Below are 576,716 nucleotides of genomic sequence, written 5' to 3' on the forward strand. Positions count from 1 at the left end.
CTGTCATTCATGTCTCTATTAGGAGACCACCCCAACCCCCCTGTCCCTTTCTAAGAGCAGAAACATAGGTGGGTTTGATGGGAGAACTTGTGGGACTGTGTGAGTCTGGGTATAAAATCAGTTACAAATCAAAGAGATCTTTGAACCAATGACAAAAACCAATACAGCCCCATTAGATCATGACAGGGTTATTAACAATGAGAAAGATTAATTATTGAAAATTAAAGTATATTTCTGTACTTTTGTTACTCTTGTGAACTTCACAGTATCAGTTTGGGATTAGCAGAAATTAAATTTTTAGAATTGAGATCCCCAGAAAAATGACTAGTAGAAATAAAAAAAATCTTCCAGTCTAATTTAACTAGCGATTTTTATAAATATGTAATTAGTATAAATAAATATATAAAAAGTATGTTATCGGGGCTTCCCTGGTGGCACAGCGGTTGAGAATCTGCCTGCTAACGCAAGGGACACAAGTTCGAGCCCTGGTCTGGGAAGATCCCACATGCCGTGGAGCAACTAGGCCCGTGAGACACAACTACTGAGACTGCGCGTCTGGAGCCTGTGCTCCGCAACAAGAGAGGCCGCGATAGTGAGAGGCCCGCGCACCGCGATGAAGAGTGGCCCCCGCTTGCCACGACTAGAGAAAGCCCTCACACAGAAATGAAGACCCAACGCAGCAAAAATAAATTAATTAATTAATAAACTCCTACCCCCAACATCTTCTTTAAAAAAAAAAAAGTATGTTATTAAAATGTAACAACACCAGAGATACTAATGTCATAGATTGCTACATTTTAACTGTAGTACAATCAAAGTTATGAAAAAACACGTAAAACTAGAAGAGAATACATTAATAATGAGAGTGATTACCTGTGGGGAAGGTGGGTTTTTCTGGATTTTATGTTTTATGTGATTTCCAAATTTTTTATAATTAACCCATATTTCCTTAATAATCAGAAAAAAATGATAATTAAAAGTTGATACATATTAATGGATTCAAACACATTGCCTTTTTCCTAATTTAGCAAACCAATTTAGATTTTGCTTTCTTTAATTTGAAGTTTTACCATATGTTTGGAATAAACTGTATATTTTCACCATAAAAACTTCCAAACCAGTTTGTATCTGTATTTTCTTGAAAATTTTATGTATTTTCAGAGATTTTTAGAGTATCCTTTAGCAATGTTATTAAATAAATGCATTTAATGATTATCACCATATAATTTTTTATATCTCTAGCATCTCACACTGTACCTGGCACACAGTGGACAATATGTATTTTATAAACTGAACATCTCCCACATCAATTTGGTTACTAAGTCTTGTGGATTTTTTTCTCTCAAATCTGTCCCCTCCTCTCAATTCTTGAAGCTTCTGGTCCTGTTAAAGTCCTCATCATTTCTCCCATTTTCAAAAAGTCACCCTTGACCTCCTTGCCTCCCTCTAGACACTGCTTTATCCTTTTTTGCAGCTCAGAAAAGTTTTAAAATGAGCGGTGTACACTCACTTTGTTTCCATTTTTAAAACTTCATTCTTTTGAATTTATTTTTAACTATGCAAGCAATACATGTATATATTTTCTTCTCCTCAGAGTTAACTATGATTTTCAGTTTGTTGATTATCCCCACAGACCTTTCTATGCATTTATATACATAAATAGAGAGAGAGGGAAATGTTTGTTGTGTTATTGGGAAGGGACAGATTTATACAATGGCATCAGGATCTATGGTTCATCCTGCAAATTTTTTTTTCACTTAAGACCATGTCCATGTGAGTCCATATAGATCCACCTTATTCTTTTAAACTGCCAAATATAATTGGTACACTTGTACCATAGCTCATTTAGTTGCTCTATAGGTGGACATTTAGATTGTTTAAAATGTTTGAATCTTTGACCAGTGCTGCAGTGAACATCCTTTCTATATGCTTTTCATGAACATGTTAATTGTTTCTCTAGACTGTATACCTAAACGTGGAACTGTTGGGCTATAAGGTATTCACATTTAAAATTTTAATAGGTACTGCCAAAATTGCCCTCTAAAAAGTGTTTATCAATTAACACTGCCACCAACATGAATGAAATGACCTGGAGTTAGTGGATATTATGCCATCTCTCATTTTTGCAAATTTGATGGATAAAAAAATATTTTCATTGTTTCATTTTGCATTTCCCTAATCACTTGGTGAACTTACCTGACATTTCGATGGAAGGTGCTAATTGATCTTTGTTTTTTGTTTTTAAAATTTTTTCTCCCTCCAAAAAATTTCCTTGCCAAAATCAAAACATTACTATTTTTCTTCTCATTCATCGTTTCAGCCAGCCAAGCCAGGGACTTGTTGTCAAAGATGCTAGTGATTGACCCAGCAAAAAGGATATCAGTGGACGATGCCTTACAGCATCCGTACATCAATGTGTGGTATGATCCTGCCGAAGTGGAGGCGGTAAGTCTTCAGCTTATTTTATTTTCTTTCTGCAAACAAATCATAGTAACTGGGTGCTCCATGGTGTGAACTGAAGGAGAATTAGAATCCAAAACAATACTCAAAGGACCTTCATAAAATTCCTAAGTCACAAAGCTATTACCTTCCCTTCTAAAAGTTATTTTCTTCAGCCTGTGTTTTGAGTTGTGTTTCTTTTTCAGGATTTCCTATGAGAGATGGTGATTTAGTCCAATAAATCTTGGCTGTCCATGAAACACTTCCATTAGTATTTGTTAAATTGTTAACACCACCGGTGTCTCCTCCTTTATGTTTAATTATCAGCCTCTCCTATTGCAAACTAAGTAACAGAAAACGTAAATAAGTCTCTTTGCCTCTATTCCGATAAGATGCCTGTCTTTAGTAAAGTGTGGTACTAAGAACATTTAGATTATAAAGCCTTTACTAGGCCGTTGGTGCCTTTGTGAAGCCTTGCATAAATCAGATGAGAAAAATCGGGTATTCCAATAAGGACACTATTTCAGGTTGGTTCTAAATTTCAGGTTGGTTCTTACAATAGTCAGATATATCTCCATATTTTCCATCCAGATATAGTTTAAGAATCTTCTCAGAAGCATAAATCTTTTCAATTTTTAAATTATTTTTCAATCATTTGCTGTCTTCTCTTCAATCACTTTCTTATCTCTCTGCCTTTCTCCTTTTCTCTGTATGGAGCAAGGGCTGCTCAGAGCACAGGGCTATTGTTTTGTCCATGTGTGTCCTGTAGGACTCCCAACAGGAATGTCCTCTTCTCCTTCTTTTTGTTTGTTTGTTTTCTTGTGAACTTCTTTGTACCCCAAGATATTCTTGGCCTGGACAATTTTTGCATTGTTTTGACTTCTTTTCCTCTGCTTCATTGTGTGCTTGCTCATGTTAGAGATGCTAAATTCAAGGCTGACATTAATTCTCATCCTTTCACCCTCCACTGAAGAAGTGAGAGCTGACAGATGGGAGTGAGGATCAGGTAGAATCAAACTTTATAGACATAATATTCAAAAAGCGACATTTCGTAGTAACCAGCTCTTAAACATTCAAAAATTTCAGAGAAAACACTTCAGTGATAAATGACTCTTCCTGCATGGAAACTGAGGTATAACAGTCTCTTATAACATTTTCTTAAGATCTGTTCTCTTAAGCAGTTTTACAATGATGCTGAAATTTTAATTTGATTTAAATGAATTTTTAGTCACTTAATTTGATTTTTACAAAATAAAATCCCCAAAATTATTTATGAGTTTACTTCTAATGCTCTTAAAACTAAAAATACTAATGTTCTTACAGCTAAAAACTAGAATCTCTTCCAGTCTCTCATTCTTGGGAAATAATTCAAAGAGGTTCCTGGGGTAGAATGAAATAATGAAATAAGTAAGAGAAAGTATGATGTATATGTATGTAAAAATTAAGCATAAGAATTTTTTCTCTGATGATTTTTGAGGTTATGCTGATAAAAATTTTAGGCAAACATAAATTATTTGAAATTATTGCTCTTCACTTATTTTGATAGTTTGAATCATGTGGCATATGTATTTTTCCTTACATCTAATGTAATGTGTATAATCTGTTTTTAATGGATAGTGACCTAGAGTTTAATTGGAGTCATAAAGTCTGCATTTGTAATTCACTTGTAATCATATTGTCTGGAAAAAAAAAACAATTGCTTAGAATCTGCATCAATATATTAATGAGTAGTATCAATGGATTTTTAACTTATTTTTAACTTTTTATGAAAAATTCCTTTGAAGGATAGAAAGATAAAATTTAGAGTACCTTACATGGCTAGAATCTTTTTCTCAGCCATTTCAATATTGTCAAAATAAGTTTCTTTGGAAGAAAATAGAGTCAAGTAGAGTGATAAAGGGAAAACTGCAAGAGAATGTGATGTCTTCAGAAAAAATAAAGAATAGAGAAATGCTATGTGTATTAATCTGTTAACCATACTACAAGCTATCTTATCACATGTTTCCAAAAGTGCCAAAGTACCAAAATGAAAAGAGGAGAGCATATGAATGCTGTCATAACTGTAAGAGAGAAAATTATTCATGGAACAATGAAGTTGAAAATGTCAAAAGTTGAATGTCAAGGTTAATATTCATCTATTTGTGTAATATTACATCAATTCTGAAGTTAGAACTGCTCAAATTATTAGCAAGTTCTTATTCAGATAATGTTCAGAGCAACAGAAGTATGTACCCTGAACACAAAGGCCACATTTCATGTCAATGCTTTTTCATAAAACAATTGGGAGGTATTCTAATTCTGTTTCAGTATTCATCAAGGGGAGTACAATAGCATACACAAATGCAATTTATTGTGTTGCATGCAATGCCGCAGATATGGAAAGATGGGTTAGGTTAAAATTTCTGTTCTGCCACTTACTAGCTGACCTAGGTCAAGTTTCTTAACCTTTCCTCACTCAGTTTTCTTAACTAAGAATAGGAAACAATCATACATAGTGCATAGTGTTCTGAGAATTTAAAGAGGTAATGTCCATAAAGTACTTCATACAGTACTTGACAGCCAGTAGAAATCATAAATTACTATTCTCATAATCATTACTATTACTGTTATGACTTTTACTTGCAAGCCTTTACTACCCTTTGATGTTAGGAAAGGTAGATATATTTGGTGAAAAAGGACCAGCTGGCCAAGAAACTATAGAAATACTCATATTTTAAAAAATCACTAAAATTTATCTAGTTTCTGCAAGATTTTAAGATGTTCTTTTTTGGCTGATGTATACCCACCACTACCTTGCCAAGTATAAAAGAATCCAGTGCCGTTAATTTAAACCAAAATAAAGACAAATTACATTGTTCACAAATCCTCATTATAATTTATCTTTAATAAACTAGGGTATAGTCAGGGCTATTTGAGAGAATAAACTTGAACATATTCTCTGTGCTCTGTTGGAGGGAAATACAGAAACAGTGAGGATCAGTTGCCTTGTTTCTTACCAGATTCTTGAGTTTAGAGACACTGTTAGGATACAGGGTGGCTCTCACCCTGCAAACCCTGAGAATAGGGGTATGAACACACTTTAGGAGGACTTTTGTGAACTGCAAGCTAAGGAGGAGTTGATTAACGATGTCTCAGGGAATATAAAACAGGAACTTAAGGAGAATATGAAATGTGACCACTTTTTAAAACATAGTTTTACGTTTTTCAAAAACTTCTGAGCACTCTATGAAAGCTCCTGAGTGCAGGAGCCTTACTAAGGGCTTCTGTAGTTGTTCTGCATTGCTAGGGGTGGGAGAGCACTATGGAGAGGGAGAGAGAGAGGGTGGGGGGGAGATGTGCTCAATCACCAAACTAAAGATATCAAAACTCAAAGTAATCATCATAAGGAAGCCAACTGAAAACCTACGGGGTTAGAGAAGGACATATCTTTATTTCTCAATTCATGATAAGAAGAAAGGCTCCAGACCTGACACTGGAACCATTGTCTAAGGTGGGACTGGTGCTGGAGTCCTGGCTCATGGCCAGTAGTGATCAGGTCCACTGTTGGAAGGCTCTGTCTCAGAGAGGCCCAGATCCAGTCCTAAATGATCAAAACATTACTCTGGGAATCTGGACAAAGGAGCAGGTTGAACCAGTCAGGCGGCTGGTATCTGAGAATTCTGTCCTCCAGTTGGCAAACCCCAGGTATAATACTCGAGAGTGCAGAGGAGGGGTGGCAGGCAACTTACAACCTTCTGTATAGTGACTGAGTCAAAGTCACAGGAAGAATGCTAGAAGAGAGGCTTGGAACATGGGCCATAGCTGAGGATGAACTGGAGAGAGAGGCTGGGAATGTTCTGTTAGGAATACAAGCACACACGCCATCCACATAGAGACCAAGGGGAAATGGTATGACTAACCCAGTCAGTTTGGGTGGAGTGCGATGAGGGAAGCAAGGCCAGTGCTGAGTTTGTTTATTATTTCTTACCCAATCCAAGATTAATTTGGGAATTGGGACAAGGCTGGGTGGGAATTTAATCTACCCATATAGACCTCGAGTTAAACAATCTGGTCTTTAGCTCTGCGGTGAGAGAATAACCTGGGAAACAGAATAACACTTACATGTATTAGTGCTGAAGTTCAATTAAAATAAGCACTTAAAAAATGTAAGCCAAGAATAGTCAGTACTGTTACACATTTACTGTCTGTTTACAACATAAGGTAATTAATAGAGCCTTAAATGTTTTATTGTTATTAATATATACTATTTCATTGCTTTAGGGATTATGTTATTTTTTGCTGACAGTGAAATAATTTATAGAAAAAAGCTAAGCTGACTATTATAAGCTCTTTTATTGCAAGGCCGTCATAGATTTTATGCCCTTTGAGCAGAGTTACCCTCTGACATTATTTTAGTTATCTTTTTGTCTGCCTTTGTATCTTATTGGTCATTACCAATGTGAGGGATGGAAGGGATGACCAACCATCCAGGAAATATGCACTATTTTAAATTTTCTTGTGACATAGATATGTAAATTTTACTGTTGTGTATGTCTGGAAATATGTTCAAGGTAAATCTTAAATGAGAGCTTAAAAATCATTGTAGAATGGTTTCATGCTGCAGTTCAGCCAATATCAACATTCAGAATATAAGCTCTACAACTGTGAACAGTGACAGGGACACAGGTTCATAAGCTATGATGAGGAGAGTAGAATAGGGCTAGGCGTGGGATCAGAAAGCATTGAGACGAGAATCAGAAGCCTGTGGTCAAAGTAGCAAATGTTCCAGAGCTTGGCCTGAGCAATCCAGAGTGAGGGCTGGCTCTGTGAGATGTGGACAAATTACATAGGGCAGGCAGATAAGACCAGTTCAGGAGAGACATGTAGTCTAAAGTCTGAGGTCTGAGCAGATACCACCCTAGAGGGCATTTAAACAGTGGCAAAGCTAAGAATATTTTCTGATTTCAATGCAAAAGTCAAGAGCAGATACTCTTGGAACAACCCAGAGATTAGCGACAGTAGGAAGCCTAGAGAGAGGAGATGGTTTATTGGAGCCCAGGGTTGGGTAGTGATGGCCTGTCCAGCGGGAGCTGGGTAATAGACACAGAGGAGAAGCAGGTGTGTCTGGCAAGAGAAATGGGGAGAAATGGCCTGGCTTCTCCCCACTGCCCCCATCTTCTAGTGGTGTCTCTCTTTTCTTGGCTGAGACCAGCCCTAAACCAGCCAATAGATGAGCCTTGGAAATGCAGCCTGCAGGGGCCAGCCTCTGAGACACAGAGCAAATAAAGGAAAGGTGAGGACTGTATCTGTGGGCAAATAGGCCCAAGGCAGTCACTCACCTATTCATTCTTTCCTCATATGCAGCTCTAAAACCCCTAAGTAAAATTAAAGTAACCGATGGTTAGGCTCACTTAATCTGGAGAGAAGACTGGAGGTTGGAAGAGGTAGGTGCTCAGGGGCCACACTGGGTAATAGTGAAGTAAACATTATCCCCTTAGAAACTCCTAATATTTCATTTCCTCAAGTATCTTGTAGAAATCACAAGTACTATGCCAACCCGATAATCTGGACATGAAAGCATTTCTCATTGGGTTTGCAATTGAATGTGTGTAGTCCTCCTTTTGTATGTTGGTGTCACTTTTTCAGTTGTTTGTTATGCTGTTGATGATGGCCTGTGGAGCCAATGCTGGACAACATGTGCATGGGGGAATGAGGGATTCAGTGATCTGTTTTCCTTTAGGTTGCTTTCATTCCACTCTTCTGCTGCCAAGTAGGTAAAACACAGCAAAAAAGACCACTGACATTCTTTCTTCTCACTCACCTCTTTGTTATTTCTTCCTTCTTTGTCTCTCTTTCTCTCGTTAGCCCTTTTTCTTTATCCAGCTCCTACAGAGCTAGTCACATATGTTTCAATTATTTATTAACAGTTTGGTGTTTTTCACTCTGTAAATATTTTATTAAAACCAAACTGTGTGTCCCACACTGACCTAGGTGATGGTGATTCAGCAGTAAATTTAAAACAATAAACAAGGTTCCTGCTTTTACTCATCTTCTAATTCTCTTGAATATATTTATTCAGTTAATAACCAATGGAAATCTTTATTGATTGGGAATTTTATAACTTATTATCTCTGGACATAAATTCCTCCAAATGTGGGTTATCTATCTTACTTGACAATTTAACCTGTTTAGTATATAGGATTCTGAATGTAAGAAGAATCTGTAATAATTGTCCCTCTTAATGTTAATCAGTTATAAATTGCAATGACTGTTTCCTAATCCTTAACCAGGTTGCATCAATAGCTTTGAAATATATTTAACAAATTATGATAATCTATCTCTAGCTATGATATTTTAAAAAAAACTAGTCAGCTTTGAATATAAATAATTGTCCTGACCACGTTTTAGTAACTGAAATGCATAGATTATTATTGAATAATCAAAGAATCCTGAAGTTGGCATACTAAGACTTCGTATGTAGTTTAAAGATTCATCTATAAGTATTGACCATCTGGGGCCTTCAAACAAAATTCAAGTGATTGAGGGTGATGGTGGGAAATTATTCTCATTTTCTACTTCTAATTCTCCTGAATATATTTTTTATAGTGAAAGCTAATATTATTTGATTATGATTATCATGTGTTAACTTGCTCTGTTATCTACTTCATGAGTGAGTTATTGTTTGTATTATCTTTATCTCCACTAACTATGGTTTAACCAATTATCTTCTACTGAATTCTCTTAAATCCATAAGTTCCTAAAACAATGTGGTAAAGAATAGGCTTATAAATATATTAAATTATAAATGTATTAAGTACATTCTGCTATACTCAGAATGAATATAAATTTAGGAATGAGAAAAAATACGAGCCACCATGAATATGAACTTGATGCATCTAATGCTCAATCAGTCCCTCAGTAGTTTTATGTTTTTATGATAAACCACTGAATAAAAGGTATATGTGCTTGCTTCAAATATTTTATAATCTCTTTATTAAGTCAGTGAATCTAACACCATTAAACATGAATTATCTAGAAGAAATGATTTAAATGAGTTATAAAAGAAAACAACTCTCTGTATAGGCTATATCTCTCCCATTGAGAGAAAAGGGGATTAAAGTATTTGTAATTGACATTTCCCTTTGGTGAGTAATATCAAAAGGTTAGGCCATGTCCTCAAGATAGCTTCTGAATAAGTAATCAATCTGAAACTCAGAAACTTCTGTTTTTGTTCCCTGATTTCCCCCAGGGGATATAGACACATGCTTAAAGGGCTAATAGATGTTATTTTTGTTTGCCTTTAGTGAGCCTGAGAAGGAAGCCAGTTTGAAAATGAAGTTTATTAAATAAAATTTAATAGAAATTCTCAAACTGTAAAAAAAAGACCTTTTAAATATTTTTAAAAACATAACCTGCAACATTTACATTATTTAAGAATTTTTTTTGGAGTAATCTAAAAGTTTTATTGGGGAAGAAAAAGTCTATCTCACCAAAATAATAAGAAAACTAGTTTCTCTTAACATTTAATGGGTAAAAAGCCTCCATTGCTTTTCATTAAAGCCAAAAAGACTGCATGGTGCTATGTCTCTGAGTATGACCTGGGATTTTACTAGGGATCGTATTACTAGTTCGGTACTAGTAATAAGATGCTTCTTGATGTTAAGTACACTCACTTTCAGTAAGAAAAAAAAACTCCATTTACTTTTCTTTAGATCATTTCAATGATGCTTTTTTTCCCTTGGATTAAAATTTGGAAAACTTATAAAGGGTTTTTTTCTTTTCATATTTACAACTAGATATATCACTATATGTGATAAAACACATAAATTGTATTTTTCCGAAAGTCCTATATGGAGCTTGTATAAAGGAATTTATTCTCAAAAAAGATTTCTCAGATTATGTCTAGCATTTTAAGAGTATCAAAAATTATAAGTAAGTTCTCTTAAATATTTTCACAAATAGGACAAGCTATCCCATTTCAGAGCAAGGAAAAGAATAATTAACAATGGTACCTCAAATATTTAATATCATGGATTTCACTTCCACAGTATGTTATAGTATTCATTAAGTGTCTTAAATTTGACAATCAGTCCAAATGTTTCCCAAGTGTTCATCACTAGCCTGGTCTATAATTGGGGTGCTGGTCACTGGTGACCTTTTGCTATTAGGGGTTGGAAAGTCTAAGAGGTTACTGAGTGATATTTTAAGGTGAAACATTATTATTCTACTCTCTCCATTCTAAAATTGCCATCATTTAAATTCCTTTTTCAGACTAAGTGTTCCTCTGAATTCTTTCAACTATGATTTATTCTACTCACAGAGAGTTAATAAATTGGCTGAATCCCTCTCTCAGCTGTTCTCTCCATCTGTCCTGACACACGGACTACCTCTTTGAGTCTTATGATTTCTTATTATTGCAGCATGCATCATGCTGAGAAAAAGCTAGTGCGACTCCCTGGCAGGCTTAATTTGAGAAATAGTTTAGTGCCATCTATCTGTCACAGAAGACCCTTTTAGTGCGGAGTTGAACTCTAAGTAGGTTTATTATACTCAGAATGTGTATAAATTTAGAGATAAGTAGAAAGAAACATGAGCTACAATGGATATGAATTTGATGCACTCCAATTATGTGTTTAATTATAGAAAGAGAAGTTTGTATTTTTTGATTCTCATTTGCTTGCTTAAAGTTAAATCGATGTCTCTAATTCCTAATATCTGCTGTTTGTGGAATTCTAAATTTCCATCTGTTTGTACTGATGTATCCTTTTCAGCAGCAAAATGTGAGCAGTTTACTAACTGCCTTCTAGAGAAAAATATAACTTACATTACAGTTCATATGCCCAGTACCTCAACTGTTAAAGTGAAAATATCTTCTGAATCACATTGGGATTGTTTTGATGCCATGTTGTTGTGAGCTTGTCAAAATGCTTGTTGTAGATGGCTTTAGCCACCTGCTTTTAGTGGTCCCTCTCGTTACATGACTTACAAGAAGAACATATACTTTGCTCAAACATTAATTCATTTGTCTTTAATTTTAGCAAATTGTTCTACTGAAGAAAAACCTCCTTGATTTCAAATCATTGGGATGTTCAGAATTCACAGAACACCTATGGTTCTCAAGTATCAAAACTGGAGTAGTTGAATAGTTCATTCTCAGGAGATACCTGTTTTGCTGACTGGTAGAGCCTATGATCAGGTTTTTCTTTTCATATATTACCTTGAGCCCTTTAGGCAGTGAATATTGTTAATTTCTTGAATAGAGCACTGAAGGAGAATTCTTTTACGTGGGAAGGGATCATAAATTGTTTTTTTAGAACATTCCACAGCTGGTGATCTCTGAAATCCGGAGTTATAATGTCCTGTCAGGTTCTCCCAAATCTATGATTTTTTTTTCTTTTTTTCTAGATGACTTCTAGTTATTATGAGATCCACCCACTTAAGTCAAGGGAACAGGTATTTGTGAGAGCGTGTTTTATTTTCTTAATATTTTCATCCTGGAAAGAAAGAGATTACTCATTGTGGCATCTGTCTAAGGTGCCACAAAGTACTATAATCCACAAACTGTGAGAGAAAAAAAAAAAGAAAACAAGTAATGCTTTTCCCTGTCAGAGCCGCTCCTAAGAGATAAGCAAAGAAGTCAATATCAGAACTTGTAAGGTTTTCTGTCAATGAAAACTTATCAAATTTTATAGTAAGAGGAAGACTAAAGAGGAGGAAAGAAAGGTCGGACAGAAGAGAGAATCTCTGTTGGACAGCTTTGCCTTGAGATAAGTAGAAGTCATAAAAATGGCTAATATCTAGGAAACATAACTTACTTGGTAATTTGCGTTCCTGCCTTGTTTGTCTAAATGTTGCTAAATATTTCCTGCAATGTTGCTAAAATAATCAAACTAGACTGTTCCTTCTCCACAATTTTTTATCTGTCCTAAAAGAATCTCCTCTAAAGTACTGTGTATATAAGTTCAAGTGTAGCTCTAAGGCATTCCTGTCCACCCTTGTATCCTTATGAGTGTTTTCAATATAGAACCTTTATTGATAAAGAAACTGATACTGCTCTGCAGAGGTGGTGATATTTTCTGAAAGGCCCATATGTTGTTATATATAAACTTTGTAATTTAAAGGCCACCTCTGTTCTATTCCCAGCAGTAATGTTTATTTGGTGGGTAGCCCTGTTCAAGTTTCTAAATCTGCTCTGGTTTGCTACTTAAAATGTTTTTCTGTCCCATCTTTACCAGATTCAATGAGGTTTAACTGTGTGATGAGCTTTTAAAAAGTACATTCTCCTTTTTAAAAAATCCCCCAATACACACATGCCCATCATGCACAGTTCAACATAACAAATTCTTATTTTTTTCATGTGCTATGTTGAGCACTGTTCCAGAGTTAAAGATGCACAAATGAGGGAAACACTTCCCTACCCTGCTGAGCTCACGATCTAGCACTAAGCTTTCTTATTCTGTCATTCATTTACCCTAGAGGTTCCTTGGATGAGACCCTGAGAGCTGGTGAAAAACATACTGAAATTATATGCCTATAATTATGTGTGTATATCTTCCTAGGGATATAGTTCATGGGCTTTATGAGATTTTTAGAGTTTTTACCTCCAATTTTAATTCTTAATATTTTAAGAAACGCTAGTCTGATACAGAAAGTTTTGGATGAGGGAGCTACAAAAATATGTATAATTGACTGTTAGAGTTGGCTATCAGTCATAGACATAACCAAAAGACTTAATGCACTTCTTAGAAAATCTCAGGTTATTTCCTTGAGGTAATTTTTTATTTGTATAGAAAGACCCTTTCATTTTTAAAGGTTCTCCTTTTTTTCAGGTAGGGGATATAAGGAGAAGGGACAGGTAAATACCAAGCACTATGCTTCCAATTTTCATTACGATTTTTAAAATTTATTGAAAATATGAAAAAGTTTTCTGTGATTCTAGGCAAGTTAAAATGGCATTTCTTCAAGCAACAGAAATTAATACCAGTGTCTACTTTTCAAGTAGCTAGCTCTTTTCTTGTGCTATGAAACTTTCAAGTCTTCATTTGGCAGGTGGCTTTATAGCTTTATGATGACATTGTTTTGCATGAAGATCAGACTTCATGAGAATGACAGGTCCAAATTTCCTCATATCTTGCTTCCATTTTGTTTCTCCTAGTTAAGGACTTACTTCCTTTGCACTACCCATTTTACTCTGCTGTATTTGTCTCCAAAGTTTTTTGTTTCTTTATCTGTTGTTTATTGCAACATAAAAGTGAAACAAACAAATGAACAGCAAAAACACATAAAAAGGCCTAATTTTTTGGCTATGCAGGGGGGATCATAGGGTCAAGTTAATTAACCATCTTGTTTCAGAAGTCATGCTTAGAGTTGGTTATGCTATCAAGGTTAGGAGGTAAATTGAGAAATTTCACATTCTAGGATAGAAGGGAAATAATAAGAAATTACAATCCTTAATGATGCTGAAAATGAATGTGTGGTCATGTGAAAACAAACAGTTATTAAACCTGAAAGATGTTTGACTTTTAAATTAAAACTATAGACATGAAATCAGCATGTCATCAGAACTGTCCTAAGATCAAAAATCTATGTACTGGACATTTGAGGAGCTGCAGAATCAGAAAAAAGAGAAGGCAGGAAGTGTTCTTGAGTGCTAAATCATGGTAACCTTCAGATTCAGGGAAAAGGTTGGATGTGAACATTTTCTTCCCAAGTGTGGAACCATTGCTTAGGCCCTGGGGCATCCATTATGTGTGAGGAGAGGGCAGAATGGATTCATGCAATGATGAGACAGAATATTGAAAAGGTTACACTCCCTTTTTATAAGTCTATTAAAAGTTTATGGTCTTTCACAGAGTATATGCTGTAATAAAATTATTATGTTCTTTTGAATGGCAAGACAGTTGTAAGAATGATAAAAACCACTTCTATAACTTGCTACAGGTTTAATTTGGGACTCACAGGGTCATTTGTGGAATATTGGCCCACAATATCTTGTGAAAGAATGGAATTTGTTGCTTATGAAAAATGCTTTTAATTGATAACCAAAAGAAATTCCCCACAGTTTCTAATTCCAGGGAGGATCTGATTTCCATCTTTATGTGCTTTTCGAAAACTGAATTCTTTTCATGTTCCTCTGAAAGAAGAGAGGGTTAAAATAGCTATGCTTCAGGCACTTTTAATGAAAATTTCTTATCTAAGATGTTTGTTATTTTGGACTAAGTCCAGCAGAAAGCATTTTTGGTGACTTCGTTTCATGACATATACACCAGAATGCTGTCATCATGGTACAGCAATCTGTCACCACTTCTTTTTCTGAAGTAGGCTTGCTCACATTCCCTGTTCCAGTGCCTTGTGAATCCCATTTAATCACAAAGAAAAGTTTATTCCTAGCCAGAATTCTTGCACATACACTCACAGAGAAGTTCTTAAGTAATGAGTAGCTCCCCCATGAATAGAAGGCTTAGCAACAAAGAAAATATTTGACTTGCAATGAGTTAATTTATAATATTGTGGCAAACACCCTAGCTTCCTCAGACCAAGGGGTTCTAGGAAATGGGTGAAGACAAAGAGCTACAGAGTGTGGAGACCAAAATCGTCATATAGGGGTACAGTAGAGCACAATGGAAACCACTCAGGATCCACAATTAAACAGGGACTCAAGGCTTCATCCTACCTTGGATGGGTTCACTTCTTTCATTCCCTAAATTTTTATTGAGCTTCAATTACATATGGCCATTGAGGATTCATTAATTATAATAATAAAAAGACCTAGTTCCTATTATTTAGTTGTTTATAATATAGTAAGTTTGATAGACAAGTAAATGAGAAGTTTTAACCACTCTGGTAAATTCTATGAAAAGGAGGCACAAGGTACTATACATGCCAAAAGAATAATGCATTACCCATCTTTTAGTAGACAAATGAGACTTTCAGGAGGAAGAAAAGTCTTAAATGGGATGAAAAGGATGGGCAAGAGTTAGCCAAATGAAATGGGGGTTGCAGAGTAGGATCTTCTGAACAAAGGAGGCAACGTGTTCCAAGGCCAGGAGAGAAGAGACATCTTCTTGCAGTAAATATAAGGAACTGTGTGAGGTAATTCAACATGACCAAGGAAGAGACCAGGTCAGGAAGCACAGAAGGAGTGACTGTAGGAATATTAACCAGAGATGTCTGTTTTAGGTAGACCATTCTTTCTGACTGGTTGGGGTGATGACAGAAGAAAGACCAGTTAAGAAGCTGGTGAAGTAGTTGAGATAAAAGATGATAAAATGAATTTCAATGGCAGTGAAGATGAAAAAAAGAATGACAGATTCCAAGATGTTTTTGGTGGTATAATTGTCACAAGTAATCTTCATCTATGAAATGCCCTAACAGGGTTTTAAGAGATAGGATATTATATGTGAAAATGCTCAAATAAACTTTAAAAACACATCATGTTACTAAAGAGGGACTTTTTAGTTTGTGAGTATAATTGAAATAGTTTCGACCTAATGGTTGTAATCTATATGACATAAGAGATTCTCTTTCTTTTTTTAAATTTAATTTTCATTTTATATTATAGTTGATTTACAATGTTGTATTAGTTTCAGATGTACAACAAAATGATTCAGTTATACATATACATATATCCATTCTTTTTCAGATTCTTTCCCATATAGGTTATTACAGAATATTGAGTAGAGTTCCCTGTGCTGTGCATTAGATCCTCGTTGATTATCTATTTTACATATAGTAGTGAGTATATGTTAATCCCAAACTCCTAATTTATCCCTCCCCCCACTTTTCCCCTTTGGTAACCATAAATTTGTTTTTGAAGTCTGCGAGTCTGTTTCATAAGAGGTGATTCTTAATGGGATTTGTGGGATATGTTAGAATCTTGTGAGCAAATTATTAATTAGAAATAAACTTTCATCCTCAGATGATTCTGTTCCTTATCCAATCACTGCACCACCCCCTCAGCAGTCTGTCCCCACCGCAGATAACCTTAGAAATTATTACTCTAAGAACAACTTGAGGACGAGGGTTTTGTCTCATTCATCTGCATCATCTGTGTAACTACTTGTTCCTAGCACACTGCAGGTTTTCAAAACAATTAATTGAATTAAGGAAATGTTTTAATCACCTTTGTATTGACTATTTTATTTAACCTTCCCATCCATGTTCCTATTCTGCATTACCCCAGCCAAAAGAACCCCTACCACTACTTCGGGGTACTGTTATTCCTATTGTACAAAATTTTAAAGTGACTTTTTCACCATCCAGAGCCAAAATCTTTGGTTCTAAGCCAGTGCTCATTGAACTATGTCTCAGTATCCTTTAAAAAGTTCTATTATTCTTTACAAAGAGGGTCTTTTAATAATTTATGTAATTATGATTTTTAGAATAGAAATGAATTTACAATAATATTTGCTACTTTTTTTTTCTGATTAACATCTTGTGTATAAAAGTGGTACATGGGGCTTCCCTGGTGGCGCAGTGGCTGAGAGTCCGCCTGCCGATGCAGGGGACACGGGTTCATGCCCTGGTCCAGGAAGATCCCACATGCTACGGAGCGGCTGGGCCCGTGAGCCATGGCCGCTAAGCCTGTGTGTCCGGAGCCTGTGCTCCGCAACAGGAGAGGCCACAATAGTGAGAGGCCCGCGTACCACAAAAAAAAAAAGGGGGTACATGAACATTTACTTATATAATGTGCCAAGCGTATGGAATGTAGGTAGGTAGAAGGGGCAGTAATTACTAGATTAGCAGAGCCCTTTATACCTGATTGAAAAATTGCATTGATCCAAAATCTTTATGTCATGTTCTAAGATTTTCAGAGAGATCAGTGCTAGGAGAGAAAAAAAGTAGAAACTCTTAATTTAAAAAGTGTATATTTTTACACTAATGATGAAAATTCTGAAAGAGAAATTAAGGAAACACTCCCATTTACCATTGTAACAAAAAGAATAAAATACCTAGGAATAAACCTACCTAGGGAGATGAACGAACTGTATGCAGAAACTATAAAACACTGATGAAAGAAATTAAAGGTGATACAAACAGATGGAGAGATATGTACCATGTTCTTGGATTGGAAGAATCAACATTGTGAAAATGACTATACTACCCAAAGCAATCTACAGATTCAATGCAACCCCTGTCAAATTTTTTACAGAACTAGAACAAAAAATCTTAAAATTTGTATGGAGACACAAAAGACCCCGAAGAGCCAAACCCTCTTTCACTGTTGGTGGGAATGTAAAATGATACAGCCACCATGGAGAACAGTACGGAGGTTCCCTAAAAAACTAAAAATAGAATTACCATATGACCCAGCAATCCCACTACTGGGCATATACCCAGAGAAAACCATAATCCAAAAAGACACATGCACCCCAATGTTCATTGCAGCACTATTTACAATAGCCAGGACATGGAAGCAACCTAAATGCCCATCGACAGACAAATGGATAAAGAAGATGTGGTACGTGTATACAATGGAATATTACTCAGCCATAAAAAGGAAGGAAATTGGGCTTCCCTGGTGGTGCAGTGGTTGAGAGTCCACCTGCCAATGCAGGGGACACGAGTTCATGCCCCGGTCCGGGAAGATCCCACATGCTGCAGAGCGGCTAGGCCCGTGAGCCATGGCCGCTGAGCCTGCGCGTCTGGAGCCTGTGCTCTGCAACGGGAGAGGCCACAATAGTGAGAGGTCCGCGTATCACAAAAAAAAAAAAAAAGGAAGGAAATTGGGTCATTGGTAGAGACGTGGATGGATCTAGAGACTGTCATACAGAGTGAAGTAAGTCAGAAAGAGAAAAACAAATATCGTATATTAATGCATATATGTGGAGCCTAGAAAAATGGTACAGATGAACTGGTTTGCAGGGCAGAAATAGAGACACAGAGAACAAATGTATGGACACCAAGGGGGGAAAGTGGTGTGTGTGTGTGTGTGTGTGATGAATTGGGAGATTGGGATTGACATGTATATGCTAATATATATAAAATGGATGAGTAATAAGAACCTGCTGTATAAAAAAATAAATAAAATATAATTCAAAAATTCAAAAAAAAGTGTATATTTTTAAATAAAATATTTTGGAATAGAAAAAATACTAAATTTTATGTTAAAATGCAATAGTATTCCTATAATGGCAGTAAAGAATAGGCAAATCAGTTTTCCTTGGTAGAGTTTCTAATTCTGTAACTATGTTTCTTTATTCATTGTGGATTCTTATCCTGGGGCTACTCTACTCATTTACATTAACAAGAGGAGTATGATCTCCTCTGGTTAATGTCTCTAGGGTGAATTGTTATTGAGTCATGTGATTGATATAGGAGTGCTGAAGGTCTTTTTATTCCCCTGCTCCTTTTGCTTCAGCTTTGTGACTGTAGGGCAGAGGTGCAAATGGCACATGGTCTTAACAGGCTGACTCAGCAATATTTGTGTTAGCTGTGTTGACTTTTCACTCAGAACGTTTTTCTAGCTCTTTTATAGCTTATTTTTGTCCTATAATGTATGATTGAGGCTAATATGGCCTTTTGCCATGGAAAGTCTTGCAATAAAATCTGTTGCTTCTCAGAGTTTTAGGTTAACATTTTTTCTTTAGAACCTTCCACATGCCATCATCATATCACATATTATGCTGAAATAATCCATTTTAAGCTCTATCTCCCCGACTGCACTGCTCTGATGTACCTTGAGAGCAGAAATTCCGCTTTACCTACTGAGTGCATCTGTTTGCTATCTTTGTCGTAAACTAATTGATCACAAGTCAACTTTGCCGCAAAAGATAAAATAAGTGTTTGACAGTTTGGTTGAGAATTTGGTTTCAATGCCAGTAACAGATAATATAAAAGAGGTGGCTAGTAATTCACAACAGTCTTAGAGAGCATTAATTACTGATTCTTTAAGTAATTCAAATAAAACAACTTGTTCTCTAACGCTATCTTTACCAAATTTATTGCACAATATTTGAAGTTGGAAGCAAAAGAAGAATCAAGATCCTTCCATCTCCCTCCAACCCAAAATGGTTACCTGATTCATGATGATTATGTTTCCTAAAATGGTGAAATTTTGTTGTTGTTTGATAGTGGAGAATGAGATGTAGACAGAATTTTGGTATTTGACACAGAATCTGACTTAGATGATTTGGTGAAATATAAGTACTGGGTATGTAACGGAACATTTAAATGTAGTCCAGATGTGTACTACCAGTTATACATGTATTGATAAGAAATAGCAGCATCCCTTGTCTGTTTGTTTTATTTCCAGGGAAATCTGAAGAGACTTACAGCAGATTTTTTAAAAAATCATAAAGACATAAATCCACATGGTTCCCTCCTTTATTTCATTTAAGTCTTTGTTCAGATGTTATCTTCTCAAAGAAGACTTGTTGAATATTTATTGTATGCTATGTACAGTGCTAGGCTCTGGTGAATGAAGATACAATCTTTGTCCTCAAGATTTTGTCCCCACAATCTTGTGAGAAGTAAAACCAGTAAATGTTGAGTGATAAGTAGTCCAAATTTTAAGCTTATTGACGCACATAGAGAAAACTCAACTCAGTAATGTTAATTAGAGAAGACTCCTTGGAGGGATTAATATCTAAAAAGAAACATGAAGGATACAGCAGGAATTATCCAAATGAAGAAAAGAAGGCAGAAGAAAGGGTTGTGCAAAAAACTCAGAGTTGGGCTTCCCTGGTGGCGCAGTGGTTAAGAATCCACCTGCCAATGCAGGGGACACAAATTCGAGCCCTGGTCCGGGAGATCCCACATGCCAAGGAACAACTAAGCCCGTGAGCCACAACTACTGAGCCTGCACTCTAGAGCCTGTGAGCCACAACTCCTGAAGCCCGGGTGCCTAGAGCCCGTGCTGTGCAACAAGAGAAATCACTGCAATGAGAAGCCCGCAACGAAGAGTAGCCCCCACTCACCGCAACTAGAGAAAGCCCACGTGCAACAACAAAGACCCAATGCAACCAAAAATAAATAAGTAAAATAAATTTAAAAAAAAGAGAAAGCTAAAAAACTCAGAGTCAAGAGAAGGTTGGGAGAGCTGCAGATCTTTGGGGGTTACTCAATGGAGAAGGGTTAAGGAGAAATTGGGACTGGCAAACAGGGACCAGGTAAGGAAGGAAAACATGATGGAGCATGCACTCTATCCTAAGGGTGAAGGGAAGCCATTCAAAACTACTATATATACAATAAATAATATAAGGATATATTGTACAGCACAGGGAATATAGCCAATATTTTATAATAACTCTAAATGAAGTATAATCTATAAAAATTATGAATCACTATGTTGTACACCTGAAACTAATATCATATTGTAAATCAACTATACTTCAATTAAAAATAAAAAAAACCTAGCAAGCAGAACAACAGCATTATCTGATTTGAATTTCTGAAAGATCACTCTATATGCAAAGTGAGACTGGAGTACAGAAAAGGAAGATGGAAGGCAGGGGGATAAATCTGTAGTAACGTAGGTTAGAACTGATGGTGGCCTGAGAATAGACATGGGCAAAAGATTTAAGAGACTTAGAAGCTAGCAATCAACATGACTAATAAATGATCAGATTTAAAGTGTAGGGTGGTAGGATTCAAGGATTACATAGCATATAGTAGTTGGTTAATAAATATATGTTAAATGAATGAATAAAATAAAGATTTATGACTTGGACACTGGGTGATTGATGGTGCAATTACTCAGCCTTTTCAACTAAAGAACCATAGAAAAATTTAACTTCCAAAGAACAGTAAAGAGAATTTGCATTTTCAAGATATGATTAAACTTTTTGATAGTATAAAGCTAATAAATTTGTGACCTAATATCTGAGAAAGCTGTAGAATAGAAGAGAAAAATAGAGAAAACTGAATTTAACTTCCTTGTTAAGCTATTGGAACATTATTAAATTAAGTTTTTAAATTACATTCAGTTCACATTATAATTACAATTTGCATTACTAGCTTTTAAAATTTCCTTTGGTCACTTAGTGCTGTGGTGTCTCCAAACAACATTAGTGCTTTCCAAATGTAACAAAGTATAGTACAATGTTTTGCACATTGCAAGTTCTCAAGAGAGGTGTGTTGAATTACCTGTTATACATTTGAAATTAGTTTCCTCTGGAATAAAGCAGCATATGAAACTTTTTCCATATAATTAAGACTCATTGCAAATTAAGTGACTTGCCCAAGGTCACTTGTCTTCCTAGTATCAGAGTCAAGGGTGCTCTGAGTTTTGTGCTCTTTCCATTGTTCCTGTAAGGAGTTCTGTGACTTACTCAAGAAACTCAGAGTTCTCCTCTCTTTTGACAAAGGCTGAATCTGATTAAGAGATACAAATCTGGTGTCCACTTTGATTATAATCCACAAATCTCTCTGTTCCTGTTTTTCAAAACCATAGCACATGATGATTTCTGTTCACAAAACATTTTTTTTCCCCCAAGAAGTAGATGTCATTGAAGACTGAGAGGAAATCATTTACTTTCTCTTGAATATTTTCTCTTTCATCTATACACATGAAGTATACTTAGGCAAATGACAAAACTTGCTTTGATTACTGTATAGGAGTTAGAACAGAGGTCTTAATCTTGGCTGCACATTAGAATTACCTGGGGAGTTTTAAAATATCCTGATGCCCAGATCTCACTCCAGTCCAAGTAAATAAAAATCTCTGGGGTTGGGATTCAGGCATCAGCATTTTTAAAACTTCCAGATGATTTCAACATGCAACCAAAGTGGAGAACCCGTGAGTGAGAGCAATTTGATTAAAATGATGAACTCATACTTAATGTTTGTTTTTTTTTCCAACCACAAGGTGGCAGCATCACAATACAGTGCACACACTGGTCCTTCTATTGAGTGGACTTTGAAATTTATATCCGTAATACTAATTAATAGCATTGTGAGGGTTCCTCCAGCTAGAGGCAGCATTGACTTTTTTCCCTGTTGTTCTCTGTTGCTTTGGTTGGTTAAGAAGACTTTTAAATGTACTTATTTCAACAGGTTAAATTACCATGAACTATATTATAAGCTATAGTTGGGTAGAAAAATGCAAAAAACATGGATTTTACATTCAGATAGATTTGGGTTTAAATGCTGTCTGTGCCACTTACTGATAGGTTGTTTCATTTCTTTGTACTTTAGTTGTATGCCTAGAAGAGGAGGGTTGTTATATGGACTAAATGAGATAATATATGAAAATCAACTTTGTATGTATGGTATTAAGATGTTGAAGACGTCGAGGATGAATGCGATAAAGCTGTAATAGAGTCAGTTACACAAAGTCCAGAAAACCCAGGATACAGTTGCTTTTCACATATTGTCTTTCTTTTCTGCGTGTGGGTCTCTTCTTTTCCTGTGTGTGTCCTATCTTTTAGTTTCCACCAGTGATTATACAGATAAACATGCTCTAGCTGCCTTCATTTTAAAGAAGAATCAAAGTCATTATTTTTTTTAATACACTATTAGCAGTGGAAGTACCTTCCACCTTTATAGCCAAGTTTCTGTAAAGAATTAGACTTTGTTTACTCACAATTACTCTAGTTCATTTCTCAAACCTTGAAATTGCTTCCTTTGAGATCACCAGTGCCCTCCTAAGGCCCAGTCCAAAGAATATTGGCATTTTGTGCATCTTTGCCATTTGAATAGGCTGAAAATGTCCTCCTTTCTGATACATTCCTCACTGATTACTGTGGTGACAACATTCCTGTTCTCCAGTTACTATTGCTGTCTGAGTTGTTTTCTCCTCCCTTAGAATCGGGGATCCCAAGAGTCCTCTCCTATAGCCCTATTTTCTTTTTTCCATGGGAATTTTTGGTATCTTTGACCAACCCTTAATTTTAATTACTACAAATGACTTTCAGATCGATGCATTGTTACATATGGCCGTCCTGAGTTCCAGATCTATAAATCTAACAATAACTAGCATTTAGATTGGTATCTCAAAATTAACATGTTGAATTTTGAACTGGACACATATCCCCTGTCACCCAAAACCGACTTCTTCTCCTCCCCCCATCACACCTTTTTTTTTTTTTTTTTTTTTTTTTTTGCGGTATGTGGGCCTCTCACTGTTGCGGCCTCTCCCGTTGCGGAGCACAGGCTCCGGACGCTCAGGCTCAGCGGCCATGGCTCACGGGCCCAGCTGCTCCGCGGCATGTGGGATCTTCCCGGACCCGGGTATGAACCCATGTCCCCTGCATTGGCAGGCGGGCTCTCAACCACTGCGCCACCAGGGAAGACCCTACCCCAACACACCTTTCAATCCATGGCATTGCTTTCCACACAGGTGATTGAACCAAATCCCTAGGAGTCATTCTACATGCCTCCCTCAGTCCCCTTCAAATCCAAATTGCCAAAGCTTCTCAGTTCTTCACCACCCCCTGAAAAATACTTCTCAGTGGTGTTACCCAGTCTCATATGTAGTCCTAAGTCTCATAAGTTGTCATTAAGTCATATTTCTTACTTCACACTTCCTCTTTCACACAGATCAGTCTGACTTCTGCACCAAAACAGTTCTCGTTAAGGTCATTAATTGTAGTGTCATTCATGTTTCCCTGTCCGTCCTCCTTCCCTCGCTTACAGGATGCCCCCAAGAGCACTTCTTCGAATGATCACCTGCACATGAATCCCCTTCTTGGGCCCTCCTTGGGGACCCAATGCAAGATAACTTAAAAAAAGAAGAAGAATTAATCAGATTAGTTTCCAGAGACAGATTTTATTAACCTTTTATCCCCCTATTGTGGAGTACTTTCAACTCATCAGACTTTTAAAGGGCATTTGCTTCATCTGTAGTATTAGGTACTTTAATTTCTATTCAAGAGCACAGACATACTTCCTAAAACCTGTGTAAGCAATTTTTAAAAATCAACTGATGTGTATTACAATTTTCTCTTTGTCTACTTTTAGAGGAAATTAAATTTTTGGTGATTGGAAACCAAGTCATTGTTGACTGCATAGTAAGGTCACAAAATAGAGAAACATTGTAACTCTGAAAAATAACTATTTTTAGTCAATTATTTTGATGATTGTGTGTATTGTTATTATACTTTTATTAACTTGGCAGATTGTTGGTAAGACTGTTAAGTGAACATTGAACCTCATTGTGGATAACGAACTGTTCTTGGTACTACAGAGAATATAAAGTTTTAGAAAAAAATAGAATGTACTAAATGGTGTCATTAGCCAAATAAAGAGAGAAAGAAAGAAAGAGAGGCAAACAAACATATTTAGTGTTATATAAAAAATTATTCTATATAAATGTTTATTTTCCAATCAGGAAGTTAAAATTTTGACGTTCTACTCATCAGAAATTTTAAATACTTTTGGAAAACTTATTCTATATATGTAGGGTCAGGGAAATTTAAAATTGAATTTTGCACGTTTCCTTAAACAGATTTGGTGATTTAACTTCGTACTAAAATTCAGTCTTCTCAGTTGAAGCCTTGGTTGAATCACGCATCTTTTGGCAATCCTCAAATTGCAAAGGTTAATAAGAAAAAACAAAGCGTGTTTCAATAGGACATAGTATCATTTTCTTTGATCCAGCTGCTGAATTAATAAAGAATGTACAAACAGAAAGACAATGCTATTTAAAGCTTTCTTTGGCATTTTCAACAAGACTGCAAACACACACAGAGAAAAAGTAGAACAAAACCATATTGTATACTTAATTAGGATAAAAGAAGCAGAAAACAAACACCAACATCTTGATGATTATCATATGGTCAGAACATGACTGATATGGAAAAAATGTTAATTCAGGGCTCAAAGATGAATAAAAGGAACAACTATGTACAATTTAGATTTTTCATATCTGGTTCTCATCTCTTTCATATGGGTAGAGGTCCTGATGTTGTCCAAGATATTTTAACAAAAAACATTTCAGAATATGTGTTGACTGCTTGGGTGATAATTGCCAAGTCTAGCTACATGTGTAGACTGACAGAAAATTGGAGCAGAAATCAGAGTTGTAGGCTCAAATTTGTCATTAATGAAAATCTTTTGTGAGTGTTGAATTATTCAGTTTAGCATGTCTTTAACCCTAAGTAATCCTTCATTCCATCGTTTCTTATAAGAAATCATACATTTTATCCCTAAGTCTGCCACTTATTAACTCTATGACCATGGACAAATCACTTATGATCTCTGAGTTTTCATATTCTCATTTTCAAATTGAACAAGGGTGGCACTAGATAATTTCTCAACTCTCTTCCACCACTAACATTCTATGATGCTGTTGAAAACAGGATTATCTTGAAGATTAAGGAAAGAATAAATTCATACATTTTACTGAGTAAAGAAGTATCACTTAAATATATGATATAAAATGAAGTCGCAAGAGAGAGCAACTTCCACCTTGGGAGAATCAATTAGGAATTTGAATAGATACTGATTAAAAAGATCTTTTCATCAAGAAATCAAGTCCAGCAGTAAGAACTCAAGAGAATGCCCCCCAAAAATCCATATTCCTCAATCCTAATTTTCTTATGTAGAACGGTACTCTTTTATGTATTTTTTGGCAAGAGCCATATTTTTTATCTGAGTTTTACATTCCTAAAAGTGGAGAAAATGGAAGTAAATGCTAACATGATGTCCTAGAGCAGGAAAGGATACAGCTGCAATTGTTGAGACTTCAGTGGTAGAAAAATGCTGCAATTCAGGTGTTTTCTCCATCCTCCCATTGCCCTATAACTTAGATCCCTAATATGCATGTTTCAACATTGCCATATAGGATGCTCACATAATTATCATCCCAACACTTATAAGAGTGAAGGAGTTGAGGGCTATTAATAACTGCAAGGACAGCAAGTACAAACTGGGACTGTTTTGGGCAAATTTAGACATACAGTCACCCTATTTGCTTATTTTTCTATTTCTTGTTTTATAAAGATTTTGATTTAAATATTGTTTAGATACTGTTTCATTATCCCTTACTTTAGGTTCAATTCAATTACTATTTGCTCTGAATTATTCTTTAAATTCTTTAAATTAAATTAAACTTTTAGTCAAATTTCTATCATTAATTAGCTATGTGACTTCAAGATATTTTTTAAAAATTTCTTTGAATCTTAGTTTCCTGACCTGAGGATTATAAGTATATATATAAAGAGCCTAGCGTATAGTATCTTCTCTAAAAAATAGTGGCCTCCCTTAATTGGAGAAGAGTGTTCTTCATTTATCAAGCCTTCAAAGATAGTTGGGAGAGCAGATCTAAGAGCATATAACTACCTTTCTTTTGTTTTTTTCAGTGTCACAATCTGTCCTGCAGTTCCTTTTTGTTTATTTTTTTATTCATATCCCATATCCATGTTGGCATTGAAGATATTTCTTCTATATTGTTCCAGTGTTTTAGGTGCTAGCTCATATTGATGTTCTCCACCAAAAGCCGACCTGGATCTTTCTGAGTGTGGTGGCAATTCTGAGGTTTGGAAACCTTTGTGGATTTCAGAAGCATGTTTTCTATCATGCCTTTCTGGTGCCTTGAAAGCCAAAAGCTTTATTCCTTTCATTTCCAAGAAACTTCCAGTTCCTCTTTTTGAAACTCTCTGATCACTTCTATAACATTTTAATATTCTCATTCTCCATGATTTCTGTAAATGTTCCTTTCTCCACCTCCTCATCCTCCTTCTTTGACTTATCTTCCACCGGTCAACCTTTAAACTCTGGTGTCTGTTAGGGGTCCACTTCGGCCCTATACTCCTCCTACCTGCATACTCTTCATGAGTGACTTCATCCACTGCCATGATTTCAGCAAACACCTCTTGCTGATGGTCTCAAATCTATACATCTCTAGCCAACAGCATTCCTGTGAACATCAGATCATATATTTGATTATCAAATAGACATCTCTGCCAACATAGCACTTAGGCTCATTTCCCTTTTTCCATTCTATATTTTTAGTTGGCTCCACTAGTATTGCCATTGTCCAGCTATTCAGCTTAGAAATCTGGGAGTCATTCTTATTTCCCATGATCACATTCAATCAAAAACAAAATTCTACCAATTTTATTTATTAATATTTATTAAGTATTCTTGAATCCATATTTTCTACCCATTTTTACCTTCCTTACCCCAGTCAGACCTTTTCAATTTTTTTCTAGATCATCCAGCAGCTCCCTGACTCTTCTTTCTGAATTCAGTTTGTGTTTTTCTTCAATCCGGCTGTAAATTTGGCTATACCATTCTATTGCATTCTTCAGTGGTTTCTCCCCCATTAGGAAGAAGTCTTCATTCCAATCATGATAACCAAATCCATGCTTGATCCAGCCTTTCCCTGACCCATCTACTTCTCTATTCACGGCTCTTATCTTTTGTCACTTCTGACCACATAAGTTATATTTCATAATAACAGAACTGCTTCCAGTTCTCTTTGCATGCACATGCACTGGAGCAGAGAAGCACACCTCCCACCAATACCACCACCAACCTCACCACCACCACAACTACTACCACCACCACCATTCTGTTATCTAGCTTCTGTGGCCTAGAGTCATCTTTTTCTCTTTCCCTTTTTATCTCATCAATATCCAAGACATCTTTTGCTCACTGAACTAGTACAGGTGTCACCTACTCCTAAAAGAAAAAGGTTTTGCTACAGTTTTGTTACAGTTTCTTCACTCTGCTCCCATATACCACCTACATATTTCTTTTATTTATCATGTTGTATATTAATTATCTGTTTTGCATAAGTCTTACTCCACTAAATTGTGAGCTCCTTGAGGTCAGCAGCCACATTATTCAGTTTTGAAATCTCAATTTCTAATATAGCTTAGCATATACTAGGTGCCCCAAACCTTAATTGAATGAATGAATTTAATAAGTAAATAAATTAATTCTAATATTTACTAACTCATAGTGACTCATATTTGGCCATGTGTTTATCTTATTTAATTGAAACAAATAGTATATGTATATATAGTGCCATCAATATAAAGCACATCTAATCCATTATTGTTTATGCAATCCATATAAATTCCTCTAAGAATTTAAGTCAGTGAAGTAGAGCCCAAATCTTCCAAAATAGTAGAAAGGGAATCTCCAGTCTCAAAGAATATTCAAAAGCATGCAAATCATAAGCTCTAATAACTCTCCATAAATTATTCTTAATTTCTTCTCACCCTTAATTTTCTCACATCTCAAATTGTTCTAATCTACTAAACTCTCCTAAAATACTCTCTGGGGTCCTTCTCATGATACCTACTCCTCATTTCTTTTTTATTTAGACTGTTACCTAGGAAGAGAGAATCCTTCCTGTTTAATAAAGTGGGGGAAAGGAACAACAGAGCAGTAGACCACTAGCTTCTCTTTAGCAGGGAGGGGCAGAGAGTGTTATAGACCACAGCACGCTGACAATTGCTGTCTGAGCACATATATATATGTGTTTGAATATGACATTACTCTCTTTGGATTATTTGTCAATTACTATTTTATATTGTTATGTAGAAGACATCTTTATGTGAAGTACTCTTCCACTGCAGGTGATTGAATCCTCTCTTAAAAAAAAAAAGCAAACAAAACAAAACAAAAAAAACCCTGAACATGTAGCCCTTTCAACCATAACTATAATGCAACTGTGTTTAAAGCAGCCCATTGGTTTATTGAAAGGAGAAATCTTGGACTCAGTACTCTGCTTTCTTTCTTTGTAGCTTGTGGTTAGAGTCTATTACTTCGTGCTTTCTACATCAGCAACAGCTGTATACTGAAGCTCCAAGGAAAACCTCTCTCAAATAGTTCTGTTGCAAAGAGAAAATAACATTTACAAACTTTGACAGGAAATATACCCTTGAGCCATGTTTAATTTTGAAACTTGAATGGAAAAGTCCACTCCATGGAGAAGCCAGCCACACAGGATCCTGAGCTGAGTCTATTGTTAGAAGAGGCACCAACAATGCACAGAGCTCTGGGTGGGGCGTGAGCTCTGAGAGCTGTACACACTGGCCTGCGGGGGACCTGGACAAGGCCCACTTAGACAACGACCTCACCACAGATTTATACAAGCTCAGGAAGAGGCAAAGCAGAAAACCTACCACTTGGTGAAGCATCTTTACATAACCAGAGTTTGGCTTTGCATTAGCTTACTTAGATGACAGTTTCACAGATTTTCAAAAATAACTTCGTTTTACTCATTCACTCATTAAATCATTGTATTCCTATCATTGGGAAGTTCTTCATAGTTTGGGATAGAAAGTCCTCCCTCAGTCAGATCCCGGGGACAGTGCTCGATCATCCCAGTGCCCTTAACTTTCCCAGTAGCTGGTTTAAAGCCTTCTGTCCCAGTAGTGATCACAGGTTTTAAAGGAATGTCTGGTCTCATCAGTAGATGTTTCTCAGTAATTCAGTATTGTGTTAAATTGCCCTACCACGACTAATCAAAGTCTTATTTTCATGTCCAACTACTTCTGTAGTATGTGAGGTTGCCCCAGCGTATTAGGGCTAGGATGAGTATTCATGTCTGTTGTGATTCAGGCTACCAGAGATTCTGCATTCAGTAAAGAAGAACCATTATGGTATTAGGGTACTGCTCCCAGGCCAAAGAACCTCCCACAGAAGTCAGAAGCTGTCTCTGAAGATATTGTTCGAAGTGTTCCTAGGACAGCCATTTTTGAGGGGTGCTGTCCTAATAGGCCTGAGTCACTTTATTGAGTAACTGTTAGTTTCTTACAAAAAATGGCTGCTTTTGGAGTGTTAGACAGCGTGAATTCTGGGACCCCATCTCATGACACCAGACATTTTGTAGCTCTTCTTTGCCCTGAAGCCATTATTAGCCAATATACCTCCTCAACTTCTTCTCTCTCACCTCTATTTTTCCAAGAGATTTTTTTCTTTCCATGTTACTTGAGCTGAGTTAGAGCTACGCTATGTCACCGTGATAGATTTCCCTAGGTCCAAACATTGGGAGGAAGAGGTCAGGGAATCTATCTGAGACCTTCCTTCCTGGAAGGCACCTAGATTTGTGAAAATTTCTCTTTTTCCACATCCAAATTCCTCATAGCAAGAGGAATGCTGATTCAATGTTAGACTAAAGGTCCTGTCACATCATTTCTCCTAGAGAGGGTTAACTGAGGGGCCACTCAGGGGTTCAAGGTGACCCATCTCTCTAGACAGCTGGCAGCTGCTTCTGTCTGAGGGGGGAAAATATCTTAAACCATTTAAATATACAGCACACAGCTATGTATAAAGATGTTTTATGATGCTTCACACACAAAAAAATGATTAGATCTAAATATTTCTTTACACTGGGGACTAGTACTATGATCTGTTGAGAGGTATTAAAGAGTCTTTTTCACAGGGGTCTAAAATGGAACAAAATCTTATCAGTCTGGGATAGTTTTAGTAGGGTTCTATTATAGGGCTAGTGAATGGAGGAAATAGCCTCTGGGTCCTTGTAATCAAGTGTCTTGTTTGCTTTTTAAAGACTGAATATTACAATGAGATATCATCTCACACCAGTCAGAATGGCCATCATCAAGAAATCTAGAAACAATAAATGCTGGAGAGGGTGTGGAGAAAAGGGAACTCTCTTGCACTGCTGGTGGGAACGTGAATTGGTACAGCCAATATGGAGAACAGTATGGAGGTTCCTTAAAAAACTAAAAATAGAAATACCATATGACCCAGCAATCCCACTACTAGGCATATACCCTGAGAAAACCATAATTCAAAAAGAGACATGTACCAAAATGTTCATTGCAGCTCTATTCACAATAGCCCGGAGCTGGAAACAACCTAAGTGTCCATCATCGGATGAATGGATAAAGAAGATGTGGCACATATATACAATGGAATATTACTCAGCCATAAAGAGAAACGAAACTGAGCTATTTGTAATGAGGTGGATAGACCTAGAGTCTGTCATACAGAGTGAAGTAAGTCAGAAAGAGAAAGACAAATACCGTATGCTAACACATATATATGGAATTAAAAAAAAAAATGTCATGAAGAACCTAGGGGTAAAACGGGAATAAAGACACAGACCTACTTGAGAATGGACTTGAGGATATGGGGAGGGGAAAGGGTAAGCTGTGACAAAGCGAAAGAGAGGCATGGACATATATACACTACCAAACGTAAGGTAGATAGCTAGTGGGAAGCAGCCGCAGAGCACAGGGAGATCAGCTCGGTGCTTTGTGACCGCCTGGAGGGGTGAGATGGGGAGGGTGGGAGGGAGGGAGATGCATGAGGGAAGGGATGTGGGAACAGATGTATATGTATGACTGATTCACTTTGTTATAAAGCAGAAACTAATAAAAAAATAAAATAAAATAAAATAAAGACTGAATATTAATTGCTTACACTTGAGTTCTAAATCAGAAGGTTTTGGGAAGTGAGCTCTCAGGATTTGGATTCTGTTGGCTTATTTGGCGTATAAATGAATCCTTCATACGTTTGTGGAGAAATTTTAACTTCTGTACCACTGTAATTACTCCACAATTTATATGAGATCCTGATCACCACTAAAGTCAATGAATAGCAAAATATTCTCGTGCATTATAAGAGTTTAGTTATTTTTAGTTTATTACAGAAGGTTTATTGTCTGTTTTTATTCTGCAGCCCCCACCCCAGATATACGACAAACAGCTGGATGAAAGAGAACACACCATTGAAGAATGGAAAGGTGACCCTACTGCTTAAATAAGTGTACCTTTTGCTTTATTGAAACTCAGAAAACATCTTTAAGGCTTTTCCTTTTAAAACAATTTAGTAACAGATGATTTTCTAAGTGCTATCCTCTTAGACCATTTTCAAAGCTCCTAAAACTTCATCTGTCTTTTCATACTAATAACAGTATTGCATTTACTCAAGAATGAAAGGAATTAATTACTGACACTTTATAAAAAATAGTACTGATGGTCAAAATATTTGTCATGGTGGAGGACAAACTTTAATTCAAAATTTTAGAATTAAACATTCCATGTTTGTACATAAAATTATCACACAAAATGGATAAAATTATGCCTGAGATGGTTTTAGTCATCATAGAATAAAAGATAGTGAATATATGAATTCATTCACTTGATTTATAGGACTTGAGAATTTAAATGAAAATTCATGTATCTGAGTGGCTTATTCTCCTTTAAAGTAAGAAAAGAGTGAATGAATACATTAATTAACTTTTTTTTCAATAAAACTTTTTCAAACACATACTGCATGATCAAGGTCATAGTCAGGGTAAGACAAGGTAGAGAAGAATTGTTCCACTAACAAATAACCACAGAGTAGAATAAATATGATAAAGCCAAATGCAGATTATAACACATGATTAGGTCATTATGAGGAGGAACATAAAGGGGAGATCTGAAGGGAAGAACATTTGAGCTACTTGAAAGAATTAATAATTATAAGTTTGGAAAAGAAAAAAAAATTGAGGAAAATACCAGAATGAAGATACAAGAGGAAACCAAAGGGTAAGAATGAGCAAAAAGTGTTATAAAGTTAGTAAAGAGAATCCCCTGTTCAAGAGGCCATGTTGGAGAGTATGGAAAAGTAAGCACATATAAATAGTAGATCAAGTAAAAAAAAAAAAAGATGAGGATGATAGACAGAAAAAGACTTGATTTGATCTAAATAAGGACCAGAAGGCACTCAGGGGTTCATGATTAGGTGAATGATAGGGTATAAATATCACTTGAGGAGGATGGACATAGACTAAATTCTGAAAAACTGAAGAAATACCTGTAAAGGATGATGATTATATAAATTGTAAGCCATTGCAAAGCACGAATGAATGGCACAGAATAATTTGTAGCTAAAAGCTATAAAGTAAAAAGTAATGAAGATATACATATTTTTAATTCTAGTAATGAAAAAGCCAAAAATGGATGCAAGTTTGGGAATAAATATAATAATTTTTTAATGTTGGATTTTATGCAAGTTTAGTTTTACAAATCCAAGATTTGAATCTAACAAAAAGATGAATAAGAGTTGGAAAACTGATAGAAAGTAACAATTTAAAGCCACAAGAAGAATATGTGTATCTCTTAGGAAGTGAACATAAAAGAAAAATGGAGGTTCAAAACTGAGCCATTAAAATCCATAAGAGATAAAATTAGAATGCATCAGAAATCTCCCAAAGAATTCAGAAAACAAGTAATGTGTACTCTTCATACATTTTCTTGGTTAAATGCTTTATTGAGCACCTACTTTTGCCAGGCTCTGTGTTATTTCAAGAAAATGTAGAAATAGAAGAGTAAAGAAATTCCACTTGGTTTGTAATTTACTCAGCCCCATGAACATGTTATTACTTGTCATTAACTAATGAATTTCCTCTTTGGGTTAAGGAGAAAATTGATTTTTATAACACTGATAACTGTTTCTTACAGAACTTATTTACAAGGAAGTCATGAATTCGGAAGAAAAGACTAAGAATGGAGTTGTGAAAGGACAGCCTTCTCCTTCAGGTACTCACTCTCAGTGAATAACCAATAAACCAACACTCGTGTATTTTTCTTGGCCTTAAGGAGAGATTGCAGTCAATAACATTGCCAATAGAGCACATGAACTAATATCACATGACTGTTTTTCCCTCAAATTATTTTAGTTTTATTCCTTTTGATATTTAGTGTGGCATTCATTCTGATTATTCTGATTATAATGACCTAGCACAAGAGTCCTTTCAGAACTTATTTTAAGATAATAAGGAATCTTAAAGAAATGTTAACATGGGCTGGTTAAAGGGTAACTGTGCCTCATCAAAATTCAGAACCATAATGCCCTCTTGACCACCAAGTCAATGTAGAGTTCAGGAATCCCTCCATCAAAAACCTTTTCCTTCATTCACTCTAATGTTTGCACTCTTCGCAAGGTTGATGTAACTGTAGTTGAAGCCTTAACCAAGATGAGATTCAACTAAAGTCAGCATAGAAAATCTTTCAGTTTGCAATCTACAGAATCTAACACACATTTGTACATATACATATTTTACTGATCTTACTAATGTGCTTTAGAATTATTTGAGGTAATTTACTTACACTTATTAATGCTAGTATATTTTTCCTAAGACTTATGCTTTAAATAGAAAGAGAATATCTTTAGATTTAAACAACACTCAGATCATGCTGGCAAAAATGTAGGCTGCAAATTATTAGTTTAGAGGAAAGTAGACCTGGTGTAGACCTTTGATGTATAATTTTTTCCCATGTACTTTATTTTTTCATTTCCATCTTTATTTATTTTTTTATACTTTTTATTGGAGTATAGTTGATTTACAATGTTGTGTTAGTTTCAGGTGCATAGCAAAGTGAATCAGTTATACATATACATATATCCATCCTTTTTAAGATTCTTTTCCCATATTGGTTATTATAGAGGTTTGAGTAGAGTTCCCTGTGTTATACAGTAGGTCCTTGTTAGTTATCCATTTTATGTACAGTAGTGTGTATATATATCAATCCCAATCTCCCAATTTATCCCTCCCTTCCCTTTCCCTCCTGGTAACCATAAGTTTGTTTTCTACATTTGTGACTCTATTTCTGTTTTGTAAATAAGTTCATTTGCACCATTTTTTTTTTAGATTCCACATATAAGTGATATCATGTGATATTTGTCTTTCTCTGACTGACTTCACTCAGTATGACAATCTTTAGGTGCATGTTGCTGCAGATGGCATTATTTTGTTCCTTTCTATGGCTGAGTAATATTCCATTGTATATATGTACTACATCTTCTTTATTCATTCATCTGTCAATGGGCATTTAGCTTGCTTCCCTGTCCTGGCTATTGTGAATAGTGCTGCAATGAACATTGGGGTGCATGTGCCTTTTTGAATTATGGTTTTCTCAGGGTCTATGCCCAGGAGTGGGATTGCTGGGTCATATGGTAGTTCCATATTTAGGTTTTTAGGGAACTTCCATAGTCTTCTCCATAGTGGTATGGAGGTTCCCATGCACTTTAACTTGTTTCAGGAAACAGGTAGGATGAATTAATCAATTCTTCACGCTGATAACTGCTCTTTAGTTTGTACCCACAGCCACTCTGATGCCCAAACAGATGCAATTCTCGTATGACCTGCGTTTCTCACCTCTAGATTTGAAGAAATGTCAATTCTATCTCAAGTCTTCCCATTCCTCAAAGAGGGTTAAGGGAATCATTGGGGTTGGTAGTCTACCCACCCTATTTATTCAGCCTAGCATCCATATCGATACAGGTCTGTAGAAGCTGCTTCTAACTTACCTGCATGTTCCAACTGCTGCTGATTAAAAACCCAAAGCCTGAATCCTACAGCCTCAAGATACCACCTGCTAAGGCAGAAAGACTCCTTACCTTAAGAATTCCCATAATGGCCAGAACATATTTTCTTATAATCATTAAGAAGACGAAATACCAGGATCCAGTGAAGGGGGACCTAGCATCTCAGGCTGGGACTGGACAAGTTTAGCAGACTGTCATCTTTATTTCAAATTATCATGAATTCATCTTTTTTTCCTTTTTACTAAGAGCTCAGAATCATGCCACCCACTCCAGAACACCCCATCTTCTGCTCGTCTCCTCCTCCACTTTCCCCTTTGGCCCCAACCAGGTCTCCACAGCAACTAATCTGTGATGACATAAAAATTCATAATTCTCTTTTCAATACTTTCACAACACTTCTACAAAAGTCTTCTTATTCCCATGATTCATTTCATGCAAACTGTACAGCTCAGAGTGGGAAAAATGGGATTAGAAATGGTACAAGTGAGATCAATTAATCATTAATTAATGAATGGTCTGCCATATGAAGAAATGTTTAAGTATTTGGTAAAGGAACAAATTCTTCAATCATTAAAGCCATAATTCTTATGCAAAAATAAAGTGATTGCATGAAGAAGTTTCTTTTAACTCATTAATGAGGGAAATGGCAGAATAACAGTTCCATGAAGATATGAGAAATTAGGATTTACATAGTCTTTGGAAAAAAGAACACTGAAATAAGATTACTAAATTAAATCAAAACTTGTAAATGTCCTACAGGGCAACCAGACCTATCTTTGTGGTTATCTTTTCTACCAGACAGAAAAATAAAACAGAGTTTCACTTTATCAGCTTTCTACGAGTTTACAGTGTTGTAAAACATCTGGCCCCTAATCAATTGAGAATATTAAGTCCAAAAAGTTATGTTCCACAAAACAGCCAGATGACCCTTAGGAGGGCTTGTTAAAAAATGCTCAAGTATGATATTAAAAAGTTACATGCTCATTTTTTGCACTAATCCCAAGTGTTGGAAATTTTCCTGAACAGTGTCTAAGGCTATTGACATAAATAATTTCTACATGCTCTGAATAGATGAACCTGAGTCCTGCCCGAGTAAATCCTTTTTAAGTTTGCAAGAAATAAATTTAAGGTGAATAAAGCGGACGACTAGTTTACAGAGCAGTTTGTTATTTCTGGAATGACTGGAAAATAAATGCATTCCACTATAATATTTAATGATGAATATAACTAGTCATAGAGAAATTAAAATATTGGCCAGAATGCACGAGATTGCTGCCAATTCAGATTCAATTTGTTTAAAATCAAACATATCCTCTCTATTTAGATTCACCCACTCAGCAGTAAATTTTTTCTCAACTTTCCCATTTCTATTAATGGCAGCTCTATCTTCTTAGCCTCCCAGCCTGAACCCCCTGATTGATCTTTTACTCCATACTCACCTTATGACTGAGTCATTTTCTACATCTTAAAAATTTTGTTTGCTGGATGTCTTACATCTAATTACCATGCCTTTCCTTTAACAGCATTATGATTGAAGTTTTCCTGAAATAATTTTCCAGACTTCAGTCTCTACCTAAGTTGATCTTTCAAAACTATAGGTTTGAGCAATAATTCCACTGATCAATGCCTCCAGTGGCTTTGAATCACTTATAATTTAAGCCTAGTAACCTCTCCCTGACATGGATAGCCCTCTGTAATCCATGTTTTTCCACCTTTCATACAACACCAATTCTAGGGTCCTGTATTGCCATTGTCTTACTTGACTGGATCCCTACCTTTTGGAATGCTGCCCATTCATAAGTATTCTCTTATTGAATACCACCTTATTCCAAAATATTTTTTATATGTGTTCCAAAAGACTTTTCATATCTTCCCAAAGAATAGGATCTTTTCTTCATATGGGTCCTACTAGTACCTGTATTTTAAACATAGTCTTATTACCCTTATTGACTGAAATTCACTGAGAAGAAAGATGGTATGTATTCACCTTTGTGTATCATGCAGTGCCTGAGTGTTGTGCTTTGCACATAATAGTAGCTTGATAAATATTTGAAAATTGCTGCTTAGGTTCTCCCTCAGCATGTTTCTTGGTGCTATTCCAAAGACAGAATTCAGGACAGGATTATAACTTTAATATAGTATGCAATTCAGTATGTTCCTATGCCAGTAAATATTTATTCACCCTATTAGTCACCATGAAGATAAATGAACCAAGTATCAGTACATAAATTGTTGCTTTTGGCATTTGCTCATGCTTCATATATAAAGGTTTGCTGCTTTCAGGTGGTTGTTTGATTTATTCATTTTTAGAAATGCATATTCCTGAATTTCTTTTGCACGCCTGTTTAGTTTAATATGTTAATGATTAATTATAAAATATGCCACATAGGCTCTATGTGCATGTGAGAAGACCAAACTATTTTTTTTTATTAGTTTCTGCTTTATAACAAAGTGAATCAGTCATACATATACATCTGTTCCCACATCCCCTCCCTCATGCATCTCCCTCCCTCCCACCCTCCCCATCTCACCCCTCCAGGCGGTCACAAAGCACCGAGCTGATCTCCCTGTGCTCTGCGGCTGCTTCCCACTAGCTATCTACCTTACGTTTGGTAGTGTATATATGTCCATGCCTCTCTTTCCCTTTGTCACAGCTTACCCTTCCCCTTCCCCATATCCTCAAGTCCATTCTCAAGTAGGTCTGTGTCTTTATTCCCGTTTTACCCCTAGGTTCTTCATGACTTTTTTTTTTTTTTTAATTCCATATATATGTGTTAGCATACGGTATTTGTCTTTCTCTTTCTGACTTACTTCACTCTGTATGACAGACTCTAGGTCTATCCACCTCATTACAAATAGCTCAGTTTCGTTTCTCTTTATGGCTGAGTAATATTCCATTGTATATATGTGCCACATCTTCTTTATCCATTCATCCGATGATGGACACTTAGGTTGTTTCCAGCTCCGGGCTATTGTGAATAGAGCTGCAATGAACATTTTGGTACATGTCTCTTTTTGAATTATGGTTTTCTCAGGGTATATGCCTACTAGTGGGATTGCTGGGTCATATGGTAGTTCTATTTTTAGTTTTTTAAGGAACCTCCATACTGTTCTCCATAGTGGCTGTACCAATTCACATTCCCACCAGCAGTGCAAGAGTGTTCCCTTTTCTCCACACCCTCTCCAGCATTTATTGTTTCTAGATTTCTTGATGATGGCCATTCTGACTGGTGTGAGATGATATCTCATTGTAGTTTTGATTTGCATTTCTCTAATGATTAATGATGTTGAGCATTCTTTCATGTGTTTGTTGGCAGTCTGTATATCTTCTTTGGAGAAATGCCTATTTAAGTCTTCTGCCCATTTTTGGATCGGGTTGTTTGTTTTTTTGCTATTGAGCTGCATGAGCTGTTTATAAATTTTGGAGATTAATCCTTTGTCAGTTACTTCATTTGCAAATATTTTCTCCCATTCTGAGGGTTGTCTTTTGGTCTTGTTTATGGTTTCCTTTGCTGTGCAAAAGCTTTGAAGTTTCATTAGGTCCCATTTGTTTATCTTTGTTTTTATTTCCATTTCTCTAGGAGGTGGGTCCAAAAGGATCTTGCTGTGATTTATGTCATAGAGTGTTCTACCTATGTTTTCCTCTAAGAGTTTGATAGTTTCTGGCCTTACATTTAGGTCTTTAATCCATTTTGAGCTTATTTTTGTGTATGGTGTTAGGGAATGATCTAATCTCATACTTTTACATGTCCCTGTCCAGTTTTCCCAGCACCACTTATTGAAGAGGCTGTCCTTTCTCCACTGTACATTCCTGCCTCCTTTATCAAAGATAAGTTGGCCATATGTGCGTGGGTTTATCTCTGGGCTTTCTATCCTGATCCACTGATCTATCTTTCTGTTTTTATGCCAGTACCACACTGTCTTAATTACTGTAGCTTTGTAGTATAGTCTGAAGTCAGGCAGCCTGATTCCTCCAGCTCCGTTTTTCGTTCTCAAGATTGCTTTGGCTATTCGGGGTCTTTTGTTTTTCCAAACAAATTTTGAAATTTTTTGTTCTACTTCTGTGAAAAATGCCAGTGGTAGTTTGATAGGGATTGCATTGAATCTGTAGATTGCTTTGGGTAGTAGAGTCATTTTCACAATATTGATTCTTCCAATCCAGGAGCATGGTATATCTCTCCATCTATTTATATCATCTTTAATTTCTTTCATCAGTGTCTTATAATTTTCTGCATACAGGTCTTTTGTCTCCTTAGGTAGGTTTATTCCTAGATATTTTATTCTTTTTGTTGCAGTGGTAAATGGGAGTGTTTTCTTGATTTCATTTTCAGATTTTTCATCATTAGTGTACAGGAATGCCAGAGATTTCTGTGCATTAATTTTGTATCCTGCTACTTTACCAAATTCATTGATTAGCTCTAGTAGTTTTTCGGTAGCATCTTTAGGATTCTCTATGTATAGTATCATGTCATCTGCAAACAGTGACAGCTTTACTTCTTCTTTTCCAATTTGGATTCCTTTTATTTCCTTTTCTTCTCTGATTGCTGTGGCTAAAACTTCCAAAACTATGTTGAATAAGAGTGGTGAGAGTGGGCAGCCTTGTCTTGTTCCTGATCTTAGTGGAAATGGTTTCAGTTTTTCACCATTGAGGACAATGTTGGCTGTGGGTTTGTCATATATGGCCTTTATTATGTTGAGGAAAGTTCCCTCTATGCCTACTTTCTGCAGGGTTTTTATCATAAATGGGTGTTGAATTTTGTCGAAAGCTTTCTCTGCATCTATTGAGATGATCATATGGTTTTTCTCCTTCAACTTGTTAATATGGTGTATCACATTGATTGATTTGCGTATATTGAAGAATCCTTGCATTCCTGGAATAAACCCCACTTGATCATGGTGTATGATCCTTTTAATGTGCTGTTGGATTCTGTTTGCTAGTAGTTTGTTGAGGATTTTTGCATCTATGTTCATCAGTGATATTGGCCTGTAGTTTTCTTTCTTTGTGACATCCTTGCCTGGTTTTGGTATCAAGGTGATGGTGGCCTCGTAGAATGAGTTTGGGAGTGTTCCTTCCACTGATATTGTTTGGAAGAGTTTGAGAAGGATGGGTGTTAGCTCTTCTCTAAATGTTTGATAGAATTCGCCTGTGAAGCCATCTGGTCCTGGGCTTTTGTTTGATGGAAGATTTTTAATCACAGTTTCAATTTCAGTGCTTGTGATTGGTCTATTCATATTTTCTATTTCTTCCTGAGTCAGTCTTGGTAGGTTGTGCATTTCTAAGAATTTGTCCATTTCTTCCAGGTTGTCCATTTTATTGGCATAGAGTTGCTTATAGTAATCTTTCATGATCTTTTGTATTTCTGCAGTGTCAGTTGTTACTTCTCCTTTTTCATTTCTAATTCTACTGATTTGAGTCTTCTCCCTTCTTTTCTTGATGAGTCTGGCTAATGGTTTGTCAATTTTGTTTATCTTCTCAAAGAACCAGCTTTTAGTTTGGTTGATCTTTGCTATCGTTTCCTTCATTTCTTTTTCATTTATTTCTGATCTGATCTTTATGATTTCTTTCCTTCTGCTAACTTTGGGGGTTTTTTGTTCTTCTTTCTCTAATTGCTTTAGGTGCAGGGTCAGGTTGTTTACTCGAAATGTTTCCTGTTTCTTAAGGTGGGATTGTATTGCTATAAACTTCCCCCTTAGAACTGCTTTTGCTGAGTCCCATAGGTTTTGGGTCGTCGTGTCTCCATTGTCATTTGTTTCTAAGTATTTCTTAATTTCCTCTTTGATTTCTTCAGTGATCACTTCATTATTGAGTAGTGTATTGTTTAGCCTCCATGTGTTTGAATTTTTTACAGATCTTTTCCTGTAATTGATGTCTACTCTCATAGCATTGTGGTCGGAAAAGATACTTGATACAATTTCAATTTTCTTAAATTTACCAAGGCTTGATTTGTGACCCAAGATATGATCTATCCTGGAGAATGTTCCATGAGCACTTGAGAAAAATGTGTATTCTGTTGTTTTTGGGTGGAATGTCCTATAAATATCAATTAAGTCCATCTTGTTTAATGTATCATTTAAAGCTTGTGTTTCCTTATTTATTTTCATTTTGGATGATCTGTCCATTGGTGAAAGTGGGGTGTTAAAGTCCCCTACTATGATTGTGTTACTGTCGATTTCCCCTTTTATGGCTGTTAGTATTTGCCTTATGTATTGAGGTGCTCCTATGTTGGGTGCATAAATATTTACAATTGTTATATCTTCTTCTTGGATCGATCCCTTTATCGTTATGTAGTGTCCTTCTTTGTCTCTTCTAATAGTCTTTATTTTAAAGTCTATTTTGTCTGATATAAGAATTGCTACTCCAGCTTTCTTTTGATTTCCATTTGCATGGAATATCTTTTTCCATCCCCTTACTTTCAATCTGTATGTGTCTCTAGGTCTGAAGTGGGTCTCTTGTAGACAGCATATATATGGGTCTTGTTTTTGTATCCATTCAGCCACTCTGTGTCTTTTGGTGGGAGCATTTAGTCCATTTACATTTAAGGTAATTATTGATATGTATGTTCCTATTCCCATTTCCTTAATGGCTTTGGGTTCGTTATTGTAGGTATAGTCCTTCTGTTGTGTTTCTTGCCTAGAGAAGTTCCTTTAGCATTTGTTGTAAAGCTGGTTTGGTGGTGCTGAACTCTCTCAGCTTTTGCTTGACTGTAAACGTTTTAATTTCTCCATCAAATCTGAATGAGATCCTTGCTGGGTAGAGTAATCTTGGTTGCAGGTTTCTCTCCTTCATCACTTTAATTATGTCCTGCCACTCCCTTCTGGCTTGTAGAGTTTCTGCTGAGAGATCAGCTGTTAACCTGATGGGGATTCCCTTGTGTGTTATTTGTTGTTTTTCCCTTGCTGCTTTTAATATGATTTCTTTGTGTTTAATTTTTGACAGTTTGATTAATATGTGTCTTGGCGTATTTCTTCTTGGATTTATTCTGTATGGGACTCTCTGTGCCTCCTGGACTTGATTAACTATTTCCTTTCCCATATTAGGGAAGTTTTCAACTATAATCTCTTCAAATATTTTCTCAGTCCCTTTCTTTTTCTCTTCTTCTTCTGGAACCCCTATAATTCGAATGTTGGTGCGTTTAATGTTGTCCCAGAGGTCTCTGAGACTGTCCTCTGTTCTTTTCATTCTTTTTTCTTTATTTTTCTCTGCATCAGTTATTTCCACTATTTTATCTTCCACCTCACTTATCCGTTCTTCTGCCTCAGTTATTCTGCTATTGATCCCATCTAGAGTATTTTTCATTTCATTTATTGTGTTTTTAATCGATGCTTGATTCATCTTTAGTTCTTCTAGGTCCTTGTTAACTGTTTCTTGCATATTGTCTATTCTATTTCCAAGATTTTGGATCTGGGAAATAGAATCTTGGATCAGCTTTACTATCATTATTCTGAATTCTTTTTCAGGTAGACTGCCTATTACCTCTTCATTTGTTAGGTCTGGTAGGTTTTTATCTTGCTCCTTCACCTGCTGTGTGTTTTTCTGCTTTCTCATTTTGCTTATGTTACTGTGTTTGGGGTCTCCTTTTTGCAGGCTGCAGATTCGTAGTTCCCGTTGTTTTTGGTGTCTGTCCCCCATGGCTAAGGTTGTTTCAGTAGGTTGTGTAGGCTTCCTGGTGGGGGGGACTAATGCCTGTGTTCTGGTGGTTGAAGCTCGATCTTGTCTTTCTGGTGGACAGGTCCACGTCTGGTGTTGTGTTTTTGGGTGCCTGTGGCCTTATTATGTTTTTAGGTATCCTCTCTGCTAATGGGTGGGGTTGTGTTCCTGCCTTGCTAGTTGCTTGGCATAGGGTGACCAGCACTGTAGCTTGCTGGTCGTTGACTGAAGCTGGGTGCTGGTGTTGAGATAGAGATCCCTGGGAGATTTTCGCTGCTTGATATTATGTGGAGCTGGGAGGTCTCTTGTGGACCCGTGTCCTGAAGTTGGCTCTCCCACTTCAGAGGCACAGCACTAACTCCTGGCTGCAGCACCAAGAGCCTTTCATCCACCCAGCTCAGAATAACAGTGAGAAAAAGTAGAAAGAAATAATTAGTAGAAGAAAGAAAGAGAGATTGAAAGAAAGGAAGAAGGGAAGTAAGGAAGGAAGGAAGGAAGAAAGAAAGAAAGGAGGGAGGGAGGAAGGATGGAAAGAAAGGAAAGAAAGGAGGGAGGGAGGGAGGAATGAAAGCAAAAGGAAGAGTGAATGGAAGAAGGGAGGGAGGGAGGAAGGAAAGAAAGAAAGAAAGACAGGAGGGAGGGAGGGAGGAAGGAAAGAAAAAGAAAGTGGAAAGAAGAAGGGTGGGAGGGAGGGAGGGATGGAGGAAAGAAAAAGAAAGAAGGAAAGGAGGAGCGGAGGGAGGGAGGGAGGAAGGGAAGGGAGGAAAAAAAGAAAGAGCAGGTAAAGTAAAATAGAATAAAGTATGAAATATAGTAGCGTTATTAAAATTAAAAAGTAATTATTGAAAAAAAACACGGACCGAAAGAACCCTGGGACATATGGTGGAAGCAAAGCTATACAGAGAGAATCTTACACAGAAGATTACACATACACATTCACAAAAAGAGAGCAGGGGGAAAAATCAAAAATCTTGCTCTCCAAGTCCACCTCCTCGATTTGGGATAATTCGTTGTAAAAAGAGGAAAAGGGCGAAAAGTCTGAAATCTTGCTAAGTCCACCTCCTTAATTTGAGATAATTCGTTGTAAAAAGAGGGGAAAAAAAGGGGGGGAAAGTCTTAAATCTTGTCCTCAAGGTCCACTTCCTCAATTTGGGATGATTCGCTGTCCATTCATGCACTCCACAGACACAGGGCACATCAAATGGACCGTGGAGCTTTAATCCGCTGCCTCGGAGGCTGCACAGAGAGATTTCCCTGTCTCTGCTCTCACAGCTCCCGGGTCTCAGCCTTGGACCTGGCCCCGCCTCTGCGCGTAGGTCGCCGGAGGGCGTCCGTTCTTCGCTCAGACAGGATGGGTTTAAAGGAGCCGCTGATTCGGGGGCTCTGGCTCACTCAGGCAGAGGGGAGGGAGGGGAATGCCCTCTCCTCGCGCACCAGGCAACAAAAGGGAAAAAAGTCTCTTGCCTCTCCGGTAGCTCCAGACCCTTTCCCCGGACTCCCTCCGGGCTAGCACTAAGCCCTTCAGGGTCTCTTCCTGCCGCCAGCCCCAGACCTCTCCCTGCGCTCCGACTGAAAGCCGATACCCGAGCCTCAGCTCCCAGCCCCGCCCGCTCTGGCGGCCGAGCAGACAAGTCTCTCGGGCTGGTGTGTGCCTGAGGGCACCGATCCTCTGTGCCAAAATCTCTCTGCTTTGCCCTCTACACCCCTGTTGCTGTGCTCTCCTCCGCTACTCCGAAGCTTTCCCCCTCCGCCACCTGCAGTCTCCGCCCTCGAAGGGGCTTGTAGTGTGTAGAAACCTTCCCTCCTTCACGGCTCCCTCCCACTGGTGCAGGTCCCGTCCATATCCTATTGTCTCTGTTTATTCTTTTTTTCTTTTGACCTACCCAGGTATGTGGGGAGTTTCTTGCCTTTTGGGGGGTCTGAGGTCTTCTGTCAGCATTCAGTAGGTGTTCTGTTGGAGTTGTTCCACGTGTAGATGAATTTCTGATGTATCTGTGGGGAGGAAGGTGATCTCCGCGTCTTACTCTTCCGCCATCTTCCTCCGGCTCCTAAACTATTTTTTAACCATTCCAACTACCTGTAACAATACTAAATTATCTACCTTCTACACATGCTCTAAACTATAGTTGACTGGCTTAAACAATTTATAGTTAAAATGATTAGGGATTCAGTCTTTCGTGACATGATTTTAATGGAAAATATTCCTGGCTTAATTTTGAGAAATCATATGTATAATATATATTATATGACATATTTGTGTCTGATGTGTTTATGTGCATCATGTGGAGACATAGAATAGCCATGTGCTGGAGTTGACTCTTGCAGCTCATGAGAGCCACTTGTATACATCCAACTATGGGTTTTTTGACCTCATATTGTAGCTTGAAATCTACCATGTAGGATTTAAGACATAGAAATTGGCCAACTCTACAAATCAAGGTATTCCTCCCCCCGGAGAACCAATTGTTAAATTTTTATTGGAACACTAGAGTGTGTGTGTGTGTGTGTGTGTGTGTGTGTGTACGTGGTGTATGTATATATATATATATATATATATATATATATATGCAGTAACCTATGCTGGAAAGAAAAAGCAATTATCAAGAAAACTTGTGAAAAGTCAGCTTTTTTTTGCATTCTTCATTATATTCACCTTTTCTCATTAATGTTGCATATCACATTTTATTTTGTAAATAGTTAGGATGAAGTAATATTACAACATTAAGACTTTATTACAACATTGTTGTAATAATGTTGTAATATTACAACATTAATATTACAACATTAAGACTCCCTTAATATTCAGTCACAGCAATGCTGGGAGCCCTGCAGCGAGGGAATAAGTTAATTCAGTTTCTCAGTGACAAAATTGTTCTAATACCCAAACTCATGTTTTAGTGATGCTTTTTAAAAATGTAAATAGGAATTTAAATGTGCATTTGCCTAATAATACACTGGTTTGAAATTTATTGATGAAATTGTATATCAATAAGAAATAAATCTAAACCTCAGATATATTTCTAAATAAATAATTGTACTTCCTTCTGCTATCTGATTTCACTTGAATAGTGATTTATTTTCAAGAATAGCATGGCTGCTTGCTTTCTGAATTGATTTGTAAAGGTTGCTGAGGGAATAGCACTCCGTGAATATAAATAAATTTTCATCTAAAAGTATTTGTTATAGAATGTTAGAGCTAGAACAGACTAGGAGGTCATCTAACTCTCAGTCTGTTCACCACCTCATTGTGCCTGAGAAGTAAACCTCCCACAAGTAACAATGACTCACCAAGATAGGGATGCTTAACAGCAGGATGGGTAGAGATTTTTTTAGAAACTCTACACGGAAGATAAAGCTTTTCAGGTGATTTTAACATATAGCCCTTCCCCCTCCATATTCTGCACCCCATGGGAGTGTGTCCCTCCCAATTAATCACAGATCTAGTCCACTAATTTTTTTACTTAAAAACTTCAGCCCCGGGCTTCCCTGGTGGTGCAGTGGTTGAGAGCCCGCCTGCCGATGCAGGGGACACGGGTTCGTGCCTTGGTCCGGGAAGATCCCACATGCTGCGGGGCGGCTGGGCCCGTGAGCCATGGCCTCTGGGCCTGCACTTCCGGAGCCTGTGCTCCGCAACGGGAGAGGCCACAGCAGTGAGAGGCCCGTGTACCGCAAAAAGGAAAAAACAAAAAAAACTCCAAAAAACAGACTTGAGAGGATCATCCAGTAAAGCCAGAGGTGGCTACAGTCAAGAGGCATATATTATGGTGCAATAGAAAAAGTAATACAGAAGTAAAAATTTTTTTATATTATAGTGGGGGGCAATTTTTAACAACCATCTCTTTTTTTAAAAAACGAATGATTATAGCATTTACTAATTTCTATGCTGTAAATATTCTCACTATGATCAATTTCAAGCTACTGATGTGACATCAATGAGGGCAGAGTTGGAAAGAAATGCTAATAACTGACTCTCAAAAGCCGCTAAAAGCCACTCTAGCACACCACTAGATAATACACATGATTCTCCCACCATAGCACTGTGTAAAGAGGAACGCTTCTCATACAACCCTTCTCATGGGAATGAAATGGGGATTTTATAGAGGAAGCATTAGAAGAGAGGATGAGAACCTCTTTTAATGCACTTGTGCTATAAGAAATCAGGAACAATAATCTACGGAACCCTAGAAATACAGCTGATAAAGATTCTGAACTTTGAGTAATTGTATACCAACTATAATTTGCATTCAACTTTGATAAAATAGATGGCAGGACCATTCCAACATAGAAGATAGAAATTACAGAAAGCCAGCTGATGAACAAAAGGAGAAGAAAGACAACTACAGCAAAGTGATTTCCCTTAGCCAAAACTAGGTCAGCAGTTTCATCCATTTCATAGCAGGGAGAAATTTGCTTTCCCTCACAGAATCTCTCTAGAAGAGTACACACAAAAGATACTCAGCATTTTGTTAAACTGAGTACTTATTCTGTGCTCAAGAGTTGGGATAGAGGAAGATAGGAGAAATTAAGAAATATAATGAAAGAAATCAAAAGAAGCAAGGGAAACATAAACATGAAGTAATCATGTGACAAAACTATATATAATGGGCTGACCCATATAGCATAACACTTAGAATGGTAAGTACATTGAAAATATGCTGATTATAAAATAGGTGCAGTAGGAATGTGATCCCCTGTATATGAAGAATTTATTTTATTTTGTTTTTTTAAAGAAGATGTTGGGGGTAGGAGTTTATTAATTAATTAATTTATTTTTGCTGTGTTGGGTCCTCGCTTCTGTGCGAGGGCTTCCCCCAGTTGTGGCAAGCGGGGACCACTCTTCATCGTGGCATGTGGGCCTCCCACCATTGAGGCCCCTCTTGTTGCGGAGCACAAGCTCCAGACGCGCAGGCTCAGTAGTTGTGGCCCATGGGCCTAGTTGCTCCACGACATGTGGGATCCTCCCAGACCAGGGCTCGAACCCACGTCCCCTGCATTGGCAGGCAGATTCTCAACCACTGCACCACCAGGGAAGCTCTGAAGAATTTATTAAAAGCTGCCCTGACTTTTGTTGCCTTCATTCAGAATTATTTATAGATAAAAATTTGTGTTTTACTGGGGAAATTTCCTCAATATTTTTTGTATAATTTCTCTAGCTGCCATTGTTGTGGGTTTGTGTTTATTTGTAAATATCAGTCTTATAAGGGAGCCTAATCTCAGCTAAGTCTTATCTCACCCTGCTTGAATCAGTACTCAGCTTTAACTGTGACCATTGGAACATGTCCACATAATCAATTTCAACCAGGAAAGGAGAAAAAGCTTATCTCAAAAGGATACCAGGTCTATTTTGTTGAGATACTTTAAAATACTTTTTGGTTTGCATTAAGCCAAGGGACACAGAATAGCTAAAACAATCTTGAAAAAGAACACAGTTGGAGGATTCACACTTCCTTATTTCAAAACTTACCATAAACCTGTAATAGTCAAGACAGTGTGGTATTTGCATGAATATACACATACAGATCATTGAAATGAAATTGAGAGTGCAGAAATAAAGCCTTATATTTATGGTCAATTGATTTTTAGCAAGGATTTCAAGACGATTCCATGGGCAAAGAATAGTCTTTTCAGTAATTGGAGCTGGGATAAATAGATCTCCACATGCAAAAGAATGAAGGTGAATCTCTACCTCATCATATGCAAAAAATGAAACACAAAATGGATCATAGACTTAAATGTAAGGGGTAAAATTATAAAACATAGGAGTAGGGGCTTCCCTGGTGGCGCAGTGGTTGTGAGTCCGCCTGCCGATGCAGGGGACATGGGTTCGTGCTCCGGTCTGGGAGGATCCCACATGCCGCGGAGCGGCTGGGCCCGTGAGCCATGGCCGCTGAGCCTGCGCGTCCGGAGCCTGTGCTCCACAACGGGAGAGGCCACAACAGTGAGAGGCCCGCATACCACAAAAAAAAAACAAAAAACAAAAAAAACATAGGAGTAAATCTTCATGATCTTTGGTTAGGAAATGGTTTCTTAGATATGACACTAAAAGCACAAATGACAAAAAACATAGTTAAATCCAACTTAATATTAAAGAAGTGTGCTTCAAAAGACACCATCAAGAAAGTGAAAAGAGGGCTTCCCTGGTGGCGCAGTGGTTGAGAGTCTGCCTGCCGATGCAGGGGATGTGGGTTCGTGCCCCAGTCCGGGAAGATACCACATGCCGCAGAGCGGCTAGGCCCGTGAGCCATGGCCACTGAGCCTAAGCGTCCGGAGCCTGTTCTCCACAATGGGAGAGGCCACAACAGTGAGAGGCCCGTGTACTGCAAAAAAAAAAAAAAAAGAAAAAAAGAAAAAAGAAAAGAAAGTGAAAAGACAATCCATATATTAGGAGAAAAACATCAGCAAATCTTACATGATAAGGGACTTGTATCCATAATATATAAAGAACTCTTACAATCCACTAATAAAAAGAACATAACACAATTTAAAAAATGGCCAAAGTATCTGAACAGACATTTCTCCAAAGAAGATATACAAGTGTTTAACAAGCACATGAAAAGATGCTCAACATAATTAGCCATCAGGAAAATGCAAATAAATCACAATGAGATACCATTTCACATATATTAGGATGGCTATCATCAAAAAGATAGATAATAAGTGTTGGAGAGGATAGGGAAAATTGGAGCCCTCATACACTGCTGGTAGGAATGTAAACTGATGCAGCCACTTTGGAAAACAGTTTGGCTGTTCCTCAAATATTAAACATAGAGTTATTCTATGACCCAGCAATTCTCCTCTTAAGTATTTACCCAAGAGAAATAAAACCTTGTACATTAATGCTCATAACAACATTATTCATAATAGCCAAAAAGTAGAAACAAACTAAATGTCCATCAAATGACCAGTGACTAATAAATAGTTAAACAAAAGTGATATATTCATACAGTAGAATGTTATTCAGCCATAAAAAGGAATGAAGTAGTAATTTAAATGAACCTTGAAAATATTATGCTGTGTGAAAGAAACCAGTCACAAAAGATCACATAATGTATGATTCCATTTAACTGATATGTCCAGAATAGACAATTTTATAGAGACAGAAAGTAAGTTAGTCATTGCCTCGGGTTGGTAAGAAACAGAGTGTAGGGTTTCCTTTTGGGGTGATGAAAACACTACAAAATTGATTATTGTGGTGGTTGCACAACTTTGTGACTATCCTAAAAAAACATTGAATTATACAAATTAGATTTGTGAATTTTGTCTCAATGAAGCTGTTTAAAAAAGTTACATGGGCAATATTTTATATTTCAAGTCAAAACTAAATCTAAACTCTAGTACTGTGATTTGAAAGCCATCTGTAATATAGGGATATATCATCTAGGAGATAAATGGACAGTAATCTCACTCTGTTGGCCCACAATTGATCAAGTCTTTATTAGAATCCTATAGCTAGTTTTAATCGCTACCCTTTAATAATGATGTGGAAAAATTGAATATGATTCTGAGAAGCCCATCACAGTGATGCTCAATTATTACAGGCCAAAGCTGATAAAAGAACATGAGGCTGTTGGTATAATTTAATCTAGAATCAAGGAGAAAAAGCAGAGCTGGGTATTTGGGCTATGTAATCAAGGGTTGTCTGCTGCCATAGGAAATCTACTAGTATATGTCACGAGAGGAAATGAACTAGCTCTGCACCATATCTGTAAAGGATATAATTAAGTAAACTTGGAATAAATTGAAACCAGATAACTTCACATTATATATTTTTCTGACAATGGGAGTAAAATTATTTACAGGAAGATGTTAACAAGACAGATTTAAAAATCTAGAGACACAAGATTAGGAAGTACAGATACTTTTAAGAGTTTAAAGAACATGAAAAATGTATAAGCCTTTGTGTATGAAAATACAGGATACAAATGGTTATATTAAATGATTACAGTTAAAGAAACTTCCTAGCAAAAAGACTAGAAAGAAATATACCAGAAGTTTAACCATTCTTATCATTAATTTGAGGATGAGTGCATATTGTTACCTTTTTTCCTGTATTTTTATATTTCTCATAAATTACATAAATATATTTATAATCAACAAACAAAAATTTAAAAAGCATATAGGGTACATATAATCTGTTTTAGTTTATGTGTGTGCATCCTCTCCAGATACTGTCTCATTTAAAAAAAAAATATTTGTTGGGCTTCCCTGGTGGCGCGGTGGCTGAGAGTCCGCCTGCCGATGCAGGGGACGCAGGTTCGTGCCCCAGTCCGAGAGGATCGCACGTGCCGCGGAGCGGCTGGGCCCGTGAGCCGTGGCTGCTGGGCCTGCACATCCGGAGTCTGTGCTCCACAATGGGAGAGGCCACAACAGTGAGAGGTCCGCATACCGCAAAAAAAAAAAAAAAAAAAAAAAGTATGTATGTATGTATTTATTTATTTATGGCTGCATTGGGTCTCTGTTGCTGCACACGGGCTTTCTCTAGTTGCGGTGAGCGGGGGTTACTCTTCGTTGTGGTGCACAGTCTTCTCATTGCGGTACCTTCTCTTGTTGTGGAGCATGGGCTTTAGGTGCATGGGCTTCAGTAGTCGTGGCATGCGGGCTCAGTAGTTGTGGCTCATGGGCTCTGGAGCTAAGGCTGAGTAGTTGTGGTGCACGAGCTCAGTTGCTCCCTGCATGTGGAATCTTTCTGGATCAGGGCTGGAACCCGTGTCCCCTGCATTGGCAGGCGGATTCTTAACCACTGCGCCACCAGGGAAGTCTAATTGTCACATTTTAATCACATTCTTTCCTCAGGCAAGAAATGTCTACACCAGGAACAAAGAGATTGTGTTAACCTCTCCACTTCATTAGATTTTTTTTCTGAATTATTAGATCTGATAACACTATCTTATTTGGGATTTATGATTTTCACCAAATATATCTTATACACTATATTAGCTCAAATAAAATACAATGGGGCTTCCCTGGTGGCGCAGTGGTTGAGAGTCCGCCTGCCGATGCAGGGGACACGGGTTTGTGCCCCGGTCTGGGAAGATCCCACATGCCGCGGAGCGGCTGGGCCCGTGAGCCATGGCCGCTGAGCCTGCGCATCCGGAGCCTGCGCTCCGCAACGGGAGAGGCCACAACAGTGAGAGGCCCGCATACCGCAAAAAAATAAAAAATAAAAAATAAAAAATAAAAAAATACAATGTAGCGAGAATTCCTCATCTCTTATTTTATATGCTTATACTTTAGATATTTTTAATAGCGAACTATTTCACAAAACATACATTTTACCACCCATATTACTTGAGTATAAGAAATCTATAAAGAGAAAAAGTAATTGGACTCTTTCCATGGTGCTCTGGTTTAATTCGATTTTACAATGCCACTGGCTCATCTTTCCTTTGTGGTTCTCAAAGTTGTTGTAGCTCAGCAAGTATTTACTGAGTGATTACCATGAGCAAGTTTCTTCTCAGAGTTTCAAAATCTTTATATTCACACATAGCAGATAAATTTTTAAAATTTTGCAAATTAATCTAAGTTAGTAATTCAGAGTTCTTATTTGGAGATTCCCAGGTAAGCAAGCCCGCTGGAAACTAAACACACAATCAACAGGTGTGCTCCGGCTTCTATTCTTTTTTTGGTCTATGGTAACTTTCATCCACAGTCCTAGTTGGCTTTTCTATATGGACCTTTAAGTTTGATGTCAAATTAATGACTACATAATAATATTTACTTAATATACATTCATTTCTCTAGAGCTGTAGCCTCCAAGTAATTCTGATTTCTGGGCTTCCCCTCAGCCCATATTTCTGGGGTAGGCATCTTATGTGTATTTGTTTTAATAGCTCACTGAATTTGAAGGCATCCAGGTTTAGATGATTACATTAAAGGGTTTTGCTCATTTGCCTTCTCCATAGAACAGTGGTCTTCAGCCCTTGACACCACAGTCTCTGGGGAGCTTTTAAAACATGCAAATGCCTTGACTTCACCCAAGGCCAACTGTATTACAATATTGGAGGTACAAGGGGTGATTGGGGTTTTTAGTGGTGTTTTTTTGTTTATTTTGTGTTTTCCTTTAAGAGCATTACAGGTTATTTCTAAGGTAGAGTGAGATTTGACAATTACTGCATTAGCCTGTGAATAACTTGTGACCAGGGATGCTGTGTTGTTATCTTGATTTTCACCATCTAATACAGTGCTCAGTATTCGTTGTTCTATGAAAGTTTGTCAAATGAGTGATGGACCAGACATCCCCTATCATATTTGCCCGTGCCTGCAACCTGAGTGACATTCAGCTAAGTCCAGTTCCAGGTTTAGTCATGTTGGTCTTCATTTTCTTAGCACAGGTGCAGCAGTGAACAGCAGTGAGAGTCTCCCTCCGTCCTCATCTGTCAACGATATCTCCTCCATGTCCACCGACCAGACCCTGGCATCTGACACTGACAGCAGCCTGGAAGCCTCGGCAGGACCCCTGGGTTGTTGCAGGTGACTAGCCGCCTGCCTGCGAAACCCAGCGTTCTTCAGGAGATGATCTGATGGAACACACACACGCAGACACTCACGCACACACACAAACACAGACACGCAACGACAAGAAAACAGCAAGGGAGAGAATCCGAGCCTAAAATTGAAACAAATCTTTCAGCCTGCTTCTTCTCCAGAGTTCTGTATTGCAGCTAAGCCAAATGTATATTTAACTTCTAGTTGCTCTTGCTTTGGTCTTCTTCTAACGATGCTTACTACAGAAAGCAAATCAAACACAATTAGAGAAGCCTTTTCCATAAAGTGTAATTTTAATGGCTGCAGAACCAGCGACCTGTAACTGCCCTTTCAAATGGCATGACAAGGTGTGCAGTGGCCCCATCCAGCATGTGTGTGTCTCTATCTTGCATCTACCTGCTCCTTTTGGCCTAGTCAGATGGATGTAGATACAGATCCGCATGTGTCTGTATTCAAACAGCATACTTACTTAGAGATGCTACTGTCAGTGTCCTCAGGGCTCTACCAAGACATCACGCACTGGGGTACCACATGGTCCATTTCATGTGATTTATTACTCTGACATAAACCCATCTGTAATATATTGCCAGTATATAAGCTATTTAGTTTGTTAATTGATTAAGCTGTATGTCTTACAAGAAAACATGTAAAGGGGGGAACATGGGGGGAGTGAGCTCTCTTGGACCCTTGAGGATGTAGCTTCCAAATTTGAACTGATTAAATGGCACCTGTATACCAATTTCTAGAAAGAACATATGTGATGCTTATGTACAGTGTGGGGTGGGAGGGGGTAACAGTTTCCAGGTGCTAAATGTGTTTTGACCTTTAGAAGGAAGGCAGGAATAAAGGCTAAGGGTCTTTTCTCTGATAGAGAGTGGTGGGGCAGTGCGGAGGAAGGCCTGAAGGAGATTATTAGCCAGATACTAGGAGACACCGACATTCATATGTTAGAAAGGAGACCCCAATTGCTGTTTAAAAATTATGTGTCACAACTGGCAGGTGAAGAGGCAGGGTTAGTGTGTACATATATGATGGTAAGACCCCCTCCCTGAAACAGAGTGGAATTGCTTCCATATGGTATCCCTAACAGAAAATGAGCCTACCTAGGATATTTTCAGATTGTAGCTTGTGTTTTCCATGAGTGTGCTACTTTCCAGGTTTATACCTTGCCAAGGTCTTATTCAGAGAAGAAATATTACTGCCCTCTTCTATAATTAAAAAAAAAGAAATTACTTAAAAAATACCCAAAGCCCAGGGGGATCCTCAGGTTAGCCTTTGAAAACATTTCCACAGGCATTCCTCAGGGGTTTCCGCGACTCCTTAATATGGCTGATGTTTCATGTTTATTTGTTTATTTCATACATTTCAACAATCCAAGAAGGGCTGATCATCTGAGTTTTGTACCGCAGGTGACGTGACAGCAATAACTCTGCCCATAAGTTACTGCTGCTAAATAGCTTTAGCAATAGAGTGTCTTAAAAGCCATGAAGCATTTATGTCAATGTTTAGCAAAGTCTCCTGAATTTAGCTCAAATTAAATGAAAGTGCTTTCCTGGGCACTTAAGGAGGCACTGTGAAACATCCTGGTTCTATACAAGGCGATACCAGGGTGACTTCTCAGCAATAATAGGGACCAGGTCGAGGCTTCTCTTCTTATTCACTTTGGTGAAGTATTCATCACAGCTTTTTGCACTCTGACCATTTTGGTGCTCACCAGTGCGGTGGTATTTCACCTGAAGAAGAAGTGAAACGCATGGGATGGGTGGTTGATATGTGTGAGATGACTGGCAAATGGAATCCCTTTGAAAACAGAGCAGACAAGAATGCCAGTGCTCTGAACACTGCCTTAAACACAACAGTAGGAAAGCTGTGTCTCTTTTCAAGCAATAGAGTCAACCCTGACCATCAGTGTGGGAGCAATGCTGCCATTTATGGTATTGCTTCACACAGTAGGATTCATGACAAGAGGTCATTTATTTCAAATGGAGAGAAAAAATGTTAGACTGTGCCGCTTGTCTTCTGGAATAGCAGGGGCCCAGTTTCTCTATCTTGCTGCCAGAGTTTTTGGTTAATATTGCAGACAGCCTGATTTTAAAAATGCTTCCCCAATCACATGAGCTTTCTCACTTTTCTTTCTGTCACACTCCCCCAACCCCCTCCCCCTTTTGTTAAGCTTCTCTTCTCTGTATTCCTTTTTCTTTGTTTATCTTCTTTCTCCATGCTCTTCTCTTGCTATACCTGTGGCCTTTCCACTCCCGGCTCTTTAACCACACAGGATTGAGTGCAGAGAGCAGGCAGCTGTTGAAAGAGAGTCACAAGGGAAATTTCATCAGCCACAAAGTGACATCAGAAGACAGAAGAAAATCTCCAGCCAGCATCTTAGAACTGCTTGACAGTTAGACTCTCTTTCATGTCTGCGGAAGTGATTTTTTTTTTTTCAATCAGATGAAACCAGGCAAGAACTAGCCGATGCCCCTCCCCTGCTATTGCCAACTTCCCTAAACTCTACTAGTCTGATCTCTCCTGTTGTATGGCTCTTGGGGGCTGATTCCCTTTAGCCAGGCCTCCCTATAGACAAGAAAAAAATGAAACAAATCCTTCATAGTGAAATACCATGTACAAATTGAGCTAAGGGTTAGCTTCTTGACTGCTTATAGAATTAATTTTCCTAGGTTGTCAAAGCAAGACAGGTGATGGGCCAACAAAGAGAATAATCATTTCAAAAGCCCTCTGGTCCTTCACAATCTTGGGTCCATTTTATTATAGTATCTTCAGGAGGTGATTATGTTATTACCAAATTCACAGAATATACTATGTTCTGCACTGAGTCTTCTTTTCTTAAAAAACCAAATGTTTCCTGTATAGTCACCTGTTACTTCCAAAGGACCCTCTTGCTTTTCAGGCAGGGAAGTGTTAAGTCACCTGTTCTATATTCTTGGAAAAAGTGAAGGTCCTGCCTGTAGTTGGGGGCTTCGTTTCAGAATGTGAAGTTGGCACTCTGAGAGGGCTAACCTATCACTTCCTATAGGGCAAGTAGTTTCACAGCGATCCTTAAAGAAGTGTTTTATAGTATTTTGTAGGAGGGATGGCTGTATGCCTATGTGCAGGAGGAACTAGATTGTTGGGAGATCTTGGAAAAACCACCACTACCACTTTGATTTTTTTATATGTACTTTGTGGGCCAATGTGTAAAAATGAGATGATACATTGACCTTACAACCAAATTTCTTCTTGTGGATTAAAAACTGATAATAATCTTGCATCTTCAAGAATCTGATGACTGAGCTTTGAGGGAATGTACCCCACAGGTGGACCAGAGTCTGGTCAGTTCCCTCCAATTGGAGTAAACTATTTAATTGAGGGCCAAGGAGCTGGATAGTTTTTTCTCAATCTTTTATCATTATCAGAAAATTATTACCTGTGGATACTGATAGCAGCTGACTGATAAATCCGAAAATAGGCCTTGACAAATGGAATAAGTAGAATAGGTGAGATTACATAAATCCTTTTATGACCTGCCAGGGGGAAAAAAAAACAATAAGTAAAACAGACTTTTAAATTTTAACTAGTCACTAAATTCTGCAACGTCTATTTCTATTTGATTTTCTTAACACATGACAATCTAAATCTTAAAAGCATTATGATCTGCACAGAACGCGATCATCAGCTTTGCTGAAAAAGTTATCTTCTATAGCTCAGAGAAAGGGATCAAGTTGCCCCAGGAATCTTTGAGCCCACCCACCTTGGGAGTGAGGAGGAATCCCACCCCCACCCTACTCACAACACCCCACATGCATTTTAATTGTGAAAGACAGACATTTTCCACAGATACCATTGAACCAAGAATGGAAACTCTTTTCTCTAAGAACAACAATCAAGTTATAATGTAAATAGTTATATTAATTATTTTCCATGTGATTAAAATATAAGATTTTATTTCTTTTAGCACTTGGGCAGTTTTTTCACTGTCTGAAATGGCTCACATTGACCCATTTCCTTGGTCAGCAAGCTGAAATGGAAGGCCTCTGTATATGGACTCCTGTACATCTAACTTTTGATTATGTGGGACCAATGGCCAGTATAGTCTAATGGACACAGATCTCCCACCCTTAGTTAGCATTAAGCTGTTCACCTTGCCATGTCTATCTTGCAACAAGACCTGACTTGAACCTGCCTGTTATTCTGCATGATTGGACTCCAAAGACTACTACAAATGATGAGAATTGTCCTGTGTCCGTGTTCATAAAACGGACTTAAAACCCACACCCATATTCATACACATCTCACCTCTACAGTTCTAGATCAATCTTGGAAGGCAAAACTATGTAAATCCAGTTTCTCTGCAGGGTCTTAGTGGTAGGAACTGAAAGTCAGCCTGATGGATCAAATGCACTTCAGTGATGTTTAATAAGGATTTGAAATTATTTAAATCATTTCTGTGTTCTTTCTCTCTTTTTAAATTTTTTTTCCTTTATTTTCAAAATATTGGTGGAACAAGAGGGCGAACGAGGGGAGAACTTTGGCTTTTTTGAACTCTTTGTAGGTGGATACTATGTCAATACATTATGATTTCTGTTTCTTATGAACTATTAAAAACTAGAGCAAATCTGCTTCCAGTAACATAAAACCAAATCCAAATCCAGACTTTGTTGGAGTTTGCCTTGTTGCCAGTGGTTGTTGTCCTGCTCACTGTCTTGGGTTTCATGTCCTGACAGTAACTCCGAAGCATCTCACATGATTTCATCATGTGGTCTGATTGTGCCAGGGAATAAATAAGAAATGAGGAATGACCTGCTTTTTCACGGTGGGTAATGAGTGTGTAATATGTATGTGACCATGCAGAAGGCTGTGTTTTCATTTGAGATTGGTTTCTTCTAAAAATGACCTTCTTTTCTGTCTAGGGATATTGGTTGTACATCTGCAATTCAGTAAGTTTCCTTTAAAGTATAAGATTGATGGAAAGGAAGAAATAATTTTCTGGAAGTATTAGGTGACTAAAACAGGGTTAAATATCTTAGGTTAATTTATTAGAATTTATAATCAGTTTAATTATTACTCAAGAGAGAGTAAAAGATTTTATTTTGTCTACATGGTAGCCAACCCTAATATCTCAAACTCCTTGGTGAATTTTTTTAAATATGATTTTGTGTCTTGAGAAGGTCACCAAATCCATGTTAATTAAGCTGGAAGTGTCTGACAGTGTTGAGGAATGGCCCTTCTATTTCTGTAACTAAAACATTTTGTTTAACCAGTTAACTATTAGAAAAAAAATCTGAAAGATAAACATACCTATTCTTTTGCATTAACACAATTTATCCTTTTATTTATAAGAAAAATAGAAACCCAAAGCCTTTTGTTATCTCTGGCATAGATTTTATTCTAATTTAAACCACAGATCTTTACTCTCTTAGTAAAATAATTTAAAAGTGACCAAATATAGGTACCTGAAAATACCCACAATATTAAGATGGGAAGTTAAATTCCACAAGATTGCTTATGGAGAGAAAGGGTCAGAAGGAATTATTGGTGCATACCAGGTACCATAAAATGTTACCAAATATTTGGGTGTTTGACCCAGTTTGCAGTAAAAAGAAAGGTGTCTTAAAAACTACCTTTCTGGCAGCTACTTATGCAGCAACCAGTCTAGAAGGAGGATTCTGTTTGCTCAATAGTTGAAGTGAGTTTTACCCAAGATAGAGATTTTTTGATCTTACCGATTTATCAGAATGGTATTTTTTACTTGTTGCGTGCCTTTCCTCCCAGCTTTTTGAAAGGCCTGCCTGGAAGACATTTGCAACTAGTGAAACACACTGAAAATCCCACTGTCTCAGATCAGTTCATGTCAGGGACCAGTGAACGTGGCAAGTCATGCCCCTCAGGTCCAGATTGAATTCCATCTGCTCATCCTTTTAGATCAGTGTGTTCTGTTTTAGTTACTGAAACAAGCTGTAGAAATGCACAGTTCTTGAGCACATGAAATGTGATGGCACATACACAAATAAGAGTTAAATGTCCCATTGAAATTTCCCATCCTCTCTATGTCACATATTTCTTGCTTTAAATATATGCTTATCCTAATATAAAACCCAATGTAAAATAAGTCTGAAATGCAATTTAGAGGATTTAAGCTTTACTCCATGGAGTGAGTGACTTCACTTCCTTGTCACTGAACTTCTGATACTGTCCTTCCCTGAATTCTTGTCTGGAATCCTTCTGTTTACCCAGCAGTCCACATTGTCTGCAACCCAAAAGCAGGTGCAAAATGTTATTCATCTTAAAAACTCTTCCACACTCTGCCTAGAAAAGTGTATCACTCATAGTTTGCCTTCCATTGACACTTTTATATTCACATTTGTGAAAATATTGTCTGTGAACAGTTATACACAAAATCAATTTTTATAACCCAAATAATATTTTACATGGACTAAGGAAAGTAGTAATTTTAAAGTACTTCTTTTATGAAAGGAAGACTTTCCAAAAGCAATTGTTTCTTCCTTAATGTTAACATTTTGCAAACTTGAATTTGGTGAAAATCAAGCTTTAAGAAGATCGCTCTAAATTTCTAGTTTAATTTCTGAGGTACGTTCTTAAGTGGTACATTCATTCAGTCCAAAAACATTTATTGAACATCTATTTATGTGTCCTAGGTAGGAGACAAATACAGCATAGTCCTTATCCTCACAACTTCAGAGTAAATTAATCTTTCAGTTTAAAAATAAGTGATTAGGGCTTCCCTGGTGGCGCAGTGGTTGAGAGTCTGCCTGCCGATGCAGGGGACACGGGTTCATGCCCCGGTCCGGGAAGATCCCATGTGCCATGGAGCGGCTGGGCCCGTGAGCCATGGCCACTGAGCCTGCGCGTCTGGAGCCTGTGCTCCGCAACGGGAGAGGTCACAACAGTGAGAGGCCCACGTACTGCAAAAAAATAAATAAATAAATAAATAAATAAATAAGTGGTTAAAGCAAAAAAACATTTAACCCATTTATTTACTTTCTTTTAAAATAATAATATATTGAAATTAGTGGTGTGACTTGAATGATTCAATTTTTATTATTCTCTTAAAGCAATGAAACAAGAAATCTGCTTCTTTCAATATAATCATCTTGTCTAATTGCATGTAAGTATACTTAATAAATCAGCATAAGAAAACTTTGGATATTTTCCATGACATTATAGGAGATGAAAACATTTTTTACAATTTATTTAAAAAATAGCATAGAGATGAAAGATACAAGTAGGCCTGCACTAACTCAAAGAGGAAATATATGTATCTTTACTCTCACTCTTTTAATCAAAAGATTTACTGCTATCTTTTAGTAGGTCTTAAACAAATTGTCAGTCACCAGATAAAGGGAGAAATATGATGACATTTTGAGATGTTGTCAATAACTTATGATATTTGTATCATGGAAAAATAGATTAAAATTTCAGAGGCTAAAAAACAACAACAAAGTAGAATGGATGCTTTTTTCTACATTATATAAAGTTATTTTGATACACGTTTCCTCTGAGAGCTATTAGGCCTGGATGCTGAGCTTGAGGCCCATATTTCTGGCGTCAAATTCTCCAGGTCAGCAAATGATATCACAATGTGTACTGGGATCTCTCTGCAGTGATGCTCTCATACGAAGCCAAATCTCTGAAATTAGTTTAGTCTGTAAGTGATGAATGGAGCCCTAAAATAACTTAGGGTAGAATTTAGTCATTTAATATTTTTTATTAGAAACTCCAACTCAGAACATCCCTGAATATATGAACCAGAAATTTGGCTTTGAACTCTGAATATTCACTCATTAACTCATGCCACAAATATTGCTTGAGCACTTCAGTTTTCCGAGGACTATTTTATGTACACATAGTTGTGATCAGTTCAGGCAACCCTTCTGCCTTCATGTAGTCTACATTCTAATGGAGAAGTAAGGTCGTGGATAGCACTAAGAAGAGAGACAAAACAGGATAAAAGAATAAGGAATGAAAAAGGGTGCCATTTAGAGGAGGTGGTCAGGGCAGGCCTCTCAGGGAGGTGATATTTGAGCAGAGACCTGAATAAAGTGAGGGAATGAGCCATATCAGTATCTGAGGAAAAAGCAAGTGTAAAGGACCTGGAGTAAGAGCTTGCTTGTATATATAAGGAATGGCAGAGTCTTGTGGATGAAACAGAATGGACAAGATTAGTGTGATAATAAATGAAATTGGAGAGGTAAGCAGGGTTAGAGCATAGCAAGATCTTGGGATTTTATTCTAAACATGGGAAGATGATGGATAGATCTAAGCATGGAAATAATATAATCTAATTTTTCTTTTTGAAAGGATCCCTCTGGCTGAGTAGAGAGAGGAGGTTAAGAAGAAAGAGAAGAAAGATAAGAATGGAAATGAAGAGTCCATTGTAGGGTGTAACAGTAGTCCAGAAAGACATGAAGGGGCTTGAACTAGAAAGTGCTGATGCCGAGAAGGGGTTGGATTCAGGATCTAATTAAGGATACATTGTGAAGGCGGAGTTGACAAGATTTGCTGATGGATTGATATGTGATATGAAAGAAAGAGATCAAGGAATGACTCTGGATTTTTAAGAAATCTAAACCACAAGGTAAATGATAGTGCAGTTGACTGTGAATGATGGGTTAGGAGCATATTTGGGAAGAAAATCATATTTGTTGTTGGAAATGTCAGTTGATGATTAGATATTCAAGTGAAGTAGCTGGAGTATCTACGAGGCTGGAGTTAAGGGAAGAAATTGAACTGAACCATAAATCTGAGAGTAGTCAGCTTATAAGTGTTCATTGAAACCAGATTATATGAGACCATTTAGAAACTGAGTATAGATAAAGAAGAAGAAGAAGAGTCTAAAGATGGACACACCTCTTGTTCCAACATATAGAAATCAGGAACAGGAGAGTATTTTAAGGACTGTCCAGTGAAGTAGAGGGAAAACCAGGAGCTGGCGCTGTCCTGGAAGCCAAATAAAGGTGTTTCAAAAATGAGGGAGTGGGCACCAGGGACAATGCCACTGAGTGGCTGAGTAAGATGGGGACTGAAGATTGACAATTGGACTTGATTTTGTGAAGCTCATGGCTGACCTTAACTACAGTGGTTTCTCTGCAATTTTGAGCAAGAAAGCATGACTCCCATGAATTTAAGAGAACATGGAAGGTGAGAAGTTAGGAACAAGTATAGAAAATTGAAGAATTTTTTTCTAAAAAGTGAAGTAGAAGAATGATATAGAAATTAGTCATACATAGGATATGAGGAGAGGATTTTTAAAAAGTTATTACAGCATGGGTATATGTTGGTGGGACTAACATTTAAGAGCAAAATGTGTAATGCAAGAGAGAAAGAGTATTTATCTGAAGGAGCAATGCTCTTGAAAAGGCCAAAGGGGTGGGTGCTCCAAGAGGAACGGTCGGCCTGGTTGGAGCAGACAGCACAGTCATTAGAGCAGGAGCTAAAGTGATGTATACAGGACAGGTGTAGGTTGTTTGCTAGATATGATGATGAAACATAAAAACATAGTCTTCTGATTTCTTTTCTCAGTAAAAACAGGAAATCAGTAAGTAAGCTTATATAAGTAAGGTTGTCAGCTGAAAATGAGTATGGGAAGAGTTCATGGAGGCTTAAGAAGTATGAGGTAGACCTTAGAAAGTATGAAGATAAGTTACTGAACAATGATGAGGTCCATGTGAACCATATTTATATAAATATAAGATAGACAAGTCAATTGGTGGTCTTCTGCTCTTCAGTCATGTTTAGTTTCTTAGGTGCAGGTTAGGAGGAAGCAGAAATTGGATTTAGCCAAAGTTGGGGTTTTTTTGTTTTTATTTTTATTTTTTGTTTTTCTTTCTTCTCAGATGAGTGGAGTGGTGGAAGAGAAGATGAAGGGATTTGAGAATGGAGACAAGAGAATAAATATGATGAGGAACCACAGAAGCCAAGTTGGTCAAGGAGGGAAGCAATGACATGAGAGGATGATGGTCTGTGAAAATTTTAGGAAGTCCGTGGCTCAGAGATACTCTGGGAGTAGGCAAGCATTGTTGGAGTGATGGTGCCAGTGTTTCAGTGACCTAGAAAGAGAAGAGGTGATGATCAGAGAGTAGAGGCTTGGAATGGATATTTTGGTGATGGTGTAGATGTTGGTAATGACACAGTGTGAGGTCAACCTTGGGCACAGGTGGCTGATGTTCAGGCAAAGGGAGAACAAGATTTTTCAGAAGTGAGCAGGTCAAGCAACTGTATGGCCAGGTTGGTGGATGGCACATGAGTACGGGTGGGGGAAAAACAGTTGATTAGGTGCTGAAATATTCTTTCATGTGACATGTGCTTCCAAGGAGGTTCTTAGGGAGGACAGAGGAACAAAGCTCTGAAAGTAGCAGCAAAGAGGCAAGCAAGACCTACCTTTGCTTCAGCCTAACGGTACGTTGGTTGTGGGAAGGAAAAATAGCCATCCTTGAGAGGGCTGCTGGGGAGCTGTGTCTTCAGGAGGTAGCTATTCTTCAGAGATGTAAGGGAGGTTCCTGATAGCTTTTAGTTGTAGAAGGTGTAATGGAAAGTTTGGGGAAGGGGAGGGGGTATCAGAGTTTGAAGCAAATGGGGGAAAGTGCTGAGCAATGTGGTGATGAGCTCACAGGGGGAGGCAAGTGACATGGAGTGTGAACTACTTTGGTGAAAAATAATGGAGGGTGAGGTGTGATGGCCCAACCCTGGGATGACTTTTGTGTGGGGTACATAATCAATTCTAATGAATCATAAGGAGGTGGGGAAAGTGTGTGTTGGGAGGAGAGGGCTGGGATGGACATGGTGTTTTCACCAGTTCTTTCACCAGTTCCCTCAGAGCTAAGAGACAACTTTGCTCAAAGCAGATAGTCCAATCTGACTCATCATTCAAACAATTCAGTAATATCCTGTTACCCATACTGTCTACTTAAGAAAGGGATCCCTACCTGTGTGGGCTGGTCTCACCTGGGCTTGGCCCTGGAGGGGCCATAATGGTAGCAGCTACACGTAGTCCAGAAATAAAATGTTGTTCAGCCCTGGACCTGAGCCACAAGCTGTGAGTTAAAAAACACACTTTTCATCAGCTAAACTTTCTATTTGAAGCTCTACAGTAGGTTCAGTAAATTTCAGCTGCCTGGGGAACTGTTAGTGTTCCAAGTCACTTTGCAAAAGAGGCCCTTCAGCTGGGCAGTGCTAACGTTCAGCTCATTCCTCACTGGTGCTGTTAAGAAGACTATAAAGAGAATAATGAAATAGACCTTTGGGAGCCACAAATCCAGCACTCTTTCCCTGTAGTTTATGAATTCAAATAAGGTATAATTGTCCAGCTCTGGCTGTTTTCTTGGAATAAAGAGTGGAAGGCACCCGGGTCCTAAGTGTGTTTTCAGGTCTTGCGGGGTGTGGGTAGGCTGTTACACACAAGGCCACCTCGACGGCACAGGCTGGGTAGGTCTTTTTATATCATTGAAAAGACTCCCTAGACTCTGCACCACAGGCACCTTTGCATGTGCTGTTCCACGCATGCTCCAGGGAGGTCTCTGTCCCAAACCGCCTCCCTGTCTGCTAACTTATGACTCATCCTTCAGGGCTTACATCATAGTCATGGCTCGTGCCCAGCCTCACCTCTGTGAACCCTTATGTCCACAGTACATCATCTCATGTAGTAATTATTTTGAACTAGGTATCCCAGGGCACCTAGCACAGTGCTGGCCTGGCTTGTGGAGGCCTTCAATAAATACTCGCTAATGGTGATGCTGATGTAAGTGTAGGTATGTTCACTGGCCCATATCCTTAGGCACTTTCATTGTATTTTACCCAATACCTTTAATGCCCAATGACTTCCTCAGTGTCCGCATAGACAGAGTTGATACAAGACAGTTACAGGTGGTTCTTTAGACATTATTCCCAGATCACAGATGTAATTGTATTAACTCAAAATAGAAAGGATGCTTTGGGTTGCCTCTTCCTTGTCATCAGTTTCTGGCAGAATATCTGAGAAAAGATGAAATTAGAGTACTTGGGAAGGGGACACAATTATATCCTCTGCTGCTGTGCATGCTAGTGTTTCATTGCCGGCCTGTTTCCTGAGGCCAGAATCTTGTTATGTTCTCTAGAAGCTGTGGCACGCTTTCAAAAGAAGTAATCTGAGGGCTGACCACTACTATTTATTGAGCACTTACTATACTCCAGGTACTGTGCTAATCATTTAACTTAATCATTTCTTGAAAAAGTTTAGTGAGGAAGAGGTACTATTATTATCCCTATTTGATAGAAAGGCAAATTTAGGCTTACAAACATTATGTAACTTTTCTTAAGTTTGTGCATCTAATAAATGGCAGAGTTGGGATTTTGATCCAGGTCTCTGAATCCAAAAGTTCATGCATATTCTTTTCTAGGATGTTACTCTAAGCAGAACACAGATCTGCAATGTAAGGAACACTGGGGTTTGTGGTTGGCTTCCCAGTCTTTAATCCTCTCCTGAATTTCCAAGGGGAGATAATTATATATCAGTGATTTAAACTATCTTACCTGGGAATAACCTACTTTTTTTTAAAAGGAGCCCTCCTCAGCTTGTGAATAAATAGGAACAACATTATTTAAATTCCACTTGGAGTTTTTCATCAGTTCATAATAAAGTTACATGTAAAATCTACATTTCAGTTGGCTTCATGTCCTAGGCACTTCTATTTAAAATGTTCTCTAAAGGATACCCAGCCATATAGTTTGATGAGTAAAACCAATACTATAGACTCAACACTTGGAAGCAAATCTTTTCTCCTGAGCTCATAATTAAAGAATCATTGTAATTGCCTAAAGAGTTTTAAAGAAGTGTATACAGGATGTGGCAAATGAACCCTTGATACTACCTACTTATTTCCAACTTATTCTTATGTCAATTTGCAGTTGATTATTTTCTAGGCTTTCAGGAGAATTAATATAAGAACAAGTAGAAACCCAGATGGACAAGCTGTTCATAGTATCCACTGATTGGAGATTATCATCACTGAGATTTATAGTTAAAATTAATCACAATATCCCTCATAAATCAAAGGCCAAATTTATTGCTAACTCTCCATGTTGGCACTCTGTGGCATAATAATGCTGGAGGTGGAGAGATTTAAGATCAATGAGATATTATTCTCATGCCTTAAGAAGCTCCATTTATCAATACAGCTATCAATGGAGCTAAGTGACAGGCACTGAGATAAGCACAGTACATATCACCTTTAAGTATTACAACATCCTTGCTTTGTAGGAGTTATCTCCACTTTACAGATGAAAAAAACTGAGGTTCAGAGAGGTTAAGTGACATATTGCCTTGCATCTTGCCTAAGGCGTGTTGAGATGCATATCTTAGTCTGTCTGGCTCTCAGTTTCCTGCAATTATCGTTCATTCCCCCTTGGTGCTTCTTAACTTGGTGAAGAAAATAATCAGACATGGGAAAGGCTAAAAGAGATATATCCAAATTGTGAGCACAAAAGGTAACTCACTCTGCATTGAGATCCTAGGAAGCGTCATAGAGGAGCTAACATTTGATTTGGCAAAAAATAAAAAATGGTAGGACTGTGCTAGATAGAAGGAAGGCAGTCAAGATGGGCACAACAATAGGAGGTAGAAAGTTCCAGAGGCATGAAATAGCATGGAAGGTGTGGGGGGAAGTGGCAGGAGGTGAGAATGAAACTCAGGTTAGAGTCGTATACACTGCGTGATGGGCATTTGAATGTTATTAGCAAGGCTACGATACGATCAGAAGAGTGACTTAGAAAGGGCAGTCTGCAAATTCAAGTAGAGGAGAGATATTGGAACACAAGTGGCTGGGTGCGATGTTTTCTTTGAGAGATGGGGAGAAACTGATCAAAGAGAGCAGATGAAAAAGATGAGGATGAGTGGACTAAACAGTACTTGGTGAGTGAATTTAAAAGTGAAGAAGAGGGCAGAGTAGAGAAAAATCAGAGTTAACATTTATGGAGTCCATCCTGTATACTAGGTGCCGTTCTCGGCCTAATTCAAGCTACCTCATTGAAACCACATAACAAGTCTGTGAGAGCAGTACTTTTATTATTCCCATTCTACAGATGTAAGAAAGGATGCATCAAAAATTCAGCAACAGCTGGCAAATTGGAGAAAATGTGAACACGGGCAGTTTGACTGCATAGCCTTTGATTTTTACTATTGTATCTTACAGCTCTCTGGATGAGTCTGAGGTTTTTGTCAACTAAGACAGGGACTGGGAAAAGATGAAAAGGTAGAGAGAGCTATTGAGATCATTTTTACACATTTTGAGCTTGAATTTCCTTTCGGATATCCAGGTGGGAGTATCTTGTTAAAGAATTGGAAAGAGAGAGAAAAGGGAACTAAAGATAAAGAAGGTATTGCTACATAGACAGTGGTTGATACCAAAGGACCACGTAAGCTTGCTCTGTGTAAGGATATAAACAAAAGCAGCACAGTTACAAGAATGAACTCTGTAAGTCTACTGTCCCCTTGAAAATAAATACAAACATAGAACCTTCAAAAAAGATGAATCCCATAAACTCAAGTAGTATTTATTTCCAATTTTACCTTTGGTGACTTTTTGTTCTAGAGTGAGAAAGATTTATTTCGATCATTGCCTCATCAAACTGTGAATTGTTCTCAGTCTCTGGCAGATTATCTGAGAAAAGATGAAATTAGAAGCCTTGGGCTTCTCCGGAAAGTTATCATTACTGATGTTCACAAATTTATCAAAACTGGACCTTTAAAGATTCACATTTTAAATTTATTATGAATAAATGTTTTTGACAGAGGAGAATACTGTACAAATTAGAAGCAAAATAGTTAGTTTCTTCCAATCTTGTCTCCTCCTCCTTCTGGTCCCCTTCCCCTGCATCAGCTCCCACTTGCTGCAAACTGCCTTTACCCTCTGTTGTGCAGAAAGAATCCTAGACGACAACAGAGCAGCAGGCCTGAGTGAAAGCAGAATATATGGCACACACTCTAGCAGTTTAACTGAGAGAGACACGGTAATACTATTTCACTGTTTGCGTTGTGGGTAGGGAGGTGGGGGGGGAGGGGTTGGAATAGAGGACATGTGCTCAATGTAGGCACTGGTTAGCCAGCATTGTTCTTCAACTTCCCAATGGCAGGAAGAATCTCCCTCATAACCATCCAGTAGAAGGACAGAGTAATTCAAGGCATGACTGCTTAAATGCTCTTTAAAAAAAAAAAAAACATACTTCCCGTCTAAGGTGCATCCTGCATAGGAGACATACATCTGTGGAATGGGCAAGGCAGACCAGGGGGCTTGAGAAGGGGACTTTTTTACTGGTCCAAAATCTCCTGTGTCAAAACATCTCACCAAGAAAACTGAGCAGTGTCAAGGGCAGAATTTACAGAGCAATTCAAAGGTTCCTGGTGATTCTACCGTATTTTATAAAATTATTTACATTTCTCTTTTTGGTCATGGCAAAGTCCATTGGCACAAACAGCACAGCCACAACGTATTCTTTTTGATTTTAATAACTCATCTTATTTATATATATTTATATATCTGCTTATTTTCATTTCCTCAGCAAAAGGGGAAATAAAAATATTGATCTATAAAATAAGCTGATGATAACACAATGCCAAAAATAGCTTAAGTGCAAGGGGTGAAGCTTGAAAGCAAGCTAAACTGCAATGACATACTGATTTAACATTTTAAATACAAGACTTGCAATAAAATAATTATTGAGATATGTTTTTCATTTTTAGTTTACTTTTTAAAAACTACTCTATATACACATATCCAGTTGTAACACTTGACAGTAGCATTATGGGGCATGATACAACTTTGGTACACATTGCAGATATGGGTGGGCAATGTCTGTAAATGATATGTTTTCCCCAGTTAGAGCTCTGTACAGCCAGGTGACCAGCCACCTGATCCTATATAATATTCCCACAAGAACCCCCAGAGTCTTCCCCAGAGCCACTGGAGACAGTGGGAGAAATCAGCCTCACTGGATCCATATTGTGTTTCCTCTCTCGGTTCTCCTGGGTTCCACTGTCAGCTCCCCAAATGTGGAAAAAAACTGCTCCATTTCTTTCTGAAGCATGTCATTTCTCTTCTCTGCATCTTCTTTTGCTCGCTCGGCATTTCGCATTTTGATTTCTATCATTGTGAACTTTTTCCTTTCTTGATCCAGTTCATCGTGGAGGCTCATCATTTCTGTTTCCAAGGTCAAGTTTCGCTGTTCTAAGCTACAAAGGGTGGAGGAAGGAATAAAAGATAAAGCAATTTTATTAATTTGAAATGCAAAAGGGCTAAAAAATATTTCCTAAACTGTCTCTGCAATGTTTAGGAAATTGGATTGAGCCTTTCAAATCAATGAAGCAAGGTCCACAGATTAAAAGGTGTATATATATTCTTTTTTTAATTAATTCCTAAGATGATTTACTATCATTTTGTTGAGACCCCAAAACCTCTCTTGGATGCACTTCATTGTCATTTGATAGCAAATTAATGAATTTTGGCAAAAAGAAGTCAGAGACCAATGTCATGGAGCACAGAATGGCAGAAGTAGGAGGCAACCTAAACCACAAACCTTCCTTAATCATTATGTAAATCTGGGTTTACTAAAAGAAAGGGGCGGGGGGAGTCTGATAAAGTTGGAGGAAAAACAGAACAATTATTTTTGCTTTCTATCAAAGGAAAAAGAATGATAGTGAAAATGTCATTGTTAGACAGATTAAGTCGACTGCTAAGAATGGACTTCTCTGGGACATATAGAGTCCCATCATATAAAAGTGTTATTAAGAGCAGTCACCTTATAGTAACAAGAGAGGATACCTCATGTAATGAAATGTAATCTAGAGATTACATGTGTTGAATAAGTAATTCATCTGACATTCTGTGACAATGGAGTCCACCTAAGTAGCCTACTATCTAAAATTCTCACTGCCTTCCAAGTTAATATATCTTAAGATCTCTAGAGTTATATTTTTATAGGTTGATAGCTATATTCTTTTGGATTACTGTATAATTTTAGATAATTTCCTATAAACAGAGCTTTCCAATAATCACTAAGTTCCAAAACATAATTTATTATTGCTGTTGTTCAAGGAGGAATAGTAAGCACTTGATTATTAGATGATGTGTCTTGGTAATGGCTGACATTTTAATTTCTCCTATTCTGAGCTAAAGTCCCAGGAGTATGTTTGAATTTGACATACTACTGAAATATGAAAGGCTAATGCACAGGTAGCTCTCAGAAATCTGATTATTTTAATAATTTTCACATTAAAATCTCAATTATTTTTCTGTTTTGAAATAATGAGTCCCATATGTTGATATTTCATCCAGATAATCATAAGAACACTTAAAGATGAATCTGCTCTCCCTTTGTAAGAAACTAGAATTTTTTTAAAAAGTCACATTCTATAATCAGTTTAGAAGGCCATTTTGACCACATGATCACATTTTTTACATAAAAACCTGGTAGTGTGCTGGTTGTCACCCAGAATTATTTTACAATATATTCTCTTTTCTTTCTAAAGCTGTTTATCTTAGAACTAAAAAAGTTGGAAGAAACTCAAGCTTAAATACCAAGGAAGACACCCTTTAAAAAATATACTAATGCATTTGTACATAACAGGCACTCATATGAAACTACCAGGAACCTAATAGACTGGGTTGAAAACAGAAGAAACCCCTCCCACTGTAAGCACAGATCAATGCTGGAAAAATATATAAGAAAAATATTTTTAAAATACATAGCAAGGTTAAAAGAAATAAAAGAGCATCTTCAGGTTATTAGAACCAAGGAAGAAACTCAAATTTAGAACAGTAAATGGAATCACATGAGGGGTTGTTCCTGGATAGAAGCCCTGGAAGCTGTGAGTAGGTTTCTATTTTTCTCATGGGGAGGAGGAGATCTCCAGTATAAGAGAGGCAGAAGGCTGAAAGTGATTCAACTGAGAGCTTGGAACATCAATTGTCTTTATGACAAAGAGACTACAAAAACTCTACTCATGGGCTGAGTGAAGTTACAGAATTAATCAGAAGAGAAAATAAATAAATGAGAAAACAGCTCTGAGGAAAAATTACCCAGAATGCCTCACATAATGAAAAAAGATGAAAATGTAATATAAGAAAGAGAAGCTAACAGAGATGGAGAATGGATTAAGAAGGTCCAACATCCTTTAATAAGGGTTGGAGAGGCAGAAAATTGAGAAAATGGGGAGATGAAATAAACAAAAATGGTGATGGATAAAAATACTCCAGAACTGAAAAAATATGTCTTCAAATAATGAAACATAAAGTTTGAAAGTTAATGGAAGTATATAGCAGGGCATTATTAATCAAAATAAAAATTATATAGCAATATTAAAATGAGAAAAATATTTTGGGGCAAAATGCATTATTACCATTACTTTATGATAAAAGGATCAATTCATCAGGGAGATATAAACAATTCTGAACTTTTATTCATCTAGCTGTATAGCCTCAAGTTATTCAATATAAAATATAACAAAATTATAGATAGATAAATCCACAGAAATTAGGAAATTTTAAGATAACTTTCTTAGAAATTATAACTCTATCTGATGAAAATCAGGAGAAATGTAAAAGATTTGAACAGCTTGATTAACAGATTTGATCTATTGGTCATATATACAATCCCAAACCAATAATAAGTTAATAAATACTTCTTACAAGACCAAATAATTGATATCATACAAATGATTTTTTCTGACCACAATATGATAAAGGGAGAAGGCGAGGGGGTGGAATAACATCAAACTCACATGTTTAAAAACTAAAAATCATACATATCAATGATAGATAAAGTATGGTATCTATTTCTCTATCATCTGTCTATCTATCTAGGGATGTATGTATGTATGTGTGTATGTATGTACGTATCTATCATCTATCTATCTCTATCATCTATCTATCTATCTATCATCTATCTATCTATATCTATCTATCTATCTATCTATCTATCTATCTATCTATCTATCATCTATCATCTATCCTTAATACTTGTAGGGTAGAGTTAAAAAGAATCGAAAGACAAATGTATAATTCTAGACAGGAATGATCAAGAATTAACTAGAACAGTTACTTCTTATATTTCTGTGGCTTGGTCATGTGGCAGCTCCTCTGCCCTACTTTATCATGGACCTCTCCCTTTGTTTGTCACATGGGTAAAAATGCTACAGTGAAAGAGGCCAATGAATGACATTCTGTTGGAAGCTTCTATTATTTTATCAATGTCTCTAAAATGCACCATAGACTCAGAACATAAATGTAGCACCAATGTTCTCATAAATGAACGTGTACATCTGCAACCAATCAGAATAATGTATTCCTATCCTAAGGCAACTCTCAAGTGTTACCTCTTGCTTCCCAGTGCTAAGTGCTAATTTATCATCATGCCTTGGCAGCAATTCAGAGATTTGGTAGCCCGTGGTTCCAAACACTACATTCAGAATGAAGAGTAGCCTTATAAGATGATGACTCCATTTTTCTTCTTATTTAAACCTCCTGTCACTTAGCATTATATAGGAAAATTCAAACCAAGTTTCTGTTTCCAAGAAAGTAATTTTTTCATTCTAATATATAAGAAGTATTTTTTTAATATTTACTTTACCATAGCTCTTAAAAATACATATCTTTTGGCTTGATAATTGATAAATGGATGGGAAACACTAAAATACATTAAGGTCAACTTTATATATAAAAAAGAAACCACGTGGGGTTTGGAGCCATAGAAGCAGTTGAAGCAGGGCAAAGACTGAGGTTCACAAACTATGAGGACCCTAAACAGGAAAGGGTCTACCAAGGCACAGCCTGGGACTGGGACTGAGGCCACTAGAGGGGCTACATCAGGCTAAACTGAGCCTCAGGCCTTCTCTTGAGAGTGCAGTGTCCTTCCCTTATACTACACTGAAAGGAGAACATAAAAACAACCAGTTTTGTAATTCTGTGACCCTGGTAAAATCATGGGATGTGGTGATGTTCAGGTTTCCAGCACAAGGTTGTATTTGTGAATTCTGGGCTCCATTCTCTGTATTCCTGCCTTTCAAGATGATGGAGCATCTGGCAGTCAGGGGTACTGTCAACACAGGATACTCAGCCAATACCCCATGTCTTGCCCAGGTTGCTTTCCTGAATTTGCTAAGCCATCGCTACCTTGGTTAACTTATGAGAAGATGTCAACTGCTATCAATTAGGTTTCAGCACAACTGCTTCCTTATAATTCATATTTTTTGCTCCCCACTTAGGCTACAATTTCCATTGTCCATATGAATACACTTCATGCCATCACTTTTCTCAGAAACCTCCCTGGATTCCAATCCCAGAGTAAAAGCCAAAGACTTAAGATGATCCTGAAGGCTCTAAGGTACCTCTCTGAGCTCCTCACTGATTCCAGCTCACGGCATGTCCACTCCTCCCGGGCATCTTCATTGCTGCCTCTTTAACCTCCTATAAGGCCCCACACTTAGAATTACCCTTCACCAACACTTCTTACTCCTCTTCCCTGTTTTAGTCTTCTACTTAGCATGAGACCTATTTTACTTATTTATCTTGCTCCTCCAGTGGAATGGAAGCATGCTCCAAGAGGGCTGAGTTTTTGTCTGTTTTATCCACTGCTGAATCCTCGGGGTCTGGGTCTGAGCTTGGGAGAGAACAGACACTCTCCCAGCAATGGAAAAAATGAACAATAAAGATCTGTTTACTTCTCCAACTTCTCTTTATCCTCATTTCATCCTCTTTCTGTGAGAACAGACTCCTTGTTCTGCATTCATCCCCTTTCACTCCTCTCCCCAGCCCTTGAACACAAATCCACACATTTATTAACAAGAGATAGTATTACTGAGCAACTGCTCTGTGCCAGGGACAATGTGCAATGATTTCTTACATGCTTTTGCAGTAGATACTGCTAGAATTTAAAATGTTCACATTAGGGAGCTGAGATTCACAGAGATGAAGTGAGCTTTCCCAAAGTCCCACAGCTTACAAATGGTGAAACTAGGACTTGAACCCAGGTCTCTGACTTTGGAGTCAACATATTTACCCTCTGGGTGAGCCTGTCTCATATTAGGAGGCTATTGCACCCTCTCTGGTCGATTGGGGATCCAGATTTTCCTCACCTCTTTATCCTGGACTCATACTCTATCTTCTGTTTGGTCATTTCCTGCTTCAGGCTGGACACTAAACTATGCAGAGCGCTGTGGTTGCTGGTCTGGCCAACAAAGGTCTCACTGTTGTCGCTGCTGCTGGTGGCACGACTACTTCGACCGCCCACACTCCTCCGGTCACTTTTGTTTTCATAGTCCCCGGGGTGGGAAAGGTCGTCCTGCGGGGGCCCATCCAAAACGGGGTCCTCAAAGTTCCCACCGTAAAAGTCTTGTTCCGGGCAGGTGGTGGTGGAGGAGCGGCAGGAGTTGGAGTTCTCAGGGAGGGAGATTTCACAGGAGGAAGTGGACCAGGTGGCACTGTCGACGCTCTGCTTGTCGTCAAGGCTCATCACGGAGAACTGTTGGTGGACGTTGTCATAGGTGGAGAGTCTGTTGTGCTGGCCTGACTCTCCAGCTTGCTCTTTCTGCTTGTTATCCCTCAGGGTCACGTAGCCATTGGGCAGCCAGCTCATGCTGCGACCATTCACGGGGTTCCCAAGGGTATCTGAGTTCAAAATGCCCATCCGCACCGTTCCATTCTGTACACAGTGGGTGCCCATTTTGGTACCAGACCCCTTCAGGGAAGAGGTCCTTCTGGCCTGTAAGCTCCCATTGGGAGTGGTTTGGGCTTTCTCAAGTCCTTCTGCATTACTGCTGCTGAAGGACCCATTGGTGACTATCCCACTGCCCTTATTGAAGGCGGGATTCTTTTTGACCATGAGAGGGGGGCTCCTAGAGACATCCAGCTTGTGAACGCTGTTCCTTGGGCTGTTGGTTTTGCTGCCTGATAGAGCTGTGGGGGATCCGTTATCCATGCTGCTTCTCTGGGGAGACTCAGACTTGTCCCAAGAGCACCGCCTTCCAGGACTGTCCTTGGTATTATTGTTCTCCTTGTTCTGTAGCTGACCCATGGTGGCTTTCTTCTGAAGGTCATTGTTGTTGTTGCTCACTCCATCCTGGGGCTTGCTTTGCAACTCTGCATCTTTGGGGAAGAGGCGATCGTGTTTGCTAATCATCATTGACATCAACTGTTGCACCACCACAGTGCCTGGAATTGCATAGAAAACAAAATAGTATGAGTGAAACAGTTTTATTTCTTATTTTGAATGTGACTCTTAAATAGAGAGTTCAGGTGAACATTCAGCATTATTACTAGCAGTGCCAAACTATATTCTTAATGATGATAATAGCAATATTATCTATAGCAATATTAACTGCTAAAATTTCTTGAGCATTTAACATGAATTATACCAAGCACTTTACTTTTGTTAGTGTAGTTGGATTAAAAACAAATCTATGAATAGATACTGTTCTATCTAACTATCACTGTCTTATGAAAGTTAAGTAACTTAATAAGCATCCCAAAGCTATTAAGGAGAAAATGCAGGCTTGAACCCAGAATTAATTAGTTCCAAAGACCAGCCTCTTCATTGTCACACATTTCTTGCAAGTTTGACATTTAATTATGAAAAATCTTTCTTTGAGGAAGTCACTGTTATCTCTCATCAGACAATTGCCTCAAACGACCAAGACATTTGTAGTGGAATCTCAAAGTGGAACTCTATAAAATCTCTAGTGGATATATGGTCTGTCTTTATAATATAGCAAGACAATGAAGTTCCATACAACTTTTGCTCAGCATTCAAAACCTTCAGGGCATTTTAAGTGACATTAGCCAAAATGGTGTAATAAAGACCTACAAGAATCCTCTCCTCCATAAAAGCAAATGACAAAAATATTCTGAATCATCATTTTCAGAACTTTGGAAATTAAATAAAGGCTTGTTGTAATCTGGAGAGTGTTTATTTTAAAAAGTCATTGAATCTTGGTAAAGAACAGCAAGCACTGTGGTATTTTAACTCATCCTATTCCTATCCTCCTCTCTGCAGTGGCCTTGAAAACCAACTGCCCACAATCACAGTGGGAACCAGCAGTCTGACAGCCACTGGAATGGGAAAAGCAGGGTTGGAAATCTTTCAAAGTCCCATTCCCAAAGAATTGTCATTATTTTACTTGTTTGGTGGTTCCCTGGAAGACATCAGTCAAGAAGCTTGTCTTCATTTTATCTAAATAAGAATTTGACCGGAGTGAGCAACACTTTTCTCAAGGCCATTTGTCAAAAACAATTAGGGGCTCTTTCATTTAAAATCATGTTTGCCTGAAGCAAGTGGACAACAGTTGAAGACAAACAATAGGCTAAACAAAAAGCTTAGAAGGAAAATCTGAGGAAAGAGATTTCCATAGGAGGTGTTGAAAAGCTCTGCTTTATTCCTGAGAATTTAGAAGATTACATGCATGCTTAGGGTTCTGTGCATGCCTAGGGCTATATGAATGCTCAGGAGAGAACTGAGAAGTCCCCAAGCTCTCATCTCTGACTGATCTTGAGGCTCTGCACAAAAAGGATCTGAATGCTAAAGCAAAGTTGTAACCTGCCTGGCTGAGTGTTGAAAGTTTGCTCCAACATGCACACAGAGTGTCTTGGTAAAGACTTGGAGACTTATTAGCTATAGTCTTTTAATCTTTGTTCAATCTTTAGCTGACAACTAAGTGAGGCAAGCAGAGACTTCAGTGGCCAAGGATGACAAATAATATAAACTTTAGAGAATTAGTTCAGAAAACTCACTAAAAAACCAAACAACAAACAGCAACAACAACAAAGGGAGGGTAAGAATCTGATATCCAGAGTTCCCATATTATTATATTATTTAAAAAATGTACAGTTTTCAAAAAAATAATGCTACATGCAAAAAAAAAAAAAAAAACAAAGCATGGGCCATATACAAGAAAAAAAAAAAAAAAAAAAAAAAAAAAAACAGACTCTGAGGAAACCCAGACACTGTACTCACTGGTCAAAGACTTTAAATTTGCTATTTTAAATGTTTTCTAATAAATGAAGGAACCAAAAGAAAGTGAGAATAATGTTTCACCAAATATCAATTAAGAGCTTGAAAGTATAGAAAAGAATCAAACAGATATTCTGGAGTTGAACGGTACAATAACTGAAATGAAAAGAATCAGTAGAGGGGATCAACAGCAGACTTGAGCAGGCAGAAGAAAGAATCAGCATACCTGAAGACAACTGTGGTTACCCAGTCTGAGGAACAGAAGGAAGAGAAATAAAGACAAATGAGCAGAGCCTCAGAGACCTGTGGGACACCATCAAGCATACAGCATAGGCGTAATGGTATCCCAGGAGGAGAGTAGAAAGTGCAGAAAGAATATTTGAAGAAATTGTTGCTGGAATTTGATGAAAAATATGAGTCTACACATTCAAGAAGCTCATCAAATTCCAAGCAAGCTAAATGCAAAAGGATCCAGACCTAGACCCATCATAGTCAAACTGTCTTAAACCAAAGACAAAGAGAGAAGCTTGAGAACAGTAAGAGATAACCAACTCATGTATAATGGATTCTCAATAAGATTATCAGCTGATTTTTAATCATTCTCATTGCCAGAATTATATTATCCAGCAAACCTATGTTTCAAACATGAGGGACAAATAAGACATTCCTAGCTAAACAAAAACTGAGAGAATTTGCCACTAGCAAATCTGCTCTACAAGAAATATCAATGCTTCAGGGCATTTTAAACAAAGAGAAGACCTTCAAGAAAGAAAATAATTCTCTTACACAAATGAAAATGCTAAGGTTCTCATTTGATCCTCATATTTCTATTATTCACTATAAAGTATGATTAGAAATACCTTACAAGTTTCAGATAGTAAAAATAACTCAGACAACAGTGGATAGAAAGGCTAATCTATCATAAAAAGCAGTAATATTCTTTTTAAAAATTGGTGGATTTATCAGGTTTTATGGCATATTAGCTGAAATCTCAAAATATATTTTCACACATTCCTCACTGACTTACATGCTGGGCTGCTCCCACCCCTTAAAATAGGCCACAACCACTAACTAGGCTTCTAAATTAGTTTCACAACTTTAGGTGTCCCAACCCCTAAGAAATCTTTGTAAAAATTTTATTCATATACCCACAATAAAGCAGTGCAGGCTAATGAAAGCATTAATCATCTTTGCTTTGGCTTGAACTATATTAATGTGGTGTGTTAACTGTGTTTCTTTTATCATGTTGATAAAAGCTCCTAAGAGTAGTCTCTGATAAATAAATACAGGGAAACAAATTTTAGTTAGTAAAGGTAATATTATTTAAAATACTTAAATAAATTCAGTGAAGAAAATGATAAGTGCTTTTGACAATGAAGATATCTACTGAAATAGCTGCTAGTAGCTGTCAGAGAGTAGAAGCCTGACTTGGAATGAGGCCACTCATTAGCTTAAATCAACACCTGGGCAAGATTTGGCTCTGAATATAATTCAAAGTCAAATTCTGAATAGGAAAATATGTGTTATATTCATCTAAATCCTGCACACTTCTGTAATGATTCAAAACTTCTAACATATTTAGATTAGGAATCTGCAGTGTGTTAGGTCTCATGCTGGCCAGTGCTGCTCAAACAATGTTCATACAAAATTATCTGGAGATTCTGTTAAAATGTAAATACTGAGTGGGGCATGAGATTTTACATTTCTAACCAGCCCCCAGATGACACCAACAATAACAGAATAGTAGCACTGGCAGAGCATAGAGGACCCACCACAGACAGACGTTCTAAATCAGAATTTCAGCAATATTGCCAGATGATTCCTGTGTGTGTTAGAGTTTGTGAAACTGTGTTAGGTGGAAATGTTTCACTTACATCTTCTAAATTTTCTCAGAAAGCTGTGAGATAGGACTTAACATTTTTCAGATGAGAAAATTGAGATTCAGAGAGGTTACTGTTCTGCCCAGGGTCACACAGATGATAAGTGACCAGGGTGAAATATGATACTTCATCTTCTCACTCCAAATCATGTACTTGTCCAACTATATTTCAGCTGTTGGATTTATGTATTTATTTATTTATTTATTTATTTATTTATTTATTTATGATTGGAGTAAAATAGCTTTAAAATTTTGTTAGTTTCTGCTGTACAATGAAGAGAATCAGCTATATGTATACCCTCCCTTTTGGACCTCCCCCCCACTCCCACCATTCCACCCATCTAGGTCATCACAGAGCACCAAGCTGAGGTCTCTGTGCTATACAGCAGGTTCCCACTAGCTATCTATTTTATGTAGTGTATTTATCTCAAACCTAATCTCCCAATTAGTCCCACCCTCCCCTTCCCCCCTGTGTCCATATGTCCATTCTCTATGTCTGTGTCTCTATTCTTGCCCTACAAATAGGTTCATCTGTACCATTTTTCTAGATTCCACATATATGCGTTAATATATGATATTCATTTTTCTCTTTCTGGCTTACTTCACTCTGTATGACAGACTCTAGGTCCATCCACATCTCTCCAAATGACCCAATTTCGTTCCTTTTTATGGCTGAGTAATATTCCATTGTTTATATGTACCACATTTTCTTTTTCCATTCATCTACTGTTGGACATTTAGGTTGTTTCCATGTCCTGGCTACTGTAAATAGTGCTGCAGTGAACACTGAGGTACATGTGTCCTTTTGAATTATGGTTTTCTCACAGTATATGCCCAGTAGTGGGATTGCTGGGTCACATGCTAGCTCTCTTTTTAGTTTTTTAAGGAACCTCCATACTGTTCTCCATAGTTGCTCTATCAATTTACATTCCCACCAACAGTGCAAAAGGGTTCCCTTTTCTCCACACCTTCTCCAGCATTTATTGTTTTTAAATTTTTGGATGATGGTCATTCTGACCAGTGTGAGGTGATATCTCATGGTAGTTTTTATTTGCTGCACTAATAATTAATTGCATCATTAATAGTTAGTGATGTCGAGCATCTTTTCATGTGCCTCTTGGCCATCTGTATGTCTTCTTTGGTGAAATGTCTATTTAGGTCTTCTATCCCTTTTTTAATTGGGTTTTTTGTTTTTCTGATATTGGGCTCCATGAACTGTTTATATATTTTGGAGATTAATCCTTTGTCCATTGCTTCATTTGCAAATATTTTCTCCCATTCTGAGGGTTATCTTTTCATCTTGTTTATGGTTTTCTTTGCTGTGCTAAAACTTTTAAGTTTAATTAGGTCCTATTTGTTTATTTTTGTTTTTATTTTCATTACTCTAGGAGTTGGGTAAAAAAAGATGTTGCTGTGGTTTATTTCAAAGAGTGCTTTTCTTATGTTTTCCTCTAAGTTTTATAGTGTCTATCTTAAATTTAGGTCTGTAATCCATTTGGAGTTTATTTTTATGTATGATGTAGGATATCACAAAAACAGAAAATTATAGACCAATATAACTGATGAAAATAGATGGAAAAATCCTCAACAAAGAAACAGCAAACAGAATCCAACAACAAATTAAAAGGATCATACACCATGATCAAGTGGAATTTACACCAGGAGTGCAAGGATTCTTCAATATATGCAAAGCAATCAATGTGACACACCATATTAACAAATTAGGGAATAAAAACCATATGATCATCTCAATAGATGCAGAAAAAGATTTTGACAAAATTCAACACCCAAAAGCACAGGGAGGTCAACTTGATGCTTTGTGACCACCAAGAGGGGTGGGATAGGGAGGGTGAGAGGAAGACACAAGAGGGAGGGTATATGGGGATATATGTATACATATAGCTGATTCACTTTGTTATACAGCAGAAACTAACACAACATTGTAAAGCAATTATACTCCAATAAAGATGTTTAAAAAACAGACTCCACAGAAAATGAGCATAGAGGGAACCTACCTTTACATAATAAAAGCCGTATATGACAAACCCAGAGCAAATATTCAATGGTGAAAAACTGAAAGCATTTCCACTAAGATCATGAACAAGAAAAGGATGTCCACTCTCACCCCTCTTATTCATCATAGTTTTGGAAGTCCTAGCCATGGCAATCAGAGAAGAAAAAGAAATAAAAGGGAATTCAGCACCACCAAACCAGCTTTACAACAAATGCTAAAGGAACTTCTCTAGGCAGGAAACACAAGAGAAGGAAAAGAACTATAATAACAAACACAAAACAAATAAGAAAATGGTAATAGGAACATACATATTGATAATTACCTTAAATGTAAATGGATTAAATGCCCCAACCAAAAGACATAGACTGGCTAAATGGATACAAACCAAGACCTGTATATATGCTGTCTACAAGAGACCATTTCAGACTTAGGGACACATACAGACTGAAAGTGAGGGGATGGAAAGAGATATTCCATGCAAATGGAAATCAAAAGAAAGCTGGAGTAGCAATTCTCATATCAGACAAAATAGACTTTAAAATAAAGACTATTACAAGAGACAAAGAAGGACACTACATAATGATCAAGGGATCAATGCAAGAAGAAGATATAACAATTGTAAATATTTATGCACCCAACAGAGGAGCACCTCAATACATAAGACAAATACTAACAGCCATAAAAGAGGAAATTGACAGTAACACAGTCATAGAAGGGGACATTAACACCCCACTTTCACCAATGGACAGATCATCCAAAATGAAAACAAATAAGGAAACACAAGCTTTAAATGACACATTAAACAAGATGGACTTAATTGATATTTATAGGACATTCCATCCAAAAACAACAGAATAAACTTTCTTCTCAAGTGCTCATGGAACATTCTCCAGGATAGATCATATCTTGGGTCACAAATCAAGCCTTGGTAAATTTAAGAAAATTGAAATCATATCAAGTACCTTTTCCAACCACAATGCTATGAGAGTAGATATCAATTACAGGAAAATGTCTGTAAAAAATACAAACACATGGAGGCTAAACAATACATTACTTAATAACCAAGAGATCACTGAAGAAATCAAAGAGAAAATCAAAAAATACCTAGAAACAAATGACAATGGAGACATGATGACCCAAAACTTATGGGATGCAGCAAAAGCATTTCTAAGAGGGAAGTTTATAGCAACACAATCCTACCTTAAGAAACAGGAAACATCTCAAATAAACAACCTAACCTTGCACCTAAAGCAATTAGAGAAAGAAGAAGAAGAAGAACAACAAAAAACCCCAAAGATAGCAGAAGGAAAGAAATCATAAAGATCAGATCAAAAATAAATGAAAAAGAAATGAAGGAAATGATAGCAAAGATCAATAAAACTAAAAGCTGGTTCATTGAGAAGATAAACAAAATTGATAAACCATTAGCCAGACTCATCAAGAAAAAAAGGGAGAAGACTCAAATCAATAGAATTAGAAATGAAAAAGGAGAAGTAACAACTGACACTGCAGAAATACAAAGGATCATGAGAGATTACTACAAGCAACTCTATGCCAATAAAATGGACAACTTGGAAGAAATGGACAAATTCTCATAAATGCTCAACCTGCTGAGAGTGAACCAGGAGAAATAGAAAATCTGAACAGACCAATCAGAAGCACTGAAGTTGAAACTATTAAAAATCTTCCAACAAACAAAAGCCCAGGACCAGATGGCTTCACAGGCAAATTCTATCAAACATTTAGAGAAGAGCTAACACCTATCCTTCTCAAACTCTTTCAAAATATAGCAGAGGGAGGAACACTCCCTAACTCATTCTATGAGGCCACCATCACCCTGATACCAAAACCAACAAAGATGTCACAAAGAAAGAAAACTACAGGCCAATATCACTGATGAACATAGATGCAAAAATCCTCAACTAAATATTAGCAAACGGAATCCAACAGCACATTAAAAGGATCATACACCATTATCAAGTGGGGTTAATCCCAAGAATGCAAGGATTCTTCAATATATGCAAATTAATCAATGTGATACACCATATTAACAAATTGAAGGAGAAAAACCATATGATCACCTCAATCGATGCAGAGAAAGCTTTCGACAAAATTCAACACCCATTTATGATAAAAAGCCTCCAGAAAGTAGTCATAGAGGAAATTTTCCTCAACATAATAAAGGCCATATATGACAAACCCCACAGCCAACATGGTCCTCAATGGTGAAAAACTGAAACCATTTCCACTAAGATCAGGAACAAGACAAGGTTGCCCACTCTCACCACTCTTATTCAACATAGTTTTGGAAGTTTTAGTCACTGCAATCAGAGAAGAAAAAGAAATAGAAGGAATCCAAATAGGAAAAGAAGAAGTAAAGCTGTCACTGTTTGCAGATGACATGATACTATACATAGCGAATCCTAAAGATGCTACCAGAAAACTGCTAGAGTTAATCAATGAATTTGGTAAAGTAGCAGGATACAAAATTAATGCACAGAAATCTCTGGCATTCCTATACACTAATGATGGAAAATCTGAAAGAGAAATTAAGGAAACACTCCCATTTACCATTGCAACAAAAAGAATAAAATACCTAGGAATAAACCTACCTAAGGAGACAAAAGACCTGTATGCAGAAAACTATAAGACACTGATGAAAGAAATTAAAGATGATACAAACCGATAGAGAGATATACCATGTTCTTGAATGGGAAGAATCAACATTGTGAAAATGATTATACTACCTACAGCAATCTACAGATTCAATGCAATCCCTATCAAACTACCTCTGGCATTCTTCACAGAATTAGAACAAAAAAATTTACAATTTGTATGGAAACATAAAAGGCCCCGAATAGCCAGCAATCTTGAGAAAGAAAAATGGAGCTAGAGGAATCAGGCTACCGGACTTCAAACTATACTATGGTATAGTTTGGTATCTGTATAAAAACAGAAATATAGATCAATGGTATGGGATAGAAAGCCTAGAGATAAACTCACACACACATCGTCACCTAATTTATGACAAAGGAGCCAAGAATATACAATGGAGAGAGAGACAGCCTCTTCAATAAGTGGTGCTGGGATAACTGGCCAGCTACATGTAAAAGAATGAAATTAGAACAGCTGCTGGATTTAAGACTTTAGTAATAATAAGTAAACTCGGTGTTGTTCTAAATAAGAAACTAAATAAAACACAACTATCTACTGAATCATCAATTATGATGGAGTTGTTGAAGAAAAAAGACTGAATGAAATTAATGGTATTATATATCTATCTTTTCTCTTTTAGTAACTTCTGAATTTGTCATCCTATTTTCAAAGTATGTAGCAGTGAATCTGAAGAAAACATTTTAGCATCTTTAAAATGACTGTCAACACTGACACCATCATGTACTGTGTTTGAAGACAACTGTTTCACTATTTGCCCATATGACAGATATACTTTCAAACGTTAGCAGCCTCTGTTATATATGGCTCTGTCTAGTACTTTGGGGAAATAGAGCCTTCCCCATCACTGGAATATTAACATTTGAAATATCACTGCTTTTTTTTTTTTTACATATTAATATAAACAATGTATTTATTTTTTTAAACAATCAAAGTAGGGAGAAGAGGTGCACTGTTCACATTTTTGCAAATACTTTTAATATTTTTAAGACCGACTTATGGAAGATAACTGGATTTAATATTTTTAAGACTGGCTTGTAGAAGATAGCTGGATTCTCATATCAGTTATGTAGCAATTTAGAAACATCACTGCTTTTTATCACAGTTGTGAACTGTGTGGGGCATTTAATTAATTGAAGGGCTTCCCTGGTCGCGCAGGGGTTGAGAGTTCGCCTGCCGATGCACGGGACACAGGTTCGTGCCCCGGTCCGGGAAGATCCCACGTGCTGCGGAGCAGTTGGGCCTGTGAACCATGGCCGCTGAGCCTGCGCGTCCGGAGCCTGTGCTCCTCAACGGGAGAGGCCACAACAGTGAGAGGCCCGCGTACCAGGAAAAAAAAAAATAAATAATGGCAGCATTTTTCAGCTCAGGTACTCTAAGGCTCCGAGCAACACCAGGGAGATGCTGTACTTTCATTAATTGAAAAGAGATATCCTCAAGGTCTCCATGATGAAATATGTGAACAACTATGCCAGTGCATACCTGCCATGATTATAGAGTGAGTGTCAGATCCCTAGAGATTTAGAAATATATTTCCATTACCTTGGAAGACTTTGCTTTCATCTAGTTTCCAGAATAGTAAATGGCAATCATTTCTTGCAAAGTGACTTCCTTTCAATTTTTATAACCATTTAGGACAGACTAGCCTGGTGGTAATAATGATGTATGTGCCATTATATGCATTATCTTTTTTTCCTTTTTATTCTACCCTCTCTGTCATTCTCTTCCTTAGAATGCTAATAAGAAATATGAAGCTGAAATAAAAGAGGTCAGAGTAGTAATAATCACCTGTCCATTCTGAAGAGTCCAAGCAGATTTGGGAGTCCCACTGGACTACATGTTCCAACAATTCCCCAGGCTCATATAATTTTATACAGGTTGAATTTAAATACCATATTATGGGGCACTTTTTTTCATAAGAACTGGATAAGAATTCAATTTTCCTTTGAACGTGCCTAGGCACTTTGAAATACATATGTATGGCAGTATTCTATTGAAATGTAGATTCAGTTTGTATTTTTTGCAATACATTACCTTGTACATGTCTCATTTTGCACATGTACAAGATATCTGTGAGGTATATGATAAATTTGGACAAATGACAGTCCTTTAATCACCACCTAATCATTATATAGATAATTCCCTTGTGCCCCTTTGTAGCCAATCCCCTATCCATGGCAACCACTGATTTGCTTTCTGTCACTACAGTTTTTTCTTTTCTAGAATTTCATATAAATACAATTATACAGTATGAAGTCTTTTGTGTCTAGACATTATTCACTTAGCATAATGCTTTTGTCATTTATCCATATTGTTATCCATATATCAGTAGTTCATTCTTTTTATTGCTGAGTAGAATTCCATTTCATGGATGTATCAAAACTTGTTTATCTATTTAGTAATTGAAGGACAATTGATCAGTCTTCAGATTGGAGCTATTATGAATAAAGTTGACATAAACATTGACTATAAGTCTTAGGGGAACATATGTTTTCTTTTTTATCACACTGCTTTATTTAATTTGGGAAAAAATATCTTTAAATTGTGTTGGACTTTTTTTGCTATACGGATAGGGGTTTGAAGATAAGTTGGATTTGTTTTACACTTATAGGCTTTATTTTGATCCATGTCCTTTTGAATTGCATAGTTTCTAATGCGAAACCTTTAGAGCAGTTTTAGGTTTTTAACAGTTTTAGATTCCATTGATGAACCAATATTGACACATTATTATTATTAACTAAAGTCCACAGTTTATATTAGAAATCACTCGTTGTGAGATCCGGGTTTTGACAAATGCATAATATCATGTATCCACCATTACAGTATCATATAGAATAATGTTTCATGGCCCTAAAAATCCTTTGTGCTCCAACTATTCCTCCTTCTTTTCTTCCCCAAACCTCTATTGAATCATTAGGATTTCTTTTAGAAACTTTATATAGAGATTGTAACTTTTAACATTATCACCAAGGTAATACCTTTCTGAGGGCTCGATACAATGTCTCAATGTCAGGGTTTTCTACTCTGGTTGTGGGAAACACAATTATTTCAAGCTTGGTGTAAGGCCCAGGAATGGCTCAGAGTACTGATTTCTGGTACTCTCCCCCAGAAAGTAGCGTAGAGTCCTCTCGTGCAAGCATAAATCAATTCTTAGGCAATGACTTGAGGGATACCCTCTGCAGATCTCTGAACAATCTCTATGTCTAGTTCTCTCTTTTCTACTGCTTAATGAGTTTTCCATCCTCTAATCTTACTCTTTCAGCTCAACAAGACCTGCACATCAACAGTATTACTGGTGGCCACAGGTAAGAAAAGTACTCAAGGAGTGAGGCCTGCTGGAAATAAACAGAAGTAACAGTTCATTGTGGAAAATAATTTGAGGCATTTTGTAATACAGAAAACAAGAATTTCTTCATGTTTCAACCCAAGGTAAATAAACAGCATTATCTTACAGAGGCCCATATTTTCTGCCTCTTGAAATTCATCAAATAAAACCAGAATTAATAAAAATACATTAACTTAAAATAGTAACTATTTGAATTTTCTGAAAATTGCATTAGACTCAAAAAGTGAATTAGATTTTTTTCCCATTTTTATGTGATACTTTGCAGATGATTTATGGAAGTTCCATTTATTCTTATAAAACTCCTAAGGATTCATTTGGTAAGTTATGTTTAATAAACTCCAAATAAAATGCCTGACTCCCAAAGAGGAGTTTTTGTATTTGAAGAACTTGAGTCCATGAATGGAGTTACCATGGATTCACTTATTTCCCTAGTTTTCTCACAGGAGAATAGGTTCAGGACAACAAAGAGACAGTTCTATTGATGAGGGTGTAAGATAATAATTTACTTACCCTCCATAATGGTCAAAGGATCTTCCACTTTGGGGCGCAGGATATTAGGGCCAAAGACAGTGGCCAAGTTCTGCACACTCATTTTGTTAATTCCTGAATAGGACTGTACTTCATCCAAGAACCTGTTGGGTGCAAGAGTATGAACAAAACACAATGGGATCAAACTTGTTAGTGGAAGAAAATGGGTTATCGGGAAATTTATGAAGTGGAGTATGTTCAAAGATGATTATGGACACAAAATTCTTTAGGAATTCAAACATCTTTCTGTCAAATGTGCAGAATGTATACTGCAAATTATTAAGGATCAAACTCATAAAGGATCATATCAAATATCTGCTCTGGCCTGGCTTGGCTTGGTTTACCTGTCAGTCACAGGAATAAAAGAGTGTTTGGATAATGCTAATGTGGACTTGAGATTCAAGAATATGAGTTTCTTTCTAATCCCTAAATAAAATATTAAATTTATATATATATTTAATTCAAGAACTATAAATAAGATTGTCTGGTACAATCCCTTATTTCAGAGAGGAGGAATCAACTCTCTTTGTGGAGTAATTTGTGAGCTTCAAATTTATAGTCTATTAAAAAATGAGATCAAACATGGTTTAAAATAAAACGTCAGCTCTATTGATATGGAAAATTGCAAGCAAAAATTGTTTTAACTTGTTACGTGCTAAAGAATTAGAGGCATGAAATAGCCCTTTCCCCAAATGATTTTTTTAAACATCTTTATTGGAGTATAATTGCTTTACAATGGTGTGTTAGTTTCTGCTTTATAACAAAGTGAATCAGTTACACATATACATATATCCCCATATCTCTTCCTTCTTGTGTCTCTCTCCCTCCCACCCTCCCTATCCCACCCCTCTAGGTGGTCACATAGCACTGAGCTGATCTTCCTGTGCTATGTGGCTGCTTCCCACTATCCCCAAATGATTTTAATAGCAGAGATTGTTTTTGTAATTTTTCAGCTTTTCTTCATTTCCCATCCCCTCTTTGTTTCTACAAGAACTTCTATTAATTCATGGCTTACTAATTGTACTAATGAGACAAAGAAGTGATGAAAAAAATTTAACCTATTCTATGTGTTATTTAAAATAATATATTTTATTATGTGTCAGTCATGCTAACTTATTAAACTCTCAAAGCATCTCTGTGAGGTAAATACCATTATCTCCATTTTACAGGTTAGACACATGAGGCACCAGAGAGGTAAGAATCTTCTCCAAGGACACAGAGTTTGCAGAGCTGAGATCTGAATCCAGGTGATCTGATGCTAGAGTCTGAAATCTTGATTACTATACCATGAGTTTTTAAAAAGGTGCCGTTTGGGAATTCTTTGGTGGTCCAGTTGTTAGGACTCCATGCTTTCACTGCCGTTAAGATACCACAAGCGTGGCCAAAAATAAAAATAAAAAAGTGCCTATTTCCACATGTTCACTACTGTTATACAGTCTAATTATAGCAAAACTGAAGGGCAAAAAGTCAAACTACTATTTCTTATTTGAAATAGCTGAAATTAAAAGTCTGTTTTAAATGTGTTAAGAGAAGTTAAGGTTTTCTATTGTGGAGATAAAGACTTGCAATACTATTCTCCAAAAAGCCTTTCTTTCCCTTTTACTTAAGAGACTGTCACCCTTTTTTCATCCACTACAATAGCTTGAATTAGTTCAAAAACTTGGGATAGGACACTTCTATGTTAATAAGTCTATCTTATCAGTGAAACTATTTCTTGCTCTTTCAAATTCTGAAAACTAAGGTCTTGTTTGTTTCCTGAATGCTAACCATCACCAGAAAAAGTATGGCAGGAGGTTCTGGAATTCCTACTCAATTACAGTTGACAATGAACTCCACAGTGTTTGGCATTAGTCTTAAACTCCATAATTCCCAGTCAGGTGTACATTTATCTAATCATGATGCAAAAAACACATGTAAATGATGCACTGTACTAAATTAAAATTTTTAATTTTATTTAAAAATGGACTGGGAAACTATCGTTTAAAATACTTTACAATGACCTGTAGTGCCAATCATTAATCTCTTTATTTAAATTTAATATGTTTCATGTAAATCAACTATACTCCAATAAAATTTAAAAAGATAAATTTAATATGTTTCAATAGTACATACTTGATTTCTTAAATAGGGGCACAGACATGGTACATAGCATCCCTGACATTAAACATGGTCATTGAGAGAGAGCTTTATGAAGCACAATTATTGTTCTAGCAGAATTGAGTTACAATGCTTTTTTCAATAAGTCTTGAGAGAAATGGAAAAAATTAATATTAGCATTCACTATATGTATAAAGGTATAGGTATATAAAATTTAAAATATACTTTAATTTTTAAAACAGCTGTGTGAAATATGTGTTTTTACTACCCTTTTACCTATTAGGATCTTTAGTCTCAAAGAGGATAAGAAAATTGCATAAAGACACGTAAGTAGTCAGTAGTAGAATCTGGACTCCCGGGCAGATCTTTCTCATGCCAGGATACATGCTCCTTCTGTTAAACAATGGTACATGGTACATGTATAAACAACCTTGATGGACGTTCAAAGCAGCATATCTTTAATATGTAGAGGTCAGAGAGACTTCAGAAACAGCAAATTACAAAATCAAACAATTTTAGTGCTCAGAGAAACTTTTGAAAACACCTTGTCAAGGGCTTCCCTGGTGGCGCAGTGGTTAAGAATCCCCCTGCCAATGCAGGGCACACGGGGTCAAGCCCTGGTCTGGGAAGATCCCACATGCTGCGGAGCAACTAAGCCTGTGTGCCACAACTACTGAAGCCCGTGCACCCTAGATCCCGTGCTCCGCAAAAAGAGAAGCCACCTTGATGAGAAGCCCACGCACCGCAAAGAAGAGTAGCCCCCACTAGCCTGCGCTAGAGAAAGGCCATGGCAGCAACGAAGACCCAACGCAGCCAAAAATAAATAATAAATAAATAAATTTATTTTTTAAAAAAGAAATCACCTTGTCAAACCTCAGTTTTATAGAGGCCAACACTGGAGCTCAGAGCAGTTAAGTGATTTTTATTCACTGTCAAAAGTAAATTAGTGTCAGGCTAAATACAGTCTTCTTAAATTTAGTTTTGTCGTTAGGACAATTCTTACCTGCAAATATACTTGAGAAGGTTGTAATTGACCACTGGCAAGCTCTTCACCTGCTTTGCTAATCCTTTAACACCCTGAATATAAAGAAGTGAATAAATGTTATCTAAGTGTTGGCCTTGGAATTAAAGAACATGGAAAATGGGCATACAGCCTTTTTTTTTTTTTAGTTAGTTTCACATATTACCAGTGAAGGATACTGTCTTGAAAACTTGCCACTATCACAGAAAACATTTCAGAAATATTTTCAAAAGATGTGAAAGCATTTCAAATATCTCTGTAAGCACTATTTGTGGAGAAACATGTTTAAGTGAAGCTCTTTTAACATTTTTAACATTTGTTCACAATTGACTGAAAAGGGAAGATTGCCTTATTTGTAATAAGGTTGTTTGAGGGAAAAAGTAGCTTTAATATAGTGAGAGTCCTTCCGATTTTTAGCATTTGAGGGCAAAGTGGCAAAGAGTGCTGATTTCACTTATTCATCTGTACTTTTCTTTTTGATCAGAGAGAGGATTAAAAATGGGACCTGTGTTGTGTGTGTAAAATCTAAATATGTGTGATGTCAATACTTAGAATAGTGGAAAACAATCCAAGCATGGGGCAAAGGAAACTTTACAGACTAAAGACTAAGAATACTGACAAAAAACCCAAACAAAAGCTTTTTAAGAAATAAATGCATGGACTTACAGCTTCCTCTTCCTTGCTGAGCAGTTTGGCACAAGACAAAAAATCCTCATACTGGGCATAAGGAATAACCGGTTCTGGGAGTTCTCGGAGATACAGTTTTAGAAGTGATGCCACTGTGTGTACATCTGTGTTGCTGTGGAGGTAGAAGTGTAAAGAGTTTCTACGGAGTGAACTTCATACCGTTTGGTTAATTTTTTCATCAAGTATACATCTAAGAGTCAGACTTCTAAATGAGTTGACAATTGAATTAGTTGACCCAGCTTTCAAGAAACACATGCTTGGGTAACACCTATTAGACGCTACCACAGGTGGAAAAGAGAGGGACCCAGAGAGACACTTGGAATCCTCAGTGTGGTTTGAAAATATTCAAAAGTGCAAGCATTTTTCTTTTGTGTGTATTTGATGTTAAGCAAAAGTGTTACTTTTCTAAAACAATGAGAATATATATACCAGATTTAAAATAAAATATAAAACAATGCACCAAAAAACACCCAATCTACATATGTGTGTCTATATGTATTCAATGTCAAACTTAATTACTTATAGATCCTAACTTCATTTCTTATTCTTTAGAAGACATTGGTGATTAGTTATAGACACCTGAAGTTTAGTATGTTTTAACTGTTTAAGAAAAACTCACTTTGAAGATGATTGATCTCAGAATGATTGCTTGTCTGATATTCTAAGATAGTTGGTGACCCTTAGAGTCTTCTAGAAAGAAAAGGGAAGTGCTACAAAAATAAACACTGAAAACTTAACGTGTCCTTTGTGTAAAATTTATTTTTATTCTCTGCTGAATACCAGAGCGATAGGATAATTTACTGAAATATTAATTTATATTTTGTTCTCTGTATCTCTCTGTTAATCCATGAAGATGGCTGACAGTAGAGGCAGGAGGAGGCGGTTGGTTTGGGTTTGTTTTGTTTTGCTTTGCTTTTTTTCGGGGGTGAGGAACAAGAGCGTGGGAAGGAGAGTGGTGGTCAGGGAGTGAAAGGTCAATTGATTCCCAAGAAGTGGGAAGAGTGGTGGTGAGCAAAGTCAGGGATTCTGTAAGTGGTGGGAACAAACACTCCAATCCCAGACTCTGCTGCAGGAAGTGACAAGTCGCTGAGGGGTATTCCTTCAGAAGCTGGGATACAGGCACCAGGATTTCCTGCCTCAGTGACAATTCTCTTGCCCCAAGGGTGACATAAAAGCAGACCTGACTTCACAAATCTACATGGGCTGGGACAAAGGGCATCTCAGTTCTCAATTTTGGACTCTTAGGTTGATTTCCTCAACTGTCTCCTGCATAACCTCTCTGTAACAGGCATTATAGAAAACACAGTGGCTAGGACCCTAAGGGGTTATAAAAAGGAATATTCTAGCCTGCTCATAATTTATAATCTAGTGGGAGTAGGAGACAGAAAGTAGATAATAGCACAAATATATTATTACAAAGTGTGGTGAATAGTAATAAGGAAATATTTGGAGTGTCATCTAATAACAAGAAAGGACTAATCCAGGTGTTGGAGGGCTTCTCTGAAGAGATGATGTTCAGGGTAAGATCTGAGGGGGTATAAGAATGAACTAAATGAGAGTCAAGAATAAAAGAAGTCATTCCGATTAAAGCAAGCCCAAAGTGGGAGGGATTGTCCTGTCCTTGAGGAGCTGACAAAAGGCTAAGGGAGAAAGAGCTCAGAGGATGAGGTCTGAGCAGAAGGGAGCATCCTCATGGACCATAGGACTTCATCTACCTTGGAATCAGGGCAAGGGCTGAGGTTTTCCATTTTAACATCAGAGTCAGTCAGAGCTGGTATATTGTCCACCTTTTTTCAGATGCTAAAATGATGGAGGTGATTTGATAGGGCCTGTCTTTAATCAATTTTATTCTTTTCATAATTACAGGAATAAATTTTTTTCTCTTAAATTTCTGAACTGATAGACAACACAGAGGCCATCTTAAAGGCTAGTAAAGAACATAAAAATCATGTCTCTGGGACATCTTGAAAACTATTCAAGTTCATTCGTTTCTAAAAATATTTTCCTAAATTTTTTTTAAAGATATATAAAATAATCTCAATGGTAAAGCAAAAAAAGACCCTAGTTTTTTTCTTTTATTGTAAATTGCTATATTTCATGCAATCCAAAACCCTTCTGTGTTTCTCTTGGTATGTCATGAAGCACCTGATCCTTGAAGGCACAGTCATCAGCAGTAGCAAAACCACAACCTGAGGCAGGATATGCAATGCAATCAAATATTACAATAAACGATTTCCATCTTTTTATTCCACTCTATCCAATCCACTCTAATCAAACCCAATCCATGACTGGGTCGTTGGGTTGTGTTGCCTCCAAATCCAATGACTATTTTGTTAAAGTTATAGAAAGACACAGAAAGGAATACAAAAATAAAATATAAAATAAGTACAATTTCAATATATGGTGTATGTTATGTATAATTTGTATGACTATATAAATAGAATATACAAAAATATTTATGAATTAAATGCAATAAATTAATGAAATAATAATGATAAAAAAGAAATATTTATTTAACAAGAAATCTGTTTTAGTGTCTCAATGCTGGACTATTCATTACATTGCCTGTCCCCAAGCACAGTGTTTTTAACGTAACTTGCCTGATACTGTATTATTTTGCTTCTAATGAAGTTGAGCTGTAGTACTGAGGACGTTTGAGCACTAGATGGCATGATTGCAAAGTAAAACTAATTGAGATGGTGTGAAAATTGTGAAGGATGAAAGGCTGCAGAATCATTTTTCATCCACAGAAATTTTCTTAGCACCAAAGCTGCAGTAATGCTCCAAGAATAGATATATTTGCGCTATGAATCAAGGTAAGAGATGTGGACTATGATGATTATTTTATTCCTTCTCTAAAGTGATACATTACATTAGTTTCTAGCATTATAAGTATATACCCATACACTGTTGGTTATATAAAAATGGTAAGGAAAAAATAACCGAATATATTTTCTTTTTTATTTCAATTAACAAAGGTTATTACATTTTTGACTTAAAGGTTACAACTTAAAATTTTTTGACTGTTTCTGAGGGGCTTTACTAAACTTAGGTTATTTTGTAAAAATAGAGACTTTTCCATTTTCCTAGCATTCTCATTTTTGGCTTTGTCCTTTCCCACCGAATGGAAGAAATCAATCATTTCTGGGAAGACTTGAACACATTTGCCAGTTCCGGTTCACCTCAAGAGGCTCATAGTCCATCCGTCCCAATTGCCAGCATGCTACTCACTGAAAGGGGAAATCTGAGGTTTCTCTGAAAAATTTCTTTGTATATCCATTCTACAAAATAACAACCTTCTGCATCTACCTCTACAGACTTGTATCTCTTACTGAAAACCCACTACTTTGCCTGATTAATATTTGCTTTAGTATGTACAGCCAGTTAAGTAGATATCAATGTGATGTGTTAATTGCCCAAAGTACCTAGTGGGATGTGCTGTCTTTGCCTCAGAGAAATACATCATGTTCTTCAGCAAAGTGAAGTGAAGTGACTATATTGTAGCAAAAGTTGATGTACAATGGAAAATTAAAATCCTTAAACTGGTTAATAATAATAATAATAATGACAACAACAGTAGCAGCAGCACACATCTACACACATCTCTCCTTGTCTCAGGCCCTCACAGCTGTCCAGTGAGTAGGTCCTGTTATTAACTCCATTTAGGTACACGAACAGGAAACTGCACTGACAAAACATGCCTTGGGGCTAATTGCTGAGATATGAGAGGTTTTAAAGTCACACTCGTTTGGGGCTTCCCTGGTGGCGCATTGGTTGAGAATCCGCCTGCCAATTCAGGGGACACAGGTTCGTGCCCCAGCCTGGGAGGATCCTGCATGCCGCGGAGCGACTGGGTCCGTGAGCCATGGCCACTGAGCCTGCACGCCCGGAGCCTGTGCTCTGCAACGGGAGAGGCCACAACAGTGAGAGGCCCGCGTACCGCAAAAAAAAAAAAAAAAAAAAAAAAAGTCACACTCATTTGGTAGAAATTCAAAACTACTTGCTAATATAAATTCATTATCTAGACCTCAGGTCTCCTTCACCCACCTGGTGGTAGAATCTGTTTTCAGAAATTAAGATAAATAATCATGCACATCCTATCCAATGATAGCAAAGAGGCAGAGACAGGCCCAGGAATCCTGAGTAAAAGAGTATCAGGCCAGAAGATACTCTGTAGCATATGTCCCTTAATTGATCAACATATGGGGTTTGTTTTCACCTTAAATTTGTAATTGGACTTTACTTCTGGATCCTGTAGTGCTTTTTAATCAAACGTGAATTCCATGAGACTTTCTATAATTGACTTAGTTTTATATTCTTGAGGGTCTTCCTTTGGTCATTCTGGGATTGTTCTATCATTCACTCACCAAATAGCTGCTGAACACCTACAGTGTTACCACCTCACGCCACATGCTAGGTGAGACAGAGATGAACAACATAGATCTTTTTTGTCCCCCTTGGGCTTATATCTCTAACCCATCACCATCAACACGTTTCCATCCCATGCCTCATTTGTTTGACTCCTTAAACATTTTCTGTATTTTTTATCTGCTAAGTCCCTGACAGGTGTGAGATCTTAAGAATCTTTTTATACTTCTCAGAAATTGCTTGCCTGTTTATAATCTATGTACAATATTGGCCCCTTACTAATCCTAACAGGGATAAAAGAGTCTGACAACAATCTTGCTCATCCTCTAAACCCACCCCTGCCTTCCCTGATAAACAGACTCACACACACAGATAAGTAGAATGCCACAGTAATTCCAAGTATAAATACTACACAGACAAAAACCTTAGAACTTTTAAGTCTCAAAATTAGAAATGGGGGACTTCCCTGGTGGCACAGCAATTGAGAATCCGCCTGCCAATGCAGGGTACACGGGTTCAATCCCTGGTCCGGGAAGATCCCACATGCCGTGGAGCAAATGAGCCCGTGTGCCACAACTACTGAGCCTGCGCTGTAGAGCCCACATGCCACAATTACTGTAGCCCACGTGCCTAGAGCCCGCGCACCACAACAAAGAGTAGCCCCACAGGCAGCAACTAGAGAGAGCCCAACGAAGCCAAAAACAAATAAATAAATAAATAAATATTTTTAAAAAAATAGAAATGAGAATTTTTCACTCTGGATACTCTGCACAGGACACAACATAATCCATTGATTGAAGTGAATAGAATGAATTTCCAGGCACCCCACAGGGAGTTATTAAAGATATTGTGAAGTTCTTTGAAACACACACAATGAGATGACCTAAAATTTACTTGGAACTAAGAAAAAATAATGTCATATCTATCAAACTCCAGGAAGAACATATATGAGACTGAAAACATTCAGCAGCATTACCAAGATGAAGCCTGCCACCAAACTGTCTTAAACAACATGCAGTTCTGTACACCAAATTCACCAAGACATAGAAAAGCAAATCCAAAGGCAGTAGGCAGTTCCAAACTAAACTAAACATTTACAAGAAAAGTCTGGTTCTGTTCTAACTTATTTTTTATATATCTGTCAAAAATGGTACACTTTTTGGCAGTAAAATTTGAATCTGGTTAAACTGTCATGGCTCACTGTAGTTATGTAAGTGTCACTGCTGAATTATATACAACACAAAAGGGCAGTTTTATCTGTCTGGATTACACTGAATTAGTGCTTGTCTCAAAGAAACCTCCTGGTTTAAAAGCAATGATGGCAGAGAACAGCAAGACAACCCTTACTATGTAATGAATTGTTGTCTCCCCCAAATTCATATGTTGAAGGCTCAGCCTCTGATGTGATGTGATGGTATTTGGAGATGAAACCTCTGGGAGGTAATTAGGGTTAGATGAAGTCATCAGGGTGGGACTCTGGTTTGACGGGATTAGTGTCCTTATAATAAAAGACGCCAGTAAGCTTGCTCCCTACTGCCTTACTCCCATGGACATGCAGGAGGAAAGGCCATGTGAGCACAGGGTAAGAAGGCAGCCATCTACAAGTCAAGAAGAGAGCCTTTACCAGAACCCAACCATGCTGGCACCCTGGTGTCAGGCTTTCAGCATCCAGAGCTGTGAGAAAAGTAAATTTCTGTTGTTTAAGCCATCCAGTCTGTGGTGTTTTGTTATAGCAGATGCACCAAATCTGCATCTCGTGAACTTACCTATAAAACCATGCCAGAGTACTAGGTAATGAGATGTCATCAGAAAGATAGAAACATGCTTTCAGATAATGTAGATTTGTGGAAATATTGTCAGATTGACCAATGTGACATAGAAGAAAGTGATTCTCAACCTTGGTTGCACACAGGAGTCACCTGGAAAGTTTTTCAAAATACTGATGATTGGGTCCTGTATATTCTGATATAATTGGTCTGGGTGAAGCCTGGACATTGAGATTTTTTAAAGTTCCTCAGTTTTCATATGTTGCCAAGGTCAAGGGATATTAATATAGAACATGTATTTGAGGTTGAAAACTTCCACATAGGAGGCACTTCTAATGTGTAATGGTCACAAGTTTAAATCTGGCTACTCCATTGGCGCTGACTAGTTACATACTTATCTCTCCAGTGTTCGTGATGGAAGAGGTGGGAGGAATGCTGGTGAGGAGATGTTGTTCATGCTTAAACCAAACTGTTACGTTGACATTTTCTTTCCTACTTCTAGGATTACTTATATGTATGTAATTATTTATGTGTATATAGACTCCTCCTTTAAAATGCTAGCTAATCACATAAAAAGAATAGTTCACAGTTTTATATACAATGCAACATACCATACACACACACATACCCCTATACGCATATAAGATACTCAAAGTAACAAATAAAATGCCCTGTTGTGTAGCTGAAGAAGAAATTCCTGTGAGCAGTCTGACTTTGGTGATTCTACATCATAGATCCCTCAAATAGAAAGTAACTACAGCCCCAAACTGAAAAAAAAATTTATGGATATTCATCCATTTGCTATTTCTGACAAATATTTCCCCTGGGCAAGTCTCTCATTTCATTGTTTTTTTTGTCACCTCACTCACCTTCTCCTAGTCAGCTCCCAAGCTTTTCTTCCTCTGCTGGCCTCTAAGTATTATTCTCCTTGACTCTGTGTACATACCCTGGCTAAATCCCTAAGTCTGACAATCACTTTTCTACATTGACTACAAAGTATACATCTCCAAACCAGACCTTTCCACTGAATTCTTAGACGTTCCATACACACTCTGAACTCCATATAAACAACGCTGGACAACAACAAAAACCTTGCAATAAAATTATTCCTCCTTTACCATTTTCTCAACCATGAATGGCATCACCATTCACAGAAACAAACAAGAAACCTAGAAGTAAACCTAAATTTTTCTTTTTCTGAGATTCTAAATCTAACAGTGACTAGTGATTCTCAGACTAAGCTGCACATTGGAATCACCTGGAAAGTTTGCAAAATACCAATGACTGGATCCTATATATTCTAATGTCATACCTCATGAATCTGTTCCCTCCTCAGCAGTCTCGTTGACACTGCTCAAGTTCAAGTTATCACTCATCTCCATTAATATAACAGCATATTCATTGGTCTTTCTGCTACAAGCCTGTCTTCCCACCCTAGACCCCTGAACATACACATCCAAGTGGTAATCACTTGTACCAAATAAATATAAATGACAAGTAAAATGCCTTGTATAGCTTTTGAATACTGCATATGAATACAAAGGGAAAATGTTTAAGCATATACAGATAAATATACATTACAAAGAAACATATATACTTATTGTATAGATTAGTCATTAGTGGTGACATCATTTAGTTAGTTTGGATTAGTGATTGAGAGCATTGATTCACTTTATAAATAGCCACACTCTAATATCTCTAAGTAAATTAAAAATGTAGGGCTTCCATGGTGGCACAGTGGTTGAGAATCTGCCTGCTAATGCAAGGGACACGGGTTGGAGCCCTGGTCTGGGAAGATCCCACATGCCGCAGAGCAACTAGGCCCGGGAGCCACAACTACTGAGCCTGCGCGTCTGGAGTTTGTGCTGCATAACAAGAGAGGCTGTGACAGTGAGAGGCCTGCGCACCGCGATGAAGAGTGGCCCCCGTTCACCGCAACTAGAGAAAGCCCTCACACAGAAACAAAGACCCAACACAGCCAAAAATAAATAAATTAATTAATTAAAAAAAATTTAGACTGAAGAATAAAAATAAAATCTGACTTTTTCCATCATAGAACCAAGGTGAGTTCACCGGAGTGGAAAGGCTAATGCGATTGAAGTGTTTAAAAGGCTCGAAGTAAAACATTCAGACAAGTTTCCTTACAGTAATATTACATCAGTATAACTATTTTAACAGGCTACCTTGTACATACATAAGCATTCAATTCCAATGACAACAACACAAAAAACCTAACTAAAACCTTTAGATGCAAATAGTAGATAAGTTCTGGAGATCTAACACACAGCATAGTGAATACAGTCAACAATACTGTATTATAAATGTCAAATTTGCTAAGAGACTAGACCTTAATTGTTCTCACTACAGAAAAGAAATTATAATTATGTGACCTGATAGAGGTGCTAGGCAACATGCCAATCATATTGCAACATATAAACGTATTGAACCAACACTCTGTACACCTTAAACTTACACAGTGTTATATGTCAATTATATCTCAAAAAGTTAAATTAATTAATTACAGAAATATGTTGTCAGTTACAAAATGAATGAACATGACTATTAAAATGAGTTCACAATAGCCCTGGTGACTTGAGATCCAAGGTTCAATGTTATATCCAAATTCAACTTCGAAGTAACATTCAAACACGCATGTTGCATTCTTCTACTATAAATGGCATTAATTCTGTCCAAGCTCCTAAGACCCATGTTATGAAAAAAATTTTTCACATAGAAAATAAATCTGAGGTCAAGGAGCCACAAAGATTTTCTTATTAAACTAAGACCCTATTCATATCAATAATGTATATAATTGCTTAGAATATGTATTGATCTAAGGAATTACTTGAAAGTCACGAATAATAAAGAGATTAGAGATAGCCTGTTTGCAAACTGGAGAGACTCTATTATAAGTGTGCTTGTATCCACATACTATATATACACATACTACACACGCACAGACACACACACAGGTACTACATACATATATATATACATATATACATATACATATATATATATATATATATATATATATATATATATATATATATATATATAATTCTTTGTAGAATTTTTGTAAACATATCCAGTTGGTTTCATGGTATGAAGAAAAAGAATCAAGGCTCTCCTTGATTGACTGTGCATGTTGGACTTTGTTCTCTCTCAGTGCCAGTAGAACTTTACTGAATTTATTCATAATTGTCTCAAGAGAAAGCTCAAGCCTTTGAGATTCCAGAGAGTATCTATAGCTGTTAATGGAAGAAGTAGTTAATTTGCTCATGATTTTTTAAAAACAGAGGCATTCCTAATCTAGGTTGGGAGTCACAATGGAATAATATCCATTGCATTAACACTTTCTCTGGTTGTTCTGTGAAACATAATTTCCTAAATTCACGAAGTGTAAAATATATGCCAGGAATTGCATAAATGATTTAAAAAATTAGAAGATTGTTGTCAATTCAGATGACCTATTTTCAGGTGGATATAAAGAAACTACTCATAGTAAGAGACACAAGAAAACTCATTTACAGAAAATTTTAAGTTACAATGAACAAATAGCACTTACTATTCATTGGATTATGTGACTCTAGTTTGAGAGAGGTGGATTAGGACACTTCTTGCCCACCTCACATTTCCCCCAGAAATGTCTCAGAAATAAAGACAACTGGAAGGAATAATATACATTCTCTAAGTATACTGTGATTATGCAATTATCTAATGAAATGTAAATGGTGATCTTCCCATTCTTGTTTAAATGGGATATGCTGTCTTTCCTAACATTTTACTCCTGATGTACAGATGCAAAGGATTCTTTCACAGAGAAACCTCTGTGGCTCTATTAGTTTTCATGTCTTTACATTGGTAATTGTATGTACCAGAGACTTTATCACATAACCCTTGCTTGTTTCAATTGTACCCTGGACTTAAAACGTTATGGGTTGTAATTTCAGTTTCATATAATCTTCAAAATCTTGGCAAACAATGAAATTGGCTTAGCTAAAATAGAGAAGTTACAGCTGTATTGAGTTACTTTACAATTTTATGTTGTCTGCCTACATATTTTTCCCTTTACTAAACTCTGCAGATGGATTTTCAGGAGAAACAAAGGAAATGTCATCATCATAATACATTCAATAATTAATTTTTTTTCCTGAGAGATTTCAGATTATGCAACCAAGAATGTCCCAGAGAACCATTATTGATGTTCTGATGCTGACAGGGTATATTTATGGAAAAAAATATATTTTTAAATTTCCCCAACAGCATTTAAAATCCATGAACATAATTTAATATTTCCATTTTTAAATAAAATAAAACAGAGCTAAATATCACCGGTAATTTTTCTAGTTAATGAAAACTAAATAGCAAAGTTTCCTTAATCTAACTTTTTTTTCTTATTAATGTGTCTTTAACGCTGACTCTTTTGCATGTTGCTCATTTCCTTTCGTAACCATCACAAGACTGGAAAATTTTGATTATCTGATTCTAGGATAAACAATAAAGGATGCAAACAGTCTTTTCCAGAATACTTATTTTCTTCTAATAAAGTCAATAAGGTAGGAAACAAAACCTTTGTGCCTTATAAAGCAGCGGTCCCTAACATTTTTGGCACCAGGGACCCATTTTACGGAAGACAGTTTTTCCACGGACGGGGGCGGGGGCGGGAGAATGGTTCAAGCGGTAATGCAAGGCTCTAGGGAGCAACGGGGGGGCAGCAGATGAAGCTTCGCTCTGCCGCTGCTCACCTCCTGCTGTGCGGCCCGGTTCCTAACAGGCTGCGGACCCGTACAGGTCCACGGCCCGGGAGCTGGGGACCCCTGTTATAAAGGAGATGAATAAAGAAATGCCTAATTTTACACTGTTGAATCTGTAACTCATGGTGTTAGAAGGAACTTAAAAGGGTTTTCTGGCATATCCAGGTGAATCTACAAAATCAACACCCAAACTGTTCAAGTCCATGCAGAACATGTTATTACTCTGAACACTTCAATAGTCTTTTATTACAACACAAAAGCATTCTCCACATAAGAGCTAAAATGATACCTTTCCAGTTTATTAATTTGTGTGTATATATAGGTATTGGGGGAAAGACTAAAAAGCTTTAAAAGGATCCAATTATGTATTTATTGTGACTCTCCTTCTAATAGATGCTGTCATGTTCTTTGTTGGAAAGGATACTTTGCTACCACGTATACAGATATGTATTATATTAGTGCTGTTATCTACTAGGACTATATTTAAGAGAGGTCAGTGCAAGCGGGAAGAGAGACAAATTGTACTGAGCAGAAGTTAGGGGGTTTGTTTTTATTTTTTTGTTGTTGTTTTGTTATAAATCAAAATCTAGTTCACTTTGGAAGTATAATGCATCCATATTCATGGAGCATTTCTGGAATACAAAACAAACAAAGGTACTGGTTTTAATTTAGATCTGTGGCTTTTATGAAATTGTGTTCCCATTCGTAAGATTATGACTCCACATTAACATCGGCAGGCATTTTGCTTGAGTTGACAAAAATGAGATTTTAACAGAATTTTAGAAGTTGTTTTAAAACATGACAATTTTCAAATTTCCTGAATTCTAATCTATGAAAATAAGAACATGAGTTGTCTACTTATTGAGATATCAGAAATATTTGCACTCTTTTACCCAACAAATATATTCAAAATATACTCCTTGCATCCATTTATTCAGCAAAGGTTTATTGAATGCCTACATTGTGTCAGACACTGCTCTAGGTGCTAGGGATAAAAAAGGTGATCAAGAGTCAAAATTCTCTACTTTCTTTGAGTTCATATTATAGTCATACATGTAGAATTTTACTTTATAAATACAGAGTTTTCAATGAATATCCACAGTGAGATCCTCATGAATATGCATAGGCATACTCTCATGATATCACAGATGTTTATCTCAATTCCCAGAACACTATTTTGATTCTTTAGCAATTTTTCAACCATTTCCTTATAATAAATTATCAAGATAACCAGAAAAATCAAACATTTAAAAACCATATACCTTCTAAAGTGTATGCATGAATGGTTCATAAGCACATAAAAAAATACACAACATCAGTCGTCATTAAGGAAATGCAAACTAAAACAACAATGAGATACCATTTCACATTCACCAGAATGGCTAGGATAAAAAATTGGAACACTCATACATTGCTGGTTGAATATAAAATGTTGCAGCCACTTTGGGAAACAGTTTGGCAATTCCCCAAATGTTAAATGTAGATCTAGCAATTCTACTTCTAGGTATACACCCAAGAGAAATGAAAACATGTCCACACAAAAAGTTGTACATGCATGTTCACAGCAACATTCTTCATAAAAGCCACAAAACAGAAACTAGTGAAATATTGACCAACTGATGAATGAATAAACAAACTGTAGTATATCTACAAAATAAAATTCTATTCATCGGGGCTTCCCTGGTGGCACAGTTGTTGAGAATCTGCCTGCTTCCCTGGTCTGGGAAGATACCACATGCCACGGAGCAAATAGGCCCGTGAGCCACAACTACTGAGCCTGTGCGTCTGGAGTCTGTGCTCCACAACAAGAGAGGCCACAATAGTGAGAGGCCCGTGCACCGCAATGAAGAGTGGCCTCCACTCGCCACAACTAGAGAAAGCCCTCGCACAGAAACGAAGACCCAACACAGCCAAAAAAAAAAAAAAAAAAAATTCTATTCATCAATGCAAAGCAACAAACTATTGATACATGCTATAACATGGACAAATATCAAAAGCATTATGCTAAGAGAAAAAAGCTGGATGCAAAAGACCATGTATTGAATAATTCTATTTATACAAAATGTCCAGAAAAGGGAAAATCTATAGAGACAGAAAGTAAGTACATTAGTGGTTGCCTGGGGAGGAAGGGCTGCTGGGAATAACAGTAAATGGTATAAAAGATGCTATTTGGGTGATGAAAATGTGCTAAACCCAATATATGGTAATGGTTGCATAACTAGGTAAATTTGTTAAAAATCATTGAATTGTATCCTTGAAATTGGTGAATTGCATGATATGTAAAATATGACTCAATAAATTTATTTCAGAAAATATATACCTTTAAGGGATGTACTTTCACCAAACTCATGCAAGAATATTTACAATCTGGCTTACAAGATACACAAAAACACACTTTCAGAACATAAAACATTATAGTTATCTTATTTCTTTCAGTAGGAATTGCTATGGAGATTTCAAAACAGAAATGAAGATATTCTGGATTAAAAACACTTAAGAGTTTATGGTTAAGCACTGGTTTATGTATCTATGGGTTCAGGATATTACTTTTCCTTGTCATACAAAATGTTAAAACCATCATCACCAACATCATGATACTTACAATGACAATAAATGTGCTAAATGTCTTCTTCACACTGTACCACTTACTCCTGGTGTTTTTGTTCCATTTTGTTTTATTTTTAAATTCATGAATACAACAACTCTGAGGGGGTTAAGTGTTATTTCCATTTTACATATGAGGAAACTGGGAATTTGGAGAAGTTAAGTAACTAGTCTCAGATTGTTAACATAGGTCGTAAATGGTACCTGCTTCTCATCAAAGCCTGAACTCTTATTCCTACACTACTTCTTTGCAAATAAGTACACAAATGCCAATTGATAGATACGCCAAATACTGGGAAACTTCTTGGTTAATTGGCTATTTTTCTTCATCATTCAATCAGGTTTCATTGGAAGTGAACTTAAATTTATTCAAAGCTAAATTGAAAGGAAGGTGTAATTCAGTTCCCCCACTTCACATGTACTGGCTTTTTAGATACATCACCAAGAGAGTAAGCACAATGGAACATGACAGATTTCTAGCTAACAACCTGTCTTATGTAAAATATTTAGTAAGTATCCATTCGGGTGAGTATTTTCCACATATGGAATATTTTCCCTTAAAGCTCATTAATTTTTCAGAACTTAGTATGTTTACAAGGGGGTTTCATGGAACCCTTGCCAGTTACACCCATGGTTCAAGTTAGATAAGAAGCCAAGCATTCAGGGAAGTCAGCCTGTCAGTGCTAGCAAAGAGCAATCTGACTGTACTTCCCAAAGCGTGGGCTATTCCAAGTCAGGTGCCACACGGACAGGACACTAAGATACATTATATTACACAGTAGGAACATTAGTCCATTCTCGATTGCCTTTCAGTTCTCCTGATTATAACAAGTAGGAAGTATCAGTTGGGGATGAGAGATGTGTTCAAGTGGTCCTAGCATGTGCCAACCTCCACTTTCGTCAAATAAACAGAGGTCCAAAGGGTCAGAGTCTTCCCAAAGCAGCTGTATTCAGATGGCATTTAATACCCTCTTTGTGGCTATTGCATTTGTGCTATATTAAACTTTTATTTATGGCAAGTGCTGATTTTCAACTAAAAAATGATATCAAGTTCCTTTTACAACAAAATTGATTTAAAAAACAGTGAATAAACTTAAAGAAAAAGTTCAGTAACCAAGTACAGGTGTTATATGAATATGGCTAAAGTCAGGATGGTCCTATGTGAATGACAGATATTTGAGAAGTACTCTAAGACAATGGTTATCAATCTTGTCAAGCCATCATAATATCTAAGAACTGCATTGAAATATAGAAACATTAAGAGTTACCACAGCTAAACAGCTGCCTAGGACTTTGGAGGGCTGGTCTTTTTCTGAACTTTGGAGAATCATTTCGGTTGCTGAAAACAGGTAGCCATTTTGCCATCTACAAGTTCAGGGCTTGCCTTAGGCAAACTTCTGGGAGTCTGTTCTTTGCTTTTCCAACACTTTACCTATCCACATGTCCTCAAGCTAGTATTTTCTTTCTTCACTTTCTTCCATCAGACCTAACCAGTAGATCTTTATTCACACTATGATACAAAGGCTCTATACCTGTAGTGCATTACCGAACTCCCCAGTCTTTGAGTTTTCACATGGATCAAATCATAGGTGCAAGGACGTACGTTTCAGGCTGTTCTAAACTTTCAGACCTATTTTAGCAGATAGGAAATTTTATATTTTACACATAAACTGTACACCCCAGAAAGTAATTCATCTTTCAAAGTAGGGTAAGACTTGCTTAGCTTAGTCAGAAATAATATGTTGCTTTCATTAGTGCCATGAGGTTAAACTTTTTTCTCAATTTCATATATGAGAAAACTGAGGCACATCACTTCAAATGATCAGTTTCACTTTAACCCACACTCTTGCAGCCCATAGTCTGGCTACTATTTCACAAGTTGTGGTTAGAGTACCATGTATATAAGAATTATCTAAGGTCAGAGAGCCTTGTACCCCAGAGGGCAGACAGTAGAAGCAAGAAGAAATACAATCCTGCAGCCTGTGGAATGAAAACCACATTCACAGAAAGATAAACAAAATGAAAAGGCAGAGGACTATGTACCAGATGAAGGAACAGGATAAAACCCCAGAAAAACAACTAAATAAAGTGGAGATAGGCAACCTTCCAGAAAAAGAATTCAGAATAATGATAGTGAAGATAATCCAGGACCTCAGGAAAATAATGGAGGCAAAGATCCAGAAGATGCAAGAAATGTTTAACAAAGACCTAGAAGAATTAAAAAACAAACAACTAGAAGAATTAAAGACAAACAAACAGAGGTGAACAACATAATAACTGAAATGAAAAATACACTAGAAGGAATCAAGCAGAATAACTGAGGCAGAAGAACGGATAAGTGACTTAGAAGACAGAATGGTAGAATTCACTGCCATGGAAAAGAATAAAGGAAAAAGAATGAAAAGAATTGAAGACAGCCTAAGAGACTTCTGGGACAACATTAAATGTACAAACATTTGAATTACAGGGGTTCCAGAAGGAGAGAGAGAATGGACCTGAGATAATATTTGAAGAGATTATAGTCGAATAATTCCCTAACATGGGAAAAGAAATAGCCACCCAAGTCCAGGAAGTGCAGAGAGTACCAGGCGGGATAAACCCAAGGAGAAACACACAAAGACACATCACTGAGACACATAGTAATCAAATTGACAAAAATTAAAGGCAAAGAAAAATTATTAAAGGCAACAAGGGAAAAATGACAAATAACATACAAGGGAATTCCCATAAGGTTAACAGCTGATTTCTCAGCAGAAGTTCTACAAGCCAGAAGCAAGTGGCATGATATATTTAAAGTGATGAAAGGGAAGAACCTACAACCAAGATTACTCTACCCAGCAAGGATCTCATTCAGATTCGAAAGAGATATCAAAAGCTTTACAGACAAGCAAAAGTTAAGAGAATTCAGCACCACCAGCTGTATAACAAAAGGAACTTCTCTAAGTGGGAACCACAAGAGAAGAAAAAGACCTACAAAAACAAACTGATAACAATTAAGAATATGGTAATAGGAACATATATACTGATAATTACCTTAAACATGAATGGATTAAATGCTCCAACCAAAAGACACAAGCTTGTTGAATGGTTACAAAAACAAGACCCATATATATGTTGTCTACAAGAAACCCACTTCAGACTTAGGGACACATACAAACTGAAAGTGAGGGGATGGAAAAAAAATATTCCATGCAAATGGAAATCAAAAGAAAGCTAGAGTAACAACACTCATATGAGATAAAATAGACTTTAAAATAAAGACTGTTACAAGAGACAAGGAAGGACACTACATAATGATCAAGGGATCAATCCAAGAAGAAGATATAATGTTATAAATATATATGCACCCAACATAGGAGCACCTTTGTACATAAGGCAACTGCTAACTGCTATAAAAGAGAAAACTGACAGCAACACAATAACAGTGGGAGACTTTAACACCTCATTACACCAATGGACAGATCATATAGACAGAAAATTAATAAGGAAACACAAGCTTCAAGTGACACAATAGATGAGAGAGATTTAATTGATATTTATAGGACATTCCATCTGAAAACAGCAGATTACACTTTCTTCTCAGGTGCACATGGAATATTCTCCAGGATAGATCACATCTTGGGTCACAAATCAAACCTTGGTAAATTTAAGAAAATTGAAATCATATCAAGCATCTTTTCCGACGGCAATGTTATGAGATTAGAAATCAATTACAGGGAAAAAAACCATAAAAAGCACAAACACATGGAGGCTAAATAATACGTTACTAAATAAAGAAGAGATCACTGAAGAAATCAATGAGGAAATCAAAAAGTACCTAGAGACAAATGACAAGAAAAGCACGATGATCCAAAACCTATGGGATGCAGCAAAAGCAGTTCTAACGGGGAAGTTTATAGCAATACAATCCTACCTCAAAAAACAAGAAAAATCTCAAATAAACAATCTAACATTACACTTAAAGAAACCAGAGAAAGAAGAACAAACAAAACCCAAAGGTAGTAGAGGGAAAGAGTCATAAAGATCAGAGCAGAAATAAATGAAATAGAAACAAAGAAAACAAGAACAAAGATCAATAGAACTAAAAGCTGGTTCTTTGAGAAGATAAACAAAATTGATAAACCATTAGCCAGACTCATCAAGAAAAAGAGGGAGAGGAATCAAATCAATAAAATTAGAAAAGAAAAAGAAGTTACAACGCACACCGCAGAAATACAAAACATCATAAGAGACTACTACAAGCAACTCTATGCCATTAATATGGACAACCTGAAAATAATGGACAAATTCTTAGAAAGATATAACTTTCCAAAACTGAAACAGGAAGAAATAGAAAGTATGAACAGACCAATCACGAGCACTGAAATGGAAACTGTGATTAAAATATTTCAACAAACAAAAACCCATGACCAGATGGCTTCACAGGTGAATTCTACCAAACATTTAGAGAAGAGCTAACACCCATCTTTCTCAACATCTTCCAAAAAATTGCAGAGGAAGAAACACTCCCTAACTCATTCTACAAGGCCACTATCACCCTGATACCAAAACCAGACAAAGATACTATAAAAAAGAAAATTACAGACCAATATCACTGATGAATATAGATGCAAAAATCCTCAACAAAATACTGGCAAACAGAATCCAACAACACATTAAAAGGATCATACACCATGAAAGTGGGATTTATCCCAGGGATGCAAGGATTCTCCAATATATGCAAATCAATCAATGTGATACACCATATTAACAAATTAAGGAATAAAATCCATATGATCATCTCAGTAGATGCAGAAAAAGCTTTTGACAAAATTCAACACCCACTTATGATAAAAGATCTCCAGAAAGTAGGCATAGAGGGAACTACCTCAACATAATAAAGGCCATGTATGACAAACCCACAGCAAACATCATTCTCAATGGTGAAAAACTGAAAGCATTTCCTCTAAGTTCAGGAACAAGACAAGGATGTCCACTCTCACCACTGTTATTCAACATAGTTTTTGAAGTCCTAGCCATGGCAATCAGAGAAGAAAAAGAAATAAAAGGAATACAAATTGGAAAAGAAAAGGTAAAACTGTCCCTGTTTTCAGATGACATGATACTCTACATAGAGAATCCTAAAGATGCTACCAGAAAACTACTAGAACTAATAAATGAATTTGGTAAAATTGCAGGATACAAAATTAATGCACAGAAATCTCTTGCATTCCTATATACTAACAATGAAAGATCAGAAAGAGAAATCAAGGAAACAATCCCATTCACCATTGCAATGAAAAGAATAAAATACCTAGGAATAAACCTACCTAAGGAGGTAAAAGACCTGTACTCAGAAAACTATAAGACACTGATGAAAGAAATCAAAGATGACACAAACATATGGAGAGATAGACCATGTTATTGGATTGGAAGAATCAATATTATGAAAATGACTGGCTATGCTACCCAGAGCAATCTACAGATTCAATGCAACCCTTATCAAATTACCAATGGCATTTTTCACAGAACTAGAACAAAAAATCTTAAAATTTTTATGGAGACATAAAAGACCACGAATAGCCAAAGCATTCTTGAGGGGAAAAAACAGAGCTGGAGGAATCAGACTTCCTGACTTCAGACTATACTACAAAGCTACAGTAATCAAGACAGTAGGGTACTGGCACAAAAACAGAAATATAGATCAATGGAAGAAGAAAGAAAGCCCAGAGATAAACCCACACACCTATGGTCACCTTATTTTTGATAAAGGAGGCAAGAATATACAATGGAGAAAAGACAGCCTCTTCAATAAGTGGTGCTGGGAAAACTGGACAGCTACATGTAAAAGAATGAAGTTAGAACACCCCCTAACACCATACACAAAAATAAAGTCAAAATGGATTAAAGACCTAAATGTAAGACCTATAAAACTTAATACTATAGTTTTAAGTTTAAGACACTATAAAACTCTTAGAGGAAAACATAAGAAAAACACTATTTGACATAAATCACAGCAAGATCTTTTCTGACCCACCTCTTAGAGTAATGAAAATAAAAACAAAAATAAACAAATGGGACCTAATGAAACTTCAAAGCTGTTGCACAGCAAAGGAAACCATAAATAAGATGAAAAGACTACCCTCAGAACGGGACAAAATATTTGCAAATGAATCATTGGACAAAGGATTAATCTCCAAAATATATAAACAGCTCATGCAGCTCAATATTAAAAATACAACCCAATCAAAAAATGGGCAGAAGACTTAAGTAGATATTTCTCCCCAGAAGACATACAGATAGTCAAGAGGCACCTGAAAAACTGCTCAACATCACTAATTATCAGAGAAATGCAAATCAAAACTACAATGAAGTATCACCTCACACCAGTTAGATTGGGCACCATTAAAAAATCTACAAACAACAAATTCTGGAGAGGGTGTGGAGAAAAGGGAACATTCTTGCACTGTTGGTGGGAATGTAAATTGATACAGCCACTATGGAGAACAGTATGGAGGTTCCTTAAAATACTAAAAATAGAATTACCATATGATCCAGCAATCCCACTACTGGGCATATACCCAGAGAAAACCATAATTCAAAAAGACACATGCACCCCAATGTTCATTGCAGCACTATTTACAATACAATAGCCAGGTCATGGAAGCAACCTAAATGCCCATGGACAGATGAATGGATAAAGAAGATGTGGTACATATATACAATGGAATTGTACTCAGCCATAAAAGGGAATGAAATTGGGTCTTTTGTAGAGACGTGGAATGGACCTAGAGACAGTCATACAAAGTGAAGTAAGTCAGAAAGAGAAAAACGAATATCATATATTAACGTATATAGGTGGAATCTAGAAAAATGGTGCAAGGCAGAAATAGAGACACAGGTGTAAAGAACAATAATATGGACACCAAAGGGGGAAAGTGGGGAGTTGGGAGGCGTGGCAGCAGTGGTGGAGGTGGTTGTGGTGGGATGAATTGGGAGATTGGGATTGACATATATACACTAATATGTATAAAATAGATTAATAAGAACCTGCGACATAAAAAAAATAATAAAATAATTAAAAAAAATAATTACCTGGGGCTTTGTTTGAAATGAAGATTCCTAGGTATCCTCAAACCTTTTAACTCAGAATGAGAGTCAGTGGGGTCTGAGCATCTGAATCTTGAGTTCTCTCTCTTGGTCATTCTTATACAAAATAATGTTTGAGAATCTCTTCTGTGTCTATAGTGCTCTCCCTTTCAAGTTCACTTTTTATAACTCAGGTCAGTAATGCTCAAAGCTATATTGCTACCCAGAGGATAAAATTAAAATGTGTCTGGGTTTTCTGCCTCTAAATTTTAGGCTTTTTTTTTTTTTCATCTTATCTCTGTAGACTTGCAGTTTGTTTTGTAATCCTGTCAGTCACCAAAACAAACAAAAAATAAACACAGGAGAAGAGGAGGAGGGACAAGGACAGAATGAGCTCAGTGTAAGGGAGGGCAGCTGGGGTACCTCGGACAGCAGCTGTTTTATGGGATTCTTGGACAGTGTGTAAAATCACTGGCTTCTCCAGGCTTCTGTCCTTGCTCTTGAATGCTTTGTTGTAAGTGCATAGTTATTTTGTTGCTGAGCAGTTAATGCTACGATGGTGACACCCACATGGACATTTTTGACCCTACCTTCCCAGCTCTTCGAAACTGTGTATTCTTTAACAGCTGATACCATCCGGAGAGCTTTGGAAATGAAAAAAACACTTTGCTTCTAATCTGATTTTACACATTCTGCATTTCATTTTTGTCCCTTCAAAGTGGGGAAGTTTAATATAAAATGTTATATTTTAATTTTTTTCCCTTCTAAACAGAAATAATGAAGAAAAGAAAGGTTAGGAACTCCAACATCTGTTGTTTTTTACAGTTGACATAAACTGATTAAATATAAATTCTTTCAGGTCAATGAAAGTGTGCTTTGTTTCAGAATTCACTTTGGTCAAGGAGTCTGTGGGAATACATCATCTAACTGATAAGTTATGCATACATAAAAGTCTCAAACTTGAACCTCAGAACTGGGAAAATAGCATTTGATATAATTAAAGAAGAGCAGAAAGTGCATGGTTTCATAAAAACTGGCACATGCACTTGCAATATCTCTAAGTTCAAGTAGTGTATGTTTTAATTTCTTTTTGTCAAACCATCTTTCTCTTCTCCCATAACACAAACCAATATAATGATATGATGAATTACTATACTGTCCCTGAAATCAGTTTTGTGAAAACTACTTACTGACATGGAAAGTTGTTTATGATGTAATGTTAACAAGAAAAGCAAGATGTAAAAACTGTGCGATTCCAGTAATTGGTGTGTGTGTGTGTGTGTGTGTGTGTGTGTGTGTGTGTATATATATATATATATATATCTGTATTTAGATATATCTCTATATTTAAGTCTCTATATCTACTTGTTTATATATATATAGCAAGAGCTCTCTGGGTTGTTTAATTTTGAAATAGTCATCTTTCTTTCTTATATTCTTCTGTATTCTAAATTGTATACAAAATGTTACAATTTAAAATATGATTTTAATAATACTTACATTAAATTTTAATAACACTATACTTTTATAATTTTAAAATGGTATTTAAAAAGTTTGTTTTAAAATTCAAATTTTAGAGCTTAATGTTAGAGCTACAATAATAATAGGCCTTAATATTAAAATTAGAGATTATCTTTGCAGAATTACTGTGGGAATTTCTTTTCAGGTTTTAATAAATGTAAAGATGAAAACTAAGTCCAGTTGACCCTTTAGTGAGATATAAGCTTTAGTAGAATAAGGGAAAATACTTATTCATTGTCATTTTTAACATATTTCACAAAGAAAAATCTCTGTACTTTGCTTTATATACTAATATCTACTCAAAACATGATGCACAATCTGAATTTTTTAACTTACATTCTTTTTTAGATCATTTTGATGGTGAATACTGGTGAGTTTAACCTGAACTAGAAAATGTTCCCAGGCAGTTTGTCTTCACATCCCAAAAACTGAAACCTGAACTGGGACTTGGTCATGAGAAATTTTAAACTCAGTCAAGTAACTAAAAAAGCAGATGGGGCAGAATACTCAGACACATTTCCAAAAATAATATACTCTCCTTGGGAAATTATGGATTATTTATTCCCTAAGAATGTAGTTTACAATTACATTTGGCCACAAATACGTTACTCTTTTCATTTTATTTCACTGTCCATGGATCTGGAAATCCTTCTTTGAAAATCAGCAGAATCCAGTAATTTGTATTTCTGCCTCCCTACTACTGAAAGACTCGAGCTTAACAATTTATTTGTCAAAACAAGCATATTCAGATTGCCAGAGTGCGATACCATGATATATTTTGGTTTTCATCCCTAGCTCCTGGTAAGAGCTCCTAAAACCCTTGTAATTTCCTAAATTATAAGAGTAATAGAAGCATCTTTTGTTATAATATTTGTTTTTTATCTGCAGTTCCTAAACTAATTCTGGAGTGAAGAAGGTGAAAGGAAAGTCTTTGTTATTCATACCAAGCCCTTTTCAACCATGCCTGAATTTATGTTAAGTCATCTTTGAGAAAGCCTATAAGGATGATGGAGGGTGGGGTGAGTGAAGGGTGGTTGCCAGAGAAACAAATCAGGTAATTAGAAGGTTGGAACTTTAGCCTAAGGGTTTAATCAATCATGCCTATATAATGAAGCCTTCATAAAAATATCCTCACTGAAGAGGTTTGGAAAGCTTCTAGGTTAGTGAACACGTCGTAGTGCCAGGAGGGTGGTACGTCTGGTGAGGGCATGGAAGCTCTGAGCCCCTACCCCATTCCTCCCTATGCATCTCTTTCATCTGTGTTCCTGAGTTGTATCCTTTCATAATAAACCAGTAATCTAGTAACTGAACTGTTTTCCTGAGTTCTGTGAGCTATTATAGCAAATGATTGATCTTGAGGAACCTCAGGTTTATGGCTAGTTGGTCAGAAGAACAGGTGGCAACCTGGGACCTGTAATTGGTACCTGAAGTAGGAGGGGGGCAGACTTGTGGAAATGAGCCCTTATCCTGTGGGGTCTGCACTAAATCTGGGCAGTTAGTGCCAGAATTGATTAAATCGTAGGACACTCAGTGGGTGTCTACCAAGAACTGGAGAATTGCTTCTTATGGAAAACCCACACATTTGGTGTCAGAAGTGTTCTGTGGGTGGAGTAGTAGAAAATATTAATTTTCCCTCAGAGAGTGATCTTTTCTTTTTAACATGTAAATAAAATTATTCATTTGCTTGTTAAATATCTTTCAATGTATTTCCATATCTCTTTGAATAAAAACTAAATGTCTTATTATAACCTACTGGGCTATTCAGGATCAACCTCTTTCACCTCACCTCCAAGGATGTCACTGGTAAATTTTACCCAACATTTATGGAGGAAATAATACAAACAACATACAATTTTTCTGAAAATAGAGGTTCAGGGAACGTTTTCTGGCCTACTTTTGAGGCCAGAATTTCTTTGATAACAAAACTAGTCAAATGCATTCCAAGAAAAGAAATTGCTAGGTCAATAGCCCTGATGAATACAGGTCCAAAAATCCTCAACAAGTTATTTCCAAGTCAGATACGTCAATATATTAAAAGAGTAATACAGGGCATCGCTGGTGGTGCAGTGGTTGAGAGTCCGCCTGCCAATGCAGGGGACACGGGTTCGTGCCCCGGTCCGGGAGGATCCCACATGCCGCGGAGCGGCTAAGCCCGTGAGCCATGACCGCTGAGCCTGCGCGTCCGGAGCCTGTGCTCCGCAACGGGAGAGGCCACAACAGTGAGAGGCCCGCGTACCACAAAAAAAAAAAAAAAAGAGTAATACATAACAACCAAAAGTGGTTTATCCTAGGAATGCAAAGTTGGTTTAACATTTGAAATTCACCTCATTAACATAATAAAGCAGACAAACCAGATAATTTCTGCAATAAATGCAGAAAAAGTGGATTTGATCAAATTCAATTGTCTGTCATTATTAAAATTGTCAGCAAACTAGAAATATATGAACATTTTCAAACCTGATAAAGGGCATCTACACAAAACTTATAGCTACCACCATGAGTAATAGCAAAAGACTAAAAACTTCCCTCTACATATACAAAAAGTATATCCACTCACTACTATTGTAGAATAGTTCTTAGCAAATACAGAAAGTCAAGAAGGAGGAATGCAAAGCTTATTGAAAAGGAAGAAATAATACTCTCATTATATACAGTCAACAAGATCATGCATAGAGAAAATCCTAAGGGATCTAGAAGGATCCTCTAGCATTTATAAATAAATTTGCCAAGTTTATAGGAAAAATCTCTCTATAAAAAATCATATAAAAATCATAATCTAGCAGTAAGCAATTAGAAAATTAAACATAAAAAACAATACTATTTACAGGTGCATTTATAAACATTAAATAGTTAAGGATAAATTTAACAAAATGGAGAAAGATCTTCAATGAAAATTACAATACAATTTTGTATTGCTGAAATACAAAAAGTCCTAATGACATGTAGAGATGGGCTATGTTCAAGGATTAGAAGATTTCATATTTTTAAGTTGTCACTTTTCTAGATTGATAGATTTCTAGATTCAATGAAGTTTCTATCAAAAACGTGATAGGATTTTTTGTAGAAACTGACAAACTTATACTAAATTTTTTACAGATATGCAAATGACCTCGAATATACAAAATAATCTTGAAAAAGAACAAAGTTAGGGAATTTACTCCACTTGATTTCTAGTCTTTAAAGCTATAGTGATTTTCTCCTAAAATAGACTTTAAAGCTATAGTGATTTTCTCCTAAAATAGTGTCTCACAAATTTTTCCTTCTCTGTATATGCTTGCCACTTCTTTTCATTAAGTTCTGGAGTTTATTTCCCTTCCCCCAAATCTAGGCTGGCCCTGTTTTGTGACTTGATTTGAGCAATGCAATGCTTACAAGCTTCCAGCTTTACTCTCTTAGAACCCTGAGCCTTAATGTCGCTTGATCTGACTAATCTGCTAGAGATAAAAGTTGCATGAAGAGACACACTATTGGATGTGAGACTACAGAGAGAGAGACAGAGACAGACAGACAGAGAGAGACAGAGAGAGAGAGAGAGGGAGGTAAAGGACCATGCAGTCTTCAGCTACCTTAGTCACCTCAGACAATGCTACAGACATGTGAGTGAAGCCATATCTTAGATCCTTCAGACATAACTGATCTACATGAACCAACACTATGTATTGGAGAAATGAGCATATCCTTGCCAAGGTCTGCCTAAATTGCTGATTTATAAACAAATGATTGGTTGTTATTGCTTATGCCACACAGTTTTGGGGTGGTTTAATACACCAGTGTAGAAACCTGAACCAGTGAATGACTGAGGAAACGAATGACACTTCTTTTTCTCAAAGCATACTAGCAATATTACCATATTGTTTCTGACGCTGAAATATTCTCTGTAACTCTTTTACAGATTTTCTAGTAAATGGGGAGTTTCTGTAGTTACACTTCAGAAATTATCAAAAGATAAAGAAATTTTTGTGCAGCATGAAATTAATTAAAGATCTTTCTGATTAAATTTCTGATTATAAAAGCAATGTATAGTTACTGAATTTACAGTATAAAAAAGGGGAGAAGGTAATTCATTATTCCACAAAATTAATGTTTATCTTTTGTTATATTTTCTTTAGTCTCTATGAACTGATGCATTTTTATACAAAAAAAATACATTTTTCTTAACTGGGATCACATTTTATATAAAGTTCATTGTTGGCCTATAGTTACAGAGAAATAACTTTGCTTACAGGGCACATCTTTTACAAGTATCCTTAAATATATAAAATATCCCCCTAAAGTGCACATATTAGCAAAGAGACGTTAAAAGAACCAAATTTTAAATGCCTGTGTCAAAAGAATTTTTAATAGATAAACTTTGTTATTAAGGTCATCTGCATATATTTAGGCCATACATAATGTAAAGAAAAAGACCACTGAAATTTATCTATGTCACATGAGTTCATTGTATAGGTTGTTGTTTGTCCCATAATCTGATATTTTATTTTGAGGATCCCACTGACAAACTTTTTTTCTAATTTTGGAACAAAAAATTACATTTCTCCTAGATAAACCATTGTTTATATCTTGCAGACAGGCCTGAACTATGGAGCTGCTGATCTTTTTTTTTCTTTTTTTTCAAAGTATAGAATAAGACATGTGGCTCCCCCACCAAACATATATCTGCATTTTTGAAATTTGTTCTCTGACCCTAGTTTTGAATTCATTTCTTTACCACCACATTTAATTGTTCTCTCTCAGAGGGAATTTATGAATCTTTATAAACTGTGACACTTTTTGTAAAAAAGTGGCATTTTGATCAATTAATTTATCTTGTCTAATTTTTCCACTTATTATGTAAGCAGCATTTTCCCAAAATTTTAATACATAAATAACATTTTATTATATTATATTAACCACAGTCTATTGCTAGAGATAATAGATTGGAGTTCATTCTTCACTATTATGGAAATTATAATAAACAACTTTGTGCTTCAGTTTTTTCCACATATCTGATTTTGTTCTAGTACTGGGGTTCCCTGCTTAAAGGGTCTTGAAATACATTATCAAATTTCTTTAGAAAGACTATGATGATCTATACTCTCACCATCAGGGCACCTACCTCAACACACCTTGCCAGCATGATTGTATCACTGTTCGGGGTTTTGTTAATGTGACCAGTAAAGGGACATCAAATGAGTTACCATGAATTTTTTGGATTGGAACAAGCCCATGCTCTCAATGATGCTTCCTTTATCTTATATCATGTATTCAAGAGTCTTCTTGTCTATCTGTCCTGTAGATCTGTCTATCCACACAATAATTCTATACTTTCAAAAAGAAATACAACTTAAGTAGGCAATTTTCAAGTATCAAAACTATTCTTATCACAAGTCCAATATTGAGAATCTCTCCTGAAAAAAAATCCAAAAATAGAAAATATTTATATCAATGTGTACTCACTACAACATTACTTGTAATAGTAATAAAGTCACGACTTAAATGTCCAAATTTATTGAAGCAATTATGAACAATATACCTATAGAGTGAAATAGTTATTAAAAATTATGGTTACAGAGGTTGCCAATGATCAGTGGTTAAGTTAGAATATGCTGGAATTAAAGGCCATGTTTCAACTCTTGATATGAAAAAAACTGTGATACAAATGTTGAGTTAATAATATTAGGATAAATGACTATTTTTTTCTACTGAATTAAAAAAATTGAACAGGAGGAGGTAATTTACAAAATATTATCAGTGTTCAACTCAGTTAGTGGAGTTATGGATGCTTTATGCATTCTTCTCTGCAACTTCCATTATTTCCTGAATTTCACCATACTATATACTTCTCCTTGTTTCCTTGCAAATCTATTTTAGATTAAGATGGAGCTATAACTTAAAAGATATAATGCTTTTAATTACATTGCCAATATCCCACTCTGTTTATCAACACTTTTAATATCCCTTAGCTGAAAGAATTCAAAGAAACATCAAACAAGAGAAGACTCCTATTCTGAAAATTTACTTTTCCAATGTGAAAGCTTAATACAGTTTTAATTAAGGGCCAAAGGAAAAGAATAAATAATAATGTTTTAAGATGGTGGGGGAGTATGGCAGAGAAAGACACCTAAAATATCAAGTTTTTGACTCTAACTTAAAAACAATCCATCTTTGTGAGGCCATATAATCCATCTTCTAAACTGTTACAACATCAATTAAGATTATGTCCTCTCAGTTTACTGCAACCTTTTGGTTGAGTTTGAATGTCTCAGTGAAGGATGGTTAGTGAAAACTTGAAATCTACCTGTCAAAGGATGGCTTCTCTCCACAGTCAAAGGCATCCTGCAGCTCCTTGACAAGGTTAGCCTGGCCCGGCAGTCGGAAGAGACCCTCTTCCTTCAGCCCCCTTTGTCTGATAAAGTCCACACACTGCTCCACCAACATTGGAGCCAGACGGTGTCCGTATCTCTTCTCATAACGGACAGTATCTTCCAGTTTTTGTCCAAAAATGCCTGGAGAAATAAAGGATCACAATGAATTTGAGAAATTCATCTTTGCTCACATTTTTTGCTTTCTTTTAAAACTCAATGTAAAGGAAAAACAAACATTGGAATGCTAGCAAGCATTTCACATCTGGTACTTAACATTATTACAGAATTAAATTCATTATGTACAATTCTTCAAATGAAAAGTGTTTACCCTGTGCTGCCCTTTCCCCCTGTATTCCATATTTAGCCCAAAGCTGAAATGGAAATATGGAGTTTGAGATACCAACTTTGAAATAATAAATATTGCAATAAACATAATTTCATTTTTGGGTTTTCTTTTATGTTTTCCTTTTGGGAAAAAACGTATTCAAAAACTTAAAAACAGAAATATTCTGTAGATAATAGTCAAATTCTACTTCTGTTACAAGTGTAACTTTATGTCCAATTTTCATTTAGTTTAAGTATTATTCATGTCTCTGTTCACCTTTTGTTTTCAATCAAGAGATGATGCCATGATTATAATCAAAGGGATAAAACCATGAAAAGAAATGCAGAATTCTCATCCGTATAAAATATTTCAGACAGTGTTGGCTGTTTAAAATCTTAAACTATTAACTTATTGGAAAGAGAAGTATTTGAAATACGAAGCAGTGCATACTAAAAGTGAGGAGACAGGGTCATGGTGGTTTGTCCTAACAGGGAGGCATATATGATTACACATTGCCTAGAATTGTCAGCACATGGGGGTAATAAAAATCAAAACAATTTTGATCAGTTTTATCAATTATATCAATCTATCTATCTATCTATATATATATATATATATATATATATATATCTTTTTTTTTTTTTTTTTTTCTGTACGCGGGCCTCTCACTGTTGTGGCCTCTCCCGTTGCGGACCACAGGCTCTGGACGCGCAGGCTCAGGAGCCATGGCTCACGGGCCCAGCCACTCCGCGGCATGTGGGATCTTCCCGGAGCGGGGCATGAACCCGTGTCCCCTGCATGGGCAGGTGGACTCTCAACCACTGCGCCACGAGGGAAGCCCCATCAATGATTTTTAATGATTTTTAATTACCTACAAATGATGCATTTCTTGGTGCATGCATTTGGTACCCCACTGATTAAGAAACAATGCCTTGGGGCTTCCCTGGTGGCGCAGTGGTTGAGAGCCCAGCTGCCCATGCAGGGGACACGGGTTTGTGCCCCGGTCCGGGAAGATCCCACATGCCACGGAGTGGCTGGGCCCATGAGCCACAGCCGCTGGGCCTGCATGTCCGGAGCCTGTGCTCCGCAACGGGAGAGGCCACAACAGTGAGAGGCCCGCGTACCGCAAAAAAAAAAAAAGAAAAAAAGAAAAAGAAAAAGAAACAATGCCTCTAAAATATATTATTATCAGTTGGTAGTTTGGAAAAATGATCAACCAATAAGAAAAGAGGGAGAAAAAGAGACAAAGCAAATGTGATTCCAATGTTTCCAGATGGGATGGCTTTAATGATCTAATGATTTTCATAAAAGGGGAAGAAAAATGAGTGTCGCATGTTGAAACTATGTAAGATTCCAGAATGTTTGGGGAATATTTCAAAAACATCAGGTTCAGAACGTAACAGTAAGAACATATGCTTTACCTCCCTATCTGTAAAATAATTTATGTATGGATTCAGTAATGCAAAACCATCACATTCCAAGCAATAAACACTTGCTACCAAAGAGAATATTCTTAGCCTACGTAGAAACAATAACACAACAACAAACAAAACTATTATACACCTGGTATCAAATCTGGCACTAATGGTATCCATATATTCCTTCTAGGAAAAAAGATTGAGTTACCTGTTATTAATATTCAAATGCATGTAAAACAGAATTAGAAATTAGCTTAGTTTGTAGACTTTGGAACAAGCAGTTTCTCGATAATGATGTGTTAAACATTTTCCCCTAACTCAACAGATATTCACACCCCTATTTTCTCTTGTTATTTTTATTTTCATGGCTGGAAAATTAAATACTTCTCCCACTTCCCAAGAGTCTTCTGGAGTCTCTAGGAAGACTTGTTTATCTTGATGAAAGAGAAAGATATAGCTGGAATTGCCAATCATGACTTTTTCCATCTTGAACTTGGACATGCTACCTGTGACTAAAAGTCATCTTTTGACCATTAGGCAACAGCTACGAGGGAAAGGCTGAAAGATTCACAGAGACAACGGGGCTGAAATCACTGAACCGCTGACCCAATACCAGCAGCAACTCCTTGGAGATTTTTTTTCAATGTGAGAAAAATAAACCCCTGTATAAATCATCATTCACTGGGTTTTCGGTTATTTGCAACAACGCCCATTTCTGTATGAAGTGGTGATAATGATTTTGATGCTTTTCTAGTATTTTAATAACAAAACTTGAAAATTGGTTATGAATGAAGAATACCATATCTTTTTCCCTGGAGTTCTTTGATGCTTATTTGCCTGGGATGTTTCGTTCTATCCTGCCAAAATTGAGGATATAGCCTTTCAGAGGCACTTATAAATTATATTAAAACATAATGTTGGGCTTCCCTGGTGGCGCAGTGGTTGAGAGTCTGCCTGCCGATGCAGGGGACGTGGGTTCGTGCTCCGGTCCGAGAAGATCCCACATGCCGCAGAGCGGCTGGACCCGTGAGCCATGGCCGCTAAGCCTGCGCGTCTGGAGCCTGTGCTCCACAACAGGAGAGGCCACAACAGTGAGGCTCGCGTACCGCAAAAAAAAAAAAAAAAAAAAAAAAAAACCATAATGTTAACATTTGGGAATAAATCTTACATGTCTGATTGTTCACTTATTGTTTTGGACTCATACATTACATAAGGTTTCTCCCTAAATCCAGCAGAAAATCTACTAAAGATGTTCCAGTTCAACCTCTATGAGCACTACAAATGAGAACCAAACTTCCAAGATTTGGTTTTATGCAGTAATGAAAAACAAACATTCTTTTCTTAAAACTCTCAGGATTTCTTTTTTTCCCAAAACTCAGGGATGTGATAAAGGACACAGTAATTTTTGCTTTAGATGGGCACTCCTTTTTTTTTTTTTTCTCCCCTTGTTACATATATGCTTGCCTATATGATAAAAAATTTCTTAAGAGGTATAGTAAGAAACTAAAAGCCAAAAGCCCTAACATCCTTTCATGTATTAGGTACATAATATGCACTAAGTCCTTGACATATATTCTCTTGTTTCCATAATAAATATACAAGGTAGCTATTTTATACCTTAGGAAATTGGGCTCAGAGATATTAAATAAATCACCTTAAGTTAGTTACACAGCACCAAGTGGCAGAATGGAAGTCCATATCCAGATTTAGTCTGGCTTAAAAATTTTTGCTTGTTCCTGAATACCTGTCCTCTTCCACTTTATTTAATCCCAATTATTATGTGTCCTCATTTCTTAGTAATTTAAAATATTAATACATTCTAAAAGTGAAGAACGTTGCATATCTTTTCTGTGCTCTAAAAAATGGTAGTAGCTAGGCTGTATTTATGTACGCCAGGCATGGGTACTAGAAGTTTACCTTCATTTTTCTCATTTAAAACTCTCAGCATTCTATGAGGTGGGTACCACCATTTTACTGAGGACGAGATGGAAGCATAGAGCGATTAAGTAACTTGCTGAATGTCACAGGGCTGGTAAAAGATGTTGCCAGGATTTGATCAAGGCTGTTGGATTTCAGAGCCTCTGTTTGTGTATTACACAATACTGCCTAGTGGGTATAATGGTTGAAAATTGAGTTACAGAGGAAGAAACATGTCTCTTCCTAGTTTTCTGGCCTCAATTCCTGTCATCGCACTAGGAGTGGTGATTTCTGTTGAGAAAATGGCAAATTTGGAGGGAAGTCAGGAAAAAAAAGGAGAAGGAAAAAACTCAGCATCTTGTGCAACAAAATGATTTCCTTAATATAAAGAGCTATGCTTATTTAGCAATGGAATATGTAAAAGAGTTTTAAAAATGTAGACAGTATGTACATATACTTAGAAATTCCTGTGGGAAAAATAGTAATTTTCTGCTGTTTATCTGGTCTTGCAAAGAATTAGGTAATGATTAGATGTATACTTCCCATTCTGTAGCATTGGAAATAGATTGTCCCAAACATCTCTGACTTACAAAGGTAGATGGTGAGTTAACTTCCTGTGTGAGAATGTTTTTTTGTACAGAAAGTTAGGGGGGAATTCTTTTTTAAAAGCTGCTTTAGTTAGAATTTTCTTTGAGGGAGCAGTGAAACTTCAAATTTTAAAATTAACAAAAAAGCACAAGGTCATGATCTATCCCCAGCTAGCAGCATGGAGAAAAGGACACATTGATTAGTAGATTATTAACAAGAATATTCCCTGTGGTGTGAGTCTTGTAAACAGTTCCAGCTATGTCCATTTAAATTCTCAGAGAGGTTTCACATTCCCTAACAAAACCATCCTTGGAATTTCTGCATATTTCCCCTGGAAGTACATTGATGGTGTCATGAAGCATCACTCAGGACATGACTTTCCACTAGGCTGAGAAAGTAAATCGCACAGGTAATTTTATTATATCTGTGGGAGGCTGTTTCAACTGGAGGGAGAGACAGGAGAGAGAAAAAAAATATAAAGAAAATTTAAATATCTTTAGGATTTGTGAGGTTTCTCCTTTACGTGTGATTTATATACTCAATAGCTAGAGGCAGCCTGTGACGTTATTGAGTGTGATCTAAAAAATATACTCAAATTCCACCCATCCTAAAAGATACATAAATACAAACTAAACATCTTTGGACTCTCTGTGCCTTGTATTTATTCACTCTGCTCCTTGATTCCCAACTAAGTATAACTCTGGCTCCATTTCATCACTTTCTATCTTCTTGTCAACCTGTTACAATGTGGCCTCTGACATCATCATTCCACTAAAAGAGCTTTTTCCATAATTACCAATAACTACCTGGTTGCCAAATCATTGACAGCCAAATTTATTTTTTGCATTACTTTATGGTTCACTCCCTTTAAAACTATCAATCTCACTCTTCTTCCTGACACTTCTCACAGCTTACGTAATTCTTTCCTTCAAGAATACTCTTTTCAATCTTGATCCTCAATATTTCTTAAGTGACTTTTATAGATCTGGGTTCCCAAACCAGGCAAGTGCTGCCACAGTGATCTTCATAATATTTAAATCAGATTATGCCTCTCTTTTGCTTCATTTCTTCCCGTGGTGCCCCCTGGCCAACCAAACTCCTTTTCATGAAATACAAAGTCTCCACAATCTGATCTCTGCCTCTTCATCCACTATTCAAAGTACAAATGTTTAAGTAGCACCCTTTCTGTGCCAGGCACTGTGCCATACCCATGCTCATTACTGCTGCTTCCTCACAAACAACATACTCAACAACTATACTGAACTATTTGTTGTTTCCTATATGTATTATGACTTATTACATCTTCACGTCTCCTTCTAGAAGGTAGGTCCTGCTGTCATGAGCCAGCCTAGGAAAACTTATCCTGAAAGATTCAACTCACATAATCTCCTGTGTTAAGTCCTTACTAACATTCCCTCACCCCCATCCCAGACACAAAACTTGCTATTTTCTTCTTTGCTTTCTTAACATATTGCTTTGTAATTGTTTATTTAGATGCCTACCCATACTGGACTGGTCCCTCAACAGTCAAAAGAAGATTGTACTTTCACAATTATTATAATCAAATGATTATTTTACATTTATTATTATTGTTATAAATGATCTTGGATAACAGTTTATACTATATATTTACCCTATAAACTTAAAGGAGGTTTAGGTAAATTTCTGAAAGTACTGCAGACATAAGGAGTGAACTGGGAACATGAAAGACTCCAAGGCTCATACTCCATCTACCATAGTGTCACGGTCTGAATGTTTGTGTCCCTTCCAAACTCCTATGTTGAAAATCTAATGCCTATGGTAATGGTTTTAGGAGATAGGGACTTTGAGAGGTGATTAGGTCATGAGGGCAGGGCCCTCATGAGTGGGATTAGTATCTTCATAAAAGGGACCCCAGAGAGCTCTCTTATTCCTTCCCTTTCAGCCTCTTGGGAATACAACAAGAAGTAGACAGTCTGCAATCCAGAAGAGGGCTTTCACCAGATCCCAACCATGCTGGCCTGATCTCAGTCTTTCATCCTCCAGAACCATGAGAAATAAATTCCTGTTGTTTAGAAGCTACTCAGTCTGTGGCATTTTGTTATAGCAGCCTGAATGGATTAAGACACATAGGTAAACTCTCTTGCTCCCTGGAACTTAACAACAAAGTTGGGTAAGGATTGAATGCTCCATAAACATTTGTAGAATTAATGCATGCATTAAAATAAAATACTTCACCTCCTCAATTAGAGGAAATAAATGACTAACTCCAAGGTAAAATGAAACTTATCAAGACTTCTCAGGTTGTGGCCCTGATTCCTATAAAAACGTGAAAATAAAAAAGTCTTTGATTTGTTGATGAAAAAGGCAGAAGTTAGATAACTTCTCGGTTACTACTTAAATTTTCTATTATCAGTTATTTTTCAGAGTTCCCTGTCCCTTCCGTGCCATAGATTACATGCTAAGTCATATAGAGAATTTTCTTTTACTTATCCTTCTGCTTACTATAACCCTGCTAACAGAATAAGTCATGGTGTCACCAGGATTGTAATAATATTCAATTAAAAATAAAGATTTGCCCAAGGTAAATGGACAAATAAAAATAAAAGACATCCAATTTAGTACAGAACTAAGAAACAAAGGCAGCCAAAGCTTACTTCAGTCTGTTACTAGCACTTTTTAAGCAGCCAACAAATCTTCTATGGATAGAAAACTTAATTCAAGAAGCTCAGAATCTATAATAACCAATGAATACATGGTAAAATTTTGACTCTTCTTGTAGTCATACTGGGGAAGAACAAAGTCAGATTGGAGAAAAATAAAGGCTTGAAAAAAATAAGCAAGTGTAATAATGTGATAATAGTGACCCAATAACATTGGTCTTAGACCAGCAGAGTAATTATACTCACCATTTACATCCAGGTACCAAGCCATGCAATTTACATGTATTTTCTTATTTGACATTCACAAATATTCCACAAGGACATCTCCCTTCTACAAATAGACTCAGAGATGCTAGGTGACTTGAAGTCACATATCTAGAAATTTGTAGATCTGGGGTATAAACACAGGTCTATATGACTCTAAAAGCCTTCCTTTTCCACTATGTTATGTTAATTCAATTCAGACATTTTTTCCCCATAGGGATGCTGACTACTCTTTTAGGATCATGTAAGAGAAAACGTCTTTCCATAAACTTCCAAAGACTAAATCTGATTTCATGTAGTTCAGATGAATCACTGCCTTTCCAGATGAGTCCATGGTGAGTCTCTTATTCATAAACTCCTCAGACTTCATATATAATTTGTTGTAGTGCTTATTACAGATTAAGTAATTACTTATATTTTATATGTTTCTTTATCCTCAAGGAATCTGTGAACTCATAGATTCCAGGAAACTTGTTTTGTTTGCCTTCTCACCCCCAAAATCACTTGGTAGATGCTCTGTAAAACTTGGGCATGTGAATTAATGAGCTACTCATTTATAACACCATTTAAAATTATATGGATTTGGATAGTAGCATTCTGTTGGACAAATCAATTTTGATAAATGTGACAACAACATATACAACATTAACTTTTTTATGCTTTAAGGTTAACCATCACTTAATGTATTAACATTTTCATTTATAAACATACCATCTGCATATACAGGGAAAAATAGGTTCTGAGGATAGATCAGAATACTTTAAATTAACTTTAAAGAAAATGCTGGTGTTATCCACCACCTCTGTAAAGATATTCTATTTTAATTCACTACTGTCTATGAACTAGCAGAAAAAGATAAGTAATAATACTATACTTCCCCAGCCTGCAATAGATCTTGAATCCTGGATTGAATAGACCTATTGCCATTCTTAACTATGAGAAGAAATAAACAAATATAAATATATATTTCTTATCACAAGTGTGCATAAAAGCACTTGAAAATAGCTATGAAGATAAGGTGGCCAGGTGGCAGCATATAAGAAATATAGGGGCTATAGAGTAAAGAGTATAACAGGTGAACAGAGAAGGCTTGATGAAGAAATGAGAGCCAACAATGACTTGAAGACAGTGTAGAGTGTGGAGAGACTGCAGAGGAGAGAGAGCATCACTGCAGAGGGGGCACTGAACAGAGCAAAGAGGTGTTACAGGAGATGGGTTCAGGGAGGAAGAGGGGATAGTCTGGGGAATTGGAAATAGTTGGAATTACTTAGAAGCCCTTGACAGTTGCATGAAACGGGACATCCTCCTGGGAGCAATAGGGACTCACGAAAAATGTCTAAGCCGTGGAACATTGCTTGTTAGTACTGTTTCAGGAATACCAACTGGCCGACACTTTACAAATGAACAGTGCTGCAGGAATTTGTGAACAATGTTGGGGGTGAAAAGAGGTGAGGATAGATGCTGTCTTGAAGAGCCACTTCTAAGGTCAAAATACTTTGTGTGCATGAAGCCATAAAGGCACAGACAACTAAGGTGATGGAAATAGAAATGGAGCTGAAAGTATATAAAGAAGGAAGAAGCAATGGGGCATGACCACTAAGTTACTGTCTAGGGGGAAAAAAAAAGCACTGGGGAATTAATGATGCTTTATCTCCAAGAAGAACATGACTCAGGAAAGACAAGATAAAGTTAGGGTTTAAAATTTTACTTTAGTATGTTCTGTGATCACAACAGTCTTAAACCATCCAGATCATTCTGACTAGAAATTAACACTGACGTCAGAACCCAAAGTGTTCCAAGTAATCAAAAGTTTGGTTAGGCTCTGTATGTTACATATTAGTCTTATGGAGGTAAAAAAATATATAGTTTCAAAATCAAAAGGGTAAAGAACACATTGTAATCTTTATCTCACTAGAACATAAATCCAAAGCACCACTCTCCCCAGCGTCCTTCCTAATAGATGGTTCACAGTGCCTAGATTTTTAAAACCACTGAGAAAACATGTCCGGAGACCTTTATTAGTAGCTAAACAAAGAAACAGAGGGCAGTAAAGGACAGAAGAGATCTGTAAGAGAAAGGAACTCACAGCAGTGAGTTCCAACAGGCACAGCATGCAAGCTGCAGTACCACCAGGCCTCTGGAAACTTTAACTGAGATCCCCTCTTCATTCTGAGGGCCATTCTCAAGTGCTGAGCTGCCTCTTCTGTCAGCCGACCCATAACAGTAGTAAAAAATGTTTTAAATGTGGATCAGGAAAAGCAGACGCATTACCATTTTTCACTTCTGGGTGCTTTTCCATGCTTCCTGCACCCTCCCTTTTGCTTTCATTGAAAGGACTTCAGTGGATGCTCTCCAACAGGCTTGGGAGAGGAACTCAGAAACCCCTGTCCACTTCTGGAACTCCTGGAGCACCCAGGGGATTAAACAAAGCACAAAACGACACTCTCTTCTTAAAGTAGCATGGTTTGGGAACCCGGGATTGAAAGAAAAGTCCATTCTTTTCAGTGCAGGACCTTGAATAAAGATCTAACACCCTGGGCTTCACACCACCACTGAAAAGAGCGGCTAGTGTGGCACAGAAACAGCCTCGCAGCCCAGCCTCAGCCCAGCGCCTTCCTTCCCAGAACCTCACTGCCTAACTGTGGTTGAGCAGGGAGAGGGAACTTAACACAGCTGAATGCCCCCTGCACCTCCTCTCCTTTACGGTTCTGACAGTAACCAGAATGCAACTTTGTAAAATAAAAATCTGTTAATCCTTGACTCAAATGCTGAACATTCTTCAGATTACTAAGACTTTGCAGAGGCAAGGACAATACTTTAAAAATAGCCCACAGGAGATGATAGATGGAAGCTGTTCTCCACTCTCTGGTTGCCATTTGCCAGCCCATGGGAATTTTCTTCTTTTTTTTTTTCTGCAGCACTGCCTTCCCTCATTGATACTTAAGGAGAGAGGGAAGAGGACATAATGAACAGCAGTGTTAACCAGGGTTCTCGAAGACATGCTATATTCCAATATGGGAGGAGAGAATGTGGAAAACGTAAAAAACACTTTGCTCTGCATTTCGAAGATAAATTAATTGTCCCCAGAACATTTCATGTTACGAATGAGCAGTAATAACCTAGAAAAGTAGACCTTCTCTACATGTTTGGATAAACCCAATTTAGTTGCTGAGTGGTGGGAGAACCAGAAGAGGGGATGTCCTTTAAGCAATTAATCCCTAGGCTTTTTCAGTTTCTCTCATTGCCAATTTCTCTATCAATGATACAATCTTACAGTAACCATGGAATCTCTAAAGATCTATAAAATATGAGACACGAAACTCCCATTTAATTATCTTTGTGGACGAGAGAGGAGTATAAATTAACACCCGAATTACTTGCTTATAATATATGATAATTCCTTGCTTATAATATATGATAACAATCATACCAGATATTAACTGCCCAAAGGAAAAGACTCAGAAAGAGCAAGTTTAGTTTTAAAAAGTTCCCACTATATCTTGTTTTAAATATACGGTTTTTCTTCTCTACTATTTTTTGTTGATTACTAGATAGAGAATGTTGATTAATAGGTGGCAAATTAAAGAAAAAAGGGAGAAAGAACAACCTTAGATGGGACTCAAGTCAGCTCCTAATTAAATTATTAGGTTACAGTACGTGACTTTAAGATTATAATTACCTAGTTCCAATTTAAATAATCATTTGATTTAATTATTCCCATTTTAAAACAAAAGGCCATTTTAAAATATGTTGATACAGAAACATTTTATAGAAATACTTCATTTTACCTGTGTTGTACCCTTTAAGTCCCCCTACACAAATCAATTCTGAAATACTTAGTTTCCTTTTCTTTTTTTCTTTTTTTTTCTTTTTTCTTTTTTCTTTTTTTTTTTTTTTTGCGGTACGCGGGCCTCTCACTGTTGTGGCCTCTCCCGTTGAGGACCACAGGCTCTGGATGCGCAAGCTCAGCGGCCATGGCTCACGGGCCCAGCCGCTCCGCGGCATGTGGGATCTTCCTGGACCGGGGCACGAACCCGTGTCCCCTGCATCGGCAGACGGACTCTCAAACCACAGCTCCACCAGGGAAGCCCTGAAATACTTAGTTTCTTTTATTGATCCTAAGCTTATATTTTCCCACCCCTTGTTCCTGATCCTTCATATCTTTGCCCTCTCCCAGTGCCACCTTATGATATATTTGGAAAGTCAAGGTGACTCCTATTTCTTATCAGTGTTAATCAATATGGTACAAAACCTCGTGAAAAGGGGCCACTACAGATAATCCGATTATTGCAATTTTCTCAGTAGGGGAGGGGAGGCAAGCGCAGGCAGCCAGAACCAAACCTATGTGATGGGAGCACAGAACGGGGACTTGAGAGGGACTCCGTTCAAGGCGGGAACAGCATGGCTGCTTGATTTGAGTTTGGGAACAGCCCAAGGTAGTCTCGGCCCCTCCCCTCGGCATGGTCCGGCCAGCTTGTTTGTTCTCCAGCAGTCAAGGTGATCCCTTTAGGACCACCGTTCTTTAAGCCCCGCCCCCCTGGCACATTCACAGACAGTAATAAACAGATCAATAGGAACCTCGAGAAATAAGTATAGACAAGCAAAACCACACATAAACCATTCTTGTACAGTTTTAAGCTCTTGGCTTCCAAACTCCCACTTTCTCTGAGCGTAAACTGACCTTAAAGCATCAGAAAGATATTTTAAAAGGACATGAACATATTATGTACCTACCTTTCCGAAAACTGAAACACCGTTTAATTCTTCTGTATGTAGTTTTAGGAATGAAAGGAGTAGACGCCAAGGCACCTGAGGGGCGCCCCCCAGTACTTCGGTCTTCAGGCATCATACAGCCCCCAAATTCTGAACCAGTTTCTGGCTCCCTTTAAAACCTGTCTCTGTGTGATATCGGGATCCCACAGCTACTCCTTCTCATGTTTGTTTATTTGTTGAAGTGCTGTTTCCTAGAACTTGAAGATTTTGATCATCCAGGTCCTGGATCGGGGATAAGTTACCACCTCTCATTTACTTCTTTTTGGCAAAAAAGTTCCTTTTTTCTTGCCTAATCCCGGGAGTTTTTGAGGTTTTTTTTAATTATTATTATTTTTTTGTTTCTGCAGACATTCCAAAATGTCACAGCAAAAAGAACCACTGCAAGCAAGCGGCACCTCCCATTCCAACAGCAGACTTTTCTTTTTTTCCTTGGTTTTTTTTTTTATTAGGAACTGTCTTCTCAGCTGGAACGGGGGGGACTGAGATTCTCTGGAAAGGTCAGCAAATAGCCGTGAGCAGGGGAAAGAGGAACAATGACCAAAAGGCCCCTGAGGGATATTTCAGTACTGTCCTTGCTGGCTCCTTTTATCTGAGCAAAAGGGGAGGCAGATAATGGCACCTTCTCCAGAAAGCATTTCGGTGCATGACAGATTCTTTTCAAGGAACTCCCCTGTTCCTTTTATAGCACCCCTCAGCCTTTGATGCTCTCTGCGGGCTTCTCCCTTCGGTCTTCAAACTCCCGGGGCTCCCGAGGGAATCGCCACGTCAGAACAGTCCAGTGCCCGTTCCGGGAGAGGCTCCTCCTCGGATCCGTGTAGGAAGCAGCTCTGCAGGGAGCTTCTCACCCGCTAGTCCTGTTCCTGCTCCCCTTTTCTCAAAGAGAGCTGGGCGGGAGCTGGCAGGGCTGCAGCTGCCTCGTCACCACGCTGTGGCTGCGGCTGCCTTCAGTGCCCGCCGGTCACATGCAGCAGGTGCAGTCACAACAGTGTGAGGGGAGCAGAGAGAGTGCCCCGCGGCCGCCTGAACCCCTTGTTTCTTCCTTTGCCTTTGCAGTGACTCCCCTGCCGCCTCTGGTCTTGTACATACCTTTACAGCTGGCTGCCTCAGTCCCTCCAGAAACCAAACAGCCCCAAACCAGCCCTGAGGGGGTCAACTTTTTGCCCCTTCCTTTCTGCATTTATTTTCTTCCTATACAAGATTATTTTTTCAGATACTTTGCAACTGAATCTATTTGTGAGTGCTGATGTAAATGTGCATATCGTTAAAACGTATGTGTGTGAAATAGAAAACTGTTCAAAATTTAGCAGCAAAGATTCTGCAGGTATAACCACAAAACAAGTTAACTCATATGTGTGTGTGTGTTTATACGTTTTTATACGTATGTATTTGTCTGGCTATGGTTTTCAAACCAATCCTGCTTTCATCTTCTCCCCTGATCGTGCATGCACCCGCTGCACCCCAGCCCCTAAGTCTACCAACCCCCTTGGTCCCAGTCATTGAACAATTTACTCACTGGGTTAATCATTCATCCACCTGGCTGTTCCATGAGCACATTTGGAATGCTAGTGCTTTAACCCCAACTGACCCCTAAGGCTTCTGAGTACCTTCTTAGCTATTTAGCAGGAGCATTAAAAAAGCTGTGAAGTGTATTAAAAAGATACTCCCTTTAGAAACATCATTACTCTGACTAGCATGGCCAGATAGGTAAAATTTTGTCACTGAGGGAATCATTATTATTTCTGCCCCATGGTTCGACCATTGTTTTTGCCTTCTGTGTCACAGCAGACTGCTAGGAAAATAAGGAACTGTGAGGTATAACTCAGTCCCACCAAGACAGTGGCAGCGCTGGATGAGAGGCACCTTGGCCCACTGAAAACATCACTTCTCTCAACATTGGTATGGAGGGAACACATGTGATTGCAGGACTTTGGAGTTGGCATGAATCTTAGTTAAAAGAGTTTTGTCCAACGTTATTTCACAAGTAAGGAACCTAAAGGTGAGGGGGTAATATCACTTACCACAGATCACACAGTGGTCTGTGTCAGAGGCAAGACCACATAGCTTCTTAATTAACCACTGCTTGCCCATGTGCTAATTACTCATCATGAGGATTTTCACATTCAGTATTTTTACTGCCTTGGTAAGTCTCTGACTCAACTCTTTTCATAAGAAGACAGAAATATACAGGAAGGACCTGATTTTGTTAGTAGCTAAAGTTAGGCTATGCCCTCAGATCTAATGAACAATTAATGAATTTTCACCCTCCCCAGATCCTAGGCTGGGTACTTCCATATACATTGCCTCAAAAACAATCGAACAGAAGCCCAGTGAAAAAGACAAGAATAACCAAAACAAACAAAAACAGAACCCTAAACTTTTCCAAAGTTAAATACATGTTTTGACATCCCAGCTTCTGGATTTGACTTTAAAGCAGAAACCATGTGCTTCTCAGCATCATTAATAGGGAAGCATCTGTTTACAGGGGGGTTAATCAGATAAAAGAAGGTTGAGGTATCTAGATTCAATACTGAACTAAGTTATCAGGCTTGGCTGTTAAGAGAGGGTGTCTGCATTTTGCATTTCCCCTGGTTCCCCTCCTTCATCTGAGTATTTGTAGTAACTTTGTTTTTTTTCATAAAAAGAAATATCAAAGCCTTATATTTTATGATTTCACTTAACAGTTTTTAATTTCTAAATATTGAAAAACTAAGCAAACTCCTCAGGTGTCACCTATGTTTTAATCAAATGTCTAATATTGAAATGGTAAAGAGGGAATATTTTACATGTATAAACAACCTGAATAAGCTTCAGTGCCTCCTGAAAAACTTTAACTATTTAGAAACACAGGTTGTAGAACTGCAGTATAGACAATGAAATGCCCTCTCTACAATAAACACATTTAAAATGTATCTGGAGGTGGTATACAGAACTTGATAAATCAGGATGAAAAGTCACCTTCTACATGTCTTTACAGATGCCATTTCATCAACAACCACAACAATCATTGAGCAGTGGAAAGGAGGTTGGAAGCCAATAGGTTTTTATTTAGGATTAACTGCCTTGGATTCTATGACTAAGATAGGAAGGGAAAATGTATTCTCTAATGAAAAGCAATTATGACAATTCAGGAGTTTTTTAGCAGCTTTACTGAGATATAATTCACATGCCATAGAATTCTCCTGTTTAAAGTGTACAATTCAATAGTTTTTAATACACTCAGATATATGCAATGATCATCACAGTTAATTTTAGGACACTTTATCACCTAAAAAAAGATCTCATATGTTTTGGCTACCAATCCACTGCAAACTCCTTATTTCCCCATCCCAGCCCTAAGCAATCACAAATCTACTTTCTGTCTCTATGGATTTCTCTGTTCTGTACTTTCTTATAAATAGAAAATAATATATATATATATATATATATATATATATATATATATATATATATATATATATATATATATATATATAGTCTTTTCTGACTGGCTTCTTCCATCTAGCACAATGTTTTGAACGTTCATTCACGTTGTAGCATGCATCAATACCTCATTCTTTTTATGGCTGAACAATCCATTGTATGACTATACCACTTTCTGTGTATCTATTTGTCCTTTGATGGACATTTGGGTGTTTCTACTTATTGGCATTTAGGAATAATGTTGCTATAAATATTGATGTGTAAGTTTCTGTGTGGACATACATTTTTCATTTCTCTTGAGTATATACCTAAAAGTGCAAATGTTGGGTCATATGGTAGCTCTATGTTTAATCATCTGAGGAACTGTCAGACTGTTTTCTAAAACAGCTACATTTTAAATTCCCATTAGCAATACAGGGGGGGTTTCAATTTCTCCACATCCTTGCCAATACTTGTTAGTATGGAACTTTTTGATTCTAGCAATCCTAGTGTGTCCAAAAGAAATGGTATCTCACTGTGCTTTTGATTTGTATTTCCCTGATGGCTAATAACACTGAGCATCTTTTCATGTGGTTATTGGCCATTTGTATATTTTCCTTACAGAAATGTATATTCAGATTCTTTGCCCATTTTAAAATTGATTCTAATTGGGTCAAAATTTTGATTTGTCTTTATTTTTGAGTTGTTAGAGTTATTTACATATTCTGGGTAGAAGTCCAAAATCAGACATATGATCTGGACATAATTTCCTCCCATTCTATGGGTTGTCTTTTCACTTTCTTGATGGTATTAATTCAGATATTTTTGAAGGACTCAACTATATTCATCCTACTTATCAATTTTTAAACACTTTTGTTTTTCATATACTGAAGAATATACTATCAATAAGGCATGGACTTGTAATTGTGGGTTTTTCACTATCACAGTAGAAGTAATAGATTAGCTATTGTGCAATAAAGCAGGAAGAAGCTCACAGTGAAAACACACGAGTTTTCTTCCTACTTATGTTACTCACAGTATGACACTTGGCAAGTCATTCATTCTCTCTGGGTCTTAATGACCTAATCTACAAAATGTGAGTCTGAACTAATAGAGTGGTTTTAAAATATTCTTGGGGAGGGCGAAGGGTAAGCTGGGACAAAGTGAGAGAGTGGCATGGACATATATACACTACCAAATGTAAAATCGATAGCTAGTGGGAAGCAGCCACATAGCAGAGGGAGATCAGATCAGTGCTTTGTGCCCACCTAAAGAGGTGGGATAGGGAGGGTGGGAGAGAGGGAGTCGCAAGAGGGAGGAGATATGGAGATGTATGTATATGTATAGCTGATTCACTTTGTTATACAGCAGAAACTAACACACCATTGTAAAGCAATGATACTCCAATAAAGATGTTAAAAAATAAATAAATAAAAATAAAGTAAAATATTCTTAAGTGGTGAAAAACTTATTTTCAATGAAATACTAAGTGGAACCCCAATACATAAGATAAATAAAATGTTTCTCAGTCATATAAATTTATTGTTTACAACTCAAATTTGTAACATTTCTTTAAAATTCAATCAGTAAGTATAGAGGGGCTATATTAATACAAACATTTGAAACATGAGCTTGTGGGTGACGTTTGCAATTTTCTGTCAGGGTCAGCATTCGGTTTGGTTGTGTATTCTCTAACAACTTTAGGAAATTCCGATGTTCAGATGAATCACAAAAGATTTCTTGCAAATTTAATGAGTACTTTAAGAGCTTGCCTTACAATCTCATTAACACTCTTCAATTAAAACAAAGAGGGAAGGAGAAGATTTATTCTTCACAGTATTGTTTCTGTTGTAAGTGCTCTATGCTAAAATATATCTCTTTAAAAGTAAATTTGAACCAGGCATTTGCAAAATCCCTGAAGCACATTCTGCAGGATAAAGTATACAAACCAATCAGCTACTAAAGTATTCCTTCCAGGTTCATAAATTTGAAGATTAACACATAGATCTCACTAAGATCACTTGTGATACTCCTGGGCGGATAGGACCTCCTGTGGCCACTGATTTGGTGAAGTAAACTGGATCTCATTCATTTTTCTTGAGAAAAGGACAGATGGAAGAGGAGGAATGGGAGAAAATAATCCTTGATAGAAATAATCCTTCAACAAAAGTACCACTTTCAGCAGATATTAAGAATCTTCCTGAACTCAGGAGCCTCAGAAACCTGATAATGGAGGGGAAACAGGAAATTTGAAAAGACATATCCTTAGGCTTCCCCAGAAATCCTTGACCCTGAGGGTAGCAGAAGACGACTCACAGCTGAGTATGTATCTCTCATAAATAGTCATGAAGACCCCTCTGCTAAGGCACTGGGATGGGATCTCAGCCCACTGGCCTCTTCAAACATTTTAAAGTCACTTACTAGCCATTTTAGTATATGAATAGGGTGACCATACAAGTTGTCACCCAAAATAGAACACCGTGAGAGTGAGAGATAGCACTGTCAATAATTAGCCTGGGACAACAGTAGTAAATTACACTGTTACCAGGCAAACTGGGATGAATTGTCACCCTGGTTAGGAACCTCCCCCTCCCCCAAGAGGAGATCCTGCTAAAGGACAGACAGTTTGCAGACGTGTACCACTACTCTTGTAAAATATCAACATGTCTTCCATGAATCTTTACTATTTTAAGTTTAACTTAACTTTTCAACTTTTTAAACTAAGCTTTTGAAGTTATTCTAAAATGTAAAGAGGTCAGTCAGCTTAAGAAGCATCTGATATGTTAAGGGAAAAAAATTCACTTCTGAATTCAGGGGGCTGACAATACACAAAAGAGAATATAAAATAAATATGAAAGTTCTAATTGCTTTAATAGATATGAATTTGATTTATATCATTTATTTTAACTACATAAACATAAAATAACTAGGCTTTACTTTCTTAGAAATACATGTTCGTTATAGATGAATATTTTGGGGTCCTTATTTATTTGGTTCCATTTATTGGACTTTTTCTTTAAATATGTTTTCTGTTTATATCACTCTATATTACTTGATATAAAAGATCACATCTTTTATTCTTCCTTCTTCCTTTTAGCTCTATTCATAGCACCATGTAGCTTATTCTTCACATGATATATTCTCTACATTGTATTAGCTTAGAATTTTAAAAGAAACATTATCAAATCCACAAATACTTTCCTGATTGCAAAGTTGCAAAGTTTTTTGTTTTTTTTTTTGTTTTTTTTTTTGTCCCTCTGATTACCAGCATATTTTCATCCAATGCTTTGCCACTCCTCTTTGATACCACTGAGCATCTGGGGGCTGAAATCTCTTCCAAAACTAATAGTCAAAATGTTTTTTTGCCCTGTATCTACAGGTTATTAACTAATCTACATTTATGATATGAGGCTCATAAGTATGTATTATTAGTAAAATGGAACATCCAAGATAAAAGAAAAATATTATCCCTTTTTATAATTCAAAATATTTGTGGAAGAAGGTTGGTTATTAATGATATTTGATCTAAATTGAACTTCTAGGAGTTACTTAGATATGTGTCTACAAATAAATTAGTAGTTTACTATTTACTTTAATATTCATCCATTTGAAAGTAGGTGCTGATAGTGACACAGGCTGGGGGAAAGGATGAACAGTTTTGGCCTACCTTTCTGTTTTTCCATGATTTTAAAATACACTCACCTCCTCCAAACGGTCCCCATATGACTCGGCGGATGGACTTGACCCAGTCTTCCATATCATTCTGGGTGCTCGCCATAAGGAGGTAGCTCTCATGATTTGCTGTCATCCGATCTCGATCGCCTCCTGTAAGAAGACAGGAACATTAACACATGAGTGTGTGCTCAAAAGAAGATTACCCATCAGCAGCCTCCTAGTGAATCCCTGAAATATAAACTGTACCTAATGCAGCTAGCACTAGGTTCTACCCAATGAATCAGAAATATTTTACCATGGTTTCATCATGGGAAAAAAAAAATCTGCTTAGAAGGGAAAGGCTCTTATGTTTCCAAGAGAAAGCCAGCAAACAAATGTCATTCCCCAAACAAAGCCTAGCTTTTTGTCCTAGCAACAACCCATAGGCCTGTATTAACTCATAATCCAATCTATTCACACCATACTGCTGAATAGGGAAAAATAGCAAAAGCAAAATGAAAGATGGAGAAGTGGTCCGCAGAGCCTGTGTTTTCATTCCAAGCAAGCACAGAACAGTCTGAGTCTGCTCAGCTCACACAGTGAGGCCACCGGGCACATCATGGTTGAGTATGAGTCCCAGGAAAGGGAAAAGAGCCACATGTGAGAATCTGTCCCAGAGGTCCTCCTCTGTGCTCTGTCCTGGAAGGGGAGCCTCTTCCCCCAAATCATACCTTCAAGGGGACACACAGAAGAAGACACAAGCCTGGCCAGTCTCAATGGCCAAATTAACACCCCAGATGGCCCTGCCACCTAAGGGTTAGCTTTAGGAAACCCCAGCAGTACCTCCTTGCTTGCTGGTTTCTCTTATCCGCCCCCTTCCCCGCCCCCCACCACTGGCCGAAAACAACTCGTACACTTTAAAACCTTTATAATCTCTAAAATCAACTTTGAAATGCTGGAGATCTATAAAGCATTTTTATACTTAAAGGAGCATTTCTGAAAACAAGTATCAGTGACTGCACTGCTTCATTCTCTTTGAAAAAACTAGTGTGGTTCACAGAAGGAATCATTAAGAAAATGGACCATTAAGTTTTATTTAACTGAATTCTGATAATATTTCAGCATTAGACTGACTGCTAAGGTGCTCAAATAATCTATGAACAATTTAATTTTCACTAAGTGCTGTAAACTTGCAGCCTTGGGTTGGATTAATTCATATCTAAGTATTTTGTTTGTTTAAGACATTGTCATTGTTTTTTTTTTTTTTTTTTTTTTTTTTTTTTTTTTGCATTACGCGGGCCTCTCACTGCTGTGGCCTCTCCCGTTGCGGAGCACAGGCTCCGGACACGCAGGCTCAGCAGCCATGGCTCACGGGCCCAGCCGCTCCGCGGCACGTGGGATCTTCCCGGACCGGCGCACGAACCCGTGTCCCCTGCATCGGCAGGCGGACTCTCAACCACTGCGCCACCAGGGAAGCCCTCATTGTTTGTTTTTAAGTGGATCAGAACAGATGCCAACTGTTCTAATTCACAACCCTTTAGTTCTGAGAGCCAGGTACAGCATGTTGCAACTGAAGGGGTTCAAAAACAATCTCCTTTGTGAGGAGTGTGCAGCCTCCAACAGGCCCCACACTTCCTATTCTTTCACATCCAATCTCATTCACGAAGCTCTGAAAACCTTAGGCATTTGAGTTTGTGATCTCTGAATTTTATACAAATGTCCTAGGTTGAGAAATACAACACTTCTAGCATTGATGCAAATTAACAGAACAGGTGCGGGGTCAGAGAAGTGAAATAACTTTAAGCCAACCAGCTGAACAGCCAGCATTGGTGTTTTACATTTCAATACAACTGAATTTGGGGGCAGCGTGGGTGAGGGATGCCATCAAATCAGTTCCCTAATGTTTACAGATCTCTTGAATAAACAAGATGAGCCTTCTCACTTTAAAGAGAACATATCACTATTTGGGAAACAATGACCTTCTTACACCTCTAGGTCTAGCCTAGGTCAATCATCACTTTAAGCAATTTATGTCTGAAAAAGCATAAGCTCAGGAAATCAGAGAAAACCCTGCTGAAATCGCAATTCTATATTATATTAGCTGTTTAACTTCTGGGAAAGCACATAACTTCTGGAAACTCAGTATCTTTAGTCATGCTTTAGAAATAATAATCCCTATCTAGTAAATTTTTGTGAGAATTAAATGAAATGAACTTAATATACTAGCACTATGTTAGGCTAAAAGAGAAATTCTGTAAATATTAATGCAGTCTCATTTAACTGCCTCCCATATCTACAAATGCAAAAAAGACATATCACATTTAATTTGACTTCAGAGACATACAATTAGTGTAGTATGCTAGTGAGTGCTTGGGAAAAATTAGTCAATAATACACATACACAGGAGTTTTTATAGAAGGCTGTCTTTCTTTGCTACATAACAATGCACATTAAAGTTGTATACTGTGCATGTAGGAAAATTTGTCACACATTGTCATGCATATGCATGGCTGTATGACATATAAGTCACAGAAAGAAATAAACGACAAAAGAAAAAGATACTTTGCTTGGCGTGGCACAGTACTAAAATTTATTCTGTTTTCTGATCCACCCGTAAAAAATTACAATTTTGAAATCAGAATATTTTAATTATTGTCTTTGCCTGGAGGATGCTTAGCAATTCAAACAGTTATATCCTGCTGTGTCACTCCCAGCCCCAGCAGAAACAGTCCTAGTAATGAGAGTGAGTGACAGCCCCTGGAATGTGTTTCTGCCTGACAGCAGGGAAAAAAGAGAATTATAAGCACAACTGGCCATTATCCCCTTACTTTTCAGTTGATTCCCTATCTCTGCCAATGATGCTGTTTGTCTGACCCCTGAATCTCACTTCGATTGCTAATCACAGATATGAAATTCTCATCTGTGAATTTCATCCATGGATATAGATCTTGATTCCTCAGTGAATTAGCAAAAGACAGGGAGAAGATTTAGAAAAACTTTTTTCTATGAGTCTCAGTGGAAATAATAGACTCATTGCTAAGAATGTGATTAAAAAAATTGGAGACATTTATATAGATTGAACTAAATTCTCCGTACTAAGGTTACATGATTTCTAACTGGAGAAGCCATTTGTTCTAATTCATAATCCTTCAGTTCTGAGAGTCTGGTATTGAGCCTTGCAATTGAAGGGGCACAAAAACAATTTATTAAATGTATAATTTGATAAATGAATAAACTCAATATTGACTTTCAGCCACGTGGATCAAGTTTCACTCTGTTTGTTAATCCTTTACGGGGCTTAATGTTCCATTTACCTATTTGTGAATCTAAAATCCTTTCCAAAGGTGAAATTTAAAAAAGCAACCTTAAGATGTAATTATCACTGGAGTGAAAGTATCATAGTCATCTTCAATCCATATATATGTGTATATAAGTATGTATATATTATAACCACTATACATTTTCCATTCTTAATTTCTGCTTGAACATAAATACCTATGCAGTGTTATTTTTAGTTTTTAATACTACTCTAGATGATGGTGGATTTGCATACATTTTAAAAGACACAATGTATCAGTAAATTGTATACACCTTCTAGATGTTAGCTCAGATTGGTAGCAATGCTTTGGTGCTAGGGTTAACACTTCAAGCGTCTGTGATTTTAAGTTAACCAAGTAGGTCCCATCATTCAATTTTATTTGTTTATATGTAATTGAAAGTATTGTTATATGTATTGAAAGTGTACATTTCATTGGGATCTTCTATATATTTGCATTTGATATGAATTTTTTTCTTCCCAGAAATAAAATAAATTCTCTGAAATAAAATACCTGGCATGATTAACTTTTGCAAAAATTAAAAAGTAGATTAAGAAAAGCCTAGTGAACTTAATAAATTAAGAAAAAGTTTAATGTAAAATTAAGAATGGGTTAAAGAAATCTACAGTAAAGTAGATGCACAGTTAATTCAAAAAAGAAATACAAATATTTAGCATATGAAAATTTGAACTCCTCTTGCAATTACAATATAATAATTAAAAGATAATCATATTTTTGATGAAAAGTTTTGCAAAGATTTTTAAATATTTAGGAGAAATATTGGTAATGGTATGCTAAGATATACATGCTCATTGCTTATAGGAGTATGGATAATATTCCTTATGATACAATCACTACAATAGGATTTTAAAGAATATTTATTAGTATGAGCTTTTATTATACACAAGGAAATATACAAATTTTATATATATGGTATCTCTATTTTCATATAGGTAAAAAGTCAGATAAATAAGATACTAGGTTGAAAAACACAATAATTTTAACAATGATTACTGTGAATGCTAGGATTGGAAATTATTTTGCTCTCTTTTGGTACTTTTCTGTATTTTCCAGATGTCCAACCATGTGTTGTTTTATAATGCATGCATTACTCCAGATGTTCTAACATGTGTTATTTTATCAGAAAAAAAAAATATTGAAAAGAACAAATGATAAGAACTGTATTGTCATGAAAGCACTAATCAATAAAAAGCCAAGGTGAGCTGGAAGATAATTATTGCTAACTCCACTCAGTGTTGCTTAAAATTGTTTGGTTTTGAATTCTCACTAATTTACCTACAACCTCTTCTCCCTCTTTCTCCAAATACATCTCTGAGTACATTCCCAAGGGAAGATTTGGGACAGGAGACCAGCGTTGCTCAAAGTACAGACTACGTCACGTAACTAGGACTTTCTCAGTGAAATAGACTGCTATTTTTCTTAACGAATGTATTTTTTAAAATATTTTACTGAATTTCTTGTGTGGAAATTTCTGAAAATAGTTACCTAAGTAGATTTTTTTCCTTGGAAAAAAATAATTGTAAATTGTCAAAATTATGAACTAAAAAGCAAAACAATTAATCAGAAGTGAAGTATTATATGTGTATCATATAAAGATGTGTATCATATTTTAAAGCTATACAGTGAATTATTTGTTTGTGCTAAACTTTAAAACAAGTTGCTCAAAGAAAACTGTGGTCACCGAAATTTAGATTCAGTTTCCAAGCAAAATTCATGGTACAGACCTGAGGATATTTCAGTGAACACTTCTGATACTGTTAATAAATTCAAGGGCAAAATGTTTCCTTATTTCCAATTACAAATCAGGTCAAAACTAGCCCTAGTGTACTACCTATTTAATTAGAGCTTACAGAAAAATATTTAAATGTTCTAAGTAGGGTTATAAATTTTTACTCATACCATTGAAAGGTCTTAATTTTTTAAGCATTATTTCCTTCAAAACAGTTTGAGTCTTCATTAATAGTAGAGCTCTAATGATAAATTGCAAGATATAAAGTAAATTCTGAAGCATATCTGTGGAAAATTACTGAGATAGAAAAATATTTTTTCTCTTTTATGGAGAATGATACTTGGAAAACAACCAGTGTTATGTGAAGTACAAGCAAAAAAATTGTAGGTTTCTATGGATACTATCACCTCTTAATAAACAACAACAACAATAAAACAGCATATAATTTACAAAATAAAGCCAGAGAACAAATTGGCCTCACATTCAGCATCGTATTTAATTTTTTCATATTGTCTTGTGCATTATAGAGACATTGTTCTCTGAAAATTAAGGGTTTGGCGATGCTCTGCTAATCAAATTTTTTCCAAGTATTTCTTCCTCAAAGGTTAATTTCAAAAATATCAGAGTGGCAAAATTTCAATGCATTTTGTCAACAGAAAATTTGCATTAATCTTTAATGAGATTTTGAAAGTTTTAAAACCCTTAAACCAGAAAATGAGAATTAATTAAGGCTGGTGGCTGTAATCGTCATTCTGTTTGTAGTTTGCAGTCAGTACACAACAAACACATTACTAAACGTTGTCTTACATTATAATAAAATTAACGTTACATTTTAATTTCATGAATACTTTATAATACTGTTTTACATACTTCCTATACTCTTTTCTAGGTTATAATCTCTTTTTAAGAAGGAATCATCCAACAACATATAGCTACATTATGTTTAAGCTGAAAGTAACTATAAATGTACATTTATCAACCGATTATAGATTGATTGATATTTATTAATTATGGTAGATTTCTTTTTCCTTTTTTTAAATTAATTAATTTTTGGCTGAGTTGGGTCTTTGTTGCTGCACGTGGGCTTTCCCTAGTTTCAGTGAGCAGGGGCCACTCTTCATTGCAGTGCACAGGCTTCTCATTGTGGTGGTTTCTCTTGTTGCAGAGCATGGGCACTAGGAACATGGGCTTCAGTGGTTGCAGCACACGGACTCAATAGTTGTGGTGTGTGGGCTCTGGGGCATGTGGGATCCATAGTTGTGGCACACAGGCTTAGCTGCTCCACAGTATGTGGGACCTTCCTGGACCAGGGATTGAACCCATGTCCCCTGTGTTGGCAGGCATTCTTAACCATTGCACCACCAGGGAAGTCCCAATTATGGTAGATTTCTAATAATTAAATTTAGAAATGATTTATTGTGAGTCTGTCTACTTGGCTACAGATGTAGAAAGCACTGACCTAAAAATTCTATACCGTACAAATTATTTCTGATTGCCTTTCTACAAACTTCACTATAAGAAATGTCCAAATATGTGAATATTAGAGCAAAAGTGCTGCCTGGATCAAATTGCAAAACAAATACGTGCTTATAAAGAAGTACTGAAAAATGGTTAAGAGTTAGGACAGTGAAAGCAGACTCCTCAAGTTCAAATTACTCATTGACTAGCTGGGAGATCCCTCAGCTTTAACTGGTGATGAGTGCCTGCTTCACAGTATTATTGTGAATTAGTCTGATGAATAATAACATAAAATATCTTGTATAGTGCTTGGGACATACAATGCTCTGCTGTCGTTGTTATTGCCATGTATAATAATTTTGATCCTAAATATTTGGATAAATTAAATATTTATAATTTGAATCTTTGAAAATGCAGGAAAGTAGTTTACTTTTGGAAATATATATATTCTGACTATATTTGTAAAGAAAAGTCCTTTCTTAGGAAAGTAACAATTTATCTTTCAAGTAAATATTGATTTTCATATTGGTCATGTTTTAAAAGTACAATTGTGATACATTTAAATGATTAATGAAAAATGTAAAACCTTAAATAAGCATAGTTTATATTTCCACTAATTTTTCACATTTCTTGCACTCATTCTATCAAAAAACCTACTATTTGTGCTGAGTACAATAACTATAAAAATGATATAATTTATTACATTTTAGGCAGTTGTTTCCCAGATTGTACTGAGCAGTAAATAGGATCTCTGTTTAAATCCACCAATATATTTTGACTTTCAATTATGACAGAGGCTCAGAATATAGTTACTTTCTTCTCAGCGTCTAATTAAATTCTTCTGATCAAAACTTCTGAGAAAAAAAAGTAGAACATTTCCTTGAAAGAGCCCGAGTATCTAGAATTAAGTCTTCTAATTTAGGTTGGCTTTTTTGGGAAACCAATGAATTCAAAATTTTATCTGATTGATATAGAAGACAGGCAGCTAGAATAAATGACGTGTATATTCAGATCAATGCTACTCCAACAGTGATGACAGAGATGGAAGTCACAAATGAAAGGAAGTCTTAATGAAATAATCTACAACTTGTAGCAAATGGAATGCCATTCAGAGTTAAAGAAGCAAGGCAGAGAGTTTGTTGCCTTGAATGAATCTAAAATTGAAAGTTTTTCAATCAGGAGATCCCTTAATAGTATAAATGATGACTTTAATATTGGGGAATATTGGAAAATTTTGGAGAAATGTTTTGGAGTTATACTGAACTTTATATTCCACGTGAACATAGCAATAAACCTTTTATTGCAGTGTTTCTCAAAGTGTAATGAAACTCATCTATGTCCAAGAAGACAGAAAGCAACTGAGAACTTGTTAGAAATGCGCATGCTTGGGGCCAAGCCCAACTGAATCAGAAACTGTGATGGTGGGACCTAGTAATCTGTGCTTTAAGATGCCTGCCAGAAGATTCTGATGCACCATAAAGTTTGAGACTCAATACTCTTGTAGAAGAATTTGCTATAACAGGCAGAGGCTATAATTTTAGAATTGGTGTATATACTCATCCTATTAGCTTGTATCCATGTCTTATTCTTTCATTGACAGCCATTCAACCGGAAAGTATTAAGCTTTAAAGCTATGAATCATATAACTTATCTAATTGCTTATTTACATTGTAAATGATTAACACTCTGCAACTAGTTTTGCAAGGACATGTCATTCAAGTTGGGATTACTGACTAGCAAATTTGTGGGCCTCATGATTTAAAGACACCATACTTTCATCAGAGTAAACATTAGAGCATTTATTTTTACACTTGAATACAGATTCATTATACCTCTTTCCTTGGTGTTCAGAGTTTGACGAATGAAAGAGAACATTGAATTTGAGGAGACATGCCATTTTCTTTTTTTCTTTTTTTTTTTTTTTTTGCAGTACGCGGGCCTCTCCCTGTTGCGGTCTCTCCCGTTGCGGAGCACAGGCTCCGGACGCGCAGGCTCAGTGGCCATGGCTCTCGGGCCCAGCCGCTCCGCGGCACGTGGGATCTTCCCGGACCGGCGCACGAACCCGTGTCCCCTGCATCGGCAGGCGGACTCTCAACCACTGCGCCACCAGGGAAGCCTGAGACATGTCATTTTTGACGATCTAGATTAGAATGTTGAAATACGTTTAAAAAATCCTCTCATTCAAAATGATAAATCATTTTTGAATGGTGCAAAACTGCAGGATGAATAATAATATCAGTTGCCAATTGCAGGGTGAATTACTTTCATATCTCTTGATTTATTTGTTTTCTACAACACCCCTGGGAGGCAAAGCAGAACATTCATTCATTTATTCAATAAATATTGATTGAGCACCTGTATTGTTCCAGTCACTCTACCAAGTTCTGAGGATACAGCAGGGAACAGAACAAAGGTCTGGACTCACCCCTGAGCTAGATATAGATTTGGAAGTCATCAGTGTGATAGTATAAAAAGACAGAACTGGATGAGGTCCCCAGGGAATACCGTAGCTAGAATAGAGCAAAAGGAGTTCAAGTGAGTGCCAGCTTTTAGAGACTGAGAGAAGGAAGAGGAATCAGCAAAGAAGACTGAGAAGGTAGGAAGAGAAACAAGAGATGTTAAGTAAAGAAAGTGATCAGGTGAGTCAAATGCTGTTGAGGGGGTTAAAGAAAATGAGGACTAAGTACAGACCACTAAATTAGAGGAAGCACGGATCAGGGATTAGACAATATAGATATTACTGGTAACCTTGAAAGATCAACCAGGCCAGCACAAATAAAATCATCATTGGAATGTGTTCATAAGATTATGGAAGAGATTGACATGTACAAACTGCTATATTTAAAATAAATAACCAGGGAATTCCCTGGTGCTCCAGTGGTTAGGACTCCATGCTTTCACTGCCGAGGGCCCGGTTTCAATTCCTGGTCAGGGAAGTAAGATCCCACAAGCCTCGCAGGGCAGCCAAAAATAAATAAATAAATAAAAATAAAATAAAATAGAAAACCAACAAGGACCTACTGTACAGCAGCACAGGGAACTCTGCTCAATATTCTGTAATAACCTAAATGGGAAAATAATCTGAAAAAGAATAGATACATGTATATGTATAACTGAATCACTCTGCTGTACACCTGAAACTAATACAACATTGTTAATCAACTATACTCCAATATAAAATAAAAATAAAAAGATTATGGAAGAGAGAAACAGCCAGTATAAACAAGTCTTCTAGGCACTTTAATGTATAGAGGAGCAGAGAAATAGGGGCAGTGATGGGTGGGTAGGGAAGTTGTGAGGACAAAGGGATTTAAGATGAGAAACATTACAAAATGTTATATTCTTATGGGAACTATTCACTGGAGAGGGAAAAATTGATGATGTATCAGAGAAGAGGTTTAAAGACTCATCCATATTTCTTTAAAGCTGTGCTCAAAATTTCTCACTCTCCTTAGAATCTTTAATAAGGTCTGACAATTAATATAATTGATTTCCCCTCAAATTTTATTACTCTCAAAATATGTAGAACATGTAGAAGAGAATCATTGAAAGAAAGAGAATTCATATAGAGCAGCTGTTTCTTCACAGCTCTGCCTGGGGGCAACGTAAGGAGAGACTAAGGTTAAATTGATAAATCATTTTTTAAAGTTAAATTTTACTATTTTTATTTGAACACAATTTTTAGTTATTTGCTCAACAGGAAATTTCTGGCAACTTAATTGGGACAATTTTCTTTACACCTTATTAGTTTTAACTGCCACAGATACTAATTAACCAATTTTACATAGCAGCAGTTACATAAAATGTATTTTGGTATATAAAAAGAATTGGTATTTTAAAATAAAATGCTATGATACATAGCTCAAAATTAAATTATTCCTCTCAACAAATGGCAACTAGTAATCATTGTGATAGTATAAAATTAAGAATAACTCTTTGATTTAGGTTTAAATTCTGTTCTCTTAAGCAGCTCAAATTAACTTTGCAATCAGAACAGCTCAACTGTACACTGTGCTTTGTCTCCCATAGTTTATGAATTTTCTGAGTTTCATGAGCTTTCATGTATATATGTTTGGGAGGGTAAGGTGTAAAATTTGTCTTAAGGATCTGGAATTTGAACCTAGCCTTTCAGGTAAAGGCACACTACTTCACAGAGCACACATTTATATAATATGTCAAAAACCTAAACTGACAAGATCATTGGTATTTCAGAAATATTATCACTTCCACTGATAAGGATACTTGGGAATATTTTCCTAACTTGCTTGATAGAAATATATTACACATTAACTCTATGATTTCCTTAAGTGTAATCTGTTTCCACAATGAATGTTGAAAAGAGTCTCTACGTTCACTCAGTTAATTCCTCACCCTATGTCTGGGGTTAGGAGTGTCACGTAATTGTCCCATTCTAATTATATATAATTCCAAGACCCTACAGAAGGAGTAGGCTCAGAAGGGCACATATTGCTCCCAAATTGACTACAGACATAGAAGTTCGTATAAGGAATACTATTCCATATCTACTTCTTAATCCAAATTTAGAATGGTTAACACTGCTAGAAGGGCTACAAAACACAGATTTTCTCTTTTTAGTTCTCATATTGGTGATATGAACACATTTTAGGATGATTTCTTTTAAAATAAACATATATGAATACACATACATAACTGCACTGAGGTTGATTATAGACCATTTGATCTATTCCTTAAAACATGACTCCTTGTAGGCAATACTTCTTAATTCAGTCTCACACATTTCAAAAAGCTGAATTTCCTTTCAAAGTCTCTGGAATTAAAAATTTTCGCTACTTATGATAGGTTAATCCATCATTTGTCAATACCATCAATATAATGACCATACACTCAGGATTAATAAGTCAGATAGGAAATTTTATTATTAAAGGAAGGTGTAGGATCACTTCAAAGTAAATCAGTTGATGAAGAGATGGTTTAAAACCAAGTAGCGTATGTGTTGGCAGAATTCAACTAATACAAGTGAATATTTGAATTTTTGAAAGAAAAATATTTATGAAATCTAAATGCTTGAATATAATATGTTGGCAAGTATTCATTACCTACTTGGAAAGATATTGGTAGATCTCTATGTCTGCCTTGGAAGGTGTCAGAAATACATATGAGAATTATATATACTGTATAGTTTAAGATGATTCAGTGATTTCAATTAGTGTATAGACAGTGTTTAAATATTTAGAGAAATCTAGTTTGTCAAATTCATGTTTATTGAGCTTTAACCAAAAAAAAATAAAAGTTATATTTAAATCATAACATACAATTTACTAGATTTATATGTAAAATAAGAAAAACTGGAACTATGATTGAAGGCTCAGAAATCTCTAGGGTTCTACATATTTAATTAATAGAATGTTAATTTAAATACAAGTAGTATTGAGGAATATTTGCCTAACAAAAGGCACCCCTCTTAAACAATTTTTAAAAAAATCCTTGATGGACACAAATTAATTTTAATGCTCAGAAATATATCAAATGCATCTTACTAAAAGACTAAACTTCTTTCTTTTTACTCCAAATTGGATTCAATCTGGCTAATTATATCAGAATTATTATAGAAAGATTTTTCTTGGGCTTTTTAAAAAGTTAATTTTATAATTTTAGGTAATATTAAGTAAGCAAATGGATGAAAATCTGAAATTCTACCTTAAAACTCCATAACCATTTGCAGGCAGAAAACATAAATATGGAATCATGTCTAAAAATCACTTATAACAAATGAGAACCACATTAAGAGAACTATAATAAAGCTAAAAAAAGCTTAGAATATTTCAAGAATTCCTTCCTACTTCTCAAAATAATCTGCAACTACTTCCAAAACCTTATAAAATAGTGATTGTCCTTAGCAAAGAGAAGTATAATGTCCACTCAGGACAACAACAGAATGTTTCAAGTTCTCATAATTATCCACTTATCCACAAAAATGTTATAAATTTAAAAAGCCACCTAGCTTTTATATGAATTTGGATAACTCCAAATGAGAACTTAAAGAGTAACAGAGGCAAGGAAAAACCCCTAGAAAATGCTCTCAGGCCTTTCACATTGTTTCCGTTTTTCTGTTATGTATTATCTTTCATATCTAGTACAAATATCTACTTCTTTGAATTCCTAAAGCTCTACAATTTTCTAGACACATGCAATAAATCAAAATTTGATCCTGCCTGCTGATAGATTGACGCTGTGCATCTCATAATTTTAAATTGAAGAGCCATCAGCCAGAATCCACAAGTCAATTCAACTCAGCACACCGTTATTAATTAACATTTAATGAATACTTACGGGTGTCCACAGTAGCATTAGAAGTCAGTAAACCACTTGCTGTTTGGGGGCATGTAGTCTAATTCATATATAATTACCAATCTAAATCTGACAAAACTCTGAATACAGATTGGCAGATCAATGGACATATTGTTAAGCTAGAGGCAAGATTCTTAAAAAAAAAAAACCTAATGAGAAACAATAGAATACTTTTTCAAATATAATGGAAGAAAGTCACCAAAGAGGTAGTAGATATATGTATGTTATCTTTCCTGATCTTTTGTGTGGTGGGTGGGACATGGTGTCAAGGGCATAAAATGAATGGATTGACACACATATGTTATATATATATATATATATATATATATATATATATATATATATATATCAAGATAGAAAAAGAAAAGGGATATAAAGTCAGTTATTTACTGAAGAAGAATGTTTTATAGTAGAAAGCAAGATTAAATCAAGGTCACTGAGTTTCTCTTCAGTGGAGTCCAAAGACATCTCAAAGTTAGCAAACTCAATATTTTAGATAATGGAAAAACCTGACCCTTTTCAGAAGATGTGAAGAAAGCAAGCCTGAACTAGCTGTGATAGCTGTTGAAAGATCTTTCTTGAATAACTTAATAGAGGATTAAAGGATTATATGACTCCATTCACTGAACATTATTATTTATTGCTCTTTAATATGCATACAAGTTTGACCTCAAGCATATTGAAAACCATGAGGAAGACCTCTTGACGGTTTACAACATATTAAAAAGAAAGAAGTGAGAAAAAACAGGGAAAACATTCAGTACCAAAACTAGATGCCAGCAGAGAACAATCATAAATGGGAAATAGTGGGATTGCTTACCGGCTATTACAAGTCTTCCGCCACCCAAGACAAAAGTTACCATATGAATCCAAGTTAGAAACTTAATTTGTTAATGATTTGTTTGTTTGCCCTTTTAAAAATATTGAACTGGTTGATTTACAATATTGTGTTAGTTTCAGGTGTACAGATTCTGATTCTTTTCCATTATAGTTTATTATAAGATATTGAATATAGTTCTCTGTGCTATACAGTAAATTCTTGTTGTTTATCTGATGGTTTGCCTTTTAATCTATAGTTTCTCAGCCTAATAACAGGTTATTATTTTGTAATCTAGAATAAGAATTTGGAAATAATAGTCTCTGTGTCCAAAGAAAGTACTCGTAAGAACTGGACATAATTATTGGTACTTTTTATACATTGTCTCATTTAATCAATAAAAGTAACCTGTGAGGTAAGAATTACTGTGCCTGTTTTACAGATGATAAAACTGAGCATTAGGCCCACGTATCGCAAAACAAACAAACAAACAAACAAAAAAAGCATCAGAGAAGTTTTGTTCATTTCCCAACATCACAGAGCTAATAAGTGGAAGAGCTGGGGTTTGAACAGGTTTCAATTTGACCCCAAAGGCCAATTTTCTTTTCCCATCATTATTGGTTTCTTCAGAATATGCTTGCTCTATGCCGTTTGCTCTTTCAGGAATCACCCTTTGCTCTCTGTATAGCATTTCCTTCTTCCTTTCTTCATTAGAACCTTTAGAGATCTCACCCCAGGGAGAAACCCTGCTGATTTTCCAAGTAAAATTGGTCCCTCCCTCCCTGACTTCCATAGCATTTTGCATGTATCTCTGGGATAACACATGTAACATTACTTGGTAATTAAAGTGGAGTGGCATCATATAGGCATTTGACTTACTGAATTCAAAAATCTGTGTTCATTATAAATTTTTAATTTTTAATTTTTTAATTTTTTATTTTTTTTGCGGTACGTGGGCCTCTCACTGCCGTGGCCTGTCCCGTTGCAGAGCACAGGCTCCAGATGCGCAGGCTCAGCGGCCATGGCTCACGGGCCCAGCTGCTCCATGGCATGTGGGATCCTCCCGGACCAGGGCACGAACCCGTGTCCCCTGCATCGGCAGGCAGACTCCCAACCACTGCACCACCAGGGAAGCCCCATTATTAATTTTTTAAAAGAAAGTACTACCCTTAGTGGTATAAATTTCCAAGTATCAGGGCAGGCTCCATTAAGAGAGAATGTGCCAGATATCTTCCATGTGCCCCTTCAAATACACGCGGCACTTTTCCACCCAGCTTCCTCCCAGGGAGACTAACTTGTATGGATGATACTACTGGATTCCCATCCTTATAGCTTTCCACTGGGTTGGGCCAATAGGCAGCCATGGCAGGGATAGGAGGGAGGAAGAAGTGTGAGATCAGGGTATTTATTTCCCTGGCTCCCTAGCTCTGAGGTTGCCTTGAGTCAGCTCTGTATTCTGACCAAAAATCACTACTGGACCCTAGAAGACTTTACTATGGCACTCTTTTTCAGAGTTCCACTAAGACCTCTCTGCCATTGCCCCTTAGACAGCAGACTGGAAAAGCTCCTTCACTCTTATCAGACCCAGGTTATTTCATTATTATTTATAATCCCGCACAGCCTATCCACACATTTTAAGTAATACCTTTGTATAGAAACCTTCTTCAAATTATGCTAATTTGAGTTTGTTACCTTTTTCAATTGGGACTCTGATTAAAACAGTTAAGTTTAAGTAAGTGATGCATTTTGCATCTTTTAAATCACAACATTCTCCTCATTTCTAAAGCTTAGATATGTAGCAACTTCAGTGCAAAGAAAAAACGATAAACTTACAATTAATTTAATGCCACACCTATTTAAATTTTATATACTTTCGGGATTGTCAAGACACCATGAGGAGTACAGAATGCATTTATGATATGCTCTCTCCACCAGGACATTATAATTTTATTAAGGAGACAATGCATGACACGGAAGAAAATTATAAAGAAAGCATGAACTGAACATAGTCAGATGCAATCATTTATGATACAGAGAATAAGAGGTATCATTTGTTAAGAAAGTAAGAAATAAATGCTGATTTATGTAATCAGGAAGGATGTTCTGAAAGCGGGGGAACTTGAAAAGTGTTTTGATAAACAGTCTCAAAGTCCAGGTGGTGCTGTAGTCGGGGAGGGAATGTAAGTGCATGTGGGGCTCAGCAGGTTTGAAGACCTGGCTCAGATGTCCCTTCTGCAGTAAAGGTGCCTCGGACTGAGTTGGCTTTCCTATGCTCTGGACTTCTTCCAGCCTATACCTAAGCTCTGAGAGGCTCTGCAGCCCCCACAAGAGCCTTCTCTTTGGTCCCGTGTCCCCTGAGCCTTCCCTAGTTCTTCCTGTATATTGCCATCTTTTTCCAGGCTCACTGTTTGCAAATAACTGCTTCATTATGAGAAGATTCCTGAGACAGAGAGAGTAGCAGCAAGGCAGCACTTTCTGGATGAGTTCATCCTCAGCAACAGGACATGGCAGGTACCAAACTAATGAAGAACCATTGATACAAAGATGATTAAGTCACAATTCTTGTTCATAAGTAGTGTGCCATCTAGTAGAGGAAATTAAGAAGTATATGAATCTCCACTTTCTATTCCCAATAAAAGCAGGGGCATCGTGGGCAAATGCAGTGCTTACACATATACAAATGTATACATACACTCATATATACACTTGCTAACACACAACACTTTTGCTGGGAACGAGGTATCAGACAGAAATTCATTTGCACATAAGCTAAAAAAAAGAGAATATATAATGTTGAATTCATTCATGAAGTCAATTTCAAAGAGTTTGAAGTGCAAGATTCTTGATAAATATCAAGATAATGCTTCTTTGAATTGAATTCGTCGTGATGGATCTACTTAGGTTTCATAAAGGGATTCAGGTGAGAAAAATATATTGAACATTTAAATACATGTATAATTGTAAATAAAATAAACCACATTTGTTTTGCTATCCATTTTTAAGTTGGTAGCTATAGGAATACCAAATGATAAGTTAGCCACAGGGGAGCTTTCTCTTTTTCTTAGAACCTGGGAACATGTTAACACTAAGAATATATTAACAACTACAAAGAAGCAAGGTGGTAATTTGAAAATTTAATACAGGGGCTCAAAGTTTGGTCAAGGCTGATCCATTATTCCACAGTAAGATGTCTGAGCTAGCAAGATTTCTCACAAATCATAGTTAATTTTCTTTTCATTTTTCATCTACAATGAAAATTTTTTAAAAAATTAATCAGTTCCTTGCATATTCAGTCTCCCTTTTCACCAATACGTGACCTCTTGCCAGGAAATTAACCTTCTCCTTCATTTAAAATATAAATAATAGGGCTTCCCTGGTGGCGCAGTGGTTGAGAGTCTGCTTGCCGATGCAGGGGACACGGGTTCATGCCCCAGTCCCGGAAGATCCCACATGCCGTGGAGCGGCTGGGCCCGTGAGTCATGGCCACTGAGCCTGTGTGTCTAGAGCCTGTGCTCCGCAACGGGAGAGAACGCAACAGTGAGAGGCCCATGTAACGCAAAAAATAAATAAATAAATAAATAAAATATAAATAATAAAAATATCTCTCTGATTCATAAGGAATAGTGTGGACTGGTGGGTGAGGGGAACCTGCCTTGACTAAGACCCCTGTTTAAATACAGGAGATCACAACTTTTGTGTAGCTCAGCCACATCTCCTTTATCCTGTTCCTCATGAAATTTTGGCTGTGAATCAACCTATCATTGACTTTCAACAATGCTGGAAACTTTACTGTTCAATACTATGCACTAAAAAATCTCAAACGCTAATAATGATGAAACTTTGATATCTATTATTTACTATATGAAATATGGGGTCAGTATGGTGATTTTTTCCCTATGAGTTTCCATAAACCTTTTGAGTTTTCAGCTTATTTTAGTTTGTAGAACAAAGATTAGAATGGTACAAAATTTAAGGAGCACCAAAATACTTAGTAATCAAGATAAATGATATTCTAATAACATATTTAACCGAAACAAATTAACATAAAAAGTCCATCATGGGGGTTTCCCTGGTGGCGCAGTGGTTGAGAGTCCACCTGCAGATGCAGGGGACACGGGTTCATGCCCTGGTCCAGGAAGATCCCACATGCCGCCGAGCGGCTGGGCCCGTGAGCCATGGTCGCTGAGCCTGTGCATCCAGAGCCTGTGCTCCACAACGGGAGAGGCCACAACAGTGAGAGGCCCGCGTACCACAAAAAAAAAAAAAAAAGTCCATCATGAACAAAATATCAAAATAAAGGCAAGATCTCTATTTCTGATTCTTCCTTGTGCCTTAGGTTCGAATATCACTATTACTGATCCTGTCCCTGTTAGTTTGAATATTATCAACCCCAAGTAGTACCTTCTTTCTAAACCCCCTTTTCTGCCAAGTGAGGATACTCCCTGTCTTCCCAATGATATGGTCGTCACCATTTATTTGACTCTGAGAAACAGCAGAGAGTGATACAAGCAACTTCCTCACATAAATGATGGCTTTTAGTATGCTGGAAAAATCTATAATGTACACTTTGTATGCTGGTAGTGGTTACCATAATTCTGAAATATTTGTGATGGGTTTTCACTATCTTTCTTTTGTGAGAAGACTGAAGAAGAAAAACAGTGCCTGCATAGTCTCTCTTTATTTTAAAGCTCCTGCATATAATACAGCTCCTGGACTAAACAATGTGTCTGGCCTCTAGCACCAGGTTAAATACAGCTTAGCAGTGACCTTGTGCCAAGATGAAATGAGCCGATGACCTTATTTCAGCTCCTTCTTGGCAGATGTCCAGTGTACTAATTGGCACTGAGGTGACAGCATCATGAAACCAACCAAGGTGAATTAAATGTGAAAAGTAACCCATGGACACAATTTCAGATAATCTACGTACTTGAAACCAGGCATATGAAGTTTTATTTTTCTTTGCTTCACTAAATGTGAGGGGGAAATTAACTGCTTTTGGCAGTCCTGCTATCATTATAAAGTAGAATGTTCTTTATATGTATTTAAGAATAAGGTACAACAATGAGCTTATGTTGCAGGTAAGACTGATGTTCAATGGAAACAAAACACAAGGGAAGCTTCTCCTCATAAAAAAACCAAGGAAGCAGTGTTCTTTGGCTACTTGCTTAACATTTTCAATTAAATTCACTGGGTAAAAAACACAGAGTCATTTTCTAAAAGGGAAGAAAGAATTGGAACAACAGATGATGGAGCAGATGAAGGAAGAATGGAAAAAGGAAGTGTACAGTGTGAATATAGATACAGTACGTAAGTCCATTACCACAACTTGTTTTTAAAACTCTAAACAACAGATTATGTTTTCTGAAGATATAAGAGGATTAAAAAAAATTTCTTCTACTTAAATGAGATAATGTACACAATGTGCTTAGCTTAATGAATGGCCCATGTGACCTGAAGAGATGCTGATTAACAAATCACCCTCTTTTCTCCCCTTTTCTGGAGAGTAAAACTAATGATTCATTGTCCTCCTTGTTTGATAACATCTTTCAATGCTATGGAAATGCTTCCTTTCTTAGAATTGTGACTGTATCTCTACCTCCAAACCCAAAACTTCTTTAATACTTTTTCCTAATGGAAGACAAGCACACATTAAATATAATTCAAACTTCTTCTGAGCATATTACACTAAATTAAAATACTCAAGTAACTAATTTTGACAAATTCTCTGTCACCTGAGTCCTGACCATAATTTTAGATCTGATCCTCCAATTAAAACCAAGAGTTAAGCATTTGTAATTTGTTTTTTAATAGTCTATTTGTAAAGTCTTGTGATGTGACAAGGAGCACTCACCAACAGCATGTGTTTGCTTCCAAACTTCAGTTCAGCAGATATTTAATAATATTGTGACAAGAGCACTTTTTTAGTAGTTTAGCTTCACAGAACCATTATTCTGTTCAAGGGATGGCCACCTAAGCCACTGAAACAAACCACTTATATGTACTTATTTATTTATTTGCTTTCTTTTTGCTCATTTCATGCAATCAGAAAATAAATCATACAAAAATAGAGTGACTCTTTAGTATTTAATTTTTAGATGCCATTTAGGCAATAGAAATATTCCATTCATAGGTCTAAACAAAGGTAAAATAATTCTCAATAGCTTTGAATATTGCACACTCAAAGACATCATAATCATATTGCATTAAAAAGCAGTACTGATGTAAATAACAATTTGGATCTTGTCAAATTTTATTTAGTAGCATTTCTCAAAGGACATTCTGGAGAAAATAGGTTTAACCATTTAGCTCTATACTCAATATTTTGTAATAACCTATAAGGGAAAAGAATTTTAAATATATATATATATATATGTATATATTTATAACTGCATCACTTTGTTGTACACCTGAAACTAACACAACATTGTAAATCAACTATACTTTAATAAAAAAATAAAATAAAAACACCACTGATGGAAAAAATGTTATCCAGGATCAAATCCATCTGAGAAGCTACAGATTACACTAAATTAAATAGATTTAATTTCTGCAGAACTTTTTAGTTTCAATATTTAAAAATGTTCTATCAAAACTCCAAGAAAGGATAATATGCAGGGGATCCCTTACATACTTGCCTATAGAAACTTTTCTTTGCAAGTCATCTCAAGGCATTTGTGTTTTATGGCATATACCTTAGAAAACATTGCTTTTTATGGAGTCATTATACTGTACTGATGACTAGAGTACATATAAAAATCATCTGGGGAGGGTTTCAAACAACTGGGGTAACTGGGTCTAATCCAGATCAAGTGAATCAGAATCTTTGAGGATGAGACCAGAAATTTGTATTTTTAAAAAAGCTCCTAGGGTAGTTTTGATGTTTTAAACACCCTGAGTTTTTTGTTTGTTTGTTTGTTTTGGTTTGGTTTGGGTTTTGTTTTTAAAGAATGCTTCAAACTGTAAGCAGTTTTAAATCTTGAAGTTGTACATTGCAGTAGCTTCACATTACTAACAGTGGAAGTTTTCAAATATATCTCTTTATAGAGTTAACTTAATAAAATTTTTATACTTATTGTACTATATTCTGAAAAGAATACACCAAAGTATTATGGCTATACAATATGAGTCCTAAGGTGAACAAATTACAAGATTTTTAATAAGAACAAAAACTAAAAGCTCACTTTTATGTTACAATAACCTGACTGCAGTAAAATCAAATGTAGTATATACCAGTGCTCTTAGCATTACCATAGGTCCAGCATATATCAGAAGATTTTTAGATTTTAGATGCTTTTGACCAAAGATAAAAATGTTCAGTTAATTAGAAAAATTCTTTGACCTTGTTCCCGTCTATCACATGGAGTGTAGAAGTATACAAATTTCTCATTTAAGAAAAAGTTAAACACAGTGTTTTTGATCTTTTCAATAAATCAGAAGAACTATTTCCCAATAAACCCTCTGTTACATCCTCAGATGATTATTCTTAAAGCATGCATGAAAATAATCTACTTACTAGAGAAAAAATCAACAAACTGAGATATGGCACAGAACAATTAAACCTTTCACCAAACCCAGGCCAATTTCAACTAGAAAATATTAAGTTTGCATCAAATTATAAAACTCTGGTCACATCTGATTGACATTCTGTTCCAGAGAGTACTGATCGGCTTTTTAAAGCGGATTTGTGACTCAGCCCAAAGGGAACATGTTACAAATAAGGGCCACCCATGATTATCAGACCGTGGAGGTTTTATTTTCTTCTGTCAGTCAACCTTAAAAATGAGTGGCTAGTTAAAAGCTGGAAGGTTATTTGAGACAGGGAACTACGATGTTGTATCAGTCTACATTGGAAGGTACAAGTGTAAAGGCACTAGATCCACTCAGTGTGACCATTTGGAAACAAAACTTCCTGGGAAAGAAAATATCATAATCTCTAAATTAGACCAGTAGGCTTCAGTTGTTATCTGTGTGCTGTCTGAGTTGATAGAGACTTTAAATCAGGAGTCTCTACCACGATGGAAGCACTATATATTAAATACACCCTGAAGAGTAGGATTGAGTCAGTATAACCCAAATGCCATTTATAGTTTGGTAAATCTGTGGCCAACAGAATGAACCATCTCTTCTGGTCCGTAAGGCTACAATGAATATTTACTTTCTGTTTGGCAAACAAATGACTTCTTGGCTGCAAGCTGGACTTCTTGAAGGAGCAGTAGTATAACAAAGTTGTTAAAGCAACTGGTAGGTTATTTGGCTTAATTACTTTCCCATGTATCTTTTCATCTTCCTTGCTGAGTAAATAAAATGCACCTTTCAAGAAGTCAAACTACCACTTAACAAACATGATTGATCCTATAATATAATGTATTACATTATGGTTAGGATTCTAAAACACCAAGTTAAAATCTGTTCACCCATTAAATGGTCTACCATGTCTACTATGTCTAGTCTACTATGAGACAGGTAGTTGAAATGTAAGGAAGGAGAGTTCTTACAGTTTCAAGGTTCTTGTCAGTTACTTTTTTTGCTCCTTGGTTTCCCATAATGGATCCTGACAAGAAACAAATCACTATAACTTTCTTACTACTCCTTTGTCAATATGAAGGAGTAAAGTTAAAATGAAGCAGATCTCCACAACATAAATAACTGCCTTTGATTGATGTGCAACTCAGATTGGTAAATCATTTATTTTTCTTACTTTTTTATGATATATTTCTCGTACCAAAAACAAATTAGAAAGTATGACTGCCCTAGAAGATGTTAAGTAATTGTCCCTGAAAAGATTTCTTTTACCAGAAGAAAACAAGGCGACTGCACTTAGTGAGTTAAGCTAGTGTAAATATTAAAAGGTTAACTTTGCCTTTAAGAATGCAGGCCACTGTTGGAACTGTGAGGGCATACGGTAAATGTAAACAAAAGAGAAAAGTAATATTTACCGTATGCCTACTATATGCCTGCCAAGCACTATGCTTGGTATTTTCACACATTTTACTTTATTCAATTCTCAGAATAATCCTACAGTGGAGGTTTTATAGTGTCTATTATACAGATGAGATAATCGAGGAGTAGTAACATTGAATACTGCTTTGACGTCCAAGAGTCACTTGTTCTTGGGCAAAGTACTGATATTCACTGGGCTCCTTTTTGTCCATGATTGAGAATTAGACTATTCTTCATGCCTACCTTGTTTTAAATTAAGTGGCAAGTTTTATGGAGAGGTCCACATAATCTTGGTTTTGTTCATAGTCATGGTAATAATTAATAAGAACACATTTCAAGGAAGGTAGCAGCAACTTAATTTTGTTCAGACCCAATTTTCCTTTGGTTTCTCCAACTCAACCATTCTGAATACCATAAAGTCTTCCCTTACAACTTTTGCCACATTCTTGACTTTTCCTTCTTCCTTCTCTCTAGCAAAAGTATAATTTGATGCCAGTTCAGGCACTTCCACTCATAACTGCTCTCTCCTTAGCCAGTTGCTTGGATGCTTTAAATTTTTCTTATTCCTAAAAATGTAATAGGTAATCCAGGAAAAAAAAAAGTTGAAGATAAAGTAAATTTGGGAAATGTATAACACCGTACTGACCATAAGAGATGCTCAATGTATATCAGCATATTAAAATCTCTGAAAAGTAATTCACTCAAGCAACTTGAATACCTTGGTATACACTAGCATTTTCTAAACTTAATTGATCTAAAAACATTTGCTCCCCTTTAAACATGGACAAATGATCTGAGGAACTCAGTTTTATAAATTAATATTTTGTATTGTACACATATAAAGAGTTCAGATCTGCTGACACAAAATAGTCTTATCTAACAGTCAGACCATAATATACACTTGCTTAAATGTCAACACCAAAACTATCCTTAGATGACTTGGTAGGGAGGTGCGTGTTTAAGTAATTCATTTATCATATTTCTGTATCAGCAAAACATGCTGCTGTGTAGAAAGCTGAGAATCATATAGGAACTACCCTTGCTCCTCTTGGGAGCTAAATTTACTGTATTTTCTCTAGAAGATTAGCAACATCTTTACCCTGAGTACTCCCAAGAAGATAAACAACATCTCTAAGGCCAGAAGGCTTAATCATGAAAATTAAAAATGTAATTATAGACAAAGCTTTGCCAAATGTGGTGAAAAAAAGAATAAAAGAGAAAGAAAAGAAACAGAAAAATAGAGAGAGATAAAAGAGACAGATGGGACCTTGAGGAAGGTTGTATGTCATCCAGGAAAGAGTGATTCTGGAGTATTTACTCTGCAGTTTATTGATGGGGACAATTATATATACTTCAACACATATACCTACAGGACACAATTTTTTCAGGCTTGACATAGTTAAAACTAATATATAAGAGAGTTTCTTCACTAGCTTTTATCTCCTCAGTGCCTTTGGTAACTAGTGTTTTCCATTTCCCTCTATAAAACAGGTTTGTTTGTTACTCACAGGACCCTAAGTTTTGTGGCTAGTTCTTTTTTTGTATGCCTGCTTACTTCTGCTCCCACCAGCTGGGTAAACTGTGTTTGTTGCCAAACGTAGTATGTTAAGTCAGACTTCTTGCAAATGCCATGAAAAAGTTATTCAGTCAAGAAACTTGCATAACTTACTATACACTAGCATTTCCTAAACTTATTTGATCTGAAAACATTTACTCCACTCCAATACCTATAGACAAACGGTCTGAGGAACTCAGTTTCATAAATATCATTTTGTAGTGTATATAATATGAAGTGTTCAAATATGGAGGCAAAAAACAAAGAGGGGTGTTCTATGAAAACTAGTTTAAGGATTTGCTGTACAGGACGCACATAAAATAACGTTACTATTAAATTAGATGTGAGCAAGACCAAAGTAATTATTGGTTTTAAAAAACTCATACCTCAGTATACCTACGTGACTTTAAAAACAAATCATAGGAATCTGGAAAGGTTCTGAGCTCACATTACTTTTCAAATGTATTTGTAAAGAAACTTAATATGAAAATTACAAGTGATAAATTATAGGAGCAACTTCTGCAAAAAAGACAAGAAGAAAACCAATCATTAGACTCCTACTCAAAGAAAAGAGTTTGGCCTCATATCAAAATTGACAAATGCATATACATTTAAATGTTTTAAATTGGGACAGTTCCCTGCTTTAACCAAAACTTTTAGTGGAGTAGGTAATTGAACATCTGCTAGTCCAAATGTGGTGGTGAAGACGGTTTCGTATGTATGGCCATGATACTATGCAAAAGTATCTTATGGGTACCTGCTCTTCTTTCTAAAAGAAGCTGTCATTTTCTGCTATTGCAAGAGGAAAAATCAACAGGGTAGAGTTCAAACATGAGTGGAATTTGGAAGACTGATTTTGTTCAATACAAAATGCATTTGTTCAATACAAAGGCATTAGGTCTGGAAGCCCCGGCTCAGCATTTCTGGGCCCCAGGAGAATCTCATGACTTTGCAGAGCCAGGAACACTCTTTCTTCTGTATGAAGAAATTTTGGTATTAAAAATGATCTTCAGGACAAAACAACTTTAAATTCCTCACATTACTTAGTTTTGCATGTAAATGAATGTTAACTGTGCTTGCTGCATACTCTACTCCTTCTCAAACTCAGTCAAAATGATCAGCCAATCCATCCTGAATAGTTAAGAGAAGAAAAAATACTGGTAGAAAGCATTTGATATTAAGAATATGTAAATATATAGATGAGCAGGTGGACATTGTCAAACAGCTATTATAGACCACTAGACTAAGTTCTCTATTCAGTAATTTCTGTGCTTTCTCCAATTTTGCTTTGCACCACAGGTTGGAAGCATAAGCATTTTAATGCACACATCTTTTTTGTTCTTCTGACTTCTTTGTTATGTTAGCCATTTTAATGTTGCAGAACTTGGTAGATATTGCTGCATTAATATTTATCGTTATTACCTTAATTATTCTGTGAATATCTTTATTATGTGAGGCTCGTCACATTTTAAAAATATTATCTTGCTGGATATGGATTACTTTAAATAGTATTATATATTACAGATGGAGATAATGAAGTTCAAAGATATTTTGGGATTTTGGAGAGTATAGGAAAGAAGTTAGACTTTTAATTTACTGTTTTGTTTAAATTTAATTCTACCTGGGAGTTGAGTAGATGATATCTCAAAGTATATTTTGTTTCCAGAACTTAAATGATTTTTGCCACATAATATCAGCCTTATTTCTTTATCACTGGATACTATCTTACTACCTTTTCACCTTTAAAGAATAATTTCTCCGTCTTCTTTTTCCTTGTTGACTCTATTTCTACATAATGGAAATCGTCAAACAAAAAGTAAAGAAATAGTGAGCTCTGAAAGTGTGCAGATGAAGTGAAGATAGGAACTGAAATGTGCTACTGAACAGCGCTTGTAACACAGCCAAAGTCATTTACTGATTAACTGACCTTGTTCCAAATGCAAGGGAGGAAAAATTCTATTTTGGTTACCAATATAGTTTTGTTCTCTTCTTATTTGCATTTGATAAATAAATTTCAAGCAATCTATCTAGTATGAAAATTTTTATTCCCTCCAAAGATTTTTTTCTTCACAATATAGGGATTTCCCAAAACGAAGCAAAGAGTACTTTTAACTTTAAACACATTTACTAATAAGCCGGTGCTTTAAAAATTTCCAGAAAAGTTATCTGATTACTTTGTTTTTAATGCAGGATTCAACACAGTTATACCTTAAGCCATTAAAAAACTTATACATATATTAAATCCCTATAAGACTGATTGGAATAACTCTTTTACATCTTTCTGGATGTTTGTATTTTCTTAAGAAAAGTAGTGAACCAACAAGAACCAAATTCTGCTAGCTGGTCAACTATCCTGGTTCGATGTTTTTGAAAATGCATCAGTCTTTATGCAAGTTCACATCCTGACATTCTTCTTTTTAAATGATTTACCAAGTGCATTTTTTGATCTTACATGTATCCTAGACCAACTCTACTCAGAAAGGTATCTCATCAGCTTCAGCCTGAGGCAGTCATCTTGTTCTTTAATCAGTGAAAAGGGTGCGACCATGTGGATATAAATACATACCTAAGAGGGTATGTGTACGCATGTTTAGGCAAGGAGCTGCCAGTGATCTATGCAAAGAGCCTAGGAATAAAATACTATTGTCAATTCAAGCAAACCATGCTGAAGTTTTATCAGATAGTCCTGTGTCCAGCAGTCAGGTACTACTGGGGAAGTTCCTGAAACTCCTTGAGCCTACCTTCTTCATGTGTAAGATGGAAATGACTTTTGTCTATTGACAGTTCTTCAAACAAGAGTATAATAATTAGCTTAATAATAAGAACAACAATGACAATAATAATAATAGTTAAAAAGAAGGCATTTCAAGATAGAGACAAACAGTTCACTATTTTGGGACCCAATTTCATTTGGAGACCTTTCTTTTTTTTTTTTTTTTTTTTTTGCGGTACGCGGGCCTCTCACTGTTGTGGCCTCTCCCGTTGCAGAGCACAGGCTCCGGACGCACAGGCCCAACAGCCATGGCTCACGGGCCCAGCCGCTCCACAGCACGTGGGATCTTCTCAGACCGGGGCACGAACCCGTGTCCCCTGCATCGGCAGGCGGACTCTCAACCACTGCGCCACCAGGGAAGCCCTGGAGACCTTTCTTAAAACCAAAACAAACAAAGCAAAAAAAACCCCCAACCCTTCCCACTAAAAAAAATCCCCCAAACAACAAACCAAAAACCTAACCAAAAAAAAAAAAAAAAGAGAGAGCAGTAAATTGTTACATGGGAAAAATGTTGTATACCTGCTCCATCTTCGCCCCTGCCTCAACCCACAGTGGACACACATACACACACACATAACTTTATCTTCCCCCTGCCCCGAGCATTTCTTTCCCTCCATCACTTGTCTCACTCTGCCTGTCAGTTTGACTGCTCTTCAAGTTGCAAAAAGAAAGGAAGAAAACTGGAAAGACATCAAAAGAAGAATAAATGATGAGAAAATATCATAAATAAAGAATGAAGAAGATAAATGAGAAAGAACAAATATAAGAATGGTGGGAGGAAGCTAAAGGAATAAGAAAGGTAGTAAGACGAGAGCCACAAGGAGAGAGAAGTGGAAAGCTGTTAGCTTCAGTGTTAATACTGATGATAACATTATTTTGTGTATTGGGACACCAAATGGAGGCCTCTCCAGGGGCCTGGCCCAGGTCACAAACCAAAATGAAGTCAGCCTGCACTTATGAGAAATGCCTCACTGTCACAGAAATCTAACACCAATCACAATCATCCAACTCAGCTTACCCTAGAAAACAGGGCCTGCCAGTTTATAAGGAAATCCTTGACCTCCTAGCCAAACATGCCCTGCTTCAGCACTGCAGTTTCTCCAGCTCTATAAACACACAACTAAATAAGCAAAAAAAAAAAAAAAAAATCTACTTACATTAAGTGTATAGAGTGGTTTCCCTCACACCTGTCTTTTGAATGAATATTGACTTGAAGTGGGTGGTGCTTTTGCTTGAAAACTGATCAGTGTTCTCACTAGCATTCACACTGAGAGTATGATGGAGTGGGGAGTGACTTGGTGTGTCGCTTTGGATCCTTTCAAGAAAGAACTCAACCTGTGGGAAGAAGGATTGAGACCTCCACATCTGTCCCATGATAGTGGGTAACTGCTGAAGAGGAGAAAGGATCATGTGATGTAGTGCCCAGTGCCTTTTAATCATATCATCCTCAGTATGGTACATAAGCAATGTCTAAGGTGGAAGGGTTTCAATAAAGACAATAAAATCTACAAGAGGTGTTTAAACCAAACCCCATGAAAGATTTTGAGAGTTCAAAGAAGTGTACTTTATAGTGCTTTATAGAAGAACATCCAGCACTTTATACCCCATAAGCACTCATAGGGTATAAAGTATTCACTTCAACATTGGAACGTGATAGGTCATGCAGAGAAGATAATGTCTTGAGTAGCAATCCAGAAAATTCTATATTTGAATAGAGGACCGAGATAGTACATTGCAATTAAGTGACATTCAAAAGAGATACCCAGAGCAGGAGCAGACAATGACAGTTGCAACATTGGGATCTGAAAGGACAATTGAGAGAGCAAGCATGAAACACTGCCAAGGCCTCTGAGCATATGTAGAATAAGGAGATAGTAAGGGGCAAAATATATTGGGATAGAGGAACTTTAACTCCATGACCCCCCAATAAAAAAACAAACAAATAAATAAACACACTGTGCTTGCTATGCAAATGAAACTTCAAGAAGAGGAATCTGGCACCCACTTCTAAACACATTCTAGCCATGAGCCACTTCTACAAAGAACTTCTACAACACTAGTGGGGAGACTTCAGGAGGCTAGAATTCCCAGCATGGGGTTGGGAAAGAAGGGTTCAAACAAGAGAAATATTGTGTTCTTGGTAGAAGATGACCACAAGAGAAATAGATGGACATTTCTTTGAGATTGGGGGAGAAAATTCTTTTAAAGAGAACAATAATAAGAAAGTGATTAAGAACTGGTGGGAAATCTAAAACAAAGGTAATATTAACCTGACAATTGCCAAATGATGTTGATTACCTAATGTCAATAAAATAAACTACAGCAAATATTCCTGTTACATTTCTGTCACTTCATTAAAACATAGAAATTTGGTTTAACTATCCCACCAAATATTCTATTTATTTAGCTATACCTTATTTCAAGGGGCACATGCTTACTTAGGAGTGGTAGCTCTTTGTGTTCTTATGTTTTTGTTTCAATAAGGTAATTATTCTTATGAATGAATTATTCTTATGAAGCCATTAATTTTACATTAAAGTACTCTCTACCATGGAATTAAGGTAATTGATCACTATAGACCATGATGTGAGATCTATATACAACCACTAGAAGAGAGAAATGACCTATAAATCTTTCAGACAGGTTTTGGGAACTATCATTAAATTTCCATATTATCAGGCAGGCAGCCTAGAAACAATATCAAAATACTAAGAAATAAGATGTGAATGATCTAGCACTTAGTTTTTTAAAGCTTGTTTGTTGATCATTCGTCCTCCATAAGCCTGTTAAGCAAAATTCCCATATAATACTCTTCATTCATACATTGTATCATTTGTCTTGACTTCAAAAATGGAACAGACAGAAGTCAGGCTGGATACGTATTAAGGAATTAGGAATTAAAAATATGAATTCTGCCATAAAATATTGATGCAGAACATCCCATATCAATAGTTGCAAAAACTAAAAAAAAAAAAAGATCTCCCCTGCAAAGAGTTTTTCTCAGGAAACAAACACAAAAGATGGAAAGCCCAGATGCTCAGAGGGCATGGGACAAATTCCATGCCACTTATATGTGTGCCTTTCATGAGTGTCTTGCTGGCTGGATCCCAGTTGACCTTCTTTGTGATGAATGCCTTTAACATGAGAAACTGGTCAAAGCACAGACAAATTTCCACAGGCTGCGCCAGTCCTGGTTCTAAGCTCACTGGTGTAAACTTCTCCATGGCAAGCTACAGAAGCTGGCATCAGTAAATAAGTAGATTATATCTTTCATTTTGATTCCTTTACCAGTGCTCTGTTTTGTCTCCTGCCTGTTAAATACTGTAAAGAATAACGTGGGGTTTAGTCATCCACTGTCATTAAATTCCTAAGTTATTCAACTTTGCCTAGAGTTGACAAAGGAAGATGAACAAAATTTCCGCCACCAATCTTGTTGTCTGATGTGGAAGTGAAACACAGCAGGACCCTATGGTCCTTGCCCCCCATGTCCTCAGTCTGCCTTTTGCCTGTGGAAAAAATTTAGCCAAAGAATAATTTTAATCAGAGAAGTAAGAAAATGCAAAGAAAGGAAAACAGTCCAACAAGACTAAATAATGATAGTTTAGTCATTAAGCATAGTCAACGACATTCAGTTCCTCTTCAAGGGCTATAGATAATATTCTGAGCCATATCCTTTTAGCTGTATATAGAGCTAAATATAGAGACCACAACTCCCACTAGGTGGAAGAAGTTTACGTGACAACCAGATCATAGCCATGATGTAAGTTTCCACATTTCCAAGAACTGGTGTCAAAGAAATGGGAACAAACAGACCCTGAAACTGAAGATTAACTGTACTTAAAACAATCAAGATGATGCTGATCAGACCACTGCATGACCAATTTCAAGATGATTGTCAGAGCTGACTGTGCTGTTTCTGCATGTAGCCCCCTCCCTTAACCTATGAAAACTCTTGCCCACTGATTGTTGGGGCGGTGGGGGAGTGGGCCTTTGGACAGGAGTCTGCCCTCCTCCACCCATGTTGCCGGCCTTGGAAATAAAACAAACTATCCTTTCCACCAACCTTACCTCTTTATTGGCTTACCAGACCCCCACTTTCAGTAACAGATGAGCCTATTGTGTCTTCAAAGACCACCAGAAGAATGTTAGTCATAGAGGAGGAGAAGAGGAGAGAGTGGACTATCTGCACTTTTCTTGGAACCTCTCCCTTACATTTCTGGTTGTTTCTCCTCCTCCTCTCCTTTTGGATAACTTTATCTTCCCCATAAATAGTGACCTTCTGGTGTGAGGCTCTTTCTGAGGAGTCTCATTTGCTTCCGCAAGCTTGACTATTAACCCTGATGTGATGGCTCTTAATTTTACATCTCCATCTCTTATGTAGATGAAAAATGTACTATCCTGAGTTCAAACATAAAGTATCCCCAAATAAGAATCATCAATGTCACCCCCAAATCTGCATTTTCTCTTGCCTTTCTTATCTTGTTTGGAAGTTACTCTAGTCCTACTGTACAACTCTTTAATCTCCCCATGGTTGTCCCAGACCTTATCATTCTCTTAGCCCTGTCAATACCACTTCCAAAGTCGTTGCACCTCTCCAGTTTACACCTCTCACCAACTGACGCCCACTTCCCTAGTTCAGGTTGTCATTATCTCTCACCTAAACTACTACACTGTCTCCTCACCGTACCCCTATCTCTGATGACTTCCATTAGCAATTCCACTGCTACATTGACCCCATGCAATCTTTAGGATAGACATTTGTTAAGTGTGTACTTACTGATGCCTGCCGACTCTGTTCAGGGATTTAGAAATGTTTGAAACAAAGTTCCTGTCCTAATGGATTTTGCATGCTACTGTCATAGATTTAATTTGATAATTCCTCTGATTCAAAATCTTTGATAGCAATCCATCATCAGAGAACAAGGTCTCCAGTTCTAGAGGCACACAAAGTCCTTAACAATCTTGCTTCAAAAATATTTCCAGTCCTCTTTTCAATTGCAATCTTACTCTTCTCACTTTTTTTTTAATTTTTAATTTTTGTTTATTCTAGCTTCCATTGCCTGGACATGTTTTTATTTATGTATTCCCCCCCTCTCTCTTTATTTATTTGCAAAATTTCTATTAAAGACCTAGCTAGAAAATTTCACTTTCAGTGAAGTTATCCTCTCTATTCCAGCCAAACTTAATTGGTGCCTCCTTTGTGTCTATTTGTTCATGCCTCTACCACTGCCTGTATTCATAGAACATTACAATTCTGTGCTTGCATCTGTGTCTCCCCCACCAGGCTATCAGTTCCTTAATTGCAAAAGTGATGTAGTCATCTTTGAATCTTGAGTCCCTAGCAAAGCAAAACTTCTGCCATGATAAGAACTCAGTAAGGATTTGTCTAATGACCAAAAACAAAACAGGGGACAAAAAGGAAGGGGAAAAGAATGAACAGAAAGTTGGGGGCAGGGAAGTCTTCAGGGATGAAAGTATTGGTAATAAAATTGTTAATGACCTTTATTTTACACTCAGTAAATGCTAAGGATTAGGTGTCATTGTTAACTGACAGCTAAGAGGAAAGACTCTGTCCCCAACAGAACTTTCATCAGTCTAATGATTCATTTGCTTCAGTTAGCTTTTCATAACAGGGAAGCTTTGCTTTCCTACAACACTGACACAGTAATGGGGAAGAAACTATATAGACCTTATTCACAAGAAAATGAAAATTATAACCCCCTTTTCAGCTCATGGATTCAGGAAATAAAAAAAGAAGAAGAAGAAAGAAGAGACAATCAAAAAATGAATGAAACAGCAATAAAAGTTTTGGAGGGTCAATACAAGATTCTGCCAGGACTCAGATGATTTATGTATGGTTGAGACATTTGGGGGGATTAAGAAATATTGTGTTGAGGCTGCTCTTGCTACTATAAGCTGTAAATGATAGAAATACTGGGAAGTATGGCATTATTTATAGAAGAGGCCATTTCAATTGCTGTGTAAACTTCGGTAGATTGAATGTGCACTACCTTAACCAATCAGATACTTGGTGTTTTCTCTTGCCTTTCCAATCATTTTGCTCTGTAAACACCAGTAGACAAGCAGCCAAACAGTCACTGAAAAAAGATGTGTGGTTATCAAAGTTCTCTGACATTTCAACTACAGAACTACCTTTTATATTATTTTAATATGCAACTAAGCCTAGCAGACAACAGAATAAACGGTGTTTTATTTTCATTCTAATTTCATGAGGTTTTATACTGAAAAGGAAACAATGATCCCTGGTATTTATTGAGATTTCTCTCTAAGTATTTATTTTATCTAGAAATGCTAACATTAATTACAATTTTGCTAAGTAGGAAGGCTTATAAATATGTAGTTTATCTGCATTTAGCACAAACAGGTGACACATTCAATAAATGTGAGAATTCTGCCTCTCTTTCCACCTTGCAGGTGACTACCAGTGTAAACAGTTTCTCAGTAGGAATGAGAAACTAAGCTCCTGTTACAGTATTACTCTATGTCCAGATAGGATTTACATTTTGTTTAATTAAAACTCTGGCATCTTCTGGATGAATTGTATAGTATATCCATCTTCTTGAAAAAGTTACCTAATACAGTTTAACAGACAGACCTTTAATTTTTTTGACTGCTGTAACAATTGCTGCTCAGAACAAATAATGCAATAAAAATACATCGGAAGCTATAAACATCACTAGTAAATAGTAAAAATAGAACTTTCTTAAATCCAGATCACTGAAACATACCAAAATTTTCAAATGAGGGCCTCAGAAGTAAAAGATCACAAAAGGGTGAGATTTGTTTTATTATATTCAGGGAGATTAATTTTTAAAAATACATTATATGCCTTTATTTTTTTTTATTTTTTTTTTTTCTGTACGCAGGCCTCTCACTGCTGTGGCCTCTCCCATTGCGGAGCGCGGGCTCAGCAACTATGGCTCACGGGACCAGCCACTCCATGGCATGTGGGATCCTCCCGGACTGGGGCATGAACCCACGTCCCTTGCATCGGCAGGCAGACTCCCAACCACTGCGCCACCAGGGAAGCCCCTATATGCCAATTTTTAAATGAAAAATGAGATACATAGTTTTTCAAAAAATATATGAAATAATAAAACACAGACTATCTTGTGCCCATATAAAGAGGGGAAGGGAAGGTGAAAATTAAGGAGAAAGAAGATAGAGAACAGAAAAAAAGGCAGTTGGTTTACATGAAGAAAGCTGGGGGGATGGTACTTCCTCTAGGTCCCAGATAAAACTGACTGTAGAAAAAGAGACAATATTTATCATAGAGCACCATTCAGGCTTGTCAATATCAATATGTATTTTGTGATGCAAGGAAAATTATTATTCATATATGATCCAGGATGTTCTCTAGTTGCAAGAGAAAAGGTCAGCAGCTTATATATAGTAAAACCTGTTATTGTCTCTGTGATGACCATTAATAAACTCTATGCATACAATAGATATACAGCCCATGAGTCACCCTTGTTTAACATTATCTTATATCAAAACACGTATCAACTATTGTCTTCGTATCTGAGTGTATGTGGTTAATTTCACCCATTTTATTTGTATTTTTTTAAGGAAAAAATGCATGTGATCTAGCCTCAACATTTCGGCTGCTTTATGACATGATTTCAACTTATAATGTATTAGTCTATTTGGAAGCAGAGAAGCTATACCATTAATACTTTCAATGCTCTATGAATACATATCAATTTTAAAAAGCCATTCAGAAAATAAACATCAAATGATTGTTTATCATTCCTTCTCTCTCAATCAGTTTGAGTAGCATATACTCAAGACTCTATTTTAGCAGTGATTTTAGAAGAGACACACAATCTTGGTCTATGATGATAAGGCTTAATACTTACAGGACCATCTTCAGGTGCAATGATTGTTCATCTATAAAGTGTTCACATTTACACCTCATGAGAATGTTGATCTTGAGTCAGGATGAAAACTAAAAATGGAAAATATACTCTGTCCATGGTGCACTTCACTGCTGTATATGAATCTTTTTAAGCAACTCAAGCTATAATTTCTATTTCACTTAGTAAATATGTTTTATGATTGTTCTGTGAAGTTTAGCATATTATAATAAGTAAATCGTGTTGTCAGATAATGGGCATTGACAATCTTTAAACTTTTGCTAAAAACATGGTTTGCTAAAGTGTATCTTCGGCCCTCAAACAATGAATGACTTCTGAGTCCAGCCACTGCTAAATTAAAGATAAATCTGAATATAACCCCCAAAAGTGTTTTGAAATAGCATAAGATGGTTCAAAATTCTCTACAGAACTAGAATAGTGATAGTGTGACTGTGATTAATATTTATCTTTAATTTATTGAACAAGTCCAACAATGAAATTGATTATGACACTCCATTTCAAATTTCTCTAAGTGAGGGATTCTAATTCTAGGCAGTGCTTTAATTATCCAGAATTTTGCCCTCTGAGACATAAAAGACAATCGATGAAATATCAACCAACATAATTTACCCTCTCTAACTCTAGCTTTAGACAATTAAGGAGTGCAGATGTTAAGAGAAATGACACCTCTACTAACCATAACAACCCACTGTTTTAATTTTCCATATGGTTTCACACATGAGAGATTATTAAATGTTTGGAAGCATATGGAAGACCTAAGAAGAACTACTGTCTCCCTACTTTATTAGAGAAAACTCAAAAAGATGTTAATAGGTATTAAAAATTTATAGTATTGCCTATTATTTTATAATTTAAACCATATAGTGCATGATCAAACAGTGCTTTTGTTATATTAAAAGTTCTTCTATTTCAGAGACACTGAATAACTGTCCCAAAAAACCTTGAAAATTCTAAAAATGCATTATTGAATTCTCTGAGAAAGCTAATACAACCCTCAAACTGGGCAGGAGTAATTAGTTATTTACAGATTTCTATAGAAGATGTACTATGAATTATGAATTTGTAAAAATGGTCTTTACTTGAAGAGCCCATTTAAAAAGGAGTACAAATAAAAACATGTACTTAAAAATCTATACATAGACACTAAGTTTCCAGAGAAAATATAAGCCTAAATTAGGCTATCCGTGTGGATTGCAAAACTAAAAGCCTAGGAGAGTTACATAGCCCTTAAAACACTATAATCAAGGCCACATACAAAAACATTAAACTCTACAAAAGGAATCATAATGAATCTAATATGTACGATAAAGACACCAAATCCTAAAAATGCATTGGTTAATAATGAATAAATCTGAAGAAAGTCTATTTGCCTTAAATAAGAAAAATACTCTTAAGCCTCACTTTTTTCCCTGTTTGTTTCTACCTGGTGACTTCTGGCCACTCTTAAAGTTTCTTTGAATTTCCTGACAGACATAAAGAACCTATGGAATTAAAAAATTTCCGAGCCCATTTTCACATAGAAAGTAGGAAATTGAGATTATATTTATACACACAATTTATATGTGAAGGCAACAGATAATAAACTGAAATAATAAACCTTTAAAATAACAATTTTAGTTGACACAATGATGTCTCTCTTGCCCTCAGAACCCCCCACCTCCACCCTCAAGATTTCTTTATCATAGCTTCCAAATATTTCTAAAAAAGAAAAAAAAAAAAACAATGATTTTACCTTCCATATTTTCTAGAAGAAAGTCCAACATTCCATAACCTGACAGTTTCAAATTCAATCTTCCTTCATGTGGAAAGTGGGTTCATTTCTAGACTTCCAGAGGAAAACTAACCCAGACTGGAGGTTTGCTGACTTGACACTCATCTCTCCTTTTATCAGCTAAGGGTGAGAGACCAGTGACCACACATAATACTTCTGTAACTCCCCCTTAACAAATGTTTACAAAGCTTGTCTTGACAGAAACTGATTACAGGGATAAAAATCACACCCCCTCGTCCCCTCACAACAAAGAGCTCAACAATGAGAAGATTAAAAGACAGGCTTTGAAGTGGCTTACTGTCCCCGTGGTCTTTAAAGTCAAAACAGGCACGAAGTTTTTCCCCTCATTAACTTTTCAGCATCTTCTGATTTGAATGAACTGAAACCTTCTAAGATCAGATAGTACCTAAAAGGGAATTGCTTGAGAAAGCTTGAGCAAAACGTCTTTGAAAAATAGGTTATAGAAAACAAATTGGAATTTCCAATTCCCTTAAGTAATGATTAGGTAAGCTGAGAGTGTTAAAGAAATGAATACTAAGTTGCGTATTATTATTGATTACAACTTAACCTACAGGCTCTTGCTCAAGATTTAACCACTTTTTGGGTGTTTTTCACTAAACATGCATGAAAAACTATAGCTCAACATGCAATAAAACTGTAACAAGCACTTTTAGTGACCTTAGTAATCATATAAGACCAAAATGCAGGAAAAATAGATTGCATGCATTCTCAATTTGTGTTACATTTTCCTGACTTCTGTCTATTTGTGTGTCTGGATTTTCATGATATAGCCATATTTCTCCAAAAACTCTCACCATTCTTGGCTCCCAGAACTTGTACACTCTTGGTCCCTTCATTTCTCCTAGTTTAGCTAATTTCTCAAGGCTTTGTCATTGGCCCGCTTTGTTTGTGTAATTATGTATTATTTTCCTCCCCCCAGTGTAACACCCCAGCACATGCCACTGAAACTAGATGACTCTGGTCCCCAAATAAGCTCTGTTCTTTGTCTTTGGGTCTTTGCTCGTGGCATTCCCACTAGTTGGAACAGTCTCCTATCACAGTGTTTCTTCAGCCTTGGATGCATATTAGAATCACCAAGAAAGGGGAGGAACCATACCATATTTACAGGCCAATCCAGGTGATCCAGCTGATTCCAATAGTCAGCCAAGGTTGAAAACCACAAAAACCTATCAAAATTCTCCCCATCTCTTCAAACCTTGCTTATAAACCTTACAGCCACATGCGTACCTTCCATCTTTTGAAGTCCCTTTTCTTGCAAATTTCCAATGATCCTTGCCAAATTCTTCTTTGTATGCAGACTTCTCTGAGCCCTCCTACTCAATGATAAGCCTAGGAAGGGGACAAGTGACAGTACCCCTCACTGCTCCATCTTTTCATCCCTTTGTTCCCTAGAAGTGTTCCTGCTGATTTGCTTGAACCAGACCATTCAAACACAGGGAAGGGAGTATTTAAATATCCTCAATATCTTTCCTCACCAGTCTAGGTCAGTCCAGCAAGGTCTTTCTTCATCTCCCAGATGGCAGCTGCAGTGCAGGGCATTCTGTGCTGTGGAGTCCTGAGTTGTGTTTTGCCCAGCACTCTGGTCTCCTGTCTGCTCTGAGCGAATCCTGCTTTGGTTCCTGTTTGACTCTCATTGGAGACTCTAGTTTTACTCCAGGACCTCATTCCAGTCACTGGGGTTTGGATAATCATACGCTAATTCTGGCCTGCATTGTCCCTTTACATTCTCTGTAGCTACATTCTAGCCATCTATTAGGAACCCCTTATATCCTCTCAGAAAATCTTTGCAGAATGCTTCCTGAAGCCCTTGGCCATATAGACACTGCACCTTGATTGACTCACTAAGCTGGTGGTCAGCTGGACCTGCCTTGTGTGGGTCCAACTATAGGAATTATGTCAGGTCCCAGATCTGTCTTCACCTATCCAATGTGTTTTTGACTCTTAGAAACTGTCAGGCATTACACTTGAGCCCTCGTGTAGATAAGAGCTGTGTCTTACTTATCTTTGCTGTTACATTTCACAAAGTGCCTGGCTCACACCAAGTGCTCAAACTGTTTTGCACATAAGCTTAATTTTTTTAAAAAATAAATTTTACTTACTTAAATTTTCTATCCTTCTCATCTTTGCTCATTTCACTCAAATATTTCAACATATAGAATTAAAAAAAATAGAATTCAGAAGAACCACAAAGATTACTGTGTTCATATTTTTCACTTTACAGATCAGAAACAGGGAAACAAAAGGGCTTTATGAATAGAACAAGGTCGTGCAACTAGTCAATAGCAGAGTGGGAGTTAGATTTCCTAACTTCTAATGATGTCTTCTTAATTATCAGGAGGGTCTAAAGATGAACATAGAGTCATGGAATAAAAAATGGGAGAAAAAGACTACTGATTAAGCACTTACTAGAGACTAAATCTTTGTCCTCTAATTCTCACAATAACCCTATGATGCTGATAATATTTGCACACTTTAAAGAAGAGGAAACTGAGATTCAACAAACTTAAAATTTTTCCTAGACTCATACAACTAACAAATGTTAGACACAGATCTGGAAGCCAAATCTATCTAGCTCCAGAGCCTATGATTTTTCCATTGCTAATCTGACCAGAAGGTTGGAAAGACAATCTAATATAAATTCTTTTTTTTTTTTTTTTAAGATGTTGGGGGTAGGAGTTTTTATTAATTAATTTATTTATTTTTGCTGTGTTGCATCTTCGTTTCTGTGCGAGGGCTTTCTCTAGTTGTGGCAAGCAGGGGCCACTCTTCATCGCGGTGTGCGGGCCTCTCACTATCGCGGCCTCTTGTTGCGGAGCACAGGCTCCAGACGCGCAGGCTCAGTAGTCGTGGCTCACGGGCCTAGTTGCTCCGCGGCATGTGGGATCCTCCCAGACCAGGGCTCGAACCCGTGTCCCCTGCATTAGCAGGCAGACTCTCAACCACTGCGCCACCAGGGAAGCCCCTAATATAAATTCTTGATTTAAGAAATTCATTGAATAAAATCCCTAAAATGTGATTTTCTGATTTTTAAATCTCCCATCAAATTCCAAAATAAAAAGTATTTCTTAAGGCATTTCCCATTACCGAGGGATCAACATGACTAAGGAATATAAAAATACAACAAACGTAGGTAATAATATCACTAGGTGAGTCTCCGGGAGCCACTGTCTATGTTAATTACTCTCTGTGCATAGCATCCAACTTATTTTATTCAAAGCACAGTGAATAATTGTTATTTAAGCATTAGTAATTACTTTTCTGTTTCCCTTCTTAGACTATAAAATCCATCAGAGCAAGGACCAAGCTTTTTTTGTTCATGACCATAATCCCTGTATTCATAGTAGATTCTTAGGTTATATTTGTTGAATAAGTGAATAAATCAGTTTATTAATTGCCACAATGGTATAATGCAGAATTTTTGAAAATGTATGCCTACATCTTCATCAAACACATTGGCCCATGGTTATATTTTGTTAACGCCTCTTTCAATCCTTATGTAATTGTCCAGATTTTCTATATTTTATTGTCTTTCTAAGATTCCTTACCTTCACTTTTATCAACCTAGGTCATTAATTTTGAGTCATGAATTTTCCTTCGTTTGTAGTTCCCATTTCAACGTAGTTCAAACTCATACTTCCCCCTTATTCACAGTATCCAATGGTGACTTCAAGAACCAAGGAAAACTTCCAAGATAATTTAGAGCTCATTAGGAAGTGTGCACTGGGAATCATCATTTCAACTTTTCATCAAACTTTTATATATCTTTAGAAAATTAGCAAAGTAAATTTTCATTTACATATCATTTAGATCATCACTTACATACTACTCAGAAGCTATATGATATCTTGAAGGACTTAAAGTTTTTACATAAATATAATTGTATAATTCCTTTGATTTGGGCCTAAAAGCTAAACTAAAATTGCCAAAATTAACCATTCTGAATTATGTTTAAGGGGAAAGAAGTGAGCACTAAATTTTGTAACAATTTATTCAACACTACAGGCCTTAAAACATGTAGCCTTGTTTATTCATCCAAGTCTACAATCTTTCATGTTTTCTATGACTGAAAATTCACCAAAGTGTTTATGATGTTGATTATATTTAGCAGAATTTAATTCCCCACTCATGACATTAATGTGTGCTTTGGAGGCAGGTGATCACTGTTGCAGAAGACCACTACATTTATGTGTTTTGTGCTGTTTCCCACCAGCGAGGTCTGATTCTCACAGAATTAAACTGCTCAGAAAATCAGTTACATAGGAGAGATTAATTTAGCAGAATGTATTGTACATGGTCATAGACAGTTAAAAAGAAACTATCTTGTCAACAAGTCCTCCTTGGTAAAAATGTAGTGTTTTGGTGAGTGATGTTGGTGATGCAAGCTATGCATGTGTGTGGGAGGAGCAAATGGGAATCTCTACCTTCATCTTAAGTTTTTTTGTAAATCTAAAACTACTCTAAAAAATAAAGTCTTAAAAAATATATATTTATTGACACGTAGAAAAAAAGAAAGCAAACAACCAGAAATTGGAGAAATGAAACCTCTATACCAGCTTATCACATACTGTGCTATACAGTGATCACAATCCTGACAGTGCAGCTTCTAGTAGAGAAATGGAATCCAGAGCTGGCAGAGAAGCTCAGGGCACTTAGGACTTTGAGAACTGTGGGTTTGTTTTCCCAGGTAGTAAATATACGCTCAGCGAGTTGAAGGTACAACAAGCATCACTGATTTGCATGGTTAGATCTGACCAAATAGACAATTCTTTGAAATCACAATCTGACTGCGAAATAATGTAGACTTGAGGGGATGAAAGAAAAATTACCCCAGAGATCAGCATAAATCATGTAAAAAACCCTGGACAAGCTGTTCTTCCTCTACTTGTTTTTAAAAAATGAACACAGAGCATGGCAAGGTTAACAATTACAAAATAAATAAAACATACAAAACTGCTGCCCTCCCAAATCATTTAATTTTATCATGTTCTTTTGCTAATTTGGTTACTATCCTTACCACAAATACTATTTATGTTATTTTTTCAATTTTTATTATAATATTAATTAATATTCATATTTTAAAAACATGTTCTTTTTATTTTCGATGGCTCATAGCTTCACTAGATGGAAAGCATAATTTAATCTAAGGAATGACACTAACATCTTTAAGAGGATAAAAGCAAACCAAAAAAATTACTGAGCTGTTTATATTTTATTTTTTGCTATTGGAACTAAATGGCAATTTCCCTACTTATCTGTAAATTTACATTTTTCTCAGTCACTATCATTCTTTGCATTTATATAACTATATAACAGCTAAATAGTGATCATAGCAAATCTCCACAACACATAAAGGTAGGCAATGTGTTGGTCAGAAATAAATTGTATCTTATTGCAATGCAAAAAAAGAAATTTCTGAAGAGTAATTTTCAGAATAAACATAATACAACTGATATGTACATGGAACACAATTTTACTGATTGTGTTGTCTTAGAGAAAATGCATAGAATAGGATCATGATGTTGACATTTATGAAAAAAAGTCAAATAAAATACTTTCCTCATTACTAGACATAGTTACTATGTTCCTATAAAATATATGCAAGTGTTCTATTTCTTAGGGTTTTAAAGATAAAATTCCATTGTCTTTATTCAGCAGCTAGCATTTGTAATATTTCACAAGCACTGAAACATTTGGTACTGTACTCGGTTGAATTACTTAGCAGAGATTGAGTGCCTAGTCAATTTTTCATTCCAAGTTTTTACACAGTTTCTTCAATGCTTTCATAAAGGTGATATCTTGTATCATAAAGCTTGGCGAAAAGAGAAAAATGCAAGGTTGTAGAGAAAATGGGCATAATGTAAGAGCAATGTTATACTGGAGATAAGGGGGAAAAACTTAAAAAATTGCTTTTTTATTAACCTCTTAAGGGATATAACTGGAGGAGTCTTAACATAGTAAGAAGTTCTGTGATAACAAATGCTTTGGACTTTTACAATGAAACAAATGGATTATGCAAGATCAAAAATGACAAGGCTTGCAATATTTTATTCCAAGATAAGGTGTAAAAAGCATGAATATAGGATTTTTAAAATATGTATATATAGTTAAATGCCGCTTCAAAATTGACTGAAAATATCATCTGGGTCTGGCTTAACTTGCATCTATTAGTGAACATTGATTACTATTGTTTATTAATAGGGGTCTTAATGTAGAATTTTTCTCCTCAATCTTAAAAGATGAGGGAACCAAGAGCAATTTATATTAATTGTAACTTTAAAAAATTAACTATCTCTTCTATAGTATACATAGATGTGGGCTATACAATTGTTGTTGCTTCCTGTTTTTAAATAACTGAACACTTAGTCTTCCTGAAATATTTATCAAGGGGTTATTTCATCCTTATTGCACACTGCATTCCACTTTCAACTAAAAAAGGTGCACGTTGGTCTTTTTAAAGAATTTACAGCATCAAAAGCACATATGTACACATATCTGTCTATATATGTCCATGTTTGAAAATTAAAGGGATAAGATAAGCTCTTTTGAGTACTTGCCATCAATTGAAATAACAGGCTTGATAGATACAGGAATAAATTAGCTAGATATTGCAAAGATATTTTCTCTTTCATGTATTCCATTTTCCATTTTAATTAGCTACAAAAAATAGGGTTACTTCCTATAAGCATTTTAACATCAAATAAAGAGTATAAAACTCTGAGGTGTGCATGAAGTTAATATTTAATTAAGTAACTATCAATTCCTATAACTGTATATTCTATATATTAGCTTGTTTTCACAATCATGGACCAAACTTTTCTTTCACTAGTAAACATAAATGCATTCAGCTGGGCACACTTAATAAGTTTTGCATAAATGCATATTGTTTGGGCACATTTAATAAGTTTTCTTAAATAATTTATGAAACACCTAATTAAGTCTTTATCAAACATAAAACATTTTGAATAGTTTGCCCCTACTTAATTTCGTTATAATTTAGATAGGATAAAATGTGTCCTTTGTTCTTAAATTTTTATTTCAAAACAGATATCTACACTCATTACTCATTTTTGCTTTTTCTATACCACTTTGTGTTAAATAATAAATACACATGGGAATGAAACATACAAAACAACAACAAGAATCTACCTCAGACTAACAGACTACAAATATTTAAAACATTTTTTAATGAGCTACCATATTTTGTAACAGTCATGAGAAAACAAAAAGAGAGATGATAGATAAATATAGAGAGATAGAGCTGGAATAGAGAAATAACATCTTAACCGAAGATTTACATGAAAACTGAATCTAATAATAATGTAGTAGTTAACAAAGTACATCAACTTCAAACTCAGGCAACCTTACTTAGTCTGTAATCTTTTTATAGAGAAAAGTTCAATGAAGAATGGTAGAATTAGACTGACTGCAAACTAACAAAGAATCTCTTTTTGACCAAACTTTAGTCAGCCTCCTCTGAGCTCTCTTTTCAAATACATCCTGACTTTTGAATTTCTGTGTTTGTCTCTGCATTGTCCAATTTTTGCAGGAATCCTGCTAAGTCAGTTTAGCCAGAATTTTCACCCTTGATATCTGATGTGGTTCTTCATTCTCCACTATCCCCCATGATGTCTGATCACCCTGGCCTGCCTTTAGCAAGAATCCTGTTAGGTCGGTTTAGCCGCAATTCCCCCTCACCCCGATGTTTCCTCTTAGTAATTTTCTATTCACCGACCCCCTCACCCTCTTTCTTGACTATAAATTCCCACTTTTCCTTGTTGTATTCAGGGTTGAGTCCAATCTCTCTCCTCCACTTGCAAAACTCCACTGAAGTGGTCCCTATATCTATTGAGACAGTCTCCCAGAATGAAATCTGCCTTACTAGTCTTTAACACATTATCATGAATAATATTTTTAACAAAAAAGCACACAGCTATTGTCCTAAGTAGTGCCAGAAGAACTTCTCTAACCCATGTGTATCATGCAATGGTAAAACAAGGGCACTAATTGGGAGGCTTTACAGGATGGTCAAGTACCTGTGAGGTTATATACGCTCCATCATGCTTAGAGCTGATGGTCAGAGGGGCTGAGCATGATAATCCATTGGGTGCTGGAAGAAAATCTTACAACTTGATTTTATATTATTTTCATAGAAGAAAATAAAGAGATCCAATATTAGTAATATTTAACATGTGATTGAGACTTTCACTTAGGTCACTTTCACTTAGGTCAGAGGGTCAGTTTGCTTACTGAAGAAGGAGACTCTCGAGGGAAGAGGAGGAGTTTCACAAGGCAAAGGAATGGAGAGCAGAAATCTAACAATTGTATTTGAGCTTTGAGGTTATTGAATATATCGTAGTTTACAGGCATGTGGTCAGTGAAGTAATGGATTACAGCACCAATTTTAAGAAACTAGTCTTCATGAAATGAACATATGGCTTAAAAAGATTCTTTCCAAGAAACCAAGGATTAAAGACAATGCCGATAATTCAAGCACAAGCCAATTCTATCAGGTAAATTACAAGAGGAAACAATCTAATTGAGTCTGACGAGCAGCAGTCCAAAAGCTGTGAAAAATAACATGATTATTTCAAACACATGTATACCTGCTATTTTTGTTGAAAGACCTTGCCCTGGGTGTATGCTGATTGTACAGCATGTATATTCTGCTTTTGTGAGATAATTTATCTCAGTTATAATGGTTAGCAAAATGATTGCTTTTATAAAGATTGAGAAAAATGCCATATATTAAAGGTATCTTTCATATAAATTAAAGATATTTTTGTATTACTCATAAAGTTATTATTTTTAAAATACAATCTCTTCTGCTCTATGTTTCTTTGATATGAACTTCCTCACATGTGATTGTAAAGAAAGGAGGGATATCAGTAGGATACAATGATAGTTTTGGTTCATACATGACTTTTTACTAGAATGTTAATGTGTTGAAGAAATCCGGTACAAGCTTTCTCACAATCAAAGAGAGAGCCTTAGCAATATTTGAAAACCTTAAGGATGGAGCTGAAAATTTTACAGAGGGACGTTCCTCCAATAGTGGCTTATTTAGGAATTTTAAGAACTTCTCAGCTTTTCAATAGGTTAAGATGCAAGTGCAGTTGTAGAAACTGCCCAAGACATATCCCCTCACTTAAAACAGTGGATTAATGAGAAAGCCCACACCTGGGATAAGATTTTCCATTTTGATGAAAATGTTCTCTATTAGCAGCAAGTACCCTTCCATACCTACATCTTAAAGGAAGAAGTCAAGCCCAGGATTCCAGACTGCAAAGCCTTAACTGACAGTGAAGTTAGGTGCCAAGTTCTATGGAGATTTCACGGTACTAATGTTTGTATGAAGATATTTCTCATTCTTATTTGTGCTCTGTTTTCAAATGGCTCTAGGTTTCGAGTGATCTCTTCCTAACTCTATGGAATAACTCAAGCCTTAACATTTTGATTAAGCAATTTTGCAAGACAGAATTTTTTATGAACTCATATGGAGCTTAACAGCAGAGTGCCTAATTTAATCATCCAACTTTTTTCTGCATGTTTTATAAATTAAAAATACATTAATAAAAATGTATAACATATAAGCAAATAAATACCATATTTATATTGGACTGAATGTTCTATTTATTTTATTTTTTTTAATTGAGAGAGCACAGTCAAAAATGTTTTGAGGGTACTAGTCCAATTTTTATTACCCTGCATGGAAAAAAGTAGATAAAAGCAGACACCAGCTTCAGTGTGGAGAATGGAAGTGATGAACTCTTAATGAATGGGTCAGGTAACAGAAACACAAGACGGATATACTGAAATAGAAAGGCATGAAACGATGTCGCATGAAATGAATGCTTAGAAATAAAAGCAATACAGAGCTTGGTCATGCAGCAGACAAGAATGGGATCTCTCATTCAGAACATTCTGAACACTCTGTGGCAACATTTATCACATTACACTCTGGTTAGCTTTTACTGTCCCCACTCCTGCATGAACTCCTGGGACAGGGCACCATGTCTTATTCAGTTTTGCAAACCCTCTGCACTTGGCAAAAGCCCTTGTATGTAGTAGATGATCTCAATCATTTGCTAAGTGAACAAAGTGATTTACGAATAAAGATGTGTGTTCACTTGGAGAGGAAATAGGGTGAAAAGCAAGAAAAGGAAGAAGAGAATTAACATTTATCAAGTGGCCATATGTGTCAGAAGGAGAGTCAGGTACTTTATTACTCTAAATTATTCTTTCAGCTCACCTATTCCCATTTACAGAGTGGAAGCTGAAGATCAGAAACTAATTTGTTTGCCCAATATTGACATAGCTAGTTAATAGCTGGGCCAGGGTCTGAAATATGATCTGACCCGGAAGTTGATACTCTGGGCTTCCTTATGCTGCCAGTAAGGGGTAGGGTCTCTGTTGAAGGTAGCTACCATCATAAACCACAGCTTTTTTATGCATAAGTAACACCAATACCGGCCTCAGGATTCTTTAAAGTCCAGAGTATCAGCAATATTATAGCTAAGTATGACTTCTCAGCCAGGGAAGAAAAATCGGCCATTAATAATTTACCCTTTCTTTATAGTTCAATTCCAATGGGATTTGTTTTTGTTTGTCTAAGATATGTCTTAAGGTGTAGAGTGATTTCTATATTAATGTGTTGATTATGTCTCCTAATGTAAAATATAAGGCTTAGGAAATTCAAATGTTCTTGTGAAAGGTAAATGCTTCCTAAGTTCAAGGTCACCAGTCTATAATCAAAACATAACCTATTAGATAAAAACAAACACTCATTCGGCCTGTTTGAAGTATGTGAGTAAATAATTCATGTATATTTTCACAGTTCTTCCTGGGAGTACATTGGTAATTTAGACTTAATATGTGGTGCATACTAGACCTTGGTTAAATGTCTAGTTCAAAGAGCAAATAAACTTTTAAAACTAGTGGCTATAATCATTTTTTAATGAAAAAAATTTCTTCTTACCCTTATCTTAACATAATAATATCATCCAATAATTAGGAGTCTTCAAGAGAGTAAACCACATGGATAATATAATGCATCTCTTTGTTGGTGAAAGGAAGGGTCAAGTTGCTCTCACTACTTCATCCCTCAAGAAGAGGGGAATTAATTATGGAACAAGTGAAGCTTAAGATTCAAGGCTCTTCAACTGCACAGCCCTCTTCCAAGGTCCTGCAGGGGCTTTGTCAATGTGCTCACATGGTCATATATTTTTATATATATTTTTATAAAATTCACAAAATTAAGACGCTTTAGCCACAGTCTAGTAAAGCCCCTCTTTCCATTTCAATTTACCAACCATCATACTTTCTCTTGGATCAGTTAACACTGGAGTGGCCACCAGCAATTTTGGTATCCAGGTAAGGAGATGTACTGGGGATACATTTAGCTTAGGTTTAGTGGAATATATGCATGTGGTTCAAGGAAAGGTTGAATTATCTTTTCACTCTTTCTGTAGAAAGTGATATTACAAAATAGTTGTCAAAAGGTAATCAAAGAGTACTCCGTCAATTAAGGTAGGGTAGAATGTACATTAGGCATTTTGTAAGTAACAATCCTGTTATTTTTCTGGATTTGTGATGCTTGTGGGTATTTGTCGGCCGTCATAAATTTGGAATTTGTTGTGAATTCTTTTTCTTTCTAAAACAATAGTTGATTTCTTATTCATAATTTTGTATTATTTCTCCTAAATACGACTCCCAGATGGTATAAGCTTTAGATCCCTGAAAAATTACCTTGGAGAGTAATCTGAAACATTTATGGAGACATTTATACACTTTATACACATTTATACACTTCATAGACTTCCTTTGGAATAGATGAGAAAGTCAATACCTTTCTTCCAACCAGGAATTATTTAAGAGGTCTTTATTCAAAAGAAAGAATAAATGGGAATAAAAGTCTAGTCTCATATCTACTTTATAATTCCTCCCCTTATTTCAACATTACCATGGTGAGCAAATAGAAATACAATCATACCATTTAGTAGGTACTATTCAGTACAAAGAAACTTGAAGTAAACTCATGAAACAGTAAACAATAAAACAGAGTAAACTGCCACCTTTAAAACAAAGGAGATATTATTCCTTCCTTGCCTCCCCCAATCTCTGTTTTTGATACGTCTGAAAAATGTTTCCTCTATAAACACTTACTATCAAAGGAAAGGGCCCTAAAACCCTCATTAAATAATTAAATGTTATTATACAATGTACGTGGCTTTTTTTTTTTTTTTTTTTTTTGCAGTACACGGGCCTCTCACTGTTGTGGCCTCTCCCATTGCAGAGCACAGGCTCCGGACACACAGGCTCAGCGGCCATGGCTCACGGGCCCAGCCGCTCCGCGGCATGTGGGATCTTCCTGGGCCAGGGCACGAACCCATGTCCCCTGCATCAGCAGGAGGACTCTCAACCACTGCGCCACCAGGGAAGCCCTGTAAGTGGCTTTTAAGTGTGCAGAGCACAAAGTAAACCCATGGAGACATCTGTCCCAATGCATAAAACACCTGCAATCTCCAAGAACCCCTGTGTTCATATCACCCATAAATATGTGAGTTCATGAAAAAGGAAAGTCTCTAATAATTAGTGTACTTTACTTCTAAAAAAGTTAACCCATAAGTATTGGGGCAATATGGATAATAAGCTACCATACACAGACAGAGAAGGTCAGCAAAGTACACTGGGTTTACATTACTTCCTGAAAAGCAAAATCGACAATTGAGGTCAATCTTCTTTATAGCCATATCTAATGAATGAGTTCTATTGTTTAAATTTCATCTTTGATAGAAATTATAGACATATACATATAAAATCCTTAACAATACAGGGAGGATGTGGTTTCATATTTCTAGACATAGTTGGTTGCTAACATTTAAGGCTGGGGAAAGAGAGAAAAAAGTTCAATTATGTATAGCATATGATACTATAAATAATGAAGGCACTTTTATTGCTCTCCTGTAATACTGACATTACTGATAATGATAATAATAACAGCTAACATTTATTAAGTGCCAGGCACTGTTGTAAGAGCTCCACATGCATTAACTCAATTAATCCACACAGCATTTCAGGTAGATACTATTATTATCATTCCCATTTTTCAGATGATTAAATTAAGGTGCAAAAATATTGAGACACTAGTCAAACGCACAAAGCCATAGTACTGGCAGAGCAGGGATTCAAATCTAGGCAGTGTGGATGCATAGCCGAAGCTTTTCACTTTTATGTCATATGTATAATCAGCTGACCTCCAGCTCTCTTCTGAAGAATTCTAATTTCAAATATTCTATGCTGAATGCTTAACAAAATTCTCCTGTTTCTCTGGTATATGCCTCAACTTCAGTTTCAGAAAACAGTTCCCACAAATTCAATATAATCAGCTCCTTTAACAAGATGCTTCTGTTAATCAATAAAAGAAAAACCAAATTGATTATGGAAATGTATGGAAAAAGAAAAGCTTTTCCTTTTCTACAAGTTGCTGTAATAAAATGTGCTCCCTTACTCTGTTAACCAAATAGGTGTCAAACTGGTGAGCTGAAAGTTTCTAAGCTTTGTGTTTTGTCTTGTTTTGTTTCCCCCAGAGCAGGACTATAACAACTAGAGTTAGATGATCATAGAAGGCACCAGTCAAATGCAGTTGGAAGCATCATCTCATAACAATGCCTGGGAATTGGAGGTAATGCAAGTGAAATACCAGAGTCCCCTGCAAGGAATGATAGAAATAGAAGAGAAGCATGATCTTTTTGGAACAACAGACACTGAGGACTGGATGTATCAACAACCATTCCCAACCCCTGACTTCCTTGTTGAGTTTTTGGACAGACTGAAATTCAATCATTTATTTGTAATATGTAATAATGTTGTAATATGTAATAACTCATTTATTTTATAGTTTGGATTACGATCCAATATTTTTATTTATTTATTTATTTATTTATTTATTTATTTATTTATTTATTTATTTTTGGCTGTGTTGGGTCTTCTTTTCTGTGTGAGGGCTTTCTCTAGTTGTGGCGAACAGGGGCCACTCTTCATCGCGGTGCGTGGGCCTCTCACTGACGCGGCCTCTCTTGTTGCGGAGCACAAGCTCCAGAAGCGCAGGCTCAGTAGTTGTGGCTTACGGTCATAGTTGCTCCGCGGCATGTGGGATCCTCCCAGCCTCCCAGGGCTCAAACCCCTGTCCCCTGCATTGGCTGCAGACTCTCAACCACTGCGCCACCAGGGAAGCCCTACAATCCAATATTTTATTTTGTTACATTGTTCCAGTTTTATCTACTGGGAGCTCTTTCAGTTGGTTATTTTGTCCCTTTGATATATCCCTATAATCATGTCTTTGTTTTTAAATAGCAGATCCTTATCTTCTGGCACTACAAAATGCTGCAGGCTCATCTTGTGTATTTCCTATCCCAGTCCTAGAATCAGACATTTTTCCAAGGAGCCCTCGTTCTTTGTTGGAGAATAGCCTTAGAAACCAAGATCTGGGTGCTGGGTATATGACTGATTTAAAAAAAAATATTAGGTGGAATTTTTCATTAAATTTCTTAAAATTAAATGTGAGTGTTATTCAGTTTTGCACAGCTCATATCCTTCCCCTATATCTTACTCCCTTTCCTTCTTCCTTAATATCCATCCCAGTTTCACAATATTCCTATATGGCCACTGTATTCTTCCTTCACCATAGTCAAAGGGGGAAATGTAGATGCCCTACAGTTCAAGTTTTCCAATTACAGGGCTAGCAAGATTAAAACAAAATCACAACATAAAGAAAATTTCATCCTACCCATCTGAATGTTAATCACCATTTCCACGCTCATGTTCAGTAAGTGTATGCTCTTGGTTGACTATGACCTCTGGAGAGGGGTTATCTTTTGCTGCTATATATAATAATATCAGCTATCTATAGCTCTTAAGGAATTAAATATAGAACTTTTAGATCACCTAGATCACTATTGCCTGATAATAATAGCACTGAGGGTTAAGAACTGAATATAAAAATAGGATTCTAAGAAAAGGGGGAACTGAAACTTCCAGGCACTGCTATGTTTTCATTTTTTTCCCCTCAAAATGAAAGCACAGAGTAATTTATTGGGTAAGCTAAATGATCTGTGCTATTTTGAGGAAAAGAGGATGCCCCAGCAAAAAATAAAAATAAAAAAGGAAATCATATGTTTGTTATTGCTTATTCCCCCATCAACTATAGTTCTGTCACCATCTCCCATCCCTGGCTAGCTGGAAAGCCAAATATTTTCAACCTTAGCAGTTTGGTTAATGAACATAGGTCTGATGTTCTTTTAATTCTCACATCAGTTGTAAATTCAGTAGAATCCATGACAATGAGGCCCAAATTATACTTAGATGTGTTAAAGACTGAGCACACAGCATATAAATAGCCATGACATTTTAGAAGAAAATAGAGCACTTCAATCAGCATTACAATTTTTTTTAAAAATGAAAATGACTGCTATGGGCCAGGTGCTTTACATAAACATAAATTATTTCATTTAGTCCTCCGGTTTAGTCCTCCTGAATCAAGGGTTTTAAATTTCATTTAAAAAATAAAGGTTAAGTGATTTGTCCAAACATCCATGAAGCATGCAGAAGAGTACAGATTGGAAGACATTTTTTTCTGACTAAAATTCACATAGTGTAGAGAGCCACTCACATGCTGTGTCTATCAGGATTCCAGCAGGAAACAGCCCATGCAGATTAAGGTAATCCATGGAGGGATTAATAAAAAGACTATTACCAAAGGCATAGGCAGGAAATAAGGAAACCACAAAAGGAATCCCCCAGGCTGGGCACTGTAGAGTTGTACCATCCCCTAGGATACAGCCAGCCAGAGGCAACCCACAGTGCTGGAGTCAGGGAAACAGACACTGTCCTTATTCTCCTCCCTCCACCCGATGCCTTTATTGGGTCCTCTGTAGGCCAACTGCAACTGAAAGGCATAGGACAAGGGAGGGATGGGGTGGCCCTCATCATTCTGTCTACTAGAACAGAGAGCAGTATGGGAGTGGCAGGCCATGCCTGAGGAGAGGCAAGCAGAAGAGCACAGCAAATGGTGACATTTCTCTAACCATTGGCTTGAGCATAGAAACAACATGGGATTCACATTCATTTAAATATGCTAAGTACTTATTCCCTTGAAAATAAACTTGAGGGGCTTCTCTGGTGGCACAGTGGTTAAGAATCTTCCTGCCAATGCAGGGGACGCAGGTTTGAGCCCTGGTCTGGGAAGGTCGCACATGCCATGGAGCAACTAAGCCTGTGCACCACAACTACAGAGCCTGCGCTCTAGAGTCCGTGAGCCACAACTACTGAGCCCGTGTACCACATCTATTGAAGCCCACGTGCCTAGAGTCCGTGCTCTGCAACAAGAGAAGCCATGACAATGAGAAGCTCCTGCACTGCAACGAAGAGTAGTCCCCCTCACCACAACTAGAGAAAACCCGCGTGCAGCAATGAAGACCCAATGCAGCCAAAAATATAAATAAATAAAATAAATAAATTTAAAAAAAAAAAGAAAGAAAAGAAACTTGAAAACCAGCAGCAAAACACCTCTGCATTGAATCTATCTAAACTCATAAGAATCACAGGCGAGTTTGTTCAAGTGGGAAAAAATAATCCATAGAAAAACCATAGAAACCATGGCAAAGGCTCAAGTAAAGACTTTGCTGGTTGACAAGGAAAGCCAAAGCAATGCCCTGAAGCCTTTAAGTTTTGTTTTGTTTTGTTTTGAAGTAAGAACTCTCCAGGCATCCTTTATTGCTTGGTGAAGCAATTCTGAATCATGAGAAGTTGTTCCAGAAGTTATTACTGAAGAACTGTGGCTCTAGCTCTGTCATCGAGTGGTTGAATGTGCTTAGAGAAGTGATTTCATAGCATTGTTGTGCCTCAGTTACTTTTTCTATCTTTACTACAATACCTAATACCTACCATTATATATGTAATTATTAACCAAATTAATATTGCATCAGGTCACCATAGAGTGAAGCACATTGCAAAAGATGTTTCCAGCAACTAAATCCATTTCTCTGCTCATTTTAACTGATTTTTGTTGTTTTTCTTTTCATTGTCTTGTTTTCCAGTCTAACTTGTCTAAAATATTTAGAAATATACAAGGAATAGCTTCTCAATAAATAAAAATAATAAAGATTTAAGCTAACTTTTAAAATTCACTAACCCAATAATTTTTTGAATGTATTACAGATGTCTTTTATAGAAGAACCCAACTGGAATTCTTTTTGCATATGTTATCTTAATTGAAATGAATAATCTCTCTTATTTGTATATTTTGATTTCAATATTCCAGACTTACTTCTAAAATAAATTACACAATCAGTTCTGAAAAACAGAAATAAAATATAATATGTTCCCTGATCAGAGCTGGTGATTTATTTAAAGTGAATAAGTGATTTCACCTCATCGACCGACCCGTGAAATTTTAAGATTTAATTTGGCTACAGTAATTATTAACCTGGAAAATCAAGAATTAGCTTAAAAAGCTTCTTATTCACAAAATGAAGTTGAATAGCACTGCAAATAAGAATTCTGAAACTCATCAACAGGAAAGCCTACAAGGAAAATTGTTCTCTAAGAGGACCCAGCAAAACTTATCTAGTCATTTCTTTGTCTACAGCCCAGGAAATCTGACTTGCCTCTTACTGAGGCAAGTGGATGGGAAATTGGAGCCACAACACCGCATGAAGGAAGGAGATGGACGTAGCACATGGAATTTATTCTTTCAGAGTGACAGAGTTTATTCATTTCAAATGTATGCACATTCTCAAGATGCTATTATAAATGATTTATTTTGAAGACATTTGAGTAAAAAACTTCAGCCAGAGCTCCTCTATTCCTCTAACACACATAAAAAGAAAAATCAATCAAAGGAGAAATTGCAAGTTCCCCCTACCTAAATGGTGTACATTTCTGTGCACTTCTTACTGCTCTTATTCATTGACAGTGGGCCTGGCTCATGAGGACACCTCTGAAGGACTCTTCCTTCCTTCTCATCCTAACATTTACATTCATGCCCCCCACCCAAGCTTATATTTGGGGTCTGTTCAACAACAACAACAAAAACCCCTAATTTTCTTCCTTTTCAGAAAATTACCTATCATAAGTTTAGTCACAAGGTTTTTGTATAGATGTTTTGCCAAGCCAGAGGAGAATAATTTTGTTTTTCTTAGGATATACTGAATTCAAGATAAATCTGTATCAAACTTTACATGGGTAATTCAAGCCTCTTACACGACTGTACTGTTTTCTTTGGCAGGGCTCTCCTAAAAGTCATACTCAAAGTTCCCTAACGTCATTCAGATTTTTATTCAAGGAGTAACGAGCTGATTCCTAACAAATGTACCCTCCCACCACACCCCGTACACTTAATTTGACATTTCAAACTTCCTATTTCATAAACATTAACAATTAAAATTTTATTGAAGTCCAGGTACATGTAGGGTACTTTTTTAGACACTGGGGAAGTAAACATTATAAGGAAAACCCTGCAACGATTATAAGTAATAGCACTAAGGAGTGGAAAACAACCTGTGCCCAAAAAGTAGTGTTCTTTCATTTAACTAATGCTTACTGAGCATCTATCGTTGCCAGGCACAGTGGTAAGTGTTAGAAATACAAAGATAAACAAGCAGACCTAGTCCTTGACTTCATTGAGCTTACTTACATTCCAGTGTTGGTGAGACATGATTTTTTAAAAAAGGCTGCAATATCAAGTAAATAAATAAATGTCTAAATAAGTAGAGATTGTAGTAAGTGCTACGAAGAAAGCAAATAGGGTTTTGTGATAGAAAATAATGGGGTGGTAGCCTATACTATTTAGGGTGGGTAATAAATGCCTCTTTGAAGTTTAAGCTGAGACCTGAAAGAGCAGCCAGCCAGCCAAGGAAAACAGGCCTCTGGAAGGAGAGGTGGATCTAAGTATAGGGCGCCTACATTTTAAAAAACACTGGTGGTGTATGTAGAAGTCACTGGGAGGCCAAAGTGGCTAGAACATATGTCATGGGGACAGTGGCCCAAGATGAGGTTAGAGATGGACCTTGTCATGTTGAGTCTACAGGTCATGGTAGGGAATGTGGACCATTCCAAGCAGGGGAGGGACAGGATCTGTTCCCAGCAGGAATCTCTGTTGGATACTTGTTCTAAGCAGGGAAGAGGGACCAAACAGTATCTGTCTGTTTAAACAACAGTTTTGTGGAGAATGTGTTTGAGTGGAAAAAAGATATTTTAGGAGACCCTTGCAGTACTTCAAGTGATGGTGGCTTGTGCCATAGTGAGAGCAATAAACATAAAGATAGGCCAAAAGATGTGAAACATATTTTAGGAGTAGAACTTATGATAAGACTGCACATAAATTGAATGTGAAAAATGAGGAAAATTATAGACAAATATTAGATGAATGGTGTTGCCACTTACTGAGCTAGGAAAGGATAAAAAAGGAAGTGGTGGTGGCAGAGGAGTGCATATAGAGTTGCATTTTGGAGAGTTTAAGTCTGAGACACATAGTAACCATGAGTAGGTTATCTGAGACCATATATCAAGGGAGAGGGCTGGGGCAGGAATTCAGAAGATGTTAGCCCTGGTGGAAGAGCTGAAACTCTAGCTGGGAATTTAAGGAGCAGTTGGACTTTGAGAATTAATAAAGAGGAAGCCAAAGGTACTTAGAACTACGTGTTGATCTAATTGTGGAATAATAAAATGCTGAGCTGCAGTAGAGATTTCTTGTAGGAACGTACTGAAAGAAAAAAATGTTGGAGAAATAAGTAGGAGCCAGATTAAGAGACCTTTTAAATTTAAGCTATGATTTTTGGTTTTTTTTGCCTAATTTTACGGAGCCATCAAGGGTAACTGAGATGTGGAGTGGGAGGTGTTGTGTGAGTGAAGGTTATCATTAAAACAACGATGATTATTCGCGTATAATTTGGGGAGTAGAGGAAACCTCAGGCTGATGTGGAGATCTCTCGGGACGGCATTTCAATAATTGTGGTGTTAATGGATGAATGTGTGGGCTAAGTTGATGGGCACAGAACCAGAAAGGAAGAGAAGGGTAAAGTAACATAAAAAATACTTGGTGCCTGAAACATCGGGGCGGGGGAGGGGAAATAGAGGAAATAATCTGGTAAATACCATTCATGCTTTCTTCCTTCCTTAACTAACCAGTATACATTGGCAATGTGCCTAAGCTGTGCACACCACATATGCCTTGCTTCACGCTTAGCTTCCTCTGGAATGGCTGGCATGGATCTACAAAGCAAGAGTGGGAGGCATCAGGACAAAACTGGTGATCGCTGGGCCAGAGAAGTTCCAGTATAGCAATAAGGAATGCTGAAGGATAAGAGTAACATCTGCAAAATCTCTATTTTGAGTAAAGAAACTTGCACAATGATGTGGGTTATATAGCCCCAACAGCATAGCATCTAATCTTTTCCTGTCCTACTTCACATAAGACCTTTTCTTTTAGGGGGAAGGGGATGATCAACAAAATGTAAATCTTGCAAAAGTACACCAAATAAATGATGGGAAAAATATTGTCACCAGCAGAATGACAAGACAGATTCATGGTCGGTTTTATGTTTAATTTTGACATTTTTATTTTTGTTAGGTTGTTAAAACAGTATCTGGCCCGAGGCAATTCTTTCCCTTTTTGTGCTCTGGGTTTACCATCTACAAAAGGAAATCACCTAATCTAGTGAAGTGGGAGAGAGTTGTGTTTGAGTGCATGTGTGCACATGCAGAATGATATGTATTCTTATTGCACCTAGGGTACAATATTAAATCCACTCCTAATGATTAATCACTTTATGGTTGTCCAGTCCTCAGGAACTCCAGTTATGTTTGATGTTTACTTTCCTATAGTAACTGGTGCTTCATTCAAAGTGAAGTAATCTGTTCTAAGCCAGCCTTGGGTTTTGCAGAGACACATGAAATAAAAGCCTCCAGGGCTTCCCTGGTGGCGCAGTGGTTGAGAACCTGCCTGCCAATGCAGAGGACACAGGTTCGAGCCCTGGTGTGGGAAGATCCCACATGCCGTGGAGCACCTAGGCCCGTGAGCCACAACTACTGAGCCTGAGCTCCACAACAAGAGAGGCCGCGATAGTGAGAGGCCCATGTACTGAGATGAAGAGTGGTCCCCACTCGCCGCAACTAGAGAAAGCCCTCACACAGAAACAAAGACCCAACACAGCCATAAATAAAGAAAGAAATTTATAAAAGCCTCCAGTCCACTCAGACTATTATGCTGGTGATTCAACCATAATGGATCTTGCAATAAATGGTTGAAGAGCTGTCCCTGGCTAAGGGGGCTGACAAGTTTAACGTTAAACCATAATGAAGAGATGCCACAAAAATATCATGTGTACTTAATAGCTGGTTTTTGGAGAGACCATCTCTGTAAATTGCAGTTCCCTTATGGCATCTTCCATGTTTTCTCTGGATCATATGTCAATGTCCCCTAACAGGGCACCATATTTCAACAAGTCACCCTGCTTCCCCCTACCTCTCTACACACTTGCTTTTTTTTTTTTTTAATTTTATTTATTTATTTATGGCTGTGTTGGCTCTTCGTTTCTGTGCGAGGGCTTTCTCTAGTTGCGGCAACTGGGGGCCACTCTTCATCGCAGTGTGCGGACCTCTCACTATCGCAGCTTCTCTTGTTGTGGAGCACAAGCACCAGACGCGCAGGCTCTGTAATTGTGGCTCATGGGGCTAATTGCTCCGCGGCATGTGGGATCTTCCCAGACCAGGGCTCGAACCCGTGTGCCCTGCATTGGCAGGCGGATTCTCAACCACTGCGCCACCAGGGAAGCCCAACACTTGCTTTTTATATTCTCCCAAATTAGCACCTTGTCCTGTAATTCATCTTCCACGCCTCATTCATTCTAAATCTCGACTTCTTGGCCCTGTTTCTGCCATATTAAAATACTTCCCATGGCAAGCTCATGTTTAAAAAGAAAATCAATTGTTCTGATTCATCTGACATGAGCTTCTGGGTGTTTTTATAATTTATTGTTTACTCTCGGGTCAATACCTCTATGATACCATCATTGAATATTAAAGGCTGCTTAAGGGCACTATGCTTATCAGAAAGCTTTGCCCAGTTAATATCAGGCAGAATGACACTCTCCCTCTAGGGAGAATGCTTGAATTTTTTAAAACTGCAAGCTCTGAAACTTGGGTTTACCACTTTGATATGGTGGTAAAGAGGCTAAAAGGTAACTAGGGGAGTTCAAAAGGAGGGCTGTCCTCCTTGCTCCCTCTTTCTGTCTGCTGCAAAAATGGCCTCGTTAGTAAGCCAAGGTTCTTAAATGAAATGGAAAGCTAGAACTCCAAGGTACAGTAAGCTGGGAGAATGTCAGTTAAAATAGTCCATGTATCAATATATATGAACCTGCCTTCTGTAATGGTTAGACATATGTAGTGCTGGCCCAGAAACTTCACTCACCACAACGCTAGCTCTTAGCATGGGTCTGTGGAGATGCTAAGACCTAAATCTCACATTAAATATCTGGAGAGAAAAAAACCACATGGAACTACACTTCCTAGCTATAAAGAGAGAATATTTCAGCAGACTGTAAAGTTCATCATGAATTTAAACAATTTACTCTTATTTCTAAAATATCCTGGCACTTATCAAGGACTTTTATTTTTATCTGCCAAGATTATCTATTGTTCTATGACCATTTTCCAGCTCTGTCCCTAAGTGAACATTCTTTAAGTAAATCTCTTTAAGGTTCTGATGTCAAAAGTTTATGAAATAACTCTCAAGGGATGTCTGAGGGAATGTCCAGTCTTTCAGAGCTCATGGCTGAGGAACTGACCAAAGACCAAGACCAAGCTGTTCTCAATTAGAGCATAAAGCACAAGGGGATCATGTGTGAGTGCGTGTGTATGCATGTGTGCGTGTGTGTGTGTGTGTGTGTGTGTTTGCAAGTGCACGATGAGGTAGGTGTCAGATCTCCACCCCTGATTTTTTTTTCCTGATGGCAGGAGGTCAGACTATGTTTTCATGACCACAAAGGCCTGCAGTAACATGTGAAAGAAGGAAAAAGCTTTCCCTAAGACCTCAAAGTGAGTGGTAGCTGAGGCTGTGAATTTATGGATTGCTTGTATGACTTGAGACTCATTCTTTTTGGTGTAAAAGACTCTTTAATATCTGGTATCTATACATTTCTCTAGATTCATTCATTTTTTATTTTCACCAGCTGCACCCCTTTCACTGTCTCCAGGTAAAAGAAACTCTTCCAGGTCCCTTCAGACCCGCAAGGCACTATGCCAACTACTGTTTCTACAGAAGTTTCCCTTCTGCTTAGAATGCTGGCTTTTCCCATTCCTGGATAATTCCTTCTTTTCCATGACATTGTTTTTTGGAATCACCCTGTCCACAGAGGCAAAACCAACTGGGGAGCCATAACAGACCAGATATCATTTTATTTTCATGCTTTTGCATGAATTGCTCTGTGTTAAGTTATTGAACTCCCTCTGCATGAACACCGCTTAGTTGCACAAAGCATTTACTCATTTTCAGGCAAATGCTACTGCAGCAAAGGGTCAGAAGAAGAAAATATTGATCTGATTACCATCAGGCACCATTTACTGGTATCCTATTATTGAAAAAGTGAGAAATTTCAAAATGAAGTGGTAGAAAACATCATTATGAATAATAAACTGGCTTAAATAAATAGTAAAGAATATCAATTGAGTAAAATACCATATGCAGGCATTGGTCATCTAATATGAGTTCAGGGTTCTGAAGACAATTAATGTACCCCTGTTGCCTTGCTCTTGTTTCATAAACATTAGAATTGTCTCCCTTGCTCCTCGAAGCTTAGTCATTGCTTTGTGCAGCAGGCTTTTAATAATATTTCTTGAATGTTACGTGAATGAATGTCTAATTGAAGAGGGACATGTTTCTATGTGTCTGTTCTATTTATTCTATATTTCTCACAATTCTTACTGTAAGGAGGAACTTATTTTGTGGTAGGTGCTGAAGAAAAAGTTAAAAAGTAGTATTGGTTCCATTTAAAGCTCTTGATTTCAAGCAAAGGAGATTTTTTTAAATGACTGATTTAATCAAAAGGATAATTATTAGAATGTGTTATGAGCTCAGAATCAATGGGAGGCTAAGGACCAGGCTTCAGAGCTTCAGAGGGCTAGAAAAGTAATTAAATAAAAATAAAAAGCAGAGATCCAGAGTCATAGTACTCAGCATACCACAGTAGCCAACTTCTATGGTGTCCTCTGCAATCACTGTTCAAAAGCGAACTTTCCAACTGTTTCTCTCTATCCTGTGTATCTTACAACTGAGAGAAAGCACCAAAATAAATAAATAATATGGTCAAAAGAAATCTATGTGCCTAGTCTCTGTCTCTACTGGACTGAGGCAATAAGGATCTAATGCCTTTTGCTTCTTTAAGAAAAGGTGTAGGGCTTCCCTGGTTGCGCAGTGGTTGAGAGTCTGCCTGCCATTGCAGGGGACACGGGTTCATGCCCCGGTCTGGGAGGATCACAGCTGGGCCCATGAGCCATGGCCGCTGAGCCTGCGCGTCCAGAGCCTGTGCTCTGCAACGGGAGAGGCCACAACAGTGAGAGGCCTGCGTACCGCAAAAAAAAAAAAGAAAAAAAAAAGGTGTAAACCTAGAATTTTCCTACCACTAAAACTGCACAGAGATAATTCCTGAATAGGAAATGAGGCATTACGAGGGAGAGTAAATGGATTCTAGGAAATATATATACATATATAATAACATATATATGTAATAACTGATCATGATGATAAATTTGAATTTATAACCCATACTTTTCTTATTCTTAAATGAACATACAGTGAGAAATGGAGTACATTCAATGCATTCCAATGTTTCCAGAGAGGGAGTATTCTATTCCAATACTCATTCTGGTAATCTCACTTGTTACATTATGCATTTACTTTGTATTCATGACAGGCTTTTTTTTTTTCTTGTAGTTTGTGAAATGGAAGTAAATATTTATGAAATCACCTTTTTTTCTGCTTTCCTCACAGCCTTGAAATATCACGGAAGTTTGTTCTTGCTAATGGCTTTTGCTCATTACCCTGTACTAGTAAATTCCTGAAGAGCAGAAAGTTTGCTCTGCTCACTACTACATCCTCAGTGTCTAGAACAGAGACCAGCACAAATGCTCAATAAATACCTGTTGAATGCTGATTTCTTAAACATGTTCATTCCAGAATGCTAATTGAGCCATTGCTTATAATAGCACAACAGAAATGGGAACAATCTATATATCCAGCAAAGGGGGAATAATAAATAGCTTTTGATGTATCTAAATCTATGAGATGTGCATGATATCTTAAATTTTAAAAAGTAAATTGCCAAAAAATGTACAGTATAATCATATTTTTTGAAATATTATGAGTATACATAAAAGCAGTCCTAGAAAAATGTACTAAAATGTTAAGAGAGCTTAGTATTAAGAGAAGGTTTGGAAGGGAAGAACAAGAAAGATACTTTCACTTCTTATTTTACATAATTTCTTTAAAAAGCCTTTTATTATTACAAAAGCATGACACACGCGTTGTAAAAAGTAAGTGCTGATAAGCAAGACTAACAAAATTAAAACATCTTTATCTCTGTATATCTATCTATATCTATCTACATAAGGATGTTTTTTTAACCAAAATGAGATCATTCTATACGTACGGCTTTTCTAGTAAATAATACCTTTATTTTCATTTCAGTAAATTTTCTAATACATAGACATATTTGTAAATTAGAACTCATCAAAATTAAACTTGTTCTTAGAAAGACATGGTTAAGTAAACAAAAAGGCAGGCTCCATATTGAGAGAAAATATTCACAATACATACATCTATCTGAAAAAAGACTTCTTTCCATAATATATAAAGAATTTGTACAACACATTAATGAGGAGATAATAAGCTCCTTCAAATAAATTAGGAAAATATGTGAACAGTAAACAAAAGAAGATATATGAAAGGCCAGAAAGTTCATAAACAGACACTTAATGTTATTAGTCATCAGAGAAAATCAGATTAAAACCACAATGAAATTCCATTAAGTACCCACTAGAATAACCAAATTTTTTTTTTTAAAAACTGACATTACCAAGTGGTAGCAAAGATGTGAAGCAACTGGAACTCTCATATATACTAGTGAGAATATAAAATTGTGCAAATCATTTGGAAAACAGTTGCTCAATTTCTCACACAGTTAAAAATACACTTAGCAAATTACTCAGCCATTCCACTCCTAGGTTTCACTCAAGACAAACCTAAACACATGTCCACAAGAGAATTGTGCGTGAATAGCACATCACTTCTAGAGGCCAACTTCAAGGCCCGACTGAGGGAATGAGGAACTTCTCAGCATCCTACTTTTCTACACAGAGTGTAAATATCATGTGAATCTCAGATTCTTCATGTAGGCTGTTAGACTCTGTCTAATTAAGCTGATCCTATATTTGATCGCTCTCACTCAAATATAGGATCAGTATGTCTAGGCTTAATTTCACAGAGCCTTTTTCCTGTGTACCCTAGTCAAGTTTGGTTCCAACATTTCAGGTTTAGATTTTCTGTGGTTTAGAGAAGAGCAGATTTAGAGTCTGAAGAACTTAGTTGGTCTTTGGCTCAGCCTCTCACTTTCTTACATACACACATGTATACACAAATAATATTTGATCACATTGGGCTTATAATTTAATACAAACAAACTCACAGAGCTACTGTGAATATTACATGAGATGGAACATAGAAAATTGTTTCAAAATGGAAAGAGGTCCACCAATATTAGATATTAGTTGCAATCCTCAGAAGTGATAGTGGTAGGCTTCACACAAAGGAGATGACACCTGGTCACCTGGTACTACTGCTATAAGAACAAAACAAAGTTAACATAAAGCTAGGACCTTGAAAAGCATAATGTCCAGTAAATAGTCCCTTGTTCTTAGGGCAACCCCAGAAGTTTAAAGGTATGAAGTGTTGTTGTTGTTTTTCTCTTAGAAATGCTGCCTGTTAGGTTCTGGATCTAATGATGAGCATGGCTGAGTATCTGTTTCTTATATTGTGAAGTCATCCCTGAAAATACCATTTCAAGTGGCAGAACTCCAGGGACCAAGTGCATACGAGGTGTCTGAGCTCACTCACTGGCTCAGCATAAACACCAGTTCCACTTTGGATCTGGTGGAAGAAACCCGGTCACTGAACTACAAGTCTTCTGGGCTTTGTAGGCTAAAGGAAAAGAGAGAAATAAAGCAGCAAGAAATGAATGGATTTATGTAATTTTGGAACTTTCCACAGGGAGCCTTGGAGACTTAGAGATAATGTTTTATAACACCTTCATTTTATAAGTGGGAAAGTTGAGAAAAGGGAATAAATAATTTCCCCAAGACAAAGCTGACCAATATGTTACTCTTAGAACTTTCCTTCTTATCATAATTTTTTTTGTGCTGAATTTACACCAGCTAACAACACACCAGAGACATTATCTACAAAGGCTCTTGAGTTTAAATAGTGTTTATAAGTCTTTAGTCCATAGGAATGTAATTTTTTAGTTTTTCAATTTTGTAAATTCAAAATGCCATTTGTCAAGTGTGTTGAAAATGCTGACCATTATATGTTGCCTCTGAGATTTCAGTTCATGTACACAGGATTTCTGTAGCAGTCATCATTTCATGTCATTGTCTTCCTGTATATAAATATACAATTTGGATATTTTGTATCTCATATGAACAAACTGACAAATGGGAGACATTTCATTGGTCAGCCCACATTTTTCTGATTTGGGGTACAGAACTGGACATAGCGGATTTGCCTCACTGCAGAGACAGTGTGGTGAACTGGGAGAAAAGTTATAGAACATAGATGAGGCTACCAGCTCTGCCATTTATTATGTAATCATGTATAACATACCTAGATTCACTTATTGTGAGATGTCTTCATCTGAAAAACAAACATAATTCTTCTACAGCATTGAGATACATTAAACTACTAAACCTGAAATTTGAGGGATGGGTGATTGGGTCCTTGGCAGTGTGACCCACCAAATGCCACCATATCCTGAACCCTAAGCTCTAATGCTGTGAATAAACAGATCATCACTTCCTTAGCCAATGAGGATGCTACGTGTGCCCTAATCTTTGACCTCATCTGCCCCCTAAACAGGTTTCCTTGCAGTTCCTCCAACAGGCCAAGTACAGTCTCACATCTGAACCTATCCATCTGCCATTTCCTCTGTTTGGACAGCTCATTACACAGCAACCTCCCTTAGGCTTTGGTTCAGAGATGTGTATCTTGATAATTCTACATAAAATAGTACCCTGCTCCACCCACCCTGTGCTCTTTTTCTCTGCCTCTGCTACATCTTTCTTTATAGTCCTTGCTGCCTGGCATGCTTTACATTTATCTTATTAAGCATTGTTTATATATACAATACACTGTAATTATATAACTTCTGGTGTCTATACTGTAAGATTATTGAGGACAGTTTGTCAGTTTGATTCACTGCGATATTCCCAGTACTCAGAATAGTACTTATCACATAATACAAATGAACAGATATTTGTTAAATGAATGAAAAAATAAGTCAGGCAAATTTTCTGGGGATTCAAAGTAATCAGATGATACTTTAATCCTTCTTATTAGATATTTATTGCAGATCAAGTGAAGATATTGAAGTATTATATATATATATATATATATATATATATATATATATATATATATATATTTTTTTTTTTTTTTTTTTTTTTTTTTTTTTTTGCGGTACGCGGGCCTCTCACTGTTGTGGCCTCTCCCGTTGCGGAGCACAGGCTCCGGACGCGCAGGCTCAGCGGCCATGGCTCACGGGCCTAGCCACTCCACGGCATGTGTGATCTTCCTGGACCAGGGCACGAACCCGTGTCCCCTGCATCGGCAGGCGGACTCTCAACCACTGCACCACCAGGGAAGCCCGAAGTATTATATTGTTATAAAAATTTACTGGTGGAAGTTTTTGCATGTACTCCGAAAGTTTTAGTAGAAATATGATAACTAGAAATTCCCAACATAGTTCATAGATGGATGTACCCTCAAAATTCCCCCTTTTGTTTCTAGAACCAGCTGACATCTAAAATCTTTCGAAAGAATCTATGGATTTAGATTTACTTTGGCTGAATTATATTCTAGCCTTTGTAAGCTACGAAATGGTGGTAAAACTATTGTAAATCTTGCTGTGATATCTTATCCTGAAACATAAATAATGAAAATAATGATATAGTTCTAAAGGTAGTCCTTTGACTGAAAGGTAGCTTTCTATTTAACTATATTTCAGATATCAAACTGTGCAAATCTATTTGCTTATTGCTGTTCCTAATTAAAAGGCCAGAAATCGATTTTTCTGAGACCCACAGCATGGTAATAAATACAGTATTGGAATCCTGACAAATTATCTTTATTCAAGGTAACAGGGTAGAGTGAAAGTTGGTTAATAACCACCCTGTGATATGTGAGAATGAACCCATTACCATTAAGTGGTAATTAATTGATTGTTTCATTGTTATTCCAATAGGAAATGTAAAAGTGTTGACTTCAAAAAAGCACTTCCCCCATCATAATGATGAGTTATGTCTGACTTATTCTACAGGAGAAGCAAAAGGTAAGATATTAAAGTAGTATGTCTCGACAAAAAGCATCATTAATCAAAAATCCTGACCTGTGATGGTGAAATGGTGTTCCCCATCCTCTTAACTCACAGAGAGCAGGGCAGAGGGTGAAGACAAGTTGCTGTAAGAAGGCAGCTTTGTTTTTTTTGCCTTCTAGCAATGTCAGTGACTTTCCATAAAATAAGGAAATAACCAGAAATATGAAAAGATCCTATATTTTTACTTTAAAAAGTGTAATCACCAATAAATCTTTACATATTCTTAGTAGCTAAATAAACCTAAATAAAATAAACCTAAATAAAATTTTTAATGACTTTGAAATTTTTGCTGTTTAGAAAAAACGAGTCCTAGTGTAACCCTCCCAATACCCACCAACGGAAAATGTTGTTTTTTTACTTAATTTTTAACTCTATTAATGTAAGTGGGAGCTTTCAATTCACAATTCAGCATTTATTATTTATTTAACTTATAAGGTTGTGCTGCTACTTCTCCCTGCATGAGGTGGATGCTGATGAGAAATACTGCTGTGTCTTAAGCATGTTTAAGCAAAACTTGTATTGAAAGGAGTGGGAATATTAAAAGTAGAGAAAAATCCTAAGGAAGCAAATGCAAATATTGTATTTAAGTTTCAAAATATGTACACAGATATACAGTAATGCATTACATGAATGTATATATTAATGTTTCTATAGTTTGAGAGGAAGACAGACTTCAGTTAGAATGGGACCCTGCCACTTACTAGCCATGTGACTTTAGCCAGCTGCTTGATCTCTATTGATCTTAGTTTTTTAAATCTTAATGTGCTAAGTTCAATATATATGTAATCTAATAAAATGGAATGTTTTGCTCTGTCTTTAAAGACCACTATCAGTACACACATCCCGTACTCTACCCTGCTCAGGCACAACTTGCACAACACTTGCACACATGTTTGCACACTCGTGTGCATGTGTGTACACTCACATACATATCTTACGTCCATTGTAGGAATGAAAAACAATGTAGAACAATTTTTATCCTGAAAACAACTGAAGTTTACTCTAATTACAGTTGCATATTTTTTTAATCTAATAGCACTGTAATATCTTCCATGTCATATTCAATATTGCACTATTAATTCTACAAAACAAAGATGTTAAAAAAAAATTCCCCCCGAGTATTAACAAAAATCACAAGAAAAATGTTGACTCATGAGAAAGGTTTAGATTTGAATGAACAAACTTTCCATAAAAATGTCTCACCATGAATATACACAAATTTGTATTGGTGAGAAATTATCTTAAAATATAACATTATATATAAAGAATCATTATTTCTTTTCTTATTCTTATTATACACCAATCTCTAAATTTCTATTTATCCCAACAGCTGGAATTAATAGTCAAGCAATATTGGTATTCTTTGGTTTAAATTTTTTTTTTTAGCCATGTGCTAGCCACTTTAATATAAAATGTGATCAAAAGTCAAAATACAAGAGTTCAAAAAAGGCATAGAAAAACCTTTTATCTTCAATTTTATTACAAGTTTTAAATTCTGAGAATAGTTAAAAAAATATGTATATATATATATGCTAATTTCAGCCCAGGGCTAAGTTTTTTACAACCAAACTAAGAATTACTACAAGGGAACATCAATGCAACAAACGAGTAAAATTTGCAAACCCAAGTCACAAACTTGCTAACAAAGTTAATAATCATGGTAATGGACAGCACCAAAGAGCAACTGATGCCTCAGTTAAGTTTGAAAGAAACACTGCTTTCTCTAGGGCAGAGAAACATGCAAACAATTCTGCTTCAAGAAATTTGCATAGAAATAGAAAATGTTAGAGCTTTTACCACAAATGAAATTGCAAAGCCTTAGTATATTAAATTCAACACAAGGAGCACCAAATGTTAAATTGGAGCCAAGGTACGACTCAAAACATTTAACTTCCAGCTGTGCAACTAGCAAGAGCACAAGAATTTCAGGTGTGGAAATGAGCCCTAGGCAAGCTCTTGAGAAACATGAATTTGATACAATGCAGACAGTCCTGTAGAATTCAGATTTTAGGAGGGCACCATAAGGCATCAGGGTCTCTTCTCAAAGTCACTCTTGAAATTCTATCAGCAACAATCACATTTTTACAATCTCATTGATGACCTTTCACAGACCTCTAGCCTCTACACATATGGCAGCAGAACCCCCAGTATCGTGGGAACCCCTTTCAGTTTGGCCCTGCTTAACGTGTCAGTTTGTAGAATGGCTTTTAAGCCCAGCCGTGGCCTAAATGGTGTGAAAGGGACTACTCCCTGGGCATCTCAACACTTCTCTTCAGCCTGAGCTGTCTCCCAGGCCCCTCTCCTTCACACCTGCCCCCGTGGTAAGACTCCAGAACTCTGGGATTCTGATCCTGACCCCAGGGAACCTCAATGACACCCACCTTTGGAAGCTCCACTATTCCTCATCTCCAGCTCCCCCTGGTGGGGTTCAAAGTGACAGTTTGGTGCAAAGACTTGTAGAAACAATGATTGTTTACAAATTCATATTTTGTAGACCTTTCCTTAATTGAACACCTGTGACTTTTAGTCGCTCTCCAGACCCTTTCCTGAGGGGTAGTAGAATAGGCAGCGACACAAAAGGACCACGTTTTATTTCTACAGGAAGAAAAAGGATTAACATACATAGTAACTGTGTACGTCAAGAGTAATTTGTAATCAGAAACTGAAAAGACAAATGCCCCAGTAGCCTGCATTTTATCGACATTGCCACTTTCCCAAAAAGAGAACCGCATAAACAAGTCGCTGCATCTGCTTTCAGTGAATTAGGAGTTCCCACATTTGTATTCCTCAATCTTTGAGAAAAGTATCAGATGAAACTGACTCACTCCATTTTGTGTAAAATAGTGACTGAACTCACATCTCCATGCCCTCATCCACCTTCTCAATGTCAAACAGTAGTCAGTTCCCTTGAAGGAGTCTTATCCTTCTATTTTCGTATTTCTACCACAAGAAATGAAATTTTCAAGCAGAAAAAAGTTTAATTACAAACAAGTGAGTGGCAGCCCAAGTGAAGCCCTTTCACTGTGATTTCCAATTTTCTGTTCAATCCACACTGCAGAGATACAAGGAAAACCACCATTTTGTTTGCTAAATTTTATTTAAGAATTCATACAGGGCTTCCTTGGTGGCGCAGTGGTTGAGAGTCTGCCTGCCGATGCAGGGGACATGGGTTCGTGCCCCAGCCCAGGAAGATCCCACATGCCGCGGAGCGGCTGGGCCCGTGAGCCATGGCCACTGAGCCTGCACGTCCGGAGCCTGTGCTCCACAACGGGAGAGGCCACAACAGTGAGAGGCCCACGTACTCAAAAAAAAAAAAAAAAAAAAAAAAAATTCATACAAAATTCTCCAGATAACTGAGTTTCAATCCTCATCTTCTTCCTCTTCTTCGTCTTGATTAATCTGGAAGTAACGTAATTCGTAACTTTCTTTGCTGTTAGCAACTACGTGTAACCAATCACGGATATTATTCTTCTTCAAATATTTTTTGTGAGATATTTCAAATACCTTTTGGAAAAAGGCACCTCGGAAGTTACAGTGATCTTGCTTCTGCTTCTTTCATTTGTTACAACACCTCCTCCGAGATTCCCAGCTTTTCCATTCACTTTGATTCTTTCCTTAAGAAACTGCTCAAAATTGGCAATATCCATGATTCCATCTTCTACAGGATGGATAGAGTCAAGAGTAAACTTCATGGGCTTCCCTAGTGGCGCAGTGGTTGAGAGTCCGCCTGCCGATGCAGGGAGCACGGGTTCGTGCCCCGGTCCAGGAAGTTCGCACATGCTGCGGAGCGGCTGGGCCCGTGAGCCATGGCCGCTGAGCCTACGCGTCTGGAGCCTGTGCTCCGCAACGGGAGAGGCCACAGCAGTGAGAGGCCCGCGTACCACAAAGTAAGCTTCACGACCTGCTTCTTTTGTTTGCCCCCCTTCACCACAAGCTTTTTCACTGGTGCCATTGCCGCCCTTTGGTTTAAATTTGATTATTTTATTAGCTAAGAAATTGCAAGTTATTCAGAGAATGATTAAAAACCACCATCTGCCTTCTGATCTACAATGGATGAGTAAAAAGACTTCAAGTCCAAATTTATGAATCTACTATCAAATTTTACTTATCATGAGTCCCCTTTGGATCTTCTGTTATTTGCATCTTGAATTTGGATATTAGCTCTGCCACTTACTAGCTATTTAACTTTTCCTTACCTATAAATCACAGATAATAATAGAACGTAGAACTAGAATGCAGGTTTCCTGACAAATGGTGCAGTTTTAATTCTGTTCATCTTCTTTTATGTTACGAGACAAACAGAGAAAATAAAAGAGCTATCTAACTAATCTAGCATTTTAATGGCAGTATTAACCTAAATAGAAAATCTTACTGTACCATCAATCTAATATTCTAAAAACTTAACGGGAGTCACAAAAATCCTAATAGTAACTTGCATATTTGACTCAATAATGACAAATTTATCACTTTGTCCATGAATTGATTTCTTATGGATATGGATACTTACAAGAAAAAAGTCTAGTATACTTTTAACCCTATGTATTTTAATTTTTTCACACATTTAAAATTTCTTACTTTGGTACATAATATTCAGCCCTTCCACAATTTTCCATTTTTACCTTAGTAATAAGGAAGAAATATGAAAAATTATAAAGGACAAGAACAAAAAGGGAAATGAAAGACACCAGAAGCTTTTGAGTCAATTATGGATGAGGAAAAAATAGAGGTCATTTATAAATAAATATTTGTTGATTATACAATTTTGAAATATCTTAATGTGAAATGTGGTATTTCTTTTTTTTTTTTTTTTTTTTTTTTTTTTTTTTTTTTTTTTTTTTTTTTTTTTTTTTGCTATATGCGGGCCTCTCAGTGTTGTGGCCTCTCCTGTTGTGGAGCACGGGCTCTGGACGCGCAGGCTCAGCGGCCATGGCTCACGGGCCCAGCCGCTCCACGGCATGTGGGATCTTCCCAGACCAGGGCACGAACCCGTGTCCCCTGCATCGGCAGGCGGACTCCCAACCACTGCGCCACCAGGGAAGCCCGAAATGTGGTATTTCTTAATGTGAATTTTTTTATTTTTACTGCTAACTCCAATTGGTCAACAATGAGTATATTTAGCATTATCAAGAGCAGTCAATGGCCACAGAAAACAAATTTATGGTTACCAAAGGGGAAAGAAGGGGGAAGGGATAAATTAGTAGATTGGGATTAGCAGATACAAACTACTACGTATAAAATAGATAAACAACAAGGTCCTACTGTTTAGCACAGGGAACTATAGTCAATAACTTGTAATATGGGGCTTCCCTGGTGGCATAGTGGTTGAGAGTCCGCCTGCCGGTGCAGGGGACACAGGTTCGTGCCCCGGTACGGGAGGATCCCACATGACGCAGAGAGGCTGGACCCATGGACCATGGCAGCTAAGCCTGTGCGTCCGGAGCCTGTGCTCCGCAGTGGGAGAGGCCACAACAGTGAGAGGCCCAAGTACCACAACAACAAAAAAAAAAACTTGTAATAAATCATAATGGAAATAACATGAAAAAGAGTATATATGTATAACAATCACTTTTCTGTACACCAGAAACTAACACAACATTGTAAATCAACTATACCTCAATTAAAAAAAAAAAAGTACTCAGTGGCATGACCTGACTAAATTTGGAGTCAGAATCCCATTTACTACCTGTAGGTTTTTGGCTGGGTTATTTGACCTCCCTAAGTCTGTATTCCATGTGTACATCAGGGGTATTGATACCACCCTACCAACGAGCTGGGAGGACCAAACGAGACAAGTTACACAATACACTTGGCACAGACACTCACTCAATCAACATGAGCTCCCTTCCTCTTCCCCTAATGCCAGCTGGCTGGCAGACCACATTAAACAAAAAAGGAAGCTATGTTCTCCTTTTTCCAGACAGCTGGTAATCCAGACATCACAGGCCTTTTACAAACAATGTTGACTTATTTTTGCCACAGCTGATGTGTATATAACGTGCCTTGCCAGTTCTCCTCATGAGTTGAATTCATGACCGTGGAATAATTGACTTGGTTTTCTTTATTGCTTCTCATTTTATGGGACCCGATTGAGGTAAAGTGGCAGTTTCATTATGTTTTGTACATTTCAAAGACCAGGAGGACTTCTTCATTGTCTTGTAATAACTACACAAAAATGTTTTACATTGTTTACCATAGCCCTCTGATGTATCTAATGTTAATCCTTCCCATCTGTAGATGCAGGCAGTGAGAAAAACAGGTTAAGTAACTTGCCTAGTGTCACCTGGGTAACAGGGACAGAGTCAGGATTTGAAAAGAGAGGTCCTGACTCCAGAGCCTATGCTCTAAGCTCATAGAAATTAAAGAGAGCTTGAAGCACACATAGAGTGAACACAGGCCTTAAAACTCCCATCTATTTTCCACTGCACTCAACTGTGGGGTCAGGGTTGGGGGACAGAACACATCATAGAATACCTGAATGATGTTAATTATGCATTTATTGCAAAAGAGAAACTCTGAAATTCCTCTTGAGGGGTACATATGCATCTTCTCTTAATCACTCAAGTACAGTACCTATGGGACATATGTTCAACAGGTAACACATTTTTTATTATACCTAAAATATTCCGTAGTTTCAGAGACATATTCTTGCTCTCTCTGGTCTCTTTTACCTATGGGGAAGGTCCACATAAACAGGCTTGGTATAAATGCTTAGAATAGTGCCTGGTACACAGTGAGAATATATGTTATTATTATTATTTACAATCCAGAGGCTGAATAGCATAGTGTTTAAGAGCCCAGATTTGGGAGCCAGACTGCCTGAGTTCTGATTCCAAATGCACTCTTTACTAGCCAAGACCTTGGAGAAGTCATTATTTAACCTCTTTAGTTTCCTCATCTATGAAATGAGAATAATAGAACTTATCTTATTGGGTAACAATAAGAATTACATGGAATAGTTTCTGACTTATATAAGCCCCATACAGGTATTACATTTTACTACATTTATCACCATTAATTTTATTTTACTATAGCAATAGTTTTATTTGTTCATTTTGTTTGTTTTTATTAGAATTTTTTTTTCTTCCAGTGAAACTGGACACAAAAGTCCAGTATACATACAGCAGATTTTATATTGTATGGCAATATACATAAAGCCAACATTGGTTAAATGATGTTGAGCATTTCTTCCTCTGGCCTCACCCTAGCACACCTATGTATAAAACACATTCAGGGAACATATTTCATTCAGCAGTGTTAAACAGGCCTAGGCACCAGCAGGCTCCTTGGCAGGCTATAAAATTGAATTGAGGAGGGTTGATTAAGCAAGAACTTAAGAGCTCCTGGCCTCTTTTGGTCTCAAGGCCAATTGAGTTTGGACCCAGACTCTGCTATTTGATAGTTGGGGAAGTAATTCAATCCCTCTAACACTCAGTTGTTTCCTTTGCTGTGAGAAGGAAATGACACTATGACCACTTCATGGGGTTGTATTTGGGTAAATAAAAGTCTAGTGTAATTATTTTTATCATCTCAATGATGCACAAGCCCCAAATTATTGGTGTTCAAAGAATCTAAAGAGAGAAGTCTTCCATCACTACTTTCTCCTTGAAAAACTTGTCTTGAAAAATGTGAAATTATATGAAATGATTGTTAAAGATAAAAATAACTTCCTCTACTTTTATACCCATCTGGGAGAAATAGGAAACTTTGTAATGCAGTATATTTGTTTAAAATAGGACGCATCAGTAGTTGAGTTCAGAGTTTAAAAATCTACCCATACTTCCCATTTTAGTAAATAACATAATTTGGATATGTCAAAATTTGTACCGAAAAGCACACAGGCATGCATTTTGAAATCTACAAATTTTAAACAAATTTATACCAATGTTGAAAAACATGTGTACTTATTCCAACAGAGCTTAAAATGAGAGTTTTTAAATATTTAAAATTGTTTCCCATTCATATTAACCAAATATCAGTTGTCTTAAAGCTGACATGAAATTAAATAGACAGTTTTGCAATACATTTTCTCTCAAGAATATGAAGCAATATGAAATAAAAAGACATGTGCTAGAATGACTGAATTCACTAGGAAAAAGAAGGGAATTGCAAGATCCCTTCTTCCTGTCACATTTGAATATCATTTTAGTAACATTTTATAAGTTGAAAAGAAAGTTCCTCTTCACACATTTCATACGACAACTTTCAATCACTAGCCTTGAGATATAAACTTGAATTAGAATAGAATAATGAATGAAAGCTTTCTTGCCTGACAATTTGACCTGAAAGTCTGCCCAATAAGTAAACAAAATATAAGAATAAAAAGAGACTGAGGAAAAGTATCAGTGTGGCCAATACAAACAAAGAGCTGCAACCTAAGTGTCCATCATCGGATGAATGGATAAAGAAGATGTGGCACATATATACAATGGAATATTACTCAGCCATAAAAAGAAATGAAATTGAGATATTTGTAGTGAGGTGGATGGACCTAGAGTCTGTCATACAGAGTGAAGTAAGTCAGAAAGAGAAAAACAAATACCGTGTGCTAACACATATATATGGAATCTAAGAAAAAAAAAAAAGGTCATAAAGAACCTAGGGGCAAGACAGGAATAAAGACACAGACCTACTAGAGAATGGACTTGAGGATATGGGGAGAGAGAAGGGTAAGCTGTGACAAAGTGAGAGAGTGGCAGGGACGTATATACACTACCAAAAGTAAACTAGATAGCTAGTGGGAAGCAGCTGCATAGCACAAGGAGATCAGCTTGGTGGTTTGTGACCACCTAGAGGGGTGGGATAGGGAGGGTGGGAGGGAGGGAGACACAAGAGGGAAGAGATATGGGAACATATGTATATGTATAGCTGATTCACATTGTTATAAAGCAGAAACTAACACACCATTGTAAACCAATTATACTCCAATAAAGATCTTAAAAAAAAAAAAAGAGTTGTGCCAAGTTATATAGCTCCATCCTATTCGATGTTCAGTGATGTTCCCACTGTTTAAAAAAAAAAAAAGAAAAAAAAAAAAGAAAAAACCACAGAGGATCCGCCCTCTCTCTTAGAAGCTGTATTAATAGAGACTCAACCTAACCCATTTCAAGAGTGAGGATTTATGAGTTGCAGGAAACTACAGTATACTTTGTTTCTCTTTTTTTCAATTACTAGAAACATCACTTGTGGGAGAAGTTTCCTCTTTTCTCTGGTCTTTGACCACAAATTATCTGCTAAAAATGTGCAAATATGTAGACATTCAAATGAATTGATAGAGACTATTATTACTTCTACAGCCACAGTGTCAGGAGAATGTTTTCATCAAGAAACACTAAAGTTTTAATAGACAGACTCTACTGAACATACAGGAATATGCTCTATTGAATGAAGATATTCTACTGAACAATCATTCTAGATTACATTTGAAAACTAGTAACAGGTAAGTCTAAAATGGAACTTTGGTGAACAAAACAAAACAACATCCTTTGGGATTCTCTATAGATGTTAAGGTAGCTACTTTAATGTCTTCATTTAGAACATCTTTGTAACATTTGAGAGACCAAATCCAAAAAAAGAAGAGACAAAAATCAAATAAGGCACCTAAAATGATCAGCAGTTTCATGTTGGATAAATTGATATATGTTGTCTAATTACATAATTAATGTATCTCTCTGTCTACTTCTACCCTTAATTTATGGGACTTTGTAATATGGATAATCTCCTTTTGATCAAGTGACATGACGGCTTTAAGACTGGTAAGGGCCATTACCAACAAGCTGTGTCTCAATACAAAATCAAATTAATACCTGAACTTTCATGTATAGAGGCTGTATTTCAATAATATTGGTCCATCACAGGTAGGATGTTTATCTCTTAAAAATGTCACACTTTATGGGCTTCTTTTCAACTTGCAAAGCCAAAGTCATAGCCATCAGGTACAATCCTGTTAAATATTCAAAGCCTTGTATACACAACAGTTATGAATGAGAAGCAAATCATATGATATATAATACAGAATGAGTCTTGGCACCTGTGGAGCAGGACAGGCCAATTACAATGCTTTGTACATGGGGCCACTCTGTTCATCACAACTTGCATAACTGCTGGGCCCTGTGTCCACTCTGAAACTTATCTTTTCTTCATGGCTTTCAATTACACAAGCTCACTGCTTAAAGGCAAGACTTAAAATGCAATTCAGGAAAAAATAATTCTCATCTACCTTAAGTAATTCTGAACTTGGCCCTAGTTTTCTTTTTTTATCAGAGTTTACTTAAGTTTATTCTGTCATGTGTTTTTTGTTTTTTGTTTTGTTCTATTTTCTCCAGCCAGATACAGGTCACTGAGTTTCTTAAGAAGGGTACTTTATACCTTCTAAATTAACTCCAGTTAAAATTAGCATTTATTTTGCATCTACTTGGTCAACAGAGTGAAATTATTTTATTCTCAAAAATGTTAGAATTATAATCAGGCAAATGCAGGTTTAATGTTTTATCTGCAGTGATAAAGAAGTTCTATGTGAACATAAACAATGTTATCAGGGATTCAAATTTGAGTAAATAATATTGATAAAAGGTATGGACCACTAGAAAGTCTCTATCCTCTGATATCCAAACTCTAATCAATATAGACACTTTCCTCTTTGAGAAAGGTACTTGGAAGCAAGGACTATGTCAAATAATACGTTTATAAATTGCTGTTTTTCATATTTAAAGACAATCTGTGCAATTATTTCTACTGGGTCTATCCTGTTTCATTATGATTTCCCAGAGCAATGGGAGTAGCTACCATTTTTAGTTCATTGCTATTGCTGTGTTTCCCCTTCCCTCTGGAATTAAGCATGCATCAAACATTTATTATATATCATCTAAGGTAATTAGTTGTTCATGAGAATGCCATGGACAATGCCCATGTTGTGGCAACTGACCTATGCTTTTTATTAGAACTGCATATAGACCAGAATAACAGCAATAAATAAAAGTGGGGAACTCAGTTCAGCCAGAGGCAGAAGCAAGGAGAGGAAAAGCAGAAACATCCAAGGTGCATCCTCCTGTGAATAAAGAAGACAACAGGTACACAGAGACAGCAGGTAAATGGAGGGGGTGTGGAGTTAGTGATGTAGGGAGGGTATGAAAAGCATTTTATTTGGTGTATAGCTGGAAGGAAATGTGCCTAAAATAGATCACTTGAGGAAGGACACAATCCCCCCACCCAAAGAGAAGGCACATCTGCAGTAATAATTGCCTGTGCAATAAAAGAGATTTAAAAAATACATTTTAAAGTAGTTATTTTGGCCCATTAATGAGACATTCAGAATAATTACTTGTCTCTCTTGAGAGGCAGTATCTACAGTGGTTATGCACATGGGATCTGGCATCAGATCTGGAATTCTGACTCTGACACTAATTGACATGGCCACTTATTTAACCTCTTTCTGCCTCAATTTCCTTATCTGCACAGTTTTCCTCATCTGCACAATTTTCTCATCTGTAATGTATGACATCGTTGTAAGAATTACAAGTGTTTAAGTATGTAAAGCACTTAGGAAAGTGGCTGGCACATAGTAGCAATACATGTTCACCATTCTTTCTTGACATTTTTCAAATCCAATAAAGAATGCTAACAGAAAAGATGATGAAGACAATTAAATGATGCCACTAGCACATTCTCGAAGTATGGTTTTACTACTTAATATATAGATAAAGCTAACAGATTCAAAATACTAACACTTATCTAGGGACCTAAGCCAAATATAAATCTCAAGAGAAGATGGTACAAATGTTAGCAAGAGTTGTCTAATTTCCAGTTAAAAAGGTTGATCCCCATGTAGGGAAATTTACCAGCAATATTATCCCCAGCATGGCAGTTTCAATGGAATCAGAATATGGTTCATGTTGCATACTTGCTGACACCCTGGATTTTAGGGGAGCAGATTCCTCCTGAACATATTTTAATCCTGCAGACAATCATATTTCACTTAAACTACCCAACTCCATGAGAACCGTGCCCTCAGAGTTCATCTCAGGAAGCTGTGTTTGTTCCCCTGCTGTTATAAGCAATTGCCTAAGTTGACTCCAGGACAAGTTTAATTATGCCTCTTTTATTTTCAAGTTTTATGTTTCTATTTGTCTTCATGTAACATAGGCACAACTTCTGGGTGCATTACATTTTTAGGGGAGCACAAAGACTATGGGACAGAAAAGGCAGAAGTAAGCGAACAAGAGCTCACATGCTTTTAATCACTTAGAAGACGGTGTTATAAACTCAAGTGCCTTTTCCCCTATACTAGGGGACATTTTTTTTCCCCTCAATGGACCTTATTTCAGGATTAAGTTCTATGACTCAGCTAGCTGAGTCAACTAAAATTGTAGGCCGGGTTGGCAGAAAAGAAGCAATTTACACAAGCAAAGTAAGTGTAGGAGAAATAATTTGAGCATTCTCTATATATGATGATCTTCTGAGTTCACTCCCAAGGGATAATCTATAATAAAGGAAATTAATGATAATTGAAACTTAACTCCTAAAATTATTTCCAGAGATCAATATTCCCTTTATAGATAACTGTGCCATAGCTGTGCTGGAATAATGGCCTATACTTGCTAAGTGCACATATTAATGAGGCCTCTGCATATAAACACCGTTCGTTTTTATTCTCCTTCTTGGCATTTGAGAATGGGGCTTTTATTCTATGAGCTAGAATAGCTCTTCTCAAACCTTAATGTATAAATGAAACATCTGGGGATCTAGGTAACTATGCAGATTCTGATTCCATAGGCCTAGGACAGGGATGGATGATCTGCATCCCTAACCAGCTCTGAGGTGATACTGATACTGCTGATCCACTGACCACACTTTGAATAGTGTGAAGGTAATAAGACAGCCAGTCCTGTACTCTGAATTTTCCTTATCATCACCTTACTTGATCCAAAGTTTTGGGTTGAATTGTGTCCCCCCGCTAAAAGATGTGATGAAGTTCTAACCCCCTGTACCTCACAATGTAAACTTATTTGGAAATAGGAAGGGTATTTACAGAGACAATTATGTTAAAGTCAATAGGGTAGGCCATAATCTAATATGACTCGTAATCCTTAGAAAAAGGGGAAATTTGGACACAGAGACAAACATTCACAGAAGGAAGATGATGTAAAGACACTGGCTATGTACAGGCTAAGGAGAGAGGCCTGGAACAAATCCGTTCCCAGGCCTTCAAAGAAAGCATAGACCTGCCAACACCTTGATTTTAGACTTCTGGCCTCCAGAATTGTGAGGCAGTACATTTCTGTGGTTTAAGCCATCCAGTTTGTCGAATTCTGTTACAGAAGCCTTAGAAAAGAAATACAGATATAGTATTAACAACTCTTCCCTGACACCTCTTCTTTCTTCTCCTCTCTGACATATACGGAACATTTCCATGCACCACTAAACTTAGTACAATGTGAAGAATGTGAGGGCGACATTCCATACACAGATAAGGTAACACAAATGGGTAGGTCATGTTTCTCAGGTTTGCCTAAGACAAAAGCTTGGATTGGTCCTACAGTCATTGCAGGTGTTAATCATGAAACAGGTTAAATCTACTGTAGATTTAGTTGTTAGTTGTTGTTCTGTTGTTAGTTCCCCTTAGGAATCAACAAACTTGATGCTTAACACTCAAAGGACATATGCCCAGATTTTTGTGAATCTCTATATTCCCAAATGTTTCTATAGCATATAATTTCCTTCAGAAAATGAAAACTTGGAGTGGCCCCTTAATAATCCTATAAACATAGACCTAAAATAAATTATAAAGGTATTAAAACAATTTCACAAATCACTTTTTTGTTGTTGTTGCTGTTGCTTTATAGCACATTTGGTGGACTCATTTTGACATAGATCATCAGTACTGCCAAATTTGAATTTCATAATTTCAAACTGCTTTTGTCTATGAATTTCCATTTATTTCTACCTCTTCACATCCTTTGTGCTTCATTAGAAGCCCTACAAATAGCTTTTCTTTTTCTACAATGAAACAAAGCTGTTCTGTTTTTGTTTTTAAATCACATTATGAGAGTTATTAAGTTTCCAATGAATACAAGTAGAAAAAACAACCCACATAGATTTTTAGAAGATGTAGAAAAGAATGAAGTAAACTAGCTAAATGACGGGTCCATACAAATCAGTCTCACTCTAAACATTCCTCAGCAAAATGACAAATTACTCAAGACCTTTGCTTTCATTTTAAGAGCGTTAAAACACAAGCTTCCAAGATCCATGAAAGTCAAGGGTGTGAAGCTCTTCATTATGATACTTAGCCTTTACACTTCTGAATATAGTTCATCCTATTTTTTATACTCTCCATCGGGGTGGTACCACTCCCTGGAGGGATGTTTGGAAAAGCATAGGAGTGTTTGAGTTTTCACAATAAATGAATGGAGTTATTGGCATTTAATGGGCAAGGCATTGGGAAACTAAAGCAAAGCAAGAGATGATAAATCTTTGCCTCTCAACAAATGCCAACAGCTCTTCTATGTTGAGGGCCTCCTCCCATTTTGACATTTCTTTAAGATTAATGGTCTTTCCAGTTTAGGCTCTGGGTTCACCTCTTGACTTCTACCAGAAACCATGCTGACTTCATCTCACTATCTCTCTCTCTCTCTCTCTCTCTCTGATTTAACAGGTGTGTCATTCCCTTTCTGTGTTCAAAGATCACTGGTTTCGTTTCTCACCCCCTCCACTTTATGGACTGTGATAAAAACATACCATGTAATTAACATATCTGTTCTTCTTGATTTGTTGTTTTATTTTTTTATCATTGTAGATAAATCTAACACAGTGTACTTCAGATAGGACATCCTGGAGATTCTTTTGTACAACCATCCAGTTCCCTCCACCATTATGGTTATGGTCTCACTCCTTCCTTTTCTTTATTCATTCTTCAAACATAAATAAGCACCTGCTATAAGATATGGTGTTAAGCCTCATGGAAGGAGGGTACATACAATGATGATCAGATCTCTCTTCTGGGATAGTCAGATTTACCTTCTTTCCTTTCTCATTATTTTCTTCCTTCTGCTCCCTGATAACTTTTCCCAACTTTGAGCTTTTGCCAGATCTAGAAAAAACTCACTCCTCCACAAAATTGTGACAATTCTATTTGCTAAACTACCTCCCTACACATCTATGTTGATTAGCTTTTTGATTATTCCTTATACTAAAACCAAGTCCACATACATATTTAATCATTTTAACCTTAATATATGTGATTTATGCTAATATTAGAGATTTACAAACTGAAGGTTAAATAACTTTTGCACAAACAACTTGTTCATGGATTTTAAAACAGGTCTAGCTGACCCTAGTGCCTGAGTTCTTAATGAATATAAAATATTCCTGATAATTAGAATCACCTTCCTGTGACCGCCAGTGAACTTTATATGCCCTACTTTTAAATCTTAGCATAGACACAGTTGGCCTTCCTTCTCAGTGCCATGATTAAATTCATCACGACCGTTTTAGAAACCTGGTTATACCTTCCAAGTTTCCATTGAAAATAAACCAAAAAAAAGTTTAAAAAATTTTCTGGGTTTCTTAGCTAACACAAATCCACAAAGTAGAAGTTCCAAATATAACTAGGTAGTCCTCTGTTATTTTTCAATGCCTGCAGGCTTTTAAAGTGCTGTGAATGTGCCTTAATCTGTTGCTAGGAACACTGCACATTGCTCCAAACAGCCTGCCAGTCTGAGAAATCTAGCGTGAATGACATGTGTTTCTTTCATCCAAGTCAGAGGATGGCGTGCAGCAGTATGGGAGGTGATGGGAGGGGAGGAATTCAGGATAAAGAAATTAACTAGGGGTTTCCCTGGTGGCGCAGTGGTTGAGAATCTGCCTGCCAATGCAGGGGACACGGGTTCGAGCCCTGGTCTGGGAAGATCCCACATGCCGCGGAGCAACTGGGCCCGTGAGCCACAGCTACTGAGCCTGCGCGTCTGGAGCGTGTGCTCCACAACGAGAGGCCACGATAGTGAGAAGTCCGCGCACCGCGATGAAGAGTGGCCCCCGCTTGCCGCAAGTAGAGAAAGCCCTCACACAGAAATGAAGACCCAACACAGCCAAAAATAAATAAATTAATTAATTTTTTTAAAAAAGAGATTAACTAGAGGAAAAGGAAGTGACAAAGAAGAAAGAAACCACAGACCCTAAAGGAAAAACTTTCCAACTGAAGCTCCCCTGCTCGCCACCAAGCACACATCCCTTGAGAGCCTTTGGAATTGGTTCAGTCTAGTCTGACAACAACTCAGAAGGGTGAGGGCACAGCTGAGAGTGTCTCATTCCCTTGTCACACCAATGGAAGTCACAGATCTGAAACCTGCAGATACCAGAGACAGTGAGGCCACTTTGAAACCTCAATCCCGTTTCAGATTTGGGAATCAGGAGAGTTAAGAGCAAGAAATCAGTCTGTAATCTTTTCCCGATACTTGTCTGGCCCCAGGGTAAAATATAAAGCACCAGCTTTAGAATTAAAAAAGAAATTAGTGATTTACATTTATACCTTCTTTGCTTTCCTTCATCTCAGAAGCTTTGGTGCCTGAAAAGCATAGAGCACGATGGGGCAGATGGTGCAGAGGAAGGATTTCTTTTGACACCTCCCTTCTGCTGTACCTGCAGCAATTACCACAAAGCCTAGGCACCTCTCAAGCAGCAGGATGCCATTTCTACCCCTGTTTTTGGCTGCTTAGTGACACGGTGGATGAAGCATCTCCTCTGTTCAAGTCAGTACACCAAAGCTTTCTTCTAGCATGCATGTAGCTTTATATTTTACATCTAAATCTTTGACTCCTCTAGAATTTATTTTGGTGTAGAGGATAAACCTTTTTTTTCCCCCAAATGGCTATCTAAATGTATCAATACCTGTTGTCCACTCAATCATCCTTCCCCCACTATTTTGAAGTCCCACATTTATTACACAATAAATTGCTGTGGGAAATTCCAGTAACTGGAATGGGGAAACTAAACATGGACAGTAAGAAAATTCCATTTCCACTGAAACACCATATGCATGATTTCTCCTTTCCTTAATGTTTAAAAATGAAAAGGAGAAATATTACAAGGGAAAGATGCCACATTTCTAAGGTGTCGCTTTCCTTGATTACAGGTTATTTTTAGCACATGTTGATCTATTCTAATTTGATAAGTTCATTATCCTATTCATCTGCTAAATGTTCTTTGATCCCTCTGTGCATTGTTGCTGACTCAAGGAGTAGGACATTATGAAGGCCGGTTTTGCCAGTTCAGCTGAAACTGAATTGTTACTCAATTTATATATGTTCCTTGCCACATTTTATGTGTGCTTCTAAGGGCATGTCTGGTTATGGCTATTTTTAAGTGACAGGAGATTTAGCTTTTGTTTGAACAAAATAATCAACATATTTTACTCCTCTGAATTTCCTTATTCTGAAAATCATATTGAAACCAGTGTAAAAGGCTCTTAGGGAAACTGAAGAAAAATCTGCCAATGAGTTCAGGTGACTTAATCATTTATTTATTCATTTAACAATTATTTCTTAACTTTTGTATGTCAGAAGATGATTCCAACCAAAGGTGGATGGTGAATGTACAAAGTTAAAATTTCTTTAATAATTCTAGCCTAATTAAGGATTCTATCAGAACCCTAATGTGGACACATTTATTGTTAGACTCTAAATCAAATAATATATAGCTGTGTAGGACAAGTAAAATATACCTAGTTATTCGGTAGAAGGGATTCAGTTATTTTCAACCCTTTTGCTGTTTTAAAGTATTGAATTTAAAAAACAAAAACAAATGGAAAAAAACCTTTCTGGAGTTTGCTGGCAGAAGTCCCGGAATTGATGGAAAGGTACATTTCATGTCAAGAGATTGTTGTTCATAGTGGGCTAACCATGTGAACACCAAATTTAGCAAAATGATACTAAGTAATCTGTCTATTCCTGATTGGGTGTATTAGTTTGTATTAGTCATGCTTTTTAATTTTCTGTATTTCTAATGCTTTGGCATCTGGGCTTTGCTGACCCTGAAGAGACTGCCCCTTCCAGGGCCAGCCAATTCCTAGAGATAGGAAAGACTAACCCTGAGCATGCCTTCCTTATGCAAATAAACCAATCCTGAGCCCAAACCCCAACCAGATCCTCACAAGGCTCTCACATCCTGGGTCACTATCTATCTGCCCTAAACACCTCAGGGCCAGGTACCCAGACAACTAGAGTCAGTCTCTATGCCCCAGAGCCTGCTGAAATTATTCAAACTAGCCAGTCCAAAACTTACATACCCTACTTTGCATGTTCTTTCCCAAGGAAACCACAATAAAGCCTCTTGCCCATGTTCCTCCCTTTCTCTCTCTGCCTCCTGACCAACCCAGGTGCTTCTCTATGTGTTCCTTCAAGGCATGATGTGTCCCTCCTTTTGAAACTGAGTAGCAAACTATCTTTTCAATGGCAATCATCTCCTGATCTGTTGTTCCCACTATACCTAAATAATAATAAAACCTACTTTTTAAAGCAGAGTTCTTAACTTATAAAGAAAAGGAGATACTTCTTTGTAGCTACAAAATAATTCCTTTTAACACATTGATGTGTTCTGATAAGAGTTATCAGTCAAGTGAAACTCCATGCTATAAGAGGACGGGAGTGAGAGAAGGGAAAGTCTCCAGTGTGTTTTATACTTTATCATCAAAATATTCAAAAACAGGCTGATCTTGAAAATATTCTATCAGAAAAGAGCATACAGAAGTCTGTTTTTATTGATTTTGATATGTTGCATTAAATTCTTGAACATTCCCTTAAGATCCAATATGCCTGTAACAGGAAACTTTGCCATCATTTTCTGTTGATGGCTTCTTGGTCATTAGAAATATTTGGAAGTTGTAATTACATTCTCTTGAAGTGATTACTCGAATTATACATTGATGAAAATTGTTTGGCTATTAAAATGTAAAGAGGTTAATTGGCTATTAGTATTTCTTGAAAATTATTTGTTTTGTGTGGTAGAGGATGGCTGTTAGAGGGAACTGGATTGACACTGGGATCAGGTTTGAAGCCTGCCCTAGTAAAAATAATTTAAAAGTTTAAAAAACAGAACTTGTATTGCTTGTAAAAATATGTAGAATATGGAGATACACTTCCTTGGAGGTCTGTCACAATCTGGGTGCAACTTCTAGCAACCAGACTCTACCCGTCCTGTTTCCTTAGAAGACACACTGGATTCAAGACAAATGAGGCTGGCCTCTTGAGTAGACTTGTAGAAAAGGATTTTCATCTCTGTCTCCAAAGAAGAAGTGCCTGATGCCACCTGCTCTTACTCCAGTTGCCAAATTCTTGCAGCCCAGCGGTCCACTAAGGAGCCCAGAGATTGTCTGGACACTCTGTAGCCTCAAAGGGACATCTAGCAGAAAAAAACACTCATATCATACAAACTGCCTTCCATGTTTCTTGTCCACAAACCATCCAGGCCTACTTTAGGGAATCTGGAAGTAATAGTTAAAAGTTGTGTGAATATTCAGTACTTCACCTGAATCTGCATTACTTCAGGAGGAGTCATTAAGCAAAATAGAACTTAATTACCTTAATGCTAAGGTAAAAAGACATTAAAAACTATGGATACCACTTTAAGCCAAATCCATACACTACAAATCATATATAATCTCAATTTACCTAAAGTCTTTGTGAAAGTGTAACTATGTTGCTATGTGCAAACATTTCCTGATAAAGGTTTCCAAGCCTAGTAACAGACTAGATGGATAAGAGAGCATGAATAGCAGAAACGCTCGGCAAGATAGACGCAGTCATTGCCTTCCTGGTAGCCGTTTATCAATCCATTCTTTCCCACTAATCACACCCCATTTCCTGCTCACAGAGTGGACAGTGATCTCTTGATCTCAGGGGAGGTGGGTCTTCCCCTAGCCCCAGGAGATAAATCATAATTGCTTTCTTACCCAAGAAGAAGAGATTGAGTGTAGGTCAAAAGAAATCAGGTTCAGTAAATTAAGGATTTAGCAAGTTTAAAGTCTAGAGTAAAGTATAAAGCTGAAAGAAGAGAGGGAGCGAGAACACAATGTGCTTAAAAAACAAGCTTTTTTAAAAAGTAAGAGAAACTTATCAAATATATAAATGAAGCCTAATCATTTCCTTTAACTAGGAGCCCTTAATTGCATAGAAGTAAATGTGTTTGCACATACTGGCCTGTGCTTTGAGGTCAGTACCTATAATCTCTAAACCCTTTTAAACCTCTTTGTATGCCACAGTAAGCTAGTTATCTAAAGAATAAATGAGGGCACTATTCAAGACTTTTCTTGGCTGTTACACTGATTGTGGTTCATCAAAGTTTCTAGTCTTTCTGCATGGAAGGTGACCATGGGTACAGATGGACACACCACATTTGAACACATTGGACTGCACTCATCATAGAGACAGGGATACTCTTGTGTTTATAAAACACTGATAAGAGGCCCTCCACCACCTCTTTTCAGTCCTGGTGATAAAGTCACGTTACACCCTTTTAAAGAAGCAGACAAATTTTAGATCAAGGCAGCAGAAAAGCCAAGGTAGTACAGGTTCCTATAGGGAAAGGCCAACAAATCATGAATTCTTTGTACACCTCAAGTTCCATATCTGTCGAATGAAACTATTTCTATACTAAACTCACATAGAAAGCATGACAATGTAAGAGTTAAGTGTTTTCTGCTCACCGTTCCACAGTGCTGTAACATAGTCTGAAAGCAAGAAACCATGAAGAGTGTATCCGGACCTTAGCAGCCCAAGCGTATGTAGCAACAGTTGACATTCTACTTTAGAGGATTGGACTCTTTCTAAACTGACATAATTCAAATGGGACAAAGTTTTCATATCGTATGTTACTTGTTAAGTGTTTGAATAATTTTAATGTTCATTACATTTTAATACATCTTATGTTTATTAGTTTTCAAAGTCTACCCAAATGAAGACCAATTTTAAATAAAATTTTAAAATTTATATTTAAAAGAAATTCTAATTTATCTATCTAGGCAACAGAACTCAAGACAAATAAGTACATTCCACAGGTTGAAAACATGTTTTATTAAGCATTTTTGCTCTTGGCTTCATTTCTGCAGACTCTGAATTTCCTTAAATATTCTATTGGTCTTTCATTAGACTTAAAAATTTGAGCAGTTGAAGTACTTTTCATATTCCATCCCAATTATTCCTCATTTTAACATATTGTTTTTCCCCTTGTAAAATTTGACAGCTTTTCAAAATTTTGCTCATCCTATTTTTACAGCATGAAATTCCCACATTTTCCTTTTTTAGAGCATGTATTTCATGAATACAAATCTCTAGTGTATTTATTTAGATATAATAATACACTGTATCTCCTTTATATTTTGAATAGTTTCATTAAGTACCTAACATACAAAACTGGTGCAGTATTAAGGCCTGTCAGCTTAACCAAGAACACATTTTGGATTCCTGTTTTATTCCTAGTAAGCACATACTCCATGTCCCCACATGCCTTCACAAGTGCACACTGTAGTTGTATTGTCCTTGTGTACACAAAATGAGAAGTTCCAAAACTCAAATATGCTGGTAACAAAAGCTTTAGGAGCTGATTAAATTAATGATAAGTATATCAAAATATAGCAAAGTATTATTTGCTTTTCTTTTGGTCCTCAGTTTTTTCTTTTAAACACACACACACACACACACACACCCCACTCGCCAAGCATAAGTTTTCATTTTGACAAGCAAAAACACGGAAAACTCCCATGTTACTTTTATCACCAGATTAGGCCCTAAGGCACTCTGCTCTCTCCAAAGTTTCAACCACTAAAATATGTGAAGCAAAGAGAGAAGCAAAGAATACACCACAGCAAGTACTCCAAAAAATAGCTATTCAGATTTATATCTGAAACTGTTTTCACATGCTTTCAAATCAGCACTGGAATCCTTTATATGAACAGCTCCATCATTTGGCAGCAGCAATCAATGAAAGAATCCAAGAAAATTACAGCAAACTGATCACATTTCAGTGTAAGAACAGCAGTACATCCAATCTGTTGCCATAATTTGGACACCGTGCAGCACTGAATAATGGATCATGACAAAAAACAAGGGTATAAATAAAACCACACACAGTCTAGGTCCTGAATTTGTGGTGATATAAACACCCCCAAATTATCAAAAACAATCAACAGCAATACCTGGCGATTTGTCTCCAAATTAACAAAAAAGCACCCAGCTCTCACCTTGCACAAACACACACTTCAGTGGTCAGTGAGAAATGTAGGCTGTACTTGCAGGCTGGGAGAGCGAGCAGCTGCTCTGTCCTGAGCTGCTTAAAGCACAGTCCAGGCTGGCTCGCCCGCTCAGGTCCTACTCTCTGTTGGTTCGCTGCGGTTTCTCCCATGACTCCATCACCCAGGAATGGAAACTGCTGCCCTCGTCCCAGCACTAGTGGACTCCCCGCTACTGAGCTCAGGTAAAAATGCTGAGTCCTGCAAGGTCACTACAAGGTGAACAGCAGCAAAAGGAGTGAATGGGGAAGAGGAGGGGCCATCAAGGGAAGACTCTAAACTTCAGACACCTTGCCTTTCACAAGATTCTGAAATCCATAAATCAGAGCTGCAGCAATAGTCAGAGAAGCAGCAAATCTGAGAATCCTCAAATGGCTCGGAGCCAACCTGCTAACCCAGAGGCCCTCTTGAAGCAATAATCTCTCTCTCTCTCTCTCTCTCTCTCTCTCTTTTTCTTTCTCTCTCTCTCTCTCTTTCTCACACACACACACACACACACACACAGAGACATACACACACGCACAAACAGACTTCAGTGTGGCTATTCTAATTGCTCAGACCTCCTTTTCAAGCCAAAAATTTCTGAAAACCCTTTCCAGGTAACACTGCTTAGATAAAGCTCTTAGAAAATTAAAGTATTTGCCAAAATCAATAATTCTTTTAAGAACAAAATCATTTCTGCTCCATAAACTAATTCATATTAATGAAGTCTTGCTTTTTGGGCACATACTTCAATTATGCAACCCCCCATATTAAAAAGACAGTAAAGATGTATTTATTTCAGAGACGACTGGCAAAATCAATTAAGATTTCTCATAAAAATTCCTACCATCTTTTTCAAGATTAGTCTTGACTGATGCATATTTTAATTTGGAGAGGTTTCAAGAAGGCCTTTCTTGTCTAAAATATAATCATTCTGCATGTAGATGTTCTAGACAGATACAAACATGTTTATAAATGTTTCCCTGTAAAGTCTCTCTAGGTTTTTATTTCTCATATTTTGGTTTTCCTATCAGAAGTGGAGAAGAAACAATGCTTAAGCTTACCAGAACATTATGAAACATTATTTCTCTTTGTTGTGTATTTTTTTCTTACAGGTAAATAATTATGCCCTGAAGTTTAAATTGATTGCATTAACAGGAAATTATTCTTACTCTTTAGCCACTTTCCTTTCCCCTCCTTCTCCAACCATGTAAAATGAGCAACTTATCTAACCTCCTAGGCATCAGTTTTGTAATCTATAAAATGGGGATTTGTTGCCAACATCTGCTTTGGGGCTCCTTCCTGGGTCCATATGAGGATGAAATGGGACAATGTGTAGCAGCAGATGCTTTGTAAACTATAGAGGGCTGGAAAAAAAAATGTACTTACTGCATTTTCCGCCCTTCGATTGCCCTAGTTTGGTGCTGGGACTAGTGAATTACTTTCTGTGTTCTCAAGGAGGACTCCTCAGGTTTCATGGGAGAGTGTTTCAAGTGGGCTATAAATAGAGTTCAAGATTTTATTGAACTGCTGTCCTCCTGGTGGCAGATCTTGATGGCAGCGACCACATGGCCAGAGTCAGTTAATTGTGAAAAACATGAGCTCTGTCTGGTCTTTGAGGCAGAACAAAACCAGCTGAAAGCCTGGTAGAAGATGCTCACGTGCCTGGCTGGTTTCACGGTTCCTGGTGTCCTGGGTGTACTCCTGTGTTGGAGGGGTTGCCCAAGGGAATTAATGAAGGGGAAAGGTTTGGGATGGAATGCCAAGTTCACCGCTGAGTTAACTCAGTAACAAATGCATTAAGGCATTCATGCTAATGTTCCTACCATTATGTATGCATTATTTAGAGATTAGGTTGAGGGAGTGTAAGGAAGGACACCAGCGGGGAACAGGAAAGGAACTAAGTATATGAACACCTGTCTTGTGAGACACACAGGGCTGGGAGCTTCATGAATGTTATCTCAGTTAATCCTCATAGTAACGCTATGAGGTAGTTGTTGTTTTTCCCATTTATCAATGAGACTAATTTGCCTGCGCACTGTTACTGGTGAGTGGAGGAGCTGGAATTACAATCAAGGTCTGCATGGCCTAGAGATCCATATTTGGAGGAAATCTGTTGATTTATAAGTTTCTCAGAAGAAGAAAAGAAAGTTTGGTTTTTCAATAGCAGGGGTAGGAAAGGTAAGAATGCAAATTACCACAAAACCTTGAGAGTACTTGCTAGGCAAGTTAACTTTTATAAAGAGCAGAGAAATGTTTAGAAAAACAAGTTCTGATTTTTTTTTAACAATGAAGTCATTGTAGAATACAGAGAAAAAATACAATTTGTGTTAATATGTGCCTATAATTCCTTTTTCTTAATTGTGTCTTGCCTGTCTTTAAGCTGAAGATGTGAATTTAGAGGTCTTTCTGTAGAGTAGAATACCACTTTATTTTATTTTATTTTTTGAATTTTATTTATTTTTTATACAGCAGGTTCTTACTAGTTATCTATTTTATACATATTAGTGTATATATGTCAATCCCAATCTCCCAATTCATCCAACCCACCCCTACCCCGCCACTCTCCCCGCTTGGTGTCCATATGTTTGTTCTCTACATCTGTGTCTCAATTTCTGCCCTGCAAACCGCTTCATCTGTATCGTTTTAATTTGCTTAAATTAACAGATCCTTAGGAATGTCCACAAGGAAGCAAGGCAATCTCTTACTATTAAATGCAGAAAAGCCATTTTTTTCAACTACAGTTTGGAGTACTGTAGTGGAGTCATAATTTTCAGTTCCCTGAGTCTGAGGATGTTAATAAAATGCCAGGTCCTTTCTACGAGTTTTACTGGAAAGCTAGAAGCAGAGTTTAAACTGCAGCCCTACATGGTATATGTTTCTGTTCTCCCCTGTTTAAGTGGCATTGCCCACTAAATGAGAAACCTTGAAATTGTATCTGTGAGCCAGCAGGGCAATTCATACCAAATCCTTCATGTAGGGTAATTGTTCCTGCCTTCAATCTCCCTTTTCCATATTTTTACAATCTTCTCTGAGAATGCCTCTGGCTGATTATACCTCGACTCTGCTTTTAGCACTCCCATCTGCAAACTGCACCATCCAAAAGCACTTCATAAAATGATCCTTCTCATCCTCCCTAAATTTAGCCTTAAAAAGAAAACTATAAATTTCAAAGTCTTGCAGCTAGAATCACTTTGTTTCAGATATTTTCATTAGAGAGAGAACTATAACTGGGCCACTGACTAAATTAGTAATAAGTCAAAATAAATAGCAGAGAAAAAGAATAAAAGCTGGAACTTTAAGCAAAATTTTTCAAGTTAAATTCCGAATAAAAAACAAAAGCACTAATATCATCCTAAACAGCCAATCAACCCACATAAAAGAAGGTAAGGGGCCTTCAGCTACTGAGCATTCATTTCATTGCTACCTTTGCTTAGAATATGCATTTTGACACTCACTACAACACTCTTGTTCTATGGCATCATATTTAACTAAAGAGCAAGTATATAAAAAAAAAAAGAGTTACTCTATTGGGAAGCCTACGATGTCAGATGTAACATATAGCAAAGTGAAAAGCTGTTTTTTCTTATTCCCAAACCCATTTTATTTCTGAAGAAAGGATGAAAACACAATCACAGACAGAATTACTATTATTTTTTTAAATTTAGAAACTATTGTAGTGATCTTTCAACGAAACAAAAATCTACTGACAAAGCTTTCAATTATCTTTCAAGTCAAAAATAATGATAAAGAAAACATAGTTTTGGGCACTTTCTTCCAATTGTTATACTGTCCCATTAAAGCATTTTGTTTTTCAAACACTTCAGCTAGTATTTGCCTGAGTGTAATGCCACAGCAGAAAAACATATTGCATTCTCCCTTTCTTTGTCTAAGAAACTTCATTTTGAGATCCTGATTTCAAATCATGTATTGAAAAGAAATTTGTATTAAAGTTTAAATGTATGAGGAAAGCATTTCGAAGCATGGGCCAATATTTGCAATGGTTGAAGAAAGGAAATAAGATGGTCTGGTTTTCTATTTGGTTCTTGCTCCGTTGCCCAATGACGATATCTTCCTGATGTGTTCTAGTGGCAGTGTTTAACTTTACACAGATATGGGTCTGGCCTGAAAACCTTAGAATCTTTCCATTTAGGGTGGAACCGAGCTCATAGATGTGTAGGATGGAGTCGTTTCTAGTTTTTAATATAATGAGAAAAAATATTTTTCTAACACATTTTTCCCTGCTGCTCCCTTCGATTTACTTCTTTTTCTTAGGCCTTAGAAAGAACTCCACATATTAATAACTATTAGCCACGGAAAGCAAATACTGTTAAAATATTGAAGGTCATTTAGGGAAACATGTAAAGTAATCTGAAATGTGTGAGCTTTTAGCATTTCAGTCATTTTGTGTGGATGCTGAAAGATATGTATGTCAAGTCTCTTAATCTGTATACAGTCAAACACATGAAATCGAACACTTCCTGAGCAGTAAAAATTTACTGTATTTTAATTTATTTTTATTTTTTTGTGGTACACGGGCCTCTCACTGTTGTGGCCTCTCCCGTTGCGGAGCACAGGCTCCGGACACGCAGGCGCAGCGGACATGGCTCACGAGCCCAGCTGCTCTGCGGCATGTGGGATCTTCCCGGACCGGGGCACGAACCTGTGTCCCCTGCATCGGCAGGCGGACTCTCAACCACTGCACCACCAGGGAAGCCTTACTGTATTTTTAAATATAATTTTGTTTTGTACTGAATGACAATTTTTTTCCCTGGAGGCAAAAGGATGTTGTTATTAATGCCTTTTCTACCCTATGATGTGAAAAACCACTGTCCTGACTTTACTGAAAACTTTCTTAAATACATTCAAGTGGATTTAGAAAGAAAAAAAAAATACTTAGGAGTATGAATAAAGAGGGAAAAATTCTGAAGTTTACCCTTTTGTGAACACAGGGAAAATAATTTCTGGGCATTTAAAGTCACTTTAAAATGTACCATCAGGATCATTGGAGGCATCTGGATTTTTTGTAAAAAATACAGTCTTGCAGTATAATCGTCACCCCCTTACAGTGTGACAGGACATTATAGTCAGGTAGTCTGAGGAAGAGCTTTCAGCCACCTGGCAGCCTGGGCTGGTGATTACAGCCTCAGCTGCTGTTCCACCAGAGTCCTTCAGTAAGGGCTCTTCTTGCAAGCCTGGGACCCTCTGGAACACGGGCGCTCGTGTTTCCCACCAGTGGGTTCTTGACGGTAAAACCTTCAAAACATCAGTGTCAATGCCTCTTAATGTATCTTAAGTAACTTAAGAAACATTAATATGCCATGGTACAATAATGACTGAAATTCAGAACACTAGGTTAGAATTTTTAAGATATTACTTTATGATACATTTATAGAGTAAAGCATATTAGAAAATAGTGTGTGCAAAGTCATCTGAATTTGTAATAAATATTTAATATTATAGAAAATCTGAAAAATATGCATTACTATTTAATAGTTTTTATCTCTTGGTATCATAAAAATTTTATTTTTGATAGTTTTTCTATTTTCTAAATATTCTGCAATGGCCATTACTACCATGTAGTAAAAAGAAAGAAAGGAAGAAGGAAAAAAGAAAAAAAAAGAAACCAGTAACTCTAGTTCTTAACGTTTGGGAATCATTTTTGAAAAAAAAATTTCAAAACTAACTCACCCATGCTTATAACCTCTGCAAGTGGAAACATTCAGTCTTTAGAGCTGTTGTTACCATTTCTCTCACCATCTGCATTAAAAATCTTCATGGGTATAGATAAAAAAAAGTAGATGCTGCACTACTATAATATATGGAAAATATAGAGTTGTTGGTTTCACCGGTTTTTAGAATAGAAAAAAGGGAGATAGGGAAAATGCCAGATGTTTATCCGTGTGTACATACTGAGAGAATGGACATGGTACAAATCTAAGTACCATGATATACACTCATGAATACATGATAATAGTTTTGGAATCACTACTTATTCCTAAAAGAGGAATGATGAACTAACAGTATATACAATCAAGAAAATCTACTATCTTCTAAAAAATGATCTTGCTTTAGGGCATATTTACAGAGATCTCTACTATAAGGGCAATACAAATTTCTTTGTGGGTAAGCAGGATGCATAGGGAAGAGACTGCATTGCAGAAGTTACTTGGGCCTTACTTGCACTTTTGTTTGTGTTCTGTATATCTTTCTGATCTAACTAGGAACCAGCTGGTAGAGAACTCAGGTTTACAAGAAAATAAACAAACATCAGTCTGTTCATTAAATGGCAGACTCGGGTCCTCAATGTATGTACTTCTTGGGAACAGCAGTGTTGAGAACAAAGGTCTTGAGGCCAGTCAGGAATATTTGGGCTCAGGCTAAGATTCATTCACCTACTAATGTTGTATTTGTTTGCTGAAGTAACATTTCAGGAACTGGACAAATAGCAAGACCAAATTCACGTACATTGTGTATTTTCCTTTTCAGCGGTTAAGTCATAGCCATATGTTTCCCTGTTTAAATTGAAATAAAAATTTCTAACATGCTCATGAGGAGAAACAGGTTCAGCTGAGCAGGGCTATATTTCAAGGGGATGGGTTTTGCTCTTTAAACAAAAAGTCAACACAAATAAAATTGGTAGCACACTAAGCTCTTCAGATATTACTGAGCTAGAGGCTCAAAAATATAAAAGTGTGATATTTTCAAAACAACAATCTCCAATAGACTTTAAGGAAAACAGTAAATTCTTTTACTTATTTATATCTTTGTTTGGACTGTCAATAAACAAATGTATGTGTTTGCATTATTCCTACTCTTTACTCAGGCTACTATTAGAATTCCAGGGTTATTTTTGGAAGCTGAGTAAAGTTTGAATACACTTAAATTATATATTTATGGAATGAACTAATATCATGGACTAAATTTCATCTTGGTTGAGTAAAATATTGAAAAACTCATAATTTATGCATTCATATGGAAATTATAGTCAAAGATCTGTTTTATGGATTCTATTCTATCATGAAAAAAGACAATATTCTTTAGTTTAATCTATTCAAGAGGAATAATCACATCTTGTCTTCTGTTTAAAATTTAGGCCAAGTTTTTGTTTAAATTAAATATCTTAATATTAAAGAAAATGATATCTACAACCCCCTCAACTATATACTGTATGTGTGCATCTATCTATCTATCTATTATCTATCTACATACATGTACACAGGTATATATGTATTCCACTCTTTATCCATCTGTAGAGTTTTATGAGGTTATTGTCATAGTTTATATATAATTTTTTAAATTTATTATTTCACTTTGAATAGTTTATAAGCATTTTCCTTATATCAAGAATCACCAAATAAGATACTGTAAAAACAAAGCAAAACACTTTTTAAATTGTAAAATATATAAATAAAATCACTATTTCATCTGTTATTTTCAATGTTTGAATAATATTCTTTTTAATGGTATGATCTAACTTATTTGTATATTACTCTATTTGGGGGGACAAAATTGGTTTTCAGGGATTTTTTTAGTAAATTATACTACTCTATTAGTAGGAATATTTTTGTTTTTCTGTAGATTTCTTTTTTCAGTCTTAGAACAAATTTGTAGAAAAAAGGATCACTATGTCAAAAAGTCTACTCTGATTGGGAGTTTTTTTTGGTGGCAAAAAACTAATGTATATTAATTTTAAAGCATTTTTTTGGGGGGGACAGAAGGTGAGTGAATAAATGCATTTACAAGTATTTGTTATAAGTTATTTTGGATACTTTAATCCAGATACCAATTTTCTGTGTTCTTTTGGTTCAAGTTGTTTGTGCAAATTTTGTAACCATGCTTATTTTTATCCCTAGAATAAGGACAAACATTTACCCCAATAAAACATTAGATATAAGTTGGTGTTGATCTCCTAAGTTTCATTTATACATAATAAGTTCTAAGTGACTTCTTACACATTCTGTTTACCATACATCTATGTCACCCAAAGACCCCAATGTAATTTTTATTTGATAAATTCCATGTGTGGATTCTTTGAAGGTTTCAAAGCACATTGTGTAACATAAAAAAAAAATCATTAAAACAAATGATGGAAGAGAACATCCATTGTTTCCATGTTGCAGTTCATAAATCACTTATTCACTATAAGAGGCATGTTTAAATTTATTCACATTTTACGTTTTATCATTTTAACAGTTACTTTAAAATTGGTATTTTGGGGACTTAGCTGGTGGCACAGTGGTTAAGAATCCTCCTGCCAATGCAGGGTACACCGGTTCGATCCCTGGTCCGGGAAGATCCCACGTGCTGTGGAGCAACTAAGCCCGTGCACCACAACTACTGAAGCCCGGGTGCCTAGAGCCCGTGCTCCACAACAGGAGAAGCCACCGCAGTGAGAAGTCTGAGCACCGCAATGAAGAGTAGCCCCCGCTTGCCGCAACTAGAGAAAGCCCACACGCAGCAACGAAAGCCCAACACAGCCTAAATAAATAAAAATAAACTACTCATGTTTCTTTTAAAAAAATTGGTATTTTGATACTCATTCAATATGTTCACTTAATTTCCACATTATTTAATTTAGAAAAAATAGAGTGCATTATAACAGTGAAAACAAATTTGTCAGTCATATGTAAACTTGCTTTCTTAAATTGAGCTTATTCAGCTATGTCAACAGAGCACTTTTAAGGAATTATACTTAAACTTGAGGCTGGCTTTTCATTCTATAAGTCTACAATAAAACATATCAGAAGGGGCTTCCCTGGTGGCGCAGTGGTTGAGAGTCTGCCTGCCGATGCAGGGGATGTGGTTTCGTGCCCCGGTCTGGGAAAAACCCACATGCCGCGGAGCGGCTAGACCCGTGAGCCATGGCTGCTGAGCCTGCACATCCGGAGCCTGTGCTCCGCAACAAGAGAGGCCATAACAGTGAGAGGCCTGCGTACCGCAAAACAAAAAACATATCAGAAGGATATAAAATCTGCATATGCAGAATAATTAACACTGGCATAATTTTGCATTAATATATTTTTCTTATTCACTTTTCTTTTCTCCACCATTGCAAATTTTGACAAGCAAAACTAGAGGAATAAGAAAAATCTTAGCAGCACCAAGAATCAGCAGCAAATGGAGAGGTATCCTTGTCTGGTTCAAGGAAAACTAGAACAGGAGGCAGGGGTACTTTGCCACTTGTTGATGGACAACTTGGATACCTCACTTTCCCTCTCCAGGTCTCAGTTTCCTTACTTGTCAAATGACATTCCAATCAGATATTGGATGCTGAGATGACATGTAAACTGAGAATCTAAGGAGTTGTCATTAGATGATAATCTGCACTTAATTTTATGAATTTGGTGTTGATTTTTGTTGATTTTCAAATGAGCTCCATGGCTTTTTCTGCTAGGCAAGTATAAATAATAACACAATATAAAGGCCTATTACCATCGGCTCATACCAATAATTATTCATAAAGCAAAAGATAAAGGAATGGTGCAGATAAACTGAATTCATAAGCCTTTCCATTCAGCTTTTCAAACTGACTAAATAGTGGTTGTCAAAATATTTCTTCTGGTAACTACTTCCCTCCACAAGTCCCATGACATTTCGCACTAAAACAACAACAACAGGGCTTCCCCGGTGGCGCAGTGGTTGAGAGTCCGCCTGCCGATGCAGAGGACGTGGGTTCCTGCCCCAGTCCGGGAAGATCCCACGTGCCTCGGAGCGGCTGGGCCCGTGAGCCATGGCCGCTGAACCTGCGCGTCCGGAGCCCGTGCTCCGCAACGGGAGAGGCCACAACAGTGAGAGGCCCGCGTACCGCAAAACAAAAAAACAAAACAAAAACAACAACAACAACAAATCTCTATAATGGCATACAATCTGTCGTGAAGAGGGCTATTGTGACATCTTGAGAGAGAGGAGAAGACTAGGATGAACAAGTGGGCACAGGCAAGAGTAGAGGTAATAAACATCTCTGCCTCAACAGGGGATCAATAAATGTTTTTAACTGGCTGGAGAGAAGAAAACAACCAGAAGAAGGATTTCACTGAGGAGGAAGAGGACCCACTGTAGGGAAAGAAAGCTAAAAGGGGAGTCCTATTTCTCTCTAATGAAAAGTTATATTACCTAAAACTAGGTTTTGCTTTCTCACTAAAGTTTCAAATGTTATGGTCAGTAATATTAGGAGGAGGGAGGGATCTGCTGACACCTAATTGAGGCCCTTTTGATGACAAAACCAATCACCCCCTGCTGTGGTCTTGAATGTTTCTTTCCTGATTTACATAGCCCCAAATTAGGCTAAAATGACAAGAGAATGAAAAGAGCCCATGTGACACCAGAAGTTTATGCTTTGCCTCCTTCATCGTGTTTCTGAGAAAAAAAAAAAACTAATTATGGAGCAATGACTTAATAAGTGTAATCATTTTCATTTTACAGATAAGGAAAATGCAGTTTAGGAAATCAATACCACTCTATCATAATATCAATATCATTCAGTAAGTGGTCAATAATTCAACATGTTCTTAGATCTGATTCAAGGAGGAATAGGCACTTGGATTTTAATAGCCAAGATAATGGGAATATCAGACTCAGATCATGCTAAGAATTTAATTAAAACAAGGTAATTAGCCAGCTGGGACAGATCTCAACCCAGAACCAGGATCTGGGGTACAGAACCATGATTCTATATTAAATACCTCAGAAAAGTCTTTACATTAAAAGGATTATCTTCACTGTACTATTTATACTTGGTTTTAATCATACAATAGTATATGAAACTCCTAATCCTAATAAAGTGAATTATGTGGGAAAACTGTCACTTTTTACCTATGATTTATCAAATAGATGATTCAATAAATTTTAAGACTTACATTTTATGATGTCTTATAATTTGTATCCACCTCCTTTTCACTTAAGGATATAATGGACACCTATCAAGCAAAATTTGTTTAATTATTTAGGTACCTTTCACTTTAAAGAATTACACCATCAATCATAGATATGAAAAAGACTATAGGAATTTTACAACTGAGGACACTGACACCCTCGGAGTTAAAAAATCCTTGCTCAAAGTCACACAGATATTGAGCATTTGACTCTGGCGTAGAAAACAATGGGATTCTTCATTTGGTTGTTATTTCTACTTTACTACAACGTTTTGTCTCATGATTTCTACTCAGGTAGTTAGGTCACTTTTCCCTATTGCTATAGATCTATTGCTCCCTGTGGTCAAAGCAAGGCAGCTTATGGAGAAATCCAAACAAACAGCTTCCCTGTTTGCTCCTGTGCTCGCCTCCTATGTGAATGTTGGGTTCACCGAGGTGTACTGAGGTGATTACTATTCTGTCATAACCTTTTCAATAGAGAGAGTGACTATTTCCGATTTAGTTCATCCTGGAATGAGGTAGTTGTATTAAAAAGAAAATAAACCCAGAGGAAGGCTCCCTAGGAGTAGAAGAAGCTAGTTTCTGGCTATCGACTTAGGTCTAAGCTGTGAGGAACACGGATGTCTCGGAAGTCAGCTGAGTGACAGGTCGTAGGATGGAGCCACCTACTTTGAGGCAGAGAAGGGGCCATGATGCAACTGAAGCCAGTCACCCTGCAGAACAGGTGGTGTTTCATGGCACAGTGGTTTAGTTGCTAGTTATTTTCCTTTGTTTTCCCTGGGTCCTTTATGAGAATCCAGCCTTGCATCAGGTGTTCTATTGGCTATAATAGGGCAGGCTGTATTGATAAATTATGAAAGCAAGAGGCCTTACGAGGTCATCATGGGATGACTGCAAAGCTAATGGAAACGTATCTCCTGAAGGGAAGAAAACATTCAAGGAACTCAGGGAACGAGAATAGGAGTTATGCGTCCCCATGTGAGACTCTCTTTGATAACTTAGAGATTGTGGGTTATTATTGCTAGGTCTGGGAGTAGTTTCCTTAAAGCAAGGGAAGACATTTTTTTGTTGGGGGAAATAGTCAGTTTCAAGTTCCAGATTTTCTGTTAGATTTATCTAGATTCTGAAGGGAGTATCAGTTAGTTTTTTAGGAATTAAATTGATACTATAAAAAATAATCTTAAGCTCAAGATATTGCTTTCAAACTTAAAACCCCCATGAACCTACATTTGATAGAAACAACCAAGTTTATTTTAATTAGCTATTATTATCCAATAATTATGTCATGAAGAAGTACAAAAATGATTTTTTGGAAAGGTGAAAATTCTCACTTACTTGGAGCTCGATCTTTATTACTGAAAAATACATTTACTATAAAAAAATACTAATTATGTCACCAGCTTTTATTTCTCTCTACATATATATTTTGCTCAGAAGTGATATGAACATATTTGAAAAAGATGCTAAAATCAATTTTGCATGTAATACATGTATTGATTTTTCTCTAGATATTCCTAATGATTATGAACTTATCCACATGATAATAAAATGTGAAGATTTTTTTTTGATCTTGCTCTTAAACTGGGGTTAAACCCTCATCATTAAATTTTTCTATTTTTACTATAATTATCACTTGGATAAAATGATAAATGTTTAGGTAATGGCATAAGAAAAGCAAAATTTTAGGGTAAAACCAACCTAGAAATTTTTTTGTGTAGATCAAGTAGCATGAATATAAGAGGGAGTGGAGATGGTAGGTAATAGTGTGCCCTCCTTGCTGGCCAGGTCTCTCTGGACTGGGAATTTCATTGCCTTTGACTAGGACTCTGTATGCATCATCCACATGCACCAGCATCCAGATCTCACATTCTGGGGTGAACTCACTCCTAGGATGAGGAATAATGGGGAAACATCTGCTAAAGGAAAGGGAACTTTGAAAATTTACATAATTTAAAAAGTTTTGTTAAAAATATTTTATAGCATTTACAATTCAGCATTCTGAGACAAAGTCTTTTTAATCCATACTAGTTACATCTCTAGACATCATTTCAAGTGCTGCCATTTTTAATAACCAATAAAGTTTCAAGGAACACATAAATATCATAGGACCTCAGTATTAGAAAAGATGTCAGTGGCCCTGTAGTTCAAACTCCTATCTTCCTGTTAAGTTTAAAATATGGGTTGAGGGACTTTCCTGGCGGTCCAGTGGTTAAGACTTTGCCTTCCAATGCAGGGGGTGCGGGTTCGATCCCTGGTCAGGGAGCTAAGATCCCACATGCCTTGTGGCCAAAAAACCAAAACATAAAGCAGAAGCAATATTGTAACAAATTAAATAAAGACTTAAAAATATATATATGGATTGAATGATATTTTTCCTGTTCACTATAACAGACCCTTAATACTAGAAATGTTCTAAACCCTTCATGAATATGGAAATGTTTATAAGGTACTGTATGTCATGAACCTTCAGATTCACTCATGAAAAGTAAAACCCACCAAGTAAATATTGAGGAGGTATGGATTAATAAATATAGTACCTTCATAATCTCTTCCCTGTGTTAATAATTTTAATAATATTTAATTTCTTTTGACAATATCTCAAATTTGTAGTGGATATTTGTTATAATTTTATAGCTCTATAACTAAAAGAGATATGACTTTATAGAAACATTTTTGTTTGATTGGGGTGAGTGAATGAAGTGTTGGTGTTTTGCCAGCTTGTGGTAAAACAATGTAATATTTTCATTGGAACTATTTATTACATTTGGAAAGCAGAGCACCACTAGGATAGATGAGGTAATAGAGGTTTGAGGACAAAAGATTTTCTCTGTATCATGGGAAGATTAAGTTGTGCAAAGAAAGTCCAAAAAAAGAAGAAATGGAGGCATAAAACAGCTACCTGACTTGCCCAAGACATTCAGGTACATTACAAGGAGGAACCATGAGTAGTAACGCAGGTCATGTGACACTACAGTCCATACTGCTGATGCCAGAGCTGAATTGCATTATGCATTTTGCAGCATATTGATGCATATGCCTCTACTTTGCTTTAATTATGATCAAGAACAAAACGGATAGCAGGCTATTAGCACCATGGCTTTGCAGAACTTGAACATTACTCAGGATATTATCCCTGTTATTTCACGTGTGAAGAAACTGAATCATACAAAGGTTAAGGACATTTCTCAAAGTCACAAAGCTATTTTGTGCTGAAAATTAGAGATGAAGAAGATATTGTCTAACAAAGTTGGTAATTTACTTATATGAAAGGGAAGGCTGAAATTTTAAAAGACTACGTTTCAGCCATAATGTCTGCCATTTACTGAGGGTTGGTTATGTTCCAAGGACTCTACATACATTTTTATTATCTTCCCAACAACCCTGAAAGGTAGACTCTCATTTTATTTCATCATATAATCCTGTGTTACAGATGAGGAAATTGAGTCTCAAAAATTTAAGTAGCTTGACCCAACTTACGTACCTAGCGGGTGATGAATCAGGATTTGACTCTGAAGACCACACACTTTCAAATACACCTTTGGGGGACCCCAGTTGATATTTCAACACTGGGGGTTGACTACAGAAAGAAATCCCATAGCTGGGCACACCCATTCCTTACCATCTGTCTCCCCTCACCTCATTTTGCTGAGCCTGTTCTACCACTCATCACTCCTTTGGTCTGGAAAACCCCATCCTTGCCATTCCACTAAAAGCTTCCTTTATATTCTAAACTTGCCTCATCAGACTATTTTGTGGGCCAGAAACTTTACACGGCAATAAAGGATGTTAGAACTAAGTCCTGAGGGTGCTGAAGTAGATTCTACACCTGAAAAAAAAGGGAGGGGTGCTAAAGAAAGTTAAATAAACTTTTGCACGTATAAATATATTCAGTTGCATTGTAACATTTTGGAAATGACTAAGCCTTGAATGGAATAAGGTAATTCTAGGTCTTACCTGGGATACTTATCTGATGAATCATATGAATAACTCATTTATTGGCTCTGTCGCTAATACTTTGATATGAATCTCTCTATAACTAGCTAAATATGATTGTTTCTTTTCTCTTTACTCTCACCTCTATTCAAATGGAAAGGCTTACTTGTTTTTTCCTTTCATTACCTAATAGTGAAACCCCCAAATTGTTAATGATGTTGACAGTGGTGGCTAGATATATGTCAAGAAATGTTTATAGGGATGACCAAAGAAACTGTCTTTGATCCTGTTTGTAAAGATATTATGGAATGTCCTTCTGTCCTTAACCAGTTAACCCTGGGGCTGTCATTCCCCATTGTGTACCCAAAACTTCCAACAAGGTGTCAGTAATGATTTTCTACCCAAGGCTCATGACAGCTACTCACCTTAAATCTGATAAAAGGCAGGAAGAGTTGTGTGAATAATTCTGCAATCACCCTTTCTATGATTTCCAGGAAAACATAGTCTTCACTTCATATGTAACAAAGAGCTTGTTTTCTGTCCATAGATTAATCTTCCAAATCACCTATCTTGTCTCCTCATAGAAATATATATATATATATATATATATATATATATTTGCTTTACTTAACTGCTTTTTCTTTTGGGTCTTTTTCTCTCATAATTAAAGCAGATAATTACTACCTCATGGACATTTAGATTGCAGAACAGGAATGAAAACTATCATTCAAAATCTCAAAACAAGACTGAGAAAGAGCTGCTACCTGAGGGCCAACTTTCATTCTAGACTTAAAGTTCACACTCTCTAGATGATTCCTCTTGAGCTTCCTCCGCTCTGATGACTTTTAAGAATGAAATATGAACAGAGGCAGAGGGGAGTTGGAATGGAGGTAATACCTTAGAATGTCTAGAAATCTAGTTTCAGACCACCCCTCCCTGGAGCAGGCTAAGAAATGCTGGCTACCGACAACATAATTATTTTTTACCTGAAGAAACTCAAACAAAATATCCACCTGAGGCAACTGAAGGAGCATCACAGAGAATAAGGTGTAGGTGACTGATGGGTTCACATTAAACCAAAAAAGGTTGATGGGGAAGAGCAGTTAAAACAGCTGAAAGGAAGCTGACTTACAGAGCAATGCTGCTCAGTGGTGAAGACTCTTTGCCTGCCTAGATACCGCCTTAGAATGGCAGGGTCTGAAAATGCCCACAGTCATCCCTAGGACTTAACAGTGAGAATCTTGCTTTATATTGATGCCTGCCAAATAATTTTCCCAAAAAGAGCACACTGAAATAAAAAGCATAATTTTGGAACTGTGGGAAAAAATACAAGAACGCTGGCACATCTGGTAGCTTTCATTATAAGAAGAAACAAACAGCTATATAACACTGTCAACAATTAAATAAAAATATATATTAGGGTTAGTTAGGAAAAACTCTTCTGCTCCAAAGAAGGATCAACATTGTGTTTATAAAGGCCCACGGAGGGGAAAATTGTTTGGGGCACAGAGAGGGGAAGAGGGGAAGGGGTGGTATGGAGAGACATAGAGATAAAGAGAAGGGCTTAGAGGCATAGAGACCAAAGTGGCTGTCCTCATGGTAAGGAATAGTTGTTGGAATAGTGGGGTTTGAAATGCCCCAGGGCAATAACAGGACCAGGAGGAGAATGGTGATGTGACACAGCTCTGGCTCCAAGGCTGGACAAAGGCTCAAAGCCACCAGTGATGTTGGCACAGAAGCAACAGAACCATCCATTATCAGGAGATTATGTGGCTTGGGCATTGATCATTTCAGCCTGGTGTGGGTTAAAGACCTGACAGTACTTTCTATGAAATTTTAACACAGCCCCTATTTGGGGTGTGAGAAAGATGAGATAAGGAGGGACAATAATGGCTAAGATTGAATTTTTATTTCTTCACTATCCTGGTGACTTGAATTTCAGAGTTTGATTTAAGATGGTTAGAAAAACAATGAACTGTTTGGCACTGAATCAGTAGTGGTGTAAAAATTATACTATGACAAGTATTTATACAATTTTACAAAATACAAAAGCCTTTCTAGCTTGAAGATACTGGCATTAGTTGGAAAAATCTTTCTGACGCTGGGACTCTTTGATTTGGTTAAAAAGGTAAATATAGCTGTTCTAGAACAGGATAATATAGGTTTTTTGTTAAATTAAAAAGTGTATCACATATGTTTTTCTCTACCACCTGAAAAATGCTTTATTCAGATTGATGTAAAGATAATTAGAATTGGGAAAAGCCACATGTAGCAAAAGCTACTTATTTTGAGATAGTCATAAGCTTTCTCTTAATTACCTAATTCTTGAATTACATTGTATTCCCATTTTACAGATGGAAAATTACAACTAAAGATTATCCAAGTAAATTTATGAAAATAATGATAATTTAATGAGATAGCTGGTGAAAAATCTTAATTTCTTAACTCTTATTTTTGTGCCTGTCTTATCAGATCTCAAGGTGTTATGTAGCAACCTTCTTTGAGTTCTGATCAGCCCCCAATTTAAAAAGTTACTTCCATAGGGAACAGGTGTTAGAAAATTGAGTACACCATTTGCCTTGGGCATGTTAGGATTATTTCCTAAAGCCTTCTTTCAAATGTACTGAGAAGCAGAATGCAAAATTTTAGACCATGCATTTCATGATTGTCTAACACTACTGGCAAATACAAAATGTTTTCAATAATGACCCTGCTATACAAACTAAGCTGCAATGAACTTTAACTTTATTGGCAGAAAGCATTGCTTGTTGAGAAGCAAGTGATAGCTACATGTAAAAGAATGAAATTAGAACACTCGCTAATACCATACACAAAAATAAACTCAAAATGGATTAAAGATCTAAATGTAAGGTAGGACACTATAAAACTCTTAGAGGAAAATCCAGGCAGAACACTCTTTGACATAAATCACAGCAAGATCTTTTTTGATCCACCTCCTAGAGTAATGAAAATAAAAACAAAAATAAACAAATGGGACCTAATGAAACTTAAAAGCTTTTGCAGAGCAAAGAAAACTGTAAACAAAACAAAAAGACAACCCTCAGAATAGGAGAAAATATTTGCAAACAAAGCAACTGACAAGGGATTAATCTCCAAAACATACAAATAGCTCATGGAGCTCAATATCAAAAAGAAAACAAGGGCTTCCCTGGTGGCGCAGTGGTTGAGAGTCTGCCTGCCATTGCAGGGGATGAGGGTTCGTGCCCTGGTCCGGGAAGATCCCACATGCCATGGAGCGGCTGGGTCCGTGAGCCATGGCCGCTGAGCCTGCGCGTCTGGAGCCTGTGCTCCACAACAGGAGAGGCCATAACAGTGAGAGGCCCGCGTACCGCAAAAAAAAAAAAAACAAAAACAAAAAAGAAAACAAATAACCCAATCAAAAACTGGGGGTGGGGAATACCTAAATAGACATTTCTCCAAAGAAGACATACAGATGGCCAACAAACCCATGAAAATATGCTCAACATCACTAATTATTAGAGAAATATAAATCAAAACTACAGTGAGGTATCACCTCACACCGGTTAGAATGGCCATCATGAAAAAATCTACAAACAATAAATGCAGGAGAGGGTGTGGAGAAAAGGGAACCCTCTTGTACTGTTGGTGGGAATGTAAGTTGATACTGCCACTATGGAGAGTAGTATGGAGGTTCCTCAAAAAACTAAAAATAGAACTACCATATAACCCAGCAATCCCACTACTGGACATATACCCTGAGAAAACCATAATTCCAAAAGAATCACGTATCACAATGTTCATTGCAGCTCTATTTACAATAGCCAGGACATGGAAGCAACCTAAGTGTCCATCAACAGATGAATGGATAAAGAAGATGTGGCCCATATATACAATGGAATATCACTCAGCCATAAAAAGGAATGAAATAGTTCCACTTGCAGAGACATGGATGGACCTAGAGATTGTCATACAGAGTGTAAGTCAGAAAGAGAAAAACAAATATCGTGTAATACCGGTTATATGTTGAATCTAGAAATATGGTACAGATGAACTTATTGGCAAAGCAGAAATAGAGTCACAGATGTAGAGCACAAAATTATGGTTACCCAGGGAGGAATTGGGGGGGGGGCGTGGATGAACTGGGAGATTGGGATTGACATATATACACTACTATACATAAAATAGGTAGCTGATGAGAACCTACTGTTTAACACAGGGAACCCTACTCACCACAGTGATCTGTGGTGACCTAAATGGGAAGGAAATATAAAACAAGAGTGGATATATGTATACATATAGTAACTGATTCACTTTGCTATACAGTAGAAATTAACACAACATTGTAAAGCAACTATACTCCAATAAAAATTAATTTAAAAACAAAAACAAACAAAAAAGAAGCAAGTGACAAGAGTCCCCTAGATGCATCTTTTCTTAGAATCTACTTCAAGCTTTTCCCAGACTCCCGACCTTAGATCTGTGGAAGCCAAGACTGATGTCTTGCAACTGAATCTAAATTATCATTTTTTCCAGTCAGTAGTGAAACTTATTCAGTTGGGGGCCATTAAACTGAACCAAATTGGAACAAGTTTAATTTCTATTTTATTTTATTGCCACACTTCATGGCTTGTGGGATCTTAGTTCCCCGACCAGGGATGGAACACAGGCCTCCTGCAGTGGAAGCATGGAGTCCTAACCACTGGAACGTCAGGGAATTCCCTGGAACCAGTTTAGTTTCTAAATCCAAAGTTTATGTTTGCTGTAGAACCTTAAAAATCTGGTCAAATAAAGCAGTTAAATAAGGTAGGCAGCTGGAATGAAATGGATGCAATGCTGCATGTATAAGAGACGGTAAGAGTGTGTCTGATGAACAGATATATAATCTGGGATCCACGGATTTAGTATGAATGGCCTTCAAAGAGTCTACGATGCCTCCCCTGAAATCGTATCCAAAAGTCTATGATTATGTGCATAAGTTAATTTTTCTAGGGAGATTATCCTGACTTTAAATTTTCAGATAAGTTTGTTAAGGACAGCTGTCAAGGGTTTGACACTGCTGGTTCTGGCTGACCTCTTCTTGAAGCTCAAAGTTGATCAACATGATTCTTTGTGGAGTGTGCAAAATTAAAGAGTACTAATGGGGCATTAACAAAAGGCCAAAGGAAAAATCTCAAACTCAGTAAATTTACATTTTAATGCTGTGGCATACCTGAGCAAAGTATCTCAAATCATAAAGTCTTTGCCATTAACCCTACACAACAGGGGAATCATTTGTGATCAAGACAAATTTTAATATAATACCTAATCAACACAGCAGCAGAGAGAATTTTACATCTCTCTATACCAGATGGTGCCATCTTATCAGAGTTTCACTCCTTGGTATGCTCAGTTAATTAAAGTCCTCACTATTTGTTAATGGCAGATTTGTGCAGCAAAAATGACTCTGGAACAGATGTCGGTAAATTTGTCAAAGTGGCTGGATAATTATCCTGACTGCTCTGAAGGACTATTCCATTTCACCCACGCTGAGCTCTTGTGGGAGCCAAATTTCACCTTTGTCTTTACTGCTTTTAAAAGGGAGGCAATGGGACTTCCCTGGTGGTCCAGTGGTTAAGATTTGCCTTCCAATTCAGGGAGTGTGGTTCGATCTCTGGTCGCAGAACTAAGATCCCACATACCTCACGGTCAAAAAGCCAAAACATAAAACAGAAGTAATATTGTAACAAATTCAATAGTTTAAAAAAATACATTAAAAAAAAAAAGGGAGGCAAGGGGAAGGGGTGGAGGTGGGAAGGGTAAGAACAACAGCCAGATCCTTGGTCAGTTCACTTTGCAAGGAATAATCAGTAACAAAGGCATTCCAGTAGACAGTTTCAAATGCAATAGTATCAAGATGATCTATTTTTATGAGACTCTGCCTATAAGCCTCACCACAGGCTCCCTAATCAACTTGCATTCATGCTTGCTATAAACTTGCAGCTCAAATAAACTTTTATCTCATATCTTTGTTCTTGTTTGGTCAGCATATGTCTGCAACTAAAATGGCAGCCTATTATAACCAGAGATTAAAGGAAAAGGAAATAATGAGAAGCCATTTATTAACACAAAAAGCAACCAAAGCTATGATCCATAACTTGTCTCACATCCAAAGCTCTATGGATCTTTGAACTCAAAATTGCAGAAAGGAGAGTTTTGAATATTGGCTGTGCTTTGGCAATTTCAGAGCATTGTATATAGTGAATGCCTTCAATAGGAAAACCCAAGAAAGGGTTATAATAGAGAGCTTTCATTAGAATAAGATACAACATATATATATAAAGCCCTGTACAGATGTCACATATTTTTAAAAAATTAATTAATTTTGGTCTCTCTGAAATCCATCAATTTGTAATATAATATATAATGAAGAAAAAAATCTTTATCTGGCCTAGTAATTTGATTTGTATTTCTGAGCTGCCTACCCCAAGCGCACTCTCATGTGTGTGCATGTGTGTGTGCGTTTTAAACAAATCGAATTCACTTATGTACTGTTTGGTAGTATTACCTAGTTTTTTTTTAAAGAAAAGACAAACTATCTCCTTTTTGTTAAATTATAATATGTTTTTGGTGATCCATAAAATCTTGTTTTACACGGAATTTTATATCTAAATTTTGCATAGAATATTGTATTTCAGTATATATTTATTGCAGTTACTGATGGAAGTACAGGAAGGATGTAATAGGATAAGACCTATTGTAAAGATGAGGAAGAGCTGCTGTAAAGAAACACTAAATCACTTGTCAAAGCTATTGGGGCTGAACAAAAACCAGGGCTTGAGTGGCCTCCATATCAAGATTTTTTTTTTTTCCAGTACGTGGGCCTCTCACTGCTGTGGCCTCTCCGGTTGCGGAGCACAGGGTCCGGACGCCCAGGCTCAGTGGCCATGGCTCACGGGCCCAGCCGCTCCGCAGCATGTGGGATCTTCCCAGACCGGGGCACAAACCCATGTCCCCTGCATCGGCAGGCGGACTCTCAACCACTGCGCCAACAGGGAAGCCCCATATCAAGCTTTTTTAATTTATAAAGCTCATCATAACAAACTCTACAAAACTTTAAAGATTTTCCTAAATCTAATAGTATATGTAGTCCCATTCCATAAAATCCTATTTAAGGAATTTGTCTACTTATAAAATTAGTTTCTTCCTGGGATTGGAGGTAGACCATTTACACTGATTATAAATGAAAATGTATGGAACCAGTAGGAACCTCTTACTCCAGTAAAAACATGCAAAGAGCCATGGCACACTGTTTTCAAAGTCACTTTATGGGACCCTCGCAGTAGGAGGCACAGTATATCACACAGAAAAGAGGTGTGAGCTGCCTTTTAAATAACCAGCCTGGGCAAATGGCACAGAGATATTATGGCTATAAATTTTAGAAACAGAAGAATCTCTTAACATTTAAAAAGGTTTGGGGACAAATTAAGCTTCAAGCCCATGAAACATAAGGAAATGTATGCAAACACAAAGAGTAAAAGGGAAAAGGGAAAAAGGCAAATTGAGCATCGTAAAAAGATATACAAATTGTTCCAAGGCGTAGGTGTGAAAGTGGTAGCCTAGTTCCTTGGAGATCTAGTGAAAATTTCCTGCCTTTCTTCCTCTTCACGCCAACAATGTGGAGGAGGCCCTGGAAGGGATCCATCATAGACAGCAAACAAACTAAGTCTATCTGAGTTAGGAAAATATTACTAGCAGTTAAGCACACTTTTCTATAGCTCTAGTATTTTCTAGTATTTAGAAAACTCTGCTCATGGAACGCTCAGTCAGTAGAAAAGTTGATCATCGATATCCATGGATATAAGCCTCAGTCAAGCACAGACACCAGACACAGAAGTTTCATCTTAGTATTCTGAAGTTTACATGAACATACCTACAAAGTGCAGTGCTAAGGACTGCATGTTCCCACTGGGCAGCAGTTTGCTCACCTTAACATATTATTTGTTTTTATCTTCACCAAGTAATTTTTATAATTATTGCTGTTTTGCCAATGTAGAAGTAGAAATTCATGAGTGTTAAGTAACTTCCAGGAGCTGTGCTAAAGAGTTGGGAATTCTAAAGCAAGTCAGTCAAACTCAGACTCCCTGATCTTTTTCATTTCAATGTGCTGCCTATTGAAACTATCTTGATTTGCCATAAAAATTATTTTTCAAATTGGACATTAGTTACTTTAAATCTGATTGTCTTGGTTTTTTCCATTTAAAACTAATATATTGTTATTCTTTATGCACCATTTATAAATAAGTCAAGAATCATGAAGTTTGACTGTTTCTCTGGATATTTGCATGTTCAACTCTTAAACTGAACTCTTAAGTTTTCTGTTGCTTGGAGATAAGTAACTGAAAAGTCATTCCTTAGCTCAAAACTCTTTCTAGCTTTAAAATTGATATAGGCAGTGGACCAAGGGGAAACTATCTTCTTTGAGAAGCTTTTACATAGGTGGTACGTATTAATATTACTTAATTGCTCTTTACAACAACCTTTAAGAAAAAGTATTAGGAGGTTCTGAGAAGTTAAGTAACTTGTTTAGGTACATGTAGCTACTGGTGAAAACCCTTGGAAGCCATGAAGCCAGTGCTATCAGTTCTCATCTAAAGACTGTCCGTGGGATTTCCCTGGTGGCGCAGTGGTTGGGAGCCAGCCTGCCAATGCAGGAGACGCGGGTTCATAGCCCTGGTCTGGGACGATCCCACATGCCGCAGAGCAGCTAAGCCCGTGCGCCACGGCTGCTGAGCTTGCGCTCTAGAGCCCGCAAACCACAGCTACTGAAGCCCGTGCGCCTGGAGCTGGTGCTGTACTCCGCGGAGAGGGAGGCCACCACAATGAGAAGCCCGTGCACCACAGGGAGGAGTGGCCCCCTCTCTCCGCAGCTGGAGAGAGCCGCGCGCAAGGGCAGCAAGGACCCAGCGCAGACAAAAATAAAATAAATGAATTAATTAAAAAACAAAACAAAACATTGTTCATGAAAAGGCCCTAGTTAATGGATTTAATTTATTTCAATCTACCACCAAGTTCATCCCTATTGTGAATGGCTTAGTTTAATTATTAGACTTGTTACACAGAATGCCCATTCTTCAGATTTCAAGCCCACCTAGTCACCTTCCAAAAGTCACCTAGCTTTCTCATATATCTTAATTGCATGGAACAAAGACAATGATTCTACTGATGAGAGGAATCCAGCTCAACTAAAAGTGGGGTTGGAGTTCTGGTCTTCTCTATCATTCTCTTGAGCTTGGTTAATGTGAATAATCTATGATACATAAATACACTAATAACGAACTCCCAGAATTTGTCTAATGTATTGCTAAGGTAAGGAATACCTTCTTGAGATAGGTGGCTCATTTCTAGCTGTTGCCTATGCAAGCACATGGTTTATTCCACAGGGAACAATTATATAATTTTCAAAGGATTTCTAAAAGGTTACTCCTATTTTATTTAGAAGATTTCACACGATACCATCTTTTCATATGCTTGAAGGAAGATGTTGTAAATATATTTCAATTTTTACCTGGAAACAAAATCCTTACAGCAGAACAACTCATTTTTCACATGGAAGAGAAGCCTTACATCTTATTTTAACTATATGGAAAATCTTATATAATGTTTAATTAATTACAGCTAGACTTGATAACTTTTCCCAGGCTTTTACTTAGTGTACAATTAGACCAAACTCAAAATATAATGAGCAAAATAAAAGAATATTTCTGGGGCACAGACTCTCTTACTAATCAGGAGGGAATATAATAGGAATATATGAGTAGAGAGTAGAATACAGGTTTAGAAATTTATCACTCAATTAGATTGTTACTTTTATGCATTTTAAATTTGCTGTCCTTGAAGAACAAAAAAAAAGAAAGAAGAAAAGTGGAAGCCTATAAAACTGTGGATAGTTGAAAATGACTGACCAGCAATGACTGAGACATAACCATCCATATTTCATCAGTCCTTAACTATGTTCATCTTAAAGCTGTATGTCCTTTAGAAAGTTATGTGTTATTTATGAATTTAACAAAGAAAAAAGGACACTTTATTTGAATAATTTCTTAATGTGAATTGCCTTTATTTCTTACTGAAAATTTTCAGTTGGAAATATTAAGCAAACTGGATATATTCACCTTGTGAATGTCTAGGGAATAATCTACCTGTGCTATAGTTTTCTTGAATAATATAAGGCAAACATTAAAATTCTTTTTAATTCCTAACATTGAAAGAAATTAAGAGGACCACATGGTTATAAGCATTGTTCCCATAGAGCCTGGTTCAGTTGTTATGCACTTATAATTGTTCCAACCCTTTGATGTTGTTTCATAAAATAAATAAAATTTATATTCTAACAGCTAAGCTTCATCATTCAAACACAGTTTCTGTTTGAGCATTTTTTTTCTTCTTTTTCTCCTCTTCCTCCTTCTCCTTCTTCTGATTCAAACCTTTGTCCTACAGTGGTTTGGGATGTTATTATTTTACTATTTGGAGCCTACTTCAGCCTGGGATCCATCTTCTGCTTGCCACTACCTGAGCAAATCTATTCTCCTCCAAGAGCAAAGAGCTAGTAGGAACTCAGTCATCAGTCACTAGCACAGTACTAATCCAGTACCTTAGAGTTCATTCTAACTTTCCTTTTTCCTCATTTGTATGTTTTGAAATTGTTTTTGTTGCTTTTTCCCAATATTATTAAAATGTTTGTGTTTTTTGGAATAAATAATATAAGCACCCATTTGTGTTTTTTTTCTTATGTATCCAAATGAATTATTAATAATTAATTTTGTTCACTGTGACGATATAAAAAATTGAAAGAGAACTGATTTTCAATTTCCTGATTCACTATCAGAAATCCAGCCTCAATTTACTATTACTTTTGACCATTATTTTGAAAGAATTTTACCCTTGCGTTGGAAGTTGCAAAAAATCATGGAAATTTCCCATGTACTCTCTACCCAGCTTCCCCTAAAGATAAACATCTTTGAAAACCATAGTACAGTGATCAAAACCAGAAAATTAACACTTGTACAATACCATTAATAAAAATACAGACCTTATTCGTGGTTTGCCAGTTTTTGCATGCATTCATTTTTGTGCATGTGTGGGGGGAGTGGTGTTGGTATAATATAGTTAGTTCCATGAAATTTATCCCATGTATTGATTTGTTGAACCACCTTGGTAATCAGGATACAGAACTGTCCAATCACCCAAAAGAAACTCCTTCATGCTACCCCTTTATAGTCAACCCTTTATAGTCAACCCTCTCTCAAACTTCAAGTGCTGGCAATCACATCTCAGTTCTCTGTCAGTATAATTTTGTGACACATTTCAATAATATTTTATAAAATTGAATCACATTGTAGGCAGCCTTTTGAAATTGTTTTTTTTTTCAGCATAATACCTTTAAAATCCACCCCAATTTTTGTGTATATCAGTAGTTCCTTCCTTTTTTTTTGCTGAGATGTATTAGATGGCACATATGCACTGCTATTGTTGCGATAATGTTTAGTAAATACATCCTCTCGTCTTTGAAAAAAAGTTACATTTAAGTTTTTTATTCTGTTTTAAGAAAAATCCTGGATTCAAGACTTAATTCAGACACTAGTATTTTGTCTTTGTAGTTTTTCTTCTTGGTGTAAACTCAAGGGACTTGATTAAGCTAGATGGTCTTAATTTTATTCAAGCTCTAGAATCTTATAAAAATGATTTTAAAAAATGAAGAAGCTCAAAAGGGCATAAGGTACATCTTTAAGGCATGCAAGAAATTCTGAAGTTTTACTTTTCAGCTAGTGCCCCTATTTACCCTATTTTGGCCTACCCAGTACAACCTGCCTTAGTCTGGTAACATCAGTCTGATGAGGGTAAGGTTAAGGGAAGCAGAAACATAATGCCAGATGAGGGAAAACCACACACACACACACACACACACACACACACACAACCCAGCCACACTGATTTGGGGATGGCATGTGGATAAAGTCAGACAAATCTGAATCAACAATAATAATAGGGTTTTTGTTACAACTGCTTAGAGAAAAAGGTCTTTGGCTGCTAAGTTCCTGAATTCATCGTACCACAATATGGAGGCAGCCAGCCTAGAATGAAGCCACCCAGAGGAAAGAAAGACTAAGAAACAGTATTTAGCAAATCCTGCTGACATCATTTGAGTCTTGGGATCTCACCACGTTTGCTCTAAATCCATCCTTTTTGAATGCTCTGTGAAAATAGATATGTCCCTCTGAAAATGTTTCCTTTGCCAGTTGGCACTATGTTAAAATTCTGTCAGTAGAGGGCGTGAGAGAGACAGTGCAGAAGGAAGAAAGCGGGTGTTGCTTCCTGGTTCCTAAGTGTTGGCTCTGCAGGTTCCTACAGCACTTGCCCCTCCTCCAGCTCCCAGCCCTTCCAGTGTACAAAGGCCTCAGTGCCCAGCAACTGCATCTCTGGCAGCTTCTTCTGCATCAAACACCTGTAGTACACACCAGCCCTAATATTCAGTGGCCAGCAGTTTTCCCCATACCTCCTCTGGCCCTTTTGTAGCAGAGTACCTCCAGTGAGACACCTCTCCATGGATTTTCTGGCACTCTGGAGGGCACATTTCAGGCAAGTTCCAAAGGGAGGACTTTCAGGAAGTTCTGCCAGTGCCACACCAGAGTGATGCTCAACCATCTAGTGAGCCAAGGCCATGCCCTCTCCAAAGAAGTCTGGATCTCAGTGGGGGATGGGGGTTTGGGAGGGGTGGATGTTTCCTTGGACAATCAATCACACCTCTCGGGGTCCTGGCTGCTCTTTATATCTGCTATATATATATATATATATATATATATATATATATATATATATATATATATATATAATATATATATATATATATTTCTTTTTTGCAGTACGCGGGCCTCTCACTGTTGTGGCCTCTCCCGTTGCGGAGCACAGGATCCGGACACGCAGGCTCAATGGCCATGGCTCATGGGTCCAGCCGCTCCACGGCATGTGGGATCTTCCCGGACCGGGGCACGAACCCATGTCCCCTGCATCGGCAGGTGGACTCTCAACCACTGCTGAGCCACCAGGGAAGCCCTATACCTATATTCTTGAGAGTTCTTTTTACTTTTTACAAACCAATCACTTGATACACTAATTCTCTGTTACAGTTAATAATTCTTTACATTAAACTTTCCCTGTTCAAATTACTATGTGGTTTCTCTCTCCTAATTAGACCCAAATTGGTATACCATGCCTGAAGCCTGAGCTATCCTTGGATTTCTCAATTTTGTGATCTAATAAATTCCTTTTTTTTTTTTTTTTTTTGCTGACGTTGGCTATAATTATAGCTGAAACTGGAAAAGTTCTGATATAAGTAAGAACCATAAAATTAATAAAAAGGTTGCTACAGAGAAAATGATCTTAGAAAGTCCCATACATATATTTTTAAAAAGTAGACTAGATATTCAAACTTAATTAACACAGATTACGTTCTAGAAAACTTCTCAGCTACACAGGAATGACATTATAGTGATACTTTGGAATATGCTCTAAATTATTTTTTTAAAAACCCCATGAGTAAATTTCACATCTTTGATTCAGGATGTTAGTATAAGGGTCCAGTTTCATGCTACATGCCTCGCCACATGCAGTAGGGAACCCTTTTCTCAGGGAATTGATACTAATCACTCTCTGGCGGTGAATCAGTGCAACCAAGTAAACATTAAGTAGTTAATGCATTAAGTAGTTAATGTGTGAATGGATGAAAGCAGATTTAATGTTAGACATAGATACAGTAACCTGAGTGTTCTTAAGCAAAGAAATACTACAAGTTATTTTTAGTTTTGATTTTGGACTTTTAAATTATTTTATGTGTGTACAGAAGTTGATTCTTCACTAATTTTTTCCACCATGCCTTATTAATTGGAAACATCTCTCCTATTTTTGGAATAGATATAAATTGTGTAGTCAAATTACAGTAAATGCAAAATTAACAAAATCCGGACAGTTCCTAAAAGATACCTTCTGAGTTGAGAAAATAGCATACAAATAAATAGCCTTGTTTCAGATTCTGACTGCCAAAAACCAGGAAAGACGGCAATGATTTGGATATGAATATTTAATGATTGTTGCCTATCTACAAATTTCCCATTAACTAAGATACAACAAGTAGAAATGTTCTAGATAGAGTCTACCACAACAAACATTTCAAAGCTCAAAGCAAAATTGACTAAAACCTAAACAAGCAGAATATCAAACTTTGGTTCACAAGCCTCCACTGTCTGATGTCAACAACGCATGGGTAGGAGGAGTTGCCAGATTTTAAGGTTCTCAGCCCAAACTGTTCCTATGAATGCTATAAAAGGGATAAAGACCCTTATACAGCCAAGAGTTAATAATCCTTTACTTCCTTTTCTCAGCCTGTCATCTCCTTCAAAACTGGATAAGGGACCAAGAGATTCTAAATTATTTGGACTAGAGGGCTTGTTACTGAAGTTTGAGGTAGGTTAGGGGTTGGAATATTACAGACATCTGATGTTTTCCTGACTAATGTGGTATTTTAAAGTAGTGACTTGATTGGATTCTGCCATTAATATGTCTGTATTTTATAGATATTGAGAAAGAATTCCTGCATTTTTATCTTACAAATTGTTTTTGATGTTTTTCAAGGAAAGGTTAAATTGATATTTAAACTGAAATTTTGGATACTTAAAACCCAGCTTTTATTACTTAGAAACAAATGAACTGGAAATAGTTTTCTTTTTCATTGAGTTGGGAATGTATTAACTTGGTCTTATATCACTACATGTGGAAGAATAATCTTTTTGTTTCTGTCTCTGTTATTGTATTGTTTGTTTTTCCATTGAAGTCTACTTTAACAATAACAAAATGAGGGTTATATGAGGGAAGGTGGGAAAATAAAACAAGGAGTTCCAGCGAATTGGAGCCTGGTAGACACCCCAAGCACTGGAAAAGGGACCCAATTATTATTTACTACGTTTGTTTTCTACTACAAACTTTGTGCTATTTCATTAGACTTCACAACAGTTTGTGATAATGGCCTTATTACTCTCCCACGGAGAAAAAAAAAATGAAGATCAAAGTAGTTCACAATTAGGACTCTCGTTCAAACCCTTATTTGTTGGAATCCACTGCCGATGGTCTCTCTAATAAGCCACGTTGCCTTTCAATGGGAGAAAAACGAAGAGAATAGAAAATAGAACTGAGACAGAGCATGAGGAAGAAAAGGTCATTAGTTTATTGTCATATTTTTTTTTTAACATTGGGTAACATTGACTCCTTTGTATGAACTTTGCATGAATTTCTATATCAATGTACACATCAATTCTGAGACAAATGCCAATTTCAAAATGTTTAAGTGTGAAAAGCTGTAATGTGGAATGAAGGAAATATGATAGTGAGAAGTGATATTTTTCTGTTTATTTGGTGACGCTTCCTTGCCCCTGGATGTTGACAACTACCCATGAAAATGCCCATGGGGTAATTAATTAATATTTATTTGTAACAGTCCTTATACCTCTCAGGCTGCTTTTTGAGGAGAGTAACCCAGTAGGTGCATGAGGGCAGATTTTTATTTTATCAGTTGCAGAACAACATTAGACTAAGCCACTGATGAGATGAAACAGAGGGACAAACCTGGTTATGGGCTCAGTGTTACTCATTTGAAAGGTCACATAATCAAAATTTTCTGAGATGCTCAAGATAATGTTTAAGTAAAAAAAAATCTGCAATGACACTTTGAAGATAGCGTATTTTAAAAGCATCATATACTATGATTATATTTGGGTATTATTTTTTTCTCCTTTTGTACTTTATTAGTTATGCCACTGGCTTCATAACTAATCTTACAAAAAGGATACTGAAAACATCAGCAGAATAATCTTCAGTGACATATGGCATCTCTTTGTCATTCCACCACTTTATTATTTCAATGGAATTCAGATATCCTCTTGACAGACGTAAATTGCGTTATGAAAGTCTCACATAGCCACCTTCAACAGACTCAGATAACTGTAGAAACAATAGAAATGGTCATAGAAAATAGATACTTCCATTGAAAATAAAGGTAAAAATGTTTTTTCCTCAAAGTTCCAGAATGTATGATTTTATCCCTTCTCTATGATATCCATTTAGGTTGTCTCATTAAGTTATTAAACTTGTCTTTCCCCCTCAGCATAAGGAATACTATTCCCTAAAGAAAATGTCAAGAGCTCTACAGTAGCTCTTAATCATTACTTCATGCTGTTAAATAAATCACAACATTTTCTTCTCAGGTGAAACCTCAATAAATTTCCTTTGAAATCTTCTTATTTATACCCCTATCATTTTGCTATTCCTTTTCTTGTATGACATGTGCTGACAATGAATCATAAATTTGCAAAAAGAAGGTACTGCTTCATGTGTGTTTGTGTGCATGTGTGTGTGCACGTGTGTGTTTTGGGCAACATCTAGTGTGCTGTAGATAGTTGATTAATATTAAAGAAAACTTCAGGGACTATTAATTTCTTCCTTTCAAAGAATACACAAGAGCATTCTATTTTTTTTGTGTGTGTGTGTGTGTGACAGGGAATAGCCTAATCTCATTCTGTCACATATTTTATCTAAGGTTAAAAAAGAGTATATACAAACTGAGGGTCATAATTTTAAAGCTTTGAAGACTTGTCTAAAAATAGAATGTGATGGAAAAGAGTTTGCCAGGTACCATAAACAGAATTAAAAGAGGAAGGACTATCCTATCTTTTGATTATTCTGTGGGAAATATGCTTTAAAATTTCTACTAACCTTATCTTCATTTATTTGGGCTATGTTTTGTAAGCTTCGTATCCATCCAGACCCTGTATTTTAAAACCATGTCCCCAAATCAAAGCAGATATCTCTAAGAAGCCATCCTCTTAAGGTTTAGAGACATAACACATACTTAACTTTGTTTCCTTAAGGACTCTTCTTCACAGAAACTTACTGTAAATGAATAATTAGAATTGTTGCCAGCAATTTCTTTTTTTTTTATAACGGCAGTTTCTTGAAGTATACATTTTTGAGATAGTTCATACTCAACTAAGTGCACCAAACTTATTATCTAGACAAAGTTAAAGCTCATATATTCTGTACTACTTCTTGATCATAGATGTAGAGGGTAGTGAATAGTGTAGGCTGAAACATTTATGACCTCCAGCTAAGACAAAATTTCATTCTTTAATAATTCATTGGTGTTATATAACTGGGAGCTAACTTTGCTTCTTGTATATCTGTCAACTCTCTATTTATCTTACTGTCTCTAATTTATGGGGCCAGGAAAAAATATTCCTCCATTTCAACAAGAATTTCTTAAGTACAGAAAAACAGTGAGTTCTTTGCCTACAGTGACATTTTTGAGCCTAATTAAATAATGACAGGGAGTTAAACAAGTCCAAATATTAGTTGATGGGTGCAATTTGTTGATGTACTTCAGTGGTGCAGGACAATGAGGTCTGACAGAGCTTCAAACTGTACTATCATAAATCAGCTTTATGATTTGGATTTCTGAAATAGGAAATATAGTAGCTCTTCGAGATCAGATATTTCCTATGAAAATAAAGCCAAACAGGGATGATGCTGGGAGGAAAGACATACCGGAAATGTTTTCTGAGTGATTAGCATTTTGGAACATTATCCATAAATTGTCAGAATACTTTTCAAAATACCATTAAGGTGTGTTCTCCATCGCGGGCTGGGCTGGAGCATATAGTTCATCCTTTTATTAGTTCCACCTCCTTTTAGGGGAAAACCACAATATCTGTATTTAAAAGAGGCTTATCTCTATAGAAATAACCAGTGGGCTGCTCCCAGGATAAGGAAAGACTAGTTCCTTGAAAGTTTAACCCTCATAACTACATCAAACATAGGGACAAAAACAAAAGGGAAATGTATATTATAATTTTTTCATATATTATTTCTTCTTGATTGCTACAGAGCATTTCTGTCTTTGACTCTTGGCCTTTTTCCCTCCAAAGAATATTCAGTCTCTCTGCTTCATTCTTGGCTTCAGTTTTATAGAAGTTGGGTAATGGGTAGAGAAAGCTGAGAAGATCAAGGAAAGAAACTGCTTGAAGCAGGAAGAGGGGATTTTAAAAGGATAAAAGAAAAAGGAGGGGATATGGGCTGGATTTCAGGAAAAAAATTCTGAGGGTTCAGATAGACTTTGGGGAAAACTGCAAGAACTGAGAGAATTTTAAAAGATAATGCAATGAATCAAGAATTGGAACATACTCTAACATACTTAGACTTTACTGGAATTAAAAATTATATCTACAGTTAATGAGCAAGTTTCTTCAAAGCAATCTATGCTATGAGTAGACCATATGTGCCTTGGTTTTTATACAGGTATATTATGGTACTACATTTCCTTCTAAATCATCGATTTTGGATGCTTTTTCAGGACAAGCATATTCTGAATTTTCTTAATCCTGATCACCATGTTTTATCTAAAACACAGTTTTAAAAATTATTAAAGCTTTAGATTTTTATTGGGGAATGGCAGTAAATTTTCCCATATTTGTACTTTTAAATATAAAATTGTTTCAAGCTCTTTCAAAGAAAAGTTTGAATTCTTGAAAGAAAAAGTAGAATCTCTATCCCATTCACTTCAATTCTTAATTTTCAAATATCATCATTGTTGACAGTTTTATTGTATGTTACTTCTCATTAATATATATATCAATGAACATGAATCTTTTTTAATATCATTTTTAGTTCCTTAAAATTCAGACCTGACTCCAAAATTGAACAAGCACAATTCTTTCCATCAGGCTGGCTCTAGAGGTCTCTTAAGGGACCTACAATGCACAATTGTACATTATTGCCAACCTGTTTCTTTACTTGGGAAATCCCATTTTCTATACAAACACTTGAAGAGGGATTTTTGTTTGGTTGGTTTTGGTTTTGGGGTTTTATGTTTTATTTATTTTTATTTTTTTTTTGCCTCCATGTCTATATCTTTACTAGTCAGGGTAGGCTAAGTGATGCTGCGCAAACAACCAGTTCCATAACAAAAATTATTTTTGACTTACACTATTATCCATTGTGGGTCAGCAGGAGCCTCAGCTCATCATATTCATTCAAGGACCCTAATATGTGTTCCCACAATCCCAGAGCAGTAGGAAGGGCACATGGTGATCTGGACAGTGGAACCTAAAACTTTTACATGGAAGTGAGACACATCACTTCTGCTCATTTTTCATTGGCCAAACAAAGTTACATGGCTATGATTCACTTCAAAAATGGGGAGAAGTATAATTCTGTTTTGTGACCAGAGAACAGAGAGCTGAAAATTTTTGGTAAACACAATTTGTGATAGTATTTTAACACCTATAATTTTTTTTTTCTGGGGTCACCTCTCAAATCCTAACCATTTTTGGAAGAAAACAATATTTTACATTATTGGTTCCTATCTTTACCCCCAAATATGCCTATATGATTTACCTGAATATGCTACAGCAGCAGCATTTAAAACACTGAAAATTCTGGTAAGGTCATTATCAAAACATTTTTAAGAAGATTGCATAAATTCCCAAAATATGAGCATTTAGTTCCAATTCTATCTACTTTTTTTTTTTTTTGACAATTTGCTTTATACATTATTTTATGCAATTCCTTCCTTTCTGTGATTCCTTACCTCCTTTTTGGGTTAAAAAAGGTAAACACAGAACAGAATTTTGACCAGCACTGGACTCTTAGTAGGTGGCATGCTCTTTGGATCTTACAGACCCTTTGGATCTTACAGACCCTAGTTATAGCAAATGTTTACTGATTAGTGGTTAAGTGCCTGATATATTTATTTTTAGACCAGGTTTTCATTTTTTCCAATCCAGCTCATGAAGAACAGAATCATACGTGAAACAGTCACAATAAACGTGGCCAAAAACAAAAGGCTATGACTACAGTGCCTGGAAGAATGCTTATTCATTACTCCCTAGACTAGCATATTTCTCAGTAGAGACAAGACATATACTGCAGCCATGGAAAATCTGGGGAACTGGAGCTCTTGAAAATACCATTTATGCTACATCAAACTTGAGCCCACTCAGGCAATGTAAATATTTCCCATATGTGATGACTGCTAGTTGCCCAGCTTCCAATTCTGAAAGAGACACTGAAAATATCCCAAATACTCCTTTTTAGTTTATACCAAGAGTCTTCAGCTGTCTTTATGCTTGCAGTTGAAAGAACAATTCTCTAATAAACTAGAAAGAGAGATATCTCACTCTGGGAAGACTAAAAGATATAATCTTATATTTCAGGTATAAATTGAAAAATTTTCATACCCCAGAATAGATTTAAATTTCAATAAAAATAAATTGTCCCTTAAATTATAGATAACAATAAAATTAAAGACAGCCAAAACGCAATCTATCTTGAATTTTGAATTATACCCTAAAACTCTCAATGTTTTGGCCCAGGATACTGCTTTGGGGACCATCTTCATCACCCCAAATCAAGATATATGGTGTGATAAGGAATGACTTGTGCTGCTACATGGGGAGCAACAAGCAGTCTGAGATCTGCACTACAGCTAATGACATGTCAAAATTCCCAAGATATTTTGGTAACTTAAAGCAGTGCTTTTCAAAGTGTGGTCCATGGACCACCCGCATCATTATCACCTGGGGTTTTTGTTAAAATACATATTTCAGTGCCCTATACCAGAGTAAGTGAAGCAGACAATGTGGGCAGAGGACCAGAAATCTGCTTTCTAAGTTCTTCAGGTAACTTTTGCACCTGCTACAAAAATCTAACACTCAGGGAGTTATTGAAAGAAGACAAGAGAAAGGAATATTTAAAATCAGGGCATTGGAAGACAGGCCAGAAACTCAGACAAGGAAACATCCTTACTTAGACCTTAAAGCAAGGGTATATAAGAATCTAGTAGTCTTTGAAGAGAAACCATCATATGGATGGCACTTTAACAGGACTTCTCAAGGGGATTTTGAAGACTCCTTAACATTGCATTTCAGGAAGAGGGTTATCGTAATCTCCAGCAACAGTTGAAATGGCTGGCACCAATGTCCCCATCCCCTAAGTCCTTCTGGTAGTCTACCCTGAATATCAGAAGTCCGGAATAAGCATAACCCTGCAGAATATCTGGTTTTCTGGGATTACCAATACCTGTAATTTACTCCTCTCTACTACCATTTGACTCACTGATAGCTCAGCCCTACCCCACAGATTTGGGATCTCCTATTGTAACCTGAGTTCTTGCTTTTTTTGGTGTGTTAATTCCTATCTAGTGTCGAGTACTCAGGTGCTCAATGAGCCTGCATCTTGCTTTCCATTTCACTCTTAAGGAGAGTCCTATCTGTGAACTCCAGCCAATCTGCTGACTAATTTCCCTGAAAACAAAAGCCTGCTTGACCTGTTTAGTATACCTGTTCTTTGACTGCCTGCTATCTTGCTCTCTCTGATGGACTGGACCTCATTTGCCACACCCTTGTATCCGTGATGCTGACTGCTTCCCCAAATTATACCCCAGTGTTGTTAAACCTGGCAGATGCCATGTCTGGCCTTGCAGAAAAGATTTTTGTTCAGAGCCTGCATCTGCACTTACATGGAGTGACAATCTCTGGTCCCACCCATGCACGGAAGTCTACTTCTACATATTACCCCCTCTCTGTCTACACACTAAGCAGTAGGAAACTGGGCCATACATAGGCGGTTACCAAGTTTTGGCCAAGAAGTTCCGTAGATGTCCCAGAGGACCAGTGAAAACCTAAATAGGCTATGAGTTGGAAAATTCTCTCATCATTAAGTTAAGAACTCCTCAGGACTTATATCTTCATAGGGGAAGTTCGTGCAAGTGCAAATTCAGTATTTATTCTTTGAGTAAACTCTAAACTCCTCAGAAAGTCAGTAAGTGATTTTTTTCTTTCCTTTCTGTATGGAGCCCTTAGACTTGGAGCAGATATTACATTTTGGGCAGCTTAGCTGTGCTTTAAGAACTTGGGTAAGGATCACTCATTTACCAGTGTGGGCTCAGTTTATAAGGCACTTCTAGACAGGCAACAATCCTGAGCAAATCACCAAAATTTCAGCATTTGCTCCGTATCACTTAAGAGAACATCAGTGAGGAATAGAAAGATAACAGATGTTTCTGGTCCTTAGAGATCAGAATTTGGATGAAATGGAAACTAAAATATGAAGCTCTATTAAGCTGTCTCATGCAGAGATTCTCCCATAAGATTATTCTTTTCATTCCCTAATCCTCTCACTTCTACGCTCAAGCTCGACACAGGTCAAATCCTACACTTTGTCTCCCACTTGAAAGAAAAACAAGAATAGCTTAATAAGATTACAAACCATTACTTCCACACTAGCATTTTCTATAGCAACACAGACAAAACAGTAATTGGTTTAAGTTAAAAAAAAAATGATCTCTGTAGAAGGAAGTAATGGATGTTGGTTTACAAAGTCAGGTGTATAAAGTGTAACTTCTTATTCTTTTATATGATCAAGTGACTGAAGCTTAATCTTGGTTAATCCAGGACCTCACTTTCTCGGGAGTGAACATCTAGGGTTCCATGTCTGGGATGGGGGAGAGTGGCAAAGTGGTCTGTGGTCATCATCCTCTGCACACACGGACATCTCTGAGATGCTGATTTCCACCTTCCTTGTCTGTTCCTGGACTTCAGTCCACAGGCCTAGGGACTAAGTCCTCTTTGTCCTGGCTCCTGGCTTCTGCAGGTTTGACTCTCACGTTGCTCCTTCTCTTCTCCTCCTGGCTGCATTGAGGGCATGGGGATAAGCTGGGAGGCTGTTTTGGATATGTCTGCCTAGATACTCATGTCTAATGACCTGGCACCACACAGAGCAGCACTAAAAAATGATTCGTTTTATAACCTCCACGCACTTCATACAGGAAGTGATTCACAGATTCCTCTGCTCTTACGTTCCCCCAGTCTGATCCAGTTTTTCAGGTCTGTCTCCCATGTATCCGGCTCAGGGAGTGGGAGAGAAGGTGGCAGAACATGGAGCCCTTACTTGGAAACCACCATCACCCAAGCATCTAATGTCCCTTTTCTTCCCTCTGATGTTTCCCTTTGGTCCCACTACCATGAGAATCATTATCTGATCTTGGGGATGGAATAAAGGATCTGTTTTATTTTGTTGTTGTTATAATTTAAACTGGATCCTGAGGATTTAAGGAGTTAGCTCTTTGAAACTCAAAAGCTGTTGCAAACAAAAACATCCAAACCATTTCTTTCTGAATTATCCCTTTCCTGAGGCAATATTTGTAATAAAAACAAATGGAATTTGAGTGAATATAAGGGGATAGACCATGAATGAATATCTCAAACTACTTCTTGAATGTTAGCACTGAGTCTAAGCCTCCATCATATAAAGGGATTGCTGAAACTCTCACAAATGGTGAAGATGCTAAAATAAACAAATTTTAATAAAACTAACCCTAACCCTAACCTGAATGGCAAAATGAGTGAAGGTGGCAAAACAAAAAAAAGCTCATCTGCTTTATCATGAAATCTGAGTAAATATGAAATAAAATATATAGAGAGCAAAAACCTGGAATATTTTACCCAAAGGGAAAAAGAAGCAAGCTCATATTCTCTTGCCTGTGTCTTTTTACTTTCCAGTTGACTAACCAGATGTCTAGTGAGACAGGTTGGCCCATCCTTTAACATATCATTATATGGGAAAACCTTGCACATGATTTATGTACCTTTGTAACAACAAGACGAAAGTAATACTGGGCCCCTAAATTTGGTGTCTGCCTGTCAGGCACTGTGCTGCGCACTGGTCAAAAAACCTGTAAGACAAAGCCCCTGACCTCCAGGAGCTCAGAGTATAACAGAGCTAAGGAAGTAGACCAGTAAGTAAGAATTTAAAGTGCAAAGCGATGGAAGCCATAGCAGAGTGCTGTGGGATTAAAGGGTACAGATGGAAACAGGGAGAGCATCTCAGAAGAGGTAGTGATTTCTAGAAAGACAAGACTGAGGAACTATGGTCTAGGCTGAAAGACCACTTATGTGTGGCAAATAACACAAAGGGCAGGCTGCAGAGATGCTGACTCCAGGTGTTCATATGAGAAGATGGCAGAGATGGGGACAAACCTGACAGGAGTGAGGGAAACATTCACTCTTATCAAGTTAGTTATCCCGAGCCATTTCCTCCAATCTCTGTGTGTGTTCATAAGCAATACGGGTTTTCATATAATAAAACTGCCATATTGTAATGTTCATACTTTTTTGAAATGTACAAGTATATGTCTGACACAGAGTTTTACTGCAGAGAGCACTGTGGAGCATTGGAATTTGCACTTTGGGGATAATTCATAAATATTTCATTATTCTAGTTGGTATGCATGTCCCTAATTCCCATTTCAGGAGTTAAAGAAGTTTAAAGTCAAGTGTTTGGAAGGCTTTCTTTACCAAAAAGCAGTTCCTGTGAATGGATCTCTAATATACATACTAGAGTGAATGATTCCTGCTGACACAGAAAGATAGAGGGAGGAGAGGAGAGAAGACTCAGGCTTATTCTATGTAATGTTGAGACTGTTCAATGCAATTAATATTCCAAGAAGTTGCCAGCATAACTGTAAGGTAGATGTTCTTATAGAGGAAACATGTTCTAGATTTGCTTTATGATCATAGATAAGTCACATAGCCTACTTTGGACTGTTTTGGTCATTTGCCATATGGGGGGGCTCAATTACAAGATCTTTAAGATCCCATCCAACTTCCCTATTATATGATTTAGGCAACTTCCATTTATAAGTAATTAATGAGCTGATTAAGGACATGAAATAAGCCACAGAACCCTTTGATGCTAAGAAAGAGTCTAAGTCCTCTGACAGAAATAACTTAGCAGTCTCTGGGGGAAAGCACTAAAGAGACACTAGCATAGCTTTTAAAAAACCCATATTGGATACAAGGGCAAATGGTCAGTTTATCTATCCAAAGTGACAGGCTGTATCGATTTGGAAAAACTAAATTAACCCATTGCTTGAGGTTAAAACTATAGTGAAATAATATTCACGGCATACATCTGAAAACCCTTAATCATTACTTTGGAGTATTTCTGCTTAAATTTGACCATGTCACTGCATGGATTCTTAACTTCAAAGAAAGAGAAGCAGTATGCAAATGAGGCAGGAAGCTTATTATCAAAAAACCTAGGATAGACTTCTGGCTACTCCACTTGTTTGCTTTGTGACTATAAGGTTGAGTCGTAAAGAATAAATAAAGAAAACCACATAGAAATATAAAAGAAAAGTGTTTATTTGCATAATGTAGTTTGTAGTTATTAAAAAAGAAAAAAAAACACTTCATTTAACTTTTCTTGCTCTCCTTTCTTAAAAGAAAATAATGGGACAGGAGATGCCTTTGTCTCAAAATGAAATGCACGCCCACTTACCTTTGTTTTACCATCACTTGCAATTGGGCTAAGATCAATGGTATTATCTGGGTTTAACTTTAGTGTGGGTTTCTTCAAAAAACCAAATTGAACTCATGAAGAATAAACCAGTTTCTTTAAGATTAATTGGATTTCACTTTTTAAGAATGTTTAGTGTAAATATAATAAAATTTGCTCTTTTGAGTATTGGAGGAAGAAAGGAATGCACGGGAAGTGTACAGAGCACTAGCTAGAACATATGCACGTTAGCCATTTTTGAAGCCCTTATTTTATGTGAGAAAATGAAAGCTTAGAAATATTAAGTAACTTGCATAGGATGATACCTGTAAATTGTGCCAGGGCTGGGCCTCAAGTCCTGAAATTCAACTCCATATCCCTTGCTCTTAACCCTCTACTAAGAACTCACTGAAAAATTGAGGGAGAATCTACATATATATCTCTTTTAAATTGCCAGCAGTGTGGAAGATGGACTGGAGTGGTAAAGGATTAGGGAGATAATTAAATTCTGAGCAAGATGGTGGCCATGAGAATGAAGAGAAAAAAAATGCTGGGAATACATATTTTTTAATTCTATAATCACCATCACCTGACTGTATAGGAAGTGAGGAAGGAGATAAAGATGAAGGGCTGGTTTGAGCTGGGGTAAGATAAGGAGTTTGAAGCACTGCAATACCTGAGACAGCATTATATAGGAGGCTCTGACTAGCAGGGCAACTACGTAAGGTTGTACAGTCAAGTTGGGGCTGAGATACAGCCCAGCTCCCTGTCAAGTCAAAGCATTGTGCATCCAGAGGAAGGGGACCTTTATTATAACTTGTATAAAGTATGGATTAGAAGAGGTCTAGTTGACCAGATCTCTAGATTGGGCTTTAAGTTGAAGCCGTGAGACTGGCAATCTTCTGAGGAAGAAAGTGTAATGGGGGGAAATAAAACAAACACACAAGGAGGTGGGAAGAAGACAGGAGCACTCTGAAGAGAGTGAAGAAAAAAGAGGTGGAAGTACAGGCCAGTACAAGATCCCTAACATCTCACGACAGAAATATTTCAAGAAGAGGAAGACAGTAAATAGTATAAATGGTAGAAAAAGCAGAGGTGGGCACAAGGGTAAGAAGCTGTTGGATTTAACCATTAATTAACCATCCTTAGCAACCTCTGAGAGAGATTTTCAGTATTGTGATAGAAATAAATGCCAAACTGCAAAGAGTTATAGAGTCAGAGGGAGGCGAGGAAGCAGGGGCAGAAAATGCAAATTTTTCTTGGCACCAAGAAGAGAAAGCTTGGTTGAGAAGGTTGAGTGTGTATTTGTTTAGTGTAGCAGAGGCTTGAACATTGGTTGTGCCCTGAGGAAAAGCAAAAGTGCAGGTAAAAGGATATAATTTATGAAGCAAGGCCTGGTTTCATCTTCATAAATATTTTGTTTAAAAGTTCTATAGGGCTTCCCTGGTGGCGCAGTGGTTGAGAGTCCGCCTGCCGGTGCAGGGGACACGGGTTCGTGCCCCGGTCTGGGAGGATCCCACATGCCGCAGAGCGGCTGGGCCCGTGGGCCATGGCCGCTGGGCCTGCGCGTCTGGAGCCTGTGCTTCGCGACGGGAGAGGCCACAGCAGTGAGAGGCCCGCGTACCGCACAAAAAATAAATAAATAAATAGATAAATAAATAAATAAAAGTTCTATAAACACCAGTGACCCAGGAAATTCTTTAACAAATACTCATTAATGAAATGACAGCTATTTAAAAATGTTCCCATAGCTATTATATGTTTATCACCCCTTGTGTAATAAAGACTTCTTTGGAATTTTGAGTTCTTTCTTTAGTATGAGAACTCTTCCGTTCCCTGAGGATTTTCAGAGAATAGGATACATGGTTGACCTCTTACTCAGACAGAAGGAAATTATGCTTTCACCTCTTGCCCCTGAATAAATTTATCGCCCAGTCATTACTTCTTCTGGATGAATATAGAAATTAGACTGAAAGCTGGAAGCCTGGATTCTAAGATGAGTAATATTTCCGGACTTAGTTCTCCTACTCTGTAAAAAGAGAGATTTGGACTTGCTAATTTCTAAGTCATTACAGCTCTAAAATAATCAAATGAACAAAAAATCATATGTAAATGAATGCTTATCCTTATTTTGTTTATCAAAGAACAAATTGAAACAACATGGGTTCCCAAAGATGGGGGCGCATATTCTATTATGTATGGTATAGTCATAGAATAGAATATTATACACTTGTCAATTATCTATTTTCCAAAGTGTTCTGAATGATATAGAAAAAGTTGCCAATAAAATGTTATATGAAATAGGTGGAAATCAAATGTGCAGTGTTAAGCCAATTTTGTAAAAATAAGATGAAACAAAATGTTGGTACCATATTATGTACATAGATACATACATGCAGAAAGAAGTCTCACAATAGGAATTAATCTTCTAGAGAGTGGAATTGGTGACAATAATTTAGTCACTCTCTTTATAACCATTATAATTGTTAACTCCCTTGTGAGTTGGGAAAGACATTTTACATCTGAGGTTTACAGGAAGGTTGTTTTCATTTCCATTGTGTTCAACTCTACTTATAATGTTTTCATGTGTGGAGAAGGAGGACCTATAAGTGCCGTCTTCCCTGCTGGACTAGCACCATGTTGCAGAGGACCACAAAAGACACACTTGATATTAAATATATTCAAAACAAGCAAGTTGGAGATAGAAGCTACAGAAACATGAAAATTGCTCCTTAGAATTACTATTATTTTTTGTTAGTTTGGAAAGATGTCAGTGTTTGCCTAGATCTTTCTAACTTATATAATCTTTAAAGGTTTTTTTTTAATTTTAAGATCACCAAAATAATATTTGGCTTGTAAAATTGTCTTAGACTCAGCCACATTTATTTATTCTTCTAATTTCCTGCAGTCTCCCCACACAAAAAATATATAAAATATTAATACAATCAAATGCTAGCAACATCTGCTGTAGCAAATGTATTATAAATCCCACAGTACCTTCAGCAAAATAAACCAAACAAAAAAGGGGTAAAGGAAAATGGCTGACACCTCCATGTCCTCCAACTCTGCTTTTTAAATTATTTTTGACAATAGGCACCTGATGCTTTTTCTTCATAGAAATGTACAGTTCCAAATTACTGTGGGCTAACAGCAATTTCATAATTTGTTAAATGGCATTATCTAATGAAGTTTTCATGTTTTAGCATGACCCAGCAGTAAACTAAATAACAAATACTCCAATAATAAAATATGAAGTAAAATGTATGGTTTTAGTATCATCTTATTTGTTAATACCGTTTTAAGTTATATTCATTCAACAAACACTTATTGCATGACTAAGATGTACCAAAAGAATCTTAGTCTTTGACCACATCACCTTTTAAATTGTCTAGAAGTACCAAGTTAGTACATTAAACAAAGGCCAATATATAAGGATGTAGTTCAGTCAGTCTGAGCATCTCTTCTTTCCTGAGAGGTTGTAATTTAAAATAAACTAAGTGCAGATTTTTATGGGAACAAATCAATTATCTCTCTGTTCAACAATTTAGGAAATATCAACAGCTTCTTTCCCCAGCTCACAACCTACAGCATTAAGATTGACAGCCCCTTGGAACACATACATCTTGCTCACTGAATTCTAGTTCATGAGGGGCTAGCTTCTGAGACTTCTAGAGAATCCTCACGAGGTTATGTTAAAAAGGATCCTTACAAGGCATTATCAGTGAACCCTGTCATGTGTTAATTTATTTTAGCTTTTCCTTCCTTTGCTAGTTTGAAAAAGCATTTTCTAAATAGAAGTCTTCCCAAGAGTGTATTCCTAATGGCATTGAATTTTCAGGGATTTTAAGTTTAGATGTTGTGGTAATATAGTTCTCATCTAAAATATGCATCATATATAAAATTTCCTAATTAGGTATGAACGTGAAAATTAAATTCTGATTAACCTGAAATAGTCAAGTAAGGGAAACCTTTATCACATTGACTTAAAATAACAATAGTATACTTTCAAATTTAAAGAGTTATGTTTCAATTAGAATACCATTTTATTTTAAAGTAAGTCATGTCATTTAACTGAAAGAAGGGGGGGAAATAAGCAAAATCTCTATCTTTTAGACAATGTTTCTAAATTCATGTAGACCCTAAATTCACTGTTGCAGACAAAAGGCAGTCCTTAATTCATTGTTTCAAACAGAAAGACTTTGTCATATACACCACAAGATGCTTTAACACCTAGAACAATTTCTACGGTGACTAGGAGAAACCTCTATTTTAAAAAACAGCTTAAGTTTAAAAAGGGCCTCCAATACAAAAGGCCTCACAATGTAATTCTATACAAAGCTCTATGATCAAGTAATTAGCAGGGGATTCTAATTAAATTTGGAATGTAGAATTGCCCTGGACTCAGCTTATAGCTTCATGTATCTGTCTAATATACGCAGTTTTAATATTTTTCTTGTGTAGAATAGGATTAACTATCAAGATCATTGAGAAACCAGTGATTCATTTTGCTCTGAAATGCACAACATAAAAAATATTGGAAGATAAGAAAATATATATTCAGCTACTAAATTCAATGCTTTACAGTATTTTCAGCTTAAAAAAAGCTGCAAGAGGAGATGCAGTTAAAGAGACCAAGATATCATTGAGACAATTAGCCTTGCATTTCTCTTTTTTCCCTAAAGTATCATCACCACACAGAAGAATTGCATAGAGTAGATGATGATGATTTTTTTCCTTTTCTCTCTTTCCTACAAAGCAGTATTATGCTATTTCCCAGCCATACATGCATGTGAATAGCATATGAGTGAATGGGACTAAAATAGAATACATAGTACTTGATTAATATTAATTAATATTATAGGCCCCTTGGGATTTGACTAGTCACTGATTCCTTGACACATGTCTCCAGTAACTGTATAAAAAGCAGAACAAACAGCACTTTCTGTATTTGATGCAGGAATGAGGTAGTTATCCCAGAGCCACTTCCATGACAACACAACTAAGAACTTGGACATAAATCAAAAGTGTCCTAAGCACCTAAAATAGATGTCATTGTGTCTATGCACTTTGGTTCTACACTTTCCTCATAAAAGATTCTCTTGGGGTCTTCAGATAAAGTTATTGTCTCTCATTCCTTCCATAAGTTTTTATAAGCTTATTTGTTTTATGGTTTCCTTGTGCACAGCACAAATGAAATAATAATTACAAAGGGATGGTTGAGGCTGAAGAGAGTTGTTAGAGAATGCAAACTGTCCACATCAGTAGGTAAAGAAATCCCATTTCCATATGGATGATGGACACACACACAAAATGTCCTATAAGAATAATACAACAGTTTTAAAAGCATAGTAATTATGTGACCTTTTGAAATAAGAATAGTCTTACATAGCACAGAATAGAGCCCCCAAGTATTATTATATTATAGAATAATTCTATTATGTGTATTCATGATGAGAATACTGAGCAATTCAGAAAACATTAAATTGAATTTAGTCACCTCCAGAGAGATAGCAAAATATATAGTGGATTTCAGAAAGATGACTCTCCAAAAATGGCTAAATTCTTTCTAAAACTTTTGGAGTTTTCAGTGGTAGACTTGTAAGATTTCTTTCTGGAAAGTCCACAGATAGAGAACTCCTTAGTTGCCTTTATTACCTGTTTATTGACCAGCAGCAAATACTATATATTAGTTAACCAGGCCTCTGGTGAAAGAGTGACATCTCAGATGACAGTGGTACATGGGGTCTTTTCTGTCCACTCCACTGCTACGTGGGCTATTCCTCTTCTTCTGCTCTGAAAGCCCCTCCATAGCTCAGTGATTTAAAATCTTATGGCAAACATCACTCTTAGAAATGTTGTCCCTTTAAGGTGGATGAGCTTAACAAGATAAACTTCATTTAAAAAAAGAAAGGCTTACCAGAAGGCTTACCAGATTTTTTTAAAGATAAATGGGGGTAAAGGGAAGGAAGGGTTAAAATTAACAAGTATAGAAGCAAACTAAAGATAAAACCCCAATTCAAAAACTTGTGTTTCCAGGTCAGACCCACCAAGCTGTGATGAGGTCAGGGAGCCTCGACTGAGCCAAAGTGCCTGCAGCTGCCCTGTGCTGGTCCTCTTATCTGATTGGCTATATAGGTTTTATACTTGAAGTTGATGAGGCATTAACCAATCTCTGCCCCCCTCCCCCCAGGTCAAGAGCATTCTGTACATTCTGTAATGTTAAAGCATATCCGTCTTTATTCAATATGAACAATAAAGCATAAAAACCACCCATGACAAGAGGAAACAAAGGACAAAGTTCAGCCAAGCTTCAAAATAAAATAACAACAACAATTATTAGGTTCCTGAAAACAAAACAAAACAAAACAAAATCTTAGCAGATTCAACCAACAACAGCTACAAAACAATACTAAAGAGCTAAAGAGCTAAGATATTTTAGAGTGTGTTTTCTCTCAGAATAGAGGCAAAGTGGGAGAAAAAGGTCAAATGACCACAGAATACTTGTGCCCGAAGCAAATGAACCCTGAAGGAGATTTCAGTGAGTAAAAAACAGTACCTTATAAGTAACTGGTCTTGTCTACTCACAGCTGTTTCCAGTGCCGACTCTTGTTTAACTGTCTACTGACTTCAGTTTAAAGTTAATTCTGTTGGCAAAAAAGTACAGAGCTTGTCTGGAAAATGCTGTTTGGACATAAACCATTCCTTTCAAAGCGATGGTAGCTGTATTTAAGTTTTCTTGTAGAGGGGGATATAAACCCTTCCTGTAGCTAATTTTATTCCTCCTCCTTCCCCTCAGACTTAGTCAGTATCCTCCTATCCCATATATTGAAGAAAGAGACTGAGAGGGAAGGAAAAAAAAAAAAAAAAAAAAAAAACTGCCAGGAAATATACCTTAAATAACGTAGTATTTGAGCATTCAGAAAAAAGACAAAAAAATTTAACAAAAAAGGAGAATTAAAAATGAGAACCGTAGAAAGCACAACAGGATGTTAAATATAATTTAACCCAAAGCCCTCATTTTATAAATAATGAAACTGATGCCCAGAGAAAACATGATTTGTGCAAGGTCACTCACATAGCTCATTCGTGCCAGCTAAGAATAGTTACCAGGTTTCACAATTCCCAATTCAATGCTTTTTCTACTACGCTAGTGTACCTGAGGGGAAATGGTTTAGCTTTTTCCTCTGTATCCTTGTATAATACCCAAATGAGCTGGCGGGAGGAGTAACACAATTACAATGTGAGAACAATCTGCTCTCAGAAAAAGAAATTTCCCTCCACTTTAAAATCCTTAAGAGTGAAAGTCTCTCTATAATGCCTAATTTCTTTTATACTTAGGAAATAATCTTTCCACTGATGATTTTCCAGAATATTTTTATGACTCGGTAGTTGCCATTTTTCAGGGGATGTGAACATCCATTAGTACTTACAGAGAACTACTTCTGAAAGGGATGGACCTGTGACAGGTGTTCAATATTTCTACCCAGTATCAGTGGTATTGTTACATGGCTCTCGAACCGGAACCACATACTATTACCAAAAATCTCCACTTCCAATTTGTCAGAAAAATTTTTACCACACATACAAGTTTAATCTTGACTATTATTTATTATATGTGACCAAATAATTTTAAAGTATACTTTTTAAAATGAAAATTGGATTAGATTTTTTGAAACATGTTTTCCAAAATGTTGAGTAATTAATGCATACTGTATCATTTTTACAACCCTGAGGAATAAGCAATTGATATTCAGAACACGTAAATGCTGAGAGAGAAATCTTGTAAAACCACAGTGCTTCTTGACACAATGGCACGGTCCTATTCTCCTATTACTCTGAATTGTCTGATTGTGCTCTATGCAAAGGGAAATGCCACAGACATTAACATCTAAACTACATTTATACGTAACACTAATATGTCAAATATGACAAGAGTTTGACACACTGATATGTATTTCTTGGGCTTACTAAAAGTTTTCCATATTTTCCTTTTATTTCTTTTTTGATTTGAACATTTTGCCTGTTGTCTGTTAGAAGAGGTAGAAAGGAAGTGTGAGTAAAACTTTGAAAGAGAAGTAGGCTGTGAGGAGACACACAGAGATTTAGATGGATTCAGGGTTGTTGAGCGGACTCAGGAAAAAAGGTGTAGAGAGAAGTCACGTACCAGCATGTTGTTTAGAACAGAAGTGGGCTGAGCCACAGAAAATAGATTATAAGTATTGACTTCAGGAACCAAAGTCTCTCAAAATAGTAAGCAAAGAAAGAACCAGCAATTTTGGTGACCAGTGCAAGCACCAGGAAATTGGCCCTTAAACTTACTTTGTAATTCATGACATGGTTCCTTTCTATGAATTGGGAGGGAACCAAGTGTTGTCAATATGTGAAATTCAGCAGGATCTAAAATAGCACAGTGATATACAACCATTAAAATTTTTTTGTCCCTTTATATTTAGGACCCTTGGACATACTCCAGGTTGCCCTACTCTGGGCAAGGTCTGAATTTCAGAATACTAAGGTAGTTTAGAGGGGAAGAGTTACTGTGTTATGAAGACGGAATCTGTGGAGTTGAATTCCACTGATGGGAGAAGTACTTACAACAGAGGTGAACTCCAGGGCAGACTGTATTAACACAGACAAGGCAGTCGGAATTCTCTAACTCTTGATCGCCTCCTCTTTTTCAGGTTTACAGTAAGGTAAGAAGAGGGCTTGTACTAAAGAATCCCAGAGAGCAGTTCTGTGATAGCAGTGAAGGGAAGTGAATGCATGAACAGCTATTAGATTATTCTATGCTTGGGAGAAGTTTTCATACATGGAAGTTTTTAACAGTCCCAGGGGACTGATGCACATAAAAAATCTCAAGCATCAACTCTCTTAAACCAATTCCAGCACATGCTTACTTGGTTGCCCATTTCCTCTCACAGTCTAGTCTCCTAGCAGCAGCCAGAGTAATTATTCCCCTCTTCCTCTCCTCTGCTGGTTTCTATCATTCCCTGCTACATATCATCCAACGGTTTTCCATCATTACTCTCCTTCATCCCTTCCAATGGTTTCCCATTATCCCCTGGTTCATAGTGTCCAATAGTTTCCCATCATTCCCTGTTTCATCCCTATAAGTTTCCCACTGCCCTTGGTATAAATCCAAATGCCTAACCATAGCCTCCTAGGCTCTTCATCATTTCGCCCCTGTTTATCTTTCCTGCTGTTTTCCTAACCTGCTGTTCCATCTGTCTAGAATGTTCCTCCCTCATATCTTCACAGAACTATCCCCCTTCTCAGCACTCAAAGCTCATCTGAAATGCTTCCTCCACAGAAAAAGAATTTCCTGACCACTCTGGCTCACCATCCTCCCCACCACATACACTTACTCTGTCTACCTCATTTCCCTATTTTGGTTTTTCTTCATAGCACTTACCACTATCCAAAATTGTCTTTGGTTCGTTTCTACTTATTCATTCATTTCATTAATTAGTTTAAATATGTTTACTGTATGTCCTCTAGAATAAGTTTTATACCATCAGAAATGTATCACAAGTTATAAATAAGATCAGAAACATAAGATTTAGGCTTTTTAAACCTCATTATTTTCAGTGTTCAGAACAGTATCAACTATAAAATAGGTCTTTGATAAATATTTCTTGAATGTATTATTTATATTCCTACCTGGGTTACTACTCTTTAGTCAACAGTCATCTAACCCAAGTCCATAAGAACGAGGGCAAAGACTAATCCACCTTTACAACTGACAGAACCCTGCAAATCTCCTTGTGGCTCAGCAGCTAGGCATCCCGGAAATAAAGAAAGAGCCCCTGTTGGGCTCTAGGCATGCAGTTGTATCTACACAAGGGGCCTCTAAACCCTTGAATTTTCTTAACACAAAAGCCAGAATATCTCCTTGACTTGCCAGAATATCCTTCATGGATATATGAACCTAACTAGGTATGGGATTTTTTTTGCTGGAAGGTCCTAAGAGCTTCCAGATATCTCCTTTGTTTCCTGAACTCTACAGTAATTGCACTTATTAGAATAGCAGATTTCCTAATTCTATCGTTTTCAGGAGGTTTCAAGAAACTGCTCTCAGCTGCCAACTCTTCAGGAGCAGAAGCTAAATCCTTGCATTTAGAACATATGTTTTTTAAATGAAAAGGGGGAAGACTAAATAATTTTAGAGAGGTGAGCTCACAGATAATTTCATCTCCCATCTCAGTTCTCCTCCACACTGATTCAGAGCTCTCCAGTGAGCTGTAAATTAGATTTCCTCTCCTGTCTCATGTCCTACTGCTTCCTAATTACCTGTTTTAGTGAGTCAGCCTTTCTGGGTCCTGGGACTCAGATGTATTGTGGGTGATGTGACTGGCTCAACACACTCTGGGTCCAGTCACATCAGAAGGGTGTTTTGTGATGGCAGGCAAAGAGAGGGCTATCCTTTGTTTGCAAGAGAATGATTCTTCCCAGGCACCACAGCATCTGTCCCCCTAGGACACCCTCTGGTGGAGGAAATTTCTTCCTTGAACACTGTTACCACTCAGTGGCAAATAACATCATTTTAAATTGTTGTGGAAAAAAGTGCCCTTTTCTTATGGTACTGACTAAATATTAATCTAAGTACATAGCTGTCATTTATTTAGTCAATAAATCAAAGCTGCAAATAGTTTTTGATTGCCTTCTATAGACAGGGCCTTGTGCTCAGTCATGAGAGCTGTATAATTAATTATTCCTTGCTGTATCATGGGATAATAGTATTTCTTTATCCAGAATACAAAATTCCCTAGGAATATAAGGTGCAAGTTTCTTCTTTCATCCCCTCCTTTCTTCCTCTCTTCCCTTCTTTCCTTCCTTCAATTTATTGAAGCCCACATTTATTGAGTTCATATAATGTGCAATGTTTGAGTATAAAGAAAAATATGAAATCCAGCATGGGGAGAGACTTACCTTTTGGAGGTGGAAGAAGTCTACACACTTGGGAAATCAGCATAAAATTATAGGAGAGCACATTAGAGTAGCATGGAATCAAGAAGGGAAGTGACCGAAGAAGGCTTCCTTGGGGAGATAAAACCAAAGCACATTTTGAATGCACAAGGAAAGGAAAAGGACTAACATTCCAGGCAGGAGACAGGACATACTTGGGCCACTTCAAGTAGTTCTACAGAGCTGGAATGTAGAATGAACGACAGACTAATAGATAAAATATGCAGGAAGAAATATAGGTAAAAGCCAGAGTCAGGAATTGGGGTTTTATCCTGAAGGCAATGGGTAGCTACTGAAGGATTTTAAACATGGGATATTTTGTTTTTAGAATGTTAGGTGGAAAAAGAATTTAGGAACAAGTGATCTAAAGGACTACTTAAGAGGATCTTTCTTTATCCAGTTAAGACATTGTGATGGTCTGGAAGTAGGCAGTAGGGACAGAAAGACAGAGATGGCCTCAAAAGATACTTAAATTGTTCCATAGATAGGAAGATGTAAGAAAGGCAAACTTACTTCCAAAATTTCCATAAAATCATTACAGAAAAATGTATACAGTATTAGAATTGCATGAAAATGTAGTAAATCCTCATTACATAAAAGACATTTTTCATAAGTTCTCTCCATTTACAGAATAGGAAGCTGAGGCACGCAGCTTGAAAGGGTGATAGCAGAATTTGAACTCATGTCCATGTGGCCACAAAGCCCATATTCTTTACACTAAATTTTCTGCCTCTTTTAGGAGATCATAGATTTTTAAACTTGGGTGATTAGGCTTTAAGAGATTGGAATATAATTTGGGAGGATCTTAAAAGATTTCCTAGGCAGAACTGTTTAGGTTTTTCTAGGTATAAGCATGTTCAGATTTGAGACCCAACACACAAACAATTGTATTAGAATTGTTTCTACAGAACTATATGTTTTTCTCCCTGCAAAGCACAAACCCTTCATCAAATTCCTCTTGATAACCTAATCATTTAAGCCTAAAAGATTTATTCACACTCTATACAAGGATAGTCAGTTGAAACCAAAATGAAAGTGGACTTGGCAGATATCCTAGTTTAATCAAGTCAAACATTGAGTTTTGAGTAGAATGGAGTTTGAAAGACAAATCAGTTTCAATGAATCTAGGAAGGGAAGAGGTAAAACTCTCAAGACATTGAAAACAGAAAGGGACAGACAGCTCAAACAGGAAAAAAAATGCTGAGATTTGCTTTAAATTTGGAGTAGGAAAATTTCTTCTCTAGCATATTTTACATCCACTGTAGGTAGGCTAACCATATATTTCACTATCCAAAACTTGACTCTTTGAGAATAAAAGGAGGCACTCATTAATTACAATGGGATAGCAGATAAAAACCAGGACTCTTATAGACAAACCTGGACATACACCACCCTACCTAAAGGTTGTCATTAAACCTGGTTTTCAGATGATGATAGTATCAAAACTGAGCTCAGAGGTTTTAGAGTAACTGGCTTCTAAAGTGAGGCAAGATTTTAAAAAAGTGAAGGATTTTTACACAACTTGGACAAGGAGTACAATATATATAAAACAGCCAGATCAACGGAACCATTTGGGGTATATTAATCATTTCAGTTCCATAATTTATTTTATTAAAATTTATATGGGGCTTCCCTGGCGGCACAGTAGTTGAGAGTCCGCCTGCCGATGCAGGGGACACGGGTTCGTGCCCCGGTCCGGGAAGATCCCACATGCCGCGGAGCGGCTGGGCCCGTGAGCCATGGCCGCTGAGCTTGTGCGTCCGGAGGCTGTGCTCCGCAACAAGAGAGGCCACAACAATGAGAGGCCCGTGTACCGCAAAAAAAAAAAGAAAAAAAAAAGAAAAAAAATTATATGGAACAATGAAAAGTGACACCTCATTATAAGAGAGTCACAGAAAACAAGTATATAGTGTCTAGTCTCCCATATAAAGCAATGAATTCACAAAACATTTTGGTGATAAAATATAAAGATCTTAGTTTAGATGACTGCCCCTAGATATTTTGATTATTTAATAAGCACAGGCTTATCTTTTAATGCATTAACCATCAGTGAGTCAATATGAATAAACACCAAACTCAGTCAAATCTCAATCCACTCCCTGCCCCTCTCCTGGATTTTTTTCTTAGATGAAGATATCCTTCCTTATATGGCAAAGTTCCTTAGTAAGCTGCACAAAAGGAAGAATGGGCATAGGTTGGGAAGCTAACATTCCCAGGTACAAACAGGAGATATCAGTCACAACCAATTAGGTTTCCAACCTTGGTTCTGTCAGCAATTAGCTGTGCGACCTTGGACAAAACACTTCACTGGGGCTTAGTTTTTGCCTATACAAAATGAGAGGATTTAGTTAGAGTACCTTGGAGGTTCTTTCAGATGTGAAGTTCAACTATTCTCTGAGGTAATTATCTCCCATATGTTTTAAATATGTTTAAGGTTTATTTACCTACGAGGACTGGGAAGATATCTGTTGTATCATAAGGAAATTAAAACAGCAAGTTCTTGAAAAAACAACTGCAATGGTAACACCAATGTTGAGTTTTTTTAAGATTCCCAAGAATAAAAATGTAGGCAGTGGGGAGACATTTTAGTTTTCAGTGTATAATAGGAGGACTGTTAGGATTTTCTTATGGGAAAAGTCATCAGATATATTGCCAAACCACATTGTGCTTAATAATTTTTAAATATTAAACTTCTTTGGGATCCCCAAACACACTGAGGATCAAGCTTCCTGAGTTTACACAGAAAAAAGATTTCCCTCAGAAGTGTAGAGCTGCTTCCTGACTCTGTCATTTCTCACAAGGAAAGAACGGATCCACATTTACAAGACAGAGTGTTGAAAATGAATAGAGGAGGCACCTCCCTGGGCTGTAGTCTTTGACAAGTTCCTAGGTACATAAGCATGGTTCAAAAAATAATAAAAACAAAGTGCCCATCAATTCTGTGCTATTGGATCTCAAGCTTCAATGTCACCAAATACAAGGAAGTCAGACTTTTTCCTCATATTCTTTTGATTCCTTTTCAATGCAGAAGTAACATATTTCCTTATAAACAATACAAACGGTAATGAAGATGAATATAATGTAAAATTTAAGATTCCTACCACCTCAATTCTATCCTATTCTTAAGGATTTACCATTGTCAACAGTTTGTTGTGCATCCACCCAGATTATCTGTCCATCCATCCATCTACATCTGTTCACATACACTTATATTTGCACACATACATACATATGTATATCCACAAATCTGTTTTTCAAAAAGAAAACATTATCTTTATTTACCCTAATTTTTGGAAGTTACAAATTTGTTTAACTTTAGAGACAAACAAGTAAGCATAATAACAAATGTGTCTTCTTTTGTCATCATAAAATCTCTCTCCTCTATCCTTAATACCTTGGACTTATCTACACAACTTCTCAGGTGGTTAAGAAAAATAAATGCAATATTTTACTGGCAGTCAAAAAGCTTAACAAAATGACTACCTAATAAATGTTTACTGATTTGAATGAATGAATGGATCACACCAAGGACTCTAATCTCATCAGTGTGGCAGAAGCTTCCAGGAAATAGTCACATGTGAATTGACTTCCCTAGTATCCATTCCTCTTTTTATCAAGTGTTCAAGAATTGCTTATTTGAATATCTCTTAAGGATTGCTTTTGTGTGAAGATGTTTCTGTTTCAAATCTGAGTACTGTATGTTTCTTCATCACTATATGGCCACTAATCAATAAAAAGTCTTACTTGAATAGATCCATCTCTTCATCAAAAATTGGCCCTTGCAGTGTTTCCTTCATCATTTTAATCAACATACTGTTGGGTATATAAATCCTAGCATTTGAGATTAAGAGATGTCAATGCATATTTCCCACAGTTCTAGGGGAAAAAAGCACTCCCATAGGCCAGTTTAGCCAGCAGCAGTTATTGAACTGGTAAGATAATTACTAACAGTTTTAGCTTATCCAGAAAATAATTTTATTTTTCTTTGAAATTTTAGTCAGTATATTCTTTATGTTTTCATCCTGGAAACTATCAAGTCCCTGGGTCTTGCAATAAACTTCAACGTTGATTTCTTTCTTGATATTATTCAATGAGTCTGTCATCATCTATGTTAGTAATACTTTCCTATGAGAGAATATATATTTCAGGAGATATCGTTGGACTTTGTTGGTGAAATGTTAAAGTGTTTTTATTCTTCAAACTCCATTTGTTGTTGACAAGTAAATGACATGTAAAGATATAAGAGTAGATGGGATAGTCAGAAGAGTGAGTGTAGTTAGAAAAGATGAACAAGGATGGAGACGTGTGGCACTCCACTGAAGTGTTAGAAGTATTGGTAGTGTGTGTGTGCATGTGTGTGTGTGTGTAGTTTATAAACACATGACCGAGACATACATGCACTGGGATACACCATTCAGTGAAAAACTTTGGAGATGCATGTTTCTACTCGGAGAGATGTGGTACAGAAATAGTTGTACAAAGGTGGAAGGGCTATAATAGAGATGAATCATCATTAGATGTTTGTAACTTTTTATTTTGAAATAATTGCAAACTTACAGAAAGATTCTAAGAATACTACAAACAAAACCCAAACACCCTCTACCAAGATTTATCAATTTCCTTCTATCAATCTATGTAGAGGTATATCATTTTTTTTCTGAATCACTGAGAGTAAGTTGGAGACAATGTATACCTTTAGCAGTACACAGTGTGTACTTCCTAAGAGCAAGGATATTTTGTTGCATTGCTACAGTATAATTCTTAAAATTATGAAATTTAACATTGATAAAATATTATTATCTAATCCACAGTCCATATTCAAATTTGTAAATTATCCCACTAATGTCCTTTAGAGCTATTATTTCTCCATTTCAGGATCTAGTCCATCGTCACGCATTGCATTTAGTGTTCTTTTTCTATAGACTCCTTTAATCTGGAATATTTCCTCAATCTTTCTTTGTCTTTATTGATCTTGACTTTTTTTTTTTTTTTTTTTTTGCAGTAAATGGGCCTCTCACTGATGTGGCCTCTCCCGTTGCGGAGCACAGGCTCCGGACACGCAGGCTCAGCGGCCATGGCTCACGGGACCAGCTGCTCTGCGGTATGTGGGATCTTCCCGGACCGGGGCACGAACCCGTGTCCCCTGCATCAGCAGGCGGACTCTCAACCACTGCGCCACCAGGGAAGCCCGATCATGACATTTTTAAGGGTACAGCAAATTATTTTATAGACTGTCTCTCAGTTTGGATTTGCCTAACATTTCCTCAGGATTAGATTCAGGTTATACGTTTTTAGCAGAAATGTCAGGAAAGTGATGTTGGGTCTTTCTCATTGCATTATATCAAGAGGCATGTGACATCAGATTGCCCTGAAATTGATGAACTTAACTTTGATACATTTTCTTATCATATTCTCACCCAGCAGTTTTTAGCATCCATTGATTACTTGTATATTTATTAGCTGTCATTTTATTGTATAATAAAAAAAGAGCTTTCGCGTCACACCCACTTTTATTTATTTATTTATTTATATTAAAAGAAACTCATGTGTTTTTATTTTATTCAATTGGTTAAAACCAATTATTTTATTATCTACTTTAATATTGAAATTATTTCAAATTTGGCCAGTGAGAGCCCCTTCAGTCTTGTTCCTGTGTCCTTTTGTTATGTCACTATCATTCTTTGAGCACATTCTTATTTCTGGGGCAGCAAGATGTTTCAGGCTTTGCTATACTTTCCCTGTCCCAGACTAAAATCAGTCTTCTCACCTTGATTTATCTTAATGGAGAATGGTGCTTAGGAACCACGTGCTGAACACTCATACATTCCTTCTAGACCCTCTCACCAGACAGAGCTAGGAAAAAAATTTAAAGATATATATGCACACACACAGAATATATCTTTTATTTTTTACTCATATATTTCAAGTTCTCACAATATAATTGGATGCTCAGATTTAAAAATATGGGCGATTATTACTTATACTTTCTTCCATCTCCTCCCCCACCTTTCCCTACATTTTAATTATACATAAATATTCCAAAAATAATAAGAATGGTATAATAATATCTGCTTTCTGTTCTATAACCCTATTTTTACCAGATGTTTAATCTTAGTCCTATAGTTAAATTAAGTCAGTGTTACTGTGAGAATCTTATCACACATTCCTATTCTTGAGTTTTTGATTTTGATTCATTCTTGATTTCACGAAGTTTACATTTGAGTCATTTTTTTCAGGAAGGCATAGATAGGTATTGTATCACTGAGAATATGTTCCTACAGCAGCTTGCTAGTTATATTTTCATTGGTAAATGATACCAATGAAAATTATTATCCTCCAGTGTCTTCTGGCACTCAAAATTGCTGTGAAGAAGTCTGAGGTAAGCCTGTTTTGTTTGTTTTTCCCTTTCTATGCAACTTGATTTTATCATCTGGGTGCTAGTGGAATTTTTCTTTTCCTTGATGCTAGATAACAGGATATGTCCACATATCCTGTTTTATGTCAGTTTGATGGGCCCATTTAATTTGCAGATCCAGGTATGCTTTTAATTTTACTCTTTTCTTTCATTGTGTCTTTAAATATTTTTCCTTTCCATTTAATGGCTTTTGCCTTTCAGAGATACCCATTCTTGTCTATCATTTTTTTGCTAATTTTTCTAATTTCTGTCTCCCATCTGCTTTCACTACAATTATTTCAAGTATTTCTTTCATGCCGGTGATCTCATCACGGTTCTTTCTTGATGCTAATTTGCTTGTTAGATTTATAAAAGTCTTTTTTAAAGTTCTCAATTTGCCTCCTCAGCTCTGAAGAAAATAAATACTTTCTCTGGTTTTATCACTCTGTCTTTGAGCTCACATCTATGGAATTCCTGGTCTTTAGATAATGCATTTTTAAAAATAATGCATAGCATTGGGTACTTGTGGAAGACTTTGGATTTCTATCTCATTTTTGTCCTAGGTATTTTTTCAGTCTGTATTTGACAGGCTATTCTCATTTGTTTTCTGCTTTCTTTGTTTTTAATTATTTTATTTTTTACTGTTATTCTTTTGCTACAATATGTTTGCAGGTCGTCATGCCAATTCATTTCACTTTGCTCATGGTTAACAAAGCAGTCACATCTAAACAGTCTCTTTTCTCTGGGACTGTGAGTGTGAATCTCTTTGACACCCTTCCTACCTTGCAAGAACACTGTTTATCTTTCCTTTAAAGCAAAGACATCGGCATGATTTTTTAGAAATCAGTATGTTTTTTTGGCAGTACCCTCAGAACTTCTTAGGATTTTCAAGTTTAGAGCAATTCTCTTCCTCAACAGTCACTTCCAAAGGCCAAGTTATAAACAAAAGTTGATAATGTAAGCATTGTAGCATTATATATACAAACATGTACTGTATTCTCCAGTTCACACATCAGAGGATCATTTGCCAAACAACAAAAAGAAAGGATAATAGTAATTTAATTCCTACCAAGAATGTCATAGTTTGGGAAGAGCCTTTTTTCTCTCCACAATCATATTAGACATTTGTTAACATCAGCTAGAAATAAGTTACTACTGTTATGACTAAAATATAATACTGAAATTTGAAAACATGTTTTCTTTCTTCTTTAATAACTTGCCCCTCTTTGTAGTCTATTGGCTGAAGAGCAGATGCCATTTTTCTTCTCTCAGGTACTCTGGTTGGTTTTGTGGTTGTTGAGATGCTCTAAGTCTCCAGTGCTTTTGGCATATACAGATAAGTCTTCTTCCTCTTCTACAGAAAGGCAGAAACTGCTGTAGTCTCACAGCATGTAATGAAGATGATGAAGCATTCACATGGTGTGTTTATGTATCACGTGTGTTTACATATCCTGGCACATAATATATACTACAAACACACATAAAAAATTCTAAAAATCAGGGCTTCCCTGGTGGCGCAGTGGTTGAGAGTCCGCCTGCTGATGCAGGGGACACGGGTTCGTACCCCTGTCTGGGAAGATCCCACATGCCGCGGAGCGGCTGGGTCCGTGAGCTATGGCCGCTGAGCCTGCGCGTCCGGAGCCTGTGCTCCGCAACGGGAGAGGCCACAACAGTGAGAGGCCCGCGTACCGCAAAAAAATTAAAAAAAAAAAATTCTAAAAGTCACATATCTACATGGAAATGGACAGTTGGAAGCAGTGCAACCTAGAGAAATAGTTAAATTCATTCAAAACCAAAACATTAAAGTATTACTACCTGAGACTTGAGCTGGTAAGGATAAACACACCATTTAAAACTATTTATTAAACATCAAAGTTGTAAGAAAGTTTTTGTTTGATGTTGAGAAACAGAAAAGCAAGTCCACCCCTTATAGTTTGTTTTTCTCAAGTTAGAGCTAATGAATGACTTTAGTGATGTCTTGTTTAGTGGGAAGCACTTAGCATAAGTGGGAGATTTTATATTTCCTCTTATTTGTGCTTTCCTCCTGGAATATTTTTCTTCTGCTTTTTACATGTTGTGCTTATTTGTTTGTGGTCCCTGGTCACTCAGGGACAAGTGCACACTCTGCCAGTAGACACAGGGCCGTGCACAACTGAACTTATTCTTAACAACATATGACCACCTGGGGATCGACCTAAAAACGCAGATTCTGATTCTAGCCTGAGGGAGCTGGTGGAGACATGAGAAGCTGATATTCTTACAAGTTCCCATTTGATACTGCTGGCCAGAGAGTTACACTTTGAGTGGCAAGAATCTGCACACCACTGATTTAAAAAGAATAACTCTGTTTTAAGAACCTAGAGGTACTGTAGGGGCCAAGAAACAAGGAGTTCTTTCAGTGTATTAAATTGCACCCCAGACGTTTAAGTGAGCGCAATCAATTTCAAAATCGTCTTCCAATATTTTTATTATTCTCTCCTTACCCATCTTTTCTTTCTTTCTTTCTTTTCCTCCCTTTCTTCCTCCCTTATTTCCTCCCTTCCTTCCTTCCATCTTTATTTACTTCTCCGATTCCCAGCCCCCAGACTCTTCTACACTTCCTTCTTCTATATATAAAAGGATGGATGAATCACAGTATTCAGAATTAGGAAGTGGGGACATTATTTTGATGGATTTTCCCTCCAAGGCTTTAAGTATTTTGATTTTGCATTACCATTGTTGATGTTATTTTAGGCTGAAAACAGATTACAAAGAACAAAACATCTGACTCAACAGTAAAGTGCAGCAAATCAACATTTTTATGTTTGCACAAACTGTAATCCGTAATTCATAAGGGTAGGAAAAAACCAAATTTATACTGACAGAGAAAAAGTCAACTCCAAACTAAAAACAACCCCATGGTATTGACTGTAAATTTATTTCTGCTCTGTTCTCAACTTTTCATCACCAAAGGGCTACACGTGGTACATGAGATTTCATGTTTTAAAAGAGAGTGTCCACTGATTTTTTTAAAATGTACTGTCCATTTAAAAAAGTTGGTCTCTGTCTTTGACACCTAGAATTAGATAAATTTTCAGTTTTCATGATAAGCAACCATATCCATTCTTACTACCCCTTCCCACAATCTTTCATAGTTATTTTACTAAGTTTTGTCCCCCTGAAACTACAAATACATAATAATTATTAAACTTAATATATTTTCTTAATATATCAGAAGCTTGCTAACAAAAAAGCAGTAGATGCCCACAGTGCTTTATTTAAATTACTATTGTGTTTGGGGACCTAAGGGAATATGAAAACACTCTTACCCTTAAGAAGTTTTCTATTCCTCCCTCAAATATCTTTGTACCTTAGTAAATCTTTTTTTTTCTTTCTGTTTTTTAATCCATTAATTTATTTTTTGGCCACGTTGGGTCTTTGTTGCTGTGCGCGGGCTTTCTCTAGTTGCGGCGAGCGGGGGTTACTCTTCATTGCGGTGCTTGGGCTTCTCATTGCGGTGACTTCTCTTGTTGTGGAGGACAGGCTCTAGGCACGGGGTCTTCAGTAGTTTTGGCACGCGGGCTCAATAGTTGTGGTTTGCGGGCTCTAGAGCACAGGCTCCGTAGTTGTGGCGCATGGGCTTAGCTGCTCCGCAGCATGTGGTATCTTCCCAGACCAGGGCTCAAACCCTTGTCGCCTGCTTTGGCAGGCGTATTCTTAACCAATGCGCCACCAGGGAAGTCCCCTTAGTAAATCTTTTGATTCATTTTTTTCTAGTGCTTATTTGCTAAACATTAATTATTCATTCTGAATCCATAGATCACACTGACATGTTATGAACTTAGTTTGCTATAAAGACTAGTCTTTAGACTAGTCTGCAAATCAATCAAACTTCATAATTCCACTCAAATGCATGTTCTAATATTCCAGGCACTACACAATCCAATTCATATACCATAAAAATAATTATTCTCAAATTGGTCTCACCAAATTAAGTTAAAAAGCGCTAAACTTCCCTTTTTCTAGAATGTATAGTGTATTCAACTTAAGAGTTGACTTTAATTTAAACATTAACTCAGGAATTAAAACTTAATGTTTGATTCCTACGTGCATTGATTAAAAGTCCAAACAAATACTCTATTTTTATGGTATGCAAGCAGATGCAGATTAAACCTTTCAAAGATAATCAGCCATTTGGGCCAAAAGGCAAAAATCTCTAGGTCTTCCCCATGGTAACATATGCCTTTCCCAGGGCAACAATTAAGTGTACCTGGTTTGTTTAAATGTAAACACATGTAGGGGTAGTGTAGGCTTTCTGAATTGAAAAGTACTAACAAGGAACATATGAGAATAAAATAACAGAAAAGAGGATGCACTTATGCCACACCAGAATTTCTAATACAAAAGCCTCCATCCTTATAGCATACAGAAAGTGCTCTTTCACTTAAACAGCTTTCTGTGTATATAGCAAAATAACAGAAATAAGAAAATGTCCTTGGTTTCTCCTCTGTTAGATGATGGTAAAAAACAATTACTTCGGGGGTTGGAGAAAAGGAGAGGAATGTACCTCTTGTTTCTGTAAACAGCTCGACACTAACAAAATCTCAGATCTTGCTTCTCAATCAATACCAAGCTCTGTGCTTAAAAGAGCGGCATCAAACCAGGGTTTCATCTAGTTAATGATATCAGTAAAGGTTATCTCTATACAGAATGAAAAGGTCACTAATCAAATTGCAGTGCCTCCCTCACATTATTGTTGCTTGGGAATGTGTTTCATTGATTGTTTAAATATCCCTGCATAGCATCTCCTCCCTTTTAATGCATTGATTATTGCAGGGGAGAGCAAATATAAAATGTTGCCTCGTAAAGCCCTCACATCATAGTAAATAGAAGAGTGGATTTCTTCAGCATATCTATGATAATGCTCTAAAATAAAGTGTGAGGAGGTACAAATTAAAGGAAAGCTGGAGAAAAGAATATTTGGCTTACAGTTTCTTGGCAGGGAAAAAAAAAAAACCAAAAAACCATCATTAAATTTTTCAAGAAACCCTCAGTGCTGTGAACTCCATGGCATTCAGCATTGCATTCAATGCTGAATTCTATACTTTCCGAAAATTTGCAAATCTATTTCCTCACAGACCTTAACATTTATTAGAAGAGACAGAAAATGAACATTAAAAAAAATGAAGTGAGTGTGATATATACTCTGATAAGGAATATATAGAATGTTGACTTCTGGAGTTTACATGCAATGTTAGTGTAAGTATCAATCCTGTTTATTTCTGCTTTTGCATTTTGTAAAAAGGCCTTTCATGTGGAAGATGCTTTCTCAATCCTGGTAAGAAAGCATGCTTGTGATAGCTCAGATGATATGTATGTCATAGACTTCTGAAAATTTAGAGACTGTAATAATTCAGGAGGGTAAAGAGAAGTATTTAACACATATTCTTCCTTTAAAATAAAGAAATCAATGAACAGACAGACAAACCAAGAATAAATGACTAAGTAATCCTGGACTCCTCCCTCTGACACTTGAAGGCTCTGGGCTTCTCTCCTTTCTTCCCAGCTGGTAGGTGGTTAGACACTGACCCTCTCTCCCAGGCCTCTTCCTTGGTTCCCACCCTCTACCTCTTGTTGTTGATAGATGTACCCTGCCAAAGGGGCATCAGTTATTCCAGTGGCACTGAGATGGATCTATGGCTTTTCTATAAATTGCCAAACTAATAGGTTTTATCACCCGGAAAATACAAGAAACAGCAGTTTATGCAAATGCCCTAGGCACCTTAGTTATCATTCTTGCAAATAATATGACATGGGCTATAATTCTGGTTTGCTGCACTCAGTGTTTTTCTTAATATAAGAAAATAATGGTCTGGCCACCATAGCAGAATGTCAGTGATTTATCACAAGCCAGTGCTATACTGCGTGCTTTTTCAGAACAAAATAACTACACCAAATCATTCCACTTGGAATACTGACTTCCTGCAATTATAAAATACCAGAATGTGGCAATGGATATATACTCAAAATACTGATACAATGTTTGCAAGGTGAAAAATTTATACTTTAAAAAATATTTTATTTTAGATATTAATAGGAAAAGCTGTCATTTAAAAGAAGGCAAGCTATTATGTCATTAAATTTTAAACATGTGCTTAAAAAATCATAGCTACTCCAAGTTTTATGCCACGTCATCTTGGTTTTCCTTTCTTAAAAAAAAAAGCATTTCTGAACTCGTTGATCTTCACAGTTACGCTAATTAAACCAATGGTGTAGAGTAAATCCTTTTATTTTAGGCACACAGGAATTCTTTGCATAAGTGTAACAGGAAATTGCTTCCCTTTCTTTTGGTGGGCCTGCTGTTGGAGGAGTTTTTGGCTGTAAGGGAAGGAAGCAGACCCTAAATACTAAAGTGTGGGCCAGACAGACCTGGACCAATCCCAGCTCATTCCCTCATGGGCTACATGATGTCAGGTATTCGTTTTTTAACCTTTTGGTTCCCCTCACTTTCCTAATTTGTAAAATAGAAAATAATAATCTATCTCACAGAATTGTCTGAAGGAATAATTCAGATAAAATATTAGATAAAGTAATTAGATTGCCACCTTTAAAGGAACCATAGTTTTATTAATAACAATACCTGCTAATTTATATTAATTAGGTTTGGTACAGAGAAGTTTAGAAAAGTAGAAGGCTGGCAGTAAGTCATCACATTTTCTCTCTCAGAGCCGTCTCTGACAACCTTCTTTCCTTCTCATTCTCTTAGAAAATGTACCCTACGATTTTCTGGACATGAGACAAATGCTCAAAGTCAAATACTTTCCTTAAATGTAATTTCATGCTATAGTTTTTATACAAAAGTCGAAGCAAATTACTTAATGATACCGATAATCATTCCATAATGTAGCTTCGTATTTGGACACTATTTTGAGCAAATCATTTTTTCTTAAATACTGTTCTCTATTCACCTATAACTATATGACATTTCAAATGGAAATCTGAGTTTAAGCAGAATACTGAAAGATGCATCCACTAATGGGATGTATTCATATTCACTAGCAACGAAAATTTTACTATGGCCACTGGCCAACTGGCTCAGTTCTCGAAAAGACAACACAAAGTCTGTGAGACATAAACAAAGAAACAAAGTCGCACTGTTGATCATAATATAGCCGTTACTATGGACTCAGTCTTTCCTCTTTACAAACACTTTCGATCCATTTGTTGGTTCACTGAACATTATGCTCTCCCCAAGAAAGGCAGAGCAGCATCCAGAAGGTTAAGACTTCTGTAATGCCGAGGTGGAAAGAGGTCATCTCTGCTGTCTGCTTCTTGGGGTGTTATCTGCTTCTGAAATTCTCAATGTCATTCCATCCCACAGAGAGAATGCATCACATATTTTAGGCATATATTTTGCTTCATCTGAAACTCCACCCCTTTCTCATACCATATTCATTTTTAATTTGACCCATGCATCAGGGCTTTATTTTCTGTTCCTTTAAAAATATCCTCTTTCAGTCTACTCAGGTTTCTAAATATAATTTCCATTGGTTTCCCTTTAACTCCTTTCTCTCAGTTCTGTGATTCATCTTCTTTTGATTACAACTTCCAGCTTCGAGGAAATAACGTGAGAATTCACTCATATAAACAAAAGACCAATGAAGACCCAAGTGTTCCCAGCAGGGCTCTTTTAGGGTGGGATGCAGGTGACCGCTGAGGAGTTCTGTTGAGGAGAGCATTCTCAGCTATTCAGAGGTGTCAGCACATGCTGAGACTAAAGAGAAGTCATCCCCAGGCTTGGAGAAAAAAACCCTAGAACTATCTTGAGTGCACTTGTAAGATTTGGGTGCACATTTCTCTAAATTTGATAAAGCACAGAATAACAAGAGAGAATCAAATTACGAAGAACTTCAGCACTCTCCAAGCTGTTGTGACCTGAAGCCCTGGGGGGAGGTAATTACAGCTTCTACACTACCACGAAAGCATGAGAATGTATCTCTCCTAAAATAATCAGACTAATGTTTTCCTCATTACCATGTCTTCATTTTCCCTGCTGACAGTGCAATGCCTGCAGAGATCTCATTGCTCCATATTTTTGTTTTAAATTATTGATAAGCTGTTAGCAATACTGATCCATGACTGAAAACAGGCAGAGGCAGGCAGCTAAGAGATATATTTTAGAGAACAATTGGAACACAACAAGTACGCATCTGTCAAAACTGGAAAGCAGAAAATGTACATAAGATATTGTTGGACTGCTCAATTTGTGAACTGCTTGGGGCAAGTCAGGTCTCTTCTGAGTACAATTTGTAAGAATCGCTAATGCGATGGGCCTTGAACTCTTCCAAGTTCTGTCCTTTTTGGCTGCAGGGCCTTCTGTTCTTCCTGCATCTCATTGCGATAGCAATTATAGTCCAAACAAAATCATATGGATATGATTTAATTGGCTTCAAATCTTGCTCCAAAGGTAATTGTCACAGGCATTTGGTCCTATTCCTTGTTTTTCCTGTTTGGAAGCAGATTACTCAAATAGCAGAAAGAAAATGTCATTTCTGTTGGCATATGGGAAGCTCCATGCTACAGTCAAGAAAAGTTCAAATAGGAAATTCTAAGATTCTTAGACCTGCCTGTAAGATTCCATCACAGTATAAAAGAATGGTGTTTCCTAGGATTGAAAAATTTACTAAATAAGAAGTATAAAAGCAAAATTCAGATTACTGAGCTCATTGTGACTGCTGAATACTATTCTAGCAGTACTACTGAATTTTAAAATAATGCAATCCTGAACCACGTAAATTCGACTTGACTTCAATTATCTCAAAGTTCAAATTTTGTTTATTATTATTTGGGGTTAAAATTAGATATCTCCTCATTGAAATAACCTTGTGATATTTAATTTAACAAGTACATTGAATTAAAACATGTTAACATGTGATTCAGTAAACCCAAACTGAGGAAGTAAGAAAGAAAAGTTTATCTTCATTTGACTAAATGAAGCCCCATCTATCTGCAACACTTTGAAGCATTCAGTTAACAAGACGTATTTTCCTGTTGTCATTAGCTCTTCATTGTCTCCCTCTCTGAGTCAATTGCGGAACCTTGAAGATAGAGTTGGATTGTCTTTGGCCACATCCCAACTGATCCACTGTTGCAACACACAAAGTTTTAGAAGACAAAGCTCCTCCTGCCTTCCAAGAATTGATGAAGCACATTTTTAAAATTTCAGGTTAAACAACCAACATCTTCCCTCCTTAATGCCTGTTTTGTTCATTCCCTTCTTCCATTCCCACAGCCATAGCTCTACTTCACAGAGCCATTTCCTCAGACCTGGACAATCTCTTCTACTTCCTAACATGGCTTTGCCTTCAGTCTTTGCCCCAGCCCTACAGAAAGTGAAGCTGTCCTCAAGTGCCATTCTGATCACATAGCTCTGTGCAGACACCTGCTGAAGTGACCACAGACTACATTTCAAACTTCTTAGCACTCTGCACAAGGCCTTTTACAAGCTGGGTTCAAATTCTGTGCCAATATTTCAGTCATCAATCTCTCTTCACTAGCCAAGCAGGTATAGAACAGGTATCTGTTCCTTTTTGCGAGAATGTTATTCCCACTACTTTCCTTGTAAAGAAATCTTACCTATGTTTTGAGAATCTTTTAAAATGCCATTTTTCCCATTAAATCTTCCCAGAGTCTTCTGGCAGAAAGCAATTTCCCCCTTCTTTATGTTCCCTTGACATTTGGTTATATCTTTCTTTTATAGTCCTTAATAAATTCTTCCTCCTAAAATTATTAATGTATAAGAATCAATTCATACTGTATGATTCTAATGCAAAGGGTCCCCAGTTGACACAGAGAAAAATAGAGATTGGGATTAATATTTTCCCAATGATATTCAAATTAGAAACAAAATTGTACACTGGTATGTTATATTTATCCACAATGAACCTCTGAGAGTGAAATGTGGGGATGAAAGTGCAATTATTTCTGTTAATTGAGAACTAAGTTGTCCAGTTCATGCCATCCTATAGGATGCACTGGAAGGAGTGTGGTAACAATAAAAAGGATAAGAAAAATAATTTTTATATTCAAGTCTCACTAGCAAGATTATAGAACCTTCTGTACCTTAATCCTCTCCTTTGCTTAGAAGGGTCCTGGCGTGGCTCATGCGTCATATTCCTTGACAGCCTTTACTGTTCTCTTCCACAGACTGTGGTCTCTGCACTTCACACTCACTGTACAGTGCACAATGACTCAAATCCTTCTTCTCTTTTCTCTCCCCCTCATCCTTGCCACCTTCCACAAAGTTAGTTGTTCCCCCTCATGACGTCTCATAAAGTCATTCCTTTGTCGACCTGCTCACTTCCCTCCTTCTAATGTGCCATGTGCGCAGAGTGGCTGGGCTCCCCTTTCACAGCATAAAACTGCAAAATGAGATGCCCACATCCCTTTCCCAAATTTCCTCAGGGGGCTGCATCAGAAAATAGTGTGAGTGATATTCCTTCCTGCAAACACACCACCTGGGTAGAGCTGGAGGATATGGTTCATTACTGAATGGAGGGAACACCTCTTCACCTGCCACCCCTTTTCCCCCTGTAACCCCAGCTTATTGGAGAGGTCCAGTCATTTTCCCTCATTTCTCACTCCTGGACTTTAGGTCTTCTCCCTCACAATCTACTCAACTGTGGCTTGATTCCTGTCATGGACACAGAGACCAGTCCTTCGGGGACCCACACTCTCATAGGTGTAGCTGATGAATGCCTTGCAAGTGACAGACTTCTTGCATTAAAATAGCTAGGTTATATGTGTCTTTTATTCCAGGTTTTTGTGAAACAAAGACACCCACATGAATAGATTCTTGATGCCACTGCATTTTGTAATGGAAGTAGCAGTGAATAAACTTTTAAAAACTGTTAGGCATTTTTTCAAAGCACATAATACAGTCTAGCATGTTCCTAAAGAATTGGTTCCACTGACCCCTGCTGCCCTCTAGTGAGTGTCTGGTATATCCCCCTAGGGTTACAATCAGGAAGAAACTAGTCCTGGGAGAAAGAGAGAGGTAGCCTGACTCAAATGTTCTGTGACTGATTCATTCTAGGCTCAGAAATGTCATCTGACCTCGGAGAAGTGCCTGATTGCAGGGACCTTCAGACAACTGTTCTGGTCAGAAGACAAACAAGAGAACACACAAAAATAACTTTGGAACATAGTTAAGATTTCTCAGGGCCCCAGTAATACTCTGAAATGAATTTATTCCTTCATCATTGCTATAGAATTAGAGCCAGTGCAGCCACTGAAGGATCCCTCCTATTCCAGTCTTAACTCCAACCCCCGTGTTCAACAAGGGCTTTGGGATTATACTGCCGTTCAGTAAACAGATCTTGAGTCCTGGAGGTCAACAAAATACAGCCAACTTCAGGAAATAAAATGCCTTCCATAGCAAGCCAGGAACGAACAATAGGTGGCAAAGGGGTTGGCCCTGCCTTATGTGTGATTTATGAGACTTTTCCTCTGTAAACAGTATAAACACCTTCTTTACTCAAAAGTTATTTGTCTTTGAAAAATTTCAAGTCATTGAAAAAATAAAAGATACTAAGAAAAGAGCTTATTCAGTACCTTGAAATATTTGTTCAAAACACTTCCCCTCTTTTTTTTTTACTGTGAGACTCTGATTCTTATAATTTTTGGAAAGAGGAACTAGGCTCTGTAAGTTCTTTTCCAATAAAAATAAGGGAATATTTATAATACCCTAAAGTTGTAGTACAGTTAAAAAGTTTTGAGATTGGAATTTCAACATTTGAAGTCAGATATGAAATGTTAAGCCTTTAATTTTTAGAAGGTGAGTTAAGTGTGGGTCACAATGTTCAATCCCTAAAAATGCATCTTATTGATTAAATATATAGAATAGCTTAAATATTTGCAATCATTTCAGTTTAATCAGTTCATCTATTAACTATTAAAAAAGAATTTGACAGGTATGGATATATTGTATCATCTGTTGGCTCTTGCAGTCTCAAACATCATTGCATTTCTTTGCATTTTATCTTTTGCTAGAAGGGGCCATGAACAATACTCAACTCAGTGTTACCAGTCATAATTGATATAAAATAATGGAAGCTTCCCAGAGCACTAACTTTTTCCCCATAGGTCAGTAGCTGAAGCAGTGGTACCCCATGAAGGAATACATTTGCTTTCTAATAAAATTAAACATGTTATTTAATCGATGAAGAGTTCAGAGTTATTTCATGTGTTGTAACACTCAGTACCATACAAGCTTTGACATGTCTGCATTCTGATCTCTGACATCAGATGCACTTAGAAATACAATGCCCTGAGATTAGGAATGGACTTCTCCACAAGAAACGTTCACTTGCTAAGTTTAAAGTCTCTTACCAGGTAAGCGAGTTAGTTCAAATAAAGGGAGAATTTCCCCCATAAATATGCTGAGATGTTAAACAAAAAATGTTACACTTTGTGATTCTGGAAAAAATGCAAAATAAACAACCTCACAGAAAATTGCAGAGGGGGAATCACCTCCCTTCATTCACTTGTTCAGGACAATATAGTGCTCATGACTCAAAGATACAACCTTTGTCCTCAAAAAGCTTACATAACTTAAACTAGAGACAACCTATACCAAAGACTTACATCTGAAGAAGAGCACTGTATAGCTACAAAGCTCTTTCACATGCATCTTCTAATCTGATTCTTGTGACAACCATAGGAGGTGAACAGGACAGGAATAATCATCCCAATTTTACAGACTTGTAAACAGAGGAACCGAAAATTTAAGGGGGTTTCTCAGTGTCGCATGATTCGCAAATGTTTGAGCCAGGACTAAATACAGTTCTCAGTTCAGTGCCCTTTCTCGTATTTTCTGGCTGCTTTCAGTATCTGGCAGACATTAAAGTCTCTTACAAATTAATCTTCCTTATGTTTATAATTTTTCAATAGGCAAACCTAGACATTACTTGCTCACGAGAACTTAGAATTCAATGTCTACCCAAATAGGTAGTATTAAATTCTTCATGAATTCACTGAATTTTAAGTTGGACTTTTAAAGTTGTGTTGCCTACCATATATCTCCTCAGAGGACTATTCCAATCTGAGCCTTTCTAGGGAATATGATAAGAACCTAAACATCACTGAAGTTATTCTAATAAGGATAATACATGAGAAAAATCTGCTGTGTACTGTCAATGGAGGTTATAATTTGAAAGTTAAAATGAAGTGAAAGATAATGTTTAATCAGAAAGATATCAGTAAATAGGCATATTTCCAGGAGAACTGTTGTTTATTCAGAAGGATGATGCTAATCTGAAAATAAGCCAGAAAAGGGAACATTCCTCTTTTCAAAACCAAGTTAACAGTCAAGTATTTGAAACAGCCATCAGCTGGTGCATAAAGGCTTATGTGTGTGGCCCACAAATTGCTTTATAGAAATGTTGGCTTCTAAACACTATTCTGAAACATGCACAGATTCAAAGGCTAGGATGATACCCTGGCATTAAGAGAAAGGTTTCTTAGCAATTGAAGCAAAGACAGGGCTTATTACAGTCTGATGTGTGCATGAGGCTTTGAAGTAAAGGTCCCACAGAATGATTACCTTACTATCTGAGAACTATAAGCATATCTCTAAGTCCCCTCCCCTTCCTAGGTTTAACCCCTATGGAAAGTGGTAACATTTCTAATCACACCAAGTCCACTATGACAATAAGACAGAATAAGAAGAAAAAAGAAGAAGAAAAAAAAGCAACCTGACAATTATAATGTACTCCTAGCATTGGAACATCTTTATATAACTCAAATCTGTGGTCGTCATTATATAAGGGGCTTTGTAATCAGTATAACAATCGCTTCAAAAAGACACATTCTTTCTCTTCTTCTACACCAGTGACAAGGAGGTGTCAGAAGATACCTTATTTGCTCATTCTCTCATCCTCTTATACCCATTTAAAAACTTTTCCCAGAATAAACATGAACCAGATAACTGAAAGAACTTCATATTCCTGAAAAAAATATTTTAATCAATGCTGCCAAAGTTTACATTGCCTTATTCCTGGCAACACAAATCCTCTATGGTCCTGAAATTCTGGCAGTGATTATAGAGGCAAGTATCTCTAGTGGCAGATCAATAGAGAGAATCATAAGTCAAGGTGAACCTTTATTTAGGGCTTCCTTTTGCTGTGCAAGGTGTCAGGTACTTAACATACATTTTCTCAACTAATACATGAGAAACACAACCCAGCAATTTTAATGAGAGTTATTAACCCATTTTACAGGAAATGAAACTGATGCTCAGAAATGTAGAGCAGTTTGCTCACAGAATAAAGATACTAAGTGCCAGTGTCAGGTTTGGAACTCAGGTCTGTCCCTTTCCAACTCCCATGGAAATCCCTCCACGATTTCAAAACATAAGCACAGTGTCTCTCTTTTCTCATTTGTAAAAAAGTGATGGGCCCTCATATTTAATACCAAGTGATTAACACTGAATGAGGGACTTCCCTGGTAGTGCAGTGGTTAAGAATCCACCTGCCAATGCAGGGGACACAGGTTCGATCCCTGGTCCAGGAAGATCCCACATGCCGTGGAGCAACTGAGCCCGTGAGCCGCAACTACTGAAGCTCACGCGCCTAGAGCCTGTGCTCTGCAACAAGAGAAGCCACCGCAATGAGGAGCCCTCACACTGCAATGAAAAGTAGCCCCTGCTTGCCACAACTAGAGAAAGCCCGCGTGCAGCAACAAAGACCCAATGCAGCCAAAAATAAATAAAATTTAAAACAAACAAACAAGAAAAACTGAATGAGAGCCAAGTCAGAGTCTGGAACAGTATCTGAGTTTCTTGAGTTATCGAAGAGAATAAAGCCTGTTGCCATTTTTGTCTTTTATGAAATTTTTGTTACCAAGAAAGCCAGGATTACATTTTTTTCCTTCCAGACTGAGTTGGTGGGATATATTCTTGGTTATCAAAATACTCATAGCTTTGGGACTTTGAATTGGTAAATATTCATGATGTGTGAAAAAGCATAATACATAACTGTATGATCTTAATTACATAAAAATGGATGCTTAGTTGTGTAGATACAAAAAGGAGAACTAGAAGGACACATCAAATGGTAAACTGCTTGTGATTATGGATGACTTTGTTTTTTTCTTTTTGGTTTCCTATTATGCACATGTTAACTTTTAGGAAATAAATATTATTGTAAAAACCTTAAAAAACGAGAGAATAAACACAAAAGCAGTTCACCAGACACACATGACACTGAAGTAGAAATCTGTGCTTCTCGGAGTTGAAGTTGAGTGTGGCTCTGAGAGAAGCCTGTGGAACAGGGGAGTGATGCTTCTTGGTGAGCACAGTGTTTTGCAAGCGATGGATAGTAATATGGAAGAAGTTGTGTTTATCCACTGAGCTCCCCACTAACAGCACACATAGATTGGGCCTCAATTAGGATGTATCCAGACCCTGTGGTGTCAGGCTTTGTGCGCTGTGCCCAGGCCATTGACCTATAAGATAGCAGTGAGCATCTATCGGAAGACTGAAGTAGCTCAGTGCCTATCTCTGGGACAGAAATGGCTTCCAAATGCCTGTCTATGCTTGTGTGGCTGTGTGGCCCAGAGAGGCCCTCTCTTCCTTGCCATCTCCCTGTAGTTTGGAGATTCAGAGCATAGATGTGAAGGAGAGAGAAAGGGAAGGAGAGAAGGGGGAAGGGAAGGAGGAAGGAAGATGTGATTTATTAAGCAAGAATTTAGGGTCAAATACTGTGCTAAGGAGTGCTGTAGGAATTATTTCATTTATTTTTAAGGTAGATATTATCTGTATTTATTACTGGAATCAAGCTAGAAATGTTAATGATTTACCAAATGTCATTCTAGAGCCAACCTGGTCCATATTTTCTCCTTTCCACTATTCAGCTAGCTGATTCCTACTATAAAGAACTCCCTCTGGCACTAGAGGACAGGAAGGCAGTCTCCTGGGAACATTCCCGAATGGAAATGTAGGTCTAGTTAATAGGAAACTATGATTTTGTAGTGATAACAATCCATATAGTTTTTTCACTTGATCCAACAGAGCTTAGCCTCTAAGATATTGCCTCTCTGTTTCAACAGCTGTTAGAAATTAAAAACGAACAAAGTTGGGCTTAGAGCCTTGGAGAGGAATTTTATAATTAGGTTAAACCACATAAAATTGCCAATATTTGACCATTTTTTTACTTATAGACTCCAGAATTTATTTTGTTAACTTAATATATAAATAAATTTAATACATAAACACTCACACACACAGAGCATTTGACATAGCTAGTATGCCGATATATATATATATATATATATACACACACACACACATACACACTCACACACATATATATATTTATTGGAGTATAGTTGATTTACAATATTGTGTTAGTTTCACATGTACAGCACAGTGATTCAGTTATATATATATAATTTTTTAAGGACTATTTTCCATTATAGGTTATTATAAGATATTGAATATATTTCCCAATGCTGTACAGTAAATCCTTGTTGCTTATCTATATTATGTACAGTACTTTGTATCTGTTAATCCCATACTCCTAGTTTATACCTCCCACACTCCCTTTCCCTTTGATAACCATTAGTTTGTTTTCTATGTCTGTGGGTCTGTTTCTGTTTTGTATGTAGATTCATATGTATTATTTTTTAGATTTCACATAAAGTGATACCATATAATATTTGCCAAGACATACACAAAAAGATGCTCAACATTGGTAATTATCAGAGAAATGCAAATCAAAATTACAGTGAGGTATCACCTCACACCAGTCACAGTGACCATTATCAAAAAGTCCACAATAATAAATGCTGGAGAGGGTGTGGAAAAAAGGAACCCTCCTACACTATTGGTGGGAATACAAGTTCATGCAGCCACTTTGGAGAACAGTATGGAGGTTCCTTAAAAACTAAAAATAGAACTACCATATGACCTAGCAATTCCATTCCTGGGCATATATCTGGAACAGATGAAAATTCTAATTCGAAAAGATACATGAACCCTGATGTTCACAGTGACACTATTTACAATAGCTAAGACCTGGAAACAACCTAAGTGTCCACTGACAGATGAATGGATAAAGAAGATGTATATATATATACACAACTGACCATTACTCAGCCATAATAAAGAATAAAATAATGCCATTTGTAGCAACATGGATGGACCTAGAGATTATCATACTAAGTGAAGTAAGTCAAACAAAGACAAATATATGATATCACTTATATATGGAATCTAAAATATGATACAAGAGAACTTATTTACAAAGCAGAAACAGACTCACAGACATAGAGAACAAACTTATGGTTACCAAAGGGGAAAAAGGAGGGGGGCAGGGATAAATTAGGAATTTGGGATTAGCAGATACAAACTACTATATGTAAAATAAACAACAAGGTCCTACTGTGTAGCACAGGAAACTATATTCAATAACTTGTAATAACATACAATGGAAAAGAATATGAAAAAGAATATATATATATTTGAATCATTTTGCTGTACACTAGAAAATAATACAACATTGTAAGTCAACTATACTTCAATAAAAATTTTTTTTTGCCAAGACATAAGTTATGACACTGCAGTTTTGTTTACAACAGGAAACACTGTAACAACCTAAATATCTATCAAGAGCTGGATGAAAATTTTAATTATTTTGCATCTGTACAATGAAATACTAGGCAGCTATTAAAAAGAACAAAGTAAATCTATGTGTGCTGATATAAAAAGATATCTAAAATGAATTATTAAGTTAAAAAAAGATACAGAACAAGAGCGAACACTACATCCAATAAGTTCATAAGTGAATATATGTATTGAATTATTTTATTTACAAATAAACACATACATATATTACTTACATACACATTCATGTTTATAAATCTAGGCAGGGAGATTGATTATTTGAAATCCATAATTCAGGAAAACATGTTCATGGAGTACTTTAAAAATGATTATAGGGGCTTCTCTGGTGGCACAGTGGTTGAGATTCCGCCTGCCAATGCAGGGGACACGGGTTCGTGCCCTGGTCCAGGAACATACAACATGCGGTGGAGCGGCTGGGTTCGTGAGCCATGGCCACTGAACCTGTGCGTCCAGAGCCTGTGCTCTGCAACGGGAGAGGCCACAACAGTGAGAGGCCCATGTACCGCAAAAAAAAAAAAAAAAAAAATTATAAAAAGGGAAAGAAAACATACTTTGAAAACCACAACAAAACTGTGTAGAAGGGAGGAGAGTTCTCTGAGGTTTCGGCTCTGCAATAGAACAGGGAAGGGGGAAATCTCTGAATGGAAAAAAGAAGGAAGAGATAGTACGGAGCCAAGTTAATTCCCTGGGCTCCAGAAAGAGGGTGAGCAAGAGCGATTTTGGTATTAAGTACGTCTGATGGGGCAAGGTAACAAGGCTGTCCTGGCCTTCTCAGTCTCCTGTATCCCTCACCCTTCTGTTGGATGCCCCTGTCCTAGCTCTAGAACCACAGATGCTAAATTAAAGTTTAGGAATCTCTGATCTCATTGCCCAGTTAAAGAGACTTCCCAATGACTCCATATCACAATTCCCTGATTTGCTTTATTTTTCTTAGAAACCATAGTACTTAAAATTACCTGATACTTATACATTAACTGATACTTTATTGTTTATACATTTGCTTATTTGTTTGTTTTATCCTACCAAAAAACAAGTTCCAGAAGAGATGACACTTTGGCTTTAATACTGTCTCCCTAAGTGTCTACAATAGTGCCAGGCACATATATGGATGGATGGATGGATATAAGAGGGGGTTATAGCTTCAGCTGCCAATACCACGGAGAGGAGGTCTGAACTCATTTATTTTATTTTATTTTATTTTTTTGCGGTAGAGTGGCCATGGCTCACAGGCCCAGCTGCTCCGTGACATGTGGGATCTTCCCGGACCAGGACAGGAACCCGTGTCCCCTGCATCGGCAGGCGGACTCTCAACCACTTTGCCACCAGGGAAGCCCTTTTTTTTTTTTTTTTAAACTAACACGATACACTATGGTTAAAGCTACATTCTTAAGAACATGGTGGGACCATGTTTCCAAACAACAATAGAATGGAATGCATAGTTTAATAATCTGAAAAAATCGTATGAAAATAGAATAGTCTTAAAAAATCTTTAGTGTGTGATTCCTATGGAAATTAGTAATAATTTTTTAGACACATAGTGAGTTAAGCAATTTTTTATTTGCAACTTTTTCTTTGGGGGAGAGATGGAGTGAGATTCTCCTAAGGCTGTAACAATGCTGTATAACAGAGTTGACACAGGAAATTATTTTGGAATTCCAAACAACAACCAGCAGGCAATCATTTAACTGTAAAGGTTGGTGAACTGGAGATTGCTTATAGAGCATGAATTAAAGGAATCTCTTAAAGTCTACATTTAGAAAATGACATAAAGACAACATGTTAGCTCTATATTTCTCCTGATGGCCATAGCTGGTTAGTCACAATTGAGCATCTCATCCATGTTGAGTTAGAGTCCTGTTCTTAGGAATTTGGGATTGGAGCTAAGAAAAAAGTCATTCAGTATCTTAGTGTGACTAGAAGTGTGACAGCATCTTTAGAGCTGTGACTGGCCGTATTCTGACATGTTGAAGGAGAGGCAGTCTGACGAGAGAGAGGAATAATGCAAACGTAACAGAATATCCAAGGACAAGTAAGAACAGAGAAAAATACTGCTTGCCAGACTTTCAAGTTAAGTGTTTTTGTTTATCCTGAGACTTGGTGGTGATATTTCCTTGAGTTCTGGAAAATAATCCATGAATTCTTATAATATTACCCCCTCTGTTTAATTTAAACTAATATGAGTTGCGTTCTGCTACTTACAACTAACATCCTAAAGAAGGCAGAGGTTGAGCCCTCAATCTCCCCACAACCTACATATGCTCATAAGCAAATTTATACAAATACTTAACTCTGAAAATAGTAATCTATTATCAGCAAATATTATATAGTACTTATATAGTTACGATTTAACTTCACAAGTGAGTCACAGAGAGTTTTAGCAACATGCCAAAGCTCATACAGTATGTAACAACACTGAGATTTGAATTCATTCTGATTTTGCAATTATGTACCAGGAAATACTGCCTTTCTGCAACATATTGGGGGGATAAAACATATTTCTTCCTTTAGACAATTTTATTTTCATGTCTTTTTGCAAAGCTTTTATATATTATATCATGTGACTACTAGTTTCTTATGTTCTCTCATTTGCACCTATAATTAAAAGGATACCTACACCTCATTTAAACACCAAAATTTTTGGTACTGAAGCTAGTTTGGATTACATATTCTTTCTACTTTTTACTTTTATTTTTATTTATTTATTTATTTTTTGCGTTACACGGGCCTCTTACTGTTGTGGCCTCTCCCGTTATGGAGCACAGGCTCCGGACGCGCAGGCTCAGCGGCCGTGGCTCACGGGCCCAGCCGCTCCGCGGCATGTGGGATCTTCTCGGACCGGGGCACGAATCCACGTCCCCTGCATCAGCAGGCGGACTCTCAACCACTGCGCCACCAGGGAAGCCCCTTTTCTACTTTTTACTTCTAATTACTGAGGACAACTGAGTTTAATCTACTAACTTTCCTCTGCTACAAATAAAAAATGTGACTGTAAGGCAGCATCATTATTTTTAATCTTAAACACTTTCCACAGATTTTATATATTCCACTGTCTTTCTGGCATATCAGTCTACTTACCTAATTCCAGTATGGCATATGTATGAGAAAAGGGGGTATGTATTGCCAATTGTACCACAGAGTGAAAAGCTTTTAAGAACTGTGGATATCGTATATTCATAGAAATAAGATGGATCATGTAACTATTTTAGAGGATTTGATTTCTCTAAGTGTTCATCATGCAAAGAGACGGGGGATGGCCCCAGCTGCTTACTGCTAAGACTAACACCAGAGCTAAACACGCCAGAAATCATCCATGTATGTTAGGTTCATTTAAAACTAGGCATTTACACCCTTGAAGACAAGTGACTGTCTTACAGGGGAACTGTAGAGGGCAGTATTGCTGTGTATTTTGTACATATTTATTAAGAAACTATAACTACAGAGCCAAACAACCCAGGCAAGAACAAAAATAGGCCTGTTAGGTTAAAATTCTAATCAGCTTTTTTTTTAATTGTACATGGTTTATTACTCTTATTTTAAAATCACTCACAAAATTTTAAAGCATTAGAAGTCTACCCTCCCACCCACACTCAAATCCTCTTAATTTATTTACAACACAATTTTTATTGACTGCTCTGTTCTAATGCTTATATTTTTAAAAAATTAAAAATTATTCTGTTTCAGACTCTAAATATAAAAGATGATCACATTTTGACTATTTTAATGTCATGTTGTAGTTGGTTTTCATTTTTGTTTGTTTCACGCTCGGTGCTTCTTTTTGCACAATAGAAGTTCAAAGATTACCTCCCAAACAAGACTTTTTCAAAAGCTGTACTGGATCTTTTATATTTTGGAAATATTTTAATATTGTCACATTTAAAAAACATAACCAAAACCCAAACTGATGCGAAAAGATCAAAAGCAAAAAATGGAAGAGCTTATATTTTAAAAAAGCTATGCTCATGTTGCTTCAAGCATTTACTTAAAAGTGGAAAAAACTGTTCTTTCTAATGCTGTTCATAATGATTTTACGTGACAGAAAGAAGCAGCTATACTCAATACGTATTGGTACTGACTGGCAATGGGGTCCAAGCCATTGCTGCATCACACACAAAGAAGGACCCTGGCGTCCTGTGTGCTAGCCACTCAAGCAACCCAAGTCCCTCTCCTATCCAGGCATGTGGCTAAGGGATACACAGAGACAAAAAATATAGCCTCTGCCCCAAGGAATTCACTCTTTATTATGAAAGGTCAGAGTATGAGAAAATGTTTAAAAAATTGAAATTATAGCGAGGAAAAAATAACAATCAAATATAAGAAATATCATATGAAAAAAATGTATCTTTCATGATCTAGTAGTTTAGTGGTTCCAGATTGGTCATTGTGAGGTTTATTAGAAGAAGACCTGAGAGAACATGTAGAATTTGAAAACATACAAATTCCATTCTCCAATGTAGTGCAACTGATAGGAACTCTCCCCTCAGTGGACTCCTCCAGTACTTTGTCTTGCACAGAAAACATTCTTCCATGCAATACACATTTTTTGGTGGGGGAGGGGTGGGTACTCTGCAGCCAATTCGAATAAAAATGTCTTGAGTTTATGTCATCAACTGTTTTATACATTTTTTTTATGTCTTCCATACTGCGTAATGTGTGAGTAGGTACACGATAAGTACTTGTTGAATTTAGAAGATTTTCCTCTTTTCACCTTTTTCTGGCACCAATTTACCCATATCTGATAATGACAACTGCTTTGAAGATAAAAGCACTTTGCTTTAACCTCACATCCATATTTAAACATTGTTTAGAATGAATAATGGAGAGTATTGAGACTAGATTTAAGGTCCAGGAGGCTTCTGAAAATAGAGGGCATATTTCGACTCTGGCTGTGTATGGAGCCTTGCATATGATACTCTGTACCACGTGGCTAATTTCCTCTAGTGACTGGAATACCTATTAAGAATTCTCTGAAATATGGGCTTAATGAAGAACATTATGGAGATAGATATATTTTTAAAAGACTCAAGAACCATTAAAATATGCTAATAGATATATATGGAATCTAAAAAAAAAAGGTTCTGAAGAACCTAGGGGCAGGACAGGAATAAAGACACAGATGTAGAGAACGGACTTGAGGACACGAGGAGGGGGAAGGGTAAGCTGGGACAAAGTGAGAGAGTAGCATTGACATATATACACTACCAAACGTAAAATAGATAGCTAGTGGGAAGCAGCCGCATAACACAGGGAGATCATCTCGGTGCTTTGTGACCACCTAGAGGGGTGGGATAGGGAGGGTGGGACGGAGAAGCAAGAGGGAGGAGATATGGGGATATATGTATATGTATAGCTGATTCACTTTGTTATACAGCAGCAACTAACACAACAATGCAAAGCAATTTCACTCCAATAAAGATGTTAAAAAAATAAATAAATGAAAAATATAAATAAAAGCAGCTTTACCTAGGAAAATATCCTTGAACTAATATGAAAGATGAATCAACACAGGCATGCCCCTTGTGTTACGAGTTGTTCTGGAGTCCTGTTAGTCAGGAATGTCATAGCTATAAGCAACTGCCTCGTTTGCCTCTAACTACATGGGGAGCGTTTACTAGAAATTTTGGTCAATCTCAGTCTCAAGCAATCTATCTCTCTCACCCTCTCTTTCTCTTCTTAAAAAGTGGAGTAGCATTTAATAACCAAAATGCCAAAGGTGCATTCTTATTACATTCTCACTCAGAGGACTAATTTTCACTCTCATTTAAGAAATTCTACTGAGTCATTCAGCGATTTGGGCCTTATATCTTTCTCACACATACCGAGTAAGGATGTGACTGAGATTAAAAGCAGAATTCTAAAAATTCATAGATTCAGGGGCCATGGGATTTGAAATCAAGCAAATAAGCATTCCAGGGAATGGAAGCCAGGTCCCCTCCCACTCTAGGGTTGAAGCTTAATGCCAAACAAGTTTGAGTTGTCATATTACCAGTAAAGGACTCTGGGTTCTTACAAAATGAAAAGCATTTTTTGAGTAGAAAATGGCTTCCATTTTTTTTAATGAATATTTGGAAAAAGCTGAATTCCTGTGTGATAATCGAAACAAACACAGCAGAACCACTGGAAATAGATACTTTTACAAATAGATGGATTCCTTAAAAGAGTTGCTTTTTTTTCAAAGATCCTGAGGATAAAAATCACCTACTGAACAATTCAATAGTTCTTAGTAAAATCATCAGTAAATCGTGGGATTTGAGATCTAGAAAGTACCTAGAAGTTAAATACTCAAGTAGTTTTCAGGCTCGATGTCATGCTGCTGTGCTATGAGCTACGTTGCAATCTAGGAGTAGTTAATGACAATTAACATAGTGACATTGGCAAGAAATTTGCTTATTTATAATTAAAGTTGACTTAAGGTTACTTTCTCTTGAGTTTCAGGTGCTTCCTTGAGAAGGAGAGCAAGGGGTAGAATTAGAGTCACTGCACTCTTGTGCTAACCTGCAGTGAGTCTCAGCTGGCCTGGGGGTCTCAGTGGAATGATTGGGAACTGCCCCTTCAGGGCGACACCAATGCTTCTCTTCTCTGTGTGTTTGGTTTCTTTGATTCTTTCAAGCACTTGACATCCCTTAGTCTTCTTCTCCATTTCTCCTCCAAGGTCCCAGACATCTTTTATTCTCCTAAATATCTAATGACAATGATGTATTTTAGCTTCCGTGAATTTTTTCCCCCCTTTTCCAGCCAGGTAACTGTATACAGTAATTTAACAACATGGTTTTCCTTTGGCTTTCAATTTCTTCCTGGTGAATCTGAATTTCAGAATCATTCATTATTGCTAAGAGATTCAGATTCTCTCGCTTTAACTGATATCCAGGGGTTCTGTTAACGCATGGAGACTTCACATAAGCTGCAATTATCTAAGACTTCAGTCTCTAGGTCTCATGTAAACCATGAGGTTTACAACATTTTAAAGTACTCTGTAGGAAATTTCAAATATATTTTACCGTAAAATATCTACATTCTAACAAGTTTAAACAGTATGCTAAAGGTCATAAAAATGATTGTTGCCTATAAACTATGTGCAAAATGGCACTGAGATATAACAAAAGTAGCACAATGTTTTGGCCCCCTGAGAAACCTATACGCTAGCTAGTGATATTAAAAAAAACTTGAAACCATTAATAATGGAGAATATATAAACACTAGATAACTGCACATACTTTAGAGTCATACAAACCAGAGACCTAACCTTGTCACAAACCTCAGTTTCCACATTTGTAAATTAGACTCAAAGAACCTACCTTAATGGCATCATTGTGAAATTTACATAATATGTCTTTGCCTGGTATAGAGTAAGCATTAATGAATTAATTCAACATGCATTTATATCTATATCTATCTATATCTACATATATTTATATGTACACAAACGCCTACACTTTTCATCCTCATCTTTTCTCCTACACTTGTAATTTGGTAATTCTGTTATTTATTCAACTCAGAAATGCAGGTTAGACTTTCCTGGTCGGGCAATGGTTAAGAATCTGCCTGCCAATGCAGAGGACACGGGTTTGAGCCCTGGTCCAGGAAGATCCCACATGTCGCAGAGCAACTAAGCCCATGTGCCACAACACTGAAGTCCGTGTGCCTAGAGCCCGTGCTCTGTCACAAGAGAAGCCACCGCAATGAGAAACCTGCACGCTGCAATGAAGAGTAGCCCCCGCTCCCTGCAATTAGAGAAAGCCCGCACGCAGCAACGAGGACCCAACACAGCCAAAAATAAATAAAATAAAATAAAATAATTTAAAAAAAGAAATGCAGCTTTCCTGTTCTATTAGTGAGCAAAATCAATCTCAAGCTAAGCTGAATAGACATGAAGAGTTAATCAGTATTCTTTTTCTTTATTTTCCTCCTGCTTCCACTCTCTTGGGCCTGCCTTCATTTTCTCCCAGTTTCCAGGTTGCACGATAGGAGAGAGACACCATCAGTATCTCAGCTCAATGACTATCTATCTCTCTAGGAGAAAGCAGACTATTGAGTCAGCTGACGGCTTCTGCTTCCAAAGCCGGGGACAATTGCCCACTCTGTGCCCTGGTGACCAAATCCTACCAACTGGTGGCAGCTGGCATCTTCCCCAAAGGCCCTCTAGGAGTCACATGGCAACTGGCCTGTTTACTTCACCCAACTTTTCCACTCCCTCCTCCACTTTGGCAAATAGAACATAGACTTTTAAACACAGTCATGTTTTCCATAATCCCCTCAGTGGAAATGAGAGTTTTTAAAGAGCAGATCTTTTTAGTTGGTTTGGTCTTTGAACTACATAATCATACCACGTGAGGTGGTGTCTGATGCCCTTGTAACATTTGACTACCACACAAAACATGAAGGAAAAACACCAGGGCCTGCAAAAGAAGTTATGTCCTTGGGACACATCTTTCCTCTCTGACACTCATGGAATAGTGCTGTGAGTTCGTAAAACCACACACCAAAATGTCACTAGGCACTGCAAGAAATCCAGTTTCACTCTCAACTTTTAGTCAGTTTCTCTATCATGGCTCTTCTTCCAGTTCCAAGGGAGGAAAATAGCCCACATCCAGGTAACAGAGACAGTTCCTTGCCACAGTCCTTGCAACCATTTACCAGGTATTGGGCATCCCTGCCTGTCTCTGAGCCATGCACATGCCCGACTGAACCAAACTGAATCTAAAAATAAATAAGTAACATTCAGACAGCAAGAAGTTTCACACGTTTAATGACACCACCCTCAAACTATTTGCATGCAGAGATATTTCTGAAAATGAAAACAAAAACCTGTTTTTTTTAAAAAAACGTTCCTTTTTCTTTACTTCTGAGTCATTTAACAAGATATCACCATAGACATTCTCCAAGAAGACCCCATCTTTTTCCTAATAACAAAAGCCATTCGAGCACCATCTTCCCTCTGATCCCAATATTGTTTTCTATAGTGTCTTTTCTCTCTTGTGTAGAGGGAGGCACATATCTACCTGTCTGATGCTGAAGGGAGAAAAACCTCCTGTTAATGTCTAGCCTCCTCGGATCTTTCTGAGAGAATCGCAAAATGGTTAATGAAAGGGACCCTACATCTGCCATTTTACCTGCAGGTGACCTTGGACAAGTGACTTCACCTTGAGCTTTTTCTTCTTGGTAAAATCATGATAAAAATAGCAGCTACCTTACAGCATCGTTAAGTTAAACAAGAATCCAAACATAATGAACAGAATAAATGTTCAAAAAAGTTAGCTGTTACTCTTGCTCTTTTGTGCCCCAGGGATCTGTGTTTCTGGGAGAGTGTGGGGTTGGTGAGGAGAAGACACAGGTGGTATTATATTTGAAAATATCTGGTGGTGAGGCGGGAGCTTATCTCATGATAAAGCCATCAGCTAAAATATACAAAGAATGACATTTTCTTCCACTCACTTCACATGAAGGAAATAGGAGCAAGAGGAAGGAAGAAAGACAGTGATAAGAAAGTATCCTTATATTTGATTATTTATTGTCTGCCAACTATAAGCTGAACACAGAATACAATGGTGAATAAAACAGATTAAAAAAGTTAACAAGTCATTAAATTCAGAATGTAAAGCCTTGTGACAGATATGAACAAGATGACTAATAAAGAATACTATTATGGGAGAAAATATTTGCAAATGATATGACTGATAAAGGGTTAATAGCCAACATAGATAAATAGCTCATACAGCTCAACATCAAAAAAAAAAAAAAAAGACCCAATTAAAAATGGATAGAAGAACTGAACAGACATTCTAGCAATTCCACTCCTGGGTACATATTCAAAGAAAACAAAAACACAAATTCAAAAAGATACATGCACCCCAGTGTTCATAGCAGTATTATTTCTAATTATCAAGGTATGGAAGCAACCTAAGTGTCCACCAACAGATGAATGGATAAAGAAGATGAGGTATATGCACACACACACACACACACACACACACACACACACACACACACACACAGGAATATTACTCAGCCATAAAAAAGAACAAAATTTTGCCATTTGAAGCAACATGGATGGACTTAGAGGACATTATGTTAAGTGAAATAAGTCAAACAGAGAAAGACAAATACTATATGATATCACTTATATATGGAATCTAAAAAAATACAAGAAACAAATATAAAAGAGTCACAGATACAGAGAACAAACTAGTGGTTACCAACAGGGAGAGGGAGGAGGGAGGATCAGTATAGGGGTAGAGAATTATGAGGTACAAACTACTAGGTATAAGACAAGCTACAAGGATACATTGTACAACATATGGAATATAGTCAACATTTTCTAATAACTATAAATGGAGTATAGTCTTTAAAAATTGTGAATCACTATATTGTAACCTGTAACTTATATAATATTGTACAGCAACTATACTTCAATATAAAAAAAAGAATATTAGATTGGAGGTAGTTACTTTCACTAGGAAGTCTCCTCTGAGGAGAAGACATTTAAATTGAGATTCAAATGATAAGAAATAGAGACAAACAAACAAAAAACTGAGGCAAGAGCATTATAAGGAGAGTGTCCAACATGCACAAAAGGCTTTACATTTGAAAAGTCTGGGGGCTCTCATGAACTCTAAGGCAAGCCGGTGTGGCTGGAGCTTGGTGAGCAAAGGGTGACAGGTGGAGGTCCAATCCTGCTGGGCTGTGAACAGGACCTGGAGTTTGGATGATATACTAAGGGCGCTGGGAAGCAGTTGAAGCCTTCATACAGCTTATTTTAAAATGATCTCTCTGGAATTTTGGAGGAAAATAGAGTTTAGAAACCTAGGAGAGAGATGATATGGCCTAGGTAAGAATGAGAAAGAGGTGATGGAGAGAAGAGGACAGAGTGGAGATATATTTTGGAAGTTTAGTCAGCATCCCTAACTGATGAACTGGATGTCAAGGGTGAGGAAGACAGAGGATTTAAGGATCATACCCCGAGTGATGGAAAAGTCCTGAGTTTTTCATTCAGTGAAATGCATATTGGCAACCTGGGGAAGAACATATGAGGAGAAGTCCAGGCAGACTCAAACTATCAAGACGTAGGGTGATGGCAAGGCAGGAGGGAAGGAGGCAGGCAAGAGGGGAGCCAGGTGGGGAGACCAGGCAGTTCCTCCAGCCTGAAGCTAGAAAAGGGCCAGTGGCCCCATTAAGAGAAGAGGTTAACAGAGCAAGCTAGGTTAGGCATAGTCTCTAAATGCTCCTTTTATTTTCAAGGTTTTGATAACAACACAAGGCAATCCATGGTGATCCCACACTAGAAGTCGAGCATCCTCCCTGGGGCTAAAGTAGATGGCAAGTGGCAGACAAGACAATCATTGGAAATTAAAGAATGAGGCTTTTTAAAAAAACATGCCTGGAATTGTGCTATCTGCAGCTGACTCAACCAGAGGGAGAAAACCTCATAACTTAAAAAATAAAAAAGAGTGCCAAGACAATCCGGTGGGGAAAAATGCCCCTTTCAACACATGGTGCTAGAAAAATAGGATATCCACATGCAAAAAAAAGGTTAGGCCTCTTACACCTTACACACAAAAAAATTAACTCGAAATGAATCTTAGACTTAAATGTAAGAGTAAACTATAATAAACTCTTAGAAGAATAAAACTTCATGACCTTGATTTAGGCAAAGTCTTCTTTGATATGATACCAAGCGACCAAAAACAAAAATAGAGAAATTGGACTTCATAAAAATTAAAAACTCTTGTACTTCACGAACACTATCAAGAAAGTAAAAGGACAACCAATGGAATGGGAGAAAATATTTGCAAATCATATATCCGATAAGAAACTTGTATCCAGACTACGTAAAAAGGACTTACAACTCGACAATGACAAAAAACAAAACAAATAACTCCATTGAAAATAGGCAAAAGGTTTGAACAGATATTTCTCCAAAGAAGATATACAAACGGCCAAAAGCACATGAACTGACGTTCAACATCATTAGCCATTAGGGAAGTGTGAATCACTCACAACAAGATACCATTTCATACCCACCAGGATGGCTATAACCTCGAAAGTGGTGAGGATATGGAGAAATTGAAACCCTCAAATGTTGCTGGTAGGAATGTAAAAATCATGCAGTCACTTTGGAAAACTGTTTGGCAATCCCTCAAAATGTTAAACATAGAGTTATAATGTGACTTAGCAATTCCACTCCTAGGTATATACCCAAAAGAACTGAAAATATATGTCCACACAAAAACTTGTACATGAATGCCCATAGTAGCATTATTCAAAATAGCCAAAATGTGGAAGAAAAGCAAAATATTCACCAACAGATTAAAGGATAAATAAAAGTGTGTTATGTCCATACAATGAAATATTATTCATCAATACAATGGAATAGATGCTATAATATGGATAAACCTTGAAAATGTGCTAAGTGAAAGAAGGCAGTTATAAAGACCTCATATTGTATAACTTCATTCATATGAAATATCCCAAATAGGGAAATCTATACAGACAGAAAATCAATTAATGGTTGCCTGATGTTTGAAGCTTGGGTGAAACGGAAGTGAGGTAATGAGTATGAGATTTCTTTCTTGGGGCAATGAACATGTTCTAAAATTGTTTGTGGTGATGGCTGCACATCTCTCTGAATATACGAAGAACTATTGAATTGTACACTTTAAAGGGGTGAATCGTATGGTACATGAATTCTATCTGAGTAAAGTTGTTAAGATCAAACTTTTTCTGATAGAATAGTTATGAAACTAGAAGTTAATATGTTTGCCCACACAGAAGTTAATATCAAATAATATACTGCCTTTAAACAAGCCCTAAATTTTGTCAATTTATACTGATTTGCTTACTTTCAAGGTAAATATTCAAGAAACATTGTCCTCCACACTGAAATTTTCCTGATGATAGCTGGCATAACAAGATGGTTCAGCATCACATGGTTGGATAAATGCAATCTCTTCATCTTCCCTCCGTCCATATGGCATTTTAATGACTTTTGGTTAGTTTCTTGAGTTAATTTTCCATGAAATTATTTACCGTCTTATTTTTAATACATTTATATATGTGGCCTTAACAAACTACTGAAAAGACTACAAAGTTTTCCCATCCCTCCATACCTTGCCTCCCCATTGACACTGAACAGCACTCTTACAACATATGTATATAGGGCAGGTTACGGGAAGGAAGGCTTCCTAATTCTCTGTCTTGAGACACAGGTATAACCACTACAGTACTAGCCACTTGACAGGTGTGCAGAGGTGAGGCCACCATCCTCCACGGAAGATGCACAACAGATAAGAGTAACAGACAAACCGACTCAAATCCTGCTGTTTAGAGGAAATATCTCTTCAAAATCGAGCCCAATTATCAAATATTAATTAAGCCAGGAGACATTTTGTTGTCAAATATGCCAACAGTTTCCTATTAACATGATATACAAAATATAATAGAAATTTTCATCAATAAAATATATTGATAGTTAACTACAGACACCATGCTCTAGAGATCTAATAAAATCTCACAATATTTTGACTAGAGGACAAAATTTTAATTTCTCAGATAATTTTCTATTTCTCATCCTAAGTAAACCAACTTAGAAAAGAAAACATGGATCCGAACTCTGTGTCACAAACTTAGTTCTGTGATCTTGGAAAGCTCCTTAATCTTTTGAACCTAACTTCACCATATGAGAAAACACTATTTAACTCATAATAACGGCAAAAAAATAAATTAAATAATGCATAAAAAGGGCCTAACACTATACTTAGCACTTAAAGTACATCAAATAGTAGCTATTATGATCACTATATTGTCATCACTGTACTACTAGAATCAAGCAGACTAGGAGTAGTCTTGCTACTTAAACTTGAGAAACTAAGGAACTTTAATATTAATACAATCAAACAGAATGTGGAAGAGTAGAAAGACTACTCGACTGAGAACATGGGCATTTATACAAGGTTGGCCACAATAACCTCTCTGGGAACCATAATCCTCACTGCAAAATGAACACAACAATCTTTGAGGTTCCTTATAACTTCCATAAAATAAGAGATTTATTAAATTTCATTTTCCTTACAATATTCTTTCTGTCTTAATTTCAGACTCAAACTGATTTCTTTAAAAGCCAATTCATGTTTGGAATAGAAGGATGGAAACAATAATAGCAAATCTCACAAACACTAGTGAACATTATCTTTTAATGGATTTAAATCTATAATCTTGGGAATATAAAAAAGCCACAACCACTCATCCCTTGGTTAGAAGAAACACTTGAAAACTGTCTGGAGTTTACATGAATGAACAAACTTGTAAAGCCTTAAAAAGCAAGGCATCTTATCTGATCCAGATTCCATATTTCTCAAAAATGGAAATAAATGTGTTAGTCTTCCTATCGCTGTTCTAGCCACATCTAAGTATATAGATACTCATCCCTCACTGAGGAGATGTATCTTTATAATTTCTGCTATGTGAGATTGTTTCTATCTAATGTAGTGACAGGTACTGAGAAATGTCAAGAAGCTACTTCTTTACTGTTATTTTTTTTAATAGAAAAATATTAACTCTAATTTGGAACACATTTTTTAGTTCAAACAATCCTTTCAAAAACAGTATATGTCATGCATATTGTAAGGAGACATTTATTTTAAATCTTGTTGAGATTCTAAAACAAAATTATATTCCCCCATTTGATTTTGGCTTTTTCTTTTCTTTTTTTTTTTTTTTGTAAAGATAAAATCTAATGTTATTAGGTGAATCTTAGGTCTTATTTAAAAGTAATTTTCAATATTAATTTGGCCAAGGAATCCTAAAGATTCAAGATTTGCTGGAAGGGTGGGACTCATTAGTTGCTTCAAAAATAAAGCAAATTTCATGAAAGTGAGAGAATGTAAAAGCTTCAAATTTAAAATATTTTTAAATGAGACCTCCAATTAGTTTGAAGAGCAAGGAGATAGTAATACTGTGCTTTGAATAGGGTAGTGTTTTCAGCCACTATTAACATACTAAGCCATTGTGCCTGGATCTTTCTGCATAATTCAGTCAGTAACCAATCAACTGAGCATACAACCCATTTCCTATGCATGATCAGTCTCATCACTAGTACTCCCATCAGTAGTATCATTTATGCCCTTGAGGCTTTGTGTTTCAGAAAACTAATGAATAGGCACCTTTAGTTCCCAGGAAGTGCAGGAGGAAACATTCATCTCAAAAGAAGCAGCAGTCAAATCTACTGGGGTCCACAGGTTAACAGCAATGGACTGAGCAGAATGGGTGGGTTTAACGTTCCATCATCGATTCATATTGACTGAGGAGAGGAGTCATTTATGGCTCAGATCTGGATTTTCAGCATTTTGAGAGGGAAGGCAACACAACCACATAAAACAAGTCCATTTTTTTACACAGGCACATAGATCATCCCATTCTTTTTCCAGTGAGTCCTTTCACACAATTTGATTTTTACACATCACATCAACTAGGGGAGAAAATGATGGAGAATGATGTTACTAAGACTTATCACTGGATTCCAGCACATTAGAAATAATGAGGTGCCCCTAAAGAGAGGAGAGTTGAGGACAAGTTAGACATGCATATGATGGTAGACTAATGGGACTAAATTATGCTCATTTGGGTGACACCGCTTTGCAGACATTGACATACACAGTCTCATCTGGTAAGTCTATGATGTAATGTCTGTTTCACTGATGAGGAAATGGATACCACAGGGATTAGAGGACTTGCCTAAGAGATACAGCAGGAGCAGCAGTCCCATTTCACCAACAGACTGCTTCTGTGATGCTAGACTGCTTCCTAAATGGATTTAATCTGCGTTTTTCAGAGGGTTCTGTGGAACTCTACCTCTAAGCGATGTTCTCTGGGATGACAAACCATAGCTGCCTGAGAATAAGAACTTGGTACATAATATCTGGATCATAGCTGATTCTTACTAATGTTTGTTGAACTAACCAAACCTTGAGTGGGAATTGAGTAACAGAATTAGTGTTACACTCAAGGCTCCTGATTATCAACCCCAGAATCTATCCATTTCTAGATTACACTGACTTCCTTTACACTGATTTCCTATGTCTCCCTCCTCCCTTCTTTTTCACCCTTCCTTCCAAGTTCCTCCCTCTCTCCCTTCCACAAATATTAATTAAATGTCCATGACATGTTGGGTAGTTGGCTATATGCTATAAGTAAGATAATGAGCAAAAAACAGAGATCTAACTCTCATGGAACTTAGATTTTTGTGAGGGAGAGATACATTATTTATACAAGAAAAATGGGTCATGGGCCTTCAATAGTGGGTTAAGACAGACTGGGAGGGAGAATCACATGCAGGTTTCACTGAAGAAGTAACAAATGAGGTACTATCTGAGAAATGAGTAGGAGTTATCTTATGAATCTTGGAATGATGAGGAGGACCAATTTTTTAAAAAGGGAACAGTGTATGTACAGGTTCTGTGGCTACAGTGAAGCGTGACACATTTGAGAAACTGAAGGAAAGCCAGTGTGGTTAGAGAGCAAAGAGGGAAGATGAAACACACTGGATAGTCTATGTGGGGGCCTGTGGGCTGTGATAAGGTTATTTAAAAAAAATAGGAGATGACTTGATTGGATTTGATATCAAAAACATCACTCTGTATAAGGAAACTCTCTGTACTTTCTGCACAATTTTTTTTTTATAAATCTAAAACTTCTCTAAAGAATAAACTCTATTAAAAACTATCACTCTGGCTACAGTTTATGGGATAAAACAGAGTGACGGGAAGAGTAGAGTCTGTACATGAGCTAGGAGAATATACTACAGATCTCTGGGACAAAGATGACCAGACACAGAGCCCAAGTTCCCTCCAACATGAGAAGGTTAAGGAGACAAGGAGGAAGAAGCAGTGCTGACTGAGAAGACATGGGCAGGGAAGTAGGAAGAAAACCAGGCAAGTGCAGTGTCCTTGAAGCCAAGTGAAGAATGTGTGTCAAGAAAGAGGCAGTGGGGACTTCCCTGGTGGCACAGTGGTTAAGAATCCACCTGCCAGTGCAGGGGACACAGGTTCGATCCCTTGTCCGGGAAGATTCCACATGCCGCGGAGCAACTAAGCCTGTGCACCACAACTACTGAGCCTGTGCTCTAGAGCCCTCGATCCACAACTACTGAAGCCTGCATGCCTAGAGCCCGTGCTCCACAACAAGGGAAGCCACCACAATGAGAAGCCTGCGCACTGCAATGAAGAGTAACCCCTGCTCGGGGCTTCCCTGGTGGCACAGTGGTTGGGAGTCCGCCTGCCGATGCAGGGGACACAGGTTCGTGCCCCGGTCTGGGAGGATCCCGCGTGCCGCGGAGCGGCTGGGCCCATGGGCCATGACCGCTGGGCCTGCGCGTCTGGAGCCTGTGCTCCGCAGCGGGAGAGGCCGCGGCAGTGAGAGGCCCGCGTACTGCAAAAAAAAAAAAAAAAAAAAAAAAAAAAAGAGTAGCCCCTGCTCGACACAGCTAGAGAAAGCCCACAGGCAGCAATGAAGACCCAATGTAACCCAAAATAAATAAAGTAAATAATTAAAAAAAGAGAGAAAGAGGCAGTGATGGACTGTGTCAAATGGTCTTATTGGCAATTATTATTATGAGAGCTGAAAAGTAATTGTTGCATTTGGGAAAATTAGAGGCCATTGATGGCAATAATAAGAAAAAGTCAGGTGGAGTGTGGTGGGCGACAAATGGATTGAGCCAAAGAAAGGAACTGGAGAGAGTGTAGTATAGAGCATAGAGCAGTTTTATTGCAAAAAGAAACAAAACACAAAACACGGGAGGTGAGGGTTAGTGGGAGGAGAGTGGCCAAGAGATCATTTTTTTTTAAATCAGAGGAATAATAGCATGTTGTACGCTCATAGTTTTAAAACTTTAGTATACATGAGATTGTTACTTTTTTTGCATAAAAATTCCAGTTCCCAGCCTGCCCCTGTGAGCCTATGGGGATAATCCAATATAGAAAACAAAGCTACATAACCAGGTGGAAACAGCACAATCAGTAGATTATGGTTGGCTTCTGAAAAGGTGGGAGTGCATGGAATTCCATGACAGATGCAAGATTGGATTTAGGGAGGAAAAGGGACCACTGCTCTGTTGTAATAGAAGGAAAGAAGACCAAATGGCAGATGTAAGCAGTTTTGTATATTTGGTATCAGGCATTTGAGGTAATTTCCATAAAATTAAGTTGGCAGTAAGGTTATCTGTGGGAAAGAAAGGCTGAACAAAAATTAAAAAAACAAAATAAATCAACTATTTAAATGAGAATTGATTTGCATCAGTTATATCCATATCGGAATGAGTTATCTTTCAATCAAAGAACACGTTATGACAAATCGCAGCCCCTACATTAGAGCCAAACAGTCCCCAAGCACAGATATGTCATTATCTCCCCTGTGATTCCTGTAAGCAAGTGACACATCAGAAATAGTGAGTCATGAGAAAGACAGTGTGATTGGTGCTGGAGAAATGAACCCCACAACATGTCATGCCCCTGCACTAATCGTTTTCCAGAAGCATTAATTGCCTCTCTTGATACTGTGCTCCTCCACACACAGAATGACAAGTTGGTAATTCACTACAGAAGGCCTGGGCAACTGGATGAGATCTATCAAGGGTTCTGTTTGGCTTTCTCCCCCTGACTAGACACATGACAGTATTATTTAAGGCATTAATGTACCACTTTTGGAAAGGAGTTTGTTCCCAAATAAAATTTAGCCTGGACTTAAAAAAAAAAAAAAAAAGCCCAAAGACACTAACTTCTAACAATGACACAAGGCTAGATGTCTAATCTATTTCCTTTAGGCAAAGTGATAAAAACAAAGAATAATAACAACAACAACAAAAAAAACCCTAGGAACAAAATTAAGGAGAATTTTAAATCCAAGGACAATTTGCAGGAAAGAGTCGTTAAATGTAAAATATCTGGTCTTTCTCTGGGCAGCTTCCATTTCTATTTCACATGTTTTTTAGTTAATCCTTTGGTTGGTTAATCACTCAGGATTTCCAACATTTATCAAAAAATTGAGCGGAATTCTGGATTGTGGCTTGGTGTACATACAACAAGGAAGGTGTACATACCTTCCTTGAAGAGTAGGATAGGGCTCAAGTAGTAAGTAATAAACATGAGGAAGAGTTTGCTGCATAAAAAGAGAAGCCTCTGGAAGGACCATGATGTCTCATCTTTTTTACTCTGTTATGGTCTGTATTGTGTTCTTCCAAAATACATATGTTGACAAAGTAACCCTTTGCACCTCAGAAGCTGACCCTATTTGGAAATAGGGTTTAAAAGAGTATTTAAGTTAAAATGAGATCATCAGGGTAGGTCCTATTCCAATATTACTGGTGTCCTTATAGAGAGAAAAATTAGGACACAGACACACACGGAAGGAAGATCATGTGAAGACACAGGGAGAAGGCAGCAATCTACAAGGCAAAGAAAGAGCTCTCAGAAGAAACTAATCTTGCTAACACCTTGATCTTGGACTTCTAGCCTCCAGACTGTGAGAAAATGAATTTCTGTTGTTAAAGCCTCCCAGTCTGTGGTACTTTGTAATGGCAGCCCTAGCAGACTAATAAGCACTTTTTTTACTCATACCTATTTCTTGTCACAGGCACACAAAAGTTTAGTTTAGAAATACTGCTGGTCAAGTTAAAAGTTCATGGGAAAACCTTCCATGTGGGACCAGCAGATCCTTAAACCAATGTCACTGCATGATGACAATCTAGTGACAGTCCTCTAAAGTTGGGGAGGCCTATTAGACCCAGAGCTGGTTGATGAAATTTGAATGTACTAAGTTTGAATTTTGTTTTTCTACTCTAATATTTGAAATATAAGCATTTGATTAGCATTTATCTTATTGTATTTTCACAGAATTAGCTGATTGCCTATGTGAGGGCAGCCTGGTGTTTGAATACTACCAAGTTCCCTAAGAATCAGGGCTCTTCCGAGTTGGCCCTATAGAAGGAACAGACAAATGACCACCTCTCCAGGACTGTGTAGAACAGCAGGACACACATGAATCACACTACATGTCCTTGGTACATCCCCCCTTCTTAATCCATTAGTATTCCTTTCTGGCTTCAGAACTTTCTCCGTGCTTCATCAATATTAAAAAAAAAAAAATTCTTAACACTATAGTCATCTAATCAAAATCCTGTAGTTTCTTTACATTCCAGTGGAAGATTCACTGCCTCTGGGAAGTCTTCCTTGATTACTCCAGCCCACAATGACCTATGTCTTCCAAAATTTCCAGTGCATCTATAATGCCATCTAAGACTGTTCAATATCCAGGCCAGTGCTTATTTATACATGGTACTATATGGACAATAGTTCCAAGTCTTGCTACTTTTCAGTAAGCCATTCTCTGGGCCAGGCAGAGTGTTGACTGTTCCCCATACCCTTATCTCATTCCATCCTCACCACAACCTTACAAGGGAGGCATTCTTACTTCACATTCACTAAGAGGACACTGTGGTTTAGCGAGACTAAGCAACTAGCTCCAGTGGCAGAGCTGGGATTTGATTCTAGTACTGTCTGACAGAGAGAGGTCTGATACTTCTCTCCTCTTCCTACACTGGTCTCCAGGGCGGGCTTTGTGGCTTTCCTTCCTCACCATCAATACCTAGTTTTTTCCCCTTAGGCATCTCTCCTCCTAGGTCTTAGGTCTTTTTCTACTCTTGTATACCTAAAGCAAAGAGTTTTATAGTTAACAAAGTACTTAACAAATCACCCAGAATAAATTGGGGTTTTATAAACCCTAGGTGGCTTTACCTCAAGTTGCCAGTTATGTTTTTTTTAAATAAATTTATTTATTTAATTTATTTATTTTGGGTTGCATTGGGTCTTTGTTCCTGTGCGCGGGCTTTCTCTAGTTGCAGTGAGCAGGGGCTACTCTTTGTTGCGGTGCGCGGGCTTCTCATTGTGGTGGCTTCTCTTGTTGTGGAGCTCAGGGTCTAGGCGCATGGGCTTCATAGTTGTGGCACACGTGCTCAGTAGTTGTGGCTCACAGGCTCTAGAGCGGAGGCTTAGTAACTGTGGCACACGGGCTTAGTTGCTCCACAGCATGTAGGATCTTCCCGGACCAGGGCTTGAACTGGTATCTCCTGCATTGGCAGGCAGATTCTTAACCACTGCACCACCAGGGAAGCCCAAGTCGCCAGTTTTCTTAATTGGGGTGTAGGGATTTTAGCAGGTAGGACCATACATTTCTGCCAAATCAGGACCTCTCAGGACTTCAATTTGGGCCTTTCTAGGCCTGATGTCACAGGGCTGTGGAGATGGACAGTTCTCAAGAAAGGCAGCATTTGAAAAACCAACACAGGGCAAATGAACCCACAGATCAATAGACAAAGATAACAATCGTTTTAAAGTCAGGATGTCCAGCAGGCCCAAGGATGCATTATTGGGTTGCAGATGGTCCTTTAGGTTTCACTTTTGGAAACATTCAGGACCAGTTCAGCTCAGTTTTATATTAAAAATGAAAAGAAAAAAAAAAGAAAAATGAGAAAGGCTACCTTGGTTCCCTAAGAGTTAGCACAGGACTTGGTGACATGCTGGTTTCATCCTTACTGCAAGTCTGTTTCCTACAACCTAATTACCAACAGCTGCTCTGCAGCACACTCATCCTCCTTCTTCTGATATATTGCGTTTCCTGTGAAGTATGTTTTCTCTTTCTCACTCCCATATCATTTCTAACCTATGGTTGCTCTCCTCACTGGCCGTTGCCTCATTCAGACACACTCTTTCCCTGGCTAAGATACAGCTTAAAGAAGCCCTGCCACAGAAAAAGAACTGCCTGGAGAAATACTCTTCCTAGTAACAGCCACTGACAGTTGTTTAGCACTGTACTGTCTGTTTTCTGAGCTTGATTGGATTGCAAAGCCCTTTTCAACTACTGGATAAAAATGGTGAATGCAAACAGCCCATGAGTACATAATTAGAACCAGGCCACAGAGGACAATGAGGGGGAGGGGATCACATTTATTCCAGCAGATAATTTGTTAGTAAACAGCTTCTATCATCAAAGTACTAAATGACACAATTGGTGTTAGTGGTAATGAAGAAGTGAACGATGAGGCAATGCAGACTGCTTTTTAAAGAGCGTAGAGTCTGTGAAGTTAATGAACTTCTCCAGTCTCTTAAGGCACTGAGACAAAGAGCTATGATCAAATTAAATAGCTCAGAGATGCAAGGCTCTTTTCATTTTGGCTAATCCAATACAATCATTCCCTGGATGATAAAAATGAGGTCTAGTCTATTCATTAATTCAATGAATGTGCATTGAGCATATACAACATGATAGTCACTCTGCTAGGTACTAGGGATGGAAGGTATCATTTCTGTTCTCAAGTGCATCAAATCTGATGGAGAAGGAAGAGAATACAGACAACATAAGAAATGCGAGTCTTGCAGAGAGAAGAAGGAAATGCAGAGTATGCTAACTTTAATTTTTAATTTTTTTGTTTTTTGAAGTATAGTTGATTTACAATGTTGTGCCCATCTCTGTTGTACAGCAAAGTGACTCAGTTATACACATATAGACATTCATTTTTATATTCTTTTCCATTATGGTTTATCACAGGATATTGACTATAGTTCCCTGTGCTCTATACATTAGGACCTTGTTGTGTATCCATTCTAAATGTAATAATTTGCATCTACCAACCCCCAAACTCCCAGTCCATCCCTCTCCCTTCTCCCTCCCCCTTGGGAGCCACAAGTCTGTTCTCTATGAAGTACACTAACTTTTAAATCCATAACCTCATTTCTTCATTTGTTGTCCTTATTTTTCTTAACTCTTGGATATTTGGCCTCTGTGGTATCTAGAAAATTAACCTATCCATATTCTCATTGGTATAAGGAAGCTGCAGCATGTGGTGGTTTTGTGGGCTCAGATGAGTGTGAAGCCTGGTTTTAGCATTTATTAGGAATGTGAATTTTATCACTGTTGATGAGTGAGAGGAATGGCATCTATCACAAGTTTATCATATTAAATGAACTGTTGTATTTAAAATCTGACATTCATTAGTACAGGCCTCACACATTTCAGTGAACGTTAGCTCCAAAAATTATGGAAGTGTTTCTCATACTGATGTTAAAGGAAAACTGGTGGGTTAGGAGTAGAGATATGTTCATAAATGAGTGGTGGGGGGAATAAACTACTCCTCTGAGAAAATAAGTTTGTTAGTTTTACGAGCAAACAAAGTATTGACATTTGGTGTGAGATACTTAGAGCATTAAGACGCTAATGTACATTGTAAAAAGGAGAGTTCAGAAGAAACTTCAAGCTTACTTGATCTTGCAAGGGATGCTTCCATCTCAGAATACTTATGAATATCTCCCTGAGCTTGTGTGGACTGAACAAAGTATGGGAAATGTTTCTCATGCTAGCCACACCCAATCTCCTATTAATGGTATTCATTGCTTTAAAAGTCACATTACAGATTTCAGCTCTGGTCAGATTCTAGAGTTCTAAATGAGCTAAGACAAAATTTAAAGTAAGGGTTTCGGTTTGGTCACTAAAACGTTTTAGATTCATCATGACTGGGGGAAAAAAAGAGATATTATTCAGAGACGGAGCTTCTAAATAAAAATGTTGGCAAACAGGTCCTGAATCATGATGTTGAGGCAGTGGGTAATGCCATGGCCTGGGGAGACACTCTGTCTCAGAATTCTAATTTTGTCTCTGGTGGCACCAGTGGGGATTAGTGATTTATAATAGTATCTTCAGACTCCTTTTCATAGGTTTGCTTTTTTTAATCTAGCACAAGCGTTGGCTAGCTATGGCACATGGGCCAAATCTGGTTTACTGTCTATTTTTTACATTTTTAAGTGATTGGAAAAAAATCAAAAGAAGAATAATATTTCTTGATATTTGAAAATAATATTATATCCAGATTTCAGTATTCATTAATAAAGTTTCATTGGAACACAGCCATACCCACTTGTTTTATGCTACGACAGCAGAGTTCAGCAGTTGTAGCAGATACTTTATGGCCAGCAAAGCTTACAGTATTTGCCCTCTTGTTCTTTCTGGAAAATGTTTTCTGACCCCTGATCTAGGATATAGAATGAATGATAGAAATGAATATGAGTAGGTCAACATGTCTACAAATACTGTAAGAGAGCCCTTCTCATATGGACACTTATCAAAATTGGGATCTTATGATCGGTTTATAAATGCTCCAAATGTCTTTTGGTTGACATGGCAGTAGTCGGAATTTCAAGAGATTACAAACATTTTTAAATGCTCTTTGTGACATTTTAATGGCCTCTTTTAAATGTATATTTTAAGGCATTTTAAGTAGGAAGGGAATTTTGAAGCAAACATCTCAAATACTTTTTTTATATAGAAGAATACGAGTAGCTAAAGCATGCTGATTTTCAATGCATTTATTTAAGTCATGTTCAGAACTACTTGTGTACACAGAATTATGTTTTCATACCATAACAATTCCTACTCACATTCTCTAAATGGTTTGCACACATTAACTAAGCAAAGAAAAAAAAATACAAGCTTCAGGGCTGCCTACAGACATAGGCAGACAAAAAAAGAGATTGTCCTATTTGCCTTTGGGTAACAAATATAAATACATGGCTTTCAACTTACAGTACTAACACAAAAGGGAAAAACTAAGATAAAGAGTGTGTTGTAAAATTAAATGCCCTAGCAACATATTTAACCAGTGATCAAGAAAATGACCAACTTCTATGCTAAAACACTACTAAAATATCCCCAAATTCTCCTATAAAGTAGATAACAAATTTAAATGACAGCAAATTAATTTATCCAATAACATTATTTGATCACCCTAGAAGGAGTTGCAAACTTGGATGATAAACTTTCATTGCTGATGTCACATAATTATCTCAAAAACTCAAAAACTGGCTACATGCCTTTCCTTCTCAGAGACACCATGAATATCTCTCAGATGGCCTCATATAGCACAGCTGCACTGACCATCTGAGTAGGTTCAAGTTTTGGTAAATTAAAAATTTTGTAGCCTCCAGAGCCATGAAATGTTCTCCAGAAAGTTTTTTGTAAGTGCATAAAATAGGTCTGTAGAGTTACATAATCATAGAACCAGTGAGGGGGAAAAACACAACTGAATCAGGGCAGTAAAATTCAAAAACTGATTACTAGCACCACATAGTTACAAATAATAAAAAAAAATTGTCATGTTTATGCACATATGTATATAGATGAAATAGATGATATGCAGGAACACAGAGATGAATAGCTAAATATAGAGATGGAGATAGAAAGATAGAGACTAATAATGTCTCTTGTCCCTAAATTTAAATTACAGTTCTAAAGCTGGAGTCCACAGTTGGGTTTCAGGGACTCTCTGAAGCCCCCATAAATGTCAGCAATTTTGGTAGGTAAATGCTTTTTTTTTTTTTTTTTTTTTTTTTTAGAAAAAAGATCCATAATGCATTTATTGGATTCTCTCAGCACCCATGTTTTCTAACTTTTCAATCACCCCTGAAAATTCTTCTGGAAAATAGTTAGAATGGAAACATTTTTTATTAAAATTTACATATGTAATTGTCTAAGGATATTATTAATAATTAGTATATTCCTGGCTAAACTTGGGATAAATGACACCTTCTCCTTTGTTGAAGGGTTTACTTTCATTTCCAGGCAGATGAAAATCACTTTAAATTACCTTTCAAATTTTCTCTTTTTTTTTCTTTGTTACCATAGCTGCCTCTTCATCTCTCATCCCCTTTTTTCCCCTGTGTTCACCTCTTCTATTCTTTTTCTGGGGGAAGGAAGAGAAAAAGAAAACCTCCACTTTCTAGTTATTATTGATTTGGGACACTGGGCTGAGATGGGGCTTTGGGAGTCTGAGATATTGGTAATTGCCCTTAAAACTCATAATGGGTCTCTGCTTGAATAATACCTGTGCAGGTCACTGGACTGATTCCCAATAAAGGAACAGTATGAGGTGTGCTTGTTGGTGGCTAGACAGTGGTGATAACTTGGCTAGTGTGCAGAGGAAGTTAGTGAAGAAGTGAGACCAATTTCAGCAGTGTGAGTTCTGCCATGAAGAGAACTGAACTCCAGCGTGTAATAATTTTCTGTAAGAAAAAATTATAGGTGCAGATTCGTCCTTTCACATAGCTATTCACATATAAGAAAGTCCACTGCAGACAAGTGTGGTTTTCTCCCCACCTTTTCATGACAGTATAGTTGTGGCCTTATAACTCTTAAGTGAACATCTTTAGCCAGTGCATATCTTTATGATAGGCTTACACATATAAATAACTGAATGTAAATGAAAATGCCTATTCTCACTTCAAGTGCCCAAAGTGTCATCCTTAATGGATGAGCTAAGAAGAGATACAAGTCTATCCACTTCAATTACCACTAATAAAAACTGTTCATAAGTTCATATTTCAAAAACTAGGCTCCATCCTCTAATACTCTGATATCTCATATTTTAAGCCAGAATATATACATATATAAAGTCAGTGATAAGTAATATATATATTTATATTTATATTTACACATGCATTTACTAGCTAGTGTTAGCTGTTTGACCTTGATCAAACTACTTTTCTGTGCCTCAGTTTCTTTATCTGGAAATGGATATAGTAATAGAGGTGAGGATTAAATAATAATGTGGTAAGGATTAAATTAAGTGATACATTGAAAAAGTCTGAAACATTGTCTGGAATACAGAAAGCTAGATACAGATAAAGCTATAAATACTCTAATGGATACTGTGATGCTCTGTCTAGATCCCAGAGGCCAGTATATTAGCTGATGGCTCATAGAGGCCCTCATGGAAACTGTTCTCCATTGCAACCTGGAGCTGCTTCACATGAGTTTACTTGTCTCACCTCCCCCCAGTCAATGACTAGACTAGCTGATGCCAGGAAACAAAGGATTGGTCCCTCAGGTTAGAGCAACTCTAGGAAGCATCCAAGCTCCAGAGCTTCCCATAGCATCAGCTGAGACATTAACTGCAATGGTGTTTTGGGCCAGCTTCTCCTTCTGCCTGAGCCTGCTTTCCTCAATTCCTTAGAGATGAAGTATCTCCAGAGAGCACTCCCCAGTAAATGTTCTAACATAACTCTCCATCAGAGTGTGTTTCCCTGGACTCCAATCTAAGATTATAGATATAGATAAAAAGTCATTTTTCTATTATCCTGAAATTGTTAGGATCTGAATCTGAAGAGAGAAGTTACTGACACTCTAAGTTTAAAAAAAAAAAAAAAAAAGAAGGTTGTGCCTGGCCACTTCCCTATAGAGCTTATGGAGAATACACATTTCAGAGAAGGAACCCAAATGTCATCCCTCTGCCCCTGGCTATTACAAGAGGAAGACTAGAAAAGAGGAAGTGCCACTTGGATATAACAGTTTTCAAGATGAACACTATTTTTTGAGGAGAAAGAAGAAAATTCTCTGAACCATCAGAACAAGTCAGGGGAGCACAAGAGAGCTGCTCATCAATTCTGAAGCTAGAGCTGTCACCTAGCCCTTCTCCAAGTTGCAGACTCACATGATGTGTGAAACCACTGAACTGCTGGGTGTGAAGCTCATGCTTTATGGAGAAGGGGGAAAGATGGCAGGGTTGAGGGGGGCAGTGACAGCCTGTATATCCCCTACTTGGCAGACCAGGGTCCATGAGTTTCCACATAGCTGAATAAGCACAAAGCAAGCAGCTGGCCTCTGAGCCATTTTGTTGGTAGCCCATCTACCTTAACCATGCCCAAGGTAGAGACTCCTATCACATGACATGCATTTCCAATTCTAGGGACATTATAAAATCTTCAAAGGCACCTCATGAGAGAGTCAGCATTTGAAGGGGTGTGTAATAACCAGTCAGTGTTAAGGTGCTACACCCCAGTGGAAACTTCTCTGCAGGAAGATCTCTACCTCCTTCCATCTTTCTCTTGGTATCATTACCAGAGAGGAAGGCAGAGGCGTAAGAAAGAGGATGTGAGGAGTTTCCCTCCACTTGAACCACTAGAGCAGCAGAAAGGTCTTTGCTGTACCATGAGGCGGAAAGATCCTACACAGGAGGGAATAAGCCTTCAACATAGCAAAGTCGGGAGTAGTTACTGCCAACAATAAACCCATTTCATATGGTTGACTTTCCTCCATAAACCTGGTAAATATATACACTTCAATAAGTACTCGGCACCTTGCATTATATTGTACTAGGTGTTACGGATATAGTAATGAGAAGATAGATGTTGTTCCTAACTATATGAAGTGCATACATCCTCATCTCTTTTTACCTGTCTCTGTTTCTGAATCACTACTTCTTCTCCCTCTGGCAGGTTATTCTTCTAAGAAAGCTAAGACATCAGCATTCCATTAATTACTCTATTTTGTTTTAACATCACAAGGGAAACATGCACAGAAAACATTTTGAGAAGCAAAGAAACCGACTGCATTTTCCCTCTTCGAAGACTATGCATTAAAGGTCTGCCAACATTTTTCCCTCAACCACATTTCCCCAAAGCTTAGTACTTGGCCATAAAAGCTCACTCCAGTCTAAAATTTGGCATGTCTGACAGCAAAGTCTGCAAATTTGCCAATTTGGATCACATCTCCTTTTTGAATAACAAGCAGATAAATAGGAAAAAATTGGAGTGAAATACTATAAATCATGACATTATTCAGAGAGACAATTCCTTTCATGGGATAGTACTCTATAAGAAATTAACCCTAAATTATGATAATTCGTTTCAGATAGATTTTTACAAAAGGCTAAAATCTGCAGAGAAATGTTATACAAAAACAAATGTAATTAAGTACTATACAAAGACCTGAAACCCTCAATTCTATTGGAAAATCTTGAGTTTTCTTTCAAATTTACACACGATTATTACTTAATTTCATAGAGCATTTCAGACTAAAGCAAAACCAAAAATGGAACAAAACAAAGTAGCATACATGGAAAAATTATAAAGATATATAGGTGCTAAAGATATATACATATAATGTGTATATAAATATACATTATATATTTTGTTATATATATATATACACACACAAGTCTACACACTCATACACAAATGTGTGGGTATGTATATACTGCTAGGACATTTGGCAAAGAGCTTTCTGAAGGTATTTGCCATTTTTGCTAGAAATCATTATAGGCACATATGATTAAAGAATTTAATCCTATTCATCATTTTTCATTGGTTGTACCTTGGGTAGTTGGGCTTGAGGTATTTGTCCATAAAGACAGAATCGTGTTGGATATGTAAGTATCATTTGCAGGATGGGATTTCAGAAGTTGTGATCGACAGAATTCCACAGAGAAAGTTAGTGTAAAATAAGTATGTGTTACAAGGATCTGCAGACAGGCAGTCCTGCAGAAGGTTCTATACAAGGCATTGACCACATTTCTCCGAACCTTCCTGTTTCCTGCATTTTCTGACAAGTGAAAACACTCTTGGACTTTCCAGATTCTCTATGTCAAACTATCACACAATTGGAATAATTAGAAAATATTAACTTGTGATTCTCATTTGCAAAGATAAATCAAGTGTCATGCTATCCCTAAGTAATCTTTTTTTTTAACATCTTTATAGGAGTATAATTGCTTTAAGATGTTGTGTTGATTTCTGCTATATAACAAAGTGGATCAGCTATATGTATACATATATCCACATACACCCTCCCTTTTGCGTCTCCCTCCCACCCTGCCTATCTCACCCCTCTAGGTGGTTACAACGCACTGAGCTGATCCTCCTGTGAGATGGAACTGCTTCCCACTAGCTATTTTACATTTGGTAGTGTATATAGGTCAGCGCTACTCTCTCACTTCGTCCCAGCTTCCCTTTCCCCTTCCTGATGTCCTCAAGTGCATTCTCTACATCTGTGCCTTTATTCCTGTCCTGCCCCTAGGTTCATCAGAAGCATTTTTTTTTTTAAGATTCCATATATATGTGTTAGCATACAGTATTTGTTTTTCTCTTTCTGACTTACTTCACTCTGTATGACAGACTCTATGTCCATCCACCTCACTACAAACACCTCAATTTCATTTCTTTTTCTTGCTGAGTAATATTTCATTGTATATATATATGCCACATCTCCTTTATCCATTCATCTGTCGATGGACATGTAGGCTACTTCCATGTCCTGGTTATTGCAAATAGCGCTGCAATGAACATTGTGGGACATGACTCTTTTTGAATTATGGTTTATTCAGGGCACGAGCCCAGTAGTGGGATTGCTGGGTTGTACGATAGTTCTATTTTTAGTTTTTTAAGGAACCTCCATACTGTTTTCCATAGTGACTGTATCAATTTACATTCCCACCAACAGTGCAAGAGGGTCCCCTTTTCTCCACACCCTCTCCAGCATTTATGGTATCTAGATTTTTTGATGATGGCCATTCTGAATGGTGTGAGATGATATCTCATTGAAATTTTGATTTGCATTTCTCTAATGATTAGTGATGGTGAGCATACTTTCATATGTTTGTTGGTAATTTGTATATCTTCTTTGGAGAAATGTCTATTTAGGTCTTCTGCCCATTTTTGGATTTGGCTGTTTTTTGGGTTTTTTTTGATATTGAGTTGCATGTGCTACTTGTATATTTTTAGATTAATTTTTTGTCAGCTGCTTTGTTTGCAAATATTTTCTCCCATTCTCAGGGTTGTCTTTTTTTCTTGTTTATGGTTTCCTTTTCTATGCAAAAGATTTTAAGTTTCATTGGGTCCAATTTGTTTATTTTTGTTTTTATTTCCATTTCTCTAGGAGGTGGTTCAGAAAGGGTCTGGCTGTCATTTATGTCATAGAGTGTTTTGCCAATGTTTTCCTCTAAGAGTTTTATAGTGTCTGGTCTTACATTTAGGTCTTAAATCCATTTTGAATTTATTTTTGTGTATGGAGTTAGGGAGTGTTCTAATTTCATTCTTTTACATGTAGCTGTCCAGTTTTCCCAGCACCACTTATTGAAGAGGATGTCTTTACTCCATTGTATATTCTTGCCTCCTTTATCAAAGATGAGGTGACCATATGTGCGTGGGTTTATCTCTGGGCTTTCTATCCAGTTCCATTGATGTATTTCTATTTCTGTGACAGTACTATACTGTCTTGATTACTGTAGCTTTGTAGTATAGTCTGAAGTCAGGGAGCCTGATTCCCCCCCAAGCTCCATTTTTCTTTCTCAAGATTGCTTTGGCTATTCGGGGTATTTTATATTTCCATACAAAATGTGAAATTTTTTGTTCTAGTTCTGTGAAAAATGACATTGGTAGTTTGATAGGGATTGTGTTGAATCTGTAATTGCTTTAGGTAGTATAGTCACTTTCACAATGTTGATTCTTCCAATCCAAGAACATGATATATCTCTCCATCTGTTTGTGTCATCTTTAATTTCTTTCATCGGTGTCTTATATTTTTCTGCATACAGGTCTTTGGTCTCCTTAAGTAGGTTTATTCCTAGGTATTTTATTCTTTTCGTTGCAGTGGTAAAAGGGAGTGTTTCCTTAATTTGTCTTTCTGATTTTCCATTGTTAGTTTATAGGAATGCAAGAGATTTCTGTGCATTAATTTTGTATCCTGCTACTTTACCAAATTCATTGATTAGCTCTAGTAGTTTTCTGGTAGCAACTTTAGGATTCTCTATGTATAGTATCATGTCATCTGCAAACAGTGAAAGTTTTACATCTTGTTTTCCGATTTGGACCCTTTTATTTCTTTTTCTTCTCTGATTGCTGTGGCTAAAACTTCAAAAACTATGTTGAATAATAGCTGTGAGAGTGTGCAACTTTGTCTTGTTTCTGATCTGAGAGGAAATAGTTTCATTTTTTCACCACCGAGAACAATGTTGGCTGTGGGTTTGTCATATATGTCCTTTATTACGTTGAGGTAGCTTCCCTCTATTCCTACTTTCTGGAAGGTTTTTATCATAAATGGGTGCTGAATTTTGTCAAAAGCTTTTTCTGTATCTATTGAGATGATCATATGGTTTTTCTCCTTCAGTGTGTTAATATGGTGTATCACTTTGATTGATTTGCATATATTGAAGAATCCTTGAATTTCTGGGATAAACCCCACTTGATCATGGTGTATGATCCTTTTAACGTGCTGTTGGATGCTGTTTGCTGGTATTTTGTTGAGGATTTTTGCATCTATATTCATGAGTTATATTGGCCTGTAGTTTTCCTTTTTTGTGACATCTTTTCTGGTTTTGGTATCAGGGTGATGGTGGCCTTGTAGAATGAGTTTGGGAGTGTTCCTCCCTCTGCTATATTTTGGATGAGTTTGAGAAGGATAGGTGTTAGCTCTTCTCTAAATGTTTGATAATTCACCTGTGAAGCCACCTGGTCCTGGGCTTTTGTTTGTTGGAAGATATTTAATCACAGTTTTAATTTCAGAGCTTATGATTGGTTGTTTATATTTTCTATTTCTTCCTGGTTCCGTCTTGGAAAGTTGTACTTTACTAAGAATTTGTCCATTTCTTCCACGTTGTCCATTTTATTGGCATATAGTTGCTTGTAGTAATCTCTCATGATCCTTTGTATTTCTGCAGTGTCAGTTGTTACTTCTCCACTTTCATTTCTAATTCTGTTGATTTGAGTCTTCTCCCTTTTTTTCTGGATGAGTCTGGCTAATGGTTAATCAATTTTGTTTATCTTCTCAAAGAACCAGCTTTTAGTTTTATTGATCTTTGCTATTGTTTCCTTCATTTCTTTTTCATTTATTTCTGTTCTGATCTTTATGATTCCTTTCCTTTTGCTATCTTTGGATTTTTTTGTTCTCCTTTCTCTAATTGTTTTAGGTGTAAGGTTAGGTTGTTTATTTGAGGTGTTTCTTGTTTCTTAAGGTAGGATTGTATTGCTATAAACTTCCCTCTTAGAACTGCTTTTGCTGCATCCCATAGGTTTTGGGTCATAGTGTTATCATTGTCATTTTTTTCTAGGCATTTTTTGATTTCCTCTGATTTCTTCAGTGATCTCTTGGTTATATAGTAGTGTATGGTTTAGACTCCATGTGTTTGTATTTTTTACAGTTTTTTTCCTGTAATTGATATCTTGTCTCATCGCGTTGTGGTCAGAAAAGATACTTGATATGGTTTCAATTTTCTTAAATTTACCAAGGCTGTGTTTGTGACCCAAGATATGATCTATCCTGGGGAATGTTGCATGAGCACTTGAGAAGAAAGTATATTCTGTTGTTTTTGGATGGAATGTCCTATAAATATCAATTAAGTCCATCTTGTCTAATGTGTCATTTAAAGCTTGTGTTTCCTTATTTATTTTCGTTTTGGATGATCTGTCCATTGGTGAAAGTGGGGTGTTAAAGTCCCCTACTATGATTGTGTTACGGCCTATTTCCCCTTTTATGGATGTTAGCATTTGCATTATGTATTGAGGTGCTCCTATGTTGGGTGCACAAATATTTACAATTGTTATATCTTCTTTTTGGATTGATCCCTTGATCATTATGTAGTGTCCTTCTTTGTATCTTGTAATAGTCTTTATTTTAAAGTCTATTTTTTCTGATATGAGAATGGCTATTCCAGCTTTCTTTTGATTTCCATTTGCATGGAATCTCTTTTTCAGTCCCCTAACTTTCAGTCTGTATGTGTCCCTAGGTCTGAAGCTGGTCCTTGTTGACAGCATATATATGGGTCTTGTTTTTGTATCCATTCAGCCAGTCTATGTCTTTTGGTTGGAGCATTTAATCCATTTACATTTAAGGTAATTATCAATATGTATGTTCCTATTCCCATTTTCTATTGTTTTGGGTTTGTTTTTATAGGTCTTTTCCTTCTCTTGTGTTTCCTGCCTAGAGAAGTCCCTTTAGCATTTGTTGTAAAGCTGGTTTGGTGGTGCTGAATTGTCTTAGCTTTTGCTTGTCTGTAAGGTTTTTAATTTCTCCATCGAATCTGAATGAGATCCTTGCTGGGTAGAGTAATCTTGGTTGTAGGTTTTTCCCTTTCATCACTTTAAATATGTCCTGCCACTCCCTTCTGTCTTGCAGAGTTTCTGCTGAACGATCAGCTGTTAACCTTCTGGGGATTCCCTTGTATGTTATTTGTCACTTTTCCCTTGATGTTTTTAATATTTTTTCTTTGTGTTTAATTTTTCATAGTTTGATTAATAGTTTGCTAGTTTGCATCTCCTTGGATTTATCCTGTATGCGACTCTCTGCACATCCTGGCCTTGGTTGACTATTTATTTCCTTTTCCATGTTAGGGAAGTTTTGAACTATAATCTTTTCAAATATTTTCTCAGACACCTTATTTTTTTTTTTTTTTTTTTTTTTTTGCGGTAGGCGGGCCTCTCACTGTTGTGGCCTCTCCCCTTGCGGAGCACAGGCTCAGCGGCCACGGCTCACGGGCCCAGCCGCTCCGCGGCATGTGGGATCCTCCCAGACTGGGGCACGAACCCGCGTCCCCTGCATCGGCAGGCGGACTCTCAACCACTGCGCCACCAGGGAAGCCCTCAGACACCTTATTTTTCTCTTCTTCTTCTGGGACCCCTATAATTCGAATGTTGGTGCATTTAATGTTCTTCCAGAAGTCTCTGAGACATTCCTCATTTCTTTTCATTCTTTTTTCTTTATTCTGCTCTGCAGTAGTTATTTCCACTATTTTATCTTCCAGGTCACTTATCCATTTTTCTGCCTCAATTATTCTGCTATTGATTCCTTCCAGAGAATTTTTAATTTCATTTATTGTGTTGTTCATCATTTTTTGTTTGTTCTTTAGTTCTTCTAGGTCCTTGTTAAAGATTTCTTGTATTTTCTCCATTCTGTTTCCAAGATTTTGGATCATCTTTACTATCATTACTCTGAATTCTTTTTCAGGTAGGCTGCCTACTTCCTCTTCATTTGTTAGGTCTGGTGGGTTTTTTCCTTGCTCCTTCATCTGCTGAATATTTCTCTGTCATTTCATTTTGTTTAACTTACTGTGTTTGGGGTCTCCTTTTCGCAGGCTGCAGGTTTGTAGTTCCCATTGTTTGATGTTTGCCCCCAGTGGGTGAGGTTCTTTCAGTTGCTTGTGTAGGCTTCCTGGTGGAGGGGACTGGTGCCTGTGTTCTGGTGGGTGGGGCTGGATCTTATCTTTATGGTGGGCAGGGCTGCCTCGTTTGGTGTGTGTTGGGGTGTCTGTGAACTTATTATGATTTTAGGCAGGCTCTCTGCTAATGGGTAGGGTTGTGGTCCTGTCTTGCTAGTCGCTTGGCATGGGGCATCCAGCACTGGAACTTGCTGTCTGTTGGGTGGAGCTGGGTCTTAGCGTTGAGACGGTGATCTCTGTGAGATGTCTCTCTGATTGATATTACATGGGGCCGGGATGTCTCTGGTGGTCCAGTGTCCTGAACTTGGTTCTCCCACTTCAGAGGCTAAGGCCTGACACCAGGTCAGAGCACCAAGACACTGTCAGTCACATGGCTGGTGCTTCTGGAAGGATGAGTGTTTCTTTCTAGTTCTGCTGCACAAGACGGGTTCACCCATGTATACAGGTGAAGCAGGGCCAGGAATGAAAAGTCCTATTTTCCTTTGTACTTAGTTTAGCTTCACTTGCTCACAGGGTGCCACATGCAGATGCCTTGCCCCAGCCTTTCCGACCAGAGTTTCTGGTGCAAAAAGCCCTAAGTAATCTTGATTTTGCAAAAATTGGTTAAAATCATGTGATACCAATCCTCACATCCTCATACAAATACAGAAACATTTGCCTGGAAATTCCATCCTAATGTTAGGGACACACCAAAAACCCCGATGACCAAGATTCATGGCTCAAACACTGCATTCTCAATGCAGTCATTGTGTTTTTCCAATTCTCTCTTTAAAGAAGTATTTGGCACAGTTCTCTTGTCACTCCATAAGATGATTCAGAATTATAAAACCTATTTTAGAAGGTACTACATATTGTATTAATGACTCAGAAAGCATCTTTTCAAATGAGCTATGGGCTTAGTATTGATATGTTTATTTTCATAATTACTGCAGCCAATCTGAACTTCCTTGAGAAAAAAGAAAGTATTTTTGGAATGACAATCTTCAGATTCTACAGCACACAGTCATAAACCCCTTAAACTTTGCTCATTAAAAGCCATTATATCATATGCATTTCACTCAAAACACATACCCAAGAACTGAAACCTTGGAGGGGAGGTTTTGTGATTTCATGGGCTTGAAGACACAGCTCTTCTGAGAACAGTCTTGACAATATCTACCTACAGTATATCAGAACATCTTCCCCCAAAAGTGAAATCTCTACACATTTAGTAGACTGCATGGGAAAGTAGACCTTTAGTGTTATTGAAGATACAGAATCAAAGCTGTCAGTTTAATACCATGCTCATTTCAAAGCCCACAGGCCTAATGTCTGAGAATAAACAGTGAAAGAAATTTCCTCTATTGATACTTCAAAGACTTTGCAACATCTGGAATTTGGTTCCATATAGGGTATTCCACTAAGAAGTAAGTATAAAAAGATTTTAATAGAACAAACAGGATTCAGGTTTCCTACAATATGTTCTCCCTGGGGGGAAACAACACAATGCATCCGACTAAGCTTTCTGCACTTCAGCTGCATTAATTAACATTTAGTCATGGATTCCATTGTGAGCCAGATGAACCCAGAGCTACAGCTGTTTTCATTGAGGGGAAAAAATATGCTTTCACATTTTAGATTCTTAGCATTTATAAATCTGGGGAAAATGTTTTATTGACTGCCTTTGTACTGTCATTATTGATATGCATTACATATTAGTCACCCAAATAAATTCACACTCACCCTAGGCTGTGATTATGTCAATGTTAATATCACATTAACTGGGTCAGTCAGAGCCAAAGCTATGAAAACCACATTCCTAACTCCCTTTTTCTTACACCAAGTGTTAAAGAAGGGCTAATGAACTGATCAGATAAGTAGATCACAGCCTTGAAAAGAGTGTTGCTGGGTGAGTCAAAGACTTAAGTGGAGATCAGGTATTCTGAGAGGGGTGGATGCAGATGACTAAAAAAAATGAACAGATGTTGAAGAAATGTAACTGCATGATCTGATGACTTGGCAGAGACATCCTCAATGCTACCATCCAAACATGTGGAAGTGGTTGGTTGTGAATGAAGATGAGGTACAGAACTGCAATCCTTTGTCAGTCATTGAAGGAGAGTTTTTGTTTTGTTTTGTTTTTATAGCAAAGGCTCCTTAAAGATGCAGTTTTGTAAGAAAATATGACAGTGAATCAGCTGGACAAGGCATTCTACATGGAACACCTGGTCAAATTTCATACCATAAGAGCACTGTAAAATCACCTTTGTCTCCAATAGTCCCTAACAAGTGCTGTGTCATGACTTCTGGTCAGCTCTGGAGTATCATGGACAAATGGAAATCCAATAGTCATGTGGCCACATGTATGTGTGTACATGTGTTCATTTGTACCAGTGTACAAACCTGGAATCATTATCTGTGTAAATACTAACCAATGTTGACCCTTGCCTCATCAAATTAATGTTCTTAGCCATGACTCAAGAAAAATAAAGGCTGTCTGACCTGTCTTCACCTTTACCAACATGGAATGGCAATAGTTGAATCAAACCAGAAAAATATCTTACCTGGAACTACTTCAAAAAGGAATTTTCCTGGGCTCTCTTCATTGCAGGGATGTTCAAGGACTTTATTTCCAGGCAGAAAAATAGTACCCTGTGAACACAAATGCCCCAAACATCATTATCAGATGGCAAATATTGAATATCATCATCATCAGTGAATATCCAAGGTGCATCTGTAACCCAGGGTACAGTAATATGCATCAGACTCATTTATATTCCCATCTAGTCCAAAATCATGTAACAGCGTCATATTCATTCAACATTTAACAAATATTTGTTGAGCACCTAATATATACAAAACACTGTTAGATGCTGAGTTCATTTTAAGCACAAATTTATTAAATGTATTCTGTGTGCTGAAAATTTTTACTGAGCATTCAACCAATATAATATTACTGTTAGAATAATATTATAAGGTAGGTATTATTTTTCCCCATTTTATAGCTGTGAAAACCAAGGCAGAGACATTCAATAACTTAGCCAATGCTGCCATAGCCTTCTCTTGATTATCCTCTCTCTTTTCTGTTGGATTTTCTTCCCTTTAGTGCATCATTATCATCAGCACAGAGACATATTTAAAACTCGATCCTATTTAAAAAGTTACTTTGACTCCACCTCCCACTCCAGTTCTCGTTTCATTTTTTTTTCCTTCCCTAGCAAAGAGTTGTCTACACTGAATCTATTTCCTCATATACATCCACTGCAGCTTGGTTTGTGCACTCATAATTCCAATTACATGACTCTCACAAGCTGTTTGCTTGAAAATTTTCAGTCCTCAATGAAATTGGCTTCTCAGGAGCATCCAGCACTATTAACTACCCTTTCTTGAAGTGACTTCTTTCCTTGGTGTCTCAGTGTTTTCCAGGTTTTCCTCTTACTTTTCTGTTGGCTGAGTCACATTTGCTGGCTCTAATTGACCTTTAAATACTGGAGTTTTTCAGAGATTTATTCAATGTTTCCTTCTCTTCTGACTTTATACCTTCTTTCTCCAAGCTATCTCATCCATGACTGTGATTTTATTAAACCATAAGGCAAAGAATATCAGATTAATAGTTCAAACCCAGGACTCTCAAAAGCATCTTAAACTAAACTTAGTCAAATTAAAATGCAATTAATTCTGGTCCTATTTATGTGTTCCCTAACTCAGCACCATCTTGCAATCAGTTGCAAAAGCCAGAAACCTAGCAGTCATTATCTCTATTCTACTGTATCTTTACCACCACCACGCCCTAGTCCAAGAGACTGTTGTCTCCTTATCTGGAATGTTTCAAATACCCATTCATTAAATTCCCCTCCATACTGGAACATCTTTTAATCCATTCTTTTTCCTTAAGGTGGTCAGAGTGATCTTTAGAAACAGAAATTAGATCTTGCAACTTTCCTGCTTAAAAATCTCCAATGGTTTTCTTTTGTCTTAGAATAAAGCTCTGGGAGGTCTGGCTCCACCTACACCTCTAAACTAATTTTTCCACTCTTACACTTTCAATGCTTTCTATGATCTAGTCAATTGTCCTTCTATAAATGGCATCATGCTCTCATTTACCTTAGAACTATATTCTTTCTCTGGTTGTTTTATACCAATTTTTCAGATTGACTGCATCTAAAATATACTTGCATAGCTTCCTGAATTTTCCTTAGACTGATTAACCAGTGTATGCAATTATGTTATTTGTAAGATTATTTAATTAATGTTTATCTCTATCATTAAACTATAAAAGAGCAAATATAATGCATGTTTTTTACCCTAAGCTACCGCCAAAGCCTAGCACTTCACATGGCATAAGTTTAATGTTTAAAAAAAGGGTATTGCTGAAGTGAATGCATACTGTTAGTACAGTAAACCCAGTATTCAAAACCAAGCACATTGGATTAAAAAGCCTGCACTCTTGTCCACTATATTATATTGTCCATTTTCTCAACTTGAAGCAATATTTAGCTCAAATAATATTTTACACAACTTCCATTCTGCCTGGCTTGGCAGAGAATATTATCGTCGTTATATTTGTCCCTCCTTCTGGGCTTAGAGTGATAAAGCAGAGCACTCCCTAACTAAAACCTAAGGAATTAGAGGTTAGAAGGATACCTCCCCATCTGTCTGCACCTTACAAGGTGAGATGTTGGAGGTACTGCCTTTGTTTTACTCCTCCAGGAAGTAAAATTTCCTACTTCTCATCATATCTAGTGTCCTCTTGCCTATGGATTCCATTCTACTTACTGGTATTTTTTTTAATAATTTAAAAGATTACTAAGTCTTTGAAAATATTCATTATAATTAAGACCATTTATAGAGAGGTTTATATAGAGTAATAAAATCAGTTGTTTCAATTACTAGTTTACCTTACTTCCTGAAATGCTTTCGTGAAATAATTAAATGTGTGATTTAGCTCAGTTTTAGAACATACCATCTACCCTTCTAGATAGGCACAACATTCATTTCTGCATGCATGTATGTTTGTATGTATACACGTATGACATATTTAATTCTGTCTTCAGGCTCTATTTAGGATCTTAAACTGTACATATGTCCTATAAGTTGAATTCAAGCCACTCTTCTACTTAAACTATTCCCCTCTATGAAATCCCAATCAACGTCACTTGATAATTAAAAGACAGAGTAATGCTATCCTTTGTTGTCTTTTTTGTAGATGAGAAATAGCTACTTCTGGCTGAAATTTTCATTTTCATTTTCAAATTTGACATTATATTTATATTTTGACAGTTTTCCAAACAAATTGTGATGTAAAAATAATAGTTTACTTATCAGTAGGCAAAGTTTAGGGCAGGGTATACTGCAATTGCCAAACCTTTTCTGTGGTTAGTTCATTAAGTCATTCAGTAAGTAAAATAAAGTCATTTAATTGAAACAACTAACTTGATCACCTTGTATAGAAACAAAGCAGTTAATATCTATAACCAAGAGAGGGGTGTTAATTGTGATATTTATCTTCTAAGTATTTTGCAGTGTGTATATTGTCAGAAAATGAACATAAACAAACAAACAAAAATCTATAATTTACCCAGCACTATAGATAACCAATATTAACACCATATACAACTATCCATATTGGTATGTATTTATGTATATGTGTGTATTAATATAGAGAGTAATTTTTACAAAAATAGTAGTCAAAATATTTATCTGCTTCAAAACTTAAGTCATATATTGTTATTATGTCAATTTAATAATCTACATCATTTAAAAAAGCTGAATAGCATAGTACATTACTTGCTCGAATATGCATACTATCACATCCTTTATTATTATAAAGTGTTTATGATTTTTTGTAACTGTTATTACATATAACATTTCCATGAACATCTGTGAAGTTAAACCTTTGAGCTTCTCCTTAATTTACTCTTTAGGACAAATACCTACAAGAGAAATTAGTAGTCAAAAAGTATGCACTGTTTGTGTGGGTTTGGTTAATTCTTCGAGTTGCCCTAAACTAACTAACCAAACAAACAACTAATAAACAAATATAATTCAAGTTCCTCATCTTATTAAAACATAATGTATTGAGACACTACCATATGTCAGATAATATTTCTAGAACTATCTCAGGTGATGTGAGGTATTTGAAAGAAATAAACTCTACTCTCAATAGAAGAATAACAGTATATAACTATTGAAAAAGTGAGTGTCAAAGTATGTTGAAAAAAAAAATATATATATGTAATAAAAGTTTAAGAAGAGGGTGCCATAAGGGCAGTCTGATTAGTTAGAAAGATAATATGAAGGAAATGTTTTTTAAGGTGGTTAAGGTTTTAAGATTTAGTGAGCTAGGGATAATCTTCCCAAATGGAGGACGTAGTATCAGCAAAACAGTAATTAGAACCATATGTGCAGAGCACGTTAGACTAAGGAGAAGATTCATGTGGAGGAATAATTAGGAAGTAAGGCTTCTTGGTGATGTTGAGAACATGCTATGGGAAGTCAAACCCTAGGCAGAGGACGTTGCACTTGTCCATGACAGCTGAGAACCAGAGTAGGTTCTTGAGCAAAGCAGGAGATTTAAAAATACCACCTCTTAGAAGTTTGTTACCACAAAGCATTAATGTGACATAAGAGAGCAAAGTCAAGACATAAAGGTGTCAGCAGTAGAAATGGCATAAATTTGCATTAGAGATCTATTTTGAGGAAATATGAAAGAAACTGGTCATATCTTTAACTCAGGGAATGAAGAAGGAAGAGTCAAGATGACTTCAGTTTTTCTCTTCTGTATATCTGAAAGAAAGGTGATGCCTCTTGTTAGAAATGGGAAATTAGGAAGATTCAAGCTCCATGAGGCCCATGCTCTTGAGCCCAAACTCAATTCTTTAATTTTCTGTTAGTAGCTATGCTGGGTATTCCCTATTTGCCCTCCAGATCTTCTATCCACCGATCACTCTATTCTGTACCCTAGGAGACTAATCTCTACAAAGTGCATAAACCAGGCTCTCTTGACCTCTGTCTTCAGGTTGGTTTCGAGGCCACAGCAGGAAGTCAGAAAGCCACTAGAGTCAAGCCAAGATAACTCTCCCTCTATGCCAGGCAGAAATTTGACCCTAGTTGCATTGACTATGTTAGTCCACAACTCCTAGACCTTCAGGCTTCTGCAGGTTCCAGTAGACCAGAGTGGTAATGGGTTCCTCCCTGTTTTTAGCCACAGAGTTTTTTCACTATCCTATTGGTTTCCAGTAACCTTTCCAACAAATTGTAAATAATTTCTTTACCACACACTCTTCAATTACACCTTTTGAGGTAGAGCCATCAATTTCTTGCTGGGGATCTTTAGTGGCAAAATATCCAGGGTGCAAATATTCTTGAGTTTTTTAAGAAAGGGCATATTAACCCATGATGTTCAATATACCTCACTGCAAATTTTGGATGATCAGAGAGAAGAGGCTCAAGTACAAGAAAGGGGATGTACTCTTTTTGACAGGAGTTCACTACCTATGGCAATAATTATATGATAATAGTTAATCAGCATATTCAGAATGGAATTACACTTATTTTTCTCCCCTATAGGGAATATCCCTTTTATAAAGCATCTTTAAAACTTCAAAATGGAATAATATGCTAAAGTCTTTTATAGTTGACAACTAAGAGTTGACAAAAGAAACATAATTCAGAACCATACTAGTATTTTGCTTTCAGCTAAAATTGCTATTAGAAAAGCAGCTCATCTCTAGTTAATATCAGATCATTGAGCCAAAACCACAAGATATTGGGGTAAGACTAGATGCTGTTGAAAGTAAGCATGGTGATCTTATTCTCTGGGATTTGGATTGGAAAAATGTATGCATATGCAGTAGCTTTGTTAGTTTCATAAGCACAATAATGAGATTTTTTTTTTCCAACATGAACAATGATCATGAGCATCACAAGGAACAAGGCAGAGTCTCAGCTTGATAATATATGTGTGTTTTTAATGTGACTAGACAGAGGTTTGAAAATGATATCAAGGTGAAATAAATATTACTCAACAATATTTAGTAGAGTAAAATAGATTAGGTTTTAATAGCATAGATCGGTGTGATTTTCTTCTTTGTGGCAAGTAACTTCATTAATTCATTCAACAAATAGTTATTAAATAACACCTAGCATGTGCCAGGCCCTGTCTTAGGCACAGAGAATGTAATGGTTAGAAAGTCCAATAATGTCCTTGTATTCCTGGATCTGAGAATCACTCAGGGTAGGCAGAAAGTTGAAAACAAACAAACAAACAAACAAAAAACCCAACCTATTACAGATAAGCCCCTGTTATGAAAAGGAAACAGGACACTGTATGTCATGAAGAACCTAGGGGTAAAACGGGAATAAAGACACAGACCTACTTGAGAATGGACTTGAGGATATGGGGAGGGGGAAGGGTAAGGTGGGACAAAGTGAAAGAGTGGCATGGACATATATACACTACCAAATGTAAAATAGATAGCTGGTGGGAAGCAGCCGCATAGCACAGGGAGATCAGCTCGGTACTTTGTGACCACCTAGAGGGGTGGGATAGGGAAGGTGGGAGGGTGGGAGACACAAGAGGGAAGAGATATGGGAACATATGTATATGTATAACTGATTCACTTTGTTATAAAGCAGAAACTAACACACCATTGTAAAGCAATTATACTCTAATAAAGATGTTAAAAAAAAAAGATTTCCAATTCATAAGCATGTTATATCCCACCTTTAATATAAATTTTTTTTCAGTCTTTCCACAAATGATTATCATCTGTATATTTTTGTATCTGTATGTATATATATAAATCTGAATTTGTATATATACAGTTGTATATTATATACAGTATAATATTTATATTAGTATATATTTTGATCTACCTTGTATGTTTTGATGCTCTTCAAATGGCACCTAAAATATGTTTTTGAACTGCTTACTGCTAGTTTATGAAAATATATATTGATTTTGTATACATCAACCTTGGTAAATTATCTGTGAGATATTTGGGAGTTTCAAGACATGGATATTGTCTGTAACTAATGGCAGCTGTGTATCTCCTTCTCCAATCCTTAAACATTTTCTTTTATCCTACTGTGTGCTGACAAGGACCGACTAATAAACTGGTGATTTGATGTGATAATAACAAATATTCTTAACTTAGTTCTGGTGTTAAAGGGAATGCTTTCAATGTGTCATCATTAGCTATGATGACAGCTAGAGATTTTTAATAAGCTATTCTAAATCAGTTTTCATGGGCTTCTCTTTTATTCCTAATTTGCTAAGAAATGTTTTGTTTTTTAAAATCACGATTGGGTGTTAAATTTTATTAAACCCTTTTTTGTATTTATAGATATAATCATATGATTTCTTCCCTGTAACCTATTAGAATATTAATAACTAGTTTTTAAATCTTAAGTGAAACAGAGCTGGTACTATAGTTACACAACCATTCCATTTCCTTCCTGAGCACACTGTAAGATTTCATTTCCCAGTCACTCCTGTGTCTAGGTGAGATCATGTGACTAAGTTCTGACCAAAGGGCAAAAGTGATGCACTTCCAAACTTGGCTGTAAAACATCCTGTGTGATCTTCCTCTCTGTCTCTTCCCACTTGTATGCTGAAAAAAAGATGTTCTTAAATTGCAGAGCCACAAACTGATAAGTGCTTAATTCCAGAAATAATTGTGTGTAGTGAATATGCATACACACACATACATATGTATGCATGTATGTATATGTATATATGTGTATGTGTGTGTGTAGCAATCTCCTAGGACACTCTTCCTACATGTTTGGAGCATACCACCATTTTATGAGTGCTTTGAAACCTTTAGGAAATCATAATATCACAATGGGTACTATTTGAATTTTTCTGGTGATGACAATTCAGTACTAAGAAAGGAAGCAGAGTAGCTACACTGAAGGAATCTGAGTCCCTAAAATGTCATGGTCTCTAAAGACCTCAAGAGTAGAGCTATATATTATTTATTTCTCTATCCCCAATAGTTTAGAAGGTAACAGGCATATAGAAGGTACAAATAAAAATTTATTGAATGGCTGAATACATGAAGCCACCGAATCTTTTGGTGAGTTCCATTATCTATAAAGTAGGGATAATTATAATATAGTACATACATGAACTAACACAGAGGATGATTTGAGATTAAAATCAAATCAGGCATGTGGCATTTTTAAATTGTGACACACTTTGGAAAATATGATTTTTTTTCTTTTATTCTCCCAAGATAACTCATTTTGTCTAATAATATTAGATACTCAAGGATAAAACTGGTTTTCTTAGGTGAATTGAGCTCCCTTTTATCAGAGGGATTCAAACGTGGCCTGAGAAATCACATGGTGGAGTTCATAGGAAGAATGTGTGCCCTTTGGCTTCCTGACTTTTAGCCTCCTTTCCAATGAAGACACCATGATGTAAGGAAGCAGAAAGGTAGGGAACATACACAATCACTAGGATTATTTTAAGTAGAGAAAGACAGTAAAGTAAGAGCACAGGCTTGGGATTCTGACAAACTGGTTTTAAATTCTGACTTTCTCATCCTAGACATATGACTTGGAGAAAATTATTATTAACATTTGTACTTCTGTTTCCTCATTAGAAAAATGGATCTAAAAAAGAGCTTTCTATAGAGGATTGTTTACAGGTTTAAATAAAATTATGCATGTGAAGTGTTTAGCATAGTAACTGATATATGGTTAAACATCAGTAAATAGTAGCCATTATTAAGACTGTCTTTCATCTAAGTCTAATTTGGTAATTCTCTGGGTACAGGACAGAGTTTTAGCTCAATAAATGTTACCTATTATTATTTATATTTATAGTCTAGTAGAAAAATACATGTTGAAAAGTGATCACAACACATACATATATAATGTTACTCAAAATGACATATGTTGAAGAATAAATGAGGCCTGAGCAAGATACTGCTTGATATATCTGTGAGTTTTCAGGTTTATCTTCCAAGGAGTTTCTCTTTGACAAATTAGGAAATGAAAACCAGCAAGCTTCTGTCCTGGAACTAGTCAGAGTCCTAAACAATAATTTCCTCAGCTCATTCAGACCATTATGCCATATACTAACAACAGGCAGGTGGAGATTAGGAAAAAAAATGACTATTTCCTTTTTTTTCTAAAAATATATAAAATTAACAATTAATTTAGACATAAATCAGATATTCAGAACTCAGGGTATAATAGTCATGCTGGCCTCCTTTTCATTCCAGGTTGAGTTAATCCACTTTCATTCTTGTACCAGAGGCACTGGTGACCTAATTTTTGGATAAGACAATAAACTATCTAACTTTACTAATGTCCTTTAGATTTTACTGTTTTTCAAGAAAATATAGCTTGTATCCTACACATATGTTCAAAGGGTAGAAAATATTTTTCAATGATTTCTATTTTTAATGAAAAATAAAAACCTGTAGGGGATCAGTTTGGGATTACTTATGTGTTCATCAAGTACTTTCTGAGAATCTAAAATCTGAATTTAAATCTAGTTGTATTTTATGATTATTATAACCATTGATGTATTAAGAATCTCAGTGGAAATATTTTTCTAGACATAACGAAAATAAAAGTTAAAGAGATAACAGTTATCTCTTAGACAGTCAAAATAAAACACTATTCAGGAAGCATAAGGAAGGGTTCCAAATTTCTCTGGTGAGGAAAATAAAAAAGTCCAAACAAATCATTTGTATTTCTGCATTCTCCTTAACCACAAACTCTGCTAATAATATTTATTTGCATGGATTATAGTAGTGGTATTAAGAAAGAAATTTGAATTTTAAAAATATAAACAATAAGAGGTACTCCTAATATATCTCAAAAAGACATCTTTTTGAAGAACACATGCTTCAGTGAAACATATGTTTCATGTCTAATGAAAATCTATTTTTACTAGATTTTTAAGAATAAATTAATGTTTGTTAGTCATAGAAAAATATTAAATTAAAAGTAGACTCTATACTAAAGTTCTTCACTATGACAGGTGAATTTTAGTAAGCAAGGTGAAATTTTATGTTAGCATTTATTCTTAATTAGAAAATTTCACAGTATATTCAGCCATTTTTATTTAGTAATCAAGAAAATACATTTTATTAAATTGTCATTAAAATATACCCAGTGATTCAACAGATGCAGTATTTGACAGATTTGGCATCCATCAGGGAAAAACAAAAAATTAATGGGAATTTGAGAGGTAATCTGACCCTAAACTGATTTTATATCTACATATCATATAATATTAGAGCTGGAAAGTACTTTAAAGTTACTCATCTCATTCCTCTACAAAATACCTCAATTCTGTCTTCATCCATCTTCTGTTGAACGCTCCAATGAAAAAACACTTACTGCCCCTTGAGGAAGTTCATTCCACAATGGTAGCCACTGGTCTTTTCTAAGATTTACGTGATAGCCAACTAAAATCTGACCCTTGAGAATCTCTGCTGCTCCCGCCAAACATTTGATTGATAATGCTCTCTGGCTCTTGACATCTTTGAAGACAGCTACTATGCCCACACTAAGTCTTATATTTTGTTCATCCATTCAGAAAAATTAGTGTCCAAGCCCTCATCATCCATACAGACAGCTCTGAAACCAAGCTTGTTTGTCATTAACTGTTCAAGCATGGTGCCCAAACCCAGTGCTCCACATGAAGAGCCACTGAATAGAAGTTAAGAACTTAAGTTGTGGAGTCAGACTGACTTTGTTTACAGCTAAGCTCTGCTCCTTGTTAGAAAAATCTTGGGCAAGTCCCTGACCCTCTCTGTGCCTCCGTCTCTCCATTTATAATACTAGCAATTGACTTATAGAACTGTTAACAGCTTAACACAATGCCTGCACATGGTAAGTAGACAAAAAAAAATGTTAATTTTTAAAAATACTGGACTATAATCTTTTATACCTGGACAATGTAATTCAATTAAAAGGGTCTAAAATTTTGCTAACCCTGCAGGTGTTCTGATCACATTGTTGTTGCTTCCAGAGAGTATATGGTCACTTTTAACATGAACTTCTATATACACACAAGTAATAATTTTATATTCATTCAACTAATGATTTACCCTAAATGTATATATGTCTTTTTGTGTATTATATGTATATTCATACATTTTCTTTGCTAAATTTTTGTGTTAATTTGGGTCAAGACACTAAATTTGGGGGTAAAATATAATATCTCTCATTTATATAAATTTTTATAGCTTACAAGAGATTTTTAAATATATCATCTTACTTAAACTTGGCAAAAATTTTATATTTACTTAATTTTATAATTAGAAATTTTTGCATTTAACGTCTTTTAACTGGGATAACTTTTATAGAAAATGGAAGATTATAATTTATGTTACAGTCTTTAATTCTACTTAGTGATACACAAACTAATTGTACATTTTATATCTGATGTAGTCTCATATTAATTGAAATATGGTTTACATGTGAAGAATAGGTACATTCATCATAAGAAGCAACAAAATCTAAAGAAAACTCTTTAGCAAACTTCTCCACTTTCTTATTTAGTAACTATTTGAGAAATACTTAATAACTATTTAGGAACTATTTAATAGTAGTCTATTTAACGCTGCACACACACTCCAAACTTTTAATACTATTGGTTACCCCCATTGTCAATCAATCAAATTAAATTATGATGTCTTCTTAGTTCCTTATAATGTTTTATCTCCTTGTTGATACTTTCAAAAATATATCCTAAGCTCCACTATATGCCAGATATTTTTCTAGGTGTTGAAAATACAGTGCTTAAAAACAAACATAAAGAAAATACAAAATAACAAAACAAAAAGCACATCTTGTCTGTAGAGTTTACTTTGTAATGAGGGAGAGACATAAATATATGTGTACTATAGTGTCAGGTACTAATTAAAGTTTAAAAAATATTTTTAAATAACGGAGGATAAAGAACTGAGTATCACACTTTTAATCCATCCACACATCGCAGCACATTTCCTTATGCACAGTACATGGACAGTACATTCAGCATTTTGTGATGACCCATTTGGCAAAAGTTACTTTTGAATACTGTCAACTTCCCCTGTCACTGCCTTATTTTTCTTTTATTTTTTTATGGCTTCCATTCCATAGGTATCTTATAAAACATTTTCTCACTGCCATTAATAAAGTTTAACTCATAAATAAGGGGTTTGATAATACTAATTTAATCCATTCACATATGCATTTTTAAAAACCTGAACTTGAAGAAGAAATGGTTTTATTGACTGAAAGGCTAGAAGCTAAACCAGTGGGAAGAAAATATATTAAAGTGTATTATTAAAAACCTGTATGCAAATGTATATAGTGGATTTACTCATAATCACCCCCAAACTGGAAATAACCCAAATGTCCTTCAGCAGGTAAATGGATAAACAAGCTATGGTATATCCATGCAATTGAATATTACTCAGCAGTAAGAAGGAAGGAGCTGCTGAAAACAGAACAGCATGGATGAATTTCAAATGCATTATGTTTAATGAAAGAGGCCAGGCTCATAGGCTACATGCTGTAGATTGCATTTATATTTGGAAAAGTTAAGACTATAGGAACAGAAAAAATATCATTTGTTACCAGGGCCTGAGGTTGAGGGAGGGAAAGATTATGAAGGGGCATGCGGGAAATTTTTGTGCCATGATGTAACAATCCTATATCTGGATTGTGGTGGTGATTACATAACTGTACGTAAACCCCAATAAGCCTGACTTTTAAAAAATTCAGTGTCACTGATGCTCTGGGGGCTTGGAGGGCTTCCCACTGCTGCCAGCCCAGTCAACCAAAAACACTACTTCATCTTTATCCTGGTGTTCAGGCTCACCTACAATCTCATCCCACTGACCCTGAGCTCCTTGTCCTGTGGCATCCTCTCCACACATTACTCCAGGCAGATTGATCTACCCCATCCCCATGCAATAATCCTGTGAATTTCTCCTAACAAGAATGCTCAATTCTTCTTTTACTCTTTATCCTCATCTACATAACATGCTCAAAGATCTGAGTTATGAGCATGATGCATTTTTGCAAGCTTCTCCACAATTATCTATCACACTCCATGCAGAGAGAATAGTAGTATCTTTAAGATATAAGTACTCAAAACTATTTGTAGAATGAGTAAATGAATAAATAAATAAGCATGTGAATTAATTCCTTATATAACAAAGGCTCCTGGTGAGCAGGCAACTTTCATTTTAATTATTCAAATAGAATAATGTCTTGATAGGATCTGTTTTTAACAGAAACAAAAGATTAAATTTCCTTCTTCACAGCTTCATTTTTGTCAACAATGACCTGATTGTCTCAGTTATAATCTTGGTTGGATCTTTATTTTTTATTCATTTTTCTCTCTCATCCTGTAAATATGCAAATTTTTCTATTCTTTCCCACATGTGACCTTTCCTTTCACATGGGTCTCTGTGATGCTCTTACTGGCAGCTTCTGACCCATGCTTCTGTCCATCCACAACCAAATCAAGCTTACACAGAGCAAAGAATGGTCTTCTTCATCACACTGGACACATACACTTTTCAGACCCAAAGTGTAAATTTTGCTTATGCTTACTCACAGGCTGTTAATGAAGGTGGGTGGGTGTGGGATTGGAGATACCTGAATTTCAATACACAAATACACAAACTAAAGTCACATTAAAGTAAGAATCGTCTACATTTTCACAATAATGAAAGCTGAGTTTAAATGTTTAAAACTGTATACAAATGATGCTGTAAATTAAACATGAACTTAATCTTGACAATCTAGTCATGTATCCTGAAGACAATCTCAATTACATTACATTAACACTCACAAACCCCCAAGGGAAACAAAACAAAACAAAAAGCAAACATTTGGTTTTTTGCTTTTTGTATTACACTGAATAACTCATTGACAATTTGTTTAGGGAAAAAAATACAAAATTGAAAGGGACTAGTTATTTATATTGTGTCTTAAAAATATATCTTTTCCTATAATAATTTAAAATTTATAAAACACTAATATGTGAATGAATATTGAAGCATTTCAGCTAAAATACATTGAAGAAATATATATTAGTAAACAGATATCAATAAATTATTAATTATTAATAAGATTGACATCTATTTACTATGGTGCTAGGAAGCAACCCAAAATAATCATTTTAATGTATGCATTATTCTAATTTTAAGAAAACTGCATTTGTGCAAATGTAATGTACATCTGTTCCTCTTAACCAAGAAAAAGAGAAGTACATGTTAAAAACTTGTTTCACTTCTCTGTTTAATTCTGCCTTTTCACCAAATTATAAAAGTACACTTCCTTTTTTAAGTTCCTCCTCAACCTTCATCTTATCTATATCCTCATGTATAACAGAGTCATAAAGAGAGAAGCCTTATTACACATGGGTGTGTATATTTTACACACACCTGTGTTATAACCAGAGAGAGAAAGAGAAAAAAGAGAGAGACACAGGCCGACTGGAGTTGAGTAGAGATGAAATAACCTTTTAGAAGGAGAAATATGCACCATGGGACTGATGGACTTTTGAATGGCCTTCTTTAGACTGAGGAACTAGATCCAAATCTTGGTTATTTTGTCCACTCAGATGAGACATGAAGGAAGTGTGATCTTACCACATTGCAGATGGTTTGGATGATCAGCTTTCAAAACAGAATTTTATTAAATCCACTTACTACATGATTTCAGTCAGCTGGAGTCCTCACTTTATTATACCCATACATATAGTACACATCTGTGTGTACATGTCTCTATATGGATCTTGATGTCACTAACTATAGTTTGTGCTAATGTGAGAGTTTACAAGGTTCCTGAACATCTGTCAGAACCACCCAAGAAATTCTCAATCTTAAAAAGAGAAAATTGCAATCAACTAAAATCTGACCAGATAAGATTTGAATTATAAGGATAGACTTTTCCTTTTATGACAGCTGTTTTAAATCCAATAAATTTATTGATGTTATTTATTTTATAGTAGGATGCAGCCAGACAGAAAGTACAACTTTTTTGAAAGATGCAAACAAAGACAACAAAAAAATAGCTGGTGACTATTAGGTAATGAACACAACAGATAGATACTGTGGTCATGAAGTAAAACAGGGTTTCAAGTCTAGTGTGGAAGTATATAAGAAGAAATATAAGTAGTGATGGAGGCAGAGATAACAGAAGTGGTTATTGCCTTAGCACCTCTTTCTACAAAACTTTTGTTTAATATGCCTGTAATCATAGTGACAGACTAATAAAATACCCCAAAGATTTTCACTTTATTTCTTACAATGAAATATTTCTTCCTCTTGAAGATCAACTTAATTAATTAATTTCCAGGAAAAAAAGCTCTCAAGAAATAAATATTGTTAATTATATCTGCATAAAAATAGAACAGTTTGGAACAATTAAGGGAAAATATTTTATTTTTCTTTTGCTGGCTGGAAGAGAGAATATAAAAGGGGAATGCTCACATAGGGTGCATTTCAAAAACAATGAGAATGATTTTCCATTTTTTTCCCCAGTGGTATCTTAAAATGAGAGCAGATGCATAATTACAGATATCAAACTCAACAATAATACAAGTATTTTTTAATGGAATCCATATAAATTTGCATAAGTGTTAAGAATAGAAGCTCAGACTTTTATCCTTCATTTGACATTCACATATTCAAGTACTTACTCTATCTCCACCTGAATGTCTGACTAATAGACATCTTAAACTCAACACTTCTAGGACTGAGCTCCTCAGCTCATCCCCCAACCATCATCACCACCATCAATAAACCTGCTCTCCCTGTTATCCTTCCTATCTTAGTTGATGTCAAATTTGTCCTTCAGGTTGTTCAGCCAAAATTCTTGAAGTTACCCTTGACTTCCCTCTTTTATATCCACACCTAGTGCATGAGCAACTCCTGTTGGCTCTATCCTCAAAATACATCCAAAATTGGTCCACTTCTTATTACTTCAACCATATGACCTCTTCAGGAAAGTAAAGATTGTTGCTAGGTCTGAGTTTTGAAATCTTAATTTAGTTTGTACATCATAGTGTTGTTTCTTAAAATTATCAATGGTCAATAGATAATATATCCTTTTCATCTAGTTAACTTAGTGGTTGTCCATTTATTCAATCAGTAATATAATATATTGCCTACTAAAGGCCAGGCTCTGTCCTAGGTACTTTGGATAGATCAGTGAGCAAAATAAAGATCTCTCTGTCCTAGTGAATTTTCCATTTAATGATGGGAGACAGAATAAACAATACATAAAATAAGAACAGTATGTAGTATCTTAGAAGATGATAATGACTATGAAGACAAAAAGACAGCAGAATAAGTAGAGATCAGGAGTTGTGGGGAGGTGAGGACGGTGCCAGGTTACAGTATTAATTAGGATGGTCAGGATATACCTCTTGGAAAAGTAAAATTTGTAATAAAAACTTGTCAATTTGATTCCCTTCTATATATCTAGACAGAGAATTAACAAGAAAGTGCCCACAATGGGATGGCATATCCTGCCCTAGTCTCTGATTCAAACCTTTCTCTATACCAACCAAAGGGTCAGTTAGAAAGGAAAAAAAAAAAACAAAGAATAGATGGAATGGGAATAGAGGAGGCAACCAAAAAATATCCTCTTGTTATGGACAGGATATTTGTGTCCCCCCTAAATTCATACTTGAAGCCCTAAGCCCCAGTGGGAAAGTATTTGGAGATGAGGCCTTTGAGAGATAATTAAGTTATGAGGGTGGGGTCCTGGTCTGATGGAATTAGTGCCAGAAAAGATACCACAGTGGAACATCACCATGTTGGCACCCTGATCTCAGACTTCCATCCTCCAGAACTGTCAGAGAATAAATGTCTGTTGTTTAGGCCACCCAGTTGATAGTATTATGTTATGGCAGTCCCAGCAGACTAAGACACCTCTATATTGTTAAATGTTGAAACTTTGAGCCTATGACATCAGAAAGAATAGTATTACATAGAGAAGTGTCATGTTCCAGTACAGTTTATAGCACCTCACAAATGTTGAGACATTTAACGTTCAATTAATTCCACAAAATCTTGTTAATTCTCTCTTGGAAAAATTTCTGGCTTCTGCCTACTTTTCTGTCTTCTACAGCTATGCCCCTATAATAGCCTCCTACGTGGTCTCCCAGCTGCCCCTCCTGTGTCCTCAGGCAGTCAGTCACAGAAGCCCTACTATCCCTCTCCACGGCCATCAGTTCACCAAAGGTGAAACACGAAGATTCCCTGGTAAGAATCCTAGTTCCAAATGGACAAATGTTTGAAGCATCTGTATACCTGAAGTAATTGAGTTTTATTAAAACTGTCACAATGGGCAGAACCATAAGGAAGTTTTAGTGAGAGCTTGTTTATGTAGACACTGCTGGCTGGCTTCCCTTCCCACTTTTCCGTTCCTTACCCATACTCCCCTCAAACACACACCTCTTGCTTAATCATGCTTTGTAAATAATAATATATGTGTGACTAAGAAAATACATTAAGATGTAAACATTAAAAATAAAACATAGAAAAGGACTTAACATTTCTATCAAGTTTCGTAGTTTTTTCAACTTGGACTCTCCGAACTTTGATTTTAATTTCTCTTCAGTATCTACTATTATCTCTGGTCAAGGCACCCATCCTTTTTCTGCTAGTCTCCACTTTCTCCACCCCCCTACCTAGAACATTTTCATGTCTACCTTCTGTGTTTTACTCATGCTCTTCTCTCAACCTGGGATACCCTTCCTCTCATCTTTTATTGTCAACATTTGACCCAATCTTAAAGCTCAAACTTTAGCTTCTTCACCATTCCTTTCCTCAGAAACTAAGCCCAGATGGTTCCCATTTTACCTAATTTGTTAACCTCTCTTCTAGAAAATTTGAACATATTTATACTATCTCATCTGCTATCTATTGTACAACTGAGCTTATTGCCATAGCAGTGTGTTATGTTATCTAAGGAATGTTCACTGGTTTCATTCATGTCTTTTTTTTTTTTCTGCACACAGCTAGATATTTAAGATCCTTGAATACAGACACAGGGGGACATTATTCTTCATAACTTTTTAGAGAGTAGCTCAATGCTAAGGACAAAGTAATTCTCTGTATACAATAGTCAATAAATGTTTGTTAATAATGCAAATGCATGATGGCTGATTACCTGATTTGGAAAACAACATAAAACTGTAAGACCCTTTCCTCACTAGTTGATCTTGATTTATCTTCCAATGACCTTCTATGGCTCAAAGGGGCCTTTTCTTATGCTTTCAACTGTAGTACATTCATTATCCATTGAAAATATCATCCTAGACTACATCCAAACTGCACTCCAAATACATCCTACTAGGAAAGTTCTTCTGTCATTACCCATCCCTCTCACTGCTGAGGACAAGGAGGTCCTCAACAACTTGATAAATGCTCTGTTTGTGTCATCATTTCTGCACAGTATCCTTTTATATAAGTCAACAAGGGACTCAGGCAGCTTCTGCTTCTGCCCAGCTGACAGAGCAGCCCCTGCCTTAGTCACGAAGATGACTGGTTGAGTAATTTTATTCACAATGAGTACAATCCAGTTGTGAGTTCAGTTGAAAAAAATTGCTTGAGAAATAAAGAGCTTGCACATGTGATGTCAGTGAACCCTTTCCAACAAACTAAGTTGTCATTTAATGCAAACTTTAAAAATGTATAAAAGGATACCTAACTTAAAATAACACAAAACCATTATAGGCATTAAAAGTGGAGATGAAAATGTGTTAGCAAAGGAATGGAAACAAACCATGAATCTGAAATGATTCAGATAAATCATTCAGCTTATTGGGTTCTGAATAGGGTTGATATTTCTTGAGTATACATCTGCCTTTTCCTTATTCAATTGGTAAAAATATTGTGTAAATGTATTTCTTCCTATTAAGTTACCAAACTGCATGCTAGACTCTAGTAAAAGCTGATGATGGAGCAGAAAAAAAGCAAATCTATTCAGTATGCATTCTCTTTTAGGAACTTTAAAATAAGGCATTTTAGCACTCATGTTCAATAAAAGTAAGAAGATGTTGGGCCCCAAATGAGATCCATCACTCTCAACTTAATTCATGTATTCTGAAATATTAAAATCATCCTAATATCTGGCAATTCTAGTTTTTCTCCAAAATGCTACATCATCCTTTATCTGTATATGTCTAAACATAGAAGAAAAGGAAACTGTCCATTCTTCTGGTTGACAAACTATTTGTAACTTTGTCAGTATATTTCCTTCAGGAAGATAAATTCAAGTTATACTCTATCAGTATATTTCCTCTATCGAACTGTATTTGCTTTTGAGTACCATATATGTTGGAGATGGGCGGTAGGGAGTAGCAAACACTGCGTTATATATTATACCAATTAATTTACTCCCTTTCAAATAAAACTAAGAGAAAATTAAATGGATTTACTCTAATGAATATTAAGTTATATCAGTTAATTTGAAAACATTCATCTCTAATTTATTTGACTTCCTGCTGTTACACACCATCAAATGACTTAGGTGTGATTTACTTAGCTTCAGAATTTTAATATATTAATTTCAATATTTCAGGGTCAGTGATAATCAAAGAGATCACAAATCCTTCATTAATTTCCACACTTGCTATTGCAATAAGGTTTTAGCTCAAAATAGAAGGTTGCCAGTTTATAAAGAGATACTTCAGACAAGAACTTGATTTTTTTCCATCCATGGTACAAATAAGATAAGTTTACCTGATTACACTAAGGTATGTTTCAGTTTTTAACCTTTCTCAAGTGGATAAATGAACCTGAAGTAGCTAAATTCTTTCCATGCCCATGTTATAGACAAACATCTTAGGTGAACACAAACCCTGTCTTTACTAGGCATCTCCCATGGCCTAGGAGAATATGAGCCATGGTCTTTTGAGGGAGGCAGAGAAATAGCACAGTCTTGTATCAGCATCATTTCACCTTTTATGTAGAGATGGATAAATGCAGAACCCAAATATTATTTTGCTTTACTTTTCACAGTGGGAAGTACAAAATAAGCCAGAAAATGCGTATATAATATTAAGAGCTTACAGTGGAGATGACGTCTGGTGGTTTGGATTCTCTGCTAAAATCCCAAATAAAAACCTATAGGTTTGGCTTAAAATACATATTGAGGTATTAGGCAATCATTTTTACTTTCACAGTAATTGTTGTTTTCCTTACTGAGCTAAACACTGACTTTCTATTTAGTTACCTACCTTTAATACCTTGTAAAAAACCTGACCACTCAGTGTATAATGTGTGGGGCTACTTCACTACTTGAGGAGATTTATTTAAGACAAGAATCATAGCTGAATATCAATACTGAGATAAAGATACATCTATGTAATTAGGAAAGGGAAGAAAATTCTCTAATATTTACATATACTTGTCTAACATAGTCTTTCTTTGAAGCCTGAAAGAGAAACTGAAAAAATGCATAGTTATATATATGTAAATGTATTTATGCATGTATACATTTAGTATGTAAAACACGTATACACACATGTGCACACACAGTAGGAGCAGGAGAAAGAGAAAGGCAGAGACAGATATAGTTTTTCTTTAAGGCTAAGGAGGAGCCTTTTCACCATGTATCCAAACAGTACTTTTTCTAGTCCTTTACAGATTACAGAAATCAATAACAGCAGTACTACAATCTTCAATCACAATACGAAAACCTAAATTCAAAAAGCAGTTGCACTGCTCTAGCCACCTGGCACCCCACTGGTGAAAAAGATGAATAGAACTCCTGTTCCACTGAGCTTATGTTCGGCAGAATCGGTGGGTTCTGACTTGTGTTCCTTACAGCCTTGATTCCTGGTGCCCTGTTCTTCCAGCACCACCTCATTGATCTTTAAGTCCCTCCTGTAATAACAGCTGATGAGTCTCTCCTATTTGAGCAATCCTGTAATTTCCCAGAACTTAAAGAAAAGCAAAAACCATGTATAAATAAACAAATGAGCCAGGTAGTGCACCAACCTGTTTCCCAAACTAAGTAACTTCTCTGCAAAATTTCAAACTTCTTCCTACTGATTTCTCCCTAAACAAAAATTTTCATTAAAATTATCAATCTCTCTCTCTGTCTATCCACCAATCATCTATCTATCTAATTAGAATTTGGGAAATTGTTCTAGAAGTTGATAAATGTATGGTCTTTTCCCCCAGTCCCATCTCTACACTGACAAGGAGCAACACCTGGCGAGAATGCGAAGAGGTTAGTGGAAAAATTTCTACATTGGGCAAGGGCTCTTTCACCTACTTCCTAGTAAAAAAATCTTTCTGAAAAAAATCGCAATGCCCATGTCTGGTGGCCAAATGTCTGAAGCAGAGAAGACTAATTGACTGATACAATAACTCTAGTCAAAATTGTTATCCTCTTCCTTTAAAGCATTCCCCACACTCCCTGCTGGGTGTAGCCTTATAATTTAACATACTAGAGAATAAAAGTGTGCTCCAGTTTCACAAGTATATTTGGATTTCAAAGTTAGGTTCTCTTTTTCAATAAGCAACCAGGCTTAAGGACTTGTTTAATGTATGCAGAGGATTCTTCACAAAGCGAAGAATGAGAGGGCAGCTCACACACACACATAGCTCTCTAGCCTGTCAGTATTGTTTGTTGCAAGATATTCTGAGTAACATTTCCAGTACTATATACCTCCCTAGAAGTTAATATGGGAGCTTTCATTAAAGGTCACATCAATACAAGCAGTCACCAGGGGCTCAGTTTTCTTGGTAAACACTTTTGTCATGACCTGCTCTGGAAAACTACAAGTTCCTAAGCTTATATGTATTTGTTGCCTCAGGGAAGTTTGATAATAGAGCATGTTAACTTCACACACTGAATTTAATAAATTTTTAGATTATAATCTAATAGTACCTTTTTCTCTAGTAAATATTTGCTCCATTTTCTTTATCCCTTACTGACTCATTATTATTTCTTATACCATCATTTGGTGTGATAAATATTGGTACAAATTCTTTGACACTCTTCCCATCAAGAGATGAAGTGTTTGGCTTTTCCCTTAAATATAGGTAGGCTCTATGGCTGCTTTGAATCTGTGAAAAGATCATCTATTGGGACCCTCTCTGGGAGCCCTGATCCTCTATAAAAACCTACCAGGTATCCTGAGACAGCTATGCTACAGAGCTCACGCCAGGTGCTCCAATCAACAGACATAACTGAGCCCAGCTGTCTGCACCTAGGTGTCAGACATGTGAATGAAGCTGTCTCGAACCGTCCAGACCAGCCCATCCACCAATGAATACCACCAAGTGACTTTGGTTGCTGTCAGTGGGGGCAAAAGAATTGTTGAGCCAAACTGTCCAAATTTCTGACCCAGGAAAACATGGGATATAGTAAAATGGTTATTGTCTTGAGCTTCAGAATTCTGGGATAGTTTGCAGTGATACATAACAGAAGCATAAAGCGGTATCTGGAATTCAACGGCTATTGTAACAAAAACCTAATATATGTAGCATTGACTTTGGCAGAAGCCTGAAGAGCTTCAAAGAGACTTCTATTGGGGGCTGGGGGCATGAAAGACTGAGGAAATTGGAAGGTGGAGAAAAGATAACCCTAGTTATGCAGTGGCAGAGTATTTGGCAACACTGTACCACTGATAAGGCAAAAAAAAATAAATACCTAATGAACTGGTGGATTTCACTAAGATTTTCAGACACAATGTTGAAAGTGCCAACTGTTTTCTTTTATCTACATATGATAATGTATGGCTAGAAAAAGATAAGCTAAAAAAACTACTATAAAGAAGACTTAGAGAGAATATAAAGAAGGCAAGACCTACTAGTAAAACTGTTTTTGTAATCCCCAGTTTCTCTAGGCAACAAAAGCTCACAAAGTAAGAAATAGCCTCAGGGCAAACAGCAAATCCAGAACACCACCAGTCAAGTAGTAAACATCTCAAAAGTGTGGTCGAAAGACCCTTCGTTGAGACCTCAGAAGTATTCAAGGGTGTGCGGTAGAGCATCTGAGAAATCTCAGGGACATGACACTCAGCCACTTTTTTCTAGTTAAGAGAGCCTCTAAGAATCTTAAGGCTTTACCTTGTAGACGATCAACTAAACAAAAAGTCTTCTAAGATGCTTAGAGCCTTGTCCGTCAGCACTCTGATTCTCCATCCAAGGTATAGAAGGGCCTAGCTCAGAAAGAAATGTGGATGTAGCTTTTGTCTAATCAAATGAATTATAACATGATACACTGAAGGCCCACAACGTTTTAGAAGAAATTATAGCAGCTTGGACAGACAGGGAGAAGCTACAGCATGAAATGAAATGGTACCTGTGATTCTCAACTTTCTACAGCATAGGAAGCAGGCTTGAAGGCCATTTCAAGGAGCACAGACCATTTCTCACGTCAAAGAATGAATGACATTGGAGAGTAGAGATATATAGATATGGGATTTGTTCTCTGGATGTAATTACAATTATTAAAAATTAAAATGTAATGTTTTATCACTAATCATCAGGGAAATGCAAATCAAAACCACAATGAGCTATCATCTCACACGTGTTAGGATAGCCATTATTAAAAAACAAAAAACAAACAAACAAACAAAAACAAGTATTGGTGAGGAAGTGGAGAAATTAGAACCCTTGTGCACTTGCACTGTTGGTAAAATGGAAAATGGTATAGTCACTGTGGAAACAGTACAAAGATTTCTCAACAATTAAAAAGAGAGCTACCGTATGATCCAGCAACTCCAATTCTGGGTATTTATTCAAAAGAATTGAAAAGAGTATCTCAAAGAGATACTTGTACTCCCATGTTTATTGCAGCATTATTTACAATAGCCAAGAGGTGGAAATAACTTAAATGTCCATCAATGGCTAAATGGATAAAGAAATACGGTATACATGTACAATGGAATATTACTCAGCCTTAGGAAATAGAAAATTTATATATATGCTTCAACATGAATGAACTTTGAGGACATTATGCTAAGTGAAATAAGCCAATCACAGAAGAACAAGCACTGCATGATTCCACTTATATGAGGTATGTAAAGTAGTCAAACTTGCAGAGAGTAGAATGGTGGTTGCCAGCGGCTGGGAAGAGGGGGAATTGGGGAGTTGTTTTTTAATGGGTGTAGTGCTTCAGTTACACAAGAGGAGAAAGTTCAAGAAATCTACTGTGTAATATTGTGCATAGAGTGAACAATACTGTCCTGTACACTTCAAAATTTATTGAGAGTAGCTCTCATCTTATGTGTTTTTATCACAATAAAAAGTATTTAAAAAGGTAATATGTTCGAATATTACTAAGTGTGACAACCTTAAAAGATTTTGTAATAATCCAGGGCCCTTATTCTAACAGAGGTCATGTTTTAATAAAAAAATTAGCTCAAATATTTTTTTTGAATAAGTGGATGAGTAAAGAGTTAAATGAGCAAACAATTGGAAGATCATGGTCTAGACCTGCCTATAAAATGAGGTTTTTAGGAGCATATTTTTTACCTTCATGGACAAGGACAGAATTGCATAATTCCACATCATTACAATTGTGAGAGAATTTATGTAAGCATGTACTGACAGACAGGAAGTTTTCTAATGGACATAATATAGATTTCCTCCCCTGTCATCTTCCTTAACATACCCCAAGTTATATCTATATGAACTGCCATTTTTTATTATCAAGACTCATTGCTTCCTATTTACCCCAGCCTCTGTCCCTGTCTCTGTCTCTGTCTCTGTCTCTGTCTGTCTCTCTCTCTTTGCCCTTTACACACAAACACACACACAGTTGAGGGAGGTGAGAATTGGTAACAAAGTCAAGGGAAGTGAGGGGTAGTGGGCTTAGCTTGTCTAAGCTCTGAACTCCAATTTGTGGATCAGCATAGTTACAGAAACCTGTAATTCCCTCATTTCTTGGAATGTAGCAGGCAGAGAAGGGAGAGAGATTTTTCTGGTAATGGGAGATTCATGAGCAAATACATATTATGTGTCTTTAAAATGCTTAACATATTAGATAAGCATGAGATCCACTGGCTACATTGGTGAGAAGCACGAGCAATGCTACTTCTCGAAGTAGTTGTTGAAGGAAGAGTTCTCTCTACCTTGCCTCCTTTGCCCAAAGTCCAATACTGTTAAGGTAATCGATGTAGTTTTCATAGTGCCTGCTTCTGAAGGTCTATCTAGAGGAGGTGAATGTGCTATGCAAGCAAGGTTCAAAGAACCACATAAAGTGGCAGGAATATTTTTCTCTCGACTATTCAACTCCAGCCCTGAACATTTGCAGTCCTTGAAGGCAACGTTTTGAGTTCTGTTTCTGGAGGCTAAACTGATGATTGTGCATTTCCATCACACCTCTAACATCTATCTTCTTTCTGGTTCCCAAAACAATGCAGTTTGGTCTGCATCGTGGCCATGTGAGAAGTCCACTCGAGCTGGAAAAGTCAGAATGGCTGCTTTTGATTTCCCTCATCTTATTCTATAGGGTTCACAGGATGAAGCCTTGTTGCCTCTGTTTTGTAAAAATGCATAAGTCTGAGGCAATGCAAAAAACTGCTATTCCCATTCAGGTAACATACTAAGGCTTTCTGGTAATATGGTAAACTAGCGTATATTTTCAAATGAGAACACTCTGTTGAATTAACTGTAAAGTCACACAATATAAGTAATCAGGGACTTTGTGGCTGTTACATTTCTGTACATTGTTGATTTTAATGTAGTGACAGTTGACCATTGATACTGGTACTTAGAGGACACTGTCCTACTCAGCTTGGTGGACGCTTCCTGAAAAAGATCCTCTTTTAGGGTAGAGTGAAACATTGTGGTTAAGAGCCCAGACTTGAATCAGACAGACTTATTTTTAGGCTCTATAGCAGTTCCTGACCCTGAGCAAGTCTCTTAACTTTGCCCTCATTTCTCATGTATAAAATGAGAATCACAGTAGAACCTACAATCTACAGGTATTTTAAGTATTAAAATATATACTCCATATAAATTCTTTTGAACAGCACCCAACTCATAGTAAGTGCTCAATAAATCTTAGCTACAATATTTCATTTATTTTTCCCTATTCTTCTACAAGAAAGCTTTTGGTTATTGAATTGAAAGTACCATTAAGATGGAAATAAAGGCATGAATAGTAAACACATACCAACAAGGCTGATCTATAACTTCTCCCCAACTTGGAGTGTTCAATTTTCTCCATGAAGATCATGTAGGAGCTGTTACTTGTTGTTACTTTGCATATGGGGTCTGAACACACAGATTTTAAAAACATTATTACATATAGGTTTCATACATACAAATTCCTTGGCCCCCTTCCTACCTTCCTAGAAAAGGTGGGCACTGTCTGGGGTGAGCTTGTCATTTCCAGATGCATTCAGAGAGCTCAGTGAAGCTGTTATCTCCTACTGACCAGCCATGTCTGGCTCCAATGTTCCAAACAGGAAAAAGGCCTGGGAGGGAAGTGGAGCACTGAATGTCACATGAGTTAGTGAAGGCTTTCTTGCACTTACATCATATTTAATTGTATCAAGTGCTGTTCATTATGTGGTTGGGTTTGTGGTACTTCCTGGGGGAAGGAACATGGAAGAAACTTACTGGCATCTGAAACAAAACCAGAAATCTCTGTTCAGTGAGAACCTCAAATTAGACTTGAGTCACAGGATTGTCAGTTGCTCAGGCTGCTTAGAGCACAATACACATACTCGCATTCCATCTCATTGTCTAATACAAAAGGGGAAAGGCACTCTCAGAAAGCAAGATTTGGGAAGATTTAGGACATCATTTTAGTTTCAAGTCTTAAAATTATCATGGAGGTTCTTCTATATATTTGAAGGCTGTCTGTTGAGTTTAGAGAAAATTCTATGGTAAGTCTTACATAAAAGTTCTGGTGTATTCATGCAAGACACACTCCTGGATGCCAGCACCATCCTTTAAACAAGATGTGATCTGAGAGTCCTCCCTAGAGTATTTATGTTTCACTTTATCTTTAGGAAAGCATCAGGAAAATATAAAGAGGAATGCTTATCACTGAGATTTTTTTCATGGCTGTTAGAGGCGACTGTTAAACTGTGGGGAGCTTACGAGACTCAAGATATACATCCTAACTCATGATATATGCAATGTTATAGCCATCCAAACAATGAGGAAGAGAGAGCTATCCATGCACACAGGTTCAGAATCCTTCAATTTTATTTCACCCCTGCCACGTGACTACCTGTGTGACTCTGAGTTGGTCATTTAACCCCTCTGAATCTCAATTTACCCTGAAACATGTCAAAACAACACTTATCTCACAAATTTCAAATACTGTGCAAGTACATACTAGGAGTAGGATGCTATGTGTTGGGGTGAAGAAGCCATAGTCCCTATCCCCAGGAACTCACAGTCTAGGACCATCAAAAGTTGAATGAGAGAAGATACATGAGACTTCTTTAGTACATTTTTGGCTCTCAGTATTAATTCATTTCAATTTAGTGATAAAATTCCAAATCTGTAGTTTACTTTGGCAGTATGGTATTCAATTAAATGTTGACTATGCATTGGGTGGTAGGTAGGGCTTTTTAAAAATCATTTTTAACTGCCTTTCAGTTTCAGCTAATTAGTGTTGGGCCATGGATAGGCATGGAGGAAAAAAAGGAGCATCCACAGGGAAGGACAGAAAGGGAAACTATTGGATGTCAGTAGTTTCTTGTCAATGGGAGTGTTTAAACAGAGGCCAGACAGTCATCTGCCACTGCTCATGTCAAGGAGATTCATAGTATTGGAGATCACTGTGTCTGGATGTTATAGATGTTGATGATGCACTTTTCCTGAGCTCCCTCATTTGGGCCACCCGAAGGACTCTTTCATCTCCTTGGAGGGGAGTAGAATCAGAGAGAGAAAACTTCACATGAGTAGCAAAGCTTAAAAGCTTCAGGCCAAGAATATGATAGAAAGTTCAATTAGGCAGAATCAATATATTTCCTCTTATCTACTCCCTATTTCCACTTTCAGCTACATTAAAAAGAATACAAACTTGGACCTGTAATGGGAGAAAAGAACCGAAGGAAAAACAAGAGAGATAGATAATGGTAAGACTCTCAGAGAAAGGACCCTGTGTTCTGACATCCTTGAGCTTAGGCTCAAGGTCAGTTTGTCTGGAAAGCAAGTGGTAGGGTTTCTCACCCCATCCCAGCATGGTGCAGTGTCTGCAGAGGGTGGGATTCAGGGAGCATGGAGCAATATGCTCTTCGCATGTCTCAAAGGAAGGCACTTGAGTTAGCTAAGAGTGAAGAGGGTTTGAAATGTGGGTGAGAAAGATAGAAAATTCATGGACTGAGGACCAGAGACCAGGAAGACACAGGACATTATCACAGCAGATACAAGTATGCAGAGGTGATTTCTCTGAAGGAATGATTCCCATTGCGGTGGATGCCAACAGGGTCTGGGCACCTCTCTAGATGCTACGGTGCCATGTACATGAAAATCCTGTCTCAGTTGATTATAAATCTAAAAATAGCTAAGAATTGTGTGATTCGTGCCTTGACTATCAGTCAGAATAGGAATTTGAAATTTAGATTAATATGAATTATATAAAAATGTAGTTACATTTTATTTAACACTGCGTTTGTAGTCTGAGTAATTGGTACTACCCAATTTCACAGTCCTTTGCAACCCAGAGTATCTACAGTTACAGACTAACTAAGCCTAAGCTTTCAGGTATTAATTGTACTCCTCCAACTGCCTTTATTATTTGCCTCTTGCTTCAACGTTTTGTTTGTGCTTTTTATTATATGACTCTTTTAAATTCTTTTTGTAACTATTATCAATAAAAACAAATTCGGGCACTGGCCCTAGATCTCTTGCTGATTATGCTGAACTCTGATACTGCTTTTCACATGAAAATAACCCCTTCAAAATCATTTAGTGAAAAATAGCCTACAAAATTGAAAAATAATACATAAAATCAACACATGGATGTCTCATGTTTGTTTTCCTGACAGTTGATAAAAAGTGTCTCCCTGACTTAAACAGACTAGGTGTACCCGTGGCATCACTTGTTGGCTAGTGAACCTGGGCTTTATTCCTTTTGAGGGATCTCTATTGAAATGAGAAGATCAAAGGGATTTTACCCTTGAAATGTTATCAGAGGACTCACAACAGTTCATGGTTAAAAACTCACTTCACCATCAACAGCAGCAGCAGGAATGCATACATCCTTAACGGCCTGCCAGGACCAAAGGCTAGCTGGAATATATATTCTGAATGTGAAATAGGCTAATTAAGCCCATTGTTCCCTGGCTGTCACCCCAAGGAACAGCAGGGAGGTATAGCCTGCGTGCCTAACTAGGTTGAGTGGCAAACTTGAATCCCCTTTGCCCCACAAGTGTGCATATAAAACACGGACTGTCTGCCAAGGTCAGGGGTACGAGGTAAATCTCTGTGTATAAACATGCTAACATAAAAATGGAGGATTAAAAGCTCATTAAGATGTTGTGAGGAGGATAAAGAGAAAAGACCAGAGGAGAAGGAAAAGCAATGACCCACACATGTGTCTTTTGCTAATGCCCTTTATTTAATCAAAGCTCTGGATTCAGAGGTTATCCATGCTGCTCAGCAGCAAAATTGCTTGGTGTAAAAAGCCTGCACAAAGTCACCATTTCTGCACAGCGTGAGTGCTCTGCTGTGCCCCAGGAAGAGTCCTTCCACCTGTGTGGCTGTGCCTCCCTTCCTCGAGCCCCCAAGAGGCAGAGGTTCTGTTTGCTTCTTTCACGTGCTGCCTTTTCTCAGAGTGCTGGCATCTGTGCCATTTCAGGACCCTGGGATAGGAAATATGGGAATCCTTCCCTTAACATGCTATTATACTTCAAAACAACTACTTCAACTGACAGAATTAAAGGGCAGTACCTATAGGGAACACGATGGCACTGCTGTGTTTGCTTTGGTAAGACTTTCACAGATGAAGAGGCAAGCTTGGCCCCCTCTGGCACGACGCTGTCTGGTCTTCCCCATAACTCTGACCCTCACTCTCGCCAACTCCAGACCTAGGACATGCACTGCCCATGCCAACAGTGGATCCTCGGGAGCCAAAAGTTCACCAGCTAACCACCAGCTAACAGTAGGAAAACCAAGACAAACACTTAGGTTTCTTGGCCCCTTGTCCAGTGCTCTTCTTCCACCTTCCTGGAGTTCTAACTCTCCACTCACCCAACACTCTTAACTTTGCCCGTGACCCCCCAGGTCCCAATCGAACTGCAGATGTAAACACGAATGTGGGGGAGCTGGCTTAACAGTGGTTGCTGAATTCTAATGAAAAAAATCAGTCCCCCATTTAGAGGATTTTGCAAGAGGATCTCTCAGGTTTCCGGGAATATGAAAGGCAGGAGAAAAGCAAAATGTCAGCACTAATTTGATACGCTTTTTGTTGAATGCAGAAGCATTCATTAAAACCTTAAACAGGTGGCAGGTTTGGCAGCTCACTGTGTGCATGCTCTGGACAGATTTATTATGCCTTTCATTTAAAAATGTTTATGCAAAAACAGACTCGGTGAGATAAATGATCTTGTTCACAAGAGCATTCTGTTCAAGGCTGCTATGATAACTGCCATATCAATCAAATTATGCAATGAAAACTTACCATCAATTTTATAATCATCATCAATTATTTGTAACTTAGGAAACTCTTCATTACTTCTCCATTTTAATTTTGCAGTCTTCCAGGCAGCTTTTACCTAACAGTGGGAGACAGGGCCACAAAATGGGGACTATATGCAGGATATCACCCCAGTTGCTGAGGTTCAGAGTGGGAGTCAGATATGCATTTCAAAGCAAACATAATTCCATGTGAATAGTATTGACTAACTATCTTGTGTAATGACTGAAGGTAGAAAGGAACATGTAAACATTAGGGGCATGTTCAAACATTAAGGCAGCTTCGCTTCATCAAATGAGGTGAGCCACAGGCCAAGTGAAGCTCAACATAATATCAAGTGAGGCAAAGTACACACTTCAGAGTCACTAGCGAGTCCTTAAATAATTGCAATTCCCCCTTAGCCTCACTGTCATCACCTTTCCAGGAGCTGGTAGTTTCTACTGGTGGCTTCTGCCATTTGTGGAAGGTTGGTCTCATCAACTTTAAATCTTACAGGAAACCCTTCTGCTAGAAGGATATCCAGAAATGATTCCCCACAAACCAGACTTTCACAGAACTTTCCAGATTCTTTTGGCCAGTGCACTGTCTGGAATTTCACATGCATTGACCAATGAGACATACTGCCAGCTACTTTCTAGTCATCTTGATCTGCTAATGTCACTTCTCACAACTGCAGGATACATGCCAATTCTCCCTATAAACACACTTTCCTATGGAAAACATTCAGAGAGGACTAGGAAGTGGGGGGGAGGGTGTGATACAATTTGCATTTCTTATTTGAATTTTTGACTCACTTTCATTAGGAAAGCCCTGATTATATTCACTGTTTTAGCTGAGTATCTCAGGGACAGGTGCATCTTGGTTTTTCAGCTGGCTTCTAAGATACAATTGCATCTTTTGGTCTTCACTCCTGCCAAGGAAGGAGGCTTACCAACTTTTACTTTCTTTTTTCTCACCAGAAATGCTCTTTCTTCCTCTATGGTAAACCATATCACGTTATCTTCTTTTCAAAATACTGCTCAAGAATAACCTCCATGCAGATTTTTCAGCCTTAACTCTCTGATTGAAAACTGTTACAGCTCCCCTCTTAGCACTTGTGAAGAGGTCTGTACAACTAATTGGCTAGATGCCGATTTACTTGTGGCTATTTTTGGCTTATTTTTGTCCCCATCATCTATTAGGAATTCTCAAACAGTAACAAAAAGCCTACTTCAAGGCAGATCCTTCAGGTTAAGTCAAGAGTCTTGAAATGTTAATAATTAGTTCAAGGTTCACAGCGTTAATAGGCATATATCCTGCAGAGCCAATATTATGCAAACTGATGCATCTTTTATGACAATGAAGGGTGTCATTAGCTCATCAGTTTTCACTATTAGGCTGTCATAAGAATGTCAGAAAAACTGAGTTCAAATCCCTGCCATCTCTGCACTTACTAGCTTTGTGATTTCAAGTCACATATACTCGTAGATGAGGTACAGCTTTTTAATCTACAGAATGTGCAAAATAACATTTACTATGGCCACTTTTAAAGGGAGGTTGACTTAGATAAGGTATATATGCATTTATTTAGTAAAGTATAAAGGAAAATATAATATTGTTACAACCACATACCAAAGAGATTTTGCTTATTCTGGGATAGGTGATAAAATGGCACAATTGAAATAATAGTCTTAAAAGGATGAGTACACCTTTGACAGTGGATGATGATAAATAATCTTAGTTTAATATTGAGAGAGGTTGTTCAGAAAGACGAGTTGAATTTGCCTGCTTAATCCCTTATAATTAGTCTGGTGATAACAAAAATAAAACCTGCTACTTCTGCTAGAGCAGTGGTTCTTAAAGCATGACCACTGGTCCTGCAGCACCAACAACATCTAGGAACCATATTAGAAATGCAAATTATCGGGCTTTACCCCAGACCTACTGAATCCGGTTTCCAGCAGATGAATGCTAAAGATGAGAACCACTGTCCCAATCTGTAGACTGGGGTTTTACTTCAGATGCTGCTAAATTATTGGGTAAACTTGGAGGCCAGGCTATGACAGGACCTCATGAGATTCTGGGCATTAACATCAACTCACTTTTTCAGATTTTCAATCAATGCAGATTTCTTGCGCTATTATTTCCATTAAATATAAGCTGTGAAACAAAATGTGACTTTGTCAACCTCCATAAGTCTTTTTTGTACAAGTAAGTTCACATATATTTTTTTTAAAAAGCATGGCCAGATCAGGGAACCAGATTTAAGGATTCTAAAAGTATGGCTCCTGCAGTTACAAGGGAAAAGTCTCTGACTTTAGGTGACTAAGTGCACGAGACCAAGTTTAGCCAACAACTGTAGAGTAACTCAAGACACTGCTTAGATGCCCCTGCTTGTAAAGTGAAATGGTTGTAATAAAATGTTCTCTAAGCATTTTTTCAGCTCTCCCTGTTTGAACTGAAGCCTTCTTTCTAATTGCTTTCTCTTTCACCCACATCCTGAAAATTGTACTCAGAATAGAACAGAAGGCATAAAAGAAAGTCCAGAGAGAGAAACACTGAGAAGTTTCACTTCCCACACTATGAAGTAATTGAAATAAAATCATAAAAAGTAATTAAAATTCAGCTGTGAAATAAATGTGAAACAGTACCAAATTTTAAGAATTATATGATAAATTATGTCTGTCTTTTAAAAGGAAGCTGCACATAGGTGAGTGCAGATGCCTTGCAGGCTTTCTGTATACTTATAAAGGGGGAGGAAGAACTGTCCCAAATAAGGACAGTACAAGTGCAGATGTACAGCAGAGAATCTTCCAATCCAGGCCACCAAAGGGAGGAAGAACTTAAGCAAAAGGAAGGGCAGAGGTCAACACAGCTGCTACAGACTGAACATGTTTCGTGTATAAGCGCATCTTTATCTTATTAAAGGAAAATATCTTCTCCAGCTTCCTCTATCAAAAACACACTACAGGGGCTTCCCTGATGGCGCAGTGGTTGAGTGTCCGCCTGCCAATGCAGGGGAAGCGGGTTCGTGCCCCGGTCCGGGAAGATCCCACATGCCGCGGAGCAGCTGGGCCCGTGAGCCATGGCCGCGGAGCCTGCGCGTCCGGAGCCTGTGCTCCGCAACGGGAGAGGCCACAGCAGTGAGAGGCCCGCGTACCACAAAAAAAACAAAAAACAAAAAAAAAAACAACACATTACAGGCCGTTGGCAAGCTTTGCAAAGGTGAAACTCACACTCCTCTGAGTCCAGAAAGGAGAAATGAACTAAATGTCTACAAAAAAATCCAGTGCCCTTAGAGAAAAGATGACATAAATTCAATGTATTATTAAAATAGCATGCTATTACACCATTATGGCTGCAGAATATCAAACTATCAGACATGAAGAAAATAAGCACTCAGTAGGGGAGATATTTAATTACACAAAGAGACACAGCTGTCCTCTGAATGCTCGAATTCAGTATTTTCCATTTCCACTTTCCAAGTGTCTCCTAAATAAAGTTTTCCACCAATCCTCATCCTGATTGAGACTCAGCAGTAAATGCTTCCTTGCCATGGAGATATCCACACAGCCAGCTACTTCCTGGAATTCTTTGCATTTGTTCAGTGATATGTGCAGCACATTCTGCCTTTCAGTAGAGGCTTCAGCAGGTATTCATTTTTACAGGCAATGCTAGTCTTCAAATAATTCCCCAAACTCAGAAGTCAGCATCAGAAAAGTTTTACAGAAAGGTCTACTTTCAACCACATAAACATACTGCAGCATGGAAAAAGTGTTTTCCAGAAGAAAAAGAAGTGTCTTCTTAACAGAAATAGATGCCCTGTACCCACAGATCCACCATAAAAGGCTGTAGCAAAACCTCTGTTTATATATAGCTCCCAGCTTCCTCATCCACAGGCTTTGTTGGATCATTTCTATTCATTCACATATTCATTAGCTTACTCATATTTTCATTTGACAAATATTTATTTCACTGCCTACTTGGAGCCAAGTTATTGGAATACAGAAATGTAGTATCATTTTTGATTTCTTGGAAAGAAAGAAAGAAGCAAATATAATATGATATTTTTTATAATGGATCTGTGGACAAAATACAGAGGGAATACCGAAAACAGACCATTTAATTTTGCTGGGAGGGGCAGAAAGGCTTAGGGAAAGGAAAGCTTAGAAAGATAGGTAAGACGATTCAAGGAAAGGGCAGTCTAGCCAGAGGGAATGTCAGTGCAAAGGCACTAAGATAGAAAAGAAAAAACGTATTCCCCAAACTAAAAGGAATTCAGTATTGATGAAGCAAAAATATAAAGTGGCATCTGAGATGTCCGAGGCAGGGGACAAATAATGAAGGGATCTGTATGTCATGCAAAGAAATTTAGATTTTATTTTGTAGGACAGTTGTTCTTAACTGGGTATGTCCTAGAGATCCTTTTCCAAACACATTCCTGGGCCCTAACTCAAGAGATTCCAGTTTCATAGGTCTTGGGTGAAGCTTTTCATCTGTATTTTCTTAAACATTCACAAATCATGTGCATGTCCCTCTTTTAGAACTGCTTTAGGTCCTAGGAAGCACTAAACGATTGTGAACATGGGAAGGCCATGATCTGCTTGAGTGTTTGTAACTCCCTTTGTGGGGAACGTGGAGGAAATTTTGCAAGTGATACAAAGAGATTTCAGGAGAGGAATGGTTTGAGAGGCCATGCAAACTTTCAGGCAAGAATGAAATAAGCCCTGAGTTAGGATGTAGCAGGAGGTAAGGCAAGTGGATTTGAAAGAAATGATGGGAATTAGATCAGTAGGAATTGATGATCTAAAATTACATTTGCTTCCTACTTTATGCTTTGGTGACACCATTCTCCAAGAAAGGAGACATAGGGTAAAAGAGAGGAGGAGGAAGTGAATTTAAGTTCTCATCTGCTTTGTTGATTGGGTTCAGAATGTAAATTATATAGGAGATGGAGAAGGTATTAATTTAATATTCCCTGGCACTTTCTCCTCTGTTTGCAGTGCTGGTGATTTGGGAGTGGTTTTATTTGAGTTGGCTAACACAGCACTTATTAAGATTTCACAATTCCAAACACCATGGGCAAGTGGGCAATTCTAACAATTTATGGCAAGTAAATGTCAAATAGAATCACTGTATCTCCCTGTAAAAGTTGGGAGGATACTAGGTAGGCAACCTCAGAGAATTTTCCCCACTTCCCAATCTTCTCTCCCTCTGCTGGAACAATGAGGCACCCTTGTCCATGTTCAGCTTCTTTATGCATCCAAACAAACTTAACAGTTTATTGGATAAAAAGTGGCTGAGTTACATAACATTCAAGTAGGAGAAATTATTCTTGGGACAGAATCAGATTTGCAGTCACCTCATCCGAACCCAGACAAAAATTAGTTTCCACAGCTTCTCATTCCTTCTCTCCTCCTTCTAATTTTCCTGGCTCCCTTCTAAGAGGCACTGCTCTGGGGATCCGTACTGCAGCCCCAATAAAGGGTGCTGACATATTTTCCTATACAAGTGAAGAACCTAGCTTGCCAACATCCTGGGTTTATTTTTTCTGAATTACTGAAAAGGTCTACTTATTTGATTGTGTTTTTTGTTATAATTTTGTGTGCAGGAGTAGATGCACTAAAAAAAATTTTCCGTCACTATCTTCTGGGGAAGGTTCAGTCCACTAAAATATATGATTAGATTGAAATGTCTGATATAACACATAAAACCTATGTTCTGTATGTTTGAAAGTACAGAGTCAATGCAGGCTACCTTTTTACTTTTTAATCCAGATATACGTATATATATGTATATATGTATGTGTGTGTATACACACACACACACACACACACACACACACATATCTTTGCAGTGTCAGTGACTTGGGAGTGTTTTTATTTGAATTGGCTAAGATTGGGACTTCCCTGGAGGTCCAGTGGTTAAGACTCCACACTTCCACTGCAGGGGGCATGGGTTCGATCCCTGGTAGGGGAATGAAGATCCTGCATACATGTCCCACAGCATGGACAAAAAAAAGGCACATAATTTATCTGAATTGTCTAAGATAGAACTTATTAAGATTTCATAATTCCACACACCATGGACAAGTTGCAATTCTAACAAGTTATAGCAAGTAAATTAAGCACACACACACACACACACACACACATATATATCATGTTACATATATATAAATATTTTTATTGGTAGTCATTTCTTCTTCTTTTTCTAATGGCACTTCCTGCTATCAAACACTGTCTCTGCACTTCTCTAACTTCCTCTTCTCATACGATGTCTAGCAAAACATAAAGTGTGACTGTCCTGGAGAGATTAGGATGGGCCTATTTACCTGCTACCATAACCCATTCTCCAAATAATGTGTTATGAATTTGTAACTATATGTGTTGCCACAATATATTGACAGTATGGCCCTGAAATCTGAATCAGGTGAAACATCAGATTAGGGTCAGACTTCCTCCATTAAATAAAATAATGTTGTTTCTCTAGGTACTTTGCCTTGAAGTGAAGATTGAATTTTGAGGCACTTCTCCCTGGATGCCAGTATAACAGGTGGATTTTGAAGGCTCAACGTTCCTGAATTTTTTTCACCCAGTTGTGAACTGGGAGCATGGTCACTGAGCCAGAAGCTATGACCACCAAGCTGTCCAAAGCAAATCCTGTCACTTGGTGATGAAATGGCTGTTAAGGGAACCATAGGAAAGGCATGATACAAATGGCAATGCTAGAAATTCTAACACAACATAAAATTTAGATCTATCCACTTTCAGCCCTCACCTTGGTTCAGACCATGACATCTCTCCCCTTGGTTACTTCACAGCCTCCTAACTGATGGCCTTTACTTTTGTCTTCCCTCCTCCCATCTCTTCTCCAAAACCAGAGCCAAAGTAATTCTTCTGAAATGTATATCCAACAGTTTAGTTTACAGCTTAAAACCCCACATTGTTCTCCGGATCAGTTTCCAGTTCTTTAATGTGGTTTAGATCACAAGGCCCATTGTGAAGGACCATTTTCCCTATACCCATAGTATCATTTCCTGAGGCTTCCCTCTCTTAAACTCAGACAAAGCAAGATACGCAAAATCTCAGGCTCTTTGCAAGGACAATCACATCTTCTCTCTTTCTAGCTAACTCTCACTCATCTTTTGATCTCAGATTAGAGGTTATTCTTCTAGGAAGATGCCTTTAGTCCCTTTCATGTGCTTCTATCATAATCTGTATTTGTCTGTATTTATATAGCATTTTGCAAATGCACTATAATTGTCTATCAACTTCCCTGCTCTCTTTCATTTTCCCCATCAGCTCTTGTGGGTCTTACTCTCCTAGTAGCCCCTGTGGCTAGCTCAGTACCTGCACATAGTAAGTTCTTGGTTACCAGCTGTGGCATAGATGAATGAATGGAGTAAAACTGTACACTGTTTTCTGTTTTGTTTTAATCATCTTTGATCTGACAACAGAGAAAATTACAAATTGCAAGTCTGGTGAAAGTCTATGAACAAAGGATTAGGGTAAGCCAACTAAAACACTGAGGAGAAAATGGGCCAAGTGTGCTTTAATGAGACACTATACTCTGAATTCTGTTTCTTTTTACTATCGGGCTATCAAGGAGTACTACAAAAAGGGCACTTCGAGAGATCATGCCAACTAACAACTAAATAAGCCTCCAGATGCATAAATTTTCCACATTTAAAAGATCTTTAGGGTATTTTACTTAATCACTTAAGGAAAGCTTTATATTTGTTTATCCTTACTACAAATACTTTTTTGGTGTTTCCAAACTGTAACTGCAATTTAAGTGTTTTCCTTTTCTTTGTTTCTAGACACAGATGAGAAAAAAACAGTAGTTACACAATTGTTGTAAACCTCAAGAAATCAGACAACAGGGGCTTCCCTGGTGGCGCAGTGGTTGAGAGTCCGCCTGCTAATGCAAGGGATGCGGGTTTGATCCCTGGTCTGGGAGGGTCCCACATGCCGCGGAGCGGCTGGGCCCGTGAGCCACAACTACTGAGCCTGTGCATCTGGAGCCTCTGCTCCGCAATGAGAAGCCACAATAGTGAGAGGCCCGTGCACTGCGATGAAGAGTGGCCCCCGCTTGCCACAGCTGGAGAAAGCCCTCGCGTGGAGACGAAGACCCAACACAGCAAAAATAAATTAATTAATTAATAAAAAAATAAAACTCCTACCCCCAACATCTTAAAAAAAAAAAAAGGAATCAGACAACAAGCCAATAAGTGATTTAAGAAATTCTTTTCTAGAATTCTAAAAATCTAGTCAATTTTTATTCATCTTTTGTGGTAACCTTTGATTCCTTAGGACACCGGACACAGAAAAACACAAATATTAACTTACTCATACAGAATTAAGTAATATAATTTATGGATGTTAGGAGAAGAACATAAAATAAATGCAAAGTTAGAACCTGTATATTAGATAAATTAAACTTTCATGTAACTTGTAGTTTCTGAAAGTCTACAAGTCTAGAGAAACAAAGTAAAAGAAGACCACGTGATGATTTGATTAGCAAGGTGTAGTAGATTAGAGCCTATGGGCTATTTCCTTTTGACCACCAAAGAAGAAGTTAAACCAGAAGAGTCTGGAAATTGGGTTGCCCTGCTCCTTCCCTGGTTCTTTAGAAAGATCCATTCCCCAATTACTCAATTTTAGTTAATTGTACTACCATCCCTCCTTGCTGATTATTGACCAGTCACAATCTGTATTTCATATTTTTGACATTATCTATTCATTACATTCAATTTCAGAAAGATGCACCCACACATCAATTTTGTTATAAAGCATATTTACAGCAAAATCTGTGCATGTTCCTAATGAATATTCTAGGTTTGTAACATGCATCAATCATCCTTGTAATGTTTCTGATCAAATGTCTGTATTTAGATATCTTAGTAAGAAATAAGAAAATAGAAGCCACATGCATCACAGCATTTGTCTATGACTGTTTCTATTTCTGAAGTCTTAATAAAGGTGTTATAAGTGAAGATGAATCAAAACTCTCAAAATACCAAATGGACTAGAAATTGAAACTCTAAAAATAACAGAGAAAGTTATGCCAAACAACAGCTTTCTAAAGAATCCCCATGTACAGATTTTCTTTTAAATTAATTCAGTGAAGTCCCCTCCCCTTGCTGAGTTTCACCATTTCACTCCTTGCAGCCCTGAACATCTGAGTTATAAAAACCAGTAGCTGTGAACTAATTATTCTGGCTGCTTTGCTATATTTACATGCAAGATGCATTTTAAAGATACTTTAACAGTATTTGAAGAGAAAATTTGACATTTTGGAAACAAAAAAAAAAGAGAAATATTGAGCAGCATTAACTAAAGTGTGAGAATTAATTCAATCACTAGCATCTACATTTTCTCTGCTTCATGGCTGGTGGGCAGGTCTAATGTATTCACTGATTGGCTTCTTCCTCTAGAGAAAGGAATGCATGTAGGGAGAGGATGAGAGGAATAGAAACACAACTAAGTTAATCACAAAATTCAATTTTAGGCACTCAACTGCAAAGTTAAAAGACTTTAAAATCTTAGGCTAAGCAGATTCCATTTTCCACATAATCCATCAAGGCTGGCTGAGAAGTAATAAGGCAAACTTGCCCACAACAAGTCAGACTGCCCTGGTAGCTGCTGTTCAGCTGTGAGCATTCTGAACTTAGGGGGAAAAGGAAGATATTTTGAAGGACTAATAGGTGAAAAGAAAGCAATTATTCTTAGGGATGGCCTAAAAATATAAGAATATCTTCTAAGCAATCAGAAATGCTTCTCAGAGAAGTGTGTGGTACTAGGGATCCAAAATAGGGAAAGAATGTAAATGGGAAAGATCCCTTTTCTAAATTCCTAAATTCTATAGGAATTTAATCTCTAAAGAAACCATTTAAAAATAATTTAAAATCAAACAAACTTTTTTTCAGTTTTACTTTATGACATTGTAATATTTGAAATTGGTCTCTTGGAAATCTAATAGGCACCTCAAAAAGACAGAATTCCTGGTTTCACTTCCCCAGACCACTCCACTAGCAGCATCCTCCTTGTGTTACTGGAAACTCCATCCATCCAGTTGCTCAAGCCAAAAACCTTAGTCCAGAGTTTCTCAACTTCAGCATCATTGACATTTGGGGCTGGATCATTCTTTTTTGGATAGAGCTGTTCTGTACATCATAGGATGTTTAGCAGCATCTCTGAATCCTGTTCACTAGACACATAAAGCATACTCCCCAATTGTGATACCCAATATTTCACCAGACATTTTGCCAAATGTTCCCTGTGGGGCAAAATTATCCACAGTTAAGAACCACTACCTTAGAGTCATGACTGACTTCGTTATCTCTCACATCCTATATAAATCTCCTAGGAAATCCTATTGGCTCTGCTTCAGAACATACTGAAAATACAAGCATTCCTCACACCTCCACTGCTCCTGCCTTGATCCCGGCTGCCATCATCCAAATCCTGGATGACTCCAAGGGCCTCCTAATCTGTCTGTTTGCTTCCACCGTTGTCAACTTTTATTCCCAACACACCAGTCAGACAGACACTATTAAATTGTTATAAACTTCTCTGCACAAAATCTTCCAATGGTTTTTCTCTCTCACAAAAAGTAAAGCCAAAGTTCTTAAAATGGCTTTTCTGATGTTGTCTCATTCTATTCCAATCACATTGGCCTTCTTGCTCTTTCTGGCATGTTTCAGGCAGGCTGCTGCCTCAGGTACCCACTGTTTCCTCTGCCTGGCAAGCTTATCCCCTCAAGTGTTTGCTCAAATGTCACCCCCCTCAGTAGGCCATCCTTGACAACCAGATTTGAAAAGGCACTTCTCTCTGACCCTATTCTCTATCCCTTTTCTTGGTTATTTTCCTCCAAAGTACTTATCATCTTACTGTATCATTCACTTATTTTGTTCATTATCTGTTTTTTCCACTAGGCTGTATGCTTCATGATGATAGGATTTTCTACTTTTTTCAATAATTTATCCTCAGGGCCAAGAATAGCTCCCAGCACATTATTGACAGGCTCTGAATCAAAGTGAATTGAATGAATGGCCTTTCTAGGATTACTATTAGAGACTCTCAGAGGGATTTTGGGGGATTTTCAAAACCATTTATTTAGACTTGGTTATTCAATTTAGAGAATGAAAATGTGAATATTTTGTTTGTGATAGTTTCAAAATTTTGAAACTATTTTCAGGTCTCAGAATAACTTTTCTTATAGTCCCCTTGAATTTGACAAACAAGGTGATACAAATTTTTGCCCTCACACTTATAGAACTTCAAGGAAATATTTTCAGATTTTCTTATGCTTATTAGTTAAAACTTCACAAATTTTTAGCAAAAACCACTTACTCAAAATTGAATCAATATTTTTAATGCAACCTAGAGCCACAAATTTCTTCATTACTTCATTCAACTAACATCAATTTTTAAATCTCAACTATAATGCTTGATTTTACCAAATAATTCATCTTACAATGGAAGAAAATTCAACTTGAGGGAACTGTACTCAGTATCTTGTAATAACTTATAATGGAAAAGAATCTGAAAATGAATATATATATATAAACACAACTGAATCACTTTCCTGTACACTTGAAATGAACATAACATTGTAAATAAACTATAATGCAATTAAAAAAGAAAGAAAAATAAAAGAAAATTCAACTTCATTTTCTATTAGGAAGTTTTTTCCCTTGCTTTGTCTTGGATGACTTCAGCTGATAGCAATGCTATTTTCTACCTTGGGACCATTCTTCCCCTGTTAATTCTTTTTCTAAATCAAAATATCCTCAATCGCTTGAATGTTTAAACACTTGGGAACAGTTTAATTTTTCATGTGATTTGTTTTTGAGGGAATTTATTTAATTTTGATTACTTTTATTCTTAATTTTCTTTTGTGTTGAATATGAGAGGCTGGAGGGCTTGACTTTCTCTGCTTACCTCACTGGCCGGGTGAGCCGGTCTTTCCCACGTGTGTTTGCCAACACCATATTCACAGAGCCAGTTAAAAGGAGCTCTAAGACTTGGTCAACCACAGAGAAGAAAAATGTCTTCAAAGATTCCCCATGGCCCATATTTACGACTAAACTGTGTGAGAACATGCTAATATTACTATGAAGATGGTCCTGGGAAAGTTAGTCTACATGTTATGATGCTGAACCAAATTCAGAACCAAATTTAGTCTCACGTAATGGGATACTTTTACATTCAGAAAACCAATGCAAAGCAAATATTTTTTGAGTGCTTATTGTGCACTTAATTCTATATTGGAGTGGCATTTCACTGTAATAACTTGGGATTCAAATAATATTTATAAAAAATGTATCTATTTTGTCCAAAAAACCAACAGATTGACAATAGCAGTTTTCACTAGAATAATTTTCTACCAAAAGGTTAAGAAAAACTTTCTGAGAAGCTCTTTTAATTGGTTTTTATGGCAAGAACCCTATGAGTGCTGAACTTTGTCTCAGGGTCTCAGATAATAAATTTCAAAGAAAGATCAGCTACATATTCCTTCAAATTTAATAATTTTGCTTTGCTTACTGATGAAAAAGGGATTAGTATATCCCAAAGTCCCAATATTGATAGCTTGAAGTTTTTTTATAATTATTTAAAATATACTCTATAGACACTTTATGCAAGAGCAATGGAAAGGAAAAGAATTTGCTCCTTCTTTTGTCAGTGGCAAAAAGAAAGTCTTGACAAATTGGCCAGTGAGAATGCAATTGTAAATGAAGAATAATTAGAGCTGTGACATTTTGTAAAACTTGTATTTTGTAGTTATTATCTACCCCTGAAGTATTTGAACTTTGCCAACCAAATGAGAATATTAGTCCCTTGTGAAAGTGCCTGGAGTCACTAATTTCTCTAATACCTTGTCCCCGCGGGAGAGCAGGCAGACATGAAGTATTCGAAAGATTACTCTGTTTTGACCACTTTCCGTCCCAGATTTCTTGAGATACTTATGGAGAGTTTCATTGCTGGCTAGATGTTAAAGATTCACTGTTAATTTCAGCACACAAGTTCTGAGAAGGAAAGGTTAAAAGAGAAGAAGGTATTTCTCCTTTTCTAGAAGAGTTCCTTCTTACATCTTATGGAACTCTAAAGGAAGAACAAAAGTAAGCCATTTAGAACACATTACTGGGACTTCCCTGGTAGCGTAGTGGTTAAGAATCCGCCTGCCAACACAGGGGACACGGGTTTGATCCCTGGTCCAGGAAGGTCCCACATGCCACAGAGCAACAAAGCTTGTGCACCACAACTACTGAACCTGCACTCTAGAGCCCACAAGCCACAACTACTGAGTCCATGTGCCACAACTACTGAAGCCCACGTGCCTAGAACCCATGCTCCACAACAAAGGGAAGCCATCACAATGAGAAGCCTGCACACTGCAACTAGGAGTAACCCCCCCTCGTCACAACTAGAGAAAGCCCGCGTGCAGAAACAAAGACCCAACGCAGCCAAAAAATAAATTAATTACTTAAACAAAAAAACTGCATTACCTTTCCTCCAAAGGTTTCAGTGTGCCTGACAGCAATTTATTAAAACACAATCATGAGTAGGTTCTAAGAAAATATTTTTCCAATTATACAGTTACTTAAGTTGAGGCTTGGAAAGATGGAGAAATTTAGCCATGGACTAGAAAAAAATGAAAAGGTTAAGGAGCAAACAAAATACAGCCAAACTCATGTCAAAAAACAACGAGGATAAAATAAAAACAAGACAAAAATGCTCTCCTTTTATTCAGTAGAAAATTGTTCTAAAACACCATTAAAGTGTTAGATTTGTATTACTTATATCCTTTTCGATATTGACCTTATTTTGCACTACTCTACATAAGTTGCTGTAAACTTCTTTACCAACCTATACTTTGGCCAAGAATAAGTCTCAATGAACTATGAAAGGAGCAAGGTTTATTCAATACTAGGACTATTAGCTAGGTCACTATTGTGTGAAACTCACATGACAGCTGTGGTTAAAAATGGCCACAGGTCATGATTATCATGCTTGCATTTTAAAAAAGCTGATTAATTAAGATTAATAAATCATTCATATGAGAGAAACTAATTGATTATAAAATATTGTTATCTTTCTGTTGTTTTATGTGGTGAAGTATTTTTATGCTTAAAATATTTTAAGCAAAAGTAACAATTCTCACTTTCTTAAAGTGTCATTAATTTTTTTAATTATAATTTCAAACTCAGTGGTTGCACAGAGTGTTTTTTTTTTTTTTCTCATTTTATAACAGACAGTGTTTTAGAATACATTTCAGAGTTGCCTCTAAAGAATATTAAGTAGTCTTGGGTTTACAGTTACCACCTTTACTTACTAAAAGTAAATAATTCACAAAACATGCTTTGACCCAAGAATATAGGATTATAAGTGTCCATGCAGGATGCAATAGCTGTAGCTAAATTTAAAACTGCAATTTGCAATTTGAATTTATCTAGCAGTTAAGGAAACAGCATATTTACTCTATTGGGAAGCAACTAAATAAGAGGAGACTTCTCATCAGCTACTGAGTGAAATTGTTTTATTTTATTCTGATAAAAATTTAAAATATTTTCTTCAAGTGTACAGTACACTTATTCTTTCAAGGCACAGTCTAACGAAACGTCATTTTAAAGCTTCAGTGTTTGTGATCAAGAGTTATGCATAAAATTTCCTCTGGCAGTTAAATTGAATGTTATTAAAATGAATATGAATTAAAATTTCCTATTCAGCTCATTTTATACGAAACTTATTTTACAGTAACATGTCCCTATAGGACATTACTCAATAACAATACTAAAATCATACAATTGTATAATAAACCTGGTGAAATGTCCATCAGATACAAGAGTATTTATGGAAAACAGTACCTAATTGTGAGGCTATTTATCACCCTACACTCCTGAACATAGATAGCTCTTACAATCTAACTGTAAGTAACCTAGACTGAATACTGTGTTCTAGCAAAGAATGGTCATATCTCCATTTAGGCCTAAAAAAATCTGCCAAAAGAGTTCCATGCTATTAATGAAAAGTATCTAAAATAAAAGAAATATTTTAAGAATAAGCATTCTTAATTGAGTGACAAACTCTTTTGTGCCAGGAAATGGGAGAAAAAACTTTAAAACAGAGTATCTTATAAAATATAGCTAATTTTCTATATATTCAATTTATTACTGACCCTATATGAATTATAATGTATGCAGATTTTTCTTATATTCAGAACTATGTCTTCTGGTCTTCAGTTATTATTTCTAAGGTAACATAAGAAGTACACATGTATACATGTACATGTTTACATAATGTTATATAATATCAATTTTCATGAATCTGACTCTATATTAATATAATTTTTTAGATTAAGTAATTTATTTTTGGCTGTGTTGGGCCTTTGTTGCTGCACGCGGGTTTTCTCTAGTTGCAGCGAGCAGGGGCTATTCTTAGTTGCGGTGCACGGGCTTCTCATTGTGGTGGCTTCTCTTGTTGCCAAGCACAGGCTCTAGGCACGTGGGCTTCAGTAGTTGTGACGCGTGGGCTCTAGAGCTCAGGCTCAGTAGTTGCGGCACATGGGCCTAGTTGCTCCCCGGAACGTGGGATCAGGACCAGGGATGGAATCTGTGTCCCCTGCATCGGCAGGTGGATTCTTAACCACTGCACTACCAGGGAAGTCCCTAATATAAATTTTTTAAGTGACAGTAATTAGGATAGGATCTGTTGGCCAAGTACCTCTCAATACTTCTCTTGTTCTGTAGAATATAGTTTTCCATCAGTTATATAAATACCTCAGATTTTCTGTTTGCAAAATGTGGATAAATGCATTTATTTTTATTCATGAATCCATTTATAATAAAAATGTATGCATAAGAAAGATCATGGTATACAGCATGAGAGAGGCCTGGATTTGAATCCTATCTCTATCAACCACTAACTTTTCCATTATGGTCATGGTTTCCTCATGTGTAAAGTAGAGTAATAAGAGTGACGTTGTAGGATTGTTTTAACCATCCATAAAATATATACATTAAAACGCACATTTTCTGATATATACTCTAGTACCAAAATGTTACTTCTACTTCTATTATAATTATAATTATTATTAATAATAAAACAAAAGATGAGGGGACGTGTATAATTTTCACCTAGAGCATCAGTGTCCAATAGAATGCTCTGCCATGATGGAAATATTCTATAATCTGTGTTATCCAATATGGTAGTCACTAGGCATATGTGGCTACTGAGCATTCAAACTGCAGATAGTGCAACTGGGAAACTGAATTCTTAATTTAAATTAACTTATGTTTAAATAACCACATGTGGCCAGTGGTTACTGTATTGGACAGCACAAATCTAAAGTGCCTACATCTACTCAAGTAACTTTCATCTTGTTTAGATTTTTCTAAGCTTTTCTACCACATAATACATAGAGAGATTTCTCAAAGCCCTTTCACCAAATTACATAATTAGTATAGAAAATCCTCCAATGACTCTGTCATTATTCATATGCAGAAAATATTGGGGTAAACAAAATGTTCGTTCGGGTTTTGCATAAGAAGTTATGGAAAAACCCGAATGAACTGTTTGGCCAACCAAATATAAAATGACTTCTCTGTCTACAACAGTAATGTATTCCTGTTTAATCCAGTTCTGTGTAATCAGAGGTCACACATTTAATGTTTCATTGCATATTATTATTGGGGGTTGTAAATTTTACCAGACTCTCCCTTGACTTTTGGACATAACAGCCTTGTCTTGAAGTCACGGGTTCATCATTATGAGTATGAGTATTTTAGGGGAAAAATATATGTTACTATCGTAAGTTTATAATACGTCTCAAGAGCTCTTAGCATCTTGAGGTAAAATTAAAATTCAAGGAAAATCAATGCAAAAAAAAGTACAAAGAAGGCAAACTTATGCCCAACTATAAAATAAGAAACAAACCAAAAAATCCTTAATTACAATTATCACATAAATATATGAGTTTTTTCAAAGTTCCTCCTTTGGTACTTTTTCAAAGTACCAACCAATCAGGACACCAACTGTGCAACAATTGCCTCATGTAATGGAAGAGCACCAAGCACACCACCTCCACTTGGCCTTGCTAAGATCTACATTTTCTGCATCCCTCAAACAGTGGTGCATCTTCTCTTTCCCTTGTATTACATTATTGATTGTGGGAAATAATTATCCCTCATATTTACAAGAATTGGTGCTAGAATCACTCAGGAAGTTCTTACTACAAAGCTTGAAATTTCTCCTTCTTCGTTTTCACCATTAAATACTGCAGGTATGAGAATTTTTGCCATGATTTAAAAAAATGTTTGCCTTAATAAAAATTCTAGGCACAAGAAACACATATGCTAATATTAATGGGAATGCTAATATTAATGTCCTTGAAAACCCTAACTTGTATCCTAATGATGGATCAACTTCTCATGGATTTCTTCAATAAATAGAATTTTATCTTCTGAATTATATCACAGGCTGAGTCAGTAAAGTAATATTGTGAGACAGTAAGATAGTACAACTATTACTGATTAGTAACTCTCTTTCCTTATGTGGAGTACTCTCTCTGTCCCTTTTGATTAAGTGACATTTCAGTAAAGGTATCAAAAAGTAAACAAGTTGAAATCATGGAATCACTCATTATCTCAATATGAAATAACAAATAAATGTAGAACCTTTTTAAATGTCTAATATGAACATTGGTCATTAATTTTTTATTATAATATATCATGAATCATAAAGCCATGTTTTGCTCTACCACTGAAAAACACTTGTTGAGGTTGATGTGAGCAAGCAAAACAATAGACCAGTTTCACCAGCATTTTAAAATTCTCAGACTATAAGCTGTGCTAAGAAATGAGTTTTTTGAGAAAGACATTAAATTTTTCACTATCAGATTTTTCTGAATGATTTTCATATCTCTAAGTCCACCTGTTAATATTATGTCTAATTTTGAAAAATCAAAAACATCCTTTTAAAAATCAGATCTGGTTTAGTCAATGATATTTTTCACTGATCTTATGAAATAACTAATAATGGAAAATGGTTAATTTAATTAAAAATAGGACCTGGAGGGAATATGTATGCATGCACTCATCAAAATTATTAAATTATATAAAGATGCAAAATAATGTAAGACCACTTATGAACTATTAAGTGAAAACAGAAAAAAATTCAACATGTGTACTATGTTTACAGTTATTAAAACTATATATGTTTGGATAAAGGCTGGGAGCAAATATTTAAAAATGAAACATTGGTAATCATGAGGAATTTTTAAAATTACATTTTAAGTCTAAATATTATTTTTATAATTATTGAAAACTGCATTACAAATTGCATGTTGTTTCCATTTAGGTGAGTATAGGAAACAACAAACTGGGGAAAAACCTAAGTTTTCCTGATTCCTCTGTGACCCTTGCATCTCATATCCAATTCAAACCATCAGAAAGTTCTGTCATTTCTATTACAAAACCTTCACAAATCCATCCACATTTTCCACACCTGAACTTCTCCTAGGGTGATACTGAGTGTAGCTCAAAGGATGAGGATTCAGAACCTCTGAGGAAGAACCCTCACACTGCAAACACCACAAATGATTATCTCCTGACTGGCCGTTGCTCAGTAGATGATTAATGGCTCAAAATTGCAAGTCCTGAACAGAGTCAAATATTTGTTCCTAGAAGTCTTTAATAAGTTGCAAAAGCAGTTCCTTTCATAATATCTCATCCCCAGAAACAAAAATTTGGATTATAAAGCATTTTGGGTTTTTTTTAGTCTTTTTTTTTTAATTAATTAATTTTTTTATTTATTTTGCTTTATAACAAATTTAATCAGTTATACATATACATATGTTCCCATATCCCCTCCCTTTTGCGTCTCCCTCCCACCCTCCCTATCCCACCCCTCCAGGCGGTCACAAAGCACCGAGCTGATCTCCCTGTGCTATGCGGCTGCTTCCCACTAGCTATCTACCTTACGTTTGGTAGTGTATATATGTCCATGCCACTCTTTCACTTTGTCACAGTTTACCCTTCCCCCTCCCCATATCCTCAAGTCCATTCTCTAGTAGGTCTGTGTCTTTATTCCTGTCTTACCCCTATGTTCTTCATGACTTTTTGTTTTCTTAAATTCCATATATATGTGTCAGCATACAGTATTTGTCTTTCTCTTTCTGACTTACCTCACTCTGTATGACAGACTCTAGGTCCATCCACCTCATTACAAATAGCTCAATTTCATTTCTTTTTATGGCTGAGTAATATTCCATTGTATATATGTGCCACATCTTCTTTACCCATTCATCCGATGATGGACACTTAGGTTGTTTCCATCTCTGGGCTATTGTAAATAGGGCTGCTATGAACATTTTGGTACATGTCTCTTTTTGAATTATGGTTTTCTCAGGGTATATGCCCAGTAGTGGGATTGCTGGGTCATATGGTAGTTCTATTTGTAGTTTTTTAAGGAACCTCCATACCGTTCTCCATAGTGGCTGTACCAATTCACATTCCCACCAGCAGTGCAAGAGGGTTCCCTTTTTTCCACACCCTCTCCAGCATTTATTGTTTCTAGATTTTTTGATGATGGCCATTCTGACTGGTGTGAGATGATATCTCATTGTAGTTTTGATTTGCATTTCTCTAATGAGTAAAGATGTTGAGCATCCTTTCACGTGTTTGTTGGCAGTCTGTATATCTTCTGTGGAGAAATGTCTATTTAGGTCTTCTGACCATTTTTGGATTGGGCTGATTGTTTTTTTGTTATTGAGCTGCATGAGCTGCTTATAAATATTGGAGATTAATCCTTTGTCAGTTGCTTCATTTGCAAATATTTTCTCCCATTCTGAGGGTTGTCTTTTGGTCTTGTTTATGGTTTCCTTTGCTGTGCAAAAGCTTTTAAGTTTCATTAGGTCCCATGTGTTTATTTTTGTCTTTATTTCCATTTCTCTAGGAGGTGGGTCAAAAAGGATCTTGCTGTGATTTATGTCATAGAGTGTTCTGCCTATGTTTTCCTCTAAGAGTTTGATAGTGTCTGGCCTTACATTTAGGTCTTTAATCCATTTTGAGCTTATTTTTGTGTATGGTGTTAGGGAATGATCTAATCTCATACTTCTACATGTCCCTATCCAGTTTTCCCAGCACCACTTATTGAAGAGACTGTCCTTTCTCCACTGTACATTCCTGCCTCCTTTATCAAAGATAAGGTAACCATATGTCCGTGGGTTTATCTCTGGGCTTTCTATCCTGTTCCATTGATCTATCTTTCTGTTTTTGTGCCAGTACCATACTGTCTTGATTACTGTAGCTTTGTAGTATAGTCTGAAGTCAGGGAGCCTGATTCCTCCAGCTCCATTTTTCGTTCTCAAGATTGCTTTGGCTATTCGGAGTCTTTTGTGATTCCATACAAAATTGTGAAATTTTTTGCTCTACTTCTGTGAAAAATGCCAGTGGTAGTTTGATAGGGATTGCATTGAATCTGTAGATTGCTTTGGGTAGTAGAGTCATTTTCACAATGCTGATTCTTCCAATCCAAGAACATGGTACATCTCTCCATCTATTTGTATCATCTTTAATTTCTTTCATCAGTGTCTTATAATTTTCTTCATACAGGTCTTTTGTCTCCTTAGGTAGGTTTATTCCTAGATATTTTATTCTTTTTGTTGCAATGGTGAATGGGAGTGTTTCCTTGATTTCACTTTCAGATTTTTCATCATTAGTATATAGGAATGCCAGAGATTTCTGTGCATTAATTTTGTATCCTGCAACTTTACCAAATTCATTGATTAGCTCTAGTAGTTTTCTGGTAGCATCTTTAGGATTCTCTATGTATAGTATAATGTCATCTGCAAACAGTGACAGCTTTACTTCTTCTTTTCCGATTTGGATTCCTTTTATTTCCTTTTCTTCTCTGATTGCTGTGGCTAAAACTTCCAAAACTATGTTGAATAAGAGTGGTGAGAGTGGGTAACCTTGTCTTGTTCCTGATCTTCGTGGAAATGGTTTCAGTTTTTCACCATTGAGGACGATGCTGGCTGTGGGTTTGTCATATATGGCCTTTATTATGTGGAGGAAAGTTCCCTCTATGCCTACTTTCTGCAGGGTTTTTATCATAAATCGGTGTTGAATTTTGTCAAAAGCTTTCTCTGCATCTATTGAGATGATCATATGGTTTTTCTCCTTCAATTTGTTAATATGGTGTATCACGTTGATTGATTTGCGTATATTGAAGAATCCTTGCATTCCTGGAATAAACCCCACTTGATCATGGTGTATGATCCTTTTAATGTGCTGTTGGATTCTGTTTGCTAGTATTTTGTTGAGGATTTTTGCATCTATGTTCATCAGTGATATTGGCCTGTAGTTTTCTTTCTTTGTGACATCCTTGTCTGGTTTTGGTATCAGGGTGATGGTGGCCTCGTAGAATGAGTTTGGGAGTGTTCCTCCCTCTGCTATATTTTGGAAGAGTTTGAGAAGGATAGGTGTTAGCTCTTCTCTAAATGCTTGATAGAATTGGCCTGTGAAGCCATCTGGTCCTGGGCTTTTGTTTGTTGGAAGATTTTTTATCACAGTTTCAATTTCAGTGCTTGTGATTGGTCTGTTCATATTTTCTATTTCTTCCTGATTCAGTCTTGGCAGGTTGTGCATTTCTAAGAATTTGTCCATTTCTTCCAGGTTGTCCATTTTATTGGCATAGAGTTGCTTATAGTAATCTCTCATGATCTTTTGTATTTCTGCAGTGTCAGTTGTTACTTCTCCTTTTTCGTTTCTAATTCTATTGATTTGAGTCTTCTCCCTTTTTTTCTTGATGAGTCTGGCTAATGGTTTATCAATTTTGTTTATCTTCTCAAAGAACCAGCTTTTAGTTTTATTGATCTTTGCTGTCGTTTCCTTCATTTCTTTTTCATTTATTTCTGATCTGATTTTTATGATTTCTTTCCTTCTGCTAACTTTGGGATGTTTTTGTTCTTCTTTCGCTAATTGCTTTAGGTGCAAGGTTAGGTTGTTTATTCGAGATGTTTCCTGTTTCTTAAGGTGGGATTGTATTGCTATAAACTTCCCTCTTAGAACTGCTTTTGCTGCGTCCCATAGCTTTTGGGTCGTCGTGTCTCCATTGTCATTTCTTTCTAGGTATTTTTTAATTTCCTTTTTGATTTCTTCAGTGATCACTTCGTTATTAAGTAGTGTATTGTTTAGCCTCCATGTGTTTGTATTTTTTACAGCTCTTTTCCTGTAACTGATATCTAGTCTCATATCATTGTGGTCGGAAAAGATACTTGATACAATTTCAATTTTCTTAAATTTACCAAGGCTTGATTTGTGACCCAAGATATGATCTATCCTGGAGAATGTTCCATGAGCACTTGAGAAAAATGTGTATTCTGTTGTTTTTGGATGGAATGTCCTATAAATATCAATTAAGTCCATCTTGTTTAATGTATCATTTAAAGCTTGTGTTTCCTTATTTATTTTCATTTTGGATGATCTGTCCATTGGTGAAAGTGGGGTGTTAAAGTCCCCTACTATGATTGTGTTACTGTCGATTTCCCCTTTTATGGCTGTTAGTATTTGCCTTATGTATTGAGGTGCTCCTATGTTGGGTGCATAAATATTTACAATTGTTATATCTTCTTCTTGGATCGATCCCTTTATCGTTATGTAGTGTCCTTCTTTGTCTCTTCTAATAGTCTTTATTTTAAAGTCTATTTTGTCTGATATGAGAATTGCTACTCCAGCTTTCTTTTGGTTTCCATTTGCATGGAATATCTTTTTCCATCCCCTTACTTTCAATCTGTATGTGTCTCTAGGTCTGAAGTGGGTCTCTTGTAGACAGCATATATATGGGTCTTGTTTTTGTATCCATTCAGCCAATCTGTGTCTTTTGGTGGGAGCATTTAGTCCATTTACATTTAAGGTAATTATCGATATGTATGTTCCTATTCCCATTTTCTTAATTGTTTTGGGTTCGTTATTATAGGTCTTTTCCTTCTGTTGTGTTTCTTGCCTAGAGAAGTTCCTTTAGCATTTGTTGTAAGGCTGGTATGGTGGTGCTGAACTCTCTCAGCTTTTGCTTGTCTGTAAACGTTTTAATTTCTCCATCAAATCTGAATGAGATTCTTGCTGGGTAGAGTAGTCTTGGTTGCAGGTTCTTCTCCTTCATCACTTTAATTATGTCCTGCCACTCCCTTCTGGCTTGTAGAGTTTCTGCTGAGAGATCAGCTGTTATCCTGATGGGGATTCCCTTGTGTGTTACTTGTTGTTTTTGCCTTGCTGCTTTTAATATGATTTCTTTGTGTTTAATTTTTGACTGTTTGATTAATATGTGTCTTGGCGTATTTCTCCTTGGATTTATTCTGTATGGGACTCTCTGTGCCTCCTGGACTTGATTAACTATTTCCTTTCCCATATTAGGGAAGTTTTCAAGTATAATCTCTTCAAATATTTTCTCAGTCCCTTTCTTTTTCTCTTTTTCTTCTGGAACCCCTATAATTCGAATGTTGGTGCATTTAATGTTGTCCCAGAGGTCTCTGAGACTGTCCTCTGTTCTTTTCATTCTTTTTTCTTTATTTTGCTCTGCAGCAGTTATTTCCACTATTTTATCTTCCACCTCACTTATCCGTTCTTCTGCCTCAGTTATTCTGCTATTGATCCCATCTAGAGTATTTTTTATTTCATTTATTTTGTTTTTAATCGATGCTTGATTCATCTTTAGTTCTTCTAAGTCCTTCTTAACTGTTTCTTGCATTTTGTCTATTCTATTTCCAAGATTTTGGATCTGGGAAATAGAATCTTGGATCATCTTTACTATCATTATTCTGAATTCTTTTTCAGGTAGACTGCCTATTACCTCTTCATTTGTTAGGTCTGGTGGGTTTTTATCTTGCTCCTTCTCCTGCTGTGTGTTTTTCTGTCTTCTCATTTTGCTTATGTTACTGTGTTTGGGGTCTCCTTTTTGCAGGCTGCAGGTTCATAGTTCCCGTTGTTTTTGGTGTCTGTCCCCAGTGGCTAAGGTTGGTTTAGTGGGTTGTGTAGGCTTCCTGGTGGAGGGGACTAGTACCTGTGTTCTGGTGGATGAGGCTGGATCTTGTCTTTCTGGTGGGCAGGTCCACGTCTGGTGGTGTGTTTTGGGGTGTCTGCGGACTTTTTATGATTTTAGGCCACCTCTCTGCTAATGGGTGGCGTTGTGCTCCTGTCTTGCTAGTTGTTTGGCATAGGGTGTCCAGCACTGTAGCTTGCTGGTCGTTGAGTGAAGCTGGGTGCTGGTGTTGAGATGGAGATCTCTGGAAGATTTTCGCCGTTTGATATTATGTGGAGCTGGGAGGTCTCTTGTGGACCAGTGTCCTGAGGTTGGCTCTCCCACCTCAGAGGCACAGCACTGACTCCTGGCTCCTCAATTTGGGATGATTTGTTGTCTATTCATGTATTCCACAGATGCAGGGTACATCAAGTTGATTATGGAGCTTTAATTCGCTGCTTCTGAGGCTGCTGGGAGAGGTTTCCCTTTCTCTTCTTTGTTCTCACAGCTCCTGGGTCTCAGCTTTGGATTTGGCCCCGACTCTGCGTGTAGGTCGCCGGAGGGCGTCTGTTCTTCGCTCAGACAGTACAGGGTTAAAGGAGCAGCCTCTTCGGGGACTCTGGCTCACTCAGGCCGGGCGGGAGGGAGGGGCACGGAGTGTGGGGCGAGCCTGCAGCGGCAGAGGTCGGCGTGACTTTGCACCAGCCCGAGGCGCGCCGTGCATTCTCCCAGGGAAGCCGCCCCTGGATACCGGGAGCCCGGCAGTGGCGGGCTGCACAGGCTCCCGGAAGGGCGGTGTGGACAGTGACCTGCGCTCGCACACAGGCTTCTTGGCGACGGCAGCAGCAGCCCCAGCGTCCCACGCCCGTCACTGGGCTCCGCACTTTCAGTCGTGGCTCGCGCCCGTCTGTGGAGCCCCTTTAAGCAGCGCTCTTAATCCCCTCTCCTCGCGCACCAGGAAACCAAGAGGGAAGAAAACGTCTCTTGCCTCTTCGGCAGCTCCAGAGTTTTCCCGGACTCCCTCCCGGCTAGCTGTGGCACATTAGCCCCCTTCAGGCTGAGTTCTCGCCGCCAGCCCCAGTCCTCTCCCTGCGCTCTGACCGAAGCCCGAGCCTCAGCTTCCAGCGCCGCCCGCCCCGGCGGGCGAGCAGACAAGCCTCTCGGGCTGGTGAGTGCCGCTCGGCACCGATCCTCTGTGCGGGAATCTCTCCGCTTTGCCCTACCCAGGTATGTGGGGAGTTTCTTGCCTTTTGGGAGGTCTGGGGTCTTCTGCCAGCGTTCAGTAGTTGTTCTGTAGGAGTTGTTCCACGTGTAGCTGTCTATAAAGCATTTTGAATAGTGCACTGCCATATGTCCTGTGAGTAAAGAATTACCATTCTTTGTATGCAGGCATGCTGCATGGAATTGACACAAGGAAACAGTATTTGCATTTGTACTGTGTTAGAATATTATTTAGGTTTTATGTTGTTTGTAAATCTGTGGACAAAAGAGGGTTTCCTTACTCCTTTTAATCTCTGGGTTCATGACAGGGAAGGGGGCACTCCACCTGCTTCTACTCCTTTGTATTGCTGTAACCCAGTCTGCTAGGAGCATCAGCTTAATCTGTCGCTTAGAGCAAGCAAAACCCAGTGCAAGATTCTCGTACAGCTCTAAGGTTTGCTTTTTTTGTGTGCCACGGTGTCCATTTTGAAATGCCTAATTTCATTCTTTTTTATGGCTGAGCAATATTCCATTGTATATATGTACCACATCTTCTTGAAATTGGGTCATTTGTAGAGACGTGGATGGATCTAGAGACTGTCATAGAGTGAAGTAAGTCAGAAAGAGAAAAACAAATATCGTATATGTGGAACTTAGAAAAATTGTACAGATGAACTGGTTTGCAGGGCAGAAATAGAGACACAGATATAGAGAGCAAATGTATGGACACCAAGTGGGGAAAGTGGCCGGGGTGGTGGTGGTAGGATGAATTGGGAGATTGGGATTGACATATATACACTAATATGTATAAAATGGATAGCTAATAAGAAACTGCTATATAAAAAATAAATAAAATTAAATTAAAAATAGAAAAAAAGAAAATGCCTATACAGTCTCAGTGACAATTCTCCCAGTATAAAGTTCAAATAGGATCAACTAGGTTTTATAATTGTCATTCCTCATGGTCAAATAGCAGTTCAAATAGAGGAGGATGGTTATTGAGCAAAAAGAAAACAACACTCTTATACCTACACCCTAAGGTTTCCCTATCCACCAAGTCTTCTCTACTCAACAGCAGGCTACTCTTTTGCTTAAAATCTTTTAATATATTTTCCTTTACTTTTAGAGAAGACCCAAATTCTTTCCAGAAACATCCAAGAAACTGTATGTTCCCAGGCCTGTCTATCTCTCCATATTCCTCTCCTGTCACTTTCCCTCTTGCTCACTAAGCTCCAAGTTCACTAAATTTTTTCACCTCAGGGCCTTTGTATATTCTCTTCCCACCACCTAGAACATTCTCTACACATAGATGCTCCTACAAGGGTAGTTTCTGCTTAACCGTCAAGTGGTTAATGGTCACACTACCTAAAGTCAGTCCAGAGAACCATGTTATCTAGAAATTTAGAATTCTTATTTATATTCTCTGAGGGAATTCTTAACTTCATGGGCTAATTGTAAATGCTCAGTTTGCACTTGACAAAGGAGCTTGACCTAGGAATATGTATTATTATTAGAAAAGGCCTCCTTAAGGATCAACCCTTTCATAGTATTCATCTTCTCGGTTGGAACCTTTTCTCCTTCCTGTAGTCCTCTCTGACATATGATGGACTCCTTCACCTGATTATCATTATACAGCTTGTGGGAACTACTTCTTATTCATTGTTGTATTTCCATAATTCACTGTGTATAGTATTAACAATAATGATTATTATATTACAATAATATAATCATAGCAGGTGCTTATATAAGGTTTACTACAGGAGCCAGGCACTGTTCTAAGTACTTGACATACATTAACTCATTGATTGATGTGAGGATTGGCCACATTAACCCAGTAAGGTGGGCACTCCTATTATCCCCATGGTACAGATGAGAAAACTAGAAGCTCAGAAATTGTTCACAAGTTTTCATTCAGCTAGTGATGAAACTGGGACTCAAACCCAAGGAGTCTGCTATTAGCAACATACTAAATACATATTCAATACTGAAAGAACAAAAGAATGAAATAATTGATCATTTCTTTGAGGGAATTCTATTGTCTTCTGATGATTTTGCATGAAAATTGTTGGACTGATTTTTCTAAGGCTTTGCCTAAGTCTGTCCTAGATTCCTTCGGTGACACTAAATAACCTATAAATTGTGTTGATTATTCTGCTAAATGGTTCATTTCTAAAATCCATCATCTTTTGCTTCATGGGTAAAAACTTCTCTTATGGCACAACCTTCCAAGGGAAAGTGTGAATTATTTTACCCCAAATCTGGATAGCATCATGGAAAAACTGTATACTTCTTTTATTTACACTATATAGTTGAGTATAATGTCTCTGATTGATAAGTAAGAAACATGGGAATTAGTGTAGTGGAAAGACTATAAGATTTGGAGCCAAAAAGTCTGGATTTTTCTGTCTTTTTTTCTCCATTGCTAGCCACATGACCTTCAATGACTGCTTTGATATCTTTACACTTCAATTTTCTCAGACGTAAAGAGAGGAAAACAATGCCTAACATTTAAGGCATTATGAAGTGTAATGACTATCAAAGAAAACATTTTCTTTGTCAAGGCTACTGAAAGTCAGTCCAGAGAACCATGTTATCTAGAAACTTAGAATTTTTATTCAGATTCTCTGAGGGAATTCTTAACTTCACACAGCAAGACATCACACAGTGCTGGAAGATAGTCCACATGTACTTTATTTCTTGTCCAGTGAATGATGGAGGAAGAAAGATGAATACACTATCAGAAAATTTGTTCTGGTTTTTTTGAACTGGTCTTGTTTCACAATTAGAATATATCAAAGTCTGAGAATAAGTCTCAAGTTCTATGGATTAAGCATGTCTATGACAGACCACTATGAGTCAATGATTTCTTAACTATGAATTAAAGCAAATGGATACCAAGTGACAAAAGAATACTTTACAATTATATTAAAGAATGCCAAGTCATTAAGGAAGGGGGATGTGCTTTAGTAAAATAAGCCGTAGTCTTAGAATTGGAATGCCTGGGTTTGAATTCTGGTTGTGTGATTAATAACTGTGAGAATTTCATCTAAAAATTGAACACCTCTGAAACTGTTTCCTTCACTCTAACATGGTCATATTTACCCACAAGACTGTTATGACTATTAAATATGATAGTGAATTTAAAAACACAATACCTGGTTAATAGGCTAAATGATTCAGCCAAGATTAGTTGAATTGGCTGCTGAATTGAAGCCATTTTATGACTAAGGATTTAGATTGTTCTCATAAAATGTAGAATGCCAGTCATGGCTTAGATGTTTAGTAAATACCGTGGAATTAAAGTGTCCCACACAGAAAGTCACTTCCATGATATCTGCCAATTACCTAGTTCATTTGTAGCCATTTTTAGCATTTTAATTTCAGAAATAGAATATAAACTTATAATAATTTTCATAATCCAGTGTTCTGAATGCACATATGTGACATAGTTGTAAACTCCTTTTAGGAAGGTTAACTTCTATTGGTATTTTTAAAAAACAAATAATTTTAATATGTTCTATTTTAGGACATTGTAACTGGGTGTACTGTTAAAAACCAACATGCCTAAAAGAAGGAAATTGAGTGACAGATATTGGGAAGCTCCCCCAAGGACACAATAATTAAGTTCTAGGAGGCAAGGGTGACTACATTTCCAGCAAGAAAAATAAAACTAATTTTTTGAAAATAATTAAAATATATCAAACCAGCAGGAATTTTGCAAGCTGAGACATAATTATTTTTCTAGTTCATAAATCACAAGCTATATCCTTCTTATTAAAATCTCAGAGGATAAAAATAACAGTTTTCACTTCCATAACGTATTTGGTTTTAGGATTTATGATAATAAATGCAATGTTACATCTTTGGTCTTGACTGCTTTAAAGTTGTCCATTCTTTCATTGGTTTTGAATCTAATGTATCTATTTACAAAACTCCAATGTAAAACACATATTTAGATATTCCCATCGTCTGTGTTCTCAAAGGACATGCAGTGCAATTCATTTTACCTGTGTGAATCTTTTCATTTGTTCCTAAGCTAGTTTTAAGCGACTAATGTGCCCATGTACCTCAAACTCAGTGCAACATATATTAAACTAATTTTAAACTATAATTGAGTGTCTGAGAATAACATGCACTATACAATAAGAGGTCAGAGTGACAGAGGGAAAGGTACCTTGTTCAGGACTTTTCAGGGACCTCTGTAAGACACAACCGACAAAAGTTTACCTATCCTTCTTCTACATGGCATGGGATCAGGAGTTTCTACCTTTAGAATAGCTAGCTTAAAGTTCTGTTTCTGGAGATAATCTGTGAATGCATACATATTGCCTAGGATAGGTACTAACAAATCAGCATAAAGCATATTTAGCTGATGTCCCTAAGGGAATTTAGGCATTCATACTATCAAAAAATATTCAAACATCAGTCACTTTTCTATGCATAAATGATACAACAGTGAACAAAGTACAGTTACATCCCTTCCCTCTTAGAGCTTACATTCCAGTTGGGGAAAACATATGAAATAAATAAGTAAAATGTATAGTATAACAGATGGAAATAAGTTCCATGGACAAAAATAAAGCAGAAATGGAAGAAGTGTAGTTGCAGGAAGAGGACTGAAATTTTTTAAAAGGTTGGTCTGATCAGGTTCACTGAGAATATGACATTTGATCAAAGATCTCTGACATTTGACATCTGAGTATTCAGTGCATCATCATCGTACCAACCACTGCCACTATGGCAGGTAACATCTTCATTATCAGCTTTTGTATAGTCATTACAAATAATACACATTTTTATAACTAATATTGGATTTGTTCTTTGAGGTATTCTTTCTTATTAATTTTATATGTGAAATAATGAAGTGACAAGTATTTAAATGACCTGTTCAATGTCACTCTCTTGTGAGAGGTTAGCTAGGATTGGACTTCAGGTCATTTGACCTTCAAACTTGCACAGTTATTACTATACCATGCTGAATATGGTGGTGTGTCACCACAGCCGAATGTGGTTATTAGGTGTCAAACTCAGCTAAGGGACACCAAAAGGAAAAGCAAAAGAATGTTGGGTAATTTTGCCCAACTTGCTATTTTGCTATGATTTGGTTGTATTTGACTTCATGAATATCTCAATAATTCAGTAGAGATTACACAAGGTACACTTTATAAAATGCTTATTACAATAATTAAATCCAATTTCACAGTTATTTCTTACCCTGTTTACCCAACCTTGTGACCTTGGACCTAACTAGACTGCCTGTCTCCTCCCACCCCGCCCCTACTTCATTTTTAAGGGAAACGTCCTTCAAATGTAAATGTCTATCTCTAATCCCACTATCATGAAATTTCTTCCCAATTCCTCAGTTTCAGTTAGAATTTATTTCTCCCACCCTTATACTCTCAACCCAGTTGCTTAACTTAATCAGATTTTAATGTATGTCTATCTCTTCCATTGAGTTATGAATATTTATATGGCAGGTTCAATTATTTTTCATCTTTGCATGCTATATAGATCGGCATAAAAAGCTTTACTAATAATGGTATATTTTAAACAAATGTTGGTTGAATTGAAATCCAATCACAGCTATACAAAACAACCTCATTTCACCACGTAGACTCTAAACTGCATAGCAGTATGACCAGATCACTGTCTATTTGTTTCTCGTATATTTTTGCAGCAACTAACTAGCATACAAACAGGATGAAAATCTCAGAGATTACCCAAAAAATCATGATATTTAAAATTATCAACTAGTCAAATAGTGGCATTTGCAGATAGCTTATACAATGAAGGTTTATGAATTTATAATTATTTAATCCTAAAATGATGCATCTTTGAAAAATGACTCTTGAAGTAAAGAGAAATAAAGACTGTAGCTCTAAGTTGAACTAGTATAAGAAATAATGCTACAGACTTTTTCCAAATTCATGTCATCAAAAAGAAGTGAAAACTGAACAAAAGGTATGAATTAGTGATACATCATTTTTCTACAACTTCATGACTTTGCATCAATTAAATGGAAATCTTTGAAAATCTATGTTTTAGAATAGAATTAACATCTATTAATAGAATAGAATTAACATCTATGAAATAAAATTAACACCTATGGTTTAATATATTATATAAACAATCAAACATTAACACTCTCCTATAACACAGATTCATAATATATTTTGAAATCTCCATAGAACTAGCCTGAAAATTTCAAAGCCATTTAAAATCTGTCTTCATTCTCAATGGTGAAAAACTAAAAACATTTCCTCTGAGACCAGGAACAAGACAAGGGTGACCATTCTCACTAATATTACTCAACATAGCTTTGGAAGTTTTAGCCAGAGCAATCAGAGAAGAAAAAGAAATAAAAGGAATCCAAATTTGAAAAGAAGAGGTAAGCCTGTCACTGTTTGCATATGACATGATATTATAAATAGAAAATACTAAAGATGCCACCAGAAAACTACTAGAGCTAATCAATGAATTTGGTAATGTAGCAGGATACAAATTTAATGCACAGAAATCTCTTGCATTCCTATACACTAACAATGGAAAATAAAAAAGACAAATTAAGGAAACACTCCCATTTACCACTGCAACAAAAAGAATAAGATACCTAGGAATAAACCTACCTAAGGAGACAAAAGACCTGTATGCAGAAAATTATAAGATACTGATGAAAGAAATTAAAGATGATACAAACAGATGGAAAGATATACCATACTCTTGTATTGGAAGAATCAACATTGTGAAAATGACTCTACTACCCAAAGCAATCTACAGATTCAATTCAATCCCTATCAAATTATCAATGGCATTTTTCACAGAACTAGAACAAAAAAATCTTAAAATTTGTATGGAAACACAAAAGACCCCAAATAGCCAAAGCAATCTTGAGAACGAAAAACATAACTGGAGGAATCAGGCTCCCTGACTTCAGACTATACTACAAAGCTACAGTAATCAAGACAGTATGGTACTGGCACTAAAACAGAAAGATAGATCAATGGAACAGGATAGAAAGCTCAGAGATAAACCCACACATATACGGTTACCTTATCTCTGACAAAGGAGGCAAGAATATACAGTGGAGAAAAGACAGCCTCTTCAATAAGTGGTGCTGGGAAAACTGGGAAGCTACGTGTAAAAGAATGAAATTAGAACACTTCCTAACACCATACACAAAAATAAACCAAAATGGATTAAAGGCCTAAATGTAAGGCCAGAAACTATAAAATTCTTAGAGGAAAATATAGGCAGAACACTCTATGACGTAAATCACAGCAAGATCCTTTTTGACCCACCTCCTAGAGAAATGAAAATAAAAACAAAAATTAAAAAACGGGACTCAATGAAACAAAAGAGTTTGCACAGCAAAGGAAACAATAAACAAGATGAAAAGACAACTCTCAGAATGGGAGAAAGTATTTGCAAATGAAGCAACTGACAAAGGATTAATCTCCAAAATATACAAGCAGCACATGCAGCTCAATATCAAAAAAACAAACAGCCCAATTCAAAAATGGGCAGAAGACCTAAATAGACATTTCTCCAAAGAAGACATACAGATTGCCAAGAAACACATGAAAATATGTTCAACATCACTAATCATTACAGAAATGCAAATCAAAACCACAATGAAGTATCACCTCACACTGGTCAGAATGGTCATCACCAAAATATCTACAAACAATAAATGCTGGAGAGGGTGGGGAGAAAAGGGAACCCTCCTGCACTGTTGGTGGGAATGTAAATTGATACAGCCATTATAGATAACAGTATGGAGTTTCCTTAAAAAACTAAAAATAGAACTACCGTATGACCCAGCAATCCCACTACTGGGCATATACCCTGAGAAAATCATAACTCAAAAAGATACATGTACCATAATGTTCATTACAGCACTATTTATAATAGCCAGGACATGGAAGAAACCCAAATGTCCATTGACAGATGAATGGATAAAGAAGATGTGGCAGATATAAACAATGGAATATTACTCAGCCATAAAATGGAATGAACCTGAGTTTTTTGAAATGAGGTGGATGGACCTTCAGTCTGTCATACAGAGTGAAGTGAGTCAGAAAGAGAAAAATAAATAGCATATGCTAACACTAAAAAAAAAACAGTACTGATGAACCTAGTAGCAGGGCAGGAATAAAAACGTAGACATAGAGAACGGACTTGAGGACACAGCGGGGGAAGGGGAAGCTGGGACGTAGGGAGAGAGTAGCACTGGCATATATACACTACCAAATGTGAAATAGTTAGCTAGTGGGAAGCAGCCACATAGCACATGGAGGTCAGCTCGGTGCTTTGTGACCACCTAGAGGGCTGGGATAGGGAGGATGGGAGTGAGGTGCAAGAGGGAGGGGATATGTGGATATATGTATACATAAGGCTGTTTCACTTTGTTGTACAGCAGAAACATGTTAAAGCAATTATATTCCAATAAAGATGTTAAAAAAAAAAGAGAGAGAGACCATTGGGAGCCTCTAGAAGCTGTAAGAGGCCAGCCTTGCTGATACCTTGATTTTAGCTCTTTAATACTCATTTTGGACTTCTGACCTCCAGAATTGTAAGAAAATAAATTCGTGTTGTTTTAAACCAAAATAAGTAAATAAATAAAATTTGTCTTGTACAGATTCTTAAAAAATCTCTCAGTGGGATTATCAGTTTCTTCTCCTGGGCCTCAAAATTCTGCTATTTAAAAAAAATAAAGTTTGTATGAGAAATACGGACAGTCAACAGGTGTTCTCCAACATGTGCTTTTTTTCAGTTAAAATGAAAATTACTACGAAAGGATATTTAGCACACAGTTTTGATGTCCATTTCCCAGTGCCAACAGCATAGGTACCTGTTTTTTTTTGTTGTCTTTTTTTTGGCGTTACGCGGGTCTCTCACTGTTGTGGCCTCTCCCGTTGCAGAGCACAGGCTCCAGACGCACAGGCTCAGCGGCCATGGCTCACGGGCCCAGCCGCTCCGCGGCATGTGGGATCTTCCCGGACCGGGGCACGAACCCGTGTTCCCTGCACTGGCAGGCGAACTCTCAACCACTGCACCACCAGGGAAGCCCGGTACCTGTTTTTTAGAAGTCAGTCTACCGTAGAAAAAGACTACTTTCATACAGAAAGGATTTTCTAGTATTAAGGTAAACCTTCATATATTCCTATCTATGGTATAATTTCTTTATAACCAAAACCTTCCCTTCACTATTCCTTTTGATTATCATGCAGACTCCCTCATTCTTACCCATAGAGCAATGATATAAATATTGCATGCAATCAAGACTTAAAAAAAAAATCAGAGCCTAAAGAAAGTGCTTCAGGACCACATTCTATTCCTAAAACCACAATGATTCTGTCCTATTTATCCTGGAAGTTTATTTTATGAAAAAGTGTTTAAATTAAATGTGCCAACAACCAGAGCATGAAAATAATTTCGTTAAATGGAAATTTTGATTAAGTCATTCATTTTAAATGATAGACTTACTCTTTTTTATTAAACTGTCTGGAATTTTAATCTTGAGCTACAAAGAAAACAAACACTAAAGTATAAAAATGAGCAGATGTCCACTGACCATAGCTAGAATTTATCCAAGAGAGATCTGTATAAATATAATGTTATTATCTAGGTTATTTTCACTTCTAATGATTTTTTTTTTTCGGTATGCGTGCCTCTCACTGTTGTGGCCTCTCCCGTTGCGGACCACAGGCTCCGGACGCACAGGCTCAGTGGCCATGGCTCACGGATCTAGCCACTCCGCAGCATGTGGGATCTTCCCGGACCTGGTCACGAACCCGTGTCCCCTGCATTGGCAGGAGGACTCTGAACCACTGCGCCACCAGGGAAGCCCAAATGGTAAATTTTTTTTAAATAACAGATCACTTTCATGACTGTCATTATGAGACCTGATCTTTACAAAAAGTGTAGGAAATGAGTTTCTCACTCCTTTTGCCATCGTCTAGTTTGGTACCTCATGAGTTCCTATTTATCAAACGGAACTCTGACAATTTAATGAGATTTTGCCAGATCCTGCAAAATCCATATATAATTGTCATATAGAGTAAAACGAATGCTACACACAGGCCTGCAGTATTCCTTCAAAGAAAAGTTAACTACAAAAGAGCAAGAGTAGGTGCTTATGTATATTATTGAAAAGCTTACATCGTTTATCTGTGAAATGCCATATGTACATGTCATCATCGTTACTTACTATTTCTTGAAGCCCCATATTGCCTTAGCAATGCCAAAAGTTATTTTAATAGCAAAAAAATTAAGATAATAAATTCTATTGATTTAGTCATCTCTAATTTATCTAGAGAATAAATTTCCTGCAGAAATAAGTTACTCATTTGATAAATAACTCTAAGGAACTATGCCATTATCATCATTATCAGAGAATTACAGCTGTTAGAGCCAGAATAGGTATTAGATGCAATCTGGTACTGTTTTTTGTTTCCAAATACAGGCAGAGTCATTAAAAGACTTGCTTAACCCATGCAACTAGTTAGCTATGAAGTCAAACTTAGATCTCTCATTTAATCTCACAATAACTTATCAGATAAGTACTCTGAGTTTCGCTATTCTATAGATGAGAAAACTCAGACAGCAAAGTTTCAGTCACTCACCCTTCACATAACTAGTAAGACATTAAGCTGTTTTGGTTCCAGAGCCCTTGTTCTAAATCATGCTATAGTATTGCAGGTACTTTACAAATAGACACCTTTCTCCTTATGGACTGTACCAAGAGTGAAGTCAAAAGATTCATCTTTAACTTTGACTAACTTCTAATCTGAGATGAATAATAACATACCTAAAGATAATGAAAGCAACCTTCAAGCTAATCTTTCCTGGACTTGGGAGATTTAACCCCACAGCTCTCAGTGACATTTTGCATATACTCCTACAAATAATAATGTGAGTTCACATTCATTAATTCATTCACTTGTCCATTCCTTCAACAAATATTTACCAAGAACCTACTATCAACCAGACACTCTTCTAGACAATAAAAGAAAATATTTTGCCCTCATAAACTCACACTCTTGTGGAGGAAATAGACAACAAAGAACAAACATAATAAAAGTACATTTTATAGTATATTAGAAGTTGGTAAATACTGTGAACAACAATAAATAAATAAAAGAAAAAAAAAAGGAAAGCAGAAGCAGGTTGGGTAGTATTTGAAGTGTGGAGGGGATGGCAATTTGTGATTTTAAGTAGTGTGATCCAGATAAGCCACCTTGAGAAGTAACTTTTTTTTTTTTTTTTTTTTTTTTTTTTCGGTATGCAGGCCTCTCACTGTTGTGGCCTCTGCCGTTGCGGAGCACAGGCTCCGGACGCGCAGGCTCAGCGGCCATGGCTCACAGGCCCAGCCTCTCTGCGTCATGTGGATCTTCCCGGCCCGGGGCACAAACCCGTGTCCCCTGCATCGGCAGGCGGACTCTCAACCACTGTGTCATGAGGGAAGCCCTGAGAAGTAACATTTGAACAAGACTTAATGAAGAAAAGAGAGTTAGCCATGGAGCTGTTTGAAAAGGCATTTTAAGATGAGGGAAGAGGTACTGCAAAGGCCACAAGTGAGATTATGACTGGAGTTGTGATCCCAGGTTAGGGAGAGTGATCAACGAAGAGAGAAGTGGGAAACATAGAAAGATACCGAGGGGCCAGATGGTTAAGGGTCTTGAAGACCATTACAAGTGCCCTGGAGTTTGTTCTAAGCACCTCAGGGAGCATTGCAGGGTTCTAAGCAAAGGAATGATGTGATCTCACTTAAGTTCTAGAAGAATCACTCTGGCAGTTATGTTGAAAATGGACTGTCATTAGACAAAAATAGAAACAGGGAGACAAGCAAAAAGGGATTGGGAGTAAATTAGGTAAGAAGTAACAGTGGCTCAGACCACCGTGATAGCAGTAGAGGTGTAAAAAGTGGTAAAGAAGTAAACACTGAGAAAACCAAGAGCCTGTGTGACCTGAATACCAAGTGAAGAAAATTTATCAATTGTCTCAAATTATGCTCAAAGTTCTAGTAAGATAAGGAATGAAAATTGACCACTGGACTTAGCATCATGGAAGCATGGGTCACCTTGACCATTAGTGGAATGGCAATAGGGAGACGGGAAAAAAGCTGGATTCTAGTATGAACTATCTTATTCTAGTTATTCTCATTATTAATTTCTTTTATATTCCTCCTCATCAGTTTTTGGGCTTATGGAGGAAGAGGTCATATGTTATTTATCTTGATATTCTGCAGACTTGATAGTTTCTGATCAATATCAAGTGTTCAAGAATTTTTTTTCTGTTCAGTGAATGAATACAAATATTTATATGTAGGACATAGTTTTATCATTAGTGTAACTTAACTATATAGTTGGAGAAACAAAAGTCTGGTTAAGACCAAAACTGTTGTAGCTGTTCAGAGGAAGAAGCGCTCACTGAGGGCTGGGTGACCAATTAGAAAAATAGTGGGGTTTCAGATGGACTTTGGAGAAGTGTGTGCACAAGCTCTATAACTCTCAAAGACACTCTGCACTGTCACTTTGCTTGATGGTAATAACATTTCTCTCTTAAAAGAAGAAGGAGGAGGAGCTGAATTGTGTACCCCCCCCCACCACCAAATTCATGTTGTAGTCCTAAACCTTGATACCTCAGAATCTGACTGCATTTGAATATGGGATTTTCAAAAAGAGTACTGCATTAAAACAAGGTCATTAGGGTGGGCCCTAAGCCAGCATGACTGGTGTCCTTATAAGAAGAGGACATTTGGACACCAGACACATACAGAGGGAAGAGCATGTGAAGAGAGGGAAAAGATGGTCATCTACAAGCCAAAGAGAGAGGCATGGAATAGATTCCCCCTCACCCACCTGAGAAGGAAACAACCCTGCTAGCACCTTGATCTCAGACTTCTAGGCTTCAGAACAGTGAGAAAATAAATTTCTGTAGTTTAAGCTGAACAATCTGTGGTACTTTGTTAGGTAGCCCCAGAAAACTAATATAGAATATAAAGTTAAAATGGCTCATCTTTTATACTCTATCTGCAAAAGGAAAGGAAGATTCCCCAAGAGCATGGAAGGTAAACAAGGAAGTTATTCAATTTCTTCTGAGTTCGCAGTGACATCTATATGTTTGAGTGCTGCATTCTTGATTGACACTGTGTCCAACTATTGAAGCAAAAATTGTTCCTATAATTCAATCAATATAAATAATTTTTATATTATTTTTAAATTATCTCTCAATTGACATATGTGACTCTATGGCCCTTTGTTTGTGCTAGATAATCAAATCCTGACTATATTTATGCAAATGCAAAGAGATAAATACATTAAAAGACAGTGAATATAAAACCAGGTGATAATTACATTTTAAATAATCATTGCACTTTTATTTCACTGAGGAAAGAATTACTCACAACTAAATTATAAATACTCTGAGGGATAGGACAATGTCTTATTGATCTTGAACAGGAGTATGAAATCTAGGACAGGCTTAGACTTAGTAGGGGCTCAATAAATATTTGTTAAATAAACATAAAAGTGTATCATGAAAATTCTTACACTCCACATTAAAACACTGACATAGGATTGAGGAATTGGATAACCCAGAGAGAGGCTGTCATTTCAGGATCAGCAAGGCCCTGGATGTCAAAGCATCAGAATATAGAAAATAAAAAGACATGGCTAATACAAAGGAATTGCTTTATTTCCTAGTAATTTGACATTTTATTAGTAATTAACAAACTGAGCAATATTTCTGACTTTTTTCAACTTCTCACCATAACGTATTAGTCTTGTCTTCAATTTGGCATTGATGCTGATAACATAGCTGCACTAAAATCTGTATGAGTTGAATCTTAGTAAATCATTCATAATTTTATAACTACATAGGGAAAACAATGGCCAATTTTTCCTTTATTGGAAATTGCTTACTCTAATAAATAGATACATGAATTTAACATGACTTGTTTTAAAATGCAGTATTTTTGTGCACAAAATATGTACTAAAGGACATCATAGGGCTTCCCTGGTGGCGAAGTGGTTAAGAATCTATCTGCCAATGCAGGGGACATGGGTTTGAGCCCTGGTCGGGAAGATCCCACATGCTGCGGAGCAACTAAGCCCGTGTGCCACAACTACTAAGCCTGCGCTCTAGAGCCCGCGAGCCACAGCTACTGAGCCCGTGTACCACAACTACTGAAGCCTGCGTTCCTAGAGCCTATGATCTGCAACAAGAGAATCCACCACAATGAGAAGCCCGCGCACCGCAATGAAGAGTAGCCCCTGCTCACCGCAACTAGAGAAAGCCCGCACGCAGCAAAAAGACCCAACGTAGCCCAAAATAAAAAAATAAAATAAATAAATTTATTTTAAAAAAAAGACATCACAGAGGACGTCCTTGGTGGTCCAGTGGTTAAGATTTTACGCTTCCACTGCAGGGGGCGTGGGTTCGATCCTGGTCAGGAAAGTTCTGCATGCCGCGAGGTGCGGCCAAAGAGGAAAAAAAAAAAAGACATCACAGAAAGTCTTTTTAAGGTTATTTAGTCATCACTGACTCAAAGGACACCGTAGCGATTATTTTCCTGAATTATACTATGTAAATGTCTTGGAGTCAATTTTGAGAGTTCATTATTTATTTAGGTTTATTGAACACTGGACAGGTATAAAGAATCTTATTCTTCTTCCTGTCTTTGACTGAGATTTAGGTCAGGTGCCTTTGCTCCTATAGCCTCTGGGTAACTTTTTTTCAGTGTAATACTCAAGTTAACACTAGCCAGGTGGACATAGGCTCTTCGAACGCACTGAGATTCTAGACTTTCCTGAAATAGAAAATAGTACTTAATTCTTGGTAGTCAATCTGTCCTAAAGCTGCTGAGTAAGAAATAGATTATATCTAAGACTATGATTAAAGATAATAGCTATCATGTCTGATTCTCAGTTCCATGGGCTCCATTCTCCTCTTCTGAGTGACCCTGGGACAAGCTGAGAAATAATCAACAAGAATAGAAATTTACAGTATTGAATCATAAAACTATTGTCATTTCATTAGATATATATTAGAAGCAACTCTCTAAAAATTATTATAATAGCATGGCAATGACTAAAGTCAAGGCCTAATGAAGTGAACCAAAAGCATTAGGTTCTTGTCTTTAATTTACTCGTGTTTTTATCATTAAGTTTCTCTTAAGGGAATTATTTATCTTTATAATTTCAATTTAAAGAAGAGGGTTTTCAGCAGAAAATATAAAATGGGCAGAGGATATCCATCTCATAACTGTCTATGATAATATATTCTAGTAATTCAATGCAAAATGTAATTTAAGTTCAAAAAAAGCTTCAGGAGACTCCTTGTTATCACTAATCCAGTTTACAAGTTGCCCCACACATCGTGGGAGCACACACATACACATACACAAAGAAAATTAAAATTCATGTTAATAATAGAGGGAAATAAAAAGGAGGAAAAACACAGGTCTGTATTGTTAAATTGACACATGGAGTTTTCTTCAGGTTTAAGAAAAGCTGGTGTCACTTACAGAATTTCTCTTCCTATAACCATTAGAGAGTCTGAAGAAGTCACTTGTCAGTTGATGAATGCATTCCTTTAGTTTTTCAAGTGGTGCCAAAAGGTGTTAGGAAAGAAGAATGTTATATTGCACCAGGCTCTTCTCTAAATTCGTTGGAACAGCCGAATTAAAATCATTAAGTCAAGCAGACTCTTACTCAGAAGATGTATCACATTACATGTATGAGTCTAATAAATATCATTAAATGTGATATTTGGATCTAAAATAAAATATCAGAAGTACAAAATTATTTCTCTAGCTAAATCACTGCTGAAGCTCTTCTTAAATCAGAATTAAGCTAGAGTTATGAACATGCAAAATTGTCCCGATTGGTGAGAAGCAGGTGGAGATGAGACACGTTATTACAAAGCAATGCCACATTCCTGGCCTGCCCTGGTGCTGGTTACTAAGGATATAGATGGGGACAAGAGTGTGGTGTGACTGAGATGGTGTGTGGTGTAGAAGAAGCTTCTGCTCAGGAGCTGAGGCAAAGGGAGTGTAGACTTGGGAAAAAGACTCATAGGAATGCAGACCACAGTCCTAGTTCTTGGCAATAGGCATCTGTGTTAATACATGTTCCTATTTTAAAGAGCAACCTCAAATATCTCTTTGATCTAGACCAGTGCTGTCCGATAGAAATACATGAGTCAGATACTTAATTTAACATTATCTAGTACCTACATCAATAACAGTAAAAAGAAACAGGTGAAATTAATGTTAATTATACATTTAATATGTTAATAGATCCCAACATTCTCATTTCAACATGATTTTATATTGAAAATATTAATGAGATATTTCACATTCTTTTTTTCAACACAAAATTTTTGAAATTGAATGTCTTTTACACTTCGAGTACATCTCAATTCAGATTAGTCACGTTTCAAGTGCTCAGTAGCCACATGTGTTTAGTAGTTACCATGTGTGACTATTGACAATAGATACTGGAATTTATTATTAAGGAATACCTAGAAGGTGAATGCATGTTTTAAAAGAAAAAAAAAAAAAAACAGTGAAGCTGAATGAATGCCTAGCAGTATGTCAATTAGCCTAAAACGTCTACTCTTCCACATCCCCCCCACTTATCTCTTGCCAAAATTTGGGGTTGTAGAGACCAGGACGTTTATGTGAAAGATCTTTGGACTATAACCTTGACTCAGTTCAGTTTCTTTGCTAGTGGATCTGAACTATGATTAGGCCTTAAGGATGAGTAAGGTGTGGGTTATAATTACTTGAATCATAAGAAAAGAGAATATCTTTTTCAAGGAAAGTAGACAAGAGTCAAAAGGTAGTAATAATTCTGAGTATCTGAAGTGTTTGCCACTGAAAAGTCTTGTGGCTCATGCACTCAAGCCTGAGACACAGGACAAAGGCAGTCAAGAAAAAAAATAAAACTGGAAGGAATTGGCATTGGTAGTTTCACTGAGGATGGGAGTATCTTAGGATTACAGGTCAAGTCCAAAACAACTGGATATTGGTAGTGATACTGATGCTTAAGCAAGTATGAACAACACGGCCTTTTGTGGGCCTCTGAAAGAATCAGATGTAGGAGATGAAGCAATGATGAACGTGAGAGGAAGAAACTGACAAAACTGATTTGGAAGCCAAAGGGAATACCACAGTAGACATCTTCTGAGAACAGACACTAGTCTTTAGATATATTTGAAGATGCTTAAGTTCCTGAAAAGTAAGAAAAAGAAAACTAACCAGGGCTCCCCTGGTGGCGCAGTGGTTGAGAGTCCACCTGCCAATGCAGGGGACATGGGTTTGTGCCCTGGTCCTGGAAAATCCCACATGCCACGGAGCAGCTAGACCTGTGAGCCATGGCCGCTGGGCCTGTGTTTCTGGAGCCTGTGCTCCGCAACGGGAGGGGCCACAACAGTGAGAGGCCCGCGTACTGAAAAAAAAAAAAAAAAAGAAAGAAAAGAAAACTAACCAGAGAAATCCTATATTTGACCATTTTCATGATCTTAATTTGCCTCTAGGCTGAAATTAAAAATAGAGTAATTGAGGAATATTGGTGAAAATTAGAGGCAGAACAAATTTATTGAACTAACAATTTAGAACATTTAGAATATAGTGCTCATAAGTTATTGAAACAAAACTGCTAATACTGAGACAAGGTATCTTTTAATCTCTCCATTGCATCTTAAATATATCAATATACAATATTAACTCACTGACTAAAAGGGGGCCAAACCATTTGTGAAACTTTTTCATTCCTTAGTTAAATAAGACTGCTAATTATGACATGCAAAACATCAGTTGCATAATTACATGCAAGTGTCATGTCATTTAAATAGAAGAAATGATAAAACTGTAATGAGCATCTTCAGAAGGGAGAGTGTTCCTGCAGAATGTAGCTGGGGAAACAATTAAGGACCTATCTATGACAAATACCAAAGCAACATTTACTAGGAAAAAGAAAATTGAAGAACCAGAGGCATCTGGTTGCTGAGCCAATCTAAAACTCAGAGCTTAGCTTTAGAGCGGAGGAAACAAGTTCCCAAAATATTTTAGGAAGTATATAACAATCATACCTATTCTAAAACTATCTCGTTGGAACTATTGATTTATAATTGTTCATTAAAAGGGAATAAAAAATAAGGTCTTAATCTAAAATTGCTTTCTAGTTTCCTGAATCTTGTTGCCTAAGGTAAAAAGGTAAGATAGTCAATGGTCATAAATATCACTCTGCTAGAAGAACTTCTTGGCAAGAAACTGTGTATTTTACATAAGGCAAAATAAATTGAGAGGTCAGTTCAAGGAGCAATCTGCATTAAAATTTTAGGAACTTGCAGATGCCTAGAGTTATAAGAAATTGCCTAATTTAAACACATGGTAGCATAGTTCTATACTCATAGAAGATACTGAATAAATACGTGTTAAGGAAGGACTAGACTACATGTTAATTTGTAAAAATCATTTATATTGGGTAACTTTCTAAGCATTCCTATATAATCCAAGGAAGGGTAAACCATCATACAAAACATATGCATTCCCTATCTGTGTAATTTATAATTAGATTGACAGATAACAAAAAAAAATACACATCAATAGGAAAAGAGACTTAGAGAGACAGCCAAAGAAATGCCAGGCACTGAGAAAAGCAAAGGAAAACACAGTCAGCCATTCAGATGAACTGTTAATAAAAGAGATGCCAAGATTTCCATATAGGCAGTGTCGTAACACTATATGTAGACATATACTAAGAATTTTAATAGCCAGGTTTCACCAGGAGCTGAAAACTGTAGGTGTTAGACAGCAGTGTGCTCATTATTATTTTTCCCTTGAGCCAAACACACATATAAAAGAAAAAAATGTTATCCATTGGAACAAAACCAAAAGGAAATATTTTTACTGAGGCTAATATATACTAAGTAAATGGTACTCTTCCTAGGGTAATTAGTGTCCTAGAACATCTGTTATCTTGCCAGGGAAAACAAAACCTAATTTTAACCCCTGATATTCTAAAACATTCAAAAACCGGCAAATGACACACTCATGCGGTGAAGAAATACACAGCACAAGGTAATTGCAACTCCAAGGCTAAATGGAGCTTGGAGAGGCAAGCATTTTATCAGACATTGCTATTAGACATTAATTTGCTATTAATTATTGCGGATTTGGCAGCTGGGCTACATACCTGTTAACAGAAAATGGAATCCTAAATCCTCATTGTATAAATGTGGTATAAAAGGTATAAAAACGCACTGAGACCACAAGAATGTTTCATTTTGTATTTCCTTTAACAACTTGTATAACCTACCTTAGGTTCTGTTATTACATAAAATCTAGTGAGATGGAGCTCTGAGGACTTGCACCAGGAGAATACAAGAAAATACCTCCCGACCCAACTATCTTTCTCCTTTTACTAATAAAAGAGTGGTAGTTCTTTAGGCAATACGTGTGTCAGTTATGTGACACATAGCTTAGAACAAGAAAAAAACTTCTCTATAGGAGGTCAATCATTACTTGCGGCAGAAACTGCTAACTTCCTCCCAATGTGTATTTGCTAATTGTTTTAAATAGGAATATAAGCCAAAATTTTTATATGGGCACATGGCTATATAAGAGATCAGAGAACACGTGGTGAGAAAACAAAAATAGATGAATCGCAGGCTGTTAAAGTTCAGGAAAGGAGTGGGAAAAATAAAAACATCAGAGAAATAAAGACAAAATTGGAGCAGACTAAATTATAAGACACAGGTGCACTGGAAAACATAAAAGAAAAAACATTTAGAGTTAAATGGGTTTCATAAAATGATATATATGGAAATCAGACAAAGGAACACACAAAATATTAAAATATAAATTACAAGGATATCTTCCAGAAATTAAGGAAGAATCAGATCTAAGGATACAGAAGACACTTCATATAGCAGGACCATTTCACACTGAGATGTATCCTAGTTACATTATTGTATTTGTCAGCTAACAAAAAATTTCTTTGGGTGGCCAGGCATGATCAAATCATTGTTAAACAGCTAAAACTCAGTCTGATCTCAGTTTTATCCACCACAATATTCAAGATTAAAAAAAAGAAAAAAATAGTGACAAAGGCTGCAAAGACATAAAATGTGATCTAATAATTTTCCACTCATATTTTTGAACAAGCAAAACCAAGGAATATTGCTATGAGCTCATTTTGAAGAAGTGACTTGAGTAATAATTTTTGCCAAACAGGAAAGAATGGGAAAAATATAACAAAATGATTTGAAGGGAACATTGAATCTATTTAACTAAAACATGTGGGGAGCAGGATTATCGAACTTTCATAAATGTTATACATCCTGACAGTATCATAATCTAACAAAATGGGCAAGAGAAGAAAGAGAAAATTTTGGAATTTTTTAAATGTACTTTTAAGTTACTTTTCTCTTAAAGCTAGGTGAAAAACTCTATCACTTAAAACTGATCAGTTGGAGAAGTTTCAGTTTACTTAACAACATATAGGTACGCATTAAGACATACAACATTGTCACCTAAACTGGGTGTGAAGAAGAAAAGCTAGTGAGAGAAATATGCCAACATAATCATTGCTCCTTCTAGGGAGTAAACAGATATTTGTGTAAAATATAGAGAGTTAAGGATTTTATACAAATTGCTAGTTTAAAGGTATCTCCTCATGTAAAAGTAAAATTTCCCATATTATTGGAAGAAACACATGCAAATCAAAGGATACAAAGTCCAAAAAACCAAATGTTGAAAAAAATAAATATCCTATACAAACTAAATGCATAATGTAAAAGAACATGAATTAACATATTAATCATAACAACATATTGCAAATGTACTAAACTGAGCTATTATATATAAAAGAAACTAACAAATTGGAAAACCAGGTGAAACCCAATTACATGTTGATCCTGAGAGATGAACTAGAAAAAAATAAACCTAAAAACTAAAATCAACTGCAGGAAACCCTCAATATATTCCAAAAAGTAGACTCAGCACAGATAGTATTTTCTGATATCCATTTAATAAAATTAGGAATTAACAAGAACAAGAAAAAAGAGCTAAGAAATCAGCAATTTTTCAAAATTAAATTAACTTTCTCTTCAAAAACATAAGTCAATGATGAAATCAAAACTAAGATTTTAGAATATGGATACAAATATCAGTATTAAAATAATTTTCTAGCAAAATTTATGGAAGAGACCTAACAGAGTTTAGGAGAATATTCCTACTTTAAATATTCATATTAAGCTAACAAAATTAAAATAAACAACTATATACAAAGAACTCTGAAAAAGAGCAATACAAAAGTTCAAGGAGGGCCAATTGAGGAATTAATAAAAATACAAGTTAAAATAAATGAAATAGCAGAACAAGAAAAATTGATAAAATTATTAGAAATCATTGTTGGAAATAGTAATAAAATAATAAACTATTAGCTAAGTAAAGTTAAATATAGATTCACAAGAAATTACTTAGCTCAACTTTATGAAAATACATTTTAAAACCTGGATGAAGTGATTGATATTCTAGATAATATAATTTATTAAATGTCAGAAAAAGCAGGAAATCTTAACCACTCAATTTACACAGATGTTTGGAGGCTTTTTTTATTGCAGTGACCATATGAGAGGGTGCTAATGGCATCTGGTAGGTAGAGGCCAGAGATGCTGCTAAACATTCTTTTTTGTTTTTTTAGTATCAATAAGGATGCACAGGTCAGTGCTGCAACAAATAACCGTCCATAAATGTTAATAGTGTTGAAGTTCTAGGTGTTGCTAATCCTCCTGGTCTCTAGACTCTACTTTGAGTAGCACTGTTCTAGAGCAAAAGTCAGCAAGCTTCTTCTCTAAAGAGTCAGATAGCAAATATTTTAGGCTTTGTGGGCCACACACAGTCTCTGTTGTACATTCAGTGTAATCTACACAACCCTTTAAAAATATAAAAAACTATTCTTAGCTCATAGGCCTTACCAAAATAGACCCTTTCATAAATAATAGGAATATAAATGTGTTGTGTAGTACAAATACAAAGAATATAAATTCCTCCCCAACATTATAAAATACATCTTTCTTAGTCTTAAAACTAATCATCAAGATTAATGACAAATCTAGCAGGTCATTAATATCAGGGACAATAAAAGGATCTTCACTATCACCACTATTATTTCACACTTTCTAGCAATGACAGTCAATATAACTATACAAAAGAAATAAATTATTCTTCTAAAGGTTGTCAAGCAGAAGTATAGTAGAAACTAGCTGGATGGCCACCCACGATAACTATTTTTTTACTTTTCTTGGGTACATGTATAAACTAAATTTCCCAATAGGCAAGGCCATATATGAATTCTACAAGTAGAACAAAATCAGAAGTGAGGTATACTAATTCCAAGTCTGTCTAATAAAAGCATTCCATGTGATCCTGGTTCTCTCTTCCCACATCTGCCAGCTGGATACAGAAAATCCAATGTAGAAATGTGAAGCCCAAGAACAGGGGTTGGCAAACCAGCTCATGGGCCAAAGCTGGCCCACTGCCTGTTGTGGTAACTTAGGTTTTATTGCACAGCCATGCTTATTCACTTACGTATTGTCTGTGCCTGCTTTCAAGCCACAATAGCAGCTGAGCAGTTGTGAGAGAGACTCTATGGTCAGCAAAGCATAAAATACTCACGGTCTGGCCCTGTACAGAAAAATATTTTGACAATCCCTGCCTTAAGATGATGGAAATAGAAGATAAAAGAAGCCTATGTCCCTGAATCACTCCTTGGGTAGAGCCGCCCCTCCCCATTATACTGCATTCAGCTGCATCGTAAAATAAAACTTTATTTGGTTAAACCATTGAGACTTAGTGCTTGTTTCAGAAGCTAGCTAGGGCTGACTACATTGGGAAGGTAAAATTAGAGCACATATGATTGATTACCTTTAATATCCAAGGAAACCAACTGAAAATTTGTGAAGAATGAAAAGAGAACATACAAAAGCAGCTGGGTTCAAAATTAAAAGAATTAATAGTATCTATCTATCTATCTATCTATCTATAAACAATCACCAGTAATGGTTTAAAAAAAAAAGACCCTTCTCCATAAAATTGTAACAAAAATAAGAAATACTTACATTAAGTTTAACCTGAAATGTGGAAGATCTATTTCAGTAAAACTTTAAAACCTTACTTGGACGTACCAAAGGACCTAAACATATCATACCTTATTAAACTACTTAAATTATAAAGATGTCAATTTTCACCAAATTGATACAGAATTTTAACTTCTTTATAATAAAAGGAGTCATAAGATTTTTTTCCTCAAGTAGACAAATTATTATATACTTTATACAGAAATGTCAAGGAGAGGGTATGAATAAAAAGATACTCATACCTTGCTACTGGTGGTGTAAATTGGTAAAATTCCCATAAGGGACAATTTGCAGATATCTACCATAATTAAAAATTACTTTCCACTTTTAGGAATTAATCCTATTGATATACCGTACATGTTCAGAATGTTGCAGGAGTATCATTTGTGATAGTAGAAGATTAGGAACACTCAAAATGTTCATAACAGAGGGCTGATTACATAAACTGGAGTATAGCTATATAATAGAATACTATGTAGCAGCTACAAAAATGATAAAGAAGGTCATTACAAACTCAAAGACATAATTTTTTCTTTTTCTTTTTTTCCCTCAAAGACACAATTTTATGAGAAATAAAAACAAGGTAAAGAATAAAATCTTTTTATTGTTGTTGCTACATCTTTATAGAAAAGAGTAAAAATACATGTGTATGTCTGTGTGTGCACTGAATGTCTCTGGAAAGATACTTAAGAAAGTTGTAACTGGGGCTGTGTCAGAGAGGGCAACTTGGTGACGGAGGAACAGAAGTAGGAGGGAGATATTTCACTGCATGCTCTTTTGAATATTGAAAAATTTACTTTAAATGTTAAATATAACTATATATCCATATTGTGGATATATAGATTATTCAACATTTAGATATGTTTAACACAGAGCTATAAAAATAATATATTAAAATATATACAACTTGGTATATTTAATATAGATACATTAGATACATGAAAAACTGTTATGCTTTCCTACAACTCATTGGTATGTAAGTACAAGCAAATGTTTGCTTCTCATACTCTGGAATTTAGAGAAAAATACTTTATTTCTAAAAAAGAGGAAAAGGACAAATAAGCAAAAAAAGAAAGGCTTTGCAAAACTGGGGATAAAAATACAAAGATACAAAAAAGGTAATCTGATGCCTTCTATAATATCTATTTTTCTAGGTGCATAATTCACACAAAGTCATGACCAACAAGAGAACTGGAGCCGATGATCAGAGCCTCTAAACGTTAGAAATATCTAAAATATTATAAATGAAAGAGTCATAATAAGAAATCATCACAAACTGTTAAGATTAAGGATTTTTCGAAGGTCAGACATTACAAAAACAAAAAAAATATTTCAGTAAAGCTAGAAGCCACAAATTCTTTGTGACACATAGACTAGGCTTTACATAACTGCCTGTCAGCTGATGACAATATTAACTGCTTGGAAATTTCAGGAAAGCTGCTGCTAAGATATCTTCAAATACTTTATTTTAATATGCCTCTCAGCTGCTGGATTAATATAGTTTTGTGACTTTGGTTTTCAGGCTGGAAAATGAGATGAAGAACTCAATGATGCAGAAAAGACATAAAAGTTTCTCTTCCTTTAAAGGTAGCAGTTTGTGATTATCAAAACTCTGAGTTCTCCTTGAGTCTGATCTGCTTTAAGGCAATTAATTCAAATACACATCCTTTCAGCATCAGAGAAAAGCAAATACACTAAATTTTTTCCAAAACCAGCCAAAGATGCTGTTTTGAAATAGACACTCTAAAAATTATTTTTCCAAGAGAAATAATGTATACAATACTCTGAAAGACCACATATTTTTCACATTTACATGAATTAAAAACTCTTATTGACTAATAAAATAGGCCCTTTCAACTAAGAGTTTCACTCATTCCTTATGAGAGGGATCTCCACATTAACTATTACTGAGCAATTAATACTAGAAGCTGTGTAATCACTGGTCTGCTCTCTACAAGTTTATATTTGCTTAAAATTTTCACAATTACAACATAATTAATTCTACACCATGAACTTATTCAAGATTAATATTGTTATCAAAAATAACATCTAGCAATTTAAAAGATAGATGTGAGCATGATACATGTCTTAAGTCAACTGAGAACTGGAGAAAAGATTCTGGTACCCAGGATATGCAGACCAGACAAGCAGGAACATTTGCAAAACAGTGCCCTGGAGAGCTTTATTTACTCCTGCTCAGGTGAGCTGCATATTAAATTACTGAAGATCAAGGAAATTAATCTCTCAGTGACTATTATTTTTTCCACTAATCAGTCATAAAATTATTTTTTATCTTTCTCTGTTTTGAGAAGGGTTTTAACTGAGACATGTTTTACAGATAAAAGTATAGCAAAGTAAAATAAATGAAAGCAATAAAGCTGAGGTGAAAGGAAAATGAGGGAAGGAAAACAAAGTGAAGTATGGAAGGAGATTAGTATGTAAATTGCTATTGCATGCCCTAAATCTTGTGTAAGCAACTCGAATCAAGGTATCAATGTTTTAGAAAATTGACAGTTGTTTATAAAGCACATATACACCTGGTGTAAAGGAAAAGCACACCCTTTTCTCTTAATGAAACTGAATTTCTTTGGTGGATTATTTTGGGAATAACACTGCAATGTGATAGACAATGTCCTTACAATACAGTGACAAGTTAGTTTTCACAGGCCTTTTTCTTATAATGCTTCTAAGTATAAGCCTGTGATATCAAGTCAAATTACATTTCAATAAGAACAATGCTGTGATGGGGGAGGAGGACCATCTATTAGTAAGTATCTATGTGACTCTGATGGCTTAGTTTAATCACAGGATCTATGAGCAATTTTTAATAATGACAGGATTATACAGGATGATTAATATCCTAATATATGATGTTATCAAAAGGAGTTAATGTGACATTTAAGTGCTTTAAAGGCATGGAAAATTCACCCTGGGGCATTATATAATGGAGAGCAATGGTTCAAATGTGGATAATTTGGTGCCTTGGCTCAGAATCAGTCCACATGCATTCTGGCTCCTGGCTGGCCCAGAATGGATGGCCCTATACAAATTAGGACTCTGCTGGAGCCAGTACAAAGCAGCCTCCTAGGGTTGATCAGAATAATGCCGGTCAACATGGAGCCAGGGTTTACAGAATATGATATAGATGGCAGGACTTTGGAGCACTACTTATCCTGAAAAGTCCTCTGTAGTAGCTTGTCAATGGTTATTTGCCTTCTTCTTATATAAGGCTATTTGTCCTCTTTTTTGTTAAATTTTAAACATCTTTAATGAGATATAATTCATCTAAGGTATACATTTCAGTGGTTTTTAGTATATTCAGTCATGCAACTTTCTCTGTGATATAACTAGAATACTTTCCCCTCGCCTCAAAGAAACTCCGTACTCCAAACTCCTTACCCACAGCAATCATGCCCATTCCCATCCTTCCCCCTCTTACCAGCCCTAATATATTTTCAGCCTTTATAGGTTTGCCTATTCTGAGTACTCCATGTAAATGGAATTATACAATATGTGCTCTTTTCTGACTGGCTTATTTCACTTAGTGTAATTCTCTTTTTTTTAATATTGGAGTATAGTTGATTAACAATGTTGTGTTAGTTTCAGGTGTACAGCAAAGTGGTTTAGTTATACATATGCATCTATCTATTCTTATTTAGATTCTTTCCCATATAAGTTATTACAGAGTATGGAGTAGAGTTCCCTGTGCTATACAGTAGGTCCTTGTTTATCTATTTTTATATATAGTAGTGTGTATATGTTAATCCCAACCTCCTGATTTATCCCTCCCCGCCCTCCCCAACCTTTCCTCTTTGGTAACTATAAGTCTGTTTCCTATGTCTGTGGGTCTATTTGTCCTCTTTTTAAAGTGACAGAATGAAGTATGTTCAGCTTCTTCACATCTCAGATAATAACAAACTCAGCTAAGTTTGGATGTCATTTTTTCAAGGAAAAGACAGATATACAGGTATCTATTTGGTAGTCTGCTAGTTTACGTAGGATTCATACTGTCAGTTCTGCAGCACATGAAATCAATCTCAAAGATCTCTAGGTATTATGCTACTTTAAATGACTTCCTCCACCAGAAAAAGTGCAGCCAACATGGTATACAGTTGACCCTTGAGCAACAGGTTTGAACCGCTTGGGTCCACTTATACACAGATTTTTTTCGAATGATAAATAATACGGTACTGCACGATCTGCGGTTGGTTGAATCTGTGGATACAGAACTGCAGATATGGAGGGCTGACTATAAATTATATGCAGGTTTTCAACTGCAGGAGGCAGATGGTTGGCACCCCTAACCCCTGCCTTGTTCAAGGGTCAACTATACTTAGTTAATCTAATCAGGTCTCTCTGTTTAGTTGTCTATAAATACTCAGTGCTTCATTTTCATAAGCATGCCTTGTTCTTTCCTGTTTACAGCATATCACTAATCATTGTCTTTCCTATCAAAGAAGACATTTTGAGGTCCAAGATTTTTTTCTGTTTTTTTCCTGAAGACTCTTTTGTGAACAAAGACGAGAGTTCTCTATCTACTGCTTCACCTCAGTTCATCAATATAATCTAATTACACATTTTTCCACTGAAGTTTTGAAAAAGAGGGGCATGCTTAAAAACATAAGAAAATGAAAATCCACACTTCTCATTCTGACTGCAAGCTTGGTCTATTTGTCTTTTCTATCTTCATTTTCTTTTTGTCTCAGATGGATAATGATGCTTATCTACTCTGATTCTTACAAGAAAAGTAGTGAGGATAAACTGGTTCTGAAGGACACATATACGACATACTGATTAGTACTATTGTTTATTTAAAATTCTATGGCTATATGTGTCTAATTTTTACATTAAAATTTTGGAAAATTAAAATTGAAGTTGTATGGTTTTTCAAAGAAAGAGCATATATCTAGGGCTTCCCTGGTGGCGCAGTGGTTGAGAGTCCGCCTGCCGATGCAGGGGACACGGGTTCGTGCCCTGGTCTGGGAGAATCCCACATGCCGCGGAGCGGCTGGGCCCGTGAGCCATGGCCGCTGGGCCTGCGCGTCTGGAGCCTGTGCTCCACAACGGGAGAGGCCACAGCAGTGAGAGGCCTGCGTGCAGCAAAAAAAAAAAAAAAAAAAAAAAGAGCATATATCTAGAGACCTAAAGATCTGGATTCAGTTCCTGGCTTTGCTACTTCTAAAGCTGATTAGTTAGCTCTTCTGAGTCTTAGCTTTCTCATTTGTAAAGTGGAGATAACAATACATATCTCATGATGGAGATATGAGAATTAGGTGAGATTATGTATGTAGAACACCTATAACAGTGTCTGGCACATAAGAGGCAATCAATAAAAATAATACATTCGTATTTCTAGTGGGAAATTACATTATTTTTCTTAATTCTTTATTCCTCTCTCTGTACATTTTTTTGCCATAGGTCTCTGAGTAACCTTCCCTGCCCTGTTGACCTTAGATTTTAACCAATGGGATATTAGCAGACATGACACAAATGGAGGCTTGCAGTACTCTTGTATTACTGAGTTTTCCCTCTTGGGCCTCTGTGATTACCAAGACAAAGTCAAGCTCCAAGTAGCCCATGGTCCAAGGAAGTGAAAAGGCATGTGGGGCAGACATGGACTCAACATGCAGCTTATAATTCAGTTCAGCCAAGCCCAGCCTTGATCGGCCAGTCTGCAGCTGTGAGAATCTAATGTGAAAGCAAAAAAGTTGATGGTTGTTATAAGACACTGAGTATCTGATGGTTTGTTAGGAATTATTTTGGCAAAAGATAAATGATAAAGAAATTGGTACCTAGAACTAAGGTTCTACTGTGCCAAAACCCAATATACATAGTGTTGGCTTTCAGATCAGGTGGTGAATGACAATAAACTATTATAGGAGGCTAGAAAAATAGGGAAGCATTTCATGTAGTGGTAAAATACATGGTAAAAATGTTGTCTGTATTAACTTGGAGACAGAACATGTATCTAATAAACTTGTGAACTTAGGCAAGCAGGTTTTCAACTAGAATATTAGAAGCATGAGCATGCTTCTGACAGGCATATCTGCCAAAGTGCTACAAGAAATAAGCTCAGCAAAGAACTGACTGGTTTGCAAACAGAATTGAGAGGACATATAGTGAGCTCAGAAATGCTGGGTTTTGCTGGACAGGAAAATAAAAGTTTCTCATTTCTAACACAGTCAGTAAAACTTCATCAAATTAAGGTTTAACCTGGGGTCAAAAATCATACACTATATATATATATATATGTATCATAATGTCTGACACTTGGAGGCATTCAATAAATTTGTCTCATAAGAGGACTGGTTTCATGCAGTGGAATTTATAAAGCAGTTAAAATTAATGAACTAGATACTAAATGTATCAATATGGATAAAATTTTAAAATATAATGCTGAGTGATAAAAGCAAACTACAAAAAGAAATTAAAGATTATGATGAGATTTATTAAACTTTTAAAACATGCACTTAGTGTATGTTGGTTATAGATACACGTGTATGTAAAATGTGCAAAAGCATGCATGGACATTAAACACACCAACTTCAGGAGTAGTTAACTTTAACACAAAGGGGAGGGAGAAGGATAGGGCTTTCCCTATACCTGCAACATTTTATTCCTTTACAAAAATGTTATCTGAAAAAATATGGCAAAAGGTTAATTCTGTTAAATGTGTGTGGTGAATACATGATTAACTCTTAAATCAGTTCATAATTAAAACTAAAAATAATACTAAATGGAAACAGAATAGAAAGCATTCCTTTGAGTACACAGCTTCAGACCAGTTCTTCATAGATGAAAAAAATAAGATAATATTTAAATATTAAAGTATGCATTTTGCTACTTGGATCATTTTAGTCTTATAACACAATATTCACAACCTGAGAAGAAGGTCTAGAAATTGACATATTGCCCCTTGCATCATGCATGTGTGTGTATGGGCATGAATGCAATGAGAAAGAACCCAATTTATCCATATAGTTGCCTGGCTAGCCACCAAAGAAGAAATATAAACCTAACTATTTGCACCAGTTATTTTTTAAGGGTTCCTTGTCAGTATATGCAATCAATTACAAAAAAACCCACTGGTACTAACTATAACAGAACCTGGAGAAAAGTACAGGTCAAGAAAGGGATTATCATTAAATACGTGAACGTAGAAAGAAATGGTGTGCTTAACCGCATAAAGCCAGGAGAGATTTTGAAAACAAGCCAGTTGCTATGCTCACATTTTTCCTGCATACACCATCAAGCTTCAGCAAGTAGGTAGTACAGATTTTCATTGGACTTCTGCCACTGACTCAAAGAATAATCGTAATCTCCAGTCGTATTCTGCATTATCTGAGAGAGACCCATGTGCCTGAACTGTTTTCCTTAGGAAAGAGCATCGTGAGAAGAAGGGATCAGGTCATGGAAGGAGGAGGAGGGAGCGGGGTCGGGTACCACCAATGAACAGCTCAGGTAGTGAGTTACTGATTTTTGCAGTGCTAATGAATAAAGCCAAATGTTTTCATAAACAACAGTTTTTCAAAGAGGAAGAGCTAAACACAATTTCTAAAGTCCGAAAAACACAGACACTTTAAATCTATCTTTTTCCTTAGGTGGATAATTGTCTTGGGATCCAGTGGAGATGCATGCTTATTATTACACACTGTCTTTCACTTATCTAACACAATGGCAAATGTGTTTCAGGCATATTAGTTTACCCATCCCATAACTTTAGGTGAGTTCTTTTTATTAAAAAATTTATTGTTCACATACCTACATTTACAAGGTCACATTGAGCAGCAAAGGCTTTGACAATACAAAATGTTCACTTATAACTAACCTATAAGATTAGTCCCCATTCAAACATTCTTCCCGGCTTATCCCATAGCCATAGCACATAGTTGCAATCATACTTGTTTTATATAAGATGAAATACATTTATTTGCATAACTATTTCAAGACAAAATCCTAATAAATCTTATTTACTGTTTATTATGAAACTAGGTCCTCCTTTTAAATGGATTCACTTTTTTTCTATTTCCAATTTTCTTTAATAATGAACATCCCCTGTTCCACTCTTACAACAATTTTTAAATGAATATATTGATGCAAAAAGACAGACTGTCTCAATTTCTTTCACATCCATAGAATGCCACACCAAGAGCCTGGACAAACCCAGGTCTAACTTATGTCAAAGTTCATGCTTTCACCCATTATGCAGTCTAACTCTCCAAGAGAAAATAATAAGAGCCACCATAATTGAGGTATGGCTGTAAGGGGTCACAGAGAGAATGAAAGAAACATTAGAAGATTCTTGATAAATGTGAGTGGAAACCTTGGGAGCTACTAACACACACAAGACCTTTGAAACTGGGAACACCTGTTCACCATGGGAGCAAGAATCACTGCACATGAGAAACAGGCATGCCACTTTTTTTCCCTCAGGGGCAGAAAACTAATTTGAGAGACTGATTTCTGATATGCTCCAGTGCACCTTCACCCATCTCAGAGCCTTTGCATCTGATCTATTTCTGTTGATGATATTGAGCCAAATCCATTAAAATGTATCAGTTTGGTTCCAAAACCCTTGAATGCTCTCTAAGGAAAACATGTCTGAGAGCATAGCATTCTATGTCACCCCTTCAATTCAATTCACCAGTGCAATCCTCTGCTAGATCTGAGCAGTGATAAATTGATTCAGATTTGGTCCACGCTCCCAGGGTGCTCACCCAGATAAACAATACTCATTAAATTGTCCTATGCTCCAATAACTAGGTAGTCTAAAACTATCCATTGCCAAGTGGCTAAAAATAAGTAAGCTCCTGCAGATAAGGTGCAGTTTGATGGCATTTAAAAGTGCCATAGTGCTAAGTAATGAAGGATCTCTTCTTCAATTCATAATCTAATCAAAACTTCATCATCCTCCACAAAGGGTATGCATTGGGTTGCCCTCCTCATTGTTGTAATGAAAGCAACAGAGAAGGCACAATAAAACAAAGAAACACTCATGGTAGAAAACAAGTGAAAGCATTCTCAGGTTAGTTTAAAAAAGTAAGGGCATGTATTTTGCAGAACATGCTAAAGGAAAATAAAGTTGCCTTAGGAATTGATAAACATTGAACTGACAGTGAACTTGGAGCATTTGCAGAAGAAGTGACCAAAAATTAGTCTTGAAACAAAGTTAACACTCCTATCCCAGAAGAGTGTGGGGCACATAGAGAAGGATCAGTTGTATAAGGACAACATATGTCCTAGATGAGAACAGAAATAATGCCATTGTTTCTGCTGGCTAATGATGTCCACCAATTTTTCAATGATGAGAAAATTCAGTTATAGCAGCACCAAGTGTATACTATTAATATCATTCAGCTTACATTTAACAAAACAGATAATTGTATAGGATTTCATCTCAGAGTGTGGACTTAATTCCTAACTAAAAGATAGCAAGGGTTATTCTAGCACATACTATATGCTAACACTTTTCTAAGTATTTTATACACATGATTTATTTAATCATCACAATAATTCATTGCCATAGGGGATATTATTATTCTCCATTTACAGATGGAAAATATGAGCCACAGAAAGGTCCAGTAATAAGTTGAAGGTCCCACAGGTAGTAAGTGGAAGAGCCAGGTTCAAACTAAGCAGTCTGGCTCCAGAATTCATCTCAGCACTGTGCTGCCTCTCCAAAGAAGATCCTCAGATTTGATTACATTAACAAATTCATAGCAAAGCATATCTATTCAGTACTGTCAATCATATGCTATATTGACCATAGGGTTACAGAGATGAATACTACTGCAAGTGTGTTTATATGTAAATAATAAACACAAAAGTTTTCATAGAGGCTAGGTTATATACATGACTTTAGTGCAGGGCATAAAGGAAGTAGTGGTCAGCATTTTATAAGCCATTTGACTATTCGCCCTACTATAGCACTCATTTTTTGTTGCCTCTACTGACAAAAACAGGGAAGAATTAAGTAATTAGTAGCCTTTAAAAATTCCATATTAATATGTCATATGTCCTAAAGTGTGACATATTACAACAGCCTCCTTTCCCTCCTCCCCTGTTCTCTCTCTACCTTCCTTTCTCCTTCTTCCTTCTTTCCTTCCTTCCTTCTGAAATTCCATTCACATTTTTATGAGCATATACTAGAACAAGACACTTTCTGCAATAGAATCTGTTAAAGACAAAAGAAGATCTTAAATAGAAGACATCTTTAAGTAGAGTTTAGAAATTTTCATTTCATTCTTAGTTCCCCTCCCACTGACACATTTTACAGCTTCCTTATTATAACTGCAGACCCACAGACAGTAAGAGGCACACCTGCATCAACACCTAGCCCCAGAGCTTTGACCTGGTCTGCAGCCAGCACCAGGCCTCGTGTACTCTCATATTCCATCTCGCTTGAGCCCCATCAACACCTGAGGAAAAACACAAGACCTGGGGACTCAACCCTGAGAAACCTGGTGCAGTGTGACCACTGCTCCAACACCTGTGCTGAATGAGGAAGTATCAAAGTTAATGTGTGACAACTCGAAGAAATTTTCCTTCCTTATGACTTAAAACTCATCCCAGAGTGGCTGTGTTATGTGTGACAATAGAAAAATCCACAGAGAAATATCTAGGAGAGATTAAAATGAATTGAATTTATCAAAGATATTAGGGAAGGGGTACAGAGACAACTGATACGTGACATTTCTTAGTGATATTGTGTGACCTGATTGATACCAGTGAACTGTTAGATTGTATGGCGTTTTTTTGTGTGTGTTTTTGTTTTGCCAACTGTAACTTTTTTGGAGAACCTTTGTGGTTAAAATAAAAGGAACTTAAATGGGTTTGATGCAGAGTGCAAAGCTCTCTATAGGGAATGCTGTAATCTATATTTCATTAGCTCATTTAAGCAGAATGGCAAATGTCTGTCCATTCTGACCCTGAGAGAGATTCCATTTTTTCTCATTCCAATTATTTATAATGTCTACTCCAGCTCCAAAGGAAGAACACCCCTATGTAGACAGAAGTAAAGTCAGGCCCTTCTTACCAAAGGCAATGGAACTTCACAGAACTCTAGCTACATGATATTGAAGATACCTTCTACATCCGCAAAGCCTGTTCACATAGCTCTAACAGTCCAGTGAAGGAAGTAAGGCATTTATTATTATTGTCCCTCATATTCTTCAAGATTTTTTTCAAATGACACCTTATCAATCTTTCTTTGGCAATTCCTTATAAAATAGCAAACATTTTCCACACTGCCCTCCAGCCCTTCCTATCCCCTTGCTAGCTTAAGTTTTCACCAAAATGTTTAAATCTATCTGGCATATTATGTATTTATGTATTTATATATTGTCAGTTTCAATCTAGTATCATGAAAAGAATGACTTTGTTTTGTTCACTGGTCTACCCTGGAGCTTGGAAGAGTGCCTGTCAGATTTAGTCAATATTTATTGAAAGAATAAATAATGAATAAAGGAATGAGCATAAGGGCTCAGAAGAATGTGACTTGCTCATTTTATAAAGCTAACTGGTGGTAGACTCTAGACTCAAACTTTGACTGTGCAAATCTATATCTTTTGTTCTTTCTATAGAAATTTTAAATGCCCCTTTGAGTTCTGATACTCAAAGAGTGAAGCTATTTCCTAAGGTGTTTGGCACATAGTAGGTTCTCAATAAATTTTTTTGCATCTAAATCTGAATAACTGAATATACTACCCACCACGTAAATGTTATGATTTTCCACATACCTGAAAGGCTTTGAAAGTGCTGTAGTGGGAGAAAACGAGAAGCAGACAGTTCCTGAGATTTCAAGGAGAATAAGCAAAAGAGGTCAGCTACTGTATGTAAACTATAATTCTTGAAGGAATCCATTGCAATCCCCATAAACACTTTGGTTACTGCACACATCCTCAACCCTTTTCTTCCCACTAATCTCTTCAGCATGAAATACATATATATATATATATATATTGGTTTGTTTGTTTGTTTGTTTCGTGTTGAATTTAATGCATGTTTTTTGTAATGGGTTGGCCAAAATGTTCGTTCGGATATTTCTGTAAGATGGCTCTAGTAGCACTTAGTTGTCTTTAACTTCATTTGGAACAATTTTGTTAGATTGTATGTGACAGCAGTCATATCAGGTGGCATTTAAAAAAGACTTATCAAAATTGGTGAATTTTTGTGTAGCCATTTTAATATTGAAGATGGAAGAAAAAAGCAACATTTTTGGCACATTATGCTTTATTATTGCAAGAAAGGTAAAAATGCAACTGAAACACACACAAAAAAGATTTGTGTAGTGTATGGAGAAGGTGCTGTGACTGATTGAACATGTCAAAAGTGGTTTGCGAAGTTTTGTGCTGGAGATTTCTCACTGAACGATGCTCCATGGTCAGGTAGACCAGTTGAAGTTGATAGGGATCAAATCGAGACATTAACTGAGAACAATCAACGTTATACCACACAGGAGATAGCCAACATACTCAAAATATCCAAATCAAGTGTTGAAAATCATTTGCACCAGCCTGGTTATGTTAATCGCTTTGATGTTTGGGTCCCACATAAGTTAAGTGAAAAAAACCTCTTGACTGTATTTCCGCATGTGATTCTCTACCTAAATGTAATGAAAACGTTCCATTTTTTTAAACAAATTGTGACGGGTGATGAAAAGTGGATACTGTACGATAATGTGAAACAGATGAGATCATGGGGCAAGTGAAATAAACCACCACCAACCACACCAAAGGCAGGTCTTCATCCAAAGAAGGTGATGCTGTATATATGGTGGGATTGGAAGGGAGTCCCCTATTATGAGCTCCTTCTGTAAAAGCAAATGATTAATTCTCAGTTAGGCCAACTGAAAGCAGCACTCGATGAAAAGCATCCAGAATTAGTCAACAGAAAACGCATAATCTTCCATCATCATAATGCAAGACTGCAGGTTTCTTTGATGACCAGGCAAAAACTGTTACAGCTTGGCTGGGAACTTCTGATTCATCTGCCGTATTCACCAGACATTGCACCTTCAGATTTCCATTTACTTAAGTCTTTACAAAAGTCTCTTAATGGAAAAAATGTCAATTCCCTGGAAAACTGTAAAAGGCACCTGGAACAGTTCTTTGCTCAAAAAGATATAAAGTTTTGGGAAGATAGAATTAGGAAGTTGCCTGAAAAATGGCAGAAGGTAGTGGAACAAAAGGGTGAATACACTGTTCCATAAAGTTCTTGGTGAAAATGAAAAATGTGTTTTTTATTTTTACTTAAAAACCAAAGGCACTTTTTGGCCAACCCAATAGAAATTTAGAAATGCACAGAAAAACACATAGAAGAAAACATAAATCTCCTGTGTGTCATTTCACTGTTCAGAAAAATAATTATAACATGTCTCTGTATATCTTTTCATTTCCACCACATGCATGTATATGTTGTATTATAAATAGTTGAAATTTTAATGTATGTACTATTTCATACCTGCTCTTTAACAGTTTAAATATGAATCATAAGCATTTCCAATTTCATTGAGTATTCTTAAAACATGAGTTTAAATGACTTTTGTGTGAATGCAATATAATTTGTTTAACCATTCCCATATTTGTAGATATTTTTTGATCCTAATTATTTACTATTATAAACAAAGTCATGAAAAAAATCATGTAAATGAGTATTTATAAACTTTTCTGATTATTTCCTTAGAATAAATACTTTTTTTGTGGAATTGCTAGGCCACAAAGTATAGACACTTTATATTTTGAGGTATGCTGTAGGTCATATTAAACTCTCTTAGATTATACCTGGGTAGGCTATATTAGATTAAACTCTCTTAGCAATATATTTCTCTGAAGTTTTGTCAACATTTTATGATTAAAAATATATTTTTCTAATTTGATAGACAAATTGGATCTCTCATTTTCTATAACTTTATGATGAAAATGAATATATGTTCATTACAGAAAATATGCAAAATATAGACATGAAACAGAATAAAATAAAAATTACCCATATTCTAATACATGCAAAACTCTTAAAACTTTGGTGTAAGTGCTTTCAGCTTTGGTTCTTTGTGTGTATTATGAGTGGCCATAGCAATATACCTAAAAACAATAAAAATTTTAAAAAGTAGGATGAAACACACATTTTTTAACTAAAACATGAATGTTTTCTCCTTTTTAGTAGGTATTCATCTGTATGAACATTTTAATGGCTGCTTAGTGTTCCAACATATGAATAAAATTTATCTCAAGTCCCCTATTGCTGGTTACAAAGGTTAATTCCAATAATATTATTTCAAGCCTATTTAATAAAGGGATTTTTCATATGTTTATTATCCATGGGTAATTCTTTCATGATTTGTCTCAAAGGTCTTTTATTCAAAAGATATAGTCATAGTTTTCTTCCCAGTATTGTACAGCTGGAGATTTCTACAGCAGGCAAGTTAAGCAACAGGCCAAGGAAGTGCTTCTCACTTCAACATGCTGAGGAGAACATCTCTGTAGCCACCCCATTTCAAAGCATCTCATTCAAGCCTAATGAGTCATCTAAGCCTGTTACTGGAAAACAGGAAATCCCAAGTTCCAGTCCTGTTTCAACATCATCTGCTTTTTCAGTCTAAGGCACCATCTCATTCTACAGGCTGCATTCTGTCTGTGCATGTGATATTTACTGAGTTGCCTTACAAGGATTTGCAAAGATGTGTACCACATTTTAAGCAATTCTAAAAGTACTGAGAGGGGTGAATGTGTCTCCTTTCTGGTCGGAATATTACCAGGCAGCAACCTGGGTAATAATAAGCAATGTTGTTGTCCAAATGAAAGTTTTGACCTTGAAGATGAAAATTATATGGACACAATTGATTCAGAGCGCCTACCCCATCATCCACTAGTAACCTAACTAATTACCTGATTTTGCAAAATGGAAAAACTGGTCCTTATGCATGTCCTGTTTCTCAGAGTGTAGGATCATAAATCATTTGGTCACAGAAGCTACAAACCTCCCCTCCAAAATCCCCTACCTAATCCATCCTCAGGTACTGTTGACTTTCATACTTTGCATGATCTGGAGTCAATCTACTTCTTTTCACCTCAACTCACCTCTTTGGCTTGTCACCTTCCACATTTCCAGGCCTCTGAAATCTTCCTGAATCTTCTCTAGCCTCCTTGTAGGCCCTTCTCCATATGCAGACAGTGTAAATTTTCAAATATGGAAATCTTACACTTTATCATGAGAGCTTCACATTGTTATCTCAGCCCTTGAAACGCATCTCACATTATTCTATTCTTGCTTTTAGTGAGTAACTATCTTACCACAGGGTTTCTCACATACTGTTCCTTCTACCTGAACAGTCCACCACCACTACCATCCTCCTGCTGCCCCATCATCACAAGCACATCCTATTCATTAAGACCTAAACTCAAATATAATTTCCTCAATGAACACAGTCTTGACTTCTCACTTTAGGTCAGAATCCCTGATCAAGTATTCTCATAGGCTCAGGACTTTTCCTAGCACAGCTACGTTTTTAATTATCTCTGCCTACAACACTAAACTGTAAGCCCCAGGTGTGCAGGCACTTAATGAGTCATTAGCATTGTCCCACAAATGTCTCCCCAACACCTAGCACAGTGCCAGACACACATGAGGAAATCAAAATTTAAACATGAAATGAAAGAGTGAAAGAGTGAATGAGTGGGGAGGAGCAAGATGGCGGAAGAGTAAGACGCGGAGATCACCTTCCTCTCCACAAATACATCAGAAATACATCTACATGTGGAACAACTCCTACAGAACACCTACTGAACGCTGACAGAAGACCTCAGACCTCCCAAAAGGCAAGAAACTCCCCACGTACCTGGGTAGGGCAAAAGAAAAAAGAATAAACAGAGACAAAAGGATAGGGACGGGACCTGCACCAGTGGGAGGGAGCCATGAAGGAGGAAAGGTTTCCACACACTAGGAAGCCCCTTCACGGGCGGAGACTGCGGGTGGTGGAGGGGGGAGCTTCGGAGCCACGGAGAAGAACACAGCAACAGGGGTGCGGAGGGCAAAGCAGAGAGTTTCCTGCACAGAGGATCGGTGCCGACTGGCACTCACCAGCCCCAGAGTCTTGTCTGCTCACCTGCTGGGGCAGGCGGGGCTGGGAGCTGAGGCTTGGGCTTCGGTTGGAGCACAGGGAGAGGACTGGCAGCGTGAACACAGTCTGAAGGGGTTAGTGCACCACGGCTAGCCGGGAGGGAGTCCGGGAAAAAGTCTGGACCTGCCGAATAGTCAAGAGACTTTTTCTTCCCTCTTTGTTCCCTGGTGTGCAAGGAGAGGGGATTAAGAGCACTGCTTAAAGGAGCTCCAGAGACAGGCGCGAGCCGCGGCTATCACCGCGGACCCCAAAGACGGCATGAGACGCTCAGGCTGCTGCTGCTGCCACCAAGAAGCCTATGTGCGAGCACAGGTCACTCTCCACACCTCCCCTCCCGGGAACCTGTGCAGCCCGCCACTGCCAGTGTCCCGTGATCCAGGGACAACTTCCCTGGGAGAACACACGGCGCACCCCAGGCTGGTGCAACGTCATGCCAGCCTCTGCAGCCACAGGCTCACCCCGCATCTGTACCCCTCCCTCCCCCCGGCCTGAGTGAGCCAAAGCAGAAGCAGCTGCTCCTTTAACCCCATCCTGTCTGAGCGAAGAACAGACACCCTCAGGTGACCTACATGCAGAGGCGGGGCCAAATCCAAAGCTGAACCCCGGGAGCTGTGCGAACAAAGAAGAGAAAGGGAAATCTCTCCCAGCAGCCTCAGAAGCAGCGGATTAAATCTCCACAATCAACTTGGTACACCGTGCATCTGTGGAATACGTGAATAGTCAATGAATCATCCCAAATTGAGGAGGTGGACTTTGGGAGCAACGATATGTATATATATATATTTTCCCCTTTTTCTCCTTTTGTGAGTTTGTGTGTGTATGCTTCTCTGTGTGATTTTGTCTGTATACCTTTGCTTTTATAATTTGTCCTAGGGTTCTGTCTGTCCATCTTTTTTTCTTTTCTTTTAGTACAGTTTTTAGTGCTTGTTATCATTGGTGGATTTGTTTTTTGGTTTGGTTGCTCTCTTCTTTCTTTCTTTTTTTATTTATTTAAAATTTTTTTTAACAATTTTTTTTTTTTTTTGGTGGTATGTGGGCCTCTCACTGTTGTGGCCTCTCCCGTTGCAGAGCACAGTCTCCAGATGCGCAGGCTCAGCGGCCATGGCTCACGGGCCTAGCTGCACCATGGGATCTTTCCAGACTGGGGCACAAACCCATGTCCCCTGCATCGGCAGGTGGACTCTCAACCACTGCGCCACCAGGGAAGCCCTAACAATTATCTTTTACTTTAATAACTTTTTAATTTCATTTTATCTTTTCTTTCTTTTTCTACCTTTTATTCAGAGCCATGTGGATGACAGGCTCTTGGTGCTCCAGCCAGGCTTCAGGGCTGTGCCTCTGAGGTGGGAGAGCCAAGTTCAGGTCATTGGTCCACAAGAGACCTTCCAGCTCCAAGTAATATCAAACTGCAAAAATCTCCCAGAGATCTCCATTTCAACGCCAAGACCAAGCTTCACTCAATGACCAGCAAGCTACACTGCTGGACACCCTATGCCAAACAGCAAGACAGGAACACAACCCCACCCATTTACAGAGAGGCTGCCTAAAATCATAATAAGGCCACAGACAACCCAAAGCACACCACCAGACGTTGACCTGCCCAACAGAAAGACAACATCTAGCCTCATCCACCAGAACACAGGCACTAGTCCCCTCCACCAGGAAGCCTACACAACCCACTAAACCAACCTTAGCCACTGGGGGAAAACACCAAAAACAATGGGAGCTACGAACCTGCAGCCTGCGAAAAGGAGACCACAAACAGAGTAAGTTAAGAAAAATGAGAAGACAGAGAAACACACAGCAGATGAAGGAGCAAGGTAGAAACCCACCAGACCTAACAAATGAAGCGGAAATAGGCAGTCTACCTGAAAAAGAATTCAGAATAATGATAGTAAAGATGATCCAAAATCTTGGAAATAGAATGGAGAAAATACAAGAAACGTTTAACAAGGACCGAGAAGAACTAGAGAGCAAACAAAAGGTGATGAAAAATTCAATAAATGAAATTAAAAATTCTCTAGAAGGGATCAAGAGCAGAATAACTGAGGCAGAAGAACGGATAAGTGACCTGGAAGATAAAATAGTGGAAATAACCACTGCAGAGCAGAAAAAGAAAAAAGAATGAAAAGAATTGAGGACAGTATTAGAGACGTCTGGGACAATATTAAATACACAAACATTCGAATTTTAGGGGTCCCAGAAGAGGAAGAGAAAAAGAAAGGGACTGAGAAAATATTTGAAGAGATTATAATTGAAAACTTCCCTTATATGGGAAAGGAAGTAGTTAATCAAGTCCAGGAAGCACACAGAGTCCCATACAGGATAAACCCAAGGAGAAACACTGGAAGACACATAAACTATCAAAAATTAAATACAGGACTAGATATCAATTACAGAAAAAAATCTGTAAAAAATACAAACATATGGAGGCTAAACAATACACTACTTAATAACCAAGAGATCACTGAAGAAATCTAATTCAACACCCATTTATGATAAAACTCTCCAGAAAGTAGGCATAGAGGGAACTTACCTCAACATAATAAGGGCCGTACATGACAAACCCACAGCCAGCATCATTCTCAATGGTGAAAAACTGAAACCGTTTTCACTGAGATCAGGAACAAGACAAGATTACCCACTCTCACCACTATTATTCAACATAGTTTTGGAAGTTTTAGCCACAGAAATCAGAGAAGAAAAAGAAATAAAAGGAATCCAAATCGGAAAAGAAGAAGTAAAGCTGTCACTGTTTGCAGATGACATGATACTATACATAGAGAATCCTAAAGATGCTACCAGAAAACTACTAGAGCTAACCAATGAATTTGGTAAAGTAGCAGGATACAAAATTAACGCACATAAATCTCTTGCATTCCTATATACTAATGATGAAAAATCGGAAAGTGAAATTAAGAAAGCACTCCCATTTACTATCGCAACAAAAAGAATAAAATATCTAAGAATAAACCTACCTAAGGAGACAAAAGACGTGTATGCAGAAAACTATAAGACACTGATGAAAGAAATTAAAGATGATACAAATAGATGGAGAGATAAACCATGTTCTTGGATTGGAAGAATCAACATTGTGAATATGACTATACTACCCAAAGCAATCTATAGATTCAGTGCAATCCCTATCAAACTACCACCGACATTTTTCACAGAACTAGAACAAACAATTCACAAATTGTATGGAAACGCAAAAGACCCCTAATAGCCAAAGCAAACTTGAGAAAGAAAAAACGGAGCTGGAGGAATCAGGCTCCCTGACTTCAGACTATACTACAAAGTTACAGTATACAAGACAGTATGTTACTGGCACAAAAACAGAAATATAGATCAATAGAACAGAATAGAAAGCCCAGAGATAAACCCACGCACATATGGTCACCTTGTCTTTGATCAAGGAGGCAAGAATATACAATGGAGAAATGATAGCCTCTTCAATAAGTGGTGCTGGGAAAACTGGACAGCTACATATAAAAGAATGAATTAGAACACTCCATAACACCATACAGAAAAATAAACTCAAAATGGATTAAAGACCTAAATGTAAGGCCAGACACTGTAAAAGTTTTAGAGGAAAGCAAGATTCTTTTTGACCCATGTCCTAGAGAAATGGAAATAAAAACAAAAATAAACAAATGGGACCTAACGAAACTTAAAAGCTTTGTACAACAAAGGAAACCATAAACAAAACGAAAAGACAACCCTCAGAATGGGAGAAAATATTTGCAAATGAAGCAACTGACAAAGGATTAATTTCCAAAATTTACAAGCAGCTCATGCAGCTCAATATCAAAAAAACAAACAACCCAATCCAAAAATGGGCAGAAGACCTAAATAAATATTTCTCCAAAGAAGGTGTACAGATTGCCAGCAAACAAATGAAAGAATGTTCAACATCATTAATCATTAGAGAAATGCAAATCAAAACTACAGTGAGATATCATCTCACACCGGTCAGAATGGCCATCATTAAAAAATCTACAAAAAACAAATGCTGGAGAGGGTGTGGAGAAAAGGGAACACTCTTTCATTGTTGATGGGAATATAAATTTATACAGCCACTATGGATAACAGTATGGAGGTTACTTAAAAAACTAAAAATAGAACTACCATATGGCCCATCAATCCCACTACTGTGCATATACCCTGAGAAAACCATAATTCAAAAAGAGTCATGTACCACAATGTTCATTGCATCTCTGTTTATAATAGCCAGGACATGGAAGCAACCTAAGTGTCCATCAACAGATGAATGGATAAAGAAGATGTGGCACATATGTACAATGGAATATTACTCAGCCATATAAAGAAATGAAACTAAGGTGTTTGTAGTGAGGTGGATGGACCTAGAGTCTGTCATAGAGAGTGAAGTCAGTCAGAAAGAGAAAAAGAAATACCATGTGCTAACACATGTATATGGAATCTAAAAAACAAAGAAAAAAATGGTCATGAAGAACCTAGGGGAAGATGGGAATAAAGATGCAGACCTACTAGAGAATGGACTTGAGGATATGGGGAGGGGGAAGGGTAAGCTGGGACAAAGTGAGAGAGTGGCATGGACATATATACACTACAAAACATAAAGTAGATAGCTAGTGGGAAGCAGCCGCATAGAACAGGGAGATCAGCTCGGTGCTTTGTGACCACCTAGAGGGGTGGGATAGGGAGGGTGGGAGGGAGGGAGAGGCAAGAGGGGAGAGATATGGGAATATATGTATATGTATAACTGATTCACTTTGTTATAAAGCAGAAAGTAACACACCATTGTAAAGCAGTTATACTCCAATAAAGATTAAAAAAAAAAAAGAGTGAATGAGTGAATATGTCTTCTTCTTCCTTTACTTATACCATACTATAATACTGGTGACTATTTTGGTTTTAATTTGACCATCAGCTGAGAAGTGAGAAAACTAATGATATTCTGATGATCTTAAAGGCTTTAACTGATTTCCTTGTTCTTACTGAGAAAAACCCATAATGTCTATGTACTGGAAATAAAGATATTCAGTATTCAAATTATCTTTATAAGGGTTCTTTGAAACACACAGGGAACTTTTCATACCTAAAATATTATTAAAGGATAAAGTTAATAAGCTACTGTATGGGGGAAGGTGCCAAGGATGATAAGTGAGAGGTACCTAACCTGCAATGATTGGCTGCAGACAAGAGCCTGAAGGAAGAACAGTCCCTATACAGATGCATTTCAAACGTGGTCAGTCACCTCCACAGGGTCTTAAATATTCAGCACTTCAAATAAATGACCTTATTAAAGACAATGCATTATGTGTATTTTCTTATCCCCCAAATTAATGGGGAACAAAAAGCCATGTTAATTAAGTAAAAATTTAACTTTAGTTTCTTCTGAAAATGGAAAATATTAGTTTGCCTACAACGATCAAGCAGTTTATTTCCTCACAGTGCCATGAGGTGTAAAAAAATAAATGAGCTGGTGCATTTAAGAAAGCAGCATCTTGGGCTTCCCTCGTGGCACAGTGGTTGAGAGTCCGCCTGCGGATGCAGGGGACACGGGTTCGTGCCCCGGTCTGGAAGGATCCCACATGCCGCGGAGCAGCTGGGCCCGTGAGCCATGGCCGCTGAGCCTGCGTGTCCGGAGCCCGTGCTCCGCAACGGGAGAGGCCACAACAGTGAGAGGCCCGCGTACCGCAAAAAAAAAAGAAAGAAAGCTGCATCTTTGCTCATAAATGTCACTAAAGGTAGGTTTTTATGAACTTGAAATATAAAATAATCCCTAACATATTAGACATTAAAATAGTGAAGCTTGATCCAGGAAGGTGGTAATGATTAATCAAAGGTAATTTTCTCAGTGTCATCACAAAACACACACTGCAAGATTTCTCTCTAAAATTTAATAATGTTGGACCTAAGATGAAAGTCCCTTTTATCAAGGAGTGAGGAATTTAAAATGGAACACCCAGAGAAAAACATTCAGAACTTGCCATGGCAGGAAGAGAGAGGCCACTTTGATTTGCCAAATCAGTTGAATTAAAAACCCCACCGAGAATTTAATATAAGACAGTCTATTACACAATTTTGGACTTGTTTGTGCACCACTGTTCTATTTGCTTCCATTCATAATCTCTTAATTTGGAATCAGATTAGTAACATATTTTGAATATCCATGTATATAATATGCTAAATACATGAGTTTAAAAGATGGTATAATGATGAGCAGGGAGGGGTGTAGTACTATCATTAAATTTTTTGATAAAATCGGTCCTTTGAGTACCAGTGACATATCTACTGCTTCCTTCTCAAATAGGATTATGCTTTCTTGCTTTATCATATTAGCAAACTTGTCTATGTAAAACAAAACTGTTGGTGGAGGAATGATTATTCATGCTGTCGCTTTGAAGACATTTCCTCTCTACTGTCACCCAAATCTTCCCTTAAAATTTTGTGTTTCTTCAGAAAAGCGGAGCCTCATTATAAACTGGCTACATGGTCATTTGCTTTAAATAGTACCTCTTGCCTTGGAAATTATGTGAGATATGATATATTTTTTTCCTTCAATGCTTCTTCCTTTTTCATGTTCAATGCAGAGTTTTATCTGTACCATGGTTTAGCTTTAATAAATAAAAAAAGACAAAATTCTGGAAATAGTAATATAATATAAACGTCTCACTAAATTCTCTATCACACAGAAATATTCTGGCTATCTTGCCATACTCAGAACAGCCCTGCTTCTCAACTTGACTTCTAGATTCAATACAATCTCATTCAAAATCCCAGCAAGTTATTTTCTGAGTATCTACAAACTGATTCTAAAATTTATATGGGAGGCAAAGGAACCAGAATTGCCAACACATTACTGAAAGAGAAGAACGAAGTCAAGAACTGACACTACCCAACTTCAAGACTTACTATAAAGCTACAGTAATCAAGACAGTGTGGTATAGAGATCAGTGGAGCAGAGAGCCCAGAAGTAGACCCACATAAATATACTCAACTGATCTTTGACAAAAGAGAGTCTCTTCAACAAATGGTGCTGGAACAACTGGACACCCACATGTGGAAAAAAAAAAGAATCTAGAACAGACCTTACATCCCTCACAAAAATTAACCAAAATATATCATAGACCTAAAGGTAAAATGCAAAACTGTAAAACTCCTAGAAGATAACATAGAAGAAAACCTAGATGGCTTTGGGTAAGATGATACCTTTTTAGATACAGCTGATAATGGACTGTTTTCCAAAATATACAAAGAACTCTTAAAACTCGTTGGTAAGAAAACAATTTGATTAAAAAAAGGGCCCGAAGACCTTAACAAATACCTTATCAAAAAGATATACAGATGGTGAATAATCATATGAAAAGATGCTCCACATCATATGTCATCAGGGAAATTAAAACAACAAGATACCACTATACACATATTAGAATAGCCAAAATCTGGAACACCAAATGCCAGTGAGGATCTGGAGCATCTGGAACTCTCAATTATTGCTTGTGAGAATGCAAAATGGTAGTCACTCTGGAAGACAGTTTGGCAGTTTCTTATAAAAGTAAACATAACTCTTCTTTTTTTTTTAACCCAGCAATCATGCTCTTAGGTATTTACCCCAAAGGATGAAAACTTATGTCCACACAACAACCTGCACACAGAGGTTTATAACATCTTTATTCATAATTGCTAAAACTTGGAAGAAACCAAAATACCCTTTAGTAGATGAATGGTTAATTAAACTGTGGTACATCCAGACAATGGAATATTATTCAGCACTAAAAGGAAATGAGCTATCAAGCCATGAAAAGACATGGAGGAAACTTAAATACATGTTACTAAGTGAAAGAAGCCACTCTGAGAAGGCTACATGCTGTATGACTCCAAATGTATGACATTTTAGAAGAGACAAAACTATGGAGACAGTAAAAAAAATCTGTGGTGGGAGGGAAGAGGGATGAATAGGCAAAACACAAAAGATTTTTAGGACATTGAAAATATTCTGTACGAAATTATAATGATGGATACATGTCATTAAATATTTGTCCTAACCCATGGAGTATATGATACCAAGAGTGAACCCTAAGGTAAACTATGGACATTGGATGATAGTGATGTGTCAATGTAGGCTTATCCTTGGTAACAAAAGTACCATCTGGTGAGTGATGTTGATAATGGGGGAGATTATGAATTTGTAGTGGCAGAGGATATATGGGAAACCTCTGTACATTCCTCTCAATTTTGTTGTGAACCTAAAACTTCTCTAAAAATTTGTTGAGAGAGAGAAAGAGAAAGAGAGAAGAAGAAGAGGAGGAGGAGGAAGGGGAGGGGAAAAGGCAGGGGAGGGGGAGGAGGGAGGGAGGGAGGAAAACCCTGAGCCTTTGTGAGTTGTTTTCTGTTCTCTTTCCTTCTTCCCATGCAGGTAATAATTCTGTCTAATCACTACAGAACCAATTTTGCTACCTAGGTACTTCCTATGTTCTCATTTTGGGCAACTGGGTTCATATGATCATATTTTGTTTCCAGTAAATGAATATCTTACTGAAAGTGTGTGTTCTTTGTTAATCTCTAAAAATTCACAGCTTTAAAGAATCTGTGACTCCTTGAAATAGCTTTTCCACATGGACAAAAGGAAAAGATTGTATCCATTTCTGTTTACCTTTATAAAATATTCTATAAAAATTTTAAATAAAACATTCCACATAGAAAATACCAAAATTCAGCATTCACTACTTCAAAACCTAAGCAGTTTCAACATTGTTATTTGTATATTGTGAAAAGAAATTTTTACTGGTTCCCAACTGGGGGCATTTGGCAATATCTGCAGACAATTTGGGTTATCACAACTTGGGGAGGGGGTGTTACTGGCATCTAGTGAGTAGAGGCCAGGGATGCTGTCAAACATCCTACAATTCACAAGACATACACACAACAAAGAATTGTCCAGCCTCTAATATCAATAGAGCTGACATTGAAAAACCCTGCTTTAATATAAAGTGAGTTAAAGGAGAGGTTCAAATAAAACAGGTTGCTATATATAACACTGGGCAAATAGTTATTTCTCAAATGGGCTTTGATTAGTAGAAATACCAAAGTTTATTTCCAAGTGTTCATTCAGTCATTCATTTATCTAACAAATATTTATTAAGCACCGATTTTGTGCTAAGAACTATATGAATTCCTCGGGATACAGCCTTGAATAGAACAGAATACAATTTCACTTCCACAGCAGTTACATTTCAGTTGAGAAATAGATAACAAAACAATAAATATAAGAATATAGAATGTGATGAATGGCATAAAGGAAAGAAACAAAAGGGGCTCTTATAGAATGTTGAGAATTAATCGAACATGAATAAAATAAAAATGTGTCACATGTCATAACATTACTGCAGTTTTTAGACAAAATGAATATATTATTTTGTGCTGTAAAAGCCACCTTAAGAGCATATTCAAATTTTATCCATCACTTACCAATGATCTTACTGAGGAAGAACGTTTGATTTGGCATTTATTTCTTACATTCTTTTGTAAAAGATGCCAAGAATGCAAAACTAAAACGTCTTTTCAAGGCATGCCTCAATTTGAATATATTGCCCTGGGAATGTTTAAACAAAAAGTTTATGTGGGAGTTTCTAACAGAGTTGAATAACTATAGCATATTACATATGCCTAGCATGGAAAGCATATTGATGGAAACCACATCATGAAGGAGAAGCAGCACAAGTTCTTCAAGTGAGTAGCTCAGCACAGAAATGCCTGAACTTTGAAGATACTTTACCATATGTAATCTAAAATATCCTGTGGAGTTTTAGCCTTCCAAAGGAAGATAAGTGAATTCTCTAAGCCACTGTAATGAGAAGATTATTCTATAGCAAAATACACATCTGAATGTGCTGTGCCTTCTAGATCTTTTTCTCTGATAGATGAAGGTCCCATCTCCTCTTTCCTCACCTGAAGTACACAAAGTCCTAACTTTCTTGCTCTTCTGAAATCCATTCTCCACATAGTAGCCACAGTGATGTGAATTTTTTAACATAGATCGGATCATATCACTCCCCCTCTTAAGACTCTTCAATAAATACATTTTTCCACCACATGTTAAGAAAAAAAATATTCTTAATGTCCTCAACAAAGTCCTGGATTATCTGGTCCTTGCCTATAGCTCCAGACTCTTCTGTCCCCTCTCACTGCATGACTCTTCCTCAGTCACAATGCCTTCTTTTCTGTGTCTATAACACACCCAGCTCTTTTCCACTCCAGGGCTTTTGCCCCTGTCGTTCCCTTCTCCCACTCTAGACTTCTCTACCACGAAGAAATCTGCCACCCCATTCTCTATTTCAGCACACTGGTTTCTTTTTTCTCTATACAGCACTTCTCATGATTTATAACTATATATTCTTTTTAGTTACATATTTATTGCCTGTGTTCCCAAATAAAATGTTAGCTCCATGAAGCTGAAACCATGGTACGTTATCCTCAATTTTAGTCTCAGCATCTAACAGGTTGTTGAGTATACAGTAAGGGTTAAATATATATTAACAGAATGAACAAATAAACAAAGTAAAATGAATTCATTTTGTTTAAAAAAAGTGTTATCTTTGCAGACCACAGTTTACAAAACATCTACAATTACTGCAAGTATAGAGTTTATTTAAGGTCATAATATAAAATGCAAAATGTAAATAGTAGAGTCATTTCCACTTATATTTGAATTTTACTTGTAGGACTTGTGATACATATAATACAAAATTAAAATTTAATACATCAGTTTTAATAGCAATTCACATCTATCTCTTAGGGTAAAATGTTTTCTTTCAATAAAATCATGAGGTGCAATATTATTACATCAACATCACCAAAGTATGGTTATTAATACAACAAATCTATTATGAGGAGGTCACCTGAGTAAACAAATCCAATGGAAATTTTCCATCCAATAAGCATGCATCTTTCACCTAAGGTAAGGAGACTTCTGCTCTCTGGACCTTTTATATACAAAGATGATTTTCTGGCTTTATTTAATGATTCCTTATTCCCTGAGAAGACACACAGTATAGTGGGAAAAGGAGAGAAAGTTTAAGAGGCACTGAGCTCTGTTTCTAGCTCAACCACTTCTCTAGGTCCAGGCTCTTAAGCAAGCTTCTCAGCATCACTGGGGCTCCAACATCCCCATTTGTGAAATGAGATGTTTACCTTCATATGTTGTAATACCCTATGCCAGCACCCTCTCCTAAGCATCTCTCCACAGTAAAATAAGCTAATCACCTCCTCTCTCTAATTCCTCCTCTCCCGCACTGCAAGCAGCATGGCAGACCATTCAGACCTGTGTTGTCCAGTATGGTAGTCACTAACTACACATGGCTACTAAAAACTTGAAATGTGGCTAGTTGAATTAAGGTGTGCTTTAAGTGTAAAATACACAAAGATTTTGAAGACAGTGCATAAAAATGTAAAATATCTCAATGATTTTTACATTCACTTCATGTTGAAATATTTTTGATATATTTGGTTAAGTAAAATATATTAATAAAATTAATTTCACCTGTTAATTTAATTCATTTTAATTACACTCCTGGAAAATTTTACATTACTTATGTGGCTTCCATTTGTGACCTGCATTATATTTCTACTGAATAGCATGACTTAGATTTTTTCAGTTTGCAATTACTTGTTTGCCTTGGGAAATGTTGTAAAAAATTATTACTAAAATTCCTTCAAACTTGAATATCCAAGTTCCTATAAGTCTATAGTCATATAGCCAAATGAGATTATTATTATAGGTCACTATTAATATGATATGAGATCCAGCACTACAATTCAACCCCTTGATTGATCTCATTCATCTCACTCTTTTCAAATAACAGTTTCGATGCCAAAAATCTAAAGGAATCATCATTCATTAGTATAATGATGAGCTACTGAGAAACATCAAATTGTAGCTTTGCCAGGATGTTAAAAAAAAGTTACATACACATACATACATAAACACACACAGTCTCAGCTCTGCCACTAAATATCTGTGGGATTTGGGACAAGACATTCACCCTTCTGAGCCTCAGTTTCCTTATAAATGGACTGATGGAGGGTTGTTAGGAAGAATGAAAATTAGCTATCATAATTCTGATATGCCTAAATATAATACGAGTAGTTAGAATGGGTCATAGCTGTAGAATGTGAGAATAGCTACACATTTGAGCCTAATGAATTCAGACTCTTTCAATAACTCCAGATCCTGTATCCATTCATTAATCATACAGAACATAGCTAAATTTTCACCTCATTTAAAAAAGAAAATAAATGAGTTTCAAAAATAAAAAGATGAATTGATATCAAATTTATCTTTTGAGAAGTCATGAAGTTTCTACTTTTTTGCTTTATAATGTGGCTGCATAAAGAATAAGGATTCTTGGGACATATTAAACGTTAACATATCTATCCCTTAGGATAAGCTTGAAATCATCCTCCAAATTAAAATGAAGGATGAAAGGTGCACTTGATAATCTCCCAAGTGCCATCTCAGTTGTCACAATACCGTCGTCTGTCATAATTATGGACTCACAAGGCTTCAGATATCTTCACTCACATTTTAATTGGGAAATTTGTTTGCTTAATTTCATGTTATATCCAATTTACTGTAGGCTCAACTGATAGAACATTCTGAAAGTAAAATTGTACTTATTAAGATTCTCTACTTATTAATCTGTTAAGGCAACCATTCCAGATGGAAATTATCAAGGTGTTTATGATAACAGCTACATGTTAAAATCCACCTCTCTCTCTCTCTCTCTCTCTATATATATATATATATACATATATATACATATATATGTATATATATATAATATATTACATATATAATATATATAATAACCTCATTAAGCAAACATTTATTTAATGCCTCCCATACATCAGTGTCTACACTGAGAAAGACATAGTCACTGCCCAAAAGGAGCATAAAGTTTACATTGTCAAAGAGGTTTTATGCAAAATTTCTTATAAGATCTTTGTGGTAGCCATATGACTAAAGGTAAAGAACCAAAGCACTGACAAAATTGGGGAATAGGTAATATTTTTCTTTACTTCTTACTCCTGTAGGCAATTCCTACCCTCCCCCACAACTCCTTTTACTCCCTCTAGGAACCAGTTTACTCTCCTTCAATAAGGGATTGATTTTCTCAAGAATCTTGGTTTTCTGAAGTAATTTCTCCTTATCCTCAACCAATATTAATTAAGTGCTAACTATGTGTTAGGCAACAGAATCATATGAATAAGACTTTGCAGCTTTCCTTACAAAATACATACTCTAATTAATAACTATATTTAAAGCAAGGAACTCTTAAACATCAAAAAAGTAAGTATTGAGTTGTGGGCTTTTGGGCACAGAAGAAGGTGTTGGATATTTGACTGAAAGAATAATTTGTTGACTTCCCTCTAAATGAAGAAAAGAAAATCATAACTCTTTTTTTATTACCAATTCATACCAATGATGTCTTACATATTAAGATAGAGTGAAAAAATATCTTTTAAACATTATTTCTAATACACAATTTATTCATGAAAGTAACATGTCTACAGAAGATATATGTAAGTACTGAGGGTTACAATGAAAAGTGAAATCCTTGCTTAAAAAAGAAAAAAAAAAAACTATTTTTCAGTGACAGCCTGAGTGCTTTGCATGAATCTGCTAGTCATTGTTCCTTTAACGTGAACTCTTTTTCTTTTACAAATGATGATTTCATATATTTTTTAAATTTGATTTTATTTAAATTATACTTGGACTTAAAATATTATGATATCTAGTTAAAGAAGAGCCTAGCAATGGACATTTTGAATGCTGTTGGCAAACACTAAAGTAAACTTGAAATTAGATTCCATGCTCTTCATTATAGTAAAAAAAATCTAACCTTTAAGCCATATAACTTTTATCTTTTTTGTTTCTTTAGAACACCTAGGGCAAATGCTAGTTATTGTGTTGAACTGTTTTATGTATAAATTTCACACCATTTGTATTTCAGAAGAATATCCCAGATTTCAGTCCCTTGGATTGGTCATTTTCTATTTTAGAAAAGGTGGTCTTAAAACTGAGAGACAACTAAGATTACAGGAAGAAAGTGAATGCAGGATTTTAACTGCTTTCCTCATAACCACAGCGTCTCCAACTAAAAAAGAAAAGAATTCCTTGAGCCCCTGAAAAGGTTCCATCTTCCTTATTTTGTCTTAACTCATTCAGAATTTGTCTGAACATCACTGGGACAATAATATTTTCTATGGAAGATAAAGAAAAACTGTAAAATGCCCACTCAAAAGTTGTTGTTAAATAACTTTATTATGAGCCTCAGGACCTTGACTCCTAATCTTTCTGGCTTCCCACTCTCTATTTAATATTTGACCTTCAATGCTGGCACAATCTTGGCTCCATTCCCAAAAGCACAAAAGACTGCATGCATGTAAGAATTAGAATTCTTAAGATAAAACTGGATTCATAAGCACATATCACAGTGTTCGTTATAGAAAATGAAAGTATATTTCCAGGAATTATTTGGCTGCTACTTGTCAGATCCCATTCTGCTTAAGATTTTACATAGCCACCAATGGTGATACTGGTTTGGTCGGAAAAGCTAAGTTTTCGTGAGCAAAATTATATATTTTTTGCATACATGTATGTTTATTATTACATTGGTAAATATGAAAGCAATAAAAATAATGAATCACAGAGTATATTAGTTCCTTTGGAGAAACTAGTAACCTAGTTATTGTTGAGTAAGAAAACCAGGATGGAGAAAAGTAGGCTTGATATGATATAATATTTGTAAAAGGACATGCCTTCCTATATTGTATATATTACAAGTAATGGTAAGCATGAATATTCATGTATATGTGTACTTCATGTAATTATATGCATATGAAAAAATATAGAAGGAAATGTACTAGGTTGTTAACGTGGGATGTTTTTTCTTTGGGGAAAAGATGAAAAGGAAAAGAGGGAGAAAGAAGTGCCCAAAAAACTATCGTACTTCAACAGCCAACAACATACTCCCAAGTGTTGGGAAATGAACATGGAGGGAGCTACTAGGTGACGATAGGTGTCCGGTAATGGTGGAATGAGGAAGATTCCATTTATATAATTATGTAAAATTATGTACTCATGCATATTTATAGAATTTTTAATGTGATAAAATATAATGAATTTGGTCATTCTGTAAAATATTTCAGCAGTGTCTTCATTGAACTACCAGTGATTTCATACCCATGAGTCATTTCAGGCTCATTAATCCATCCTTCTCCTTTATTGAGATCTTTATTGCTTTATGCAACCTCAAGTTACTGTCTAGTGTCTTATCATTTCACCCTGCAGGATTCCCTTGAGCATTTCTTGCAAGTCAGGTCTGGTGGTAACAAACTCCCTCTGCTCTTTTCTTTCTGGGAATGCCTTAATTTCTCCCTGTCTTTTGAAAGATAGTTTTGCTAGATGCAGAATTCTTGGCTGACAGGTTTTTTCTTTTAGCACTTTGGATATTTTGACCCACTGACTCTGGCCTCTACAGTTTCTGATAAGAAATCTGCTGAAGATCTTATTGTATGATCTCTTGTATGTGACAAGTCACTTATGTTTTGCTCTTTTCAAAATTCTCTTTGTCTTTGTCTTTTGATAGTTTGATTACAATCTGTCTTGGTGTGGTTGTTTTTGCATTCATCTTACTTCATCATTGAGTTTCTTGGGTGTATATATTCATGTCTTTCATCCAAGTTGGGAAGTTTTTAGCCATTATTTCTTCAAATATTCTCTCTGCTCCTTTCTCTCTCTCCTCTCCTTCTGGGATTCCCACGATGCATATGTTGGTCCACTTGATAGTGTCCCACAGGTCCCTTAGGCTCCATTCACTTTTCTGTAATCTTTTTCCTTTGTTCTTCAGACTCAATAATTTCCATTATCTTATCTTTAAGCTCACTGATTATTTCTTCTGTCTGCTCAGATCTGCCTTTGAATCACTCTGGTGCATTTTTTATTCATTTTATTTTTCAGCTCCCAAATTTCTTGTTGGCTTCTTTTTAGGTTTTCTATCTCTTTACTGATAGTTCCATTTTGTTCATATATCATTTTCTTGACTATCTCCACATCTTCCTTTAGTTCTAGTTCTTTGGGCATCTCTAAGACAGTTGTTTTAAAGTGTTTTTCTAGTAGATCTGCCATTTGTTCCTTTTTAGGGACAGTTTCTGTTGATTTATTTTTTTTTCTTTTAAATGGTCCATACTTTCCTGTTTCATTATATGTCTTATGATTTTTTTTGTTTTTGTTGCAAACTGGACATTTGAATCTGTTAATGGGGTAACTCTGGAAATAAAATTCTCCCCCTTCCCCAGAGCTTGTTGTTTTTTGTTTGTCTGTCTGTTTTGATTGTTGTAGGCTCTCTCTGTGCCAAGGATCACCCTGAGTTGTAAACATGAGGTCTTCACACATCTTTTCTGAGTCTGCACTTTTTCCTGGGCATGTGCAGTCACTTTCTAAATTTCTCTATATATGCAGTTGCTTTTGAATGTTCTAGTCTTTAATGTCTGGCTCTCAAAAAGGAATAAGCAAAATTAAGGGGGAGGGTGGAGACAAAAGTGTGCAGACCCTTTAAATACCCAGGAAGTCACTACAGCTGAGGGGCTTGCAGCAATGGTGGGAGATGAAACAACATGGATGGCTGCTTCTTTGCACTTCTGTAATCAGAAGCAACATCAGTGATCAGAGCACAGACACCCAAAATTTGGAGGACAGCGTCCTTTTTGCCCATCCTGGCTCCCATATTTGTGTGCAAGCTGCTCCTAGAACATATTTACAGCTGCCTGCCATGTGGCTAGGGGTGGGCGACAGGTAGCTGTTACTCTGCTAAGAGCTAAAACTGACCAAAATTAAATGTATTGTACTGGCCATGACTTCCCCTGGAAGTTACAAGCCTTCAATAGACTTTAGAGTTTCAAAATAGTTACATCAGACAGATTTTGCCAGCACAATTGCTATCTAGGTAGGGAGACAAATTTCTAGTGCTTCCTACTCCATTATCTTCCCAGAATCCTCCAAAATGATATTGATTTTTAACTAAAAGGAAAGTGTGATCAGTTCTCTGATGGGAGTAGCTATATACATGCTAGGCACTGGCATTGAGGAAGGAGTTAGAGATTGGGACAGAGTCAGTTCTTAATGGTAAATCAGACCAAGGCATCTTTTATGTTATTTGGTCAGAGCATCATTACTAGGTCAACCTTAACATTTTCTTAATTATTTTAGTATGACCAATCGAATTGAGCCAGTCACACTGTGATGCCTACACTTAGCATTATTAGACCTCTTGGGAAGTGAATATAGTTTATAGAAGTCATATAATTCACAAGGTACACTTGTCTTTGTAATGTTTCCTTTTCAGTTATTTCAGTCTCTGAAACCATTTTCTGAGGCTTGTTTTCATTTTCTCCTTCTGTTTTATACTTCTTTCATAGCACTTATTTGCATTTCTCTATCCAACCATTTATTTAACAGGAGCTTTCCATTAGGCTCCCCAAAGTCTTGTTACATAAACCACACAGGAAAAGAAGGTACCAATTTTCTAATTCAGCAGAGTAATTTGCATTTATGAGCAAATTCTACACAATAAAATTCAGTGAGAAAATTAAACCATGAATCTCAACCTAAGCAAGTATGGTTTAGTTCTTTAAAGGGACTTTGCCACTTTGCCTTATGCCTACCAGATAACTATAAATACCATCTGATTTGTTAGGTGCTTTATGTTATCACTTTCTAGGTACAAAATGAACTGTGCAAAATAAACAATGTACCCATGTTTGGCCAAGAGATACTCATTTCTAGTGAGATCTTCAAATAATGGATGTCTGAATGGACAGGAGCTACCTATTGCCTGATATGCTCCATCAACCTGAGAAAACCGTTATTCCTTTGTTGTGTTTGGGTTAAGTTCAATGTATACCACTTGTTGGAGTAAAGTTTTCATGTTCTACAAAGCCTATTCAGTACACAAGGTACCTTATTTGTCCAAGTCTGAGAGAAAAAGAGGAGTGGGTTGTGGTGAGCATGGACGAATTTTGCAGATTGGGATGAAAAGAAGAGAGCAAAAGCAGAACAAGCCTGTAGTAAAAAGGAAAGTAAGTAGGACAGCAGTGTTTGTCAGCTGAGTCTCTTCTATTTAAACTCACTTTTCTGTGTTGACTGCATAACTCTCTCTCATATGAATGAATTGAAGAATGGATTTTGTGTTCCACCTAGTCCCCCTTTTTTTTAAAACTTTCATTTTATTAATTAATTTATTTATTTTTGGCTGTGTTGAGTCTTCGTTTCTGTGCGAGGGCTTTCTCTAGTTGCGGCAAGCGGGGGCCACTCTTCATCGCGGTGTGCGGGCCTCTCACTATCACGGCCTCTCCTGTTGCGGAGCACAGGCTCCAGACGCGCAGGCTCAGTAGTTGTGGCACACGGTCCCAGTTGCTCCATGGCATGTGGGATCCTCCCAGACCAGGGCTCGAACCCGTGTCCCCTGCATCGGCAGGCAGACTCTCAACCACTGTGCCACCAGGGAAGCCCCACCTAATCCCCTTTTTATATCTGTGTAATAGCTAAGTAAATTTTAAGTAATGTTTTCATATTGTTTTGTTTTATTTTTAACTTAGGAGATAGAGAAAATATAGGTGACTTTTGTGGGGTTACAAAAGACTTGTTTGCCATATATTTTAGAGAGAACAAGCCACTATTGAAATCCAATGAGTTATTGGTGTTTTATGCTTGTATTTAGAAGAGATGGAAGTTATTTTAGTAAGTACCCTGATGTGGAAAATGAGATTCCTTTCCTTATACATGGATTAGAGGGCCAATTCAATGGCTACTGAATCTAAGGTAAGGCTGGCAGATAGATTTCATCTCTCATGATAACTCTGAACAACTTTTTGTGTCTGGCTGGAATGCCATATTAAGAAAGATTTCAATGTATTTTCCAACCTAGTGGGAAAGGAGTGCTGGGATGGAGTAGACAAGTCTGCCTTGGGGAGGGAAAAGAAGAACAGGAACACATCTGACAAAACTTTCCTAAGATTACTGTATGTTAGATTGTATGTTAGGCCAGAGGTTTTCAAACTTATTTTTGCTTCTGCCATGATACAAGTAATTGGCAGTAAAGCTAATAACATGTGTTTGCTGTGTTGGTGGTGGTTGGTTGTTCGTGGTCTAGTAATACAATTAATTAACATATACTGAGTATTTTCTACATGCCAGGTACCAAGCTAGGTACCTTACAGGTAGCAGCTCACAACTGCTATTTAATGCTCACAACAATCCTTTGACATAATTATGTTTATGGCCAATTCTTGGAGCTTTATCTGCAATTCCATTCTTTTCTCTTTCCATGAAGAAATGTCAGAGTGCAAATATTATAGGGATGATCTTGAATGTACTGAAATTTTTAAAAAAGTGATATTTTCTCAAGCTTTAATATTTTAATTAATGACTTGTGACATGCCTCCTAGCTTATTGACACAGTATCATAGTGACACTAAAGTTGAGCTCTAGTTTTACACTTGCCATTCTGGTTTTCCAGACTTACTTCCTAATTCCAAGCTGAATGTCATAGAAATGTGTGGTTTTGATTAAATTGGAAAGCAGATGAGAATTGGTAGAGGTGTGATTACCAATCCCCCAAAAGTGTTAGCAAATCAGTTACAACTGCAGATAATACAGGTTAGCAGTGCTGCATGCGAAGGGCATTTTAATATACTTTATTTAGTTAACCCTTTCATTTTACAAATGTGAAAACTAAGACCAATGAGTTTTATTTATATTTGATTACTCCTTAACTTTTTCCTACACACATTTCAAGAATTATGGCAAATATATTGAAAAAAGTGAGGGTATTTATGTTAAATTTTAGATATTTACTTAGGTCTAGGTTAAAGTGCACTAATAATTTTGATAAAGGTGGTAAGGAGTTTCCAGCAGTAAAACTCGGTCTACTATAAAGTATGTTCTTTTGGAGGGCAACTATGCCAGATAGCAGGTACTCAATGAATGTTATTTTAATTCAAGAAAAAAGGCAAGAAGGAAAGAAGAAAGAGCAAGAAAGAAGGAAAGGAGAAAGAAAGGGAGAAAATAAGGAAGTTTTCCCATTCTAAATGAATTAAAATCTCATTTACATTAGTCATTTTCTAAACATTAGCATCTCTGTGCTACTAATTCATTATCTAGCACTCACATATTAAGCACTGCTATCAGAGGGAATTCTCTTTCCCTTCTGAAAAAGGGGATAATCAAAACGAACATGCAAAAAAAAAAAAAAAAAGTACTATAGTAACTGGTACACAAATATGGCATGGTATGGAAATTTGCAAACCGGCTTTGAAAAATATTAAATCTAACTTCCAGACTTACAATTAAGAGGAAAACATTTGTAAAATGAAAATCACATTCTATATTTTAACTCTTGAATCTAATTTAAAAGCATTCTTTAACATACAGGATTAGTATGCACTGTATATTTCTATCAAAGTATTTTGATGGTGGATGTCTCAAACTAAAAAAGGCACAAAAAACACAACATGTAAAATTTCTCTCAAAATTCACACAGTATACTTTACTTTTGTCATATAGGATGAGGTTCTTTTGTGATAAATTTAACAAAGAAAACTTGTTGAGTTGGCTTCCCTGAAGCAGAGCAGGTCTCCACTCTAAACAACTCGATGTAAAAATATGTCTCTAGCTACATTCAAAGAGGAATTATAAGGCTCAAAATAGTATCAGACGTGAGAATAGCTTGATATTGGAAATGAAAGGTGTATACATCTCTAGCTAATGGGCTAGCCAGAGGTGTAGAAGGTGTTAATAAGAACCAGATTCATTATCTAGTAAGGTTTCAGACATGCCTCCAAACTGGTCATTATCATACTTACATGATAAAAAGAGTTTGTTCAAATATAAAATATGAAAAATAAAAACTTCTTTTCCCTAGTCAAACTTACTAGTGCTACAATGTCCTGTCCTCTGGTTTTTGGGTTTTTTTTTTTTTTTTTCACATCACAAGGTTAAAAGAATTCAAGGAACATTAATAAAAGGTTTATTTTCAAGAGTTGTCAAAATTTCAAGCAAAAAAGTGTTAGAAGTCCTCCAGTGTAATCTTCTGTTTTATGTTTGTTTTGTTTTCTTGTTGAGATGAGCAAATGAGTGTCCAGATTCGTTAATTGTTCAGGTTTTCAGTGGTAGAGTTAAGAATAAATCCAGCTCCTCTGATCCCTGCTAGACCCCAATACAATTTGTTTTCAAACGTAATTCACCCCCACACAAATGCCCACAGAAGGTTTACTCTGCATGGCTCTAAGGCCCAATGCAATTTTTTTTTTTTTTTTTTTTTTGCGGTACGCGGACCTCTCACTTTTGTGGCCTCTCCCGTTGCAGAGCACAGGCTCCGGACACGCAGGCTCAGCGGCCATGGCTCAACAGGCCTAGCCGCTCCACGGCACATGGGATCTTCCCAGACCGGGGCACGAACCCGTGTCCCCTGCATCGGCAGGCAGACTCTCAACCACTGCGCCACCAGGGAAGCCCCCAATGCAATTTCTTTTACAAAGTTGTCTTCCCCTGCAAACTTTACCTCCCAGGTGATTTACCTCTGAGAATATTACCTGATGGCCTTTAGAGGGGAGACAACCTCTCATGCTTCTCCATTTTAAATCAGCTCAACATTAAATTAGAAACTTTATGGGTCAGAGAGAAAGGCTAAGTATTCAGGGCACAAAGACTTCAGCAATCACTGCCTTTATAACTCCCTCCCATGCAACAGTTAGAAACTTTGCCTTGGCAATAAAATATAAGGCTAGCGTTTCTGTAACCTTAGGGGAAAAATAGAGATTTAGTTTATTTTAAACCCCATTACTGATTTAAAACAATCTCAGGTGTAAGTAAGAGTAGAGTGCCATCACCTTGAAAAATGTGTACTCCTCCATAATGATTTTTTATAACCATATACTTTGCAGAGTTAGATATTCATGTTGAACATGAGTTTATGATACTGATAGGGACAGAGTGAAGGGACAAAGTAGGTGATTAAATAGTTAATCCCACTAGGGGATTATAAGTAAAGAAAAAAGTATGGGAGACCCCTGTAAGTTAATGAGCACTCAAGAAAGCAGGTTTGCTTAATCACAAAACCAAGCAGGTTTACTTAGCAACAAAACCATGTAACAGAAGCATGAGACATGCCCCAAAACAATAAAACAATGGTAGTACGAGACCTACATCCTGCCCAGTGAACTCAGTAAGTTAATGACTCCTAGGACATGCTCCTCTGTGCACACTAAAAACAGAAATATAAGGAAAAGTTGATGTTATACCGAAATCTGAGATGTTCTAGCATATGCTATTGCCTTTTTGCTCACTTCCATTGGGCCATGACAGTCTTGGCTTGACTATGTAGGGACAAGAAAACTCCCCCACCTGATGTGGAAGAGGAACTGATGATGGAAGCGTGACGTCTACTCAAGAATGAGGAAGAAGGTGGTCTTTTTCCCCTCCCCACTTTTCCTTTGATTATAAAACTGTAGACCACTAAGTTCTTGGGGCGTGGCGCCCTCTTGCCCGCCCACTTCTAAGCTTCACAAACATCCTATTCTAATAAATCACTTCTTATCTATCACTTTGCCTTTTGCTGAATTATTTAGGCACTGAGACATAAAGAACTGGAGCTCCTTGGAGCCCCCTGAAATGCATTTCAGCAGTTTTAATACTGCTCAGTCAATAGATGTAAATTGAGTACATGTTGTGTTGCTGGACACTGTATTACATGAGAAAGCCTTTGGACTCAAGAAGTCACATGCAGTTAGGTAGGAGAGTTAAAAGCAATCCTGTATGAGAAGTGTTATCATACAGAGATTCACAGAACTCTGTGGGAACTCACAAGTGGAAGCTACTAATTTCTACCCCACCCCCCCAGGCTAGGCAGAGAATGTAGAAGGGAATCATGGAAAGGCAATGACATGATACATGCTTTTATTGTCTCTTAGGCAAACAAACCAAAGCTATTACACTAAAGGGCAGCATAGGGCATTTAGCAAGCAGAAAGCATCATCATTATAGGATAAAAAGCATCAGAGGCCTTTTGTGGAGAGTCCAATCATGTGCATGCAAACCTTCAGTGACTGGCTGATGGAGAAGAATGACGATGCTTGTTGGTTGGGCTGAAACCATTCTCAAGATAAAGGCAGGGATGATCAGAAACCCCTTACCAAAGAGGTCACCAGCACACAGGCTTGTTTTCCCTGTGCATGCTATTGCTTCAGCCCAGAATGTCCTTCCCTCCCCTCCTTGCATGACTGAGTCTTCATCATTCTGCAGCATCCCCACCTTCCTCCACTACTGCATCATTATTGTCTGTCTAGGTACATATTCATTTCCTTCATAGCACTTTACTATGTTACTACTATGTGTTACATGGCTGTCTCCCTTATTATAACTTATTATCATTATAAATTATCAACATAATGTGATCTCCTAGATGATTTTTTTAAAATTAATTATCACTGACTACATGAATTAGGTACTGATTACTCTTGCACAGGGAACATGTGATGTCTCAACTTGCCTACCACTTATCTCCATCCTAATGACTTTGAAACTTTTATTAGACAGTATCATATCGTATGACATCACTTGGCCTTCACTTTAAGGGAATGAAGCCTTTTCTCAATGAAATGTACCTCTATTCTTTTGTTGGGTCAGTTAAGGATTACTGCTTGAGGCCAATGTGATTATAAATAAAACACTGCTATTGAAAACATGAGACAGCCCTTGATTATATAATAATTACACAGCTTTTTTAAATTACTATGAATACTTTTAAAATTCTGATAGAGAATTCATCAACCTTCTGTTCTGAGAAGCAGGCACATCCTGGATTATGACATATTCTCTAATTTCAGTGCTTACAGCAGAAGACCTAGATTTTGAAACTCTGCTCAAACATGAACTGTGTGAATATAAGCAATTCTCAACTTTATCAGGCATGAGAGTCCCTGGAACCAAACACTGAGAAGACAGAATGGAGGAAGAGAAAAAAAAAAAAGCAAGACAGAGAGATGCAGAGACACAAAAAGAAACTCAGAGAGATTCAGGGAGTCATAAATTGTTCCTCCAATGAGGTATCAGGATCAAGTCTTTTATATATTGGGCCAAGAACAAACTAGATACAGAGGATAAAGAGATAATTGGCTCTTTTCCCTTCTAGGTATTAGTCCCTGGGAGATCAAAGGGGGGATGGCGATTAATGTCTGCACACACTCCGGATTTGTCTTTTTAACCCATTGCTGTGAACCACCACTAGCACAATGACCAGTGAAAATGCCCTCAACAGGCAACGGTATTGATAGGCTAGTACATGTTCTTCCCAGTTCCCTGTCACATGCCTAAGAAGTCAGTCTCTGGTACATTTCCTGATTATCTATTTCCATTTTACAGATAATAATTTAGTATACAGTCATCAGCCCCTGCTATGTATCACTTTTGTCTTGTGTTGGAAACAGAACACATCACATCTGCTGTTGTCCATGAATCCTCTTCATTGTATGAGTTTGTAAAGAAAGCCAGAAATAAAACTCAGGTTTATATCAGGTGGTGTTAATGGATCAGAGTGGTGTAATATAAAACAGCTAGAAGTGGGGACCACCTGCAAATGACTACACAGTTAACAGAGGTTCATTTCATGAATGACTGCAAAAACTGAGTATTAGATGTAGGCAGGTGGGTTTTAGCAGGGTCTGTAACCCATCTTGAATACCTACTCTGAGGATACCCCCCAAACTGCCAAGTATCCTCTACAGAAGGCCAACATCCCCTATCCCAGGACCTCTCAGCAAAAACTGTGAGTTATTAACCTAATTCCTAGAACCCGAGGATGCCTCTAAATTGTCATCATTATTTCAAATGATGGGTTCTTCATCAGGGCTTTATGCAAGCTACACTCTTATTTATCCATTTCTTCTTTTTCACTGTCTTATTTAATGAATGAATCTACTCAAAAACATCTCAACTCTAGTTTAGACTCAGCTCACCTCCTCAGAACATTCTTTTTTTTCTTCTTGGACTTCTTCTTATATTATTTATTTCACTGCTCTGCTTGATTTTGCCATTTGTTATCTCTGGAACATAGATTACCCTAACCCTAAACCTAACCCTTAAGAAGCTCAGTCTTCCCATAGATAAAAAACTCTGCATATAGTGTTACTCTGAGAATTAGTGAGATAATAATGTAAATAGGATACTGAACACAGAACATGACACATAACAGTTCACAATAAATGTTTACCCTCTTTCATCTCCCTGGAAAGCTACAGTAGAGTCAGATTACCTGTTAAAATGTATTTTTAATTTTTATTAGTTGGAATTATTTTTAATTGACACTTTAATAAAATATTTGAAATCAAGGAACAGCTTGACTTAGTTACACTCTAACATAGGAAAGCTTATTACTATATTAGTTTCTGAGAACTCAGCAAAATTCCTAATATAATTCATAAGAGAAAATCTGATTTTTTAAGAGACATCAAAACAAAAGGTTAGAAAGGTATCAACTACATGGAATGCCACAAAATAAAAGCCCTCAGGGATAGCATCACATGAATCCTATTCCCCAGTCTAGAACGCAAGAGGAGAGAAGAGGGCAGAAACAAAAATGTAATTTCTATTGAAGTGGCTGGCTAGGGAGGTGTAAATTTGGAAAGACAACAAATATAGCTTCTGTCAATAATTATTTCTATGATCAAAACAAATTATGTGATTCAAAATATTTTAATTAAAATATGTTGAAACTTTCAATTCAGACTATTACCCCTGGTCTGTAAGTATTATAAGTTTCTTTCCCTAGTAATACTATGATGTGTTACAAGATTTAAAAATGAATACCTGATATTTAATTGACCCCACTGTAAATGTTTTGAACAATGACACAAAGAATGTCGCAGTATCTCCCTGGAAAAGGAATTCATTGATAGAATCTCAAACAGTAAACAACAGTCTTATGAATGATTTATGCATGTTTATAAAACCCAGCCAAGTTTTCTATTTCATGAGTTTTGTATCTCATAATTTTGGAAGGAAAGGGCTTAAGAGGGAGCAAAATCATTGTTTGTATCTCTAAAATATTTTTAAGCATTTTTAAAGAGTTAAAAGGAGAAACAACATCTTAAATAACCACTGTCTTCTTATGACAATTGCATGTGAAATGATGACATTTTAAAGAGGAAGTTTTGAAAATAGTATTTTAGATGAGCAATTATGTCACTATCTGTGATAATGAGTAAAACTGCCTTCACCAAAGATTTTTGCTTAAATATTTGAAATGCAAACTAAAACAGAAGATTTAGAATATTTATGAAATCTTTGTCTAGTTTGAAAATGGAATGACTGTTCATTTTCCCCCAGTATGGTCAAAAGGTAAAGTGTCCCGTTTTCAAAATATCTGTGGATATTCCATGCACATTTTATAGGCAAATGTAATGATCTGGGAAATAATCAAAAGTATTAGTTCACTGGAAGAATTATGAAAGTTTAATTTTTAGAAAGCAGCAGCATTTGTGGGGCTAAGCAAAACTTCTAGAAACCAGGGATCAGAGAGCAACTCCGAAACCATCAATTTCATCTCCTCATTTAACAGAGGAAGTATTAAGAGAATTGGTTAACACAAGGTGATACCTTTCATTAATGACAGAATAAAGTCCATAACCCAGGAAAACCCTTGGCTCCTGCACACCATGTGTACCGTAAAAAACAGAAATTGGCAGGATGTCAATTTTCTCTTTAAAATCTAGAGAAAAATATAAGGAATAGGTCTAGTCATTAAAAAAATTTAAAACAACGAGGAAAAAGTTCAAAATAGACACAGGAATTTGGCATTGCAAAGCTGTCTGAAAATGCATCTACTTATCCAAACTAAATTTTTTTAAGTTTAGTGAGGGATAACACATTATTTAGCCATATGTGATCCCATACCTAGAAAAATATATTTAAGTAGGAATCCAGGTTTGCAAAGATGAACTGAGGGTTCTGCTAAGACTTTGAATTGATTCTGTTAATCTCTTCTATGATTATGACATAAACAGGAAAAATGAGTGAGAAAAGAAAAAATAATTTAGCATATTTAAAATATACGCAGTACTTACTATATGGTGAGTATCTAGCTCATAAATGCAACAGAATATTGTTCCAAGGTAATAATCATGGGAAATCAGACACATGAAGGATTTTGACAATCTCTAGAATTGGTGGTTAATGAGAGAATATTAGTCCCACTTATCTGGGAGAAGAAAGTATGTACATTTGATTCATGAACTGTAATTGAAAAATGTAATATTATGACACAAGGTTTTGTAATAAGGTGTTGAGTAGGAATTATCCTATTGTCCCAAAATGACTTCTAGAATCTAAAACCAGAAATAAAAAGATGTTAAATTTGGAAAGACAACAAATGCCATCAGCTACTCCTTCTTGCTAAGGAAAGAAGTCTGGGGGAAAGCTAAAACCCTCTCTAGTCAAGGGAGAACAAACAGGAGAATTGCTGGCAACTAGAGAGACTGGTAGTTTAATGCTTTGACTGCTCTTCACCTATCCCTGAATAATGGAAAAAAGAACTGCAGGGCAGGGAAAATTCTGTGGCAGTGTGGAGGAGCCTACAATACCACATTTGTCATGGTGACCATGTATGTATTTCCAGGAGCTCAAGTTTAACCAGGGAAGGTGAGTGGCCTTGTAATGACCTCCTAGAAGTAAGAAGCTGTGGGTGTACTGCTCATTTTGAGAGCTGAAGGGTGAACAAAGAGGACAAGATACAGCCCCATCTCCAACATTCGGGTAGTAAGGATGGTCATAAACAACCACAAGTTAGCCAGAGATACAGGATCAATCAAGATGGCCCTATAGTCTCCTTACAATAATAGGCTCTTAGGCAGATATGTATTTGTTCTTGCTCTTCTCTTACCCACTGCCAGTGCAGAGACCTCAAAGAGAAGGAAGGGGTATCCAGTCCATGGGCCTCTCAAACATGCAGACAGACAATCAAACACACACACACACACACAAACACACACACACAGTGCCAAGGGTAGAGGGGAGGAGAAAAAGCGCACCTGAGCCTCCTCCCTTGTGTGTGCCCTGTCAAAGCTGGCAAGCACTGGGATACATTGTGGAGCAACATAAATGAGATTTAAACCAAGCATGAGGAGTTTCAGATCTTCAACATGCAGAGAAGTAAGACGTGGAGATCACCTTCCTCCCCACAAATACATCAGAAATACATCTACGTGTGGAACAACTCCTACAGAAAACCTACTGAATGCTGTCAGAAAACCTCAGACTTCCCAAAAGGCAGGAAATGCCCCACGTACCTGGGTAGGGCAAAAGAAAAAACAGAGAGGAAAGAATAGGGGCAGGACCTGCACGTCTGGGAGGGAGCCATGAAGGAGGAAAGGTTTCCACACACAAAGGAGCACCTTCACTGGCAGAGATGGGCAGTGGTGGAGGGGAAGCTTCGGAGCCACAGAGGAAAGAGCAGCAACAGGGGTGCAGAGGGCAAAGCGGAGAGATTCCAGCACAGAGGATCAGTGTCGACCAGCACTCGCCAGCCTGAGAGGCTTCTCTGCTTACCCGCCAGGGCAGGCGGGGGCTCAGAGCTGAGGCTCAGGCTTTGGAGGTCAGATCTCAGGGAGAAGAGAGAAGACTGGGAATGGCTGCATGAACGCAGCCTGAAGGGGAATAGTGCACCACAGCGAGCCGGGAAGGCTAGCTCACCCAGTAGGGGCAGACACCAAAAACAACGGGAACTACGAACTTGCAGACTGCTAAAAGGAGACCCCCAAACACAGTAAGTTAAGAAAAATGAGAAGACAGAGGAAAACACAGCAGATGAAGGAGCAAGGTAAAAACCCACCAGACCAAACAAATGAAGAGGAAATAGGCAGTCTACCTGAAAAAGAATTCAGAGAAATGATAGTAAAGATGATACAAAATCTTGGAAGTAGAACAGAGAAAATACAAAAAACATTTAACAAGGACTGAGAAGAACTAAAGAGCAAACAAAAAATGATGAACAACACAATAAATGAAATTAAAAATTCTCTAGAAGAAATCAATAGCAGAATAACTGAGACAGAAGAATGGATAAGGGCCTGGAAGATAAAATAGTGGAAATAACTACTGCAGAGCAGAATAAAGAAAAAAAGAAAGAAAAGAATTGAGGACAGTCTCAGAGATTCCTGGAACAACATTAAACACACCAACATTTGAATTATAGGGCTCCCAGAAGAAGAAGAGAAAAAGAAAAGGACTGAGAAAATATTTGAAGAGATTATAGTGGAAAACGTCTTTAATATGGGAAAGGAAATAGTCAGTCAGGTCCAGGAAGTGCAGCGAGTCCCATACAGGATAAATCCAAGGAGAAACATGCCAAAACACATATTAATCAAAGTATAAAAAATTAAATACAAAGAAAAAATATTAAAAACAGCAAGGGAAAAGCAACAAATAATATACAAGGGAATCCCCATAAGGTTAACAGCTGAACTTTCAGCAGAAACTCTGTAAGACAGAAGGGAGTGGCAAGACATATTTAAAGTGATTAAAGGGAAGAACCTACAACCAAGGTTACTCTACCCAGAAAGGATCTCATTCAGATTCTACAGAGAAATTAAAACCTTTACAGACAAGCAAAAGCTAAGAGAATTCAGCACCACCAAACCAGCTTTACAGCAAATGCTAAAGGAACTTCTCTAGGCAGGAAATGCAAGAGAAGGAAAAGACCTGCAATGACAAGCACAAAACAATTAAGAAATTTGTTAGAGGGACGTACATATTTATAACTACCTTAAATGTAAATGGATTATTAAATGCTCCAACCAAAAGACATAGAGTGGCTGAATGGATACAAAAACAAGACCCATATATTTGCTATCTACAAGAGACCAGCTTCAGACCTAGGGCCACATACAGACTGACAGTGAGAGGATGGGAAAAGATATTCCATGCAAATGGAAATCAAAAGAAAGTTAGCATAGCAATTCTCATATCAGACAAAAAAGATTTTAAAATAAAGACTATTACAAGAGACAAAGAAGGACACTACATAATGATCAAGAGATCAATGCAACAAGAAGATATAACAATTGAAAATATTTATGCATCCAACATTATGCACCTCAATACATAAGGCAAATACTAACAGCCATAAAAGGGGAAATCAACAGTAACACAATCATGGTAGGGTAATTTAACACCCCACTTTCACCAATGGACAGATCATCCAAAATGAAAATAAATAAGGAAACATGAGCTTTAAATGATACATTAAACAAGATGGACTTAATTGATATTTATAGGACATTCCATCCAAAAACAACAGAATACACTTTCTTCTCAAGTGCTCATAGAACACTCTCTAGGATAGATCATACCTTGGGTCACAGTTCAAGCCTTGGTAAATTTAAGAAAATTGTAATTGTATCAAGTATCTTTTCCGACCACAACTCTTTGAGTCTAGATATCAATTACAGGAAAAAATCTGTAAAAAATACGAACACATGGAGGCTAAACAATACACTACTAAATAAACAAGAGATCACTGAAGAAATCAAAGAATGCCTAGAAACATATGACAATGAAAACACGATGACCAAAAACCTATGAGATGCAGCAAAAGCATTTCTAAGAGGGAAGTTTATAGCAATACAATCCTACCTCAAGAAACAAGATACATCTCAAATAAACAGCCTAACCTTACACTTAAAGTAATTAGAGAAAGAAGAACAAAAAACCACCAAAGTTAGCAGAAGGAAAGAAATCATAAAGATCAGGTCAGAAATAAATGAAAAAGAAATGAAGGAAACGATAGCAAAGATCAATAAAACTAAAAGCTGGTTCTTTGAGAAGATAAACAAAATTGATAAACCATTAGCCAGACTCATCAAGAAAAAAAGGGAGAAGATTCAAATCAATAGAAGTAGAAATGAAAAAGGAGAAGTAACAACTGACACTGCAGAAATACAAAGGGTCATGAGTGATTACTATAAGCAACTATATGCCAACAAAATGGACAACCTGGAAGGAACGGAAAAATTCTTAGAAAAACACAACCTTCTGAAACTGAACCAGGAAGAAATAGGAAACCTGAACAGACCAATCACAGCCAATGAAATTGAAACTGTGATTAAAAACCTTCCAACAAACAAAAGCCCAGGACCAGAAGGCTTCACAGCCAAATTCTTTTAAACATTTAGAGAAGAGCTAACACCTATGCTTCTCAAACTCATCCAAAATATAACAGAGGGAGAAAGACTCACAAACTCATTCTACGAGGCCACCATCATCCTGATACCAAAACCAGACAAAGATGACACAAAGAAAGAAAACAACAGGCCAATATCACTGATGAACATACATGCAAAAATCCTCAACAAAATACTAGCAAACAGAATCCAAGAGCACATTAAAAGGATAATTCACCATGATCAAGTGGGGTTTATCCCAGGAATGCAAGGATTCTTCATTATATGCAAATCAATCAATGTGATACACCATATTAACAAACTGAAGGAGAAAAAACATATGATAATCTCAATAGAGAAGAGAAAGCTTTTGACAAAATTCAAAACCCATTTATGATAAAACCCTCCAGAAATTAGACATAGAGGGAACTTACCTCAACTTACCTTAATAAGGGCCGTACATGACAACCCCACAGCTGACATCATTCTCAATGGTGAAAAACTGAAACCATTTACACTAAGATCAGTAACAAGACAAGGTTGCCCACTCTCACCACTATTATTCAACATAGTTTTGGAAGTTTTAGCCACAGAAATCAGAGAAGAAAAAGAAATAAAAGGAATACAAATCAGAAAAGAAGAAGTAAAGCTGTCACTGTTTGCAGATGACATGATACTATACATAGAGAATCCTAAAGATGCTACCAGAAGGCTACTAGAGTTAATCAATGAATTTGGTAAAGTATTAGGATACAAAATTAATGCACAGAAATCTCTTGCATTCCTATATACTAATGATGAAAAATCTGAAAGTGAAATTAAGAAAACACTTCCATTTACCATTGCAACAAGAAGAATAAAATATCTAGGAATAAACCTACTTAACGAGGCAAAAATCTGTATGCAGAAAACTAGAAGATACTGATGAAAGAAATGAAAGATGACACAAGCAGATGGAGAGATATACCATGTTCTTGGATTGGAAGAATCAACATTGTGAAAATAACTATACTACCCAAAGGAATCTACAGATTCAATGCAATCCCTATTAAACCGTCAATGACATTTTTCACAGACCTAGAACAAAAAAAATCACAATTTGTATGGAAACACCAAAGATCCCAAATAGCCAAAACAATCTTGAGAAAGCAAAACAGAGCTGGAGGAATCAGGCTCCCTGACTTCAGAGTATACTACAAAGCCACAGTAATCAAGACAGTATGGTACTGGCACAAAAACAGAAATATACATCAATGGAACAGGATAAAAAGCCCAGAGGTAAACCCATGCACATATAATCAGCTTATCTTTGATAGAGGAGGCAAGAATATATAATGGAGAAAAGACAGCCTCTTCAATAAGTGGTGCTGGGAAAACTGGACAGCTACATGGAAAAAAATGAAATTAGAACTCTTCCTAACACCATACACAAAAATAAATTCAAAATGGATTAAAGACCTAAATGTAAGGCCAGACACTATCAAACTCTTAGAGGAAAACACAGGCAGAACATCTATGACATAAATTACAGCAAGATCCTTTCTGACCCACCTCCTAGATAAATGGAAATAAAAACAAAAATAAACAAATGGGACCTAATGAAACTTCAAAGCTTTTGCACAACAAAGGAAACCATAAACAAGATGAAAAGACAACCCTCAGAATGCGAGAAAATACTTGAAAATGAAGCAACTGACAAAGGATTAATCTCCAAAATTTACAAGCAGCTCATGCAGCTCAATATCAAAAAACAAACAACCCAATCCAAAAATGGGCAGAAGACCTAAATAGACATTTCTCCAAAGAAGATATACAGACTGCCAACAAACACATGAAAGAATGCTCAACATCATTAATCATTAGAGAAATGCAAATCAAAACTACAGTGAGGTATCACCTCACACCAATCAGAATGGCCATAATCAAAAAATCCTCAAACAATAAATGCTGGAGAGGGTGTGGAGAAAAGGGAACCCTCTTGCACTGTTGGTGGGAATGTAAATTGATACAGCCACTATGGAGAACAGTATGGAGCTTCCTTACAAAACTGAAACTAGAACTACCATATGACTCAGCAATCCCACTACTGGGCATATACCCTGAGAAAACCATAACTCAAAAAGAGTCATGTACCACAATATTCATTGCAGCTCTATTTACAGTAGCCAGGACATGGAAGCAACCTAAGTGTCCATCAACAGATGAATGGATAAAGAAGATGAGGCACATATATACAATGAAATATTACTCAGCGTTAAAAAGAAATGAAATTGAGGTGTTTGTAGTGAGGTGGATGGACCTAGAGTCTGTCATACAGAATGAAGTAAGTCAGAAAGAATAAAACAAATACCGTATCCTAACACATACATATGGAATCTAAAAAAATATAAATAAATAAGTAAATAAATAATGTTTCTGACGAACCTAGGGACAGGACAGGAATACAGATGCAGACATAGAGAATGGACTTGAGGATATGAGGAGGGGGAAGGGTAAACTGGGACGAAGTGAGAGGGTGGCATGGACATATATACACTACCAAATATGAAATATATATCTAGTGGGAAGCAGCTGCATAGCACAGGGAGATCAGCTCAGTGCTTTTTGACCACCTAGAGGCGTGGGATAGGGAGGATGGGTGGGAGACTCAAGAGGGAGGAGACATAGGGATATATGTATTTGTATAGCTGATTCACTTTGTTATAAAGCAGAAACTAACACACCATTGTAAAGCAATTATACCCCAATAAAGGTGTTTAAAAAATGAATAAATAAAACAGAGTGAGGCTTGAGTGTTAAATCAGATTGGAATTTAATAATTAAAAATGGCTGGCATATTTCCTCAAAAGGTTAAACATAGTGTTGCTGTATATCCCATCAATTCCACTTCTATGTATATAACCAAGAGAAATGGAAACATATGTCTATACAAAGACTTGTACTCAAATGCTCATAGCAGCATTATTCATAATAGTCCCAGAGTGGGAAACAACTGAAATATTTGTCAACTAGAGAATGGATATATATAAAATGTGGCATATCGAGACAAGTGAATATTATTAGGCCATATAAGGAAATAAACTACTAATACATGCTACAATATGGATGAACCCTGAAAATATGCTAAGGGAAAGAAGCCAAAATTTGGAAAGTAAGATTAACAATTCATGTATCTAGGGTTGCTTCCTTTTACACAAAAAGCGATCAAAACATTTTGTAAATTATAATTTATGTGGTTTACAATTGATAAACAGTTGCTGAGTGAATGAACATATGGTAATAACACTAGAAAACAGAGAGCATCTGGATTCATGCAGGATAAAGCTAAAGAAGAATGGCCAGAAAGATTGAATGCTCAAAAGAAACCTGAAAGTAAATGAATAGCAAATAGCTGTGAAATACTTCATACACCAGGGGAAGAAAATGTAGCCATTTAAAATATATTACTCTAAGCACTAAAAATATAAATATTCAAATTATATTTTCAACCATTAATTTTTTTTCCCCTACATTCTCTTCTCCACTAGTTGGGATAATGGAAACAGACCTAAACTTATGCTAATGAGATAGCATATGAATTATCTGGTTCTGTCTATTGAATTGCATCACAAATACAAAAGCCTTCAGTCAATATGAGTAAATGTTAGAAGCAGAACTCAAGGGATTCAACTCCAGTAGATCTGTCTCCAAATTGTTGTTGAGGAAAAAGTGCTGTGTGTGAGATGAGAAAACTAGGGCTGCCTCTCTGGGATGGTGCAGAAAGAATCCTTCAAGACTCCTTGGATGTCCTCATAATCATTTTGATAAGCTCTGAAGGGGCCCCAAAAGTAATTTAAACAAAGAGAAAAGACATACTGCAAAGGTTAGCATTTTTTTTTTTTTTGAGGATCTTTCCATTTGAGTTCACTGTATTGGCAGCATAGATCACAAGTGAAAACAAGTTATCTTCTGCTCTGAAGTTAGCGTTACTTACATGGGCTGATCATCTACCATTCCCTTTGTTACACAATTAATAATGTATATATTATAGATCCTGATTTCTAAACTGCTGTGTCAGGGTATCCTGATGGTAAAAGATGGTAAAATGCTGATGATGATGATGATGATGATCGTAGTGGTGGTGGTGGTAACAATAGTCAATATTTACTGAGTGCTTAATATGTGGCCACATATTGTAAAAGTATTCTAGAAACATCATTTCATGTATACTAACAACTACTTATTAGATAAGTATTATTATTACTCACATTTTACATATGTGTAAGTAACTCAAGTAAACAACAAGTAACTCATCCAAAGCCTATCGCTTGTGATCGAGTCTAGGCTGAACACAGGGAGTCTGATCCTAGAACCTGTATACAGAACAACTGGGCTGGGACTTCCCTGGTGGCACAGTGACTAAGAATCCGCCTGCCAATGCAGGGGACACAGGTTCAATCCCTGGTCCGGGAAGATCCCACATGCCGCGGAGCAACTAAGCCCGGTGCCACAACTACTGAAGCCCGCTCACATAGAGCACATGCTCGGCAACAAGAGAAGCCACCACAATGAGATGTCTGCGCACCATAAGGAAAAGTAGCCCCTGCTCACCACAGCTAGAGAGAGCTGGGGCGCAGCAACGAAGACCCAGTGCAGCCAAAAAAATAACCAAACAAACAAAAAAAAAAACTGGGTTCAACTGCTTTCCAGAGAAATGACCACGCCGGACAGAGTCAACTCTAGAGGAAATTATGATGATGAAATATTCTCTCACACTGATCCCTCTGACCACCATGCCCATCCATCAGTTTCCCTTCATCCAAGACATACTTTGCTGCTCTTCCATACCAAGTACCCTCTTCAGCAGCAACAGATTTTCTCAGCTCTTCCTCCTACAGTCGAAAGTGACTGATTACCATGATTCATGGTAAGGTAATAATGGATGACAGAAGACCAAGTGTTTGTGGCATAGTTGCCTTTCAAAAATTTTTCCAGAAATTATTGCACAATACAAAATAATGAACAATAGGAACACCATACAGAGTTGCAGAACTGTCAGAGGAGGTCTTTTCGGATAGGTGAGCATTTTGGATTCCTTCACAGTGAGCTATACATAGAATAAGCCCTATTTTCACTGTTTAGCTCTAAATCCAGTAAACCAAGAAAAATAGGCACATAAAAGCAAGGGAAGAATCACTGCTTGTCTTCTTTCTTAGGTGCTGAAATACTCAGCCATTATCAATTCTCCAACAATCTACCGAAGGACCATGACCTACACCTTTAATTCTGCCACATATATCAACCCAACTGCTTGTAATAAAGTTATGTTCTACTTCAATTCTCAGGTTAAATATATATTATTTTGAAAAGCTCTCCCTGAACCTTGAAGTGGTTATAGGTGCCCCTCTCGTGGCTTCCTAATGGTTCTCTATAATTTCCTTATTTAAATACTCATTACACTATACGGTAACTGCAATTGTCTATAACAGCCACTGGAATTGAGCACCACCTTCATGGATATTTAGCATTATTTGCCTCTGTGGCAGAGACTGTTAACTCTTTTTTCATACCCACGTTCTTCTCTGCTCCCAGGATAAATCTAGGCTGCATGCCCAGCCTCCTGTGCAGTTAGGAATGATCATGTGACTCAGTTCTATCTAACAGAATGTGAATAGAAGTGATAAGAGCCACTATTAGTCCACCTAATCCTTCTATGCAGTACTCTATTTTATACTGCCTTCTAGGTGACTGGGAAGGAAATGACCCCATGATGAATTTTGAAGCCAAAAGTTAAAATGGCAAAATCACTGGCAGCTTAAGTTTCTAAATAGTTTTTTGAAGCAGACCTCCTCACTTACCTAGAATCACTTTGGACTTTCACCTGAGAAAGAAATCAGCTTCTTCCTTTTAAATCTTTTTTTTTTTTTTTTTTTTTTGCGTGGTGGGGGGTCTATCTTTTTATACCATCAGTTATAGCATCTTTTTGTTTCTTAGAATCTAGCATAATAACTACAGGTACACTTGAAATCTATAAATACGTGTTAAAAATGAAATGAATGAATGATTAGGGTGAACATCTCAAGAAATAAACTATTTTTGTCAAACTAATATTATAAAAATAACTAACATTATTTTATGCTTACTATATGCTACTGCTTTCTAAGATTCTCTCCATAAATTATCTCCTTTAAACCTCTTAACAATGTTATGAGATAGGTGCTACTATTATCCCATTGCATAGATTAATAAATTGAAGCTTAAACCGGCTTAATCACTACCTAGTATATCATAGTTATTTGGTAGATGAATCAAGATTCAACACAAATAATGTAACTCAAAAGCCTATGTTTTTAACCACACTGAAATAAATAAATGCCATGCCTAGGTGACTTCCATAAGCAATAAAAAATTATTCAACAAATAGCAGAATTAAATATTTTATATTAATAACACTATCTTTTGATATAATTTCTAGGAAAGAGCTAAGAGTTCCTAAAAATTTATGATGACACACAATACCTTCTTATGTGTCTTTTTAAATGCCAAAAGACTTAGATTCTACATGGAAAGTCAGTTATAGATTTGAAGCTGAAATTCAAGTTTCAAGTTTTCTAGTATTATTATTATTTTTTGGCTGTGCCGTGTGGCATGCGGGATCCCTGACCAAGGATCGAACCCTTGCCCGCTGCATTGGGAGCACAGAATCTTAACCACTGGACCACCAGGGAAGTCTCTCCAGTATTATTTTAAACATACAATCAGGATTTTGGCTGCTTCTGGCTCATATACTTTATATTTTTAAATATTTATTTATTTAATTTTGCTGCGCTGGGTCTTAGTTGCGGCACACGGGATCTTCATCTCAGCATGAGGGATCCTTAGTTGCAGCGTGAGGGATCTTTTTTAGTTGTAGCATGTGTACTTCTTAGTTGCGGCATGTGCACTTCTCAGTTGTGGCATGTGAACTCTTAGTTGCGGCATGCATGTGGGATCTAGTTCCCCAAACAGGGATCGAGCCCGGACCACTTGCATTGGGTGTGTGGAGTCTTACCCACTGGACCATCAGGGAAGTCCCCTGGCTCATATACTTTAACAGAGAACAGCAATTGTCTTAGAGATCTCCAGATTTCATTAACTCACAAGTTTCATTAAATATATATAATTAGAGCTTACTCTTAAATCGGTAATCAATTTTTGCACATTTAGTGGTCAGACCTCAGGTTATAATTCACTGAAAATCACTTTGTTCTCTAAGTTAAGAAAATCCATTGTGATCTAATACAGTGTCATCTTCATCATGTCCAGAAAAACCCTCCCTACACAAGTGGATCAATATCTGTTGTAGAAAGTCTAGACTAGATTAATTGGGTTAGTGCCCGTTTGGATTTTAGTCATTTTATCAGGAGTGCCAGACTGGCTTCTAAAAATCAATGCTTTCCAGTGTCAAGTTCTAGTACCCAGGGTATATCAGAGACATTCACTAGTATGGCCAAACTTGAGACTTGGTTATTATTTAAGTAATAATATACTTCAGGATAGAAGTAAAACAAGTGGTTCCAAAAAAGTACTAGGAATTTATCACTAAATTCATTTAACAAAATCTATATAACTGTCTTATTTTTAGGATAGCTATAATAAGCATACTTTATCTATAACTCAGCTGCTTACTCCATGTTATAATATCTGTTACTAAAGCCATAGTCATTTGTCATGATTATTAATGAAAAATAGGCAAACAATATTGTCACAAACTTAGTTTAAATCTGTTTTAAAACATTTTTCATAGCTACCCAAAAGTCTTAGGGGTATGCAGGGTAGATGGAAGACTTTTTAAAAAATAAATTCTTCTGTACAGTATAATTTTAAACTTTTTTCTGTGTGTAAATAGAACTTTATTTTAAAGATTAAAATAGAAAAAATATTAAACAAAAATTGAAAAAATACAGTACTATAGGATGTTTACAGTAGTGTTCTATGAGTAACAGAAATAAAGGATGCATTAGTGTATGTTCAAAATTGGCTACATACATCACTTTTCTGTGTTTGTTTTTTCAGAAGCAATGAAAATCAACTTTATTTTTAAATCTGTTCTAAATAAACTCTGTATCCATGTAATTGCAAACACTGTAGAAAATGGTTTCTGGAGAGAGTTTCAGCCTAGATGAACTAAAGTTTCATTTGTAAAAGTATAGGATACTAAAGATTTTAGTTTGATGTATATTAAATATAAAGCAGTTATATTTTGAGATAGACCTCCAATATATTGCCAGGAGAACCCTGGCTACAGGCTGGAAAATCTTGTTTACAAACCAAGTACTGTCCCCAGAGAAAGGAGAACCTAGAGGTGCTTTTGCCTTTTGCTAAAGAAGAAAATACAAGTGTCAGTTTAGAGACTAAGTTCCCAAACTTGCACAGGTTGTGGAATATTTGGGAAGCAAGGTGCAATTTGAATAAGAAAATGAAACATCAATATTAGGTTCAAATAATTAAGTGTAAAATGCACTAAATCACATATATTAGGTTCTAGTAGACATGAAGATAGACAGTACAGATGGAAGAAAACCTTAACTGAGAAAATTATATTTATTAACATAGGTTTTCAACATATTAGGTATTATGGATTGAATTGGGCCCCCCCATTCACATTAAAGACCTAACCCCCCCTGTGACTGTATTTGGGGCCTTTAAGGTTAAATGAGGCCATAATGATGGGGCTATCTGATAGGACTCATGTCCTCTTAAGAGGAAGAGACACCAGGGCTCTCTCACTCTCCTATGTACAAAGCAAAGGCCATGTGAGGACACAGAGGTAAGGCAGTTGTCTACAAGCCAGGAAGAGAGGCTTCACCTGAAACCAACCCTGGAAGCATCTTGATCTTGGACTTCCATCCTCTAGAACTCTGAGAAAATTAATTTCTGTTGTTTAAGCACCCCTGTCTATGTTATTCTATTACAGCAGCCAGAGGAGACATCAGGAAACAGCCACCATTATTCCTTTCTAACAGGGTAGTGTGGTTTTGCATCTTGAGTAGCTCAGGTGTTTTGGAAAGAGCTTTCCATTACCTACCTGAGAATCTAGCCTCTTTGTGTGACATACACATCCATTTTTGCTGTGATCCCACCAATCTAATCTCTCTAAGCCCATTTCTTGTCATTTTGCTGCCCTCACTATATGCAGCTATTTATAGATATCTATTCTACAACTCCATATGTTTCCTCTGCTCTGAATTCCTTCCCCCAGTTTATGTACCTGGAAAACTCCCACCAACCTTCAGCACCCCAGGTAAGGGTCACCTCTTGCTTTGCACAACCTCCCCCAACTCCTCTAGCCAGTCACCACTCACTCCCTGGCACTAATTGTATCTGTGTTTTCTGAGCACTCAGTGCTTACATGGTAGCCTATCACAATTATAATTTTGTTTACATGTTTCTCCCAACAGATGTGCAGTTTTTAATAACAAGGATAATGATGGAGTTTGACTCTCTTTATTGAGTTGAGAAACTCAGAGAAAGTTTCACTAAAATAAATTGAGAGCCTCTTTCCAAGACAGGAGGGACACACATTTCAAGGGTTTTAATACTTTCATTTTAGAAATACTATTAAGAGAGAGGAAACCCAATCCAGATTAAGTTTATTGAACATTTTCAGCTGGTTAGGAATGCTTAGAAGAGTGAAGGGTTTTTTTTTTTTTCCTTTCATTAGTGATGTTTCCTCCAGTATTATTGAAATAACCCTCATCAAAATATATGAAGGTCAAGGACATTCTTATGCTTGTAAGTGCCAATACTGAAAACAGTACTTCTGACTGGAAGCAAATCTAAAAAAAAAAGTTGAGGATTTGTGAGCAGGCAAAAGCCTAAACTGAGGGAACACTGGATTAGGAGCAAGGAAATCTGATTTTTCAGTTCATCATCTGCTATTCATTAACAGTAGCCCTTGGTTGATACACACACACACACACACACACACACACACACACACACACACACACACGTACCCTTTATCAATAAAATGAGGGGTTTTATAACAAATAAATTTTTTCCCGTTTTAACATTTTTCAGGATGTTCAATTGTTCTTCATCGAATTCTTAGGGTTATTCTATAATATATCACTACAGGATTTATTTAATGTGATTTAAACTTCATTATTTTAAATACAGGTTATGATTTTGATACATGAAGCTGAGGATAGTCAGTACTACTGACAGCACATGGTCCTGGCCCAACCCTGCTTGGCTAGAGATATATTTTACTGAATCACTCACCAACTCGTCCAAAAATGTGCTGCAGCACTTACAATGTGTCAGGCATCTATGCTCACTTAGAGAACTCACTTTAAGGTAAGAAATTAATCCATTCATGGGCAAATACATGGTCCTTTCAAATTCCAAAGTGTCCTCTGATATAGGAATTGCTGGGTTTTCATCTGATTCTGTGCTCACATGTCTAAACATCAGTGTAAAAGATTAAAATTTAAAAGTACTATGTCAAAATTCCTGGTGCTTCTACTGTCATAAAAGATGATCCAAAAAAAGAATAATAATTCAAAGTTATTCACCCCAAACTATTACTGCTTTATTAACAGCAAATCTTTAACAAGTAATAAGTAGAAGAAAAATTAAGAAACCTTTTTTGGAGGTGGGGGGAATGATTGTAATCTACGTTTGGTTTGTATAAGAATTAGTATTTTCTTGTCAATATAACTATTTTGTTAATTTCAGTCATTATAAGTCTACAAATACTAGTAACATACTAATATCAAAATATTACTTATCTTAGAAATATTATGAATGAAAGTAATTTTCACTTTGAGGCAGAGTTTCATTTGAATTATTCAGAAGTTTTTGCATCTTCTTATTTATATTTCCAACTTTCTGTCAAAATAACTACACTGCACTGAATACTATTTGTGACTGTAGATCTTTTAAGAAATTCTACAGAGGACAGTGGCTAAGGCAATTTGATAATATCTTTTTTTAAACGTTTAGATGGGTCATTTGCATATTCTCTGACATCTGCAATTTCTCAAATTTTAGAAATATTGAGCTCGAGCTTGACCCATTGTATTCTATCTTCATTACTAGAAGGTATGCTGAGCTCACCAAAGAGTCAAAACGTTTGTTCAGTTTCCTTTCAATTCTCTAGCCACTCAGCCCCTGAAACCTCTGTTTGCTCCCCTAATCCCTTGTTTAGGTTCTAGATGAGACCTAATTAATCATTTGATTTGTACCCATTCTGTTTAACAACCCAGTCCACCCAAATCACACCAGAACAAGAGTTCATAGGATAAAATATTGAATATTACTCATACTTCTGTTTTATTGAACATGGTCCTCCATGTCACAGTTTCCATACTGGATCCCCCACGTTCTACATTTTTTCACATTAACCTCAGTTTGGTAAAAATGATTTTATGTTCAGGATAATACCTTACTGTATTACATAGTTTAAAACAAGGTATAAGAAAAGAACCCTAGAGTAAGAGTTAAGAAACAAAAGACTTTACTCCTTTGCCTCTGCTTCATGTCACTAAGACACAATTTCTTCATCTATAATGATATCCCCCATATTCCTCACTGGTTTGCTGTGATGAAAAAAATAGCAGGTATGGAAATTCACTGTAACTCTCATGATATCAATATGAGATACTTTTATTGATCTATTTATGAGATCTTTGGCTGAGGCTATATGAACTTGGACCTAACTAGAGGCAAAATATGGCAGCACTGTCTAACTTTGGGTAATATGCATTACACCTAAACATTGATTTTGTCATACTTAAGTGAGGATAATCCTACCTCACAGGATTATTGTAAGCATTTCATAAGATAATGTATATATACAAATTCTTAGTCTAATACTTGGCCCTCGTAAAAGTATGCTAAAAAAATGGCAATTTCAAAAAATGAGTAGAGTTTGTAATTTCATTGCTATCTTTATGTAATTTGATTATACTAATGAGAACTTTGTTAAATTATAATGCCTGAGGAATTTAAAATACTAAAGCAGAGCCTTGATCCAAATTCCTAATTCAATCCTTACATTTTAATACAAGAAAAATAGCCTTAAGAACATACTGTTAGGGATGTTTATGTAAACTGATCTAAAACTTTTTTCTCTTATTTATATATTTTATAGATGTAGATGAAGGAAGAACACAGAAGTGATACCTCAGTTCCTATCTCCTTTCATTAATTGATAAACAATGATCACAGCTAAGAAAGCTTGTTTTACCTACAGGGAATGATGGAGATTTTTCCTTTATCTAATTGCAACCCAGAGATTTGTGGCTGAGAAAATAAGTAAACAAGAAAATAAAAAAACAGTAAGAAACCACAAAGAAACATAGACAGTATTCCCAGGGGACCATACCGTGTATGCTGGTTGGATGTATCAACATTGTCTGGTTTAGCACTACATCCATATTTTATGTGAGTTAGAGTGGAGGGAAGCCCCCAGAGAGTTGATACTGAAGGTGTCTTAGAAATGACTTAAAATTGCATTTACAGTTTTCTTTCAAATCTTTCAACTTACTTCTGAGAAAAGGAAAGATGTTTTGGCTATAGAATATATCTTCTAGCAGATGTCCATTAACATTTCCATGTGAAGTAAGTTTGCCTGAGGGACTCAGACACTCTATTACAGCTTCGTAAAAGTCAAAATTAATATTCGACAAGTGTAATTTGTCTCGGCCTCAATTAGCAAATTCATCATCTTGAACCAAAGTAAACAATGAGAAAGAGTGTGAAAGATGCCAACGAAATGAAGGAGACCAGGGAGATTGGGTTGACCTCAGTCCCCATCAGTTTCTAGCAAACCCCTCTACTTCTTAGACTACTAAGCACCACAATGCTTTAATTTTCTCCTACTTACCAAGGGCTTGGTTTCATCTTCGTCTTTGAAATAATAGAGTTGATCTCCTTTGAGCACAAACCAACGGGTATGCCAAGTCTTGACAAAGCCTCCCTGCTTCCTCAGCCACCCACACTTCATGGCATTGTTCCGCCCTTGGCCTTGTTGGGGGTTCTCCATGGAGTCATTGTTCTCCTCCATTACCAAGTTGATGGACTTTCCTATTTAGCAAACAGACAACAACAAAAATAAGGTGCTCTGATATATTCAATTCCCTCTTAAATTACCCCTTTCCCTTAAAAAAAAAAAAAAAAAAGCTGGAGGTAGAGTGAAAAACGTAAATTAACTCACATGCTAAATTTCTAGAAGCAAACCACAAACCTGACAACAATATTCCTGGAGAAAACTTGGACAGAGTCCCTTGTGTCTTCCCACTCAGCTGTGAGATAATATCCCTTTTTTCCTAAGTAGAATTAAAGAATGGGAAAGTTCTAGACATAATGGGTTAAGAAGTAATTTGGGGAAGGCAGCTATGCTCACCACTACACCACCAACGCAAGAGGCAATTTCTGAAGACAAACTAAAACCACCAACAAAAACATAACTCTCATGAAAATGGGCCTCTGTGTCTGGTGTGCACTGATTGGAACCTGCTTGTGCAGGCCTGTGATTATTTGAGCAAACTTAGCCTGACACATGTTACAGTTTAAAGGGACTATTTTAAAAACCTCAGTGGAAGACATTTGTTTTACATATGTAAAAATTTCTGAAGATGTCTCTTCTCCCCTTTCCCCCAAAGTATCCCCTTGAGAGTTTCTTTGGCTGGTTAAGAATTAGTGCAGCTGAAAAAGCTTAAGAAAAGAACAAAAAAAAAAAAAAAAAAAAAAAAGTCCTGCTTGGCCAGTGCGTCTGTTTCACACTTCAGGAGTAAGTGGTGTGTTCCAGTCAACTGCATGATGAAGAAAATTTCAAGGTTATTGTGAAGGAATATAGGGTCATACACACTGTCCATAGCAAGCAAATTAATTTATCATAGAGGAAATATTAATCTACAGGTGAGAGGCTAAACCACCACAGTAAGAAGGTGGCTTTTGGGAGAGCCAGGGACAAGTGGTTAAGAACAAAAGACATTTTCCTGTCCTGAAGTCTTCCTGCAGGTTCTTGCCAATGTTTATTCCTAAGCACTTTTTCAGAAAGTGAAAACTACACTCTTACCCTTGTATCTTTCATGAGGATATAAGGATACAGATTAATTAATAAAACATAGATTACTCCTGTTCTGGTATATTCATGCACAAAACTTCTATTTTTTTCAGCAAGATTCCAGAAAACAAGCTGTCTTTCTATATAGTCTTTATTTTCACTACTAATTTTTCAATTAATTTATGTGTACACAGTCCTAGTTATAAATTCCATGAAGTTTCGACTGTCAGCCCTTGGCTGTTACATTTCTTCCTTGAAGGTACAGGGTTAAACCTTGGACTTCTGGTTTCTTTGAATTTAGTCCTGCCCTTCCAGTTACAGGGAAGAAGCAGAGCTAAATACTTCTTATTTTGAGCATTTCAATCATCCTCTCAGGAGTTTTGCCTCTTCCATTGGCATGCATTCTAATCTAGCTCCATCCTTGCTTTTATCACCATCTCTTCAACCTACTTTCAAGCTTCAAGTAAGTCACTTGACTACCATCTATCTCATTCAATATCCACTTTTTCCTTTCTTATCCTGAAACATCCTTCTGATGAACAGGCTCTCATCTCTACAAAACATCTTGAAACTTCCTTCTCTCCATAGAGCATTCCTATGGCAATCACCACTCACTGCAGGAAACAGTCTCCCATCGTGTGTGTGCATGTGTGTAACTAGACTGGATCATGCCTGATGCTTCAAGTTTGTTATGCCCTTAGGGCAGGAACTTTCATCTCTTTTCTTTCACAGTACCTCACCTAGTATAAAAAGCCAAGTAAATCTCACTTCAAATGAATAATAAATGCTGTATCATAATTTAGATAATAAGTATGCTTATCTAGACCACTCTAAATAATATTTTTTTGGTTTCCTGGTGTTTAAATTGTTCACATCTACAAAACTTGTTATCTTATCATTACCTTTTTATTCTTTAACCAAATATATTAACTTATAAAATTGAATAAGCCCTTAAAGCAATCCAACATGCATCCACTTGCACACACACAAATCTAGAATTCATTGCACAACAACAAATTTTTTCTTTGCAGCCCTTCTTTTTTCCCTCTCATATTAATGTTTTCCATTAAATTTGAAAAATCTCCTCTAAAAGGTTTCAAGGTAAATATCAACCTACCATCAATAATATAAAAAATACAAATGTCCAATTCCACATTTGTCTACTATCAATCCTTAGTAAAAAAATGTGTGCACATTTGAACATGGTTTATGATTCTTCTTGCATGTGTTGTTTATAAGCCTAGTGAAACCAATGACAGCATCACTCACTGAACTGCTGGCTATAATGCCCATATTTTCATGGCTTCAGAATGCAACAGAAAGTGTTTTAATATTACTAATTGTAACAATTCATTAAAACAGAAATGAAAACAGATTGTATGCTATCCCTAAGGGAAAATAATACCACAATTTTTGCTGGTTGTGCAAAGTTAAGTTTTACTAAGATAACCATAATTTTTATAGAGGAGTCTTGATATTTCTTCAAAAATCAAATGCTTCAAATTCTACCCTTCATCTTTAAAATAAGGATGTTGGACTGGATGACTTCCAACTATGGTCCCTTCTTGCACCCTGAAATCTACTATCTCTGTAATTCCATAAACATAAGGACACCAGATATCCTCAACACTTAGTACAATGTCTGGCATATGGTGAAGCTCAATCAATGTTTGATGAATTAATAAATTTTGCAATAGGTTTGTTGCTAGATATCTAAAAGTGAACATGATCTCCCTCTGAAACCTGATCTTGCCCAACACCCAATCTTAGTAAAGGCTACCATGACATGCCCAGTTGGAAAAAAGAAAAAAAGTGATCATTTTAGATTCTTGATTCCTCCTCACCCTGAATATCAAATGTACCTGTAAATTCAGAAGATACCTCCAAAAAATATTTCAAATCTATCCAGTTGATTCCATCTCCATCGCCACTCTGTTACCCAAGCCACCATTGTCTTTGACTGGATGATTCTGATAGCCCTCTAACTGGTCTCATTGCTTCCATTTCTAACCACAAACACAATGAAACATGCTCACACATATTTCATTCTCCACAAAATAGCCAAAGTGAGCTTTTAAAAATTCTCTACTCTTAAATTTTTGATTGGTTTCCATTGTACTTATTTTAAAATCTAGAGTCTTAACCATGGCATACAAGGTTCTGAATCATCTGACACCCATTTAATGATCTAATCTAATCTCATACCATCACCTCCTCATTTCCCCCCATGCCACACACACACACACACACACACACACACACACACACACACACACACACACTTAAAAGCTCTGATGCAGTAACACCAGGTTACTTTCAGTTCTGGAAACACCCAAGCTCCTTTATGCCTGGAGTTTTGATGCTTGCTGATCTCTGCCTAGGCTGTTCTGCCTCATGCTCTTTACATGGCCCACCTCTTCTCATCCTTTAAGTCTCAGCCTAAAGCCTACCTCCTCCAACCACCACTATGAACCACCTAATGAATTAGTTCACCTCTTGTTATTCTCTATCACTGAATTCTGTCCTCTGTCTTCCTGATACTTCTCTAAATTGTTGTTTCTTTAGCTGTTTATTGCTGATCACCCCTGCAGGATCCCATATGCTTCAACAGGTCAAGAACTTGCTTCTCCTCACTGCAGTATATCCAGTGCTTACTTGGTACTCAGCAAACAATTGTTGAATCAAGGAATGAAGCTATGTAACAATCACAATAGAATTCTTACCAAGAATATTTTGGAAAGTTGTGAATTTCCATTTAATGCTTTAAAGAAGATGGTCTACATTAAGAACTTGATTTTTTTTCCTCCTTTGACACAGGACACTTCAATTAGCATGAAAACTGTTCTTAAACACAATGTTAAAATCATAAAACTTAAGTGAACATGAAATTGCCCTTCTGAAGAAATTCAAAACTGCACCTCTTAGCTTTGGCAGGAAATACATGTAATCAATTCTGGTTTTGCATGAAGGAAAGTATGGTTCACTCACTCAGATTCTCAGAGAATGTTTTAACTGAACCTCCACTGGGAAAGTACTTTCCCGTGGTCAGGCCATGGCAGCTGGGTTGTATATGAGATGCCAGTGGGACCATCGACCTCAGTGTTTAGCAAAGCAACAAAACAGTAACATAAATAAATGGCTACTCTAAACTAAAACAAAAGCAGAATTAAGTTAACTTGTGTATTCACAGCCTTAATGATAGCTACTGTACCATGCCGGAGCTCAAAAAGATCCCATCATTTGATGGGCTAACAGATTTAAATTATTTTCCAGGGATGGAAACTGGTTTGTACATCTACTCGTATAGTACTTTTTTGCAACCAGATGAGCTAGGAACACATGCTGCGAGTATTACATGGTGCGATCAGAAATGAAATTCATGCTCTTAACAGAATTTTCTAGAAGTCCAACAGCCAGACGCGTAGGTATTGATATTTGTAACTTTGTTTCAACAAAGAACCTATAAACAGGCACATAAACAAAGATGTATCTAAATAGAATGCCATATGCCATAGAGTTGCAATGTGTTCAAATTTACCTACAAGATGACCATGTTCAGTAAACACAAGAGAACTGCAAAGGAGGAGGAAGCTAGAGGGAAAGAGGAGGAGAGAGAACAGCTTAAACCGCACTCCACCACAATGCCACCTTAACACTCAATGAACATGTGCTTCCACATATGTGGGACCAGCGGGAGGTGCATTTTTACAGCCAGCATCAGCCCTCTCAGCTCTGGTGGGGAGAGTATCGCACCGCACACACGTGATCCGAGAGCTTTAGAGTACACACGATTTCACACCACATGGCTGCTCAACACAAATAAACTACTCCACTTGTTTAAAGAACAGTGATCTGTTCTGTTGCTAGGATAGAAAACAAATACAAAACTGGCAGAGTTGGTAAAATACTGCAATTTGTGAGCAATTTGTGTAACTTTCAAGAGTCATTTTGTTCTCATCCAATTGTCACCTTTTGTGTTGACGGTGGAACCTAACTCCTTTGTAAAATGAATGTGATTGCACTGTACATGATGTATAACTACGGAGGGCCAATATTTATCTGAATTCTAACCCTTTTCTTATTAAAAAAAACTGTTCTGTATCTGTTGCTAACATGCTGGTTTGACAAGCAGTAGTACATTTTATTGAGCTGTATGCCTAAATGCTAGCATATAGCCTTTCTATAGGTAATGGTTCACACCACAAAAACACACACAGGGAATTATATAGTATGTGTGCATATGTGTATGTATTCATTCATATGTGTGAATGCAAGCCTGTGTACACATATATGCATACATGTGTATATGAACATGCATGTGTGTGTGTATGTGGGTATATACACATTGTGTGTGTCCTCTCCCTAGAGAAGAAAACCCTTAAAGGCAACATATTTGTTAAGATTATTTTCTCATTTTTTAAAATACTAAGTTCCACACCACTGGAAGACATGTAAGGATATTCCTGCTGATCTGACATTCTTTGATGAAGCAAAGAACATAAAAGAGCTTTGCCATATGAGGTTCACCGAACAAACTGGTCATGGTATACTACTGTCAACCTATGAAGTTATATTCTTATTTTTATTATTTACCAGAACATTTCTTTAATAACTGCAATTATTTACCTGATTAGAACTTAAAACTCTTCTAAAATTCTAAATATTTAAATAATTTCAGGCCTGATTTCTCTGTCTCTCTCTCTCTTTCCCCAAGCAGGCACTAAGGAAAGACCATATGAACACACAGCAAGAAGGTGGCCATCTGCAAGCCAGGAAGAAAGCTTTACCAGAACGTGGCCATGCTAGTACATTGATCTCAGACTTCCAGCCTCCAGAACTGTGAGAAAATAAATTTCTGTTGTTTCAGCCATCTAGTCTATGATATTTTTTTATGGCAGCCAGAGCAGTTGAAGACAATGTACATTTACAAAAAATGTGCACGAAAATATTTAAAGAACTACATCTTAGTAGCCTAAGTAACCGCTAACTAAAGAAAATTGATGAGTGAAAAACAGTGCACTTTGTGTACCTTACTCTCTACCACACCACCTCTCCACTGGAAGAATGAATCAAACTGTGATACCTACAAGGGAATCAGCACTCTAGATCCCATATTGCAGTGGATCTAGTGGAGATTGTTTTAGCTCCAAGATAAATTCCAGGAGGCCAAATATGTTTTCAGGAAACAATCGAATTTTTAAAAATACTTTGAAAGGCTTTTCGACACTTGGTTGTTCTCACTGTGTGATTAACTTCTATTCATCCTTCCACTCCTCTATGAAGGCTTCCCTAGAGCCACTGCCGTCCCCAGTCTGGATGTTCCCCTTCCACAAGTTCCCATGTCACTCTGAACATAGCTTTTGTCACATGTGTCCATATGCTTATTACTGTTAAGTCTTCTATACCAAAACTCTTGGAGGATATGGGCTCCCTGAACCCCCACACAAGCATATACTAAATACTCAAAGGTTTGTTGAATAAATGGAAGGGAATGAGGAATGAATGAAAAAGCAAATGCATCAGTCAGTCTTTGGGGCCTAAGAGAATGGACCTCAGAGACCTCAAGGCTCCCCAGAGTGCAGTGCAAAAATCCTAAACCATTTGATGTTATAGACACCAATGAAAGGACTTCAGTCCAAATTCTCCCATCTAAATACAACCCTTTAAGTTTTTAGTGACTTAAAGCTAAACCAAACTTCAGAAACTGTTGAGCAAAGAGAAATCCCATTTGTCTCACTGGAATTATAACTTGAGTTAAAAATAAAGAAATATTTCTTCCTAAAACTGAAGAGTTTAAGTGTGAAGAAAACAGGAGAACTGAATAATAATGTACAACACTCATGAATGCAAAGTTTAAAATAGTCACCAGAAGAGCATACCTGGGGGAAATTTAACAGTAATAATTTTGTAAATGTGCAGTTATTTTCCTGAAGAAACACTAAATATCTTGTTCCTTGATTCATTTGAAATTTTGTCCAAAACAACAGAGAATACACAATAATAGAAAATTATGTATCTGTTGGGATGGATCAGGAATGTCAATCTACATTTTATATTTCAAGCTTCAATATTTCCATATTCATTTGGTAAGAAATCAAAATGACTTAGTGGGATGAACAATTTGAAAAAAAGTTTAAATATTTACTTTGTTTTTGTTGTATGTTTAATGCCTCAGACTTTGTAGAGAGAACCTGCTCCTTCTTAAGGAGGTTTTAATTCAACAGGGAGAAAAGTATTTTAATATATATTTAGATGTGTTCTCCCACCACCATATCAGTATCTGAGGGATTAGTAAAAAAAAAAAAAAAAAAAAAAAAAGGAAAACCACTGGAATTCCCAAGGCTGATAACTTGAGTAGAAATAAAAATCAAATCAAAACAAATGTTTTACCATTGATGGAATTGAGAGAAAAGACAGATACGTGGCAAGTGTGCAGCTACTATTAAGCTCATGACAGCCATTATTAATTAATCACAGTTCTCCTTCCTGAGGGACCTAGATGTACCTTCAGATGGCTTCTCAATACAGCACTCCAGACAGTCACAACAAATCAATCATATATGAAAAGGAGAGAGAGACTCTTCATTACTTTGATTCTGTAAATAAACCAAGAACTGAAAATACCCCCTTAACAGAAAATAGAAACTCAGGTGCTCCCCGAGAGAGATTGCCATTTGAAATGAGAAAGAAAAGAAAATCAACTTACTTTTTTTCTTTTTAAATTGAGGTATAATTTACATAACATTATATTAGTTTCAGATGTACAAAATAATTAATCAATATTTGTATATATTGCAATATAATCACCACAAGAAGTCAACTTAATATCAATCACCATATATAGTTACAAATTTATTTTCTTGTGATGAGAATTATCAAGATCCACTCTCCTGGCTACTATCAAACATGCAATACAGTATTATTAACTATAGTCACCATGCTGTACATCACATAAAAATATGAAACGCTTCTCGAATTTGCAGGGGCCATGCTTATCTTCTCTGTAGTATTCCAATTTTAGTAAACATGCTGCCAAAGCAAGCAAGAAAGTCCACTTCTTTTAATGGAAAAAAACTAATAGTTTGCTGAGAGCTCTAAGATGGCAACTATCATTGCATCATATGGCCACAAAGAACAAAGCAAATGGATCTGAAGCAGGGAAAAGGAAATAGGAGTTGAACGTCTCTTGTTCTATAATAATTAACCCCATCTATGACTAGACCCTTAAAAATAGGATCAGAAAGCAGATTTTATAAACATCTCAATTTTTAAGCTTTTGTGTGTCTTTCCCCTCCCTCCTAGTTCACTTTTCATTGGTAAAACTTTATTTTGAAAAGCTGTCTCAGGGAACAAAGAAAAGAGACTTTCCACCTAAATCTGAAAATTAATGGGATTATAGTACCTAGAGGATGGGAGAGCAATGGAAGCCATGAAGGGGAGCTTTTGTACACAGTGGGCAGAGTGAAGAGAGCAAAACTGAAGCAAGTAGAATGTTGAGGAAGCCAGTCAGGCTAAGGTGGGAAGAACTTTCCCAGCTGGGTCCTCCTCTCATAATAGGAAAATAACCTCTGGGCCTGTCATTTAAAGAGGTCCTCCATCTCTATCCCTGATGGTCACATATTTATATTTAGACAAAAGCCTGTCTAAAATACTACTTTTGATGTCAGATTTCTTTAGTGAATCCAACCCAGGAAAGTCAGTTATGCTGTCGATTACATTATCATTTCAAGGCTCTCTATGGGGTCAGCTTTTTACTCAGCCACACTTCAAAGAAAATATTATATAAGCAGGTAACTTTGGCTGAGACAGTCATTTGTCTACAATGAACTCTCAAGTTTTCTCCTTCAAATGCAAGCCTTGAGGTGCTTAATGATTTCCAATAAGAACCACTTCTTTTATTTTCAATTAATCCTGTGGGTTGAACATCATCAGCCTTGCTTTAAAGCTCTGGAGAATTATGGGCACTCTAAGTAAATAAATTTTGTCCTAATCACTGAACCACGGTTACTCTCCCAATGATTTATTATATTGAGGTATTGACAATCTAATTTTTTCATTATAATTTGAGGAAAGTGGGGACAGGTCAAAATGAAAAAATCTGACTGCTCTTCCACTTCATTCAGCATCATTCACATTATGATGGACTTTGATGCGTTAAACTTTAATCATTTAGGAGGTACATTATTCTCATATAATTTGCATACATTTTAGTTCTTCAAAGTATCTAATTAATTCACACTTCAGTTTTAGATGAGCAGAATAGAAATCTAGCTTTACTGCACCTGAATATATTTAATTAAGAGTTCCATGAAAGATAAATAAATACCATATATAAAAAGCCATTTTTTAATTTAATTTTTTATTTTATACATTGTAAAAAGCCATTTTTAAAAAAATAGGAATCTTGGTGGGACATATAATATTTGGAATGTCCAGAAGTCTATCCTTGGGACCCCTCTCTCCCTCATTCCATGTTGTTTCTGATGGTAACACCATCCCACTGCTATAGGGTGGGCCTGGACTTGATTACGCCTAGGTTCTGAGCTCTCAAGCAACAGTGAACAGCCCAGGAAGAGGGCATGTGACTGAAGCAGTGCCAAGTAGAGTCCTTCCTTAGGACAACAATAGTGACGCTGGAAGAATGAACATCTGTGATGAATGAGGCTGAGAGCATTCATCTCCCCTGGCCCGTAGAGGAAAGTGGTCTGCACAATGAAGTGATGCAGAGATAAGCAGATATGAGAAAAGACAAGAGAGAGCCCTGGAATATCTATCCTAGTTCTAGCTCCTGAAGTTCTGGCCTTTGTGTATCTTCCTTTGATCCTATGAGTTATGTCTTACTCTTCCCGGTAAAGTGAGCAAATAAATTCCCATTTGCTTAATCTAGCTTGAGTTGGTTTTAATCACTTGCTACCCCAAAAAGTTTTTCTTAATATCCAGGAAAAACACAATGAAACTATGTGTGGGGAAAATTTCTTTAAAATAATGAAAATCTAGGCTTACAACACATAGGTTTTAAAAATTTATTTAAAATAATGAAAATCTAGGCTTCCCCTACCTTGCATCATACACAAAAATTAATTCAATATGGACATTAGACCTAAATTTAAAAGCTAACACTTCCTGAAGAAAACATAGGAGAATAAATTCACAACCAGGGATGAAAAAGTTATTTTTCATAAATAACTGTGGTGGCCCTGCCAAAAATGCATAACTTAAACATAATCATGAGGAAACATCGCACAGACAAAAATTGAGGTACATTCAACAAAATAACTGTTCTTCATTCTTCAAAAATCTCAAGGTCAAAAAAGACAAAATGGTTAAGGAACTGTTCCAAATGAAATTACACTAAAGAAACATGATAACTCAATAGAATGCTTGACCCTGGCTTGCATCCTGAGCCAAAACAAAACAGAGAAAGGGGACATTATTGGGAAAATTGATAAAACTTAAATATAAACTGTGGATTAGATAATATTTTATCAATGTTAAATTTTCTCATTTTGATCATTGATAATTATGTTATCAAGGCAGTTATGTGACTTGTTTTTAGGAAATATGTATTCAAGTATTTAAGAGATAGATGTCTTCAATTAATTTTCAAACAATTCAGAAAAAAATCATAAATAAACATATATATATATAAACACATATATAAATGAAACAGAATGTAAATAATTGGGAATCTGGGTTAAGGGTGTTAGAAGTTCTTAGTACTATTCTTATAACTTTTCTTTAAATGTGAAAGTATATCAAAACAAAAAATTATACAACACATATGCTTCACAGTATGCTGGCTCAAATGAGAAGCAAATTTTATTTCTCATTTGGCCACCATGAGTAAGTCTCAAGTATGTTACTGTAATTGAAAAAGTACTACAGTGGGGCAAAAAAACCTGTACTCAGAAATTTATAAGATACTGATGAAAGAAATCAAAGATGACACAAACAGATGGAGAGATATACCATGTTCTTGGACTGGAAGAGTCAATATTGTGAAAATGACTATTCTAACCTAAGCATTCTACAGATTCAGTGCAATCCCTATCAAATTATCAATGGCGTTTTTCACAGGATTAGAACAAAATAATCTTACAATTTGTATGAAAACACAAAATACCCCAAATAGGAAAAGCAATCTTGAGAAAGAAAAACGGAGTTGGAGGAATCAGGCTCCTAGACTTCAGACTATACTACAAAGCTACAGTAATCAAAACAGTATGGTACTGGCACAAAAACAGAAATATAGAGCAATGGAACAGGATTGAAAGCTCAGAGATAAACCCATGCACCTATGTTCACCTAATCTCACTCTCTTCAATAAGTAGTGCTGGGAAAACTGGACAGCTACATGTAAAAGAATGACATTAGAACACTTCCTAACACCATATACAAAAATAAACTCAAAATGCATTAAAGACCTAAATGTAAGGCCAGACACTATAAAACTCTAAGAGTAAAACATAGGCAGAACACTCTTTGATATAAATTGCAGCAGGATCTTTTTTTGATCTACCTCCTAGAGTAATAAAAATAAAAATAAAAATGAACAAATGGGATCTAGTTAAACCTAAAAGCTTTTGCACAGCAGAGGAAACCATAAACAAAACAAAAAGACAACCCTCAGAATGGGAGAAAATATTTGCAAATGAAGCAACTGACAAAGGATTAATCTCCAAAATTTACAAACAGCCCATACAGTTCAATATCAAAAAACAAATAACCCAATCAAAAAATGGGGGGAAGATCTAAATAGACATTTCTCCAAAGAAGACATACAGATGGACAAAAAGCACATGAAAAGATGCTCAACATCACTAATTATTAGAGAAATGTAAATCAAAACTACAATGGGTATCACCTCACACTGGTCAGAATGGCCATCATCAAAAAATCTATAAACAATAAACACTAGCGAGGGTGTGGAGAAAAGGGAACCCTCCTACACTGTTGGTGGGAATGTAAATTGGTAAAGCCACTGTGGAGAACAGTATGAAGGTTCCTTAAAAACCAAAAATAGAACCATCATATGACCCAGCAATCCCACTCCTAGACGTATACCTGGACAAAACCATAATTCAAAAAGATACATATACCTCAATGTTCATTGAAGCACTATTACAATAGCCAGGACACATAAATGTCCATCAACAGGGGAATGGATGAAGAAGATATGGCACATATACACAATGGAATATTACTCAGCCATAACAAAGAACAAAATAATGCCATTTGCAGCAACATGGATGGACCAAGAGATTCTCATACTGAGTGAAGTAACTCAGACACAGAAAGACAAATATCATATGATATCTCTTTATATGTGGAATCTAAAAAAAAGGGTACAGATGAACTTATTTACAAAACAGAAGTAGAGTCATGGATGTAGAATACAAACTATGGTTACCAAGGGATGGGGGGAGGGATAAACTGGGAGATTGGGATTGACATATACACACTACAATATATAAAATAGATAACTAATAAGAGCCTGTTGTATAGCATAGGGAAATCTACTCAATACTCTGTAATGGACTATATGGGAAAAGAGTCTAAAAAAAAAGAATGGATATATGTATATGTATAACTGATTCACTTTGCTGTACACCTGAAACTAACACAACATTGTAAATCAACTCTACTCCAATAAAAATTAAAAGAAAAGAAAAGGTACAACACTAAAAGTTAGTAAACATGGTTTTGGAATTAAATAGCTACCTGACCTTAAGAAATGCCTTTGATTTTCTTGGTCTCAGTCCTCTGAGCCCCAAAATAAAGAGGTTGAACGAACTATTTGATATCTAAGATTTCTGTTAATTCTACAATGTTGTGATTCTTAGAAATGGTCTTTTAACAGCATTGTACCTCTAGAGGTAACATGATTAGTAGGAAAATTTTTCTAGTTCAGTTACAGATAAGACTTCTAAAGGAAAAAGGACAATAAATAGAGTAGAAGTTGTGTTCTATTCCCGGCCCTCTTTATTGAATTGCTATGCCATTTTAGCATCTTATTATTTTATTTTTTGAAAATGTCATGTCTTAATTTAGAAGACTATGAAAACAACTACCACTGAAAATCTGGATGGCATTTTCTTTGCTTTTATATAGAAATATGATTTTACTTGTTTAATAAATAATATTGATATATAGTGTTTACTATACACTTATTATTCTAAGCAATATATATGTGTACATATGTATTTGTGTATATGTGCTTGTGTGTGTATATATACTCATTTAATCCTCAAAACAATTCTATGAAGTATGATTATTATTTCCACTTTACAGATAGGGAAACTAAGGTACCAAAAGGTACCTACAGTTCTACTGCTAATAAGTGGCTCTTTAAAAACAACCATGCATTCAAACCTAGGCAGTGTGGCTGCAGAGACTGTGTCTTAATCACAATTCTATATTTCCTCTCAAATATTACACAGAAATAAACTCTAGCATAGAATAGCATACACATTTTAATAAGTCCATGAGTAAAAGTGATCTGAGTCATAAAACTATTTATGTCATAAGAATAAATATATATATGTTTTATGTGTATGTATACATATACACACACAAAGGAGAAGCAAATTCTGTTCTTCAAATATGTATACGTGTGTGTGTGTGTGTGTGTGTGTGTGTGTGTATATATATACATGAGAAGGCTCATGTTCCAGATCTATCACTAATACATTCTTACCTTGATATTTATGCACATATATTTCATTTTGAGTTTTTACTTTTAAAATTCTAATATTGGACAGACCCTTCCATGTAAAACTTTTGCCACATTGACTTGTTGCTCTTCCTTCAGCAGCTTGAAAGCAGTCAAGTGAAAAGCTCAGAAACTGCTGGTTGTCCATTCTTTGCAGAGGGCAGCAAATAAAGCCCCACCGTGCTGCAGCACACTTGACACTCTTAACCCAGGGAAAAAAGAATGAGGCTCGTGTGCTTGGTACTTTATGAGAAAATTAGTGGTGAAAAGGACAAGTTCCTTTTTGCCTTAAAAAAAGAAACTATGGAGCACAGTGTCATTTCAGTTGGAAAAGTACAAAGTTGTAAGTCGTAAAAATTTTATTACAGCTTGACTAACACCTGTTCCCTCACTGCAGGTGCCAATATCTGTAGTCACCTGCTTAGCTCAGTAAGGCCTCCCTAGACGCTGGAAAATTACTCATGCTAATCTCAAACTCACCTTTCATGAGATCTAGGTTGGGTGAAAAAACAAAGCTGAAAAACTTAAGCAAGTATACTTTTAAATGGCAATGGAATTATCTGAGAGAGAGAAAAACCAGGAGTGACAAAAGTAAGAATTGGAACCCATAATGTTTTAACATGTCTGACATATTACCTTGCAAAAACTAATAATAATCACCAATATTTATATATAAGACTTCTTATAAATTTCATATAATCTGAATTCCATACATTCGTTATAATCCATATAATTCCTGACAGAACCCTTAAAAGCAGGACTGATGTCCCTGTTATATGTAGGATCCAAATGGCTAACGTGACTTACTCAAACCATAAACCTAGCAAATATCTGAGCAGGTATTTTCTTAAGAGGATGCTTTTTTAAAAGAAGTTCTTTTTCCCTTTTTTTTTCCCACCAAACTACACTGCTTCATACTTACATCACCTTACACAGACCACACTGTATACTTACTAGCATTCCCCAAAACTGAAGGGACAAACACTGTAATGATAGAACAAAGGGTGAGCACTTAAATATTTATTACATCATAGCTTAATATTGTTATAAAAAATGTAGAAGACAAAATTAACAGACTATTGAGGAAATATTCTAACAGTATTTATTTTTCATAGAGCTGCTTTAGAATTTTAAGAATTTAAACAAAAAATAGAGATATTACATAAAGGGTCACTTATAAAAATTCAAGTATTAGCACAACTTCAATTACAATCTTAGAGTGAAAAAATAAAACATGTTTTAAGGGTTTCAGAAAAAGTCTTCTTTCCAACATGGTTGTGAAATGTAACACTCGGGTTAATTAAATACGAAGTCTAGTAATGTCTTTTATAACATGAACAGAAGGCCAATTTCCAATTAATTAGAATAATTATCATCAAAACTATAATAAACACAATTCAGTCTTGCTTTGCCATTCAGAATCTTGTAATACTATAAAGGTCAGTTACCAGGATTTTTATCATTAACAGATCGCTAAATAATCCAGATTCAATCATCATTTTTCTGCTGCCCAGCTAAACCAACAGTTAATGATGGTATTCTTCCTGCTCCCACAGCTAAACTATTCTTTTTTCCTATCCTCCCTCCCCATTCTCTCTATCCTAACTAGCTTTGTTCTACTCTCACCACCACCCCTTTACCTCACACCTGTATGATGACTTCATTCTTTGATGTTTCTAAGGGCCACTCTCTTAGTGCTACTGCCAGACTGATCATTCTTAAACATGTATTTTATACAGTCCAGAACCTTCAAAAGCTTCCAACTGTATAGCACATTATGTTTAAATTTAGCCTCATTTTCAAAGTGTCATAATCTAACCCAGTTTACCTTTCCAATTTATTGTTCATTACTCCCCCAATAAGCATCTATGAAGCAGTCGTCGAAATCTGTGTCTCAAGTTAACACAAACACACAGTGCTTATTCTTACCTCTTCCTTCATGGAACTTACTACAACTAAAATAATCACTCTTCTTCATCATCATAATCATCATAATCATTATCACTATCATCAACAGCAAATGTGCATATTACTTAACACGCAACAGGCAATGTCATTAGTGCATTATACTTTTTATATAATCCTCACAATAACCTTGTGAAATAGATACTATTATAATCATCCTCATTTTACAGAAGGTCTAAAGCAGTCAAGTAACTCATGCAAGATCATGAAGGTAGTAAATTGTAGAGCCAGAATTCAAACCAGCAGTTTCGTTCCAAATTTTACATTCAACCACTATCTATATACCTCTGTCAGTAACATAATTAGCTATTAATTATTTCACATATGCTACTCTTATCTCTTTAATTATAAAACTTATTTATAAGAATTTTATTTCTTCGAGGGGCTTCCTAATATAAGGTATACAATTAGCCTGAAACAAATGTTTCTAAGGGAGACCATTTTATTCAAAGAATAAATGCAAAGATCCAAGAATTATGATGAGTCAAAATACATAGAACTACATCTTCTGTCACCAACAAAGTCCTCTGAATCAGGGCTTGTCTGTGACAAGAGCACTGAGAGGATGGAAACTGGAGCATGGGCCAGGCAGTATCTGCTTAGGGGATTTCTACACTGGAGAGGCTGCAGGACAGCTTTCTGCTTGTATGAAAGACCAGAGATTCAGAAAACTTGCTTTGAAGCTATAATTGCCAAACAAGGATACTTACTGAGATTGTAGGTTGTAAACCAATAAAAAGAGCAACAATTCCTAAAGATGCTCTTACTTATTTTCTGAATAATATTGGGAAAACATAAATAACCCATATTAGTTAAATTATTGTTAATTTATTAAGTATGGGGGAGGGTGGACAGCACCCCACTAACCCCTCAAAACTTTATAGTGTCACTAGTGACTGATCATGCTGATGAACTGAAGCATACAACTTTTGGAAATAAAATAGAAAATTCTTATGCACAGATATACATATATAAAATGCATGCACATAAAGAAACTTGAGTAGAACTTTTTTTTTTTTTTTCTAATAGGTCAACAGGCCAGGCTTCTATACTCTCAAGAAGATTAGACTCATTCTTTAAGGTCCAGCTCAAATGTGAACCGATCTGTGAGGTTTTCTTTTGCATGATTAATCACTGTTTCTTCTGTACTCTAACAGCATTTTATAAACATCTCTATTGGATTACATGGTATAAAAACTACTACTTAGAAAATGTGCAGATCTTGACTTTTAGACTGTTACCAACTCAAATGTGCATCAACAAATGAACAGATAAACCAATTTGATATAATCGTGCAATTAGTACAACTCAGCAATGAAAAGGAACTAATTATTAATTTGTAAAACAACATGGATAATTATCAAAAGCATTAAGCTAAAGAAACCAGACACAAAAGAATAAATACTGGTGCCAAGAATTGCGAAGGATCTGAGATTTTATTCAATGTGTAAGCTTGTAAGTTTCATTCATGCTGGCAGAAGACACAGACTCTTGGGTCACAGACAAAGGACTTTGTTACTCACAGCAGTAGGATTAGCTAGAGTACCACACCTGCCCAAACAGTGGGTTATGTTACAGGAGAGGAACCTGGGAGCTTCAGGAGCCTGAATCCATTATAATGGGCAGTAAGCCCGCCTGACTTTACCCCAAAGAGACACATTATCTCTAATGCACTGAACAATAACAAACTTGCTCCTTTCTCAGGAAGAAGACATTATCTCTAGCTTCCAAGGTTGTTCACTATACAAACACCTTTGGAAAAAATAGTCAGTACCTCTGCTCACAAAAGACATGCAGAATCATGAAAGACTTATGGAGAAATATTTCCTAGTCGCTATATGTGTTCATTTATATAACATTTCTGGAATAGACAAAACTAGTTTATGGTGGGGAAAAAAATCGGAACAGTCATTGTTTGGAGCCAGAGGTGACTATAAAGGATCACAAGGGAAATTTCTAGGGTGAAGGTAATATTATATATCTTACATGGGGTAATGGTTATAAGAGTAACATATATATTTGTCAAACTCATCAAACTACACATAAAAGTATATGTAAATTATATTTAAATTATATATGTACAGATTGGGTATGTAAATTATATTCAAATAAAGATGATGTAAAAAAAATTTGCTGATCATAACTTTTAGACTGCTATCATCTCAAGGGCAAGGACCGTGTCTTATTCATCTATCTTATGATTACTGAGACGAAGTTAGCCAACTGAGTACTCTTAGTAAGTTCTCATAAAGGCTGGTGGCACTGAATTATTAATAATGTTTAAAATGGGCCTCTAAGTATTCTATCTTGTCCTATGTTGATTTTAAATGCCATCACATTAGACTTTTTAAAGTTATTTGGTTGTGTTCATTTATAAATATTAATACATGTGAATATCAGTGAGCCATTAAAAATTTGTATTTTAAAAAATAAAATCTCTAAATACTAAATTATTTTGATGCAGGATAGTTTTAATAATAGGATGATTTGCTTAAAAAGATGAAAATGTTTGCTAATCATAATTAGGTTATTTCCATATCATAAACCTAGTTGACTAACTCCTTTAGAAACACAATACTTTTCAAATAAATCTTCATAACGAAGACAGTAGAAATATATTTGAAATTTGAAAGTTGCAAAGATTTTTTCTGATTTTCCTTTCACTTAACCAATTTAAATTTAGTGGAAATACCTGCTGTCTATTAGGTGGTAACTTAGGCTAGCAAAACCTAAGAAACAAAAGTTACAGCCTTAGTTTCCATTTATAACATAATTTTCAAATCTCTTCTTCTCAATACATATTTTGGTGTGATTTTTATAATTTATTTTATAAATGATGACTATTTATTTTTTCAAAGAATATATTAATGTGAATTAAATAATTCCCTTAACTTATATTAAAGTATTCTTTGAAAACATTAAGACAGTGGTTCTAAATAAAGCTATAAAATTGTTTGCCATCTTAGTATATATTAAATTGTAAGTTAAAAAATTTGTCTTACTCTTATGTTTTATCATGTTATCCTTCATTTTTTCTAATTAAATATTGTAGCAAAGCATACTAGGTGATGCCAAGAGTTAATCACAATTCTAAAGAAAGTTTTCTGCAATTGTAGATGCCTACAGGTAAACATGGGCAAAAGAAGAGTTTTAAAACTCAAATAGGCAAAACTTTTTCTAGATACCAAAACCCAGCTTACTCTAGAGAATACATTCAAAATTTAGCAGGAAAAACATTATTTTTCCCTATAGGAATCTCTTGGCTCTATATGGATTTTTATACTTGAATTGTTTTTTTGTCCACATTCTTTCAAACTAAAGTCCTATATTTGCATCGCTCAAAATAGACACTTTCTGCCCTGGACTAGAGTTAATAGTCAAAAGAGGAAAATAAAGAATGTTAAAGTATGAATGGCTGAGCATAAGAGGGGAGACCTTGCATCAATAGTCGATGTGTGTTTCTTTAATTATGTCTTAAGCCCGATCCTTATCTTACCAACCAGATGGAAAATTTCTCAAGGTCAAGGATTGTGTTTTGTAATCTCATGCATAGCCCAGAATTGAACGTGAAGTGGGTACTCAATACTGCTTGTCCATTGATTGAAATGCAAATGATAGAGAGACTATTTTTTAAAAAGGTAGTTATATAGAGTATCTAAGATAGTAAAGATAATTTTCCTTCTCTGGATTACTTTTTCCTTGAATAAATTGGAAACAAATAAGGCTCTTTCCCCAAAACTGTGCTTGGGATATCATGGCCTCCCATATTGCATATAGTAGGAATGCAGTAAATTCTTGTGGCTTTGAATATTAATTTTTGATATAAAATTACCTAGGACCTGAAATGTTCATAAGATATATATATATATATATATATATATATATATATATATATATATATATATAACTGAAAACATAAATAGTCACACATATTTTTTAAGTGAGTATGTATTTTTTGTCACAAAAAGGCACTATCCTTCAAATCACATCAGCCAAGTTAACACATTAATGGTAATTTTTCATTGACAGTTTTATGAAAAAGGAATTTTTCCTCACTCTTTCTCATATTTCTTCAAGATCTTTAGTTAATTTAAGTTCACAAGATGTATCCAAAATCTCCTGTTACAAAGAAATATTATTTGTCATAATTATGACCATTTATTTATTTGGCAAAATAGCTATAAATTTTGGAATCTGAACACTAAATCTCCTTTGTGATCAAAAGCCCCCATACCTTTTGCTTACCAGTTAAAGCACCAAATCAGCAATCTATTACAATTAGGTAGATATTTTGATCAGTTTCAATGAGTAATAAAAAAGGTGTTTGGAGCAGATCTGAAAACAAAATATAAGGGAGCATTCATGATATGAGTGGCAAAGATAGTACATTTTAATCACTATACAGTATATTTTCAGTGATATGTAATTATATCTAAAGAAAAAAGTACAATAATATATTTCCATCTATATTTGATATGTGTATATGGCCCGACTCTCATGTTGAGGGTGCTAAACAATGATACAATGTAGCATATTATCTGATGTATCTTCATGTCCTAGACTAGGGATATAGTATAGAGATCCTATGTTAAAGATGGAAATATTGAAATCTCACCCATCTAGAGGTGATACTCCTGGGCACGTCAGCCATTAGGACATGGAAACTACACCCCCCAATAAGGCACAGGTCACCTGGAAAGAAAATAACATTTGGGTGATGGAGTGATCCTTGAGTCTTTATCCAAAGAACTGAAGGCTTCCTCAGGGAAGCATTTGCTGACCTCTCTGATAAAGTTTTAAGTGTTTGTAGGGCCATATGCCTCTCCTCTGTGGCAGCTGCCACAAACATAATTTTATATTTATCTGTGTGTTTCTCACATTAATGTCTATTCACCTGAGTAGACCCTATGTTCTCTGAGAATACTATGTCTTTTTTGTGTGGGGACAGGATCATAATTGTATGACTTCAATGGAAACAGTGCCTAGCACATAAGAGAGTCAATAAATATTGTCAAATTTGTTGAATGAATTAAACACAGATGAACATTGACCACCAGAGATGTAACCTAAGTCAGCGTATATCTGTTACAATTAACGTCAAGAGACACAAGGGATCACCAACTGGGAAGACTGAAAATAGAGCCCTTCATGTTTTCAATATTCAAGAGGCGAGCAATGGGAGAATGTATGGAAGAGATGGCTAAGGAACTGCCAGAACAGTCAGTGTTTAGGACAGGAGTATGAAGGAAGTCAAAGAGGAAAGAACTGTAAGAACGAATGATGTACAGAGAGAAGCATCAAGGTTAAGTAGGTGGGAAACTGCAGAAGGGCCACGAAGTTTGGGGATTGGAGGTGATTAGAGGGTTTAAGCAGAAAGAGTTTCAGAGTGATAGAAATGGAATTAAAATAGAAATGGGAAAAAAATGGAGGTAGTGAGTATGGACTAGCAAGTTTACTTTTCCAAGAAAATCAATAGTGAAGAAAATAGAGAAATAAAGCCATCATTTAGGGTCTTTTAAACTGCATGAGGAACTAAGAGACATATTCACAGACACACACACATACATCAAACTGCATCATAGAAGTTTTGTGTAAACTCTATCTTAGTCTTTTGGGGGGTGGAATAGGGAGAAGAGAGTTTATGAAGAATTTATTGGGCATTAGGAAGGGCTATGTGATTCAGATGTGACAACATTCTGCTTTGGAACTGGTTATTCTCCATAACAAAATCACATCCCTTCTTGTAAGTTTTTATGGGTTCCTTTGTTTTAGTCATCACTAGGATTGTCAATGAGGTAATGTGGAGACTCATTTCTGCCTTAAATCTCCTGAGCCCTTCCTAACCTACATTCAATTTGTGTGCTACCAATCACATGGTAATTGCCAGTTTCTATGTTGTTACATATTTACCATATAGCTGACTCCCTCGTTTCAATTAGTAGTGTTATATTTATTGAATTGAATGCATGCTCTTCATACATAAGTTGGATACTTTGTGTCTGACTTGCAATAGTGAGGAATAATTCTGGATATAATGGCCATTTATTCTTCAGCCTTTTATTTTTAACTTCTTACCATTTAACAAAATGGTGCAATTTATTTACCATCTATTAAAAAGTATGAAATAAATGAAGCTATACAAATAATGCATTTTTGTGCTTCTAAACATCAATGGAAAATCTATCAGTTAAATTTGAGGCATTTTATAATTATATTTTGCAGCTGAGCTCTAGGAAATAACACACTTGGACTTTGAGTTGGACTGTGTGTGTTCTACATACTTCGACTCCTTGTCTTGGGAGACATTCAGACGCACTTAATTAAATACACAGCTTTAGGGAAGTTATCGTCTTTAACTTGTAAACACAGCCAGGAGCAGCCCAGCAGATCTTGGCTAAATGTGATTTGAACTAGAGGGAGAACAACCATGATCCCCTTGTTCAGTCACTTTTATCTACTGCCCTGAGGTCACTACTAGTGCCTTTGATTACGTTGGAAAAGTAGGGAAGTCTAAAGGTGTGATCCCACTGATGTCACATATGTCTGATTGGCAACTGGAGGCTTTGTACAAATAAACTTATGCATACTAAGCATTAACATAATATGGGGACTAGCTACTACACTCTCTATTTCACATAGCTGATCCTGTGTTTTCAGAAGTCACTAATTTTTCCTTACCATCCTTCTTTGAACCCTCACATATTTCCATCTCCTTTAATCTTCTCCAACTACCTTCTCTCCCAATAAACAGATCAATATATTCTACCTGTAACCAGGCAAATCTGTCAACACACTGGCCGCTTTTGTCATCCCCAACTATTATGCATCCCTTTGTTGGAGGATGTGACAAGAGAGAAGACCTTCGTGGTCTGACAGAGCCCAGACCAACCACTTCCTAGTGCTGAAAACCTAAGGCAGTTATTGACAATAACCAATTAACAACTTAAAGATTGATATTAATTATTCATAACTTAAGGAACTTATTTACAAAAACCAAACTTGCTGATTATTGTGTGTTTTGCATAAAACTGTGTGTATCCAGAGCCGAATGAAGAGAAGGCAGTCAATAATACTTTCTTCTTTTCCCTGGTGTCTTTTTCAAGTTATCCCAAATTTACCTTTCCTTACTGGTAACACTTTTCATTTCTATGTCTAATTTTTATATCTAATATATAAGACATATATATATATACACACACACACATCTGCTATAACCTCCATGTTTAGTGTTGGCTGCTTCACAGGCATCCCTAGACTAGTTTTGTTCATCTCAGATCATTCCACTCATTTATTCCCTTATCTAGGACTTGCAGACTTCTCATTCTCCAATTACTGAGCTCTCATGTGCATGTTGAGCAGGCTCATTGCTGTATAGGTAAAAGCATCTCAACTGAGGTTATAATGTCCTATATGTCCTCTGTATCCTGGGAAGAGAACAACTTAACATAAGCTAGTTATTTAGTTAAAATCTTTCTTAGATTTTAAAATTAGTGATTATCATAATATATTTAGAATATTAAATGGGATTTTATTGCATTTGAGTGTACACTAATTTTATAGTTACAATAATATTTATAATCACATAATAATCATATCTACAAAAAACACAAAATTTGCTAACATCTTTATGTTTGGCATTTGACAACTGAAACAGTGGTTGAGAGGTGTATTTCAGATTATATAAATAGCACCCTAGGATCCAATGGTATATTCTACCCCCACTCATGAGGCAGGATACCCCTTTTTCTATGCAGTAAGTCATGAACAATAGTTTAGCCTATAAAGCTGATTAAGTGCTAAAAACTACATTCTCAAAGGTGTGGAACAGCAGAGAGTTCATTTTAGAGAATATTTTCATTTAGACTTTGCTGAATGCATATCAAATAAAATAGACAATTAAACAAAGCAACTTGACTGACAGAATAATATAAATTTTAGGTCTAAAGTAAAAATAATTAAAAGGAAAATGTAGGAAAAACATCGAATGCATTTCACTAAAGTACACTTACCTAGCTAGAAAACTAGGATATTTCTTTATGGGAAAAATTAACAATAACAACAAAAGTATAAAGATGAAGTCCCCTCCCTCAAGATGAGAATTAATATGGAGGTTTCTTGATTCATAGGAAACATTTCATTTGAGAATTTATACTATAAGCCCACTCACAAACATATCTAGTAGCTACATTTTTTAACTCTCTGCTAAATACTCCTGCTATATATTTTATCTCAGACTGTTAGAACACTTTTTAGGCTTTTATAAGCTCTCACATATAGAAAGCAAAACACAAAACCATGACCTTGAAGGTGATTTTGTTGCAGGTGTCACCCCATGGTCGTAGCAGAGAATTTTCCTCTCCCAAGTCAACACCTTTTGTTGACAGAACTGTCTTTGATCTATTGAGAGCTGCCACTGATCAGTGACTAGAACGAACTCAGGAACTCAGAAGTTTTCCATCGCTGACAGAAAGCAGTGGACAATATAAAAATAGCATTATATACTAAGGATTTTCTTTTAATTTTTTTTTTTTTTTTTTTTTTTTTTTTTTTTTGTGGTACGCGGGCCTCTCACTGTTGTGGCCTCTCCCGCTGCGGAGCACAGTTTCCGGACGCGCGGGCCCAGCGGCCATGGCTCACGGGCCCAGCCGCTCCGCGGCACGTGGGATCTTCCCGGACCGGGGCACGAACCCGCATCCCCCAGGCGGACTCTCAACCACTGCGCCACCAGGAAAGCCCTATACTAAGGATTTGTTGAGACTTCCTAGCAGTGACAGGATTAGAGTGGTCATGGCACAAAGTTTTTTTTTTTTTTTCATGCAGCAAGATCATGAAATGGCAGACATTCATGGAAAATAATATGCCACTAGGAATAACTGTTGTCAGATCTAACTGATATTCAAATGTTTATGGTGTGTTCACAGTATTTGTAGTTTCTCCTTTCAAAGACCACAAAACATTATATTTGGTGTTAAAGTCTTTCATGGAGAAACTAAATTCTGCAGGATCAAATTGTAGATAAAGATGTTTTTATAATTCCAAATGTATTCTCCAATTGAACCATATATTCTCTATTGGAAGAAAATTATGTAGACTGCCATGATTATGGATACAGATAGAGATGTTTCAAAAATTAATTATCCAATCCTCAGTATAAGTATTTGAGTTAATTATCCTCCATTTGTCAATTATTCTCCACAGCCCTCATTCCTGTAGGATCATTCTGTTTTTCTCTGTCTTGATAAGGAATCCTTTCCTTAAAATCTCTTCATTCACCCATATAGGGTGAATTTTATTTTCCGACAAGGACCCTAAGTGAAACACTATCACTCACAAAAACAAAATAGGAAGCAATGAAATGTGCTACTACATACTTCTAAATCCCAATTCATTTCACATTATGACTTTAAAATTGATTCCTGAAAAACAATGGTATCCATCATCTCCATTATCACTTACGTGGCCAAGTTGCTGCTATAACTTGATAAACGTTTGTGCTTTGCAATTTTACTCTATATCCAAATGGGCCCTGAAGGACTTAGGACTCTACAGTTAATAGATGCTCATTACAAAGAGAACCATAGAAACTGGTCACTGCTTCAGCATGATGTGGAAAGGAGATGGATTTTTGAAATAAGAAGGCTGTGGATGAAGCTAGTTCATACAACTCAGTTTACAAGCTTCACTTGTTAAATGGAGAAAATAAAAACTCATTTTGTAGGACTGCTGTGAGAACAAAAACAAACAACAAATATGAGTACTTAATGAAAAAGCAAAGTACTATACTCAGCAAAGGTATTTATCTTATATTTAAAGCAAAGAGAGTTGAAATACCTATATTAAGGATTTAATAAAACATAAGTTGCAAGGCCAGTAATAAAACACTAGGTATTGAGATGCTTCTCCTTTCCTACAATGATCAGCCTAAAATCAAAATGGTTTAGAGAAGCTACAAATTAGTTAGATCTGGAAGGTCACTTATGAAGTATGTAGAAATTCGTTCCTCATCCCTCCAACACACCCACTCAATGTCAAAGTCCTATGCTTAAAGAACTTATGTTCTTCGATATCACTAATCTACTCATTCACTGAAAAAGTATTCATTGATAGTTTCCTATGCTCCAGATACTGTTCTAATTGTTGGGGACAAAGCAGTGAACAAAATATACCATCAGTGTATCTTGCCAACAGTAATGTCATCTCCCAGAATTTGCTGTGCATTTCTTTCATTGAAATCTTCATTTTATCTTCTCCTCTAGGCCCTGTATTTTTTAACCTCTAGGTCTGGCCAGCTGCTGTACTCGTGGGCCTTGGTCAAAAAGTTGGTACACAAGATCCCATTGACTAATGCTTAACACATATACCCTAAGAAAGGAAAGATGGAATTTTACACAGAAGGGGAAACTAATCATCCCATCTGTGTAATTTGTGTTTCTAGAAAATTATAGAATACTACCAAACTGCATGAAACCTATTCTTAGAACCCCAAATACCTTGATTATGGAAAATAATCCCTGCACTTATGCAAATAAAAAACCTAAGGCATAATACTCATTTACTCCTTAATTATTTCCTTGGACAAAATTTGCTAAGTGCCAACTCTCTTTAGAATGAATTTCCTAGAAATTCTTGAATAATTAAATACATAAAATAATACCATCCAAGAAGGGAATCCAGATTCACTGAATGATTTCTGACTCTATTCTTATACTAGAGAATGTTAAAGAATGTCAGATGTAATTTCTAATTACAGAGAGCTTACAGTCTATTTCGGGGGGTCAGATATTACATGGAACAATTAATAAAGCCAGTATTAAATATATCAGTGTTGTATTTCTCAATAAAGTGTTATTTTGGTACTTATTGGAAAATCACAATCCAGAAATGCATTCCAAGTACCTCTGTCCTGCAAAATGAGGGTGATTAAAATGTACAATAGGGAGAGCTGATGTACTGTGTTCCTGGAGACTTGCAAAGTAACAAGCTCTCTGGACTAGTAAAGAAGGTAAAGAAAATAGTCTTCTGAAAGTTAAATAACACAGTGAAACAACAGAGCAAATATCTACATAGGAGAAGTTCTCATAAGGTAGTACTACACTGTGAAGGCAAAGAAACAACTTATCATGATTCTCATCCATTTGGAAAATGCAGTGTACATTTGTTAGAACTTCACTGGCTTCATACCTAATGATTTTTTTTTCCTATTTTTATACCCACTAGACCCCTACTTTTTTGATAAAAATGAAAAGTAGCTCTGAAATATTCACCTGTTAAGTAGGCCTGGAAGAGTACATGACCCTTCTTTTTTCTTTTTATTTTTTTTTAACTTAAGAAGAGGATCCCTTTTTTAAGTGAACTGAAAAGTAATTCTTTCACCATAAATACACATGAGACTGAGGTCCATTTTTTCATACATTCAAGCATTCAACAAATATTAGTTGAACGCCAATTTAGTACTTGACATTGTTAATATAATGTGAACAGATTTAAATTAGCTAATTCTCAAAAGAGCCAAAATGAAGTGGAAAGTTTTTTGGTTTTGTTTTTAATAGCACAACATTCATATGGCCAAATATAAAATTGAAGAACTTAGCTTTATAGTCAACCAGATGGTTTTGCTTGGCAGAAACCTCCTAAATGGGATAACTAAAATATTAATAAGCCAGTAAAATGACTTGGAAGGAAATACTTTTAACATATTTGGGGAAACCCGAGAGATAAACTTCTTGCCTGAAGAAGGTTAGTAAAAAACTGAAATTGCTGAGATGAACCCTGAGCAAATTGATATTCCAGCTGCATAACTCAGGAAAACTGCATCGTTTTAGTGTCTGTTAATCATTATTTAGAACAGTTGTTCTCAAGGGTGATCCCCACCCCAACTCTTCTGAAGACATTTGACAATATTGGGAGGTATTTTTGGTTGTTGAAACTAGAGGAAAGGGGTTCTCCTGGAATCTAGTGAGTAAAGGCCAGGGATTCTGCTAAACGTCCCACAGTACACAAGTCAGCCCCCGCATAACAAAAAATTATCTGACCAAGAATGTCAATAATTCTGAGCTTGAGAAATGGTGATGAAACGCCAAGGAAAGAGTGATCCAAAAGATTTCAGGCCAATTGAACTTGAGTAAGTCCTCTGACAGGTTTCACCAGCATTTTATTCTTAATCAGCAATTACCTTAGACTTAAAATCAGAAGATTAGATCAAGTGTGTCTTTTCATAGTACAAAATTAAATAAAATTAGATTATAAAGAAACAGGTGCTTTATTTAATCACACATAGGAGCAGCATGCCACAGAATTATGCATCACAGTGTACTTGCCAAAATCTATAATTTGATTTAGGACTGGTTCATCTAGAACACTATAGCTCACAGTCTCTTCTTGGAAATAAATTTGAGTTCCAATAGATTACTTGATGACAACAACAAAATCTTTTTATATTTATGTGCACACAACCTTTAAAATATCTGTGCCCCTGATATACTACAATTACTATTACATGATATGTACAAAGGGATTTTGCCATCACTGATGATAACCAGCTGAAGAGTAGTCAAGGTGTTATTATGTATTTGACTCAGAAGACCAAGATTTGTCTCTATCTTTCATGGTGTTAAATAGACAAGTATCAGTTGAATATTACTATAACTAGAATGAACAGTTCTTTATTACTGCCTATGCAGAGAATGTGACATGAATACAGTTCATGTCCAGTTACAACAATCTAGGACTCATGCATATGCAAAAGACATACAAGCAATATTCATCTGTTTGAATTTTGTTTAACAAACACATAGTACTAGCAAGGCATTGTTATAAGAGCTTTGAAAATGTTAATTCATTTAATCCTCATTAAAATCCTATGAATTAGATGCTATTATAATCCTGACATTTACAGATGATGAAAGAGATATAAAGAGGTTAATTCTCAAACTCATGTCATTAGAACATAATTACACTTTGCCTACATTATTGTTACAACTGCCAACTGACCTTCTACCCCTCGATCTTTCTCCCTCCAATCCCTATTTTAAACTGATGCCAGAGCCATTTTTCTGTAGCATATCTACTCCTTAATTTTGTTGCTTAAAAATCTCTGACTCCGATATCTTCCTGGATTATTATGATTAAAAATAAGAAACTATTTTTAACACAGATAGCTCATACTTTTTTTCTTGCCTTCTGTGTATAAAGTCCTGATTGATCACTTTACATGTAATATCTTGTTTAAACCCAGCTGTCATGATATGGAATACAGGGTATGTCACAATCTGACCCAAATCTACACCTTTTTTCATGCTTTTATTCCTTTGCATGGACTGATGCCTTCTTTTAGCGACTTCCTCTCTCCTTTCTTTCTCACACAGTTCTACTCTTCAGTTTCCCCAGAGCTACATAATCTGTTCTTTGTGTTCATAAGGCACCTCACACACACACTGCTATTACAGCACTGACCATATCATATTGTAATCTATTGTTCATACACCTGTCTCTTTTATCAGTGTTTGAGAAACTCATTCCAGGTTCGTTTATGTTCCTGGCACATAAAAGGTACTAAAGAAACTTATTGAATATATGTCTCAGGAAATCAGGGGAAGAAATGGGTGTTTGCTGTCAATGTTGAGCAGCAGAAAAATCCATATCCACTTCTTTGATCAAATCAAAAGATTTTGTGCATGAGATAAAATTCCAGGAATCATTTAAAAGAAGAAAAAAAAATACTTGGCAGGTTTGTGAGAGAGTATTTCTGTTTTCAAAGTGACGCTCGGGAAGCAATATGAGAATGAGTGCACCTAAAAAGCATTAAGTTGTCCTACTTGTACAAGAAAAGAACAAGGTATGAAAGAAGCGATGAGGGAAACAGTTCAACACACTCAGATAAAATTTTCCATATGTAAAATAAAGGTCTCTGAGTGGATGAGTTTGGCAATAGGAGACATTCAGAAGAAGAGAGGCTTCCTCAAGCTGCAAGTGGCTTTGTCATATCTGAATGTCCATAACACTTTTATGGAATCATTATGGCTCAAAACTTTTAATTTTGCCTTTTTATTATTATTATTATTATTATTTTTTTTTTTTTTGTGGTATGCGGGCCTCTCACTGTTGTGGCCTCTCCCACTGCGGAGCACAGGCTCCGGACGCGCCTGCTCAGCAGCCATGGCTCACGGGCCCAGCCGCTCCGCGGCATGTGGGATCCTCCCAGACCGGGGCACGAACCCACGTCCCCTGCATCGGCAGGCGGACTCACAACCACTGCGCCACCAGGGAAGCCCTGCCTTTTTATTATTAATATGCACCTCCTACCTTCCATAAAAAATATGCCCTGTTCATCATAATACTCTGTACCCTAGTGCAACATTTGACACATAATGAATGCCCCAAATGGGTTTGCTAATTGCATAGAAATCACAAGTGAAGCTTATGAGGAGGTAGTGAAAATACGTTGGAGCTACACTGAATGGAAGAAATGCAAAATTACTTTGTATTCTAAATTATAATGAATTATTAATAAGAGACAGCCTCAGAAAAGACAGCAATGTCCCCTGAAACTGTTCTCACTTCAGCTTTCCCTACCATAATGTAACTGAACATTTCTACCATACCTTTCTCTGGTGCTCTGAATGCCTATACACACTCCATTGATCTATCCCACGTCTCCTGAGAGAAGCAAATGTGCAGGATGTTGCTGACCCACAATAGATGAAGCAGTAAGTGAACTTAAAATAAGATTCAAGAATAAAATTACTGCTTGAACTCCTAGGAAAGAAGTTACATTACAAATGTACAGATCATGTGTAATAATCCTAAAAGTAAAATATTAGTACAACATAATAGAATTGCTCCATAAGCATGAGTCTAAATAAATAAACTGAGTACTATTTATCTTTAAAGACGATAGGAAGATTTTTTCCTCAATAATATATTTTATATAAGAAACTCATAAAGGTATTACTGACAGTTGTTCAACAGGAGTAATTAAAATAGTATTCACATTCAAAATTTCAGTAACTATCTAAAGCAACTTCCAGTAGAATTCAGAAATCAGAAAGTAAGCTTGTTAAATAGCAATAATCAGCAAAAACTATCCTATGAGTGGTCCTTCTCTCTTCAACAGGCAGGACCCCTGTGGTCTTCAGTAGCAGCTTCAAGGTAGGCCTCAAACCATTGGTATCCAATACTTAAAATCATTAAGGTTTTCCCAGGCAACTACTTTTTATCTCATAATCTGATTTTAAGAAAGCTGTATTGAGGTGTGAAAAAAAACCTTTAAAGCATATTTCATTCTCTGTCTAGTCCAAGTTAGTGTTCACCAATACAAGTTCATCAAAACAAATGTTTAATTCATTAGGTCCATAATCTCTATTTCAAAAGAAGGAAATGGAACAAAGTGATTAAGCGCCTACACCTCTGAGAACAGGCACCATGGGGGAGTATAAAGGTTCCTACAAAAACCTGCTTCTATTTTTCCAACATAAAGAATGAGAGTAAAATAAAAGGTTGACTCCCTAAGAAAACAGGAACACAGAGAATACCCACTACAACTCTCTAGGAAACCCAGGTGTGGATCCTTGTGTAGGTGACATTCATGGCCAATGCACAAATAGTAAAATATTTGGTGGGATGCTTTCTTCCAGGAATGGTGACAAGTCTGCCCTGAAGCAGCCACAGTATATCACCTATTCCCCTGGAAAGCAGTCTCCAAAAGACTGACTGTAGTGATTAAATTTAATGAGCTAAAAACATGCAAAGAACCTAGGACAGGACATGACACACAGTAGGTGCTCAATAATTAGTATGGTTTATTTATAGAACATTCTTGGCTCAAATAGCAGTATGCTCTGAAGATTTAACCAAGGTTTTTATCTAAAAAATTAATGGCTTCCCATGCTTTTTATTTTTCTTTTAGAAAATTCATCAGAATTGTGTAAGCTGATTTTTTTAATGGAAAAGTTAAAAGCTTTCCTGGTTTTCTGAGATGAGTCCTACTGCAGAGAATAAAGAAAGCTCGACTCAAATATAGTAAGATATCTAAAAGGTAGACTAGAAGAGGTGTGAAAAGAGCATAAATGTATAGCATGAGCCAAAAGCATGAGCTATATTTTTTAATGCTAATAATACATGGGCATGTGAAACTATTAACAAAAATACAGCCATGGGAAAAAGTCCAATTAGATCTTAAATAGTTTATAAACATTACTGCATTTTGGTATCAAAAATGTAGTAATTTGTATATTAATAAAATAGTGGATAGAGTGTAGATATAAATGAAACCATGTCAAACTATGTTGGGCTGGAGCAAAAAGGTTAAGATCTCATATAAGTGGCCTCCATCACAATACAGGAATGTAAAGACACTCCATTTCACGAGAACCCCCAATGCAATCAAAATAAATCAACAGAGTCCGGCAACAATAAGCCATCTCCTCACTTTCCCTGCTCTACACTCCTGTCACACTTCGGGATTTTAGTCTGCTAACATGTTTTGGGGTGTTTATAAGATATTAAATCTAAAGTACAGAGCCTTAGAATTGTCTCACTAAAAGCATCATCTAGGCCAGCACCTACAGTAATTCAAGTTGCTCATTGCACAAGGCAGCCTGATGGAGAGAGAGGGGAGAGGTGAAATCTACCTCATGCTAGGCTCTTGTACTGTAGCATGAGCTGCATCTTTCTGAAGGATGAAGAGACCTTTTCTACTTCGTATAAAAGTGCCATGTGAACTAGCGGTGGCCCTGTGCATTGCTACAAATGCATAAATGAGCACTCTGCCATGGTGATTCCAGTACAGGCTTTGGACTAAACCACATTTGGATTGAATTCCTAGTGCCATCTCTTACTACAAGTAGCCCTTATCCTTAACCTCTGTAACCTGTCTCCCACATGTAAAATGGAAATAGTATCATCCACCATGCAGGGCAGTTGTGTGAACTGCAGGTCCTGAATGGTCATAGAACAGCATTTTTTGTTCATATGTTCAATATGTGATAGCTACTGATATGATTAACTCTACATATCTGTAATAGAAACTCTACTTAACTAAACTCCTATCCATTAAATGGTTAAACTATTATACAGTGTGTTAAAATCTTATCCATTAAATGGTTAAAATCTTACACATCAAAGAAAAATGGTTATGACAAGAATTTGGTTATTAAATATTGAATGCTTAAGATCACCCAAGAATTTGGTAAAAATGTAGCCTCATCCTGAGATTCTAATTCAATGGTCTAAGATGGGCCAGAGAGGGGAGTGTCAGGATTCTGCAGAAAAATTCTCCAGGTAATTCTGGCATAGATGAACCACACTTTGCCAACCTGTACTACATATAGAGAATATTGTTATCTTCAAATGAGCCTGTGAGTAATAACTGATAAATTATCCAATCTCCAAAAGACTAGCTACATATACAAATGTAAACCATGAGCAAAGAATTGGGTTGTTCACCACCTCTATATGAAAATGACCAATATGTATGGAATTAATCCCATCACAGTACAACCATGTCAAGAGTATAAGTTTTAGAGTCCACAAATATGCATTTATTAGTATGCTTGTTCCCTATTAAATTATAATTCTGATGTAAGAAATTCAATAGAATCAAATTCTTTAAGTACTTTATCTCATTTTTTTTTTTTTTAACAAGAAACTTTCCTCCACAGAGGAGGAAAATAACCTTTCTTCCTGTCAACCCATCTATAAGGCATTTATTTATTTGTAAGCTAAGTGACCATAGTTGCTAACTATATTTACATGCTCTGGGTGATAATTCCACTTCAAAATTTACCATGCTCCTTAAACATGCTAAAAACCCCTAAAATAACATTTTCAACTTTATGCCTTCAAATTGTCCCAAATTACACAATTATCTTTGGCTGATTAAGTGTAAAATTTTGATAATTATGACATTTTCCCACTATTTACTCTTAAGGTAAGGAGAAAAGTGTTTCTGAGTTGTATTGTATTTTGTTTTTATAAAGTCATTTTGGAATCCTAAAAGATAAAGGAAGACAATCCGTTAGACTAAATAGATAGAAAATAATGATTCAATTTTGGCTTGGTTTGAAAATGTCACCACTTCAAAGGCAAATCATGCCAGGAGCATTTACCCACAGTCCTCACATAAGTTCTAAATCTGAATACTACTGTGACAGTGGCCAAGATAACGGGTCTTTGGAGAAAGCATTCTTTATTCCCAATCTTCACTTTATTACTATATTGCATCGTAAGGAGAGGAACATCACATACATGGGCTCAGTGAATCCCACGAAGGGTATTTATTGAGAACCCAAGCACTCAGCAGTTACATGATCAGAGTGAAGCATGGCTCCCCGAATTCCAATAATGCACACGATCTGGAAAGACCCTCAACACTGTCATGCAACAGCTACAGAGCAATTAGTGACTCAACTAGTAGTCTTGGCTTTAACTGCTTAATGAACTAAGAAAAGGAAAGGAAAGGAATGACTGAAGTTTACTGTCATTAGGAAATGTCTCATTCACGTTAACGAGGTTGTCAATGGCACAAATAACAGACATTTATATTTGTTTAAGGGCTGCTACTCTAATCAGATTTTGATTAAGTCATGTCTAAAATTGATTTGGGTTCTTTGAGACCATAGAAATGGAATGGTAATGAGGAGGTGCTCTGGGGCATATATGTTTGCAAGCTATAATTGTAAGTTACTTTTTAAAATGGGAAATCTAGGAGACATGTACAGTACTTTAAGTACTTTAGTTCTCCTGAAATGAAAAGGTGACTTAATACATTATTTTCATCTTAGAGTTAATGGTGAAATTAGATGACACAGGGAAAGTATTAGACATGTAATAAGGATCCTTAAATAGCAGAGGCCTTCCTTACTGTCTGAGAAAAGAATGTGATCTCCATTTATGTATGGGCCTTTGTTCTCAGTACTGAATAGCTAACATTATCTGAATACATCAGATACCATTCTACCACGTCAGAGACTGGCAGAGCCACCTGGATGTGTGTCGGCCACCAAAGGGCCAAATGACCAGCCCATCTGGCATGTGGTCATGTGACAAGCAGGCTATTCACGTGTACACATCAGACAAAAAGATATAAAAGCAGCTAACTATTTGAATAAGCAGGGGAAAGGCTAGTCAAGACAAAGTGAGAGATGTACCTCTTCAGCTGGCCCCAAGGGAAAAAGAAAACCATGCGATTATACAACTCACTTACTTTATATCATGTGGATAAACTGAGAGGATCACATGACAGCACAATGTATTACAACAAAGCAAGAGTTTTAGAGATAGGGATTTGAGTTCAAATCCTGGCTCTACCAAGTTATAAGACCCTAGGTATGTTACCTAAACCCTTTGAGCTGCAGTGTCCACTTCTGCAAAGTTGGGATAGGACGATCTACCTAGTTAATTTTTTTGATGTTTACAAATAATCCTTATAAAATACCTAGAACAGTAGTTGTCCAAATGAGAATGCGAATAAACAGTGAGAGAGGAGTGAAGGGAGAGACAAAGAACAGTAATAACACATTGCCTGTATCTACATTAACCACGGCCTTCAGTTCTGCTGCTGTTAACACTACTTCTATTACTACTACTAACACCACACCAACACTTATAATTATAAAATATTATGGAGAGTATGTTGTGAAAAAATGATTTATAACAAGCTAAGTATTTGATATTTTGGCGTTTTATCACATGAGTTTATCACTTGAAACAAAAAACAAACAAAAAAAACCCCAAAAAACTCTGAAATGTGTGATTGAGCTAGACTAAATTTATGCTTATTTTATTAATATGTCATTTAAAGTATATTAAATTAATAACATTTAATAACATTAATCTTTACAATGCTCTTGAATAAATCAAATTCCATTAACTACCTTAATTTTTTTTTCCAGGCTTATCCTATACGCAGGTACTAACAAAACAGATGCTCTAACATTTTTCTATTCATTTTATGAATTTTTATTGAATTCTTGTCAGAACAATTCACACAATGTGTATTTTGCTAGAAACCAAGCACAAACTGAATGGAAAACCATTAATATAACACATTAGTATAAATACTGTACTCTGTTTTCTTTAAACATCTCAGAAAATTCTACAAAACAGATATCAAACATTTCAATCATTTAAAGAATGAGGGTTTAGGGCTTCCCTGGTGGTGCAGTGGTTGGGAGTCTGCCTGCCAGTGCAGGGGACATGGTTTCGAGCCCTGGTCTGGGAAGATCCCACATGCCGCGGAGCAACTGAGCCCGTGAGCCACAACTACTGAGCCTGTGTGTCTGGAGCCTGTGCTCCACAACAGGAGAGGCCGCGACAGTGAGAGGCCGGCACACCGTGATGAAGAGTGGCCCCCGCTCACCACAACTGGAGAAAGCCCTTGCACAGAAACGAAGACCCAACACAGCCAAAAATAAATATAAATTAATTAATTAATAAAAACAAGAATGAGGGTTTAATAACTTGATAGCTTTAGCTTTTTTACTGACATCCTGATACAATTTCTTTCTAACACAGCAGCTTGCCATTAAATTTGGTTAGTGTCCTTGATTGTAACTAATAAATGATAACTGTATTGGTCTTTTCAATGGGTTGTAGTAAGATAGTTCCTGTGGAGTTTCTTGTGAGACTCATGAAAAATATGGACTATGCTCCTAAGAGCATTTTAAACAGGTGAAAATCAGTTAAAATTAATATCAAGTACAGTTTTATTAACTGAATAAATAGTCCATTAGGATCAGCAGTAGGTAGAGATACTAAAAGAGGGAAAGGAGTGACCCAAAGTTTGGAAGTGTCACAAAGAAGAGCACCCGGTCTGAGGACGATGTGTGGCGAGAATGGTGAGATGCTGCAAGGCTCCCATGTGGAGGGCTGCCTGTGTAGCCTTGGGAATGAGAATAGGAAGACGTGAACTAGAGGGTGGTAGTGCATGAGTTTGGTATGCCTGGATGGATGTGGTAAAAAAGGGGGAACATTATATATAACATGCATATTAGCATTTCAAATTGTTCTTAAGACCATCTGGCAGTACCTTGCCCTCCATCCACCTGACACTGCTCTCAGTCACTGTGTAACTTTCAGTGCCTTATCTCAACAATATTAGGGGCCCCCAAAGGTTAGTACTGAGGTGGAGAATTGATGAAAAAAGCATCAGCCAAGAAAATGGAATCATAACATTGTTGTTTAGGAGCGCAACAGATTGTCATTTTGCGAGTCAATGTATTGAGGCCACGGTTAAAGAGCTTGGGAAAAAGACCACTGAGGTGGGCAAGTTATAACCAAATAATATCTAAACTATAATTTGGCATAGTTTTTTCTTAGCCACCTTTTCTTCCCTCAAATCCTCCTCTAATCATTTTCCCACTCCTCCAACATACTCTCTACTTGAGTAATTGTCATTTACCCGAGTGTTTTCTAAGTGCACCATACAGTCTTGCCAGTGTCATTGGTCAAATCATTAACCTTGCCTAATATTACCTTTTCCCCATATTTGCCCATCCAAGTCCAATCAATGATAATCATGTCTGCATCCTCAAGATTTCCTGCACCAAGCATTTTACATGTTCAACTGATTATCCTCTGAATCAACACTGGTAGAATTGGGCACTGCATGGATAAAGGTGGCCTGGGAGGGGGGGGGGGGAGGGATAAATTGGAAGATTGGGATTGACCTATACACACTACTATATATAAACTAGATAACAATTAAGAACATACTGTATAGCACAGGGAACTCTACTCAATACTCTGTAATGGACTATATGGGAAAAGAACCTAAAAAAGAGTGGATAAATGTATATGTATAACTGATTCACGTTGCTGTACACATGAAACTAACACAACATTGTAAATCAACTATACTCCAATAAAAATTTAAAAAAAAAGATAAAGGTGACCTAGGTGAGTTCAATACCTTATATCCAAGAGGAAAGACAAGGGGTATTTTAGCATAAATTAGAAGACGAAATGTGGAATATGTTTGCCTATATTTGCAAATATTTATTGCTGATTGAGAATCCATTGTGTTCTTGGTACTACATTAAACATTATTGCATGCTCTGTGACAGAACTGACATTCTCAGAGGGAACACTACTTATGCTCACCCTCTTTGTTAAGGTACCTCCTATATTAAATAAAATCAAAAGAGACAGATAATATAGCAAACTTTTGACATTTGCTGTATTCCCTAAGAAATGGTATTGTAATCTAAGAAATCCATCCATGCCTCCATCTCTTCTCCATCACTTGGGCACTCAGATTTATGGATCATTTGAAAAGTCCCTGACAATCTTTTCACCTTTTGCTTCACAACACTGCATAAATCTTATATGTTTTCCTACATTAAATGTGGATATTAACCCCCCCCCTTTTCTTTGTGGTACGTGGGCCTCTCACTGCTGTGGCCTCTCCCATTGTGGAGCACAGGCTCCGGACGCGCAGGCTCAGTGGCCATGGCTCACGGGCCCAGCCGCTCCACGGCATGTGGGATCCTCCCGGAGCGGGGCACGAACCCGTGTCCCCTGCATCGGCAGGAGAACTCTGAACCACTGCGCCACCAGGGAAGCCCCATAACCTCCTTTTTTTAACATACTATTTGTCTTGTTTGGCTGGTTTATGGTTAAGAAAGAAGGCCAAAGATGTTTTTGAAGCAATAATTTATCAAGTATAAAGGGAGGATGTGCCAATGGTTTCATCTTACTAGGTAATCATGTTTCTAAAGAAGACAACAGTTAAATGGATAGAAAAAATGTAAAAGTGACTTGAAAAAAACATCATCTCCACAAAAACATTTTTGCAAGATGGAATGTAGAAAATGATGTAGGAGAGAATTTGACAGCAACCCACAGACAGGGAGGACTTTGAAGACAAACAAAGAACATTCTTTCATTTCTTCATTTCTCTCTTATAATCAACAAGACTAAGAGATTGCCAGTCCCAGTGAAGAATTCAGTGAAGGGAAGGATGAAAGACCACCTAACATGTGACTATATACTGCCTTGATCCTAGAGTCAGCTGATGAGAATGGTATTCCTTCAAAGACAAGTACATTCAGAGCCTAGAAGAATCTAATTGCTTCTTTGGAAAGTCTTCTGGGCTAACTCAGTTGCTGTGAGAAAGGCAACTAAAATGATGGACTTTAAATTATAATTTTATTGAGGACTTGTTTCATGTGTATGTCCTGTTCCTCCAGCAAACTTAAACCATGTCACCCACTCCCAATCTTTCATTAATAATAATTAATAATTAAAATAATTTTCTGATTTACTTGGCAAACAGTAAACCGAGTCTAGGCATGCTACTGTGCCAGTTATAATGAGAAAGAGATTAGCCATGTAGGCAGAACCAGACAGTACTGGGTTCAAAATCAACCTTGGGAAGGAGCATAACCTCTCCAAGCCTCCATTTCCTCCCTCAGAAAGTGCGGGTGGGTTAAAAAAATAAGTATATAGAAAAATGGCCCTCAGCTGGCATTCAGTACCTATTAATATGTGACATTAAAAGGGATTGAGGAATAAATCAAGATCATTATTCCCAATGTGTTTAGAATCTAGGAAGCCATATAAAACATGTGACAAATTATTTTTATAAAATGTCATCTAACTGGTACCCCTGGGAACAAGTCATTCTTCATAGCCAATTTTCCTGGTTGGCTAAGAATTTTTTGCCTAAGGACCTTTTAAAAACTTATTTGAACTAGAAATTCTCTAAAAACATCTTATATATTTCTTTGTTTTTTCCCCATGATATCCTGTACATCATTTAATATTTTCATAACTCTACATTGCTTTACGAACATCAGTTTAGGGCACTTTAAGGTCTATAAAAGTGCTTCACCTTCAATGGACTTAGATTGCTATAATTTTTAGTCTTTCTGTGTGATATTTTTAGAAAGTCTTTTGTCCTTTCATCAGATGTCACTTTTTAAAGCTGTCAGAGTTCTTGCCTCTAATATTCCTTCTGCCTTCTAATTTACTTCTTCAAACCTACAATTAGTCTGGGGAAGAAAATCACTAGTCAAGTTAAAATTGTTCTATTTTGGATAAACATAATGTATTCATTTAAAATTATAAATACATATCAGCCCTATGAATGAGAAATGATTTTAGAAATGACTAATGAAATAATACAAGCAAGGAGTCACAGTTTTTCAACCTAAAGTTTAAAATATCAGCCTGACAAAATACAAATAACATTAAACATTTAATAAACTGGGCAAGGCTTGCAGTATGATTGATGAAGGATTAGTATGTTTACATGCAAGTTCATATAAATCAATAAGAAAACACTGAAATAAAACACAAGATGGAAAGTAAGTCACAAAAGAGAAATAATAACTAGTGAATGAACATATGAGAAAATGTTTAACTTTTAACAATCTAATAAATGCAAATTAGCCTATAAAGTGATCATATTTGTTGTTAAAGCTGGAAGAAAAATCCTAGTTGTCCAAAAATAAGGCATAGGTGAAGGAAATTTGTTTTATTAAGTGAAATAATGGTAGATGAGCTAAATCTGCTAAATACACAGGCTAAAATATACTATGAAGCTTCTAGGTTTCAAACAGTGAAGTACTGTCTCATGCATAGACACACAGATGAAGAGAGCAGAGGAGAAAATTCAGAAACCGACCCAAGTACCACAGAAACTTGTTACGTGATAAAAGCATCATCTCAAATCACTGGAGAAAAGATGGATTTTTTCAAAACTGGGGTTTGGGAAACTGGATAACCATTTAGAAAGACATAAAAGTGGATTCCACCTCACACCATATACAAGAATAATCTCCAAGTGCATTAGATATCTAAATATCAAAACAAAACAAACAAAAGACAACAAAAAAATCAAAACCATACAAATAGTAGAAGACATAGGTACAGAGAATGTCTGTCTAATTGTTACTTAAAATCCAGATCCAATCAAAGTTTGACAAATTAAATAAGATAAACTTAAGGGAAGAAACCTTCTGCATGACTTTAAAAAAAAGCAAAATCAAAAGACTAATGACAGAGAAAATATTTGCAATGTGTATCACAAAGACTAAATAAATCCTTAATTTATCACTTTAATATATAAAAATTCTTTAAAATTAAGGAATGAAATAAACCAAAATTCCAGCAGAAAAATAATATACAAAAATATGAAGTTTATCCAAAAATGATATATAAATTTCCTGGCTCACAAAAATAAGGAAAGATGGAATTCTCAAAATAAGAGAAATTCAAATTATAATTATGCATATTAGATAGACAAAAATGTTAATATTTGACAGCACACTCTGTTGGCAGTGCCATTCCGAAACAGACATTTTTAGGTACTGAGGTAGGAGTACAACATTGTATAACCCTATGGATAAGAATATGGCAACATCTTTTAAAAGCTACACTGCATTTACCCTGTGACCAAGCAATATTACTTCTTGAATTTTACCTTAAAGATTCAGCTCTAAAATTATGAAACAACTTATGCTCATTGTTTACTGAGAAAGAGTAATAATCATAATAATTTTGAATGACAATTTTGTAAGATAAAATATAGAAATAGCCTAAATGCTACTGAAAAAACTTTTGATACCACAACACAATGAAATCATATGAAGCTGTAAAAACAAACAAACAAAAAAAAGAAAAGAAAAGAAAAATAACAACAGAAAAGAAAACAAGGAAGAGTACTGGAAACCTCTAATGGAGTGTTTTACAGAACATATTGCCAAGTAAAAAAACAAACAAACAAACAAACAAAAAAAAAAAACAAGATATAAAAGGGAGTATATACCATACCTTTTGTGCAATGAAAAAGTAAGAATATGTATATTTTAGTTTGTCCCTTTTTAAATAGTTTTTACTTTTAAACTATGTAAAAGATTTGCCATTCAGAAAATAAAATTATTTCCAAAAGAATTTTTTTTAATGTGTCCTTCCACTTGGAGGAGTTCTCAGATGATAGGAGTATACGTACCTTATGCATGCAGGCCAGGCTAAAAGTTCTGAAGTATAAAGCCCCAGCCTTCATCTTCCTAGATGAGTTAATTCTGAAAATATTCTACATGATCTCTGGATGCTCAGCAGTATTGGGCCCTAGCTGCCCAGAGCTGTCCCCTACTCCATGAGTGCCCTTCACTGACTTTTTTTTCTTCCTTGTCTGGTCTCTACTTCCTCAACATGTTTCCTTAGATAATCTTTCACTCAGATCTTTGTTTCAGGGTCTGCTCTTGGGAGCACCCAAACCAAGACAGATTGCTTTACTTTTACATACACATTTACAATAATTTCCACATATTTTATTAATGCAAAGACAACACATGTTCCAGTTGGTTGAGCCAATGTAAGTTTGTGGTCAATACGGTCACTGGACAAGAACTTTAGACAAGTTTAATCAAGGGCTTTCTGGGAAGTTGGGAATAAATGTGGCTTCTTTCCCCTCCACTGCTAACTCTTTTCTTTCTGCTGCTCCTGACTCAAATAGTTACTGGGTCTACAAGTGGCTGATCTGAGAAGTAATCCCTATGTGGCTTCTTCCCCTGTGAGCTGAGTGAGCTCCATGTGTAAACCTGTCCTCTCAGAGCCCCAACAGCCCGAGGAGGGAAATGACTAGAAAGTCTGAGACCTCCAGGCCCTTGTATGTGGGAGACAAATAGGGAAAGAGAGCAGCAAAGCTTCTTCCAGGCACTGTAGCAGGAGAATGAAAGCCAATTATCTTCCTCCACATGAGAGGCTCTATGGAAGAATCCACTTTCTTGCCTTTTCTAGCTTCTAGAGGTTGTCTGCATTTCTTGGCCCATGGCCTTCTTCCATCTTGAAAGATAGCAAAGGGCAGGTAGAGTCTTTCTCATGTCACATCACTCTGACACTGACTTTTTCCCTCTCTCTTCCATATTTGAAGGACACTTGTAATGGCATTGCAACCATCTTGATAATCCAGGATAATCCATTTATCCTAAACCTAATTCCATCTTCAAATTTAACTCCCCTTTGCCAACTAACCTAACATATTCACAGGTTTCAGAGTGAACACTATTTGGGGGGTAGGGGTCACTATTCTGCCTACCATAAATGGTGTATGTTTTTCATCTGACATTTTCTAGTTGGTTAATTGCTAATTTCCAGGAATGCTACATTTTATGTGTATTAATCTTGAACCTAGTGAACATGCCAAACTCATTTCTAAATTGCTCTAATGATATGCTTGATGCCTGTCTTGGATTTTCTATTTAGTCAGTTTCATTATTCATAAAATTTTCTTTTTCTTTTCCTTTTAAGTTCTTGCACAACTTATTTTTCTTGACTTTTAAAGTTGCCTATGACACCAAGTACAATCCTGAATAATGGGGCTAATAACAAGAATTCTTATCCTGTTGCTGACACGAATAGGAAAGTTTATAAAGTTTTCCAAATAACTATAAAATTTGAAGGAAGTTTTTGATGTCTCTTATTCAAAGTAATGGAAAATTTTCTTTATCCTCCATAACTCTATATATACACAGTTTCAGAGTTTATATCACAACTGAGTGTTGAATTTTATTTAAGCTTTTTTCTCCATATATTGAGAAAATCATATGAGGTTTTTCTCCTAATTTTATACATGTCTGATCATTGAACCATCCTTGCATCTCTGAATAATCATCTCTTGGCTAACATGTAGTTATTTATACATGCTGAATATGTTTTGTTAGCATTACATTGTTTTTGTTTTTATCTTCATAAGGGAGAATACATTATAATGTTTCTTATTCTATCCTTGTGTTCACTTTTAACATCAAAGTTACACTAGCTGCATAAACTTGTTTGGTTAGATATCCTATTCTGAGTCTCTGCCTAGTTTGCCTAAGATAGGGATTTTCTGCATTTACAGTGTTTTTTCTTTTAAACTATGCCCGGGCTTGATGTCATTTGGAGATGGGGGAGGCAAGACATTTACCATTAATTTGATTTCCTTCATGGTTACTGATTATTCATAATTTTTATTTTTCCTCAGCTAGGTTAATAGTATATACTTTGTTAGAAAATTATCCATATCATCTAAAATGCTAAGCTTATTGCTACAATACAGTCATACTACTCATCTGCGAAATTTAAAATCTCTTTTGTATCTGTACTTTGGATGCATTTTCATTCCCAGTGTTATCACAGATTTGTGCTGTCTCCTATTTTTTTCTTGTTCCCATCTCTAGATGGAAATTTCTCCTGCAGCTGCTTGCAAATGGCTTTGTGCCATGGATAAATCTTCCTGTGGAAAAGGAGATGAGAGGGTATTTGAAAGAGGAGGAAGTGGTCAAAGTATCTGAATGAGCCTACTCCTCCCAGTAGAGACAAAAGATATGAAATAACTTAGAAAAAATGAGAGAGTTTAGTAATTTGAATAAATACCTGCAGAACAGTCTATTAGAGTAACCCTCTATAAATTAGCCTCTACAAATAGGAAAAGAATACTATAGTACTTTTGTTACCCCTCTAACTCCATAATTTATCTTGCATTTTCATACTCATAAAGTGTTACTGACATGAGAATTTTAGACAATATACATCTATATATGTAATAACTCAGTCACTTGTGACTGACACTTTGCATAAGCAAAGCAATAAATAAAATTATAGATGATATTTAGTGTGATGCTACAGAAGGCAATACAAATATACATCTCATTCTTAAACTCATCAAGAAATAAATGGATTACCTATTGCAGCACTGCTGGGGATATTGTTAGTTACTGAATGTGGAAAAGGTGAGCAATGTGTCAAGGAACTAACACAAGAAAAAGAAAAGGTACACATTATGTGTACAGAATTATGCTGACAGGGGAGAATTTGAGCCATTATAGAATAAAATCTGCAGGGATTATATTAAAATAAACCATTTTACAAAGACTTTGAATAAGACTGATGAGGAGCTAATTTCCAGAAACAGAAAAAAGGAATGCAGATCTTTTATAAGAGAAAAATTTGAGGTAAAGGCAACGTACACACATTAGGAGACTGTCATGACAGTTCTCCAGGTAGAGCAAGTAAAGACATTGCAACTGCGACTTAGATCAAACCTCTTAGATCAAACTCCAAAATTACAGACTAACCAGAATCAGGCAATCTGAAGAGTGGAGGAAAAAAATCCATCACAAAGGGGAAAAAATCATGGAAAAAATCAAAGCAGTAGACATGTGATAGTATCAGATACATTGGACATTTATTATTTTAGGACCCAAATATCATCTATTCCTTTGAGAACTTCCCCCTTAGACATATGGCTCTCATGTTGGCTGACTATGACTGAGTCCCACCCCAGTGGCTAAAATGTACGTACAGATTCTATACTGAGCTGAGCTAATCAGCTCAGCTATTGAGGAGACTGATCAAACTTGTGCTAGGAGGAGAGAACTCATTTCTTTTCTTGTTATCAAGCTGTAGGAATTTGAACGAGGTCTTCCCACAGAAGGTTCCCTCACTAGTGGAGAATATAACCTCAGAGAAGAAAAGCCATCATACACAGAGAAGAAAAATGAATGTAGAGAATCCTGACAGTGATCAACCCCCAGCTCTAGTCAGTCCTAAAGTGAACTACATACTAACCCTCCCTAGAGTTGCTTATATGAGCCAATAAATTCCTCTTCGTGTTAAAACTATTTCACATTGGTCTTCTGTCTTTAGTAGACAAAGATTCATGACTGAGAGATCAAATACACATGTACAATCAGTTATTTTTAAAAATATAAAGAAAAAAAGTAATTCCAAACAGGGAGTGTTTAGGCAGCTAGACAGGAGAATTGAAAATTGAACAAAAGCAAATGTTTCTGCTTAAATGTGGTATGCTATGTTTTCCCACTTTTTTTTAAGTTGGATAAAAATTATGGTTAGCAAACAGGTAAGGGTATATTAGTAGTCCTGGGGGCCAAAAATGAACACTAAAGTAGGAATCCCCGTGTGGTCAAACATGGTGGCAAGAGGAAAAAGATTCACACTTCCTCTAGTGGCTGATTGTGCTCAAGAATTCCTGTTTCCTCTCCACTCAAGGTGTCCACTGGAGGTTTGGAGGTCAGTTCTAACTGACAGTACTAAATAAACTCTTTCCCAACCTTCATTTGGAGTTAGACGGCAAATTCTCTATGAAATCTCCTCTTGATTGCGATGTTCTGGTAAATAAGTGAAGGTCCAGTAGCTATTATCCTCTGTGTGTACAACAGGAGTGACACATAAGAAGTGCCCAAGAAGTGACACAAAGCAGAGACAAATTCAAAGTAATCTAAGAGGCAGGAAACATACCCCATGGTCAAGCATTTGTCAAGATGGTCCACGCATTTAACCTGGAGAACACACTCAAATTCTTTCTGGGGACTTTGTCCTCTGGAGTGTGAACAATTGATGGAGTACTTATTTTAATTAGCCTCTAATTCACTTGAACCCCTTTGGGCAAAGAACTGTTCCAGGAGTAATTTAACCTCTTTCAGCCTCTGTTTATTCTGTATCAAGGAGTGGCTCATCATTATCATATAATATCCATTATTCTTAGTTTTGTATTTGTTACCTGTAAATCAAATAAGCTTTTTCTTAAAAATAAAAATGAAATCTTTTTGTGACAAGTTACAGAGAAATCTGACCAGGACTCAAGCTCTTAAAATTCAATTCAATTCACCAGTCATGACCCACAGTACAAAGTTATCCTGGAGATCCCCTAAATTTCAATACCAAAAAACATTGTAAATTAACCACTTAGCATCCAGTTGGCAAACCTTTAGTAAAATATAGTAACCTCAACTACTCCATAGGTGAATATTCTCTAACAGCATTTTCATCATCCACAGTACATTAATTATAATGGCCCAGAGTGACTGTAATTTAATTATAATGGCCCTGAGTGACAAATTTAACATTCAATGAGCAAATATCATAGTTCAGGTACTAAATTAGGATGTCTCTAACAACAAAAGTAATAAAAATAACAAGCTAAATAACTGCAAGAATAGTTAACATTTACTTATATTGGGCTGGCCAAAAAGTGCCTTCAGAATTAAGTAAAAGTAAAAGACACACTTTTCATTTTCACCAAAAACTTTATTGAACAACATATTCGCCCTTTTATTCCACTACCTTCTGCCATTTTTCAGGCAACTTCATAATTCCGTCTTTCCAAAACTTTTTATTTTTTTGAGCAAAGAACTGTTCCAGGTGCCTTTTACAGTCTTCCAGGGAACTGAAATTTTTTTCCATTAAGAGAATTTTGTAGACTTAAGTAAATGGATATCCGAAGGTGCAATGTCTGCTGAATAAAGAGGATGAATCAGAAGTTCCCAGACAAGCTGTAACAGTTTTTGCCTGGCCATCAAAGAAACACGTGGTCTTGGGTTATTCTAATGGAAGATTATGCGTTTTCTGTTGACTAATTCTGAACGCTTTTCATTGAGTGCTGCTTTCAGTTGGCCTAACTGGGAGCAGTACCTTTTGGAATTAATCGTTTGGTTTTCTGGAAGGAGCACGTAATACAGGACTTCCTTCCAATCCCATCATATATACAACATCACCTTCTTTGGATGAAGATCTGCATTTGATGTGATTGGTGGTAGTTCATTTTGCTTGCCCCATGATCGCACCCAGCCCACATTATTGTACAGTATCCACTTTTCATCGCCCATCACAATTTGTTTTAAAAATGGAACATTTTCATTACGTTGAGGTAGAGAATCTCATGGGGAAATATGGTCAGTAAGGTTTTTTACACTTAAATTATGTTGAGCCCAAACATCAAAGCAATTAACATAACCAAGTTGGTGCAAATGTTTTTCAGTGCTTGATTTGGATACTTTGAGTATGTTGGCTATCTCCCATGTGGTATAATGTTGATAGTTCTCAATTAATGTCTCGATTTGATTGCTATCAACTTCAACTGGTCTGTCCAACCACAGAGCATTGTCCAGTGAGAAATATCCAGCACAAAACTTCGCAAACCACTTTTGACACATTCAATCAGTCACAGCACCTTCTCCATACACTGCACAAATCATTTTTTTGCGTTTCAGTTGTGTTTTTACCTTTCTTGAAATAATAAAGCATAATATGCCAAAAATGTTGCCTTTTTCTTCCATCTTCAATATTAAAATGGTTACACAAAAATACACCAGTTGGGGGACCTTCAAGCTGGCAGAGGAGTAGGACATGGAGATCACCTTCCCCATGACAAATACATCAAAAATACATCTACATGTGGAACAACTCCTACAGAACACCTACTGAAAGCTGGCAGAAGACCTCAGGCTCCCCAAAAGGCAAGAAAATCCCCATGTACCTGGGTAGAGCAAAAGTAAAAAGAAAAAACAGAGACAAAACAATAGGGATGGGACCTGCACCTCTGGGAGGGAGCTGTGAAGGGGGAAAAGTTTCCACACACTAAGAAGCCCCTTCACTGGTGGAGATGGGGGGTGGGTGGGCGGAGGAGAAGCTTTGGAGCCACGGAGGAGAGTACAGCAACAGTGGTGCAGAGGGCAAAGTGGAGAGATTCCCGCAGAGAGGATTGGTGCAGACCAGCACTCACCAGCCCGAGAGGCTTGTCTGCTCACCCGCCAGAGTGGTTGGGGGCTGGGAGCTGAGGCTCAGGCTTTGGAGGTCAGAGCCCAGGGAGAGGACTGGGGTTGGCTGTGTGAACACAGCCTTAGGGGGCTAGTAGACCACAGCTAGCCAGGAGGGAGTCTGAGAAAAAGTCTGGACCTGCTGAAGAGGAAAGAGACCATTGTTTTGGGATGCACGAGGAGAGCGGATTCCTCCCCCGTGTGCACACAGAAGGCAGAGCACCACCTAAGCAAGCTCCACAGATGGGCGCAAGCTGCGGCTATCAGCTCGGATCACAGACACGGGCATGAAATACTAACGCTACTGCTGCAGCCACCAGGAATCCTGTGTGAAAGCACAGGTCACTATCCACACCTCGCCCTGCTGGGAGCTTGTGCAGTCCACCACTGCCAGGGTCCTGTGATCCAGGGACAACTTCCCCAGGAGAACACACAACACACCTCAGGCTGTTGCAAAATCATGTCAGCCTCTGCCACTGCAGGCTCACCCCACATTCCAATTATGACTACCATACCCCTCCCTCTCCCCGGCCTGAGTGAGACAGAGGGCCCTAATCAGCCACTGCTTTAACTCCCTCCTGTCTGGGCGGGGAACAGATGCCTGAGGGTGACCTACACGCACAGGTGGGTCCAAAACCAAAGCTGAACACCAGGAGCTGTGCAAACGAAGAAGAGAAAGGGAAATTTCTCCATGCAGCCTCAGGAGCAAGAGATTAAATCTCCAGCATCAACTTGATGTACCCTTCATCTGTGGAATACCTGAATAGACAATGAATCATCCCAGAATTGAGGTGGTAAATTTGGGAGCAACTATAGACTTGGGGTTTCCTGTCTGCAACTGATTTGTTTCTGATTTTTATGCTTATTTTAGTTTAGTTTTCAACGCTTGTCATCATTGGTGGATTTGTTTATTGGTATGGTTGCTCTCTTCTTTTTTATTACCATTATTAAATTTTAATACCTTTAAAATTTTTTTATTATTATTTTTCTCTTTTTTTCTCCCTTTTCTTCTGAGCCATGTGGCTGACAGGGTCTTAGTGCTCCACTCTGGTGTCAGGGCTTAGCCTCTGAGGTGAGAGAGCTGAGTTCAGGACATTGGACCACCAGAGACATCCCAGCCCCACATAATATTAATTGGCGAGAGCTCTCCTAGAGATTTCCATCTCAATGCTAAGACCCAGGTCCACACAACAGCCAGCAAGCTACAGTGCCAAACACCCCATGCCAAACAACTAACAAGACAAAGAACACAAACTCACCCATTAGCAGAGAGGCGGCCTAAAATCATACTAAGTTCACAGACACCCCAAAACACACCACAGGATGCAGCCATGCCCACCAGAAAGACAAGATCCAGCCCCACCCACCAGAACACATGCACCATTCCCCTCCACCAGGAAGCCTACACAACCCACTGAGCCAACCTCACCCACTGGGGGCAGACACCAAAATCAATGGGAACTACGAACCCGCAGCCTGAGTAAAGCAGACCCCAAACACAGTAAGTTAAACAAAATGAGAAGACAGAGAAATATGCAGCAGATGAAGAAGCAGGTAAAAACCCACCAGAATAACCAAATGAAGAGGAAATAGGCAGTCTACCTGAAAAAGAATTCAGAGTAATGATAGTAAAGATGATCCAAAATCTTGGAAATAGAATAGAGAAAATACAAGAAATGTTTAACAAGAACTTAGAAAAACTAAAGAGCAAACAAACAATGATGAACAACACAATAATTGACATTAAAAATTCTCTAGAAGGAATCAATAGGAGAATAACTGAAGCAGAAGAACTGATAAGTGACCTGGAAGATAAAATAATGGAAATCATTACCACAGAGCAGAATAAAGAAAAAAGAATGAAAAGAATTGAGGACAGTCTCAGAGACCTCTGGGGCAACATTAAACACAGCAACATTCTAACTCTAGGGGTCCCACAAGAAGAAGAGAAAAAGAAAGGGTCTGAGAAAATATTTAAAAAGAGTATAGTTGAAAAGTTCCCTAATATGGGAAAGGAAATAGTCAATCAAGTCCAGGACATGCAGAGAGTCCCATACAGGATAAATCCAAGGAGAAACATGCTAAGACACATATTAATCAAACTATCAAAAACTAAATACAAAGAAACAATATTAAAAGTAGCAAGGGAGGGCTTCCCTGGTGGTGCAGTGGTTGAGAGTCCACCTGCCGATGCAGGGTACATGGGTTTGTGCCCCGGTCCGGGAAGATCCCACATGCTGTGGAGCGGCTAGGCCCGTGAGCCATGGCTACTGAGTCTGTGCGTCTGGAGCCTGTGCTCCACAACAGGAGAGGCCACAAGAGTGAGAGGTCCACGTATCAAAAAAAAAAAAAAAAAAAAGCAGCAAGGGAAAAGCAACAAATAACATACAAGGGAATCCACATAAGGTTAACAGCTGATATTTCAGCAGAAACTCTGCAAGCCAGAAGTGAGTAGCAGGAAATATTTAAAGTGATGAAAGGGAAAAACCTACAATCAAGATTACTCTACCCAGCAAGGATCTCATTCAGATAGAACGAGAAATCAAAAGCTTTACAGACAAGCAAAAGCTAAGAGAATTCAGCACAACCAAACCAGCTCTACAACAAATACTAAAGGAACTTCTGTAAGTGGGAAACACAAGAAAGAAAAGGACTTACAAAAGCAAACACAAAACAGTTAAGAAAAATGGTAATAGGAACATACATATCAATAATTACCTTAAATGTGAATGGATTAAATGCTCCAACCAAAAGACACAGACTCACTGAATGGATACAAAAACAAAACCCATATATATGCTGTCTACAAGAGACTCACTTTAGACCTAGGGATACATACAGACTGAAAGGGAGGGGATGGAAAAAGATATTCCATGCAAATGGAAATCAAATGAAGGTTGGAGTAGCAATTCCCATGTCAGACAAAATAGACATTAAATTAAAGACTATTAGAAGAGACAAAGAAGTACACTACATAATTATCAAGGGATCATTCCAGAGGAAGATATAACAATTGTAAATATTTATGCATCCAACACAGGAGCACCTCAATATATAAGGCAAATGCTAACAGCCATAAAAGGGGAAATCGACAGTAACACAATCATAGTACGGGATTTCAGCACCCCACTTTCACCAATGGACAGATCATACAAAATGAAAATAAATAAGGAAACACAAGCTTTAAATGATACATTAAACAAGATGGAGTTAATTGATATTTATAGGACATTCATCCAAAACAACAGAATACACTTTCTTCTCAACTGTTCAAGGAACATTCTCTAGGATAGATCATATCTTGGCTCACAAATCAAGCCTTGGTAAATTTAAGAAAATTGAAATCGTATCCAGTCTCTTTTCCAAATACAACACTATAAGACTAGATATCAATTACAGGAAAAAAACTAAAAAATAAAGAACACATGGAGGCTAAACAATACGCTACTAAATAACCAAGAGATCACTGAAGAAATCAAAGAGGAAATCAAAAATGCCTAGAAACAAATGAGAATGAAAACTCAATGACCAAAAACCTATGGGATGCCGCAAGAGCAGTCCTAAGAGGGAAGTTTATAGCAATACAATCCTACCTCAAGAAACAAGAAACATCTCAAATAAACAACCTAACCATACACCTAATGCAATTAGAGAAAGAAGAAGAAGAACAACAACAACAAAAAACCCAGAGTTAGCAGAAGGAAAGGAATCATAAAGATCAGATCAGAAATAATTGAGAGAGAATGAAGGAAACAACAGCACAGATCAATAAAACTGAAAGCTGGTTCTTTGAGAAGATAAACAAAATTGATAAACCTTTAGCCATACTCATCAAGAAAAAAAGGGAGAATATTCAAATCAAAAGAATTAGAAATGAAAAAGGAGAAGTAACAAATGACACTGAAGAAATACAAAGGATCACGAGATCCCATGTCAATAAAATGGACAACCTGGAAGAAATGGACAAATTCTTAGAAAAGCACAACCTTCCGAGACTGAACCAGGAAGAAACAGAAAGTATAAACAGACCAATCACAAGCACTGAAATTGAAACTGTGATTAAAAATCTTCCAACAAACAAAAGCTCAGGAACAGGTGGTTTCTCAGGCAAATTCAATCAAACATTTAGAGAAGAGCTAACACCTATCCTTCTCAAACTCTTCCAAAATATAACAGAGGGAAGAACACTCCCAGACTCATTCTACAAGGTCACATTCACTCTGATACCAAAATCAGACAAAGATGTCACAAAAAAACTACAGGACAATATCACTGATGAACATTCATGCAAAAATCCTCAACAAAATACTAGCAAACAGAATCCAATAGCACATTAAAACGATCATGAACCATGGTCAAGTGAGGTTTATCCCTGGAATGCAAGGATTCTTCAATATATGCAAATCAATCAATGTGATACACCATATTAACAAACTGAAGAATAAAATCCATATGATAATCTCAATAGATGCAGAGAAAGCTTTCAACAAAATTCAACACCCATTTATGACAAAAACTCTCCAGAAAGTAGGCATAGAGGGAACTTAACTCAACATAATAAAGGCCATATATGACAAACCCACAGCCAACGTCATTCTCAATGGTGAAAAACTGAACTCATTTCCTCTAAGATCAGGAACAAGACAAGGTTGTCCACTCCTACAACTGTTATTCAACATAGTTTTGGAAGTTTTAGCCTTGGAAATCAGAGAAGAAAAATAAATAAAAAATCCAAATCAGAAAAGAATTTGTAAAGCTGTCACTGTTTGAAGATGACATGATACTATACATACAGAATTATAAAGATGTTATCAGAAAACTACTAGAGCTAATCAATGAATTTGGTAAAGTAGCAGGATACAAAATTATGCACAGAAATCTCTTGCATTCCTATACACTAACAATGGAAAATCAGAAAGACAAATAAAGAAAACCTTCTCATTTACCACAGCAACAAGAAGAATAAATACCTAGGAATAAAGCTACCTAAGGATGCAAAAACCTGTATGCAGAAAACTAGAAAATACTGATGAAAGAAATGAAAGATGACACAAGCAGATGGATAAATATACCATGTTCTTGGATTGGAAGAATCAACATTGTGAAAATAACTATACTACCCAAAGCAATCTACAGATTCAATGCAATCCCTATTAAACTGTCAATGGCATTTTTCACAGAACTAGAACAAAAAAAATTCACAATTTGTATGGAAACACCAAAGACCCCAAATAGCCAAAGCAATGTTGAGAAAGCAAAACGGAGCTGGAGGAATCAGGCTCCCTGACTTCAGAGTATACTACAAAGCCACAGTAATCAAGACAGTATGGTACTGGCACAAAAACAGAAATATACATCAATGGAACAGGATAAAAAGCCCAGAGATAAACCCATGCACATATAATCACCTTATCTTTGATAGAGGAGGCAAGAATATACAATGGAGAAAAGACAGTCTCTTCAATAAATGGTGCTGGGAAAACTGGACAGCTACATGGAAAAGAATGAAATTAGAACTCTTCCTAACACCATACACAAAAATAAATTCAAAATTGATTAAAGACCTAAATATAAGGCCAGACATTATAAAAGTGTTAGAGGAAAACATAGGCAGAACATCTATGACATAAATTACAGCAAGATCATTTCTGACCCACCTCCTAGAGAAATGGAAATAAAAACAAAAATAAACAAATGGGACCTAAGGCAACTTAAAAGCTTTTGCACAGCAAAGGAAACCATAAACAAGATGAAATAACAACCCTCAGAATAGGAGAATATATTTGCAAATGAAGCAACTGACAAAAGATTAATCTCCAAAATTTACAAGCTGCTTATGCAGCTCAATATGAAAAAACAAACAGCCCAATCCAAAAATGGGCGGAAGACCTAAATAGACATTTCTCCAAAGAAGAAACACAGACTGCCAACAAACACATGAAATGTTGCTCAATGTCACTAATCATTAGAGAAATGCAAGTCAAAACTACAATGAGGTATCACCTTACACCAGTCAGAATGGCCATCATCAGAAAATCTACAAACAATAAATGCTGGAGAGGGTGTGGAGAAAAGGGACCCCTCTTGCACTGTTGGTGGGAAAGTAAATTGATACAGCCATTATGGAGAATAGTATGGAGGTTCCTTAAAAAACTAAAAGTAGAACTACCATATAACCCAGCAATCCCACTACTGGGCATATACCCTGAGGAAAACATAATTCAAAAATGGTCACGTACCACAATGTTCATTGCAGCACTATTTACAATAGCCAGGACATGGAAGCAACCTAAGGGTCCATCAACAGACGAATGGATAAAAAAGATGTGGCTCATATATACAATGGAATATTGATCACCCATAAAAAGAAATGAAGTTGAGTTATTTGTAGTGAGATGGATGGACCTGGAGACTGTCATACAGAGTGAAGTAAGTCAGAAAGAGAAAAACAAATACCATATGCTAACACATATATATGGAATCTAAAAAAAAAAAAAAGTTGTTCTGAAGAACCTAGAGGTAGGACAGGAATAAAGACACAGATGTATAGAATGGACTTGAGAACACAGGGAGGAGGAAGGGTAAGCTGGGACGAAGTGAGAGAGTAGCACTGACATATATACACTACCAAATGTAAAATAGATAGCTAGTGGGAAGCAGCCGCATAGCACAGGGAGATCAGCTCGGTGCTTTGTGACCACCTAGAGGGGTGGAATAGGGAGGGTGGGAGGGAGATGGCAGAGGGAGGAGATATGAAGATATATGTATATGTATAGCTGATTCACTTTGTTATAAAGTAGAAACTAACACACCATTGTAAAGCAATTATACTCCAATAAAGATGTTTAAAAAAATAAAAATAAATAATTTTAAAAAAAGACATCCAAGTGCTACTAGAGACATCTTACAGAAAAATCCGAACGAACATTTTGGCCAGCCCATACCTAGTATGTGCCAGATATTTTGCTTAGCATTATCTCATTTAATTCATACAGCACTATGTGGTAGGTACAATAATTATGTACGTGATACAGTTGAGGCTCAGTGAAGCTAAGTTATTTGCCAAAGATCACATGGTTAATTGGTGGAAGAATGAGACTCAAACCCCAACTTCTTGATATGGATTAAATTGTATTCCCCAAAAAAAGACATATTGATGTCCTAACCCCCACTACCTCAGAATATGACTTCATTTGGAAATACGGTTGATATGCTATAATCAGTTACGATGAAGTCATGCTGTGATAGTGTGATCCCTGACCCAATATGACTTTATAAGAAGTCATATGAATTTATGACTTCTTATAAAGTCATATATGTATATGTATAGCTGATTCACTTTATTATACAGCAGAAACTAACACACCACTTTAAAGGAATTATACTCCAATAAAGATTTTAAAAAATAATAATAAACTACCCAGTTTAAAACAGTACTTTGTACTGTTGTAACATTGCTTTGTTTCAGTAGGCCTAAAAACCTATGACCTGTGAGTCTGTTTCTGTTTTGTATAAGTTCATTTGTATCATTGTTTATTAGATTCCACATATAAGTGATATCATATGATATTTGTCTTTCTCTGTCTGACTTACTTCACTTAGTATGATAATCTCTAGGTCCATCCATGTTGCTGTGAATGGCATTCTTTCGATCTTTTTTATGGCTGAGTAATATTCCATTGTATATATGTACCACATCTTCTTTATGATATCAAACTTATGGTTCCCAAAGGGGAAACATGGGGGGAAGTGATAAATTAGGAGATTGGGATGAACATATACACACTACTATACTATATATGAAATAGATAACTAATAAGAACCTACTGTATAGCACAGGAACTCTACCTAATACTCTATAATAACCTATGTGGAAAAGAATCTGAAAAAGCATGGATATATGTATATGTATAACCAATTCACTTTGCTGTATACCTGAAACTAACATAACATTGTATCTCAACTACACTCCAATATTTTTTAAAAAACTTAATATGATATCTATTATTATATTATACATAGTATATTTTGAGTTTGTATTTGTAACTCTAAAGCCTTAAGAGTGCCATGTTTTATTACCACATCAGCTTGAAGTCTTTCCAGGATGATAAAAGAAACATTGAATTACATGTAAAATAGATATAATTTTTCAGTTTTATTAAATTCTAATTACATGAAAATCCACCACACAGATCTTTCTTTTAATCAGAATTCCTATTCTCTGCATCAACTGTGGTAAAAATACTTTTTGTAGTTATTTTTAAATATTTTACAAAATAGCTTCACTCTACCCTTTTAAATTACTGGAATGGCCAACATCTAGCCTGAAGCAATTTTCATCCTCAAATAGGATTCTTTGTACTTTGTGGGTGGCTGTTAGACTTTTATTTGAAGTAACACACTCTAAGAACTCATCTAGAAGAAACAGACTTATACTAGGTCAAGACAAGTTTATACAATACACAGATTTTATGCAGCCAACACTTTTCTGGAGAAAAGACATGGTTTTTCCTTGTGAAAGAAAGAAATGATAGTGAGAATAGAGCCTGAAAGGATAGAGAGGAAGGATATAGTGAAGATATACTGTCATGGGCATGATAGAGAAAGAAGTGGACATAAGAGAAAAGCAGGGTGAGCTGAGCAGAGGAAAAAAATAAGCTTGAAGATAGTAGGGGAGGCATGATGTAGGAACCTAGGAACGAGCCGGGGAGAAAGAGAGAGAGAAAAGGTGGGTGGGAAGGACAGTGGAGGAAGGTAAAAGAGCTGAATACTGTGAAGGTCTAAACTCTCCTCTTTGTTCACTGATATGAATGGCAGACATTTTCTTCAGGGTCCTAGTGATAGCTTAAACAAAAAGGAATAGACACATTCCATGGCACTTTCTCATGATGATAAGTATCCACTCACAAATCCAAAGGAGGAAAATATTCTTGTAAAGTGTCATTTTAAAAAATATTTTGGCAAAGTCTTTTCTCTGAAACAAAAGAGCAGTGTACATTACTATCACTTTACTTTGAAGAGGCCCTTTTAAGAGCCGCCACATCACATGTAATACTTGATCACCATCAAAGCCCAAGTTTTCTAGTGCCAAGAGCCAGTGTGCTGTGGTTTGATCTTTGAAAAATATTTCTGGATAGTCAAGATCAAGGGCCATAAATATGGAGCCACAGCTTGTCACCATTCTATCTTTGTGCTGTTAGAATATATTTATTGGGGATGGGGCTTTATCAGTAAATTGTGCCAGTAAGAGGTACAATTATAGCAGCTCATAATACAAAAGTAGCATTTCTAATGTATTATATTTAATTTACAAAAAATATATAATAATTAATATATTTCTTATATATTATAAACATATAATTTTAAATTTATGAAAATCTCAGGGTTCAAAGTAAAAAAAAAATCATCTTTTAATACAATCAAACCTGAAAAAGTATCATGAAAAAGCAAAAAGCAAGTCAGCAGCCTTATAGTTACAGATTCCAAACCAGGTTTTTATTATGTTTTAAGAATAAACATGCTACCAGATTTGAGGAGATGAGCATTTCAAAATACAAGGATAAAGAAAGGGTTCCTCAAAGAGAAAGTATTCTTCAGGTACTGCTTCACTTTTCTGTGCTAAAACGTGTGTCTCTATTTAATATATTCATGATTTTGTCCTCTTTTTATAACATACATTGTATATTTTTAAACGTGTGTGTGTGTGACTTTTTATAATCTAGACATTTTTCTTGCACCTTTTTTTAAATTCAATTAAGACTTCCAGTTAGGGCATATAGATGAACAATAATACCAGAAAGTCGAATTTTATAAATGATAAAATCAATTGTATAGCTAGAGTTCCCTAAAATTTCAGACAATGGAGTGATCACTCAGTGCCGGGACAGACTGGAGGGAGGTTTCACAGGAGAAGACTGGAGTTGAAAAGACCAGCCTGTGGGGAAGAACAGACAGAGAAATAAGGTTGACTGGGTCAATGAGGACTGGAACATCCCAGCAAGAGGAGGCCAGTGTAGATTCTTGGACAGAGGAAAGACATGAAGACTGAACTGGCACCAAAGATGGATTTAATTGTAGCAAAGGCCAAAGATAAATAGGTTAAACAGTTGCACAAAACAGCAATAACCCAGGCATCAAAGGGAAGGGTGACAGCTGTGGGAATGGAAGGAAAGGAAAGAATATTACACAAGATGAATTATCAGAGCTAGGAGACAGGGTGCTGGGGTTTTGTCTTTACGATCTGCATTGTGTTTCTCTTTGGCTGGTGGTGACAAAACTTTTCTGTCATTTAGCCTTAGGTCAGATACTTAGGAATCAGGCAGAGAAACACCCTTTTCTTCCCCCAGCTTTATTGAGGTATAATTGACAAAACTGTAAGATATTGAAAGTGTACATCACAGAAAAACATTCTTTGAGAGCCATAATTTAAGAATGGAAGATCACTCCTGTAACCTTCAAAATAAACCACTCAATTTTGCATGTCTTTCTCTGAAGATGGTATTGTCCGTTTTTTAAAGTTAGCATTTTTAATGCACTATTTTCCTTAATAACGATCTTACCCTTATCACCTCCAAATTATTATATTTGGGTATATTTGATTCAGGATTCTGGAAAATATTTTTATGCCTTCCCCAACTGCTTTACATATGAGGACTCGCATGAGCAATGTGAAGGTATATTTTAATTGAGATATGCTTTCTATACAATGGAAAAACTCAATCCTCAGGCCATATATCTAAAAACTTCAAAAATCTGAATCAATGACCATTACCTAAGAATAGTAAAGAAACACAAATTAATAGTGCTAAAAAGGCAAAAGAGATGTGAAAATGTTAAAAAAAAATTCATGGACTTATACACATCAATTTTCTTCATCAGCAAAGACTTCAAGCTTCTCCTCAAAGTTTAATCAGAATTTGGACACTTTTCTAATTAGAGTGGCTATCTGCATTTTCAGGTAGATGGAACATAGAAATACAGAAGGTGGCAAGGGTAGGGACCTCCCATTCATTCTTTGATTCATTTATTAAACAATTGTTTATTGAATATTTCTATGCAATGATATAACTTCAAAGATGAATAAGAACCCTTCCCAAGCTGAGTACTAGTGAAATCTTCGATTTGTATAGTACGTTATGGTTTATCAAGTACTTTCACTTACTATGTGAACATCTCTAACAACCCTGGGAAACAGGAGCTATTTTTACTTCTTTAGGTCAGAAAATGGAACCATAAAATGTCTGTTGCTACCAAAATCTCATAATGCTCATTCCCCTTACTGTTTCTTTGGTTATTTTCTTTCTTCTGAGGAGAATGCTCTCATTTATTCATTCAGCTATAGATATCCTTCATAAATATAACTGAATACCCATTATGTGCCAGGCACCAAAGGCTTTGGGATGGGGAAGGTGAAATAAATGGAATCGCTATCCTCAAGGAGATGACATCTTAGTGAGTAAAAAGGCAAATAAACAGTTTTAGAAAAGTGATCAATGACCCAAAAGAAAGCTCGATGTGTCAATGTACAGATCTTCAAGAGCTCCTACCCCCAGACCATGCAAATCTGACCATTCAAGCTCAAGTCCCACCTTTACTGTATAGCTTTTACACAACCTCAGTTCACATTTGTTTGGTTGTCCCCTAAATTCCCAATTAGAATCTACCAAATTTCGTCCTTTATTATATATGTCATTTTATATTACCAGTTTTTAAAATATGCTTCTTACTTAGCTTACCAAATTTCTAAGTTCCACATGGGCAAGGACAAAGTCTTACGGGCTTTTGTATTTCATTCTGAGCCATGAGCATTCTATATCTGAGTTGATTATTCATAAATATTTGTTTGATTTATGCATTATGTAATATATTTGGAACAATGTATTTCGCTTAGCTAATTTTGACTAAGATAAGTTTCTTTGAAAGTTGTGGGAAAGAAAAATGAAATAAGAAAAAGATTTTGGTAAACATTTATTCAGTCTTCCCTCTAAATATTCCTAGTTGTTTTTTTCTGTTTGTTTGTTTTTACATCTTTATTGGAGTATAATTGCTTTTCCTAGTTGTTTTAATGAGTTGATACTTATATATTAGGTTGGCATTAACACCATTTGGTCAATAATCTGTATTCTGAGTCACAAAGTAGTCAAATTACTTTCTAAGGTCATAAAAGTATTTACTGTCATAACCCAATAATATATATTTACTCCCTACTTGAGCTATGGGATTAAAATAAATGCCATGGAACACAGGAGTTCTCAGTACCCCATACTATGGACTTTTGGGGTTGTCATAAATATCTGTATCAGTGTTGTCTCACAGAAATATACTGGAAGCCACATAAAAAATTTTCTACTATCTACATTAAAAAAAAGTATTTTAACCCAATATAGCCAAAAATTTATCATTTCAACATATAAACAATATTTTAAAAATTATATTTTATTTTCTTTTTACTAGGTCCTAGAAATCCACTCTGTATTTTATACTTATAGCAATCTCAATTTGGAGGCTAAATTCTTATCAGAAATACTTGATTGGTATTAGGTTTCATAAAACTTTCAATTTAAAAAATAGATTCCCAGGACCAAGTTATTCCAAAAAATACTTAATTTTTTCAATGATTCAAAAATACTTAACTTTTTAAATTTAAACATGTTAATAAAAATTAAATAAAATTAGAAGCAAATTAAAAACTCAGTTCCTCAGTAGTACTAGACCCATTATAAATGCTGAAGAGCTGTAACTACCATATGGAACAGCACAGACCTAGATCAATTTCTATCCACATTGCTTCTTCAGCAATAATATTTAAGCCATATATTTCTTTATTTTATTTCAGTTTGTCCCTTTTTGTTGAATGGAGTCCTCCTCTAAGAGATGATAATGGGAGACAGTCTTAGTAGCTAATGCAATGAATGAAAGGGCCATTCCTGGGTGGGAACTAGGTGGGAACTCTCTTCAGTTGGACCCCTTTAGAATGCTCCTTAATGTTTTAATGGCTTCAAATATGTAGACCTTGAGTCATCATGACAGACAAGAAGAAAAGAGGGAGTGAAAGAGTAATAAAGGTTTTCTAGCCTTACAAGTGCTTCACTCCCACTTAAGACCATGTGAGTACATGTTAATGAGAGTATCTGCTATCTTCTGAATGATTTTAAAGCAGAGCATTTCATTAATATTAAATTCAAATATAAGCTTGATTACAAGGCTATAGGCTTGAAAACCTAATAGGTACACTAAACGTTTAACTTACATTTGCATCCTATCTTGATGGCTTTTTTAATCTAGTCAACTTAGAAGACTACTGATTCATTTTAACAATGCTGCCCTTACCAAAATATATGTTGATATATTCTTCCAAATATTGGTGTTGGTATGTATTCTGACTCTAAAATAATAGACCTGATTTAACTTAGAAGTCATTCTGAGCAAGATCTACTAAGTAATAACAGTATACTAAGAACAGTTAAACAAACAATAACAGGGTGATTATGAATAAGAATAAGCTGAGGAATAAGTGTGAGGAACTTAACTGCAAGGTTTCTACTCTGACCACATGAATGACACTAGTTAATCTAGTTAAATTCTAAGTTGCCTGAGGTAAATAAAAGAAAAAATAAATGTATCACAATATTTGAAAAGAATTACCTCTTAATGATTTGTTCCTTTGCTCTTAGAGATAGCTTTCATTTTCTTCGAAATGTGAATATGTGCTTATTAGTTCTACATAGCTGCATTTTGGTTTTTATAGAAGGACCATAGTAGGGGGAAGAATTTTTAGTAAATACTCAACTTTGGTGTACAGTAGACTCACTTGAGGAATTTGTCAGAATGTAGATTTCAGGGTCTTTTTCCAAAGATTTTAATTCTTCTCTAGGTTTTGGAAGAGAAAGGCTCTTTTGCTCTCTTCACTCTCTTGTGCCCAGGATATCATATCAGGCCTGTGGATTTCCCTACTTCGGGGAGGGGTTCTCACCTTCTAAAAGCAGTTCATCAAGAGGTTCTGCCCAGAAATGAGGCACAGAATCACTCTGTTCGAGGGCTCTCTCCCTCTTCCCATTAATAAAACTGAAAATTTTACAATACCCAAGTAAACAGGTATTAAGAAAAATAATAACACAGGTCATTTGGGCTGCTTTCTGTCTAGTGTTGGGTTAAGAAGCAAGGTTGTTTCTGCAAAACTTGAGTGAGGACTGCCCAGCTCACTAGGGTACAAGCCACGTCAAAATTTGGTACTGAAAGCCAAGCCAGGTGTCAAAGATGGCTATTATTTTACTGTGTCCTCAGTTCCCCTGGAGTAGGTGTCTGGATGAGATTCAAGATGTTAGTCACCTTTGACACATTAACACTGATTCTTTGCAACAAGTATTTTGTTTCCTCACAAAAATCTCCTTGTTCCTGTCACCAAAGAAAAGAAAATAAACTACTAGCCTGCCTCATGGTTTGTGCATTTATCTGACTTGGATGAAAGGACTGCACACTTTTCATTAACCGACTTAAAAGAAAAAGGAACTCAACCATAACCACCTCTTGTTTTATTTAGATTAGAAATTAAAAAGGTAGAGAAGGGAACCAAATGCTAGGGAGACCCAAGTGTGTGGCAAAACTGGTGTGTCTGGAGACTGCTACAACAGTACAAGTGGAAAATTAGGAATGCAGTGTCACATTTCTTAAGTTAGTGTAGAGGAACTGATTTTCCAAACATACTGACAATCAGTAGCAGTGGGCAACAGGATAACAGTATATTTTGCATTTATACAGTCATTACTAAGTGACTTCTCTCCTCCAATTAGTCTTTGTAAAATCTCTAAGAAGTATTCTTCTTCAGAATTTAACATAAGTAGAAGTTATTTTCCCGAAGTGGCACATATGACTGACAGAGTTGAGACATGAAACCATATTTTTAGTCTTCACAAAAGCACATGGTTTAATGTCCTGATTGAGCTATTCAGAAATGGATGGGGCAAAGTGAGACTTAGTTACTAATATCTGTGACTAATATGTTCAGTAGGTTTGGGTCTTTCCAACTCCCTTCTTACTAACCTCCTTCAGTTAATTAGTCACTACATTTAGTCATTTTAATCTTTTCATAATTCTTGACTCCATTCCTTCTTCTTTATCAGCAGTGTCCAAATTCATCCTAAAATGGACATTTACCAAACATCTCCTAATACTCTCATCACAATATTGTTTCTTTGTACATGTATTTCCCTCTGCCTGAAATGACTTCTTTCCTTCCTTGTCCACTTGTAAACTTCAGAAAATTCCTTCCTTCTTTCTTTATCCATAAAGTTCATACTCCTCCCTCAATATTCCTTTGGTAGTATCTTCTCAGGAAGGATAGACTTTCACCAAAAACATTTGGGTGGTATCCATTTCCCAAAAGGTTCTCAACTTATAACCAAACTATGGAAGCTAATGTTTATAGCTAGGGATCTGCAAAACTCTCATGAAAATGTGACACAAATTATAAACCATGGAGCACCTAAGGCTGTGCTTTTTTAACCATTACAACTAAATATACCCTGGAGCTTAAGGATGTTTGTCTTCACATTGTTGCATGGCCAATTTTTTATTAATAGGTTGTTGAACTTTATCCTTGTGATTCGAACCTGTCCAAAATGATATGACATACACTCGTGATCAAAAGGTGATCAGTAAATCATGAAAAAGATTATAATTTTCTCAAAAGCCAGAGAGGAAATAGACTTCTTCAAGGAAGGAGTTCTTTACTTTAGGTTATGAAAAATAAACACATAAACATTCCCACCATACCAAGGATTCCCATGTTTAAATCAACAGTGACTGTAATGAACTTATTTCTGCTGCTGTTGGCCCTGCCACATGGTGATACTCTCAAGCTGTTACTGTTTTACAACTGCTAAACCAGAAAGGCACATGCAACCGAAAGCTTTCCTAGATCTCTGCAAAGGATGACAATAGCATATCAATGACTCTCTTACTAAACCTCAGTAAATAAACACCTTCCTTTTCATGGTTCCCAATAACTCTAATATTTTTTAATTAATTAATTGATTGATTGATTGATTTTATTTTTGGCTGCGTTGCATCTGCGTTGCTGTGCATGGACTTTCTCTAGTTGTGGCGAGCAGGGGCTACTCTTTGTTGCGGCACACGGGCTTCAGTAGTTGTGGCTCGCAGGCTCTAGAGCGCAGGCTCAGTAGTTGTGGTGCACAGGATTAGTTGTTCTGCTGCATGTGGGATCTTCCCAGACCAGGGCTCTAACCCATGTCCCTTGTATTGGCAGGCAGATTTTTAACCACTGCACCACCAGGGAAGCCCCCCAGTAACTCTAAACATGCACTTTCATAAGCCAAGAAGTTACAAGAATGTCAGCATTTGTATAAAAGTAAACAGAACTTTGTAACCACAAAGTGTGACTAATGGTGGGAAATGCAGTCACTAAAAGAAAGAGCTCACTGTGCTATTTAAGATAAAAGATTAAAATCTCACACCAAGAATAATAGTAGTCTAACTACTTCAGTCATTCCCCAGGGTTTGGAATCTATATAATCAAAATGAGATGCAAACATATATACAATAAGTGGTAGTTTTGACAGATTAAAATTTTCTTTCTCTAACTGAGAAACATAATGCTGACACATATAAATTACAGCTAAGGAAAGAAACCCAAGCACTGGATCACTATCATACCTCTATCTAGGCGTCAGAAATGCTTGCAACACATATTATGTTATAGGGCACTAAATTCCAACACACTGTTAAAAATAGACATCCTAAAAGGAAGCACTTTGCCCTCATATATACTAATTGTTGATTAATAACAGTAAACATTTTCTGTACCTGTTACTTGATTTGGGCTAGTCTCCTCTTTTTAGCATTTCCTATCCTTCCCCCCACCCCTTCTAGCTCCCTTCCCTTTTCACTGAAACCCAGAAACAAAGCAGAAAAAGAGACTGTTACACTCTGTAGTTTGCAGATCTCGTCTTTCAGAAAGACAAAATCGTTCGTCAGGTTGGAGTGTCTATTTTTGGCTTAGGTCACTCCTTATCTTGGGACTTTTCATGAAATTTTGTCTTATTGTACTCAATAAGACAGACTGTTTTCTGTTATTTTACTTCATATGTCAGAGACTAATCGCTATTAAAGAGATTAAGATGGTAAAAACATAGAGTATTATCATTTACTCTTTAATAGTCATTTCCTCTTTTGCTTCATCCTCACGTAATGTCGTCTTGACTCTTTGTAATGCAAAATAGCTATTTCTTCTCTTTATTGTACATAATATATATCTTAAATGCCCACATATCTACGCTTCTAGAAAATGCAGGTATGATGAGACCTAAAGAGAGGCAGGGTACACAAATAATAACAACAATAGCAATAACATTTATTGAGTGCTTGCTATGTGCCAGGAATGCTTCTAAGCACTGTAATCTCTTAGCTCATTTAAACTTGATGACCACATAAAGCCCTCTTTTTTGTTCTTATTTCCAAGAAGAAATTAAAGCCAATAGAGATTAAGTACCTTGATCAAGAACCACATAGGTGGTAGAGTAAGGATAAGAACATGAGTAATCAACCCAGAACCTGTGTGCTGTGAGCTGCTATAATATGCGGTTTCCAAAAAAAAAAGGAGAGAATTTAAAGTGCAGATGATGAAAGTTCCACTCCATATGGCGGAAGTGTAAACATGCCACATCCTCAAAGAAAATGGAACAAACATTTCTATGAATACTAGAAAAGGAATATTATTTGTGTTGTAAATCCCACCTAAAGTTAAAAGGGCTTTTTTAAAAGGTGGGGGGCTGAGGGGGAGAAGCCTGAATAGCAGGTGTTAACTGGGATTCAGTGGTATCACAGCCATTTAAGGTTTGTCTAACTAACATATGACCAAATGCCCTGGACTTCTGTTGTTTCTTTGTCTGGGGTTTTGTTTAGTTGCCTTCTTACTTTTCTAGCAAATGAAAGCTGTGATACATACCTATAATAACAAAAGGTCTGTGTGAAAGAAAAAGTTCTCCTTGTCTCTTTGAATATCTCTTACAAAGACTTGGTTAGGAAAGACATAATATTTTCAGTGATGTTAGAAATGGAGAGTGAGGTTATAAAATTGTACATAATCTCCACCTTTACAAGCAGAGGCTGAGTCAGTTCTTCATGAAAACTTAAAGAATCAGGGAATGTGGAGTTGAGAATATAATGAAAGAACCAGAACAATGAGAGTGAGAGTTAAAAAGGCTTGAAACAATACTATAAATAAACTAGTATTTATACTAGTTCCTAACCAAATTCTAGCAAAAGCTTTAAAAATTAATTAAAATATTCCAATAGAATAAGATGCAGCTTCCATGGGTTTTTACATTTTCCTAATTGTAAGCAGCATGCTTACCCAAATTCCACAACAGCCTGAAAACATATCAGAATTATGAAGCTTCCTTATCATGTTGGTAACAAAGCAGGTATCAAATTAGTTTATTAAAAAAGCACATTGACCTGTAGGTCGCTTGCTTAAGTATGCAAATATTCAAATCAAGACAATATCTCCATAGTTTTCCTTGTAGGTCATAGTGTTTTGACTCTAAAGCTAAAGAAAATATAGTTTTACACAAATATTGTACTCTTGTTAGAAAATATGTTTCACACAGAGATATGGATTAGCAATTCTGAAGTATTTTACATGTATTTATGGATTGAGGAAATAAGTAAATATATTGTAGGAGAAAGGAGATACATTATTTTGTCAATGAGCACATCTAACACTTAGATCTTGGTTTCTAAATACCATTTTTCAACAAAAGAAATCTAGGCTCCTTGAATGGCTGATCCAAGGGCTGGATCAGAAAAAATTATAAGATGAACTTGGAGAATCTTGTGGTAGCAGAAAATAAGAAGTGTTCTAAAAATGATCATAATATGAAGAAAGGACACAGGAGCCAACTTGAAGATTGGTCAAATGGCCAAATCTGGACAATTTGAGCAACAAAATTAATGCAAGTTGTAATGGATTAAAACTCATAGATTGAAACAAATACCCATGAGTCCATATTAATTGAATAAGGTGTAGAAGAAATGTTAAAATAGAAAATCACCATTTGAAAAATACCACAGTGACAATTGTTTCAATAAGGAATTGTCAATGAATGCTAAAATTCGTGGTTGAAAGTAGGATGAAAAACTGGTCATTTATATAGTCTCAATGTATCTCCCCACAAGATGCATACTAATTACAGAAAAGGAAACTAGCAACTTAACAACAGAAAAACCTGGCAGACCTCAATTGAGAAATCAAAGTTAACATCATTAGTAATTAGACATCTTGACATCACATGCTTCCTGATATGAAGAGCATAGCATCATTCTATGGTACTTTTGTCAAAAATGCATAATCTGAATTTAATCATGAGAAAACATCAGAAAACCCCAGTTGAGGGACTCCAAAATAACTGGTCACTACTCTTCAAAAGTGTCAGGATCATGTAGTGTAAAGAAAGATTGAGGAACTGTCCCAGATTGGAGGAGACTAATAGACATGACAACTAAATATATATGTGATTCCTGTTGTATTCTGGTCCAGAAAAAGGACATTGGTGGTGCAATACAGTGGTACATCTATAGGTTAGTTAATAGTATTATGTCAAAGTTAATTTCCTGGTTCTGATATTTTTAAGATGCTAATATCTAGAAAAAGGTTATATGGGCATTCGTTGTACTATTTTGCAAAACTTTATATGTTTGAAATTATGTCAAAGCTAACATTTGCACCATGAACTGCTTTCAGCTATGTTCTTTCATTTGATAATTATCCCCTGTTTTACAAAATATTTGTAGTGACTTGCCACTGTTAGTGAATATCAGAACTGACTCTCAAATCCAGAGTGTTTTGAACCAAGAACCAATGTAATATTTGCCACATCAGCTGCTTATCTGGTTTTACATTTCTATGAAACCCTTTCTTGGTGTGGGAAGAGAAAGGAGGAGTTAATAATAATACGTATACAACAGTTTGTTCAAGTATTTTGGGACAAAGTGAAATATTTGGAGTGGAATGCGTGGACTAATTCAAATTGAACAGAAGCAATGATCAATCCAGTACATCCCCCAAAATGTGTAACTGAAGAAGATAGGGGGCCAGATAAACACCATGAACAATAATGATGAGAAGAAATATGGGAAGAAAATAGGAAACTGATATGACAAATCTCTAGGGTAATAAAGAGATAAAGCAAAGAAAGAAACAAATTAAAGGGAATCCAAATGGAAGAAAGCGTAAAGAAAGAAAGAAGTGGTTAGAGAAAGGATAGAAGCAAAACACTGAACTTCAAAGAGGAAAGGGCCTGCCACTCTGAATTAGAATGGAAGTGACCCGGGTGTTGATGTGGTGTCTGACTCATAGCTGTCACCTGCTCAATACAGTTTCAAATCCATTAGAATTCATAACATGAAGCAGCTGAAACTGCTGCTAAGAGAACTTAAAGTTGAGTCTAAGAGAACTTAAGGTTAATTCTTCTGAGATGGCATCACAGGCATCCAGAGGCACTGAAGCAATCATCATAGGACAAAGTCTGGGGTCTCCTGGTTGACGATGTACTCTAGCCAGCATCTTCCTTGAACCAAGAAGAAGCAAGTATAGATTCATGGCAAAAGTCTAGATGAAAAACACTGGCTCCAAGACCCCAATAAGTACCTAATTCACTCTGAACCCCTCTCTGGACCTCTGCCCAGCATCACCACTCTCTTCAGTCTGGTTTTCACACAGCCACGTGGGTGTGAACATACTCCAGGAGTCCTGGTGATTTCTAGATAACACTTGAGCTGAAATAGAGCCTAGCTGACTTAATACGGACAAGTGAAAAAGTCACAGAACAGTAAGTGGCAATTAGCAGAAGAGACTAGTTTCCATTACCTACTTTCATAGTCATAATTTCTGAGTCTGATATGTAAAGTCACACACAAAAATTAGCAGAAGAAATGAAAGAACAAAACTGCTCTTTTCTTAAAGTCTCACTTTATGGAAGAAATGTACTATACTATCCATCAATGAACTAAAAAATAAACAATTACAATCCAGAAATGGTCATTAATTATGAAAAAGTTATCAATTTAAAATTAGTCTAAGAAAGCATTATTTTTGGGTGATAAATTGCAAGACATTTAATATCTTGCCAGATTTAGTCATAACTTTGAAGAGAATAAAGAAGAAAATAAGATAATTGATCAACCCAGAATACCAAATTTTGTACTAACCCTTATAAATACCACTTATTTACATACTATTTATTATACCAAGTGAAAAAAAGCCACCCATCCTTGAATATCAGAAAAGTGTTAAACTAAACAGATCTATTAATAAAAGGGATATTGGAGTCTGAAGAAAGAAGCACTTGTGTTGGACTAAAAACAGAAAGATTAGAAAATCTGAGACTCAATATCATATCAGATGGTCTCTATGGGGAAAAATTCAGTAATAAATTATATAATAATGAAGGCTTTTATGATATCATGCCATTCAAGTTCTTTTCTGAAATTTTTTTTCAAAAAACCTATCAAATACTAGTTAATAACCACTTATTACCACAAGAAAACTGCTACCCTCATAGACCTCCGGAGGTAAATACATCAATGCATTCGTCTAATAAGAGCTGAGCTGCCAAGTTAATAACTTTCCAAAAGCTGCCAAACAGACGTTCTATGGCTAAATTGTTTACTACAGTTCTTAGTTGTCAAAAAAATAAAGGTGCTTCTCTGCATCTGATTAAAATCAATAACAGCACCAAATTGGGCATCTCAGAAAGCAGGCAGGTAGACGGGTTCCTGTGTGAACTTAGTCTAGAGAGAATTCTCTGGGAACTTAACAATGGAATAACAGGAAATTGCAAGGTAAAGGAACTACCAACTCAAGAAAAAAATCAGCTAATACCTTTGTTTCAAATCAAAGCTCAGATTTAAGATAAAAATTTAACCTGGTCCTTTGGAAATAACAAGTTACCAGAGACCTTTGCTGCCTGCCCTCAAGTCTGTAAACACAGTCTTAATTATTCTGGTTACAATTATGTCTCAATATTGGTATCAGGAATCAATCTCAAATCTCTTAAGCAGTCACAGGATCTGTTCCCTGACAGTATTCACCAACAGCAGCACCAGCTGTAACTCATCACATCCCACTGTCCTAGGAAATATCTTCAGCAATTTCAGCACTTTCCACCTTAACTTCACACATGTATTTATTAATTCTCACCCCTCTCCCTCCCTCTCTCTCTCTCTCTCTTTCTCTCCACCTCCACCCCCTCCAGGCTCATGGTAATATGACCTTTACATATTATTCTTTCTGAGTTATTTCAGCATTTCACATTAATAATAAAGCTCATAAATGATATCATACACAAGTTGCTTGGCATTTCCATAAAACAGTTCAATATAATTTTATTTCCTTAATGGCTCTTTCTAAGACATTAAGAAAATGTTTATTACCTCAAACAGAAAACAGCAATAAAAAAATAGGCCACCATTATTATTGCTATGCATTTGCTCAGTGTGATTTGCTAAACAAATAAGAACTAACCCTCATAAAGCTACTAGTATCCTATTCTTGCTTGAAAATAAAAATATTAGAAGCCGAGTCCCAAAGTGACACCATTGAGCTGCCTGCAAACATCTGAAGGAAGACTAAGCATTTAGTATTTTCTCTTTTGTGACATCGAAGTAACCCCACTATTCTGAGATAGCAGCATACACTTTTCAGAACTGCCTGCAAAGGTGCCAGGAGCCACGTGATCTGGCATCCCACAGCTCAGTGGCACAAAGGTCTCACCTTGTTCCCGAGGAGGAGTCCCTCTCAACCGGCTGAGCTATGTGCCTCATGGCACATGCTCTATTCGTCCTCCCGTGTTTCCGAAAGGACTCCCTCAGAGCCTTCAAGCCCCAGTCCCAGGCTCATGTCAGGGAAGCTAAGGATACTCCTTGGAATGTTCCACAAATTAAACAGTAGAGGATGAGGCCGCAAACAGAGAGAGAATAAAAGCACTGCACAGAAAGAACTCTCCCTGTTTCTCAGCGTTACACAGCAGTTACCATTAGCCAAAGCCTCTTTTTCCCCCTCGTCCATTCTCTCACTCACCTTCGATTATTTGGCCTGTCAAGGCAGTGCTTAAGGAGATTAACCTGTTTTTTTTTTTTTTTAATTTTTGTTTTTGTTTTCTGCATGAAATCTCTTAGCTGGTAATATACCATCAGGCTTACTTGTTTCTTTGTTTTTCAGGAATATGAAAACATAAAATAAGAGAACAGTGTACAATTATAATGTGGTTTGAAGACTGAACTGAATGAAAATCTACAGTGTATTGAGAATATTCACATTAAATGGATTCAGTATCATTAATATTATTACAAGCAATTAGGTTAAAAATGTAACCCAAAACAGAATGTATTACCAGTTACACCTTGATTTTAATATGGTAATTTTTCAGCTGCCTTTAGGGTTACCGTGGACTCAGTAAGAATTCTTTTTAAAACATTACCGATTCACTTGCTCTTTTCTCAGCCATAATTCCTCACCTAATCGATAGAACACAGAAAATCATGAGTGACTCTTTTCACAGTTTTGCCAGATGGTACTTAACTAGTACCCTTCTAGTTGCAGAGGAGGTAATTCATTATTTGCAGTGGATGCCATAGGCTAGCATTTGTGTTTAATTGTCTCAGGGGACTCACAGGTGAGAAAGACCTCTGAAAAGTGAGACAGTGGGGTAGAAAAACAAGTCACCAAAAATCAAGAGTCTGGTTTGCCTTTTCCTGACTCGGTATTCTGGGGCAAATCACCTAGATCATTTGGACTCATTTCCCATATTAAAAGATTGAGATAAGATGGTTATAGCTATTTTCTAAGTGGGCTTTTTTCCCAATGTCCAATAAATTCATTCTAAGAGGAATGTAGCGTGTAATTTATAATTTGTTAATTGTGGAGGCCCAGTATTAATTGTGGAGGCCCAGTATTGATAATTAACATGAAAGACTACCCAAAGAAATGTTTTTTTTTTAAATTCTGTAATTTCAATCCTATCTTGAAATCTAAAATTTTACCAAATTTATAGGAAAAGTTACACATTTCAATTTCACCTCCCTTTCCCCCTTCTCCTGCAAAGGTACTAAGGCCCAAATTCACCAAAGAAGGGAGAAGCAGGGGTTCCCTTTCACTCCTGGAAAATATCAAGTTGGCTTTGATTTGCTAGACAACAGTTTTACCCATACAACACCTTTTATCCTCACAGTATCTGAGAGCTGAATATAAGCAGTAGTTTAAAAATATACACATTAATAAACCAAGGACTTGACAAACACAAGAAGGAAGATGGAAGAGAGGAAAGCTTTTAAGAAAATGATCCTGTGATTTAAATGATTCCAAAGCAAAGTTTATGTCAAATTTGAAAACGTAACCAGGGTTCTTGAGAAGGCCCTGGATGAGTCACTCTTGCTGAATGGGCTCTATCCTTAATCTGACCCAGAATATACAAGGCCAACCCAAGTGCAGGAGGAGGCCAGAGGAGGAACAGGAAGTATTCATGTCACTCACCATCATGTATAAAGCTGTTAAGCAAGTGATATTTCTTATCATACAGAATTAAATCTGTGTATCAAATGCCTTCATCATGGCATTATTTGAACACAAGAAATGTCTCGTTCCATTGAATGGCAACTTCTGTAAGTGATTTCATTAAAAATATGGCTGTCATTCTGAAACTAGTAATTTCATACTCAAAGGGACTATTCCTAGTATGCCTTCAAGTTATATTTGCACCCTGTACTAACAGAGCTGAGATTTTGCTGCCTTTCTTACTGCATAGTCAATAGATAGTGCAGAGAGCTGGAGGCTGTTCTCCCCCATGCACCATAAACACCAGTTGTCATCTAAGAATAGTGTTTGCATTTGTGTTACTGAAACAGCAGAAAGTCTATGATGACTTCATTACCATTTCCCAGATGACTTTATAAAATATGGAGTTAAAACTCAATCTTTTAACTTTATTTGCTGGTTTGCAATGGACATGTTTTTGGCATTTAGGGAAAGAAAAATTTTTGTAGTGAGGGACTGTCACACACATTGCAAGACATAGGACATTCTTGACCCCTGGGCACTGACTGCCTGCCAGTAGCTTCACCCAATCACTGTTATGACCAAAATACCCTCATGCATTTTCAAAAGCCTTTTAGTGAATGGCATCACCCATGACCCCAAACCCACAGCTGATGAAAACTAGCCCACTGGCACAAGGAAAGGTCAGGCTAAACTTTATCATGTAATCTACAGACTTCTAGATCCTCACTCCTCTATACAGTCAAACATCCAAATTTCAGAGCCCTGTCAATTACACATATAACCACACTCCTATCAAAATTGTTCAAAAGGAACACTACAATTTAGCCACAGAGACTTTTTCAAAGTTGGAACAATCTTAGAAAGTATTAACTCGAGCACCTTTATTTTATAGATAAGGAGACTAAAGTCCAGAAAAACGAAATGATTTGCCTGAGTTCACAGATGCTAATTAATACCAGAAGCAGGATCAGAGCCCACCTCCTAGTTCCTTTTCCTTCCACTCTCCCCGAACCACAGGTTACAAAGTAAAGAAGGATCTTTCAAAACATCTCTCCAGCCATTGTTTAAATATAAAATTTTGGGCTTCCCTGCTGGCGCAGTGGTTGAGAGTCCGCCTGCCGATGCAGGGGACACGGGTTCGTGCCCTGGTCCGGGAAGATCCCACATGCCGCGGAGCGGCTGGGCCCGTGAGCCGTGGCTGCTGAGCTTGCACGTGCGGAGCCGTGCTCCACAACGGGAGAGGCCACAACAGTGAGAGGCCCGCGTACCGCAAAAAATACATATATAAAATATTACCTGTGGTGAACCAGAAGGTTGACTTTCTTATGCCTGAAACTCTTTTTTTTGCTCACAATTCTGTCCTGAATAGTATTTTCACACACCACTAAGAACTTACTTTTAGAAAAGTTAATATGTACCTATTGAAAAGCTGTTTTTTAAAAATCCAAGGTAATACTCTTTTTTTTTTAATGGAAATGTCCTCAAGTCTTTTCTAGTGAATCTGGATGCTGTATTTTCAAATAGAATTGTTTTGTCTTAAATACACCCTCCGACCAAAAACCAAATACAACAGTAAAACACAATAATGAACAAAGGCTAGTCAATGCAATATTGCCTGCTCTCTCTTTAAAGTAATGGCATACAGTCCCTAAATATCTTAAATACATTCATTGTTTTCATTAATGGGAAAAAACAACCCAGTATAAAAATCTATGACTTCAGTTTTTCCCCCCAAATTTTTTTGTTGTTTACCATCAGTATTATTGTTGCATTAACTATCAGTAGACTGCCAATCTCTTGTCTGCATGTGCTTTTCAAAATAAATATCTCAATTAGTACAATACTGAATGCAGGTTTTTATGAGTTCTTAATTTAATTCCCAATTTTACAGCTGTTCAGGCATCTGGACTATTATCATTAAAATGTTTCAAATTGAACACAACTTAGATATTCAGGGCTCTGGGCTACTCACAAAGAATGTTAAACTTTTATCTTGTAGTTCTAGAAGAAAGTACAGGATCTAACTACTCAATGTCCTTCTACATATAAAGTAATTGACTTCTGTGGGATTCACGCACCTGCACCATGAGGCAGCACAGAAAAAAATAGGAGAAAAGACTACACAAAACAAAAGTCACACAACACAAAACAGCATTTTGTGGAGAATTAACATCTTTAGTCAATATAAGACAAAATATACTTTAAGCCACTCAAGTCATTTAGATATACCCTTACCTAATTTTATCATGATTTCCAAGCGCCATTTTTGAATAGGTAATGGTCCTTAATTACCTGGAGGCCTTTTTAAAAACTCAAATGACTGGGCCCAGGTGGGTCTCAGTAATTTGCATTTCTAACAAGTTCCCAGGTGAAATTGATGCTGCTGGCCTTGGGACCACACTCTGAACTGCTACGTTAAAGGATTTAAAAAATCCTTTATTTTGACAGTTATCAATAATAAGAAGCACATTTTCTGTTTTTACCCAGTGTGAGGTGCATACACGCACATTAAAAAAAAAAAAAGGAAGTTAAAACATGAAACAATTCTTACTTTTACTATATGTAATGAACACTGATTTCTTTCTATTCCATTCCATCCTGTTCTATCCCTTTTCATTTAAAAGGAAACACTGGTCATGAACCACTGATTTGATTTTATGACCACTGATAGAGCAAGACCTATAGTTTGAAAAATACTGCTCAGGAATCCTATGTTCATCATTTAATTTAATAATAACTGTTGACATGTATTGACATTTACCAGATGCTAGATAGCCTTCAAGTCTCTTTGCACACTCACTTCATAAACTAAAAGCCCATAACAATACTATGGAGTAGGTATTATTAAATGCCCATTTTCACAGAGAGGAAATCTGTGGTTCAAGGAGGTTAATACAATTTGCCCCAGGTCACAGGGCTTATGTGTATCAGAGCCAGGTTGGAACATAGGTCTAATTCCTGAGTATAATGATAAAGTATGGCATAATATCTCACAGTAAGATATTTTACTTTTGAATCCCAGATCTACCACTTAGTGGCTGTGTGACTTCAGTAAGTTACTGACTCCCCAAGTTTCCATTTTCCCATCTATAAAAGAGAGATGATAATAGGTCCTACTGATGTGGGAGCTCGAGGATTAAAGGAGATAACCCAGGACAGGAGTTTGGCATAACTAGCACATAGTAAGGCTTCAATAATCATTACCTATTGTTAGACACAGAAACTGACTCTTATTTGTCACATCATACACTGCCTCGCTCCCCTTGCCTTCCAGTTTCCAGTATTATCTCCGAATTTGCCTTTTCTCCTGATTCCTTGGCTTCTGACACTTATTATCCTGTGACCTTGCTTCTCCCCTTCTCCCATCCATCCTCCTTCAGCAGCTCCATCTGTTGTGCGGGAGTTCTCAGGACTCCTCACCGAGATAATTCCTTGTAACCTCCACCTGTTTCTAGGCACCAAAATTCAAGCCTCCCCCACAGAACCTCCCAGCTTGAGCCTAACCCCATAGACACAGAAAAGTTATTCCATAATGAAAGTGTGAGTTGTTACCAAAGTATGAAATCTCTAATCGGCAAATGACAAACGTGAGAAGGCTAGTCCTTCTGTATGCCCATAGATGCCTTTGTATAAAATTGTTGACGCTGCCCTTGACCATTTCACAGTAACAATTAAACCATAATGGAATACAAAAACCAAAACAGAATTCTGAAGTTGGTACTCATGTGGCTAAATCCTACTTTTATGCAATTAGGTGCAACAAGATAACATCAGGCTCCTTCTTTGACTCCCCTAGCTCATCTTTTCTTGCTAGAAGTTTCTTCATATAAGAAATTTTAAAACCAGATATTCACAACACAATAAAACATCAAAGATGACACCTCAAGGAGGCTGGAGAACTTTTTTCTCTAGGTAGCTTTACAGATGGGACTGAGATACACTCCAACAGTTCCTGTGATAAATGCTCCTTTCTTGAGAAAGATTAGCTTTGAAATTACTTTCCCTATTGCCCATTTCATTTCTGTGTGCCCAGTGAGTACTTCCACCACTAACTCCACTTTTCTCCCCTTCTCGGTTGCTACCCCCAGAGAAATAATCCTTTCCTTCTATATTTTACCTTTTTCTTTCCTTATTTTTTAATTGAGGTATAGTCAATTTATGATGTTATATTAGTTTCAGGTTTACAACATAGTGAACTCAATATTTTCATAGATTATACTCCATTTAAAGTTATTATAAAATATTGGCTATATTCACCATGCTGTACATTGCATCCTCATATCTTATTTTATACCTAGTAGTTTGTACCTCTTAATCCTCTTCCCCTATCTGGCCCCACTTCTGCTCCCCCAATGGGAACCACTAGTTTGTTCTCTGTGAGTCTATTTCTGCTTTGTTATATTCTTTCACTTGTTTTATTTGTTTAGATTCCACATATAAGTGAAAACATACAGTATTTGTCTTTCTCTGTCTGACTTACTTCAGTAAGCAAAATACCCTCCAGGTCTATTCATGTTGTTGCAAATGGCAAAATCTCATTCTTTATTAATGGTTATATAATATTCCATTGTGTATATACTCCACATCTTCTTTATCCATTCATCTGTTGATGGACACCTAGGTTGCTTCCATATCTTGACTATTGTAAATAGTGCTGCTATGAACACTGTGGTACATATATCTTTTCATATTAATGTTTTTGTTTTCTTCAAATACATACTCAGGTATATAAAGAGCTCATAGAACTCAATATAAAAAATGATAAAGTGATTAAATGGGCAGAAGACCTAAATAGACATTTTTCCAAAGAAGACATTCAGGTGGCCAACAGACACATGAAAAGATGCTCAACATCACCAATCACCAGAGAAATGCAACTCAAAACCATAATGAGATATCACCTCACATTGGTCAGAATGGCTATCATCAAAAAAATAACAAATAATAAATGTTGGTGAGGATATGGAGAAAAGGGAACCCTAGTACACTGTTGGTGGGAATGTAAGTTGGTAAAGCCACTATGGAAAACAGTATGGAGGTTCCTGGGGATGGGGGGGAATTTATTTATTTATTTATTTATTTATTTATTTATTTATTTATTTATTTATTTATTTCAGCTTTTTGAGTTGGGTCTCTAGTCCTCAGCTCTAGGACAACCTGCCCCCTTCTCTCTCTGCCACCTCCAACTGTTGCTCACAGTGTTCCTGTGGCACACTTAATGGTGGATATAAACTTGGTTTACTGTAATACAGTGCACTGTTCATGAAAATAGAAGGGCTGCAGCTTTATAGTCATCTTTTTACTATAATTTGATGCACCCAATATTAAAAGTACTGACATATAAAACTTCTCATAAGCCGTTTTGCCTAATAAAAAGAAGCCCACCCCTTACCTGGGGTTTCCTGGGATCATTTCACAAATAAATTACTTGCCCTTGGGGCAAACATCTGGGAATTAGACAATAAGTATAGATCATTGTAATTTCATGGACCATATCTTTGCTGTTCACCTCTCACCAGAAATAAAGTCTGGTCAAACCAATCACTATAGATTGATTCAGTTACCAGCCTATAGTAGAGGGAGCTTCTTTTCTCATGAGAGAACCCTGATGGTGGTAATCCACCCCAGGGGACTCAACTTATTAGCACCAGAATGTCATCTAAAAGACCTTCAGGAGAACTTCAAGGCCAGTTCCTGGAGACCATATTGGGACCAGGGTCTATACTATATGTCAGACTCATTGAAACACAGATTATCATTCTAAAATTAATATTGAAGAGAAGAGCACTGAGAGGAGGTGACATATTAGAAATAACAGGGTATTTGGATTCAGATAGATTTGTTTTTCTGAACTCCATACACCTTACTAACTATAATATCTTGAGTAAGTTTTACCTCTTCGAGCCTAAACTTCCTTATACAGTGGGAATAATATGTCTGCATTAGATATAATATAGTTTACTTCTAGAACTATTAATTATTTCTAACTATTTCTAGAATTAGAAGTAGTGTGTGTTAAAATTTTTCATGGAGCGCTTGGTATGGGCTGGCCAAAAAGTTCATTTGGGTTTTTCCATAAGACATTACGGAAAAACCTGAACGATCTTTTTGGCCAGCCCAATACTCAGTAGGTACTTAATTCATTAGAGTGCTTATTATTATGAAAGTCTATGTGACTTAGAGAGAAAAACTCAGGACAAAATGAGAGTTATTTCCCCTCAGGAAATTTGAAAAATTACTATCTTTTCTGAGGACTCAATTTGATAGGCAGAGTACAGCCCTAATTACAGATCCTAATCATGACTTTAGCCTCAATTTACTGATAGATTTCATTTGTACAAAAAAGAAAGTTTTCTCTTCTGCTTCTCCGAGATATTCCTAAGGGCACTCTTCTATACGTTTATGATATGCATATTGAAAAGAACTCACATGTTTGGTCTTAAGTACCTACTTTCAAAATTACTCGGATATGATTTTCTTTCTAAGGTTCAAGAAATGTAAATTTGAGGCAAGGCCATTTTATCTATCAGGGAGTATAAAATCAGTACCTAGAATGTTTCAAGGAACCACAAAAAATAACCTGGAAAAATTATTGGCTCTGAAATACTAAAGCTACAAAATAGAATTTTATAAGTATTTAACTACATGTCTTAAAAAAGTAAAAAAAAAAAAAAAAAAATGGAGGTAATTCAGCCTATTTCCATAATGGATTTGAGTTAACTTTTAACTTAGTTAAAAGGTAGGGGTATGTTAAGTGTATTAAAGTAAGGCTAAAAGGATGCAAAACATGTCATTAGAAAATCTCAACAAGGGTACAACTGTGCATCAAATTTAGTTCTGAGTTTCTCGGGTGACAAGCCAAAATGAGAAACATGGTGATTTTTAGCCTCGTTTCTTCTAAGAAAAGAAACAACACTAGTTAATCAAAGAGACCCACTTTTAAAGCAGTTAAAGGCAAAGATGAATTTATAGCGATCTTTATATAAGGCATATTGAAATACATAACAAAAAGTGCCAAGATGTTTTCCATGGAGTCCATCTCTTTTCTATTGACTCCCAGTAAAAAATAAAAAGTATTATATTAAAGCATAGTGAATGAAGACAATGTAACAAAAAGGAGTTATAATATGATTAGGATAGATAAATTTCCAGTCATATAATCCGATAAAAATAGAGAACATGGAAGATTTAGAAAGTTGAGTAGACTATTACTCTTAAATATCAATGGTTGCTCTTCCAGTCTTCTCAGACTGCTCTTCCAATCTTCTCAGACATACTATATAAAGAGCAACTTGAGCAACTTGAACTATATATGGTCCCTGGATAGTGCCTGAAACACAAGTATTATGCATTCTTTATTGACAAATTATCCACATGCTATACGGCTGTTATGCAAGTGACAAAAGTATCACCACCCTGAAAATGAAATAAGCCCATTTGTATTTTGGCTCAAAGGGAGTGTAACCCTAACCTCCTTTCTACAGGTTAGGCAGCAGCAATAACTGCAGACAAAAACAATTTTTTTTCAGGAAGCAACTTTGAGCGTAAATGCTCAAATGAGATGAAAACAAAACCAATATAGTAAAAAAAATCAGGGGCTTCCCTGGTGGCGCAGTGGTTGAGAGTCCGCCTGCCGATGCAGGGGACACGGGTTCGTGCCCCGGCCGGGGAGGATCCCACGTGGAGCGGAGCGGCTGGGCCCGTGAGCCATGGCTGCTGGGCCTGCGCGTCTGGAGCCTGTGCTCCACAACGGGAGAGGCCACAACAGTGAGAGGACCGCGTACCACAAAAAAAAAAAAAAAAAAAAAAAAAAAATCAGTAAAACGAAAGTAGGTGCCCTTCCGAATTTCCTCCTCTCCTTCCACCTCTACATTCCCCTTTAGTTAAATCTGATTCCCTAAAGCACTAGCACTCAAGATAATTATTAAATAGACAAAATTAGTATTTCTATTTTGTTTTATTAATTAAGATTATTGCCCATTCCACAGGCAACATAATCCATTATTAGTCCTCACAGCTAAATCCAGGACCTCCCACTGGGATCTGGAAGATTACAGATTTTACAGTATAATATAAAAAACAATTGTGGAAGATGTATATCTATTTTGTTTCTACTCTCTTTAAACTCAAGTGTATTTTGTAATTTCAAAAAGGAAAAATGGTTCCACACTAGATTTTGTTTTGTTTTGCTTTTACTTTAGAAGAGTAAAAGCACAAAATTTCATCTATTCTAGGAATTAAGTAGGCTTGTGTGGGCTGGTCTGGAAAGTGAATTATGTTTGGTAGCACTGTCACTTTTGGAAAGTGAACCCTGAGTCCAAATAGACATTTTTGAAATGAACTTTGGGGAAATAACTACCTGCATAAATTGGAGTCCACCACTGCTTTTTTCATTCATGACTTTGCTTGCTCATTCACTTAGGAAACATTAACAGATGCCGACTATGTTTCAGACACTGTGCTAGGCACTAGATGCAGGTGGTTCCCTCACCACCAATACACTCATTAAGGAACTCACTGTAGTGGGTTGGGGGGTTGCATAAAAATTATTAAAATAATTATTCACAGTATGTTTAAAACATCATGGAAGCAGATAAGATGAAATGATTAATTCTTCCTGCACAGAATTGGGTAAGTCTTCCAAAGGAAGTTCCGCTTGAAGTGAACCACCAATAATCAAGAAGGGCTTTCCAGGCAGAGGGCATTCCAGGAGAATGAAACCCAGGAGCAAGAAGTCAGAAGTAGGAAGAGTGAGAGGCCCTTGTGTAGGAAGACAAAACTAAAAAGGAAGGGCTTTGAAGAGCTTTTAGTTGCTATACTAAAGCGTTTAAAGTTACTTTTATAGATCTTTGGAATCTATCAAAGGTTTTAGAACAAGGGACTTATACAATTAGATCTGCACTTTATAAAGATTAATTGTGGCAAAGCCACAGTAGAATGGAGATGCTGCTTAAAAGCACACATGTACCTAGTAACCTCTGAAAACTGAACACTCTTTGAGTCTTCATCACAATAATCCCTGCACTTCCAAATGTGCTTTTACTTAGCTGCTGAAACCATCATAATCTTGTAAAGTTTGAGTTCATATAGCAAAGACAGATGGGTTATCATTGCAAGACTCAATATGAAGTTCCAACTCTTCACATGAAGAGCATAAACTTCATGACTAAGTTGCCTATTTACGACTTTAATTTTAAATATCTTTCTCCATCTGGGAAAAATATTAATCCTTTAACCACAAGTTTAAGTGTAAACAGACATCTTTTTATTTTAAATCTCTTCTGCTTTTTTCCTCAGTAAAGTGTGATCAAGATAGAATGGATACCTCAGGTTCTCATTATCATCAAACTTCTCCACACTCATGTATGACCAATTGGGTGGCTGTCCCTCCTTACCGGGCTCCAAGCTGGGGCTCTATCCACCTTCCCCATCTTATTTTTCCAAGGCATTCGGCTTTACCAAAAATTGAAACAAGGCAGAAAGAAGGAATCAGCATTACATAAGCTCAACTCATGGGAAAATAACCCTTCAACACTGGCCAGAAAAATCACAGGAGAATAAGCACAGGTAACAAAGACGGTCCTACAGTACTGCAAACGCTAAGAACAGTAACCAAATGCATGGCCTGGACTTTGCAGTGGCACCACCTACTTTCAGCCTTGAGAAACCAACCTGGACACTGACAAGAGCCAGAGAGAAAACACACTTCAATGGGCCAGTAGGTCACAGCAAAACTATTCAGGGCACTGTTGGTAAACAACTAGGCTTTGACCAAGACAGCAAAATAAACAGACTCAAACTACTCAGTACCACCTGCTGCACATTCCTTGCCCTTCCTGCCCCACCACACCCCTGCTTCCCTTAACCCACACCCTCACCCTAGAGAGCCCAAGATCATACAGTAAATAAAACCATGAGGATGAAAGTTCTCAGAGCTCTGGCCATTACTATTCTGAGCAAAACATGAAAGGATTTCACTGAAAATGTCAGTCCAGAACACTTCCTTCCCACTTTTACACTTAAATCTATACTCTTGTCTGGAAGGGTGCATTGCTGTTTGTTCTGCAGTGATTATTTTTCTTGAGAACACAATTCTTCCCCTTACTCAAGTCTTTATTTTCAAAATGGTTCAGATTCACTGTATATACAGCCCAGAAGAACATAACTGAGAAACCATCCTCCTCTCAAAACCAAGCCCCTGAGATTAAGTAATAAAACCAAATAACACAGTTGAAAGCCAAGGACAGACTGAGTTTCAACAGCCTTTCACATCTAGAAAGGATTACAGATTCTCCTTCCTTTTATCACTCTAGTTGTGTATTCCTTACATACACCTCAAACTAAATTCCAGATCTGCAAAAGTTCACAGGTTTTCCCTTATTCCCACTTAAAGGTCTTCCACCAAGAACATACCTCCTCTGAATGGAAGGAGGATTTTATTTATTTTAAGGTTTTGTCAATATCTCAGTCCTCCAAGATGTCTAAGGTGAATTCTCTGACAACTCAGTGATGGCTCTAAAGAGATCAGATTTCTCGACTTGCTACCTGAAGGTCAGGCACTCAGGGAAGACAAAAAGGGGAATTGTATCATTGGGCTCTCTTAGAGGTTGAACTATCCCCAGAGAAGAGGAAGTATTAAAAAATTTAAAAGGGAGAGTGAGATCTTAACAAGTCTAACGTGGGCTTTATATTTGTTTTCTGGCTTTTTCTAATATATTAATTCTGTGTGCTTTATGTTTTAAGATGCCCAGCTTAATACCAACATCCATTCTTGCCCTTAAGGGTTGGTTTTGAGTTCTAATTAGAATCAGGGGACAGCTTGTTTGTATTTAATCTGTCTGTCCATCTTCTCAGTAATTGAGTAAAGCTCTTACCTCTACTGTAAGTATCGCTGGGTTTCAATTGATTTGTCCTACTTAGCAGACACAGCAACACATATTGTTTTGCTTATGGATAAGCAGACGCTTTACAACTTTAATATTTCAAATACCCAGCATGATTTATTTTTTTCCTCATTTTAGAAAGAGGTGAAATAATAATAATGTCTTGCTAGGTTTAAAAAAAAGAATAATATAAACTATGAGGGAAACAGAAGTAGCTTGGAAATATATATATATATATATATATATATATATATATATATATATATATATATATATATATATATATATTTTTTTTCCCATACATGGGCCTCTCACTGTTGTGGCCTCTCCCGTTGCGGAGCACAGGCTCCGGACGCACAGGCCCAGCGGCCATGGCTCACGGGCCCAGCCGCTCCGCGGCATGTGGGATCTTCCTGGACCAGGGCACGAACCCGCGTCCCTCGCATCAGCAGGCGGACTCTCAACCACTGTGCCACCAGGGAAGCCCAGAAATGATATTTTAAATTAATTAATATATGCATAGACTACAAGGGAGTCTGGGCTCCCTACTACTAGCTGGTATTGAAAACCTAACATCTCTAAGGAATCCAGAGTAATATTCTCCCCCTTTCTACCTGGGGACTTGTATAATAAACATTTTTTAAATGAGAAGTATTTTTTAAATTAGAACATATTACATATTCATTCTCAAAAGAGGTTGGATACCTCCTCGGAAAGTTACTCTTTAAAAAATCTAAACAAAATCTTTTGGGTGGCTTAAAATTCACCAAAGATTCCCTAACGCTTTGTTTACAATGAAAGTGTTATTATTAAAACATACCTCTGTATGCCTGTTATCTAGGAAACTTGTAATACTGATATAAGACACCAGCAGAAACAAGCATCGGGGAAAGGGAGGATAGATACTAAGGGAAGTGAACTGCACAGAGTTTTCAATTCCCTCTATTTTTAAGCCTAGAAGCGCGAACCACCAGTTTGCGTTGTTTTTATCCATTTAAAAATAATAAAGGAGCATTGTTTCCCATCAGCTACACACGCGCGCACACACACGCACACACACACGCACACGCACTGCACCAGCACGGGATTCCTGCGATCCCCCCTCGCCCCCTGCAGCCCCCGCCCCTGTCGCAGACAGCTGTGCCCGCAGCCCCCACGCGCAGGCGAGGCCGCGTCCCAGCCTCCCGCGGTGGCGCCGGAGCACACCTCGCCCCCCCCGCCCCGCGGCGTCACCTACCCTCCTCGGAGCGCACGATAGACGGGGGACGGCGACTGCTCCGAAGAAAAAGGCCCCCAGGACAAGCTGGGGGAAAAAAAGAAAAGAAAAAAGGGGGAGAGCAGCCTCCTTACTTCCCACAATAAGGGGAAATGTTGCGCCCCATGCACTTGGTAGCTCCGCAGCTGTAGTTTTGGAAGAAATACGCGGCGGCAGAAGGAGCTGCGGCTGGGGTGGAAATTGTGGGTGTTTCCCCCCAGCCGCCTGCGCCTCGATCCTCCCCGGTCCCCGCTGCAGCCTTGACAGCTCCCCTGGCCTTCGAGACCCTCCGAAGCCCCGCCGGTTTCCACCCGGAGCTGGATTGAGTCGCCACATGCACTTGAGAAATCCTAGCAGTTGCGCAAAGAAGAGTCCCAGAAGTTAGAAAGAGTGACCGTGTGTGAATGTGTAAATGTACAGTACAAGAGGCTGGAACAACTGAGCCGGGCCAACCCTCAGACGCAGCCCTGGGTTTCAGATTTCATTTGGCAACTGGCAGCTTCAGAAGATTCGAGCCGCACTACTGGGGAGGCCGGGAGGAGCCCTGTCCTCGCCCAGCGCCTCACTGCTCGTTATCTCAGAGCCTGAGTGACTGCCAGGCGCCCGGCTCCCCAGCGGCCAGGCAGAGCCCTGCCTCGGTCTCCCCGCAGCTGGCATCACTCGTTTTATTTCATGTACATCATAGACACACATTGATCACAGATCTGGGGCTGTGGGTGCGGAAAAGAATGGAGAAACCATGTCTTCTACCCCCTAGAAACTCTGCATTTCTTTGACCAACACCCCCCCGCCCCCGCCACACACACACACAAGGTTTTACTTGCTTCCCTCAGCTATCTAGGTAAAATCTTATTTCTCCAATCAGAATTACCTGGGTCATTAAACCTGTATTCCTAGAAATGTTTATTTAGATGGATGCCCTTTAGTTAGATCTTTAGAGGAATTCGAAGCATAATTACTTCCTTATCATGGTTTAAGAGCTCTCAAAATTACACAGTATGAAAGAAAGAGCACAGAGTTGTAAACATTTTGCTGATGCAGCCCCCCTCCCCTCCCACTATCAAAAATGTCCATTTCAAATCTAGATATTACAGTACTGGTTACCTGGAATGCCAACTCAATTATTCAAAAAATTTTATAAAGGTCTCTGCTTTAGATTACTTAAAAATCATCGCTAGGTTTCTTTAAGACACAAAATAAGAGTATTCTCACTAGGGGTCTCCAGTGATACGGATGAGCACACATTCAACTTTAGCAACATCAAAAATAAAAGTCTGTGTGGACACATATTTTTTTTCTCTCTCTTTTATCCTTCTTTCTCTGGTTTCTTGGAGTCTTTCTTTCTGGTGATCTGCCCCATCCAGGCCTGATGTCCCACTAGAAAATTGATTTTCTGGCGGAAGAATTCTCAGCCATTTAACAAATCAAATTAAGTTCTTCAGGGAAAAAATTGTTTGGGCATTTCCTTTATAAAATGTGTATGGAATTCCTAACCAGAAGCAATGTAGCTTATTTTCTAATTGGTAGGAACAAATGTCCTTCATCAACTCATGTGGCTTTACATGTTCTACCTGCACCCTGGCAGGTAAATGCCAATGGGCAGTTTTAGATGAAAGCTGGAAAACAATGAAATTAACCAAAATGAAATCCGCACACACTTGATGGACTCAGGAGCCTCAGGAAGATAAGTGTCGATAGGTATGATTCAAGATTCTGACTTTTAAAAAAGACAAGGAACCTATCATGTCAGTAACCTACTCCAGGCTCTAACAATTACTACCGCAAGCAATTTAGACTCAGGACAATACAAAATTGAACTCAAGGTAGTTGCTGGATAGTCCCTAATCCAAAAGTCTAAGGCATGCCTCTGTGACACACCCTTGCAACCAAGATCTTTCCCTTCACATCTCCTGACTTCTGTCTCCACCCTTTCCGCCAGACATCACTTCACTGAAGTGTATGATGTGTGTGATTATCTTAAGCTAGACAGTACAACTGAAGGATAGGAAGATTGTCACTTGAGGATTAAGCAGTGGGGGAGGTATATCTACCAAAGCCCCCTCTTCCCCTTCCACTTCTCTGCTGAAAAAGAAGGGCCACTCTATTTGTTTCCTAGAAGCTCCTTAGGGATTTAGCAAAGATCTTTGTTACCAGAGAGTATAAACTGAACTAGAAAATGCTTGGATGTTCACAGGACTCATACTATGTTACTTTTCTCTTACTTGTGGATTAATTGAGACTAGGAGACATCCCTTATACAGACCGTAGCAACTTTAAAGGAGAAATAAATTTGTAAAGAGGAGACTTGAAAGATTCTAACCAGCGGAGGATGCTAACGTGACTGATAGACTCCAGGGAGTGTGATGTCTGTCATTCAATTCCCAGGGTCTCTGGTGAGAACTTGCCCAGGACATCACTTAAAGCTGAATTTTACCAGTCAACTCAATTCTCAGTTAAAGGCATGTTTCAGATGAACTCTACAAAACCCACAGATGCTTCAAGCGTAAGGGCTAAGTTTCCAGAATTCCTAAATCATAGACATCCTCAGAAGGAGAGTCTATGAAAGGTCAGCATAAAAGGCAAGCAAGGGCTTCCCTGGTGGCACAGTGGTTGAGAGTCCGCCTGCTGATGCAGGGGATGCGAGCTCGTGCCCCGGTCTGGGAAGATCCCACATGCCGCGGAGCGGCTGGGCCCGTGAACCATGGCCGCTGAGCCTGTGCACCCGGAGCATGTGCTCCAGAACGGGAGAGGCTACAACAGTGAGAGGCCCGCGTACCGCAAAAAAAAAAAAAAAAAAGGCAAGCAAGATTTGAAGGGCCTTAACAAGGAGAGGTACAAGGAGGATGTGTAATACTTCCAAGACCAGAGGGATTTCAGGGACCTAGAAGAGAAATAGAAGGAGATAGAGGAGGAGAAGTGGGTGGAGGGGGAGAGAGAGGAAGAGGAGAGAAAGCTCATAATGGCCTTACTATACTTGGGCAAGTTGTTTGAGTATCAGTATTGCCAGAGTCGAGGGCAGAAAACTGTCCATAGACAAAGCCCCTTGGACACTTTCTGTCTTGCTACTTTGGTTAGAATTTAGTTGGAGGAACCTCAGCAAGAATGTGTACAATCACTTTGTCTAATATTTCAAGTATATGGGTCAAATGGTACTATTAAACAAGTATGGATTAAGAATGTGTTTTAGCGGGGCTTCCCTGGTGGCGCAGTGGTTGAGAGTCCGTCTGCCAATGCAGGGGGCACGGGTTCATGCCCCGGTCCGGGAAGATCCCACATGCCGCGGAGCGGCTGGGCCCGTGAGCCGTGGCTGCTGAGCCTGCACGTCCGGAGCGTGTGCTCCGCAATGGGAGAGGCCACAACAGTGAGAGGCCCGCGTATCGCAAAAAAAAAAAAAAAAAAAAAAAAAAAAATGTGTTTTAGTGCAATTTACTAATTTAAAAAGTATAAAGTTTTCCACCAGATTCCTTGCCAGATTCTTTGAAGACCTTAGCATAGAGTGATGTATTGTCACGTTACCCACTTGTCCATTAATATTGGATACTGGGGCTCTTTAATTATATTTTCTTTGGGGAAAACATAAATTCCTAAGAGGGCAAAAAACACAGTAACAAAACTGAATAGTCAAAAATTGCCAAAATCCTAACATTTCCTTCGGGTTCTCACCAACAATGCAGAATCTGTGTGGGTACTGGAATATGCCAAGATCTGATTTCAGAATTAAGATAGAAGGCTGTGCTTTGATGCATGTCTGTTTCAAAACGTCTGTCTTTGGTTTTTCTTTTTATTTCCTGGTGGAAGTTTTAAATTTTTTAGAAAGTCCAGTTTTGTCTTAGCTAAATAAAGTAGAGAGAGATTCAGGGAGTTTTGTGCCTACCACCTCCCAACACTTTGGATCACATGATTCAGAAAAAGGGGTAGCACTACTATGATTAAAATGTTGGGGCCAAAATATCCAACTGAATCCCTGTGAGTGAGAATAAAGTCGAGAAAATGCAAAAGAGGGAACAGCTCCTATGGAGGTGGATTCTTCCTGCCTCTATAATTCCATCATAGGTCTGCTGTCAGTCAAGGGCCTTAAAAATGAAGCACAAGTATGTTATGTGCCTGTTTAGATCCTGAATGGAGTATAATAGCAACCATCACTATATACTCTTACTGAACTGATATATTTTTGGTGGCAGCCAGTGTCATACTCCATCATCCCCTAGACCTTCAGATTAGATGGTACACACAAGAAAAATCCATGATTAAATTTAGTTTTAAAATAGTGTTTTTTTGTTTTTTGTCTATTTACAAAATTAATGTGTTCGACTCATGAAATTGGGACACTATAAAAAAGCATAAAAGAAGAAATAAAAAATTGCCATGATCTCACTATACAGAGATAAGTATTGCTAACATTCTGAGTATATCTAATTGTTTCTTCACCTCTGTATGTGTGTGTGTCTTAAATAATGGTTTGGCTCATATTACTAACCAAAGCAAGGTCCTCTTTGCCTGGGCTGCAAATTCAAACCTCAATTTCCAATTAAAATGGTTTTCTTTGTTTAGATCTACACTGCAGAGTTTACTGGATTCTGTTAAAGAAATAAACTCTCCTTTCCAAGATATGCAGATTCCTCTCAGCTCCCAGAAAAATCTCCTGCTTTATACTTTCAGTGGCCATTTCTAAATCTCTCCCTTAGTAGTCTACAGTTTCCTTGAGCTTGTTGACTCAAAATTTCTCTAAGATAGTCTTTATGTTCCTTTCACTCACATCCCGGCTCTCTTTTCTCTACTCATTGATGAGTACAAGCGTGCACACATTCACACCCTGTTACACACACACCATATACATTCAAATCCCACATGCACATCCATAGAGTGAAACATTCCTCCAGACATGAAACTTCCCACTTGTGGACTCAGCTCTCAATATTACAAAACTGGCATGGGAACTTAAATATTTAAAAATCTAATTCCATTTGAGTATCTGAGTAATAGCAAGATGGGCTTATTTTTAATATACTTGCCTTTTTGTAGGTTTCAAGCTCATTCTCATGTTGGAATCTTCTCATTGAGTCTGTGTTCTTTAGAAAATTAAACACTGCCATTGAGATAAAACAACCTGCTCCTAAGAATTATTTACTTATAGACTACCTAAATTATGTGTGACTTAAAAATGGTTTCCATTTTTAAGCAGATAGAAAGTAAATTATCAGTAAGGTCTTTACATCTGTCTAATTGCAGCGTCGTTTATCCCAAGTCTTATCATTTGTCTAGAGTGCCCTCATTCCATCCTATTTTCATCATATTCCAAGTGCTTCCTCATTTCATTTTATTTTCACCATATTTCAAGCACTTTAAATAATGGATGTACTTTTTTGCCTCCTTTTCCATATTTTCTCCCCCTTGGCATTGCCTGCTTTATCTAGTTTCAGATAATTTAAAACTTAAAAAGAACCGTTAGAGTTCATTATGGATTCTTGTCCCAATGATAGGAAATATAGTCTGGATACAAAGTTGAGCTATTAAGACTGCTACTGGCCTCGGATACTAAGTGCAATTGATTCCATGCTTGAGTAAATGTTATTTCCCTGGTTTGGGCTGTTAACTAGAGACTTGGGGCTCAGCATTACTTTAAGTCACTTAAAGCCAATGAGGTTATCAAGCAGAATAAAATGTTTTCTTGTTATAGAGTGCAGACATAACCATCAACTTTTTAAACTATCTTCCATGAAAACTAAATAAGAAAGTGTCAATGGATCAAAATAATTCAATCAAACACATTACTAATGATAATAGTAATGATAATGATTGTAATTGCAAAGTTATAGGAATATCCCTTAGAGTTTTTGAAGTGTCTTCCTATATGTGATATCTTTTCACTCCAGCAGCCCTATGAAAAATCTGTTATTGCTTACACTTTACAGAAGAGAGAACAGAAAGAAACGTATATGCCTTGCTCAGGATCACATAAGCTAATGAAGGTTGGAGATAAGACTTGAATTCAGGCCATTTGAGTACAAACTGTGGATTCTTTTCATTCATGTGTCAGTAGCAACATCTCCCTATGCAAAAGACAGCACAATTTCTCTTTCACATATCACTTATACTGGTCAAGTGCTTGACGATAATTGTTATCATTACATTATTCTGTGAGAAGGAAAAACTGTCATCTTCCTACAGACCAATTTTAAATCCTGTTTTAGGTATTAATTTTAGTGTCCTTTCCTACTAAACCTTTTATTCAAGTTTTCAAAAAATGGCAAAATTAACTGCTTTCCTTCTTTCTCTCTTGGCTCACCATTTGTCAGAGGTGCTAATGAACAATGAATTGGCCACAAATCAGGCAGAAATATCAGGAAGAACAGCAAGCAGTTTAGATAATCCACGAACTTGAAAATTAGTTCCTAAGAAATGAGTGTTGGTTTTTAGATCTTGAGGTGAAACTGAAAAAAATTTGAAATTAGAAGTTTGCTTCTTAAGACATAGAAAAGATAGAGGTTGATTATATAAGGAATAGAGTTGAGGATAACTAGTTCCTCCATATTTGAAAATTTACCAAACATAAACTTCCTGGGAAATCAATAAAAAATAATGTGATGTTTGAAAGATTTTCAAAATAATATTCCAAGAAGACAATAACCAAAGAGCAGTTCAAGATGTGGGCTATGAAGTAGACAAAACAAAACAAAAAACCCCACACATACACAAAAAACAAACAAATAACAAAACCACATAGGACTAAAAAATTATTATCATCTCCTTTTCTTTTATCAAATTTCTCAACTTTTTTCAAAGTTTAGAAAAGGTAGCAAGAAAGCTTTTTGCAGGCTTATTTTGCAAAAGTGGAGAGGTTGTAGGCTGTGAGTAAGGAATGAACTGGGTTGAGGCTGTGGAGGACAAGTGTAGTTTCTAAATGCTGATCAGTCTGTCTGTCCCAGATGACTTCAGGGGAAGACATTCTGTCCAGTGTGTTTTGCTCAAGAATGGACAGACTAGTGAAAGAGGCTTCTAAATGGCTCTTGTGGGGAAAAGTTCCAATGAGATAGAAATTGAAGCACCAAGGCTGCCACCCAAGACACCAATGCATTTTTAATGAAGAAAGATGCTTTTGGATGAACATCAGATGAGTCCATTCTAATGTCTCCTTAATCAAACTTGGAGAAAATGATTCCAAGTTCCTAAAGCAAAGGGATTTCAAATACAAACAAACAAAAGACAGAAAATGAGACCACCTTTTGGGGAGCCCAATAAAATAATTTTAAGATCCACTTAGAGAAATCCTCTCCTATGTGGGCTGGGGGCTGATGGTGCTCAGCATCTGTGGAAGCAATCAGCAGCAGCAGTATGGTCAAACCCAGCCATACCTTCCAGGTCCAATGCTGGGCAGCCTAGAGCTACCAGGTAAGAGAGTGGAGAGTAGCAGGATAATATCAATAACTCCCAAGGAGAGGACATAAGGTGCTCCATACACTGTGAGGGGTAGGTGGGAGGCTCAGGCGGATGAGGATTTCCATTGATCCTGCTGAGTAGAGACTCAAAACCTAAAGTCTAAAGCCTAGACTTCAACCAGTATGTAAACATTCACTACCAATGTAAATTTTACCCATATCCCCACCTAAGTCCCTTTAAACTGCTGTGGATACTCAAGTACTAACACAAAGAATTAGAAGTACAGTGTAATTAAGCCCAATACTGGTAATTTTATGAAGAAAAATAATATTGGGAGAAATGAGCAAATTCAAGGAAGTACCTAGTTGCTATGTACATGAGTGGTTCCTTCATATGGGTAAAAGCCTTAAACACCTCCCAAATGCAAGGTCTGTACAGAATACAAAGTCAATTCAGATATTTCCTGAAGTTCACATACAATCACTGAGAATGAGTGAACTAAGAAGGTTTAGAGTAAATTTTCCCTTTTCCTCGTAGGTAATGCAGAAACGATGCTGTCATATAGACATTTTTCTTGGCTCAGATCAAGCGTCTGAAAGTTGCTGGCATCATCTTTACAGGCAAACAAAAGGCTTACTCTTCCTATGGTAATGTTATATCATTATTTTAGACAGATGCTTACCTCCACTTTAACCAGTATATAAAGACATCTTGACATACTTTATATTTTTGCTCATTTGTTCTTTAAATTCTCAATGCATTGCTGTATAGAAGACAATAAATGTAATGTGAAGATTGTCTAGGAACTTACCAGGCGGGTTTTTCTTAGCATGCATTGCACAAAATTTCTGGCTTTGAATTGACAATAATAGAAAAATCACTCACTATTTATACATAAATGACAGAAATTTAGGACAGTATCAAATCCTTGAAAATCAGTATGCAAACATTAAAATATTTTCTGGCTTGAACACTACACGAGGAAAGCCTAAAACAACAACAAATTCCTTTTAATTGTTAGCTTTAATCACTTATCAAATTCTAAGGCGATATACATTTGGGTTGAAGCTTCCCTTACTTATTTAAGCCAAAACTTGACAAAATTTAGAGAAACATAATCCGTAGGATTAAAAGTGTTTCAAAAGTTACATTTTCCCCCCCTGTCTCTCTTTTCCTTTTGGAGGATCACTGTAAAAATGTCCATTTCTTTAGGCCTTTTAAAAAATTAATATTATAAAACAAACATTTAAGATTAAGCTACTTGCCATGTGTAAAATGACATTAATTCCTCATGATGTGCCATTGAGTTTTAAAAAATAGAATCAAATGGTTATTTTAAATAATTCATACATTTTTCACACAAAGATTATATTAATTTAAAATTTTCTAGACTAAGGATTTATGTTAATTTTCAATGAAAAGAAGATTAGAGCAATGTTGATCTTTAATTTTATTAATGAAAAAGACAACTTTAGAACTAAAATGTGTGTCTAAGTTTAGACATTTCTACATACAGTTCCTTTTAATAGATTATCACATTCACAGTTTATTTTGCAAGAAAAATAATTTCTAAACATAAAGTCCAATAGGCCAAAATTCAGTACTCTTTTGTGGATATGGTATTAATTGACCCAGGTTATACCCATGGTAACTTTTTACTTATTGCTTTTGTTTCTGAAATACTATATAATTTTGTATAATATATGTGGATAAACCTATTAATAATAAAAACTTTGCATTTGTACTTTATCGAGGTAAGATTAGTGAACTTATGATTGCATTTTTATTTAATAGCCACAGGAATCCCCCCGGAAAATTGCTGTTTCTGTAGAGAAGCACACTGTGCTCAAATGTAAATAGTCCAAGAACACACAGCTTTGTAATAACCTAGGACACCATGACAAATTTATGTGATAAATAATAATAATAATTGTAATAAATAATAATAAATATAATAAAAACAGCTAATGAGCTTTAAGAAGTCAAACTATGGATATTTATCAGTAATCTGTGTGGTTTTAAAATTTTAAAATGAAGTATTTACTTAAAAGGCTGAAATAAGAAGATTAATAAGTTATCTACATTGAGTGATGTTTACTAGCATAATTGGTTATTCTTGAGCACAATAAAGTCAAGATTTATTTACCTGTATAAAAAGCCTTTTAATTATTCATTACATAAAGTCTCAACGTTCACAGAATTAGGGACAAAGAATAAATATACAGCTTCATTCTTCCTTTAGCTAATATTTTGTTCCAATTTCAAATATATAAAATTGAGCTTTGTGATAAGTTAAAAGAAAAACATTCTCATAGAAAGAGCAAGTAGATGCCAGATGTATTGATATCTATGTAGTAACCCACTCTCCTTTTTCCCAACTTTCTGCTCAGATTGACATCCCAAGGAGAAGATTTCCAATACCAATGGCCCTATCCTCAGGAGAGAAGGAAAGGGAAGGACAAAAATACAGCAGCTTTGTCTGAGAACTAAAACATCATAGGCTCAAACAAAAATTCACTAATATTTCTTCCTTGTATGTAGAAGTTGTGACTAATAAAGTGTGAATTACTTCTGAAATCATAGAGCTTTGTGTCATTATTCCTTTTATTAATCAATAGGATACTAAAAATACAACTACATTTATGTAAGGAGACTTTTAAATAGTTTGGTGTTTATAGAGTCTCCAGTTGTTGAGAAAAGACTGGGGACCTTTGCCTTACAATGTCCCCTCTTTTTTAGTGTTACCATTGTTCTTTGAAGGTGGAAAAGTTGTGCAGAGAGGGATAATGTACATTGATGGTAACTACTCTTCTCAAATAGCATGCACAGCATTAATTCATTACACAATCACTACAGAACAGGCCGGGCCACAGGTGTATCTAGAGTTCACAGTCTTAATATCCTGCTACTACAGTTTTACCAACAGGGACGCAAGAGAAATGTGCACAATAGATTCCTTATGAAAATTATTGAGCTGGTTTCAAAATAGCTTAATTGTTATTGCTACATTTAATGGAACTCATTAAAATGGCTGTCATGAGCCTATTGAGATGGTTCCACTATAATTCAATTTTAATTAACTTGATCATTATTTTTAACAATACAAATAAACAGGCTATGCTACAACCTTATCTTAACCTTGGATCTTTCAGCATAGAATTTAGAGATTTAAACCTTTTTCTTTCTTTTTTTTTTAAATTGTTATAGTGATACTGAACAAATTACATTATTAAAATCGACTAAGTCCTATTACCATCAATTAGTCTTACATTAGGAAATTTCAATATATTTATGTTTGAAGAAGATTTCAACTGTGCTCCTACCTGACAACTAGTTTTATATCACAGGACACAAGGGCTCTGGCAGGAACAGTGTATATACTGATGTTTGCATATTTTAAGTACAGAAGTTCAAACACTTTATAATATGCTCATGGACCTGTCAGGCATTTAAGATCCTTTGGAGGTAATGAGCATTGTTTAAAAATGAAAGTGCTCAAATCTCATAATTCAATGTACAATGCCACCTAGACTACTATTAATAATATGAGTCTATGAGATCTGGAAAACTATGCATACCAGAATCTGCATGGGTGTTTTACCCAATGGAATTGTAAAGGGCAGAGCCAAGAGCCTGGAATAAGATACTGCAAAAATGTCATCAGTGCTAAGTGACTTCCTAGAAACTCCCAACAGGAAGCTGACCCACCTATTCTACAAGAACCATGGATTCTCCCTGGAGATCCTTATTTTTTGTTAGTCTTTGGCACCAGTTTCTTCAACAGTCTATTCGTCATTTGCTGGCTGACCTCCTGCCACTATATATATAATGTTCTAGCAATGGATTCACATCTTGTTTGGTCCTTGTTAACTGGCATTCTCCCAGAGATTTACTTGTGAGATGTCATCTCCTGTCCCCCATTCATCCCATAGGTGTGTCCTCTTCAGCTGGAAATCATTAGTGTCATGATGGTACCTCACAGAACATAAAATGTGAACATAAAGTGAACTATTACATATGAAGCAAAAAGCACAGTGCCTGACGCAGGGAACACATTTAACAAATAAGGGCTCTTTTTATTCCTACCCTTCAGACTTGGTCATCTTCCAGTGAGCCTCTGCCATCTTAACCTACAGAAAACATCCATCTCATTCATTCCCCCAAAGCTCTCTGAGACCTTGACCTTCATGACTCCTAAAGATGTGACATTACAGAACCAAGGCAGCCATTTGTGGCAAATGCTGGAAAACACAAAGATTTCAGACACAAAAATCAGGAAGATGTTCTTTGGAAAGCTGGCAAATTGAGTTAGGTATCATTTATATCTAATCTAAAAAAAAAAAAATGAAGCTGTCCAACTTTCCAATTAGGTAGTTCCTAATATATATACAACCAACTTATGCAGAACTTTTAAATTTAAATAGCTGTCTAGCCAAATGGCTAACTGAATTTCCCATTCTATGCTTGGAAATCCTTTACTTTCTTTCTTTATCTTTTCTCCACCACTTATCTCTGTTTTACACACCAGTCCAAAATAACCCAGAGTAGGTTTACAGAGCCAGGGGAAGGATTGCTGAGGATAAAGAGGAAACAAGATGGCAGTTCTGTGTCCTATCTCTTCTCCTTCTTGAGGCTCTCTCAGAGCCTTCCCGAGCCTCTCTCAGAGCCTTCCCAGATTTACGTTGGAATGCTCATCCTAACTTCCGAGATAAAACATTTAGGATGGCTTTCCTCATAAAAACTGATTCTATCTTCTCTGTTAAATGAAGGTAAGTCTTAATTCAGCCTGTCATGTGCCTAAATGCTGGTGTGAGTGATGGGAGAGGATACAATCCCAACCCAATTGTCTAACTTCAGAGGTGGGTCCCACTGATGTAGGACTTGAGCACA

General features: G+C 36.7%; 2 protein-coding genes and 1 pseudogene across 4 annotated transcripts in view; 1 reads left to right on the forward strand and 2 right to left on the reverse strand.

The window, feature by feature from the left end:
• The window catches only part of MAPK10 (mitogen-activated protein kinase 10), a gene marked incomplete at both ends in the record, with an annotated part of 126,366 nt that extends 72,646 nt beyond the window's left edge, over nucleotides 1-53,720 (forward strand). The window contains 4 exons of the mRNA XM_079710467.1: nucleotides 2,321-2,445; nucleotides 31,963-32,026; nucleotides 33,732-33,809; nucleotides 53,578-53,720. Of these exons, the coding sequence (XP_079566593.1) occupies nucleotides 2,321-2,445; nucleotides 31,963-32,026; nucleotides 33,732-33,809; nucleotides 53,578-53,720 (410 nt within the window). The remainder of the gene's footprint in view (nucleotides 1-2,320; nucleotides 2,446-31,962; nucleotides 32,027-33,731; nucleotides 33,810-53,577) is intronic.
• A 15,977-nt stretch (nucleotides 53,721-69,697) lies between these two features.
• On the reverse strand, nucleotides 69,698-479,536 carry ARHGAP24 (Rho GTPase activating protein 24; the record flags this gene model as incomplete). 2 transcript variants are annotated; one of them, XM_079714372.1, is made up of 9 exons in its annotated part: nucleotides 69,698-69,941; nucleotides 74,841-75,915; nucleotides 88,133-88,254; nucleotides 91,251-91,324; nucleotides 91,935-92,067; nucleotides 120,317-120,524; nucleotides 139,412-139,534; nucleotides 340,719-340,806; nucleotides 479,342-479,536. In XM_079714372.1, the coding sequence occupies 9 exons, from the start codon at nucleotides 479,519-479,521 to the stop codon at nucleotides 69,698-69,700; spliced, it is 2,247 nt and encodes a 748-aa protein (XP_079570498.1). The 2 variants fall into 2 exon arrangements, with proteins under 2 accessions (XP_079570498.1, XP_079570497.1); XM_079714371.1 differs by lacking the exons at nucleotides 139,412-139,534; nucleotides 340,719-340,806; nucleotides 479,342-479,536 and adding an exon at nucleotides 132,272-132,386.
• LOC307063039 (large ribosomal subunit protein eL22-like) lies at nucleotides 209,050-209,641 on the reverse strand (annotated as a pseudogene). The gene is made up of 2 exons: nucleotides 209,588-209,641; nucleotides 209,050-209,381 (listed from the first exon to the last, which is right to left on the reverse strand). The product of its transcript is annotated as a large ribosomal subunit protein eL22-like (transcript).
• Nucleotides 479,537-576,716: the final 97,180 nt, after the last annotated feature.

This window comes from Hyperoodon ampullatus, assembly GCF_949752795.1.
Source record: "Hyperoodon ampullatus genome assembly, chromosome: 1".
NCBI classification, from domain to species: domain Eukaryota; kingdom Metazoa; phylum Chordata; class Mammalia; order Artiodactyla; family Ziphiidae; genus Hyperoodon; species Hyperoodon ampullatus.